Source organism: Colletes latitarsis, unplaced genomic scaffold (genome assembly GCF_051014445.1).
Source record: "Colletes latitarsis isolate SP2378_abdomen unplaced genomic scaffold, iyColLati1 scaffold0002, whole genome shotgun sequence".
NCBI lineage: Eukaryota > Metazoa > Arthropoda > Insecta > Hymenoptera > Colletidae > Colletes > Colletes latitarsis.
This window is the reverse complement of record NW_027488365.1, coordinates 25,911,949-26,488,664: the sequence shown is the minus strand read 5'-3', so window position 1 is coordinate 26,488,664 and position 576,716 is coordinate 25,911,949.

Sequence of the window (576,716 nt, the reverse complement as noted above, 5' to 3'; positions counted from 1 at the left end):
TCACGTAGTAATGAAGTACAACACTGAAACACTCAATTAAACCTGGTTTCGATCAATATTATTGAGGATAACGCATGTTAGGTCTAGGTTAGGCCTGGGATTTTCACTCATCAGACTCATACTTTCGCATTCTTCACATACTTGTTGAACGGATCCTGGGTTTTTTCTGGTTTGGATCACGTAGTAATGTGGGACCACACTGAAACAGTCAATTAAACCTGGTTTCGATCAATATTTTAGAGAATAATTCATGTTAGGTCTAGGTTAGGTCTGGGATTTGCTCTCATCAGGCTCATTCTTTCGCATATTTCTCATACTTGATGGCAAGATCCTGGGCTTTTTCTGGATTGCATCTCGTAGTAATGAAGTGCAACACTGAAACAGTCAATTAAACCTGGTTTCCATCAATATCTTAGAGGACAACGCAAGTTAGGTCTGGGATAGGTCTGGGACTTGCCCTCATCACGCTCATACTTTCGCGTTTTTGACATACTTGTTGAACAGATCCTGGGTTTTTTCTGGTTTGGATCACGTAGTAGTGTGGTACCACACTGAAACAGTCCATTAAACCAGGTTTGGATCAATATTTTAGAGGATAACGCATGTTAGGTCTAGGTTAGGTCGGGGATTTTCACTCATCAGACTCATACTTTCGCATTCTTCACATACTTGTTGAACGGATCCTGAGTTTTTTCTGGTTTGGATCACATCGTAATGTGGTACCACACTGAAACAGTCGATGAAACCAGGTTTCGATCAATATTTTAGAGGATAACGCATGTTAGGCCTAGGTTAGGCCTGGGATTTTCACTCATCACGCTCATACTTTCGCATTATTCACATACTTGTTGAACGGATCCTGGGTTTTTTCTGGTTTGGATCACGTAGTAATGTGGTACCACACTGAAACAGTCGATTGAACGTGGTTTCGATCAGTATTTTATAGGATAACGCAACATAAGTCTGGGATAGGTCTGGGATTTGACCTCATCAGACTCATACTTTCGCGTTTTTCACATACTTGTTGAAGAGATCCTGGGTTTTTTTCTGGATTGGGTCATGTAGTAATGAAGTACAACACTGAAACAGTCAATTAAACCTGGTTTCCATCAATATTTTAGAGGACATCGCATGTTAGGTCTAGGTTAGGCCTGGGATTTGCCCTCATCAGGGTCATACTTTCGCAATTTTAACATACATGTTGACCTGATCGAGGGTTTTTTCTGCTTTGGATCACGTAGTAAAGTGGTACCACACTGAAACAGTCCATTAAACCTGGTTTGGATCAATATTTTAGAGGATAACGCATTGTAGGTCTGGGATAGGTCTGGGATTTGCCCTCATCAGGCTCATACTTTCGCGTTTTTCACATACTTGTTGAACAGATCCTGGGTTTTTTCTGGTTTGGATCACGTAGTAGTGTGGTACCACACTGAAACAGTCGATGAAACCTGGTTTCGATCAATATTTTAGAGTATAACTCATGTTAGGTCTAGGTTAGGCCTGGGATTTTCATTTATCTGACTCATATTTTCGCGTTTTTCACATACTTGTTGAACAGATCCTGGGTTTTTTCTGGTTTGGATCACGAAGTAGTGTGGTACCACACTGAAACAGTCCATTAAACCTGGTTTCGCTCAATATTTTAGAGGATAACGCATGTTAGGTCTAGGTTAGGTCTGGGATTTGCTCTCATCAGGCTCATACTTTCGCGTTTTTCACATACTTGTTGAACAGATCCTGGGTTTTTTCAGGATTGGATCACGTAGTAGAGTGGTACCACACTGTAACAGTCCATTAAACCTGGTTTGGATCAATATTTTAGAGGATAACTCATGTTAGGTCTAGGTTAGGCCTGGGATTTTCATTTATCTGACTCATATTTTCGCGTTTTTCACATACTTGTTGAACAGATCCTGGGTTTTTTCTGGTTTGGATCACGTAGTAATGTGGTACCTCACTGAAACGGTCAATTAAACCTGGTTTCGATCAATATTTTGGAGGATAACGCATGTTAGGTCTAGGTTAGGTCTGGGATTTTCATTTATCTGACTCATATTTTCGCGTTTTTCACATACTTGTTGAACAGATCCTGGGTTTTTTCTGGTTTGGATCACGAAGTAGTGTGGTACCACACTGAAACAGTCCATTAAACCTGGTTTCGCTCAATATTTTAGAGGATAACGCATGTTAGGTCTAGGTTAGGTCTGGGATTTGCTCTCATCAGACTCATACTTTCGCATCCTTCACATACTTGTTGAACGGATCCTGGGTTTTTTCTGGTTTGGATCACGTAGTAATGTGGTACCTCACTGAAACGGTCAATTAAACCTGGTTTCGATCAATATTTTGGAGGATAACGCATTGTAGGTCTCGGATAGGTCTGCGATTTACCCTCATCAGACTCATACTTTCGCACACTTCACATACTCGTTGAACAGATCCTGGGTTTTTTCTGGTTTGGATCACGTAGTAATGTGGTACCACACTGAAACAGTCGATGAAACCTGGTTTCGATCAATATTTTAGAGGATAACGCAAGTTAAGTCTGGGATTGGTCTGGGATTTGACCTCATCAGACTCATACTTTCGCACACTTCACATACTCGTTGAACAGATCCTGGGTTATTTTCTGGTTTGGACCACATAGTAATGTGGTACCACACTGAAACAGTCGATTAAACCAGGTTTCGATCAATATTTTTGAGGATAACGCATGTTAGGTCTAGGTTAGGCCTGGGATTTTCACTCATCAGACTCATACTTTCGTATTCTTCACATACTTGTTGAACGGATCCTGGGTTTTTTCTGGTTTTGATCACGTAGTAATGTGGTACCACACTGAAACAGTCGATTAAACAGGGTTTCGATCAGTATTTTAGAGGATAACGCAACATAAGTCTGGGATAGGTCTGGGAGTTGACCTCATCAGACTCATACTTTCGCGTTTTTCACATACTTGTTGAACAGATCCTGGGTTTTTTCAGGATTGGATCACGTAGTAGAGTGGTACCACACTGTAACAGTCCATTAAACCTGGTTTGGATCAATATTTTAGAGGATAACGCATGTTAGGTCTAGGTTAGGCCTGGGATTTTCACTCATCAGACTCATACTTTCGTATTCTTCACATACTTGTTGAACGGATCCTGGGTTTTTTCTGGTTTTGATCACGTAGTAATGTGGTACCGCACTGAAACAGTCCATTAAACCTGGTCTTGACAAATATTTTAGAGGATAACGCATTTTAGGTCTGGGTTAGGTCTAGGATTTGCCCTCATCAGGCTCATACTTTCGCATATTTCTCATACTTCATGGCTAGATCCTGGGCTTTTTCTGGATTGCATCACGTAGTAATGAAGTACAACACTGAAACAGTCAATTAAACCTGGTTTCCATCAATATCTTAGAGGACAACGCAAGTTATGTCTGGGATAGGTCTTGGACTTGCCCTCATCAGGCTCATACTTTCGCGTTTTTCACATACTTGTTGAACAGATCCTGGGTTTTTTCAGGATTGGATCACGTAGTAGAGTGGTACCACACTGTAACAGTCCATTAAACCTGGTTTGGATCAATATTTTAGAGGATAACTCATGTTAGGTCTAGGTTAGGCCTGGGATTTTCATTTATCTGACTCATATTTTCGCGTTTTTCACATACTTGTTGAACAGATCCTGGGTTTTTTCTGGTTTGGGTCACGTAGTACTGTGATACCACACTGAAACAGTCGATTAAACCTGGTTTCGATCAATATTTTAGAGGATAACGCATGTTAGGTCTAGGTTAGCCCTGGGATTTTCACTCATCAGACTCATACTTTCGCATTCTTCACATACTTGTTGACCTGATCCTGGGTTTTTTCTGGTTTGGATCACGTAGTAATGTGGTACCACACTGAAACAGTCAATTAAACCTGGTTTCGATCAATATTTTAGAAAATAATTCATGTTAGGTCTAGGTTGTGTCTGGGATTTGCTCTCATCAGGCTCATACTTTCGCACACTTCACATACTCGTTTGACAGATCCTGGGTTATTTTCTGGTTTGGATCGCATAGTAATGTGGTACCACACTGAAACAGTCGATTAAACCAGGTTTCGATCAATATTTTTGAGGATAACGCATGTTAGGTCTAGGTTAGGCCTGGGATTTTCACTCATCAGACTCATACTTTCGCATTCTTCACATACTTGTTGAACGGATCCTGGGTTTTTACTGGTTTGGATCACGTAGTAATGTGGGACCACACTGAAACGGTCGATTGAACCAGGTTTCGATCAATATTTTTGAGGATAACGCATGTTAGGTCTGGGATAGGTCTGGGATTTGCCCTCATCAGGCTCATACTTTCGCACACTTCACATACTCGTTGAACAGATCCTGGGTTTTTTCTGGTTTGGATCACGTAGTAGTGTGGTACCACACTGAAACAGTCCATTAAACCTGGTTTGGATCAATATTTTAGAGGATAACGCATGTTAGGTCTAGGTTAGGTCGGGGATTTTCACTCATCAGACTCATACTTTCGCATTCTTCACATACTTGTTGAACGGATCCTGGGTTTTTTCTGGTTTGGGTCACGTATTAATGTGGTACCACACTGAAACAGTCGATTAAACCTGGTTTCGATCAGTATTTTAGAGGATAACGCAACATAAGTCTAGGATAGGTCTGGGATTTGACCTCATCAAACTCATACTTTCGCGTTTTTCACATACTTGTTGAACAGATCCTGGGTTTTTTCTGGTTTGGATCACGTAGTAGTGTGGTACCACACTGAAACAGTCCATTAAACCTGCTTGCGATCAATATTTTAGAGGATAACGCATGTTAGGTCTGGGTTAGGTCTAGGATTTGCCCTCATCAGGCTCATTCTTTCGCATATTACTCAAACTTGATGGCTAGATCCTGGGCTTTTTCTGGATTGCATCACGTAGTAATGTGGTACCACACTGAAACAGTCGATGAAACCTGGTTTCGATCAATATTTTAGAGGATAACGCAAGTTAAGTCTGGGATTGGTCTGGGATTTGACCTCATCAGACTCATACTTTCGCACACTTCACATACTCGTTGAACAGATCCTGGGTTATTTTCTGGTTTGGATCACATAGTAATGTGGTACCACACTGAAACAGTCGATTAAACCAGGTTTCGATCAATATTTTAGAGGATAACGCATGTTTGGCCTAGGTTAGGCCTGGGATTTTCACTCATCACGCTCATACTTTCGCATTCTTCACATACTTGTTGAACGGATCCTGGGTTTTTTCTGGTTTGGATCACGTAGTAGTGTGGTACCACACTGAAACAGTCCATTAAACCTGCTTGCGATCAATATTTTAGAGGATAACGCATGTTAGGTCTGGGTTAGGTCTAGGATTTGCCCTCATCAGGCTCATTCTTTCGCATATTACTCAAACTTGATGGCTAGATCCTGGGCTTTTTCTGGATTGCATCACGTAGTAATGTGGTACCACACTGAAACATTCAATTAAACCTGGTTTCCATCAATATCTTAGAGGAGAACGCAAGTTAGGTCTAGGTTAGGCCTGGGATTTTCACTCATCAGGCTCATACTTTCGCATTCTTCACATACTTGTTGAACGGATCCTGGGTTTTTTCTGGTTTGGATCACGTAGTAATGTGGGACCACACTGAAACAGTCAATTAAACCTGGTTTCCATCAATATCTTAGAGGACAACGCAAGTTAGGTCTGGGATAGGTCTGGCACTTGCCCTTATCAGGCTCATACTTCCGCGTTTTTCACATACTTGTTGAACAGATCCTGGGTTTTCTCTGGTTTGGACCACGTAGTAATGTGGGACCACACTGAAACAGTCAATTAAACCTGGTTTCAATCAATATTTTAGAGAATAATTCATGTTAGGTCTAGGTTAGGTCTGGGATTTGCTCTCATCAGGCTCATTCTTTCGCATATTTCTCATACTTGATGGCTAGATCCTGGGCTTTTTCTGGATTGCATCACGTAGTAATGAAGTACAACACTGAAACAGTCAATTAAACCTGGTTTCCATCAATACCTTAGAGGACAACGCAAGTTAGGTCTGGAATATGTCTGGGGTTTGTCCTCATCAGGCTCATACTTTCGCGTTTTTCACATACTTGTTGAACAGACCCTGGGCTTTTTCTGGTTTGGATCTCGTAGTAGTGTGGTACCACACTGAAACAGTCCATTAAACCTGGTTTGGATCAATATTTTAGAGGATAACGCATGTTAGGTCTGGGATATGTCTGGGATTTGCCCTCATCAGGCTCATACTTTCGCGTTTTTCACATACTTGTTGAACAGATCCTGGGTTTTTTCAGGTTTGGATCACGTTGTAGTGTGGTACCACACTAAAACAGTCCATTAAACCTGGTTTGGTCAATATTTTAGAGGATAACGCATGTTAGGTCTAGGTTAGCCCTGGGATTTTCACTCATCAGACTCATACTTTCGCATTCTTCACATACTTGTTGAACTGATCCTGGGTTTTTTCTGGTTTGGATCACGTAGTAATGTGGTACCACACTGAAACAGTCGATTAAACCTGGTTTCGATCAATATTTTAGAGGATAACGCAAGTTAAGTCTGGGATTGGTCTGGGATTTGACCTCATCAAACTCATACTTTCGCACACTTCACATACTCGTTGAACAGATCCTGGGTAATTTTCTGGTTTGGATCACATAGTAATGTGGTACCACACTGAAACAGTCGATTAAACCAGGTTTCGATCAATATTTTTGAGGATAACGCATGTCAGGTCTAGGTTAGGCCTGGGATTGTCACTCACCAGACTCATACTTTCGCATTCTTCAGATACTTGTTGAACTGATCCTGGGTTTTTTCAGGTTTGGATCACGTTGTAGTGTGGTACCACACTGAAACGGTCCATTAAACCTGGTTTGGATCAATATTTTAGAGGATAACGCATGTTAGGTCTAGGTTAGCCCTGGGATTTTCACTCATCAGACTCATACTTTCGCATTCTTCACATACTTGTTGAACTGATCCTGGGTTTTTTCTGGTTTGGATCACGTAGTAATGTAGTACCACACTGAAACAGTCAATGAAACCCGGTTTCCATCACTATTTTAGAGGACAACGCAAGTTAGGTCTAGGTAAGGCCTGAGATTTCCACTGATCAGACTCATACTTTCGCAATCTTCACATACTTGTTGAACGGATCCTGGGTTTTTTCTGGTTTGGATCACATAGTAATGTGGTACCACACTGAAACAGTCGCTTAAACCAGGTTTCGATCAATATTTTAGAGGATAACGCATGTTAGGTCTAGGTTAGGCCTGGGATTTTCACTCATCAGACTCATACTTTCGCATTCTTCGCATACTTGTTGAACTGATCCTGGGTTTTTTCAGGTTTGGATCACGTTGTAGTGTGGTACCACACTGAAACAGTCCATTAAACCTGGTTTGGATCAATATTTTAGAGGATAACGCATGTTAGGTCTAGGTTAGGTCTGGGATCTGCTCTCATCAGGCTCATTTTTTCGCATATTTCTCATACTTGATGGCTAGATCCTGGGCTTTTTCTGGATTGCATCACGTAGTAATGAAGTACAACACTGAAACAGTCAATTAAACCTGGTTTCCATCAATATCTTAGAGGACAACGCAAGTTAGGTCTGGGATATGTCTGGGATTTGCCCTCATTAGACTCATACTTTCGCATTCTTCACATACTTGTTGAACGGATCCTGGGTTTTTACTGGTTTGGATCACGTAGTAATGTGGGTCCACACTGAAACAATCAATTAAACCTGGTCTTGATAAATATTTTAGAGGATAACGCATTGTAGGTCTGGGATAGGTCTGGGATTTGCCCTCATCAGACTCATACTTTCGCACACTTCACATACTCGTTGAACAGATCCTGGGTTTTTTCTGGTTTGGATCACGTAGTAATGTGGTACCACACTGAAACAGTCGATGAAACCTGGTTTCGATCAATATTTTAGAGGATAACGCAAGTTAAGTCTGGGATTGGTCTGGGATTTGACCTCATCAGACTCATACTTTCGCACACTTCACATACTCGTTGAACAGATCCTGGGTTATTTTCTGGTTTGGACCACATAGTAATGTGGTACCACACTGAAACAGTCGATTAAACCAGGTTTCGATCAATATTTTTGAGGATAACGCATGTTAGGTCTAGGTTAGGCCTGGGATTTTCACTCATCAGACTCATACTTTCGTATTCTTCACATACTTGTTGAACGGATCCTGGGTTTTTTCTGGTTTGGATCACGTAGTAATGTGGGACCACACTGAAACAGTCAATTAAACCTGGTTTCCATCAATATCTTAGAGGACAACGCAAGTTAGGTCTGGGATAGGTCTGGGACTTGCCCTCATCAGGCTCATACTTCCGCGTTTTTCACATACTTGTTGAACAGATCCTGGGTTTTTTCTGGTTTGGATCACGTAGTAGTGTGGTACCACACTGAAACAGTCCATTAAACCTGGTTTCGCTCAATATTTTAGAGGATAACGCATGTTAGGTCTAGGTTAGGTCTGGGATCTGCTCTCATCAGGCTCATTTTTTCGCATATTTCTCATACTTGATGGCTAGATCCTGGGCTTTTTCTGGATTGCATCACGTAGTAATGAAGTACAACACTGAAACAGTCAATTAAACCTGGTTTCCATCAATATCTTAGAGGACAACGCAAGTTAGGTCTGGGATATGTCTGGGATTTGCCCTCATTAGACTCATACTTTCGCACACTTCACATACTCGTTGAACAGATCCTGGGTTTTTTCTGGTTTGGATCACGAAGTAGTGTGGTACCACACTGAAACAGTCAATGAAACCTGGTTTCCATCAATATTTTAGAGGACAACGCAAGTTAGGTCTAGGTAAGGCCTGAGATTTTCACTGATCAGACTCATACTTTCGCATCCTTCACATACTTGTTGAACGGATCCTGGGTTTTTTCTGGTTTGGATCACGTAGTAATGTGGTACCTCACTGAAACGGTCAATTAAACCTGGTTTCGATCAATATTTTGGAGGATAACGCATTGTAGGTCTCGGATAGGTCTGCGATTTGCCCTCATCAGACTCATACTTTCGCACACTTCACATACTCGTTGAACAGATCCTGGGTTTTTTCTGGTTTGGATCACGTAGTAATGTGGTACCACACTGAAACAGTCGATGAAACCTGGTTTCGATCAATATTTTAGAGGATAACGCAAGTTAAGTCTGGGATTGGTCTGGGATTTGACCTCATCAGACTCATACTTTCGCACACTTCACATACTCGTTGAACAGATCCTGGGTTATTTTCTGGTTTGGACCACATAGTAATGTGGTACCACACTGAAACAGTCGATTAAACCAGGTTTCGATCAATATTTTTGAGGATAACGCATGTTAGGTCTAGGTTAGGCCTGGGATTTTCACTCATCAGACTCATACTTTCGTATTCTTCACATACTTGTTGAACGGATCCTGGGTTTTTTCTGGTTTGGATCACGTAGTAATGTGGGACCACACTGAAACAGTCAATTAAACCTGGTTTCCATCAATATCTTAGAGGACAACGCAAGTTAGGTCTGGGATAGGTCTGGGACTTGCCCTCATCAGGCTCATACTTCCGCGTTTTTCACATACTTGTTGAACAGATCCTGGGTTTTTTCTGGTTTGGATCACGTAGTAGTGTGGTACCACACTGAAACAGTCCATTAAACCTGGTTTCGCTCAATATTTTAGAGGATAACGCATGTTAGGTCTAGGTTAGGTCTGGGATTTGCTCTCATCAGGCTCATTCTTTCGTATTCTTCACATACTTGTTGAACGGATCCTGGGTTTTTTCTGGTTTTGATCACGTAGTAATGTGGTACCACACTGAAACAGTCGATTAAACAGGGTTTCGATCAGTATTTTAGAGGATAACGCAACATAAGTCTGGGATAGGTCTGGGAGTTGACCTCATCAGACTCATGCTTTCGCGTTTTTCACATACTTGTTGAACAGATCCTGGGTTTTTTCTGGTTTGGATCACGTAGTAGTGTGGTACCGCACTGAAACAGTCCATTAAACCTGGTCTTGACAAATATTTTAGAGGATAACGCATTTTAGGTCTGGGTTAGGTCTAGGATTTGCCCTCATCAGGCTCATACTTTCGCATATTTCTCATACTTCATGGCTAGATCCTGGGCTTTTTCTGGATTGCATCACGTAGTAATGAAGTACAACACTGAAACAGTCAATTAAACCTGGTTTCCATCAATATCTTAGAGGACAACGCAAGTTATGTCTGGGATAGGTCTTGGACTTGCCCTCATCAGGCTCATACTTTCGCGTTTTTCACATACTTGTTGAACAGATCCTGGGTTTTTTCAGGATTGGATCACGTAGTAGAGTGGTACCACACTGTAACAGTCCATTAAACCTGGTTTGGATCAATATTTTAGAGGATAACTCATGTTAGGTCTAGGTTAGGCCTGGGATTTTCATTTATCTGACTCATATTTTCGCGTTTTTCACATACTTGTTGAACAGATCCTGGGTTTTTTCTGGTTTGGGTCACGTAGTACTGTGATACCACACTGAAACAGTCGATTAAACCTGGTTTCGATCAATATTTTAGAGGATAACGCATGTTAGGTCTAGGTTAGCCCTGGGATTTTCACTCATCAGACTCATACTTTCGCATTCTTCACATACTTGTTGAACTGATCCTGGGTTTTTTCTGGTTTGGATCACGTAGTAATGTGGTACCACACTGAAACAGTCAATTAAACCTGGTTTCGATCAATATTTTAGAAAATAATTCATGTTAGGTCTAGGTTGTGTCTGGGATTTGCTCTCATCAGGCTCATACTTTCTCACACTTCACATACTCGTTTGACAGATCCTGGGTTATTTTCTGGTTTGGATCGCATAGTAATGTGGTACCACACTGAAACAGTCGATTAAACCAGGTTTCGATCAATATTTTTGAGGATAACGCATGTTAGGTCTAGGTTAGGCCTGGGATTTTCACTCATCAGACTCATACTTTCGCATTCTTCACATACTTGTTGAACGGATCCTGGGTTTTTACTGGTTTGGATCACGTAGTAATGTGGGACCACACTGAAACGGTCGATTGAACCAGGTTTCGATCAATATTTTTGAGGATAACGCATGTTAGGTCTGGGATAGGTCTGGGATTTGCCCTCATCAGGCTCATACTTTCGCACACTTCACATACTCGTTGAACAGATCCTGGGTTTTTTCTGGTTTGGATCACGTAGTAGTGTGGTACCACACTGAAACAGTCCATTAAACCTGGTTTGGATCAATATTTTAGAGGATAACGCATGTTAGGTCTAGGTTAGGTCGGGGATTTTCACTCATCAGACTCATACTTTCGCATTCTTCACATACTTGTTGAACGGATCCTGGGTTTTTTCTGGTTTGGGTCACGTATTAATGTGGTACCACACTGAAACAGTCGATTAAACCTGGTTTCGATCAGTATTTTAGAGGATAACGCATGTTAGGTCTAGGTTAGGCCTGGGATTTTCACTCATCAGACTCATACTTTCGTATTCTTCACATACTTGTTGAACGGATCCTGGGTTTTTTCTGGTTTGGATCACGTAGTAATGTGGGACCACACTGAAACAGTCAATTAAACCTGGTTTCCATCAATATCTTAGAGGACAACGCAAGTTAGGTCTAGGTAAGGCCTGAGATTTTCACTGATCAGACTCATACTTTCGCATCCTTCACATACTTGTTGAACGGATCCTGGGTTTTTTCTGGTTTGGATCACGTAGTAATGTGGTACCTCACTGAAACGGTCAATTAAACCTGGTTTCGATCAATATTTTGGAGGATAACGCATTGTAGGTCTCGGATAGGTCTGCGATTTGCCCTCATCAGACTCATACTTTCGCACACTTCACATACTCGTTGAACAGATCCTGGGTTTTTTCTGGTTTGGATCACGTAGTAATGTGGTACCACACTGAAACAGTCGATGAAACCTGGTTTCGATCAATATTTTAGAGGATAACGCAAGTTAAGTCTGGGATTGGTCTGGGATTTGACCTCATCAGACTCATACTTTCGCACACTTCACATACTCGTTGAACAGATCCTGGGTTATTTTCTGGTTTGGACCACATAGTAATGTGGTACCACACTGAAACAGTCGATTAAACCAGGTTTCGATCAATATTTTTGAGGATAACGCATGTTAGGTCTAGGTTAGGCCTGGGATTTTCACTCATCAGACTCATACTTTCGTATTCTTCACATACTTGTTGAACGGATCCTGGGTTTTTTCTGGTTTTGATCACGTAGTAATGTGGTACCACACTGAAACAGTCGATTAAACCTGGTTTCGATCAGTATTTTAGAGGATAACGCAACATAAGTCTGGGATAGGTCTGGGAGTTGACCTCATCAGACTCATGCTTTCGCGTTTTTCACATACTTGTTGAACAGATCCTGGGTTTTTTCTGGTTTGGATCACGTAGTAGTGTGGTACCGCACTGAAACAGTCCATTAAACCTGGTCTTGACAAATATTTTAGAGGATAACGCATTTTAGGTCTGGGTTAGGTCTAGGATTTGCCCTCATCAGGCTCATACTTTCGCATATTTCTCATACTTCATGGCTAGATCCTGGGCTTTTTCTGGATTGCATCACGTAGTAATGAAGTACAACACTGAAACAGTCAATTAAACCTGGTTTCCATCAATATCTTAGAGGACAACGCAAGTTATGTCTGGGATAGGTCTTGGACTTGCCCTCATCAGGCTCATACTTTCGCGTTTTTCACATACTTGTTGAACAGATCCTGGGTTTTTTCAGGATTGGATCACGTAGTAGAGTGGTACCACACTGTAACAGTCCATTAAACCTGGTTTGGATCAATATTTTAGAGGATAACTCATGTTAGGTCTAGGTTAGGCCTGGGATTTTCATTTATCCGACTCATATTTTCGCGTTTTTCACATACTTGTTGAACAGATCCTGGGTTTTTTCTGGTTTGGGTCACGTAGTACTGTGATACCACACTGAAACAGTCGATTAAACCTGGTTTCGATCAATATTTTAGAGGATAACGCATGTTAGGTCTAGGTGAGCCCTGGGATTTTCACTCATCAGACTCATACTTTCGCATTCTTCACATACTTGTTGAACTGATCCTGGGTTTTTTCTGGTTTGGATCACGTAGTAATGTGGTACCACACTGAAACAGTCAATTAAACCTGGTTTCGATCAATATTTTAGAAAATAATTCATGTTAGGTCTAGGTTGTGTCTGGGATTTGCTCTCATCAGGCTCATTCTTTCGCACACTTCACATACTCGTTTGACAGATCCTGGGTTATTTTCTGGTTTGGATCGCATAGTAATGTGGTACCACACTGAAACAGTCGATTAAACCAGGTTTCGATCAATATTTTTGAGGATAACGCATGTTAGGTCTAGGTTAGGCCTGGGATTTTCACTCATCAGACTCATACTTTCGCATTCTTCACATACTTGTTGAACGGATCCTGGGTTTTTACTGGTTTGGATCACGTAGTAATGTGGGACCACACTGAAACGGTCGATTGAACCAGGTTTCGATCAATATTTTTGAGGGTAACGCATGTTAGGTCTGGGATAGGTCTGGGATTTGCCCTCATCAGGCTCATACTTTCGCACACTTCACATACTCGTTGAACAGATCCTGGGTTTTTTCTGGTTTGGATCACGTAGTAGTGTGGTACCACACTGAAACAGTCCATTAAACCTGGTTTGGATCAATATTTTAGAGGATAACGCATGTTAGGTCTAGGTTAGGTCGGGGATTTTCACTCATCAGACTCATACTTTCGCATTCTTCACATACTTGTTGAACGGATCCTGGGTTTTTTCTGGTTTGGGTCACGTATTAATGTGGTACCACACTGAAACAGTCGATTAAACCTGGTTTCGATCAGTATTTTAGAGGATAACGCAACATAAGTCTAGGATAGGTCTGGGATTTGACCTCATCAGGCTCATACTTCCGCGTTTTTCACATACTTGTTGAAGAGATCCTGGGTTTTTTCTGGTTTGGATCACGTAGTAGTGTAGTACCACACTGAAACAGTCCATTAAACCTGGTTTGGATCAATATTTTAGAGGATAACGCATGTTAGGTCTAGGTTAGGTCTGGGATTTGCTCTCATCAGGCTCATACTTTCGCACACTTCACATACTCGTTGAACAGATCCTGGGTTTTTTCTGGTTTGGATCACATCGTAATGTGGTACCACACTGAAACAGTCGATGAAACCTGGTTTCGATCAATATTTTAGAGGATAACGCAAGTTAAGTCTGGGATTGGTCTGGGATTTGACCTCATCAGACTCATACTTTCGCACACTTCACATACTCGTTGAACAGATCCTGGGTTATTTTCTGGTTTGGATCACATAGTAATGTGGTACCACACTGAAACAGTCGATTAAACCAGGTTTCGATCAATATTTTAGAGGATAACGCATGTTTGGCCTAGGTTAGGCCTGGGATTTTCACTCATCACGCTCATACTTTCGCATTCTTCACATACTTGTTGAACGGATCCTGGGTTTTTTCTGGTTTGGATCACGTAGTAATGTGGTACCACACTGAAACAGTCGATTGAACCTGGTTTCGATCAGTATTTTATAGGATAACGCAACATAAGTCTGGGATAGGTCTGGGATTTGACCTCATCAGACTCATACTTTCGCGTTTTTCACATTTTTGTTGAAGAGATCCTGGGTTTTTTTCTGGATTGGGTCACGTAGTAATGAAGTACAACACTGAAACAGTCAATTAAACCTGGTTTCCATCAATATTTTAGAGGACATCGCATGTTAGGTCTAGGTTAGGCCTGGGATTTGCCCTCATCAGGGTCATACTTTCGCAGTTTTAACATACATGTTGACCTGATCGAGGGTTTTTTCTGCTTTGGATCACGTAGTAAAGTGGTACCACACTGAAACGGTCCATTAAACCTGGTTTGGATCAATATTTTAGAGGATAACGCATTGTAGGTCTGGGATAGGTCTGGGATTTGCCCTCATCAGGCTCATACTTTCGCGTTTTTCACATACTTGTTGAACAGATCCTGGGTTTTTTCTGGTTTGGATCACGTAGTAGTGTGGTACCACACTGAAACAGTCGATGAAACCTGGTTTCGATCAATATTTTAGAGTATAACTCATGTTAGGTCTAGGTTAGGCCTGGGATTTTCATTTATCTGACTCATATTTTCGCGTTTTTCACATACTTGTTGAACAGATCCTGGGTTTTTTCTGGTTTGGATCACGTAGTAGTGTGGTACCACACTGAAACAGTCCATTAAACCTGGTTTCGCTCAATATTTTAGAGGATAACGCATGTTAGGTCTAGGTTAGGTCTGGAATTTGCTCTCATCAGGCTCATTCTTTCGCATATTTCTCATACTTGAGGTTTAGATCCTGGGCTTTTTCTGGATTGCATCACGTAGTAATGTAGTACCACACTGAAACAGTCAATGAAACCTGGTTTCCATCAATATTTTAGAGGACAACGCAAGTTAGGTCTAGGTAAGGCCTGAGATTTTCACTGATCAGACTCATACTTTCGCATCCTTCACATACTTGTTGAACGGATCCTGGGTTTTTTCTGGTTTGGATCACGTAGTAATGTGGTACCACACTGAAACAGTCGATGAAACCTGGTTTCGATCAATAGTTTAGAGGATAACGCAAGTTAAGTCTGGGATTGGTCTGGGATTTGACCTCATCAGACTCATACTTTCGCACACTTCACATACTCGTTGAACAGATCCTGGGTTTTTTCTGGTTTGGATCACGTAGTAATGTGGTACCACACTGAAACAGTCGATGAAACCTGGTTTCGATCAATATTTTAGAGGATAACGCAAGTTAAGTCTGGGATTGGTCTGGGATTTGACCTCATCAGACTCATACTTTCGCACACTTCACATACTCGTTGAACAGATCCTGGGTTTTTTCTGGTTTGGATCACGTAGTAATGTGGTACCACACTGAAACAGTCGATGAAACCTGGTTTCGATCAATATTTTAGAGGATAACGCAAGTTAAGTCTGGGATTGGTCTGGGATTTGACCTCATCAGACTCATACTTTCGCACACTTCACATACTCGTTGAACAGATCCTGGGTTATTTTCTGGTTTGGACCACATAGTAATGTGGTACCACACTGAAACAGTCGATTAAACCAGGTTTCGATCAATATTTTTGAGGATAACGCATGTTAGGTCTAGGTTAGGCCTGGGATTTTCACTCATCAGACTCATACTTTCGTATTCTTCACATACTTGTTGAACGGATCCTGGGTTTTTTCTGGTTTTGATCACGTAGTAATGTGGTACCACACTGAAACAGTCGATTAAACCTGGTTTCGATCAGTATTTTAGAGGATAACGCAACATAAGTCTGGGATAGGTCTGGGAGTTGACCTCATCAGACTCATGCTTTCGCGTTTTTCACATACTTGTTGAACAGATCCTGGGTTTTTTCTGGTTTGGATCACGTAGTAGTGTGGTACCGCACTGAAACAGTCCATTAAACCTGGTCTTGACAAATATTTTAGAGGATAACGCATTTTAGGTCTGGGTTAGGTCTAGGATTTGCCCTCATCAGGCTCATACTTTCGCATATTTCTCATACTTCATGGCTAGATCCTGGGCTTTTTCTAGATTGCATCACGTAGTAATGAAGTACAACACTGAAACAGTCAATTAAACCTGGTTTCCATCAATATCTTAGAGGACAACGCAAGTTAGGTCTGGGATAGGTCTTGGACTTGCCCTCATCAGGCTCATACTTTCGCGTTTTTCACATACTTGTTGAACAGATCCTGGGTTTTTTCAGGATTGGATCACGTAGTAGAATGGTACCACACTGAAACAGTCCATTAAACCTGGTTTGGATCAATATTTTAGAGGATAACTCATGTTAGGTCTAGGTTAGGCCTGGGATTTTCATTTATCTGACTCATATTTTCGCGTTTTTCACATACTTGTTGAACAGATCCTGGGTTTTTTCTGGTTTGGGTCACGTAGTACTGTGATACCACACTGAAACAGTCGATTAAACCTGGTTTCGATCAATATTTTAGAGGATAACGCATGTTAGGTCTAGGTTAGCCCTGGGATTTTCACTCATCAGACTCATACTTTCGCATTCTTCACATACTTGTTGAACTGATCCTGGATTTTTCTGGTTTGGATCACGTAGTAATGTGGTACCACACTGAAACAGTCAATTAAACCTGGTTTCGATCAATATTTTAGAAAATAATTCATGTTACGTCGAGGTTGTGTCTGGGATTTGCTCTCATCAGGCTCATACTTTCGCACACTTCACATACTCGTTTGACAGATCCTGGGTTATTTTCTGGTTTGGATCGCATAGTAATGTGGTACCACACTGAAACAGTCGATTAAACCAGGTTTCGATCAATATTTTTGAGGATAACGCATGTTAGGTCTAGGTTAGGCCTGGGATTTTCACTCATCAGACTCATACTTTCGCATTCTTCACCTACTTGTTGAACGGATCCTGGGTTTTTACTGGTTTGAATCACGTAGTAATGTGGGACCACACTGAAACAGTCAATTAAACCTGGTTTCGATCAATATTTTAGAAAATAATTCATGTTACGTCGAGGTTGTGTCTGGGATTTGCTCTCATCAGGCTCATACTTTCGCACACTTCACATACTCGTTTGACAGATCCTGGGTTATTTTCTGGTTTGGATCGCATAGTAATGTGGTACCACACTGAAACAGTCGATTAAACCAGGTTTCGATCAATATTTTAGAGGACAACGCATGTTAGGTCTAGGTTAGGTCGGGGATTTTCACTCATCAGACTCATACTTTCGCATTCTTCACATACTTGTTGAACGGATCCTGGGTTTTTTCTGGTTTGGATCACGTAGTAATGTGGTACCACACTGAAACAGTCGATGAAACCTGGTTTCGATCAATATTTTAGAGGATAACGCAAGTTAAGTCTGGGATTGGTCTGGGATTTGACCTCATCAGACTCATACTTTCGCACACTTCACATACTCGTTGAACAGATCCTGGGTTTTTTCTGGTTTGGATCACGTAGTAATGTGGTACCACACTGAAACAGTCGATGAAACCTGGTTTCGATCAATATTTTAGAGGATAACGCAAGTTAAGTCTGGGATTGGTCTGGGATTTGACCTCATCAGACTCATACTTTCGCACACTTCACATACTCGTTGAACAGATCCTGGGTTTTTTCTGGTTTGGATCACGTAGTAATGTGGTACCACACTGAAACAGTCGATGAAACCTGGTTTCGATCAATATTTTAGAGGATAACGCAAGTTAAGTCTGGGATTGGTCTGGGATTTGACCTCATCAGACTCATACTTTCGCACACTTCACATACTCGTTGAACAGATCCTGGGTTATTTTCTGGTTTGGACCACATAGTAATGTGGTACCACACTGAAACAGTCGATTAAACCAGGTTTCGATCAATATTTTTGAGGATAACGCATGTTAGGTCTAGGTTAGGCCTGGGATTTTCACTCATCAGACTCATACTTTCGTATTCTTCACATACTTGTTGAACGGATCCTGGGTTTTTTCTGGTTTTGATCACGTAGTAATGTGGTACCACACTGAAACAGTCGATTAAACCTGGTTTCGATCAGTATTTTAGAGGATAACGCAACATAAGTCTGGGATAGGTCTGGGAGTTGACCTCATCAGACTCATGCTTTCGCGTTTTTCACATACTTGTTGAACAGATCCTGGGTTTTTTCTGGTTTGGATCACGTAGTAGTGTGGTACCGCACTGAAACAGTCCATTAAACCTGGTCTTGACAAATATTTTAGAGGATAACGCATTTTAGGTCTGGGTTAGGTCTAGGATTTGCCCTCATCAGGCTCATACTTTCGCATATTTCTCATACTTCATGGCTAGATCCTGGGCTTTTTCTAGATTGCATCACGTAGTAATGAAGTACAACACTGAAACAGTCAATTAAACCTGGTTTCCATCAATATCTTAGAGGACAACGCAAGTTAGGTCTGGGATAGGTCTTGGACTTGCCCTCATCAGGCTCATACTTTCGCGTTTTTCACATACTTGTTGAACAGATCCTGGGTTTTTTCAGGATTGGATCACGTAGTAGAATGGTACCACACTGAAACAGTCCATTAAACCTGGTTTGGATCAATATTTTAGAGGATAACTCATGTTAGGTCTAGGTTAGGCCTGGGATTTTCATTTATCTGACTCATATTTTCGCGTTTTTCACATACTTGTTGAACAGATCCTGGGTTTTTTCTGGTTTGGGTCACGTAGTACTGTGATACCACACTGAAACAGTCGATTAAACCTGGTTTCGATCAATATTTTAGAGGATAACGCATGTTAGGTCTAGGTTAGCCCTGGGATTTTCACTCATCAGACTCATACTTTCGCATTCTTCACATACTTGTTGAACTGATCCTGGATTTTTCTGGTTTGGATCACGTAGTAATGTGGTACCACACTGAAACAGTCAATTAAACCTGGTTTCGATCAATATTTTAGAAAATAATTCATGTTACGTCGAGGTTGTGTCTGGGATTTGCTCTCATCAGGCTCATACTTTCGCACACTTCACATACTCGTTTGACAGATCCTGGGTTATTTTCTGGTTTGGATCGCATAGTAATGTGGTACCACACTGAAACAGTCGATTAAACCAGGTTTCGATCAATATTTTTGAGGATAACGCATGTTAGGTCTAGGTTAGGCCTGGGATTTTCACTCATCAGACTCATACTTTCGCATTCTTCACCTACTTGTTGAACGGATCCTGGGTTTTTACTGGTTTGAATCACGTAGTAATGTGGGACCACACTGAAACAGTCGATTGAACCAGGTTTCGATCAATATTTTAGAGGATAACGCATGTTAGGTCTGGGATAGGTCTGGGATTTGCCCTCATCAGGCTCATACTTTCGCACACTTCACATACTCGTTGAACAGATCCTGGGTTTTTTCTGGTTTGGATCACGTAGTAGTGTGGTACCACACTGAAACAGTCCATTAAACCTGGTTTGGATCAATATTTTAGAGGACAACGCATGTTAGGTCTAGGTTAGGTCGGGGATTTTCACTCATCAGACTCATACTTTCGCATTCTTCACATACTTGTTGAACGGATCCTGGGTTTTTTCTGGTTTGGGTCACGTATTAATGTGGTACCACACTGAAACAGTCGATTAAACCTGGTTTCGATCAGTATTTTAGAGGATAACGCAACATAAGTCTAGGATAGGTCTGGGATTTGACCTCATCAGACTCATACTTTCGCGTTTTTCACATACTTGTTGAACAGATCCTGGGTTTTTTCTGGTTTGGATCACGTAGTAGTGTGGTACCACACTGAAACAGTCCATTAAACCTGGTCTTGACAAATATTTTAGAGGATAACGCATTTTAGGTCTGGGTTAGGTCTAGGATTTGCCCTCATCAGGCTCATACTTTCGCATATTTCTCATACTTCATGGCTAGATCCTGGGCTTTTTCTGGATTGCATCACGTAGTAATGAAGTACAACACTGAAACAGTCAATTAAACCTGGTTTCCATCAATATCTTAGAGGACAACGCAAGTTATGTCTGGGATAGGTCTTGGACTTGCCCTCATCAGGCTCATACTTTCGCGTTTTTCACATACTTGTTGAACAGATCCTGGGTTTTTTCAGGATTGGATCACGTAGTAGAGTGGTACCACACTGTAACAGTCCATTAAACCTGGTTTGGATCAATATTTTAGAGGATAACTCATGTTAGGTCTAGGTTAGGCCTGGGATTTTCATTTATCTGACTCATATTTTCGCGTTTTTCACATACTTGTTGAACAGATCCTGGGTTTTTTCTGGTTTGGGTCACGTAGTACTGTGATACCACACTGAAACAGTCGATTAAACCTGGTTTCGATCAATATTTTAGAGGATAACGCATGTTAGGTCTAGGTTAGCCCTGGGATTTTCACTCATCAGACTCATACTTTCGCATTCTTCACATACTTGTTGAACTGATCCTGGGTTTTTTCTGGTTTGGATCACGTAGTAATGTGGTACCACACTGAAACAGTCAATTAAACCTGGTTTCGATCAATATTTTAGAAAATAATTCATGTTAGGTCTAGGTTGTGTCTGGGATTTGCTCTCATCAGGCTCATACTTTCGCACACTTCACATACTCGTTTGACAGATCCTGGGTTATTTTCTGGTTTGGATCGCATAGTAATGTGGTACCACACTGAAACAGTCGATTAAACCTGGTTTCGATCAATATTTTAGAGGATAACGCATGTTAGGTCTAGGTTAGCCCTGGGATTTTCACTCATCAGACTCATACTTTCGCATTCTTCACATACTTGTTGAACGGATCCTGGGTTATTACTGGTTTGGATCACGTAGTAATGTGGTACCACACTGAAACAGTCGATTGAACCTGGTTTCGATCAGTATTTTATAGGATAACGCAACATAAGTCTGGGATAGGTCTGGGATTTGACCTCATCAGACTCATACTTTCGCGTTTTTCACATACTTGTTGAAGAGATCCTGGGTTTTTTTCTGGATTGGGTCACGTAGTAATGAAGTACAACACTGAAACAGTCAATTAAACCTGGTTTCCATCAATATTTTAGAGGACATCGCATGTTAGGTCTAGGTTAGGCCTGGGATTTGCCCTCATCAGGGTCATACTTTCGCAGTTTTAACATACATGTTGACCTGATCGAGGGTTTTTTCTGCTTTGGATCACGTAGTAAAGTGGTACCACACTGAAACGGTCCATTAAACCTGGTTTGGATCAATATTTTAGAGGATAACGCATTGTAGGTCTGGGATAGGTCTGGGATTTGCCCTCATCAGGCTCATACTTTCGCGTTTTTCACATACTTGTTGAACAGATCCTGGGTTTTTTCTGGTTTGGATCACGTAGTAGTGTGGTACCACACTGAAACAGTCGATGAAACCTGGTTTCGATCAATATTTTAGAGTATAACTCATGTTAGGTCTAGGTTAGGCCTGGGATTTTCATTTATCTGACTCATATTTTCGCGTTTTTCACATACTTGTTGAACAGATCCTGGGTTTTTTCTGGTTTGGATCACGAAGTAGTGTGGTACCACACTGAAGCAGTCCATTAAACCTGGTTTCGCTCAATATTTTAGAGGATAACGCATGTTAGGTCTAGGTTAGGTCTGGAATTTGCTCTCATCAGGCTCATTCTTTCGCATATTTCTCATACTTGATGTTTAGATCCTGGGCTTTTTCTGGATTGCATCACGTAGTAATGTAGTACCACACTGAAACAGTCAATGAAACCTGGTTTCCATCAATATTTTAGAGGACAACGCAATTTAGGTCTAGGTAAGGCCTGAGATTTTCACTGATCAGACTCATACTTTCGCATCCTTCACATACTTGTTGAACGGATCCTGGGTTTTTTCTGGTTTGGATCACGTAGTAATGTGGTACCTCACTGAAACGGTCAATTAAACCTGGTTTCGATCAATATTTTGGAGGATAACGCATTGTAGGTCTCGGATAGGTCTGCGATTTGCCCTCATCAGACTCATACTTTCGCACACTTCACATACTCGTTGAACAGATCCTGGGTTTTTTCTGGTTTGGATCACGTAGTAATGTGGTACCACACTGAAACAGTCGATGAAACCTGGTTTCGATCAATATTTTAGAGGATAACGCAAGTTAAGTCTGGGATTGGTCTGGGATTTGACCTCATCAGACTCATACTTTCGCACACTTCACATACTCGTTGAACAGATCCTGGGTTATTTTCTGGTTTGGACCACATAGTAATGTGGTACCACACTGAAACAGTCGATTAAACCAGGTTTCGACCAATATTTTTGAGGATAACGCATGTTAGGTCTAGGTTAGGCCTGGGATTTTCACTCATCAGACTCATACTTTCGTATTCTTCACATACTTGTTGAACAGATCCTGGGTTTTTTCTGGTTTGGATCACGTAGTAGTGTGGTACCGCACTGAAACAGTCCATTAAACCTGGTCTTGACAAATATTTTAGAGGATAACGCATTTTAGGTCTGGGTTAGGTCTAGGATTTGCCCTCATCAGGCTCATACTTTCGCATATTTCTCATACTTCATGGCTAGATCCTGGGCTTTTTCTAGATTGCATCACGTAGTAATGAAGTACAACACTGAAACAGTCAATTAAACCTGGTTTCCATCAATATCTTAGAGGACAACGCAAGTTAGGTCTGGGATAGGTCTTGGACTTGCCCTCATCAGGCTCATACTTTCGCGTTTTTCACATACTTGTTGAACAGATCCTGGGTTTTTTCAGGATTGGATCACGTAGTAGAGTGGTACCACACTGAAACAGTCCATTAAACCTGGTTTGGATCAATATTTTAGAGGATAACTCATGTTAGGTCTAGGTTAGGCCTGGGATTTTCATTTATCTGACTCATATTTTCGCGTTTTTCACATACTTGTTGAACAGATCCTGGGTTTTTTCTGGTTTGGGTCACGTAGTACTGTGATACCACACTGAAACAGTCGATTAAACCTGGTTTCGATCAATATTTTAGAGGATAACGCATGTTAGGTCTAGGTTAGCCCTGGGATTTTCACTCATCAGACTCATACTTTCGCATTCTTCACATACTTGTTGAACTGATCCTGGGTTTTTTCTGGTTTGGATCACGTAGTAATGTGGTACCACACTGAAACAGTCAATTAAACCTGGTTTCGATCAATATTTTAGAAAATAATTCATGTTACGTCTAGGTTGTGTCTGGGATATGCTCTCATCAGGCTCATACTTTCGCACACTTCACATACTCGTTTGACAGATCCTGGGTTATTTTCTGGTTTGGATCGCATAGTAATGTGGTACCACACTGAAACAGTCGATTAAACCAGGTTTCGATCAATATTTTTGAGGATAACGCATGTTAGGTCTAGGTTAGGCCTGGGATTTTCACTCATCAGACTCATACTTTCGCATTCTTCACATACTTGTTGAACGGATCCTGGGTTTTTACTGGTTTGGATCACGTAGTAATGTGGGACCACACTGAAACGGTCGATTGAACCAGGTTTCGATCAATATTTTTGAGGATAACGCATGTTAGGTCTGGGATAGGTCTGGGATTTGTCCTCATCAGGCTCATACTTTCGCACACTTCACATACTCGTTGAACAGATCCTGGGTTTTTTCTGGTTTGGATCACGTAGTAGTGTGGTACCACACTGAAACAGTCCATTAAACCTGGTTTGGATCAATATTTTAGAGGATAACGCATGTTAGGTCTAGGTTAGGTCGGGGACTTTCACTCATCAGTCTCATACTTTCGCATTCTTCACATACTTGTTGAACGGATCCTGGGTTTTTTCTGGTTTGGGTCACGTATTAATGTGGTACCACACTGAAACAGTCGATTAAACCTGGTTTCGATCAGTATTTTAGAGGATAACGCAACATAAGTCTAGGATAGGTCTGGGATTTGACCTCATCAGACTCATACTTTCGCGTTTTTCACATACTTGTTGAACAGATCCTGGGTTTTTTCTGGTTTGGATCACGTAGTAGTGTGGTACCACACTGAAACAGTCCATTAAACCTGCTTGCGATCAATATTTTAGAGGATAACGCATGTTAGGTCTGGGTTAGGTCTAGGATTTGCCCTCATCAGGCTCATTCTTTCGCATATTACTCAAACTTGATGGCTAGATCCTGGGCTTTTTCTTGATTGCATCACGTAGTAATGTGGTACCACACTGAAACATTCAATTAAACCTGGTTTCCATCAATATCTTAGAGGACAACGCAAGTTAGGTCTAGGTTAGGCCTGGGATTTTCACTCATCAGGCTCATACTTTCGCATTCTTCACATACTTGTTGAACGGATCCTGGGTTTTTTCTGGTTTGGATCACGTAGTAATGTGGGACCACACTGAAACAGTCAATTAAACCTGGTTTCCATCAATATCTTAGAGGACAACGCAAGTTAGGTCTAGGTAAGGCCTGAGATTTTCACTGATCAGACTCATACTTTCGCATCCTTCACATACTTGTTGAACGGATCCTGGGTTTTTTCTGGTTTGGATCACGTAGTAATGTGGTACCTCAATGAAACGGTCAATTAAACCTGGTTTCGATCAATATTTTGGAGGATAACGCATTGTAGGTCTCGGATAGGTCTGCGATTTGCCCTCATCAGACTCATACTTTCGCACACTTCACATACTCGTTGAACAGATCCTGGGTTTTTTCTGGTTTGGATCACGTAGTAATGTGGTACCACACTGAAACAGTCGATGAAACCTGGTTTCGATCAATATTTTAGAGGATAACGCAAGTTAAGTCTGGGATTGGTCTGGGATTTGACCTCATCAGACTCATACTTTCGCACACTTCACATACTCGTTGAACAGATCCTGGGTTATTTTCTGGTTTGGACCACATAGTAATGTGGTACCACACTGAAACAGTCGATTAAACCAGGTTTCGATCAATATTTTTGAGGATAACGCATGTTAGGTCTAGGTTAGGCCTGGGATTTTCACTCATCAGACTCATACTTTCGTATTCTTCACATACTTGTTGAACGGATCCTGGGTTTTTTCTGGATTGGATCACGTAGTAATGTGGGACCACACTGAAACAGTCAATTAAACCTGGTTTCCATCAATATCTTAGAGGACAACGCAAGTTAGGTCTGGGATAGGTCTGGGACTTGCCCTCATCAGGCTCATACTTCCGCGTTTTTCACATACTTGTTGAACAGATCCTGGGTTTTTTCTGGTTTGGATCACGTAGTAGTGTGGTACCACACTGAAACAGTCCATTAAACCTGGTTTCGCTCAATATTTTAGAGGATAACGCATGTTAGGTCTAGGTTAGGTCTGGGATTTGCTCTCATCAGGCTCATTCTTTCGTATTCTTCACATACTTGTTGAACGGATCCTGGGTTTTTTCTGGTTTTGATCACGTAGTAATGTGGTACCACACTGAAACAGTCGATTAAACAGGGTTTCGATCAGTATTTTAGAGGATAACGCAACATAAGTCTGGGATAGGTCTGGGAGTTGACCTCATCAGACTCATGCTTTCGCGTTTTTCACATACTTGTTGAACAGATCCTGGGTTTTTTCTGGTTTGGATCACGTAGTAGTGTGGTACCGCACTGAAACAGTCCATTAAACCTGGTCTTGACAAATATTTTAGAGGATAACGCATTTTAGGTCTGGGTTAGGTCTAGGATTTGCCCTCATCAGGCTCATACTTTCGCATATTTCTCATACTTCATGGCTAGATCCTGGGCTTTTTCTGGATTGCATCACGTAGTAATGAAGTACAACACTGAAACAGTCAATTAAACCTGGTTTCCATCAATATCTTAGAGGACAACGCAAGTTATGTCTGGGATAGGTCTTGGACTTGCCCTCATCAGGCTCATACTTTCGCGTTTTTCACATACTTGTTGAACAGATCCTGGGTTTTTTCAGGATTGGATCACGTAGTAGAGTGGTACCACACTGTAACAGTCCATTAAACCTGGTTTGGATCAATATTTTAGAGGATAACTCATGTTAGGTCTAGGTTAGGCCTGGGATTTTCATTTATCTGACTCATATTTTCGCGTTTTTCACATACTTGTTGAACAGATCCTGGGTTTTTTCTGGTTTGGGTCACGTAGTACTGTGATACCACACTGAAACAGTCGATTAAACCTGGTTTCGATCAATATTTTAGAGGATAACGCATGTTAGGTCTAGGTTAGCCCTGGGATTTTCACTCATCAGACTCATACTTTCGCATTCTTCACATACTTGTTGAACTGATCCTGGGTTTTTTCTGGTTTGGATCACGTAGTAATGTGGTACCACACTGAAACAGTCAATTAAACCTGGTTTCGATCAATATTTTAGAAAATAATTCATGTTAGGTCTAGGTTGTGTCTGGGATTTGCTCTCATCAGGCTCATACTTTCGCACACTTCACATACTCGTTTGACAGATCCTGGGTTATTTTCTGGTTTGGATCGCATAGTAATGTGGTACCACACTGAAACAGTCGATTAAACCAGGTTTCGATCAATATTTTTGAGGATAACGCATGTTAGGTCTAGGTTAGGCCTGGGATTTTCACTCATCAGACTCATACTTTCGCATTCTTCACATACTTGTTGAACGGATCCTGGGTTTTTACTGGTTTGGATCACGTAGTAATGTGGGACCACACTGAAACGGTCGATTGAACCAGGTTTCGATCAATATTTTTGAGGATAACGCATGTTAGGTCTGGGATAGGTCTGGGATTTGCCCTCATCAGGCTCATACTTTCGCACACTTCACATACTCGTTGAACAGATCCTGGGTTTTTTCTGGTTTGGATCACGTAGTAGTGTGGTACCACACTGAAACAGTCCATTAAACCTGGTTTGGATCAATATTTTAGAGGATAACGCATGTTAGGTCTAGGTTAGGTCGGGGATTTTCACTCATCAGACTCATACTTTCGCATTCTTCACATACTTGTTGAACGGATCCTGGGTTTTTTCTGGTTTGGGTCACGTATTAATGTGGTACCACACTGAAACAGTCGATTAAACCTGGTTTCGATCAGTATTTTAGAGGATAACGCAACATAAGTCTAGGATAGGTCTGGGATTTGACCTCATCAGGCTCATACTTCCGCGTTTTTCACATACTTGTTGAAGAGATCCTGGGTTTTTTCTGGTTTGGATCACGTAGTAGTGTGGTACCACACTGAAACAGTCCATTAAACCTGGTTTGGATCAATATTTTAGTGGATAACGCATGTTAGGTCTAGGTTAGGTCTGGGATTTGCTCTCATCAGGCTCATACTTTCGCACACTTCACATACTCGTTGAACAGATCCTGGGTTTTTTCTGGTTTGGATCACATCGTAATGTGGTACCACACTGAAACAGTCGATGAAACCTGGTTTCGATCAATATTTTAGAGGATAACGCAAGTTAAGTCTGGGATTGGTCTGGGATTTGACCTCATCAGACTCATACTTTCGCACACTTCACATACTCGTTGAACAGATCCTGGGTTATTTTCTGGTTTGGATCACATAGTAATGTGGTACCACACTGAAACAGTCGATTAAACCAGGTTTCGATCAATATTTTAGAGGATAACGCATGTTTGGCCTAGGTTAGGCCTGGGATTTTCACTCATCACGCTCATACTTTCGCATTCTTCACATACTTGTTGAACGGACCCTGGGTTTTTTCTGGTTTGGATCACGTAGTAATGTGGTACCACACTGAAACAGTCGATTGAACCTGGTTTCGATCAGTATTTTATAGGATAACGCAACATAAGTCTGGGATAGGTCTGGGATTTGACCTCATCAGACTCATACTTTCGCGTTTTTCACATACTTGTTGAAGAGATCCTGGGTTTTTTTCTGGATTGGGTCACGTAGTAATGAAGTACAACACTGAAACAGTCAATTAAACCTGGTTTCCATCAATATTTTAGAGGACATCGCATGTTAGGTCTAGGTTAGGCCTGGGATTTGCCCTCATCAGGGTCATACTTTCGCAGTTTTAACATACATGTTGACCTGATCGAGGGTTTTTTCTGCTTTGGATCACGTAGTAAAGTGGTACCACACTGAAACAGTCGATTAAACCTGGTTTCGATCAGTATTTTAGAGGATAACGCAACATAAGTCTGGGATAGGTCTGGGAGTTGACCTCATCAGACTCATGCTTTCGCGTTTTTCACATACTTGTTGAACAGATCCTGGGTTTTTTCTGGTTTGGATCACGTAGTAGTGTGGTACCACACTGAAACAGTCGATGAAACCTGGTTTCGATCAATATTTTAGAGTATAACTCATGTTAGGTCTAGGTTAGGCCTGGGATTTTCATTTATCTGACTCATATTTTCGCGTTTTTCACATACTTGTTGAACAGATCCTGGGTTTTTTCTGGTTTGGATCACGAAGTAGTGTGGTACCACACTGAAACAGTCCATTAAACCTGGTTTCGCTCAATATTTTAGAGGATAACGCATGTTAGGTCTAGGTTAGGTCTGGAATTTGCTCTCATCAGGCTCATTCTTTCGCATATTTCTCATACTTGAGGTTTAGATCCTGGGCTTTTTCTGGATTGCATCACGTAGTAATGTAGTACCACACTGAAACAGTCAATGAAACCTGGTTTCCATCAATATTTTAGAGGACAACGCAAGTTAGGTCTAGGTAAGGCCTGAGATTTTCACTGATCAGACTCATACTTTCGCATCCTTCACATACTTGTTGAACGGATCCTGGGTTTTTTCTGGTTTGGATCACGTAGTAATGTGGTACCTCACTGAAACGGTCAATTAAACCTGGTTTCGATCAATATTTTGGAGGATAACGCATTGTAGGTCTCGGATAGGTCTGCGATTTGCCCTCATCAGACTCATACTTTCGCACACTTCACATACTCGTTGAACAGATCCTGGGTTTTTTCTGGTTTGGATCACGTAGTAATGTGGTACCACACTGAAACAGTCGATGAAACCTGGTTTCGATCAATATTTTAGAGGATAACGCAAGTTAAGTCTGGGATTGGTCTGGGATTTGACCTCATCAGACTCATACTTTCGCACACTTCACATACTCGTTGAACAGATCCTGGGTTATTTTCTGGTTTGGACCACATAGTAATGTGGTACCACACTGAAACAGTCGATTAAACCAGGTTTCGATCAATATTTTTGAGGATAACGCATGTTAGGTCTAGGTTAGGCCTGGGATTTTCACTCATCAGACTCATACTTTCGTATTCTTCACATACTTGTTGAACAGATCCTGGGTTTTTTCTGGTTTGGATCACGTAGTAGTGTGGTACCACACTGAAACAGTCCATTAAACCTGGTTTCGCTCAATATTTTAGAGGATAACGCATGTTAGGTCTAGGTTAGGTCTGGGATTTGCTCTCATCAGGCTCATTCTTTCGTATTCTTCACATACTTGTTGAACGGATCCTGGGTTTTTTCTGGTTTTGATCACGTAGTAATGTGGTACCACACTGAAACAGTCGATTAAACAGGGTTTCGATCAGTATTTTAGAGGATAACGCAACATAAGTCTGGGATAGGTCTGGGAGTTGACCTCATCAGACTCATGCTTTCGCGTTTTTCACATACTTGTTGAACAGATCCTGGGTTTTTTCTGGTTTGGATCACGTAGTAGTGTGGTACCGCACTGAAACAGTCCATTAAACCTGGTCTTGACAAATATTTTAGAGGATAACGCATTTTAGGTCTGGGTTAGGTCTAGGATTTGCCCTCATCAGGCTCATACTTTCGCATATTTCTCATACTTCATGGCTAGATCCTGGGCTTTTTCTGGATTGCATCACGTAGTAATGAAGTACAACACTGAAACAGTCAATTAAACCTGGTTTCCATCAATATCTTAGAGGACAACGCAAGTTATGTCTGGGATAGGTCTTGGACTTGCCCTCATCAGGCTCATACTTTCGCGTTTTTCACATACTTGTTGAACAGATCCTGGGTTTTTTCAGGATTGGATCACGTAGTAGAGTGGTACCACACTGTAACAGTCCATTAAACCTGGTTTGGATCAATATTTTAAAGGATAACTCATGTTAGGTCTAGGTTAGGCCTGGGATTTTCATTTATCTGACTCATATTTTCGCGTTTTTCACATACTTGTTGAACAGATCCTGGGTTTTTTCTGGTTTGGGTCACGTAGTACTGTGATACCACACTGAAACAGTCGATTAAACCTGGTTTCGATCAATATTTTAGAGGATAACGCATGTTAGGTCTAGGTTAGCCCTGGGATTTTCACTCATCAGACTCATACTTTCGCATTCTTCACATACTTGTTGAACTGATCCTGGGTTTTTTCTGGTTTGGATCACGTAGTAATGTGGTACCACACTGAAACAGTCAATTAAACCTGGTTTCGATCAATATTTTAGAAAATAATTCATGTTAGGTCTAGGTTGTGTCTGGGATTTGCTCTCATCAGGCTCATACTTTCGCACACTTCACATACTCGTTTGACAGATCCTGGGTTATTTTCTGGTTTGGATCGCATAGTAATGTGGTACCACACTGAAACAGTCGATTAAACCAGGTTTCGATCAATATTTTTGAGGATAACGCATGTTAGGTCTAGGTTAGGCCTGGGATTTTCACTCATCAGACTCATACTTTCGCATTCTTCACATACTTGTTGAACGGATCCTGGGTTTTTACTGGTTTGGATCACGTAGTAATGTGGGACCACACTGAAACGGTCGATTGAACCAGGTTTCGATCAATATTTTTGAGGATAACGCATGTTAGGTCTGGGATAGGTCTGGGATTTGCCCTCATCAGGCTCATACTTTCGCACACTTCACATACTCGTTGAACAGATCCTGGGTTTTTTCTGGTTTGGATCACGTAGTAGTGTGGTACCACACTGAAACAGTCCATTAAACCTGGTTTGGATCAATATTTTAGAGGATAACGCATGTTAGGTCTAGGTTAGGTCGGGGATTTTCACTCATCAGACTCATACTTTCGCATTCTTCACATACTTGTTGAACGGATCCTGGGTTTTTTCTGGTTTGGGTCACGTATTAATGTGGTACCACACTGAAACAGTCGATTAAACCTGGTTTCGATCAGTATTTTAGAGGATAACGCAACATAAGTCTAGGATAGGTCTGGGATTTGACCTCATCAGGCTCATACTTCCGCGTTTTTCACATACTTGTTGAAGAGATCCTGGGTTTTTTCTGGTTTGGATCACGTAGTAGTGTGGTACCACACTGAAACAGTCCATTAAACCTGGTTTGGATCAATATTTTAGAGGATAACGCATGTTAGGTCTAGGTTAGGTCTGGGATTTGCTCTCATCAGGCTCATACTTTCGCACACTTCACATACTCGTTGAACAGATCCTGGGTTTTTTCTGGTTTGGATCACATCGTAATGTGGTACCACACTGAAACAGTCGATGAAACCTGGTTTCGATCAATATTTTAGAGGATAACGCAAGTTAAGTCTGGGATTGGTCTGGGATTTGACCTCATCAGACTCATACTTTCGCACACTTCACATACTCGTTGAACAGATCCTGGGTTATTTTCTGGTTTGGATCACATAGTAATGTGGTACCACACTGAAACAGTCGATTAAACCAGGTTTCGATCAATATTTTAGAGGATAACGCATGTTTGGCCTAGGTTAGGCCTGGGATTTTCACTCATCACGCTCATACTTTCGCATTCTTCACATACTTGTTGAACGGATCCTGGGTTTTTTCTGGTTTGGATCACGTAGTAATGTGGTACCACACTGAAACAGTCGATTGAACCTGGTTTCGATCAGTATTTTATAGGATAACGCAACATAAGTCTGGGATAGGTCTGGGATTTGACCTCATCAGACTCATACTTTCGCGTTTTTCACATACTTGTTGAAGAGATCCTGGGTTTTTTTCTGGATTGGGTCACGTAGTAATGAAGTACAACACTGAAACAGTCAATTAAACCTGGTTTCCATCAATATTTTAGAGGACATCGCATGTTAGGTCTAGGTTAGGCCTGGGATTTGCCCTCATCAGGGTCATACTTTCGCAGTTTTAACATACATGTTGACCTGATCGAGGGTTTTTTCTGCTTTGGATCACGTAGTAAAGTGGTACCACACTGAAACGGTCCATTAAACCTGGTTTGGATCAATATTTTAGAGGATAACGCATTGTAGGTCTGGGATAGGTCTGGGATTTGCCCTCATCAGGCTCATACTTTCGCGTTTTTCACATACTTGTTGAACAGATCCTGGGTTTTTTCTGGTTTGGATCACGTAGTAGTGTGGTACCACACTGAAACAGTCGATGAAACCTGGTTTCGATCAATATTTTAGAGTATAACTCATGTTAGGTCTAGGTTAGGCCTGGGATTTTCATTTATCTGACTCATATTTTCGCGTTTTTCACATACTTGTTGAACAGATCCTGGGTTTTTTCTGGTTTGGATCACGAAGTAGTGTGGTACCACACTGAAACAGTCCATTAAACCTGGTTTCGCTCAATATTTTAGAGGATAACGCATGTTAGGTCTAGGTTAGGTCTGGAATTTGCTCTCATCAGGCTCATTCTTTCGCATATTTCTCATACTTGAGGTTTAGATCCTGGGCTTTTTCTGGATTGCATCACGTAGTAATGTAGTACCACACTGAAACAGTCAATGAAACCTGGTTTCCATCAATATTTTAGAGGACAACGCAAGTTAGGTCTAGGTAAGGCCTGAGATTTTCACTGATCAGACTCATACTTTCGCATCCTTCACATACTTGTTGAACGGATCCTGGGTTTTTTCTGGTTTGGATCACGTAGTAATGTGGTACCTCACTGAAACGGTCAATTAAACCTGGTTTCGATCAATATTTTGGAGGATAACGCATTGTAGGTCTCGGATAGGTCTGCGATTTGCCCTCATCAGACTCATACTTTCGCACACTTCACATACTCGTTGAACAGATCCTGGGTTTTTTCTGGTTTGGATCACGTAGTAATGTGGTACCACACTGAAACAGTCGATGAAACCTGGTTTCGATCAATATTTTAGAGGATAACGCAAGTTAAGTCTGGGATTGGTCTGGGATTTGACCTCATCAGACTCATACTTTCGCACACTTCACATACTCGTTGAACAGATCCTGGGTTATTTTCTGGTTTGGACCACGTAGTAATGTGGTACCACACTGAAACAGTCGATTAAACCTGGTTTCGATCAGTATTTTAGAGGATAACGCAACATAAGTCTGGGATAGGTCTGGGAGTTGACCTCATCAGACTCATGCTTTCGCGTTTTTCACATACTTGTTGAACAGATCCTGGGTTTTTTCTGGTTTGGATCACGTAGTAGTGTGGTACCTCACTGAAACGGTCAATTAAACCTGGTTTCGATCAATATTTTGGAGGATAACGCATTGTAGGTCTCGGATAGGTCTGCGATTTGCCCTCATCAGACTCATACTTTCGCACACTTCACATACTCGTTGAACAGATCCTGGGTTTTTTCTGGTTTGGATCACGTAGTAATGTGGTACCACACTGAAACAGTCGATTAAACCAGGTTTCGATCAATATTTTTGAGGATAACGCATGTTAGGTCTAGGTTAGGCCTGGGATTTTCACTCATCAGACTCATACTTTCGTATTCTTCACATACTTGTTGAACGGATCCTGGGTTTTTTCTGGTTTTGATCACGTAGTAATGTGGTACCACACTGAAACAGTCGATTAAGCCTGGTTTCGATCAGTATTTTAGAGGATAACGCAACATAAGTCTGGGATAGGTCTGGGAGTTGACCTCATCAGACTCATGCTTTCGCGTTTTTCACATACTTGTTGAACAGATCCTGGGTTTTTTCTGGTTTGGATCACGTAGTAGTGTGGTACCGCACTGAAACAGTCCATTAAACCTGGTCTTGACAAATATTTTAGAGGATAACGCATTTTAGGTCTGGGTTAGGTCTAGGATTTGCCCTCATCAGGCTCATACTTTCGCATATTTCTCATACTTCATGGCTAGATCCTGGGCTTTTTCTAGATTGCATCACGTAGTAATGAAGTACAACACTGAAACAGTCAATTAAACCTGGTTTCCATCAATATCTTAGAGGACAACGCAAGTTAGGTCTGGGATAGGTCTTGGACTTGCCCTCATCAGGCTCATACTTTCGCGTTTTTCACATACTTGTTGAACAGATCCTGGGTTTTTTCAGGATTGGATCACGTAGTAGAGTGGTACCACACTGAAACAGTCCATTAAACCTGGTTTGGATCAATATTTTAGAGGATAACTCATGTTAGGTCTAGGTTAGGCCTGGGATTTTCATTTATCTGACTCATATTTTCGCGTTTTTCACATACTTGTTGAACAGATCCTGGGTTTTTTCTGGTTTGGGTCACGTAGTACTGTGATACCACACTGAAACAGTCGATTAAACCTGGTTTCGATCAATATTTTAGAGGATAACGCATGTTAGGTCTAGGTTAGCCCTGGGATTTTCACTCATCAGACTCATACTTTCGCATTCTTCACATACTTGTTGAACTGATCCTGGGTTTTTTCTGGTTTGGATCACGTAGTAATGTGGTACCACACTGAAACAGTCAATTAAACCTGGTTTCGATCAATATTTTAGAAAATAATTCATGTTACGTCGAGGTTGTGTCTGGGATTTGCTCTCATCAGGCTCATACTTTCGCACACTTCACATACTCGTTTGACAGATCCTGGGTTATTTTCTGGTTTGGATCGCATAGTAATGTGGTACCACACTGAAACAGTCGATTAAACCAGGTTTCGATCAATATTTTTGAGGATAACGCATGTTAGGTCTAGGTTAGGCCTGGGATTTTCACTCATCAGACTCATACTTTCGCATTCTTCACCTACTTGTTGAACGGATCCTGGGTTTTTACTGGTTTGAATCACGTAGTAATGTGGGACCACACTGAAACAGTCGATTAAACCAGGTTTCGATCAATATTTTAGAGGATAACGCATGTTAGGTCTGGGATAGGTCTGGGATTTGCCCTCATCAGGCTCATACTTTCGCACACTTCACATACTCGTTGAACAGATCCTGGGTTTTTTCTGGTTTGGATCACGTAGTAGTGTGGTACCACACTGAAACAGTCCATTAAACCTGGTTTGGATCAATATTTTAGAGGATAACGCATGTTAGGTCTAGGTTAGGTCGGGGATTTTCACTCATCAGACTCATACTTTCGCATTCTTCACATACTTGTTGAACGGATCCTGGGTTTTTTCTGGTTTGGGTCACGTATTAATGTGGTACCACACTGAAACAGTCGATTAAACCTGGTTTCGATCAGTATTTTAGAGGATAACGCAACATAAGTCTAGGATAGGTCTGGGATTTGACCTCATCAGACTCATACTTTCGCGTTTTTCACATACTTGTTGAACAGATCCTGGGTTTTTTCTGGTTTGGATCACGTAGTAGTGTGGTACCACACTGAAACAGTCCATTAAACCTGCCTGCGATCAATATTTTAGAGGATAACGCATGTTAGGTCTGGGTTAGGTCTAGGATTTGCCCTCATCAGGCTCATTCTTTCGCATATTACTCAAACTTGATGGCTAGATCCTGGGCTTTTTCTGGATTGCATCACGTAGTAATGTGGTACCACACTGAAACATTCAATTAAACCTGGTTTCCATCAATATCTTAGAGGATAACGCAACATAAGTCTGGGATAGGTCTGGGAGTTGACCTCATCAGACTCATGCTTTCGCGTTTTTCACATACTTGTTGAACAGATCCTGGGTTTTTTCTGGTTTGGATCACGTAGTAGTGTGGTACCACACTGAAACAGTCCATTAAACCTGGTTTGGATCAATATTTTAGAGGATAACGCATGTTAGGTCTAGGTTAGGTCTGGGATTTGCTCTCATCAGGCTCATACTTTCGCACACTTCACATACTCGTTGAACAGATCCTGGGTTTTTTCTGGTTTGGATCACATCGTAATGTGGTACCACACTGAAACAGTCGATGAAACCTGGTTTCGATCAATATTTTAGAGGATAACGCAAGTTAAGTCTGGGATTGGTCTGGGATTTGACCTCATCAGACTCATACTTTCGCACACTTCACATACTCGTTGAACAGATCCTGGGTTATTTTCTGGTTTGGATCACATAGTAATGTGGTACCACACTGAAACAGTCGATTAAACCAGGTTTCGATCAATATTTTAGAGGATAACGCATGTTTGGCCTAGGTTAGGCCTGGGATTTTCACTCATCACGCTCATACTTTCGCATTCTTCACATACTTGTTGAACGGATCCTGGGTTTTTTCTGGTTTGGATCACGTAGTAATGTGGTACCACACTGAAACAGTCGATTGAACCTGGTTTCGATCAGTATTTTATAGGATAACGCAACATAAGTCTGGGATAGGTCTGGGATTTGACCCCATCAGACTCATACTTTCGCGTTTTTCACATACTTGTTGAAGAGATCCTGGGTTTTTTTCTGGATTGGGTCACGTAGTAATGAAGTACAACACTGAAACAGTCAATTAAACCTGGTTTCCATCAATATTTTAGAGGACATCGCATGTTAGGTCTAGGTTAGGCCTGGGATTTGCCCTCATCAGGGTCATACTTTCGCAGTTTTAACATACATGTTGACCTGATCGAGGGTTTTTTCTGCTTTGGATCACGTAGTAAAGTGGTACCACACTGAAACGGTCCATTAAACCTGGTTTGGATCAATATTTTAGAGGATAACGCATTGTAGGTCTGGGATAGGTCTGGGATTTGCCCTCATCAGGCTCATACTTTCGCGTTTTTCACATACTTGTTGAACAGATCCTGGGTTTTTTCTGGTTTGGATCACGTAGTAGTGTGGTACCACACTGAAACAGTCGATGAAACCTGGTTTCGATCAATATTTTAGAGTATAACTCATGTTAGGTCTAGGTTAGGCCTGGGATTTTCATTTATCTGACTCATATTTTCGCGTTTTTCACATACTTGTTGAACAGATCCTGGGTTTTTTCTGGTTTGGATCACGAAGTAGTGTGGTACCACACTGAAACAGTCCATTAAACCTGGTTTCGCTCAATATTTTAGAGGATAACGCATGTTAGGTCTAGGTTAGGTCTGGAATTTGCTCTCATCAGGCTCATTCTTTCGCATATTTCTCATACTTGAGGTTTAGATCCTGGGCTTTTTCTGGATTGCATCACGTAGTAATGTAGTACCACACTGAAACAGTCAATGAAACCTGGTTTCCATCAATATTTTAGAGGACAACGCAAGTTAGGTCTAGGTAAGGCCTGAGATTTTCACTGATCAGACTCATACTTTCGCATCCTTCACATACTTGTTGAACGGATCCTGGGTTTTTTCTGGTTTGGATCACGTAGTAATGTGGTACCTCACTGAAACGGTCAATTAAACCTGGTTTCGATCAATATTTTGGAGGATAACGCATTGTAGGTCTCGGATAGGTCTGCGATTTGCCCTCATCAGACTCATACTTTCGCACACTTCACATACTCGTTGAACAGATCCTGGGTTTTTTCTGGTTTGGATCACGTAGTAATGTGGTACCACACTGAAACAGTCGATTAAACCAGGTTTCGATCAATATTTTTGAGGATAACGCATGTTAGGTCTAGGTTAGGCCTGGGATTTTCACTCATCAGACTCATACTTTCGTATTCTTCACATACTTGTTGAACGGATCCTGGGTTTTTTCTGGTTTTGATCACGTAGTAATGTGGTACCACACTGAAACAGTCGATTAAACCTGGTTTCGATCAGTATTTTAGAGGATAACGCAACATAAGTCTGGGATAGGTCTGGGAGTTGACCTCATCAGACTCATGCTTTCGCGTTTTTCACATACTTGTTGAACAGATCCTGGGTTTTTTCTGGTTTGGATCACGTAGTAGTGTGGTACCGCACTGAAACAGTCCATTAAACCTGGTCTTGACAAATATTTTAGAGGATAACGCATTTTAGGTCTGGGTTAGGTCTAGGATTTGCCCTCATCAGGCTCATACTTTCGCATATTTCTCATACTTCATGGCTAGATCCTGGGCTTTTTCTAGATTGCATCACGTAGTAATGAAGTACAACACTGAAACAGTCAATTAAACCTGGTTTCCATCAATATCTTAGAGGACAACGCAAGTTAGGTCTGGGATAGGTCTTGGACTTGCCCTCATCAGGCTCATACTTTCGCGTTTTTCACATACTTGTTGAACAGATCCTGGGTTTTTTCAGGATTGGATCACGTAGTAGAGTGGTACCACACTGAAACAGTCCATTAAACCTGGTTTGGATCAATATTTTAGAGGATAACTCATGTTAGGTCTAGGTTAGGCCTGGGATTTTCATTTATCTGACTCATATTTTCGCGTTTTTCACATACTTGTTGAACAGATCCTGGGTTTTTTCTGGTTTGGGTCACGTAGTACTGTGATACCACACTGAAACAGTCGATTAAACCTGGTTTCGATCAATATTTTAGAGGATAACGCATGTTAGGTCTAGGTTAGCCCTGGGATTTTCACTCATCAGACTCATACTTTCGCATTCTTCACATACTTGTTGAACTGATCCTGGGTTTTTTCTGGTTTGGATCACGTAGTAATGTGGTACCACACTGAAACAGTCAATTAAACCTGGTTTCGATCAATATTTTAGAAAATAATTCATGTTACGTCGAGGTTGTGTCTGGGATTTGCTCTCATCAGGCTCATACTTTCGCACACTTCACATACTCGTTTGACAGATCCTGGGTTATTTTCTGGTTTGGATCGCATAGTAATGTGGTACCACACTGAAACAGTCGATTAAACCAGGTTTCGATCAATATTTTTGAGGATAACGCATGTTAGGTCTAGGTTAGGCCTGGGATTTTCACTCATCAGACTCATACTTTCGCATTCTTCACCTACTTGTTGAACGGATCCTGGGTTTTTACTGGTTTGAATCACGTAGTAATGTGGGACCACACTGAAACAGTCGATTGAACCAGGTTTCGATCAATATTTTAGAGGATAACGCATGTTAGGTCTGGGATAGGTCTGGGATTTGCCCTCATCAGGCTCATACTTTCGCACACTTCACATACTCGTTGAACAGATCCTGGGTTTTTTCTGGTTTGGATCACGTAGTAGTGTGGTACCACACTGAAACAGTCCATTAAACCTGGTTTGGATCAATATTTTAGAGGATAACGCATGTTAGGTCTAGGTTAGGTCGGGGATTTTCACTCATCAGACTCATACTTTCGCATTCTTCACATACTTGTTGAACGGATCCTGGGTTTTTTCTGGTTTGGGTCACGTATTAATGTGGTACCACACTGAAACAGTCGATTAAACCTGGTTTCGATCAGTATTTTAGAGGATAACGCAACATAAGTCTAGGATAGGTCTGGGATTTGACCTCATCAGACTCATACTTTCGCGTTTTTCACATACTTGTTGAACAGATCCTGGGTTTTTTCTGGTTTGGATCACGTAGTAGTGTGGTACCACACTGAAACAGTCCATTAAACCTGCTTGCGATCAATATTTTAGAGGATAACGCATGTTAGGTCTGGGTTAGGTCTAGGATTTGCCCTCATCAGGCTCATTCTTTCGCATATTACTCAAACTTGATGGCCAGATCCTGGGCTTTTTCTGGATTGCATCACGTAGTAATGTGGTACCACACTGAAACATTCAATTAAACCTGGTTTCCATCAATATCTTAGAGGACAACGCAAGTTAGGTCTAGGTTAGGCCTGGGATTTTCACTCATCAGGCTCATACTTTCGCATTCTTCACATACTTGTTGAACTGATCCTGGGTTTTTTCTGGTTTGGATCACGTAGTAATGTGGTACCACACTGAAACAGTCAATTAAACCTGGTTTCGATCAATATTTTAGAAAATAATTCATGTTAGGTCTAGGTTGTGTCTGGGATTTGCTCTCATCAGGCTCATACTTTCGCACACTTCACATACTCGTTTGACAGATCCTGGGTTATTTTCTGGTTTGGATCGCATAGTAATGTGGTACCACACTGAAACAGTCGATTAAACCAGGTTTCGATCAATATTTTTGAGGATAACGCATGTTAGGTCTAGGTTAGGCCTGGGATTTTCACTCATCAGACTCATACTTTCGCATTCTTCACATACTTGTTGAACGGATCCTGGGTTTTTACTGGTTTGGATCACGTAGTAATGTGGTACCACACTGAAACAGTCGATTGAACCTGGTTTCGATCAGTATTTTATAGGATAACGCAACATAAGTCTGGGATAGGTCTGGGATTTGACCTCATCAGACTCATACTTTCGCGTTTTTCACATACTTGTTGAAGAGATCCTGGGTTTTTTTCTGGATTGGGTCACGTAGTAATGAAGTACAACACTGAAACAGTCAATTAAACCTGGTTTCCATCAATATTTTAGAGGACATCGCATGTTAGGTCTAGGTTAGGCCTGGGATTTGCCCTCATCAGGGTCATACTTTCGCAGTTTTAACATACATGTTGACCTGATCGAGGGTTTTTTCTGCTTTGGATCACGTAGTAAAGTGGTACCACACTGAAACGGTCCATTAAACCTGGTTTGGATCAATATTTTAGAGGATAACGCATTGTAGGTCTGGGATAGGTCTGGGATTTGCCCTCATCAGGCTCATACTTTCGCGTTTTTCACATACTTGTTGAACAGATCCTGGGTTTTTTCTGGTTTGGATCACGTAGTAGTGTGGTACCACACTGAAACAGTCGATGAAACCTGGTTTCGATCAATATTTTAGAGTATAACTCATGTTAGGTCTAGGTTAGGCCTGGGATTTTCATTTATCTGACTCATATTTTTGCGTTTTTCACATACTTGTTGAACAGATCCTGGGTTTTTTCTGGTTTGGATCACGAAGTAGTGTGGTACCACACTGAAGCAGTCCATTAAACCTGGTTTCGCTCAATATTTTAGAGGATAACGCATGTTAGGTCTAGGTAAGGTCTGGAATTTGCTCTCATCAGGCTCATTCTTTCGCATATTTCTCATACTTGATGTTTAGATCCTGGGCTTTTTCTGGATTGCATCACGTAGTAATGTAGTACCACACTGAAACAGTCAATGAAACCTGGTTTCCATCAATATTTTAGAGGACAACGCAATTTAGGTCTAGGTAAGGCCTGAGATTTTCACTGATCAGACTCATACTTTCGCATCCTTCACATACTTGTTGAACGGATCCTGGGTTTTTTCTGGTTTGGATCACGTAGTAATGTGGTACCTCACTGAAACGGTCAATTAAACCTGGTTTCGATCAATATTTTGGAGGATAACGCATTGTAGGTCTCGGATAGGTCTGCGATTTGCCCTCATCAGACTCATACTTTCGCACACTTCACATACTCGTTGAACAGATCCTGGGTTATTTTCTGGTTTGGACCACATAGTAATGTGGTACCACACTGAAACAGTCGATTAAACCAGGTTTCGACCAATATTTTTGAGGATAACGCATGTTAGGTCTAGGTTAGGCCTGGGATTTTCACTCATCAGACTCATACTTTCGTATTCTTCACATACTTGTTGAACAGATCCTGGGTTTTTTCTGGTTTGGATCACGTAGTAGTGTGGTACCGCACTGAAACAGTCCATTAAACCTGGTCTTGACAAATATTTTAGAGGATAACGCATTTTAGGTCTGGGTTAGGTCTAGGATTTGCCCTCATCAGGCTCATACTTTCGCATATTTCTCATACTTCATGGCTAGATCCTGGGCTTTTTCTAGATTGCATCACGTAGTAATGAAGTACAACACTGAAACAGTCAATTAAACCTGGTTTCCATCAATATCTTAGAGGACAACGCAAGTTAGGTCTGGGATAGGTCTTGGACTTGCCCTCATCAGGCTCATACTTTCGCGTTTTTCACATACTTGTTGAACAGATCCTGGGTTTCTTCAGGATTGGATCACGTAGTAGAGTGGTACCACACTGAAACAGTCCATTAAACCTGGTTTGGATCAATATTTTAGAGGATAACTCATGTTAGGTCTAGGTTAGGCCTGGGATTTTCATTTATCTGACTCATATTTTCGCGTTTTTCACATACTTGTTGAACAGATCCTGGGTTTTTTCTGGTTTGGGTCACGTAGTACTGTGATACCACACTGAAACAGTCGATTAAACCTGGTTTCGATCAATATTTTAGAGGATAACGCAAGTTAGGTCTAGGTAAGGCCTGAGATTTTCACTGATCAGACTCATACTTTCGCATCCTTCACATACTTGTTGAACGGATCCTGGGTTTTTTCTGGTTTTGATCACGTAGTAATGTGGTACCACACTGAAACAGTCGATTAAACCTGGTTTCGATCAGTATTTTAGAGGATAACGCAACATAAGTCTGGGATAGGTCTGGGAGTTGACCTCATCAGACTCATGCTTTCGCGTTTTTCACATACTTGTTGAACAGATCCTGGGTTTTTTCTGGTTTGGATCACGTAGTAGTGTGGTACCGCACTGAAACAGTCCATTAAACCTGGTCTTGACAAATATTTTAGAGGATAACGCATTTTAGGTCTGGGTTAGGTCTAGGATTTGCCCTCATCAGGCTCATACTTTCGCATATTTCTCATACTTCATGGCTAGATCCTGGGCTTTTTCTGGATTGCATCACGTAGTAATGAAGTACAACACTGAAACAGTCAATTAAACCTGGTTTCCATCAATATCTTAGAGGACAACGCAAGTTATGTCTGGGATAGGTCTTGGACTTGCCCTCATCAGGCTCATACTTTCGCGTTTTTCACATACTTGTTGAACAGATCCTGGGTTTTTTCAGGATTGGATCACGTAGTAGAGTGGTACCACACTGTAACAGTCCATTAAACCTGGTTTGGATCAATATTTTAGAGGATAACTCATGTTAGGTCTAGGTTAGGCCTGGGATTTTCATTTATCTGACTCATATTTTCGCGTTTTTCACATACTTGTTGAACAGATCCTGGGTTTTTTCTGGTTTGGATCACGTAGTACTGTGATACCACACTGAAACAGTCGATTAAACCTGGTTTCGATCAATATTTTAGAGGATAACGCATGTTAGGTCTAGGTTAGCCCTGGGATTTTCACTCATCAGACTCATACTTTCGCATTCTTCACATACTTGTTGAACTGATCCTGGGTTTTTTCTGGTTTGGATCACGTAGTAATGTGGTACCACACTGAAACAGTCAATTAAACCTGGTTTCGATCAATATTTTAGAAAATAATTCATGTTAGGTCTAGGTTGTGTCTGGGATTTGCTCTCATCAGGCTCATACTTTCGCACACTTCACATACTCGTTTGACAGATCCTGGGTTATTTTCTGGTTTGGATCGCATAGTAATGTGGTACCACACTGAAACAGTCGATTAAACCAGGTTTCGATCAATATTTTTGAGGATAACGCATGTTAGGTCTAGGTTAGGCCTGGGATTTTCACTCATCAGACTCATACTTTCGCATTCTTCACATACTTGTTGAACGGATCCTGGGTTTTTACTGGTTTGGATCACGTAGTAATGTGGTACCACACTGAAACAGTCGATTGAACCTGGTTTCGATCAGTATTTTATAGGATAACGCAACATAAGTCTGGGATAGGTCTGGGATTTGACCTCATCAGACTCATACTTTCGCGTTTTTCACATACTTGTTGAAGAGATCCTGGGTTTTTTTCTGGATTGGGTCACGTAGTAATGAAGTACAACACTGAAACAGTCAATTAAACCTGGTTTCCATCAATATTTTAGAGGACATCGCATGTTAGGTCTAGGTTAGGCCTGGGATTTGCCCTCATCAGGGTCATACTTTCGCAGTTTTAACATACATGTTGACCTGATCGAGGGTTTTTTCTGCTTTGGATCACGTAGTAAAGTGGTACCACACTGAAACGGTCCATTAAACCTGGTTTGGATCAATATTTTAGAGGATAACGCATTGTAGGTCTGGGATAGGTCTGGGATTTGCCCTCATCAGGCTCATACTTTCGCGTTTTTCACATACTTGTTGAACAGATCCTGGGTTTTTTCTGGTTTGGATCACGTAGTAGTGTGGTACCACACTGAAACAGTCGATGAAACCTGGTTTCGATCAATATTTTAGAGTATAACTCATGTTAGGTCTAGGTTAGGCCTGGGATTTTCATTTATCTGACTCATATTTTTGCGTTTTTCACATACTTGTTGAACAGATCCTGGGTTTTTTCTGGTTTGGATCACGAAGTAGTGTGGTACCACACTGAAGCAGTCCATTAAACCTGGTTTCGCTCAATATTTTAGAGGATAACGCATGTTAGGTCTAGGTAAGGTCTGGAATTTGCTCTCATCAGGCTCATTCTTTCGCATATTTCTCATACATGATGTTTAGATCCTGGGCTTTTTCTGGATTGCATCACGTAGTAATGTAGTACCACACTGAAACAGTCAATGAAACCTGGTTTCCATCAATATTTTAGAGGACAACGCAATTTAGGTCTAGGTAAGGCCTGAGATTTTCACTGATCAGACTCATACTTTCGCATCCTTCACATACTTGTTGAACGGATCCTGGGTTTTTTCTGGTTTGGATCACGTAGTAATGTGGTACCTCACTGAAACGGTCAATTAAACCTGGTTTCGATCAATATTTTGGAGGATAACGCATTGTAGGTCTCGGATAGGTCTGCGATTTGCCCTCATCAGACTCATACTTTCGCACACTTCACATACTCGTTGAACAGATCCTGGGTTGTTTCTGGTTTGGATCACGTAGTAATGTGGTACCACACTGAAACAGTCGATGAAACCTGGTTTCGATCAATATTTTAGAGGATAACGCAAGTTAAGTCTGGGATTGGTCTGGGATTTGACCTCATCAGACTCATACTTTCGCACACTTCACATACTCGTTGAACAGATCCTGGGTTATTTTCTGGTTTGGACCACATAGTAATGTGGTACCACACTGAAACAGTCGATTAAACCAGGTTTCGACCAATATTTTTGAGGATAACGCATGTTAGGTCTAGGTTAGGCCTGGGATTTTCACTCATCAGACTCATACTTTCGTATTCTTCACATACTTGTTGAACAGATCCTGGGTTTTTTCTGGTTTGGATCACGTAGTAGTGTGGTACCGCACTGAAACAGTCCATTAAACCTGGTCTTGACAAATATTTTAGAGGATAACGCATTTTAGGTCTGGGTTAGGTCTAGGATTTGCCCTCATCAGGCTCATACTTTCGCATATTTCTCATACTTCATGGCTAGATCCTGGGCTTTTTCTCGATTGCATCACGTAGTAATGAAGTACAACACTGAAACAGTCAATTAAACCTGGTTTCCATCAATATCTTAGAGGACAACGCAAGTTAGGTCTGGGATAGGTCTTGGACTTGCCCTCATCAGGCTCATACTTTCGCGTTTTTCACATACTTGTTGAACAGATCCTGGGTTTCTTCAGGATTGGATCACGTAGTAGAGTGGTACCACACTGAAACAGTCCATTAAACCTGGTTTGGATCAATATTTTAGAGGATAACTCATGTTAGGTCTAGGTTAGGCCTGGGATTTTCATTTATCTGACTCATATTTTCGCGTTTTTCACATACTTGTTGAACAGATCCTGGGTTTTTTCTGGTTTGGGTCACGTAGTACTGTGATACCACACTGAAACAGTCGATTAAACCTGGTTTCGATCAATATTTTAGAGGATAACGCATGTTAGGTCTAGGTTAGCCCTGGGATTTTCACTCATCAGACTCATACTTTCGCATTCTTCACATACTTGTTGAACTGATCCTGGGTTTTTTCTGGTTTGGATCACGTAGTAATGTGGTACCACACTGAAACAGTCAATTAAACCTGGTTTCGATCAATATTTTAGAAAATAATTCATGTTACGTCTAGGTTGTGTCTGGGATTTGCTCTCATCAGGCTCATACTTTCGCACACTTCACATACTCGTTTGACAGATCCTGGGTTATTTTCTGGTTTGGATCGCATAGTAATGTGGTACCACACTGAAACAGTCGATTAAACCAGGTTTCGATCAATATTTTTGAGGATAACGCATGTTAGGTCTAGGTTAGGCCTGGGATTTTCACTCATCAGACTCATACTTTCGCATTCTTCACCTACTTGTTGAACGGATCCTGGGTTTTTACTGGTTTGGATCACGTAGTAATGTGGGACCACACTGAAACAGTCGATTGAACCAGGTTTCGATCAATATTTTAGAGGATAACGCATGTTAGGTCTGGGATAGGTCTGGGATTTGTCCTCATCAGGCTCATACTTTCGCACACTTCACATACTCGTTGAACAGATCCTGGGTTTTTTCTGGTTTGGATCACGTAGTAGTGTGGTACCACACTGAAACAGTCCATTAAACCTGGTTTGGATCAATATTTTAGAGGATAACGCATGTTAGGTCTAGGTTAGGTCGGGGATTTTCACTCATCAGTCTCATACTTTCGCATTCTTCACATACTTGTTGAACGGATCCTGGGTTTTTTCTGGTTTGGGTCACGTATTAATGTGGTACCACACTGAAACAGTCGATTAAACCTGGTTTCGATCAGTATTTTAGAGGATAACGCAACATAAGTCTAGGATAGGTCTGGGATTTGACCTCATCAGACTCATACTTTCGCGTTTTTCACATACTTGTTGAACAGATCCTGGGTTTTTTCTGGTTTGGATCACGTAGTAGTGTGGTACCACACTGAAACAGTCCATTAAACCTGCTTGCGATCAATATTTTAGAGGATAACGCATGTTAGGTCTGGGTTAGGTCTAGGATTTGCCCTCATCAGGCTCATTCTTTCGCATATTACTCAAACTTGATGGCTAGATCCTGGGCTTTTTCTGGATTGCATCACGTAGTAATGTGGTACCACACTGAAACATTCAATTAAACCTGGTTTCCATCAATATCTTAGAGGACAACGCAAGTTAGGTCTAGGTTAGGCCTGGGATTTTCACTCATCAGGCTCATACTTTCGCATTCTTCACATACTTGTTGAACGGATCCTGGGTTTTTTCTGGTTTGGATCACGTAGTAATGTGGGACCACACTGAAACAGTCAATTAAACCTGGTTTCCATCAATATCTTAGAGGACAACGCAAGTTAGGTCTAGGTAAGGCCTGAGATTTTCACTGATCAGACTCATACTTTCGCATCCTTCACATACTTGTTGAACGGATCCTGGGTTTTTTCTGGTTTGGATCACGTAGTAATGTGGTACCTCAATGAAACGGTCAATTAAACCTGGTTTCGATCAATATTTTGGAGGATAACGCATTGTAGGTCTCGGATAGGTCTGCGATTTGCCCTCATCAGACTCATACTTTCGCACACTTCACATACTCGTTGAACAGATCCTGGGTTTTTTCTGGTTTGGATCACGTAGTAATGTGGTACCACACTGAAACAGTCGATGAAACCTGGTTTCGATCAATATTTTAGAGGATAACGCATGTTAGGTCTAGGTTAGGCCTGGGATTTTCACTCATCAGACTCATACTTTCGTATTCTTCACATACTTGTTGAACGGATCCTGGGTTTTTTCTGGTTTGGATCACGTAGTAATGTGGGACCACACTGAAACAGTCAATTAAACCTGGTGTCCATCAATATCTTAGAGGACAACGCAAGTTAGGTCTGGGATAGGTCTGGGACTTGCCCTCATCAGGCTCATACTTCCGCGTTTTTCACATACTTGTTGAACAGATCCTGGGTTTTTTCTGGTTTGGATCACGTAGTAGTGTGGTACCACACTGAAACAGTCCATTAAACCTGGTTTCGCTCAATATTTTAGAGGATAACGCATGTTAGGTCTAGGTTAGGTCTGGGATTTGCTCTCATCAGGCTCATTCTTTCGCATATTTCTCATACTTGATGTTTAGATCCTGGGCTTTTTCTGGATTGCATCACGTAGTAATGTAGTACCACACTGAAACAGTCAATGAAACCTGGTTTCCATCAATATTTTAGAGGACAACGCAAGTTAGGTCTAGGTAAGGCCTGAGATTTTCACTGATCAGACTCATACTTTCGCATCCTTCACATACTTGTTGAACGGATCCTGGGTTTTTTCTGGTTTGGATCACGTAGTAATGTGGTACCTCAATGAAACGGTCAATTAAACCTGGTTTCGATCAATATTTTGGAGGATAACGCATTGTAGGTCTCGGATAGGTCTGCGATTTGCCCTCATCAGACTCATACTTTCGCACACTTCACATACTCGTTGAACAGATCCTGGGTTTTTTCTGGTTTGGATCACGTAGTAGTGTGGTACCACACTGAAACAGTCCATTAAACCTGGTTTGGATCAATATTTTAGAGGATAACGCATGTTAGGTCTAGGTTAGGTCGGGGATTTTCACTCATCAGTCTCATACTTTCGCATTCTTCACATACTTGTTGAACGGATCCTGGGTTTTTTCTGGTTTGGGTCACGTATTAATGTGGTACCACACTGAAACAGTCGATTAAACCTGGTTTCGATCAGTATTTTAGAGGATAACGCAACATAAGTCTAGGATAGGTCTGGGATTTGACCTCATCAGACTCATACTTTCGCGTTTTTCACATACTTGTTGAACAGATCCTGGGTTTTTTCTGGTTTGGATCACGTAGTAGTGTGGTACCACACTGAAACAGTCCATTAAACCTGCTTGCGATCAATATTTTAGAGGATAACGCATGTTAGGTCTGGGTTAGGTCTAGGATTTGCCCTCATCAGGCTCATTCTTTCGCATATTACTCAAACTTGATGGCTAGATCCTGGGCTTTTTCTGGATTGCATCACGTAGTAATGTGGTACCACACTGAAACATTCAATTAAACCTGGTTTCCATCAATATCTTAGAGGACAACGCAAGTTAGGTCTAGGTTAGGCCTGGGATTTTCACTCATCAGGCTCATACTTTCGCATTCTTCACATACTTGTTGAACGGATCCTGGGTTTTTTCTGGTTTGGATCACGTAGTAATGTGGGACCACACTGAAACAGTCAATTAAACCTGGTTTCCATCAATATCTTAGAGGACAACGCAAGTTAGGTCTAGGTAAGGCCTGAGATTTTCACTGATCAGACTCATACTTTCGCATCCTTCACATACTTGTTGAACGGATCCTGGGTTTTTTCTGGTTTGGATCACGTAGTAATGTGGTACCTCAATGAAACGGTCAATTAAACCTGGTTTCGATCAATATTTTGGAGGATAACGCATTGTAGGTCTCGGATAGGTCTGCGATTTGCCCTCATCAGACTCATACTTTCGCACACTTCACATACTCGTTGAACAGATCCTGGGTTTTTTCTGGTTTGGATCACGTAGTAATGTGGTACCACACTGAAACAGTCGATGAAACCTGGTTTCGATCAATATTTTAGAGGATAACGCATGTTAGGTCTAGGTTAGGCCTGGGATTTTCACTCATCAGACTCATACTTTCGTATTCTTCACATACTTGTTGAACGGATCCTGGGTTTTTTCTGGTTTGGATCACGTAGTAATGTGGGACCACACTGAAACAGTCAATTAAACCTGGTGTCCATCAATATCTTAGAGGACAACGCAAGTTAGGTCTGGGATAGGTCTGGGACTTGCCCTCATCAGGCTCATACTTCCGCGTTTTTCACATACTTGTTGAACAGATCCTGGGTTTTTTCTGGTTTGGATCACGTAGTAGTGTGGTACCACACTGAAACAGTCCATTAAACCTGGTTTCGCTCAATATTTTAGAGGATAACGCATGTTAGGTCTAGGTTAGGTCTGGGATTTGCTCTCATCAGGCTCATTCTTTCGCATATTTCTCATACTTGATGTTTAGATCCTGGGCTTTTTCTGGATTGCATCACGTAGTAATGTAGTACCACACTGAAACAGTCAATGAAACCTGGTTTCCATCAATATTTTAGAGGACAACGCAAGTTAGGTCTAGGTAAGGCCTGAGATTTTCACTGATCAGACTCATACTTTCGCATCCTTCACATACTTGTTGAACGGATCCTGGGTTTTTTCTGGTTTGGATCACGTAGTAATGTGGTACCTCACTGAAACGGTCAATTAAACCTGGTTTCGATCAATATTTTGGAGGATAACGCATTGTAGGTCTCGGATAGGTCTGCGATTTGCCCTCATCAGACTCATACTTTCGCACACTTCACATACTCGTTGAACAGATCCTGGGTTTTTTCTGGTTTGGATCACATAGTAATGTGGTACCACACTGAAACAGTCGTTGAAACCTGGTTTCGATCAATATTTTAGAGGATAACGCAAGTTAAGTCTGGGATTGGTCTGGGATTTGACCTCATCAGACTCATACTTTCGCACACTTCACATACTCGTTGAACAGATCCTGGGTTATTTTCTGGTTTGGACCACATAGTAATGTGGTACCACACTGAAACAGTCGATTAAACCAGGTTTCGATCAATATTTTTGAGGATAACGCATGTTAGGTCTAGGTTAGGCCTGGGATTTTCACTCATCAGACTCATACTTTCGTATTCTTCACATACTTGTTGAACGGATCCTGGGTTTTTTCTGGTTTGGATCACGTAGTAATGTGGGACCACACTGAAACAGTCAATTAAACCTGGTTTCCATCAGTATTTTAGAGGATAACGCAACATAAGTCTGGGATAGGTCTGGGAGTTGACCTCATCAGACTCATGCTTTCGCGTTTTTCACATACTTGTTGAACAGATCCTGGGTTTTTTCAGGATTGGATCACGTAGTAGAGTGGTACCACACTGAAACAGTCCATTAAACCTGGTTTGGATCAATATTTTAGAGAATAATTCATGTTAGGTCTAGGTTAGGTCTGGGATTTGCTCTCATCAGGCTCATTCTTTCGCATATTTCTCATACTTGATGGCTAGATCCTGGGCTTTTTCTGGATTGCATCACGTAGTAATGAAGTACAACACTGAAACAGTCAATTAAACCTGGTTTCCATCAATATCTTAGAGGACAACGCAAGTTAGGTCTGGGATAGGTATGGGATTTGCCCTCATCAGGCTCATACTTTCGCGTTTTTCACATACTTGTTGAACAGATCCTGGGTTTTTTCTGGTTTGTATCACGTAGTAGTGTGGTACCACACTGAAACAGTCCATTAAACCTGGTTTGGATCAATATCTTACAGGATAACGCGTGTTAGGTCTAGGTTAGCCCTGGGATTTTCACTCATCAGACTCATACTTTCGCATTCTTCACATACTTGTTGAACTGATCCTGGGTTTTTTCTGGTTTGGCTCACGTAGTAATGTGGTACCACACTGAAACAGTCGATTAAACCTTGTTTCGATCAATATTTTAGAGGATAACGCAAGTTAAGTCTGGGATTGGTCTGGGATTTGACCTCATCAAACTCATACTTTCGCACACTTCACATACTTGTTGAACAGATCCTGGGTTTTCTCTGGTTTGGACCACGTAGTAATGTGGGACCACACTGAAACAGTCAATTAAACCTGGTTTCAATCAATATTTTAGAGAATAATTCATGTTAGGTCTAGGTTAGGTCTGGGATTTGCTCTCACCAGGCTCATTCTTTCGCATATTTCTCATACTTGATGGCTAGATCCTGGGCTTTTTCTGGATTGCATCACGTAGTAATGAAGTACAACACTGAAACAGTCAATTAAGCCGGGTTTCCATCAATACCTTAGAGGACAACGCAAGTTATGTCTGGAATATGTCTGGGGTTTGTCCTCATCAGGCTCATACTTTCGCGTTTTTCACATACTTGTTGAACAGACCCTGGTCTTTTTCTGGTTTGGATCACGTAGTAGTGTGGTACCACACTGAAACAGTCCATTAAACCTGGTTTGGATCAATATTTTAGAGGATAACGCATGTTAGGTCTGGGATATGTCTGGGATTTGCCCTCATCAGGCTCATACTTTCGCGTTTTTCACATACTTGTTGAACAGATCCTGGGTTTTTTCAGGTTTGGATCACGTTGTAGTGTGGTACCACACTGAAACAGTCCATTAAACCTGGTTTGGATCAATATTTTAGAGGATAACGCATGTTAGGTCTAGGTTAGCCCTGGGATTTTCACTCATCAGACTCATACTTTCGCATTCTTCACATACTTGTTGAACTGATCCTGGGTTTTTTCTGGTTTGGATCACGTAGTAATGTGGTACCACACTGAAACAGTCGATTAAACCTTGTTTCGATCAATATTTTAGAGGATAACGCAAGTTAAGTCTGGGATTGGTCTGGGATTTGACCTCATCAAACTCATACTTTCGCATTCTTCACATACTTGTTGAACTGATCCTGGGTTTTTTCAGGTTTGGATCACGTTGTAGTGTGGTACCACACTGAAACAGTCCATTAAACCTGGTTTGGATCAATATTTTAGAGGATAACGCATGTTAGGTCTAGGTTAGCCCTGGGATTTTCACTCATCAGACTCATACTTTCGCATTCTTCACATACTTGTTGAACTGATCCTGGGTTTTTTCTGGTTTGGATCACGTAGTAATGTAGTACCACACTGAAACAGTCAATGAAACCCGGTTTCCATCACTATTTTAGAGGACAACGCAAGTTAGGTCTAGGTAAGGCCTGAGATTTCCACTGATCAGACTCATACTTTCGCATTCTTCACATACTTGTTGAACGGATCCTGGGTTTTTTCTGGTTTGGATCACATAGTAATGTGGTACCACACTGAAACAGTCGCTTAAACCAGGTTTCGATCAATATTTTAGAGGATAACGCATGTTAGGTCTAGGTTAGGCCTGGGATTTTCACTCATCAGACTCATACTTTCGCATTCTTCGCATACTTGTTGAACTGATCCTGGGTTTTTTCAGGTTTGGATCACGTTGTAGTGTGGTACCACACTGAAACAGTCCATTAAACCTGGTTTGGATCAATATTTTAGAGGATAACGCATGTTAGGTCTAGGTTAGGTCTGGGATCTGCTCTCATCAGGCTCATTTTTTCGCATATTTCTCATACTTGATGGCTAGATCCTGGGCTTTTTCTGGATTGCATCACGTAGTAATGAAGTACAACACTGAAACAGTCAATTAAACCTGGTTTCCATCAATATCTTAGAGGACAACGCAAGTTAGGTCTGGGATATGTCTGGGATTTGCCCTCATTAGACTCATACTTTCGCATTCTTCACATACTTGTTGAACGGATCCTGGGTTTTTTCTGGTTTGGATCACGTAGTAATGTGGGTCCACACTGAAACAATCAATTAAGCCTGGTCTTGATAAATATTTTAGAGGATAACGCATTGTAGGTCTGGGATAGGTCTGGGATTTGCCCTCATCAGACTCATACTTTCGCACACTTCACATACTCGTTGAACAGATCCTGGGTTTTTTCTGGTTTGGATCACGAAGTAGTGTGGTACCACACTGAAACAGTCCATTAAACCTGGTTTCGCTCAATATTTTAGAGGATAACGCATGTTAGGTCTAGGTTAGGTCTGGGATTTGCTCTCATCAGGCTCATTCTTTCGCATATTTCTCATACTTGATGTTTAGATCCTGGGCTTTTTCTGGATTGCATCACGTAGTAATGTAGTATCACACTGAAACAGTCAATGAAACCTGGTTTCCATCAATATTTTAGAGGACAACGCAAGTTAGGTCTAGGTAAGGCCTGAGATTTTCACTGATCAGACTCATACTTTCGCATCCTTCACATACTTGTTGAACGGATCCCGGGTTTTTTCTGGTTTGGATCACGTAGTAATGTGGTACCTCACTGAAACGGTCAATTAAACCTGGTTTCGATCAATATTTTGGAGGATAACGCATTGTAGGTCTCGGATAGGTCTGGGATTTGACCTCATCAGACTCATACTTTCGCACACTTCACATACTCGTTGAACAGATCCTGGGTTATTTTCTGGTTTGGACCACATAGTAATGTGGTACCACACTGAAACAGTCGATTAAACCAGGTTTCGATCAATATTTTTGAGGATAACGCATGTTAGGTCTAGGTTAGGCCTGGGATTTTCACTCATCAGACTCATACTTTAGTATTCTTCACATACTTGTTGAACGGATCCTGGGTTTTTTCTGGTTTTGATCACGTAGTAATGTGGTACCACACTGAAACAGTCGATTAAACAGGGTTTCGATCAGTATTTTAGAGGATAACGCAACATAAGTCTGGGATAGGTCTGGGAGTTGACCTCATCAGACTCATGCTTTCGCGTTTTTCACATACTTGTTGAACAGATCCTGGGTTTTTTCTGGTTTGGATCACGTAGTAGTGTGGTACCGCACTGAAACAGTCCATTAAACCTGGTCTTGACAAATATTTTAGAGGATAACGCATTTTAGGTCTGGGTTAGGTCTAGGATTTGCCCTCATCAGGCTCATACTTTCGCATATTTCTCATACTTCATGGCTAGATCCTGGGCTTTTTCTAGATTGCATCACGTAGTAATGAAGTACAACACTGAAACAGTCAATTAAACCTGGTTTCCATCAATATCTTAGAGGACAACGCAAGTTAGGTCTGGGATAGGTCTTGGACTTGCCCTCATCAGGCTCATACTTTCGCGTTTTTCACATACTTGTTGAACAGATCCTGGGTTTCTTCAGGATTGGATCACGTAGTAGAGTGGTACCACACTGAAACAGTCCATTAAACCTGGTTTGGATCAATATTTTAGAGGATAACTCATGTTAGGTCTAGGTTAGGCCTGGGATTTTCATTTATCTGACTCATATTTTCGCGTTTTTCACATACTTGTTGAACAGATCCTGGGTTTTTTCTGGTTTGGGTCACGTAGTACTGTGATACCACACTGAAACAGTCGATTAAACCTGGTTTCGATCAATATTTTAGAGGATAACGCATGTTAGGTCTAGGTTAGCCCTGGGATTTTCACTCATCAGACTCATACTTTCGCATTCTTCACATACTTGTTGAACTGATCCTGGGTTTTTTCTGGTTTGGATCACGTAGTAATGTGGTACCACACTGAAACAGTCAATTAAACCTGGTTTCGATCAATATTTTAGAAAATAATTCATGTTACGTCTAGGTTGTGTCTGGGATTTGCTCTCATCAGGCTCATACTTTCGCACACTTCACATACTCGTTTGACAGATCCTGGGTTATTTTCTGGTTTGGATCGCATAGTAATGTGGTACCACACTGAAACAGTCGATTAAACCAGGTTTCGATCAATATTTTTGAGGATAACGCATGTTAGGTCTAGGTTAGGCCTGGGATTTTCACTCATCAGACTCATACTTTCGCATTCTTCACCTACTTGTTGAACGGATCCTGGGTTTTTACTGGTTTGGATCACGTAGTAATGTGGGACCACACTGAAACAGTCGATTGAACCAGGTTTCGATCAATATTTTAGAGGATAACGCATGTTAGGTCTGGGATAGGTCTGGGATTTGTCCTCATCAGGCTCATACTTTCGCACACTTCACATACTCGTTGAACAGATCCTGGGTTTTTTCTGGTTTGGATCACGTAGTAGTGTGGTACCACACTGAAACAGTCCATTAAACCTGGTTTGGATCAATATTTTAGAGGATAACGCATGTTAGGTCTAGGTTAGGTCGGGGATTTTCACTCATCAGTCTCATACTTTCGCATTCTTCACATACTTGTTGAACGGATCCTGGGTTTTTTCTGGTTTGGGTCACGTATTAATGTGGTACCACACTGAAACAGTCGATTAAACCTGGTTTCGATCAGTATTTTAGAGGATAACGCAACATAAGTCTAGGATAGGTCTGGGATTTGACCTCATCAGACTCATACTTTCGCGTTTTTCACATACTTGTTGAACAGATCCTGGGTTTTTTCTGGTTTGGATCACGTAGTAGTGTGGTACCACACTGAAACAGTCCATTAAACCTGCTTGCGATCAATATTTTAGAGGATAACGCATGTTAGGTCTGGGTTAGGTCTAGGATTTGCCCTCATCAGGCTCATTCTTTCGCATATTACTCAAACTTGATGGCTAGATCCTGGGCTTTTTCTGGATTGCATCACGTAGTAATGTGGTACCACACTGAAACATTCAATTAAACCTGGTTTCCATCAATATCTTAGAGGACAACGCAAGTTAGGTCTAGGTTAGGCCTGGGATTTTCACTCATCAGGCTCATACTTTCGCATTCTTCACATACTTGTTGAACGGATCCTGGGTTTTTTCTGGTTTGGATCACGTAGTAATGTGGGACCACACTGAAACAGTCAATTAAACCTGGTTTCCATCAATATCTTAGAGGACAACGCAAGTTAGGTCTAGGTAAGGCCTGAGATTTTCACTGATCAGACTCATACTTTCGCATCCTTCACATACTTGTTGAACGGATCCTGGGTTTTTTCTGGTTTGGATCACGTAGTAATGTGGTACCTCAATGAAACGGTCAATTAAACCTGGTTTCGATCAATATTTTGGAGGATAACGCATTGTAGGTCTCGGATAGGTCTGCGATTTGCCCTCATCAGACTCATACTTTCGCACACTTCACATACTCGTTGAACAGATCCTGGGTTTTTTCTGGTTTGGATCACGTAGTAATGTGGTACCACACTGAAACAGTCGATGAAACCTGGTTTCGATCAATATTTTAGAGGATAACGCATGTTAGGTCTAGGTTAGGCCTGGGATTTTCACTCATCAGACTCATACTTTCGTATTCTTCACATACTTGTTGAACGGATCCTGGGTTTTTTCTGGTTTGGATCACGTAGTAATGTGGGACCACACTGAAACAGTCAATTAAACCTGGTGTCCATCAATATCTTAGAGGACAACGCAAGTTAGGTCTGGGATAGGTCTGGGACTTGCCCTCATCAGGCTCATACTTCCGCGTTTTTCACATACTTGTTGAACAGATCCTGGGTTTTTTCTGGTTTGGATCACGTAGTAGTGTGGTACCACACTGAAACAGTCCATTAAACCTGGTTTCGCTCAATATTTTAGAGGATAACGCATGTTAGGTCTAGGTTTGGTCTGGGATTTGCTCTCATCAGGCTCATTCTTTCGCATATTTCTCATACTTGATGTTTAGATCCTGGGCTTTTTCTGGATTGCATCACGTAGTAATGTAGTACCACACTGAAACAGTCAATGAAACCTGGTTTCCATCAATATTTTAGAGGACAACGCAAGTTAGGTCTAGGTAAGGCCTGAGATTTTCACTGATCAGACTCATACTTTCGCATCCTTCACATACTTGTTGAACGGATCCTGGGTTTTTTCTGGTTTGGATCACGTAGTAATGTGGTACCTCACTGAAACGGTCAATTAAACCTGGTTTCGATCAATATTTTTGAGGATAACGCATGTTAGGTCTAGGTTAGGCCTGGGATTTTCACTCATCAGACTCATACTTTCGTATTCTTCACATACTTGTTGAACGGATCCTGGGTTTTTTCTGGTTTGGATCACGTAGTAATGTGGGACCACACTGAAACAGTCAATTAAACCTGGTTTCCATCAGTATTTTAGAGGATAACGCAACATAAGTCTGGGATAGGTCTGGGAGTTGACCTCATCAGACTCATGCTTTCGCGTTTTTCACATACTTGTTGAACAGATCCTGGGTTTTTTCAGGATTGGATCACGTAGTAGAGTGGTACCACACTGAAACAGTCCATTAAACCTGGTTTGGATCAATATTTTAGAGAATAATTCATGTTAGGTCTAGGTTAGGTCTGGGATTTGCTCTCATCAGGCTCATTCTTTCGCATATTTCTCATACTTGATGGCTAGATCCTGGGCTTTTTCTGGATTGCATCACGTAGTAATGAAGTACAACACTGAAACAGTCAATTAAACCTGGTTTCCATCAATATCTTAGAGGACAACGCAAGTTAGGTCTGGGATAGGTATGGGATTTGCCCTCATCAGGCTCATACTTTCGCGTTTTTCACATACTTGTTGAACAGATCCTGGGTTTTTTCTGGTTTGTATCACGTAGTAGTGTGGTACCACACTGAAACAGTCCATTAAACCTGGTTTGGATCAATATCTTACAGGATAACGCGTGTTAGGTCTAGGTTAGCCCTGGGATTTTCACTCATCAGACTCATACTTTCGCATTCTTCACATACTTGTTGAACTGATCCTGGGTTTTTTCTGGTTTGGCTCACGTAGTAATGTGGTACCACACTGAAACAGTCGATTAAACCTTGTTTCGATCAATATTTTAGAGGATAACGCAAGTTAAGTCTGGGATTGGTCTGGGATTTGACCTCATCAAACTCATACTTTCGCACACTTCACATACTCGTTGAACAGATCCTGGGTTATTTTCTGGTTTGGATCACATAGTAATGTGGCACCACACTGAAACAGTCGATTAAACCAGGTTTCGATCAATATTTTTGATAACGCATGTTAGGTCTAGGTTAGGCCTGGGATTTTCACTCTTCAGACTCATACTTTCGCATTCTGCACATACTTGTTGAACAGATCCTGGGGTTTTTCTGGTTTGGATCACGTAGTAGTGTGGTACCACACTGACACAGTCCATTAAACCTGGTTTGGATCAATATCTTAGAGGACAACGCAAGTTAGGTCTGGGATAGGTCTGGGACTTGCCCTCATCAGGCTCATACTTCCGCGTTTTTCACATACTTGTTGAACAGATCCTGGGTTTTCTCTGGTTTGGACCACGTAGTAATGTGGGACCACACTGAAACAGTCAATTAAACCTGGTTTCAATCAATATTTTAGAGAATAATTCATGTTAGGTCTAGGTTAGGTCTGGGATTTGCTCTCACCAGGCTCATTCTTTCGCATATTTCTCATACTTGATGGCTAGATCCTGGGCTTTTTCTGGATTGCATCACGTAGTAATGAAGTACAACACTGAAACAGTCAATTAAACCGGGTTTCCATCAATACCTTAGAGGACAACGCAAGTTATGTCTGGAATATGTCTGGGGTTTGTCCTCATCAGGCTCATACTTTCGCGTTTTTCACATACTTGTTGAACAGACCCTGGGCTTTTTCTGGTTTGGATCACGTAGTAGTGTGGTACCACACTGAAACAGTCCATTAAACCTGGTTTGGATCAATATTTTAGAGGATAACGCATGTTAGGTCTGGGATATGTCTGGGATTTGCCCTCATCAGGCTCATACTTTCGCGTTTTTCACATACTTGTTGAACAGATCCTGGGTTTTTTCAGGTTTGGATCACGTTGCAGTGTGGTACCACACTGAAACAGTCCATTAAACCTGGTTTGGATCAATATTTTAGAGGATAACGCATGTTAGGTCTAGGTTAGCCCTGGGATTTTCACTCATCAGACTCATACTTTCGCATTCTTCACATACTTGTTGAACTGATCCTGGGTTTTTTCTGGTTTGGATCACGTAGTAATGTGGTACCACACTGAAACAGTCGATTAAACCTTGTTTCGATCAATATTTTAGAGGATAACGCAAGTTAAGTCTGGGATTGGTCTGGGATTTGACCTCATCAAACTCATACTTTCGCATTCTTCACATACTTGTTGAACTGATCCTGGGTTTTTTCAGGTTTGGATCACGTTGTAGTGTGGTACCACACTGAAACAGTCCATTAAACCTGGTTTGGATCAATATTTTAGAGGATAACGCATGTTAGGTCTAGGTTAGCCCTGGGATTTTCACTCATCAGACTCATACTTTCGCATTCTTCACATACTTGTTGAACTGATCCTGGGTTTTTTCTGGTTTGGATCACGTAGTAATGTAGTACCACACTGAAACAGTCAATGAAACCCGGTTTCCATCACTATTTTAGAGGACAACGCAAGTTAGGTCTAGGTAAGGCCTGAGATTTCCACTGATCAGACTCATACTTTCGCATTCTTCACATACTTGTTGAACGGATCCTGGGTTTTTTCTGGTTTGGATCACATAGTAATGTGGTACCACACTGAAACAGTCGCTTAAACCAGGTTTCGATCAATATTTTAGAGGATAACGCATGTTAGGTCTAGGTTAGGCCTGGGATTTTCACTCATCAGACTCATACTTTCGCATTCTTCGCATACTTGTTGAACTGATCCTGGGTTTTTTCAGGTTTGGATCACGTTGTAGTGTGGTACCACACTGAAACAGTCCATTAAACCTGGTTTGGATCAATATTTTAGAGGATAACGCATGTTAGGTCTAGGTTAGGTCTGGGATCTGCTCTCATCAGGCTCATTTTTTCGCATATTTCTCATACTTGATGGCTAGATCCTGGGCTTTTTCTGGATTGCATCACGTAGTAATGAAGTACAACACTGAAACAGTCAATTAAACCTGGTTTCCATCAATATCTTAGAGGACAACGCAAGTTAGGTCTGGGATATGTCTGGGATTTGCCCTCATTAGACTCATACTTTCGCATTCTTCACATACTTGTTGAACGGATCCTGGGTTTTTACTGGTTTGGATCACGTAGTAATGTGGGTCCACACTGAAACAATCAATTAAGCCTGGTCTTGATAAATATTTTAGAGGATAACGCATTGTAGGTCTGGGATAGGTCTGGGATTTGCCCTCATCAGACTCATACTTTCGCACACTTCACATACTCGTTGAACAGATCCTGGGTTTTTTCTGGTTTGGATCACGAAGTAGTGTGGTACCACACTGAAACAGTCCATTAAACCTGGTTTCGCTCAATATTTTAGAGGATAACGCATGTTAGGTCTAGGTTAGGTCTGGGATTTGCTCTCATCAGGCTCATTCTTTCGCATATTTCTCATACTTGATGTTTAGATCCTGGGCTTTTTCTGGATTGCATCACGTAGTAATGTAGTACCACACTGAAACAGTCAATGAAACCTGGTTTCCATCAATATTTTAGAGGACAACGCAAGTTAGGTCTAGGTAAGGCCTGAGATTTTCACTGATCAGACTCATACTTTCGCATCCTTCACATACTTGTTGAACGGATCCCGGGTTTTTTCTGGTTTGGATCACGTAGTAATGTGGTACCTCACTGAAACGGTCAATTAAACCTGGTTTCGATCAATATTTTGGAGGATAACGCATTGTAGGTCTCGGATAGGTCTGGGATTTGACCTCATCAGACTCATACTTTCGCACACTTCACATACTCGTTGAACAGATCCTGGGTTATTTTCTGGTTTGGACCACATAGTAATGTGGTACCACACTGAAACAGTCGATTAAACCAGGTTTCGATCAATATTTTTGAGGATAACGCATGTTAGGTCTAGGTTAGGCCTGGGATTTTCACTCATCAGACTCATACTTTCGTATTCTTCACATACTTGTTGAACGGATCCTGGGTTTTTTCTGGTTTTGATCACGCAGTAATGTGGTACCACACTGAAACAGTCGATTAAACCTGGTTTCGATCAATATTTTAGAGGATAACGCATGTTAGGTCTAGGTTAGCCCTGGGATTTTCACTCATCAGACTCATACTTTCGCATTCTTCACATACTTGTTGAACTGATCCTGGGTTTTTTCTGGTTTGGATCACGTAGTAATGTGGTACCACACTGAAACAGTCAATTAAACCTGGTTTCGATCAATATTTTAGAAAATAATTCATGTTAGGTCTAGGTTGTGTCTGGGATTTGCTCTCATCAGGCTCATACTTTCGCACACTTCACATACTCGTTTGACAGATCCTGGGTTATTTTCTGGTTTGGATCGCATAGTAATGTGGTACCACACTGAAACAGTCGATTAAACCAGGTTTCGGTCAATATTTTTGAGGATAACGCATGTTAGGTCTAGGTTAGGCCTGGGATTTTCACTCATCAGACTCATACTTTCGCATTCTTCACATACTTGTTGAACGGATCCTGGGTTTTTACTGGTTTGGATCACGTAGTAATGTGGGACCACACTGAAACAGTCGATTGAACCAGGTTTCGATCAATATTTTTGAGGATAACGCATGTTAGGTCTGGGATAGGTCTGGGATTTGCCCTCATCAGGCTCATACTTTCGCACACTTCACATACTCGTTGAACAGATCCTGGGTTTTTTCTGGTTTGGATCACGTAGTAGTGTGGTACCACACTGAAACAGTCCATTAAACCTGGTTTGGATCAATATTTTAGAGGATAACGCATGTTAGGTCTAGGTTAGGTCGGGGATTTTCACTCATTAGACTCATACTTTCGCATTCTTCACATACTTGTTGAACGGATCCTGGGTTTTTTCTGGTTTGGGTCACGTATTAATGTGGTACCACACTGAAACAGTCAATTAAACCTGGTTTCGATCAGTATTTTAGAGGATAACGCAACATAAGTCTAGGATAGGTCTGGGATTTGACCTCATCAGACTCATACTTTCGCGTTTTTCACATACTCGTTGAACATGTCCTGGCTTATTTTCTGGTTTGGATCACATAGTAATGTGGTACCACACTGAAACAGTCGATTAAACCAGGTTTCGATCAATATTTTTGATAACGCATGTTAGGTCTAGGTTAGGCCTGGGATTTTCACTCTTCAGACTCATACTTTCGCATTCTGCACATACTTGTTGAACAGATCCTGGGTTTTTTCAGGTTTGGATCACGTTGTAGCGTGGTACCACACAGAAACAGTCCATTAAACCTGGTTTGGATCAATATTTTAGAGGATAACGCATGTTAGGTCTAGGTTAGCCCTGGGATTTTCACTCATCAGACTCATACTTTCGCATTCTTCACATACTTGTTGAACGGATCCTGGGTTTTTTCTGGTTTGGATCACGTAGTAATGTGGGACCACACTGAAACAGTCAATTAAACCTGGTTTCCATCAATATCTTAGAGGACAACGCAAGTTAGGTCTGGGATAGGTCTGGGACTTGCCCTCATCAGGCTCATACTTCCGCGTTTTTCACATACTTGTTGAACAGATCCTGGGTTTTCTCTGGTTTGGACCACGTAGTAATGTGGGACCACACTGAAACAGTCAATTAAACCTGGTTTCAATCAATATTTTAGAGAATAATTCATGTTAGGTCTAGGTTAGGTCTGGGATTTGCTCTCATCAGGCTCATTCTTTCGCATATTTCTCATACTTGATGGCTAGATCCTGGGCTTTTTCTGGATTGCATCACGTAGTAATGAAGTACAACACTGAAACAGTCAATTAAACCTGGTTTCCATCAATACCTTAGAGGACAACGCAAGTTAGGTCTGGAATATGTCTGGGGTTTGTCCTCATCAGGCTCATACTTTCGCGTTTTTCACATACTTGTTGAACAGACCCTGGGCTTTTTCTGGTTTGGATCACGTAGTAGTGTGGTACCACACTGAAACAGTCCATTAAACCTGGTTTGGATCAATATTTTAGAGGATAACGCATGTTAGGTCTGGGATATGTCTGGGATTTGCCCTCATCAGGCTCATACTTTCGCGTTTTTCACATACTTGTTGAACAGATCCTGGGATTTTTCAGGTTTGGATCACGTTGTAGTGTGGTACCACACTGAAACAGTCCATTAAACCTGGTTTGGATCAATATTTTAGAGGATAACGCATGTTAGGTCTAGGTTAGCCCTGGGATTTTCACTCATCAGACTCATACTTTCGCATTCTTCACATACTTGTTGAACTGATCCTGGGTTTTTTCTGGTTTGGATCACGTAGTAATGTGGTACCACACTGAAACAGTCGATTAAACCTGGTTTCGATCAATATTTTAGAGGACAACGCATGTTAGGTCTAGGTTAGCCCTGGGATTTTCACTCATCAGACTCATACTTTCGCATTCTTCACATACTTGTTGAACTGATCCTGGGTTTTTTCTGGTTTGGATCACGTAGTAATGTGGTACCACACTGAAACAGTCAATTAAACCTGGTTTCGATCAATATTTTAGATAATAATTCATGTTAGGTCTAGGTTGTGTCTGGGATTTGCTCTCATCAGGCTCATACTTTCGCTCACTTCACATACTCGTTTGACAGATCCTGGGTTATTTTCTGGTTTGGATCGCATAGTAATGTGGTACCACACTGAAACAGTCGATTAAACCAGGTTTCGATCAATATTTTTGAGGATAACGCATGTTAGGTCTAGATAAGGCCTGGGATTTTCACTCATCAGACTCATACTTTCGCATTCTTCACATACTTGTTGAACGGATCCTGGGTTTTTACTGGTTTGGATCACGTAGTAATGTGGGACCACACTGAAACAGTCGATTGAACCAGGTTTCGATCAATATTTTTGAGGATAACGCATGTTAGGTCTGGGATAGGTCTGGGATTTGCCCTGATCAGGCTCATACTTTCGCACACTTCACATACTCGTTGAACAGATCCTGGGTTTTTTCTGGTTTGGATCACGTAGTAGTGTGGTACCACACTGAAACAGTCCATTAAACCTGGTTTGGATCAATATTTTAGAGGATAACGCATGTTAGGTCTAGGTTAGGTCGGGGATTTTCACTCATCAGACTCATACTTTCGCATTCTTCACATACTTGTTGAACGGATCCTGGGTTTTTCCTGGTTTGGGTCACGTATTAATGTGGTACCACACTGAAACAGTCGATTAAACCTGGTTTCGATCAGTATTTTAGAGGATAACGCAACATAAGTCTAGGATAGGTCTGGGATTTGACCTCATCAGACTCATACTTTCGCGTTTTTCACATACTCGTTGAACAGATCCTGGCTTATTTTCTGGTTTGGATCACATAGTAATGTGGTACCACACTGAAACAGTCGATTAAACCAGGTTTCGATCAATATTTTTGATAACGCATGTTAGGTCTAGGTTAGGCCTGGGATTTTCACTCTTCAGACTCATACTTTCGCATTCTGCACATACTTGTTGAACAGATCCTGGGTTTTTTCAGGTTTGGATCACGTTGTAGTGTGGTACCACACAGAAACAGTCCATGAAACCTGGTTTGGATCAATATTTTAGAGGATAACGCATGTTAGGTCTAGGTTAGCCCTGGGATTTTCACTCATCAGACTCATACTTTCGCATTCTTCACATACTTGTTGAACGGATCCTGGGTTTTTTCTGGTTTGGATCACGTAGTAATGTGGGACCACACTGAAACAGTCAATTAAACCTGGTTTCCATCAATATCTTAGAGGACAACGCAAGTTAGGTCTGGGATAGGTCTGGGACTTGCCCTCATCAGGCTCATACTTCCGCGTTTTTCACATACTTGTTGAACAGATCCTGGGTTTTCTCTGGTGTGGACCACGTAGTAATGTGGGACCACACTGAAACAGTCAATTAAACCTGGTTTCAATCAATATTTTAGAGAATAATTCATGTTAGGTCTAGGTTAGGTCTGGGATTTGCTCTCATCAGGCTCATTCTTTCGCATATTTCTCATACTTGATGGCTAGATCCTGGGCTTTTTCTGGATTGCATCACGTAGTAATGAAGTACAACACTGAAACAGTCAATTAAACCTGGTTTCCATCAATACCTTAGAGGACAACGCAAGTTAGGTCTGGAATATGTCTGGGGTTTGTCCTCATCAGGCTCATACTTTCGCGTTTTTCACATACTTGTTGAACAGACCCTGGGCTTTTTCTGGTTTGGATCACGTAGTAGTGTGGTACCACACTGAAACAGTCCATTAAACCTGGTTTGGATCAATATTTTAGAGGATAACGCATGTTAGGTCTGGGATATGTCTGGGATTTGCCCTCATCAGGCTCATACTTTCGCGTTTTTCACATACTTGTTGAACAGATCCTGGGTTTTTTCAGGTTTGGATCACGTTGTAGTGTGGTACCACACTGAAACAGTCCATTAAACCTGGTTTGGATCAATATTTTAGAGGATAACGCATGTTAGGTCTAGGTTAGCCCTGGGATTTTCACTCATCAGACTCATACTTTCGCATTCTTCACATACTTGTTGAACTGATCCAGGGTTTTTTCTGGTTTGGATCACGTAGTAATGTGGTACCACACTGAAACAGTCGATTAAACCTGGTTTCGATCAATATTTTAGAGGACAACGCATGTTAGGTCTAGGTTAGCCCTGGGATTTTCACTCATCAGACTCATACTTTCGCATTCTTCACATACTTGTTGAACTGATCCTGGGTTTTTTCTGGTTTGGATCACGTAGTAATGTGGTACCACACTGAAACAGTCAATTAAACCTGGTTTCGATCAATATTTTAGAAAATAATTCATGTTAGGTCTAGGTTGTGTCTGGGATTTGCTCTCATCAGGCTCATACTTTCGCACACTTCACATACTCGTTTGACAGATCCTGGGTTATTTTCTGGTTTGGATCGCATAGTAATGTGGTACCACACTGAAACAGTCGATTAAACCAGGTTTCGATCAATATTTTTGAGGATAACGCATGTTAGGTCTAGATAAGGCCTGGGATTTTCACTCATCAGACTCATACTTTCGCATTCTTCACATACTTGTTGAACGGATCCTGGGTTTTTACTGGTTTGGATCACGTAGTAATGTGGGACCACACTGAAACAGTCGATTGAACCAGGTTTCGATCAATATTTTTGAGGATAACGCATGTTAGGTCTGGGATAGGTCTGGGATTTGCCCTCATCAGGCTCATACTTTCGCACACTTCACATACTCGTTGAACAGATCCTGGGTTTTCTCTGGTTTGGATCACGTAGTAGTGTGGTACCACACTGAAACAGTCGATTAAACCAGGTTTCGATCAATATTTTTGATAACGCATGTTAGGTGTAGGTTAGGTCGGGGATTTTCACTCATCAGACTCATACTTTCGCATTCTTCACATACTTGTTGAACGGATCCTGGGTTTTTTCTGGTTTGGGTCACGTATTAATGTGGTACCACACTGAAACAGTCGATTAAACCTGGTTTCGATCAGTATTTTAGAGGATAACGCAACATAAGTCTAGGATAGGTCTGGGATTTGACCTCATCAGACTCATACTTTCGCGTTTTTCACATACTTGTTGAACAGATCCTGGGTTTTTTCTGGTTTGGATCACGTAGTAGTGTGGTACCACACTGAAACAGTCCATTAAACCTGCTTGCGATCAATATTTTAGAGGATAACGCATGTTAGGTCTGGGTTAGGTCTAGGATTTGCCCTCATCAGGCTCATTCTTTCGCATATTACTCAAACTTGATGGCTAGATCCTGGGCTTTTTCTGGATTGCATCACGTAGTAATGTGGTACCACACTGAAACATTCAATTAAACCTGGTTTCCATCAATATCTTAGAGGACAACGCAAGTTAGGTCTAGGTTAGGCCTGGGATTTTCACTCATCAGGCTCATACTTTCGCATTCTTCACATACTTGTTGAACGGATCCTGGGTTTTTTCTGGTTTGGATCACGTAGTAATGTGGGACCACACTGAAACAGTCAATTAAACCTGGTTTCCATCAATATCTTAGAGGACAACGCAAGTTAGGTCTGGGATAGGTCTGGGACTTGCCCTCATCAGGCTCATACTTCCGCGTTTTTCACATACTTGTTGAACAGATCCTGGGTTTTCTCTGGTTTGGACCACGTAGTAATGTGGGACCACACTGAAACAGTCAATTAAACCTGGTTTCAATCAATATTTTAGAGAATAATTCATGTTAGGTCTAGGTTAGGTCTGGGATTTGCTCTCATCAGGCTCATTCTTTCGCATATTTCTCATACTTGATGGCTAGATCCTGGGCTTTTTCTGGATTGCATGACGTAGTAATGAAGTACAACACTGAAACAGTCAATTAAACCTGGTTTCCATCAATATCTTAGAGGACAACGCAAGTTAGGTCTGGGATAGGTATGGGATTTGCCCTCATCAGGCTCATACTTTCGCGTTTTTCACATACTTGTTGAACAGATCCTGGGTTTTTTCTGGTTTGTATCACGTAGTAGTGTGGTACCACACTGAAACAGTCCATTAAACCTGGTTTGGATCAATATCTTAGAGGATAACGCGTGTTAGGTCTAGGTTAGCCCTGGGATTTTCACTCATCAGACTCATACTTTCGCGTTTTTCACATACTTGTTGAACAGATCCTGGGTTTTTTCAGGTTTGGATCACGTTGTAGTGTGGTACCACACTGAAACAGTCCATTAAACCTGGTTTGGATCAATATTTTAGAGGATAACGCAAGTTAAGTCTGGGATTGGGCTGGGATTTGACCTCATCAAACTCATACTTTCGCACACTTCACATACTCGTTGAACAGATCCTGGCTTATTTTCTGGTTTGGATCACATAGTAATGTGGTACCACACTGAAACAGTCGATTAAACCAGGTTTCGATCAATATTTTTGATAACGCATGTTAGGTCTAGGTTAGGCCTGGGATTTTCACTCTTCAGACTCATACTTTCGCATTCTGCACATACTTGTTGAACAGATCCTGGGTTTTTTCAGGTTTGGATCACGTTGTAGCGTGGTACCACACAGAAACAGTCCATTAAACCTGGTTTGGATCAATATTTTAGAGGATAACGCATGTTAGGTCTAGGTTAGCCCTGGGATTTTCACTCATCAGACTCATACTTTCGCATTCTTCACATACTTGTTGAACGGATCCTGGGTTTTTTCTGGTTTGGATCACGTAGTAATGTGGGACCACACTGAAACAGTCAATTAAACCTGGTTTCCATCAATATCTTAGAGGACAACGCAAGTTAGGTCTGGGATAGGTCTGGGACTTGCCCTCATCAGGCTCATACTTCCGCGTTTTTCACATACTTGTTGAACAGATCCTGGGTTTTCTCTGGTTTGGACCACGTAGTAATGTGGGACCACACTGAAACAGTCAATTAAACCTGGTTTCAATCAATATTTTAGAGAATAATTCATGTTAGGTCTAGGTTAGGTCTGGGATTTGCTCTCATCAGGCTCATTCTTTCGCATATTTCTCATACTTGATGGCTAGATCCTGGGCTTTTTCTGGATTGCATCACGTAGTAATGAAGTACAACACTGAAACAGTCAATTAAACCTGGTTTCCATCAATACCTTAGAGGACAACGCAAGTTAGGTCTGGAATATGTCTGGGGTTTGTCCTCATCAGGCTCATACTTTCGCGTTTTTCACATACTTGTTGAACGGATCCTGGGTTTTTTCTGGTTTGGGTCACGTATTAATGTGGTACCACACTGAAACAGTCGATTAAACCTGGTTTCGATCAGTATTTTAGAGGATAACGCAACATAAGTCTAGGATAGGTCTGGGATTTGACCTCATCAGACTCATACTTTCGCGTTTTTCACATACTTGTTGAACAGATCCTGGGTTTTTTCAGGTTTGGATCACGTTGTAGTGTGGTACCACACTGAAACAGTCCATTAAACCTGGTTTGGATCAATATTTTAGAGGATAACGCAAGTTAAGTCTGGGATTGGGCTGGGATTTGACCTCATCAAACTCATACTTTCGCACACTTCACATACTCGTTGAACAGATCCTGGCTTATTTTCTGGTTTGGATCACATAGTAATGTGGTACCACACTGAAACAGTCGATTAAACCAGGTTTCGATCAATATTTTTGATAACGCATGTTAGGTCTAGGTTAGGCCTGGGATTTTCACTCTTCAGACTCATACTTTCGCATTCTGCACATACTTGTTGAACAGATCCTGGGTTTTTTCAGGTTTGGATCACGTTGTAGCGTGGTACCACACAGAAACAGTCCATTAAACCTGGTTTGGATCAATATTTTAGAGGATAACGCATGTTAGGTCTAGGTTAGCCCTGGGATTTTCACTCATCAGACTCATACTTTCGCATTCTTCACATACTTGTTGAACGGATCCTGGGTTTTTTCTGGTTTGGATCACGTAGTAATGTGGGACCACACTGAAACAGTCAATTAAACCTGGTTTCCATCAATATCTTAGAGGACAACGCAAGTTAGGTCTGGGATAGGTCTGGGACTTGCCCTCATCAGGCTCATACTTCCGCGTTTTTCACATACTTGTTGAACAGATCCTGGGTTTTCTCTGGTTTGGACCACGTAGTAATGTGGGACCACACTGAAACAGTCAATTAAACCTGGTTTCAATCAATATTTTAGAGAATAATTCATGTTAGGTCTAGGTTAGGTCTGGGATTTGCTCTCATCAGGCTCATTCTTTCGCATATTTCTCATACTTGATGGCTAGATCCTGGGCTTTTTCTGGATTGCATCACGTAGTAATGAAGTACAACACTGAAACAGTCAATTAAACCTGGTTTCCATCAATACCTTAGAGGACAACGCAAGTTAGGTCTGGAATATGTCTGGGGTTTGTCCTCATCAGGCTCATACTTTCGCGTTTTTCACATACTTGTTGAACAGACCCTGGGCTTTTTCTGGTTTGGATCACGTAGTAGTGTGGTACCACACTGAAACAGTCCATTAAACCTGGTTTGGATCAATATTTTAGAGGATAACGCATGTTAGGTCTGGGATATGTCTGGGATTTGCCCTCATCAGGCTCATACTTTCGCGTTTTTCACATACTTGTTGAACAGATCCTGGGATTTTTCAGGTTTGGATCACGTTGTAGTGTGGTACCACACTGAAACAGTCCATTAAACCTGGTTTGGATCAATATTTTAGAGGATAACGCATGTTAGGTCTAGGTTAGCTCTGGGATTTTCACTCATCAGACTCATACTTTCGCATTCTTCACATACTTGTTGAACTGATCCTGGGTTTTTTCTGGTTTGGATCACGTAGTAATGTGGTACCACACTGAAACAGTCGATTAAACCTGGTTTCGATCAATATTTTAGAGGATAACGCAAGTTAAGTCTGGGATTGGTCTGGGGTTTGACCTCATCAAACTCATACTTTCGCACACTTCACATACTCGTTGAACAGATCCTGGGTTATTTTCTGGTTTGGATCACATAGTAATGTGGTACCACACTGAAACAGTCGATTAAACCAGGTTTCGATCAATATTTTTGAGGATAACGCATGTCAGGTCTAGGTTAGGCCTGGGATTTTCACTCACCAGACTCATACTTTCGCATTCTTCACATACTTGTTGAACTGATCCTGGTTTTTTTCAGGTTTGGATCACGTTGTAGTGTGGTACCACACTGAAACAGTCCATTAAACCTGGTTTGGATCAATATATTAGAGGATAACGCATGTTAGGTCTAGGTTAGCCCTGGGATTTTCACTCATCAGACTCACACCTTCGCATTCTTCTCATACTTGTTGAACTGATCCTGGGTTTTTTCTGGTTTGGATCACGTAGTAATGTAGTACCACACTGAAACAGTCAATGAAACCCGGTTTCCATCACTATTTTAGAGGACAACGCAAGTTAGGTCTAGGTAAGGCCTGAGATTTCCACTGATCAGACTCATACTTTCGCATTCTTCACATACTTGTTGAACGGATCCTGGGTTTTTTCTGGTTTGGATCACATAGTAATGTGGTACCACACTGAAACAGTCGCTTAAACCAGGTTTCGATCAATATTTTAGAGGATAACGCATGTTAGGTCTAGGTTAGGCCTGGGATTTTCACTCATCAGACTCATACTTTCGCATTCTTCGCATACTTGTTGAACTGATCCTGGGTTTTTTCAGGTTTGGATCACGTTGTAGTGTGGTACCACACTGAAACAGTCCATTAAACCTGGTTTGGATCAATATTTTAGAGGATAACGCATGTTAGGTCTAGGTTAGGTCTGGGATCTGCTCTCATCAGGCTCATTTTTTCGCATATTTCTCACACTTGATGGCTAGATCCTGGGCTTTTTCTGGATTGCATCACGCAGTAATGAAGTACAACACTGAAACAGTCAATTAAACCTGGTTTCCATCAATATCTTAGAGGACAACGCAAGTTAGGTCTGGGATATGTCTGGGATTTGCCCTCATTAGACTCATACTTTCGCATTCTTCACATACTTGTTGAACGGATCCTGGGTTTTTACTGGTTTGGATCACGTAGTAATGTGGGTCCACACTGAAACAGTCCATTAAACCTGGTTTGGATCAATATTTTAGAGGATAACGCATGTTAGGTCTAGGTTAGGTCTGGGATTTTCACTCATCAGACTCATACTTTCGCATTCTTCACATACTTGTTGAACTGATCCTGGGTTTTTTCTGGTTTGGATCACGTAGTAATGTAGTACCACACTGAAACAGTCAATGAAACCCGGTTTCCATCACTATTTTAGAGGACAACGCAAGTTAGGTCTAGGTAAGGCCTGAGATTTCCACTGATCAGACTCATACTTTCGCATTCTTCACATACTTGTTGAACGGATCCTGGGTTTTTTCTGGTTTGGATCACGTAGTAATGTAGGACCACACTGAAACAGTCAATTAAACCTGGTTTCGATCAATATTTTAGAGAATAATTCATGCTAGGTCTAGGTTAGGTCTGGGATTTGCTCTCATCAGGCTCATTCTTTCGCATATTTCTCATACTTGATGGCTAGATCCTGGGCTTTTTCAGGATTGCATCACGTAGTAATGAAGTACAACACTGAAACAGTCAATTAAACCTGGTTTCCATCAATATCTTAGAGGACAACGCAAGTTAGGTCTGGGATAGGTCTGGGATTTTCACTCATCAGACTCATACTTTCGCATTCCTCACATACTTGTTGAACTGATCCTGGGTTTTTTCTGGTTTGGATCACGTAGGAATGTGGTACCACACTGAAACAGTCGATTAAACCTGGTTTCGATCAATATTTTAGAGGATAACTCATGTTAGGTCTAGGTTAGGCCTGGGATTTTCATTTATCAGACTCATACTTTCGCATTCTTCACATACCTGTTGAGCTGATCCTGGGTTTTTTCTGGTTTGGATCACGTAGGAATGTGGTACCACACTGAAACAGTCGATTAAACCTGGTTTCGATCAATATTTTAGAGGATAACGCAAGTTAGGTCTGGGATAGGTCTGGGATTTGACCTCATCAGACCCATACTTTCGCACACTTCACATACCCGTTGAACAGATCCTGGGTTATTTTCTGGTTTGGATCACATAGTAATGTGGTACCACACTGAAACAGTCGATTAAACCAGGTTTCGATCAATATTTTAGAATATAAATCATGTTAGGTCTAGGTTAGGCCTGGGATTTTCATTTATCAGACTCATACTTTCGCATTCTTCACATACTTGTTGAACTGATCCTGGGTTTTTTCTGGTTTGGATCACGTAGGAATGTGGTACCACACTGAAACAGTCGATTAAACCTGGTTTCGATCAATATTTTAGATGATAACGCAAGTTATGTCTGGGATAGGTCTGGGATTTGCCCTCATCAGACTGATACTTTCGCATTCTTCGCATACTTGTTGAACGGATCCTGGGTTTTTTCTGGCTTGGATCATGTAGTAGTGTGGTACCACACTGTAACAGTCCATTAAACCTGGTTTGGATCAATATTTTAGAGGATAACGCATGTTAGGTCTAGGTTAGGTCTGGGATTTTCACTCATCAGACTCATACTTTCGCATTCTTCACATACTTGTTGAACGGATCCTGGGTTTTTTCTGGTTTGGATCACGCAGTAATGTGGGTCCACACTGTAACAATCAATTAAACCTGGTCTTGATAAATATTTTAGAGGATAACGCATGTTAGGTCTGGGATAGGTCTGGGATTTGCCCTCATCAGACTCATACTTTCGCACACTTCACATACTCGTTGAACAGATTCTGGGTTTTTTCTGGTTTGGATCACGTAGTAATGTGGTACCACACTGAAGCAGTCGATTAAACCTGGTTTCGATCAATATTTTAGAGGATAACGCATGTTAGGTCTAGGTTAGGCCTGGGATTTTCACTCATCAGGCTCATACTTTCGCATTCTTCACATACTTGTTGAACGGATCCTGGGTTTTTTCTGGATTGGATCACGTAGTAATGTAGGACCACACTGAAACAGTCAATTAAACCTGGTTTCGATCAATGTTTTAGAGAATAATTCATGCTAGGTCTAGGTTAGGTCTGGGATTTGCTCTCATCAGGCTCATTCTTTCGCATATTTCTCATACTTGATGGCTAGATCCTGGGCTTTTTCTGGATTGCATCACGTAGTAATGAAGTACAACACTGAAACAGTCAATTAAACCTGGTTTCCATCAATATCTTAGAGGACAACGCAAGTTAGGTCTGGGATAGGTCTGGGATTTTCACTCATCAGACTCATACTTTCGCATTCCTCACATACTTGTTGAACTGATCCTGGGTTTTTTCTGGTTTGGATCACGTAGGAATGTGGTACCACACTGAAACAGTCGATTAAACCTGGTTTCGATCAATATTTTAGATGATAACGCAAGTTATGTCTGGGATAGGTCTGGGATTTGCCCTCATCAGACTGATACTTTCGCATTCTTCACATACTTGTTGAACGGATCATGGGTTTTTTCTGGTTTGGATCACGTAGTAATGTGGTACCACACTGAAACAGTCGATTAAACCTGGTTTCGATCAGTATTTTAGAGGATAACGCAAGATAAGTCTGGGATAGGTCTGGGATTTGACCTCATCAGACTCATACTTTCGCGTTTTTCGCATACTTGTTGAACAGATCCTGGGTTTTTTCTGGCTTGGATCACGTAGTAGTGTGGTACCACACTGAAACAGTCCATTAAACCTGCTTGCGATCAATATTTTAGAGGATAACGCATGTTAGGTCTGGGTTTGGTCTAGGATTTGCCCTCATCAGGCTCATTCTTTCGCATATTTCTCAAACATGATGGCTAGATCCTGGGCTTTTTCTGGATTGCATCACATAGTAATGTGGTACCACACTGAAACATTCAATTAAACCTGGTCTTGATAAATATTTTAGAGGATAACGCGTGCTAGGTCTGGGTTAGGTCTAGGATTTGCCCTCATCAAGCTCATACTTTCGCATATTTCTCATACTTCATGGCTAGATCCTTTGCTTTTTCTGGATTGTATCACGTAGTACTGAAGTACAACACTGAAACAGTCCATTAAACCTGGTTTCGATCAGTATTTTAGAGGATAACGCAAGATAAGTCTGGGATAGGTCTGGGATTTGACCTCATCAGACTCATACTTTCGCGTTTTTCACATACTTGTTGAACAGATCCTGAGTTTTTTCTGGTTTGGATCACGTAGTAGTGTGGTACCACACTGAAACAGTCCATTAAACCTGCTTGCGATCAATATTTTAGAGGATAACGCATGTTAGGTCTGGGTTAGGTCTAGGATTTGCCCTCATCAGGCTCATTCTTTCGCATATTTCTCAAACATGATGGCTAGATCCTGGGCTGTTTCTGGATTGTATCACGTAGTACTGAAGTACAACACTGAAACAGTCAATTAAACCTGGTTTCCATCAATATCTTAGATGACAACGCAAGTTAGGTCTGGGATAGGTCTTGGACTTGCCCTCACCAGGCTCATACTTTCGCGTTTTTCACATACTTGTTGAACAGATCCTGGGTTTTTTCTGGTTTGGATCACGTAGTAGTGTGGTACCACACTGAAACAGTCCATTAAACCTGGTTTCGATCAATATTTTAGAGGATAACGCAAGCTAGGTCTGGGATAGGTCTGGGATTTGACCTCATCAGACTCATACTTTCGCACACTTCACATACTTGTTGAACTGATCCTGGGTTATTTCTGGTTTGGGTCACGTAGTAGTGTGATACCACACTGAAACAGTCGATTAAACCTGGTTTCGATCACTATTTTAGAGGATAACGCATGTTAGGTCTAGGAAAGCCCTGGGATTTTCACTCATCAGACTCATACTTTCGCATTCTTCACATACTTGTTGAACTGATCCTGGGTTTTTTCTGGTTTGGATCACGTAGTAATGTGGTACCACACTGAAACAGTCGTTTAAACCTGGTTTCGATCAATATTATAGAGGATAACGCATGTTAGGTCTAGGTTAGCCCTGGGATTTTCACTCATCAGACTCATACTTTCGCATTCTTCACATACTTGTTAAACTGATCCTGGGTTTTTACTGGTTTGGATCACGTAGTAATGTGGTACCACACTGAAACAGTCGATTAAACCTGGTCTCGATCAATATTTTAGAGAATAATTCATGTTAGGTATAGGTTAGGTCTGGGATTTGCTCCACATCAGGCTCATTCTTTCGCATATTTCTCATACTTGATGGCTAGATCCTGGGCTTTTTCTGGATTGCATCACGTAGTAATGAAGTACAACACTGAAACAGTCAATTAAACCTGGTTTCCATCAATATCTTAGAGGACAACGCAAGTTAGGTCTGGGATATGTCTGGGATTTGCCCTCATCAGGCTCATACTTTCGCATTCTTCACATACTTGTTGAACGGATCCTGGGTTTTTACTGGTTTGGATCACGTAGTAATGTGGGACCACACTGAAACAGTCGATTGAACCAGGTTTCGATCAATATTTTTGAGGATAACGCATGTTAGGTCTGGGATAGGCCTGGGATTTTCACTCATCAGACTCATACTTTCGCATTCTTCACACACTTGTTGATCGGATCCTGGGTTTTTTCTGGTTTGGATCACGTAGTAATGTGGGATCACACTGAAACAGTCAATTAAACCTGGTTTCGATCAATATTTTAAAGAATAATTCATGTTAGGTCTAGGTTAGGTCTGGGATTTGCTCTCATGAGGCTCATTCTTTCGCAAATTTCTCATACTTGATGGCTAGAACCTGGGCTTTTTCTGGATTGCATCACGTAGTAATGAAGTACAACACTGAAACAGTCAATTAAACCTGGTTTCCATCAATATCTTAGAGGACAACGCAAGTCAGGTCTGGGATATGTCTGGGATTTGCCCTCATCAGGCTCATACTTTCGCGTTTTTCACATACTTGTTGAACAGATCCTGGGTTTTTTCAGGTTTGGATCACGTTGTAGTGTGGTACCACACTGAAACGGTAAATTAAACCTGGTTTCGATCAATATTTTAGAGGATAACGCAAGTTAGGTCTGGGATAGGTCTGGGATTTGCCCTCATCAGGCTCATACTTTCGCATTCTTCACATACTTGTTGAACTGATCCTGGGTTTTTTCTGGTTTGGATCACGTAGTAATGTGGTACCACACTGAAACAGTCGATAAAACCTGGTTTCGATCATTATTTTAGAGGATAACGCATGTTAGGTCTAGGTAAGGCCTAGGATTTTCACTGATCAGACTCATACTTTCGCATTCTTCACATACTTGTTGAACGGATCCTGGGTTTTTTCTGGTTTGGATCACGTAGTAATGTGGTACCACACTGAAACAGTCGATTAAACCTGGTCTCGATCAATATTTTAGAGAATAATTCATGTTAGGTATAGGTTAGGTCTGGGATTTGCTCCACATCAGGCTCATTCTTTCGCATATTTCTCATACTTGATGGCTAGATCCTGGGCTTTTTCTGGATTGCATCACGTAGTAATGAAGTACAACACTGAAACAGTCAATTAAACCTGGTTTCCATCAATATCTTAGAGGACAACGCAAGTTAGGTCTGGGATATGTCTGGGATTTGCCCTCATCAGGCTCATACTTTCGCATTCTTCACATACTTGTTGAACGGATCCTGGGTTTTTACTGGTTTGGATCACGTAGTAATGTGGGACCACACTGAAACAGTCGATTGAACCAGGTTTCGATCAATATTTTTGAGGATAACGCATGTTAGGTCTGGGATAGGCCTGGGATTTTCACTCATCAGACTCATACTTTCGCATTCTTCACACACTTGTTGAACGGATCCTGGGTTTTTTCTGGTTTGGATCACGTAGTAATGTGGGATCACACTGAAACAGTCAATTAAACCTGGTTTCGATCAATATTTTAAAGAATAATTCATGTTAGGTCTAGGTTAGGTCTGGGATTTGCTCTCATGAGGCTCATTCTTTCGCAAATTTCTCATACTTGATGGCTAGAACCTGGGCTTTTTCTGGATTGCATCACGTAGTAATGAAGTACAACACTGAAACAGTCAATTAAACCTGGTTTCCATCAATATCTTAGAGGACAACGCAAGTCAGGTCTGGGATATGTCTGGGATTTGCCCTCATCAGGCTCATACTTTCGCGTTTTTCACATACTTGTTGAACAGATCCTGGGTTTTTTCAGGTTTGGATCACGTTGTAGTGTGGTACCACACTGAAACGGTAAATTAAACCTGGTTTCGATCAATATTTTAGAGGATAACGCAAGTTAGGTCTGGGATAGGTCTGGGATTTGCCCTCATCAGGCACATACTTTCGCATTCTTCACATACTTGTTGAACTGATCCTGGGTTTTTTCTGGTTTGGATCACGTAGTAATGTGGTACCACACTGAAACAGTCGATAAAACCTGGTTTCGATCATTATTTTAGAGGATAACGCATGTTAGGTCTAGGTAAGGCCTAGGATTTTCACTGATCAGACTCATACTTTCGCATTCTTCACATACTTGTTGAACGGATCCTGGGTTTTTTCTGGTTTGGAATACGTAGGAATGTGGTACCACACTGAAACGGTCAATTAAACCTGGTTTCGATCAATATTTTAGAGGATAACGCAAGTTAGGTCTGGGATAGGTCTTGGACTTGCCCTCACCAGGCTCATACTTTCGCGTTTTTCACATACTTGTTGAACAGATCCTGGGTTTTTTCTTGTTTGGATCACGTAGTAGTGTGGTACCACACTGAGACAGTCCATTAGACCTGTTTTGGATCAATATTTTAGAGAATAACGCATGTTAGGTCTAGGTTAGGTCTGGGATTTGCCCTCATCAGACTCATACTTTCGCATTCTTCACATACTTGTTGAACAGATCCTGGGTTTTTTCTGGTTTGGATCACGAAGTAGTGTGGTACCACACTGAAACAGTCCATTAAATCTTGTTTCGCTCAATATTTTAGAGGATAACGCATGTTAGGTCTAGGTCAGGTCTGGGATTTGCCCTCATCAGGATCATACTTTCGCATATTTCTCATACTTCATGGCTAGATCCTGGGCTATTTCTGGATTGCATCACGTAGTAATGTAGTACCACACTGAAACAGTCAACGAAACCTGGTTTCCATCAATATTTTAGAGGACAACGCAAGTTAGGTCCAGGTAAGGCCTGAGATTTTCACTGATCAAACTCATACTTTCGCATCCTTCACATACTTGTTGAACAGATCCTGGTTTTTTTCTGGTTTGGATCACGAAGTAGTGTGGTACCACACTGAAACAGTCCATTAAACCTGGTTTCGCTCAAATTTTTAGAGGATAACGCATGTTAGGTCTAGATTAGGTCTGGGATTTGCTCTCATCAGGCTCATTCTTTCGCATATTTCTCATACTTGATGGCTATATCCTGGGCTTTTTCTGGATTGCATCACGTAGTAACGTAGTACCACACTGAAACAGTCAATGAAACCTGGTTTCCATCAATATTTTAGAGGACAACGCAGGTTAGGTCTAGGTAAGGCCTGAGATTTTCACTGATCAGACTCATACTTTCGCCTTCTTCACATACTTGTTGAACGGATCCTGGGTTTTTTCTGGTTTGGAACACGTAGTAATGTGGTTCCACACTGAAACAGTCGATTAAACCAGGTCTGGATAAATATTTTAGAGGATAACGCAAGTTAGGTCTGGGATAGGTCTGGGATTTGCCCTCATCAGGCTCATATTTTCGTGTTTTTCACATACTTGTTGAACAGATCCTGGGTTTTTTCTGGTTTGAATCCCGTAGTAGTGTGGTACCACAATAAAACAGTCAATTAAACCTGGTTTCGATCAATATTTTAGAGGATATCGCAAGTTAGGTCTGGGATAGGTCTGGGATTTGCCCTCATCAGACTCATACTTTCGCACACTTGACATACTCGTTGATCAGATCCTGGGTTTTTTTCTGGTTTGGATCACGTACTAATGTGGTATCACACTGAAACATTCAATGAAACCAGGTCTGGATAAATATTTTAGAGGATAACGCAAGTTAGGTCTGGGATTGGTCTGGGATTAGCCCTCATCAGACTCATACTTTCGCTTTCTTCACATACTCGTTGAACAGATCCTGTGTTATTTTCTGGTTTGGATCACATAGTAATGTGGAACCACACTGAAACAGTCGATTAAACCAGGTTTCGAACAATATTTTTGTGGATAACGCATGTTAGGTCTAGGTTAGGTCTGGGATTTTCACTCATCAGACTCATACTTTCGCATTCTTCACATAATTGTTGAACGGATCCTGGGTTTTTTCTGCATTGTATCACGTAGTAATGTGGTACCACGCTGAAACAGTCAATTAAACCTGGCTTCGATCAATATTTTAGAGGATAACGCAAGTTAGGTCTGGGATAGGTCTAGGATTTGCCCTCATCAGACTCTTACTATCGCATATTTCTCATACTTCATGGCTAGATCCTGGGCTATGTCTGGATTGGATCACGTAGTAATGTGGTACCACACTGAAACATTCAATGAAACCTGGTCTGGATAAATATTTTAGAGGATAACGCATCTTAGGTCTGGGTTAGGTCTAAGATTTGCCCTCATCAGGCTCACAGTTTCGCGTTTTTCACATACTTGTTGAACAGATCCTGGGTTTTTTCTGGTTTGGATCACGTAGTAATGTGGTACCACACTAGAACAGTCAATTAAACCTGGTTTCGATCAATATTTTGGAGGATAACGCAAGTTAGGTCTGGGATACGTCTGGGATTTGCTCTCATCAGGCTCATTCTTTCGCATATTTCTCATACTTGATGGCTAGATCCTGAGCTTTTTCTGGATTGCATCACGTAGTAATGAAGTACAACACTGAAACAGTCAATTAAACCTGGTTTCCATCAATATTTTAGAGGACAACGCAAGTTAGGTCTGGGATAGGTCTGGGATTTGCCCTCATCAGGCTCATACTGTCGCGTTTTTCACATACTTGTTGAACAGATCCTGGGTTTTTTCTGGTTTGGATCCCGTAGTAGTGTGGTACCACACTGAAACAGTCCATTAAACCTGGTTTCGCTCAATATTTTAGAGGATAACGCATGTTAGGTCTAGGTCAGGCCTGGTTTTTTCACTCATCAGACTCATACTTTCGCATTCTTCACATACTTGTTGAACGGATCCTGGGTTTTTTCTGGTTTGGATCAGGTAGTTATGTGGGTCCACACTGAAACAATCAACTAAACCTGGTCTTGATAAATATTTTAGCGGATAACGCATGTTAGGTCTGGGATAGGTCTGGGATTTGCCCTCATCAGACTCATACTTTCGCACACTTCACATACTCGTTGAACAGATCCTGGGTTATTTTCTGGTTTGGATCACATAGTAATGTGGTACCACACTGAAACAGTCGATTAAACCAGGTTTCGATCAATATTTTTGAGGATAACGCAAGTTAGGTCTGGGATAGGTCTGGGATTTGCCCTCATCAGACTCATACCTACGCACACTTCACATACTCGTTGAACAGATCCTGGGTTATTTTCTGGTTTGGATCACATAGTAATGTGGTTCCACACTGAAACAGTCGGTTAAACCTGGTTTCGATCAATATTTTAGAGGATAACGCAAGTTAGGTCTGGGATAGGTCTGGGCTTTGCTCTCATCGGACTCATACCTACGCACACTTCACATACTCGTTGAACAGATCCTGGGTTATTTTCTGGTTTGGATCACATAGTAATGTGGTACCACACTGAAACAGTCGATTAAACCAGGTTTCGATCAATATTTTTGAGGATAACGCAAGTTAGGTCTGGGATAGGTCTGGGATTAGCCCTCATCAGACTCATACTTTCGCTTTCTTCACATACTCGTTGAACAGATCCTGTGTTATTTTCTGGTTTGGATCACATAGTAATGTGGAACCACACTGAAACAGTCGATTAAACCAGGTTTCGAACAATATTTTTGTGGATAACGCATGTTAGGTCTAGGTTAGGTCTGGGATTTTCACTCATCAGACTCATACTTTCGCATTCTTCACATAATTGTTGAACGGATCCTGGGTTTTTTCTGCATTGTATCACGTAGTAATGTGGTACCACGCTGAAACAGTCAATTAAACCTGGCTTCGATCAATATTTTAGAGGATAACGCAAGTTAGGTCTGGGATAGGTCTAGGATTTGCCCTCATCAGACTCTTACTATCGCATATTTCTCATACTTCATGGCTAGATCCTGGGCTATGTCTGGATTGGATCACGTAGTAATGTGGTACCACACTGAAACATTCAATGAAACCTGGTCTGGATAAATATTTTAGAGGATAACGCATCTTAGGTCTGGGTTAGGTCTAAGATTTGCCCTCATCAGGCTCACAGTTTCGCGTTTTTCACATACTTGTTGAACAGATCCTGGGTTTTTTCTGGTTTGGATCACGTAGTAATGTGGTACCACACTAGAACAGTCAATTAAACCTGGTTTCGATCAATATTTTGGAGGATAACGCAAGTTAGGTCTGGGATACGTCTGGGATTTGCTCTCATCAGGCTCATTCTTTCGCATATTTCTCATACTTGATGGCTAGATCCTGGGCTTTTTCTGGATTGCATCACGTAGTAATGTAGTACCACACTGAAACAGTTTATGAAACCTGGTTTTCATCAATATTTTAGAGGACAACGCAAGTTAGGTTTAGGTAAGGCCTGAGATTTTCACACATCAGACTCATACTTCCGCATTCTTCACATACTTGTTGAACAGATCCTGGGTTTTTTCTGGTTTGGATCACGTAGTAATGAGGTACCACACTGAAACATTCAATTAAACCTGGTTTCCATCAATATTTTAGAGGACAACGCAAGTTAGGTCTGGGATAGGTCTGGGATTTGCCCTCATCAGGCTCATACTGTCGCGTTTTTCACATACTTGTTGAACAGATCCTGGGTTTTTTCTGGTTTGGATCCCGTAGTAGTGTGGTACCACACTGAAACAGTCCATTAAACCTGGTTTCGCTCAATATTTTAGAGGATAACGCATGTTAGGTCTAGGTCAGGCCTGGTTTTTTCACTCATCAGACTCATACTTTCGCATTCTTCACATACTTGTTGAACGGATCCTGGGTTTTTTCTGGTTTGGATCAGGTAGTTATGTGGGTCCACACTGAAACAATCAACTAAACCTGGTCTTGATAAATATTTTAGCGGATAACGCATGTTAGGTCTGGGATAGGTCTGGGATTTGCCCTCATCAGACTCATACTTTCGCACACTTCACATACTCGTTGAACAGATCCTGGGTTATTTTCTGGTTTGGATCACATAGTAATGTGGTACCACACTGAAACAGTCGATTAAACCAGGTTTCGATCAATATTTTTGAGGATAACGCAAGTTAGGTCTGGGATAGGTCTGGGATTTGCCCTCATCAGACTCATACCTACGCACACTTCACATACTCGTTGAACAGATCCTGGGTTATTTTCTGGTTTGGATCACATAGTAATGTGGTTCCACACTGAAACAGTCGGTTAAACCTGGTTTCGATCAATATTTTAGAGGATAACGCAAGTTAGGTCTGGGATAGGTCTGGGCTTTGCTCTCATCGGACTCATACCTACGCACACTTCACATACTCGTTGAACAGATCCTGGGTTATTTTCTGGTTTGGATCACATAGTAATGTGGTACCAAACTGAAACAGTCGATTAAACCAGGTTTCGATCAATATTTTTGAGGATAACGCATGTTAGGTCTAGGTTAGGCCTGGGATTTTCACTCATCAGACTCATACATTCGCATTCCTCACATACTTGTTGAACGGATCCTGGGTTTTTTCTGGTTTGTATCACGTAGTAATGTGGTACCACACTGAAACAGTCCATTAAACCTGGTTTGGATCAATATTTTAGAGGATAACGCATGTTAGGTCTAGGTTAGCCCTGGGATTTTCACTCATCAGACTCATACTTTCGCATTCTTCTTATACTTGTTGAACTGATCCTGGGTTTTTTCTGGTTTGGATCACGTTGTAATGTGGTACCACACTGAAATAGTCGATTAAACCAGGTTTCGATCAATATTTTTGAGGATAACGCATGTTAGGTCTAGGTTAGGCCTGGGATTTTCACTCATCAGACTCATACTTTCGCATTCTTCACATACTTGATGAACGGATTCTGGGTTTTTTCTGGTTTGGATCACGTAGTAATGTGGTACCACACTGAAACAGACGATTAAACCTGGTTTCGATCAATATTTTAGAGGATAACGCAAGTTAAGTCTGGGATTGGTCTGGGATTTGACCTCATCAGACTCATACTTTCGCACACTTCACATACTCGTTGAACAGATCCTGGGTTATTTTCTGGTTTGGATCACATAGTAATGTGGTACCACACTGAAACAGTCGATTAAACCTGGTTTCGATCAATATTTTTGAGGATAACGCATGTTAGGTCTAGGTTAGGCCTGGGATTTTCACTCATCAGACTCATACCTACGCACACTTCACATACTCGTTGAACAGATCCTGGGTTATTTTCTGGTTTGGATCACGTAGTAATGTGGTACCACACTGAAACATTCAATTAAACCTGGTTTCGATCAATATTTTAGAGGATAACGCAAGTTAGGTCTGGGATATGTCCGGGATTTGCCCTCATCAGGCTCATACTTTCGCGTTTTTCAGATACTTGTTGAACAGATCCTGGGTTTTTTCTGGTTTGGGTCACGTAGTAGTGTGATACTACACTGAAACAGTCGACTAAACCAGGTTTCGATCAATATTTTTGAGGATAACGCATGTTAGGTCTAGGTTAGGCCTGGGATTGTCACTCATCAGACTCATACTTTCGCATTCTTCACATACTTGTTGAACGGATCCTGGGTTTTTTCTGGTTTGGATCACGTAGTAATGTGGTTCCACACTGAAACAGTCGGTTAAACCTGGTTTCGATCAATATTTTAGAGGATAACGCAAGTTAGGTCTGGGATAGGTCTGGGATTTGCCCTGATCAGACTCATACCTACGCACACTTCACATACTCGTTGAACAGATCCTGGGTTATTTTCTGGTTTGGATCACATAGTAATGTGGTACCAAACTGAAACAGTCGATTAAACCAGGTTTCGATCAATATTTTAGAGGATAACGCATGTTAGGTCTAGGTTAGCCCTGGGATTTTCACTCATCTGACACATACTTTCGCATTCTTCTTATACTTGTTGAACTGATCCTGGGTTTTTTCTGGTTTGGATCACGTAGTAATGTGGTACCACACTGAAACAGTCGATTAAACCTGGTTTCAATCAATATTTTAGAGGATAACGCATGTTAGGTCTAGGTTAGGCCTGGGATTTTCACTCATCAGACTGATACATTCGCATTCCTCACATACTTGTTGAACGGATCCTGGGTTTTTTTCTGGTTTGGATCACGTAGTAATATGGTTCCACACTGAAACAGTCGGTTAAACCTGGTTTCGATCAATATTTTAGAGGATAACGCAAGTTAGGTCTGGGATAGGTCTGGGATTTGCCCTGATCAGACTCATACCTACGCACACTTCACATACTCGTTGAACAGATCCTGGGTTATTTTCTGGTTTGGATCACATAGTAATGTGGTACCAAACTGAAACAGTCGATTAAACCAGGTTTCGATTCATATTTTAGAGGATAACGCATGTTAGGTCTAGGTTAGCCCTGGGATTTTCACTCATCAGACTCATTCTTTCGCATATTTCTCATACTTGATGGCTAGATCCTGGGCTGTTTCTGGATTGTATGACGTAGTAATGTGGTACCACGCTGAAACAGCGAATTAAACCTGGTTTCGATCAATATTTTAGTGGATAACGCAAGTTAGGTCTAGGTTAGGCCTGGGATTTGCCCTCATCAGGGTCATACTTTCGCAGTTTTAACATACATGTTGACCTGATCGAGGGTTTTTTCTGCTTTGGATCACGTAGTAAAGTGGTACCACACTGAAACATTCAATTAAACCTGGTCTTGATAAATATTTTAGAGGGTAACGCATGTTAGGTTTGGGTTAGGTCTAGGATTTGCCCTCATCAGGCTCACAGTTTCGCGTTTTTCACATACTTGTCGAACAGATCCCGGGTTTTTTGTGGTTTGGATCACGTAGTAATGTGGTACCACACTGAAACAGTCGATTAAACCTGGTTTCGATCAATATTTCTGAGGATAACGCATGTTAGGTCTAGGTTAGGCCTGGAATTTTCACTCATCAGACTCATACTTTCGCATTCTTCACATACTTGTAGAACGGATCCTGGGTTTTTTCTGGTTTGGATCACGTAGTAATGTGGGGCCACACTGAAACAGTCAATTAAACCTGGTCTTGATAATTATTTTAGAGGATAACGCATGTTAGGTCTGGGTCAGGTCTAGAATTTGCCCTCATCATGCTCATACTTTCGCATCTTTCTCATACATCATGGCTAGATCCTGGGCTATTTCTGGATTGTATCACGTAGTAATGTGGTACCACGCTGAAACAGTCGATTAAACCTGGTTCCGATCAATATTTTAGAGGATAACGCAAGTTAAGTCTGGGATTGGTCTGGGATTTGACCTCATCAGACTCATACTTTCGCACCCTTCACATACTTGCTGTACGGATCCTGGGTTTTTTCGGGTTTGGATCACGTAGTAATGTGGGTCCACACTGAAACAATCAATTAAACCTGGTCTTGATAAATATTTTAGAGGATAACGCATGTTAGGTCTGGGATAGGTATGGGATTTGCCCTCATCAGACTCATACTTTCGCACACTTCACATACTCGTTGAACAGATCCTGGGTTATTTTCTGGTTTGGATCACATAGTAATGTGGTACCACACTGAAACAGTCGTTTAAACCAGGTTTCGATCAATATTTTTGAGGATAACGCATGTTAGGTCTGGGATAGGTATGGGATTTGCCCTCATCAGACTCATACTTTCGCACACTTCACATACTCGATGAACAGATCCTGGGTTATTTTCTGGTTTGGATCACATAGTAATGTGGTACCACACTGAAACAGTCGTTTAAACCAGGTTTCGATCAATATTTTTGAGGATAACGCATGTTAGGTCTGGGATAGGTATGGGATTTGCCCTCATCAGACTCATACTTTCGCACACTTCACATACTCGTTGAACAGATCCTGGGTTATTTTCTGGTTTGGATCACATAGTAATGTGGTACCACACTGAAACAGTCGTTTAAACCAGGTTTCGATCAATATTTTTGAGGATAACGCATGTTAGGTCTAGGTTAGGCCTGGAATTTTCACTCATCAGACTCATACTTTCGCATTCTTCACATACTTGTCGAACAGATCCCGGGTTTTTTGTGGTTTGGATCACGTAGTAATGTGGTACCACACTGAAACAGTCGATTAAACCTGGTTTCGATCAATATTTCTGAGGATAACGCATGTTAGGTCTAGGTTAGGCCTGGAATTTTCACTCATCAGACTCATACTTTCGCATTCTTCACATACTTGTAGAACGGATCCTGGGATTTTTCTGGTAGGGATCACGTAGTAATGTGGTACCATACTGAAACATTCAGTTAAACCTGGTCTTGATAAATATTTTTGAGGATAACGCATGTTAGGTCTGGGTTAGGTCTAGGATTTGCCCTCATCAGGCTCATACTTTCGCATATTTCTTATACTTCATGGATAGATCCTGGGCTATTTTCTGGTTTGGATCACATAGTAATGTGATACCACAATGAAACAGTCGATTAAACCAGGTTTCGATCAATATTTTTGAGGGTAACGCATGTTAGGTCTAGGTTAGGCCAGGGATTTTCACTCATCAGACTCATTCGTTCGCATACTTCACATACTTGTTGAACGGATCCTGGGTTTTTTCTGGTTTGGATCACGTAGTAATGTGGGACCACACTGAAACAATCAATTAAACCTGGTCTTGATAAATATTTTAGAGGATAACGCATGTTAGGTCTGGGTTAGGTCTAGGATCTGCCCTCATCAGGCTCATACTTTCGCATATTTCTCATACTTCATGGCTAGATCCGGGGCTTTTTCTGGATTGCAACACGTAGTAATGAAGTACAACACTGAAACAGTCAATTAAACCTGGTTTCGATAAATATTTTAGAGAATAATTCATGTTAGGCCTAGGTTAGGCCTGGGATTTGCCCTCATCAGGGTCATACTTTCGCAGTTCTAACATACGTGTTGACCTGATCGAGGGTTTTTTCGGCTTTGGATCAAGTAGTAAAGTGGTACCACACTGAAACAGTACACTAAACCTGGTTTGGATCAATAATTTAGAGTATAACGCATGTTAGGTCTAGGTTAGCCCTGAGATTTTCACTCATCAGACTCATACTTTCGCATTCTTCAGATACTTGTTGAACGGATCCTGGGTTTTTTCTGGTATGGTTCACGTAGTAATGTGGTACCACACTGAAACAATCAATTAAACCAGGTCTTGATAAATATTTTAGATGATAACGGATGTTAGGTCTGGGTTAGGTCTAGGATTTGCCCTCATCAGGCTCATACTTTCGCATATTTCTCATACTTCATGGCTGGATCCTGGGCTATTTCTGGATTGGATCACATAGTAATGTGGTACCACACTGAAACAGTCAATTAAACCTGGTTTTGATCAATATTTTAGAGAATAATTCATGTTAGGTCTAGGTTCGGTCAGGGATTTGCTCTCATAAGGGTCATACTGTCGCAGTTTTAACTTACTTGTTGAACGGATCCTGGGTTTTTTCTGGTTTGGTTCACGTAGTAATGTGGTACCACACTGAAACATTCAATTAAACCTGGTCTTGATAAATATTTGAGAGGATAACGCATGTTAGGTTTGGGTTAAGTCCTGGATTTGCCCTCATCAGTCTCATACTTTCGCATATTTCTCATACTTCATGGCTAGATCCTGGGCTGTTTCTGGATTGTATCACGTAGTAATCTGGTACCACGCTGAAACAGTCAATTAAACCTGGTTTCGATCAATATTTTGCAGGATAACGCAAGTTAGGTCTGGCATAGGTCTGGGATTCGCCCTCATCAGACTCATACTTTCGCATTTTCACATACTTGTTGAACTGATCCTGGGCTTTTTCTGGTTTGGATCACGTAGTAATGTGGGACCACACTGAAACAATCAATTAAACCTGGTCTTGATAAATATTTTAGAGGATAACGCATGTTAGGTCTGGGATAGGTCTGGGATTTGCCCTCATCAGACTCATACTTTCGCACACTTCACATACTCGTTGAACAGATCCTGGGTTATTTTCTGGTTTGGATCACGTAGTAGTGTGGTACCACACTGAAACAGTCAATTAAACCAGGTTTCGATCAATATTTTAGAGAATAATTCATGTTAGGTCTAGGTTAGGTCTGGGATTTGCTCCCATCAGGCTCATTCTTTCGCATATTTGTCATACTTGATGGCTAGATCCTGGGCTTTTTCTGGATTGAATCACGTAGTAATGAAGTACAACACTGAAACAGTCAATTAAACCTGGTTTCGATCAATATTTTAGAGAATAAGTCATGTTAGGTCTAGGTTAGGTCTGGGATTTGCTCTCATCAGGCTCATTCTTTCGCATATTTCTCATACTTGACGGCTAGATCCTGGGCTTTCTCTGGATTGCATCACGTAGTGATGAAGTACAACACTGAAACAATCAATTAAACCTGGTTTCCATCAATATTTTAGAGGACAGCGCATGTTAGGTCCAGGTTAGGCCTGGGATTTGCTCTCATCAGGGTCATACTTTCGCAGTTTTAACATACATGTTGACCTGATCGAGAGTTTTTTCTGCTTTGGATCACGTAGTAAAGTGGTACCACACTGAAACAGTCCATTTAACCTGGTTTGGATCAATATTTTAGAGGATAACGCATGTTAGGTCTAGGTTAGCCCTGGGATTTTCACACATCAGACTCATACTTTCGCATTCTTCACATATTTGTTGAACGGATCTTGGGTTTTTTCTGGTGTGGATCACGTAGTAATGTGGTACCACACTGAAACAATCAATTAAACCTGATCTTGATAAATATTTTGGAGGATAACGCATGTTAGGTCTGGGATAGGTCGGGGATTTGCCCTCATCGGCCTCATACTTTCGCACACTTCACATACTCCTTGAACAGATCCTGGTTTTTTTCTGGTTTGGATCACGTAGTAATGTGGAACCACACTGAAACAATCAATTAAACCTGGACTTGATAAATATTTTAGAGGTTAACGCATGTTAGGTCTGGGTAAGGTCTAGGATTTGCCCTCGTCAGGCTCATATTTTCGCATATTTCTCATACTTCATGGCTAGATCCTGGGCTATTTCTGGGTTAGATCACGTAGTAATGTGGTACCACTCTGAAACAGTCAATTAAACTTGGTTTCCATCAAGATCTTAAAGGACAACGCAAGTTAGGTCTGGGATAGGTCTTGGATTTGCCCTCATCAGGCTCATACTTTCACGTTTTTCACATACTTGTTGAACGGATCCTGGGTTTTTTCTGGTTTGGATCACGTAGTAGTATGGTACCACACTGAAACAGCCCATTGAACCTGGTTTGGATCAATATTTTAGAGGATAACGCAAATTAAGTCTGGGATTGGTCTGGGATTTGACCTCATCAGACTCACACTTTCGCACACTTCACATACTCGTTGAACAGATCCTGGGTATTTTCTGGTTTGGATCACGTAGTGATGTGGTACCACACTGAAACAGTCGATTAAACCTGGTTGCGATCAATATTTTAGAGGATAACGCATGTTAGGTCTAGGTTAGCCCTGGGATTTTCACTCATCACACTCATACTTTCGCATATTTCTCATACTTCATGGCTAGATCCTGGGCTGTTTCTGGATTATATCACGTAGTAATTTGGTACCACGCTGAAACAGTCAATTAAACCAGGTTTCGATCAATATTTTTGAGGATAACGCATGTTAGGTCTTGGTTATGTTTGGGATTTTCACTCATCAGACTCATACTTTCGCATTCTTCACATACTTGTTGAACGGATCATGGGTTTTTTCTGGTTTGGATCACGTAGTAATGTGGGACCACACTGAAACAATCAATTAAACCTGGTCTTGATAAAAATTTCAGAGGATAACGCATGTTAGGTCTGGGATAGGTCTAGGATTTGCCCTCATCAGGCTCATACTTTCGCATATTTCTCATACTTCATGGCTAGATCCTGGGCTATTTCTGGATTGGATCACGTAGTAATGTGGTACCACACTGAAACAGTTAACTAAACCTGGTCTTGATAAATATTTTAGAGGATAACGCATGTTAGGTCTGGGTAAGGTCTAGGATTTGCCCTCGTCAGGCTCATACTTTCGCATATTTCTCATACTTCATGGCTAGATCCTGGGCTATTTCTGGATTAGATCACGTAGTAATGTGGTACCACACTGAAACAGTCAATTAAACTTGGTTTCCATCAATATCTTAAAGGACAACGCAAGTTAGGTCTGGGATAGGTCTTGGATTTGCCCTCATCAGGCTCATACTTTCACGTTTTTCACATACTTTTTGAACAGATCCGGGGTTTTTTCTGGTTTGGATCACGTAGTAGTATGGTACCACACTGAAACAGTCCATTGAACCTGGTTTGGATCAATATTTTAGAGGATAACGCATGTTAGGTCTAGGTTAGGTCTGGGATTTGCCCTCATCAGGCTCATACTTTCGCATATCTCTCATACTTCATGGCTAGATCCTGGGCTGTTTCTGGATTATATCACATAGTAATGTGGCACCACGCTGAAACAGTCGATTAAACCTGGTTTCGATCAATATTCTTGAGGATAACGCATGATAGGTCTTGGTTAGGTCTGGGATTTTCACTCATCAGACTCATACTTTCGCATTCTTCACATTCTTGTTGAACGGATCATGGGTTTTTTCTGGTTTGGATCACGTAGTAATGTGGGACCACACTGAAACAATCAATTAAACCTGGTCTTGATAAATATTTTAGAGGATAACGCATGTTAGGTCTGGGATAGGTCGGGGATTTGCCCTCATCAGCCTCATACTTTCGCACACTTCACATACTCGTTGAACAGATCCTGGGTTTTTTCTGGTTTCGATCACGTAGTAATGTGGAACCACACTGAAACAATCAATTAAACCTGGTCTTGATAAATATTTTAGAGGATAACGCATGTTAGGTCTGTGTAAGGTCAAGGATTTGCCCTCGTCAGGCTCATACTTTCGCATATTTCTCATACTTCATGGCTAGATCCTGGGCTATTTCTGGATTAGATCACAAAGTAATGTGGTACCACACTGAAACAGTCAATTAAACTTGGTTTCCATCAATATCTTAAAGGAAAACGCAAGTTAGGTCTGGGATAGGACTTGGATTTGCCCTCATCAGGCTCATACTTTCGCGTTTTTCACATACTTTTTGAACAGATCCTGGGTATTTTCTGGTTTGGATCACGTAGTAGTATGGTACCACACTGAAACAGTCCATTGAACCTGGTTTGGATCAATATTTTAGAGGATAACGCATGTTAGGTCTAGGTTAGGTCTGGGATTTTCACTCATCAGACTCATACTTTCGCATTCTTCACATACTTGTTGAACGGATCCTGGGTTTTTTCTGGTTTGGATCACGTAGTAATGTGGTACCACACTGAAACAGTCGATTAAACCTGGTTTCGTTCAATATTTTAGAGGATAACGCAAGTTAAGTCTGGGATTGGTCTGGGATTTGACCTCATCAGACTCACACTTTCGCACACTTCACATACTCGTTGAACAGATCCTGGGTATTTTCTGGTTTGGATCAGGTAGTGATGTGGTACCACACTGGACCAGTCGATTAAACCAGGTTTCGATCAATATTTTAGAGGATAACGCATGTTAGGTCTAGGTTAGGCCTGGGATTTTCACTCGTCAGGCTCATACTTTCGCATTCTTCACATACTTGTTGAACGGATCCTGGGTTTTTTCTGGTTTGGATCACGTAGTAATGTGGGACCACACTGAAACAGTCAATCAAACCTGGTTTCGATCAATATTTTAGAGAATAATTCATGTTAGGTCTAGGTTAGGTCTGGGATTTGCTCTCATCAGGCTCATTCTTTCGCATATTTCTCATACTTGATGGCTAGATCCTGGGCTTTTTCTGGATTGCATCACGTAGTAATGAAGTACAACACTGAAACAGTCAATTAAACCTAGTTTCCATCAATATCTTAGAGGACAACGCAAGTTAGGTCTGGGGTAGGTCTGGGATTTGCCCTCATCAGGCTCATACTTTCGCGTTTTTCACATACTTGTTGAACAGATCCTGGGTTTTTTCTGGTTTGTATCACGTAGTAGTGTGGTACCACACTGAAAGAGTCCATTAAACCTGGTTTGGATCAATAATTTAGAGTATAACGCATGTTAGATCTAGGTTAGCCCTGGGATTTTCACGCATCAGACTCATACTTTCGCATTCTTCACATACTTGTTGGACTGATCCTGGGTTTTTTCTGGTTTGGATCACGTAGTAATGTGGTGCCACACTGAAACAGTCGATTAAACCTTGTTTCAATCAATATTTTAGAGGATAACGCAAGTTAGGTCTGGGATAGGTCTGGGATTTGACCCCATCAGACTCATACTTTCGCACACTTCACATACTCGTTGAACAGATCCTGGGTTATTTTCTGGTTTGGATCACATAGTAATGTGGTACCACACTGAAACAGTCGATTAAACCAGGTTTCGATCAATATTTTAGAGAATAATTCATGTGATGTCTAGGTTAGGTCTGGGATTTGCTCTCATCAGGCTCATTCTTTCGCATGTTTCTCATACATGTTGAACAGATCCTGGGTTTTTTCTGGTTTGGATCACTTAGTAATGTGGGACCACACTGAAACAATCAATTAAACCTGGTTTCGATCAATATTTTTGAGGATAACGCATGTTAGGTCTTGGTTAGGTTTGGGATTTTCACTCATCAGACTCATACTTTCGCATTCTTCACATACTTGTTGAACGGATCATGGGTTTTTTCTGGTTTGGATCACGTAGTAATGTGGGACCACACTGAAACAATCAATTAAACCTGGTCTTGATAAATATTTTAGAGGATAACGCATGTTAGGCCTGGGATAGGTCTAGGATTTGCCCTCATCAGGCTCATACTTTCGCATATTTCTCATACTTCATAGCTAGATCCCGGGCTATTTCTGGATTGGATCACGTAGTAATGTGGTACCACACTGAAACAGTCAACTAAACCTGGTCTTGATAAATATTTTAGAGGATAACGCATGTTAGGTCTGGGTAAGGTCTAGGATTTGCCCTCGTCAGCCTCATACTTTCGCATATTTCTCATACTTCATGGCTAGTTCCTGGGCTATTTCTGGATTAGATCACGAAGTAATGTGGTACCACACTGAAACAGTCAATTAAACTTGGTTTCCATCAATATCTTAAAGGAAAACGCAAGTTAGGTCTGGGATAGGTCTTGGATTTGCCCTCATCAGGCTCATACTTTCGCGTTTTTCACATACTTTTTGAACAGATCCTGGGTTTTTTCTGGTTTGGATCACGTAGTAGTATGGTACCACACTGAAACAGTCCATTGAACCTGGTTTGGATCAATATTTTAGAGGATAACACATGTTAGGTCTAGGTTAGGTCTGGGATTTTCACTCATCAGACTCACACTTTCGCACACTTCACATACTCGTTGATCAGATCCTGGGTATTTTCTGGTTTGGATCACGTAGTGATGTGGTACCACACTGAAACAGTCGATTAAACCAGGTTTCGATCAATATTTTTGAGGATAACGCATGTTAGGTCTAGGTTAGGCCTGGGATTTTCACTCGTCAGGCTCATTCTTTCGCATATTTCTCATACATGTTGAACAGATCCTGGGTTTTTTCTGGATTGGATCACGTAGTAACGTGGGACCACACTGAAACAGTCAATTAAACCTAGTTTCGATCAATATTTTAGAGGATAACGCATTTTAGGTCTAGGTTAGGTCTGGGACTTGCTCTCATCAGGCTCATTCTTTCGCATATTTCTCATACTTGATGGCTAGATCCTGGGCTTTTTCTGGATTGCATCACGTAGTAATGTAGTACCACACTGAAACGGTCAATGAAACCTGGTTTTCATCAATATTTTACAGGACAACGCAAGTTAGGTGTAGGTAAGGCCTGAGATTTTCACTGATCAGACTCATACTTTCGCATTCTACACATACTTGTTGAACGGATCCTGGGGTTTTTCTGGTTTGGATCACGTAGTAATGTGGGACCACACTGAAACAGTCAATTAAACCTAGTTTCGATCAATATTTTAGAGAATAATTCATGTTAGGTCTAGGTTAGGTCTGGGATTTGCTCTCATCAGGCTCATACTTTCGCACACTTCACATACTCGTTTGACAGATCCTGGGTTATTTTCTGGTTTGGATCACGTAGTAACGTGGGACCACACTGAAACAGTCAATTAAACCTGGTTTCCATCAATATTTTAGAGGAAAACGCATGTTAGGTCTAGGTTAGGCCTGGGATTTGCCCTCATCAGGGTCATACTTCCGCAGTTTTAACATACATGTTGACCTGATCGAGGGTTTTTTCTGCTTTGGATCACGTAGTGAAGTGGTACCGCACTGAAGCAGACCATTAAACCTGGTCTTGATAAATATTTTAGAGGATAACGCATGTTAGGTCTGGGTAAGGTCTAGGATTTGCCCTCGTCAGCCTCATTCTTTCGCATATTTCTCATACTTGATGGCTAGATGCTGGGCTCTTTCTGGATTGCATCACGTAGTAATGAAGTACAACACTGAAACAGTCAATTAAACCTGGTTTCCATCATTATCTTAGAGGACAACGCAAGTTAGGTCTGGGATAGGTCTGGGATTTGCCCTCATCAGGCTCATACTTTCCGCGTTTTTCACATACTTGTTGAACAGATCCTGGGTTTTTTCTGGTTTGGATCACGTAGTAGAGTGGGACCACACTGAAACAATCAATTAAACCTGATCTTGATAAATATTTTAGAGGATAACGCATGTTAGGTCTGGGATAGTTCTGGGATTTGCCCTCATCAGACTCATACTTTCGCACAGTTCAGATACTCGTTGAACAGATCCTGGGTTATTTTCTGGTTTGGATCACATAGTAATGTGGTACCACACTGAAACAGTCGATTAAACCTGGTTGCGATCAATATTTTAGAGGATAACGCATGTTAGGTCTAGGTTAGCCCTGGGATTTTCACTCATCAGACTCATACTTTCGCATATTTCTCATACTTCATGGCTAGATCCTGGGCTGTTTCTGGATTGTATCACGTAGTAATGTGGTACCACACTGAAACAGTCAATTAAACCTGGTTTCCATCAATATTTTAGAGGAAAACGCATGTTAGGTCTAGGTTAGGCCTGGGATTTGCCCTCATCAGGGTCATACTTCCGCAGTTTTAACATACATGTTGACCTGATCGAGGGTTTTTTCTGCTTTGGATCACGTAGTGAAGTGGTACCGCACTGAAGCAGACCATTAAACCTGGTTTGGATCAATATTTTAGAGGATAACGCATGTTAGGTTTGGGTTAGGTCTAGGATTTGCACTCATCAGGCTCATACTTTCGCATATTTCTCATACTTCATGGCTAGATCCTGGGCTGTTTCAGGATTGTATCACGTAGTAATGTGGTACCACGCTGAAACAGTCAATTAAAACTGGTTTCGATCAATATTTTAGAGGATAACGCAAGTTTGGTCTGGGATTTGCCCTCATCAGGCTCATACTTTCGCGGTTTTCACATACTTGTTGAACTGGTCCTCGGTTTTTTCTGGTTTGGATCACGTAGCAATGTGGTACCACACTGAAACAATCAATTAAACCTGATCTTGATAGACATTTTAGAGGATAACGCATGTTAGGATTGGGTTAGGTCTAGGATTTGCCCTCATCAGGCTCATACTTTCGCATATTTCTCATACTTCATGGCTAGACCCTGGGCTGTTTCTGGATTGTATCACGTAGTAATGTGGTACCACGCTGAAACAGTCAATTAAAACTGGTTTTGATCAATATTTTAGAGGATAACGTAAGTTAGGTCTGGGATAGGTCTGGGATTCGCCCTCATCAGGCTCATACTTTCGCGTTTTTCACATACTTGTTGAACAGATCCTGGGTTTTTTCTGGTTTGGATCACGTAGTAATGTGGGACCACACTGAAACAGTCCATTAAACCTGGTTTGGATCAATATTTTAGAGGATAACGCAAGTTTCGTCTAGGTTAGGTCTGGGATTTTCACTCATAAGACTCATACTTTCGCATTCTTCACATACTTGTTGAACAGATCCTGGGTTTTTTATGGTTTGGTTCACGTAGTAATGTGGTACCACACTGAAACATTCAATTAAATCTAGTCTTGATAAATATTTTAGAGGATAACGCATGTTAGGTCTGGTTTAGGACTAGGATTTGCCCCCATCAGGCTCATACTTTCGCATATTTCTCATACTTCATGGCTGGATCCTGGGCTATTTCTGGTTTGGATCACGTAGTAATGTGGTACCACACTGAAACAGTCAATTAAACCTGGTTTTGATCAATATTTTAGAGAATAATTCATGTCAGGTCTAGGTTAGGTCTGGGATTTGCTCTCATCAGGCTCATTCTTTCGCATATTTCTCACACTTGATGGCTAGATCCCGGGCTTTTTCCGGTTTGCATCACGTAGTAATGTGGTACCACACTTAAACAGTCCATTAAACCTTGTTTGGATCAATATTTTAGAGGATAACGCATGTTAGGTCTGGGATAGGTCTGGGATTTGCCCTCATCAGACTCATACTTTCGCACACTTCACATACTCGTTGAACAGATCCTGGGTTATTTTCTGGTTTGGATCACATAGTAATGTGGTACCACACTGAAACAGTCGATTAAACCAGGTTGCGATCAATATTTTTGAGGATAACGCATGTTAGGTGTAGGTTTGGCCTGGGATTTTCACTCATCAGACTCATACTTTCGCATTCTTCACATACTTGTTGACCGGATCCTTGGTTTTTTCTGGTTTGGATTACGTACTAATGTGGGACCACACTGAAACAATCAAATAAACCTGGCCTTGATAAATATTTTAGAGGATAACGCATGTTAGGTCTGCGTTAGGTCTAGGATTTGCCCTCGTCAGGCTCATACTTTCGCATATTTCTCATACTTCATGGCTAGATCCTGGGTTATTTCTGGATTGGATCACGTAGTAATGTGGTACCACACTGAAACAGTCGATTAAACCAGGTTTCGATCAATATTTTTGAGGATAACGCAAGTTAGGTTTGGGATAGGTCTGGGATTTGCCCTCATCAGGCTCATTCTTTCGCATATTTCTCATACTTGATGGCTAGATCCTGGGCTTTTTCTGGATTGCATCACGTAGTAATGAAGTACAACACTGAAACAGTCAATTAAACCTGGTTTCCATCAATATTTTAGAGGACAACGCATGTTAGGTCTAGGTAAGGCCTGGGATTTGCCCTCATCAGGGTCATACTTTCGCAGTTTTAACATACATGTTGACCTGATCGAGGGTTCTTAATGATTTGGATCACGTAGTAAAGTGGTACCACCCTGGAACAGTCCATTAAACCTGGTTTGGATCAATATTTTAGAGGATAACGCATGTTAGGTTTGGGTTAGGTCTAGGATTTGCCCTCATCAGGCTCATACATTCGCATATTTCTCATACTTCATGGCTAGATCCTGGGCTGTTTCTGGATTGTGTCACGTAGTAATGTGGTACCACGCTGAAACAGTCAATTAAACCTGGTTTCGATCAATATTTTAGAGGATAACGAAAGTTAGGTCTGGGATAGGTCTGGGATTCGCCCTCATCAGGCTCATACTTTCGCGTTTTTCACATACTTGTTGAACTGATCCTGGGTTTTTACTGGTTTGGATCACGTTGTAATGCCGTACCACACTGAAACATTCAATTAAACCTGGTTTTGATCAATATTTTAGAGAATAATTCATGTTAGATCTAGGTTAGGTCTGGTATTTGCTCTCATCAGGCTCATTCTTTCGCATATTTCTCATACTTGATGGCTAGATCCTGGGCTTTTTCTGGATTGCATCACGTAGTAATGAAGTACAACACTGAAACAGTCAATTCAACCTGGTATCGATCAATATTTCAGAGGACAACGCATGTTAGGTCTAGGTTAGGCCTGGGATTTGCCCTCATCAGGGTCATACTTTCGCAGTTTTAACATACATGTTCACGTGATCGAGTGTTTTTTCTGCTTTGGATCACGTAGTATAGTGGTACCACACTGAAACAGTCCATTAAACCTGGTTTGGATCAATATTTTGCAGGATAACGCATGTTAGGTCTAGGTTAGGTCTGGGATTTTCAGTCATCAGACTCATACTTTCGCATTCTTCACATACTTGTTGAACGGATCCTGGGTTTTTTCTGGTTTGGTTCACGTAGTAATGTGGTACCACACTGGAACATTCAATTAAACCTGGTCTTGATAAATATTTTAGAGGATAACGCATGTTAGGTTTGGGTTAGGTCTAGGATTTGCCCTCATCAGGCTCATACTTTCGCATATTTCTCATACTTCATGGCTAGATCCTGGGCTGTTTCTGGATTGTACCACGTAGTAATGTGGTACCACGCTGAAACAGTCAATTAAACCTGGTTTCGTTCAATATTTTAGAGGATAACGCAAGTTAGGTCTGGGATAGGCCTGGGATTTGCCCTCATGAGGCTCATTCTTTCGCATATTTCTCATACTTGTTGGCTAGATCCTGGGCTTTTTCTGGATTGCATCACGTAGTAATGAAGTACAACACTGAAACGGTCAATTAAACCTGGTTTCCATCAATATTTTAGAGGACAACGCATGTTAGGTCTAGGTAAGGCCTGGGATTTGCCCTCATCAGGGTCATACTTTCGCAGTTTTAACATACATGTTGACCTGATCGAGTGTTCTTAATGCTTTGGATCACGTAGTAAAGTGGTACCACACTGGAACAGTCCATTAAACCTGGTTTCGATCAATATTTTAGAGGATAACGCAAGTTAAGTCTGGGATAGGTCTGGGATTTGACCTCATCAGACTCATACTTTCGCACACTTCACATACTCGTTGAACAGATCCTGGGTTATTTTCTGGTTTGGATCACATAGTAATGTGGTACCACACTGAAACAGCAGATTAAACCAGGTTTCGATCAATATTTTTGAGGATAACGCATGTTAGGTCTAGGTTAGGCCTGGGATTTTCAGTCATCAGACTCATACTTTCGCATTCTTCACATACTTGTTGAACGGATCCTGGGTTTTTTCTGGTTTGGATCACGTAGTAATGTGGGACCACACAGAAACAATCAATTAAACCTGGTCTTGATAAATATTTTAGAGGATAACGCATGTCAGGTCTGGGATAGGTCTGGGATTTGACCTCATCAGGGTCATACTTTCGCAGTTTTAACATGCATGTTGACCTCATCGAGGGTTTTTTCTGCTTTGGATCACGTAGTAAAGTTGTACCACAACTAAAACAGTCAATTAAACCAGGTTTCGATCATTATTTTAGAGGATAACGCAAGTTAGGTCTGGGATAGGTCTGGGATTAGCCCTCATCAGACTCATACTTTCGCATTCTTCACATACTTGTTGAACGGATCCTGGGTTTTTTCCGGTTTGGGTCAAGTAGTAATGTGGTACCACACTGGAACATTCAATTAAACCTGGTCTTGATAAATATTTTAGAGGATAACGCATGTTAGGTTTGGGTTAGGTCTAGGATTTGCCCTCATCAGGCTCATACTTTCGCATATTTCTCATACTTCATGGCTAGATCCTGGGCTGTTTCTGGATTGTACCACGTAGTAATGTGGTACCACGCTGAAACAGTCAATTAAACCTGGTTTCGTTCAATATTTTAGAGGATAACGCAAGTTAGGTCTGGGATAGGTCTGGGATTAGCCCTCATCAGACTCATACTTTCGCATTCTTCACATACTTGTTGACCTGATCGAGTGTTTTTTCTGCTTTGGATCTCGTAGTAAAGTGGTACCACACTGAAACAGTCCATTAAACCTGGTTTGGATCAATATTTTAGAGAATAACGCATGTTAGGTCTAGGTTAGGTCTGGGATTTTCACTCATCAGACTCATACTTTCGCATTCTTCACATACTTGTTGAACGGATCCTGGGTTTTTACTGGTTTGGATCACGTAGTAATGTGGTACCACACTGAAACAGTCAATTAAACCTGGATTCGATCAATACTTTGGAGAGTAATTCATGTTAGGTCTAGGTTAGGTCTGGGATTTGCTCTCATCTGGCTCATTCTTTCGCATATTTCACATACTTGATGTCTAGATCCTGGGCTTTTTCTGGATTGCATCACGTAGTAATGAAGTACAACACTGAAACAGTCAATTAAACCTGGTTTCCATCAATATTTTACAGGACAACGCATGTTAGGTCTAGGTTAGGCCTGGGATTTGCCCTCATCAGGGTCATACTTTCGCAGTTTTAACATACATGTTGACCTGATCGAGGGTTTTTTCCGCTTTGGATCACGTAGTAAAGTGGTACCACACTGAAGCAGTCCATTAAACCCGGTTTGGATCAATATTTTAGAGGATAACGTATGTTAGGTTTGGGTTAGGTCTAGGATTTGCCCTCATCAGGCTCATACCTTCGCATATTTCTCATACTTCATGGCTAGATCCTGGGCTTTTTTTGAATTGCATCACGTAGTAATGAAGTACAACACTGAAACAGTCAATTAAACCTGGTTTCCATCAATATTTTAGAGGACAACGCATGTTAGGTCTAGCTTAGGCCTGGGATTTGCCCTCATCAGGGTCATACTTTCGCAGTTTTAACATACACGTTGACCTGATCGAGGGTTTTTTCTGCTATGGATCAGGTAGTAAAGTGGTACCACACTGAAACAGTCCACTAAACCTGGTTTGGATCAATATTTTAGAGGATAATGCATGTTAGGTCTAGGTTAGCCCTGAGATTTTCACTCATCAGACACATTCTTTCGCATTCTTCACATACCTGTTGAACGGATCCTGGGTTTTTTCTGGTTTGGATCACGTAGTAATGTGGGACCACACTGAAGCAATCAATTAAACCTGGTCTTGATAAATATTTTAGAGGATAACGCATGTTAGGTCTGGGTTAGGTCTAGGATTTGCCCTCATCAGCCTCATACTTTCGCATATTTCTTATACTTCATGGATAGATCCTGGGCTATTTTCTGGTTTGGATCACATAGTGATGTGGTACCACACTGAAACAGTTGATTAAACCAGGTTTCGATCAATATTCTTGAGGATAACGCATGTTAGGTCTAGGTAAGGCCTGGGATTTTCACTCATCAGACTCATTCTTTCGCATTCTTCACATACCTGTTGAACGGATCCTGGGTTTTTTCTGGTTTGGATCACGTAGTAATGTGGGACCACACTGAAACAATCAATTAAACCTGGTCTTGATAAATATTTTAGAGGATAACGCATATTAGGTCTGGGTTAGGTCTAGGATTTGCTCTCGTCAGGCTCATACTTTCGCATATTTCTCATACTTGATGGCTAGATCCTGGGCTTTTTCTGGATTCCATCACGTAGTAATAAAGTACAACACTGAAACAGTCAATTAAACCTGGTTTCCATCAATATCTTAGAGGACAACGCAAGTTAGGTCTGGGATAGGTCTGGGATTCGCCCTCATCAGGCTCATACTTTCGCACGCTTCACAGACTCGCTTAACAGATCCTGGGTTTCTTCTGGTTTGGTTCACGTAGTAATGTGGTACCACACTGAAACATTCAGTTAAACCTGGTCTTGATAAATATTTTTGAGGATAACGCATGTTAGGTCTGGGTTAGGTCTAGGATTTGCCCTCATCAGGCTCATACTTTCGCATATTTATTATACTTCATGGATACATCCTGGGCTATTTTCTGGTTTGGATCACATAGTAATGTGGTACCACACTGAAACAGTCGATTAAACCTGGTTTCGATCAACACTCTTGAGGATAACGCATGTTAGGTCTAGGTAAGGTCTGGGATTTTCAGTCATCAGACTCATACTTTCGCATTCATCACATACTTGTTGAACGGATCCTGGGTTTTTTCTGGTTTGGATCACGTAGTAATGTGGGACCACACAGAAACAATCAATTAAACCTGGTCTTGATAAATATTTTAGAGGATAACGCATGTCAGGTCTGGGATAGGTCTGGGATTTGACCTCATCAGGGTCATACTTTCGCAGTTTTAACATGCATGTTGACCTCATCGAGGGTTTTTTCTGCTTTGGATCACGTAGTAAAGTGGTACCACAACTAAAACAGTCAATTAAACCAGGTTTCGATCATTATTTTAGAGGATAACGCAAGTTAGGTCTGGGATAGGTCTGGGATTAGCCCTCATCAGACTCATACTTTCGCATTCTTCACATACTTGTTGAACGGATCCTGGGTTTTTTCCGGTTTGGGTCAAGTAGTAGTGTGGTACCACACTGAAACAGTCGATTAAACCTGGTTTCGATCAATATTTTTGAGGATAACGCATGTTAGGTCTAGGTTAGGCCGGGGATTTTCACTCAGCAGACTCATACTTTCGCATTCTTCACATACTTGTTGAACGGATCCTGGGTTTTTACTGGTTTGGATCACGTTGTAATGTGGTACCACACTGAATCATTCAATTAAACCTGGTTTTGATCAATATTTTAGAGAATAATTCATGTTAGGTCTAGGTTAGGTCTGGTGTTTGCTCTCATCAGGCTCATTCTTTCGCAGTTTTAACATACATGTTGACGTGATCGAGGGTTTTTTCTGCTTTGGATCACGTAGTAAAGTGGTACCACAACTAAAACAGTCAATTGAACCTGGTTTCGATCATTATTTTAGAGGATAACGCACGTTAGGTCTGGGTAAGACCTGGGATTTGCCCTCATCAGGGTCATACTTTCGCAGTTTTAACATGCATGTTGACCTCATCGAGGGTTTTTTCTGCTTTGGATCACGTAGTAAAGTGGTACCACAACTAAAACAGTCAATTGAACCTGGTTTCGATCATTATTTTAGAGGATAACGCAAGTTAGGTCTGGGATAGGTCTGGGATTAGCCCTCATCAGACTCATACTTTCGCATTCTTCACATACTTGTTGACCTGATCGAGTGTTTTTTCTGCTTTGGATCCCGTAGTAAAGTGGTACCACACTGAAACAGTCCATTAAACCTGGTTTGGATCAATATTTTAGAGAATAACGCATGTTAGGTCTAGGTTAGGTCTGGGATTTTCACTCATCAGACTGATACTTTCGCATTCTTCACATACTTGTTGAACGGATCCTGGGTTTTTACTGGTTTGGATCACGTAGTAATGTGGTACCACACTGAAACAGTCAATTAAACCTGGATTCGATCAATACTTTGGAGAGTAATTCATGTTAGGTCTAGGTTAGGTCTGGGATTTGCTCTCATCTGGCTCATTCTTTCGCATATTTCACATACTTGATGTCTAGATCCTGGCCTTTTTCTGGATTGCATCACGTAGTAATGAAGTACAACACTGAAACAGTCAATTAAACCTGGTTTCCATCAATATTTTACAGGACAACGCATGTTAGGTCTAGGTTAGGCCTGGGATTTGCCCTCATCAGGGTCATACTTTCGCAGTTTTAACATACATGTTGACCTGATCGAGGGTTTTTTCCGCTTTGGATCACGTAGTAAAGTGGTACCACACTGAAGCAGTCCATTAAACCCGGTTTGGTTCAATATTTTAGAGGATAACGTATGTTAGGTTTGGGTTAGGTCTAGGATTTGCCCTCATCAGGCTCATACCTTCGCATATTTCTCATACTTCATGGCTAGATCCTGGGCTTTTTTTGGATTGCATCACGTAGTAATGAAGTACAACACTGAAACAGTCAATTAAACCTGGTTTCCATCAATATTTTAGAGGACAACGCATGTTAGGTCTAGGTTAGGCCTGGGATTTGCCCTCATCAGGGTCATACTTTCGCAGTTTTAACATACACGTTGACCTGATCGAGGGTTTTTTCTGCTATGGATCAGGTAGTAAAGTGGTACCACACTGAAACAGTCCACTAAACCTGGTTTGGATCAATATTTTAGAGGATAATGCATGTTAGGTCTTGGTTAGCCCTGAGATTTTCACTCATCAGACACATTCTTTCGCATTCTTCACATACCTGTTGAACGGATCCTGGGTTTTTTCTGGTTTGGATCACGTAGTAGTGTGGGACCACACTGAAGCAATCAATTAAACCTGGTCTTGATAAATATTTTAGAGGATAACGCATGTTAGGTCTGGGTTAGGTCTAGGATTTGCCCTCATCAGCCTCATACTTTCGCATATTTCTTATACTTCATGGATAGATCCTGGGCTATTTTCTGGTTTGGATCACATAGTAATGTGGTACCACACTGAAACAGTTGATTAAACCATGTTTCGATCAATATTCTTGAGGATAACGCATGTTAGGTCTAGGTAAGGCCTGGGATTTTCACTCATCAGACTCATTCTTTCGCATTCTTCACATGCCTGTTGAACGGATCCTGGGTTTTTTCTGGTTTGGATCACGTAGTAATGTGGGACCACACTGAAACAATCAATTAAACCTGGTCTTGATAAATATTTTAGAGGATAACGCATATTTGGTCTGGGTTAGGTCTAGGATTTGCTCTCGTCAGGATCATACTTTCGCATATTTCTCATACTTGATGGCTAGATCCTGGGCTTTTTCTGGATTCCATCACGTAGTAATAAAGTACAACACTGAAACAGTCAATTAAACCTGGTTTCCATCAATATCTTAGAGGACAACGCAAGTTAGGTCTGGGATAGGTCTGGGATTCGCCCTCATCAGGCACATACTTTCGCACGCTTCACAGACTCGCTTAACAGATCCTGGGTTTCTTCTGGTTTGGTTCACGTAGTAATGTGGTACCACACTGAAACATTCAGTTAAACCTGGTCTTGATAAATATTTTTGAGGATAACGCATGTTAGGTCTGGGTTAGGTCTAGGATTTGCCCTCATCAGGCTCATACTTTCGCATATTTATTATACTTCATGGATACATCCTGGGCTATTTTCTGGTTTGGATCACATAGTAATGTGGTACCACACTGAAACAGTCGATTAAACCTGGTTTCGATCAATACTCTTGAGGATAACGCATGTTAGGTCTAGGCAAGGCCTGGGATTTTCACTCATCAGACTCATTCTTTCGCATTCTTCACATACTTGTTGAACGGATCCTGGGTCTTTTCTGGTTTGGATCACGTAGTAATGTGGTACCACACTGAAACATTCAAATAAACCTGGTCTTGATAAATATTTTAGAGGATAACGCATGTTAGGTTTGGGTTAGGTCTAGGATTTGCCCACATCAGGCTCATACTTTCGCATATTTCTCATACTTCATGGCTAGATCCTGGGCTGTTTCTGGAATGTATCACGCAGTAATGTGGTACCACGCTGAAACAGTCAATTAAACCTTGTTTCGATCAATATTTTAGCGGATAACGCAAGTTAGGTCTGGGATATGTCTGGGATTCGCCCTCATCAGGCACATACTTTCGCACACTTCGCGTACTCGTTTAACAGATCCTGGGTTTTTTCTGGTTTGGTTCATATAGAAATGTGGTACCACACTGAAACATTCAATTAAACCTGGTCTTGATAAATATTTTAGAGGATAACGCATGTTAGGTTTGGGTTAGGTCTAGGATTTGCCCCCATCAGGCTCATACTTTCGCATATTTCTCATACTTCATGGCTAGATCCTGGGCTATTTCTGGATTGGATCACGTAGTAATGTGGTAACACACTGAAACATTCAATGAAACCTGGTCTGGATAAATATTTTAGAGGATAACGCATCTTAGGTCTGTGTTAGGTCTAAGATTTGCCCTCCTCAGTCTCACAGTTTCGCGTTTTTCGCATACTTGTTGAACAGATCCTGGGTTTTCTCTGGTTTGGATCACGAAGTAGTGAGGTACCACACTGAAACAGTCCATTAAACCTGGTTTCGCTCAATATCTTAGAAGATAACGCATGTTAGGTCTAGGTTAGGCCTGGGTTTTGCCCTCATCAGGGTCATACTTTCGCAGTTTTAACATGCATGTTGACCTGATCCAGGGTTTTCTCTGCTTTGGATCACGTAGTAAAGTGGTACCACACTAAAACAGTCAATTAAACCTGGTTTCGATCAATATTTTAGAGGATAACGCAAGTTAGGCCTGGGATAGGTATAGGATTTGCCCTCATCAGGCTCATTCTTTCGCATATTTCTCATACTTGGTGGCTAGATCCTGGGCATTTTCTGGATTGCATCACGTAGTATTGTGGTACCACACTGAAACAGTCGATTAAACCAGGTTTCGATCAATATTTTTGAGGATAACGCATGTTAGGTCTAGGTTAGGCCTGGGATTTTCACTCATCAGACTCATACTTTCGCATTCTTCACATACTTGTTGAACGGATCTTGGGTTTTTTCTGGTGTGGATCGCGTAGTAAAGTGGTACCACACTAAAACAGTCAATTAAACCTGGTTTCGATCAATATTTTAGAGAATAATTCATGTTAGGCCTGGGTTAGGTCTGGGATTTGCTCTCATCAGGCTCATTCTTTCGCATATTTCTCATACTTGATGGCTAGATCCTGGGCTTTTTCTGGATTGCATCACGTAGTAATGAAGTACAACACTGAAACAGTCAATTAAACCTGGTTTCGATAAATATTGTAGAGAATAATTCATGTTAGGTCTAGGTTAGGCGTGGGATTTGCCCTCATCAGGGTCATACTTTCGCAGTTCTAACATACATATTGACCTGATCGAGGGTTTTTCCTGCTTTGGATCACGTAGTAAAGTGGTACCACACTGAAACAGTCCACTAAACCTGGCTTGGATCAATATTTTAGAGGATAATGCATGTTAGGTCTGGGTTAGGTCTAGGATTTGCCCTCATCAGGATCATACTTTCGCATATTTCTTATACTTCATGGATAGATCCTGGGCTATTTTCTGGTTTGGATCACATAGTAATGTAGTACCACACTGAAACAGTCGATTAAAACAGGTTTCGATCAATATTCACGAGGATAACGCATGTTAGGTCTAGGTAAGGCCTGGGATTTTCACTCATCAGACTCATTCTTTCGCATTCTTCACATACCTGTTGAACGGATCCTGGGTTTTTTCTGGTTTGGATCACGTAGTAATGTGGGACTACACTGAAGCAATCAATTAAACCTGGTCTTGATAAATATTTTTGAGGATAACGCATGTTAGGTCTGGGTTAGGTCTATGATTTGCCCTCATCAGGCTCATACTTTCGCATATTTCTCATACTTCATGGCTGGATCCTGGGCTGTTACTGGTTTGGATCACGTAGTAATGTGGTACCACACTGAAACAGTCAATTAAACCTGGTTTCGATCAATATTTTAGAGAATAATTCATGTTAGGCCTGGGTTAGGTCTAGGATTTGCCCCCATCAGGCTCATTCTTTCGCATATTTCTCATACTTGATGGCTAGATCCTGGGCATTTTCTGGATTGCATCACGTAGTATTGTGGTACCACACTGAAACAGTCGATTAAACCAGGTTTCGATCAATATTTTTGAGGATAACGCATGTTAGGTCTAGGTTAGCCCTGAGATTTTCACTCATCAGACTCATACTTTCGCATTCTTCAGATACTTGTTGAACAGATCCTGGGATTTTTTTGGTATGGATCACGTAGTAATGTGGTACCATACTGAAACATTCAGTTAAACCGGGTCTTGATAAATATTTTTGAGGATAACGCATGTTAGGTCTGGGTTAGGTCTAGGATTTGCCCTCGTCACGCTCATACTTTCGCATATTTCTCATACTTCATGGCTAGATCCTGGGCTATTTCTGGATTGGATCACGTAGTAATGTGGTACCACACTGAAACAGCCCACTAAACCTGGTTCCGATCAGTATTTTAGAGGATAACGAAAGTTATGTCTAGGTCAGGCCTGGGATTTGCTCTCATCAGACTCATGCTTTCGCATTTTTCACATACTTGTGGAACAAATCCTGGGTTTTTTCTGGTATGGATCACGTAGTAATGTGGTACCACACTGAAACATTCAGTTAAACCTGGTCTTGATAAATATTTTTGAGGATAACGCATGTTAGGTCTGGGTTAGGTCTAGGATTTGCCCTCATCAGGATCATACTTTCGCATATTTCTTATACTTCATGGATAGATCCTGGGCTATTTTCTGGTTTGGATCACATAGTAATGTAGTACCACACTGAAACAGTCGATTAAAACAGGTTTCGATCAATATTCACGAGGATAACGCATGTTAGGTCTAGGTAAGGCCTGGGATTTTCACTCATCAGACTCATTCTTTCGCATTCTTCACATACCTGTTGAACGGATCCTGGGTTTTTTCTGGTTTGGATCACGTAGTAATGTGGGACTACACTGAAGCAATCAATTAAACCTGGTCTTGATAAATATTTTTGAGGATAACGCATGTTAGGTCTGGGTTAGGTCTATGATTTGCCCTCATCAGGCTCATACTTTCGCATATTTCTCATACTTCATGGCTGGATCCTGGGCTGTTACTGGTTTGGATCACGTAGTAATGTGGTACCACACTGAAACAGTCAATTAAACCTGGTTTCGATCAATATTTTAGAGAATAATTCATGTTAGGCCTGGGTTAGGTCTAGGATTTGCCCCCATCAGGCTCATTCTTTCGCATATTTCTCATACTTGATGGCTAGATCCTGGGCATTTTCTGGATTGCATCACGTAGTATTGTGGTACCACACTGAAACAGTCGATTAAACCAGGTTTCGATCAATATTTTTGAGGATAACGCATGTTAGGTCTAGGTTAGCCCTGAGATTTTCACTCATCAGACTCATACTTTCGCATTCTTCAGATACTTGTTGAACAGATCCTGGGATTTTTTTGGTATGGATCACGTAGTAATGTGGTACCATACTGAAACATTCAGTTAAACCGGGTCTTGATAAATATTTTTGAGGATAACGCATGTTAGGTCTGGGTTAGGTCTAGGATTTGCCCTCGTCACGCTCATACTTTCGCATATTTCTCATACTTCATGGCTAGATCCTGGGCATTTTCTGGATTGCATCACGTAGTATTGTGGTACCACGCTGAAACAGTCAATTAAACCTTGTTTCGATCAATATTTTAGAGGATAACGCAAGTTAGGTCTGGGATAGGTCTGGGATTCGCCCTCATCAAGCTCATACTTTCGCACACTTCACAGACTCGTTTAACAGATCCTGGGTTTTTTCTGGTTTGGTTCACGTAGTAATGTGGTACCACACTGAAACATTCAATTAAACCTGGTCTTGATCAATATTTTAGAGGATAACGCATGTTAGGTTTGGGTTAGGTCTAGGATTTGCCCACATCAGGCTCATACTTTCGCATTTTTCACATACTTGTTGAACAGATCCTGGGATTTTTCTGGTAGGGATCACGTAGTAATGTGGTACCATACTGAAACATTCAGTTAAACCTGGTCTTGATAAATATTTTTGAGGATAACGCATGTTAGGTCTGGGTTAGGTCTAGGATTTGCTCTCGTCAGGCTCATACTTTCGCATATTTCTCAAACTTGATGGCTAGATCCTGGGCTTTTTCTGGATTGCATCACGAAGTAATGAAGTACAACACTGAAACAGTCAATTAAACCTGGTTTCCATCAATATCTTAGAGGACAACGCAAGTTAGGTCTAGGATAGGTCTGGGATTTGCCCTCATCAGACTCATACGTTTCGTTTTTCACATACTTGTTGAACGGATCCTGGGTTTTTTCTGGTTTGGATCACGTAGTAATGTGGTACCACACTGAAACATTCAAATAAACCTGGTCTTGATAAATATTTTAGAGGATAACGCATGTTAGGTTTGGGTTAGGTCTAGGATTTGCCCACATCAGGCTCATACTTTCGCATATTTCTCATACTTCATGGCTAGATCCTGGGCTGCTTCTGGATTGTATCACGTAGTAATGTGGTACCACGCTGAAACACTCAATTAAACCTTGTTTCGATCGATATTTTAGAGGATAACACTAGTTAGGTCTGGGATAGGTCTGGGATTTGCCCTCATCAGACTCATGCTTTCGCATTTTTCACATACTTGTTGAACAGATCCTGGGTTTTTTCTGGTATGGATCACGTAGTAATGTGGTACCATACTGAAACATTCAGTTAAACCTGGGCTTGATAAATATTTTTGAGGATAACGCATGTTAGGTCTGGGTGAGGTCTAGGATTTGACCTCGTCAGGGTCATACTTTCGCAGTTCTAACATACATGTTGGCCTGATCGAGGGTTTTTTGTGCTTTGGATCACGTAGTAAAGTGGTACCACACTGAAACAGTCCACTAAACCTGGTTTGGATCAATATTTTAGAGGATAATGCATGTTAGGTCTAGGTTAGCCCTGAGATTTTCACTCATCAGACTCATACTTTCGCATTCTTCAGATACCTGTTGAACGGATCCTGGGTTTTTTCTGGTATGGTTCACGTAGTAATGTGGTACCACACTGAAACAATCAATTAAACCAGGTCTTGATAAATATTTCAGATGATAACGCATGTTAGGTCTGGGTTAGGTCTAGGATTTCCCCTCATCAGGCTCATACTTTCGTATATTTCTCATACTTCATGGCTAGATCCTGGGATATTTCTGGATTGGATCACGTAGTAATGTGGTACCACACTGAAACAGCCCACTAAACCTGGTTTCGATCAATATTTTAGAGGATAACGAAAGTTATGTCTAGGTTAGGCCTGTGATTTGCCCTCATCAGACTCATGCTTTCGCATTTTTCACATACTTGTTGAACAGATCCTGGGTTTTTTTCTGGTTTGGATCACGTAGTAGTGTGGTACCACACCGAAACATTCAGTTAAACCTGGTCTTGATAAATATTTTTGAGGATAACGCATGTTAGGTCTAGGTTAGGCCGGGGATTTTCACTCATCAGACACATACTTTCGCATTCTTCACATACTTGTTGAACGGATCCTGGGTTTTTACTGGTTTGGATCACGTAGTAATGTGGTACCACACTGAAACATTCAATTAAACCTGGTCTTGATAAATATTTTAGAGGATAACACATGTTAGGTCTGGGTTAGGTCTAGGATTTGCCCTCATCAGGCTCCTCCTTTCGCATATTTCTCATACTTCATGGCTGGATCCTGGGCTATTTCTGGATTGGATCACATAGTAATGTGGTACCACACTGAAACAGTCAATTAAACCTGGTTTTGATCAATATTTTAGAGAATAATTCATGTTAGGTCTAGGTTCGGTCAGGGATTTGCTCTCATCAGGCTCATTCTTTCGCATATTTCTCATACTTGATGGCTAGATCCTGGGCATTTTCTGGATTGCTTCACGTAGTAATGAAGCACAACACTGAAACAGTCAATTAAACCTGGTTTCCATCAATATTTTAGAGGACAACGCATGTCAGGTCTAGGTTAGGTCTGGGATTTGCTCTCATAAGGGTCATACTGTCGCAGTTTTAACTTACTTGTTGAACGGATCCTGGGTTTTTTCTGGTTTGGTTCACGTAGTAATGTGGTACCACACTGAAACATTCAATTAAACCTGGTCTTGATAAATATTTTAGAGGATAACGCATGTTAGGTTTGGGTTAGGTCTAGGATTTGCGCTCATCAGGCTCATACTTTCGCATATCTCTCATACTTCATGGCTAGATCGTGGGCTGTTTCTGGATTGTATCACATAGTAATGTGGTACCACGCTGAAACAGTCGATTAAACCTGGTTTCGATCAATATTTTAGAGGATAGTGCAAGTTAAGTCTGGGATAGGTCTGGGATTTGACCTCATCAGACTCATACTTTCGCATTTTTCACATACTTGTTGAACAGATCCTGGGTTTTTTCTGGTTTGGATCACGTAGTAGTGTGGTACCACACTGAAACAGTCTATTAAACCTGGTTTTGATCAATATTTTAGAGAATAATTCATGTTAGGTCTAGGTTAGGTCTGCGATTTGCTCCCATCAGGCTCATTCTTTCGCATATTTCTCATACTTGATGGCTAGATCCTGGGCTTTTTCTGGATTGCATCACGTAGCAATGAAGTACAACACTGAAACAGTCATTTAAACCAGGTTTCGATCAAAATTTTAGAGAATAATTCATGTTAGGTCTAGGTTAGGTCTGGGATTTGCTTCCATCAGGCTCATTCTTTCGCATATTTGTCATGCTTGATGGCTAGATCCTGGGCTTTTTCTGGATTGCATCACGTAGTAATGAAGTACAACACTGAAACAGTCAATTAAACCTAGTTTCCATCAATATCTTAGAGGACAACGCAAGTTAGGTCTGGGATAGGTCTGGGATTTGCCCACATCAGGCTCATACTTTCGAGTTTTTCACATACTTGTTGAACAGATCCTGGGTTTTTTCTGGTTTGGATCACGTAGTAGAGGGTACCACACTGAAACAGTCCATTAAACCTGGTTTGGATCTATATTTTAGAGGATAACGCATGTTAGGTCTAGGTTAGGTCTCGGATTTGCCCTCATCAGACTCATACGTTTCGTTTTTCACATACTTGTTGAACGGATCCTGGGTTTTTTCTGGTTTGGATCACGTAGTAATGTGGTACCACACTGAAACAATCAATTAAACCTGATCTTGATAGATATTTTACAGGATAACGCATGTTAGGTCTGGGTTAGGTCTAGGATTTGCCCTCATCAGGCTCATACTTTCGCATATTTCTCATACTTGACGGCTAGATCCTGGGCTTTCTCTGGATTGCATCACGTAGTGATGAAGTACAACACTGAAACAATCAATTAAACCTGGTTTCCATCAATATTTTAGAGGACAGCGCATGTTAGGTCCAGGTTAGGCCTGGGATTTGCTCTCATCAGGGTCATACTTTCGCAGTTTTAACATACATGTTGACCTGATCGAGAGTTTTTTCTGCTTTGGATCACGTAGTAAAGTGGTACCACACTGAAACAGTCCATTAAACCTGGTTTGGATCAATATTTTTGAGGATAACGCATGTTAGGTCTAGGTTAGGCCGGGGAATTTCACCCATCAGGCTCATACTTTCGCATATTTCTCATACTTCATGGCTAGATCCTGGGCTGTTTCTGGATTGTGTCACATAGTAATGTGGTACCACGCTGAAACAGTCGATTAAACCTGGTTTCGATCAATATTTTAGAGGATAACGCAAGTTAGGTCTAGGTTAGGCCTGGGATTTGCCCTCATCAGGCTCATACTTTCACAGTTTTAACATACATGTTGACCTGATCGAGGGTTTTTTCTGCTTTGGATCACGTAGTAAAGTGGTACCACACTGAAACAATCAATTAAACCTGGTCTTGATAAATATTTTAGAGGATAACGCATGTTAGGTCTGGGATAGGTCTGGGATTTGCCCTCATCAGGCTCATACTTTCCGCGTTTTTCACATGCTTGTTGAACAGATCCTGGGTTTTTTCTGGTTTGGATCACGTAGTAGTGTGGGACCACACTGAAACAATCAATTAAACCTGGTCTTGATAAATATTTTAGAGGATAACGCATGTTAGGTCTGGGATAGGTCTGGGATTTGCCCTCATCAGACTCATACTTTCGCACACTTCACATACTCGTTGAACAGATCCTGGGTTATTTTCTGGTTTGGATCACGTAGTAGTGTGGTACCACACTGAAACAGTCCATTAAACCTGGTTTGGATCAATATTTTAGAGCATAACGCATGTTAGGTCTAGGTTTAGGTCTGGGATTTTCACTCATCAGACTCATACTTTCGCATTCTTCACATATTTGTTGAACGGATCCTGGGTTTTTTCTGGTTTGGATCACGTAGTAATGTGGGACCACACTGAAACAGTCAATTAAACCTGGTTTCGATCAATATTTTAGAGAATAATTCATGTTAGGTCTAGGTTAGGTCTGGGATTTGCTCTCATCAGGCTCATTCATTCGCATATTTCTCATACTTGATATCTAGATCCTGGGCTTTTTCTGGATTGCATCACGTAGTAATGATGTACAACACTGAAACAGTCAATTAAACCTGGTTTCTATCAATATCTTAGAGGACAACGCAAGTTAGGTCTGGGATAGGTCGGGGATTTGCCCTCATCAGACTCATACTTTCGCACACTTCACATACTTTTGGAACAGACCCTGGGTTATTTTCTGGTTTGGATCACATAGTAATGTGGTACCACACTGAAACAGTCGATTAAACCAGGTTTCGATCAATATTTTTGAGGATAACGCGTGTTAGGTCTTGGTTAGGTCTGGGATTTTCACTCATCAGACTCATACTTTCGCATATTTCTCATACTACATGGCTAGATCCTGTGCTTTTTCTGGATTGCATCACGTTGTAATGAAGTACAACACTGAAACACTCAATTAAACCTGGTTTCGATCAATGTTATTGAGGATAACGCATGTTACGTCTAGGTTAGGCCTGGGATTTTCACTCATCAGACTCATACTTTCGCATTCTTCACATATTTGTTGAACGGATCTTGGGTTTTTTCTGGTGTGGATCACGTAGTAATGTGGTACCACACTGAAACAATCAATTAAACCTGATCTTGATAAATATTTTAGAGGATAACGCATGTTAGGTCTGGGATTGGTCTGGGATTTGACCTCATCAGACTCACACTTTCGCACACTTCACATACTCGTTGAACAGATCCTGGGTATTTTCTGGTTTGGATCACGTAGTGATGTGGTACCACACTGAAACAGTCGATTAAACCTGGTTGCGATCAATATTTTAGAGGATAACGCATGTTAGGTCTAGGTTAGCCCTGGGATTTTCACTCATCAGACTCATACTTTCGCATTCTTCACAAATTTGTTGAACGGATCTTGGGTTTTTTCTGGTGTGGATCACGTAGTAATGTGGTACCACACTGAAACAATCAATTAAACCTGATCTTGATAAATATTTTAGAGGATAACGCATGTTAGGTCTGGGATTGGTCTGGGATTTGACCTCATCAGACCCACACTTTCGCACACTTCACATACTCGTTGAACAGATCCTGGGTATTTTCTGGTTTGGATCACGTAGTGATGTGGTACCACACTGAAACAGTCGATTAAACCTGGTTGCGATCAATATTTTAGAGGATAACGCATGTTAGGTCTAGGTTAGCCCTGGGATTTTCACTCATCAACTCATACTTTCGCATTCTTCACAAATTTGTTGAACGGATCTTGGGTTTTTTCTGGTGTGAATCACGTAGTAATGTGGTACCACACTGAAACATTCAAATAAACCTGGTCTTGATAAATATTTTAGAGGATAACGCATGTTAGGTTTGGGTTAGGTCTAGGATTTGCCCACATCAGGCTCATGCTTTCGCATATTTCTCATACTTCATGGCTAGATCCTGGGCAATTTCTGGATTAGATCACGTAGTAATGTGGTACCACTCTGAAACAGTCAATTAAACTTGGTTTCCATCAAGATCTTAAAGGACAACGTAAGTTAGGTCTGGGATAGGTCTTGGATTTCCCCTCATCAGGCTCATACTTTCACGTTTTTCACATACTTGTTGAACGGATCATGGGTTTTTTCAGGTTTGGATCACGTAGTAGTATGGTACCACACTGAAACAGTCCATTGAACCTGGTTTGGATCAATATTTTAGAGGATAACGCAAGTTAAGTCTGGGATTGGTCTGGGATTTGGCCTCATCAGACTCACACTTTCGCACACTTCACATACTCGTTGAACAGATCCTGGGTATTTTCTGGTTTGGATCACGTAGTGATGTGGTACCACACTGAAACAGTCGATTAAACCTGGTCGCGATCAATATTTTAGAGGATAACGCATGTTAGTTCTAGGTTAGCCCTGGGATTTTCACTCATCACACTCATACTTTCGCATATTTCTCATACTTCATGGCTAGATCCTGGGCTGTTTCTGGATTATATCTCGTAGTAATTTGGTACCACGCTGAAACAGTCAATTAAACCAGGTTTCGATCAATATTTTTGAGGATAACGCATGTTAGGTCTTGGTTAGTTTTGGGATTTTCACTCATCAGACTCATACTTTCGCATTCTTCACATATTTGTTGAACGGATCTTGGGTTTTTTCTGGTGTGGATCACGTAGTAATGTGGCACCACACTGAAACAATCAATTAAACCTGATCTTGATAAATATTTTAGAGGATAACGCATGTTAGGTCTGGGATTGGTCTGGGATTTGACCTCATCAGACTCACACTTTCGCACACTTCACATACTCGTTGAACAGATCCTGGGTATTTTCTGGTTTGGATCACGTAGTGATGTGGTACCACACTGAAACAGTCGATTAATCCTGGTTGCGATCAATATTTTAGAGGATAACGCATGTTAGGTCTAGGTTAGCCCTGGGATTTTCACTCATCAGACTCATACTTTCGCATTCTTCACATATTTGTTGAACGGATCTTGGGTTTTTTCTGGTGTGGATCACGTAGTAATGTGGTACCACACTGAAACAATCAATTAAACCTGATCTTGATAAATATTTTAGAGGATAACGCATGTTAGGTCTGGGATAGGTCGGGGATTTGCCCTCATCGGCCTCATACTTTCGCACACTTCACGTACTCGTTGAACAGATCCTGGGTTTTTTCTGGTTTGGATCACGTAGTAATGTGGAACCACACTGAAACAATCAATTAAACCTGGACTTGATAAATATTTTAGAGGATAACGCATGTTAGGTCTGGGTAAGGTCTAGGATTTGCCCTCGTCACACTCATACTTTCGCATATTTCTCATACTTCATGGCTAGATCCTGGGCAATTTCTGGATTAGATCACGTAGTAATGAAGTACAACACTGAAGCAGTCAATTAAACCTAGTTTCCATCAATATCTTAGAGGACAACGCAAGTTATGTCTGGGATAGGTCTGGGATTTGCCCTCATCAGGCTCATACTTTCGCGTTTTTCACATACTTGTTGAACAGATCCTGGGTTTTTTCTGGTTTGTATCACGTAGTAGTGTGGTACCACACTGAAAGAGTCCATTAAACCTGGTTTGGATCAATATTTTAGAGGATAACGCATGTTAGATCTAGGTTAGCCCTGGGATTTTCACTCATCAGACTCATACTTTCGCATTCTTCACATACTTGTTGAACTGATCCTGGGTTTTTTCTGGTTTGGATCACGTAGTAATGTGGTACCACACTGAAACAGTCGATTACACCTTGTTTCAATCAACATTTTAGAGGATAACGCAAGTTAGGTCTGGGATAGGTCTGGAATTTGACCCCATCAGACTCATACTTTCGCACACTTCACATACTCGTTGAACAGATCCTGGGTTATTTTCTGGTTTGGATCACATAGTAATGTGGTACCACACTGAAACAGTCGATTAAACCAGGTTTCGATCAATATTTTAGAGAATAATTCATGTGATGTCTAGGTTAGGTCTGGGATTTGCTCTCATCAGGCTCATTCTTTCGCATATTTCTCATACTTGTTGAACGGATCCTGGGTTTTTTCTGGTTTGGATCACGTAGTAATGTGGGACCACACTGAAACAGTCAATTAAACCTGGTTGCGATCAATATTTTAGAGAATAATTCATGTGATGTCTAGGTTAGGTCTGGGATTTGCTCTCATCAGGCTCATTCTTTCGCATATTTCTCATACATGTTGAACAGATCCTGGGTTTTTTCTGGTTTGGATCACTTAGTAATGTGGGACCACACTGAAACAATCAATTAAACCTGGTCTTGATAAATATTTTAGAGGATAACGCAAGTTATGTCTGGGATAGGTCTGGGATTTGCCCTCATCAGGCTCATACTTTCGCGTTTTTCACATACTTGTTGAACAGATCCTGGGTTTTTTCTGGTTTGGATCACGTAGTAATGTGGGACCACACTGAAACAGTCAATTAAACCTGGTTGCGATCAATATTTTAGAGAATAATTCATGTTAGGTCTAGGTTAGGTCTGGGATTTGCTCTCATCAGGCTCATTCTTTCGCATATTTCTCATACTTGATGGCTAGATCCTGGGCTTTTTCTGGATTGCATCACGTAGTAATGAAGTACAACACTGAAGCAGTCAATTAAATCTAGTTTCCATCAATATCTTAGAGGACAACGCAAGTTATGTCTGGGATAGGTCTGGGATTTGCTCTCATCAGGCTCATTCTTTCGCATATTTCTCATACTTGATGGCTAGATCCTGGGCTTTTTCTGGATTGCATCACGTAGTAATGAAGTACAACACTGAAACAGTCAATTAAACCTGGTTTCCATCAATATCTTAGAGGACAACGCAAGTTAGGTCTGGGATAGTTCTGGGATTTGCCCTCATCAGGCTCATACTTTCGCGTTTTTCACATACTTGTTGAACAGATCCTGGGTTTTTTCTGGTTTGTATCACGTAGTAGTATGGTACCACACTGAAAGAGTCCATTAAACCTGGTTTGGATCAATATTTTAGAGGATAACGCAAGTTAGGTCTGGGATAGGTCTGGGATTTGACCCCATCAGACTCATACTTTCGCACACTTCACATACTCGTTGAACAGATCCTGGGTTCTTTCCTGGTTTGGATAACATAGTAATGTGGTACCACACTGAAACAGTCGATTAAACCTGGTCTTGATAAATATTTTAGAGGATAACGCATGTTAGGTCTGGGTTAGGTCTAGGATTTGCCCTCATCAGGCTCATACTTTCGCATATTTCTCATACTTCATGGCTAGATCCTGGGCTGTTTCTGGATTGTATCACGTAGTAATGTGGAACCACGCTGAAACAGTCAATTAAACCTGGTTTCAATCAATATTTTAGAGGATAACGCATGTTAGGCCTCGGTTAGGTCTGGGATTTTCACTCATCAGACTCATACTTTCGCATTCTTCACATACTGGTTGAACTGATCCTGGGTTTTTTCTGGTTTGGATCACGTAGTAATGTGGGACCACACTGAAACAATTCATTAAACCTGGTTTCGCTCAATATTTTAGAGGATAACGCATGTTAGGTCTAGGTTAGGTCTGGGATTTGCTCTCGTCAGGCTCATTCTTTCGCATATTTCTCATACTTGATGGCTAGATCCTGGGCTTTTTCTGGATTACATCACGTAGTAATGTAGTACCACACTGAAATAGTCAATGAAACCTGGTTTTCATCAATATTTCAGAGGACAACGCAAGTTAGGTCTAGGTAAGGCCTGAGATTTTCACTGATCAGACTCATACTTTCGCATTCTTCACATACTTGTTGAACGGATCCTGGGTTTTTTCTGGTTTGGATCACGTAGTAATGTGGTACCACACTGAAACAGTCGATTAAACCTGGTTTCGATCAATATTTTAGAGGATAACGCAAGTTAAGTCTGGGATTGGTTTGGGATTTGACCTCATCAGGCTCATACTTTCGCACACTTCACATACTCGTTGAACAGATCCTGGGTTATTTTCTGGTTTGGATCACATAGTAATGTGGTACCACACTGAAACAGTCGATTAAACCAGGTTTCGATCAATATTTTTGAGGATAACGCATGTTAGGTCTAGGTTAGGCCTGGGATTTTCACTCATCAGACTCATACTTTCGCATTCTTCACATACTTGTTGAACGGATCCTGGGTTTTTTCTGGTTTGGATCACGTAGTAATGTGGGACCACACTGAAACAGTCAATTAAACCTAGTTTCGATCAATATTTTAGAGAATAATTCATGTTAGGTCTAGGTTAGGTCTGGGATTTGCTCTCATCAGGCTCATACTTTCGCACACTTCACATACTCGATTGACAGATCCTGGGTTATTTTCTGGTTTGGATCACGTAGTAATGTGGGACCACACTGAAACAGTCAATTAAACCTGGTTTCGATCAATATTTTAGAGAATAATTCATGTTATGTCTAGGTTAGGTCTGGGATTTGCTCTCATCAGGCTCATTCTTTCGCATATTTCTCATACTTGATGGCTAGATGCTGGGCTTTTTCTGGATTGCATCACGTAGTAATGAAGTACAACACTGAAACAGTCAATTAAACCTGGTTTCCATCATTATCTTAGAGGACAACGCAAGTTAGGTCTGGGATAGGTCTGGGATTTGCCCTCATCAGGCTCATACTTTCCGCGTTTTTCACATACTTGTTGAACAGATCCTGGGTTTTTTCTGGTTTGGATCACATAGTAATGTGGTACCACACTGAAACAGTCGATTAAACCTGGTTGCGATCAATATTTTAGAGGATAACGCATGTTAGGTCTAGGTTAGCCCTGGGATTTTCACTCATCAGACTCATACTTTCGCATATTTCTCATACTTCATGGCTAGATCCTGGGCTGTTTCTGGATTGTATCACGTAGTAATTTGGTACCACGCTGAAACAGTCAATGAAACCTAGTTTCCATCAATATTTTAGAGGACAACGCAAGTTAGGTCTAGGTAAGGCCTGAGATTTTCACTGATCAGACTCATACTTTCGCATTCTTCACATACTTGTTGAACGGATCCTGGGTTTTTTCTGGTTTTGATCAAGTAGTAATGTGGTACCACACTGAAACATTCAATTAAACCTTGTCTTGATAAATATTTTAGAGAATAACGCATGTTAGGTCTGGGTTAGGTCTAGGATTTGCCCTCATCAGGCTCATACATTCGCATATTTCTCATACTTCATGGCTAGATCCTGGGCTATTTCTGGATTGGATCACGTAGTAATGTGGCTCCACACTGAAACAGTCAATTAAACCTGGTTTTGATCAATATTTTAGAGAATAATTCATGTTAGGTCTAGGTTAGGTCAGGGATTTGCTCTCATCAGGCTCATTCTTTCGCATATTTCTCATACGTGATGGCTAGATCCTGGGCTTTTTCTGGATTTCATCACGTAGTAATGAAGTACAACACTGAAACAGTCAATTAAACTTGGTATCCATCAATATTTTAGAGGACAACGCATGTTAGGTCTAGGTTAGGCCTGGGATTTGCCCTCATCAGGGTCATACTGCCGCAGTTTTAACATTCTTGTTGAACGGATCCTGGGTTTTTTCTGGTTTGGTTCACGTAGTAATGTGGTACCACACTGAAACATTCAATTAAACCTGGTCTTGATAAATATTTTAGAGGATAACGCATGTTAGGTTTGGGTTAGGTCTAGGATTTGCCCTCATTAGGCTCATACTATCGCATATTTCTCATACTTCATGGCTAGATCCTGGGCTGTTCCTGGATTGGATCACGTAGTAATGTGGTACCACGCTGAAACAGTCGATTAAACCTGGTTTCGATCAATATTTTAGAGGATAACGCAAGTTAAGTCTGGGATAGGTCTGGGATTTGACCTCATCAGACTCATACTTTCGCGTTTTTCACATACATGTTGAACAGATCCTGGGTTTTTTCTGGTTTGGATCACGTAGTAGTGTGGTACCACACTGAAACAGTCCATTAAACCTGTGTTGCGATCAATGTTTTAGAGGATAACGCATGTTAGGTCTGGGTTAGGTCTAGTATTTGCCCTCATCAGGCTCATTCTTTCGCATATTTCTCAAACTTGATGGCTAGATCCTGGGCTTTTTCTGGATTGCATCACGTAGTAATGTAGTACCACACTGAAACATACAATTAAACCTGGTCTTGATAAATATTTCAGAGGATAACGCATGTTAGGTCTGGGTTAGGTCTAGGATTTGCAACTCATCAGGCTCATACTTTCGCATATTTCTCATACTTCTTGGCTAGATCCTGGGCTTTTTCTGGATTGCATCACGTAGTAATGAAGTACAACACTGAAACAGTCAATTGAACCTGGTCTCCATCAATATCTTAGAGGACAACGCAAGTTAGGTCTGGGATAGGTCTTGGATTTGCCCTCATCAGGCTCATACTTTCGCATATTTCTCATACTTCATGGCTAGATCCTGGGCTATTTCTGGATTGGATCACGTAGTAAAGTGGTACCACACTGAAACATTCAATGAAACCTGGTCTGGATAAATATTTTAGAGGATAACGCATGTTAGGTCTGGGTTAGGTCTAGGATTTGCCCTCATCAGGCTCATTCTTTCGCATATTTCTCATACTTGATGGCTAGATCCTGGGCTTTTTCTGGATTGCATCACGTAGTAATGTAGTACCACACTGAAACAGTCAATGAAACCTAGTTTCCATCAATATTTTAGAGGACAACGCAAGTTAGGTCTAGGTAAGGCCTGAGATTTTCACTGATCAGACTCATACTTTCGCATTCTTCACATACTTGTTGAACGGATCCTGGGTTTTTTCTGGTTTTGATCACGTAGTAATGTGGTACCACACTGAAACATTCAATTAAACCTTGTCTTGATAAATATTTTAGAGAATAACGCATGTTAGGTCTGGGTTAGGTCTAGGATTTGCCCTCATCAGGCTCATACTTTCGCATGTCTCTCATACTTCATGGCTGGATCCTGGGCTATTTCTGGATTGGATCATGTAGTAATGTGGCACCACACTGAAACAGTCAATTAAACCTGGTTTTGATCAATATTTTAGAGAATAATTCATGTTAGGTCTAGGTTAGGTCAGGGATTTGCTCTCATCAGGCTCATTCTTTCGCATATTTCTCATACTTGATGGCTAGATCCTGGGCTTTTTCTGGATTGCATCACGTAGTAATGAAGTACAACACTGAAACAGTAAATTAAACCTGGTTGCGATCAATATTATAGAGGATAACGCATGTTAGGTCTGGGTTAGGTCTAGTATTTGCCCTCATCAGGCTCATTCTTTCGCATATTTCTCAAACTTGATGGCTAGATCCTGGGCTTTTTCTGGATTGCATCACGTAGTAATGTGGTACCACACTGAAACATTCAATTAAACCTGGTCTTGATAAATATTTTAGAAGATAACGCATGTTAGGTCTGGGTTAGGTCTAGGATTTGCCCTCATCAGGCTCATACTTTCGCATATTTCTCATACTTCATGGCTAGATCCTGGGCTATTTCTGGATTGGATCTCGTAGTAAAGTGGTACCACACTGAAACATTCAATGGAACCTGGTCTGGATAAATATTTTAGAGGATAACGCATGTTAGGTCTGGGTTAGGTCTAGGAATTGCCCTCATCAGGCTTATTCTTTCGCATATGTCTCATACATGATGGCTAGATCCTGGGCTTTTTCTTGATCGCATCACGTAGTAATGAAGTACAACACTGAAACAGTCACTTAAACCTGGTTTCCATCAATATCTTAGAGGACAACGCAAGTTAGGTCTGGGATAGGTCTGAAATTTGCCCTCATCATGCTCATGCTTTCGCGTTTTTCACATACTTGTTGAACAGATCCTGGGTTTTTTCTGGTTTGGATCACGTAGTAATGTGGTACCACGCTGAAACAGTTGATTAGACCCGGTTTCGATCAATATTTTAGAGGATAACGCAAGTTAAGTCTGGGATAGGTCTGGAATTTGACCTCATCAGACTCATACTTTCGCGTTTTTCACATACTTGTTGAACAGATCCTGGGTTTTTTCTGGTTTGGATCACGTAGTAGTGTGGTACCACACTGAAACAGTCCATGAAACCTGGTTGCGGTCAATATTTTAGAGGATAACGCATGTTAGGTCTGGGTTAGCTCTAGGATTTGCCCTCATCAGGCTCATTCTTTCACATATTTCTCAAACTTCATGGCTAGATCCTGGGCTTTTTCTCGATTGCATCACGTAGTAATGTGGTACCACACTGAAACATTCAATTAAACCTGGTCTTGATAAATATTTTAGAGGATAACGCATGTTAGGTCTGGGTTAGGTCTAGGATTTGCTCTCATCAGACTCATACTTTCGCATTCTTCACATACTTGTTGAACGGATCCTGGGTTTTTTCTGGTTTGGATCACGTAGTAATGTGGGACCACACTGAAACAGTCAATTAAACCTGGTTTCGATCAATATTTTAGAGAATAATTCATGTTAGGTCTAGGTTAGGTCTGGGATTTGCTCTTATCAGGCTCATTCTTTCGCATATTTCTCATACTTGATGGCTAGATCCTGGGCTTTTTCTGGATTGCATAACGTAGTAATGAAGTACAACACTGAAACAGTCAATTAAACCTGGTTTTGCATCAATATTTTAGAGGACAACGCAAGTTAGGTCTGGGATAGATCTGGGATTCGCCCTAATCAGGCTCATACTTTCGCGTTTTTCACATACTTTGTAAACAGATCCTGGGCTTTTTCTGGATTGCATCACGTAGTAATGTGGTACCACACTGAAACAGTCGATTAAACCTGGTTTCGATCAATATTTTAGAGGATAACGCATGTTAGGTCTGGAATAGGTCTGGGATTTGACCTCGTCAGACTCATACTTTCGCATTCTTCACATACTTGTTGAACGGATCCTGGGTTTTTTCTGGTTTGGATCACGTAGTAATGTGGGACCACACTGAAACAGTCAGTTAAACCTGGTTTCGATCAATATTTTAGAGAATAATTCATGTTAGGTCTAGGTTAGGTCTGGGATTCGCCTTAATCAGGCTCATACTTTCGCGTTTTTCACATACTTGTTGAACAGATCCTGGGTTATTTTCTGGTTTGGATCACATAGTAATATGGTACCACACTGAAACAGTCGATTAAGCCAGGTTTCGGTCAATATTTTAGAGGATAACGCATGTTAGGTCTGGAATAGGTCTGGGATTTGACCTCGTCAGACTCATACTTTCGCACCCTTCACATACTCGTTGATCAGATCCTGGGTTATTTTCTGGATTGTATCACGTAGTAATGTGGTACCACGTTGAAACAGTCAATTAAACCTGGTTTCGATCAATATTTTGGAGGATAACGCAAGTTAGGTCTGGGATAGGTCTAGGATTTGCCTTCATCAGGCTCTTACTTTCGCATATTTCTCATACTTCATGGCTAGATCCTGGGCTATTTCTGGATTGGATCACGTAGTAAAGTGGTACCACACTGAAACATTCAATGAAACCTGGTCTGGATAAATATTTTAGAGGATAATGCATCTTAGGTCTAGGTTAGGTCTGGGATTTTCACTCATCAGACTCATACTTTCGCATTCTTCACATACTTGTTGAACGGATCCTGGGTTTTTTCTGGTTTGGATCACGTAGTAATGTGGGACCACAATGAAACAATCAATTAAACCTGGTCTTGATAAATATTTTAGAGGATAATTCATGGTAGGTCTAGGTTAGGTCTGGGATTTGCTCTTATCAGGCTCATTCTTTCGCATATTTCTCATACTTGATGGCTAGATCCTGGGCTTTTTCTGGATCGCATCACGTAGTAATGAAGTACAACACTGAAACATTCAATTAAACCTGGTCTTGATAAATATTTTAGAAGATAACGCATGTTAGGTCTGGGTTAGGCCTAGGATTTGCCCTCATCAGGCTCATACTTTCGCATATTTCTCATACTTCATGGCTTGATCCTGGGCTTTTTCTGGATTGCATCACGTAGTAATGTGGTACCACGCTGAAACAGTCAATTAAACCTGGTTTCGATCAATATGTTAGAGGATAACGCAAGTTAGGTATGGGATAGGTCTAGGATTTGCCCTCATCAGGGTCATACTGTCGCAGTTTTAACATACTTGTTGAACGGATCCTGGGTTTTTTCTGGTTTGGTTCACGTAGTAATGTGGTACCACACTGAAACATTCAATTAAACCTGGTCTTGATAAATATTTTAGAGGATAACGCAAGTTAAGTCTGGGATAGATCTGGGATTTGACCTCATCAGACTCATACTTTCGCGTTTTTCACATACTTGTTGAACAGATCCTGGGTTTTATCTGGTTTTGATCACGTAGTAGTGTGGTACCACACTGAAACAGTCCATTAAACCTGGTTGCGATCAATATTATAGAGGATAACGCATGTTAGGTCTGGGTTAGGTCTAGTATTTGTCCTCATCAGGCTCATTCTTTCGCATATTTCTCAAACTTGATGGCTAGATCCTGGGCTTTTTCTGGATTGCATCACGTAGTAACGTGGTACCACACTGAAACATTCAATTAAACCTGGTCTTGATAAGTATTTTAGAAGATAACGCATGTTAGGTCTGGGTTAGGTCTAGGATTTGCCCTCATCAGGCTCATACTTTCGCATATTTCTCATACTTCATGGCTAGATCCTGGGCTATTTCTGGATTGGATCTCGTAGTAAAGTGGTACCACACTGAAACATTCAATGGAACCTGGTCTGGATAAATATTTTAGAGGATAACGCATGTTAGGTCTGGGTTAGGTCTAGGAATTGCCCTCATCAGGCTTATTCTTTCGCATATGTCTCATACATGATGGCTAGATCCTGGGCTTTTTCTTGATCGCATCACGTAGTAATGAAGTACAACACTGAAACTGTCACTTAAACCTGGTTTCCATCAATATCTTAGAGGACAACGCAAGTTAGGTCTGGGATAGGTCTGAAATTTGCCCTCATCAGGCTCATACTTTCGCGTTTTTCACATACTTGATGAACAGACCCTGGGTTTTTTCTGGTTTGGATCACGTAGTAATGTGGTACCACGCTGAAACAGTTGATTAGACCCGGTTTCGATCAATATTTTAGAGGATAACGCAAGTTAAGTCTGGGATAGGTCTGGAATTTGACCTCATCAGACTCATACTTTCGCGTTTTTCACATACTTGTTGAACAGATCCTGGGTTTTCTCTGGTTTGGATCACGTAGTAGTGTGGTACCACACTGAAACAGTCCATGAAACCTGGTTGCGGTCAATATTTTAGAGGATAACGCATGTTAGGTCTGGGTTAGCTCTAGGATTTGCCCTCATCAGGCTCATTCTTTCGCATATTTCTCAAACTTCATGGCTAGATCCTGGGCTTTTTCTGGATTGCATCACGTAGTAATGTGGTACCACACAGAAACATTCAATTAAACCTGGTCTTGATAAATATTTTAGAGGATAACGCATGTTAGGTCTGGGTTAGGTCTAGGATTTGCTCTCATCAGACTCATACTTTCGCACTCTTCACATACTTGTTGAACGGATCCTGGGTTTTTTCTGGTTTGGATCACGTAGTAATGTGGGACCACACTGAAACAGTCAATTAAACCTGGTTTCGATCAATATTTTAGAGAATAATTCATGGTAGGTCTAGGTTAGGTCTGGGATTTGCTCTTATCAGGCTCATTCTTTCGCATATTTCTCATACTTGATGGCTAGATCCTGGGCTTTTTCTGGATTGCATAACGTAGTAATGAAGTACAACACTGAAACAGTCAATTAAACCTGGTTTCCATCAATATTTTAGAGGACAACGCAAGTTAGGTCTGGGATAGATCTGGGATTCGCCCTAATCAGGCTCATACTTTCGCGTTTTTCACATACTTGTTGAACAGATCCTGGGTTTTCTCTGGTTTGGATCACGTAGTAGTGTGGTACCACACTGAAACAGTCGATTAAACCTGGTTGCGATCAATATTTTAGAGGATAACGCATGTTAGGTCTGGGTTAGGTCTAGGATTTGCACTCATCAGGCTCATACTTTCGCATATTTCTCATACTTCATGGCTAGATCCTGGGCTTTTTCTGGATTGCATCACGTAGTAATGAAGTACAACACTGAAACAGTCAATTGAACCTGGTCTCCATCAATATCTTAGGGGACAACGCAAGTTAGGTCTGGGATAGGTCTTGGATTTGCCCTCATCAGGCTCATACTTTCGCATATTTCTCATACTTCATGGCGAGATCCTGGGCTATCTCTGGATTGGATCACGTAGTAAAGTGGTACCACACTGAAACATTCAATGAAACCTGGTCTGGATAAATATTTTAGAGGATAACGCATGTTAGGTCTGGGTTAGGTCTAGGATTTGCCCTCATCAGTCTCATTCTTTCGCATATTTCTCATACTTGATGGCTAGATCCTGGGCTTTTTCTGGATTGCATCACGTAGTAATGTGGTACCACTCTGAGACAGTCGATTAAACCAGGTTTCGATGAATATTTTAGAGGATAACGCATGTTAGGTCTGGGTTAGGTCTACGATTTGCCCTCATCAGGCTCATACTTTCGCATATTTCTCATACTTCATGGCTAGATCCTGGGCTGTTTCTGGATTGTATCACGTAGTAAAGTGGTACCACACTGAAACATTCAATGAAACCTGGTCTGGATAAATATTTTAGAGGATAACGCATGTTAGGTCTGGGTTAGGTCTAGGATTTGCTCTCATCAGACTCATACTTTCGCATTCTTCACATACTTGTTGAACGGATCCTGGGTTTTTTCTGGTTTGGATCACGTAGTAATGTGGGACCACACTGAAACAGTCAATTAAACCTGGTTTCGATCAATATTTTAGAGAATAATTCATGGTAGGTCTAGGTTAGGTCTGGGATTTGCCCTCATCAGGCTCATACTTTCGCATATTTCTCATACTTCATGGCTAGATCCTGGGTTTTTTCTGGTTTGGATCACGTAGTAGTGTGGTACCACACTGAAACAGTCCAATAAACCTGGTTGCGATCAATATTTTAGAGGATAACGCATGTTAGGTCTGGGTTAGGTCTAGTATTTGCCCTCATCAGGCTCATTCTTTCGCATATTTCTCAAACTTGATGGCTAGATCCTGGGCTTTTTCTGGATTGCATCACGTAGTAATGTAGTACCACACTGAAACATTCATTTAAACCTGGTCTTGATAAATATTTCAGAGGATAACGCATGTTAGGTCTGGGTTAGGTCTAGGATTTGCACTCATCAGGCTCATACTTTCGCATATTTCTCATACTTCATGGCTAGATCCTGGGCTTTTTCTGGATTGCATCACGTAGTAATGAAGTACAACACTGAAACAGTCAATTGAACCTGGTCTCCATCAATATCTTAGAGGACAACGCAAGTTAGGTCTGGGATAGGTCTTGGATTTGCCCTCATCAGGCTCATACTTTCGCATATTTCTCATACTTCATGGCTAGATCCTGGGCTGTTTCTGGATTGTATCACGTAGTAAAGTGGTACCACGCTGAAACAGTCAATTAAACCTGGTTTCCATCAATATCTTAGAGGACAACGCAAGTTAGGTCTGGGATAGGTCTGGGATTTGCCCTCATCAGACTCATACTTTCGCGTTTTTCACATACTTGTTGAACAGATCCTGGGTTTTTTCTGATTTGGATCACGTAGTAATGTGGTACCACGCTGAAACAGTCAATTAAACCTGGTTTCGATCAATATTTTAGAGGATACCGCAAGTTAGGTCTGGGATAGGGCTGGGATTCGCCCTAATCAGGTTCATACTTTCGCGTTTTTCACATACTTGTTGAACTGATTCTGGGTTTTTTCTGGTTTGGATTACGTAGTAATGTGGTACCACACTGAAACAATCAATTAAACCTGGTCTTGATAAATATTTTAGAAGATAACGCATGCTAGGTCTGGGTTAGGTCTGGGATTTGCCCTCATCAGGCTCATACTTTCGCATATTTCTCATACTTCATGGCTAGATCCTGGGCTGTTTCTGGATTGTATCACGTAGTAATGTGGTACCACGCTGAAACAGTCAACTAAACCTGGTTTCGATCAATATTTTGGAGGATAACGCAAGTTAGGTCTGGGATAGGTCTAGGATTTGCCCTCATCAGGCTCTTACTTACGCATATTTCTCATACTTCATGGCTAGATCCTGGGCTATTTCTGGATTGGATCACGTAGTAAAGTGGTACCACACTGAAACATTCAATGAAACCTGGTCTGGATAAATATTTTAGAGGATAACGCATCTTAGGTCTGGGTTAGGTCTAAGATTTGCCCTCATCAGGCTCACAGTTTCGCGTTTTTCACATACTTGTTGAACAGATCCTGGGCTTTTTCTGGTTTGGATCACGAAGTAGTGTGGTACCTCACTGAAACAGTCCATTAAACCTGGTTGCGATCAATATTTTAGAGGATAACGCATGTTAGGTCTAGGTTAGGTCTGGGATTTGCTCTCATCAGGATCATTCTTTCGCATATTTCTCATACTTGATGGCTAGATCCTGGGCTTTTTGTGGATTGCATGACGTAGTAATGTAGTACCACACTGAAACAGTCAATGAAACCTGGTTTCCATCAATATTTTAGAGGACAACGCAAGTTAGGTTTAGGTAAGGCCTGAGATTTTCACTGATCAGACTCATTCTTTCGCATATTTCTCATACATGTTGAACAGATCCTGGGTTTTTTCTGGTTTGGATCACGTAGTAATGTGGTACCACACTGAAACAACCAATTAAACCTGGTCTTGATAAATATTTTAGAGGATAACGCATGTTAGGTCTGGGTTAGGTCTAGGATTTGCCCTCATCAGGCTCATACTTTCGCATATTTCACATACTTCATGGCTAGATCCTGGGCTGTTTCTGGATTGTATCACGTAGTAATGTGGTACCACGCTGAAACAGTCAACTAAACCTGGTTTCGATCAATACCTTGGAGGATAACGCAAGTTAGGTCTGGGATAGGTCTAAGATTTGCCCTCATCAGGCTCCTACTTTCGCATATTTCTCATACTTCATGGCTAGATCCTGGGCTATTTCTGGATTGGATCACGTACTAAAGCGGTACCACACTGAAACATTCAATGAAACCTGGTCTTGATAAATATTTTTGAGGATAACGCATGTTAGGTCTGGGATAGGTCTGTGATTTGCCCTCATCAGGCTCATACTTTCGCACACTTGACATAATCGTTGATCAGATGCTGGGTTTTTTTCTGGTTTAGATCAGGTAGTAATGTGGTACCACACTGAAACAGTCGATTAAACCTGGTTTCGATCAATATTATTGAGGACAACGCAAGTTAGGTTTAGGTAAGGCCTGAGATTTTCACACATCAGACTCATACTTCCGCATTCTTCACATACTTGTTGAACAGATCCTGGGTTTTTTCTGGTTTGGATCACGTAGTAATGAGGTACCACACTGAAACATTCTATTAAACCTGGTCTTGATAAATATTTTAGAGAATAACGCATGTTAGGTCTGGGTTAGGTCTAGGATTTGCCCTCATCAGGCTCATACTTTCGCATATTTCTCATACTTTATGGCTAGATCCTGGGCTATTTCTGGATTGGATCACGTACTAAAGCGGTACCACACTGAAACATTCAATGAAACCTGGTCTGGATAAATATTTTAGAGGATAACGCATATTAGGTCAAGGTTAGGTCTAAGATTTGCCCTCATCAGGCTCAGAGTTTCGCGTTTTTCACATACTTGTTGAACAGAACCTGGGTTGCTTCTGGTTTGGATCACGTAGTAATGTGGTACCACACTGAAACATTCAATTAAACCTGGTCTTGATAAATATTTTTGAGGATAACGCATGTTAGGTCTGGGATAGGTCTGTGATTTGCCCTCATCAGGCTCATACTTTCCCAGTTTTAACATGCATGTTGACCTGATCGAGGGTTTTTTCTGCTTTGGATCGCGTAGTAAAGTGGTACCACAATAAAACAGTCAATTAAACCTGGTTTCGATCAATATTTTAGAGGATATCGCAAGTTAGGTCTGGGATAGGTCTGGGATTTTCCCTCATCAGACTCATACTTTCGCACACTTGACATAATCGTTGATCAGATGCTGGGTTTTTTTCTGGTTTGGATCAGGTAGTAATGTGGTACCACACTGAAACAGTCGATTAAACCTGGTTTCGATCAATATTATTGAGGATAACGCATGTTAGGTCTAGGTTAGGCCTGGGATTTTCACTCATCAGTCTCATACTTTCGCATTCTTCACATACTTGTTGAACGGATCCTGGGTTTTTTCTGGTTTGGATCACGTAGTAATGTGGTACCACACTGATACAGTCGATTAAACCAGGTTTCGATCAATATTTTTGAGGATAACGCATAGTAGGTAGGGTTAGGTCTTGGATTTGCTCTCGTCAGGCTCATACTTCCGCATGTTTCTCATACTTCAAGGCTAGATCCTGGGCTATTTCTGGATTGGACCACGTAGTAATGTGGTACCACACTGAAACAGTCAATGAAACCTGGTTTCGATCAATATTTTAGAGGATAACGCAAGTTAGGTCTGGGATAGGTCTGGGATTCGCCCTAATCAGGCTCATACTTTCGCGTGTTTCACATACTTGTTGTACTGATCCTGGGTTTTTTCTGGTTTGGATCACGTAGTAATGTGGTACCACACTGAAACAGTCGATTAAACCTTGTTTCGATCAATATGTTAGAGGATAACGCAAGTTAGGTCTGGGATAGGTCTGGGATTTGATCTCATCAGACTCATACTTTCGCACCCTTCACATACTCGTTGAGCAGATCCTGGGTTATTTTCTGGTTTGGATCACATAGTAATGTGGTACCACACTGAAACAGTCGATTAAACCAGGTGTCGATCAATATTTTTGAGTATAACGCGTGTTAGGTCTAGGTTAGGCCTGGGATTTTCACTCATCAGACTGATACTTTCGCATTCTTCACATACTTGTTGAACGGATCCTGGGTTTTTTCTGGTTTGGATCACGTAGTAGAGTGGTACCACAATAAAACAGTCAATTAAACCTGGTTTCGATCAATATTTTAGAGGATATCGCAAGTTAGGTCTGGGATAGGTCTGGGATTTGCCCTCATCGGACTCATACTTTCGCACACTTGACATACTCGTTGATCAGATCCTGGGTTTTTTCTGGTTTGGATCACGTAGTAATGTGGTACCACACTGAAACAGTCGATTAAACCTGGTTTCGATCAATATTATTGAGGATAACGCATGTTAGGTCTAGGTTAGGCCTGAGATTTTCACTCATCAGACTCATACTTTCGCATTCTTCACACACTTGATGAACGGATCCTGGGTTTTTTCAGGTTTGGATCACGTAGTAATGTGGGACCACAGTGAAACAGTCCATTAAACCTGGTTTGGATCAATATTTTAGAGGATAGCGTATGTTAGGTCTAGGTTAGGTCTGGGATTTTCACTAATCAGACTCATACTTACGCATTCTTCACATACTTGTTGAACGGATCCTGGGTTTTTTCTGGTTTGGATCACGTAGTAATGTGGTACCACACTGAAACAGTCGATTAAACCTGGTTTCGATCAATATTTTAGAGGATAACGCATGTTAGGTCTGGGATAGGTCTGGGATTAGCCCTCATCAGACTCATACTTTCGCACACTTCACATACTCGTTGACAAGATCCTGGGTTTTTTTCTGGTTTGGATCACGTAGTAATGTGGTACCACACTGAAACAGTCAATGAAACCTGGTTTCGATCAATATTTTCGAGAATAATTCATGTTAGGTCTAGGTTAGGTCTGGGATTTACTCCCATCAGGCTCATTCTTTCGCATATTACTCATACTTGATGGCTAGATCCTGGGCTCTTTCTGGATTGGATCACGTAGTAATGTGGGACCACACTGAAACAGTCAATGAAACCTGGTTTCGATCAATATTTTAGAGAATAATTCATGTTAGGTCTAGGTTAGGTCTGGGATTTACTCCCATCAGGCTCATTCTTTCGCATATTACTCATACTTGATGGCTAGATCCTGGGCTCTTTCTGGATTGGATCACGTAGTAATGTGGGACCACACTGAAACAGTGAATTAAACCTGGTTTCCATCAATATCTTAGGGGACAACGCAAGTTAGGTCTGGGATAGGTCTGGGATTTGCCCTCATCAGGCTCATACTTTCGCGTTTTTCACATACTTGTTGAACAGATCCTGGGTTTTTTCTGGTTTGGATCACGTAGTAGTGTGGTACCACACTGAAACAGTCCATTAAACCTGGTTTGGATCAATATTTTAGAGGATAGCGTATGTTAGGTCTAGGTTAGGTCTGGGATTTTCACTAATCAGACTCATACTTACGCATTCTTCACATACTTGTTGAACGGATCCTGGGTTTTTTCTGGTTTGGATCACGTAGTAATGTGGTACCACACTGAAACAGTCGATTAAACCTGGTTTCGATCAATATTTTAGAGGATAACGCATGTTAGGTCTGGGATAGGTCTGGGATTAGCCCTCATCAGACTCATACTTTCGCACACTTCACATACTCGTTGACAAGATCCTGGGTTTTTTTCTGGTTTGGATCACGTAGTAATGTGGTACCACACTGAAACAGTCGATTAAACCTGGTTTCGATCAATATTTTTGAGGATAACGCATGTTAGGTCTGGGATAGGTCTGGGATTTGCCCTCATCAGGCTCATACTTTCCCAGTTTTAACATGCATGTTGACCTGATCGAGGGTTTTTTCTGCTTTGGATCACGTAGTAAAGTGGTACCACAATAAAACATTCAATTAAACCTGGTTTCGATCAATATTTTAGAGGACATCGCAAGTTAGGTCTGGGATAGGTCTGGGATTTGCCCTCATCAGACTCATACTTACGCACACTTGACATACTCGTTGATCAGATCCTGGGTTTTTTTCTGGTTTGGATCACGTAGTAATGTGGGACCACACTGAAACAGTCAATTAAACCTGGTTTCGACCAATATTTTAGAGAATAGTTCATGTTAGGTCTAGGTTAGGTCTGGGATTTGCTCTCATCAGGCTCATTCTTTCGCATATTTCTCATACTTGATGGCTAGATCCTGGGCTTTTTCTGGAGTGCATCACGTAGTAATGAAGTACAACACTGAAACAGTCCATTAAACCTGGTTTCGACCAATATTTTAGAGAATAATTCATGTTAGGTCTAGGTTAGGTCTGGGATTTGCTCTCATCAGGCTCATTCTTTCGCATATTTCTCATACTTGATGGCTAGATCCTGGGCTTTTTCTGGAGTGCATCACGTAGTAATGAAGTACGATACTGAAACAGTCAATTAAACCTGGTTTCCATCAATATCTTAGAGGACAACGCAAGTTAGGTCTGGCATAGGTCTGGGATTCGCCCTCATCAGGCTCATACTTTGGCGTTTTTCACATACTTGTTGAACAGATCCTGGGTTTTTTCTGGTTTGTATCACGTAGTAGTGTGGTACCACACTGAAACAGTCAATTAAACCTGGTTTCCATCAATATTTTAGAGGATAACGCAAGTTAGGTCTGGCATTGGTCTGGGATTCCCCCTCATCAGGCTCATACTTTCGCGGTTTTCACATACATGTTGAACAGATCCTTGGTTTTTTCTGGTTTGTATCACGTAGTAGTGTGGTACCACACTGAAACAGTCCATTAAACCTGGTTTGGATCAATATTTTAGAGGATAACGCATGTTAGGTCTAGGTTAGCCCTGGGATTTTCACTCATCGGACTCATACTTTCGCATTCTTCTCATACTTGTTGAACTGGTCCTGGGGTTTTTTTCTGGTTTGGATCACGTAGTAATGTGGGACCACACTGAAACAATCAATTAAACCTGGTCTTGATAAATATGTTAGAGGATAACGCATGTTAGGTCAAGGTTAGGTCTAAGATTTGCCCTCATCAGGCTCACAGTTACGCGTTTTTCAGATACTTGTTGAACAGATCCTGGGTTTTTTCTGGTTTGGATCACGAAGTAGTGTGGTACCACACTGACACAGTCCATTAAACCTTGTTTCGCTCAATATTTTAGAGGATAACGCATGTTAGGTCTGGGATAGGTCTGGGATTTGCCCTCATCAGACTCATACTTTCGCACACTTCACATACTCGTTGAACAGATCCTGGGTTATTTTCAGGTTTGGATCACATAGTAATGTGGTACCACACCGAAACAGCCGATTAAACCAGGTTTCGATGAATATTTTTGAGGATAACGCATGTTAGGTCTAGGTTAGGCCTGGGATTTTCACTCATCAGACTTATACTTTCGCATTCTTCACATACTTGTTGAACGGATCCTGGGTTTTTTCTGGTTTGGATCACGTTGTAATGTGGGACCACACTGAAACAATCAATTAAACCTGGTCTTGATAAATATTTTAGAGGATAACGCATGTTAGGTTTGGGTTAGGTTTAGGATTTGCCCTCAGCAGGCTCATACTTTCGCATATCTCACATACTTCATGGCTAGATCCTGGGCTGTTTCTGGATTGTATCACGTAGTAATGTGGTACCACGCTGAAACAGTCAATTAAACCTGGTTTCGATCAATATTTTAGAGAATAATTCATGTTAGGTCTAGGTTAGGTCTGGGATTTGCTCTCATCAAGCTCGTTCTTTCGCATATTTCTCATACTTGATGGCTAGATTCTGGGCTTTTTCTGGATTGCATCACGCAGTAATGTGGTACCACGCTGAAACAGTCAATTAAACCTGGTTTCGATCAATATTTTAGAGGATAACGCATGTTAGGTCTGGGATAGGTCTGGGATTAGCCCTCATCAGACTCATACTTTCGCACACTTCACATACTCGTTGACAAGATCCTGGGTTTTTTTCTGGTTTGCATCACGTAGTAATGTGGTACCACACTGAAACAGTCGATTAAACCTGGTTTCGATCAATATTTTTGAGGATAACGCATGTTAGGTCTGGGATAGGTCTGGGATTTGCCCTCATCAGGCTCATACTATCCCAGTTTTAACATGCATGTTGACCTGATCGAGGGTTTTTTCTGCTTTGGATCACGTAGTAAAGTGGTACCACAATAAAACATTCAATTAAACCTGGTTTCGATCAATATTTTAGAGGATATCGCAAGTTAGGTCTGGGATAGGTCTGGGATTTGCCCTCATCAGGCTCATACTTTCGCACACTTCACATACTCGTTGAACAGATCCTGGGTTACTTTCTGGTTTGGATCATATAGTAATGTGGTACCACACTGAAACAGTCGATTAAACCAGGTTTCGCTCAATATTTTAGAGGATAACGCATGTTAGGTCTGGGTCAGGCCTGGGATTTTCACTCATCAGACTCATACTTTCGCATTCTTCACATACTTGTTGAACGGATCCTGGGTTTTTTCTGGTTTGGATCACGTAGAAATGTGGGACCACAATGAAACAATCAATTAAACCTGGTCTTGATAAATATTTTAGAGGATAACGCATGTTAGGTTTGGGTTAGGTCTAGGATTTGCCCTCGTCAGGCTCATACTTTCGCATATTTCTCATACTTCATGGCTAGAACCTGGGCTATTTCAGGATTGGATCACGTAGTAATGTGGTACCACACTGAAACAGTCAATTAAACCTGGTTTCGATCAATATTTTAGAGAATAATTCATGATAGGTCTAGGTTAGGTCTGGGATTTGCTCTCATCAGACTCATACTTTCGCATTCTTCACATACTTGTTGAACGGATCCTGGGTTTTTTCTGGTTTTGATCACGTAGTAATGTGGTACCACACAGAAACATTCAATTAAACCTTGTCTTGATAAATATTTTAGAGAATAACGCATGTTAGGTCTAGGTTAGGTCTGGGATTTGCTCTCATCAAGCTCGTTCTTTCGCATATTTCTCATACTTGATGGCTAGATTCTGGGCTTTTTCTGGATTGCATCACGCAGTAATGTGGTACCACGCTGAAACAGTCAATTAAACCTGGTTTCGATCAATATTTTAGAGGATAACGCATGTTAGGTCTGGGATAGGTCTGGGATTAGCCCTCATCAGACTCATACTTTCGCACACTTCACATACTCGTTGACAAGATCCTGGGTTTTTTTCTGGTTTGCATCACGTAGTAATGTGGTACCACACTGAAACAGTCGATTAAACCTGGTTTCGATCAATATTTTTGAGGATAACGCATGTTAGGTCTGGGATAGGTCTGGGATTTGCCCTCATCAGGCTCATACTATCCCAGTTTTAACATGCATGTTGACCTGATCGAGGGTTTTTTCTGCTTTGGATCACGTAGTAAAGTGGTACCACAATAAAACATTCAATTAAACCTGGTTTCGATCAATATTTTAGAGGATATCGCAAGTTAGGTCTGGGATAGGTCTGGGATTTGCCCTCATCAGGCTCATACTTTCGCACACTTCACATACTCGTTGAACAGATCCTGGGTTACTTTCTGGTTTGGATCATATAGTAATGTGGTACCACACTGAAACAGTCGATTAAACCAGGTTTCGCTCAATATTTTAGAGGATAACGCATGTTAGGTCTGGGTCAGGCCTGGGATTTTCACTCATCAGACTCATACTTTCGCATTCTTCACATACTTGTTGAACGGATCCTGGGTTTTTTCTGGTTTGGATCACGTAGTAATGTGGGTCCACACTGAGACAATCAATTAAACCTGGTTTCGATCAATAGTTTAGAGAATAATTCATGTTAGGTCTAGGTTAGGTCTGGGATTTACTCTCATCAGGCTCATTCTTTCGCATATTTCTCATACTTGATGGCTAGATCCTGGGCTTTTTCTGGAGTGCATCACGTAGTAATGAAGTACAACACTGAAACAGTCAATTAAACCTGGTTTCCATCAATATTTTAGAGGACAACGCAAGTTAGGTCTGGCATAGGTCTGGGATTCGCCCTCATCAGGTTCATACTTTCGCGTTTTTCACATAATTGTTGAACAGATCCTGGGGTTTTTCTGGTTTGGATCCCGTAGTAGTGTGGTACCACACTGAAACAGTCCATTAAACCTGGTTTCGCTCAATATTTTAGAGGATAACGCATGTTAGGTCTAGGTCAGGCCTGGGATTTTCACTCATCAGACTCATACTTTCGCATTCTTCACATACTTGTTGAACGGATCCTGGGTTTTTTCTGGTTTGGATCACGTAGTAATGTGGGTCCACACTGAGACAGTCCATTAAACCTGGTTTCGATCAATATTTTAGAGAATAATTCATGTTAGGTCTAGGTTAGGTCTGGGATTTGCTCTCATCAGGCACATTCTTTCGCATATTTCTCATACTTCATGGCTAGATCCTGGGCTTTTTCTGGATTGCATCACGTTGTAATGTGGGACCACACTGAAACAATCAATTAAACCTGGTCTTGATAAATATTTTAGAGGATAACGCATGTTAGGCTTGGGTTAGGTCTAGGATTTGCCCTCAGCAGGCTCATACTTTCGCATATCTCTCATACTTCATGGCTAGATCCTGGGCTGTTTCTGGATTGTATCTCGTAGTAATGTGGTTCCACGCTGAAACAGTCAATTAAACCTGGTTTCGATCAATATTTTAGAGAATAATTCATATTAGGTCTAGGTTAGGTCTGGGATTTGCTCTCATCAGGCTCGTTCTTTCGCATATTTCTCATACTTGATGGCTGGATCCTGGGCTTTTTCTGGATTGCATCACGGAGTAATGAAGTACAACACTGAAACAGTCAATTAAACCTGGTTTCCATCAATATCTTAGAGGACAACGCAAGTTAGGTCTGGGATAGGTCTGGGATTTGCCCTCATCAGGCTCATACTTTCGCGTTTTTCACATACTTGTTGAACAGATCCTGGGTTTTTTCTGGTTTGGATCACGTAGTAGCGTGGTACCACACTGAAACAGTCCATCAAACCTGGTTTGGATCAACATTTTAGAGGATAACGCATGTTAGGTCTAGGTTAGGTCTGGGATTTTCACTCATCAGACTCATACTTTCGCTCACTTCACATACTCGTTGAACAGATCCTGGGTTACATTCTGGTTTGGATCATATAGTAATGTGGTACCACACTGAAACAGTCGATTAAACCAGGTTTCGATCAATATTTTTGAGGATAACGCATGTTGGGTCTAGGTTAGGCCTGGGATTTTCACTCATCAGACTCATACTTTCGCATTCTTCACATACTTGTTGAACGGATCCTGGGTTTTTTCTGGTTTGGATCACGTTGTAATGTGGGTCCACACTGAAACAGTCAATTAAACCTGGTTTCGACCAATATTTTAGAGAATAATTCGTGTTAGGTCTAGGTTAGGTCTGGGATTTGCTCTCATCAGGCTCATTCTTTCGCATATTTCTCATACTTGATGGCTAGATCCTGGGCTTTTTCTGGATTGCATCACGTAGTAATGTGGTACCACACTGAAACAGTCCATTAAACCTGGTTTCGCTCAATATTTTTGAGGATAACGCATGTTAGGTCAAGGTTAGGTCTAAGATTTGCCCTCATCAGACTCACAGTTTCGCACCCTTCACATACTCGTTGATCAGATCCTGGGTTTTTTCTGGTTTACATCACGTAGTAATGTGGGACCACACTGAAACAGTCAATTAAATCTGGTTTCGATCAATATTTTAGAGAATAATTCATGTTGGGTCTAGGTTAGGCCTGGGATTTTCACTCATCAGACTCATACATTCGCATTCTTCACATACTTGTTGAACGGATCCTGGGTTTTTTCAGGTTTGGATCACGTAGTAATGTGGGACCACACTGAAACAATCAATTAAACCTGGTCTTGATAAATATTTTGGAGGATAACTCATGTTAGGTCTGGGTTAGGTCTAGGATTTGCCCTCATCAGGCTCATACTTTCGCATATTTCTCATACTTCATGGCTAGATCCTGGGCTGTTTCTGGATTGTATCACGTAGTAATGTGGTACCACGCTGAAACAGTCAATTAAACCTGGTTTCGATCAATATTTTGGAGGATAACGCAAGTTAGGTCTGGGATAGGTCTAGGATTTGCCCTCATCAGGCTCTTACTTTCGCATATTTCTCATACTTCATGGCTTGAGCCTGGGCTATTTCTGGATTGGATCACGTAGTAAAGTGGTACCACACTGAAACATTCAATGAAACCTGGTCTGGATAAATATCTTAGAGGATAATGCATCTTAGGTCTAGGTTAGGTCTGGGATTTTCACTCATCAGACTCATACTTTCGCATTCTTCACATACTTGTTGAACGGATCCTGGGTTTTTTCTGGTTTGGATCACGTAGAAATGTGGGACCACAATGAAACAATCAATTAAACCTGGTCTTGATAAATATTTTAGAGGATAACGCATGTTAGGTTTGGGTTAGGTCTAGGATTTGCCCTCGTCAGGCTCATACTTTCGCATATTTCTCATACTTCATGGCTAGAACCTGGGCTATTTCAGGATTGGATCACGTAGTAATGTGGTACCACACTGAAACAGTCAATTAAACCTGGTTTCGATCAATATTTTAGAGAATAATTCATGATAGGTCTAGGTTAGGTCTGGGATTTGCTCTCATCAGACTCATACTTTCGCATTCTTCACATACTTGTTGAACGGATCCTGGGTTTTTTCTGGTTTTGATCACGTAGTAATGTGGTACCACACAGAAACATTCAATTAAACCTTGTCTTGATAAATATTTTAGAGAATAACGCATGTTAGGTCTGGGTTAGGTCTAGGATTTGCCCTCATCAGGCTCATACTTTCGCGTATCTCTCATACTTCATGGCTAGATCCTGGGCCATTTCTGGATTGGATCATGTAGTAATGTGGCACCACACTGAAACAGTCAATTAAACCTGCTTTTAATCAATATTTTAGAGAATAATTCATGTTAGGTCTAGGTTAGGTCAGGGATTTACTCTCATCAGGCTCATTCTTTCACATATTTCTCATACTTGATGGCTAGATCCTGGGCTTTTTCTGGATTGCATCACGTAGTAATGAAGTACAACACTGAAACAGTCAATTAAACTTGGTTTCCATCAATATTTTAGAGGACAACGCATGTTAGGTCTAGGTTAGGCCTGGGATTTGCCCTCATCAGGGTCATACTGTCGCAGTTTTAACATACTTGTTCAACGGATCCTGGGTTTTTTCTGGTTTGGTTCAGGTAGTAATGTGGTACCACACTGAAACATTCAATTAAACCTGGTCTTGATAAATATTTTAGAGGATAACGCATGTTAGGTTTGGGTTAGGTCTAGGATTTGCCCTCATCAGGCTCATACTTTCGCATATTTCTCATACTTCATGGCTAGATCCTGGGTTTTTTCTGGTTTGGCTCACGTAGTAATGTGGTACCACACTGAAACAGTCCATTAAACCTGGTTGCGATCAATATTTTAGAGGATAACGCATGTTAGGTCTGGGTTAGGTCTAGTATTTGCCCTCATCAGGCTCATTCTTTCGCATATTTCTCAAACTTGATGGCTAGATCCTGGGCTTTTTCTGGATTGCATCACGTAGTAATGTAGTACCACACTGAAACATTCATTTAAACCTGGTCTTGATAAATATTTCAGAGGATAACGCATGTTAGGTCTGGGTTAGGTCTAGGATTTGCACTCGTCAGGCTCATACTTTCGCATATTTCTCATACTTCATGGCTAGATCCTGGGCTTTTTCTGGATTGCATCACGTAGTAATGAAGTACAACACTGAAACAGTCAATTGATCCTGGTCTCCATCAATATCTTAGAGGACAACGCAAGTTAGGTCTGGGATAGGTCTTGGATTTGCCCTCATCAGGCTCATACTTTCGCATATTTCTCATACTTCATGGCGAGATCCTGGGCTATTTCTGGATTGGATCACGTAGTAAAGTGGTACCACACTGAAACATTCAATGAAACCTGGTCTGGATAAATATTTTAGAGGATAACGCATGTTAGGTCTGGGTTAGGTCTAGGATTTGCCCTCATCAGGCTCATTCTTTCGCATATTTCTCATACTTGATGGCTAGATCCTGGGCTTTTTCTGGATTGCATCACGTAGTAATGTGGTACCACTCTGAGACAGTCGATTAAACCAGGTTTCGATCAATATTTTAGAGGATAACGCATGTTAGGTCTGGGTTAGGTCTACGATTTGCCCTCATCAGGCTCATACTTTCGCATATTTCTCATACTTCATGGCTAGATCCTGGGCTGTTTCTGGATTGTATCACGTAGTAAAGTGGTACCACACTGAAACAGTCAATTAAACCTGGTTTCCATCAATATCTTAGAGGACAACGCAAGTTAGGTCTGGGATAGGTCTGGGATTTGCCCTCATCAGACTCATACTTTCGCGTTTTTCACATACTTGTTGAACAGATCCTGGGTTTTTTCTGATTTGGATCACGTAGTAATGTGGTACCACGCTGAAACAGTCAATTAAACCTGGTTTCGATCAATATTTTAGAGGATACCGCAAGTTAGGTCTGGGATAGGGCTGGGATTCGCCCTAATCAGGTTCATACTTTCGCGTTTTTCACATACTTGTTGAACTGATCCTGGGTTTTTTCTGGTTTGGATCACGTAGTAATGTGGTACCACACTGAAACAATCAATTAAACCTGGTCTTGATAAATATTTTAGAAGATAACGCATGTTAGGTCTGGGTTAGGTCTGGGATTTGCCCTCATCAGGCTCATACTTTCGCATATTTCTCATACTTCATGGCTAGATCCTGGGCTGTTTCTGGATTGTATCACGTAGTAATGTGGTACCACGCTGAAACAGTCAACTAAATCTGGTTTCGATCAATATTTTGGAGGATAACGCAAGTTAGGTCTGGGATAGGTCTAGGATTTGCCCTCATCAGGCTCTTACTTTCGCATATTTCTCATACTTCATGGCTAGATCCTGGGCTATTTCTGGATTGGATCACGTAGTAAAGTGGTACCACACTGAAACGTTCAATGAAACCTGGTCTGGATAAATATTTTAGAGGATAACGCATATTAGGTCTGGGTTAGGTCTAAGATTTGCCCTCATCAGGCTCACAGTTTCGCGTTTTTCACATACTTGTTGAACAGATCCTGGGTTTTTTCTGGTTTGGATCACGAAGTAGTGTGGTACCACACTGAAACAGTCCATTAAACCTGGTTGCGATCAATATTTTAGAGGATAACGCATGTTAGGTCTAGGTTAGGTCTGGGATTTGCTCTCATCAGGATCATTCTTTCGCATATTTCTCATACTTGATGGCTAGATCCTGGGCTTTTTGTGGATTGCATTACGTAGTAATGTAGTACCACACTGAAACAGTCAATGAAACCTGGTTTCCATCAATATTTTAGAGGACAACGCAAGTTAGGTTTAGGTAAGGCCTGAGATTTTCACTGATCAGACTCATTCTTTCACATATTTCTCATACATGTTGAACAGATCCTGGGTTTTTTCTGGTTTGGATCACGTAGTAATGTGGTACCACACGGAAACAACCAATTAAACCTGGTCTTGATAAATATTTTAGAGGATAACGCATGTTAGGTCTGGGTTAGGTCTAGGATTTGCCCTCATCAGGCTCATACTTTCGCATATTTCACATACTTCATGGCTAGATCCTGGGCTGTTCCTGGATTGTATCACGTAGTAATGTGGTACCACGCTGAAACAGTCAACTAAACCTGGTTTCGATCAATACTTTGGAGGATAACGCAAGTTAGGTCTGGGATAGGTCTAAGATTTGCCCTCATCAGGCTCCTACTTTCGCATATTTCTCATACTTCATGGCTAGATCCTGGGCTATTTCTGGATTGGATCACGTAGTAAAGTGGTACCACACTGAAACATTCAATGAAACCTGGTCTGGATAAATATTTTAGAGGATAACGCATCTTAGGTCTGGGTTAGATCTAAGATTTGCCCTCATCAGGCTCACAGTTTCGTGTTTTTCACATACTTGTTGAACAGATCCTGGGTTTTTTCAGGTTTGGATCACGATGTAGTGTGGTACCACACTGGAACAGTCCATTAAACCTGGTTTCGCTCAATATTTTAGAGGATAACGCATGTTAGGTCTAGGTTAAGTCTAGGATTTGCTCTCATCAGGCTCATTCTTTCGCATATTTCTCATACTTGATGGCTAGATCCTGGGCTTTTTCTGGATTGCATCACGTAGTAATGTAGTACCACACTGAAACAGTTTATGAAACCTGGTTTTCATCAATATTTTAGAGGACAACGCAAGTTAGGTTTAGGTAAGGCCTGAGATTTTCACACATCAGACTCATACTTCCGCATTCTTCACATACTTGTTGAACAGATCCTGGGTTTTTTCTGGTTTGGATCACGTAGTAATGAGGTACCACACTGAAACATTCAATTAAACCTGGTCTTGATAAATATTTTAGAGAATAACGCATGTTAGGTCTGGGATAGGTCTGTGATTTGCCCTCATCAGGCTCATACTTTCCCAGTTTTAACATGCATGTTGACCTGATCGAGGGTTTTTTCTGCTTTGGATCACGTAGTAATGTGGTACCACACTGAAACAGTCGATTAAACCAGGTTTCGATCAATATTTTTGAGGATAGCGCATGTTAGGTCTGGGTTAGGTCTAGGATTTGCCCTCATCAGGCTCATACTTTCGCATATTTCTCATACTTTATGGCTAGATCCTGGGCTATTTCTGGATTGGATCACGTACTAAAGCGGTACCACACTGAAACATTCAATGAAACCTGGTCTGGACAAATATTTTAGAGGATAACGCATATTAGGTCAAGGTTAGGTCTAAGATTTGCCCTCATCAGGCTCAGAGTTTCGCGTTTTTCACATACTTGTTGAACAGAACCTGGGTTGCTTCTGGTTTGGATCACGTAGTAATGTGGTACCACACTGAAACATTCAATTAAACCTGGTCTTGATAAATATTTTTGAGGATAACGCATGTTAGGTCTGGGATAGGTCTGTGATTTGCCCTCATCAGGCTCATACTTTCCCAGTTTTAACATGCATGTTGACCTGATCGAGGGTTTTTTCTGCTTTGGATCACGTAGTAATGTGGTACCACACTGAAACAGTCGATTAAACCAGGTTTCGATCAATATTTTTGAGGATAGCGCATGTTAGGTCTGGGTTAGGTCTAGGATTTGCTCTCGTCAGGCTCATACTTCCGCATGTTTCTCATACTTCAAGGCTAGATCCTGGGCTATTTCTGGATTGGACCACGTAGTAATGTGGTACCACACTGAAACAGTCAATGAAACCTGGTTTCGATCAATATTTTAGAGGATAACGCAAGTTAGGTCTGGGATAGGTCTGGGATTCGCCCTAATCAGGCCCATACTTTCGCGTGTTTCACATACTTGTTGTACTGATCCTGGGTTTTTTCTGGTTTGGATCACGTAGTAATGTGGTACCACACTGAAACAGTCGATTAAACCTGGTTTCGATCAATATATTAGAGGATAACGCAAGTTAGGTCTGGGATAGGTCTGGGATTTGATCTCATCAGACTCATACTTTCGCACCCTTCACATACTCGTTGATCAGATCCTGGGTTATTTTCTGGTTTGGATCACATAGTAATGTGGTACCACACTGAAACAGTCGATTAAACCAGCTGTCGATCAATATTTTTGAGGATAACGCATGTTAGGTCTAGGTTAGGCCTGGGATTTTCACTCATCAGACTGATACTTTCGCATTCTTCACATACTTGTTGAACGGATCCTGGGTTTTTTCTGGTTTGGATCACGTAGTAGAGTGGTACCACAATAAAACAGTCAATTAAACCTGGTTTCGATCAATATTTTAGAGGATATCGCAAGTTAGGTCTGGGATAGGTCTGGGATTTGCCCTCATCAGACTCATACTTTCGCGTTTTTCACATACTTGTTGAACAGATCCTGGGTTTTTTCTGGTTTGGATCACGTAGTAATGTGGTACCACACTGAAACAGTCGATTAAACCTGGTTTCGATCAATATTTTAGAGGATAACGCATGTTAGGTCTGGGTTAGGTCTGGGATTTTCACTAATCAGACTCATACTTACGCATTCTTCACATACTTGTTGAACGGATCCTGGGTTTTTTCTGGTTTTGATCACGTAGTAATGTGGTACCACACAGAAACATTCAATTAAACCTTGTCTTGATAAATATTTTAGAGAATAACGCATGTTAGGTCTGGGTTAGGTCTAGGATTTGCCCTCATCAGGCTCATACTTTCGCGTATCTCTCATACTTCATGGCTAGATCCTGGGCCATTTCTGGATTGGATCATGTAGTAATGTGGCACCACACTGAAACAGTCAATTAAACCTGCTTTTAATCAATATTTTAGAGAATAATTCATGTTAGGTCTAGGTTAGGTCAGGGATTTACTCTCATCAGGCTCATACTTTCACATATTTCTCATACTTGATGGCTAGATCCTGGGCTTTTTCTGGATTGCATCACGTAGTAATGAAGTACAACACTGAAACAGTCAATTAAACTTGGTTTCCATCAATATTTTAGAGGACAACGCATGTTAGGTCTAGGTTAGGCCTGGGATTTGCCCTCATCAGGGTCATACTGTCGCAGTTTTAACATACTTGTTCAACGGATCCTGGGTTTTTTCTGGTTTGGTTCAGGTAGTAATGTGGTACCACACTGAAACATTCAATTAAACCTGGTCTTGATAAATATTTTAGAGGATAACGCATGTTAGGTTTGGGTTAGGTCTAGGATTTGCCCTCATCAGGCTCATACTTTCGCATATTTCTCATACTTCATGGCTAGATCCTGGGTTTTTTCTGGTTTGGCTCACGTAGTAATGTGGTACCACACTGAAACAGTCCATTAAACCTGGTTGCGATCAATATTTTAGAGGATAACGCATGTTAGGTCTGGGTTAGGTCTAGTATTTGCCCTCATCAGGCTCATTCTTTCGCATATTTCTCAAACTTGATGGCTAGATCCTGGGCTTTTTCTGGATTGCATCACGTAGTAATGTAGTACCACACTGAAACATTCATTTAAACCTGGTCTTGATAAATATTTCAGAGGATAACGCATGTTAGGTCTGGGTTAGGTCTAGGATTTGCACTCATCAGGCTCATACTTTCGCATATTTCTCATACTTCATGGCTAGATCCTGGGCTTTTTCTGGATTGCATCACGTAGTAATGAAGTACAACACTGAAATAGTCAATTGAACCTGGTCTCCATCAATATCTTAGAGGACAACGCAAGTTAGATCTGGGATAGGTCTTGGATTTGCCCTCATCAGGCTCATACTTTCGCATATTTCTCATACTTCATGGCGAGATCCTGGGCTATTTCTGGATTGGATCACGTAGTAAAGTGGTACCACACTGAAACATTCAATGAAACCTGGTCTGGATAAATATTTTAGAGGATAACGCATGTTAGGTCTGGGTTAGGTCTAGGATTTGCCCTCATCAGGCTCATTCTTTCGCATATTTCTCATACTTGATGGCTAGATCCTGGGCTTTTTCTGGATTGCATCACGTAGTAATGTGGTACCACTCTGAGACAGTCGATTAAACCAGGTTTCGATCAATATTTTAGAGGATAACGCATGTTAGGTCTGGGTTAGGTCTACGATTTGCCCTCATCAGGCTCATACTTTCGCATATTTCTCATACTTCATGGCTAGATCCTGGGCTGTTTCTGGATTGTATCACGTAGTAAAGTGGTACCACACTGAAACAGTCAATTAAACCTGGTTTCCATCAATATCTTAGAGGACAACGCAAGTTAGGTCTGGGATAGGTCTGGGATTTGCCCTCATCAGACTCATACTTTCGCGTTTTTCACATACTTGTTGAACAGATCCTGGGTTTTTTCTGATTTGGATCACGTAGTAATGTGGTACCACGCTGAAACAGTCAATTAAACCTGGTTTCGATCAATATTTTAGAGGATACCGCAAGTTAGGTCTGGGATAGGGCTGGGATTCGCCCTAATCAGGTTCATACTTTCGCGTTTTTCACATACTTGTTGAACTGATCCTGGGTTTTTTCTGGTTTGGATCACGTAGTAATGTGGTACCACACTGAAACAATCAATTAAACCTGGTCTTGATAAATATTTTAGAAGATAACGCATGTTAGGTCTGGGTTAGGTCTGGGATTTGCCCTCATCAGGCTCATACTTTCGCATATTTCTCATACTTCATGGCTAGATCCTGGGCTGTTTCTGGATTGTATCACGTAGTAATGTGGTACCACGCTGAAACAGTCAACTAAACCTGGTTTCGATCAATATTTTGGAGGATAACGCAAGTTAGGTCTGGGATAGGTCTAGGATTTGCCCTCATCAGGCTCTTACTTTCGCATATTTCTCATACTTCATGGCTAGATCCTGGGCTATTTCTGGATTGGATCACGTAGTAAAGTGGTACCACACTGAAACGTTCAATGAAACCTGGTCTGGATAAATATTTTAGAGGATAACGCATATTAGGTCTGGGTTAGGTCTAAGATTTGCCCTCATCAGGCTCACAGTTTCGCGTTTTTCACATACTTGTTGAACAGATCCTGGGTTTTTTCTGGTTTGGATCACGAAGTAGTGTGGTACCACACTGAAACAGTCCATTAAACCTGGTTGCGATCAGTATTTTAGAGGATAACGCATGTTAGGTCTAGGTTAGGTCTGGGATTTGCTCTCATCAGGATCATTCTTTCGCATATTTCTCATACTTGATGGCTAGATCCTGGGCTTTTTGTGGATTGCATTACGTAGTAATGTAGTACCACACTGAAACAGTCAATGAAACCTGGTTTCCATCAATATTTTAGAGGACAACGCAAGTTAGGTTTAGGTAAGGCCTGAGATTTTCACTGATCAGACTCATTCTTTCACATATTTCTCATACATGTTGAACAGATCCTGGGTTTTTTCTGGTTTGGATCACGTAGAAATGTGGTACCACACTGAAACAACCAATTAAACCTGGTCTTGATAAATATTTTAGAGGATAACGCATGTTAGGTCTGGGTTAGGTCTAGGATTTGCCCTCATCAGGCTCATACTTTCGCATATTTCACATACTTCATGGCTAGATCCTGGGCTGTTCCTGGATTGTATCACGTAGTAATGTGGTACCACGCTGAAACAGTCAACTAAACCTGGTTTCGATCAATACTTTGGAGGATAACGCAAGTTAGGTCTGGGATAGGTCTAAGATTTGCCCTCATCAGGCTCCTACTTTCGCATATTTCTCATACTTCATGGCTAGATCCTGGGCTATTTCTGGATTGGATCACGTAGTAAAGTGGTACCACACTGAAACATTCAATGAAACCTGGTCTGGATAAATATTTTAGAGGATAACGCATCTTAGGTCTGGGTTAGGTCTAAGATTTGCCCTCATCAGGCTCACAGTTTCGTGTTTTTCACATACTTGTTGAACAGATCCTGGGTTTTTTCAGGTTTGGATCACGATGTAGTGTGGTACCACACTGGAACAGTCCATTAAACCTGGTTTCGCTCAATATTTTAGAGGATAACGCATGTTAGGTCTAGGTTAAGTCTGGGATTTGCTCTCATCAGGCTCATTCTTTCGCATATTTCTCATACTTGATGGCTAGATCCTGGGCTTTTTCTGGATTGCATCACGTAGTAATGTAGTACCACACTGAAACAGTTTATGAAACCTGGTTTTCATCAATATTTTAGAGGACAACGCAAGTTAGGTTTAGGTAAGGCCTGAGATTTTCACACATCAGACTCATACTTCCGCATTCTTCACATACTTGTTGAACAGATCCTGGGTTTTTTCTGGTTTGGATCACGTAGTAATGAGGTACCACACTGAAACATTCAATTAAACCTGGTCTTGATAAATATTTTAGAGAATAACGCATGTTAGGTCTGGGTTAGGTCTAGGATTTGCCCTCATCAGGCTCATACTTTCGCATATTTCTCATACTTTATGGCTAGATCCTGGGCTATTTCTGGATTGGATCACGTACTAAAGCGGTACCACACTGAAACATTCAATGAAACCTGGTCTGGACAAATATTTTAGAGGATAACGCATATTAGGTCAAGGTTAGGTCTAAGATTTGCCCTCATCAGGCTCAGAGTTTCGCGTTTTTCACATACTTGTTGAACAGAACCTGGGTTGCTTCTGGTTTGGATCACGTAGTAATGTGGTACCACACTGAAACATTCAATTAAACCTGGTCTTGATAAATATTTTTGAGGATAACGCATGTTAGGTCTGGGATAGGTCTGTGATTTGCCCTCATCAGGCTCATACTTTCCCAGTTTTAACATGCATGTTGACCTGATCGAGGGTTTTTTCTGCTTTGGATCACGTAGTAATGTGGTACCACACAGAAACAGTCGATTAAACCTTGTTTCGATCAATATATTAGAGGATAACGCAAGTTAGGTCTGGGATAGGTCTGGGATTTGATCTCATCAGACTCATACTTTCGCACCCTTCACATACTCGTTGAGCAGATCCTGGGTTATTTTCTGGTTTGGATCACATAGTAATGTGGTACCACACTGAAACAGTCGATTAAACCAGGTGTCGATCAATATTTTTGAGTATAACGCGTGTTAGGTCTAGGTTAGGCCTGGGATTTTCACTCATCAGACTGATACTTTCGCATTCTTCACATACTTGTTGAACGGATCCTGGGTTTTTTCTGGTTTGGATGACGTAGTAGAGTGGTACCACAATAAAACAGTCAATTAAACCTGGTTTCGATCAATATTTTAGAGGATATCGCAAGTTAGGTCTGGGATAGGTCTGGGATTTGCCCTCATCGGACTCATACTTTCGCACACTTGACATACTCGTTGATCAGATCCTGGGTTTTTTCTGGTTTGGATCACGTAGTAATGTGGTACCACACTGAAACAGTCGATTAAACCAGGTTTCGATCAATATTTTTGAGGATAACGCATGTTAGGTCTGGGTTAGGTCTAGGATTTGCTCTCGTCAGGCTCATACTTCCGCATGTTTCTCATACTTCAAGGCTAGATCCTGGGCTATTTCTGGATTGGACCACGTAGTAATGTGGTACCACACTGAAACAGTCAATGAAACCTGGTTTCGATCAATATTTTAGAGGATAACGCAAGTTAGGTCTGGGATAGGTCTGGGATTCGCCCTAATCAGGCCCATACTTTCGCGTGTTTCACATACTTGTTGTACTGATCCTGGGTTTTTTCTGGTTTGGATCACGTAGTAATGTGGTACCACACTGAAACAGTCGATTAAACCTGGTTTCGATCAATATATTAGAGGATAACGCAAGTTAGGTCTGGGATAGGTCTGGGATTTGATCTCACCAGACTCATACTTTCGCACCCTTCACATACTCGTTGAACAGATCCTGGGTTATTTTCTCGTTTGGATCACATAGTAATGTGGTACCACACTGAAACAGTCGATTAAACCAGCTGTCGATCAATATTTTTGAGGATAGCGTATGTTAGGTCTAGGTTAGGTCTGGGATTTTCACTAATCAGACTCATACTTACGCATTCTTCACATACTTGTTGAACGGATCCTGGGTTTTTTCTGGTTTGGATCACGTAGTAATGTGGTACCACACTGAAACAGTCGATTAAACCTGGTTTCGATCAATATTTTAGAGGATAACGCATGTTAGGTCTGGGATAGGTCTGGGATTAGACCTCATCAGACTCATACTTTCGCACACTTCACATACTCGTTGACAAGATCCTGGGTTTTTTTCTGGTTTGGATCACGTAGTAATGTGGTACCACACTGAAACAGTCAATGAAACCTGGTTTCGATCAATATTTTAGAGAATAATTCATGTTAGGTCTAGGTTAGGTCTGGGATTTACTCCCATCAGGCTCATTCTTTCGCATATTACTCATACTTGATGGCTAGATCCTGGCCTCTTTCTGGATTGGATCACGTAGTAATGTGGGACCACACTGAAACAGTCAATGAAACCTGGTATCGATCAATATTTTAGAGAATAATTCATGTTAGGTCTAGGTTAGGTCTGGGATTTACTCCCATCAGGCTCATTCTTTCGCATATTACTCATACTTGATGGCTAGATCCTGGGCTCTTTCTGGATTGGATCACGTAGTAATGTGGGACCACACTGAAACAGTCAATTAAACCTGGTTTCGACCAATATTTTAGAGAATAATTCATGTTAGGTCTAGGTTAGGTCTGGGATTTGCTCTCATCAGGCTCATTCTTTCGCATATTTCTCATATTTGATGGCTAGATCCTGGGCTTTTTCTGGATTGCATCACGTAGTAATGAAGTACGACACTGAAACAGTCAATTAAACCTGGTTTCCATCAATATCTTAGAGGACAACGCAAGTTAGGTCTAGGTTTGGCCTGGGATTTTCACTCATCACACTCATACTTTCGCATTCTTCACATACTTGTTGAACGGATCCTGGGTTTTTTCTGGTTTGGATCACGTAGTAATGTGGGACCACACTGAAACAGTCAATTAAACCTGGTTTCGACCAATATTTTAGAGAATAATTCATGTTAGGTCTAGGTTAGGTCTGGGATTTGCTCTCATCAGGCTCATTCTTTCGCATATTTCTCATATTTGATGGCTAGATCCTGGGCTTTTTCTGGATTGCATCACGTAGTAATGAAGTACGACACTGAAACAGTCAATTAAACCTGGTTTCCATCAATATCTTAGAGGACAACGCAAGTTAGGTCTGGGATAGGTCTGGGATATGCCCTCATCAGGTTCATACTTTTGCGTTTTTCACATAATTGTTGAACAGATCCAGGGTTTTTTCTGGTTTGGATCCCGTAGTAGTGTGGTACCACACTGAAACAGTCCATTAAACCTGGTTTCGCTCAATATTTTAGAGGATAACGCATGTTAGGTCTGGGTCAGGCCTGGGATTTTCACTCATCAGACTCATACTTTCGCATTCTTCACATACTTGTTCAACGGATCCTGGGTTTTTTCTGGTTTGGATCACGTAGTAATGTGGGTCCACACTGAGACAATCAATTAAACCTGGTTTCGATCAATAGTTTAGAGAATAATTCATGTTAGGTCTAGGTTAGGTCTGGGATTTACTCCCATCAGGCTCATTCTTTCGCATATTACTCATACTTGATGGCTAGATCCTGGGCTCTTTCTGGATTGGATCACGTAGTAATGTGGGACCACACTGAAACAGTGAATTAAACCTGGTTTCCATCAATATCTTAGAGGACAACGCAAGTTAGGTCTAGGTTAGCCCTGGGATTTTCACTCATCGGACTCATACTTTCGCATTCTTCTCATACTTGTTGAACTGGTCCTGGGGTTATTTTCTGGTTTGGATCACATAGTAATGTGGTACCACACTGAAACAGTCGATTAAACCAGGTGTCGATCAATATTTTTGAGTATAACGCGTGTTAGGTCTAGGTTAGGCCTGGGATTTTCACTCATCAGACTGATACTTTCGCATTCTTCACATACTTGTTGAACGGATCCTGGGTTTTTTCTGGTTTGGATGACGTAGTAGAGTGGTACCACAATAAAACAGTCAATTAAACCTGGTTTCGATCAATATTTTAGAGGATATCGCAAGTTAGGTCTGGGATAGGTCTGGGATTTGCCCTCATCGGACTCATACTTTCGCACACTTGACATACTCGTTGATCAGATCCTGGGTTTTTTCTGGTTTGGATCACGTAGTAATGTGGTACCACACTGAAACAGTCGATTAAACCAGGTTTCGATCAATATTTTTGAGGATAACGCATGTTAGGTCTGGGTTAGGTCTAGGATTTGCTCTCGTCAGGCTCATACTTCCGCATGTTTCTCATACTTCAAGGCTAGATCCTGGGCTATTTCTGGATTGGACCACGTAGTAATGTGGTACCACACTGAAACAGTCAATGAAACCTGGTTTCGATCAATATTTTAGAGGATAACGCAAGTTAGGTCTGGGATAGGTCTGGGATTCGCCCTAATCAGGCCCATACTTTCGCGTGTTTCACATACTTGTTGTACTGATCCTGGGTTTTTTCTGGTTTGGATCACGTAGTAATGTGGTACCACACTGAAACAGTCGATTAAACCTGGTTTCGATCAATATATTAGAGGATAACGCAAGTTAGGTCTGGGATAGGTCTGGGATTTGATCTCACCAGACTCATACTTTCGCACCCTTCACATACTCGTTGAACAGATGCTGGGTTATTTTCTCGTTTGGATCACATAGTAATGTGGTACCACACTGAAACAGTCGATTAAACCAGCTGTCGATCAATATTTTTGAGGATAGCGTATGTTAGGTCTAGGTTAGGTCTGGGATTTTCACTAATCAGACTCATACTTACGCATTCTTCACATACTTGTTGAACGGATCCTGGGTTTTTTCTGGTTTGGATCACGTAGTAATGTGGTACCACACTGAAACAGTCGATTAAACCTGGTTTCGATCAATATTTTAGAGGATAACGCATGTTAGGTCTGGGATAGGTCTGGGATTAGACCTCATCAGACTCATACTTTCGCACACTTCACATACTCGTTGACAAGATCCTGGGTTTTTTTCTGGTTTGGATCACGTAGTAATGTGGTACCACACTGAAACAGTCAATGAAACCTGGTTTCGATCAATATTTTAGAGAATAATTCATGTTAGGTCTAGGTTAGGTCTGGGATTTACTCCCATCAGGCTCATTCTTTCGCATATTACTCATACTTGATGGCTAGATCCTGGCCTCTTTCTGGATTGGATCACGTAGTAATGTGGGACCACACTGAAACAGTCAATGAAACCTGGTATCGATCAATATTTTAGAGAATAATTCATGTTAGGTCTAGGTTAGGTCTGGGATTTACTCCCATCAGGCTCATTCTTTCGCATATTACTCATACTTGATGGCTAGATCCTGGGCTCTTTCTGGATTGGATCACGTAGTAATGTGGGACCACACTGAAACAGTCAATTAAACCTGGTTTCGACCAATATTTTAGAGAATAATTCATGTTAGGTCTAGGTTAGGTCTGGGATTTGCTCTCATCAGGCTCATTCTTTCGCATATTTCTCATATTTGATGGCTAGATCCTGGGCTTTTTCTGGATTGCATCACGTAGTAATGAAGTACGACACTGAAACAGTCAATTAAACCTGGTTTCCATCAATATCTTAGAGGACAACGCAAGTTAGGTCTAGGTTTGGCCTGGGATTTTCACTCATCACACTCATACTTTCGCATTCTTCACATACTTGTTGAACGGATCCTGGGTTTTTTTTGGTTTGGATCACGTAGTAATGTGGTACCACACTGAAACAGTCGATTAAACCAGGTGTCGATCAATATTTTTGAGTATAACGCGTGTTAGGTCTAGGTTAGGCCTGGGATTTTCACTCATCAGACTGATACTTTCGCATTCTTCACATACTTGTTGAACGGATCCTGGGTTTTTTCTGGTTTGGATGACGTAGTAGAGTGGTACCACAATAAAACAGTCAATTAAACCTGGTTTCGATCAATATTTTAGAGGATATCGCAAGTTAGGTCTGGGATAGGTCTGGGATTTGCCCTCATCGGACTCATACTTTCGCACACTTGACATACTCGTTGATCAGATCCTGGGTTTTTTCTGGTTTGGATCACGTAGTAATGTGGTACCACACTGAAACAGTCGATTAAACCAGGTTTCGATCAATATTTTTGAGGATAACGCATGTTAGGTCTGGGTTAGGTCTAGGATTTGCTCTCGTCAGGCTCATACTTCCGCATGTTTCTCATACTTCAAGGCTAGATCCTGGGCTATTTCTGGATTGGACCACGTAGTAATGTGGTACCACACTGAAACAGTCAATGAAACCTGGTTTCGATCAATATTTTAGAGGATAACGCAAGTTAGGTCTGGGATAGGTCTGGGATTCGCCCTAATCAGGCCCATACTTTCGCGTGTTTCACATACTTGTTGTACTGATCCTGGGTTTTTTCTGGTTTGGATCACGTAGTAATGTGGTACCACACTGAAACAGTCGATTAAACCTGGTTTCGATCAATATATTAGAGGATAACGCAAGTTAGGTCTGGGATAGGTCTGGGATTTGATCTCACCAGACTCATACTTTCGCACCCTTCACATACTCGTTGAACAGATGCTGGGTTATTTTCTCGTTTGGATCACATAGTAATGTGGTACCACACTGAAACAGTCGATTAAACCAGCTGTCGATCAATATTTTTGAGGATAGCGTATGTTAGGTCTAGGTTAGGTCTGGGATTTTCACTAATCAGACTCATACTTACGCATTCTTCACATACTTGTTGAACGGATCCTGGGTTTTTTCTGGTTTGGATCACGTAGTAATGTGGTACCACACTGAAACAGTCGATTAAACCTGGTTTCGATCAATATTTTAGAGGATAACGCATGTTAGGTCTGGGATAGGTCTGGGATTAGACCTCATCAGACTCATACTTTCGCACACTTCACATACTCGTTGACAAGATCCTGGGTTTTTTTCTGGTTTGGATCACGTAGTAATGTGGTACCACACTGAAACAGTCAATGAAACCTGGTTTCGATCAATATTTTAGAGAATAATTCATGTTAGGTCTAGGTTAGGTCTGGGATTTACTCCCATCAGGCTCATTCTTTCGCATATTACTCATACTTGATGGCTAGATCCTGGCCTCTTTCTGGATTGGATCACGTAGTAATGTGGGACCACACTGAAACAGTCAATGAAACCTGGTATCGATCAATATTTTAGAGAATAATTCATGTTAGGTCTAGGTTAGGTCTGGGATTTACTCCCATCAGGCTCATTCTTTCGCATATTACTCATACTTGATGGCTAGATCCTGGGCTCTTTCTGGATTGGATCACGTAGTAATGTGGGACCACACTGAAACAGTCAATTAAACCTGGTTTCGACCAATATTTTAGAGAATAATTCATGTTAGGTCTAGGTTAGGTCTGGGATTTGCTCTCATCAGGCTCATTCTTTCGCATATTTCTCATATTTGATGGCTAGATCCTGGGCTTTTTCTGGATTGCATCACGTAGTAATGAAGTACGACACTGAAACAGTCAATTAAACCTGGTTTCCATCAATATCTTAGAGGACAACGCAAGTTAGGTCTAGGTTTGGCCTGGGATTTTCACTCATCACACTCATACTTTCGCATTCTTCACATACTTGTTGAACGGATCCTGGGTTTTTTTTGGTTTGGATCACGTAGTAATGTGGGACCACACTGAAACAGTCAATTAAACCTGGTTTCGACCAATATTTTAGAGAATAATTCATGTTAGGTCTAGGTTAGGTCTGGGATTTGCTCTCATCAGGCTCATTCTTTCGCATATTTCTCATATTTGATGGCTAGATCCTGGGCTTTTTCTGGATTGCATCACGTAGTAATGAAGTACGACACTGAAACAGTCAATTAAACCTGGTTTCCATCAATATCTTAGAGGACAACGCAAGTTAGGTCTGGGATAGGTCTGGGATATGCCCTCATCAGGTTCATACTTTTGCGTTTTTCACATAATTGTTGAACAGATCCAGGGTTTTTTCTGGTTTGGATCCCGTAGTAGTGTGGTACCACACTGAAACAGTCCATTAAACCTGGTTTCGCTCAATATTTTAGAGGATAACGCATGTTAGGTCTGGGTCAGGCCTGGGATTTTCACTCATCAGACTCATACTTTCGCATTCTTCACATACTTGTTCAACGGATCCTGGGTTTTTTCTGGTTTGGATCACGTAGTAATGTGGGTCCACACTGAGACAATCAATTAAACCTGGTTTCGATCAATAGTTTAGAGAATAATTCATGTTAGGTCTAGGTTAGGTCTGGGATTTACTCCCATCAGGCTCATTCTTTCGCATATTACTCATACTTGATGGCTAGATCCTGGGCTCTTTCTGGATTGGATCACGTAGTAATGTGGGACCACACTGAAACAGTGAATTAAACCTGGTTTCCATCAATATCTTAGAGGACAACGCAAGTTAGGTCTAGGTTAGCCCTGGGATTTTCACTCATCGGACTCATACTTTCGCATTCTTCTCATACTTGTTGAACTGGTCCTGGGGTTTTTTTCTGGATTGCATCACGTAGTAATGTGGTACCACACTGAAACAGTCGATTAAACCAGGTTTCGATCAATATTTTTGAGTATAACGCGTGTTAGGTCTAGGTTAGGCCTGGGATTTTCACTCATCAGACTGATACTTTCGCATTCTTCACATACTTGTTGAACGGATCCTGGGTTTTTTCTGGTTTGGATCACGTAGTAGAGTGGTACCACAATAAAACAGTCAATTAAACCTGGTTTCGATCAATATTTTAGAGGATATCGCAAGTTAGGTCTGGGATAGGTCTGGGATTTGCCCTCATCGGACTCATACTTTCGCACACTTGACATACTCGTTGATCAGATCCTGGGTTTTTTCTGGTTTGGATCACGTAGTAATGTGGTACCACACTGAAACAGTCGATTAAACCTGGTTTCGATCAATATTATTGAGGATAACGCATGTTAGGTCTAGGTTAGGCCTGAGATTTTCACTCATCAGACTCATACTTTCGCATTCTTCACACACTTGATGAACGGATCCTGGGTTTTTTCAGGTTTGGATCACGTAGTAATGTGGGACCACAGTGAAACAGTCCATTAAACCTGGTTTGGATCAATATTTTAGAGGATAGCGTATGTTAGGTCTAGGTTAGGTCTGGGATTTTCACTAATCAGACTCATACTTACGCATTCTTCACATACTTGTTGAACGGATCCTGGGTTTTTTCTGGTTTGGATCACGTAGTAATGTGGTACCACACTGAAACAGTCGATTAAACCTGGTTTCGATCAATATTTTAGAGGATAACGCATGTTAGGTCTGGGATAGGTCTGGGATTTGCCCTCATCGGACTCATACTTTCGCACACTTGACATACTCGTTGATCAGATCCTGGGTTTTTTCTGGTTTGGATCACGTAGTAATGTGGTACCACACTGAAACAGTCGATTAAACCTGGTATCGATCAATATTATTGAGGATAACGCATGTTAGGTCTAGGTTAGGCCTGAGATTTTCACTCATCAGACTCATACTTTCGCATTCTTCACACACTTGATGAACGGATCCTGGGTTTTTTCAGGTTTGGATCACGTAGTAATGTGGGACCACAGTGAAACAGTCCATTAAACCTGGTTTGGATCAATATTTTAGAGGATAGCGTATGTTAGGTCTAGGTTAGGTCTGGGATTTTCACTAATCAGACTCATACTTACGCATTCTTCACATACTTGTTGAACGGATCCTGGGTTTTTTCTGGTTTGGATCACGTAGTAATGTGGTACCACACTGAAACAGTCGATTAAACCTGGTTTCGATCAATATTTTAGAGGATAACGCATGTTAGGTCTGGGATAGGTCTGGGATTAGCCCTCATCAGACTCATACTTTCGCACACTTCACATACTCGTTGACAAGATCCTGGGTTTTTTTCTGGTTTGGATCACGTAGTAATGTGGTACCACACTGAAACAGTCAATGAAACCTGGTTTCGATCAATATTTTCGAGAATAATTCATGTTAGGTCTAGGTTAGGTCTGGGATTTACTCCCATCAGGCTCATTCTTTCGCATATTACTCATACTTGATGGCTAGATCCTGGGCTCTTTCTGGATTGGATCACGTAGTAATGTGGGACCACACTGAAACAGTCAATGAAACCTGGTTTCGATCAATATTTTAGAGAATAATTCATGTTAGGTCTAGGTTAGGTCTGGGATTTACTCCCATCAGGCTCATTCTTTCGCATATTACTCATACTTGATGGCTAGATCCTGGGCTCTTTCTGGATTGGATCACGTAGTAATGTGGGACCACACTGAAACAGTGAATTAAACCTGGTTTCCATCAATATCTTAGGGGACAACGCAAGTTAGGTCTGGGATAGGTCTGGGATTTGCCCTCATCAGGCTCATACTTTCGCGTTTTTCACATACTTGTTGAACAGATCCTGGGTTTTTTCTGGTTTGGATCACGTAGTAGTGTGGTACCACACTGAAACAGTCCATTAAACCTGGTTTGGATCAATATTTTAGAGGATAGCGTATGTTAGGTCTAGGTTAGGTCTGGGATTTTCACTAATCAGACTCATACTTACGCATTCTTCACATACTTGTTGAACGGATCCTGGGTTTTTTCTGGTTTGGATCACGTAGTAATGTGGTACCACACTGAAACAGTCGATTAAACCTGGTTTCGATCAATATTTTAGAGGATAACGCATGTTAGGTCTGGGATAGGTCTGGGATTAGCCCTCATCAGACTCATACTTTCGCACACTTCACATACTCGTTGACAAGATCCTGGGTTTTTTTCTGGTTTGGATCACGTAGTAATGTGGTACCACACTGAAACAGTCGATTAAACCTGGTTTCGATCAATATTTTTGAGGATAACGCATGTTAGGTCTGGGATAGGTCTGGGATTTGCCCTCATCAGGCTCATACTTTCCCAGTTTTAACATGCATGTTGACCTGATCGAGGGTTTTTTCTGCTTTGGATCACGTAGTAAAGTGGTACCACAATAAAACATTCAATTAAACCTGGTTTCGATCAATATTTTAGAGGACATCGCAAGTTAGGTCTGGGATAGGTCTGGGATTTGCCCTCATCAGACTCATACTTACGCACACTTGACATACTCGTTGATCAGATCCTGGGTTTTTTTCTGGTTTGGATCACGTAGTAATGTGGTACCACACTGAAACAGTCGATTAAACCTGGTTTCGATCAATATCATTGAGGATAACGCATGTTAGGTCTAGGTTAGGCCTGGGATTTTCACTCATCAGACTCATACTTTCGCATTCTTCACATACTTCTTGAACGGATCCTGGGTTTTTTCTGGTTTGGATCACGTAGTAATGTGGGACCACACTGAAACAGTCAATTAAACCTGGTTTCGACCAATATTTTAGAGAATAGTTCATGTTAGGTCTAGGTTAGGTCTGGGATTTGCTCTCATCAGGCTCATTCTTTCGCATATTTCTCATACTTGTTGAACGGATCCTGGGTTTTTTCTGGTTTGGATCACGTAGTAATGTGGTACCACACTGAAACAGTCGATTAAACCTGGTTTCGATCAATATTTTAGAGGATAACGCATGTTAGGTCTGGGATAGGTCTGGGATTAGCCCTCATCAGACTCATACTTTCGCACACTTCACATACTCGTTGACAAGATCCTGGGTTTTTTTCTGGTTTGGATCACGTAGTAATGTGGTACCACACTGAAACAGTCGATTAAACCTGGTTTCGATCAATATTTTTGAGGATAACGCATGTTAGGTCTGGGATAGGTCTGGGATTTGCCCTCATCAGGCTCATACTTTCCCAGTTTTAACATGCATGTTGACCTGATCGAGGGTTTTTTCTGCTTTGGATCACGTAGTAAAGTGGTACCACAATAAAACATTCAATTAAACCTGGTTTCGATCAATATTTTAGAGGACATCGCAAGTTAGGTCTGGGATAGGTCTGGGATTTGCCCTCATCAGACTCATACTTACGCACACTTGACATACTCGTTGATCAGATCCTGGGTTTTTTTCTGGTTTGGATCACGTAGTAATGTGGTACCACACTGAAACAGTCGATTAAACCTGGTTTCGATCAATATCATTGAGGATAACGCATGTTAGGTCTAGGTTAGGCCTGGGATTTTCACTCATCAGACTCATACTTTCGCATTCTTCAGATACTTCTTGAACGGATCCTGGGTTTTTTCTGGTTTGGATCACGTAGTAATGTGGGACCACACTGAAACAGTCAATTAAACCTGGTTTCGACCAATATTTTAGAGAATAGTTCATGTTAGGTCTAGGTTAGGTCTGGGATTTGCTCTCATCAGGCTCATTCTTTCGCATATTTCTCATACTTGATGGCTAGATCCTGGGCTTTTTCTGGAGTGCATCACGTAGTAATGAAGTACAACACTGAAACAGTCCATTAAACCTGGTTTCGACCAATATTTTAGAGAATAATTCATGTTAGGTCTAGGTTAGGTCTGGGATTTGCTCTCATCAGGCTCATTCTTTCGCATATTTCTCATACTTGATGGCTAGATCCTGGGCTTTTTCTGGAGTGCATCACGTAGTAATGAAGTACGATACTGAAACAGTCAATTAAACCTGGTTTCCATCAATATCTTAGAGGACAACGCAAGTTAGGTCTGGCATAGGTCTGGGATTCGCCCTCATCAGGCTCATACTTTGGCGTTTTTCACATACTTGTTGAACAGATCCTGGGTTTTTTCTGGTTTGTATCACGTAGTAGTGTGGTACCACACTGAAACAGTCAATTAAACCTGGTTTCCATCAATATTTTAGAGGATAACGCAAGTTAGGTCTGGCATTGGTCTGGGATTCCCCCTCATCAGGCTCATACTTTCGCGTTTTTCACATACATGTTGAACAGATCCTTGGTTTTTTCTGGTTTGTATCACGTAGTAGTGTGGTACCACACTGAAACAGTCCATTAAACCTGGTTTGGATCAATATTTTAGAGGATAACGCATGTTAGGTCTAGGTTAGCCCTGGGATTTTCACTCATCGGACTCATACTTTCGCATTCTTCTCATACTTGTTGAACTGGTCCTGGGGTTTTTTTCTGGTTTGGATCACGTAGTAATGTGGGACCACACTGAAACAATCAATTAAACCTGGTCTTGATAAATATGTTAGAGGATAACGCATGTTAGGTCAAGGTTAGGTCTAAGATTTGCCCTCATCAGGCTCACAGTTACGCGTTTTTCAGATACTTGTTGAACAGATCCTGGGTTTTTTCTGGTTTGGATCACGAAGTAGTGTGGTACCACACTGACACAGTCCATTAAACCTTGTTTCGCTCAATATTTTAGAGGATAACGCATGTTAGGTCTGGGATAGGTCTGGGATTTGCCCTCATCAGACTCATACTTTCGCACACTTCACATACTCGTTGAACAGATCCTGGGTTATTTTCAGGTTTGGATCACATAGTAATGTGGTACCACACCGAAACAGCCGATTAAACCAGGTTTCGATGAATATTTTTGAGGATAACGCATGTTAGGTCTAGGTTAGGCCTGGGATTTTCACTCATCAGACTTATACTTTCGCATTCTTCACATACTTGTTGAACGGATCCTGGGTTTTTTCTGGTTTGGATCACGTTGTAATGTGGGACCACACTGAAACAATCAATTAAACCTGGTCTTGATAAATATTTTAGAGGATAACGCATGTTAGGTTTGGGTTAGGTTTAGGATTTGCCCTCAGCAGGCTCATACTTTCGCATATCTCACATACTTCATGGCTAGATCCTGGGCTGTTTCTGGATTGTATCACGTAGTAATGTGGTACCACGCTGAAACAGTCAATTAAACCTGGTTTCGATCAATATTTTAGAGAATAATTCATGTTAGGTCTAGGTTAGGTCTGGGATTTGCTCTCATCAAGCTCGTTCTTTCGCATATTTCTCATACTTGATGGCTAGATTCTGGGCTTTTTCTGGATTGCATCACGCAGTAATGTGGTACCACGCTGAAACAGTCAATTAAACCTGGTTTCGATCAATATTTTAGAGGATAACGCATGTTAGGTCTGGGATAGGTCTGGGATTAGCCCTCATCAGACTCATACTTTCGCACACTTCACATACTCGTTGACAAGATCCTGGGTTTTTTTCTGGTTTGCATCACGTAGTAATGTGGTACCACACTGAAACAGTCGATTAAACCTGGTTTCGATCAATATTTTTGAGGATAACGCATGTTAGGTCTGGGATAGGTCTGGGATTTGCCCTCATCAGGCTCATACTATCCCAGTTTTAACATGCATGTTGACCTGATCGAGGGTTTTTTCTGCTTTGGATCACGTAGTAAAGTGGTACCACAATAAAACATTCAATTAAACCTGGTTTCGATCAATATTTTAGAGGATATCGCAAGTTAGGTCTGGGATAGGTCTGGGATTTGCCCTCATCAGGCTCATACTTTCGCACACTTCACATACTCGTTGAACAGATCCTGGGTTACTTTCTGGTTTGGATCATATAGTAATGTGGTACCACACTGAAACAGTCGATTAAACCAGGTTTCGCTCAATATTTTAGAGGATAACGCATGTTAGGTCTGGGTCAGGCCTGGGATTTTCACTCATCAGACTCATACTTTCGCATTCTTCACATACTTGTTGAACGGATCCTGGGTTTTTTCTGGTTTGGATCACGTAGAAATGTGGGACCACAATGAAACAATCAATTAAACCTGGTCTTGATAAATATTTTAGAGGATAACGCATGTTAGGTTTGGGTTAGGTCTAGGATTTGCCCTCGTCAGGCTCATACTTTCGCATATTTCTCATACTTCATGGCTAGAACCTGGGCTATTTCAGGATTGGATCACGTAGTAATGTGGTACCACACTGAAACAGTCAATTAAACCTGGTTTCGATCAATATTTTAGAGAATAATTCATCATAGGTCTAGGTTAGGTCTGGGATTTGCTCTCATCAGACTCATACTTTCGCATTCTTCACATACTTGTTGAACGGATCCTGGGTTTTTTCTGGTTTTGATCACGTAGTAATGTGGTACCACACAGAAACATTCAATTAAACCTTGTCTTGATAAATATTTTAGAGAATAACGCATGTTAGGTCTAGGTTAGGTCTGGGATTTGCTCTCATCAAGCTCGTTCTTTCGCATATTTCTCATACTTGATGGCTAGATTCTGGGCTTTTTCTGGATTGCATCACGCAGTAATGTGGTACCACGCTGAAACAGTCAATTAAACCTGGTTTCGATCAATATTTTAGAGGATAACGCATGTTAGGTCTGGGATAGGTCTGGGATTAGCCCTCATCAGACTCATACTTTCGCACACTTCACATACTCGTTGACAAGATCCTGGGTTTTTTTCTGGTTTGCATCACGTAGTAATGTGGTACCACACTGAAACAGTCGATTAAACCTGGTTTCGATCAATATTTTTGAGGATAACGCATGTTAGGTCTGGGATAGGTCTGGGATTTGCCCTCATCAGGCTCATACTATCCCAGTTTTAACATGCATGTTGACCTGATCGAGGGTTTTTTCTGCTTTGGATCACGTAGTAAAGTGGTACCACAATAAAACATTCAATTAAACCTGGTTTCGATCAATATTTTAGAGGATATCGCAAGTTAGGTCTGGGATAGGTCTGGGATTTGCCCTCATCAGGCTCATACTTTCGCACACTTCACATACTCGTTGAACAGATCCTGGGTTACTTTCTGGTTTGGATGATATAGTAATGTGGTACCACACTGAAACAGTCGATTAAACCAGGTTTCGCTCAATATTTTAGAGGATAACGCATGTTAGGTCTGGGTCAGGCCTGGGATTTTCACTCATCAGACTCATACTTTCGCATTCTTCACATACTTGTTGAACGGATCCTGGGTTTTTTCTGGTTTGGATCACGTAGTAATGTGGGTCCACACTGAGACAATCAATTAAACCTGGTTTCGATCAATAGTTTAGAGAATAATTCATGTTAGGTCTAGGTTAGGTCTGGGATTTACTCTCATCAGGCTCATTCTTTCGCATATTTCTCATACTTGATGGCTAGATCCTGGGCTTTTTCTGGAGTGCATCACGTAGTAATGAAGTACAACACTGAAACAGTCAATTAAACCTGGTTTCCATCAATATTTTAGAGGACAACGCAAGTTAGGTCTGGCATAGGTCTGGGATTCGCCCTCATCAGGTTCATACTTTCGCGTTTTAAACATAATTGTTGAACAGATCCTGGGGTTTTTCTGGTTTGGATCCCGTAGTAGTGTGGTACCACACTGAAACAGTCCATTAAACCTGGTTTCGCTCAATATTTTAGAGGATAACGCATGTTAGGTCTAGGTCAGGCCTGGGATTTTCACTCATCAGACTCATACTTTCGCATTCTTCACATACTTGTTGAACGGATCCTGGGTTTTTTCTGGTTTGGATCACGTAGTAATGTGGGTCCACACTGAGACAGTCCATTAAACCTGGTTTCGATCAATATTTTAGAGAATAATTCATGTTAGGTCTAGGTTAGGTCTGGGATTTGCTCTCATCAGGCACATTCTTTCGCATATTTCTCATACTTCATGGCTAGATCCTGGGCTTTTTCTGGATTGCATCACGTTGTAATGTGGGGCCACACTGAAACAATCAATTAAACCTGGTCTTGATAAATATTTTAGAGGATAACGCATGTTAGGTTTGGGTTAGGTCTAGGATTTGCCCTCAGCAAGCTCATACTTTCGCATATCTCTCATACTTCATGGCTAGATCCTGGGCTGTTTCTGGATTGTATCTCGTAGTAATGTGGTTCCACGCTGAAACAGTCAATTAAACCTGGTTTCGATCAATATTTTAGAGAATAATTCATATTAGGTCTAGGTTAGGTCTGGGATTTGCTCTCATCAGGCTCGTTCTTTCGCATATTTCTCATACTTGATGGCTGGATCCTGGGCTTTTTCTGGATTGCATCACGGAGTAATGAAGTACAACACTGAAACAGTCAATTAAACCTGGTTTCCATCAATATCTTAGAGGACAACGCAAGTTAGGTCTGGGATAGGTCTGGGATTTGCCCTCATCAGGCTCATACTTTCGCGTTTTTCACATACTTGTTGAACAGATCCTGGGTTTTTTCTGGTTTGGATCACGTAGTATCGTGGTACCACACTGAAACAGTCCATCAAACCTGGTTTGGATCAACATTTTAGAGGATAACGCATGTTAGGTCTAGGTTAGGTCTGGGATTTTCACTCATCAGACTCATACTTTCGCTCACTTCACATACTCGTTGAACAGATCCTGGGTTACATTCTGGTTTGGATCATATAGTAATGTGGTACCACACTGAAACAGTCGATTAAACCAGGTTTCGATCAATATTTTTGAGGATAACGCATGTTGGGTCTAGGTTAGGCCTGGGATTTTCACTCATCAGACTCATACTTTCGCATTCTTCACATACTTGTTGAACGGATCCTGGGTTTTTTCTGGTTTGGATCACGTTGTAATGTGGGTCCACACTGAAACAGTCAATTAAACCTGGTTTCGACCAATATTTTAGAGAATAATTCGTGTTAGGTCTAGGTTAGGTCTGGGATTTGCTCTCATCAGGCTCATTCTTTCGCATATTTCTCATACTTGATGGCTAGATCCTGGGCTTTTTCTGGATTGCATCACGTAGTAATGTGGTACCACACTGAAACAGTCCATTAAACCTGGTTTCGCTCAATATTTTTGAGGATAACGCATGTTAGGTCAAGGTTAGGTCTAAGATTTGCCCTCATCAGACTCACAGTTTCGCACCCTTCACATACTCGTTGATCAGATCCTGGGTTTTTTCTGGTTTACATCACGTAGTAATGTGGGACCACACTGAAACAGTCAATTAAATCTGGTTTCGATCAATATTTTAGAGAATAATTCATGTTGGGTCTAGGTTAGGCCTGGGATTTTCACTCATCAGACTCATACATTCGCATTCTTCACATACTTGTTGAACGGATCCTGGGTTTTTTCAGGTTTGGATCACGTAGTAATGTGGGACCACACTGAAACAATCAATTAAACCTGGTCTTGATAAATATTTTGGAGGATAACTCATGTTAGGTCTGGGTTAGGTCTAGGATTTGCCCTCATCAGGCTCATACTTTCGCATATTTCTCATACTTCATGGCTAGATCCTGGGCTGTTTCTGGATTGTATCACGTAGTAATGTGGTACCACGCTGAAACAGTAAATTAAACCTGGTTTCGATCAATATTTTGGAGGATAACGCAAGTTAGGTCTGGGATAGGTCTAGGATTTGCCCTCATCAGGCTCTTACTTTCGCATATTTCTCATACTTCATGGCTTGAGCCTGGGCTATTTCTGGATTGGATCACGTAGTAAAGTGGTACCACACTGAAACATTCAATGAAACCTGGTCTGGATAAATATCTTAGAGGATAATGCATCTTAGGTCTAGGTTAGGTCTGGGATTTTCACTCATCAGACTCATACTTTCGCATTCTTCACATACTTGTTGAACGGATCCTGGGTTTTTTCTGGTTTGGATCACGTAGAAATGTGGGACCACAATGAAACAATCAATTAAACCTGGTCTTGATAAATATTTTAGAGGATAACGCATGTTAGGTTTGGGTTAGGTCTAGGATTTGCCCTCGTCAGGCTCATACTTTCGCATATTTCTCATACTTCATGGCTAGAACCTGGGCTATTTCAGGATTGGATCACGTAGTAATGTGGTACCACACTGAAACAGTCAATTAAACCTGGTTTCGATCAATATTTTAGAGAATAATTCATGATAGGTCTAGGTTAGGTCTGGGATTTGCTCTCATCAGACTCATACTTTCGCATTCTTCACATACTTGTTGAACGGATCCTGGGTTTTTTCTGGTTTTGATCACGTAGTAATGTGGTACCACACAGAAACATTCAATTAAACCTTGTCTTGATAAATATTTTAGAGAATAACGCATGTTAGGTCTGGGTTAGGTCTAGGATTTGCCCTCATCAGGCTCATACTTTCGCGTATCTCTCATACTTCATGGCTAGATCCTGGGCCATTTCTGGATTGGATCATGTAGTAATGTGGCACCACACTGAAACAGTCAATTAAACCTGCTTTTAATCAATATTTTAGAGAATAATTCATGTTAGGTCTAGGTTAGGTCAGGGATTTACTCTCATCAGGCTCATTCTTTCACATATTTCTCATACTTGATGGCTAGATCCTGGGCTTTTTCTGGATTGCATCACGTAGTAATGAAGTACAACACTGAAACAGTCAATTAAACTTGGTTTCCATCAATATTTTAGAGGACAACGCATGTTAGGTCTAGGTTAGGCCTGGGATTTGCCCTCATCAGGGTCATACTGTCGCAGTTTTAACATACTTGTTCAACGGATCCTGGGTTTTTTCTGGTTTGGTTCAGGTAGTAATGTGGTACCACACTGAAACATTCAATTAAACCTGGTCTTGATAAATATTTTAGAGGATAACGCATGTTAGGTTTGGGTTAGGTCTAGGATTTGCCCTCATCAGGCTCATACTTTCGCATATTTCTCATACTTCATGGCTAGATCCTGGGCTTTTTCTGGATTGCATCACGTAGTAATGTAGTACCACACTGAAACATTCATTTAAACCTGGTCTTGATAAATATTTCAGAGGATAACGCATGTTAGGTCTGGGTTAGGTCTAGGATTTGCACTCATCAGGCTCATACTTTCGCATATTTCTCATACTTCATGGCTAGATCCTGGGCTTTTTCTGGATTGCATCACGTAGTAATGAAGTACAACACTGAAACAGTCAATTGAACCTGGTCTCCATCAATATCTTAGAGGATAACGCATGTTAGGTCTAGGTTAGGTCTGGGATTTGCTCTCATCAGGATCATTCTTTCGCATATTTCTCATACTTGATGGCTAGATCCTGGGCTTTTTGTGGATTGCATTACGTAGTAATGTAGTACCACACTGAAACAGTCAATGAAACCTGGTTTCCATCAATATTTTAGAGGACAACGCAAGTTAGGTTTAGGTAAGGCCTGAGATTTTCACTGATCAGACTCATTCTTTCACATATTTCTCATACATGTTGAACAGATCCTGGGTTTTTTCTGGTTTGGATCACGTAGTAATGTGGTACCACACGGAAACAACCAATTAAACCTGGTCTTGATAAATATTTTAGAGGATAACGCATGTTAGGTCTAGGTTAGGTCTGGGATTTGCTCTCATCAGGATCATTCTTTCGCATATTTCTCATACTTGATGGCTAGATCCTGGGCTTTTTCTGGATTGCATCACGTAGTAATGTAGTACCACACTGAAACAGTTTATGAAACCTGGTTTTCATCAATATTTTAGAGGACAACGCAAGTTAGGTTTAGGTAAGGCCTGAGATTTTCACACATCAGACTCATACTTCCGCATTCTTCACATACTTGTTGAACAGATCCTGGGTTTTTTCTGGTTTGGATCACGTAGTAATGAGGTACCACACTGAAACATTCAATTAAACCTGGTCTTGATAAATATTTTAGAGAATAACGCATGTTAGGTCTGGGTTAGGTCTAGGATTTGCCCTCATCAGGCTCATACTTTCGCATATTTCTCATACTTTATGGCTAGATCCTGGGCTATTTCTGGATTGGATCACGTACTAAAGCGGTACCACACTGAAACATTCAATGAAACCTGGTCTGGACAAATATTTTAGAGGATAACGCATATTAGGTCAAGGTTAGGTCTAAGATTTGCCCTCATCAGGCTCAGAGTTTCGCGTTTTTCACATACTTGTTGAACAGAACCTGGGTTGCTTCTGGTTTGGATCACGTAGTAATGTGGTACCACACTGAAACATTCAATTAAACCTGGTCTTGATAAATATTTTTGAGGATAACGCATGTTAGGTCTGGGATAGGTCTGTGATTTGCCCTCATCAGGCTCATACTTTCCCAGTTTTAACATGCATGTTGACCTGATCGAGGGTTTTTTCTGCTTTGGATCACGTAGTAATGTGGTACCACACTGAAACAGTCGATTAAACCTGGTTTCGATCAATATTTTTGAGGATAGCGCCTGTTAGGTCTGGGTTAGGTCTAGGATTTGCTCTCGTCAGGCTCATACTTCCGCATGTTTCTCATACTTCAAGGCTAGATCCTGGGCTATTTCTGGATTGGACCACGTAGTAATGTGGTACCACACTGAAACAGTCAATGAAACCTGGTTTCGATCAATATTTTAGAGGATAACGCAAGTTAGGTCTGGGATAGGTCTGGGATTCGCCCTAATCAGGCCCATACTTTCGCGTGTTTCACATACTTGTTTTACTGATCCTGGGTTTTTTCTGGTTTGGATCACGTAGTAATGTGGTACCACACTGAAACAGTCGATTAAACCTGGTTTCGATCAATATATTAGAGGATAACGCAAGTTAGGTCTGGGATAGGTCTGGGATTTGATCTCATCAGACTCATACTTTCGCACCCTTCACATACTCGTTGATCAGATCCTGGGTTATTTTCTGGTTTGGATCACATAGTAATGTGGTACCACACTGAAACAGTCGATTAAACCAGCTCTCGATCAATATTTTTGAGGATAACGCATGTTAGGTCTAGGTTAGGCCTGGGATTTTCACTCATCAGACTGATACTTTCGCATTCTTCACATACTTGTTGAACGGATCCTGGGTTTTTTCTGGTTTGGATCACGTAGTAGAGTGGTACCACAATAAAACAGTCAATTAAACCTGGTTTCGATCAATATTTTAGAGGATATCGCAAGTTAGGTCTGGGATAGGTCTGGGATTTGCCCTCATCGGACTCATACTTTCGCACACTTGACATACTCGTTGATCAGATCCTGGGTTTTTTCTGGTTTGGATCACGTAGTAATGTGGGACCACACTGAAACAGTCCATTAAACCTGGTTTGGATCAATATTTTAGAGGATAGCGTATGTTAGGTCTAGGTTAGGTCTGGGATTTTCACTAATCAGACTCATACTTACGCATTCTTCACATACTTGTTGAACGGATCCTGGGTTTTTTCTGGTTTGGATCACGTAGTAATGTGGTACCACACTGAAACAGTCGATTAAACCTGGTTTCGATCAATATTTTAGAGGATAACGCATGTTAGGTCTGGGTTAGGTCTGGGATTTTCACTAATCAGACTCATACTTACGCATTCTTCACATACTTGTTGAACGGATCCTGGGTTTTTTCTGGTTTGGATCACGTAGTAATGTGTGACCACACTGAAACAGTCCATTAAACCTGGTTTGGATCAATATTTTAGAGGATAGCGTATGTTAGGTCTAGGTTAGGTCTGGGATTTTCACTAATCAGACTCATACTTACGCATTCTTCACATACTTGTTGAACGGATCCTGGGTTTTTTCTGGTTTTGATCACGTAGTAATGTGGTACCACACAGAAACATTCAATTAAACCTTGTCTTGATAAATATTTTAGAGAATAACGCATGTTAGGTCTGGGTTAGGTCTAGGATTTGCCCTCATCAGGCTCATACTTTCGCGTATCTCTCATACTTCATGGCTAGATCCTGGGCCATTTCTGGATTGGATCATGTAGTAATGTGGCACCACACTGAAACAGTCAATTAAACCTGCTTTTAATCAATATTTTAGAGAATAATTCATGTTAGGTCTAGGTTAGGTCAGGGATTTACTCTCATCAGGCTCATACTTTCACATATTTCTCATACTTGATGGCTAGATCCTGGGCTTTTTCTGGATTGCATCACGTAGTAATGAAGTACAACACTGAAACAGTCAATTAAACTTGGTTTCCATCAATATTTTAGAGGACAACGCATGTTAGGTCTAGGTTAGGCCTGGGATTTGCCCTCATCAGGGTCATACTGTCGCAGTTTTAACATACTTGTTCAACGGATCCTGGGTTTTTTCTGGTTTGGTTCAGGTAGTAATGTGGTACCACACTGAAACATTCAATTAAACCTGGTCTTGATAAATATTTTAGAGGATAACGCATGTTAGGTTTGGGTTAGGTCTAGGATTTGCCCTCATCAGGCTCATACTTTCGCATATTTCTCATACTTCATGGCTAGATCCTGGGTTTTTTCTGGTTTGGCTCACGTAGTAATGTGGTACCACACTGAAACAGTCCATTAAACCTGGTTGCGATCAATATTTTAGAGGATAACGCATGTTAGGTCTGGGTTAGGTCTAGTATTTGCCCTCATCAGGCTCATTCTTTCGCATATTTCTCAAACTTGATGGCTAGATCCTGGGCTTTTTCTGGATTGCATCACGTAGTAATGTAGTACCACACTGAAACATTCATTTAAACCTGGTCTTGATAAATATTTCAGAGGATAACGCATGTTAGGTCTGGGTTAGGTCTAGGATTTGCACTCATCAGGCTCATACTTTCGCATATTTCTCATACTTCATGGCTAGATCCTGGGCTTTTTCTGGATTGCATCACGTAGTAATGAAGTACAACTCTGAAATAGTCAATTGAACCTGGTCTCCATCAATATCTTAGAGGACAACGCAAGTTAGATCTGGGATAGGTCTTGGATTTGCCCTCATCAGGCTCATACTTTCGCATATTTCTCATACTTCATGGCGAGATCCTGGGCTATTTCTGGATTGGATCACGTAGTAAAGTGGTACCACACTGAAACATTCAATGAAACCTGGTCTGGATAAATATTTTAGAGGATAACGCATGTTAGGTCTGGGTTAGGTCTAGGATTTGCCCTCATCAGGCTCATTCTTTCGCATATTTCTCATACTTGATGGCTAGATCCTGGGCTTTTTCTGGATTGCATCACGTAGTAATGTGGTACCACTCTGAGACAGTCGATTAAACCAGGTTTCGATCAATATTTTAGAGGATAACGCATGTTAGGTCTGGGTTAGGTCTACGATTTGCCCTCATCAGGCTCATACTTTCGCATATTTCTCATACTTCATGGCTAGATCCTGGGCTGTTTCTGGATTGTATCACGTAGTAAAGTGGTACCACACTGAAACAGTCAATTAAACCTGGTTTCCATCAATATCTTAGAGGACAACGCAAGTTAGGTCTGGGATAGGTCTGGGATTTGCCCTCATCAGACTCATACTTTCGCGTTTTTCACATACTTGTTGAACAGATCCTGGGTTTTTTCTGATTTGGATCACGTAGTAATGTGGTACCACGCTGAAACAGTCAATTAAACCTGGTTTCGATCAATATTTTAGAGGATACCGCAAGTTAGGTCTGGGATAGGGCTGGGATTCGCCCTAATCAGGTTCATACTTTCGCGTTTTTCACATACTTGTTGAACTGATCCTGGGTTTTTTCTGGTTTGGATCACGTAGTAATGTGGTACCACACTGAAACAATCAATTAAACCTGGTCTTGATAAATATTTTAGAAGATAACGCATGTTAGGTCTGGGTTAGGTCTGGGATTTGCCCTCATCAGGCTCATACTTTCGCATATTTCTCATACTTCATGGCTAGATCCTGGGCTGTTTCTGGATTGTATCACGTAGTAATGTGGTACCACGCTGAAACAGTCAACTAAACCTGGTTTCGATCAATATTTTGGAGGATAACGCAAGTTAGGTCTGGGATAGGTCTAGGATTTGCCCTCATCAGGCTCTTACTTTCGCATATTTCTCATACTTCATGGCTAGATCCTGGGCTATTTCTGGATTGGATCACGTAGTAAAGTGGTACCACACTGAAACGTTCAATGAAACCTGGTCTGGATAAATATTTTAGAGGATAACGCATATTAGGTCTGGGTTAGGTCTAAGATTTGCCCTCATCAGGCTCACAGTTTCGCGTTTTTCACATACTTGTTGAACAGATCCTGGGTTTTTTCTGGTTTGGATCACGAAGTAGTGTGGTACCACACTGAAACAGTCCATTAAACCTGGTTGCGATCAGTATTTTAGAGGATAACGCATGTTAGGTCTAGGTTAGGTCTGGGATTTGCTCTCATCAGGATCATTCTTTCGCATATTTCTCATACTTGATGGCTAGATCCTGGGCTTTTTGTGGATTGCATTACGTAGTAATGTAGTACCACACTGAAACAGTCAATGAAACCTGGTTTCCATCAATATTTTAGAGGACAACGCAAGTTAGGTTTAGGTAAGGCCTGAGATTTTCACTGATCAGACTCATTCTTTCACATATTTCTCATACATGTTGAACAGATCCTGGGTTTTTTCTGGTTTGGATCACGTAGAAATGTGGTACCACACTGAAACAACCAATTAAACCTGGTCTTGATAAATATTTTAGAGGATAACGCATGTTAGGTCTGGGTTAGGTCTAGGATTTGCCCTCATCAGGCTCATACTTTCGCATATTTCACATACTTCATGGCTAGATCCTGGGCTGTTCCTGGATTGTATCACGTAGTAATGTGGTACCACGCTGAAACAGTCAACTAAACCTGGTTTCGATCAATACTTTGGAGGATAACGCAAGTTAGGTCTGGGATAGGTCTAAGATTTGCCCTCATCAGGCTCCTACTTTCGCATATTTCTCATACTTCATGGCTAGATCCTGGGCTATTTCTGGATTGGATCACGTAGTAAAGTGGTACCACACTGAAACATTCAATGAAACCTGGTCTGGATAAATATTTTAGAGGATAACGCATCTTAGGTCTGGGTTAGGTCTAAGATTTGCCCTCATCAGGCTCACAGTTTCGTGTTTTTCACATACTTGTTGAACAGATCCTGGGTTTTTTCAGGTTTGGATCACGATGTAGTGTGGTACCACACTGGAACAGTCCATTAAACCTGGTTTCGCTCAATATTTTAGAGGATAACGCATGTTAGGTCTAGGTTAAGTCTGGGATTTGCTCTCATCAGGCTCATTCTTTCGCATATTTCTCATACTTGATGGCTAGATCCTGGGCTTTTTCTGGATTGCATCACGTAGTAATGTAGTACCACACTGAAACAGTTTATGAAACCTGGTTTTCATCAATATTTTAGAGGACAACGCAAGTTAGGTTTAGGTAAGGCCTGAGATTTTCACACATCAGACTCATACTTCCGCATTCTTCACATACTTGTTGAACAGATCCTGGGTTTTTTCTGGTTTGGATCACGTAGTAATGAGGTACCACACTGAAACATTCAATTAAACCTGGTCTTGATAAATATTTTAGAGAATAACGCATGTTAGGTCTGGGTTAGGTCTAGGATTTGCCCTCATCAGGCTCATACTTTCGCATATTTCTCATACTTTATGGCTAGATCCTGGGCTATTTCTGGATTGGATCACGTACTAAAGCGGTACCACACTGAAACATTCAATGAAACCTGGTCTGGACAAATATTTTAGAGGATAACGCATATTAGGTCAAGGTTAGGTCTAAGATTTGCCCTCATCAGGCTCAGAGTTTCGCGTTTTTCACATACCTGTTGAACAGAACCTGGGTTGCTTCTGGTTTGGATCACGTAGTAATGTGGTACCACACTGAAACATTCAATTAAACCTGGTCTTGATAAATATTTTTGAGGATAACGCATGTTAGGTCTGGGATAGGTCTGTGATTTGCCCTCATCAGGCTCATACTTTCCCAGTTTTAACATGCATGTTGACCTGATCGAGGGTTTTTTCTGCTTTGGATCACGTAGTAATGTGGTACCACACAGAAACAGTCGATTAAACCTTGTTTCGATCAATATATTAGAGGATAACGCAAGTTAGGTCTGGGATAGGTCTGGGATTTGATCTCATCAGACTCATACTTTCGCACCCTTCACATACTCGTTGAGCAGATCCTGGGTTATTTTCTGGTTTGGATCACATAGTAATGTGGTACCACACTGAAACAGTCGATTAAACCAGGTGTCGATCAATATTTTTGAGTATAACGCGTGTTAGGTCTAGGTTAGGCCTGGGATTTTCACTCATCAGACTGATACTTTCGCATTCTTCACATACTTGTTGAACGGATCCTGGGTTTTTTCTGGTTTGGATGACGTAGTAGAGTGGTACCACAATAAAACAGTCAATTAAACCTGGTTTCGATCAATATTTTAGAGGATATCGCAAGTTAGGTCTGGGATAGGTCTGGGATTTGCCCTCATCGGACTCATACTTTCGCACACTTGACATACTCGTTGATCAGATCCTGGGTTTTTTCTGGTTTGGATCACGTAGTAATGTGGTACCACACTGAAACAGTCGATTAAACCAGGTTTCGATCAATATTTTTGAGGATAACGCATGTTAGGTCTGGGTTAGGTCTAGGATTTGCTCTCGTCAGGCTCATACTTCCGCATGTTTCTCATACTTCAAGGCTAGATCCTGGGCTATTTCTGGATTGGACCACGTAGTAATGTGGTACCACACTGAAACAGTCAATGAAACCTGGTTTCGATCAATATTTTAGAGGATAACGCAAGTTAGGTCTGGGATAGGTCTGGGATTCGCCCTAATCAGGCCCATACTTTCGCGTGTTTCACATACTTGTTGTACTGATCCTGGGTGTTTTCTGGTTTGGATCACGTAGTAATGTGGTACCACACTGAAACAGTCGATTAAACCTGGTTTCGATCAATATATTAGAGGATAACGCAAGTTAGGTCTGGGATAGGTCTGGGATTTGATCTCACCAGACTCATACTTTCGCACCCTTCACATACTCGTTGAACAGATCCTGGGTTATTTTCTCGTTTGGATCACATAGTAATGTGGTACCACACTGAAACAGTCGATTACACCAGCTGTCGATCAATATTTTTGAGGATAGCGTATGTTAGGTCTAGGTTAGGTCTGGGATTTTCACTAATCAGACTCATACTTACGCATTCTTCACATACTTGTTGAACGGATCCTGGGTTTTTTCTGGTTTGGATCACGTAGTAATGTGGTACCACACTGAAACAGTCGATTAAACCTGGTTTCGATCAATATTTTAGAGGATAACGCATGTTAGGTCTGGGATAGGTCTGGGATTAGACCTCATCAGACTCATACTTTCGCACACTTCACATACTCGTTGACAAGATCCTGGGTTTTTTTCTGGTTTGGATCACGTAGTAATGTGGTACCACACTGAAACAGTCAATGAAACCTGGTTTCGATCAATATTTTAGAGAATAATTCATGTTAGGTCTAGGTTAGGTCTGGGATTTACTCCCATCAGGCTCATTCTTTCGCATATTACTCATACTTGATGGCTAGATCCTGGCCTCTTTCTGGATTGGATCACGTAGTAATGTGGGACCACACTGAAACAGTCAATGAAACCTGGTATCGATCAATATTTTAGAGAATAATTCATGTTAGGTCTAGGTTAGGTCTGGGATTTACTCCCATCAGGCTCATTCTTTCGCATATTACTCATACTTGATGGCTAGATCCTGGGCTCTTTCTGGATTGGATCACGTAGTAATGTGGGACCACACTGAAACAGTCAATTAAACCTGGTTTCGACCAATATTTTAGAGAATAATTCATGTTAGGTCTAGGTTAGGTCTGGGATTTGCTCTCATCAGGCTCATTCTTTCGCATATTTCTCATATTTGATGGCTAGATCCTGGGCTTTTTCTGGATTGCATCACGTAGTAATGAAGTACGACACTGAAACAGTCAATTAAACCTGGTTTCCATCAATATCTTAGAGGACAACGCAAGTTAGGTCTAGGTTTGGCCTGGGATTTTCACTCATCACACTCATACTTTCGCATTCTTCACATACTTGTTGAACGGATCCTGGGTTTTTTCTGGTTTGGATCACGTAGTAATGTGGGACCACACTGAAACAGTCAATTAAACCTGGTTTCGACCAATATTTTAGAGAATAATTCATGTTAGGTCTAGGTTAGGTCTGGGATTTGCTCTCATCAGGCTCATTCTTTCGCATATTTCTCATATTTGATGGCTAGATCCTGGGCTTTTTCTGGATTGCATCACGTAGTAATGAAGTACGACACTGAAACAGTCAATTAAACCTGGTTTCCATCAATATCTTAGAGGACAACGCAAGTTAGGTCTGGGATAGGTCTGGGATATGCCCTCATCAGGTTCATACTTTTGCGTTTTTCACATAATTGTTGAACAGATCCAGGGTTTTTTCTGGTTTGGATCCCGTAGTAGTGTGGTACCACACTGAAACAGTCCATTAAACCTGGTTTCGCTCAATATTTTAGAGGATAACGCATGTTAGGTCTGGGTCAGGCCTGGGATTTTCACTCATCAGACTCATACTTTCGCATTCTTCACATACTTGTTCAACGGATCCTGGGTTTTTTCTGGTTTGGATCACGTAGTAATGTGGGTCCACACTGAGACAATCAATTAAACCTGGTTTCGGTCAATAGTTTAGAGAATAATTCATGTTAGGTCTAGGTTAGGTCTGGGATTTACTCCCATCAGGCTCATTCTTTCGCATATTACTCATACTTGATGGCTAGATCCTGGGCTCTTTCTGGATTGGATCACGTAGTAATGTGGGACCACACTGAAACAGTGAATTAAACCTGGTTTCCATCAATATCTTAGAGGACAACGCAAGTTAGGTCTAGGTTAGCCCTGGGATTTTCACTCATCGGACTCATACTTTCGCATTCTTCTCATACTTGTTGAACTGGTCCTGGGGTTTTTTTCTGGATTGCATCACGTAGTAATGTGGTACCACACTGAAACAGTCGATTAAACCTCGTTTCGATCAATATTTTAGAGGATAACGCAAGTTAAGTCTGGGATTGGTCTGGGATTTGACCTCATCAGACTCATACTTTCGCACACTTCACATACTTGTTGAACAGATCCTGGGTTTTTTCTGGTATGGATCCCGTAGTAGTGTGCTACCACACTGAAACAGTCCATTAAACCTGGTTTCGATCAATATTTTAGAGAATAATTCATGTTAGGTCTAGGTTAGGTCTGGGATTTGCTCTCATCAGGCACATTCTTTCGCATATTTCCCATACTTCATGGCTAGATCCTGGGCTTCTTCTGGATTGCATCACGTTGTAATGTGGGACCACACTGAAACAATCAATTAAACCTGGTCTTGATAAATATTTTAGAGGATAACGCATGTTAGGTTTGGGTTAGGTCTAGGATTTGCCCTCAGCAGGCTCATACTTTCGCATATCTCTCATACTTCATGGCTAGATCCTGGGCTGTTTCTGGATTGTATCTCGTAGTAATGTGGTTCCACGCTGAAACAGTCAATTAAATCTGGTTTCGATCAATATTTTAGAGAATAATTCATATTAGGTCTAGGTTAGGTCTGGGATTTGCTCTCATCAGGCTCGTTCTTTCGCATATTTCTCATACTTGATGGCTGGATCCTGGGTTTTTTCTGGATTGCATCACGGAGTAATGAAGTACAACACTGAAACAGTCAATTAAACCTGGTTTCCATCAATATCTTAGAGGACAACGCAAGTTAGGTCTGGGATAGGTCTGGGATTTGCCCTCACCAGGCTCATACTTTCGCGTTTTTCACATACTTGTTGAACAGATCCTGGGTTTTTTCTGGTTTGGATCACGTAGTAGCGTGGTACCACACTGAAACAGTCCATCAAACCTGGTTTGGATCAACATTTTAGAGGATAACGCATGTTAGGTCTAGGTTAGGTCTGGGATTTTCACTCATCAGACTCATACTTTCGCATTCTTCACATACTTGTTGAGCGGATCCTGGGTTTTTTCTGGTTTGGTTCACGTAGTAATGTGGTACCACACTGAAACAGTCGATTAAACCTGGTTTCGATCAATATTTTAGAGAATAATTCATGTTAGGCCTAGGTTAGGTCTGGGATTTGCTCTCATCAGGCACATTCTTTCGCATATTTCTCATACTTGATGGCTAGATCCTGGGCTGTTTCTGGATTGTATGACATAGTAATGTGGCACCACGCTGAAACAGTGAATTAAACCTGGTTTCGATCAATATTTTAGAGGATAACGCGAGTTAGGTCTAGGTTAGGCCTGGGATTTGCCCTCATCAGGGTCATACTTTCGCAGTTTTATCATACATGTTGACCTGATCGAGGGTTTTTTCTGCTTTGGATCACGTAGTAAAGTGGTACCACACTGAAACATTCCATTAAACCTGGTCTTGACAAATATTTTAGAGGATAACGGATGCTAGGTTTGGGTTAGGTCTAGGATTTGCCCTCATCAGGCTCATACTTTCGCATATTTCTCGTACTTCATGGCAAGATCCTGGGCTGTTTCTGGATTGTATCACGTAGTAATGTGGTACCACGCTGAAACAGTCAATTAAACCTGGTTTCGATCAATATTTTAGAGGATAACGCAAGATAGGTCTGGCATAGGTCTGGGATTCGCCCTCATCAGGCTCATACTTTCGCGTTTTTCACATACTTGTTGAACAGATCCTGGGTTTTTTCTGGTTTGTATCACGTAGTAGTGTGGTACCACACTGAAACAGTCGATTAAACCTGGTTTCGATCAATATTTTAGAGGATAACGCAAGTTAAGTCTGGGATTGGTCTGGGATTTGACCTCATCAAACTCATACTTTCGCTCACTTCACATACTCATTGAACAGATCCTGGGTTACATTCTGGTTTGGATCATATAGTAATGTGTAACCACACTGAAACAGTCGATTAAACCAGGTTTCGATCAATATTTTTGAGGATAACGCATGTTGGGTCTAGGTTAGGCCTGGGATTTTCACTCATCAGACTCATACTTTCGCATTCTTCACATACTTGTTGAACGGATCCTGGGTTTTTTCTGGTTTGGATCACGTTGTAATGTGGGTCCACACTGAAACAGTCAATTAAACCTGGTTTCGACCAATATTTTAGAGAATAATTCGTGTTAGGTCTAGGTTATGTCTGGGATTTGCTCTCATCAGGCTCATTCTTTCGCATATTTCTCATACTTGATGGCTAGATCCTGGGCTTTTTCTGGATTGCATCACGTAGTAATGTGGTACCACACTGAAACAGTCGATTAAACCTGGTTTCGATCAATATTTTAGAGGATAACGCAAGTTAAGTCCGGGATTGGTCTGGGATTTGACCTCATCAAACTCATACTTTCGCACACTTCACATACTTGTTGAACAGATCCTGCGTTTTTTCTGGTATGGATTCCGTAGTAGTGTGCTACCACACTGAAACAGTCCATTAAACCTGGTTTCGCTCAACATTTTTGAGGATAACGCATGTTAGGTCAAGGTTAGGTCTAAGATTTGCCCTCATCAGACTCACAGTTTCGCGTTTTTCACATACTTGTTGAACAGATCCTGGGCTTTTTCTGGATTGCATCACGTAGTAATGTGGTACCACGCTGAAACAGTCAATTAAACCTGGTTTCGATCAATATTTTAGAGGATAACGCAAGATAGGTCTGGCATAGGTCTGGGATTCGCCCTCATCAGGCTCATACTTTCGCGTTTTTCACATACTTGTTGAACAGATCCTGGGTTTTTTCTGGTTTGTATCACGTAGTAGTGTGGTACCACACTGAAACAGTCGATTAAACCTGGTTTCGATCAATATTTTAGAGGATAACGCAAGTTAAGTCTGGGATAGGTCTGGGATTTGACCTCATCAAACTCATACTTTCGCTCACTTCACATACTCGTTGAACACATCCTGGGTTACATTCTGGTTTGGATCATATAGTAATGTGATACCACACCGAAACAGTCGATTAAACCAGGTTTCGATCAATATTTTTGAGGATAACGCATGTTAGGTCTAGGTTAGGCCTGGGATTTTCACTTATCAGACTCATACTTTCGCATTCCTCTCATACTTGTTGAACTGATCCTGGGTTTTTTCTGGTTTGGATCACGTTGTAATGTGGGACCACACTGAAACAATCAATTAAACCTGGTCTTGATAAATATTTTAGAGGATAACGCATGTTAGGTTTGGGTTAGGTTTAGGATTTGCCCTCAGCAGGCTCATACTTTCGCATATCTCTCATACTTCATGGCTAGATCCTGGGCTGTTTCTGGATTGTATCACGTAGTAATGAAGTACAACACTGAAACAGTCAATTAAACCTGGTTTCCATCAATATCTTAGAGGACAACGCATGTTAGGTCTGGGATAGGTCTGGGATTTGCCCTCATCAGGCTCATACTTTCGCGTTTTTCACATACTTGTTGAACAGATCCTGGGTTTTTTCTGGTTTGGATCACGTAGTACTGTGGTACCGCACTGAAACAGTCCATTAAACCTGGTTTCGATCAATATTTTAGAGGATAACGCATGTTAGGTCAGGGATAGGTCTGGGATTAGCCCTCATCAGACTCATACTTTCGCACACTTCACATACTCGTTGACAAGATCCTGGGTTTTTTTCTGGTTTGCATCACGTAGTAATGTGGTACCACACTGAAACAGTCGATTAAACCTGGTTTCGATCAATATTTTTCAGGATAACGCATGTTAGGTCTGGGATAGGTCTGGGATTTGCCCTCATCAGGCACATACTATCCCAGTTTTAACATGCATGTTGACCTGATCGAGGGTTTTTTCTGCTTTGGATCACGTTGTAAAGTGGTACCACAATAAAACATTCAATTAAACCTGGTTTCGATCAATATTTTAGAGGATATCGCAAGTTAGGTCTGGGATAGGTCTGGGATTTGCCCTCATCAGGCTCATACTTTCGCACACTTCACATACTCGTTGAACAGATCCTGGGTTACTTTCTGGTTTGGATCATATAGTAATGTGGTACCACACTGAAACAGTCGATTAAACCAGGTTTCGATCAATATTTTTGAGGATAACGCATGTTAGGTCTAGGTTAGGTCTGGGATTTGCTCTCATCAGGCACATTCTTTCGCATATTTCTCATACTTCATGGCTAGATCCTGGGCTTTTTCTGGATTGCATCACGTTGTAATGTGGGACCACACTGAAACAATCAATTAAACCTAGTCTTGATAAATATTTTAGAGGATAACGCATGTTAGGTTTGGGTTAGGTCTAGGATTGGCCCTCAGCAGGCTCATACTTTCGCATATCTCTCATACTTCATGGCTAGATCCTGGGCTGTTTCTGGATTGTATCTCGTAGTAATGTGGTTCCACGCTGAAACAGTCAATTAAACCTGGTTTCGATCAATATTTTAGAGAATAATTCATATTAGGTCTAGGTTAGGTCTGGGATTTGCTCTCATCAGGCTCGTTCTTTCGCATATTTCTCATACTTGATGGCTGGATCCTGGGCTTTTTCTGGATTGCATCACGGAGTAATGAAGTACAACACTGAAACAGTCAATTATACCTGGTTTCCATCAATATCTTAGAGGACAACGCAAGTTAGGTCTGGGATAGGTCTGGGATTTGCCCTCATCAGGCTCATACTTTCGCGTTTTTCACATACTTGTTGAACAGATCCTGGGTTTTTTCTGGTTTGGATCACGTAGTAGCGTGGTACCACACTGAAACAGTCCATCAAACCTGGTTTGGATCAACATTTTAGAGGATAACGCATGTTAGGTCTAGGTTAGGTCTGGGATTTTCACTCATCAGACTCATACTTTCGCATTCTTCACATACTTGTTGAGCGGATCCTGGGTTTTTCTGGTTTGGTTCACGTAGTAATGTGGTACCACACTGAAACAGTCGATTAAACCTGGTTTCGATCAATATTTTAGAGAATAATTCATGTTAGGTCTAGGTTAGGTCTGGGATTTGCTCTCATCAGGCACATTCTTTCGCATATTTCTCATACTTGATGGCTAGATCCTGGGCTGTTTCTGGATTGTATGACATAGTAATGTGGCACCACGCGGAAACAGTGAATTAAACCTGGTTTTGATCAATATTTTAGAGGATAACGCATGTTAGGTCTCGGTTAGCCCTGGGATTTTCACTCATCAGACTCATACTTTCGCATTCCTCTCATACTTGTTGAACTGATCCTGGGTTTTTTCTGGTTTGGATCACGTAGTAATGTGGTACCACACTGAAACAGTCGATTAAACCTGGTTTCGATCAATATTTTAGAGGATAACGCAAGTTAAGTCTGGGATTGGTCTGGGATTTGACCTCATCAGACTCATACTTTCGCATATTTCTCGTACTTCATGGCAAGATCCTGACCTGTTTCTGGATTGTATCACGTAGTAATGTGGTACCACGCTGAAACAGTCAATTAAACCTGGTTTCGATCAATATTTTAGAGGATAACGCAAGTTAGGTCTGGCATAGGTCTGGGATTCGCCCTCATCAGGCTCATACTTTTTTTTTTTTTTTTTTTTTTTTTTTTTTTTTTTTTTTTTTTTTTTTTTTTTTTTTTTGTCGTGGGGAAAATCTTCGAAAGACTCCCTCCCACCTCCTTGGGGAGAGGTGGGAGGGGTGTGTGGGATTCCCCGCGCCCGTACAACGACAGGCGCGGGACCTACCCACTAAAAACCCCACGGTGACCCTTCGGCACGCTTTGGGAGGATACCGGGAATCGCTCGAAGCATTCTTCCGGTATCCTCCCCGTGCCCGCGCTTTCGCGCCCATCCCCCGGGGAAACAATCGGTCCCCCCAGTAGACACACTGCCTCATAGCGGCGGGACGGGGCCACTCCATCCCGCCGCTATCCGTCCCGGGGCCGCGTTTAGTGGCGGCTGCGAGCCCCAACTCGCAACCGCCCGCGACCCCGTTTCCACTCCTCGGCGGCCGGGCGTTCATGGCTGCACCAGACCGCCGAGGGTGCCTCCCCTTGCGTCGGACCGGTAGGGGGAGGCACTCCTACCCCCAACCGGTCCGACCCGGCGCCGCCTGGCGGGAGGAGGGTCCCCTCAGGACCCCCCTCCCAGCCTAGGTCATCCGCCACGCCGAGGCGGCCGCCCGCGACGCCTCGCGACCGGGCGACGACCTCGGGCCACCGCACGAGCGCGAGCTTCAGCGCGCCGCTGAAGCTCGCGCTCCCTCCCCGCGGCCTCCTTCTGCAACATTACGTTCTCGCAGAAGGAGGCCACGGCCCTCCACTTCTCCTCGCTGCCGAGCATGGCGCGCACCACGCCCGGCAGCGAGACATCCCGCCCGACGACGCCGACCAGGACACGGCGCTCCCCCTCCCACGCGGGGCATACCTCCAGCGTATGATCCGCCGTGTCCTGATCAGGCTCATACTTTCGCGTTTTTCACATACTTGTTGAACAGATCCTCGGTTTTTTCTGGTTTGTATCACGTAGTAGTGTGGTACCACACTGAAACAGTCCATTAACCCTGGTTTGGATCAATATTTTAGAGGATAACGCATGTTAGGTCTCGGTTAGCCCTGGGATTTTCACTCATCAGACTCATACTTTCGCATTCCTCTCATACTTGTTGAACTGATCCTGGGTTTTTTCTGGTTTGGATCACGTAGTAATGTGGTACCACACTGAAACAGTCGATTAAACCTGGTTTCGATCAATATTTTAGAGGATAACGCAAGTTAAGTCTGGGATTGGTCTGGGATTTGACCTCATCAGACTCATACTTTCGCTCACTTCACATACTCGTTGAACAGATCCTGGGTTACATTCTGGTTTGGATCATATAGTAATGTGGTACCACACTGAAACAGTCGATTAAACCAGGTTTCGATCAATATTTTTGAGGATAACGCATGTTGGGTCTAGGTTAGGCCTGGGATTTTCACTCATCAGACTCATACTTTCGCATTCTTCACATACTTGTTGAACGGATCCTGGGTTTTTTCTGGTTTGGATCACGTTGTAATGTGGGTCCACACTGAAACAGTCAATTAAACCTGGTTTCGACCAATATTTTAGAGAATAATTCGTGTTAGGTCTGGGTTAGGTCTGGGATTTGCTCTCATCAGGCTCATTCTTTCGCATATTTCTCATTCTTGATGGCTAGATCCTGGGCTTTTTCTGGATTGCATCACGTAGTAATGTGGTACCACACTGAAACAGTCGATTAAACCTGGTTTCGATCAATATTTTAGAGGATAACGCAAGTTAAGTCCGGGATTGGTCTGGGATTTGACCTCATCAAACTCATACTTTCGCACACTTCACATACTTGTTGAACAGATCCTGCGTTTTTTCTGGTATGGATTCCGTAGTAGTGTGCTACCACACTGAAACAGTCCATTAAACCTGGTTTCGCTCAATATTTTTGAGGATAACGCATGTTAGGTCTGGGATAGGTCTGGGATTTGCCCTCATCAGGCTCATACTTTCGCGTTTTTCACATACTTGTTGAACAGATCCTGGGTTTTTTCTGGTTTGGATCACGTAGTACTGTGGTACCACACTGAAACAGTCCATTAAACCTGGCTTGGATCAATATTTTAGAGGATAACGCATGTTAGGTCTAGGTTAGGTCTGGGATTTTCACTCATCAGACTCATACTTTCGCATTCTTCACATACTTGTTGAGCGGATCCTGGGTTTTTTCTGGATTGGTTCACGTAGTAATGTGGTACCACACTGAAACAGTCGATTAAACCTGGTTTCGATCAATATTTTAGAGGATAACGCAAGTTAGGTCTGGGATAGGTCTGGGATTTGACCTCATCAGACTCATACTTTCGCACTCTTCACATACTTGTTGAACGGATCCTGGGTTTTTTCTGGTTTGGATCACGTAGTAATGTGGGACCACACGGAAACAGACAATTAAACCTGGTTTCGATCAATATTTTAGAGAATAATTCATGTTAGGTCTAGGTTAGGTCGGGGATTTGCTCTCATCAGGCTCATTCTGTCGCATATTTCTCATACGTGTTGAACAGATCCTGGGCTTTTTCTGGATTGCATCACGTAGTAATGTAGTACCACACTGAAACAGTTAATGAAACCTGGTTTCAATCAATATTTTAGAGGACAACGCAAGTTAGGTCTAGGTAAGGCCTGAGATTTTCACTGATCAGACTCATACTTTCGCATTCTTCACATACTTGTTGAACGGATCCTGGGTTTTTTCTGGGTTGGAACACGTAGTAATGTGGTAACACACTGAAACATTCAATTAAACCTGGTCTTGATAAATATTTTAGAGAATAACGCATGTTAGGTCTGGGTTAGGTCTAGGATTTGCCCTCATCAGGCTCATACTTTCGCATATTTCTCATACTTCATGGCTAGATCCTGGGCTACTTCTGGATTGGATCACGTAGTAAAGTGGTACCACACTGAAACATTCAATGAAACCTGGTCTGGATAAATATTTTAGAGGTTAACGCATGTTAGGTCAAGGTAAGGTCTAAGATTTGCCCTCATCAGGCTCACAGTTTCGCGTTTTTCACATACTTGTTGAACAGACCCTGTGTTGTTTTTGGTTTGGATCACGCAGTAATGTGGTACCACACTGAAACGGTCAATTAAACCTGGTTTCGATCAATATTTTAGAGGATAACGCAAGTTAGGTCTGGGATAGGTCTGGGATTTGCCCTCATCAGGCTCATACTTTCCCAGTTGTAACATGCATGTTGACCTGATCGAGGGTTTTTTCTGCTTTGGATCACGTAGTAAAGTGGTACCACAATAAAACAGTCAATTAAACCTGGTTTCGATCAATATTTTTGAGGATAACGCATGTTAGGTCTGGGATAGGTCTGGGATTTGCCCTCATCAGGCTCATACTTTCCCAGTTGTAACATGCATGTTGACCTGATCGAGGGTTTTTTCTGCTTTGGATCACGTAGTAAAGTGGTACCACAATAAAACAGCCAATTAAACCTGGTTTCGATCATTATTTTAGAGGATATCGCAAGTTAGGTCTGGGATAGGTCTGGGATTTGCCCTCATCAGACTCATACTTTCGCACACTTGACATACTCGTTGATCAGATCCTGGGTTTTTTTCTGGTTTGGATCACGTAGTAATGTTGTACCACACTGAAACAGTCGATTAAACCTGGTTTCGATCAATATTTTAGATGATAACGCAAGTTAGGTTAGGGATAAGTCTGGGATTCGCCCTCATCAGGCTCATACTTTCGCGTTTTTCACATACTTGTTGAACAGATCCTCGGTTTTTTCTGGTTTTGATCACGTAGTAATGTGGTACCACACTGAAACAGTCCATTAAACCTGGTTTCGATGAATATTTTAGAGGATAACGCATGTTAGGTCTGGGATAGGTCTAGGATTTGCCCTCATCAGGCTCATACTTTCGCATATTTTTCATACTTCATGGCTAGATCCTGGGCTTTTTCTGGTTTGGATCACGTAGTAATGTGGTACCACACGGAAACAGTCCATTAAACCTGGTTTCGATCGATATTTTAGAAGATAACGCATGTTAGGTCTAGGATAGGCCTGGGATTTGCCCTCATCAGACACATAATTTCGCAATCTTTACGTACTTGTTGAACAGCTCCTGGGTTTTTTTCTGGTTTGGATCACGTAGTAATGTGGTACCACACTGAAACTGTTGATTAAACCTGGTTTCGATCAATATTTTTGAGGATAACGCATGTTAGGTCTAGGTTAGGCCGGGGATTTGCCCTCATCAGGGTCATACTTTCGCAGTTTTAACATACATGTTGACCTGATCGACGGTTTTTTCTGCTTTGGATCGCGTAGTAAAGTGGTACCACACTGAAACAGTCCATTAAACCTGGTTTCGATTAATATTTTGGAGGATAACGCAATTTAGGTCTGGGATAGGTCTGGGATTCGCCCTCATCAGGCTCATACTTTCGCGTTTTTCACATACTTCTTGAACAGATCCTGGGTTTTTTCTGGTTTGGAACACATAGTAATGTGGTACCACACTGAAACAGTCCATTAAACCTGGTTTCGATCAATATTTTAGAGGATAATGCATGTTAGGTCTAGGTTAGGCCTGGGATTTGCCCTCATCAGGGTCATACTTTCGCGTTTTTCACATACTTGTTGAACAGATACTGGGTTTTTTTTTGGTTTGGATCACGTAGTAATGTGGTACCACACTGAAACTGTTGATTAACCCTGGTTTCGAACAATATTTTAGAGGATAACGCAAGTTAGGTCTAGGTTAGGCCTGGGATTTGACCTCATCAGACTCATACTTTCGCACACTTCACATACTCGTTGAACAGATCCTGGGTTTTTTCTGGTTTGGAACACATAGTAATGTGGTACCACACTGAAACAGTCCATTAAACCTGGTCTTGATAAATATTTTAGAGGATAACACATGTTAGGTCTAGGTTAGGCCTGGGATTTGACCTCATCAGACTCATACTTTCGCACACTTCACATACTCGTTGAACAGATCCTGGGTTTTTTGTAGTTTGGATCACGTAGTAATGTGGTACCACACTGAAACAGTCCATTAAACCTGGTCTTGATAAATATTTTAGAGGATAACGCATGTTACGTCAGGGTAAGGTCTAGGATTTGCCCTCATCAGGCTCATACTTTCGCATATTTCTAATACTTCATAGCTAGATCCTGGGCTATTTCTGGATTGCATCACGTAGTAATGTAGTACCTCACTGAAACAGTCGATTAACCCTGGTTTCGATCAATATTTTAGAGGATAACACATGTTAGGTCTAGGTTAGGCCTGGGATTTGACCTCATCAGACTCATACTTTCGCACACTTCACATACTCGTTGAACAGATCCTGGGTTTTTTGTAGTTTGGATCACGTAGTAATGTGGTACCACACTGAAACAGTCCATTAAACCTGGTTTCGATCAATATTTTTGAGGATAACGCATGTTAGGTCTGTGTTAGGTCTAGGATTTGCCCTCGTCTGGATCATACTTTCGCATCTTTCACATACTTGTTGAACAGATCCTGGGTTTTTTCTGGTTTGGATCACGTAGTAATGTGGTACCACACTGAAACTGTTGATTAACCCTGGTTTCGAACAATATTTTAGAGGATAACGCAAGTTAGGTCTAGGTTAGGCCTGGGATTTGACCTCATCAGACTCATACTTTCGCACACTTCACATACTCGTTGAACAGATCCTGGGTTTTTTCTGGTTTGGAACACATAGTAATGTGGTACCACACTGAAACAGTCCATTAAACCTGGTCTTGATAAATATTTTAGAGGATAACACATGTTAGGTCTAGGATAGGCCTGGGATTTGCCCTCATCAGACACATAATTTCGCATTCTTTACGTACTTGTTGAACAGCTCCTGGGTTTTTTTCTGGTTTGGATCACGTAGTAATGTGGTACCACACTGAAACTGTTGATTAAACCTGGTTTGGATCAATATTTTAGAGGATAACGCATGTTAGGTCTAGGTTAGGTCTGGGATTTTCACTCATCAGACTCATACTTTCGCATTCTTCACATACTTGTTGAGCGGATCCTGGGTTTTTTCTGGTTTGGTTCACGTAGTAATGTGGTACCACACTGAAACAGTCGATTAAACCTGGTTTCGAACAATATTTTAGAGGATAACGCAAGTTAGGTCTGGGATAGGTCTGGGATTTGACCTCATCAGACTCATACTTTCGCACACTTCACATACTCGTTGAACAGATCCTGGGTTATTTTCTGGTTTGGATCACATAGTAATGTGGTACCACACTGAAACAGTCCATTAAACCTGGTTTCACTCAATATTTTGGAGGATAACGCATGTTAGGTCTTGGTTAGGTCTGGGATTTGCTCTCATCAGGCTCATTCTTTCGCATATTTCTCATACTTGATGGCTAGATCATGGGCTTTTTCTGGATTGCATCACGTAGTAATGTAGTACCACACTGAAACAGTCAATGAAACCTGGTTTCCATCAATATTTTAGAGGACAACGCAAGTTAGGTCTAGGTAAGGCCTGAGATTTTCACTGATCAGACTCATACTTTCGCATTCTTCACATACTTGTTGAACGGATCCTGGGTTTTTTCTGCTTTTGATCACGTAGTAAATAGGTACCACACTGAAACAGTCCATTAAACCTGGTTTGCATCAATATTTTAGAGGATAACGCATGTTAGGTCTAGGTTAGCCCCGAGATTTTCACTCATCAGACTCATACTTTCGCATTCTTCACATACTTGATGAACGGATCCTGCGTTTTTTCTGGTTTGGTTCACGTAGTAATGTGGTACCACACTGAAACATTCAATAAAACCTGGTCTTGATAAATATTTTAGAGGATAACGCATGTTAGGTCTGGGTCAGGTCTAGAATTTGCCCACATCATGCTCATACTTTCGCATCTTTCTCATACATCATGGCTAGATCCTGGGCTATTTCTGGATTGTAGCACGTAGTAATGTGGTACCACGCTGAAACAGTCCATTAAACCTGGTTTCGATCAATATTTTTGAGGATAACGCATGTTAGGTCTGGGATAGGTCTGGGATTTGCCCTCATGCGGGACATACTTTCGCATTTTTCCATACATGTTGAACAGATCCTGGGTTTTTTCTTGATTGGATCGCGCAGTAATGTGGTACCACACTGAAACAGTCCACTAAACCTGGTTTCGATCAATATTTTAGAGGATAACGAAAGTTGTGTCTAGGTTAGGCCTGGGACTTGGACTCATCAGGGTCATACTTTCGCAGTTTTAACATACATGTTGACCTAATCCAGGGTTTTTTCTGCTTTGGATCACGTAGTAATGTGGTACCACACTAAAACAGTCAATTCAACCTGGTTTCGATCAATATTTTAGAGGATAACGCAAGTTATGTCTGGGATAGGTCTGGGATTTGCCCTCATCAGGCTCATACTTTCGCGTTTTTCACATACTTGTTGAACGGGTCTTGGGTTTTTCTGGTGTGGATCACGTAGTAATGTGGTACCGCACTGAAACAATCAATTAAACCTGGTCTTGATAAATATTTTAGAGGATAACGCATGTTAGGTCTGGGTTAGGTCTAGGATATGCCCTCATCAGGCTCATACTTTCGCATATTTCTCATACTTCATGGCTGGATCCTGGGCTATTTCTGGATTGGATCACGTAGTAATGTGGTACCACACTGAAGCAGTCAATTTAACCTGGTTTCGATCAATATTTTAGAGAATAATTCATGTTCGGTCTAGGTTAGGTCTGCGATTTGCTCTCATCTGGCTCATTCTTTCGCATATTTCTCATACTTGATGGCTAGAGCCTGGGCTTTATCTGGATTGCATCACGTAGTAATGAAGTACAACACTGAAACAGTCAATTAAACCTGGTTTCCATCAATATTTTAGAGGATAACGCATGTCATGTCTAGGTGAGACCTGGGATTAGCCCTCATCAGACTCATACTTTCGCATACTTCACATACTCGTTGAACAGATCCCGGGTTATTTTCTGGTTCGGATCACGTAGTAATGTGGTACCACACTGAAACAGTCCATTAAACCTGGTTTCGATCAATATCTTTGAGGATAACGCATGTTAGGTCTGGGTTAGGTCTAGGATTTGCCCTCATCAGGCTCATACTTTCGCATATTTCTCATACTTCATGGCTAGATCCTGGGCTATTTCTGGATTGCATCACGTAGTAATGTAGTACCACACTGATACAGTCAATTAAACCTGGTTTCCATCAATATTTTAGAGGATAACGCATGTTATGTGTAGGTTAGGCCTGGGATTTGCCCTCATCAGGCTCATACTTTCGCATATTTCTAATACTTCATGGCTAGATCCTGGGCTCTTTCTGGATTGGATCACGTATTAATGTTGTACCACACTGAAACAGTCCATTAAACCTGGTTTCGATCAATATTTTTGAGGATAACACATGTTAGGTCTAGGTTAGGTCTGGGATTTGCTCTCATCAGGCTCATTCTTTCGCATATTTCTCATACTTGATGGCTAGATCCTGAGCTTTTTCTGGATTGGATCACTTAGTAATGTAGAACCACACTGAAACAGTAAATTAACTCTGGTTTCGATCACTATTTTAGAGGATAACGCATGTTAGGTCTGGGATAGGTCTGGGATTTTCACTCATCAGACTCATACTTTCGCATTCTTCTCATACTTGTTGAACGGATCCTGTGTTCTTTCTGGTTTGGATCACGTAGTAATGTGGTACCACACTGAAACATTCAATTAAACCTGGTCTTGATAAATATTTTAGACGATAACGCATGCTAGGTCTAGGTTAGGCCTGGGATTTGCCCTCATCACACTCATACTTTCGCACACTTCACATACTCCTTAACAAGATCCTGGGTTTTTTTCTGGTTTGGATCACGTAGTAATGTGGTACCACACTGAAACAGTCCATTAAACCTGGTTTCGATGAATATTTTAGATGATAACGCATGTTATGTCTGGGATAGGTCTAGAATTTGCCCTCATCCGGCTCATACTTTCACATATTTTTCATACTTGATGGCTAGATCCTGGGCTTTTTCTAGATTGGATCACGTAGTAATGTAGTGCCACACTGATACAGTCGATTAACCCTGCTTTCGATCAATATTTTAGAGGATAACGCATGTTAGGTCTAGGTTAGGCCTGGGATATGTCCTCGTCAGGGTCATACTTTCGCAGTTTTAACATACATGTTGACCTCATCGAGGGTTTTTTCTGCTTTGGATCACGTAGTAAAGTGGTGCCACACTAAAACTGTCAATTAAACCTGGTTTCTATCAATATTTTAGAGGATAACGCAAGTTATGACTGGGATAGGTCTGTGGATTTGCCCTCATCAGGCTCATACTGTCGCATTTTTCACATTCGAGTTGAACAGATCCTGGGTTTTTTCTGGCTTGGATCACGTAGTAATGTGGTACCACACTGAAACAGTCCATTAAACCTGGTTTCGATGAATATTTTAGATGATAACGCATGTTAGGTCTGGGATAGGACTAGAATTTGCCCTCATCCGGCTCATACTTTCGCATATTTTTCATACTTGATGGCTAGATCCTGGGCTTTTTCTAGATTGGATCACGTAGTAATGTAGTACCACACTGATACAGTCGATTAACCCTGGTTTCGATCGATATTTTAGAAGATAACGCATGTTAGGTCTAGGATAGTCCTGGGATTTGCCCTCATCAGACACATAATTTCGCATTCTTTACGTACTTGTTGAACAGCTCCTGGCGTTTTTTCTGGTTTGCATCACGTAGTAGTGTGGTACCGCACCGAAACAGTCAATTAAACCAGGTTTCGATCAATATTTTAGAGGATAACGCAAGTTAGGTCTGGGACAGGTCTGGGATTTGCCCTCATCAGACTCATACTTTCGCACACTTGTCATACTCGTTGACAAGATCCTGGGTTTTTTTCTGGTTTGGATCACGTAGTAATGTTGTACCACACTGAAACAGTCGATTAAACCTGGTTTCGATCAATATTTTAGATGATAAAGCAAGTTAGGTCTGGGATAAGTCTGGGATTCGCCCTCATCAGCCTCATACTTTCGCGTTTTTCACATACTTGTTGAACAGATCCTCGGTTTTTTCTGGTTTGGATCACGTAGTAATGTGGTACCACACTGAAACAGTCCATTAAACCTGGTTTCGATGAATATTTTAGAGGTTAACGCATGTTAGGTCTGGGATAGGTCTAGGATTTGCCCTCATCAGACTCATACTTTCGCATATTTTTCATACTTCATGGCTAGATCCTGGGCTTCTTCTGGTTTGGATCACGTAGTAATGTGGTACCACACGGAAACAGTCCATTAAACCTGGTTTCGATCGATATTTTAGAAGATAACGCATGTTAGGTCTAGGATAGGCCTGGGATTTGCCCTCATCAGACACATAATTTCGCATTCTTTACGTACTTGTTGAACAGCTACTGGGTTCTTTTCTGGTTTGGATCACGTAGTAATGTGGTACCACACTGAAACTGTTGATTAAACCTGGTCTCGATCAATATTTTTGAGGATAACGCATGTTAGGTCTAGGTTAGGCCTGGGATTTTCCCTCATCAGGGTCATACTTTCACAGTTTTAACATACATGTTGACCTGATCGATGGTTTTTTCTGCTTTGGATCGCGTAGTAAAGTGGTACCACACTGAAACAGTCCATTAAACCTGGTTTCGATCAATATTTTGGAGGATAACGCAATTTAGGTCTGGGATAGGTCTGGGATTCGCCCTTATCAGACTCATACTTTCGCACACTTCACATACTCGTTGAACAGATCCTGGGTTTTTTCTGGTTTGGAACACATAGTAATGTGGTACCACACTGAAACAGTCCATTAAACCTGGTCTTGATAAATATTTTAGAGGATAACGCATGTTACGTCAGGGTAAGGTCTAGGATTTGCCCTCATGAGGCTCATACTTTCGCATATTTCTAGTACTTCATGGCTAGATCCTGGGCTTTTTCTGGATTGCATCACGTAGTAATGTAGTACCTCACTGAAACAGACGATTAACCCTGGTTTCGATCAATATTTTAGAGGATAACACATGTTAGGTCTAGGTTAGGCCTGGGATTTGACCTCATCAGACTCATACTTTCGCACACTTCACATACTCGTTGAACAGATCCTGGGTTTTTTCTGGATTGGAACACATAGTAATGTGGTACCACACTGAAACAGTCCATTAAACCTGGTTTCGATCAATATTTTAGAGGATAATGCATGTTAGGTCTAGGTTAGGCCTGCGATTTGCCCTCATCAGGGTCATACTTTCGCGTTTTTCACATACTTGTTGAACAGATACTGGGTTTTTTTTTGGTTTGGATCACGTAGTAATGTGGTACCACACTGAAACAGTCGATTAACCCTGGTTTCGAACAATATTTTAGAGGATAACGCAAGTTAGGTCTCGGTTAGGCCTGGGATTTAACCTCATAAGACTCATACTTTCGCACACTTCACATACTCGTTGAACAGATCCTGGGTTTTTTCTGGTTTGGAACACATAGTAATGTGGTACCACACTGAAACAGTCCATTAAACCTGGTCTTGATAAATATTTTAGAGGATAACGCATGTTACGTCAGGGTAAGGTCTAGGATTTGCCCTCATGAGGCTCATACTTTCGCATATTTCTAGTACTTCATGGCTAGATCCTGGGCTTTTTCTGGATTGCATCACGTAGTAATGTAGTACCTCACTGAAACAGACGATTAACCCTGGTTTCGATCAATATTTTAGAGGATAACACATGTTAGGTCTAGGTTAGGCCTGGGATTTGACCTCATCAGGGTCATACTTTCGCGTTTTTCACATACTTGTTGAACAGATACTGGGTTTTTTTTTGGTTTGGATCACGTAGTAATGTGGTACCACACTGAAACAGTCGATTAACCCTGGTTTCGAACAATATTTTAGAGGATAACGCAAGTTAGGTCTGGGATAGGCCTGCGATTTGCCCTCATCAGGGTCATACTTTCGCGTTTTTCACATACTTGTTGAACAGATACTGGGTTTTTTTTTGGTTTGGATCACGTAGTAATGTGGTACCACACTGAAACAGTCGATTAACCCTGGTTTCGAACAATATTTTAGAGGATAACGCAAGTTAGGTCTGGGATAGGTCTGGGATTTGACCTCATCAGACTCATACTTTCGCACACTTCACATACTCGTTGAACAGATCCTGGGTTATTTTCTGGTTTGGATCACATAGTAATGTGGTACCACACTGAAACAGTCCATTAAACCTGGTTTCACTCAATATTTTGGAGGATAACGCATGTTAGGTCTTGGTTAGGTCTGGGATTTGCTCTCATCAGGCTCATTCTTTCGCATATTTCTCATACTTGATGGCTAGATCATGGGCTTTTTCTGGATTGCATCACGTAGTAATGTAGTACCACACTGAAACAGTCAATGAAACCTGGTTTCCATCAATATTTTAGAGGACAACGCAAGTTAGGTCTAGGTAAGGCCTGAGATTTTCACTGATCAGACTCATACTTTCGCATTCTTCACATACTTGTTGAACGGATCCTGGGTTTTTTCTGCTTTTGATCACGTAGTAAATAGGTACCACACTGAAACAGTCCATTAAACCTGGTTTGCATCAATATTTTAGAGGATAACGCATGTTAGGTCTAGGTTAGCCCCGAGATTTTCACTCATCAGACTCATACTTTCGCATTCTTCACATACTTGATGAACGGATCCTGGGTTTTTTCTGGTTTGGTTCACGTAGTAATGTGGTACCACACTGAAACATTCAATAAAACCTGGTCTTGATAAATATTTTAGAGGATAACGCATGTTAGGTCTGGGTCAGGTCTAGAATTTGCCCACATCATGCTCATACTTTCGCATCTTTCTCATACATCATGGCTAGATCCTGGGCTATTTCTGGATTGTAGCACGTAGTAATGTGGTACCACGCTGAAACAGTCCATTAAACCTGGTTTCGATCAATATTTTTGAGGATAACGCATGTTAGGTCTGGGATAGGTCTGGGATTTGCCCTCATGCGGGACATACTTTCGCATTTTTCCATACATGTTGAACAGATCCTGGGTTTTTTCTTGATTGGATCGCGCAGTAATGTGGTACCACACTGAAACAGTCCACTAAACCTGGTTTCGATCAATATTTTAGAGGATAACGAAAGTTGTGTCTAGGTTAGGCCTGGGACTTGGACTCATCAGGGTCATACTTTCGCAGTTTTAACATACATGTTGACCTAATCCAGGGTTTTTTCTGCTTTGGATCACGTAGTAATGTGGTACCACACTAAAACAGTCAATTCAACCTGGTTTCGATCAATATTTTAGAGGATAACGCAAGTTATGTCTGGGATAGGTCTGGGATTTGCCCTCATCAGGCTCATACTTTCGCGTTTTTCACATACTTGTTGAACGGGTCTTGGGTTTTTTCTGGTGTGGATCACGTAGTAATGTGGTACCGCACTGAAACAATCAATTAAACCTGGTCTTGATAAATATTTTAGAGGATAACGCATGTTAGGTCTGGGTTAGGTCTAGGATATGCCCTCATCAGGCTCATACTTTCGCATATTTCTCATACTTCATGGCTGGATCCTGGGCTATTTCTGGATTGGATCACGTAGTAATGTGGTACCACACTGAAGCAGTCAATTTAACCTGGTTTCGATCAATATTTTAGAGAATAATTCATGTTCGGTCTAGGTTAGGTCTGCGATTTGCTCTCATCTGGCTCATTCTTTCGCATATTTCTCATACTTGATGGCTAGAGCCTGGGCTTTATCTGGATTGCATCACGTAGTAATGAAGTACAACACTGAAACAGTCAATTAAACCTGGTTTCCATCAATATTTTAGAGGATAACGCATGTCATGTCTAGGTGAGACCTGGGATTAGCCCTCATCAGACTCATACTTTCGCATACTCCACATACTTGTTGAACAGATACTGGGTTTTTTTCTCGTTTGGATCACGTAGTAATGTGGCACCACACTGAAACAGTCGATTAAACCTGGTTTCGATCGATATCTTTGAGGATAACGCATGTTAGGTCTAGGTTAGGCCTGGGATTTTCACTCACCAGACTCATACTTTCGCATTCTTCACATACTCGTTGAACGGATCTTGGGTTCTTTCTGGTTTGGATCACGTAGTAATGTGGTACCACACTGAAACAGTCGATTAAACCTGGTTTCGATCAATATTTTAGCGGATAACGCAGGTTAGGTCTGGGATAGGTCTGGGAATTGCCCTCATCAGACTCACACTTTCGCACACTTCACATACTCGTTGAACAGATCCCGGGTTATTTTCTGGTTCGGATCACGTAGTAATGTGGTACCACACTGAAACAGTCCATTAAACCTGGTTTCGATCAATATCTTTGAGGATAACGCATGTTAGGTCTGGGTTAGGTCTAGGATTTGCCCTCATCAGGCTCATACTTTCGCATATTTCTCATACTTCATGGCTAGATCCTGGGCTATTTCTGGATTGCATCACGTAGTAATGTAGTACCACACTGATACAGTCAATTAAACCTGGTTTCCATCAATATTTTAGAGGATAACGCATGTTATGTGTAGGTTAGGCCTGGGATTTGCCCTCATCAGGCTCATACTTTCGCATATTTCTAATACCTCATGGCTAGATCCTGGGCTCTTTCTGGATTGGATCACGTATTAATGTTGTACCACACTGAAACAGTCCATTAAACCTGGTTTCGATCAATATTTTTGAGGATAACACATGTTAGGTCTAGGTTAGGTCTGGGATTTGCTCTCATCAGGCTCATTCTTTCGCATATTTCTCATACTTGATGGCTAGATCCTGAGCTTTTTCTGGATTGGATCACTTAGTAATGTAGAACCACACTGAAACAGTAAATTAACTCTGGTTTCGATCACTATTTTAGAGGATAACGCATGTTAGGTCTGGGATAGGTCTGGGATTTTCACTCATCAGACTCATACTTTCGCATTCTTCTCATACTTGTTGAACGGATCCTGTGTTCTTTCTGGTTTGGATCACGTAGTAATGTGGTACCACACTGAAACATTCAATTAAACCTGGTCTTGATAAATATTTTAGATGATAACGCATGCTAGGTCTAGGTTAGGCCTGGGATTTGCCCTCATCAGACTCATACTTTCGCACACTTCACATACTCCTTAACAAGATCCTGGGTTTTTTTCTGGTTTGGATCACGTAGTAATGTGGTACCACACTGAAACAGTCCATTAAACCTGGTTTCGATGAATATTTTAGATGATAACGCATGTTATGTCTGGGATAGGTCTAGAATTTGCCCTCATCCGGCTCATACTTTCACATATTTTTCATACTTGATGGCTAGATCCTGGGCTTTTTCTAGATTGGATCACGTAGTAATGTAGTGCCACACTGATACAGTCGATTAACCCTGCTTTCGATCAATATTTTAGAGGATAACGCATGTTAGGTCTAGGTTAGGCCTGGGATATGTCCTCGTCAGGGTCATACTTTCGCAGTTTTAACATACATGTTGACCTCATCGAGGGTTTTTTCTGCTTTGGATCACGTAGTAAAGTGGTGCCACACTAAAACTGTCAATTAAACCTGGTTTCTATCAATATTTTAGAGGATAACGCAAGTTATGACTGGGATAGGTCTGTGGATTTGCCCTCATCAGGCTCATACTGTCGCATTTTTCACATTCGAGTTGAACAGATCCAGGGTTTTTTCTGGCTTGGATCACGTAGTAATGTGGTACCACACTGAAACAGTCCATTAAACCTGGTTTCGATGAATATTTTAGATGATAACGCATGTTAGGTCTGGGATAGGACTAGAATTTGCCCTCATCCGGCTCATACTTTCGCATATTTTTCATACTTGATGGCTAGATCCTGGGCTTTTTCTAGATTGGATCACGCAGTAATGTAGTACCACACTGATACAGTCGATTAACCCTGGTTTCGATCGATATTTTAGAAGATAACGCATGTTAGGTCTAGGATAGTCCTGGGATTTGCCCTCATCAGACACATAATTTCGCATTCTTTACGTACTTGTTGAACAGCTCCTGGCGTTTTTTCTGGTTTGCATCACGTAGTAGTGTGGTACCGCACCGAAACAGTCAATTAAACCAGGTTTCGATCAATATTTTAGAGGATAACGCAAGTTAGGTCTGGGACAGGTCTGGGACTTGCCCTCATCAGACTCATACTTTCGCACACTTGTCATACTCGTTGACAAGATCCTGGGTTTTTTTCTGGTTTGGATCACGTAGTAATGTTGTACCACACTGAAACAGTCGATTAAACCTGGTTTCGATCAATATTTTAGATGATAAAGCAAGTTAGGTCTGGGATAAGTCTGGGATTCGCCCTCATCAGCCTCATACTTTCGCGTTTTTCACATACTTGTTGAACAGATCCTCGGTTTTTTCTGGTTTGGATCACGTAGTAATGTGGTACCACACTGAAACAGTCCATTAAACCTGGTTTCGATGAATATTTTAGAGGTTAACGCATGTTAGGTCTGGGATAGGTCTAGGATTTGCCCTCATCAGGCTCATACTTTCGCATATTTTTCATACTTCATGGCTAGATCCTGGGCTTCTTCTGGTTTGGATCACGTAGTAATGTGGTACCACACGGAAACAGTCCATTAAACCTGGTTTCGATCGATATTTTAGAAGATAACGCATGTTAGGTCTAGGATAGGCCTGGGATTTGCCCTCATCAGACACATAATTTCGCATTCTTTACGTACTTGTTGAACAGCTACTGGGTTCTTTTCTGGTTTGGATCACGTAGTAATGTGGTACCACACTGAAACTGTTGATTAAACCTGGTCTCGATCAATATTTTTGAGGATAACGCATGTTAGGTCTAGGTTAGGCCTGGGATTTTCCCTCATCAGGGTCATACTTTCACAGTTTTAACATACATGTTGACCTGATCGATGGTTTTTTCTGCTTTGGATCGCGTAGTAAAGTGGTACCACACTGAAACAGTCCATTAAACCTGGTTTCGATCAATATTTTGGAGGATAACGCAATTTAGGTCTGGGATAGGTCTGGGATTCGCCCTCATCAGACTCATACTTTCGCACACTTCACATACTCGTTGAACAGATCCTGGGTTTTTTCTGGTTTGGAACACATAGTAATGTGGTACCACACTGAAACAGTCCATTAAACCTGGTCTTGATAAATATTTTAGAGGATAACGCATGTTACGTCAGGGTAAGGTCTAGGATTTGCCCTCATGAGGCTCATACTTTCGCATATTTCTAGTACTTCATGGCTAGATCCTGGGCTTTTTCTGGATTGCATCACGTAGTAATGTAGTACCTCACTGAAACAGACGATTAACCCTGGTTTCGATCAATATTTTAGAGGATAACACATGTTAGGTCTAGGTTAGGCCTGGGATTTGACCTCATCAGACTCATACTTTCGCACACTTCACATACTCGTTGAACAGATCCTGGGTTTTTTCTGGATTGGAACACATAGTAATGTGGTACCACACTGAAACAGTCCATTAAACCTGGTTTCGATCAATATTTTAGAGGATAATGCATGTTAGGTCTAGGTTAGGCCTGGGATTTGCCCTCATCAGGGTCATACTTTCGCGTTTTTCACATACTTGTTGAACAGATACTGGGTTTTTTTTTGGTTTGGATCACGTAGTAATGTGGTACCACACTGAAACTGTTGATTAACCCTGGTTTCGAACAATATTTTAGAGGATAACGCAAGTTAGGTCTAGGTTAGGCCTGGGATTTGACCTCATCAGACTCATACTTTCGCACACTTCACATACTCGTTGAACAGATCCTGGGTTTTTTCTGGTTTGGAACACATAGTAATGTGGTACCACACTGAAACAGTCCATTAAACCTGGTCTTGATAAATATTTTAGAGGATAACACATGTTAGGTCTAGGTTAGGCCTGGGATTTGACCTCATCAGACTCATACTTTCGCACACTTCACATACTCGTTGAACAGATCCTGGGTTTTTTGTAGTTTGGATCACGTAGTAATGTGGTACCACACTGAAACAGTCCATTAAACCTGGTCTTGATAAATATTTTAGAGGATAACGCATGTTACGTCAGGGTAAGGTCTAGGATTTGCCCTCATCAGGCTCATACTTTCGCATATTTCTAATACTTCATAGCTAGATCCTGGGCTATTTCTGGATTGCATCACGTAGTAATGTAGTACCTCACTGAAACAGTCGATTAACCCTGGTTTCGATCAATATTTTAGAGGATAACACATGTTAGGTCTAGGTTAGGCCTGGGATTTGACCTCATCAGACTCATACTTTCGCACACTTCACATACTCGTTGAACAGATCCTGGGTTTTTTGTAGTTTGGATCACGTAGTAATGTGGTACCACACTGAAACAGTCCATTAAACCTGGTTTCGATCAATATTTTTGAGGATAACGCATGTTAGGTCTGTGTTAGGTCTAGGATTTGCCCTCGTCTGGATCATACTTTCGCATCTTTCACATACTTGTTGAACAGATCCTGGGTTTTTTCTGGTTTGGATCACGTAGTAATGTGGTACCACACTGAAACTGTTGATTAACCCTGGTTTCGAACAATATTTTAGAGGATAACGCAAGTTAGGTCTAGGTTAGGCCTGGGATTTGACCTCATCAGACTCATACTTTCGCACACTTCACATACTCGTTGAACAGATCCTGGGTTTTTTCTGGTTTGGAACACATAGTAATGTGGTACCACACTGAAACAGTCCATTAAACCTGGTCTTGATAAATATTTTAGAGGATAACACATGTTAGGTCTAGGATAGGCCTGGGATTTGCCCTCATCAGACACATAATTTCGCATTCTTTACGTACTTGTTGAACAGCTCCTGGGTTTTTTTCTGGTTTGGATCACGTAGTAATGTGGTACCACACTGAAACTGTTGATTAAACCTGGTTTGGATCAATATTTTAGAGGATAACGCATGTTAGGTCTAGGTTAGGTCTGGGATTTTCACTCATCAGACTCATACTTTCGCATTCTTCACATACTTGTTGAGCGGATCCTGGGTTTTTTCTGGTTTGGTTCACGTAGTAATGTGGTACCACACTGAAACAGTCGATTAAACCTGGTTTCGAACAATATTTTAGAGGATAACGCAAGTTAGGTCTGGGATAGGTCTGGGATTTGACCTCATCAGACTCATACTTTCGCACACTTCACATACTCGTTGAACAGATCCTGGGTTATTTTCTGGTTTGGATCACATAGTAATGTGGTACCACACTGAAACAGTCCATTAAACCTGGTTTCACTCAATATTTTGGAGGATAACGCATGTTAGGTCTTGGTTAGGTCTGGGATTTGCTCTCATCAGGCTCATTCTTTCGCATATTTCTCATACTTGATGGCTAGATCATGGGCTTTTTCTGGATTGCATCACGTAGTAATGTAGTACCACACTGAAACAGTCAATGAAACCTGGTTTCCATCAATATTTTAGAGGACAACGCAAGTTAGGTCTAGGTAAGGCCTGAGATTTTCACTGATCAGACTCATACTTTCGCATTCTTCACATACTTGTTGAACGGATCCTGGGTTTTTTCTGCTTTTGATCACGTAGTAAATAGGTACCACACTGAAACAGTCCATTAAACCTGGTTTGCATCAATATTTTAGAGGATAACGCATGTTAGGTCTAGGTTAGCCCCGAGATTTTCACTCATCAGACTCATACTTTCGCATTCTTCACATACTTGATGAACGGATCCTGCGTTTTTTCTGGTTTGGTTCACGTAGTAATGTGGTACCACACTGAAACATTCAATAAAACCTGGTCTTGATAAATATTTTAGAGGATAACGCATGTTAGGTCTGGGTCAGGTCTAGAATTTGCCCACATCATGCTCATACTTTCGCATCTTTCTCATACATCATGGCTAGATCCTGGGCTATTTCTGGATTGTAGCACGTAGTAATGTGGTACCACGCTGAAACAGTCCATTAAACCTGGTTTCGATCAATATTTTTGAGGATAACGCATGTTAGGTCTGGGATAGGTCTGGGATTTGCCCTCATGCGGGACATACTTTCGCATTTTTCCATACATGTTGAACAGATCCTGGGTTTTTTCTTGATTGGATCGCGCAGTAATGTGGTACCACACTGAAACAGTCCACTAAACCTGGTTTCGATCAATATTTTAGAGGATAACGAAAGTTGTGTCTAGGTTAGGCCTGGGACTTGGACTCATCAGGGTCATACTTTCGCAGTTTTAACATACATGTTGACCTAATCCAGGGTTTTTTCTGCTTTGGATCACGTAGTAATGTGGTACCACACTAAAACAGTCAATTCAACCTGGTTTCGATCAATATTTTAGAGGATAACGCAAGTTATGTCTGGGATAGGTCTGGGATTTGCCCTCATCAGGCTCATACTTTCGCGTTTTTCACATACTTGTTGAACGGGTCTTGGGTTTTTCTGGTGTGGATCACGTAGTAATGTGGTACCGCACTGAAACAATCAATTAAACCTGGTCTTGATAAATATTTTAGAGGATAACGCATGTTAGGTCTGGGTTAGGTCTAGGATATGCCCTCATCAGGCTCATACTTTCGCATATTTCTCATACTTCATGGCTGGATCCTGGGCTATTTCTGGATTGGATCACGTAGTAATGTGGTACCACACTGAAGCAGTCAATTTAACCTGGTTTCGATCAATATTTTAGAGAATAATTCATGTTCGGTCTAGGTTAGGTCTGCGATTTGCTCTCATCTGGCTCATTCTTTCGCATATTTCTCATACTTGATGGCTAGAGCCTGGGCTTTATCTGGATTGCATCACGTAGTAATGAAGTACAACACTGAAACAGTCAATTAAACCTGGTTTCCATCAATATTTTAGAGGATAACGCATGTCATGTCTAGGTGAGACCTGGGATTAGCCCTCATCAGACTCATACTTTCGCATACTTCACATACTCGTTGAACAGATCCCGGGTTATTTTCTGGTTCGGATCACGTAGTAATGTGGTACCACACTGAAACAGTCCATTAAACCTGGTTTCGATCAATATCTTTGAGGATAACGCATGTTAGGTCTGGGTTAGGTCTAGGATTTGCCCTCATCAGGCTCATACTTTCGCATATTTCTCATACTTCATGGCTAGATCCTGGGCTATTTCTGGATTGCATCACGTAGTAATGTAGTACCACACTGATACAGTCAATTAAACCTGGTTTCCATCAATATTTTAGAGGATAACGCATGTTATGTGTAGGTTAGGCCTGGGATTTGCCCTCATCAGGCTCATACTTTCGCATATTTCTAATACTTCATGGCTAGATCCTGGGCTCTTTCTGGATTGGATCACGTATTAATGTTGTACCACACTGAAACAGTCCATTAAACCTGGTTTCGATCAATATTTTTGAGGATAACACATGTTAGGTCTAGGTTAGGTCTGGGATTTGCTCTCATCAGGCTCATTCTTTCGCATATTTCTCATACTTGATGGCTAGATCCTGAGCTTTTTCTGGATTGGATCACTTAGTAATGTAGAACCACACTGAAACAGTAAATTAACTCTGGTTTCGATCACTATTTTAGAGGATAACGCATGTTAGGTCTGGGATAGGTCTGGGATTTTCACTCATCAGACTCATACTTTCGCATTCTTCTCATACTTGTTGAACGGATCCTGTGTTCTTTCTGGTTTGGATCACGTAGTAATGTGGTACCACACTGAAACATTCAATTAAACCTGGTCTTGATAAATATTTTAGACGATAACGCATGCTAGGTCTAGGTTAGGCCTGGGATTTGCCCTCATCACACTCATACTTTCGCACACTTCACATACTCCTTAACAAGATCCTGGGTTTTTTTCTGGTTTGGATCACGTAGTAATGTGGTACCACACTGAAACAGTCCATTAAACCTGGTTTCGATGAATATTTTAGATGATAACGCATGTTATGTCTGGGATAGGTCTAGAATTTGCCCTCATCCGGCTCATACTTTCACATATTTTTCATACTTGATGGCTAGATCCTGGGCTTTTTCTAGATTGGATCACGTAGTAATGTAGTGCCACACTGATACAGTCGATTAACCCTGCTTTCGATCAATATTTTAGAGGATAACGCATGTTAGGTCTAGGTTAGGCCTGGGATATGTCCTCGTCAGGGTCATACTTTCGCAGTTTTAACATACATGTTGACCTCATCGAGGGTTTTTTCTGCTTTGGATCACGTAGTAAAGTGGTGCCACACTAAAACTGTCAATTAAACCTGGTTTCTATCAATATTTTAGAGGATAACGCAAGTTATGACTGGGATAGGTCTGTGGATTTGCCCTCATCAGGCTCATACTGTCGCATTTTTCACATTCGAGTTGAACAGATCCTGGGTTTTTTCTGGCTTGGATCACGTAGTAATGTGGTACCACACTGAAACAGTCCATTAAACCTGGTTTCGATGAATATTTTAGATGATAACGCATGTTAGGTCTGGGATAGGACTAGAATTTGCCCTCATCCGGCTCATACTTTCGCATATTTTTCATACTTGATGGCTAGATCCTGGGCTTTTTCTAGATTGGATCACGTAGTAATGTAGTACCACACTGATACAGTCGATTAACCCTGGTTTCGATCGATATTTTAGAAGATAACGCATGTTAGGTCTAGGATAGTCCTGGGATTTGCCCTCATCAGACACATAATTTCGCATTCTTTACGTACTTGTTGAACAGCTCCTGGCGTTTTTTCTGGTTTGCATCACGTAGTAGTGTGGTACCGCACCGAAACAGTCAATTAAACCAGGTTTCGATCAATATTTTAGAGGATAACGCAAGTTAGGTCTGGGACAGGTCTGGGATTTGCCCTCATCAGACTCATACTTTCGCACACTTGTCATACTCGTTGACAAGATCCTGGGTTTTTTTCTGGTTTGGATCACGTAGTAATGTTGTACCACACTGAAACAGTCGATTAAACCTGGTTTCGATCAATATTTTAGATGATAAAGCAAGTTAGGTCTGGGATAAGTCTGGGATTCGCCCTCATCAGCCTCATACTTTCGCGTTTTTCACATACTTGTTGAACAGATCCTCGGTTTTTTCTGGTTTGGATCACGTAGTAATGTGGTACCACACTGAAACAGTCCATTAAACCTGGTTTCGATGAATATTTTAGAGGTTAACGCATGTTAGGTCTGGGATAGGTCTAGGATTTGCCCTCATCAGACTCATACTTTCGCATATTTTTCATACTTCATGGCTAGATCCTGGGCTTCTTCTGGTTTGGATCACGTAGTAATGTGGTACCACACGGAAACAGTCCATTAAACCTGGTTTCGATCGATATTTTAGAAGATAACGCATGTTAGGTCTAGGATAGGCCTGGGATTTGCCCTCATCAGACACATAATTTCGCATTCTTTACGTACTTGTTGAACAGCTACTGGGTTCTTTTCTGGTTTGGATCACGTAGTAATGTGGTACCACACTGAAACTGTTGATTAAACCTGGTCTCGATCAATATTTTTGAGGATAACGCATGTTAGGTCTAGGTTAGGCCTGGGATTTTCCCTCATCAGGGTCATACTTTCACAGTTTTAACATACATGTTGACCTGATCGATGGTTTTTTCTGCTTTGGATCGCGTAGTAAAGTGGTACCACACTGAAACAGTCCATTAAACCTGGTTTCGATCAATATTTTGGAGGATAACGCAATTTAGGTCTGGGATAGGTCTGGGATTCGCCCTTATCAGACTCATACTTTCGCACACTTCACATACTCGTTGAACAGATCCTGGGTTTTTTCTGGTTTGGAACACATAGTAATGTGGTACCACACTGAAACAGTCCATTAAACCTGGTCTTGATAAATATTTTAGAGGATAACGCATGTTACGTCAGGGTAAGGTCTAGGATTTGCCCTCATGAGGCTCATACTTTCGCATATTTCTAGTACTTCATGGCTAGATCCTGGGCTTTTTCTGGATTGCATCACGTAGTAATGTAGTACCTCACTGAAACAGACGATTAACCCTGGTTTCGATCAATATTTTAGAGGATAACACATGTTAGGTCTAGGTTAGGCCTGGGATTTGACCTCATCAGACTCATACTTTCGCACACTTCACATACTCGTTGAACAGATCCTGGGTTTTTTCTGGATTGGAACACATAGTAATGTGGTACCACACTGAAACAGTCCATTAAACCTGGTTTCGATCAATATTTTAGAGGATAATGCATGTTAGGTCTAGGTTAGGCCTGCGATTTGCCCTCATCAGGGTCATACTTTCGCGTTTTTCACATACTTGTTGAACAGATACTGGGTTTTTTTTTGGTTTGGATCACGTAGTAATGTGGTACCACACTGAAACAGTCGATTAACCCTGGTTTCGAACAATATTTTAGAGGATAACGCAAGTTAGGTCTCGGTTAGGCCTGGGATTTAACCTCATAAGACTCATACTTTCGCACACTTCACATACTCGTTGAACAGATCCTGGGTTTTTTCTGGTTTGGAACACATAGTAATGTGGTACCACACTGAAACAGTCCATTAAACCTGGTCTTGATAAATATTTTAGAGGATAACGCATGTTACGTCAGGGTAAGGTCTAGGATTTGCCCTCATGAGGCTCATACTTTCGCATATTTCTAGTACTTCATGGCTAGATCCTGGGCTTTTTCTGGATTGCATCACGTAGTAATGTAGTACCTCACTGAAACAGACGATTAACCCTGGTTTCGATCAATATTTTAGAGGATAACACATGTTAGGTCTAGGTTAGGCCTGGGATTTGACCTCATCAGGGTCATACTTTCGCGTTTTTCACATACTTGTTGAACAGATACTGGGTTTTTTTTTGGTTTGGATCACGTAGTAATGTGGTACCACACTGAAACAGTCGATTAACCCTGGTTTCGAACAATATTTTAGAGGATAACGCAAGTTAGGTCTGGGATAGGCCTGCGATTTGCCCTCATCAGGGTCATACTTTCGCGTTTTTCACATACTTGTTGAACAGATACTGGGTTTTTTTTTGGTTTGGATCACGTAGTAATGTGGTACCACACTGAAACAGTCGATTAACCCTGGTTTCGAACAATATTTTAGAGGATAACGCAAGTTAGGTCTGGGATAGGTCTGGGATTTGACCTCATCAGACTCATACTTTCGCACACTTCACATACTCGTTGAACAGATCCTGGGTTATTTTCTGGTTTGGATCACATAGTAATGTGGTACCACACTGAAACAGTCCATTAAACCTGGTTTCACTCAATATTTTGGAGGATAACGCATGTTAGGTCTTGGTTAGGTCTGGGATTTGCTCTCATCAGGCTCATTCTTTCGCATATTTCTCATACTTGATGGCTAGATCATGGGCTTTTTCTGGATTGCATCACGTAGTAATGTAGTACCACACTGAAACAGTCAATGAAACCTGGTTTCCATCAATATTTTAGAGGACAACGCAAGTTAGGTCTAGGTAAGGCCTGAGATTTTCACTGATCAGACTCATACTTTCGCATTCTTCACATACTTGTTGAACGGATCCTGGGTTTTTTCTGCTTTTGATCACGTAGTAAATAGGTACCACACTGAAACAGTCCATTAAACCTGGTTTGCATCAATATTTTAGAGGATAACGCATGTTAGGTCTAGGTTAGCCCCGAGATTTTCACTCATCAGACTCATACTTTCGCATTCTTCACATACTTGATGAACGGATCCTGGGTTTTTTCTGGTTTGGTTCACGTAGTAATGTGGTACCACACTGAAACATTCAATAAAACCTGGTCTTGATAAATATTTTAGAGGATAACGCATGTTAGGTCTGGGTCAGGTCTAGAATTTGCCCACATCATGCTCATACTTTCGCATCTTTCTCATACATCATGGCTAGATCCTGGGCTATTTCTGGATTGTAGCACGTAGTAATGTGGTACCACGCTGAAACAGTCCATTAAACCTGGTTTCGATCAATATTTTTGAGGATAACGCATGTTAGGTCTGGGATAGGTCTGGGATTTGCCCTCATGCGGGACATACTTTCGCATTTTTCCATACATGTTGAACAGATCCTGGGTTTTTTCTTGATTGGATCGCGCAGTAATGTGGTACCACACTGAAACAGTCCACTAAACCTGGTTTCGATCAATATTTTAGAGGATAACGAAAGTTGTGTCTAGGTTAGGCCTGGGACTTGGACTCATCAGGGTCATACTTTCGCAGTTTTAACATACATGTTGACCTAATCCAGGGTTTTTTCTGCTTTGGATCACGTAGTAATGTGGTACCACACTAAAACAGTCAATTCAACCTGGTTTCGATCAATATTTTAGAGGATAACGCAAGTTATGTCTGGGATAGGTCTGGGATTTGCCCTCATCAGGCTCATACTTTCGCGTTTTTCACATACTTGTTGAACGGGTCTTGGGTTTTTTCTGGTGTGGATCACGTAGTAATGTGGTACCGCACTGAAACAATCAATTAAACCTGGTCTTGATAAATATTTTAGAGGATAACGCATGTTAGGTCTGGGTTAGGTCTAGGATATGCCCTCATCAGGCTCATACTTTCGCATATTTCTCATACTTCATGGCTGGATCCTGGGCTATTTCTGGATTGGATCACGTAGTAATGTGGTACCACACTGAAGCAGTCAATTTAACCTGGTTTCGATCAATATTTTAGAGAATAATTCATGTTCGGTCTAGGTTAGGTCTGCGATTTGCTCTCATCTGGCTCATTCTTTCGCATATTTCTCATACTTGATGGCTAGAGCCTGGGCTTTATCTGGATTGCATCACGTAGTAATGAAGTACAACACTGAAACAGTCAATTAAACCTGGTTTCCATCAATATTTTAGAGGATAACGCATGTCATGTCTAGGTGAGACCTGGGATTAGCCCTCATCAGACTCATACTTTCGCATACTCCACATACTTGTTGAACAGATACTGGGTTTTTTTCTCGTTTGGATCACGTAGTAATGTGGCACCACACTGAAACAGTCGATTAAACCTGGTTTCGATCGATATCTTTGAGGATAACGCATGTTAGGTCTAGGTTAGGCCTGGGATTTTCACTCACCAGACTCATACTTTCGCATTCTTCACATACTCGTTGAACGGATCTTGGGTTCTTTCTGGTTTGGATCACGTAGTAATGTGGTACCACACTGAAACAGTCGATTAAACCTGGTTTCGATCAATATTTTAGCGGATAACGCAGGTTAGGTCTGGGATAGGTCTGGGAATTGCCCTCATCAGACTCACACTTTCGCACACTTCACATACTCGTTGAACAGATCCCGGGTTATTTTCTGGTTCGGATCACGTAGTAATGTGGTACCACACTGAAACAGTCCATTAAACCTGGTTTCGATCAATATCTTTGAGGATAACGCATGTTAGGTCTGGGTTAGGTCTAGGATTTGCCCTCATCAGGCTCATACTTTCGCATATTTCTCATACTTCATGGCTAGATCCTGGGCTATTTCTGGATTGCATCACGTAGTAATGTAGTACCACACTGATACAGTCAATTAAACCTGGTTTCCATCAATATTTTAGAGGATAACGCATGTTATGTGTAGGTTAGGCCTGGGATTTGCCCTCATCAGGCTCATACTTTCGCATATTTCTAATACCTCATGGCTAGATCCTGGGCTCTTTCTGGATTGGATCACGTATTAATGTTGTACCACACTGAAACAGTCCATTAAACCTGGTTTCGATCAATATTTTTGAGGATAACACATGTTAGGTCTAGGTTAGGTCTGGGATTTGCTCTCATCAGGCTCATTCTTTCGCATATTTCTCATACTTGATGGCTAGATCCTGAGCTTTTTCTGGATTGGATCACTTAGTAATGTAGAACCACACTGAAACAGTAAATTAACTCTGGTTTCGATCACTATTTTAGAGGATAACGCATGTTAGGTCTGGGATAGGTCTGGGATTTTCACTCATCAGACTCATACTTTCGCATTCTTCTCATACTTGTTGAACGGATCCTGTGTTCTTTCTGGTTTGGATCACGTAGTAATGTGGTACCACACTGAAACATTCAATTAAACCTGGTCTTGATAAATATTTTAGATGATAACGCATGCTAGGTCTAGGTTAGGCCTGGGATTTGCCCTCATCAGACTCATACTTTCGCACACTTCACATACTCCTTAACAAGATCCTGGGTTTTTTTCTGGTTTGGATCACGTAGTAATGTGGTACCACACTGAAACAGTCCATTAAACCTGGTTTCGATGAATATTTTAGATGATAACGCATGTTATGTCTGGGATAGGTCTAGAATTTGCCCTCATCCGGCTCATACTTTCACATATTTTTCATACTTGATGGCTAGATCCTGGGCTTTTTCTAGATTGGATCACGTAGTAATGTAGTGCCACACTGATACAGTCGATTAACCCTGCTTTCGATCAATATTTTAGAGGATAACGCATGTTAGGTCTAGGTTAGGCCTGGGATATGTCCTCGTCAGGGTCATACTTTCGCAGTTTTAACATACATGTTGACCTCATCGAGGGTTTTTTCTGCTTTGGATCACGTAGTAAAGTGGTGCCACACTAAAACTGTCAATTAAACCTGGTTTCTATCAATATTTTAGAGGATAACGCAAGTTATGACTGGGATAGGTCTGTGGATTTGCCCTCATCAGGCTCATACTGTCGCATTTTTCACATTCGAGTTGAACAGATCCAGGGTTTTTTCTGGCTTGGATCACGTAGTAATGTGGTACCACACTGAAACAGTCCATTAAACCTGGTTTCGATGAATATTTTAGATGATAACGCATGTTAGGTCTGGGATAGGACTAGAATTTGCCCTCATCCGGCTCATACTTTCGCATATTTTTCATACTTGATGGCTAGATCCTGGGCTTTTTCTAGATTGGATCACGCAGTAATGTAGTACCACACTGATACAGTCGATTAACCCTGGTTTCGATCGATATTTTAGAAGATAACGCATGTTAGGTCTAGGATAGTCCTGGGATTTGCCCTCATCAGACACATAATTTCGCATTCTTTACGTACTTGTTGAACAGCTCCTGGCGTTTTTTCTGGTTTGCATCACGTAGTAGTGTGGTACCGCACCGAAACAGTCAATTAAACCAGGTTTCGATCAATATTTTAGAGGATAACGCAAGTTAGGTCTGGGACAGGTCTGGGACTTGCCCTCATCAGACTCATACTTTCGCACACTTGTCATACTCGTTGACAAGATCCTGGGTTTTTTTCTGGTTTGGATCACGTAGTAATGTTGTACCACACTGAAACAGTCGATTAAACCTGGTTTCGATCAATATTTTAGATGATAAAGCAAGTTAGGTCTGGGATAAGTCTGGGATTCGCCCTCATCAGCCTCATACTTTCGCGTTTTTCACATACTTGTTGAACAGATCCTCGGTTTTTTCTGGTTTGGATCACGTAGTAATGTGGTACCACACTGAAACAGTCCATTAAACCTGGTTTCGATGAATATTTTAGAGGTTAACGCATGTTAGGTCTGGGATAGGTCTAGGATTTGCCCTCATCAGGCTCATACTTTCGCATATTTTTCATACTTCATGGCTAGATCCTGGGCTTCTTCTGGTTTGGATCACGTAGTAATGTGGTACCACACGGAAACAGTCCATTAAACCTGGTTTCGATCGATATTTTAGAAGATAACGCATGTTAGGTCTAGGATAGGCCTGGGATTTGCCCTCATCAGACACATAATTTCGCATTCTTTACGTACTTGTTGAACAGCTACTGGGTTCTTTTCTGGTTTGGATCACGTAGTAATGTGGTACCACACTGAAACTGTTGATTAAACCTGGTCTCGATCAATATTTTTGAGGATAACGCATGTTAGGTCTAGGTTAGGCCTGGGATTTTCCCTCATCAGGGTCATACTTTCACAGTTTTAACATACATGTTGACCTGATCGATGGTTTTTTCTGCTTTGGATCGCGTAGTAAAGTGGTACCACACTGAAACAGTCCATTAAACCTGGTTTCGATCAATATTTTGGAGGATAACGCAATTTAGGTCTGGGATAGGTCTGGGATTCGCCCTCATCAGACTCATACTTTCGCACACTTCACATACTCGTTGAACAGATCCTGGGTTTTTTCTGGTTTGGAACACATAGTAATGTGGTACCACACTGAAACAGTCCATTAAACCTGGTCTTGATAAATATTTTAGAGGATAACGCATGTTACGTCAGGGTAAGGTCTAGGATTTGCCCTCATGAGGCTCATACTTTCGCATATTTCTAGTACTTCATGGCTAGATCCTGGGCTTTTTCTGGATTGCATCACGTAGTAATGTAGTACCTCACTGAAACAGACGATTAACCCTGGTTTCGATCAATATTTTAGAGGATAACACATGTTAGGTCTAGGTTAGGCCTGGGATTTGACCTCATCAGACTCATACTTTCGCACACTTCACATACTCGTTGAACAGATCCTGGGTTTTTTCTGGATTGGAACACATAGTAATGTGGTACCACACTGAAACAGTCCATTAAACCTGGTTTCGATCAATATTTTAGAGGATAATGCATGTTAGGTCTAGGTTAGGCCTGCGATTTGCCCTCATCAGGGTCATACTTTCGCGTTTTTCACATACTTGTTGAACAGATACTGGGTTTTTTTTTGGTTTGGATCACGTAGTAATGTGGTACCACACTGAAACAGTCGATTAACCCTGGTTTCGAACAATATTTTAGAGGATAACGCAAGTTAGGTCTCGGTTAGGCCTGGGATTTAACCTCATAAGACTCATACTTTCGCATTCTTCGCATACTTGTTGAGCGGATCCTGAGCTTTTTCTGGATTGGATCACGTACTAATGTGGTACCACACTGAAACAGCCCATTACACCTGGTTTGGATCATTATTTTTGAGAATAACGCATGTTATGTCTAGGTTGGGCCTGGGATTTGCCCTCATCAGACTCATACTTGCGCATTCTTCACATACTTGTTGAACAGATTCTGGGCTTTTTCTGGTTTGATCCCGTAGTAATGTGGTACCACACTGAAACGGTCCATTAAACCTGGTGTCGATCAATATTTTAGAGGATAACGCATGTTACGTCTAGGTTAGGTCTGGGATTTGCCCTCATCAGGTCGTATTTTCGCATATTTCTCATACTTGTTGAACAGATCCTGGGTTTTTTCTGGTTTGGATCACGTAGTAATGTGGTACCACACTGAAACAGTCCATTAAACCTGGTTTCCATCAATATTTTGGAGGACAACGCAAGTTAGGTCTGGGATAGGTCTGGGTTTTGCCGTCGTCAGGGTCATGCTTTCGCATTTTTAACATACTTGTTGATCAGATCCAGGGTTTTTCTGGTTTGGATCACGTAGTAAAGTGGTACCACACTGAAACAGTCGATTAATCCTATTCTCGATCAATATTTTAGAGGATAACTCATGCTAGGTCTAGGTTAGGCCTGAGATTTGCCCTCATCAGACCCATACTTTCGCATTCTTCACATACTTGTTGAACAGATCCTGGGTTATTTCTGGTTTGGATCACCTAGTAAAGTGGTACCACACTGAAACAGTCGATTAATCCTGGTCACGATCACCATTTTAGAGGATAACGCCGGTTAGGACTCGGTTAGGTCTGGCATTTGCCCTTCTCAGGCTCATACTTTCGCATATTCCTCATACTTGATGGCCATATTCTGGGCTTTTTCTGGTTTGGATCACGTAGTAAAGTGGTGCCACACGGAAACAGTCCATGAAACCTAGTCTCGGTTAATATTTTAAAGGATATCGCATGTTAGGTCCGGGTTAGGTCTAGGATTTGCCCTCTTCAGACCCATACTTTCGCATTCATCACATACTTGTTGTACAGATCCTGGGTTTTTTTCTGGTTTGCATCACGTAGTAATGTGGTACCACACTGAAACAGTCCATCAAAACCTGGTTTCGATCAATATTTTAGCGGATAACGCATGTTATGTCTAGGTTAGGCCTGGGATTTGCCCTCATTAGGCTCATACTTTCGCATATTTCTCATACTTGATGGCTAGATCCTGGGCTTTTTCTGGATTGGATCACGTACTAATGTGGTACCGCACTGAAACAGTCCATTAGACCTGGTTTCGATCAATATTTTAGAGAATAACGCATGTTATGTCTAGGTTGGGCCTGGGATTTGCCCTCGTCAGACTCATACTTGCGCATTCTTCACATACTTGTTGAACAGATCCTGGGTTTTTTCTGGTTTGGATCACGTAGTAATGTGGTACCACACTGAAAAAGTGCATTAAACCTGGTTTCGATCAATATTTTAGCGGATAACGCATGTTATGTCTAGGTTAGGCCTGGGATTTGCCCTCATCAGGCTCATACTTTCGCGTTTTTCACATACTTGTTGAACAAATCCCTGGCTTATTCTGGTTTGGATCATGTACTAATGTGGTACCACACTGAAACAGTCCATTAAACCTGGTTTGGATCATTATTTTTGAGAACAACGCATGTTATGTCTAGGTTGGGCCTGGGATTTGCCCTCATCAGACTCATACTTGCGCATTCTTCACATACTTGTTGAACAGATTCTGGGCTTTTTCTGGTTTGATCCCGTAGTAATGTGGTACCACACTGAAACGGTCCATTAAACCTGGTGTCGATCAATATTTTAGAGGATAACGCATGTTATGTCTAGGTTAGGTCTGGGATTTGCCCTCATCAGACTCATACTTTCGCATATTTCTCAAACTTGTTGGCCAGATTCTGTGCTTTCACTGGTTTGGACACGTAGTAATGTGGTACCACACTGAAACAGTCGATTAAACCTGGTTTCGAACAATATTTTAGAGGATTACGCATGTTATGTCTAGGATGGGCCTGGGATTTGCCCTCATCAGGCTCATAGTTTCGCGTTTTTAACATACTTGTTGAACAGATCCAGGGTTTTTCTGGTTTGGATCACGTAGTAAAGTGGTACCACACAGAAACAGTCGATTAATCCTGGTCTCGAACAATATTTTAGAGGATGACTCATGCTAGGTCTAGGCTAGGCCGGGGATTTGCCCTCATCAGACCCATACATTCGCATTCTTCACATACTTGTTGAACAGATCCAGGGTTTTTCTGGTTTGGATCACGTAGTAAAGTGGTACCACACTGAAACAGTCGATTAATCCTGGTCTCGATCAATATTTTAGAGGGTAACTCATGCTAGGTCTAGGTTAGGCCTGTGATTTGCCCTCATCAGTCTCATACTTTCGCATATTTCTCAAACTTGTTGGCCAGATTCTGTGCTTTCACTGGTTTGGACACGTAGTAATGTGGTACCACACTGAAACAGTCGATTAAACCTGGTTTCGATCAATATTTTAGAGGATAACGCAAGTTATGTCTGGGATAGGTCTGGGAATTGCCCACATCAGGCTCATAGTTTCGCGTTTTTCACATACTTGTTGAACAGGTCCTGGGTTATTTCTGGTTTGGATCAGGTAGTAATGTGGTACCACACAGCGACAGTCGATTAAACCTGGTTTCGATCAATATTGTAGAGGATAACTCATGTTAGGCCTAGGTTAAGCCTGGGATTTGCCCTCATCAGACCCATACTTTCGGATTCATCACATACTTGTTGAACAGATCCTGGGTTATTTCTGGTTTGGATCAGGTAGTAATGTGGTACCACACTGAAACATTCAATTAAACCTGGTCACGATCAACATTTTAGAGGATAACGCCGGTTAGGACTCGGTTAGGTGTGGGATTTGCCCTCATCAGGCTCATACTTTCGCATATTTCTCATACTTGATAGCAAGATCCGTTGCTTTTTCTGGATTGGATCACATAGTGATGTAGTACCACACTGAATCAGTCAATTATACCTGGTCTCGATCTATATTTTAGAGGATAACGCATGGTAGGTCTGGGTTCAGTCCAGGATTTGCCCGCATCAGGCGTATACTTTCGCATATCTCTCATACTTGTTGGCCAGCTCCTGGGTTTTTCCTGGATTGGATCACGTAGTTATGTGGTACCACACTGAAACAGTCCATTAAACCTGGTTTCGATCAATATTTTTGATGATAACGCATGTTAGGTTTGGGTTAGGGCTAGGATTTGCCCTCATCAGACCCATACTTTCGCATTCTTCACATACTTGTTGAACAGATCCTGTATTATTTCTGGTTTGGATCACGTAGTAAAGTGGTACCACACTGAAACAGTCGATTAATCCTGGTCTCGAACAATATTTTAGAGGATGACTCATGCTAGGTCTAGGCTAGGCCTGGGATTTGCCCTCATCAGACCCATACTTTCGCATTCTTCACATACTTGTGGAACAGATCCTGGGTTATTTCTGGTTTGGATCACGTGGTAAAGTGGTACCACACTGAAACAGTCAGTTAAACCTGGATACAACCAATATTTCAGAGGATAACGCATGTTAGGTCTGCGTTAGGTCTAGGATTTGCCCTCATCTGGCTCATACCTTCGCATTCTTCACATGCTTGTTGAACAGATCCTAGGTTTTTCTGGTTTGGATCACGTAGTAATGTGGTACCACACTGAAACAGTCAGTTAAACCTGGTTTCGATCAATATTTTTGATGATAACGCATGTTAGGTTTGGGTTAGGGCTAGGATTTGCCCTCATCAGACCCATACTTTCGCATTCTTCACATACTTGTTGAACAGATCCTGTATTATTTCTGGTTTGGATCACGTAGTAAAGTGGTACCACACTGAAACAGTCAATCAAACCTGGTTTCGATCAATATTTTAGAGGATAACGCATGTTATGTCTAGGTTGGGCCTGGGATTTGCCCTCATCAGACTCGTACTTTCGCATATTTCTCATACTTGACGGCCAGATTCTGGGCTTTTTCTGGATTGGATCCCGTAGTAATGTGCTACCACACTGAAACGGACCATTAAACCTGGTGTCGATCAATATTTTAGAGGATAACGCATGTTATGTCTAGGTTAGGCCTGGGATTTGCCCTCATCAGACACATACTTTCGCATTCTCCACATACTTGTTGAACAGATCCTGGGTTTTTTCTGGTTTGGATCACGTAGTAATGTGGTACCACACTGAAACAGTTGATTAATCCTGGTTTGGATCATTAGTTTAGAGCATAACTCATGTTAGGTCTGGGTTAGGTCTAGGATTTGCCCCCAGCAGGCTCATACTTTCGCATATTTCTCATACTTGATGGCTAGATCCTGGGCTTTTTCTGGATTGAATCACGCAGTAATGTGGTACCACACTGAAACAGTCCATCAAAACCTTGTTTCGATCAATATTTTAGCGGATAACGCATGTTATGTCTAGGTTAGGCCTGGGATTTGCCCTCATCAGGCTCATACTTTCGCATATTTCTCATACTTGATGGCCAGATCCTGGGCTTTTTCTGGATTGGATCACGTACTAATGTGGTACCACACTGAAACAGTCCATTAGACCTGGTTTCGATAAATGTTTTAGAGAATAACGCATGTTATGTCTAGGTTAGGCCTGGGATTTGCCCTCATCAGGCTCATACTTTCGCATATTTCTCATATTTGTTGAACAGATCCCTGGCTTTTTCTGGTTTGGATCACGTAGTGAAGAGGTACCACACTGAAACAGACGATTAATCCTGGTCTCGGTCAATATTTTATAGGATAACGCAAGTTCGGTCTGGGATAGGTCTGGGATTTGCCCTCATCCGGTCGTATTTTCGCATATTTCTCATACTTGTTGAACAGATCCTGGGTTTTTTCTGGTTCGGATCACGTAGCAATGTGGTACCACACTGAAACAGTCCATTAAACCTGGTTTCCATCAATATTTTGGAGGACAACGCAAGTTAGGTCTGGGATAGGTCTGGGATTTGCCGTCATCAGGGTCATGCTTTCGCATTTTTAACATACTTGTTGAACAGATCCAGGGTTTTTCTGGTTTGGATCACGTAGTAAAGTGGTACCACACTGAAACAGTCGATTAATCCTATTTTCGATCAATATTTTAGAGGATAACTCATGCTAGGTCTAGGTTAGGCCTGAGATTTGCCCTCATCAGACCCATACTGTCGCATTCTTCACATACTTGTTGAACAGATCCTGGGTTATTTCTGGTTTGGATCACCTAGTAAAGTGGTACCACACTGAAACAGTCGATTAATCCTGGTCACGATCAACATTTTAGAGGATAACGCCTGTTAGGACTCGGTTAGGTCTGGGATTTGCCCTTATCAGGCTCATACTTTCGCATATTCCTCATACTTGATGGCCATATTCTGGGCTTTTTCTGGTTTGGATCAAGTAGTAATGTGGTGCCACACGGAAACAGTCCATGAAACCTAGTCTCGGTTAATATTTTAAAGGATATCGCATGTTAGGTCCGGGTTAGGTCTAGGATTTGCCCTCTTCAGACCCATACTTTCGGATTCTTCGCATACTTGTTGTACAGATCCTGGGTTATTTCTGGTTTGGATCACCTAATAAAGTGGTACCACACTGAAACAGTCGATTAATCCTGGTCACGATCAACATTTTAGAGGATAACGCCGGTTAGGACTCGGTTAGGTCTGGGATTTGCCCTTATCAGGCTCATACTTTCGCATATTCCTCATACTTGATGGCCATATTCTGGGCTTTTTCTGGTTTGGATCAAGTAGTAAAGTGGTGCCACACGGAAACAGTCCATGAAACCTAGTCTCGGTTAATATTTTAAAGGATATCGCATGTTAGGTCCGGGTTAGGTCTAGGATTTGCCCTCTTCAGACCCATACTTTCGGATTCTTCAAATACTTGTTGTACAGAACCTGGGTTTTTTTCTGGTTTGCATCACGTAGTAATGTGGTACCACACTGAAACAGTCCATCAAAACCTGGTTTCGATCAATATTTTAGCGGATAACGCATGTTATGTCTAGGTTAGGCCTGGGATTTGCCCTCATTAGGCTCATACTTTCGCATATTTCTCATACTTGATGGCTAGATCCTGGGCTTTTTCTGGATTGGATCACGTACTAATGTGGTACCACACTGAAACAGTCCATTAGACCTGGTTTCGATCAATATTTTAGAGAATAACGCATGTTATGTCTAGGTTGGGCCTGGGATTTGCCCTCATCAGGCCCATACTTGCGCATTCTTCACATACTTGTTGAACAGATTCTGGGCTTTTTCTGGTTTGATCCCGTAGTAATGTGGTACCACACTGAAACGGTCCATTAAACCTGGTTTCCATCAATATTTTGGAGGACAACGCAAGTTAGGTCTGGGATAGGTCTGGGATTTGCCTTCATCAGGGTCATGCTTTCGCATTTTTAACATACTTGTTGAACAGATCCAGGGTTTTTCTGGTTTGGATCACGTAGTAAAGTGGTACCACACTGAAACAGTCGATTAATCCTGGTCTCGAACAATATTTTAGAGGATGACTCATGCTAGGTCTAGGCTAGGCCTGGGATTTGCCCTCATCAGGCCCATACTTTCGCATTCTTCACATACTTGTTGAACAGATCCTAGGTTTTTCTGGTTTGGATCACGTAGTAATGTGGTACCACACTGAAACAGTCAGTTAAACCTGGTTTCGATCACTATTTTTGATGATAACGCATGTTAGGTTTGGGTTAGGGCTAGGATTTGCCCTCATCAGACCCATACTTTCGCATTCTTCACATACTTGTTGAACAGATCCTGGGTTATTTCTGGTTTGGATCACGTAGTAAAGTGGTACCACACTGAAACTGTCGCTTAGTCCTGGTCTCGAAAAATGTTTTAGAGGATAACTCATGCTAGGTCTAGGTTAGGCCTGGGATTTGCCCTCATCAGACCCATACTTTCGCATTCATCACATACTTGTTCAACAGATCCTGGGTTATTTCTGGTTTGGATCACGTAGTAAAGTGGTACCACACTGAAACTGTCGCTTAATCCTGGTCTCGAACAATATGTTAGAGGATAACTCATGCTAGGTCTAGGTTAGGCCTGGGATTTGCCCTCATCAGACCCATACTTTCGCATTCATCACATACTTGTTGAACAGGTCCTGGGTTATTTCTGGTTTGGATCACGTAGTAAAGTGGTACCACACTGAAACTGTCGCTTAGTCCTGGTCTCGAACAATGTTTTAGAGGATAACTCATGCTAGGTCTAGGTTAGGCCTGGGATTTGCCCTTATCAGACCCATACTTTCGCATTCTTCACATACTTGTTGAACAGATTCTAGGTTTTTCTGGTTTGGATCAGGTAGTAATGTGGTACCACACTGAAACTGTCGCTTAATCCTGGTCTCGAACAATATGTTAGAGGATAACTCATGCTAGGTCTAGGTTAGGCCTGGGATTTGCCCTCATCAGACCCATACTTTCGCATTCATCACATACTTGTTGAACAGGTCCTGGGTTATTTCTGGTTTGGATCACGTAGTAAAGTGGTACCACACTGAAACTGTCGCTTAGTCCTGGTCTCGAACAATGTTTTAGAGGATAACTCATGCTAGGTCTAGGTTAGGCCTGGGATTTGCCCTCATCAGACCCATACTTTCGCATTCATCACATACTTGTTCAACAGATCCTGGGTTATTTCTGGTTTGGATCAGGTAGTAATGTGGTACCACACTGAAACAGTCAATTAAACCTGGTCACGAACAATGTTTTAGAGGATAACTCATGCTAGGTCTAGGTTAGGCCTGGGATTTGCCCTCATCAGACCCATACTTTCGCATTCATCACATACTTGTTCAACAGATCCTGGGTTATTTCTGGTTTGGATCAGGCAGTAATGTGGTACCACACTGAAACAGTCGACTAATCCTGGTCTCGATCAATATGTTAGAGGATAACTCATGCTAGGTCTAGCTTAGGCCTGGGATTTGCCCTCATCAGACCCATACTTTCGCATTCATCACATACTTGTTGAACAGGTCCTGTGTTATTTCTGGTTTGGATCACGTAGTAAAGTGGTACCACACTGAAACTGTCGCTTAATCCTGGTCTCGAACAATGTTTTAGAGGATAACTCATGCTAGGTCTAAGTTAGGCCTGGGATTTGCCCTCATCAGACCCATACTTTCGCATTCATCACATACTTGTTCAACAGATCCTGGGTTATTTCTGGGTTGGATCAGGTAGTAATGTGGAACCACACAGAGACAGACGATTAAACCTGGTTTCGATCAATATTGTAGAGGATAACTCATGTTTGGCCTAGGTTAGGCCTCGGATTTGCCCCCATCAGACCCATACTTTCGCATTCATCACATACTTGTTGAACAGGTCCTGGGTTACTTCTGGATTGGAACACGTAGTAATGTGGTACCACGCTGAAACAGTCCATTAAACCTAGTTTCGATCAATATTTTAGAGGATAACGCCTGTTAGGTCTACATTAGGCCTGGGATTTGCCCTCATGAGGGTCATACTTTCGCATATCTCTTATACTTGATGGCCAGATCCTGGGCTTTTTCTGGATTGGATCACGTAGTAATGTGGTACCACACTGAAACTGTCGCTTAATCCTGGTCTCGAACAATATGTTAGAGGATAACTCATGCTAGGTCTAGGTTAGGCCTGGGATTTGCCCTCATCAGACCCATACTTTCGCATTCATCACATACTTGTTGAACAGGTCCTGGGTTATTTCTGGTTTGGATCACGTAGTAAAGTGGTACCACACTGAAACTGTCGCTTAGTCCTGGTCTCGAACAATGTTTTAGAGGATAACTCATGCTAGGTCTAGGTTAGGCCTGGGATTTGCCCTCATCAGACCCATACTTTCGCATTCATCACATACTTGTTCAACAGATCCTGGGTTATTTCTGGTTTGGATCAGGTAGTAATGTGGTACCACACTGAAACAGTCAATTAAACCTGATCACGAACAATGTTTTAGAGGATAACTCATGCTAGGTCTAGGTTAGGCCTGGGATTTGCCCTCATCAGACCCATACTTTCGCATTCATCACATACTTGTTCAACAGATCCTGGGTTATTTCTGGTTTGGATCAGGCAGTAATGTGGTACCACACTGAAACAGTCGACTAATCCTGGTCTCGATCAATATGTTAGAGGATAACTCATGCTAGGTCTAGCTTAGGCCTGGGATTTGCCCTCATCAGACCCATACTTTCGCATTCTTCACATACTTGTTGAACAGATCCTGGGTTATTTCTGGTTTGGATCACGTAGTAAAGTGGTACCACACTGAAACTGTCGCTTAGTCCTGGTCTCGAACAATGTTTTAGAGGATAACTCATGCTAGGTCTAGGTTAGGCCTGGGATTTGCCCTCATCAGACCCATACTTTCGCATTCATCACATACTTGTTCAACAGATCCTGGGTTATTTCTGGTTTGGATCACGTAGTAAAGTGGTACCACACTGAAACTGTCGCTTAATCCTGGTCTCGAACAATATGTTAGAGGATAACTCATGCTAGGTCTAGGTTAGGCCTGGGATTTGCCCTCATCAGACCCATACTTTCGCATTCATCACATACTTGTTGAACAGGTCCTGGGTTATTTCTGGTTTGGATCACGTAGTAAAGTGGTACCACACTGAAACTGTCGCTTAGTCCTGGTCTCGAACAATGTTTTAGAGGATAACTCATGCTAGGTCTAGGTTAGGCCTGGGATTTGCCCTTATCAGACCCATACTTTCGCATTCTTCACATACTTGTTGAACAGATTCTAGGTTTTTCTGGTTTGGATCAGGTAGTAATGTGGTACCACACTGAAACTGTCGCTTAATCCTGGTCTCGAACAATATGTTAGAGGATAACTCATGCTAGGTCTAGGTTAGGCCTGGGATTTGCCCTCATCAGACCCATACTTTCGCATTCATCACATACTTGTTGAACAGGTCCTGGGTTATTTCTGGTTTGGATCACGTAGTAAAGTGGTACCACACTGAAACTGTCGCTTAGTCCTGGTCTCGAACAATGTTTTAGAGGATAACTCATGCTAGGTCTAGGTTAGGCCTGGGATTTGCCCTCATCAGACCCATACTTTCGCATTCATCACATACTTGTTCAACAGATCCTGGGTTATTTCTGGTTTGGATCAGGTAGTAATGTGGTACCACACTGAAACAGTCAATTAAACCTGGTCACGAACAATGTTTTAGAGGATAACTCATGCTAGGTCTAGGTTAGGCCTGGGATTTGCCCTCATCAGACCCATACTTTCGCATTCATCACATACTTGTTCAACAGATCCTGGGTTATTTCTGGTTTGGATCAGGCAGTAATGTGGTACCACACTGAAACAGTCGACTAATCCTGGTCTCGATCAATATGTTAGAGGATAACTCATGCTAGGTCTAGCTTAGGCCTGGGATTTGCCCTCATCAGACCCATACTTTCGCATTCATCACATACTTGTTGAACAGGTCCTGTGTTATTTCTGGTTTGGATCACGTAGTAAAGTGGTACCACACTGAAACTGTCGCTTAATCCTGGTCTCGAACAATGTTTTAGAGGATAACTCATGCTAGGTCTAAGTTAGGCCTGGGATTTGCCCTCATCAGACCCATACTTTCGCATTCATCACATACTTGTTCAACAGATCCTGGGTTATTTCTGGGTTGGATCAGGTAGTAATGTGGAACCACACAGAGACAGACGATTAAACCTGGTTTCGATCAATATTGTAGAGGATAACTCATGTTTGGCCTAGGTTAGGCCTCGGATTTGCCCCCATCAGACCCATACTTTCGCATTCATCACATACTTGTTGAACAGGTCCTGGGTTACTTCTGGATTGGAACACGTAGTAATGTGGTACCACGCTGAAACAGTCCATTAAACCTAGTTTCGATCAATATTTTAGAGGATAACGCCTGTTAGGTCTACATTAGGCCTGGGATTTGCCCTCATGAGGGTCATACTTTCGCATATCTCTTATACTTGATGGCCAGATCCTGGGCTTTTTCTGGATTGGATCACGTAGTAATGTGGTACCACACTGAAACATTCAATTAAACCTGGTCTTGATAAATATTTTAGAGGATAACGCATTTTAGGTCTGGGATAGGTCTGGGATTTGCCCTCATCAGACTCGTACTTTCGCATATTTCTCATACTTGACGGCCAGATTCTGGGCTTTTTCTGGATTGGATCCCGTAGTAATGTGCTACCACACTGAAACGGACCATTAAACCTGGTGTCGATCTATATTTTAGAGGATAACGCATGTTATGTCTAGGTTAGGCCTGGGATTTGCCCTCATCAGACACATACTTTCGCATTCTCCACATACTTGTTGAACAGATCCTGGGTTTTTTCTGGTTTGGATCACGTAGTAATGTGGTACCACACTGAAACAGTTGATTAATCCTGGTTTGGATCATTAGTTTAGAGCATAACTCATGTTAGGTCTGGGTTAGGTCTAGGATTTGCCCCCAGCAGGCTCATACTTTCGCATATTTCTCATACTTGATGGCTAGATCCTGGGCTTTTTCTGGATTGAATCACGCAGTAATGTGGTACCACACTGAAACAGTCCATCAAAACCTTGTTTCGATCAATATTTTAGCGGATAACGCATGTTATGTCTAGGTTAGGCCTGGGATTTGCCCTCATCAGGCTCATACTTTCGCATATTTCTCATACTTGATGGCCAGATCCTGGGCTTTTTCTGGATTGGATCACGTACTAATGTGGTACCACACTGAAACAGTCCATTAGACCTGGTTTCGATCAATGTTTTAGAGAATAACGCATGTTATGTCTAGGTTAGGCCTGGGATTTGCCCTCATCAGGCTCATACTTTCGCATATTTCTCATATTTGTTGAACAGATCCCTGGCTTTTTCTGGTTTGGATCACGTAGTGAAGAGGTACCACACTGAAACAGACGATTAATCCTGGTCTCGGTCAATATTTTATAGGATAACGCAAGTTCGGTCTGGGATAGGTCTGGGATTTGCCCTCATCCGGTCGTATTTTCGCATATTTCTCATACTTGTTGAACAGATCCTGGGTTTTTTCTGGTTCGGATCACGTAGCAATGTGGTACCACACTGAAACAGTCCATTAAACCTGGTTTCCATCAATATTTTGGAGGACAACGCAAGTTAGGTCTGGGATAGGTCTGGGATTTGCCGTCATCAGGGTCATGCTTTCGCATTTTTAACATACTTGTTGAACAGATCCAGGGTTTTTCTGGTTTGGATCACGTAGTAAAGTGGTACCACACTGAAACAGTCGATTAATCCTATTTTCGATCAATATTTTAGAGGATAACTCATGCTAGGTCTAGGTTAGGCCTGAGATTTGCCCTCATCAGACCCATACTGTCGCATTCTTCACATACTTGTTGAACAGATCCTGGGTTATTTCTGGTTTGGATCACCTAGTAAAGTGGTACCACACTGAAACAGTCGATTAATCCTGGTCACGATCAACATTTTAGAGGATAACGCCGGTTAGGACTCGGTTAGGTCTGGGATTTGCCCTTATCAGGCTCATACGTTCGCATATTCCTCATACTTGATGGCCAAATTCTGGGCTTTTTCTGGTTTGGATCAAGTAGTAATGTGGTGCCACACGGAAACAGTCCATGAAACCTAGTCTCGGTTAATATTTTAAAGGATATCGCATGTTAGGTCCGGGTTAGGTCTAGGATTTGCCCTCTTCAGACCCATACTTTCGGATTCTTCGCATACTTGTTGTACAGATCCTGGGTTATTTCTGGTTTGGATCACCTAGTAAAGTGGTACCACACTGAAACAGTCGATTAATCCTGGTCACGATCAACATTTTAGAGGATAACGCCGGTTAGGACTCGGTTAGGTCTGGGATTTGCCCTTATCAGGCTCATACTTTCGCATATTCCTCATACTTGATGGCCATATTCTGGGCTTTTTCTGGTTTGGATCAAGTAGTAAAGTGGTGCCACACGGAAACAGTCCATGAAACCTAGTCTCGGTTAATATTTTAAAGGATATCGCATGTTAGGTCCGGGTTAGGTCTAGGATTTGCCCTCTTCAGACCCATACTTTCGGTTTCTTCAAATACTTGTTGTACAGAACCTGGGTTTTTTTCTGGTTTGCATCACGTAGTAATGTGGTACCACACTGAAACAGTCCATCAAAACCTGGTTTCGATCAATATTTTAGCGGATAACGCATGTTATGTCTAGGTTAGGCCTGGGATTTGCCCTCATTAGGCTCATACTTTCGCATATTTCTCATACTTGATGGCTAGATCCTGGGCTTTTTCTGGATTGGATCACGTACTAATGTGGTACCACACTGAAACAGTCCATTAGACCTGGTTTCGATCAATATTTTAGAGAATAACGCATGTTATGTCTAGGTTGGGCCTGGGATTTGCCCTCATCAGGCCCATACTTGCGCATTCTTCACATACTTGTTGAACAGATTCTGGGCTTTTTCTGGTTTGATCCCGTAGTAATGTGGTACCACACTGAAACGGTCCATTAAACCTGGTTTCCATCAATATTTTGGAGGACAACGCAAGTTAGGTCTGGGATAGGTCTGGGATTTGCCTTCATCAGGGTCATGCTTTCGCATTTTTAACATACTTGTTGAACAGATCCAGGGTTTTTCTGGTTTGGATCACGTAGTAAAGTGGTACCACACTGAAACAGTCGATTAATCCTGGTCTCGAACAATATTTTAGAGGATGACTCATGCTAGGTCTAGGCTAGGCCTGGGATTTGCCCTCATCAGGCCCATACTTTCGCATTCTTCACATACTTGTTGAACAGATCCTAGGTTTTTCTGGTTTGGATCACGTAGTAATGTGGTACCACACTGAAACAGTCAGTTAAACCTGGTTTCGATCAATATTTTTGATGATAACGCATGTTAGGTTTGGGTTAGGGCTAGGATTTGCCCTCATCAGACCCATACTTTCGCAATCTTCACATACTTGTTGAACAGATCCTGGGTTATTTCTGGTTTGGATCACGTAGTAAAGTGGTACCACACTGAAACTGTCGCTTAGTCCTGGTCTCGAACAATGTTTTAGAGGATAACTCATGCTAGGTCTAGGTTAGGCCTGGGATTTGCCCTCATCAGACCCATACTTTCGCATTCATCACATACTTGTTCAACAGATCCTGGGTTATTTCTGGTTTGGATCACGTAGTAAAGTGGTACCACACTGAAACTGTCGCTTAATCCTGGTCTCGAACAATATGTTAGAGGATAACTCATGCTAGGTCTAGGTTAGGCCTGGGATTTGCCCTCATCAGACCCATACTTTCGCATTCATCACATACTTGTTGAACAGGTCCTGGGTTATTTCTGGTTTGGATCACGTAGTAAAGTGGTACCACACTGAAACTGTCGCTTAGTCCTGGTCTCGAACAATGTTTTAGAGGATAACTCATGCTAGGTCTAGGTTAGGCCTGGGATTTGCCCTTATCAGACCCATACTTTCGCATTCTTCACATACTTGTTGAACAGATCCTAGGTTTTTCTGGTTTGGATCAGGTAGTAATGTGGTACCACACTGAAACTGTCGGTTAATCCTGGTCTCGAACAATATGTTAGAGGATAACTCATGCTAGGTCTAGGTTAGGCCTGGGATTTGCCCTCATCAGACCCATACTTTCGCATTCATCACATACTTGTTGAACAGGTCCTGGGTTATTTCTGGTTTGGATCACGTAGTAAAGTGGTACCACACTGAAACTGTCGCTTAGTCCTGGTCTCGAACAATGTTTTAGAGGATAACTCATGCTAGGTCTAGGTTAGGCCTGGGATTTGCCCTCATCAGACCCATACTTTCGCATTCATCACATACTTGTTCAACAGATCCTGGGTTATTTCTGGTTTGGATCAGGTAGTAATGTGGTACCACACTGAAACAGTCAATTAAACCTGGTCACGAACAATGTTTTAGAGGATAACTCATGCTAGGTCTAGGTTAGGCCTGGGATTTGCCCTCATCAGACCCATACTTTCGCATTCATCACATACTTGTTCAACAGATCCTGGGTTATTTCTGGTTTGGATCAGGCAGTAATGTGGTACCACACTGAAACAGTCGACTAATCCTGGTCTCGATCAATATGTTAGAGGATAACTCATGCTAGGTCTAGCTTAGGCCTGGGATTTGCCCTCATCAGACCCATACTTTCGCATTCATCACATACTTGTTGAACAGGTCCTGTGTTATTTCTGGTTTGGATCACGTAGTAAAGTGGTACCACACTGAAACTGTCGCTTAATCCTGGTCTCGAACAATGTTTTAGAGGATAACTCATGCTAGGTCTAAGTTAGGCCTGGGATTTGCCCTCATCAGACCCATACTTTCGCATTCATCACATACTTGTTCAACAGATCCTGGGTTATTTCTGGGTTGGATCAGGTAGTAATGTGGAACCACACAGAGACAGACGATTAAACCTGGTTTCGATCAATATTGTAGAGGATAACTCATGTTTGGCCTAGGTTAGGCCTGGGATTTGCCCCCATCAGACCCATACTTTCGCATTCATCACATACTTGTTGAACAGGTCCTGGGTTACTTCTGGATTGGAACACGTAGTAATGTGGTACCACGCTGAAACAGTCCATTAAACCTAGTTTCGATCAATATTTTAGAGGATAACGCCTGTTAGGTCTACATTAGGCCTGGGATTTGCCCTCATGAGGGTCATACTTTCGCATATCTCTTATACTTGATGGCCAGATCCTGGGCTTTTTCTGGATTGGATCACGTAGTAATGTGGTACCACACTGAAACATTCAATTAAACCTGGTCTTGATAAATATTTTAGAGGATAACGCATTTTAGGTCTGGGATAGGTCTGGGATTTGCCCTCATCAGACTCGTACTTTCGCATATTTCTCATACTTGACGGCCAGATTCTGGGCTTTTTCTGGATTGGATCCCGTAGTAATGTGCTACCACACTGAAACGGACCATTAAACCTGGTGTCGATCTATATTTTAGAGGATAACGCATGTTATGTCTAGGTTAGGCCTGGGATTTGCCCTCATCAGACACATACTTTCGCATTCTCCACATACTTGTTGAACAGATCCTGGGTTTTTTCTGGTTTGGATCACGTAGTAATGTGGTACCACACTGAAACAGTTGATTAATCCTGGTTTGGATCATTAGTTTAGAGCATAACTCATGTTAGGTCTGGGTTAGGTCTAGGATTTGCCCCCAGCAGGCTCATACTTTCGCATATTTCTCATACTTGATGGCTAGATCCTGGGCTTTTTCTGGATTGAATCACGCAGTAATGTGGTACCACACTGAAACAGTCCATCAAAACCTTGTTTCGATCAATATTTTAGCGGATAACGCATGTTATGTCTAGGTTAGGCCTGGGATTTGCCCTCATCAGGCTCATACTTTCGCATTTTTAACATACTTGTTGAACAGATTCAGGGTTTTTCTGGTTTGGATCACGTAGTAAAGTGGTACCACACTGAAACAGTCGATTAATCCTATTTTCGATCAATATTTTAGAGGATAACTCATGCTAGGTCTAGGTTAGGCCTGAGATTTGCCCTCATCAGACCCATACTTTCGCATTCTTCACATACTTGTTGAACAGATCCTGGATGAAACAGTCGATTAATCCTGGTCACGATCAACATTTTAGAGGATAACGCCGGTTAGGACTCGGTTAGGTCTGGGATTTGCCCTTATCAGGCTCATACTTTCGCATATTCCTCATACTTGATGGCCATATTCTGGGCTTTTTCTGGTTTGGATCAAGTAGTAAAGTGGTGCCACACGGAAACAGTCCATGAAACCTAGTCTCGGTTAATATTTTAAAGGATATCGCATGTTAGGTCCGGGTTAGGTCTAGGATTTGCCCTCTTCAGACCCATACTTTCGGATTCTTCGCATACTTGTTGTACAGATCCTGGGTTATTTCTGGTTTGGATCATCTAGTAAAGTGGTACCACACTGAAACAGTCGATTAATCCTGGTCACGATCAACATTTTAGAGGATAACGCCGGTTAGGACTCGGTTAGGTCTGGGATTTGCCCTTATCAGGCTCATACTTTCGCATATTCCTCATACTTGATGGCCATATTCTGGGCTTTTTCTGGTTTGGATCAAGTAGTAAAGTGGTGCCACACGGAAACAGTCCATGAAACCTAGTCTCGGTTAATATTTTAAAGGATATCGCATGTTAGGTCCGGGTTAGGTCTAGGATTTGCCCTCTTCAGACCCATACTTTCGGATTCTTCAAATACTTGTTGTACAGAACCTGGGTTTTTTTCTGGTTTGCATCACGTAGTAATGTGGTACCACACTGAAACAGTCCATCAAAACCTGGTTTCGATCAATATTTTAGCGGATAACGCATGTTATGTCTAGGTTAGGCCTGGGATTTGCCCTCATTAGGCTCATACTTTCGCATATTTCTCATACTTGATGGCTAGATCCTGGGCTTTTTCTGGATTGGATCACGTACTAATGTGGTACCACACTGAAACAGTCCATTAGACCTGGTTTCGATCAATATTTTAGAGAATAACGCATGTTATGTCTAGGTTGGGCCTGGGATTTGCCCTCATCAGGCCCATACTTGCGCATTCTTCACATACTTGTTGAACAGATTCTGGGCTTTTTCTGGTTTGATCCCGTAGTAATGTGGTACCACACTGAAACGGTCCATTAAACCTGGTTTCCATCAATATTTTGGAGGACAACGCAAGTTAGGTCTGGGATAGGTCTGGGATTTGCCTTCATCAGGGTCATGCTTTCGCATTTTTAACATACTTGTTGAACAGATCCAGGGTTTTTCTGGTTTGGATCACGTAGTAAAGTGGTACCACACTGAAACAGTCGATTAATCCTGGTCTCGAACAATATTTTAGAGGATGACTCATGCTAGGTCTAGGCTAGGCCTGGGATTTGCCCTCATCAGGCCCATACTTTCGCATTCTTCACATACTTGTTGAACAGATCCTAGGTTTTTCTGGTTTGGATCACGTAGCAATGTGGTACCACACTGAAACAGTCAGTTAAACCTGGTTTCGATCAATATTTTTGATGATAACGCATGTTAGGTTTGGGTTAGGGCTAGGATTTGCCCTCATCAGACCCATACTTTCGCATTCTTCACATACTTGTTGAACAGATCCTGGGTTATTTCTGGTTTGGATCACGTAGTAAAGTGGTACCACACTGAAACTGTCGCTTAGTCCTGGTCTCGAACAATGTTTTAGAGGATAACTCATGCTAGGTCTAGGTTAGGCCTGGGATTTGCCCTCATCAGACCCATACTTTCGCATTCATCACATACTTGTTCAACAGATCCTGGGTTATTTCTGGTTTGGATCACGTAGTAAAGTGGTACCACACTGAAACTGTCGCTTAATCCTGGTCTCGAACAATATGTTAGAGGATAACTCATGCTAGGTCTAGGTTAGGCCTGAGATTTGCCCTCATCAGACCCATACTTTCGCATTCTTCACATACTTGTTGAACAGATCCTGGGTTATTTCTGGTTTGGATCACCTAGTAAAGTGGTACCACACTGAAACAGTCGATTAATCCTGGTCACGATCAACATTTTAGAGGATAACGCCGGTTAGGACTCGGTTAGGTCTGGGATTTGCCCTTATCAGGCTCATACTTTCGCATATTCCTCATACTTGATGGCCATATTCTGGGCTTTTTCTGGTTTGGATCAAGTAGTAAAGTGGTGCCACACGGAAACAGTCCATGAAACCTAGTCTCGGTTAATATTTTAAAGGATATCGCATGTTAGGTCCGGGTTAGGTCTAGGATTTGCCCTCTTCAGACCCATACTTTCGGATTCTTCAAATACTTGTTGTACAGATCCTGGGTTTTTTTCTGGTTTGCATCACGTAGTAATGTGGTACCACACTGAAACAGTCCATCAAAACCTGGTTTCGATCAATATTTTAGCGGATAACGCATGTTATGTCTAGGTTAGGCCTGGGATTTGCCCTCATTAGGCTCATACTTTCGCATATTTCTCATACTTGATGGCTAGATCCTGGGCTTTTTCTGGATTGGATCACGTACTAATGTGGTACCACACTGAAACAGTCCATTAGACCTGGTTTCGATCAATATTTTAGAGAATAACGCATGTTATGTCTAGGTTGGGCCTGGGATTTGCCCTGATCAGGCCCATACTTGCGCATTCTTCACATACTTGTTGAACAGATTCTGGGCTTTTTCTGGTTTGATCCCGTAGTAATGTGGTACCACACTGAAACGGTCCATTAAACCTGGTTTCCATCAATATTTTGGAGGACAACGCAAGTTAGGTCTGGGATAGGTCTGGGATTTGCCTTCATCAGGGTCATGCTTTCGCATTTTTAACATACTTGTTGAACAGATCCAGGGTTTTTCTGGTTTGGATCACGTAGTAAAGTGGTACCACACTGAAACAGTCGATTAATCCTGGTCTCGAACAATATTTTAGAGGATGACTCATGCTAGGTCTAGGCTAGGCCTGGGATTTGCCCCCATCAGGCCCATACTTTCGCATTCTTCACATACTTGTTGAACAGATCCTAGGTTTTTCTGGTTTGGATCACGTAGTAAAGTGGTACCACACTGAAACTGTCGCTTAGTCCTGGTCTCGAACAATGTTTTAGAGGATAACTCATGCTAGGTCTAGGTTAGGCCTGGGATTTGCCCTCATCAGACCCATACTTTCGCATTCATCACATACTTGTTCAACAGATCCTGGGTTATTTCTGGTTTGGATCACGTAGTAAAGTGGTACCACACTGAAACTGTCGCTTAAGCCTGGTCTCGAACAATATGTTAGAGGATAACTCATGCTAGGTCTAGGTTAGGCCTGGGATTTGCCCTCATCAGACCCATACTTTCGCATTCATCACATACTTGTTGAACAGGTCCTGGGTTATTTCTGGTTTGGATCACGTAGTAAAGTGGTACCACACTGAAACTGTCGCTTAGTCCTGGTCTCGAACAATGTTTTAGAGGATAACTCATGCTAGGTCTAGGTTAGGCCTGGGATTTGCCCTTATCAGACCCATACTTTCGCATTCTTCACATACTTGTTGAACAGATCCTAGGTTTTTCTGGTTTGGATCAGGTAGTAATGTGGTACCACACTGAAACTGTCGCTTAATCCTGGTCTCGAACAATATGTTAGAGGATAACTCATGCTAGGTCTAGGTTAGGCCTGGGATTTGCCCTCATCAGACCCATACTTTCGCATTCATCACATACTTGTTGAACAGGTCCTGGGTTATTTCTGGTTTGGATCACGTAGTAAAGTGGTACCACACTGAAACTGTCGCTTAGTCCTGGTCTCGAACAATGTTTTAGAGGATAACTCATGCTAGGTCTAGGTTAGGCCTGGGATTTGCCCTCATCAGACCCATACTTTCGCATTCATCACATACTTGTTCAACAGATCCTGGGTTATTTCTGGTTTGGATCAGGTAGTAATGTGGTACCACACTGAAACAGTCAATTAAACCTGGTCACGAACAATGTTTTAGAGGATAACTCATGCTAGGTCTAGGTTAGGCCTGGGATTTGCCCTCATCAGACCCATACTTTCGCATTCATCACATACTTGTTCAACAGATCCTGGGTTATTTCTGGTTTGGATCAGGCAGTAATGTGGTACCACACTGAAACAGTCGACTAATCCTGGTCTCGATCAATATGTTAGAGGATAACTCATGCTAGGTCTAGCTTAGGCCTGGGATTTGCCCTCATCAGACCCATACTTTCGCATTCATCACATACTTGTTGAACAGGTCCTGTGTTATTTCTGGTTTGGATCACGTAGTAAAGTGGTACCACACTGAAACTGTCGCTTAATCCTGGTCTCGAACAATGTTTTAGAGGATAACTCATGCTAGGTCTAAGTTAGGCCTGGGATTTGCCCTCATCAGACCCATACTTTCGCATTCATCACATACTTGTTCAACAGATCCTGGGTTATTTCTGGGTTGGATCAGGTAGTAATGTGGAACCACACAGAGACAGACGATTAAACCTGGTTTCGATCAATATTGTAGAGGATAACTCATGTTTGGCCTAGGTTAGGCCTGGGATTTGCCCCCATCAGACCCATACTTTCGCATTCATCACATACTTGTTGAACAGGTCCTGGGTTACTTCTGGATTGGAACACGTAGTAATGTGGTACCACGCTGAAACAGTCCATTAAACCTAGTTTCGATCAATATTTTAGAGGATAACGCCTGTTAGGTCTACATTAGGCCTGGGATTTGCCCTCATGAGGGTCATACTTTCGCATATCTCTTATACTTGATGGCCAGATCCTGGGCTTTTTCTGGATTGGATCACGTAGTAATGTGGTACCACACTGAAACATTCAATTAAACCTGGTCTTGATAAATATTTTAGAGGATAACGCATTTTAGGTCTGGGATAGGTCTGGGATTTGCCCTCATCAGACTCGTACTTTCGCATATTTCTCATACTTGACGGCCAGATTCTGGGCTTTTTCTGGATTGGATCCCGTAGTAATGTGCTACCACACTGAAACGGACCATTAAACCTGGTGTCGATCTATATTTTAGAGGATAACGCATGTTATGTCTAGGTTAGGCCTGGGATTTGCCCTCATCAGACACATACTTTCGCATTCTCCACATACTTGTTGAACAGATCCTGGGTTTTTTCTGGCTTGGATCACGTAGTAATGTGGTACCACACTGAAACAGTTGATTAATCCTGGTTTGGATCATTAGTTTAGAGCATAACTCATGTTAGGTCTGGGTTAGGTCTAGGATTTGCCCCCAGCAGGCTCATACTTTCGCATATTTCTCATACTTGATGGCTAGATCCTGGGCTTTTTCTGGATTGAATCACGCAGTAATGTGGTACCACACTGAAACAGTCCATCAAAACCTTGTTTCGATCAATATTTTAGCGGATAACGCATGTTATGTCTAGGTTAGGCCTGGGATTTGCCCTCATCAGGCTCATACTTTCGCATATTTCTCATACTTGATGGCCAGATCCTGGGCTTTTTCTGGATTGGATCACGTACTAATGTGGTACCACACTGAAACAGTCCATTAGACCTGGTTTCGATCAATGTTTTAGAGAATAACGCATGTTATGTCTAGGTTAGGCCTGGGATTTGCCCTCATCAGGCTCATACTTTCGCATATTTCTCATATTTGTTGAACAGATCCCTGGCTTTTTCTGGTTTGGATCACGTAGTGAAGAGGTACCACACTGAAACAGTCGATTAATCCTGGTCACGATCAACATTTTAGAGGATAACGCCGGTTAGGACTCGGTTAGGTCTGGGATTTGCCCTTATCAGGCTCATACTTTCGCATATTCCTCATACTTGATGGCCATATTCTGGGCTTTTTCTGGTTTGGATCAAGTAGTAAAGTGGTGCCACACGGAAACAGTCCATGAAACCTAGTCTCGGTTAATATTTTAAAGGATATCGCATGTTAGGTCCGGGTTAGGTCTAGGATTTGCCCTCTTCAGACCCATACTTTCGGATTCTTCGCATACTTGTTGTACAGATCCTGGGTTATTTCTGGTTTGGATCACCTAGTAAAGTGGTACCACACTGAAACAGTCGATTAATCCTGGTCACGATCAACATTTTAGAGGATAACGCCGGTTAGGACTCGGTTAGGTCTGGGATTTGCCCTTATCAGGCTCATACTTTCGCATATTCCTCATACTTGATGGCCATATTCTGGGCTTTTTCTGGTTTGGATCAAGTAGTAAAGTGGTGCCACACGGAAACAGTCCATGAAACCTAGTCTCGGTTAATATTTTAAAGGATATCGCATGTTAGGTCCTGGTTAGGTCTAGGATTTGCCCTCTTCAGACCCATACTTTCGGATTCTTCAAATACTTGTTGTACAGATCCTGGGTTTTTTTCTGGTTTGCATCACGTAGTAATGTGGTACCACACTGAAACAGTCCATCAAAACCTGGTTTCGATCAATATTTTAGCGGATAACGCATGTTATGTCTAGGTTAGGCCTGGGATTTGCCCTCATTAGGCTCATACTTTCGCATATTTCTCATACTTGATGGCTAGATCCTGGGCTTTTTCTGGATTGGATCACGTACTAATGTGGTACCACACTGAAACAGTCCATTAGACCTGGTTTCGATCAATATTTTAGAGAATAACGCATGTTATGTCTAGGTTGGGCCTGGGATTTGCCCTCATCAGGCCCATACTTGCGCATTCTTCACATACTTGTTGAACAGATTCTGGGCTTTTTCTGGTTTGATCCCGTAGTAATGTGGTACCACACTGAAACGGTCCATTAAACCTGGTTTCCATCAATATTTTGGAGGACAACGCAAGTTAGGTCTGGGATAGGTCTGGGATTTGCCTTCATCAGGGTCATGCTTTCGCATTTTTAACATACTTGTTGAACAGATCCAGGGTTTTTCTGGTTTGGATCACGTAGTAAAGTGGTACCACACTGAAACAGTCGATTAATCCTGGTCTCGAACAATATTTTAGAGGATGACTCATGCTAGGTCTAGGCTAGGCCTGGGATTTGCCCTCATCAGGCCCATACTTTCGCATTCTTCACATACTTGTTGAACAGATCCTAGGTTTTTCTGGTTTGGATCACGTAGTAATGTGGTACCACACTGAAACAGTCAGTTAAACCTGGTTTCGATCAATATTTTTGATGATAACGCATGTTAGGTTTGGGTTAGGGCTAGGATTTGCCCTCATCAGACCCATACTTTCGCATTCTTCACATACTTGTTGAACAGATCCTGGGTTATTTCTGGTTTGGATCACGTAGTAAAGTGGTACCACACTGAAACTGTCGCTTAGTCCTGGTCTCGAACAATGTTTTAGAGGATAACTCATGCTAGGTCTAGGTTAGGCCTGGGATTTGCCCTCATCAGACCCATACTTTCGCATTCATCACATACTTGTTCAACAGATCCTGGGTTATTTCTGGTTTGGATCACGTAGTAAAGTGGTACCACACTGAAACTGTCGCTTAATCCTGGTCTCGAACAATATGTTAGAGGATAACTCATGCTAGGTCTAGGTTAGGCCTGAGATTTGCCCTCATCAGACCCATACTTTCGCATTCTTCACATACTTGTTGAACAGATCCTGGGTTATTTCTGGTTTGGATCACCTAGTAAAGTGGTACCACACTGAAACAGTCGATTAATCCTGGTCACGATCAACATTTTAGAGGATAACGCCGGTTAGGACTCGGTTAGGTCTGGGATTTGCCCTTATCAGGCTCATACTTTCGCATATTCCTCATACTTGATGGCCATATTCTGGGCTTTTTCTGGTTTGGATCAAGTAGTAATGTGGTGCCACACGGAAACAGTCCATGAAACCTAGTCTCGGTTAATATTTTAAAGGATATCGCATGTTAGGTCCGGGTTAGGTCTAGGATTTGCCCTCTTCAGACCCATACTTTCGGATTCTTCGCATACTTGTTGTACAGATCCTGGGTTATTTCTGGTTTGGATCACCTAGTAAAGTGGTACCACACTGAAACAGTCGATTAATCCTGGTCACGATCAACATTTTAGAGGATAACGCCGGTTAGGACTCGGTTAGGTCTGGGATTTGCCCTTATCAGGCTCATACTTTCGCATATTCCTCATACTTGATGGCCATATTCTGGGCTTTTTCTGGTTTGGATCAAGTAGTAAAGTGGTGCCACACGGAAACAGTCCATGAAACCTAGTCTCGGTTAATATTTTAAAGGATATCGCATGTTAGGTCCGGGTTAGGTCTAGGATTTGCCCTCTTCAGACCCATACTTTCGGATTCTTCAAATACTAGTTGTACAGAACCTGGGTTTTTTTCTGGTTTGCATCACGTAGTAATGTGGTACCACACTGAAACAGTCCATCAAAACCTGGTTTCGATCAATATTTTAGCGGATAACGCATGTTATGTCTAGGTTAGGCCTGGGATTTGCCCTCATTAGGCTCATACTTTCGCATATTTCTCATACTTGATGGCTAGATCCTGGGCTTTTTCTGGATTGGATCACGTACTAATGTGGTACCACACTGAAACAGTCCATTAGACCTGGTTTCGATCAATATTTTAGAGAATAACGCATGTTATGTCTAGGTTGGGCCTGGGATTTGCCCTCATCAGGCCCATACTTGCGCATTCTTCACATACTTGTTGAACAGATTCTGGGCTTTTTCTGGTTTGATCCCGTAGTAATGTGGTACCACACTGAAACGGTCCATTAAACCTGGTTTCCATCAATATTTTGGAGGACAACGCAAGTTAGGTCTGGGATAGGTCTGGGATTTGCCTTCATCAGGGTCATGCTTTCGCATTTTTAACATACTTGTTGAACAGATCCAGGGTTTTTCTGGTTTGGATCACGTAGTAAAGTGGTACCACACTGAAACAGTCGATTAATCCTGGTCTCGAACAATATTTTAGAGGATGACTCATGCTAGGTCTAGGCTAGGCCTGGGATTTGCCCTCATCAGGCCCATACTTTCGCATTCTTCACATACTTGTTGAACAGATCCTAGGTTTTTCTGGTTTGGATCACGTAGTAATGTGGTACCACACTGAAACAGTCAGTTAAACCTGGTTTCGATCAATATTTTTGATGATAACGCATGTTAGGTTTGGGTTAGGGCTAGGATTTGCCCTCATCAGACCCATACTTTCGCATTCTTCACATACTTGTTGAACAGATCCTGGGTTATTTCTGGTTTGGATCACGTAGTAAAGTGGTACCACACTGAAACTGTCGCTTAGTCCTGGTCTCGAACAATGTTTTAGAGGATAACTCATGCTAGGTCTAGGTTAGGCCTGGGATTTGCCCTCATCAGACCCATACTTTCGCATTCATCACATACCTGTTCAACAGATCCTGGGTTATTTCTGGTTTGGATCACGTAGTAAAGTGGTACCACACTGAAACTGTCGCTTAATCCTGGTCTCGAACAATATGTTAGAGGATAACTCATGCTAGGTCTAGGTTAGGCCTGGGATTTGCCCTCATCAGACCCATACTTTCGCATTCATCACATACTTGTTGAACAGGTCCTGTGTTATTTCTGGTTTGGATCACGTAGTAAAGTGGTACCACACTGAAACTGTCGCTTAATCCTGGTCTCGAACAATGTTTTAGAGGATAACTCATGCTAGGTCTAAGTTAGGCCTGGGATTTGCCCTCATCAGACCCATACTTTCGCATTCATCACATACTTGTTCAACAGATCCTGGGTTATTTCTGGGTTGGATCAGGTAGTAATGTGGAACCACACAGAGACAGACGATTAAACCTGGTTTCGATCAATATTGTAGAGGATAACTCATGTTTGGCCTAGGTTAGGCCTGGGATTTGCCCCCATCAGACCCATACTTTCGCATTCATCACATACTTGTTGAACAGGTCCTGGGTTACTTCTGGATTGGAACACGTAGTAATGTGGTACCACGCTGAAACAGTCCATTAAACCTAGTTTCGATCATTATTTTAGAGGATAACGCCTGTTAGGTCTACATTAGGCCTGGGATTTGCCCTCATGAGGGTCATACTTTCGCATATCTCTTATACTTGATGGCCAGATCCTGGGCTTTTTCTGGATTGGATCACGTAGTAATGTGGTACCACACTGAAACATTCAATTAAACCTGGTCTTGATAAATATTTTAGAGGATAACGCATTTTAGGTCTGGGATAGGTCTGGGATTTGCCCTCATCAGACTCGTACTTTCGCATATTTCTCATACTTGACGGCCAGATTCTGGGCTTTTTCTGGATTGGATCCCGTAGTAATGTGCTACCACACTGAAACGGACCATTAAACCTGGTGTCGATCTATATTTTAGAGGATAACGCATGTTATGTCTAGGTTAGGCCTGGGATTTGCCCTCATCAGACACATACTTTCGCATTCTCCACATACTTGTTGAACAGATCCTGGGTTTTTTCTGGTTTGGATCACGTAGTAATGTGGTACCACACTGAAACAGTTGATTAATCCTGGTTTGGATCATTAGTTTAGAGCATAACTCATGTTAGGTCTGGGTTAGGTCTAGGATTTGCCCCCAGCAGGCTCATACTTTCGCATATTTCTCATACTTGATGGCTAGATCCTGGGCTTTTTCTGGATTGAATCACGCAGTAATGTGGTACCACACTGAAACAGTCCATCAAAACCTTGTTTCGATCAATATTTTAGCGGATAACGCATGTTATGTCTAGGTTAGGCCTGGGATTTGCCCTCATCAGGCTCATACTTTCGCATATTTCTCATACTTGATGGCCAGATCCTGGGCTTTTTCTGGATTGGATCACGTACTAATGTGGTACCACACTGAAACAGTCCATTAGACCTGGTTTCGATCAATGTTTTAGAGAATAACGCATGTAATGTCTAGGTTAGGCCTGGGATTTGCCCTCATCAGGCTCATACTTTCGCATATTTCTCATATTTGTTGAACAGATCCCTGGCTTTTTCTGGTTTGGATCACGTAGTGAAGAGGTACCACACTGAAACAGTCGATTAATCCTGGTCACGATCAACATTTTAGAGGATAACGCCGGTTAGGACTCGGTTAGGTCTGGGATTTGCCCTTATCAGGCTCATACTTTCGCATATTCCTCATACTTGATGGCCATATTCTGGGCTTTTTCTGGTTTGGATCAAGTAGTAAAGTGGTGCCACACGGAAACAGTCCATGAAACCTAGTCTCGGTTAATATTTTAAAGGATATCGCATGTTAGGTCCGGGTTAGGTCTAGGATTTGCCCTCTTCAGACCCATACTTTCGGATTCTTCGCATACTTGTTGTACAGATCCTGGGTTATTTCTGGTTTGGATCACCTAGTAAAGTGGTACCACACTGAAACAGTCGATTAATCCTGGTCACGATCAACATTTTAGAGGATAACGCCGGTTAGGACTCGGTTAGGTCTGGGATTTGCCCTCATTAGGCTCATACTTTCGCATATTTCTCATACTTGATGGCTAGATCCTGGGCTTTTTCTGGATTGGATCACGTACTAATGTGGTACCACACTGAAACAGTCCATTAGACCTGGTTTCGATCAATATTTTAGAGAATAACGCATGTTATGTCTTGGTTGGGCCTGGGATTTGCCCTCATCAGGCCCATACTTGCGCATTCTTCACATACTTGTTGAACAGATTCTGGGCTTTTTCTGGTTTGATCCCGTAGTAATGTGGTACCACACTGAAACGGTCCATTAAACCTGGTTTCCATCAATATTTTGGAGGACAACGCAAGTTAGGTCTGGGATAGGTCTGGGATTTGCCTTCATCAGGGTCATGCTTTCACATTTTTAACATACTTGTTGAACAGATCCAGGGTTTTTCTGGTTTGGATCACGTAGTAAAGTGGTACCACACTGAAACAGTCGATTAATCCTGGTCTCGAACAATATTTTAGAGGATGACTCATGCTAGGTCTAGGCTAGGCCTGGGATTTGCCCTCATCAGACCCATACTTTCGCATTCATCACATACTTGTTCAACAGATCCTGGGTTATTTCTGGTTTGGATCACGTAGTAAAGTGGTACCACACTGAAACTGTCGCTTAGTCCTGGTCTCGAACAATGTTTTAGAGGATAACTCATGCTAGGTCTAGGTTAGGCCTGGGATTTGCCCTCATCAGACCCATACTTTCGCATTCATCACATACTTGTTCAACAGATCCTGGGTTATTTCTGGTTTGGATCACGTAGTAAAGTGGTACCACACTGAAACTGTCGCTTAATCCTGGTCTCGAACAATATGTTAGAGGATAACTCATGCTAGGTCTAGGTTAGGCCTGGGATTTGCCCTCATCAGACCCATACTTTCGCATTCATCACATACTTGTTGAACAGGTCCTGGGTTATTTCTGGTTTGGATCACGTAGTAAAGTGGTACCACACTGAAACTGTCGCTTAGTCCTGGTCTCGAACAATGTTTTAGAGGATAACTCATGCTAGGTCTAGGTTAGGCCTGGGATTTGCCCTCATCAGACCCATACTTTCGCATTCATCACATACTTGTTGAACAGGTCCTGGGTTATTTCTGGTTTGGATCACGTAGTAAAGTGGTACCACACTGAAACTGTCGCTTAGTCCTGGTCTCGAACAATGTTTTAGAGGATAACTCATGCTAGGTCTAGGTTAGGCCTGGGATTTGCCCTCATCAGACCCATACTTTCGCATTCATCACATACTTGTTCAACAGATCCTGGGTTATTTCTGGTTTGGATCAGGTAGTAATGTGGTACCACACTGAAACAGTCAATTAAACCTGGTCACGAACAATGTTTTAGAGGATAACTCATGCTAGGGCTAGGTTAGGCCTGGGATTTGCCCTCATCAGACCCATACTTTCGCATTCATCACATACTTGTTCAACAGATCCTGGGTTATTTCTGGTTTGGATCAGGCAGTAATGTGGTACCACACTGAAACAGTCGACTAATCCTGGTCTCGATCAATATGTTAGAGGATAACTCATGCTAGGTCTAGCTTAGGCCTGGGATTTGCCCTCATCAGACCCATACTTTCGCATTCATCACATACTTGTTGAACAGGTCCTGTGTTATTTCTGGTTTGGATCACGTAGTAAAGTGGTACCACACTGAAACTGTCGCTTAATCCTGGTCTCGAACAATGTTTTAGAGGATAACTCATGCTAGGTCTAAGTTAGGCCTGGGATTTGCCCTCATCAGACCCATACTTTCGCATTCATCACATACTTGTTCAACAGATCCTGGGTTATTTCTGGGTTGGATCAGGTAGTAATGTGGTACCACACAGAGACAGACGATTAAACCTGGTTTCGATCAATATTGTAGAGGATAACTCATGTTTGGCCTAGGTTAGGCCTGGGATTTGCCCCCATCAGACCCATGCTTTCGCATTCATCACATACTTGTTGAACAGGTCCTGGGTTACTTCTGGATTGGAACACGTAGTAATGTAGTACCACGCTGAAACAGTCCATTAAACCTAGTTTCGATCAATATTTTAGAGGATAACGCCTGTTAGGTCTACATTAGGCCTGGGATTTGCCCTCATGAGGGTCATACTTTCGCATATCTCTTATACTTGATGGCCAGATCCTGGGCTTTTTCTGGATTGGATCACGTAGTAATGTGGTACCACACTGAAACATTTAATTAAACCTGGTCTTGATAAATATTTTAGAGGATAACGCATTTTAGGTCTGGGATAGGTCTGGGATTTGCCCTCATCAGGCTCATAGTTTCGCGTTTTTCACATACTTGTTCAACAAATCCAGGGTTTTTTCTGGTTTGGATCACGTAGTAATGTGGTACCACACTGAAACAGTCCATTTAACCTGGTTTCCATCAATATATTAAAGAATAACGCATGTTAGGTCATGGTTAGGTCTGGGATTTGCCCCCATTAGGGTCATACTTTCGCATATTTCACATACTTGAGAACAGATCCTGGCTTATTCTGGTTTGGATCATGTGCTAATGTGGTACCACACTGAAACAGTCCATTAGACCTGGTTTCGATCAATATTTTAGAGAATAACGCATGTTATGTCTAGGTTGGGCCTGGGATTTGCCCTCGTCAGACTCATACTTGCGCATTCTTCACATACTTGTTGAACAGATCCTGGGCTGTTTCTGGATTGTATCACGTAGTAATGTGGTACCACGCTGAAACAGTCAATTAAACCTGGTTTCGATCAATATTTTAGAGGGTAACGCAAGTTAGGGCTGGCATAGGTCTGGGATTTGCCCACATCAGGCTCATACTTACGCGTTTTTCACATACTTGTTGAACAGATCCTGGGTTTTTTCTGGTTTTGGATCACGCAGTAGTGTGGTACCACACTGAAACAGTCCATTACACCTGGTTTGGATCAACATTTTAGAGGATAACGCATGTTAGGTCTATGTTAGGTCTGGGATTTTCACTCATCAGACTCATACTTTCGCACACTTCACATACTCGTTGAACAGATCCTGGGTTATTTTCCGGTTTGGATCACATAGTAATGTGGTACCACACTGAAACAGTCGAATAAACCAGGTTTCGATCAATATTTTTGAGGATAACGCATGTTAGGTCTAGGTTAGGCCTGGGATTTTCACTCATCAGACTCATACTTTCGCACTCTTCTCATACTTGTTGAACGGATCCTGGGTTTTTTCTGGTTTGGATCACGTAGTAATGTGGTACCACACTGAAACATTGAATTAAACCTGGTTTCGATCAATATTATTGAGGATAACGCATGTTAGGTCTAGGTTAGGCCTGGGATTTTCACTCATCAGACTCATACTTTCGCATTCTTCACATACTTGTTGAACGGATCTTGGGTTTTTTCTGGTGTGGATCACGTAGTAATGTGGTACCACACTGAAACAATCAATTAAACCTGGTCTTGATAAATATTTTAGAGGATAACGCATGTTAGGTCTGGGTTAGGTCTAGGATTTGCCCCCATCAGGCTCATACTTTCGCATATTTCTCATACTTCATGGCTGCATCCTGGGCTATTTCTGGATTGGATCACGTAGTAATGTGGTACCACACTGAAACAGTCAATTAAACCTTGTTGAACAGATCCTGGGTTATTTCTGGTTTGGATCACGTAGTAAAGTGGTACCACACTGAAACTGTCGCTTAGTCCTGGTCTCGAACAATGTTTTAGAGGATAACTCATGCTAGGTCTAGGTTAGGCCTGGGATTTGCCCTCATCAGACCCATACTTTCGCATTCATCACATACTTGTTCAACAGATCCTGGGTTATTTCTGGTTTGGATCACGTAGTAAAGTGGTACCACACTGAAACTGTCGCTTAATCCTGGTCTCGAACAATATGTTAGAGGATAACTCATGCTAGGTCTATGTTAGGCCTGGGATTTGCCCTCATCAGACCCATACTTTCGCATTCATCACATACTTGTTGAACAGGTCCTGGGTTATTTCTGGTTTGGATCACGTAGTAAAGTGGTACCACACTGAAACTGTCGCTTAGTCCTGGTCTCGAACAATGTTTTAGAGGATAACTCATGCTAGGTCTAGGTTAGGCCTGGGATTTGCCCTTATCAGACCCATACTTTCGCATTCTTCACATACTTGTTGAACAGATCCTAGGTTTTTCTGGTTTGGATCAAGTAGTAATGTGGTACCACACTGAAACTGTCGCTTAATCCTGGTCTCGAACAATATGTTAGAGGATAACTCATGCTAGGTCTAGGTTAGGCCTGGGATTTGCCCTCATCAGACCCATACTTTCGCATTCATCACATACTTGTTGAACAGGTCCTGGGTTATTTCTGGTTTGGATCACGTAGTAAAGTGGTACCACACTGAAACTGTCGCTTAGTCCTGGTCTCGAACAATGTTTTAGAGGATAACTCATGCTAGGTCTAGGTTAGGCCTGGGATTTGCCCTCATCAGACCCATACTTTCGCATTCATCACATACTTGTTCAACAGATCCTGGGTTATTTCTGGTTTGGATCAGGTAGTAATGTGGTACCACACTGAAACAGTCAATTAAACCTGGTCACGAACAATGTTTTAGAGGATAACTCATGCTAGGTCTAGGTTAGGCCTGGGATTTGCCCTCATCAGACCCATACTTTCGCATTCATCACATACTTGTTCAACAGATCCTGGGTTATTTCTGGTTTGGATCAGGCAGTAATGTGGTACCACACTGAAACAGTCGACTAATCCTGGTCTCGATCAATATGTTAGAGGATAACTCATGCTAGGTCTAGCTTAGGCCTGGGATTTGCCCTCATCAGACCCATACTTTCGCATTCATCACATACTTGTTGAACAGGTCCTGTGTTATTTCTGGTTTGGATCACGTAGTAAAGTGGTACCACACTGAAACTGTCGCTTAATCCTGGTCTCGAACAATGTTTTAGAGGATAACTCATGCTAGGTCTAAGTTAGGCCTGGGATTTGCCCTCATCAGACCCATACTTTCGCATTCATCACATACTTGTTCAACAGATCCTGGGTTATTTCTGGGTTGGATCAGGTAGTAATGTGGTACCACACAGAGACAGACGATTAAACCTGGTTTCGATCAATATTGTAGAGGATAACTCATGTTTGGCCTAGGTTAAGCCTGGGATTTGCCCCCATCAGACCCATACTTTCGCATTCATCACATACTTGTTGAACAGGTCCTGGGTTACTTCTGGATTGGAACACGTAGTAATGTGGTACCACGCTGAAACAGTCCATTAAACCTAGTTTCGATCAATATTTTAGAGGATAACGCCTGTTAGGTCTACATTAGGCCTGGGATTTGCCCTCATGAGGGTCATACTTTCGCATATCTCTTATACTTGATGGCCAGATCCTGGGCTTTTTCTGGATTGGATCACGTAGTAATGTGGTACCACACTGAAACATTCAATTAAACCTGGTCTTGATAAATATTTTAGAGGATAACGCATTTTAGGTCTGCGATAGGTCTGGGATTTGCCCTCATCAGGCTCATAGTTTCGCGTTTTTCACATACTTGTTCAACAAATCCAGGGTTTTTTCTGGTTTGGATCACGTAGTAATGTGGTACCACACTGAAACAGTCCATTTAACCTGGTTTCCATCAATATCTTAAAGAATAACGCATGTTAGGTCATGGTTAGGTCTGGGATTTGCCCCCATTAGGGTCATACTTTCGCATATTTCACATACTTGAGAACAGATCCTGGGTTTTTCTGGTTTGTATCACGTAGTAATGTGGTACCACACTGAAACAGTCCATTAAACTTGGTTTCCATCAATATTTTAGAGGACAACGCAAGTTAGGTCTGGGATAGGTCTGGGATTTGCCCTCATCAGGGTCATGCTTTCGCACTTTTGACATACTTGTTGAACAGATCCTGGGTTATTCTGGTTTGGATCACGTAGTAATGTGGTACCACACTGAAACAGTCCATTAAACCTAGTTTCGATCAATATTTTAGAGGATAACGCATGTTAGGTCTACATTAGGCCTGGGATTTGCCCTCATCAGGGTCATACTTTCGCGTTTTTCACATACTTGCTGAGCAAATCCCTGGCTTATTCTGGTTTGGATCATGTGCTAATGTGGTACCACACTGAAACAGTCCATTAGACCTGGTTTCGATCAATATTTTAGAGAATAACGCATGTTATGTCTAGGTTGGGCCTGGGATTTGCCCTCGTCAGACTCATACTTGCGCATTCTTCACATACTTGTTGAACAGATCCTGGGCTGTTTCTGGATTGTATCACGTAGTAATGTGGTACCACGCTGAAACAGTCAATTAAACCTGGTTTCGATCAATATTTTAGAGGATAACGCAAGTTAGGGCTGGCATAGGTCTGGGATTTGCCCACATCAGGCTCATACTTACGCGTTTTTCACATACTTGTTGAACAGATCCTGGGTTTTTTCTGGTTTGGATCACGCAGTAGTGTGGTACCACACTGAAACAGTCCATTAAACCTGGTTTGGATCAACATTTTAGAGGATAACGCATGTTAGGTCTATGTTAGGTCTGGGATTTTCACTCATCAGACTCATACTTTCGCACACTTCACATACTCGTTGAACAGATCCTGGGTTATTTTCCGGTTTGGATCACATAGTAATGTGGTACCACACTGAAACAGTCGAATAAACCAGGTTTCGATCAATATTTTTGAGGATAACGCATGTTAGGTCTAGGTTAGGCCTGGGATTTTCACTCGTCAGACTCATACTTTCGCACTCTTCTCATACTTGTTGAACGGATCCTGGGTTTTTTCTGGTTTGGATCACGTAGTAATGTGGTACCACACTGAAACAGTCGAATAAACCAGGTTTCGATCAATATTTTTGAGGATAACGCATGTTAGGTCTAGGTTAGGCCTGGGATTTTCACTCGTCAGACTCATACTTTCGCACTCTTCTCATACTTGTTGAACGGATCCTGGGTTTTTTCTGGTTTGGATCACGTAGTAATGTGGTACCACACTGAAACATGCAATAAACCTGGTCTTGATAAATATTTTAGAGGATAACGCATGTTAGGTCTGGGTTAGGTCTAGGATTTGCCCTCATCAGGCTCCTACTTTCGCATATTTCTCATACTTCATGGCTGGATCCTGGGCTATTTCCGGATTGGATCACATAGTAATGTGGTACCACACTGAAACAGTCAATTAAACCTGGTTTTGATCAATATTTTTGAGAATAATTCATGTTAGGTCTAGGTTAGGTCAGGGATTTGCTCTCATCAGGCTCATTCTTTCGCATATTTCTCATACTTGATGGCTAGATCCTGGGCTTTTTCTGGATTGCATCACGTAGTAATGAAGTACAACACTGAAACAGTCAATTAAACCTGGTTTCCATCAATATTTTAGAGGACAACGCATGTCAGGTCTAGGTTAGGTCTGGGATTTGCTCTCATCAGGGTCATATTGTCGCAGTTTTAACTTACTTGTTGAACGGATCCTGGGTTTTTTCTGGTTTGGTTCACATAGTAATGTGGTACCACACTGAAACATTCAAATAAACCTGGTCTTGATAAATATTTTAGAGGATAACGCATGTTAGGTTTGGGTTAGGTCTAGGATTTGCCCTCATCAGGCTCATACTTTCGCATATTTCTTATTCTTCATGGCTAGATCCTGGGCTGTTTCTGGATTGTATCACATAGTAATGTGGTACCACGCTGAAACAGTCGATTAAACCTGGTTTCGATCAATATTTTAGAGGATAACGCAAGTTAAGTCTGGGATTGGTCTGGGATTTGACCTCATCAGACTCATACTTTCGCACACTTCACATACTCGTTGAACAGATCCTGGGTTATTTTCTGGTTTGGACCACATAGTAATGTGGAACCACACTGAAACAGTCGATTAAACCAGGTTTCGATCAATATTTTTGAGGATAACACATGTTAGGTCTAGGTTAGGCCTGGGATTTTCACTCATCAGGCTCATACTTTCGCATTCTTCACATACTTGTTGAACGGATCCTGGGTTTTTTCTGGTTTGGAACACGTAGTAATGTGGGACCACACTGTAACAGTCAATTAAACCTGGTTTCGATCAATATTTTAGAGAATAATTCATGCTAGGTCTAGGTTAGGTCTAGGATTTGCCCTCGTCAGGCTCATACTTTCGCATATTTCTCATACTTCATGGCTAGATCCTGGGCTATTTCTGGATTGTATCACGTAGTAATGAAGTACAACACTGAAACAGTCAATTAAACCTGGTTTCCATCAATATTTTAGAGGATAACGCAAGTTAGGTCTGGGATAGGTCTGCGATTTGCCCTCATCAGGCTCATACTTTCGCGTTTTTCACATACTTGTTGAACAGATCCGTGGTTTTTTCTGGATTGCGTCACGTAGTAGTGTGGTACCACACTGAAACAGTCGATTAAACCTGGTTTCGATCAATATTTTAGAGGATAACGCATGTTAGTTCTAGGTTAGCCCTGGGATTTTCACTCATCAGACTCATACTTTCGCATTCTTCACATACTTGTTGAACGGATCCAGGGTTTTTTCTGGTTTGGTTCACGTAGTAATGTGGTACCACACTGAAACATTCAATTAAACCTGATCTTGATAAATATTTTAGAGTATAACGCATGTTAGGTCTGGGTTAGGTCTAGGATTTGCCCACATCAGGCTCATACTTTCGCATATTTCTCATACTTCATGGCTAGATCCTGGGCTGTTTCTGGATTGTATCACGTAGTAATGTGGTACCACGCTGAAACAGTCAATTAAACCTGGTTTCGATCAATATTTTAGAGGATAACGCATGTTAGGGCTGGCATAGGTCTGGGATTTGCCCACATCAGGCTCATACTTACGCGTTTTTCACATACTTGTTGAACAGATCCTGGGTTTTTTCTGGTTTGGATCACGTATTTGTGTGGTACCACACTGAAACAGTCCATTAAACCTGGTTTGGATCAACATTTTAGAGGATAACGCATGTTAGGTCTAGGTTAGGTCTGGGATTTTCACTCATCAGACTCATACTTTCGCATTCTTCACATACTTGTTGAACGGATCCTGTGTTTTTTCTGGTTTGGATCCCGTAGTAATGTGGGACCACACTGAAACAATCAATTAAACCTGGTCTTGATAAATATTTTAGAGGATAACGCGTGTTAGGTCTGGGATAGGTCTGGGATTTGCCGTCATCACACTCATACTTTCGCACACTTCACATACTCGTTGAACAGATCCTGGGTTATTTTCCGGTTTGGATCACATAGTAATGTGGTACCACACTGAAACAGTCGAATAAACCAGGTTTCGATCAATATTTTTGAGGATAACGCATGTTAGGTCTAGGTTAGGCCTGGGATTTTCACTCATCAGACTCATACTTTCGCACTCTTCTCATACTTGTTGAACGGATCCTGGGTTTTTACTGGATTGGATCACGTAGTAATGTGGTACCACACTGAAACATTGAATTAAACCTGGTCTTGATAAATATTTTAGAGGATAACGCATGTTAGGTCTGGGTTAGGTCTAGGATTTGCCCTCATCAGGCTCATTCTTTCGCATATTTCTCATACTTCATGGCTGGATCCTGGGCTATTTCTGGATTGGATCACGTATTAATGTGGTACCACACTGAAACAGTCAATTAAACCTGGTTTTGATTAATATTTTTGAGAATAATTCATGTTAGGTCTAGGTTAGGTCAGGGATTTGCTCTCATCAGGCTCATTCTTTCGCATATTTCTCATACTTGATGGCTAGATCCTGGGCTTTTTCTGGATTGCATCACGTAGTAATGAAGTACAACACTGAAACAGTCAATTAAACCTGGTTTCCATCAATATTTTAGAGGACAACGCATGTCAGGTCTAGGTTAGGTCTGGGATTTGCTCTCATCAGGGTCATACTGTCGCAGTTTTAACTTACTTGTTGAACGGATCCTGGGTTTTTTCTGGTTTGGTTCACGTAGTAATGTGGTACCACACTGAAACATTCAATTAAACCTGGTCTTGATAAATATTTTAGAGGATAACGCAAGTTAAATCTGGGATTGGTCTGGGATTTGACCTCATCAGACTCATACTTCCGCACACTTCACGTATTCGTTGAACAGATCCTGGGTTATTTTCTGGTTTGGACCACATAGTAATGTGGAACCACACTGAAACAGTCGATTAAACCAGGTCTCGATCAATATTTTTGAGGATAACGCATGTTAGGTCTAGGTTAGGCCTGGGATTTTCACTCATCAGGCTCATACTTTCGCATTCTTCACATACTTGTTGAACGGATCCTGGGTTTTTTCTGGTTTGGATCACGTAGTAATGTGGGACCACACTGTAACAGTCAATTAAACCTGGTTTCGATCAATATTGTGGGTGATGAAAGAATCGCGAAGATAAACGAGTGAGAGAGAGAGTGAGAGCGTACGCGCGAGCGAGAGATGTGTAAAGGGCCGAAATCGGTGTGGCAATGAACGTGTGCGAGAACCGAAATATAAGAAAGCGAACGATAAAAGACAGGTTCAGAGTGTGGGATGCGAGTGTGACGTTGAGACAAATTGTGACATTAAAAACTTGTGTGAGCACCGAAGTTACGAGGGATAATATCTAAATTGTTATTTCATAACCATATCCCTACAAATTGGGGGCTCGTCCGGGATTTAACGAAATCAGAGGTGAAATTCGGTGCAACAATCTTGTTAAGTCAAGATCTAATCCAAGTATGGAGCAATACAGTGGGTTTACGGTGCAACAACTAAAAGATAAATTGCGAGAGTTAGGACAGTCTACCGCGGGCTCAAAAATAGAGCTTGTCGCCAGGCTCATGAACGTCGAGGCAGAAGGGCTGGCAGCACCCGCACCTGAAATCATGCAGGTGCCGATGGCTGCGGACTATCGCGGAGAGGACGAGAGAAGGACCGAGTGGATGCAACGCGAGATGGAGATGGCTCGGAGGGAACGCGACATGATGCAGAAGGAGCTGGAAATAGCGAGACGAGAGATCGAGGTGATGCAGCAAATGCAGCGGTTGCATTTGGCGGCAAATTCAGCTCGGCCAGCGATGGAGGAAGTCAGGCTGCGACAAGATATTTTACAAACATCGACGCCCGAAGAGATACATCGAACACGGATAAGCGTAACGGTGATCGCCGAATTGCTAAGCCATTTCGATGGTAACGGGCCTTACGAGCATTGGGAACGGCAATTCGAGCTACTACGAGGTGCGCATCAGCTAACGAATTGTGAAGCGATGATTTTGCTGGGATCGCGGCTGAGGGGGAAAGCAATGGAGTGGTTCCACTCTAGACCAGAATACGTCACGATGCCCGTGGACGAGTTATTAAAGGAAATGCGAGGGATGTTCCACCATCTCCCGAGCAGAGTGGCCAGGAAAAGGGAATTTGAGCAACGACATTGGAGATACGGTGAGCGTTTCAGCGATTATTATCACCAGAAGTTGATTTTAGGGAACCGTGTACCCATCGACGATGACGAAATTATCGAGTATCTTCTTGAGGGAATTCCCGATCTAACCCTACGGAACCAGGCCCGCATCGAAAGGTTCAGGACGAAGGCCGATCTTTTCGCTGCATTTGAGAAGGTGGTGCTACCGCCGAGAGCCGATGCCAGTCGAATTTCGAGGAAAACCACGGGGGTGGACGGGTACGTGGAACAGCAGCAGATCATCGAGAGGTGTCACAACTGCGGAGGGAGAGGTCATCGAGCAGACGGGTACGTGGAACAGCAGCAGATCATCGAGAGGTGCCACAACTGCGGAGGGAGAGGTCATCGAGCAGCCGAATGCCCAGCAAAGGACAGAGGGGCGAAGTGCTTTCATTGCCGAGAGTTTGGACACATCGCGTCTAGATGCCCACGAAAGACGTCAGCTGCAGTGGACAGCTATTTTGCCGAAACAACTGCGAAAGGGAAATACATTAAGTCCGTAACAATAAATAATTCAGAAATGACTGCTCTCATCGATACCGGGAGCGATGTAACGCTGATGCGAGCGGACGCGTACGATAGAATAGGCGCGCCGCGTATAGAGTATAACCAAGTAAGCTTCGACGGTATAGGCTCGGTTTCAAATAAAACTTTAGGAGGATTCACAACCACCATCGAGATCGACGGGTCGTTGTACACTATTAAGGCACACGTTGTGCCCGAATCGCTCATGCGGCATAGCCTTTTGCTGGGGGCTGATTTCCTAAATAACGTACAACTAACTATCGAGCACGGGCGTGTCGAGATCCAACAGCTGAGCAGAGTTCAGCCGACGGAGAACGACCTGACCGAAGTATTGCAAATAAACGTGTGCGAAGAAGCAAGACGAGTGGATATATCCCACATAAAAAATTCCGAGACCGCGAGCCGTGTGATGTCTATGGTGGATGGTTACGAAGCAAAGAAAATACGTGAGGTAGGGGTCGAAATGGCAATTATCTTAAAAGACGAAGAACCCGTTTATCAGCGAGCTAGGCGTCTATCCGCGGTAGAACGAGACGAGGTAAATGCGCATATACGAGAGTGGTTGCGCGACGGGATCATTCAACCCTCATTATCAGATTTTGCGAGTCCGGTCGTTCTAGTGCGGAAGAAGGACGGATCGTCACGACTATGCGTCGATTACAGGCAGCTCAATCGGAAAGTTATCGGCAAAGTATTACGGTCTGTATCGTGTAACGAGAGTGCTGCGAAACAAACGATATATTGTAGAGAGGGTAGGCGATCACGAAGGCCCGGGAGAAACCAGCACAGCAGCAGAGTACATGAAAGTTTGGGTCCACGACTCAGGCTCCGACCGAAGCGACGAAGAAAACGCGGAAAATGTCTGAGGCCAGACATCGCTGCAGGACGGCCGAGTGTGGGTGACGTGTGGGTGATGAAAGAATCGCGAAGATAAACGAGTGAGAGAGAGAGTGAGAGCGTACGCGCGAGCGAGAGATGTGTAAAGGGCCGAAATCGGTGTGGCAATGAACGTGTGCGAGAACCGAAATATAAGAAAGCGAACGATAAAAGACAGGTTCAGAGTGTGGGATGCGAGTGTGACGTTGAGACAAATTGTGACATTAAAAACTTGTGTGAGCACCGAAGTTACGAGGGATAATATCTAAATTGTTATTTCATAACCATATCCCTACAATATTTTAGAGAATAATTCATGCTAGGTCTAGGTTAGGTCTGGGATTTGCTCTCATCAGGCTCATTCTTTCGCATATTTCTCATACTTGATGGCTAGATCTTGGGCTATTTCTGGATTGCATCACGCAGTAATGAAGTACAACACTGAAACAGTCAATTAAACCTGGCTTCCATCAATATCTTAGAGGACAACTCAAGTTAGATCTGGGATAGGTCTGGGATTTGCCCTCATCAGGCTCATAGTTTCGCGTTTTTCACATACTTGTTGAACAGATCCTGGGTTTTTTCTGGTTTGGATCACGTAGTTCTGTGGTACCACACTGAAACAGTCCATTAAACCTGGTTTGGATCAACATTTTAGAGGATAACGCATGTTAGGTCTAGGTTAGGTCTGGGATTTTCACTCATCAGACTCATACTTTCGCATTCTTCACATACTTGTTGAACGGATCCTGTGTTTTTTCTGGTTTGGATCCCGTGGTAATGTGGGACCACACTGAAACAATCAATTAAACCTGGTCTTGATAAATATTTTAGAGGATAACGCGTGTTAGGTCTGGGATAGGTCTGGGATTTGCCCTCATCACACTCATACTTTCGCACACTTCACATACTCGTTGAACAGATCCTGGGTTATTTTCCGGTTTGGATCACATAGTAATGTGGTACCACACTGAAACAGTCGAATAAACCAGGTTTCGATCAATATTTTTGAGGATAACGCATGTTAGGTCTAGGTTAGGCCTGGGATTTTCACTCATCAGACTCATACTTTCGCACTCTTCTCATACTTGTTGAACGGATCCTGGGTTTTTACTGGATTGGATCACGTAGTAATGTGGTACCACACTGAAACATTGAATTAAACCTGGTCTTGATAAATATTTTAGAGGATAACGCATGTTAGGTCTGGGTTAGGTCTAGGATTTGCCCTCATCAGGCTCATACTTTCGCATATTTCTCATACTTCATGGCTGGATCCTGGGCTATTTCTGGATTGGATCACGTATTAATGTGGTACCACACTGAAACAGTCAATTAAACCTGGTTTTGATTAATATTTTTGAGAATAATTCATGTTAGGTCTAGGTTAGGTCTGGGATTTGCTCTCATCAGGCTCATAGTTTCGCGTTTTTCACATACTTGTTGAACAGATCCTAGGTTTTTTCTGGTTTGTATCACGTAGTATTGTGGTACCACACTGAAACTGTCCATTAAACCTGGTTTGCATCAATATTTTAGAGGATAACGCATGTTAGGTCTAGGTTAGCCCTGGGATTTTCACTCATCAGACTCATACTTTCGCATTCTTCACATACTTGTTGAACTGATCCTGGGTTTTTTCTGGTTTGGATCACGTAGTAATGTGGTACCACACTGAAACAGTCGATTAAACCTGGTTTCGATCAATATTTTAGAGGATAACGCATTTTAGGTCTGGGATAGGTCTGGGATTTGCCCTCATCAGGCTCATAGTTTCGCGTTTTTCACATACTTGTTCAACAAATCCAGGGTTTTTTCTGGTTTGGGTCACGTAGTAATGTGGTACCACACTGAAACTGTCCATTTAACCTGGTTTCCATCAATATCTTAAAGAATAACGCATGTTAGGTCATGGTTAGGTCTGGGATTTGCCCCCATTAGGGTCATACTTTCGCATATTTCACATACTTGAGAACAGATCCTGGGTTTTTCTGGTTTGTATCACGTAGTAATGTGGTACCACACTGAAACAGTCCATTAAACTTGGTTTCCATCAATATTTTAGAGGACAACGCAAGTTAGGTCTGGGATAGGTCTGGGATTTGCCCTCATCAGGGTCATGCTTTCGCACTTTTGACATACTTGTTGAACAGATCCTGGGTTATTCTGGTTTGGATCACGTAGTAATGTGGTACCACACTGAAACAGTCCATTAAACCTAGTTTCGATCAATATTTTAGAGGATAACGCATGTTAGGTCTACATTAGGCCTGGGATTTGCCCTCATCAGGGTCATACTTTCGCGTTTTTCACATACTTGCTGAGCAAATCCCTGGCTTATTCTGGTTTGGATCATGTGCTAATGTGGTACCACACTGAAACAGTCCATTAGACCTGGTTTCGATCAATATTTTAGAGAATAACGCATGTTAGGTCTATGTTAGGTCTGGGATTTTCACTCATCAGACTCATACTTTCGCACACTTCACATACTCGTTGAACAGATCCTGGGTTATTTTCCGGTTTGGATCACATAGTAATGTGGTACCACACTGAAACAGTCGAATAAACCAGGTTTCGATCAATATTTTTGAGGATAACGCATGTTAGGTCTAGGTTAGGCCTGGGATTTTCACTCGTCAGACTCATACTTTCGCACTCTTCTCATACTTGTTGAACGGATCCTGGGTTTTTTCTGGTTTGGATCACGTAGTAATGTGGTACCACACTGAAACATTGAATTAAACCTGGTTTCGATCAATATTATTGAGGATAACGCATGTTAGGTCTAGGTTAGGCCTGGGATTTTCACTCATCAGACTCATACTTTCGCATTCTTCACATACTTGTTGAACGGATCTTGGGTTTTTTCTGGTGTGGATCACGTAGTAATGTGGTACCACACTGAAACAATCAATTAAACCTGGTCTTGATAAATATTTTAGAGGATAACGCATGTTAGGTCTGGGTTAGGTCTAGGATTTGCCCCCATCAGGCTCATACTTTCGCATATTTCTCATACTTCATGGCTGGATCCTGGGCTATTTCTGGATTGGATCACGTAGTAATGTGGTACCACACTGAAACAGTCAATTAAACCTGGTTGTGATCAATATTATAGAGAATAATTCATGTTAGGTCTAGGTTAGGTCTGGGATTTGCTCTCAGCAGGCTCATTCTTTCGCATATTTCTCATACTTGACGGCTAGATCCTGGGCTTTCTCTGGATTGCATCACGTAGTAATGAAGTACAACACTGAAACAGTCAATTAAACCTGGTTTCAATCAATATTTTAGAGAATAATACATGTTAGGTCTAGGTTAGGTCTGGGATATGCTGTCATCAGGCTCATTCTTTCGCATATTTCTCATACTTGATGGCTAGATCCTGGGCTTTCTCTGGATTGCATCACGTAGTAATGAAGTACAACACTGAAACAGTCAATTAAACCTGGTGTCCATCAGTATATTAGAGGACAACGCATGTTAGGTCTAGGTTAGGCCTGGGATTTGCTCTCATCAGGGTCATACTTTCGAAGTTTTAACATACATGTTGGTCTGATCGAGGGTTTTTTCTGCTTTGGATCACGTAGTAAAGTGGTACCACACTGAAACAGTCCATTAAACCTGGTTTGGATCAATATTTTTGAGGATAACGCATGTTAGGTCTAGGTTAGGCCGGGGATTTTCACTCATCAGACTCATACTTTCGCATTCTTCACATACTTGTTGAACGGATCCTGGGTTTTTACTGGTTTGGATCACGTAGTAATGTGGTACCACACTGAAACATGCAATAAACCTGGTCTTGATAAATATTTTAGAGGATAACGCATGTTAGGTCTGGGTTAGGTCTAGGATTTGCCCTCATCAGGCTCCTACTTTCGCATATTTCTCATACTTCATGGCTGGATCCTGGGCTATTTCCGGATTGGATCACATAGTAATGTGGTACCACACTGAAACAGTCAATTAAACCTGGTTTTGATCAATATTTTTGAGAATAATTCATGTTAGGTCTAGGTTAGGTCAGGGATTTGCTCTCATCAGGCTCATTCTTTCGCATATTTCTCATACTTGATGGCTAGATCCTGGGCTTTTTCTGGATTGCATCACGTAGTAATGAAGTACAACACTGAAACAGTCAATTAAACCTGGTTTCCATCAATATTTTAGAGGACAACGCATGTCAGGTCTAGGTTAGGTCTGGGATTTGCTCTCATCAGGGTCATACTGTCGCAGTTTTAACTTACTTGTTGAACGGATCCTGGGTTTTTTCTGGTTTGGTTCACATAGTAATGTGGTACCACACTGAAACATTCAAATAAACCTGGTCTTGATAAATATTTTAGAGGATAACGCATGTTAGGTTTGGGTTAGGTCTAGGATTTGCCCTCATCAGGCTCATACTTTCGCATATTTCTTATTCTTCATGGCTAGATCCTGGGCTGTTTCTGGATTGTATCACATAGTAATGTGGTACCACGCTGAAACAGTCGATTAAACCTGGTTTCGATCAATATTTTAGAGGATAACGCAAGTTAAGTCTGGGATTGGTCTGGGATTTGACCTCATCAGACTCATACTTTCGCACACTTCACATACTCGTTGAACAGATCCTGGGTTATTTTCTGGTTTGGACCACATAGTAATGTGGAACCACACTGAAACAGTCGATTAAACCAGGTTTCGATCAATATTTTTGAGGATAACACATGTTAGGTCTAGGTTAGGCCTGGGATTTTCACTCATCAGGCTCATACTTTCGCATTCTTCACATACTTGTTGAACGGATCCTGGGTTTTTTCTGGTTTGGAACACGTAGTAATGTGGGACCACACTGTAACAGTCAATTAAACCTGGTTTCGATCAATATTTTAGAGAATAATTCATGCTAGGTCTAGGTTAGGTCTAGGATTTGCCCTCGTCAGGCTCATACTTTCGCATATTTCTCATACTTCATGGCTAGATCCTGGGCTATTTCTGGATTGTATCACGTAGTAATGAAGTACAACACTGAAACAGTCAATTAAACCTGGTTTCCATCAATATTTTAGAGGATAACGCAAGTTAGGTCTGGGATAGGTCTGCGATTTGCCCTCATCAGGCTCATACTTTCGCGTTTTTCACATACTTGTTGAACAGATCCGTGGTTTTTTCTGGATTGCGTCACGTAGTAGTGTGGTACCACACTGAAACAGTCGATTAAACCTGGTTTCGATCAATATTTTAGAGGATAACGCATGTTAGTTCTAGGTTAGCCCTGGGATTTTCACTCATCAGACTCATACTTTCGCACTCTTCTCATACTTGTTGAACGGATCCTGGGTTTTTTCTGCTTTGGATCACGTAGTAAAGTGGTACCACACTGAAACAGTCCATTAAACCTGGTTTGGATCAATATTTTTGAGGATAACGCATGTTAGGTCTAGGTTAGGCCGGGGATTTTCACTCATCAGACTCATACTTTCGCATTCTTCACATACTTGTTGAACGGATCCTGGGTTTTTACTGGTTTGGATCACGTAGTAATGTGGTACCACACTGAAACATGCAATAAACCTGGTCTTGATAAATATTTTAGAGGATAACGCATGTTAGGTCTGGGTTAGGTCTAGGATTTGCCCTCATCAGGCTCCTACTTTCGCATATTTCTCATACTTCATGGCTGGATCCTGGGCTATTTCCGGATTGGATCACATAGTAATGTGGTACCACACTGAAACAGTCAATTAAACCTGGTTTTGATCAATATTTTTGTGAATAATTCATGTTAGGTCTAGGTTAGGTCAGGGATTTGCTCTCATCAGGCTCATTCTTTCGCATATTTCTCATACTTGATGGCTAGATCCTGGGCTTTTTCTGGATTGCATCACGTAGTAATGAAGTACAACACTGAAACAGTCCATTAAACTTGGTTTCCATCAATATTTTAGAGGACAACGCAAGTTAGGTCTGGGATAGGTCTGGGATTTGCCCTCATCAGGGTCATGCTTTCGCACTTTTGACATACTTGTTGAACAGATCCTGGGTTATTCTGGTTTGGATCACGTAGTAATGTGGTACCACACTGAAACAGTCCATTAAACCTAGTTTCGATCAATATTTTAGAGGATAACGCATGTTAGGTCTACATTAGGCCTGGGATTTGCCCTCATCAGGGTCATACTTTCGCGTTTTTCACATACTTGCTGAGCAAATCCCTGGCTTATTCTGGTTTGGATCATGTGCTAATGTGGTACCACACTGAAACAGTCCATTAGACCTGGTTTCGATCAATATTTTAGAGAATAACGCATGTTAGGTCTATGTTAGGTCTGGGATTTTCACTCATCAGACTCATACTTTCGCACACTTCACATACTCGTTGAACAGATCCTGGGTTATTTTCCGGTTTGGATCACATAGTAATGTGGTACCACACTGAAACAGTCGAATAAACCAGGTTTCGATCAATATTTTTGAGGATAACGCATGTTAGGTCTAGGTTAGGCCTGGGATTTTCACTCGTCAGACTCATACTTTCGCACTCTTCTCATACTTGTTGAACGGATCCTGGGTTTTTTCTGGTTTGGATCACGTAGTAATGTGGTACCACACTGAAACATTGAATTAAACCTGGTTTCGATCAATATTATTGAGGATAACGCATGTTAGGTCTAGGTTAGGCCTGGGATTTTCACTCATCAGACTCATACTTTCGCATTCTTCACATACTTGTTGAACGGATCTTGGGTTTTTTCTGGTGTGGATCACGTAGTAATGTGGTACCACACTGAAACAATCAATTAAACCTGGTCTTGATAAATATTTTAGAGGATAACGCATGTTAGGTCTGGGTTAGGTCTAGGATTTGCCCCCATCAGGCTCATACTTTCGCATATTTCTCATACTTCATGGCTGGATCCTGGGCTATTTCTGGATTGGATCACGTAGTAATGTGGTACCACACTGAAACAGTCAATTAAACCTGGTTGTGATCAATATTATAGAGAATAATTCATGTTAGGTCTAGGTTAGGTCTGGGATTTGCTCTCAGCAGGCTCATTCTTTCGCATATTTCTCATACTTGACGGCTAGATCCTGGGCTTTCTCTGGATTGCATCACGTAGTAATGAAGTACAACACTGAAACAGTCAATTAAACCTGGTTTCAATCAATATTTTAGAGAATAATACATGTTAGGTCTAGGTTAGGTCTGGGATATGCTGTCATCAGGCTCATTCTTTCGCATATTTCTCATACTTGATGGCTAGATCCTGGGCTTTCTCTGGATTGCATCACGTAGTAATGAAGTACAACACTGAAACAGTCAATTAAACCTGGTGTCCATCAGTATATTAGAGGACAACGCATGTTAGGTCTAGGTTAGGCCTGGGATTTGCTCTCATCAGGGTCATACTTTCGAAGTTTTAACATACATGTTGGTCTGATCGAGGGTTTTTTCTGCTTTGGATCACGTAGTAAAGTGGTACCACACTGAAACAGTCCATTAAACCTGGTTTGGATCAATATTTTTGAGGATAACGCATGTTAGGTCTAGGTTAGGCCGGGGATTTTCACTCATCAGACTCATACTTTCGCATTCTTCACATACTTGTTGAACGGATCCTGGGTTTTTACTGGTTTGGATCACGTAGTAATGTGGTACCACACTGAAACATGCAATAAACCTGGTCTTGATAAATATTTTAGAGGATAACGCATGTTAGGTCTGGGTTAGGTCTAGGATTTGCCCTCATCAGGCTCCTACTTTCGCATATTTCTCATACTTCATGGCTGGATCCTGGGCTATTTCCGGATTGGATCACATAGTAATGTGGTACCACACTGAAACAGTCAATTAAACCTGGTTTTGATCAATATTTTTGAGAATAATTCATGTTAGGTCTAGGTTAGGTCAGGGATTTGCTCTCATCAGGCTCATTCTTTCGCATATTTCTCATACTTGATGGCTAGATCCTGGGCTTTTTCTGGATTGCATCACGTAGTAATGAAGTACAACACTGAAACAGTCAATTAAACCTGGTTTCCATCAATATTTTAGAGGACAACGCATGTCAGGTCTAGGTTAGGTCTGGGATTTGCTCTCATCAGGGTCATACTGTCGCAGTTTTAACTTACTTGTTGAACGGATCCTGGGTTTTTTCTGGTTTGGTTCACGTAGTAATGAAGTACAACACTGAAACAGTCAATTAAACCTGGTTTCAATCAATATTTTAGAGAATAATACATGTTAGGTCTAGGTTAGGTCTGGGATATGCTGTCATCAGGCTCATTCTTTCGCATATTTCTCATACTTGATGGCTAGATCCTGGGCTTTCTCTGGATTGCATCACGTAGTAATGAAGTACAACACTGAAACAGTCAATTAAACCTGGTGTCCATCAGTATATTAGAGGACAACGCATGTTAGGTCTAGGTTAGGCCTGGGATTTGCTCTCATCAGGGTCATACTTTCGAAGTTTTAACATACATGTTGGTCTGATCGAGGGTTTTTTCTGCTTTGGATCACGTAGTAAAGTGGTACCACACTGAAACAGTCCATTAAACCTGGTTTGGATCAATATTTTTGAGGATAACGCATGTTAGGTCTAGGTTAGGCCGGGGATTTTCACTCATCAGACTCATACTTTCGCATTCTTCACATACTTGTTGAACGGATCCTGGGTTTTTACTGGTTTGGATCACGTAGTAATGTGGTACCACACTGAAACATGCAATAAACCTGGTCTTGATAAATATTTTAGAGGATAACGCATGTTAGGTCTGGGTTAGGTCTAGGATTTGCCCTCATCAGGCTCCTACTTTCGCATATTTCTCATACTTCATGGCTGGATCCTGGGCTATTTCCGGATTGGATCACATAGTAATGTGGTACCACACTGAAACAGTCAATTAAACCTGGTTTTGATCAATATTTTTGAGAATAATTCATGTTAGGTCTAGGTTAGGTCAGGGATTTGCTCTCATCAGGCTCATTCTTTCGCATATTTCTCATACTTGATGGCTAGATCCTGGGCTTTTTCTGGATTGCATCACGTAGTAATGAAGTACAACACTGAAACAGTCAATTAAACCTGGTTTCCATCAATATTTTAGAGGACAACGCATGTCAGGTCTAGGTTAGGTCTGGGATTTGCTCTCATCAGGGTCATACTGTCGCAGTTTTAACTTACTTGTTGAACGGATCCTGGGTTTTTTCTGGTTTGGTTCACATAGTAATGTGGTACCACACTGAAACATTCAAATAAACCTGGTCTTGATAAATATTTTAGAGGATAACGCATGTTAGGTTTGGGTTAGGTCTAGGATTTGCCCTCATCAGGCTCATACTTTCGCATATTTCTTATTCTTCATGGCTAGATCCTGGGCTGTTTCTGGATTGTATCACATAGTAATGTGGTACCACGCTGAAACAGTCGATTAAACCTGGTTTCGATCAATATTTTAGAGGATAACGCAAGTTAAGTCTGGGATTGGTCTGGGATTTGACCTCATCAGACTCATACTTTCGCACACTTCACATACTCGTTGAACAGATCCTGGGTTATTTTCTGGTTTGGACCACATAGTAATGTGGAACCACACTGAAACAGTCGATTAAACCAGGTTTCGATCAATATTTTTGAGGATAACACATGTTAGGTCTAGGTTAGGCCTGGGATTTTCACTCATCAGGCTCATACTTTCGCATTCTTCACATACTTGTTGAACGGATCCTGGGTTTTTTCTGGTTTGGAACACGTAGTAATGTGGGACCACACTGTAACAGTCAATTAAACCTGGTTTCGATCAATATTTTAGAGAATAATTCATGCTAGGTCTAGGTTAGGTCTAGGATTTGCCCTCGTCAGGCTCATACTTTCGCATATTTCTCATACTTCATGGCTAGATCCTGGGCTATTTCTGGATTGTATCACGTAGTAATGAAGTACAACACTGAAACAGTCAATTAAACCTGGTTTCCATCAATATTTTAGAGGATAACGCAAGTTAGGTCTGGGATAGGTCTGCGATTTGCCCTCATCAGGCTCATACTTTCGCGTTTTTCACATACTTGTTGAACAGATCCGTGGTTTTTTCTGGATTGCGTCACGTAGTAGTGTGGTACCACACTGAAACAGTCGATTAAACCTGGTTTCGATCAATATTTTAGAGGATAACGCATGTTAGTTCTAGGTTAGCCCTGGGATTTTCACTCATCAGACTCATACTTTCGCATTCTTCACATACTTGTTGAACGGATCCAGGGTTTTTTCTGGTTTGGTTCACGTAGTAATGTGGTACCACACTGAAACATTCAATTAAACCAGATCTTGATAAATATTTTAGAGTATAACGCATGTTAGGTCTGGGTTAGGTCTAGGATTTGCCCACATCAGGCTCATACTTTCGCATATTTCTCATACTTCATGGCTAGATCCTGGGCTGTTCCTGGATTGTATCACGTAGTAATGTGGTACCACGCTGAAACAGTCAATTAAACCTGGTTTCGATCAATATTTTAGAGGATAACGCATGTTAGGGCTGGCATAGGTCTGGGATTTGCCCACATCAGGCTCATACTTACGCGTTTTTCACATACTTGTTGAACAGATCCTGGGTTTTTTCTGGTTTGGATCACGTATTTGTGTGGTACCACACTGAAACAGTCCATTAAACCTGGTTTGGATCAACATTTTAGAGGATAACGCATGTTAGGTCTAGGTTAGGTCTGGGATTTTCACTCATCAGACTCATACTTTCGCATTCTTCACATACTTGTTGAACGGATCCTGTGTTTTTTCTGGTTTGGATCCCGTAGTAATGTGGGACCACACTGAAACAATCAATTAAACCTGGTCTTGATAAATATTTTAGAGGATAACGCGTGTTAGGTCTGGGATAGGTCTGGGATTTGCCCTCATCACACTCATACTTTCGCACACTTCACATACTCGTTGAACAGATCCTGGGTTATTTTCCGGTTTGGATCACATAGTAATGTGGTACCACACTGAAACAGTCGAATAAACCAGGTTTCGATCAATATTTTTGAGGATAACGCATGTTAGGTCTAGGTTAGGCCTGGGATTTTCACTCATCAGACTCATACTTTCGCACTCTTCTCATACTTGTTGAACGGATCCTGGGTTTTTACTGGATTGGATCACGTAGTAATGTGGTACCACACTGAAACATTGAATTAAACCTGGTCTTGATAAATATTTTAGAGGATAACGCATGTTAGGTCTGGGTTAGGTCTAGGATTTGCCCTCATCAGGCTCATACTTTCGCATATTTCTCATACTTCATGGCTGGATCCTGGGCTATTTCTGGATTGGATCACGTATTAATGTGGTACCACACTGAAACAGTCAATTAAACCTGGTTTTGATTAATATTTTTGAGAATAATTCATGTTAGGTCTAGGTTAGGTCAGGGATTTGCTCTCATCAGGCTCATTCTTTCGCATATTTCTCATACTTGATGGCTAGATCCTGGGCTTTTTCTGGATTGCATCACGTAGTAATGAAGTACAACACTGAAACAGTCAATTAAACCTGGTTTCCATCAATATTTTAGAGGACAACGCATGTCAGGTCTAGGTTAGGTCTGGGATTTGCTCTCATCAGGGTCATACTGTCGCAGTTTTAACTTACTTGTTGAACGGATCCTGGGTTTTTTCTGGTTTGGTTCACGTAGTAATGTGGTACCACACTGAAACATTCAATTAAACCTGGTCTTGATAAATATTTTAGAGGATAACGCAAGTTAAATCTGGGATTGGTCTGGGATTTGACCTCATCAGACTCATACTTCCGCACACTTCACGTACTCGTTGAACAGATCCTGGGTTATTTTCTGGTTTGGACCACATAGTAATGTGGAACCACACTGAAACAGTCGATTAAACCAGGTTTCGATCAATATTTTTGAGGATAACGCATGTTAGGTCTAGGTTAGGCCTGGGATTTTCACTCATCAGGCTCATACTTTCGCATTCTTCACATACTTGTTGAACGGATCCTGGGTTTTTTCTGGTTTGGATCACGTAGTAATGTGGGACCACACTGTAACAGTCAATTAAACCTGGTTTCGATCAATATTTTAGAGAATAATTCATGCTAGGTCTAGGTTAGGTCTGGGATTTGCTCTCATCAGGCTCATTCTTTCGCATATTTCTCATACTTGATGGCTAGATCTTAGGCTTTTTCTGGATTGCATCACGCAGTAATGAAGTACAACACTGAAACAGTCAATTAAACCTGGCTTCCATCAATATCTTAGAGGACAACTCAAGTTAGATCTGGGATAGGTCTGGGATTTGCCCTCATCAGGCTCATAGTTTCGCGTTTTTCACATACTTGTTGAACAGATCCTGGGTTTTTTCTGGTTTGGATCACGTAGTTCTGTGGTACCACACTGAAACAGTCCATTAAACCTGGTTTGGATCAACATTTTAGAGGATAACGCATGTTAGGTCTAGGTTAGGTCTGGGATTTTCACTCATCAGACTCATACTTTCGCATTCTTCACATACTTGTTGAACGGATCCTGTGTTTTTTCTGGTTTGGATCCCGTAGTAATGTGGGACCACACTGAAACAATCAATTAAACCTGGTCTTGATAAATATTTTAGAGGATAACGCGTGTTAGGTCTGGGATAGGTCTGGGATTTGCCCTCATCACACTCATACTTTCGCACACTTCACATACATGTTGAACAGATCCTGGGTTATTTTCCGGTTTGGATCACATAGTAATGTGGTACCACACTGAAACAGTCGAATAAACCAGGTTTCGATCAATATTTTTGAGGATAACGCATGTTAGGTCTAGGTTAGGCCTGGGATTTTCACTCATCAGACTCATACTTTCGCACTCTTCTCATACTTGTTGAACGGATCCTGGGTTTTTACTGGATTGGATCACGTAGTAATGTGGTACCACACTGAAACATTGAATTAAACCTGGTCTTGATAAATATTTTAGAGGATAACGCATGTTAGGTCTGGGTTAGGTCTAGGATTTGCCCTCATCAGGCTCATACTTTCGCATATTTCTCATACTTCATGGCTGGATCCTGGGCTATTTCTGGATTGGATCACGTATTAATGTGGTACCACACTGAAACAGTCAATTAAACCTGGTTTTGATTAATATTTTTGAGAATAATTCATGTTAGGTCTAGGTTAGGTCTGGGATTTGCTCTCATCAGGCTCATAGTTTCGCGTTTTTCACATACTTGTTGAACAGATCCTAGGTTTTTTCTGGTTTGTATCACGTAGTATTGTGGTACCACACTGAAACTGTCCATTAAACCTGGTTTGCATCAATATTTTAGAGGATAACGCATGTTAGGTCTAGGTTAGCCCTGGGATTTTCACTCATCAGACTCATACTTTCGCATTCTTCACATACTTGTTGAACTGATCCTGGGTTTTTTCTGGTTTGGATCACGTAGTAATGTGGTACCACACTGAAACAGTCGATTAAACCTGGTTTCGATCAATATTTTAGAGGATAACGCAAGTTAGGTCTGGGATAGGTCTGGGATTTGACCTCATCAGACTCATACTTTCGCACACTACACATACTCGTTGAACAGATCCTGGGTTATTTTCTGGTTTGGATCACATAGTAATGTGGTACCACACTGTAACAGTCGATTAAACCAGGATTCGATCAATATTTTAGAGTATAACTGACGTTAGGTCTAGGTTAGGCCTGGGATTTTCATTTATCAGACCAATACTTTCGCATTCTTCACATACTTGTTGATCGGATTCTGGGTTTTTTCTGGTTTGGATCACGTAGTAATGTGGGACCACACTGAAACAGTCAATTAAACCTGGTTTGGATAAATATTTTAGAGGATAACGCATCTTAGGTCTGGGTTAGGTCTAAGATTTGCCCTCATCAGGCTCACAGTTTCGCGTTTTTCACATACTTGTTGAACAGATCCTGGGTTCTTTCTGGTTTGGATCACGAAGTAGTGTGGTACCACACTGAAACAGTCCATTAAACCTGGTTTCGCTCAATATTTTAGAGGATAACGCATGTTAGGTCTAGGTTAGGTCTGGGATTTGCTCTCATCAGGCTCATTCTTTCGCATATTTCTCATACTTGATGGCTAGATCCTGGGCTTTTTCTGGATTCCATCACGTAGTAATGTAGTACGACACTGAAACAGTCAATGAAACCTGGTTTCGCTCAATATTTTAGAGGATAACGCATGTTAGGTCTGGGTTAGGTCTAGGATTTGCCATCGTCAGGCTCATACTTTCGCATATTTCTCATACTTCATGGCTAGATCCAGGGCTATTTCTGGATTGTATCACGTAGTAATGAAGTACAACACTGAAACAGTCAATTAAACCTGGTTTCCATCAATATTTTAGAGGATAACGCAAGTTAGGTCTGGGATAGGTCTGGGATTTGCCCTCATCAGGCTCATACTTTCGCGATTTTCACATACTTGTTGAACAGATCCTGGGTTTTTTCTGGATTGCGTCACGTAGTAGTGTGGTACCACACTGAAACAGTCGATTAAACCTGGTTTCGATCAATATTTTTGAGGATGACGCATGTTAGGTCTAGGTTAGGCCGGGGATTTTCACTCAACAGACTCATACTTTCGCATTCTTCACATACTTGTTGAACGGATCCTGGATTCTTACTGGTTTGGATCACGTAGTAATGTGGTACCACACTGAAACATTCAATTAAACCTGATCTTGATAAATATTTTAGAGGATAACGCATGTTAGGTTTGGGTTAAGTCTAGGATTTGCCCTCATCAGGCTCATACTTTCGCATATTTCTCATACTTCATGGATAGATCCTGGGCTGTTTCTAGATTGTATCACGTAGTAATGTGGTACCACGCTGAAACAGTCAATTAAACCTGGTTTCGATCAATATTTTAGAGGATAACGCAAGTTAGGTCTGGCATAGGTCTGGGATTCGCCCTCATCAGGCTCATACTTTCGCGTTTTTCACATACTTGTTGAACTGATCCTGGGCTTTTTCTGGTTTGGATCACGTAGTAATGTGGTACCACACTGAAACAGTCAATCAAACCTGGTTTCGATCAATATTTTAGAGAATAATTCATGTTAGGTCTAGGTTAGGTCTGGGATTTGCTCTCATCAGACTCATACTTTCGCACACTTCACATACTCGTTTGACAGATCCTGGGTTATTTTCTGGTTTGGATCGCATAGTAATGTGGTACCACACTGAAACAGACGATTAAACCAGCTTTCGATCAATATTCTTGAGGATAACGCATGATAGGTCTAGGTTAGGCCGGGGTCTTTCACTCATCACACTCATACTTTCGCATTCTTCACATACTTGTTGAACAGATTCAGGGTTTTTTCTGGTTTGGTTCACGTAGTAATGTGGTACCACACTGAAACATTCAATTAAACCTGGTCTTGATAAATATTTTAGAGGATAACGCATGTTAGGTGTGGGATAGGTCTGGGATTTTCACTCATCAGACTCATACTTTCGCATTCTTCACATATTTGTTGAACGGATCCTGGGTTTTTTCTGATTTGGATCACGTAGTAATGTGGGACCACACTGAAACAATCAATTAAACCTGGTCTTGATAAATATTTTAGAGGATAACGCATGTTAGGTCTGGGATAGGTCTGGGATTTGCCCATATCAGGCTCATACTTTCGCGTTTTTCACATACTCGTTGAACAGATCCTGGGTTATTTTCTGGTTTGGATCACGTAGTAATGTGGTACCACACTGAAACAGCCGATTAAACCAGGTTTCGATCAATATTTTTGAGGATAACGCATGTTAGGTCAAGGTTAGGCCTGGTATTTTCACTCATCAGACTCGTACTTTCGCATTCTTCTCATACTTGTTGAACGGATCCTCGGTTTTTTCTGGTTTGGATCACGTAGTAATGTGGGACCACACAGAAACAATCAATTTAACCTGGTCTTGATAAATATTTTAGGGGATAACGCATGTTAGGTCTGGGTTAGGTCTAGGATTTTCACTCTTCAGACTCATACTTTCGCATTCTTCACATACTTGTTGAACGGATCCTGGGTTTTTTCTGGTTTGGTTCACGTAGTAATGTGGTACCACACTGAAACATTCAATTAAACCTGATCTTGATAAATATTTTAGAGGATAACGCATGTTAGGCCTAGGTTAGGTCTGGGATTTGCTTTCATCAGGCTCATTCTTTCGCATATATCTCATACTTGACGGATAGATCCTGGGCTTTTTCTGGATTGCATCACGTAGTAATGAAGTACAACACTGAAACAGTCAATTAAACCTGGTTTCGATCAATATTTTAGAGAATAATTCATGTTTGGTCTAGGTTAGGTCTGGGATTTGCTCTCATCAGGCTCATTCTTTCGCATATTTCTCATACTTGATGGCTAGATCCTGGGCTTTCTCTGGATTGCATCACGTAGTAATGAAGTACAACACTGAAACAGTCAATTAAACCTGGTTTCCATCAATATTTTAGAGGACAACGCATGTTAGGTCTAGGTTAGGCCTGGGATTTGCCCTCATCAGGGTCATACTTTCGCAGTTTTAACATACATGCTGACCTGATCGAGGGTTTTTTCTGCTTTGGATCACGTAGTAATGTGGTACCACACTGAAACATTCAATTAAACCTGATCTTGATAATTATTTTAGAGTATAACGCATGTTAGGTCTGGGTTAGGTCTAGGATTTGCCCTCATCAGGCTCATACTTTCGCATATTTCTCATACTTCATGGCTAGATCCTGGGCTGTTTCTGGATTGTATCACGTAGTAATGTGGTACCGCGCTGAAACAGTCAATTAAACCTGGTTTCGATCAATATTTTAGAGGATAACGCAAGTTAGGGCTGGCATAGTTCTGGGATTTGCCCACATCAGGCTCATACTTACGCGTTTTTCACATACTTGTTGAACAGATCCTGGGTTTTTGCTGGATTGCGTCACGTAGTAGTGGGGTACCACACTGAAACAGTCGATTAAACCTGGTTTCGATCAATATGTTTGAGGATGACGCATGTTAGGTCTATGTTAGGTCTGGGATTTTCACTCATCAGACTCATACTTTCGCACACTTCACATACTCGTTGAACAGATCCTGGGTTATTTTCCGGTTTGGATCACATAGTAATGTGGTACCACACTGAAACAGTCGAATAAACCAGGTTTCGATCAATATTTTTGAGGATAACGCATGTTAGGTCTAGGTTAGGCCTGGGATTTTCACTCATCAGACTCATACTTTCGCACTCTTCTCATACTTGTTGAACGGATCCTGGGTTTTTTCTGGTTTGGATCACGTAGTAATGTGGTACCACACTGAAACATTGAATTAAACCTGGTTTCGATCAATATTATTGAGGATAACGCATGTTAGGTCTAGGTTAGGCCTGGGATTTTCACTCATCAGACTCATACTTTCGCATTCTTCACATACTTGTTGAACGGATCTTGGGTTTTTTCTGGTGTGGATCACGTAGTAATGTGGTACCACACTGAAACAATCAATTAAACCTGGTCTTGATAAATATTTTAGAGGATAACGCATGTTAGGTCTGGGTTAGGTCTAGGATTTGCCCCCATCAGGCTCATACTTTCGCATATTTCTCATACTTCATGGCTGGATCCTGGGCTATTTCTGGATTGGATCACGTAGTAAAGTGGTACCACACTGAAACAGTCCATTAAACCTGGTTTGGATCAATATTTTTGAGGATAACGCATGTTAGGTCTAGGTTAGGCCGGGGATTTTCACTCATCAGACTCATACTTTCGCATTCTTCACATACTTGTTGAACGGATCCTGGATTCTTACTGGTTTGGATCACGTAGTAATGTGGTACCACACTGAAACATTCAATTAAACCTGGTCTTGATAAATATTTTAGAGGATAACGCATATTAGGTTTGGGTTAGGTCTAGGATTTGCCCTCATCAGGCTCATACTTTCGCATATTTCTTATTCTTCATGGCTAGATCCTGGGCTGTTTCTGGATTGGATCACGTAGTAATGTGGTACCACACTGAAACAGGCAATTAAACCTGGTTTTGATGAATATTTTAGAGAATAATTCATGTTAGGTCTATGTTAGGTCAGGGATTTGCTCTCATCAGGCTCATTCTTTCGCATATTTCTCATACTAGATGGCTAGATCCTGGGCTTTTTCTGGATTGCATCACGTAGTAATGAGGTACCACACTGAAGCAGTCAATTAAACCTGGCTTTAATCAATATTTTAGAGAATAATTCATGTTAGGTCTAGGTTAGGTCTGGGATTTTCACTCATCAGACTCATACTTTCGCATTCTTCACATACTTGTTGAACGGATCTTGGGTTTTTTCTGGTGTGGATCACGTAGTAATGTGGTACCACACTGAAACAATCAATTAAACCTGATCTTGATAAATATTTTAGAGGATAATGCATGTTAGGTCTAGGTCAGGTCTGGGATTTGCTCTCATCAGGCTCATTCTTTCGCATATATCTCATACTTGACGGCTAGATCCTGGGCTTTTTCTGGATTGCATCACGTAGTAATGAAGTACAACACTGAAACAGTCAATTAAACCTGGTTTCGATCAATATTTTAGAGAATAATTCATGTTTGGTCTAGGTTAGGTCTGGGATTTGCTCTCATCAGGCTCATTCTTTCGCATATTTCTCATACTTGATGGCTAGATCCTGGGCTTTCTCTGGATTGCATCACGTAGTAATGAAGTACAACACTGAAACAGTCAATTAAACCTGGTTTCCCTCAATATTTTAGAGGACAACGCATGTTAGGTCTAGGTTAGGCCTGGGATTTGCCCTCATCAGGGTCATACTTTCGCAGTTTTAACATACATGCTGACCTGATCGAGGGTTTTTTCTGCTTTGGATCACGTAGTAAAGTGGTACCACACTGAAACTGTCCATTAAACCTGGTTTGGATCAATATTTTAGAGGATAACGCATGTTAGGTCTAGGTTAGCCCTGGGATTTTCACTCATCAGACTCATACTTTCGCATTCTTCACATACTTGTTGAACGGATCCAGGGTTTTTTCTAGTTTGGTTCACGTAGTAATGTGGTACCACACTGAAACATTCAATTAAACCTGATCTTGATAAATATTTTAGAGTATAACGCATGTTAGGTCTGGGTTAGGTCTAGGATTTGCCCTCATCAGGCTCATACTTTCGCATATTTCTCATACTTCATGGCTAGATCCTGGGCTGTTTCTGGATTGTATCACGTAGTAATGTGGTACCACGCTGAAACAGTCAATTAAACCTGGTTTCGATCAATATTTTAGAGGATAACGCAAGTTAGGGCTGGCATAGGTCTGGGATTTGCCCACATCAGGCTCATACTTACGCGTTTTTCACATACTTGTTGAACAGATCCTGGGTTTTTTCTGGTTTGGATCACGTAGTTGTGTGGTACCACACTGAAACAGTCCATTAAACCTGGTTTGGATCAACATTTTAGAGGATAACGCATGTTAGGTCTAGGTTAGGTCTGGGATTTTCACTCATCAGACTCATACTTTCGCATTCTTCACATACTTGTTGAACGGATCCTGTGTTTTTTCTGGTTTGGATCCCGTAGTAATGTGGGACCACACTGAAACAATCAATTAAACCTGGTCTTGATAAATATTTTAGAGGATAACGCGTGTTAGGTCTGGGATAGGTCTGGGATTTGCCCTCATCACACTCATACTTTCGCACACTTCACATACTCGTTGAACAGATCCTGGGTTATTTTCCGGTTTGGATCACATAGTAATGTGGTACCACACTGAAACAGTCGAATAAACCAGGTTTCGATCAATATTTTTGAGGATAACGCATGTTAGGTCTAGGTTAGGCCTGGGATTTTCACTCATCAGACTCATACTTTCGCACTCTTCTCATACTTGTTGAACGGATCCTGGGTTTTTACTGGATTGGATCACGTAGTAATGTGGTACCACACTGAAACATTGAATTAAACCTGGTCTTGATAAATATTTTAGAGGATAACGCATGTTAGGTCTGGGTTAGGTCTAGGATTTGCCCTCATCAGGCTCATACTTTCGCATATTTCTCATACTTCATGGCTGGATCCTGGGCTATTTCTGGATTGGATCACGTATTAATGTGGTACCACACTGAAACAGTCAATTAAACCTGGTTTTGATTAATATTTTTGAGAATAATTCATGTTAGGTCTAGGTTAGGTCAGGGATTTGCTCTCATCAGGCTCATTCTTTCGCATATTTCTCATACTTGATGGCTAGATCCTGGGCTTTTTCTGGATTGCATCACGTAGTAATGAAGTACAACACTGAAACAGTCAATTAAACCTGGTTTCCATCAATATTTTAGAGGACAACGCATGTCAGGTCTAGGTTAGGTCTGGGATTTGCTCTCATCAGGGTCATACTGTCGCAGTTTTAACTTACTTGTTGAACGGATCCTGGGTTTTTTCTGGTTTGGTTCACGTAGTAATGTGGTACCACACTGAAACATTCAATTAAACCTGGTCTTGATAAATATTTTAGAGGATAACGCAAGTTAAGTCTGGGATTGGTCTGGGATTTGACCTCATCAGACTCATACTTTCGCACACTTCACATACTCGTTGAACAGATCCTGGGTTATTTTCTGGTTTGGATCACATAGTAATGTGGAACCACACTGAAACAGTCGATTAAACCAGGTTTCGATCAATATTTTTGAGGATAACGCATGTTAGGTCTAGGTTAGGCCTGGGATTTTCACTCATCAGGCTCATACTTTCGCATTCTTCACATACTTGTTGAACGGATCCTGGGTTTTTTCTGGTTTGGATCACGTAGTAATGTGGGACCACACTGTAACAGTCAATTAAACCTGGTTTCGATCAATATTTTAGAGAATAATTCATGCTAGGTCTAGGTTAGGTCTGGGATTTGCTCTCATCAGGCTCATTCTTTCGCATATTTCTCATACTTGATGGCTAGATCTTGGGCTTTTTCTGGATTGCATCACGTAGTAATGAAGTACAACACTGAAACAGTCAATTAAACCTGGCTTCCATCAATATCTTAGAGGACAACTCAAGTTAGATCTGGGATAGGTCTGGGATTTGCCCTCATCAGGCTCATAGTTTCGCGTTTTTCACATACTTGTTGAACAGATCCTGGGTTTTTTCTGGTTTGTATCACGTAGTATTGTGGTACCTCACTGAAACTGTCCATTAAACCTGGTTTGCATCAATATTTTAGAGGATAACGCATGTTAGATCTAGGTTAGCCCTGGGATTTTCACTCATCAGACTCATACTTTCGCATTCATCACATACTTGTTGAACTGATCCTGGGTTTTTTCTGGTTTGGATCACGTAGTAATGTTGTACCACACTGAAACAGTCGATTAAACCTGGTTTCGATCAATATTTTAGAGGATAACGCATGTTAGGTCTAGGTTAGCCCTGGGATTTTCACTCATCAGACTCATACTTTCGCATTCTTCACATACTTGTTGAACTGATCCTGGGTTTTTTCTGGTTTGGATCACCTAGTAATGTGGTACCACACTGAAACGGTCGATTAAACCTGGTTTCGATCAATATTTTAGAGGATAACGCATGATAGGTCTAGGTTAGCCCTGGGATTTTCACTCATCAGATTCATACTTTCGCATTCTTCACATACTTGTTGAACTGATCTTGGGTTTTTCTGGTTTGGATCACGTAGTAATGTGGGACCACACAGAAACAATCAATTAAACCTGGTCTTGATAAATATTTTAGAGGATAACGCATGTTAGGTCTGGGTTAGGTCTAGGATTTGCCCTCGTCAGGCTCATACTTTCGCATATTTCTCATACTTCATGGCTAGATCCAGGGCTATTTCTGGATTGTATCACGTAGTAATGAAGTACAACACTGAAACAGTCAATTAAACCTGGTTTCCATCAATATTTTAGAGGATAACGCAAGTTAGGTCTGGGATAGGTCTGGGATTTGCCCTCATCAGGCTCATACTTTCGCGTTTTTCACATACTTGTTGAACAGATCCTGGGTTTTTGCTGGATTGCGTCACGTAGTAGTGGGGTACCACACTGAAACAGTCGATTAAACCTGGTTTCGATCAATATGTTTGAGGATGACGCATGTTAGGTCTAGGTTAGGCCGGGGATTTTCACTCAACAGACTCATACTTTCGCATTCTTCACATACTTGTTGAACGGATCCTGGATTCTTACTGGTTTGGATCACGTAGTAATGTGGTACCACACTGAAACATTCAATTAAACCTGGTCTTGATAAATATTTTAGAGGATAACGCATGTTAGGTCTGGGATAGGTCTGGGATTTGCCCACATCAGGCTCATACTTTCGCGTTTTTCACATACTCGTTGAACAGATCCTGGGTTATTTTCTGGTTTGGATCACGTAGTAATGTGGTACCACACTGAAACAGACGATTAAACCAGGTTTCGATCAATATTTTTGAGGATAACGCATGTTAGGTCTAGGTTAGGCCTGGGATTTTCACTCATCAGACTCATACTTTCGCACTCTTCTCATACTTGTTGAACGGATCCTGGGTTTTTACTGGATTGGATCACGTAGTAATGTGGTACCATACTGAAACATTGAATTAAACCTGGTCTTGATAAATATTTTAGAGGATAACGCATGTTAGGTCTGGGTTAGGTCTAGGATTTGCCCTCATCAGGCTCATACTTTCGCATATTTCTCATACTTCATGGCTGGATCCTGGGCTATTTCTGGATTGGATCACGTATTAATGTGGTACCACACTGAAACAGTCAATTAAACCTGGTTTTGATTAATATTTTTGAGAATAATTCATGTTAGGTCTAGGTTAGGTCAGGGATTTGCTCTCATCAGGCTCATTCTTTCGCATATTTCTCATACTTGATGGCTAGATCCTGGGCTTTTTCTGGATTGCATCACGTAGTAATGAAGTACAACACTGAAACAGTCAATTAAACCTGGTTTCCATCAATATTTTAGAGGACAACGCATGTCAGGTCTAGGTTAGGTCTGGGATTTGCTCTCATCAGGGTCATACTGTCGCAGTTTTAACTTACTTGTTGAACGGATCCTGGGTTTTTTCTGGTTTGGTTCACGTAGTAATGTGGTACCACACTGAAACATTCAATTAAACCTGGTCTTGATAAATATTTTAGAGGATAACGCAAGTTAAGTCTGGGATTGGTCTGGGATTTGACCTCATCAGACTCATACTTTCGCACACTTCACATACTCGTTGAACAGATCCTGGGTTATTTTCTGGTTTGGATCACATAGTAATGTGGAACCACACTGAAACAGTCGATTAAACCAGGTTTCGATCAATATTTTTGAGGATAACGCATGTTAGGTCTAGGTTAGGCCTGGGATTTTCACTCATCAGGCTCATACTTTCGCATTCTTCACATACTTGTTGAACGGATCCTGGGTTTTTTCTGGTTTGGATCACGTAGTAATGTGGGACCACACTGTAACAGTCAATTAAACCTGGTTTCGATCAATATTTTAGAGAATAATTTATGCTAGGTCTAGGTTAGGTCTGGGATTTGCTCTCATCAGGCTCATTCTTTCGCATATTTCTCATACTTGATGGCTAGATCTTGGGCTTTTTCTGGATTGCATCACGTAGTAATGAAGTACAACACTGAAACAGTCAATTAAACCTGGCTTCCATCAATATCTTAGAGGACAACTCAAGTTAGATCTGGGATAGGTCTGGGATTTGCCCTCATCAGGCTCATAGTTTCGCGTTTTTCACATACTTGTTGAACAGATCCTGGGTTTTTTCTGGTTTGTATCACGTAGTATTGTGGTACCTCACTGAAACTGTCCATTAAACCTGGTTTGCATCAATATTTTAGAGGATAACGCATGTTAGATCTAGGTTAGCCCTGGGATTTTCACTCATCAGACTCATACTTTCGCATTCATCACATACTTGTTGAACTGATCCTGGGTTTTTTCTGGTTTGGATCACGTAGTAATGTTGTACCACACTGAAACAGTCGATTAAACCTGGTTTCGATCAATATTTTAGAGGATAACGCATGTTAGGTCTAGGTTAGCCCTGGGATTTTCACTCATCAGACTCATACTTTCGCATTCTTCACATACTTGTTGAACTGATCCTGGGTTTTTTCTGGTTTGGATCACCTAGTAATGTGGTACCACACTGAAACGGTCGATTAAACCTGGTTTCGATCAATATTTTAGAGGATAACGCATGATAGGTCTAGGTTAGCCCTGGGATTTTCACTCATCAGATTCATACTTTCGCATTCTTCACATACTTGTTGAACTGATCTTGGGTTTTTCTGGTTTGGATCACGTAGTAATGTGGGACCACACAGAAACAATCAATTAAACCTGGTCTTGATAAATATTTTAGAGGATAACGCATGTTAGGTCTGGGTTAGGTCTAGGATTTGCCCTCGTCAGGCTCATACTTTCGCATATTTCTCATACTTCATGGCTAGATCCAGGGCTATTTCTGGATTGTATCACGTAGTAATGAAGTACAACACTGAAACAGTCAATTAAACCTGGTTTCCATCAATATTTTAGAGGATAACGCAAGTTAGGTCTGGGATAGGTCTGGGATTTGCCCTCATCAGGCTCATACTTTCGCGTTTTTCACATACTTGTTGAACAGATCCTGGGTTTTTGCTGGATTGCGTCACGTAGTAGTGGGGTACCACACTGAAACAGTCGATTAAACCTGGTTTCGATCAATATGTTTGAGGATGACGCATGTTAGGTCTAGGTTAGGCCGGGGATTTTCACTCAACAGACTCATACTTTCGCATTCTTCACATACTTGTTGAACGGATCCTGGATTCTTACTGGTTTGGATCACGTAGTAATGTGGTACCACACTGAAACATTCAATTAAACCTGGTCTTGATAAATATTTTAGAGGATAACGCATGTTAGGTCTGGGATAGGTCTGGGATTTGCCCACATCAGGCTCATACTTTCGCGTTTTTCACATACTCGTTGAACAGATCCTGGGTTATTTTCTGGTTTGGATCACGTAGTAATGTGGTACCACACTGAAACAGACGATTAAACCAGCTTTCGATCAATATTTTAGAGGATAACGCAAGTTAGGTCTGGCATAGGTCTGGGATTCGCCCACATCAGGCTCCTACTTTCGCGTATTTCACATACTTGTTGAACTGATCCTGGGCTTTTTCTGGTTTGGATCACGTAGTAATGTGGTACCACACTGAAACATTCAATTAAACCTGGTCTTGATAAATATTTTAGAAGATAACGCATGTTAGGTGTGGGATAGGTCTGAGATTTTCACTCATCAGACTCATACTTTCGCATTCTTCACATATTTGTTGAACGGATCCTGGGTTTTTTCCGGTTTGGATCACGTAGTAATGTGGGACCACACTGAAACAATCAATTAAACCTGGTCTTGATAAATATTTTAGAGGATAACGCATGTTAGGTCTGGGATAGGTCTGGGATTTGCCCACATCAGGCTCATACTTTCGCGTTTTTCACATACTCGTTGAACAGATCCTGGGTTATTTTCTGGTTTGGATCACGTAGTAATGTGGTACCACACTGAAACAGCCGATTAAACCAGGTTTCGATCAATATTTTTGAGGATAACGCATGTTAGGTCAAGGTTAGGCCTGGTATTTTCACTCATCAGACTCATACTTTCGCATTCTACTCATACTTGTTGAACGGATCCTGGGTTTTTTCTTGTTTGGATCACGTAGTAATGTGGGACCACACAGAAACAATCAATTAAACCTGGTCTTGATAAATATTTTAGAGGATAACGCATGTTAGGTCTGGGTTAGGTCTAGGATTTGCCCTCATCAGGCTCATACTTTCGCATATTTCTCATACTTCATGGCTAGATCCTGGGCTATTTCTGGATTGTATGACGTAGTAATGTGGTACCACACTGAAACAGTCAATTAAACCTGGTTTTGATGAATATTTTAGAGAATAATTCATGTTAGGTCTATGTTAGGTCAGGGATTTGCTCTCATCAGGCTCATTCTTTCGCATATTTCTCATACTAGATGGCTAGATCCTGGGCTTTTTCTGGATTGCATCACGTAGTAATGAGGTACCACACTGAAACAGTCAATTAAACCTGGTTTTGATCAATATTTTAGAGAATAATTCATGTTAGGTCTAGGTTAGGTCTGGGATTTGCTCTCATCAGGCTCATACTTTCGCACACTTCACATACTCGTTTGACAGATCCTGGGTTATTTTCTGGTTTGGTTCACGTAGTAATGTGGTACCACACTGAAACATTCAATTAAACCTGGTCTTGATAAATATTTTAGAGGATAACGCATGTTAGGTGTGGGATAGGTCTGGGATTTTCACTCATCAGACTCATACTTTCGCATTCTTCACATACTTGTTGAACGGAACTTGGGTTTTTTCTGGTGTGGATCACGTAGTAATGTGGTACCACACTGAAACAATCAATTAAACCTGATCTTGATAAATATTTTAGAGGATAACGCATGTTAGGTCTAGGTTAGGTCTGGGATTTGCTCTCATCAGGCTCATTCTTTCGCATATTTCTCATACTTGATGGCTAGATCCTGGGCTTTCTCTGGATTGCATCACGTAGTAATGAAGTACAACACTGAAGCAGTCAATTAAACCTGGTTTCCATCAATATTTTAGAGGACAACGCATGTTAGGTCTAGGTTAGGCCTGGGATTTGCCCTCATCAGGGTCATACTTTCGCAGTTTTAACATACATGCTGACCTGATCGAGGGTTTTGTCTGCTATGGATCACGTAGTAAAGTGGTACCACACTGAAACTGTCCATTAAACCTGGTTTGGATCAATATTTTAGAGGATAACGCATGTTAGGTCTAGGTTAGCCCTGGGATTTTCACTCATCAGACTCATACTTTCGCATTCTTCACATACTTGTTGAACGGATCCTGGGTTTTTTCTGGTTTGGTTCACGTAGTAATGTGGTACCACACTGAAACATTCAATTAAACCTGATCTTGATAAATATTTTAGAGTATAACGCATGTTAGGTCTGGGTTAGGTCTAGGATTTGCCCTCATCAGGCTCATACTTTCGCATATTTCTCATACTTCATGGCTAGATCCTGGGCTGTTTCTGGATTGTATCACGCAGTAATGTGGTACCACGCTGAAACTGTCAATTAAACCTGGTTTCGATCAATATTTTAGAGGATAACGCAAGTTAGGGCTGGCATAGGTCTGGGATTCGCCCTCATCAGACTCATACTTTCGCGTTTTTCACATACTTGTTGAACTGATCCTGGGCTTTTTCTGGTTTGGATCACGTAGGAATGTGGTACCACACTGAAACAGTCAATTAAACCTGGTTTCGATCAATATTTTGGAGAATAATTCATGTTAGGTCTAGGTTAGGTCTGGGATTTGCTCTCATCAGGCTCATTCTTTCGCATATTTCCCATACTCGATGGCCAGATCCTGGACTTTTTCTGGATTGCATCACGTAGTAATGAAGTGCAACACTGAAACAGACAATTAAACCTGGTTTCCATCAATATCTTAGAGGACAACGCAAGTTAGGTCTGGGATAGGTCTGGGACTTGCCCTCATCAGGCTCATTCTTTCGCGTTTTTCACATACTTGTTGAACAGATCCTGGGTTTTTTCTGGTTCGGATCACGTAGTAGTGTGGTACCACACTGAAACAGTCCATTAAACCTGGCTTGGATCAATATTTTAGAGGATAACGCATGTCAGGTCTAGGTTAGGTCGGGGATTTTCACTCATCAGACTCATACTTTCGCATTCTTCACATACTTGGTGAACGGATCCTGGGTTTTTTCTGGTTTGTATCACGTAGTAATGTGGTACCACACTGAAACATTCAATTAAACCTGGTCTTGATAAATATTTTAGAGGATAACGCATGTTAGGTGTGGGATAGGTCTGGGATTTTCACTCATCAGACTCATACTTTCGCATTCTTCACATACTTGTTGAACGGAACTTGGGTTTTTTCTGGTGTGGATCACGTAGTAATGTGGTACCACACTGAAACAATCAATTAAACCTGATCTTGATAAATATTTTAGAGGATAACGCATGTTAGGTCTAGGTTAGGTCTGGGATTTGCTCTCATCAGGCTCATTCTTTCGCATATTTCTCATACTTGATGGCTAGATCCTGGGCTTTTTCTGGATTGCATCACGTAGTAATGTGGTACCACACTGAAACATTCAATTAAACCTGGTCTTGATAAACATTTTAGAGGATAACGCATGTTAGGTCTGGGTTAGGTCTAGGATTTGCCCTCATCAGGCTCATACTTTCGCATATTTCTCATACTTCATGGCTAGATCCTGGGCTTTTTCTGGATTGCATCACGTAGTAATGAAGTACAACACGGAAACAGTCAATTAAACCTGGTTTGCATCAATATCTTAGAGGATAACGCATGTTAGGTCTAGGTTAGCCCTGGGATTTTCACTCATCAGACTCATACTTTCGCGTTCTTCACATACTTCATGGCTGGATCCTGGGCTATTTCTGGATTGGATCACGTAGTAATGTGGTACCACACTGAAACAGTCAATTAAACCTGGTTTCGATCAATATTTTAGAGAATAATTCATTGTAGGTCTAGGTTAGGTCAGGGATTTGCTCTCATCAGGCTCATACTTCCGCACACTTCACATACTCGTTTGACAGATCCTGGGTTATTTTCTGGTTTGGATCGCATAGTAATGTGGTACCACAATGAAACATTCAATTAAACCTGATCTTGATAAATATTATAGAGGATAACGCATGTCAGGTCTGGGTTAGGTCTAGGATTTGCCCCCATCAGACTCATACTCTCGCATTCTTCACATACTTGTTGAACGGATCCTGGGCTTTTTCTGGTTTGGATCACGTAGTAATGTGGTACCACACTGAAACAGTCAATTAAACCTGGTTTCGATCAATATCTTAGAGGACAACGCAAGTTATGTCTGGCGTAGGTCTGGGATTCGCCCTCATCAGGCTCATACTTTCGCGTTTTTCACATACTTGTTGAACTGATCCTGGGCTTTTTCTGGTTTGGATCACGTAGTAATGTGGTACCACACTGAAACAGTCAATTAAACCTGGTTTCGATCAATATTTTAGAGAATAATTCATTGTAGGTCTAGGTTAGGTCTGGGATTTGCTCTCATCAGGCTCATACTTCCGCACACTTCACATACTCGTTTGACAGATCCTGGGTTATTTTCTGGTTTGGATCGCATAGGAATGTGGTACCACACTGAAACATTCAATTAAACCTGATCTTGATAAATATTATAGAGGATAACGCATGTCAGGTCTGGGTTAGGTCTAGGATTTGCCCCCATCAGACTCATACTCTCGCATTCTTCACATACTTGTTGAACGGATCCTGGGTTTTTTCTGGTTTGGATCACGTAGTAATGTGGGACCACACTGAAACAGTCAATTAAACCTGGTTTCGATCAATATATTAGAGAATAATTCATGTTAGGTCTAGGTTAGGTCTGGGATTTGCTCTCATCAGGCTCATTCTTTCGCATATTTCTCATACTTGATGGCTAGATCCTGGGCTTTTTCTGGACTGCATCACGTAGTAGTGAAGTACAACACTGAAACAGTCAATTAAACCTGGTTTCCATCAATATCTTAGAGGACAACGCAAGTTAGGTCTGGGATAGGTCTGGGATTTGCCCACATCAGGCTCATACTTTCGCATATTTCTCATACTTCATGGCTGGATCCTGGGCTATTTCTGGATTGGATCACGTAGTAATGTGGTACCACACTGAAACAGTCAATTAAACCTGGTTTTGATGAATATTTTAGAGAATAATTCATGTTAGGTCTAGGTTAGGTCAGGGATTTGCTCTCATCAGGCTCATTCTTTCGCATATTTCTCATACTTGATGGCTAGATCCTGGGCTTTTTCTGGATTGCATCACGTAGTAATGAAGTACAACACTGAAACAGTCAATTAAACCTGGTTTCCATCAATATTTTAGAGGACAACGCATGTCAGGTCTAGGTTAGGTCTGGGATTTGCTCTCATCAGGGTCATACTGTCGCAGTTTTAACTTACTAGTTGAACGGATCCTGGGTTTTTTCTGGTTTGGTTCACGTAGTAATGTGGTACCACACTGAAACATTCAATTAAACCTGGTCTTGATAAATATTTTAGAGGATAACACATGTTAGGTTTGGGTTAGGTCTGGGATTTGCCCTCATCAGGCTCATACTTTCGCATATTTCTTATTCTTCATGGCTAGATCCTGGGCTGTTTCTGGATTGTATCACATAGTAATGTGGTACCACGCTGAAACAGTCGATGAAACTTGGTTTCGATCAATATTTTAGAGGATAACGCAAGTTAAGTCTGGGATAGGTCTGGGACTTGCCCTCATCAGGCTCATAGTTTCGCGTTTTTCACATACTTGTTGAACTGATCCTGGGTTTTTTCTGGTTTGGATCACGTAGTAATGTGGTACCACACTGAAACAGTCGATTAAACCTGGTTTCGCTCAATATTTTAGAGGATAACGCATGTTAGGTCTAGGTTAGGTCTGGGATTTGCTCTCATCAGGCTCATTCTTTCGCATATTTCTCAAACTTGATGGCTAGATCCTGGCCTTTTTCTGGATTGCATCACGTAGTAATGTGGTACCACACTGAAACATTCAATTAAACCTGGTCTTGATAAACATTTTAGAGGATAACGCATGTTAGGTCTGGGTTAGGTCTAGGATTTGCCCTCATCAGGCTCATACTTTCGCATATTTCTCATACTTCATGGCTAGATCCTGGGCTTTTTCTGGATTGCATCACGTAGTAATGAAGTACAACACTGAAACAGTCAATTAAACCTGGTTTCCATCAAAATCTTAGAGGACAACGCAAGTTAGGTCTGGGATAGGTCTGGGATTTGCCCTCATCAGGCTCATACTTTCGCATTCTTCACATACTTGTTGAACGGATCCTGGGTTTTTTCTGGTTTGGTTCACGTAGTAATGTGGGACCACACTGAAACATTCAATTAAACCTGATCTTGATAAATATTATAGAGGATAACGCATGTTAGGTTTGGGTTAAGTCTAGGATTTGCCCGCATCAGGCTCATACTTTCGCATATTTCTCATACTTCATGGATAGATCCTGGGCTGTTTCTGGATTGTATCACGTAGTAATGTGGTACCACGCTGAAACAGTCAATTAAACCTGGTTTCGATCAATATTCTTGAGGATAACGCATGTTAGGTCTAGGTTAGGCCGGGGTCTTTCACTCATCACACTCATACTTTCGCATTCTTCACATACTTGTTGAACAGATACAGGGTTTTTTCTGGTTTGGTTCACGTAGTAATGTGATACCACACTGAAACATTCAATTAAACCTGGTCTTGATAAATATTTTAGAGGATAACGCATGTTAGGTGTGGGATAGGTCTGGGATTTTCACTCATCAGACTCATACTTTCGCATTCTTCACATATGTGTTGAACGGATCCTGGGCTTTTTCTGGTTTGGATCACGTAGTAATGTGGTACCACACTGAAGCAGTCAATTAAACCTGGTTTCGATCAATATTTTAGAGGATAACGCATGTTAGGTCTGGGTTAGGTCCAGGATTTGCCCTCATCAGGCTCATTCTTTCGCATATTTCTCAAACTTGATTGCTAGATCCTGGGCTTTTTCTGGTTTGGATCGCATAGTAATGTGGTACCACACTGAAACAGTCGATTAAAACAGGTTTCGATCAATATTTTTGAGGATAACGCATGTTAGGTCTAGGTTAGGCCTGGGATTTTCACTCATCAGACTCATACTTTCGCATTCTTCACATATTTGTTGAACTGATCCTAGGTTTTGTCTGGTTTGGATCACGTAGTAATGTGGTAACACACAGAAACAGTCAATTAAACCTGGTTTCGATCAATATTTTAGAGAATAATTCATGTTAGGTCTAGGTTAGGTCTGGGATTTGCTCTCATCAGGCTCATACTTTCGCACACTTCACATACTCGTTTGACAGATCCTGGGTTATTTTCTGGTTTGGATCGCATAGTAATGTGGTACCACACTGAAACAGTCGATTAAACCAGGTTTCGATCAATATTTTTGAGGAAAACGCATGTTAGGTCTAGGTTAGGCCTGGGATTTTCACTCATCAGACTCATACTTTCGCATTCTTCACATACTTGTTGAACGGATCCTGGGTTTCTTCTGGTTTGGATCACGTAGTAATGTGGGACCACACTGAAACAGTCAATTAAACCTGGTTTCGATCAATATTTTAGAGAATAATTCATGTTAGGTCTAGGTTAGGTCTGGGATTTGCTCCCATCGGGCTCATTCTTTCGCATATTTCTCATACTTGATGGCTAGATCCTGGGCTTTTTCTGGATTGCATCACGTAGTAATGAAGTGCAACACTGAAACAGACAATTAAACCTGGTTTCCATCAATATCTTAGAGGACAACGCAAGTTAGGTCTGGTATAGGTCTGGGACTTGCCCTCGTTAGGCTCATACTTTCGCGTTTTTCACATACTTGTTGAACAGATCCTGGGTTTTTTCTGGTTCGGATCACGTAGTAGTGTGGTACCACACTGAAACAGTCCATTAAACCTGGTTTGGATCAATATTTTAGAGGATAACGCATGTTAGGTCTAGGTTAGGTCGGGGATTTTCACTAATCAGACTCATACTTTCGCATTCATCACATACTTGTTGAACGGATCCTGGGTTTCTTCTGGTTTGGATCACGTAGTAATGTGGGACCACACTGAAACAGTCAATTAAACCTGGTTTCGATCAATATTTTAGAGAATAATTCATGTTAGGCCTAGGTTAGGTCTGGGATTTGCTCGCATCAGGCTCATTCTTTCGCATATTTCTCATACTTGATGGCTAGATCCTGGGCTTTTTTTGGATTGCATCACGTAGTAATGATGTACAACACTGAAGCAGTCAATTAAACCTGGTTTCCATCAATATTTTAGAGAATAATTCATGTTAGGTCTAGGTTAGGTCAGGGATTTGCTCTCATCAGGCTCTTTCTTTCGCATATTTCTCATACATGTTGAACAGATACTGGGTTTTTTCTGGTTTGGAACCCGTAGTAATATGGGACCACACTGAAACAATAAATTAAACCTGGTCTTGATAAATATTTTAGAGGATAACGCATCTTAGGTCTGGGTTAGGTCTAAGATTTGCCCTCATCAGGCTCACAGTTTCGCGTTTTTCACATACTTGTTGAACAGATCCTGGGTTTTGTCTGTTTCGGATCACGAAGTAGTGTGGTACCACACTGAAACAGTACATTAAACCTGGTTTCGCTCAATATTTTAGAAGATAACGCATGTTAGGTCTAGGTTAGGTTCGGGATTTGCCCTCATCAGGGTCATACTTTCGCAGTTTTAACATGCATGTTGACCTGATCGAGGGTTTTTTCTGCTTTGGATCACGTAGTAAAGTGGTACCACAACTAAAACAGTCAACTAAACCTGGTTTCGATCACTATTTTAGAGGATAACGCAAGTTAGGTTTGGGATATGTCTGGGATTAGCCCTCATCAGACTCATACTTTCGCTCACTTCACATACTCGTTGAGAAGATCCTGGGTTTTTTTCTGGTTTGGATCACGTAGTAATGTGGTACCACACTGAGACAGTCGATTAAGCCTGGTTTCGATTAATATTTTTGGGATAACGCATGTTAGGTCTGGGATAGGTCTGGGATTTGCCCTCATCATGCTCATACTTTCGCAGTTTTAACATGCATGTTGACCTGATCGAGGGTTTTTTCTGCTTTGGATCACGTAGTAAAGTGGTACCACACTAAAACAGTCAATTAAACCTGGTTTCGATCAATATTTTAGAGGATAACGCATGTTAGGTCTAGGTTAGGCCGGGGATTTTCACTCATCAGACTCATACTTTCGCATTCTTCACATACTTGTTGGACGGATCCTGGGTTTTTTCTGGTTTGGATCACGTAGTAATGTGGGACCACACTGAAACAATCAATTAAACCAGGTCATGATAAATATTTTAGAGGATGACGCATGTTAGGTCTGAGTTAGGTCTAGGATTTGCCCTCGTCAGGCTCATACTTTCGCATATTTCTCATACTTCATGGCTAGATCCTGGGCTATTTCTGGATTGGATCACGTAGTAATGTGGTTCCACACTGAAACAATCAATTAAACCGGGTTTCCATCTATATCTTAGAGGGCAACGCAAGTTAGGTCTGGGATAGGTCTGGGATTTGCCCTCATCAGGGTCATACTTTCGCAGTTCTAACATACATGTTGACCTGATCGAGTGTTTTTTCTGCTTTGGATCACGTAGTAAAGTGGTACCACACTGAAACAGTCCATTAAACCTGGTTTGGATCAATATTTTAGAGGATAACGCATGTTAGGTCTAGGTTAGCCCTGGGATTTTCACTCATCAGACTCATACTTTCGCATTCTTCACATAGTTGTTGAACGGATCCTGGGTTTTTTCTGGCTTGGTTCACGTAGTAATGTGGTACCACACTGAAACATTCAATTAAACTTGGTCTTGATAAATATTTTAGAGGATAGCGCATGTTAGGTTTGGGTTAGGTCTAGGATTTGCCCTCATCAGGCTCATACATTCGCATATTTCTCATACTTCATGGCTAGATCCTGGGCTGTTTCTGGATTGTATCACGTAGTAATGTGGTACCACGCTGAAACAGTCAATTAAACCTGGTTTCGATCAATATTTTAGAGGATAACGCAAGTTAGGTCTGGGTTAGGTCTGGGATTCGCCCTCATCAGGCTCATACTTTCGCGTTTTTCACATACTTGTTGAACTGATCCTGGGTTTTTTCTGGTTTGGATCACGTAGTAATGTGGTACCACAATGAAACAGTCGATTAAACCCGGTTTCGATTAATATTTTAGAGGATAACGCAAGTTAAGTCTGGGATAGGTCTGGGATTTGACCTGATCAGACTCATACTTTCGCACACTTACAATACTCGTTGAGCAGATCCTGGGTTATTTTCTGGTTTGGATCACATAGTAATGTGGTACCACACTGAAACAGTAGATTAAACCAGGTTTCGATCAATATTTTAGAGAATAATTCATGTTAGGTCTAGGTTAGGCCTGGGATTTTCACTCATCAGACTCATACTTTCGCATTCTTCACATACTTGTTGAACGGATCCTGGGTTTTTTCTGGTTTGGATCACGTAGTAATGTGGGACCACACTGAAACAATCAATTAAACCTGGTCATGATAAATATTTTAGAGGATAACGCATGTTAGGTCTGAGTTAGGTTTAGGATTTGCCCTCGTCAGGCTCATACTTTCGCATATTTCTCATACTTCACGGCTAGATCCTGGGCTATTTCTGGATTGGATCACATAGTAATGTGGTACCACACTGAAACTGTCAATTAAACCTGGTTTCGATCAATATTTTTGAGGATAACGCATGTTAGGTCTAGGTTAGGCCTGGGATTTTCACTCATCAGACTCATACTTTCGCATTCTTCACATACTTGTTGGACGGATCCAGGGTTTTTTCTGGTTTGGATCACGTAGTAATGTGGGACCACACTGAAACAATGAATTAAACCAGGTCATGATAAATATTTTAGAGGATGACGCATGTTAGGTCTGAGTTAGGTCTAGGATTTGCCCTCGTCAGGCTCATACTTTCGCATATTTCTCATACTTCATGGCTAGATCCTGGGCTTTCTCTGGATTGCATCACGTAGTAATGAAGTACAACACTGAAACAGTCAATTAAACCTGGTTTCCATCAATATTTTAGAGGACAACGCATGTTAGGTCTAGGTAAGGCCTGGGATTTGCCCTCCTCAGGGTCATACTTTCGCAGTTTTAACATACATGTTGACCTGATCGAGGGTTCTTAATGCTTTGGATCACGTAGTAAAGTGGTACCACACTGAAACAGTCCATTAAACCTGGTTTGGATCAATATTTTAGAGGATAACGCATGTTAGGTCTAGGTTAGCCCTGGGATTTTCACTCATCAGACTCATACTTTCGCATTCTTCACATACTTGTTGAACGGATCCTGGGTTTTTTCTGGCTTGGTTCACGTAGTAATGTGGTACCACACTGAAACATTCAATTAAACTTGGTCTTGATAAATATTTTAGAGGATAACGCATGTTAGGTCTGTTTTAGGCCGGGGATTTGCCCTCGTCAGGCTCATACTTTCGCATATTTCTCAGACTTCATGGCTAGATCCTGGGCTATTTCTGGATTAGATCACGTAGTAATGTGCTACCACACTGAAACATTCAATTAAAGCAGGTCTTGATAAATATTTTAGAGGAAAACACATGTTAGGTCTGGGTCAGGTCTAGAATTTGCCCTCATCAGGCTCATACTTTCGCATATTTCTCATACTTCATGGCTACATCCTGGGCTGTTTCTGGATTGGATTACGTAGTAATGTGGTTCCACACTGAAACAATCAATTAAACCGGGTTTCCATCTATATCTTAGAGGGCAACGCAAGTTAGGTCTGGGATAGGTCTGGGATTTGCCCTCATCAGGGTCATACTTTCGCAGTTCTAACATACATGTTGACCTGATCGAGTGTTTTTTCTGCTTTGGATCACGTAGTAAAGTGGTACCACACTGAAACAGTCGATTAAACCTGGTTTAGATCAATATTTTAGAGGATAACGCATGTTAGGTCTAGGTTAGGTCTGGGGTTTTCACTCATCAGACTCATACTTTCGCATTCTTCACATACTTGTTGAACGGATCCTGGGTTTTTTCTGGTTTGGATCACGTAGTAATGTGGGACCACACCGAAACAATCAATTAAACCTGGTCTTGATAAAAATTTCAGAGGATAACGCATGTCAGGTCTGGGATAGGTCTGGGATTTGACCTCATCAGGGTCATACTTTCGCAGTTTTAACATGCATGTTGACCTGATCGAGGGTTTTTTCTGCTTTGGATCACGTAGTAAAGTGGTACCACAACTAAAACAGTCAATTAAACCTGGTTTCGATCATTATTTTAGAGGATAACGCAAGTTAGGTCTGGGATAGGTCTGGGATTAGCCCTCATCAGACTCATACTTTCGCATTCTTCACATACTTGTTGAACGGATCCTGGGTTTTTTCTGGTTTGGATCACGTAGTAACGTGGTACCACGCTGAAACAGTCAATTAAACCTGGTTTTGATCAATATTTTAGAGGATAACGCATGTTAGGTCTGGGATAGGTCTAGGATTTGCCCTCATCAGACTCATACTTTCGCACACTTCACATACTCGTTGAACAGATCCTGGGTTATTTTCTGGTTTGGATCACATAGTAATGTGGTACCACACTGAAACAGTCGATTAAACCAGGTTTCGATCAATATTTTTGAGGATAACGCATGATAGGTCTAGGTTAGGCCGGGGATTTTCACTCATCAGACTCATACTTTCGTATTCTTCACATACTTGTTGAACGGATCCTGGGTTTTTTCTAGTTTGGATCACGTAGTAAAGTGGTACCACAACTAAAACAGTCAATTAAACCTGGTTTCGATCATTATTTTAGAGGATAACGCAAGTTAGGTCTGGGATAGGTCTGGGATTAGCCCTCATCAGACTCATACTTTCGCATTCTTCACATACTTGTTGAACGGATCCTGGGTTTTTTCTGGTTTGGATCACGTAGTAATGTGGGACCACACTGAAACAATCAATTAAACCTGGTCATGATAAATATTTTAGAGGATAACGCATGTTAGGTCTGGGTTAGGTCTAGGATTTGCCCTCGTCAGGCTCATACTTTCGCATATTTCTCATACTTCATGGCTAGATCCAGGGCTATTTCTGGATTGGATCACGTAGTAATGTGGTACCACACTGAAACAGTCAATTAAACCTGGTTTTGATCAATATTTTAGAGAATAATTCATGTTATGTCTAGGTTAGGTCTGGGATTTGCTCTCATCAGGCTCATTCTTTCACATATTTCTCATACTTGATGGCTAGATCCTGGGCTTTTTCTGGATTGCATCACGTAGTAATGAAGTACAACACTGAAACAGTCAATTAAACCTAGTTTCCATCAATATTTTAGAGGACAACGCATGTTAGGTCTAGGTAAGGCCTGGGATTTGCCCTCATCAGGGTCAAACTTTCGCAGTTTTAACATACATGTTGACCTGATCGAGGGTTCTTAATGCTTTGGATTACGTAGTAAAGTGGTACCACACTGAAACAGTCAATTAAACCTGGTTTCGATCAATATTTTCGAGGACAATGCAAGTTAGGTCTGTGTTAGGTCTGGGATTTGCCACATCAGGGTCATACTTTCGCATTTTTCACATACTTGTTGAACAGATCCTGGGTTTTTTCTGGTTTGGATCGCGCAGTAATGTGGTACCACACAGAAGCAGCCCACTGATCCTGGTTTCGATCAATATTTTAGAGGATAACGAAAGTTATGTCTAGGTTAGGCCTGGGATTTGCCCTCATCAGGCTCATACTTTCGCGTTTTTCACTTACTTGTTGAACTGATCCTGGGTTTTTTCTGGTTTGGATCACGTAGTAGTGTGGTACCACACTGAAACTGTCCATTAAACCTGGTTTCGATCAATATTTTTGAGGATAACGCATGTTAGGTCTAGGTTAGGCCGAGGATTTTCACTCATCAGGCTCATACTTTCGCATATTTCTTATACTTCATGGATAGATCCTGGGCCATTTTCTGGTTTGGATCACATAGTAATGTGGTACCACACTGAAACAGTCAATTAAACCTGGTTTTGATGAATATTTTAGAGAATAATTCATGTTATGTCTAGGTTAGGTCTGGGATTTGCTCTCATCAGGCTCATTCTTTCACATATTTCTCATACTTGATGGCTAGATCCTGGGCTTTTTCTGGATTGCATCACGTAGTAATGAAGTACAACACTGAAACAGTCAATTAAACCAAGTTTCCATCAATATTTTAGAGGACAACGCATGCCAGGCCTAGGTTAGGCCTGGGATTTGCCCTCATCAGGGTCATACTTTCGCAGTTTTAACATACATGTTGACCTGATCGAGGGTTTTTTCTGCTTTGGATCACGTAGTAAAGATGTATCACACTGAAGCTGTCCATTAAACCTGGTTTGGATCAATATTTTAGAGGATAACGCATGTTAGGTTTGGGTTAGGTCTAGGATTTGCCCTCGTCAGGCTCATACTTTCGCATATTTCTCATACTTCATGGGTAGATCCTGGGCTGTTTCAGGATTGTATCACGTAGTAACGTGGTACCACGCTGAAAGAGTCAATTAAACCTGGTTTCGATCAATATTTTAGAGGATAACGCAAGTTAGGTCTGGGATAGGTCTGGGATTCGCCTTCATCAGGCTCATACTTTCGCGTTTTTCACATGCTTGTTGAACTGATCCTGGGTTTTTTCTGGTTTGGTTCACGTAGTAATGTGGTACCACACTGAAACAGTCCATTAAACCTGGTTTCGCTCAATATTTTAGAAGATAACGCATGTTAGGTATAGGTTTGGCCTGGGATTTGCCCTCATCAGGGTCATACTTTCGCAGTTTTAACATGCATGTTGACCTGATCGAGGGTTTTTTCTGCTTTGGATCACGTAGTAAAGTGGTACCACACTAAAACAGTCAATTAAACCTGGTTTCGATCAATATTTTAGAGGATTACGCAAGTTAGGTCTGGGATAGGTCTAGGATTTGCCCTCATCAGGGTGATTCTTTCGCATATTTCTCATACTTGATGGCTAGATCCTGGGCTTTTTCTGGATTGCATCACGTAGTATTGTGGTACCACACTGAAACAGTCGATTAAACTAGGTTTCGATCAATATTTTTGACGATAACGCATGTTAGGTCTACGCTAGGCCTGGGATTTACACTCATCAGAGTCATACTTTCGCATTCTTCACATACTTGTTGAACGGATCTTGGGTTTTTTCTGGTGTGGATCACGTAGTAATGTGGTACCACACTGAAACAATCAATTAAACCTGGTCTTGATAAATATTTTAGATGATAACGCCTGTTAGGTCTGGGTTAGGTCTAGGATTTGCCCTCATCAGGCTCATACTTTCGCATATTTCTCATACTTCATGGCTAGATCCTGGGCTATTTCTGGATTGGATCACGTAGTAATGTGGTACCACACTGGAACAGTCAATTAAACCTGGTTTCGATCAATATTTTAGAGGACAATGCAAGTTAGGTCAGGGTTAGGTCCGGGATTTGCCCACATCAGGGTCATACTTTCGCATTTTTCACATACTTGTTGAACAGATCCTGGGGTTTTTCTGGTTTGGCTCGCGCAGTAATGTGGTACCACACTGAAACAGCCCACTGAACCTGGTTTGGATCAATATTTTAGAGGATAATGCATGTTAGGTCTAGGTTAGCCCCGAGATTTTCGCTCATCAGACTCATACTTTCGCATTCTTCAGATACTTGTTGAACGGATCCTGGGTTTTTTCTGGTATGGTTCACGTAGTAATGTGGTACCACACTGAAACAATCAATTAAACCAGGTCTTGATAAATATTTTAGTTGATAACGCATGTTAGGTCTAGGTTAGGCCTGGGATTTGCCCTCATCAGGGTGATACTTTCGCAGTTCTAACATACATGTTGACCTGATCGAGGGTTTTTTCTGCTTTGTATCACGTAGTAAAGTGGTATCACAGTGAAACAGTCCACTAAACCTGGTTTGGATCAATATTTTAGAGGATAACGCATGTTAGGTCTAGGTTAGCCCTGAGATTTTCGCTCATCAGACTCATACTTTCGCATTATTCAGATACTTGTTGAACGGATCCTGGGTTTTTTCTGGTATGGTTCACGTAGTAATGTGGTACCACACTGAAACAATCAATTGAACCAGGTCTTGATAAATATTTTAGTTGATAACGCATGTTAGGTCTAGGTTAGGCCTGGGATTTGCCCTCATCAGGGTAATACTTTCGCAGTTTTAACATACATGTTGACCTGATCGAGGGTTTTTTCTGCTTTGGATCACGTAGTAAAGATGTATCACACTGAAGCTGTCCATTAAACCTGGTTTGGATCAATATTTTAGAGGATAACGCATGTTAGGTTTGGGTTAGGTCTAGGATTTGCCCTCGTCAGGCTCATACTTTCGCATATTTCTCATACTTCATGGGTAGATCCTGGGCTGTTTCAGGATTGTATCACGTAGTAACGTGGTACCACGCTGAAAGAGTCAATTAAACCTGGTTTCGATCAATATTTTAGAGGATAACGCAAGTTAGGTCTGGGATAGGTCTGGGATTCGCCTTCATCAGGCTCATACTTTCGCGTTTTTCACATGCTTGTTGAACTGATCCTGGGTTTTTTCTGGTTTGGTTCACGTAGTAATGTGGTACCACACTGAAACAGTCCATTAAACCTGGTTTCGCTCAATATTTTAGAAGATAACGCATGTTAGGTATAGGTTTGGCCTGGGATTTGCCCTCATCAGGGTCATACTTTCGCAGTTTTAACATGCATGCTGACCTGATCGAGGGTTTTTTCTGCTTTGGATCACGTAGTAAAGTGGTACCACACTAAAACAGTCAATTAAACCTGGTTTCGATCAATATTTTAGAGGATTACGCAAGTTAGGTCTGGGATAGGTCTAGGATTTGCCCTCATCAGGGTGATTCTTTCGCATATTTCTCATACTTGATGGCTAGATCCTGGGCTTTTTCTGGATTGCATCACGTAGTATTGTGGTACCACACTGAAACAGTCGATTAAACCAGGTTTCGATCAATATTTTTGACGATAACGCATGTTAGGTCTACGCTAGGCCTGGGATTTACACTCATCAGAGTCATACTTTCGCATTCTTCACATACTTGTTGAACGGATCTTGGGTTTTTTCTGGTGTGGATCACGTAGTAATGTGGTACCACACTGAAACAATCAATTAAACCTGGTCTTGATAAATATTTTAGATGATAACGCCTGTTAGGTCTGGGTTAGGTCTAGGATTTGCCCTCATCAGGCTCATACTTTCGCATATTTCTCATACTTCATGGCTAGATCCTGGGCTATTTCTGGATTGGATCACGTAGTAATGTGGTACCACACTGGAACAGTCAATTAAACCTGGTTTCGATCAATATTTTAGAGGACAATGCAAGTTAGGTCTGGGTTAGGTCTGGGATTTGCCCACATCAGGGTCATACTTTCGCATTTTTCACATACTTGTTGAACAGATCCTGGGGTTTTTCTGGTTTGGCTCGCGCAGTAATGTGGTACCACACTGAAACAGCCCACTGAACCTGGTTTGGATCAATATTTTAGAGGATAATGCATGTTAGGTCTAGGTTAGCCCCGAGATTTTCGCTCATCAGACTCATACTTTCGCATTCTTCAGATACTTGTTGAACGGATCCTGGGTTTTTTCTGGTATGGTTCACGTAGTAATGTGGTACCACACTGAAACAATCAATTAAACCAGGTCTTGATAAATATTTTAGTTGATAACGCATGTTAGGTCTAGGTTAGGCCTGGGATTTGCCCTCATCAGGGTGATACTTTCGCAGTTCTAACATACATGTTGACCTGATCGAGGGTTTTTTCTGCTTTGTATCACGTAGTAAAGTGGTATCACAGTGAAACAGTCCACTAAACCTGGTTTGGATCAATATTTTAGAGGATAACGCATGTTAGGTCTAGGTTAGCCCTGAGATTTTCGCTCATCAGACTCATACTTTCGCATTATTCAGATACTTGTTGAACGGATCCTGGGTTTTTTCTGGTATGGTTCACGTAGTAATGTGGTACCACACTGAAACAATCAATTGAACCAGGTCTTGATAAATATTTTAGATGATAACGCCTGTTAGGTCTGGGTTAGGTCTAGGATTTGCCCTCATCAGGCTCATACTTTCGCATATTTCTCATACTTCATGGCTAGATCCAGGGCTATTTCTGGATTGGATCACGTTGTAATGTGGTACCACACTGGAACAGTCAATTAAACCTGGTTTCGATCAATATTTTAGAGGACAATGCAAGTTAGGTCTGGGTTAGGTCTGGGATTTGCCCACATCAGGGTCATACTTTCGCATTTTTCACATACTTGTTGAACAGATCCTGGGTTTTTTCTGGTTTGGATCGCGCAGTAATGTGGTACCACACTGAAACAGCCCACTGAACCTGGTTTGGATCAATATTTTAGAGGATAACGCATGTTAGGTCTAGGTTAGGCCTGGGATTTGCCCTCATCAGGCTCATACTTTCGCATATTTCTTATTCTTCATGGATAGATCCTGGGCTATTTCTGGATTGGATCACATAGCAATGTGGTACCACACTGAAACAGTCGATTAAACCAGGTTTCGATCAATATTTTTGAGGATAACGCATGTTAGGTCTAGGTTAGGCCTGGGATTTTCACTCATCAGACTCATTCTTTCGCATTCTTCACATACTTGTTGAACGAATCCTGGGGTTTTACTGGATTGGATCACGTAGTAATGTGGTACCACACTGAAACAGTCAATTAAACCTGGTTTCGATCAATATTTTAGAGAATAATTCATGTTAGGTCTAGGTTAGGTCTGGGATTTGCTCTCATCAGGCTCATTCTTTCGCATATTTCTCATACTTGATGGCTATATCCTGGGCTTTTTCTGAAATTGCATCACGTAGTAATGAAGTACAACACTGAAACAGTCAATTAAACCTGGTTTCGATCAATATTTTAGAGAATAATTCATGTAAGGTCTAGGTTAGGCCTGGGATTTGCCCTCATCAGGGTCATACTTTCGCAGTTCTAACATACATGTTGACCTGATCGAGGGTTTTTTCTGCTTTGTATCACGTAGTAAAGTGGTACCACACTGAAACAGTCCACTAAACCTGGTTTGGATCAATATTTTAGAGGATAATGCATGTTAGGTTTGGGTTAGGTCTAGGATTTACCCTCGTCAGGCTCAAACTTTCGCATATTTCTCATACCTCATGGCTAGATCCTGGGCAATTTCTGGATTGGATCACGTAGTAATGTGGTACCACACTGAAACAGTCAATTAAACCTGGTTTCGATCAATATTTTAGAGGATAACGCAAGTTAGGTCTGGGATAGGTCTGGGATTTGCCCTCATCAGGCTCATACTTTCGCGTATTTTACATACTTGTTGAACAGACCCTGGGTTTTTTTCTGGCTTGGATCACGTAGTAGTGTGGTACCACACTGAAACTGTCCATTAAACCTGGTTTCGATCAATATTTTTGAGGATAACGCATGTTAGGTCTAGGTTAGGCCGAGGATTTTCACTCATCAGACTCATTCTTTCGCATTCTTCACATACTTGTTGAACGGATCCTGGGGTTTTACTGGTTTGGATCACGTAATAATGCGGTACCACACTGAAACAGTCAATTAAACCTGGTTTCGATCAATATTTTAGAGAATAATTCATGTTAGGTCTAGGTTAGGTCTGGGATTTGCTCTCATCAGGCTCATTCATTCGCATATTTCCCATACTTGATGGCTAGATCCTGGGCTTTTTCTGGATTGCATCACGTAGTAATGAAGTACAACGCTGAAGCAGTCAATTAAACCTGGTTTCCATCAATATTTTAGAGGACAACGCATGTTAGGTCTAGGTTAGGCCTGGGATTTGCCCTCATCAGGCTCATACTTTCGCAGTTTTAACATGCATGTTGACCTGATCGAGGGTTTCTTCTGCTTTGGATCACGTAGTAAAGTGGTACCACACTAAAACGGTCAATTAAACCTGGTTTCCATCAATATCTTAGAGGACAGTGCAAGTTAGGTCTGGGGTAGGTCTGGGATTTGCCCACATCAGGCTCATACTTTCGCGTTTTTCACATACTTGTTGAACAGATCCTGGGTTTTTTCTGGTTTGGATCACGTAGTAGTGTGGTACCACACTGAACCAGTCCATTAAACCTGGTTTGGATCAACATTTTAGAGGATAACGCATGTTAGGTCTAGGTTAGGTCTGGGATTTTCACTCATCAGACTCATACTTTCGCATTCTTCACATACTTGTTGAACGGATCCTGGGTTTTTTCTGGTTTGGATAACGTAGTAATGTGGGACCACACTGAAACAATCAATTAAACCTGGTCTTGATAAATATTTTAGAGGATAACGCATGTTAGGTCTGGGATAGGTCTGGGATTTGCCCTCATCAGGCTCATACTTTCGCGTTTTTCACATACTTGTTGAACAGATCCTGGGTTTTTTCTGGTTTGGGTCACGTAGTAGTGCGGTACCACACTGAAACAGTCGATTAAACGTGGTTTCGATCAATATTTTTGAGGATAACGCACGTTAGGTCTAGGTTAGGCCGGGGATTTTCACTCATCAGACTCATACTTTCGCATTCTTCACATACTTGTTGAACGGATCCTGGGTTTTTTCTGGTTTGGATCACGTAGTAATGTGGGACCACACAGGAGCAATCAATTAAACCTGGTCTTGATAAATATTTTAGAGGATAACGCATGTTAGGTCTGGGTTAGGTGTAGGATTTGCCATCGTCAGGTTCATACTTCAGATATTTCTCATACTTCATGGCTAGATCCTGGGCTATTTCTGGATTGTATCACGTAGTAATGTGGGACCACACTGAAACAATCAATTAAACCTGGTCTTGATAAATATTTTAGAGGATAACGCAAGTTAGGTCTGGGATAGGTCTGGGATTTGCCCTCATCAGGCTCATACTTTCGCGTTTTTCACATACTTGTTGAACAGATCCTGGGTTTTTTCTGGTTTGGGTCACGTAGTAGTGCGGTACCACACTGAAACAGTCGATTAAACGTGGTTTCGATCAATATTTTTGAGGATAACGCATGTTAGGTCTAGGTTAGGCCGGGGATTTTCACTCATCAGACTCATACTTTCGCATTCTTCACATACTTGTTGAACGGATCCTGGGTTTTTGCTGGTTTGGATCACGTAGTAATGTGGTACCACACTGAAACATTCAATTAAACCTGGTCTTGATAAATATTTTAGAGGATAACGCATGTTAGGTCTGGGTTAGGTCTAGGATTTGCCCTCATCAGGCGCATACTTTCGCATATTTCTCATACTTCATGGCTGGATCCTGGGCTATTTCTGGATTGGAGCACGTAGTAATGTGGTACCACACTGAAACAGTCCATTAAACCTGGTTTGGATCAATATTTTTGAGGATAACGCATGTTAGGTCTAGGTTAGGCCGGGGATTTTCACTCATCAGACTCATACTTTCGCATTCTTCTCATACTTGTTGAACGGATCCTGGGTTTTTACTGGTTTGGATCACGTAGTAATGTGGTACCACACTGAAACATTCAATTAAACCTGGTCTTGATAAATATTTTAGAGAATAATTCATGTTAGGTCTAGGTAAGGTCAGGGATTTGCTCTCATCAGACTCATTCTTTCGCATATTTCTCATACTTGATGGCTAGATCCTGGGCTTTTTTTGGATTGCATCACGTAGTAATGATGTACAACACTGAAGCAGTCAATTAAACCTGGTTTCCATCAATATTTTAGAGAGTAATTCATGTTAGGTCTAGGTTAGGTCAGGGATTTGCTCTCATCAGGCTCATTCTATCGCATATTTCTCATACTTGATGGCTAGATCCTGGGCTTTTTTTGGATTGCATCACGTAGTAATGAAGTTCAACGCTGAAACTGTCAATTAAACCTGGTTTCCATCAATATTTTAGAGGACAACGCATGTCAGGTCTAGGTTAGGTCTGGGATTTGCTCTCATCAGGGTCATACTGTCGCAGTTTTAACTTACTTGTTGAACGGATCCTGGCTTTTTTCTGGTTTGGTTCACGTAGTAATGTGGTACCACACTGGAACATTCAATTAAACCTGGCCTTGATAAATATTTTAGAGGATAACGCATGTTAGGTTTGGGTTAGGTCTAGGATTTGACCTCATCAGACTCATACTTTCGCACACTTCACATACTTGTTGAACAGATCCTGTGTTTTTTCTGGTTTGGATCACGTAGTAGTGTGGTTCCACACTGAAACGGTCCATTAAACCTGGTTGCGATCAATATTTTACAGGATAACGCATGTTAGGTCTGGGTTAGGTCTAGGATTTGCCCTGATCAGGCTCATACTTTCGCGTTTTTCACATACTTGTTGAACAGATCCCGGGTTTTTTCTGGATTGGGTCACGTAGTAGTGTGGTACCACACTGAAACAGTCGATTAAACCTGGTTTCGATCAATATTTTTGAGGATAACGCATGTTAGGTCTGGGTTAGGTCTAGGATTTCCCTCATCAGGCTCATTCTTTCGCATATTTCTCAAACTTGATGGCTAGATCCTGGGCTTTTTCTGGATTGCATCACGTAGTAATGAAGTACAACACTGAAACAGTCAATTAAACCTGGTTTCCATCAATATCTTAGAGGACAACGCAATTTAGGTCTGGGATAGGTCTGGGATTTGCCCACATCAGGCTCATACTTTCGCGTTTTTCACATACTTGTTGAACAGATCCTGGGTTTTTTCTGGTTTGGATCACGTAGTAGTGTGGTTCCACACTGAAACAGTCCATTAAACCTGGTTGCGATCAATATTTTACAGGATAACGCATGTTAGGTCTGGGTTAGGTCTAGGATTTGCCCTGATCAGGCTCATACTTTCGCGTTTTTCACATACTTGTTGAACAGATCCTGGGTTTTCTCTGGTTTGGATCACGTAGTAATGTGGGACCACACTGAAACAGTCAATTAAACCTGGTTTCGATCAATATATTAGAGAATAATTCAAGTTAGGTCTAGGTTAGGTCTGGGATTTGCTCTCATCAGGCTCATTCTTTCGCATATTTCTCATACTTGATGGCTAGATCCTGGGCTTTTTCTGGATTGCATCACGTAGTAATGTGGGACCACACTGAAACAGTCAATTAAACCTGGTTTCGATCAATATATTAGAGAATAATTCAAGTTAGGTCTAGGTTAGGTCTGGGATTTGCTCTCATCAGGCTCATTCTTTCGCATATTTCTCATACTTGATGGCTAGATCCTGGGCTTTTTCTGGATTGCATCACGTAGTAATGAAGTACAACACTGAAACAGTCAATTAAACCTGGTTTCCATCAATATCTTAGAGGACAACGCAATTTAGGTCTGGGATAGGTCTGGGATTTGCCCACATCAGGCTCATACTTTCGCGTTTTTCACATACTTGTTGAACAGATCCTGGGTTTTTTCTGGTTTGGATCACGTAGTAGTGTGGTACCACACTGAACCAGTCCATTAAACCTGGTTTGGATCAACATTTTAGAGGATAACGCATGTTAGGTCTAGGTTAGGTCTGGGATTTGCTCTCATCAGGGTCATACTGTCGCAGTTTTAACTTACTTGTTGAACGGATCCTGGCTTTTTTCTGGTTTGGTTCACGTAGTAATGTGGTACCACACTGGAACATTCAATTAAACCTGGCCTTGATAAATATTTTAGAGGATAACGCATGTTAGGTTTGGGTTAGGTCTAGGATTTGACCTCATCAGACTCATACTTTCGCACACTTCACATATTTGTTGAACAGATCCTGGGTTTTTTCTGGTTTGGATCACGTAGTAGTGTGGTTCCACACTGAAACAGTCCATTAAACCTGGTTGCGATCAATATTTTACAGGATAACGCATGTTAGGTCTGGGTTAGGTCTAGGATTTGCCCTGATCAGGCTCATACTTTCGCGTTTTTCACATACTTGTTGAACAGATCCCGGGTTTTTTCTGGATTGGGTCACGTAGTAGTGTGGTACCACACTGAAACAGTCGATTAAACCTGGTTTCGATCAATATTTTTGAGGATAACGCATGTTAGGTCTGGGTTAGGTCTAGGATTTCCCTCATCAGGCTCATTCTTTCGCATATTTCTCAAACTTGATGGCTAGATCCTGGGCTTTTTCTGGATTGCATCACGTAGTAATGAAGTACAACACTGAAACAGTCAATTAAACCTGGTTTCCATCAATATCTTAGAGGACAACGCAATTTAGGTCTGGGATAGGTCTGGGATTTGCCCACATCAGGCTCATACTTTCGCGTTTTTCACATACTTGTTGAACAGATCCTGGGTTTTTTCTGGTTTGGATCACGTAGTAGTGTGGTTCCACACTGAAACAGTCCATTAAACCTGGTTGCGATCAATATTTTACAGGATAACGCATGTTAGGTCTGGGTTAGGTCTAGGATTTGCCCTGATCAGGCTCATACTTTCGCGTTTTTCACATACTTGTTGAACAGATCCTGGGTTTTCTCTGGTTTGGATCACGTAGTAATGTGGGACCACACTGAAACAGTCAATTAAACCTGGTTTCGATCAATATATTAGAGAATAATTCAAGTTAGGTCTAGGTTAGGTCTGGGATTTGCTCTCATCAGGCTCATTCTTTCGCATATTTCTCATACTTGATGGCTAGATCCTGGGCTTTTTCTGGATTGCATCACGTAGTAATGTGGGACCACACTGAAACAGTCAATTAAACCTGGTTTCGATCAATATATTAGAGAATAATTCAAGTTAGGTCTAGGTTAGGTCTGGGATTTGCTCTCATCAGGCTCATTCTTTCGCATATTTCTCATACTTGATGGCTAGATCCTGGGCTTTTTCTGGATTGCATCACGTAGTAATGAAGTACAACACTGAAACAGTCAATTAAACCTGGTTTCCATCAATATCTTAGAGGACAACGCAATTTAGGTCTGGGATAGGTCTGGGATTTGCCCACATCAGGCTCATACTTTCGCGTTTTTCACATACTTGTTGAACAGATCCTGGGTTTTTTCTGGTTTGGATCACGTAGTAGTGTGGTACCACACTGAACCAGTCCATTAAACCTGGTTTGGATCAACATTTTAGAGGATAACGCATGTTAGGTCTAGGTTAGGTCTGGGATTTTCACTCATCAGACTCATATTTTCGCATTCTTCACATACTTGTTGAACGGATCCAGGGTTTTCTCTGGTTTGGATCACGAAGTAATGTGGGACCACACTGAAACAATCAATTAAACCTGGTCTTGATAAATATTTTAGAGGATAACGCAAGTTAGGTCTGGGATAGGTCTGGGATTTGCCCTCATCAGGGTCATACTTTCGCAGTTTTAACATGCATGTTGACCTGATCGAGGGTTTTTTCTGCTTTGGATCACGTAGTAAAGTGGTACCACACTAAAACGGTCAATTAAACCTGGTTTCCATCAATATCTTAGAGGACAGTGCAAGTTAGGTCTGGGGTAGGTCTGGGATTTGCCCACATCAGGCTCATACTTTCGCGTTTTTCACATACTTGTTGAACAGATCCTGGGTTTTTTCTGGTTTGGATCACGTAGTAGTGTGGTACCACACTGAACCAGTCCATTAAACCTGGTTTGGATCAACATTTTAGAGGATAACGCATGTTAGGTCTAGGTTAGGTCTGGGATTTTCACTCATCAGACTCATACTTTCGCATTCTTCACATACTTGTTGAACGGATCCTGGGTTTTTTCTGGTTTGGATAACGTAGTAATGTGGGACCACACTGAAACAATCAATTAAACCTGGTCTTGATAAATATTTTAGAGGATAACGCATGTTAGATCTGGGATAGGTCTGGGATTTGCCCTGATCAGGCTCATACTTTCGCGTTTTTCACATACTTGTTGAACAGATCCTGGTTTTTTTCTGGTTTGGGTCACGTAGTAGTGTGGTACCACACTGAAACAGTCGATTAAACGTGGTTTCGATCAATATTTTTGAGGATAACGCACGTTAGATCTAGGTTAGGCCGGGGATTTTCACTCATCAGACTCATACTTTCGCATTCTTCACATACTTGTTGAACGGATCCTGGGTTTTTTCTGGTTTGGATCACGTAGTAATGTGGGACCACACAGGAGCAATCAATTAAACCTGGTCTTGATAAATATTTTAGAGGATAACGCATGTTAGGTCTGGGTTAGGTCTAGGATTTGCCATCGTCAGGTTCATACTTCAGATATTTCTCATACTTCATGGCTAGATCCTGGGCTATTTCTGGATTGTATCACGTAGTAATGTGGTACCACACAGAAACAGTCAATTAAACCTGGTTTCGATCAATATTTTAGTGGATAACGCAAGTTAGGTCTGGGATAGGTCTGGGATTTGCCCTCATCAGGCTCATACTTTCGCGTTTTTCACATACTTGTTGAACAGATCCTGGGTTTTTTCTGGTTTGGGTCACGTAGTAGTGCGGTACCACACTGAAACAGTCGATTAAACGTGGTTTCGATCAATATTTTTGAGGATAACGCATGTTAGGACTAGGTTAGGCCGGGGATTTTCACTCATCAGACTCATACTTTCGCATTCTTCACATACTTGTTGAACGGATCCTGGGTTTTTGCTGGTTTGGATCACGTAGTAATGTGGTACCACACTGAAACATTCAATTAAACCTGGTCTTGATAAATATTTTAGAGGATAACGCATGTTAGGTCTGGGTTAGGTCTAGGATTTGCCCTCATCAGGCTCATACTTTCGCATGTTTCTCATACTTCATGGCTGGATCCTGGGCTATTTCTGGATTGGATCACGTAGTAATGTGGTACCACACTGAAACAGTCAATTAAACCTGGTTTTGATGAATATTTTAGAGAATAATTCATGTTAGGTCTAGGTTAGGCCTGGGATTTGCTCTCATCAGGCTCATTCTTTCGCATATTTCTCATACTAGATGGCTAGATCCTGGGCATTTTCTGGATTGCATCACGTAGTAATGAAGTACAACACTGAAACACTCAATTAAACCTGGTTTCGATCAATATTATTGAGGATAACGCATGTTAGGTCCAGGTTAGGCCTGGGATTTTCACTCATCAGACTCATACTTTCGCATTCTTCTCATACTTGTTGAACGGATCTTGGGTTTTTTCTGGTGTGGATCACGTAGTAATGTGGTACCACACTGAAACAATCAATTAAACCTGATCTCGATAAATATTTTAGAAGATAACGCATGTTAGGTCTGGGTTAGGTCTAGGATTTGCCCTCATCAGGCGCATACTTTCGCATATTTCTCATACTTCATGGCTGGATCCTGGGCTATTTCTGGATTGGAGCACGTAGTAATGTGGTACCACACTGAAACAGTCCATTAAACCTGGTTTGGATCAATATTTTTGAGGATAACGCATGTTAGGTCTAGGTTAGGCCGGGGATTTTCACTCATCAGACTCATACTTTCGCATTCTTCTCATACTTGTTGAACGGATCCTGGGTTTTTACTGGTTTGGATCACGTAGTAATGTGGTACCACACTGAAACATTCAATTAAACCTGGTCTTGATAAATATTTTAGAGGATAACGCATGTTAGGTCTGGGTTAGGTCTTGGATTTGCCCTCGTCAGGTTCATACTTCAGATATTTCTCATACTTCATGGCTAGATCCTGGGCTATTTCTGGATTGTATCACGTAGTAATGTGGTACCACAAAGAAACAGTCAATTAAACCTGGTTTCGATCAATATTTTAGTGGATAACGCAAGTTAGATCTGGGATAGGTCTGGGATTTGCCCTCATCAGGCTGATACTTTCGCGTTTTTCACATACTTGTTGAACAGATCCTGGGTTTTTTCTGGTTTGGGTCACGTAATAGTGTGGTACCACACTGAAACAGTCGATTAAACGTGGTTTCGATCAATATTTTTGAGGATAACGCATGTTAGGTCTAGGTTAGGCCGGGGATTTTCACTCATCAGACTCATACTTTCGCATTCTTCACATACTTGTTGAACGGATCCTGGGTTTTTGCTGGTTTGGATCACGTAGTAATGTGGTACCACACTGAAACATTCAATTAAACCTGGTCTTGATAAATATTTTAGAGGATAACGCATGTTAGGTCTGGGTTAGGTCTAGGATTTGCCATCGTCAGGTTCATACTTCAGATATTTCTCATACTTGATGGCTAGATCCTGGGCTATTTCTGGATTGGATCACGTAGTAATGTGGCACCACACTGAAACAGTCAATTAAACCTGGTCTTGATAAATATTTTAGAGGATAACGCATGTTAGGTCTGGGTTAGGTCTAGGATTTGCCCTCATCAGGCTCATACTTTCGCATATTTCTCATACTTCATGGCTGGATCCTGGGCTATTTCTGGATTGGATCACGTAGTAATGTGGTACCACACTGAAACAGTCAATTAAAGCTGGTTTTGATGAATATTTTACAGAATAATTCATTTTAGGTCTAGGTTAGGCCTGGGATTTGCTTTCATCAGGCTCATTCTTTCGCATATTTCTCATAGTAGATGGCTAGATCCTGGGCTTTTTCTGGATTGCATCACGTAGTAATGAAGTACAACACTGAAACACTCAATTAAACCTGGTTTCGATCAATATTATTGAGGATAACGCATGTTAGGTCTAGGTTAGGTCTGGGATTTTCACTCATCAGACTCATACTTTCGCATTCATCACATTATTGTTGAACGGATCCTGGGTTTTTTCTGGTTTGGATAACGTAGTAATGTGGGACCACACTGAAACAATCAATTAAACCTGGTCTTGATAAATATTTTAGAGGATAACGCATGTTAGATCTGGGATAGGTCTGGGATTTGCCCTGATCAGGCTCATACTTTCGCGTTTTTCACATACTTGTTGAACAGATCCTGGGTTTTTTCTGGTTTGGGTCACGTAGTAGTGTGGTACCACACTGAAACAGTCGATTAAACGTGGTTTCGATCAATATTTTTGAGGATAACGCACGTTAGATCTAGGTTAGGCCGGGGATTTTCACTCATCAGACTCATACTTTCACATTCTTCACATACTTGTTGAACGGATCCTGTGTTTTTTCTGGTTTGGATCACGTAGTAATGTGGTACCACACTGAAACATTCAATTAAACCTGGTCTTGATAAATATTTTAGAGGATAACGCATGCTAGGTCTGGGTTAGGTCTAGGATTTGCCCTCATCAGGCTCATACTTTCGCATGTTTCTCATACTTCATGGCTGGATCCTGGGCTATTTCTGGATTGGATCACGTAGTAATGTGGTACCACACTGAAACAGTCAATTAAACCTGGTTTTGATGAATATTTTAGAGAATAATTCATGTTAGGTCTAGGTTAGGCCTGGGATTTGCTCTCATCAGGCTCATTCTTTCGCATATTTCTCATACTAGATGGCTAGATCCTGGGCATTTTCTGGATTGCATCACGTAGTAATGAAGTACAACACTGAAACACTCAATTAAACCTGGTTTCGATCAATATTATTGAGGATAACGCATGTTAGGTCCAGGTTAGGCCTGGGATTTTCACTCATCAGACTCATACTTTCGCATTCTTCACATACTTGTTGAACGGATCTTGGGTTTTTTCTGGTGTGGATCACGTAGTAATGTGGTACCACACTGAAACAATCAATTAAACCTGATCTCGATAAATATTTTAGAAGATAACGCATGTTAGGTCTGGGTTAGGTCTAGGATTTGCCCTCGTCAGGTTCATACTTCAGATATTTCTCATACTTCATGGCTAGATCCTGGGCTATTTCTGGATTGTATCACGTAGTAATGTGGTACCACAAAGAAACAGTCAATTAAACCTGGTTTCGATCAATATTTTAGTGGATAACGCAAGTTAGGTCTAGGTTAGGTCTGGGATTTGCTCTCATCAGGCTCATTCTTTCGCGTTTTTCACATACTTGTTGAACAGATCCTGGGTTTTTTCTGGTTTGGATCACGAAGTAGTGTGGTACCACACTGAAACAGTCCATTAAACCTGGTTTCGCTCAATATTTTAGAGGATAACGCATGTTAGGTCTGGGTTAGGTCTAGGATTTGCCCTCATCAGGCGCATACTTTCGCATATTTCTCATACTTCATGGCTGGATCCTGGGCTATTTCTGGATTGGAGCACGTAGTAATGTGGTACCACACTGAAACAGTCCATTAAACCTGGTTTGGATCAATATTTTTGAGGATAACGCATGTTAGGTCTAGGTTAGGCCGGGGATTTTCACTCATCAGACTCATACTTTCGCATTCTTCTCATACTTGTTGAACGGATCCTGGGTTTTTACTGGTTTGGATCACGTAGTAATGTGGTACCACACTGAAACATTCAATTAAACCTGGTCTTGATAAATATTTTAGAGGATAACGCATGTTAGGTCTGGGTTAGGTCTAGGATTTGCCCTCGTCAGGTTCATACTTCAGATATTTCTCATACTTCATGGCTAGATCCTGGGCTATTTCTGGATTGTATCACGTAGTAATGTGGTACCACAAAGAAACAGTCAATTAAACCTGGTTTCGATCAATATTTTAGTGGATAACGCAAGTTAGATCTGGGATAGGTCTGGGATTTGCCCTCATTAGGCTGATACTTTCGCGTTTTTCACATACTTGTTGAACAGATCCTGGGTTTTTTCTGGTTTGGGTCACGTAATAGTGTGGTACCACACTGAAACAGTCGATTAAACGTGGTTTCGATCAATATTTTTGAGGATAACGCATGTTAGGTCTAGGTTAGGCCGGGGATTTTCACTCATCAGACTCATACTTTCGCATTCTTCACATACTTGTTGAACGGATCCTGGGTTTTTGCTGGTTTGGATCACGTAGTAATGTGGTACCACACTGAAACATTCAATTAAACCTGGTCTTGATAAATATTTTAGAGGATAACGCATGTTAGGTCTGGGTTAGGTCTAGGATTTGCCATCGTCAGGTTCATACTTCAGATATTTCTCATACTTGATGGCTAGATCCTGGGCTATTTCTGGATTGGATCACGTAGTAATGTGGCACCACACTGAAACAGTCAATTAAACCTGGTCTTGATAAATATTTTAGAGGATAACGCATGTTAGGTCTGGGTTAGGTCTAGGATTTGCCCTCATCAGGCTCATACTTTCGCATATTTCTCATACTTCATGGCTGGATCCTGGGCTATTTCTGGATTGGATCACGTAGTAATGTGGTACCACACTGAAACAGTCAATTAAAGCTGGTTTTGATGAATATTTTACAGAATAATTCATTTTAGGTCTAGGTTAGGCCTGGGATTTGCTCTCATCAGGCTCATTCTTTCGCATATTTCTCATAGTAGATGGCTAGATCCTGGGCTTTTTCTGGATTGCATCACGTAGTAATGAAGTACAACACTGAAACACTCAATTAAACCTGGTTTCGATCAATATTATTGAGGATAACGCATGTTAGGTCCAGGTTAGGCCTGGGATTTTCACTTATCAGTCTCATACTTTCGCATTCTTCACATACTTGTTGAACGGATCTTGGGTTTTTTCTGGTGTGGATCACGTAGTAATGTGGTACCACACTGAAACAATCAATTAAACCTGATCTCGATAAATATTTTAGAGGATAACGCATGTTAGGTCTGGGTTAGGTCTATGATTTGCCCTCATCTGGCTCATTCTTTCGCATATTTCTCATACTTGATGGCTAGATCCTGGGCTATTTCTGGATTGGATCACGTAGTAATGTGGCACCACACTGAAACAGTCAATTAAACCTGGTCTTGATAAATATTTTAGAGGATAACGCATGTTAGGTCTGGGTTAGGTCTAGGATTTGCCCTCATCAGGCTCATACTTTCGCATATTTCTCATACTTCATGGCTGGATCCTGGGCTATTTCTGGATTGGATCACGTAGTAATGTGGTACCACACTGAAACAGTCAATTAAAGCTGGTTTTGATGAATATTTTACAGAATAATTCATTTTAGGTCTAGGTTAGGCCTGGGATTTGCTCTCATCAGGCTCATTCTTTCGCATATTTCTCATAGTAGATGGCTAGATCCTGGGCTTTTTCTGGATTGCATCACGTAGTAATGAAGTACAACACTGAAACACTCAATTAAACCTGGTTTCGATCAATATTATTGAGGATAACGCATGTTAGGACTAGGTTAGGCCGGGGATTTTCACTCATCAGACTCATACTTTCGCATTCTTCACATACTTGTTGAACGGATCCTGGGTTTTTGCTGGTTTGGATCACGTAGTAATGTGGTACCACACTGAAACATTCAATTAAACCTGGTCTTGATAAATATTTTAGAGGATAACGCATGTTAGGTCTGGGTTAGGTCTAGGATTTGCCCTCATCAGGCTCATACTTTCGCATGTTTCTCATACTTCATGGCTGGATCCTGGGCTATTTCTGGATTGGATCACGTAGTAATGTGGTACCACACTGAAACAGTCAATTAAACCTGGTTTTGATGAATATTTTAGAGAATAATTCATGTTAGGTCTAGGTTAGGCCTGGGATTTGCTCTCATCAGGCTCATTCTTTCGCATATTTCTCATACTAGATGGCTAGATCCTGGGCATTTTCTGGATTGCATCACGTAGTAATGAAGTACAACACTGAAACACTCAATTAAACCTGGTTTCGATCAATATTATTGAGGATAACGCATGTTAGGTCCAGGTTAGGCCTGGGATTTTCACTCATCAGACTCATACTTTCGCATTCTTCTCATACTTGTTGAACGGATCTTGGGTTTTTTCTGGTGTGGATCACGTAGTAATGTGGTACCACACTGAAACAATCAATTAAACCTGATCTCGATAAATATTTTAGAAGATAACGCATGTTAGGTCTGGGTTAGGTCTAGGATTTGCCCTCATCAGGCGCATACTTTCGCATATTTCTCATACTTCATGGCTGGATCCTGGGCTATTTCTGGATTGGAGCACGTAGTAATGTGGTACCACACTGAAACAGTCCATTAAACCTGGTTTGGATCAATATTTTTGAGGATAACGCATGTTAGGTCTAGGTTAGGCCGGGGATTTTCACTCATCAGACTCATACTTTCGCATTCTTCTCATACTTGTTGAACGGATCCTGGGTTTTTACTGGTTTGGATCACGTAGTAATGTGGTACCACACTGAAACATTCAATTAAACCTGGTCTTGATAAATATTTTAGAGGATAACGCATGTTAGGTCTGGGTTAGGTCTTGGATTTGCCCTCGTCAGGTTCATACTTCAGATATTTCTCATACTTCATGGCTAGATCCTGGGCTATTTCTGGATTGTATCACGTAGTAATGTGGTACCACAAAGAAACAGTCAATTAAACCTGGTTTCGATCAATATTTTAGTGGATAACGCAAGTTAGATCTGGGATAGGTCTGGGATTTGCCCTCATCAGGCTGATACTTTCGCGTTTTTCACATACTTGTTGAACAGATCCTGGGTTTTTTCTGGTTTGGGTCACGTAATAGTGTGGTACCACACTGAAACAGTCGATTAAACGTGGTTTCGATCAATATTTTTGAGGATAACGCATGTTAGGTCTAGGTTAGGCCGGGGATTTTCACTCATCAGACTCATACTTTCGCATTCTTCACATACTTGTTGAACGGATCCTGGGTTTTTGCTGGTTTGGATCACGTAGTAATGTGGTACCACACTGAAACATTCAATTAAACCTGGTCTTGATAAATATTTTAGAGGATAACGCATGTTAGGTCTGGGTTAGGTCTAGGATTTGCCATCGTCAGGTTCATACTTCAGATATTTCTCATACTTGATGGCTAGATCCTGGGCTATTTCTGGATTGGATCACGTAGTAATGTGGCACCACACTGAAACAGTCAATTAAACCTGGTCTTGATAAATATTTTAGAGGATAACGCATGTTAGGTCTGGGTTAGGTCTAGGATTTGCCCTCATCAGGCTCATACTTTCGCATATTTCTCATACTTCATGGCTGGATCCTGGGCTATTTCTGGATTGGATCACGTAGTAATGTGGTACCACACTGAAACAGTCAATTAAAGCTGGTTTTGATGAATATTTTACAGAATAATTCATTTTAGGTCTAGGTTAGGCCTGGGATTTGCTTTCATCAGGCTCATTCTTTCGCATATTTCTCATAGTAGATGGCTAGATCCTGGGCTTTTTCTGGATTGCATCACGTAGTAATGAAGTACAACACTGAAACACTCAATTAAACCTGGTTTCGATCAATATTATTGAGGATAACGCATGTTAGGTCTAGGTTAGGTCTGGGATTTTCACTCATCAGACTCATACTTTCGCATTCATCACATTATTGTTGAACGGATCCTGGGTTTTTTCTGGTTTGGATAACGTAGTAATGTGGGACCACACTGAAACAATCAATTAAACCTGGTCTTGATAAATATTTTAGAGGATAACGCATGTTAGATCTGGGATAGGTCTGGGATTTGCCCTGATCAGGCTCATACTTTCGCGTTTTTCACATACTTGTTGAACAGATCCTGGGTTTTTTCTGGTTTGGGTCACGTAGTAGTGTGGTACCACACTGAAACAGTCGATTAAACGTGGTTTCGATCAATATTTTTGAGGATAACGCACGTTAGATCTAGGTTAGGCCGGGGATTTTCACTCATCAGACTCATACTTTCGCATTCTTCACATACTTGTTGAACGGATCCTGGGTTTTTTCTGGTTTGGATCACGTAGTAATGTGGTACCACACTGAAACATTCAATTAAACCTGGTCTTGATAAATATTTTAGAGGATAACGCATGCTAGGTCTGGGTTAGGTCTAGGATTTGCCCTCATCAGGCTCATACTTTCGCATGTTTCTCATACTTCATGGCTGGATCCTGGGCTATTTCTGGATTGGATCACGTAGTAATGTGGTACCACACTGAAACAGTCAATTAAACCTGGTTTTGATGAATATTTTAGAGAATAATTCATGTTAGGTCTAGGTTAGGCCTGGGATTTGCTCTCATCAGGCTCATTCTTTCGCATATTTCTCATACTAGATGGCTAGATCCTGGGCATTTTCTGGATTGCATCACGTAGTAATGAAGTACAACACTGAAACACTCAATTAAACCTGGTTTCGATCAATATTATTGAGGATAACGCATGTTAGGTCCAGGTTAGGCCTGGGATTTTCACTCATCAGACTCATACTTTCGCATTCTTCACATACTTGTTGAACGGATCTTGGGTTTTTTCTGGTGTGGATCACGTAGTAATGTGGTACCACACTGAAACAATCAATTAAACCTGATCTCGATAAATATTTTAGAAGATAACGCATGTTAGGTCTGGGTTAGGTCTAGGATTTGCCCTCGTCAGGTTCATACTTCAGATATTTCTCATACTTCATGGCTAGATCCTGGGCTATTTCTGGATTGTATCACGTAGTAATGTGGTACCACAAAGAAACAGTCAATTAAACCTGGTTTCGATCAATATTTTAGTGGATAACGCAAGTTAGGTCTAGGTTAGGTCTGGGATTTGCTCTCATCAGGCTCATTCTTTCGCGTTTTTCACATACTTGTTGAACAGATCCTGGGTTTTTTCTGGTTTGGATCACGAAGTAGTGTGGTACCACACTGAAACAGTCCATTAAACCTGGTTTCGCTCAATATTTTAGAGGATAACGCATGTTAGGTCTGGGTTAGGTCTAGGATTTGCCCTCATCAGGCGCATACTTTCGCATATTTCTCATACTTCATGGCTGGATCCTGGGCTATTTCTGGATTGGAGCACGTAGTAATGTGGTACCACACTGAAACAGTCCATTAAACCTGGTTTGGATCAATATTTTTGAGGATAACGCATGTTAGGTCTAGGTTAGGCCGGGGATTTTCACTCATCAGACTCATACTTTCGCATTCTTCTCATACTTGTTGAACGGATCCTGGGTTTTTACTGGTTTGGATCACGTAGTAATGTGGTACCACACTGAAACATTCAATTAAACCTGGTCTTGATAAATATTTTAGAGGATAACGCATGTTAGGTCTGGGTTAGGTCTAGGATTTGCCCTCGTCAGGTTCATACTTCAGATATTTCTCATACTTCATGGCTAGATCCTGGGCTATTTCTGGATTGTATCACGTAGTAATGTGGTACCACAAAGAAACAGTCAATTAAACCTGGTTTCGATCAATATTTTAGTGGATAACGCAAGTTAGATCTGGGATAGGTCTGGGATTTGCCCTCATTAGGCTGATACTTTCGCGTTTTTCACATACTTGTTGAACAGATCCTGGGTTTTTTCTGGTTTGGGTCACGTAATAGTGTGGTACCACACTGAAACAGTCGATTAAACGTGGTTTCGATCAATATTTTTGAGGATAACGCATGTTAGGTCTAGGTTAGGCCGGGGATTTTCACTCATCAGACTCATACTTTCGCATTCTTCACATACTTGTTGAACGGATCCTGGGTTTTTGCTGGTTTGGATCACGTAGTAATGTGGTACCACACTGAAACATTCAATTAAACCTGGTCTTGATAAATATTTTAGAGGATAACGCATGTTAGGTCTGGGTTAGGTCTAGGATTTGCCATCGTCAGGTTCATACTTCAGATATTTCTCATACTTGATGGCTAGATCCTGGGCTATTTCTGGATTGGATCACGTAGTAATGTGGCACCACACTGAAACAGTCAATTAAACCTGGTCTTGATAAATATTTTAGAGGATAACGCATGTTAGGTCTGGGTTAGGTCTAGGATTTGCCCTCATCAGGCTCATACTTTCGCATATTTCTCATACTTCATGGCTGGATCCTGGGCTATTTCTGGATTGGATCACGTAGTAATGTGGTACCACACTGAAACAGTCAATTAAAGCTGGTTTTGATGAATATTTTACAGAATAATTCATTTTAGGTCTAGGTTAGGCCTGGGATTTGCTCTCATCAGGCTCATTCTTTCGCATATTTCTCATAGTAGATGGCTAGATCCTGGGCTTTTTCTGGATTGCATCACGTAGTAATGAAGTACAACACTGAAACACTCAATTAAACCTGGTTTCGATCAATATTATTGAGGATAACGCATGTTAGGTCCAGGTTAGGCCTGGGATTTTCACTTATCAGTCTCATACTTTCGCATTCTTCACATACTTGTTGAACGGATCTTGGGTTTTTTCTGGTGTGGATCACGTAGTAATGTGGTACCACACTGAAACAATCAATTAAACCTGATCTCGATAAATATTTTAGAGGATAACGCATGTTAGGTCTGGGTTAGGTCTATGATTTGCCCTCATCTGGCTCATTCTTTCGCATATTTCTCATACTTGATGGCTAGATCCTGGGCTATTTCTGGATTGGATCACGTAGTAATGTGGCACCACACTGAAACAGTCAATTAAACCTGGTTTTGATCAATATTTTAGAGAATAATTCATGTTAGGTCTAGGTTAGGTCTGGGATTTGCTCTCATCAGGCTCATTCTTTCGCATATTTCTCATACTTGATGGCTACATCCTGGGCTTTTTCTGGATTGCATCACGTCGTAATGAAGTACAACACTGAAACAGTCAATTAAACCTGGTTTCGAACAATATTTTAGAGAATAATTCATGTTAGGTTTGGTTAGGTCTGGGATTTGCTCTCATCAGGCTCATTCTTTCGCATATTTCTCATACTTGATGGCTAGATCCTGGGCTTTTTCTGGATTGGATCACGTAGTAATGAAGTACAACAGTGAAACAGTCAATTAAACCTGGCTTCCATCAATATTTTAGAGGACAACGCATGTTAGGTCTAGGTTAGGCCTGGGATTTGCCCTCATCAGGGTCATACTTTCGCAGTTTTAACATACATGTTGACCTGATCGAGGGTTTTTTCTGCCTTGGATCACGTAGTAAAGTGGTACCACACTGAAGCAGTCCATTAAACCTGGTTTGGATCAATATTTTAGAGGATAACGCATGTTAGGTCTAGGTTAGCCCTGGGATTTTCACTCATCAGACTCATACTTTCGCATTCTTCACATACTTGTTGAACGGATCCTGGGTTTCTTCTGGTTTGGATCACGTAGTAATGTGGTACCACACTGAAACATTCAATTAAACCTGATCTTGATAAATATTTTTGAGGATAACGCATGTTAGGTTTGGGTTAAGTCTAGGATTTGCCCACATCAGGCTCATACTTTCGCATATTTCTCATACTTCATGGCTAGATCCTGGGCTGTTTCTGGATTGTATCACGTAGTAATGTGGTACCACGCTGAAACAGTCAATTAAACCTGGTTTCGATCAATATTTTAGAGGATAACGCAAGTTAGGTCTGGCATAGGTCTGGGATTCGCCCTGATCAGGCTCATACTTTCGCGGTTTTCACATACTTGTTGAACAGATCCTGGGCTTTTTCTGGTTTGGATCACGTAGTAATGTGGTACCACACTGAAACAGTCAATTAGACCTGGTTTCGATCAATATTTTAGAGAATAATTCATGTTAGGTCTAGGTTAGGTCTGGGATTTGCTCTCATCAGGCTCATTCTTTCGCATATTTCTCAAACTTGATGGCTAGATCCTGGGCTTTTTCTGGATTGCATCACGTAGTAATGTGGGACCACACTGAAACAGTCAATTAAACCTGGTTTCGATCAATATATTAGTGAATAATTCAAGTTAGGTCTAGGTTAGGTCTGGGATTTGCTCTCATCAGGCTCATTCTTTCGCATATTTCTCATACTTGATGGCTAGATCCTGGGCTTTTTCTGGATTGCATCACGTAGTAATGAAGTACAACACTGAAACAGTCAATTAAACCTGGTTTCCATCAATATCTTAGAGGACAACGCCAGTTAGGTCTGGGATAGGTCTGGGATTTGCCCACATCAGGCTCATACTTTCGCGTTTTTCACATACTTGTTGAACAGATCCTGGGTTTTTTCTGGTTTGGATCACGTAGTAGTGTGGTACCACACTGAACCAGTCCATTAAACCTGGTTTGGATCAACATTTTAGAGGATAACGCATGTTAGGTCTAGGTTAGGTCTGGGATTTTCACTCATCAGACTCATACTTTCGCATTCTTCACATACTTGTTGAACGGATCCTGGGTGTTCTCTGGTTTGGATCACGAAGTAATGTGGGACCACACTGAAACAATCAATTAAACCTGGTCTTGATAAATATTTTAGAGGATAACGCATGTTAGGTCTGGGATAGGTCTGGGATTTGCCCTCATCAGGCTCATACTTTCGCGTTTTTCACATACTTGTTGAACAGATCCCAGGTTTTTTCTTGATTGGGTCACGTAGTAGTGTGGTACCACACCGAAACAGTCGATTAAACCTGGTTTCGATCAATATTTATGAGGATAACGCATATTAGGTCTAGGTTAGTCCTGGGATTTTCACTCATCAGACTCATACTTTCGCATTCTTCACATACTTGTTGAACGGATCCTGGGTTTTTACTGGTTTGGATCACGTAGTAGTGTGGTACCACACTGAAACATTCAATTAAACCTGGTCTTGATAAATATTTTAGAGGATAACGCATGTTAGGTCTGGGTTAGGTCTAGGATTTGCCCTCATCAGGCTCATACTTTCGCATATTTCTCATACTTCATGGCTGGATCGTGGGCTATTTCTGGATTGGATGACGTAGTAATGTGGTACCACACAGAAACAGTCAATTAAACCTGGTTTTGATGAATATTTTAGAGAATAATTCATGCTAGGTCTAGGTTAGGTCAGGGATTTGCTCTCATCAGGCTCATTCTTTCGCATATTTCTCATACTAGATGGCTAGATCCTGGGCTTTTTCTGGATTGCATCACGTAGTAATGAAGTACAACACTGAAACACTCAATTAAACCTGGTTTCCATCAATATTATTGAGGATAACGCATGTTAGGTCTAGGTTAGGCCTGGGATTTTCACTCATCAGACTCATACTTTCACATTCTTCACATACTTGTTGAACGGATCTTGGGTTTTTTCTGGTGTGGATCACGTAGTAATGTGGTACCACACTGAAACAGTCCATTAAACCTGCTTGCTATCAATATTTTAGAGGATAACGCATGTTAGGTCTGGGTTAGGTCTAGGATTTGCCCTCATCAGGCTCACACTTTCGCATATTTCTCATACTTCATGGCTAGATCCTGGGCTGTTTCTGGATTGTATCACGTAGTAATGTGGTACCACGCTGAAACAGTCAATTAAACCTGGTTTCGATCAATATTTTAGAGGATAACGCAAGTTAGGTCTAGGATAGGTCTAGGATTTGCCCTCATCAGGCTCTTACTTTCGCATATTTCTCATACTTCATGGCTAGATCCTGGGCTAGTTCTGGAGTGGATCACGTAGTAAAGTGGTACCACACTGAAACATTCAATGAAACCTGGTCTGGATAAATATTTTAGAGGATAACGCATCTTAGGTCTGGGTTAGGTCTAAGATTTGCCCTCATCAGGCTCACAGTTTCGCGTTTTTCACATACTTGTTGAACAGATCCTGGGTTTTTTCTTGATTGGGTCACGTAGTAGTGTGGTACCACACTGAAACAGTCGATTAAACCTGGTTTCGATCAATATTTATGAGGATAACGCATATTAGTTCTAGGTTAGTCCTGGGATTTTCACTCATCAGACTCATACTTTCGCATTCTCCACATACTTGTTGAACGGATCCTGGGTTTTTACTGGTTTGGATCACGTAGTAGTGTGGTACCACACTGAAACATTCAATTAAACCTGGTCTTGATAAATATTTTAGAGGATAACGCATGTTAGGTCTGGGTTAGGTCTAGGATTTGCCGTCATCAGGCTCATACTTTCGAATATTTCTCATACTTCATGGCTGGATCCTGGGCTATTTCTGGATTGGATCACGTAGTAATGTGGTACCACACTGAAACAATCAATTAAACCTGGTTTTGATGAATATTTTAGAGAATAATTCATGTTAGGTCTAGGTTAGGTCAGGGATTTGCTCTCATCAGGCTCATTCTTTCGCATATTTCTCATACTAGATGGCTAGATCCTGGGCTTTTTCTGGATTGCATCACGTAGTAATGAAGTATAACACTGAAACACTCAATTAAACCTGGTTTCCATCAATATTATTGAGGATAACGCATGTTAGGTCTAGGTTAGGCCTGGGATTCTCACTCATCAGACTCATACTTTCACATTCTTCACATACTTGTTGAACGGATCTTGGGTTTTTTCTGGTGTGGATCACGTAGTAATGTGGTACCACACTGAAACAGTCCATTAAACCTGCTTGCGATCAATATTTTAGAGGATAACGCATGTTAGGTCTGGGTTAGGTCTAGGATTTGCCCTCATCAGGCTCACACTTTCGCATATTTCTCATACTTCATGGCTAGATCCTGGGCTGTTTCTGGATTGTATCACGTAGTAATGTGGTACCACGCTGCAACAGTAAATTAAACCTGGTTTCGATCAATATTTTAGAGGATAACGCAAGTTAGGTCTGGGATAGGTCTAGGATTTGCCCTCATCAGGCTCTTACTTTCGCATATTTCTCATACTTCATGGCTAGATCCTGGGCTAGTTCTGGAGTGGATCACGTAGTAAAGTGGTACCACACTGAAACATTCAATGAAACCTGGTCTGGATAAATATTTTAGAGGATAACGCATCTTAGGTCTGGGTTAGGTCTAAGATTTGCCCTCATCAGGCTCACAGTTTCGCGTTTTTCAGATACTTGTTGAACAGATCCTGGGTTTTTTCTGGTTTGGATCACGAAGTAGTGTGGTACCACACTGAAACAGTCCATTAAACCTGGTTTCGCTCAATATTTTAGAGGATAACGCATGTTAGGTCTAGGTTAGGTCTGAGATTTGCTCTCATCAGGCTCATTCTTTCGCATATTTCTCATACTTGATGGCTTGTTCCTGGGCTTTTTCTGGATTGCATCACGTAGTAATGTAGTACCACACTGAAACAGTCAATGAAACCTGGTTTCCATCAATATTTTAGAGGACAACGCAAGTTAGGTCTAGGTAAGGCCTGAGATTTTCTCTGATCAGACTCATACTTTCGCATCCTTCACATACTTTTTGAACGGATCCTGGGTTTTTTCTGGTTTGCATCACGTAGTAATGTGGTACCACACTGAAACGGTCAATTAAACCTGGTTTCGATCAATATTTTAGAGGATAACGCAAGTTAGGTCTGGGATCGGTCTGGGATTTGCCCTCATCAGGCGCATACTTTCGCGTTTTTCACATACTTGTTGAACAGATCATGGGTTTTGTCTGGTTTGGGTCACGTAGTAGTGTGATACCACACTGAAACAGTCGATTAAACCTGGTTTCGATCAATATTTTAGAGGATAACGCATGTTAGGTCTAGGATAGCCCTGGGATTTTCACTCATCAGACTCATACTTTCGCATTCTTCACATACTTGTTGAACTGATCCTGGGTTTTTTCTGGTTTGGATCACGTAGTAATGTGGTACCACACTGAAACAGTCGATTAAACCTGGTTTGGATCAATATTTTAGAGGATAACGCATTTTAGGTCTAGGTTAGGTCGGGGATTTTCACTCATCAGACTGATACTTTCGCATTCTTCACATACTTGTTGAACGGATCCTGGGTTTTTTCTGGTTTGGTTCACGTAGTAATGTGGTACCACACTGAAACATTCAATTAAACCTGATCTTGATAAATATTTGAGAGGATAACGCATGTTAGGTTTGGGTTAAGTCTAGGATTTGCCCTCATCAGGCTCATTCTTTCGCATATTTCTCATACTTGATGGCTAGATCCTGGGCTGTTTCTAGATTGTATCACGTAGTAATGTGGTACCACGCTGAAACAGTCAATTAAACCTGGTTTCGATCAATATTTTAGAGGATAACGCAAGTTAGGTCTGGCATAGGTCTGGGATTCGCCCTCATCAGACTCATACTTTCGCGTTTTTCACATACTTGTTGATCTGATCGAGGGTTTTTTCTGCTTTGGATCACGTAGTAAAGTGGTACCACACTGAAACAGTCCATTAAACCTGGTTTGGATCAATATTTTAGAGGATAACGCATGTTAGGTCTAGGTTAGCCCTGGGATTATCACTCATCAGACTCATACTTTCGCATTCTTCACATACTTGTTGAACGGATCCTGGGTTTTTTCTGGTTTGGTTCACGTAGTAATGTGGTACCACACTGAAACATTCAATTAAACCAGGTTTGGATCAATATTTTAGAGGATAACGCATGTTAGGTCTAGGTTAGGTCTGGGATTTTCACTCATCAGACTCATACTTTCGCATTCTTCACATACTTGTTGAACGGATCCTGGGTTTTTTCTGGTTTGGATCACGTAGTAGTGTGGTACCACACTGAAACATTCCATTAAACCTGGTTTGGATCAATATTTTAGAGGATAACGCATGTTAGGTCTAGGTTAGGTCGGGGATTTTCACTCATCAGACTGATACTTTCGCATTCTTCACATACTTGTTGAGCGGATCCTGGGTTTTTTCTGGTTTGGATCACGTAGTAATGTGGTACCACACTGAAACAGTCGAATAAACCTGGTTTCGATCAGTATTTTAGAGGATAACGCAAGATAAGTCTGGGATAGGTCTGGGATTTGACCTCATCAGACTCATACTTTCGCGTTTTTCACATACTTGTTGAACAGATCCTGGGTTTTTTCTGGTTTGGATCACGTAGTAGTGTGGTACCACACTGAAACAGTCCATTAAACCTGCTTGCGATCAATATTTTAGAGGATAACGCATGTTAGGTCTGGGTTAGGTCTAGGATTTGCCCTCATCAGGCTCATTCTTTCGCATATTTCTCAAACTTGGAGGCTAGATTCTGGGCCTTTTCTGGATTGTATCACGTAGTAATGAAGTACAACACTGAAACAGTCAATTAAACCTGGTTTCCATCAATATCTTAGAGGACAACGCAAGTTAGGTCTGGGATAGGTCTTGGACTTGCCCTCACCAGGCTCATACTTTCGCGTTTTTCACATACTTCTTGAACAGATCCAGGGTTTTTTCTGGATTGGATCACGTAGTAGTGTGGTACCACACTGAAACAGTCCATGAAACCTGGTTTCGATTAATATTTTAGAGGATAGCGCATGTTAGGTCTAGGTTAGGTCTGGGATTTTCACTCATCAGACTCATACTTTCGCCTTCTTCACATACTTGTTGAACGGATCCTGGGTTTTTTCTGGTTTGGATCACGTAGTAATGTGGGTCCACACTGAAACAATCAATTAAACCTGGTCTTGATAAATATTTTAGAGGAAAACGCATGTTAGGTCTGGGATAGGTCTGGGATTTGCCCTCATCAGACTCATACTTTCGCACACTTCACATACTCGTTGAACAGATTCTGGGTTTTTTCTGGTTTGGATCACGTAGTAATGTGGTACCACACTGAAACAGTCGATTAAACCTGGTTTCGATCAATATTTTAGAGGATAACGCATGCTAGGTCTAGGTTAGGTCTGGGAGTTGCTCTCATCAGGCTCATTCTTTCGCATATTTCTCATACTTGATGGCTAGATCCTGGACTTTTTCTGGATTGCATCACGTAGTAATGAAGTACAACACTGAAACAGTCAATTAAACCTGGTTTCCATCAATATCTTAGAGGACAACGCAAGTTAGGTCTGGGATAGGTCTGGGACTTTCCCTCATCAGGCTCATACTTTCGCGTTTTTCACATACTTGTTGAACAGATCCTGGGTTTTTTCTGGTTTGTATCACGTCAAAATGTGTGGTACCACACTGAAACAGTCCATTAAACCTGGTTTGGATCAATATTTTAGAGGATAACGCATGTTTGGTCTAGGTTAGGTCTGGGATTTTCACTCATCAGACTCATACTTTCGCATTCCTCACATACTTGTTGAACTAATCCTGGGTTTTTTCTGGTTTGGATCACGTAGTAATGTGGTACCACACTGAAACAGTCGATTAAACCTGGTTTCGATTAATATTTTAGAGGATAACGCATGTTAGGTCTGGGTTAGGTCTAGGATTTGCCCTCATCAGGCTCATACTTTCGCATATTTCTCATACTTCATGGCTAGATCCTGGGCTGTTTCTTGATTGTATCACGTAGTAATGTGGTACCACGCTGAAACAGTCAATTAAACCTGGTTTCGAACAATATTTTAGAGGATAACGCATCTTAGGTCTGGGTTAGGTCTAAGATTTGCCCTCATCAGGCTCACACTTTCGCGTTTTTCACATACTTGTTGAACAGATCCTGGGTTTTTTCTGGTTTGGATCACGAAGTAGTGTGGTACCACACTGAAACAGTCGATTAAACCTGGTTTCGATCAATATCTTAGAGGATAACGCATGTTAGGTCTAGGTTAGCCCTGGGATTTTCACTCATCAGACTCATACTTTCGCATTCTTCACATACTTGTTGAACTGATCCTGGGTTTTTTCTGGTTTGGATCACGTAGTAATGTGGTACCACACTGAAACAGTCGATTAAACCTGGTTTCGATCAATATTTTAGAGAATAATTCATGTTAGGTCTAGGTTAGGTCTGGGATTTTCACTGATCAGGCTCACTCTTTCGCATATTTCTCATACTTGATGGCTAGATCCTGGGCTTTTTCTGGATTGCATCACGTAGTAATGTAGTACCACACTGAAACAGTCAATGAAACCTGGTTTCCATCAATATTTTAGAGGACAACGCATGTTAGGTCTAGGTAAGGCCTGAGATTTTCACTGATCAGACTCATACTATCGCATCCTTCACATACTTGTTGAACGGATCCTGGGTTTTTTCTGGTTTGGATCACGTAGTAATGTGGTACCACACTGAAACAGTCCATTAAACCTGGTTTCGCTCAATATTTTAGAGGATAACGCATGTTAGGTCTAGGTTAGGTCTGGGATTTGCTCTCATCAGGCTCATTCTTTCGCATATTTCTCATACTTGATGGCTAGATCCTGGGCAATTTCTGGATTGGATCACGTAGTAAAGTGGTACCACACTGAAACATTCAATGAAACCTGGTCTGGATAAATATTTTAGAGGATAACGCATCTTAGGTCTGGGTTAGGTGTAAGATTTGCCCTCATCAGGCACACAGTTTCGCGTTTTTTACATTCTTGATGAACAGATCCTGGGTTTTGTCTGGTTTGGATCACGAAGTAGTGTGGTACCACACTGAAACAGTCCATTATACCTGGTTTCGCTCAATATTTTAGAGGATAACGCATGTTAGGTCTAGGTTACGTCTGGGATTTGCTCTCATCAGGCACATTCTTTCGCGTTTTTCACATACTTGTTGAACAGATCATGGGTTTTTTCTGGTTTGGATCACGTAGTAATGTGGTACCACACTGAAACAGTCCATTATACCTGGTTTCGATCAATATTTTAGAGAATAATTCATGTTAGGTCTAGTTTAGGTCCGGGATTTACTCTCATCAGGCTCATTCTTTCGCATATTACTCATACTTGATGGCTAGATCCTGGGCTTTTTCTGGATTGGATCACGTAGTAATGTGGGACCACACTGAAACAATCAATTAAACCTGGTCCTGATAAATATTTTGGAGGATACCGCATGTTAGGTCTGGGATAGGTCTGGGATTTGCCCTCATCAGGCTCATACTTTCGCATTCTTCACATACTTGTTGAACTGATCCTGGGTTTTTTCTGGTTTGGATCACGTAGTAATGTGGTACCACACTGAAACGGTCAATTAAACCTGGTTTCGATCAATATTTTAGAGGATAACGCAAGTTAGGTCTGGGATAGGTCTGGGATTTGACCTCATCAGACTCATACTTTCGCACACTTCACATACTCCTTGAACAGATCCTGGGTTATTTTCTGGTTTGGATCACATAGTAATGTGGTACCAAACTGAAACAGTCGATTAAACCAGGTTTCGATCTATATTTTGGAGGATAACGCATGTTAGGTCTAGGTTAGGCCTGGGATTTGCCCTCATCAGGCTCATACTTTCGCATATTTCTCATACTTAATGGCTAGATCCTGGGCTATTTCTGGATTGGATCACGTAGTAAAGTGGTACCACACTGAAACATTCAATGAAACCTGGTCTGGATAAATATTTTAGAGGGTAACGCATCTTAGGTCTGGGTTAGGTCTAAGATTTGCCCTCATCAGGCTCACAGCTTCGCGTTTTTCACATACTTGTTGAACAGATCCTGGGTTTTTTCTGGTTTCGATCACGAAGTAGCGTGGTACCACACTGAAACAGTCAATGAAACCCGGTTTCCATCAATATTTTAGAGGATAACGCATATAAGGTCTAGGTTAGGTCTGGGATTTGCTCTCATCAGGCTCATTCTTTCGCATATTTCTCATACTTGAAGGCTAGATCCTGGGCTTTTTCTGGATTGCAGCACGTAGTAATGTAGTACCACACTGAAACAGTCAATGAAACCTGGTTACCATCAATATTTTAGAGGACAACGCAAGTTAGGTCTGGGATAGGTCTGGGATTTGACCTCATCAGACTCATACTTTCGCACACTTCACAACCTCCTTGAACAGATTCTGGGTTATTTTCTGGTTTGGATCACATAGTAATGTGGTACCACACTGAAACAGTCGATTAAACCAGGTTTCGATCAATATTTTAGAGGATAACGCATGTTAGGTCTAGGTTGGGTCTGGGATTTTCACTCATCAGACTCATACTTTCGCATTCTTCACATACTTGTTGAACGGATCCTGGGTTTTTTCTGGTTTGGATCACGTAGTAATGTGGTACCACACTGAAACAGTCGATTAAACCTGGTTTCGATCAATATTTTTGAGGATAACGCAAGTTAGGTCTGGGATAGGTCTGGGATTTGACCTCATCAGACTCATACTTTCGCATTCTTCACATACTTGTTGAACGGATCCTGGGTTTTTTCTGATTTGGATCACGTAGTAATGTGGGACCACACTGAAACAGTCAATTAAACCTGGTTTCGATCAATATTTTAGAGAATAATTCATGTTAGGTCTAGTTTAGGTCCGGGATTTACTCTCATCAGGCTCATTCTTTCGCATATTACTCATACTTGATGGCTAGATCCTGGGCTTTTTCGGGATTGGATCACGTAGTAATGTGGGACCACACTGAAACATTCAATTAAAACTGGTCTTGATAACTATTTTAGAGGATAACGCATGTTAGGTCTGGGATAGGTCTCGGATTTGCCCTCATCAGACTCATACTTTCGCATTCTTCACATACTTGTTGAACGGATCCTGGGTTTTTTCTGGTTTGGATCACGTAGTAATGTGGGACCACACTGAAACATTCAATGAAACCTGGACTGGATAAATATTTTAGAGGATAACGCATCTTACGTCTGGGTTAGGCCTAAGATTTGCCCTCATCAGGCTCACAGTTTAAGCGTTTTTCACATACTTGTTGAACAGATCCTGGGCTATTTCTGGTTTGGATCACGAAGTAGTGTGGTACCACACTGAAACAGTCCATTAAACCTGGTTTTGATTAATATTTTAGAGAATAATTCATGTTAGGTCTAGGTTAGGTCAGGGATTTGCTCTCATCAGGCTCATTCTTTCGCATATTTCTCATACTTGATGGCTATATCCTGGGCTTTTTCTGGATTGCATCACGTAGTAATGAAGTACAACACTGAAACAGTCAATTAAACCTGGTTTCGATCAATATTTTAGAGAATAATTCATGTTAGGTCTAGGTTAGGTCTGGGATTTGCACTCATCAGGCTCATTCTTTCGCATATTTCTCATACTTGATGGCTAGATCCTGGGCTTTTTCTGGATTGCATCACGTAGTAATGAGGTACAACACTGAACAGTCAATTAAACCTGGTTTCCATCAATATTTTAGAGGACAACGCATGTCAGGTCTAGGTTAGGCCTGGGATTTGCCCTCGTCAGGGTCATACTGTCGCAGTTTTAACATACTTGTTGAACGGATCCTGTGTTTTTTCTGGTTTGGTTCACGTAGTAATGTGGTACCGCACTGAAACATTCAATTAAACCTGGTCTTGATAAATATTTTAGAGGATAACGCATGTTAGGTTTGGGTTAGGTCTAGGATTTGCCCTCATCAGGCTCATACTTTCGCATATTTCTCATACTTCATGGGTAGATCCTGGGCTGTTTCTGGATTGGATCACGTAGTAATGTGGTACCACACTGAAACAGTCAAATAAACCTGGTTTTGATCAATATTTTAGAGAATAATTCATGTTAGGTCTAGGTTAGGTCAGGGATTTGCTCCCATCAGGCTCATTCTTTCGCATATTTCTCATACTTGATGGCTAGATCCTGGGCTTTTTCTGGATTGCATCACGTAGTAATGAAGTACAACACTGAAACAGTCAATTAAACCTGGTTTCGATCAATATTTTAGAGAATAATTCATGTTAGGTCTAGGTTAGGTCTGGGATTTGCTCTCATCAGGTTCATTCTTTCGCATATTTCTCATACTTGATGGCTAGATCCCGGGCTTTTTCTGGATTGCATCACGTAGTAATGAAGTACAACACTGAAACAGTCAATTAAACCTGGTTTCCATCAATATTCTAGAGGACAACGCATGTTAGGTCTAGGTTAGGCCTGGGATTTTCACTCATCAGACTCATACTTTCGCATTCTTCACATACTTGTTGAACGGATCCTGGGTTTTTTTCTGGTTTGGATCACGTAGTAATGTGGGACCACACTGAAACAGTCAATTAAACCTGGTTTCCATCAATATTTTAGAGAATAATTCATGTTAGGTCTAGGTCAGGTCTGGGATTTGCTCTCATCAGGCTCATTCTTTCGCATATTTCTCATACTTGATGGCTAGATCCTGGGCTTTTTCTGGATTGCATCACGTAGTAATGAAGTATAACACTGAAACATTCAACTAAACCAGGTTTCCATCAATATCTTAGAGGACAACGCAAGTTAGGTCTGGGATATGTCTGGGATTTGCCCTCATCAGGCTCATACTTTCGCGTTTTTCACATACTTGTTGAACAGATCCTGGGTTTTTTCTGGTTTGGATCACGCAGTAGTGAGGTACCACGCTGAAACAGTCCATTAAACCTGGTTTGGATCAATATTTTAGAGGATAACGCATGTAAGGTCTAGGTTAGGCCTGGCATTTTCACTCATCAGACTCATACTTTCGCATTCTTCACATACTTGTTGAACGGATCCTGGGTTATTTCTGGTTTGGATCACGTAGTAATGTGGGACCACACTGAAACAGTCCATTAAACCTGGTTTCGCTCAATATTTCAGAGGATAGCGCATTTAAGGTCTAGGTTAGGTCTGGGATTTGCTCTCATCAGGCTCACAGTTTAGCGTTTTTCACATACTTGTTGAACAGATCCTGGGTTTTTTCTGCTTTGGATCACGTAGTAAAGTGGTACCACACTAAAACGGTCAATTAAACCTGGTTTCCATCAATATCTTAGAGGACAGTGCAAGTTAGGTCTGGGGTAGGTCTGGGATTTGCCCACATCAGGCTCATACTTTCGCGTTTTTCACATACTTGTTGAACAGATCCTGGGTTTTTTCTGGTTTGGATCACGTAGTAGTGTGGTACCACGCTGAAACAGACCATTAAACCTGGTTTGGATCAATATTTTAGAGAATAATTCATGTTAGGTCTAGGTTAGGTCTGGGATTTGCTCTCATCAGGCTCATTCTTTCGCGTTTTTCACATACTTGTTGAACAGATCCTGGGTTTTTTCTGGTTTGGATCACGAAGTAGTGTGGTACCACACTGAAACAGTCCATTAAACCTGGTTTCGCTCAATATTTTAGAGGATAACGCATGTTAGGTCTAGGTTAGGTCTGGGATTTGCTCTCATAAGGCTCATTCTTTCGCATATTTCTCATACTTGATGGCTAGATCCTGGGCTTTTTCTGGATTGCATCACGTAGTAATGTAGTTCCACACTGAAACAGTCAATGAAACCTGGTTTCCATCAATATTTTAGAGGACAACGCAAGTTGGGTCTAGGTAAGTCCTGAGATTTTCACTGATCAGACTCATACTTTCGCATTCTTCACATACTTGTTGAACGGATCCTGGGTTTTTTCTGGTTTGGATCACGTAGTAATGTGGTACCACACTGAAACAGTCGATTGAACCTGGTTTCGATCACTATTTTAGAGGATAACGCAAGTTAGGTCTGGGATAGGTCTAGGATTTGCCCTCATCAGGCTCTTACTTTCGCATATTTCTCATACTTCATGGCTAGATCCTGGGCAATTTCTGGATTGGATCACGTAGTAATGTGGGACCACACTGAAACAATCAATTAAACCTGGTCCTGATAAATATTTTGGAGGATAGCGCATGTTAGGTCTGGGATAGGTCTGGGATTTGCCCTCATCAGGCTCATACTTTCGCATTCTTCACATACTTGTTGAACTGATCCTGGGTTTTTTCTGGTTTGGATCACGTAGTAATGTGGTACCACACTGAAACGGTCAATTAAACCTGGTTTCGATCAATATTTTAGAGGATAACGCAAGTTAGGTCTGGGATAGGTCTGGGATTTGACCTCATCAGACTCATACTTTCGCACACTTCACATACTCCTTGAACAGATCCTGGGTTATTTTCTGGTTTGGATCACATAGTAATGTGGTACCAAACTGAAACAGTCGATTAAACCAGGTTTCGATCTATATTTTGGAGGATAACGCATGTTAGGTCTAGGTTAGGCCTGGGATTTGCCCTCATCAGGCTCATACTTTCGCATATTTCTCATACTTAATGGCTAGATCCTGGGCTATTTCTGGATTGGATCACGTAGTAAAGTGGTACCACACTGAAACATTCAATGAAACCTGGTCTGGATAAATATTTTAGAGGGTAACGCATCTTAGGTCTGGGTTAGGTCTAAGATTTGCCCTCATCAGGCTCACAGCTTCGCGTTTTTCACATACTTGTTGAACAGATCCTGGGTTTTTTCTGGTTTCGATCACGAAGTAGTGTGGTACCACACTGAAACAGTCAATGAAACCCGGTTTCCATCAATATTTTAGAGGATAACGCATATAAGGTCTAGGTTAGGTCTGGGATTTGCTCTCATCAGGCTCATTCTTTCGCATATTTCTCATACTTAATGGCTAGATCCTGGGCTATTTCTGGATTGGATCACGTAGTAAAGTGGTACCACACTGAAACAGTCAATGAAACCTGGTTACCATCAATATTTTAGAGGACAACGCAAGTTAGGTCTGGGATAGGTCTGGGATTTGACCTCATCAGACTCATACTTTCGCACACTTCACAACCTCCTTGAACAGATTCTGGGTTATTTTCTGGTTTGGATCACATAGTAATGTGGTACCACACTGAAACAGTCGATTAAACCAGGTTTCGATCAATATCTTAGAGGATAACGCATGTTAGGTCTAGGTTAGGTCTGGGATTTTCACTCATCAGACTCATACTTTCGCATTCTTCACATACTTGTTGAACGGATCCTGGGTTTTTTCTGGTTTGGATCACGTAGTAATGTGGTACCACACTGAAACAGTCGATTAAACCTGGTTTCGATCAATATTTTTGAGGATAACGCAAGTTAGGTCTGGGATAGGTCTGGGATTTGACCTCATCAGACTCATACTTTCGCATTCTTCACATACTTGTTGAACGGATCCTGGGTTTTTTCTGATTTGGATCACGTAGTAATGTGGGACCACACTGAAACAGTCAATTAAACCTGGTTTCGATCAATATTTTAGAGAATAATTCATGTTAGGTCTAGTTTAGGTCCGGGATTTACTCTCATCAGGCTCATTCTTTCGCATATTACTCATACTTGATGGCTAGATCCTGGGCTTTTTCGGGATTGGATCACGTAGTAATGTGGGACCACACTGAAACATTCAATTAAAACTGGTCTTGATCACTATTTTAGAGGATAACGCATGTTAGGTCTGGGATAGGTCTCGGATTTGCCCTCATCAGACTCATACTTTCGCACACTTGACACACTCGTTGATCAGATCCTGGGTTTTTTTCTGGTTTGGATCACGTAGTAATGCGGTACCACACTGAAACATTCAATTAAAACTGGTCTTGATAACTATTTTAGAGGATAACGCATGTTAGGTCTGGGTTACGTCTGTGATTTGCCCTCATCAGCGTCATACTTTCGCAGTTTTAACACACATGTTGACCTGATCGAGGGTTTTCTTTGCTTTGGATCACGTAGTAAAGTGGTACCACACTAACACAGTCAATTAAACCTGGTTTCGATCAATATTTTAGAGGATAACGCAAGTTAGGTCTGGGATAGGTCTAGGATTTGCCCTCATCAGGCTCTTACTTTCGCATATTTCTCATACTTCATGGCTAGATCCTGGGCTATTTCTGGTTTGGATCACGTAGTAATGTGGTACCACACTGAAACAGTCCATTAAACCTGGTTTCGCTCAATATTTTAGAGGATAACGCATGTTAGGTCTAGGTTAGGTCTGGGATTTGCTGTCATCAGGCTCATTCTTTCGCATATTTCTCATACTTGATGGCTAGATCCTGGGCTTTTTCTAGATTGCATCACGTAGTAATGTGGGACCACAGTGAAACAGTCGATTAAACCAGGTTTCGATCAATATTTTTGAGGATAACGCATGTTAGGTCTAGTTTAGGCGTGGGATTTTTTTTTTTTTTTTTTTTTTTTTTTGTCGTGGGGAAAATCTTCGAAAGACTCCCTCCCACCTCCTTGGGGAGAGGTGGGAGGGGTGTGTGGGATTCCCCGCGCCCGTACAACGACAGGCGCGGGACCTACCCACTAAAAACCCCACGGTGACCCTTCGGCACGCTTTGGGAGGATACCGGGAATCGCTCGAAGCATTCTTCCGGTATCCTCCCCGTGCCCGCGCTTTCGCGCCCATCCCCCGGGGGGACCGGTCCCCCCAGTAGACACACTGCCTCATAGCGGCGGGACGGGGCCACTCCATCCCGCCGCTATCCGTCCCGGGGTCGCGTTTAGTGGCGGCTGCGAGCCCCAACTCGCAACCGCCCGCGACCCCGTTTCCACCCCTCGGCGGCCGGGCGTTCATGGCCGCACCAGACCGCCGAGGGTGCCTCCCCTTGCGTCGGACCGGTAGGGGGAGGCACTCCTACCCCCAACCGGTCCGACCCGGCGCCGCCTGGCGGGAGGAGGGTCCCCTCAGGACCCCCCTCCCAGCCTAGGTCATCCGCCACGCCGAGGCGGCCGCCCGCGACGCCTCGCGACCGGGCGACGACCTCGGGCCACCGCACGAGCGCGCGCTTCAGCACGCCGCTGAAGCTCGCGCTCCCTCCCCGCGGCCTCCTTCTGCAACATTACGTTCTCGCAGAAGGAGGCCACGGCCCTCCACTTCTCCTCGCTGCCGAGCATGGCGCGCACCACGCCCGGCAGCGAGACATCCCGCCCGACGACGCCGACCAGGACACGGCGCTCCCCCTCCCACGCGGGGCATACCTCCAGGGTATGATCCGCCGTGTCCTGCTCAGCGTCGCAGTGGCAGCAACGCGCCGTCGGCTCCTTCCCTATCCGGCACAGGTATCTTCCGAAGCTGCCATGCCCGGAAAATACCTGTGCCAGCCGGTAGGTGAGGCTGCCATGGCCTCTGTCCAGCCACTCCTTCAGGAGTGGCCGAACAGCCCCGACAGTCCGGTGCCCCGCGGTTGGCAGAGCCAGCCGCTCCTGCCACGCGAGCAACACGGACTGCCGGGCCTGGCGCTTCAAATCGCCCCAAGCAGGTTCCTGCCCGCCCGGGACCGCCCCCACCCCCGCGCGACGGTCGACGCGGTGCCGGTACATCACCGCGTGCGACCGCGCGAGCAGGTCCATGGGCGGCATCCCCGCTAGAACCGTCGCCGCCTCATGTGACATGGTCCGATACCCGCGGACGACCCTGAGCGCCATGCGCCTCTGCACCCGACGCAGCATAGTCATGCTGCGCCGGGAGGCAGCCAGGTCGTCCGCCCAGACGGGGGCCCCGTATAGGGCCACCGACTGGACCATTGCCACATAGAGGCGACGAACTCGGCCCGCCGGGCCCCCCAGGTTGGGCAGGATCCGGCCCAGAGCCGCAACCATCCTTTCCAACCGGGGGACCAGGCAGCGGAAATGCTTCTCGAAACGCCAGTGGCTATCGAGGATCAGCCCCAGATACCTGATCTGGGGCTTCACCTCGATGTCAGCCCCACCCACCCGAATCAGAGGGGGTGGCGGATCCTGCCGAGGTGAATGAAACGCAATCACCTCGGTCTTATGGACCGCCACCGTCATCCCCATCCCCCTGATCCGGTCGACGACGCGTTGCGACCCCTCCTCCGCGCGACGCATGGCCCTCCCCCAGTGCGCCCCGACGGCCAGCACCAGTGTGTCATCCGCATAACACACCGTGCTGACGCCGTCGGGGAGGCCGGCCCGCAACACCGAGTCGTACGCGATGTTCCACAGGAGTGGCCCGAGGACCGACCCCTGCGGAACACCGCAGTACACCTCCCTCCGCATATCACCATCCCGGCCCGGATACTCGATCCACCTGCCGCGGAGATAATCCCCGACGACCGCCCTGAGACAAGGGGGGACTCGATGATATTCGAGTCCCCTCCTTATCTCTTCCCAGGGGAGGGTGTTAAAAGCATTGGCAATATCCAAGGATATTGCCAATGCCACCCCTCCCCGGGAGACGGCCGCCCCCGAGAGGGCCCTCACACGACCTATCGCGTCGATAGTCGATCGGCCCCCCCGGAAACCGAACTGGCAGTCGGCCAGACCGGGATCACCCCGCGACAGGTGCTCGACGAGGCGGGCAGCAATCACACGCTCGAAGAGCTTGCCCACCTCGTCGAGGAGACAAATGGGCCGGTATGCGGAGGGAGACTCCGCGGGCCGACCCTCCTTCCGGAGGAGGACCATCCTCGCCACCTTCCAACTGGGGGGGAATCGCCCGTCCCTCAGGCAGCGGTCGAACAACCGCCTGAGGTCGGCCCCAAGGACGCCCTGGGTCAAGACCCAAACCCGGCCGGGCACACCATCCGGACCCGGGGCCGTGTTACGAACCCCGAGCCGTCTGATGGCCGCTGCCAGCTCCTCCTGCGTGACCCCCAGCTCGGCCGTCCACTCCACTGGGACAGCCGCCGCCGCCGGAGGACGCGGTCCCCTCTCCCCAATTGGGAAGAGTGTATTGACCACGTCCTCCAGCAGCCGGGGGTCAAGACCCTCGGTGACGGGGGGCGCCCACGGGCGGAGCTTATTCAGCACCACCTTATATGGGCGCCCCCATGGATCGTCATCAAGGGTCTGGAGGAGCTCCTTCCATGCCTGGGTCTTGGCCCGTTTGATGGCGACCTGCAGAGCAACCCGCGCCACGCGGTATGCTCCATACAGGTCATCAGCTGCCCTCGCTCGCGCCACGCCGTCGCCTGTACGTTGACGACGGCGCGCGCGGGTGTACTGGCGTCGGGCGCGGACAGTCGCGACTCGCAACTCCGCGATCGCGTCCGACCACCAGTACACCGCCCGGCGAGGAGAAGCCCGCCCGACCCGAGGCATCGCCGCGTCGCAAATACCCGCGACCAATGCTCCGAGCCGGGCGACCTCCTCCTCTATGCTCGGCAACTCGGCCGCTCCCTGCGGCCAAGTTGCAGCGAGGGCAGCTGCCATCAGGGCGTCCTTGTCCAGGCGCCGAAGCGCCCAGCGGCGTGGTGGGGTGCCACGCAGGCGGCCGTGTCGGGATGCACTCGCGGCGGCAGAGACCTCCATCCGGATGTACCGGTGATCGGAGAGTGTCTCTGCCCCCGCGACCACGTGCCAACCCGACACCATGCGCACGGCGTTGGGGGTCGCGAATCCAACATCCACGATGGACCCCCCATATCGCCGCACGCATGTGTGCTCCGACCCCCGGTTCAATACCCGGAGGTCGAGCCCCGCCGCCCAATCGCCCAGGATCCCGCCGCGAACGGAGGTCCTGGGGGATCCCCAAGCCACCGACTTGGCATTAAAATCCCCCAGGACCAGCACCGGCCGGGCCGCGTAGCGCTGCACGCATGCCGCGACCTCGGCCAAGTACAGCTCGAACGCAGCGTGACCGCTACGGGGCGAAATGTAGCACCCCACCACAGCGACTCCCCCCCAGTCCACGGCGACGAATCCCCGACCGCGCTCCAACAAGGAGAACGGTGGGGACCCGTCGCCCCCTCCCCATACCGTCGCCACCAAGCCGTCCGCGTCGCCCACCCAATGAGGGTGATCAGGGACGCGGTACGGCTCGGCGGCGACCGCCAGGCCAACCCCCCACTCCGCGAGGACTTGGGACATCAAGTCCTGTGCCGCGCGGCAGTGGTTGAGGTTGGCCTGGAGGAGGAGGCGGGGCGGCATTAATTAATGGCCGCGCCAGCCTCCTCCCGGCCGTCCGTCCCCGTAGCACCGTCCACCTCCATGGAGGACGATGCCACCGCCCTCGGCACCGGAGCCGGTGCAGCCCGCCTCTTCCTCTCCTTCCGGGAGGGGGGGGAGCACTTCTTACTCCCCACCCTGTGATCGGCTGGCCTCCCCATGTCCGCACACAGCGGGCAGTGGGGGGCCGCCGAGCACTGGCTCGCACGGTGCTCTTTGGCACCGCAGCGGTAACACTGACCGCTGCGGTCCACCGGCGAGGTGCACCACTGCCTCACGTGCCCCAATTCGAGGCAGCGGTGACACTGGAGCGGGCGCGGCGCGAGGATTTCCACTCGCGCCGAAACCCACCCCACCAACACCCTCCCGGATTCCGCCACCTTACGGGCGGCGGAGAGGGGGCACCGAGCCCACACCGACCCGAGGCCGGAGGGCGACCTGCGGATCTCTCCGATCCGCAGGTCCTCCACAGGACAGTCCCCCGCCCTCGCAAGGGCACGGGCCACATCCTGTGCGCTGACCGAGTCGTCCAGCCCACAAACGCGCATCTCCGTGCGCTTCGTGGGCCGGGCGACCCGGACACCTCGCTCGCCCAGCTGCTCCCGGAGCCTCTGGGCGAGACGATCCGCCTTCGCGCCGCCTTCTGCACCGGGGATCTCCAGCAAGAGACCCCCGGTCACGGCCCTCTTCGCCCTCACGGAGGCGATGCCCAGCTCTTCCAGGGAGATAGTCTCCCTGGCGAGCCGCATCGCCTCCGCGAGGGTCAGGTCGCCCCCCTGCGCAACGGTCAGCGTCACCGCTGCCGTTTTTGGGGGACGACCTGGTCGTGCCTTCCCGACCTTCGCGGCCTTTACCTTGGCCGCCGGCGGCGGAGGCGGAGGCTGCGGTTGCGAGGCCTTCCTCGCCGCCCGCTTCGCCTTCCGCCCCACCACCTCACTCCACGCCACCCCCCCTTGGGAGGGTGCTGTGGAGGACGCGACCACCGCGACCACGGGTACACCACCCCCCTTGGGGGTCGCGACCCGGGGCCCTGGTGCCGCAACGCTGGGCGGAGCCTTCACTCCGCCCTTCTTTGCCTTCCCCGACTGTACCGGAACAGGTCGGGGAGGCACCGCCTTCCTGCTGACCGCTCTTCCGGCGAGGAGCTCCTCCCGGAAAGCGGCCAGCTTGCCATCAATCATGTCCCCAATCCTCCTCAGAAGATCGTCTTCTGAGGAGGACGGGGACTTCTTCACGGGCGGAGTGCGGGTGGAGGGGCCCGCGGTGCCCCGCACCACTGCCGCCGCACTCCGCTTATTTACTTCCGCCGAGGGACGCGGCGGTGGAGGAGGAGGGAGGATGGGAGGGAGGGCCGCGCTGTTCCACAGCGCCTCTGCCCTCCTCCTCCCCTGTCGCTCCTCCTCCAACAGGAGCTGCAGACGGGCGTTCCGCCCTCTGAGCTCCCGCGCCGCCTCCCTCATTTCCTCCGCCGCGGCCTTCAGGGCCTCCGCGCCACCGCTTTTCTGCCCCTTAAAGGCGCAGGCAGCGGCGACTTTCTCCACCCGCCTCAGGGACGAGGAGATCCTCTCCGATATCTCCTCGGTCACCTCGTCCCTGAGGCAACTCAGCCTCACCGACGGGCTCATCGCCCCGCCCACCTCGACGACGGCCTGCCCCGTCCTCTTCCTCTTAGAGCCTATGTGGCTCGTGCTGGAGGAGAAGGACGAGACCGACGCCGTCTCGTCGTCCTCCTCCACCCTCCACGAAGCCGGACCTGGCGCTGAGTGGGGCGCGAGCGCCGCCACCCTAACCCCAACCCCGTCTCCGTCCTCCCCAACCGACAAAACCCGCCCCATCCCCATTTTATTTTCAGTGTCCATAAAAATCCCACGAGATGGTCGGAAATAAAGGTCCACCCGGGCAGAGCCGCCTTACCCGGGTAAGCCTAATACTCCGGGGGTTCGGCAGGTTCCCCGGAGGTGGTCGCTTGGGATTGGGCCTTCTCCCCCAACCATGCATCCCATCGCCGCGCACCATAGCTTAGGATTGGAGGGCGATTTTATAGAGTCGCCATACTCGTGGCCCAGGCGGTTAAGCCAAGACCCCCGTTCCTCCTGCCGTCACGTACCATTCACAAAACCAATAGGGAATTGTGAATGGGTCGTTGTGACGACCAACAGGAGGCTTACGGTGTGTGTATGACTCGGGTACCCCGGGTTCGTTAAGCCCGTACTGCAGCTGAAAGGCTGGCAGCCCCTGAGGGGAGGCGTGGGATTTTCACTCATCAGACTCATACTTTCGCATTCTTCACATACTTGTTGAACGGATCCTGGGTTTTTTCTGGTTTGGATCACGTAGTAATGTGGGACCACACTGAAACAATCAATTAAACCTGGTCTTGATAAATATTTTAGAGGATAACGCATGTTAGGTCTGGGTTAGGTCTAGGATTTGCCCTCAACAGGCTCATACTTTCGCATATTTCTCATACTTCAAGGCTTGATCCTGGGCTGTTTCTGGATTGTATTACGTAGTAATGTGGTACCACGCTGAAACAGTCAATTAAACCTGGTTTCGATCAATATTTTAGAGGATAACGCAAGTTAGGTCTGGGATAGGTCTAGGATTTGCCCTCATCAGGCTCTTACTTTCGCATATTTCTCATACTTCACGGCTAGATCCTGTGCTATTTCTGGATTGGATCACGTAGTAAAGTGGTACCACACTGAAACATTCAATGAAACCTGGTCTGGATAAATATTTTAGAGGTTAACGCATCTTAGGTCTGGGTTAGGTCTAAGATTTGCCCTCATCAGGCTCACAGTTTAGCGTTTTTCACATACTTGTTGAACAGATCCTAGGATTTTTCTGGTTTGGATCACGAAGTAGTGTGGTACCACACTGAAACAGTCCATTAAACCTGGTTTCGCTCAATATTTTAGAGGATAACGCATGTAAGGTCTAGGTTAGGTCTGGGATTTGCTCTCACCAGGCTCATTCTTTCGCATATTTCTCATACTTGATGGCTAGATCCTGGGCTTTTTCTGGTTCGGATCACGTAGTAATGTGGTACCACACTGAAACAGTTGATTAAACCTGGTTTCGATCAATATTTTAGAGGATAACGCAAGTTAAGTCTGGGATTGGTCTGGGATTTGACCTCATCAGACTCATACTTTCGCACACTTCACATACTCGTTGAACAGATCCTGGGTTATTTTCTGGTTGGGATCACATAGTAATGTGGTACCACACTGAGACAGTCGATTAAACCAGGTTTCGATCAATATTTTTGAGGATAACGCATGTTACGTCTAGGTTAGGCCTGGGATTTTCACTCATCAGACTCATACTTTCGCATTCTTCACATACTTGTTGAACGGATCCTGGGCTTTTTCTGGATTGCATCACGTAGTAATGTGGTACCACACGGAAACTTTCAATTAAACCAGGTCTTGATAAATATTTTAGACGCTAACGCATGATAGGTCTGGGTTAGGTCTAGGATTTGCCCTCATCAGGCTCATACTTTCGCATATTTCTCATACTTCATGGCTAGATCCTGGGCTTTTTCTGGATTGCATCACGTAGTAAAGTGGTACCACACTGAAACATTCAATGAAACCTGGTTTCGATCAATATTTTAGAGGATAACGCATGTTAGGTCTAGGTTAGGCCTGGGATTTTCACTCATCAGACTCATACTTTCGCATTCTTCACATACTTGTTGAACGGATCCTGGGTTTTTTCTGGTTTGGATCACGTAGTAATGTGGGACCACACTGAAACATTCAATGAAACCTGGACTGGATAAATATTTTAGAGGATAACGCATCTTACGTCTGGGTTAGGCCTAAGATTTGCCCTCATCAGGCTCACAGTTTAAGCGTTTTTCACATACTTGTTGAACAGATCCTGGGTTTTTTCTGGTTTGGATCACGAAGTAATGTGGTACCACACTGAAACAGTCCACTAAACCTGGTCTGGATAAATATAATAGTGGATAACGCATCTTAGGTCTGGGTTAGGTCTAATATTTGCCCTCATCAGGCCACACTGTTTAGCGTTTTTCACATACTTGTTGAACAGATCCTGGGCTATTTCTGGTTTGGATCACGAAGTAGTGTGGTACCACACTGAAACAGTCCATTAAACCTGGTTTTGATTAATATTTTAGAGAATAATTCATGTTAGGTCTAGGTTAGGTCAGGGATTTGCTCTCATCAGGCTCATTCTTTCGCATATTTCTCATACTTGATGGCTATATCCTGGGCTTTTTCTGGATTGCATCACGTAGTAATGAAGTACAACACTGAAACAGTCAATTAAACCTGGTTTCGATCAATATTTTAGAGAAGAATTCATGTTAGGTCTAGGTTAGGTCTGGTATTTGCACTCATCAGGCTCATTCTTTCGCATATTTCTCATACTTGATGGCTAGATCCTGGGCTTTTTCTGGATTGCATCACGTAGTAATGAAGTACAACACTGAACAGTCAATTAAACCTGGTTTCCATCAATATTTTAGAGGACAACGCATGTTAGGTCTAGGTTAGGCCTGGGATTTGCCCTCGTCAGGGTCATACTGTCGCAGTTTTAACATACTTGTTGAACGGATCCTGTGTTTTTTCTGGTTGGGTTCACGTAGTAATGTGGTACCGCACTGAAACATTCAATTAAACCTGGTCTTGATAAATATTTTAGAGGATAACGCATGTTAGGTTTGGGTTAGGTCTAGGATTTGCCCTCATCAGGCTCATACTTTCGCATATTTCTCATACTTCATGGGTAGATCCTGGGCTGTTTCTGGATTGGATCACGTAGTAATGTGGTACCACACTGAAACAGTCAAATAAACCTGGTTTTGATCAATATTTTAGAGAATAATTCATGTTTGGTCTAGGTTAGGTCAGGGATTTGCTCCCATCAGGCTCATTCTTTCGCATATTTCTCATACTTGATGGCTAGATCCTGGGCTTTTTCTGGATTGCATCACGTAGTAATGAAGTACAACACTGAAACAGTCAATTAAACCTGGTTTCGATCAATATTTTAGAGAATAATTCATGTTAGGTCTAGGTTAGGTCTGGGATTTGCTCTCATCAGGTTCATTCTTTCGCATATTTCTCATACTTGATGGCTAGATCCCGGGCTTTTTCTGGATTGCATCACGTAGTAATGAAGTACAACACTGAAACAGTCAATTAAACCTGGTTTCCATCAATATTCTAGAGGACAACGCATGTTAGGTCTAGGTTAGGCCTGGGATTTTCACTCATCAGACTCATACTTTCGCATTCTTCACATACTTGTTGAACGGATCCTGGGTTTTTTTCTGGTTTGGATCACGTAGTAATGTGGGACCACACTGAAACAGTCAATTAAACCTGGTTTCCATCAATATTTTAGAGAATAATTCATGTTAGGTCTAGGTCAGGTCTGGGATTTGCTCTCATCAGGCTCATTCTTTCGCATATTTCTCATACTTGATGGCTAGATCCTGGGCTTTTTCTGGATTGCATCACGTAGTAATGAAGTATAACACTGAAACATTCAACTAAACCAGGTTTCCATCAATATCTTAGAGGACAACGCAAGTTAGGTCTGGGATATGTCTGGGATTTGCCCTCATCAGGCTCATACTTTCGCGTTTTTCACATACTTGTTGAACAGATCCTGGGTTTTTTCTGGTTTGGATCACGCAGTAGTGAGGTACCACGCTGAAACAGTCCATTAAACCTGGTTTGGATCAATATTTTAGAGGATAACGCATGTAAGGTCTAGGTTAGGCCTGGCATTTTCACTCATCAGACTCATACTTTCGCATTCTTCACATACTTGTTGAACGGATCCTGGGTTATTTCTGGTTTGGATCACGTAGTAATGTGGGACCACACTGAAACAGTCCATTAAACCTGGTTTCGCTCAATATTTTAGAGGATAGCGCATTTAAGGTCTAGGTTAGGTCTGGGATTTGCTCTCATCAGGCTCACAGTTTAGCGTTTTTCACATACTTGTTGAACAGATCCTGGGTTTTTTCTGCTTTGGATCACGTAGTAAAGTGGTACCACACTAAAACGGTCAATTAAACCTGGTTTCCATCAATATCTTAGAGGACAGTGCAAGTTAGGTCTGGGGTAGGTCTGGGATTTGCCCACATCAGGCTCATACTTTCGCGTTTTTCACATACTTGTTGAACAGATCCTGGGTTTTTTCTGGTTTGGATCACGTAGTAGTGTGGTACCACGCTGAAACAGACCATTAAACCTGGTTTGGATCAATATTTTAGAGAATAATTCATGTTAGGTCTAGGTTAGGTCTGGGATTTGCTCTCATCAGGCTCATTCTTTCGCGTTTTTCACATACTTGTTGAACAGATCCTGGGTTTTTTCTGGTTTGGATCACGAAGTAGTGTGGTACCACACTGAAACAGTCCATTAAACCTGGTTTCGCTCAATATTTTAGAGGATAACGCATGTTAGGTCTAGGTTAGGTCTGGGATTTGCTCTCATAAGGCTCATTCTTTCGCATATTTCTCATACTTGATGGCTAGATCCTGGGCTTTTTCTGGATTGCATCACGTAGTAATGTAGTACCACACTGAAACAGTCAATGAAACCTGGTTTCCATCAATATTTTAGAGGACAACGCAAGTTGGGTCTAGGTAAGTCCTGAGATTTTCACTGATCAGACTCATACTTTCGCATTCTTCACATACTTGTTGAACGGATCCTGGGTTTTTTCTGGTTTGGATCACGTAGTAATGTGGTACCACACTGAAACAGTCGATTGAACCTGGTTTCGATCAATATTTTAGAGGATAACGCAAGTTAGGTCTAGGTTAGGCCTGGGATTTTCACTCATCAGACTCATACTTTCGCATTCTTCACATACTTGTTGAACGGATCCTGGGTTTTTTCTGGTTTGGATCACGTAGTAATGTGGGACCACACTGAAACATTCAATGAAACCTGGTCTGGATAAATATTTTAGAGGATAACGCATCTTAGGTCTGGGTTAGGCCTGGGATTTGCCCTCATCAGGCTCATTGTTTCGCATATTTCTCATACATGTTGAACAGATCCTGGGTTTTTTCGGGTTTGGTTCACGTAGTAATGTGGTACCACACTGAAACATTCAATTAAACCTTTCCTTGATAAATATTTTAGAGGATAACGCATGTTAGGTTTGGGTTAGGTCTAGGATTTGCCCTCATCAGGCTCATACTTTCGCATATATCTCATACTTCATGGCTAGATCCTGGGCTGTTTCTGGATTGTATCAGGTAGTAAAGTGGTACCACACTGAAACATTCAATGAAACCTGGTCTGGATAAATATTTTAGAGGATAACGCATCTTAGGTCTGGGTTAGGTCTAAGATTTGCCCTCATCAGTCTCACAGTTTAGCGTTTTTCACATACTTCTTGAACAGATCCTGGGCTTTCTCAGGTTTGGATCACGAAGTAGTGTGGTACCACACTGAAACAGTCCATTATACCTGGTTTCGCTCAATATTTTAGAGGATAACGCATGTTAGGTCTAGGTTAGGTCTGGGATTTGCTCCCATCAGGCTCATTCTTTCGCATGTTTCTCATACTTGATGGCTAGATCCTGGGCTTTTTCTGGATTGCATCACGTAGTAATGAAGTACAACACTGAAGCAGTCAATTAAACCTGGTTTCCATCAATATTCTAGAGGACAACGCATGTTAGGTCTAGGTTAGGCCTGGGATTTGCCCTCATCAGGGTCATACTGTCGCAGTTTTAACATACTTGTTGAACGGATCCTGGGTTTTTTCAGGCTTGGTTCACGTAGTAATGTGGACCACACTGAAACAGTCAATTAAACCTGGTTTCGATCAATATTTTAGAGAATAATTCATGTTAGGTCTATGTTAGGTTTGGGATTTGCTGTCATCAGGCTCATTCTTTCGCATAATTCTCATACTTGATGCCTAGATCCTGGGCTTTTTCTGGATTGCATCACGTAGTAATGTAGTACCACACTGAAACAGTCAACGAAACCTGGTTTCCATCAATATCTTAGAGGACAACGCAAGTTAGGTCTGGGATATGTCTGGGATTTGCCCTCATCAGGCTCATACTTTCGCGTTTTTCACATACTTGTTGAACAGATCCTGGGTTTTTTCTGGTTTGGACCACGTAGTAGTGTGGTACCACGCTGAAACAGTCCATTAAACCTGGTTTGGATCAATATTTTAGAAGATAGCGCATGTTAGGTCTAGGTTAGGCCTGGGATTTTCACTCATCAGACCCATACATTCGCATTCTTCACATACTTGTTGAACGGATCCTGAGTTATTTCTGGTTTGGATCACGTAGTAATGTGGGTCCACACTGAAACAGTCAATTAAACCTGGTTTCGATCAATATTTTAGAGGATAACACAAGTTAAGTCTGGGATAGGTCTGGGATTTGACCTCATCAGACTCATACTTTCGCGTGTTTCACATACTTGTAGAACAGATCCTGGGTTATTTTCAGGTTTGGATCACATAGTAATGTGGTACCACACTGAAACAGTCGATTAAACCAGGTTTCGATCAATATTTTTGAGGATAACGCATGTTAGGTCTAGGTTAGGCCTGGGATTTTCACTCATCAGACCCATACTTTCGCATTCTTCACATACATGTTGAACGGATCCTGGGTTATTTCTGGTTTGGATCACGTAGTAATGTGGGACCACACTGAAACAGTCAATTAAACCTGGTTTCGATCAATATTTTAGAGAATAATTCATGTTAGGTCTATGTTAGGTTTGGGATTTGCTGTCATCAGGCTCATTCTTTCGCATATTTCTCATACTTGATGGCTAGATCCTGGGCTTTTTCTGGATTGCATCACGTAGTAATGTAGTACCACACTGAAACAGTCAATGAAACCTGGTTTCCATCAATATCTTAGAGGACAACGCAAGTTAGGTCTGGGATATGTCTGGGGTTAGCCCTCATCAGGCTCATACTTTCGCGTTTTTCACATACTTGTTGAACAGATCCTGGGTTATTTCTGGTTTGGATCACGTAGTAGTGTGGTACCACGCTGAAACAGTCCATTAAACCTGGTTTGGATGAATATTTTAGAGGATAACGCATGTTAGGTCTAGGTTAGGCGTGGGATTATCACACATCAGACTCATACTTTCGCATTCTTCACATACATGTTGAACGGATCCTGGGTTATTTCTGGTTTGGATCACGTAGTAATGTGGGACCACACTGAAACAGTCAATTAAACCTGGTTTCGATCAATATTTTAGAGAATAATTCATGTTAGGTCTATGTTAGGTTTGGGATTTGCTGTCATCAGGCTCATTCTTTCGCATAATTCTCATACTTGATGCCTAGATCCTGGGCTTTTTCTGGATTGCATCACGTAGTAATGTAGTACCACACTGAAACAGTCAACGAAACCTGGTTTCCATCAATATCTTAGAGGACAACGCAAGTTAGGTCTGGGATATGTCTGGGATTTGCCCTCATCAGGCTCATACTTTCGCGTTTTTCACATACTTGGTGAACAGATCCTGGGTTTTTCCTGGTTTGGATCACGTAGTAATGTGGGACCACACTGAAACAATCAATTAAACCTGATCTTGATAAATATTTTAGAGGATAACGCATGTTAGGTCTGGGTTAGGTCTAGGATTTGCCCTCATCAGGCTCATACTTTCGCATATTTCTCATACTTCATGGCTAGATCCTTGGCTGTTTCTGGATTGGATCACGTAGTAATGTGGTACCACGCTGAAGCAGTCAATTAAACCTGGTTTCGATCAATATTTTAGAGGATAACGCAAGTTAGATCTGGGATAGGTCTAGGATTTGCCCTCATCAGGCTCATTCTTTCGCATATTTCTCATACTTGATGGCTAGATCCTGGGCTTTTTCTAGATTGCATCACGTAGTAATGTGGGACCACAGTGAAACAGTCGATTAAACCAGGTTTCGATCAATATTTTTGAGGATAACGCATGTTAGGTCTAGTTTAGGCGTGGGATTTTCACTCATCAGACTCATACTTTCGCATTCTTCACATACTTGTTGAACGGATCCTGGGCTATTTCTGGTTTGGATCACGTAGTAATGTGGGACCACACTGAAACAGTCAATTAAACCTGGTTTCGATCAATATTTTAGAGAATAATTCATGTTAGGTCTAGGTTAGGTCTGGGATTTGCTCTCATCAGGCTCATTCTTTCGCATATTTCTCAAACTTGATGGCTTGATCCTGGGCTTTTTCTGGATTGCATCACGTAGTAATGTGGTACCACACTGAAACATTCAATTAAACCTGGTCTTGATAAATATTTTAGAGGATAACGCATGTTAGGTCTGGGTTAGGTCTAGGATTTGCACTCATCAGTCTCATGCTTTTGCATATTTCTCATACTTCATGGCTAGATCCTGGGCTGTTTCTGGATTGTATCACGTAGTAATGTGGTACCACACTGAAACAGTCCATTAAACCTGGTTTCGCTCAATATTTTCGAGGATAACGCTAGTTAGGTCTCGGATAGGTCTGGGATTCGCCCTAATCAGGCTCATACATTCGCGTTTTTCACATACTTGTTGAACTGATCCTGGGGTTTTTCTGGTTTGGATCACGTAGTTATGTGGTACCACACTGAAACAGTCGATTAAACGTCGTTTCGATCAATATTTTAGAGGATAACGCAAGTTAGGTCTGGGATAGGTCTGGGATTTGACCTCATCAGACTCATACCTTCGCACCCTTCACATACTCGTTGAACAGATCCTGGGTTATTTTCTGGTTTGGATCACATAGTAATGTGGTACCACACTGAAACAGTCGATTAAACCAGGTTTCGATCAATATTTTTGAGGATAACGCATGTTAGGTCTAGGTTAGGCCTGGGATTTTCACTCATCAGACTCATACTTTCGCATTCTTCACATACTTATCGAACGGATCCTGGGTTTTTTCTGGTTTGGATCACGTAGCAATGTGGGACCACACTGAAACAGTCAATTAAACCTGGTTTCGATCAATATTTTAGAGAATAATTCATGTTAGGTCTAGGTTAGGTCTGGGATTTGCTCTCATCGGGCTCATTCTTTCGCATATTTCTCATACATGTAGAACAGATCCTGGGTTTTTTCTGTTTTGGATCACGTAGTAATGTGGGACCACGCTGAAACAATCAATTAAACCTGGTCTTGATAAATATTTTAGAGGATAACACATGTTAGGTCTGGGTTAGGTCTAGGATTTGCCCTCATCAGGCTCATACTTTCGCATATTGCTCAGACTTCATGGCTAGATCCTGGGCTGTTTCTGGATTGTATCACGTAGTAATGTGGTACCACGCTGAAACAGTCAATTAAACCTGATTTCGATCAATATTTTAGAGGATAACGCAAGTTAGGTCTGGGATAGGTCTAGGATTTGCCCTCATCAGGCTCTTACTTTCGCTTATTTCTCATACTTCATGGCTAGATCCTGGGCTATTTCTGGATTGGATCACGTAGTAAAGTGGTACCACACTGAAACATTCAATGAAACCTGGTCTGAATAAATATTTTAGAGGATAACGCATGTTAGGTCTAGGTTAGGTCTGGGATTTACTCTCATCAGGCTCATTCTTTCGCATATTACTCATACTTGATGGCTAGATCCTGGGCTTTTTCTGGATTGGATCACGTAGTAATGTGGTACCACACTGAAACATTCAATTAAACCTGGTCTTGATAAATATTTTAGAGGATAACGCATGTTAGGTCTGGGTTATGTCTAGGATTTGCCCTCATCAGACTCATACTTTCGCAGTCTTCACATACTTGTTGAACAGATCCTGGGTTATTTTCTGGTTTGGTTCACGTAGTAATGTGGTACCACACTGAAACATTCAATTAAACCTGGTCTTGATAAATATTTTAGAGGATAACGCATGTTAGGTTTGGGTTAGGTCTAGGATTTGCCCTCATCAGACTCATAGTTTCGCATTCTTCACATGCTTCTTGAACGGATCCTGGGTTTTTTTCTGGTTTGGATCACGTAGTAATGTGGGACCACACTGAAACATTCAATGAAACCTGGTCTGGATAAATATTTTAGAGGATAACGCATGTTAGGTCTAGGTTAGGTCTGGGATTTGCTCTTATCAGGCTCATTCTTTTGCATATTTCTCATACTTGAGGGCTAGATTCTGGGCTTTTTCTGGATTGCATAACGTAGTAATGAAGTACAACACTGAAACAGTCAATTAAACCTGGTTTCCATCAATATTTTAGAGGACAACGCATATTAGGTCTAGGTTAGGCCTGGGATTTGCCCTCATCAGGGTCATACTTTCGCAGTTTTAACATACATGTTGGCCTGATCGAGGGTTTTTTCTGCTTTGGATCACGCAGTAAAGTGGTGCCACACTGAAACATTACATTAAACCTGGTTTCCATCAATATTTTAGAGGACAACGCATGTTAGGTCTAGGTTAGGCCTGGGATTTGCCCTCATCAGCATCATACTGTCGCAGTTTTAACATACTTGTTGAACGGATCCTGGGTTTTTTCTGGTTTGGTTCACGTAGTAATGTGGTACCACACTGAAACATTCAATTAAACCTGGTATTGATAAATATTTTAGAGGATAACGCATGTTAGGTTTGGGTTAGGTCTAGGATCTGCCCTCGTCAGGCTCATACTTTCGCATATTTCTCATACTTCATGGCTAGATCCTGGGCTGTTTCTGGACTGTATCAAGTAGTAATGTGATACCACGCTGAAACAGTCGATTAAACCTGGTTTCGATCAATATTTTAGAGGGTAACGCAAGTTAAGTCTGGGATAGGTCTGGGATTTGACCTCATCAGACTCATACTTTCGCGTTTTTCACATACTTGTTGAACAGATCCTGGGTTTTTTCTGGTTTGGATCACGTAGTAGTGTGGTACCACACTGAAACAGTCCATTAAACTTGGTTGCGATCAATATTTTAGAGGATAGCGCATGTTAGGTCTGGGTTAGGTCAAGGATTTGCCCTCATCAGGCTCATTCTTTCGCATATCTCTCAAACTTGATGGCTAGATCCTGGGCTTTTCTGGATTGCATCACGTAGTAATGTGGTACCACACTGAAACATTCAATTAAACCAGGTCTTGATAAATATTTTAGAGGATAACGCATGTTAGGTCTGGGTTATGTCTAGGATTTGCCCTCATCAGACTCATACTTTCGCATTCTTCACATACTTGTTGAACGGATCCTGGGTTTTTCTGGTTTGGATCACGTAGTAATGTGGGACCACACTGAAACAGTCAATTAAACCTGGTTTCGATCACTATTTTAGAGAACAATTCATGTTAGGTCTAGGTTAGCCCTGGGGTTTTCACTCATCAGACTCATACTTTCGCATGCTTCACATACTTGTTGAACTGATCCTTGTTTTTTTCTGGTTTGTTTCACGTAGTAATGTGGTACCACACTGAAACATTCAATTAAACCTGGTCTTGATAAATATTTTAGAGGATAACGCATGTTAGGTTTGGGTTAGGTCTAGGATTTGCCCTCATCAGGCTCATACTTTCGCATATTTCTCATACTGCATGGCTAGATCCTGGGCTGTTTCTGGATTGTATGAGGTAGTAATGTGGTACCACGCTGAAACAGTCAATTAAACCTGGTTTCGATCAATATTTTAGAGGACAACGCAAGTTAGGTCTGGGATAGGTCTGGGATTCGCCCTAATCAGGCTCATACTTTCGCGTTTTTCACATACTTGTTGAACTGATCCTGGGTTTTTCCTGGTTTGGATCACGTAGTAATGTGGTACCACACTGAAACATTAAATTAAACCTGGTCTTGATAAATATTTTAGAGGATAACGCATGTTAGGTCTGGGTTAGGTCTGTGATTTGCCCCCCATCAGGGTCATACTTTCGCAGTTTTAACATGCATGTTGACCTGATCGAGGGTTTTTTCTGGTTTGGATCACGTAGTAATGTGGGACCACACTGAGACAGTCAATTAAATCAGGTTTTGATCAATATTTTAGAGAATAATTCATGTTAGGTCTAAGTTAGGCCTGGGATTTTCACTCATCAGACTCATACCTTCGCATTCTTCACATACTTGTTGAACGGATCCTGGGTTTTTTCTGGTTTGGATCACGTAGTAATGTGGGACCACACAGAAACAGTCAATTAAACCTGGTTTCGATCAATATTTTAGAGAATAATTCATGTTAGGTCTAGGTTAGGTCTGGGATTTGCTCTCATCAGGCTCATTCTTTCGCATATTTCTCATACATGTAGAACAGATCCTGGGTTTTCTCTGTTTTGGATCACGTAGTAATGTGGGACCACACTGAAACAATCAATTAAACCTGGTCTTGATAAATATTTTAGAGGATAACGCATGTTAGGTCTGGGTTAGGTCTAGGATTTGCCCTCATCAGGCTCATACTTTCGCATATTGCTCATACTTCATGGCTAGATCCTGGGCTGTTTCTGGATTGTATCACGTAGTAATGTGGTACCACGCTGAAACAGTCAATTAAACCTGATTTCGATCAATATTTTAGAGGATAACGCAAGTTAGGTCCGGGATAGGTCTAGGATTTGCCCTGATCAGGCTCTTACTTTCGCATATTTCTCATACTTCATGGCTAGATCCTGGGCTATTTCTGGATTGGATCATGTGGTAAAGTGGCACCACACTGAAACATTCAATGAAACCTGGTCTGGATAAATATTTTAGAGGATAACGCATGTTAGGTCAAGGTTAGGTCTAAGATTTGCCCTCATCAGGCTCACAGTTTCGCGTTTTTCACATACTTGTTGAACAGATCCTGGGTTTTTTCTGGTTTGGATCACGTAGTAATGTGGTACCACACTGAAGCAGTCCATTAAACCTGGTTTCGCTCAATATTTTAGAGGATAACGCATGTTAGGTCTGGGTTAGGTCTGTGATTTGCCCTCATCAGGGTCATACTTTCGCAGTTTTAACATGCATGTTGACCTGATCGAGGATTTTTTTTGCTTTGGATCACGTAGTAAAGTGGTACCACACTAAAACAGTCAATTAAACCTGGTTTCGATCAATTTTAGAGGATAACGCATGTTAGGTCTGGGATAGGTCTGGGATTAGCCCTCATCAGGGTCATACTGTCGCACACTTGACATACTCGTTGATCAGATCCTGGGTTTTTTTCTGGTTTGGATCACGTAGTAATGTGGTACCACACTGAAACAGTCGATTAAACCTGGTTTCGAACAATATTATTGAGGATAACGCATGTTAGGTCTAGTTTAGGCCTGGGATTTTCACTCATCAGACTCATACATTCGCATTCTTCACATACTTGTTGAACGGACCCTGGGTTTTTTCTGGTTTGGATCACGTAGTAATGTGGGACCACACTGAAACAGTCAATTAAATCTGGTTTTGATCAATATTTTAGAGAATAATTCATGTTAGGTCTAGGTTAGGCCTGGGATTTTCACTCATCAGACTCATACTTTCGCATTCTTCACATACTTGTTGAACGGATCCTGGGTTTTTTCTGGTTTGGATCACGTAGTAATGTGGGACCACACTGAAACAGTCAATTAAACCTGATTTCGATCAATATTTTAGAGGATAACGCAAGTTAGGTCTGGGATAGGTCTAGGATTTGCCCTCATCAGGCGCTTACTTTCGCATATTTCTCATACTTCATGGCTAGATCCTGGGCTATTTCTGGATTGGATCACGTAGTAAAGTGGTACCACACTGAAACATTCAATGAAACCTGGTCTGGATAAATATTTTAGAGGATAACGCATGTTAGGTCAAGGTTAGGTCTAAGATTTGCCCTCATCAGGCTCACAGTTTCGAATTTTTCATATACTTTTTGAACAGATCCTGGGTTTTTTCTGGTTTGGATCACGTAGTACTGTGGTACCATACTGAAACATTCAATTAAACCTGGTCTTGATAAATATTTTAGAGGATAACGCATGTTAGGTTTGGGTTAGGTCTAGGATTTGCACTCATCAGGCTCATCCTTTCGCATATTTCTCATACTTCATGGCTAGATCCTGGGCTATTTCTGGATTGGATCATGTGGTAAAGTGGCACCACACTGAAACATTCAATGAAACCTGGTCTGGATAAATATTTTAGAGGATAACGCATGTTAGGTCAAGGTTAGGTCTAAGATTTGCCCTCATCAGGCTCATTCTTTCGCATATTTCTCATACTTGATGGCTAGATCCTGGGCTTTTTCTAGATTGCATCACGTAGTAATGTAGTACCACACTGAAGCAGTCAATGAAACCAGGTTTCCATCAATATTTTAGAAGACAACGCAAGTTAGGTCTAGGTAAGGCCTGAGATTTTCACTGATCAGACTCATACTTTCGCTTTCTTCACATATCTGTTGTACGGATCCTCGGTTTTTTCTGGTTTGGATCACGTAGTAATGTGGTACCACACTGAAACATTCAATTAAACCTGGTCTTGATAAATATTTTAGAGGATAACGCATGTTAGGTTTGGGTTAGGTCTAGGATTTGCACTCATCAGGCACATCCTTTCGCATATTTCTCATACTTCATGGCTAGATCCTGGGCTGTTTCTGGATTGTATCACGTAGTAATGTGGTACCACACTGAAACAGTCTATTAAACCTGGTTTCGCTCAATATTTTAGAGGAAAACGCAAGTTAGGTCTGGGATAGGTCTGGGATTCGCCCTAATCAGGCTCATACATTCGCGTTTTTCACGTACTTGTTGAACTGATCCTGGGTTTTTTCTGGTTTGGATCACGTAGTAATGTGGTACCACACTGAAACAGTCAATTAAACCTGGTGTTGATAAATATTTTAGAGGATAACGCATGTTAGGTCTGGGTTATGTCTAGGATTTGCCCTCATCAGACTCATACTTTCGCAGTCTTCACATACTTGTTGAACAGATCCTGGGTTATTTTCTGGTTTGGTTCACGTAGTAATGTGGTACCACACTGAAACATTCAATTAAACCTGGTCTTGATAAATATTTTAGAGGATAACGCATGTTAGGTTTGGGTTAGGTCTAGGATTTGCCCTCATCAGACTCATAGTTTCGCATTCTTCACATGCTTCTTGAACGGATCCTGGGTTTTTTTCTGGTTTGGATCACGTAGTAATGTGGGACCACACTGAAACAGTCAATTAAACCTGGTTTCGATAAATATTTTAGAGAATAATTCATGTTAGGTCTAGGTTAGGTCTGGGATTTGCTCTTATCAGGCTCATTCTTTCGCATATTTCTCATACTTGATGGCTAGATTCTGGGCTTTTTCTGGATTGCATAACGTAGTAATGAAGTACAACACTGAAACAGTCAATTAAACCTGGTTTCCATCAATATTTTAGAGGACAACGCAAGTTAGGTCTGGGATAGGTCTGGGATTCGCCCTAATCAGGCTCACAGTTTCGCGTTTTTCACGTACCTGTTGAACAGATCCAGGGTTTTTTCTGGTTTGGATCACGTAGTAATGTGGTACCACACTGAAACATTAAATTAAACCTGGTCTTGATAAATATTTTAGAGGATAACGCATGTTAGGTCTGGGTTAGGTCTGTGATTTGCCCTCATCAGGGTCATACTTTCGCAGTTTTAACATGCATGTTGACCTGATCGAGGGTTTTTTCTGGTTTGGATCACGTAGTAATGTGGGACCACACAGAAACAGTCAATTAAACCTGGTTTCGATCAATATTTTAGAGAATAATTCATGTTAGGTCTAGGTTAGGTCTGGGATTTGCTCTCATCAGGCTCATTCTTTCGCATATTTCTCATACATGTAGCACAGATCCTGGGTTTTCTCTGTTTTGGATCACGTAGTAATGTGGGACCACACTGAAACAATCAATTAAACCTGGTCTTGATAAATATTTTAGAGGATAACGCATGTTAGGTCTGGGTTAGGTCTAGGATTTGCCCTCATCAGGCTCATACTTTCGCATATTGCTCATACTTCATGGCTAGATCCTGGGCTGTTTCTGGATTGTATCACGTAGTAATGTGGTACCACGCTGAAACAGTCAATTAAACCTGATTTCGATCAATATTTTAGAGGATAACGCAAGTTAGATCTGGGATAGGTCTAGGATTTGCCCTGATCAGGCTCTTACTTTCGCATATTTCTCATACTTCATGGCTAGATCCTGGGCTATTTCTGGATTGGATCATGTGGTAAAGTGGCACCACACTGAAACATTCAATGAAACCTGGTCTGGATAAATATTTTAGAGGATAACGCATGTTAGGTCAAGGTTAGGTCTAAGATTTGCCCTCATCAGGCTCACAGTTTCGAATTTTTCACATACTTTTTGAACAGATCCTGGGTTTTTTCTGGTTTGGATCACGTAGTAATGTGGTACCACACTGAAACAGTCCATTAAACCTGGTTTCGCTCAATATTTTAGAGGATACCGCATGTTAGGTCTAGGTTAGGTCTGGGATTTGCTGTCATCAGGCTCATTCTTTCGCATATTTCTCATACTTGATGGCTAGATCCTGGGCTTTTTCTAGATTGCATCACGTAGTAATGTAGTACCACACTGTAACAGTCAATGAAACCAGGTTTCCATCAATATTTTAGAAGACAACGCAAGTTAGGTCTAGGTAAGGCCTGAGGTTTTCACTGATCAGACTCATACTTTCGCATTCTTCACATACTTGTTGTACGGATCCTCGGTTTTTTCTGGTTTGGATCACGTAGTAATGTGGTACCACACTGAAACATTCAATTAAACCTGGTCTTGATAAATATTTTAGAGAATAACGCATGTTAGGACTGGGTTAGGTCTAGGATTTGCCCTCATCGGGCTCATACTTTCGCATATTTCTCATACTTCATGGCTAGATCCTGGGCTATTTCTGGATTGGATCATGTAGTAAAGTGGTACCACACTGAAACATTCAATGAAACCTGGTCTGGATAAATATTTTAGAGGATAACGCATGTTAGGTCAAGGTTAGGTCTAAGATTTGCCCTCATCAGGCTCACAGTTTCGCGTTTTTCACATACTTGTTGAACAGATCCAGGGTTTTTTCTGGTTTGGATCACGTAGTAATGTGGTACCACACTGAAACATTAAATTAAACCTGGTCTTGATAAATATTTTAGAGGATAACGCATGTTAGGTCTGGGTTAGGTCTGTGATTTGCCCTCATCAGGGTCATACTTTCGCAGTTTTAACATGCATGTTGACCTGATCGAGGGTTTTTTTTGCTTTGGATCACGTAGTAAAGTGGTACCACACTAAAACAGTCAATTAAACCTGGTTTCGATCAATATTTTAGAGGATAACGCATGTTAGGTCTGGGATAGGTCTGGGATTAGCCCTCATCAGGGTCATACTGTCGCACACTTGACATACTCGTTGATCAGATCCTGGGTTTTTTTCTGGTTTGGATCACGTAGTAATGTGGTACCACACTGAAACAGTCGATTAAACCTGGTTTCGATCAATATTATTGAGGATAACGCATGTTAGGTCTAGTTTAGGCCTGGGATTTTCACTCATCAGACTCATACTTTCGCATTCTTCACATACTTGTTGAACGGACCCTGGGTTTTTTCTGGTTTGGATCACGTAGTAATGTGGGACCACACTGAAACAGTCAATTAAATCTGGTTTTGATCAATATTTTAAAGAATAATTCATGTTAGGTCTAGGTTAGGCCTGGGATTTTCACTCATCAGACTCATACTTTCGCATTCTTCACATACTTGTTGAACGGATCCTGGGTTTTTTCTGGTTTGGATCACGTAGTAATGTGGGACCACACTGAAACAGTCAATTAAACCTGATTTCGATCAATATTTTAGAGGATAACGCAAGTTAGGTCTGGGATAGGTCTAGGATTTGCCCTCATCAGGCGCTTACTTTCGCATATTTCTCATACTTCATGGCTAGATCCTGGGCTATTTCTGGATTGGATCACGTAGTAAGGTGGTACCACACTGAAACATTCAATGAAACCTGGTCTGGATAAATATTTTAGAGGATAACGCATGTTAGGTCAAGGTTAGGTCTAAGATTTGCCCTCATCAGGCTCACAGTTTCGAATTTTTCACATACTTTTTGAACAGATCCTGGGTTTTTTCTGGTTTGGATCACGTAGTACTGTGGTACCATACTGAAACTGTCCATTAAACCTGGTTTCGCTCAATATTTTAGAGGATAACGCATGTTAGGTCTAGGTTAGGTCTGGGATTTGCTGTCATCAGGCTCATTCTTTCGCATATTTCTCATACTTGATGGCTAGATCCTGGGCTTTTTCTAGATTGCATCATGTAGTAATGTAGTACCACACTGAAGCAGTCAATGAAACCAGGTTTCCATCAATATTTTAGAAGACAACGCAAGTTAGGTCTAGGTAAGGCCTGAGATTTTCACTGATCAGACTCATACTTTCGCATTCTTCACATACCTGTTGTACGGATCCTCGGTTTTTTCTGGTTTGGATCACGTAGTAATGTGGTACCACACTGAAACATTCAATTAAACCTGGTCTTGATAAATATTTTAGAGGATAACGCATGTTAGGTTTGGGTTAGGTCTAGGATTTGCACTCATCAGGCTCATCCTTTCGCATATTTCTCATACTTCATGGCTAGATCCTGGGCTGTTTCTGGATTGTATCACGTAGTAATGTGGTACCACACTGAAACAGTCCATTAAACCTGGTTTCGCTCAATATTTTAGAAGAAAACGCAAGTTAGGTCTGGGATAGGTCTGGGATTCGCCCTAATCAGGCTCATACATTCGCGTTTTTCACGTACTTGTTGAACTGATCCTGGGTTTTTTCTGGTTTGGATCATGTAGTAATGTGGTACCACACTGAAACAGTCAATTGAACCTGGTTTCGATCAATATTTTAGAGAATAATTCATGTTAGGTCTAGGTTAGGTCTGGGATTTGCTCTTATCAGGCTCATTCTCTCGCATATTTCACATATTTGATGGCTAGATCCTGGGCTTTTTCTGGATTGCACAACGTAGTAATGTAGTACAACACTGAAACAGTCAATTAAACCTGGTTTCCATCATTATTTTAGAGAATAATTCATGTTAGGTCTAGGTTAGGTCTGGGATTTACTCTCATCAGGCTCATTCTTTCGCATATTACTCATACTTGATGGCTAGATCCTGGGCTTTTTCTGGATTGGATCACGTAGTAATGTGGTACCACACTGAAACATTCAATTAAACCTGGTGTTGATAAATATTTTAGAGGATAACGCATGTTAGGTCTGGGTTATGTCTAGGATTTGCCCTCATCCGACTCATACTTTCGCAGTCTTCACATACTTGTTGAACAGATCCTGGGTTATTTTCTGGTTTGGTTCACGTAGTAATGTGGTACCACACTGAAACATTCAATTAAACCTGGTCTTGATAAATATTTTAGAGGATAACGCATGTTAGGTTTGGGTTAGGTCTAGGATTTGCCCTCATCAGACTCATAGTTTCGCATTCTTCACATGCTTCTTGAACGGATCCTGGGTTTTTTTCTGGTTTGGATCACGTAGTAATGTGTGACCACACTGAAACAGTCAATTAAACCTGATTTCGATCAATATTTTAGAGCATAACGCAAGTTAGGTCTGGGATAGGTCTAGGATTTGCCCTCATCAGGCTCTTACTTTCGCATATTTCTCATACTTCATGGCTAGATCCTGGGCTATTTCTGGATTGGATCACGTAGTAAAGTGGTACCACACTGAAACATTCAATGAAACCTGGTCTGGATAAATATTTTAGAGGATAACGCATGTTAGGTCAAGGTTAGGTCTAAGATTTGCCCTCATCAGGCTCACAGTTTCGAATTTTTCACATACTTTTTGAACAGATCCTGGGTTTTTTCTGGTTTGGATCACGTAGTACTGTGGTACCACACTGAAACATTCAATTAAACCTGGTTTCGCTCAATATTTTAGAGGATAACGCATGTTAGGTCGGGGTTAGGTCTGTGATTTGCCCTCATCAGGGTCATACTTTCGCAGTTTTAACATGCATGTTGACCTGATCGAGTGTTTTTTTTGCTTTGGATCACGTAGTAAAGTGGTACCACACTAAAACAGTCAACTAAACCTGGTTTCGATCAATATTTTAGAGGATAACGCATGTAAGGTCTAGGTTAGGTCTGGGATTTGCTCTCATCAGGCTCATTCTTTCGCATATTTCTCATACATGTAGAACAGATCCTGGGTTTTTTCTGTTTTGGATCACGTAGTAATGTGGGACCACACTGAAACAATCAATTAAACCTGGTCTTGATAAATATTTTAGAGGATAACGAATGTTAGGTCTGGGTTAGGTCTAGGATTTGCCCTCATCAGACTCATACTTTCGCATTCTTCACATACTTGTTGAACGGATCCTGGGTTTTTCCTGGTTTGGATCACGTAGTAATGTGGGACCACACTGAAACAGTCAATTAAACCTGGTTTCGATCAATATTTTAGAGAATAATCCATGTTAGGTCTAGGTTAGGTCTGGGATTTGCTCTCATCAGGCTCATTCTTTCGCATATTTCTCATACATGTAGAACAGATCCTGGGTTTTTTCTGTTTTGGATCACGTAGTAATGTGGGACCACACTGAAACAATCAATTAAACCTGGTCTTGATAAATATTTTAGAGGATAACGCATGTTAGGTCTGGGTTAGGTCTAGGATTTGCCCTCATCAGGCTCATACTTTCGCATATTGCTCATACTTCATGGCTAGATCCTGGGCTGTTCCTGGATTGTATCACGTAGTAATGTGGTACCACGCTGAAACAGTCAATTAAACCTGATTTCGATCAATATTTTAGAGGATAACGCAAGTTAGGTCTGGGATAGGTCTAGGATTTGCCCTCTTCAGGCTCTTACTTTCGCATATTTCTCATACTTCATGGTTAGATCCTCGGCTATTTCTGGATTGCACAACGTAGTAATGTAGTACAACACTGAAACAGTCAATTAAACCTGGTTTCCATCAATATTTTAGAGAATAATTCATGTTAGGTCTAGGTTAGGTCTGGGATTTACTCTCATCAGGCTCATTCTTTCGCATATTACTCATACTTGATGGCTAGATCCTGGGCTTTTTCTGGTTTGGTTCACGTAGTAATGTGGTACCACACTGAAACATTCAATTAAACCTGGTCTTGATAAATATTTTAGAGGATAACGCATGTTAGGTTTGGGTTAGGTCTAGGATTTGCCCTCATCAGACTCATAGTTTCGCATTCTTCACATGCTTCTTGAACGGATCCTGGGTTTTTTTCTGGTTTGGATCACGTAGTAATGTGGGACCACACTGAAACAGTCAATTAAACCTGATTTCGATCAATATTTTAGAGCATAACGCAAGTTAGGTCTGGGATAGGTCTAGGATTTGCCCTCATCAGGCTCTTACTTTCGCATATTTCTCATACTTCATGGCTAGATCCTGGGCTATTTCTGGATTGGATCACGTAGTAAAGTGGTACCACACTGAAACATTCAATGAAACCTGGTCTGGATAAATATTTTAGAGGATAACGCATGTTAGGTCAAGGTTAGGTCTAAGATTTGCCCTCATCAGGCTCACAGTTTCGAATTTTTCACATACTTTTTGAACAGATCCTGGGTTTTTTCTGGTTTGGATCACGTAGTACTGTGGTACCACACTGAAACATTCAATTAAACCTGGTTTCGCTCAATATTTTAGAGGATAACGCATGTTAGGTCGGGGTTAGGTCTGTGATTTGCCCTCATCAGGGTCATACTTTCGCAGTTTTAACATGCATGTTGACCTGATCGAGTGTTTTTTTTGCTTTGGATCACGTAGTAAAGTGGTACCACACTAAAACAGTCAACTAAACCTGGTTTCGATCAATATTTTAGAGGATAACGCATGTTAGGTCTAGGTTAGGTCTGGGATTTGCTCTCATCAGGCTCATTCTTTCGCATATTTCTCATACATGTAGAACAGATCCTGGGTTTTTTCTGTTTTGGATCACGTAGTAATGTGGGACCACACTGAAACAATCAATTAAACCTGGTCTTGATAAATATTTTAGAGGATAACGAATGTTAGGTCTGGGTTAGGTCTAGGATTTGCCCTCATCAGACTCATACTTTCGCATTCTTCACATACTTGTTGAACGGATCCTGGGTTTTTCCTGGTTTGGATCACGTAGTAATGTGGGACCACACTGAAACAGTCAATTAAACCTGGTTTCGATCAATATTTTAGAGAATAATTCATGTTAGGTCTAGGTTAGGTCTGGGATTTGCTCTCATCAGGCTCATTCTTTCGCATATTTCTCATACATGTAGAACAGATCCTGGGTTTTTTCTGTTTTGGATCACGTAGTAATGTGGGACCACACTGAAACAATCAATTAAACCTGGTCTTGATAAATATTTTAGAGGATAACGCATGTTAGGTCTGGGTTAGGTCTAGGATTTGCCCTCATCAGGCTCATACTTTCGCATATTGCTCATACTTCATGGCTAGATCCTGGGCTGTTCCTGGATTGTATCACGTAGTAATGTGGTACCACGCTGAAACAGTCAATTAAACCTGATTTCGATCAATATTTTAGAGGATAACGCAAGTTAGGTCTGGGATAGGTCTAGGATTTGCCCTCTTCAGGCTCTTACTTTCGCATATTTCTCATACTTCATGGCTAGATCCTCGGCTATTTCTGGATTGGATCACGTAGTAATGTGGTACCACACTGAAACAGTCAATTAAACCTGGTTTCGATCAATATTTTAGAGAATAATTCATGTTAGGTCTAGGTTAGGTCTGGGGTTTTCACTCATCAGACTCATACTTTCGCATTCTTCACATACTTGTTGAACGGATCCTGGGTTTTTTCCGGTTTGGATCACGTAGCAATGTGGGACCACACTGAAACAGTCAATTAAACCTGGTTTCGATCAATATTTTGGAGAATAATTCATGTTAGGTCTAGGTTAGGTCTGGGATTTTCACTCATCAGACTCATACTTTCGCATTCCTCACATACTTGTTGAACGGATCCTGGGCTGTTTCTGGATTGTATCACGTAGTAATGTGATACCACGCTGAAACAGTCAATTAAACCTGGTTTCGATCAATATTTTAGAGGATAACGCAAGTTAGGTATGGGATAGGTCTAGGATTTGCCCTCATCAGGCTCATACTTTCGCATATTTCTCATACTTGATGGCTAGATCCTGGGCTTTTTCTGGATTGCATCACGTAGTAATGAAGTACAACACTGAAACAGTCAATTAAACCTGGTTTCGATCAATATTTTAGAGAATAATTCATGTTAGGTCTAGGTTAGGTCTGGGATTTGCTCTCATCAGGCTCATTCTTTCGCATATTTCTCATACTTAATGGCTATATCCTGGGCTTTTTCTGGATCGCATCACGTAGTATTGAAGTACAACACTGAAACAGTCAATTAAACCTGGTTTCCATCAATATCTTAGAGGACAACGCAAGTTAGGTCTGGGATAGGTCTGGGATTTGCCCTCATCAGGCTCATACTTTCGCGTTTTTCACATACTTGTTGAACAGATCCTGGGTTTTTTCTGGTTTGGATCACGTAGTAGTGTGGTACCACACTGAAACAGTCCATTAAACCTGGTTTGGATCAATATTTTAGAGGATAACGCATGTTAGGTCTAGGTTAGGTCTGGGATTTTCACTCATCAGACTCATACTTTCGCATTCTTCACATACTTGTTGAACGGATCCTGGGTTTTTTCTGGTTTGGATCACGTAGTAATGTGGGACCATACTGAAACAGTCAATTAAACCTGGTTTCGATCAATATTTTAGAGAATAATTCATGTTAGGTCTAGGTTAGGTCTGGGATTTGCTCTCATCAGGCTCATTCTTTCGCATATTTCTCATACATGTAGAACAGATCCTGGGTTTTTTCTGTTTTGGATCACGTAGTAATGTGGGACCACACTGAAACAATCAATTAAACCTGGTCTTGATAAATATTTTAGAGGATAACGCATGTTAGGTCTGGGTTAGGTCTAGGATTTGCCCTCATCAGGGTCATACTTTCGCAGTTTTAACATACATGTTGACCTGATCAAGGGTTTTTTCTGCTTTGGATCACGTAGTAAAGTGGTGCCACCCTGAAACAGTCCATTAAACCTGGTTTGGATCGATATTTTAGAGGATAACGCAAGTTAGGTCTGGGATAATAATATGGAGTATAAAATTAAAACGGGGATGGGTCGGGGTAAGTCAGAGGGGGAGGAGGAAAGCGGTGTTGGGACTGGAGTGACGGCGCTCGCGCCGCCTGCAGCGCCTGGCACGGCTTCGTGGAGGGTGGAGGGACTGCGTCAGTCTCGTCCTTCTCCTCCACCAGGAGCCTTATAGGCTCCAAGAGAAAGATGACGGGGCAGGCCGTCATTGAAGTGGGCAGGGCGATTAGCCCGGTTGTCCGGATGAGCTGCCTCAGGGACGAGGTGACCGAGGAGATATCGGAGAGGATATCCTCGTCCCTGAGACGAGTGGAGAAAGTGGCCGCTGCCTGCTCTTTTGAGGGGCAGAAGTGCGGCGGGGCAGAGACTCTGAGGGAGGCTGCCCAAATGATGAGGGACGCGGCGCGGGAGCTAAGCGGGCGGAACGCCCGTCTGCAGCTCCTGTTGGAGGAGGAGCGACGTGGGAGGATGAGGGCAGAGGCGCGCTGGAACAGCGCGGCCCTCCCTCCTGTCCTCCCTCCTCCTACGCCGCGCCCTCCTGCGGCCGTTAGAAAGCGGAGTGCGGTGGAGGTGGTGCGGGCCTCCACGGGCCCTTCCACACGCACTCCGCCCGCGCAGAGATCCCCGTCCTCCTCAGAGGACGATCTCCTGAGGAAGATAGGGGACATGATTGAGAAGAAGCTGGCCGCCTTCCGGGAGGAGCTCCTCCCCGGAAGAGCGGTCGGTGGGAGGGTGGTGCCACCCCGACCAGTGCCAGCACGGCCGGGGAAGGCGAAGGTGGGGGGAGCGATGGCTCCGCCCACCGTGGCGACTCCGGGGCCTCGGATCGTGACCCCCAAGGGGGGAAGCGTACCCGTGGTCCCGGTTCCCGCATCCTCCGCGGCACCGCCCCAAGGGGGGGTGTCGTGGAGCGAGGTGGTGGGGCGAAGGGCGAGGAGGGCGTCGAGGAAGGCCTCGCAGGCGCTGCCTCCGCCCCCGCCACCCGCGGCCAAAGGAAAGGCCGCGAAGGCGCGACTAGGCCGCTCCCCTAAAACGGCAACGGTAGCGCTGACCGCTGCGCAGGGGGGCGATCTGACCCTCGCGGAGGCGATGCGGCTTGCCAGGGACTATGTGTCCCTGAAGTGCTTGGCATCGCTTCCGTCAGGGCGAAGCGGGCCGTGACTGGGGGTCTCCTGCTGGAGATCCCCGGTCCAGACGGCGGCGTGAAGGCCGATCGACTCGCCCAGAGGCTCCGGGAGCAGCTGGGCGAGCGGGGTGTCCGGGTCGCCCGGCCCACGAAGCGCACGGAGATGCGCGTGTGTGGGCTGGCCGACTCGGCCACCGCGGAGGACGTGGCGCGTGCCCTAGCAAGGGCGGGGGATTGCCCTGAGGGGGATTTGCGGGTCGGGGAGATCCGCAGATCTCCTTCCGGCCTGGGGTCCGTGTGGGCCCGCTGCCCCCTCTCCGTCGCCCATAAATTGGCGGAATCCGGGAGGGTTTTGGTGGGGTGGGTTTCGGCGCGAGTGGAAATCCTCGCGCCGCGCCCACTCCAGTGTCACCGCTGCCTCGAATTGGGGCGTGTGAGGCAGTGGTGCACCTCGTCGGTGGACCGCAGCGGTCAATGTTACCGTTGCGGGGCAAAGGACCACCGCGCGAGCCAGTGCTCGGCGGCCCTCCACTGCCCGCTATGTGCGGACAGGGGGATGCCAGCCGACCACAGAGTGGGGAGCAGGAAGTGCTCTCCCCCCTCCCGGAAGGAGAGGAAGAGGCGGGCCGTTCTGACTCCGGCGCCGCGGGCGGTGGCATCGTCCACCATGGAGGTGGACGGTGCCACGGGGACGGACAGCCGGGAGGAGGCTGGGGCGGTCGGTAATTAATGGCGCCCCGCCTCCTCCTCCAGGCCAACCTCAACCACTGCCGCGCGGCACAGGATATGATGTCCCAAGTCCTCGCGGAGTGGGGGGTTGGCCTGGCTGTCGCCGCCGAGCCGTACCGCGTCCCTGATCACCCTCATTGGGTGGGCGACGCGGACGGCTTGGTGGCGACGGGTCCCCGCCGTTCTCCATGCTAGATCGCGGTCGAGGATTCGTCGCCGTGGTCTGGGGGGGAGTCGCCGTGGTGGGGAGCTACATATCGCCTCGCAGCGGTCACGTCGCGTTCGAGCAGTACCTAGCCGAGGTCGCGGCATGCGTGCAGCGCTGCGCGGCCCGGCCGGTGCTGGTCCTGGGAGACTTCAACGCCAAGTCGGTGGCGTGGGGGTCCCCCAGGACTTCCGTTCGCGGCGGGATCCTGGGCGACTGGGCGGCCGGACTCGACCTTCGGTTACTAAACCGGGGGTCGGAGCACACGTGTGTGCGGCGATATGGGGGGTCTATCGTGGATGTTGGATTCGCGACCCCCAACGCCGTGAGTCGGCCGTCTCCCGGGGAGGGGTGGCGTTGGCGGTATCGCTGGATATTGCCAACGCGTTTAACACCCTTCCCTGGGGGGAGATACGGAGGGGGCTCGAATATCATCGGGTACCCCCGTGTCTCAGGGCAGTCGTTGGGGATTATCTCCGCGGCAGGTGGATCGAGTATCCGGGCCGGAATGGTGATATGCGATGGGAGGTCTACTGCGGGGTTCCGCAGGGGTCGGTCCTTGGGCCACTCCTGTGGAACATCGCGTACGACGCGGTGTTGCGGGCCGACCTCCCCGACGGCATCAGTGCCGTGTGTTACGCAGATGACACACTGGTGCTGGCCGTCGGGGCTCAGTGGGGGAGGGCCAAGCGCCTCGCCGAGGAGGGGGCTCAACGCGTCGTCGACCGGATCAGGGGGATGGGGATGACGGTGGCGGTCCATAAGACCGAGGTGATAGCGTTCCACTCACCTCGGCAGGATCCGCCACCCCCTCTGATCCGGGTGGGTGGGGCTGATATCGAGGTGAAGCCCCGGATAAGGTTATCTGGGGTTGATCCTCGACAGCCACTGGCGCTTCGAGGAGCATTTCCGCTGCCTGGTTCCCCGGTTGGACAGGATGGTCTCGGCTTTAGGCCGGATCCTCCCCAACCTGGGGGGCCCGGCGGGACGAGTTCGCCGCCTCTATGTGGCAATGGTTCAGTCGGTGGCCCTATACGGGGCCCCCGTCTGGGCGGACGACCTGGCGGCCTCCCGGCGCAGCATGACGATGCTGCGTCGGGTGCAGAGGCAGATGGCGCTGAGGGTCGTCCGCGGCTACCGGACCGTGTCGCATGAGGCGGCGACGGTCCTTGCGGGGATGCCGCCCATGGATCTCCTCGCGCGGTCGCACGCGATGATGTATCGTCATCGTGTCGACCGTCGCGCGGGAGTGGGGGCGGTCCCGGGAGAGCAGGAACCTGCTTGGGGCGATTTGAAGCGCCAGGCCCGGCAGTTCGTGGTGCTCGCGTGGCAGGAGCGGTTGGCCCTGCCAACTGCGGGGCACCGGACAGTCGGGGCTGTTCGGCCACTGCTGTGTGAGTGGCTGGACAGAGGCCATGGAAGCCTTACTTACCGGATGGCACAGGTATTTTCCGGGCATGGAAGCTTCGGAAGGTACCTGTGCCGGATAGGGAAGGAGCCGACGGCGCGTTGCTGCCATTGTGACGCCGAGCAGGACACGGCTGATCATACCCTCCAGGTATGCCCAGCGTGGGAGGGGGAGCGCCGTGTCCTGGTCGGCGTCATAGGGCGGGATGTCTCGCTGCCGGGTGTGGTGCGCGCCATGCTCGGCAGCGAGAGGAAGTGGAGGGCCGTGGCCTCCTTCTGCGAGACCGTAATGGTGCAGAAGGAGGCCGCGGGAAGGGAGCGCGAGCTTCAGCGGCGCGCTGAGGCTCGCGCTCGTATGGTGGCGCGAGGGCGTCGCGGGCGGCGGCCTTTGCGCGGCGGATGACCCTGGCTGGGAGGGGGGCCCTGAGGGGAGCCTCCTCACGCCAGGCGGCGATGGGTCGGACCGGGTAGGTTCGGCCCACGGGGAGGCACCCTCGGTGGCCTGGAGCGGCCATGAGCTCCCGGCCGCCGAGGGGTAGAAACGGGGTCGCAGGCGGTTGCGAGTTGGGGCTCGCAGCCCGCCACTAAATGCGGCCCCGGGACGGATCGCGGTGGGATGGAGTGGCCCCGTCCTGCCGCTATGAGACAGAGTGTCTACCGGGTGGACCGTTTGTCCCCCCCCCCCCCGGGGATGGGCGCAAAGCGCGGGCACGGGGAGGATACCGGAAGAATGCTTCGAGCGATTCCCGGTATCCTCCCAAATCGTGCGGAAGGGTCACCGTGGGGTTTTTAGTGGGTAGGTCCCGTGCCCGTCATTCTACGGGCGCTGGGAATCCCACACAACCCTCCCGCCTCTCCCCAAAGAGGTAGGAGGGAGTCTTTCGAAGATTTTCCCCAAGACAAAAAAAAAAAAAAAAAAAAAAAAAAGTTAGGTCTGGGATAGGTCTGGGATTGGCCCTCATCAGGCTCATACATTCGCGTTTTTCACATACTTGTTGAACTGATCCTGGGTTTCTTCTGGTTTGGATCACGTAGTAGTGTGGTACCACACTGAAACAGTCCATTAAACCTGGTTTGGATCAATATTTTAGAGGATAACGCAAGTTAGGTCTGGGATAGGTCTGGGATTTGCCCTCATCAGGCTCATACTTTCGCGTTTTTCACATACTTGATGAACAGATCCTGGGTTTTTTCTGGTTTGGATCACGTAGTAGTGTGGTACCACACAGAAACAGTCCATTAAACCTGGTTGCGATCAATATTTTAGAGGATAACGCATGTTAGGTCTGGGTTAGGTCTAGGATTTGCCCTCATCAGGCTCATTCTTTCGCATATTTCTTATACTTGATGGCTAGATACTAGGCTTTTTCTGGATTGCATCACGTAGTAATGTGGTACCACACTGAAACATTCAATTAAACCTGGTCTTGATAAATATTTTAGAGGATAACGCATGTTAGGTCTGGGATAGGTGTGGGATTTGCCATCATCAGGCTCATACTTTCGCAGTTTTAACATGCATGCTGACCTGATCGAGGGTTTTTTCTGCTTTGGATCACGTAGTAAAGTGGTACCACACTAAAACTGTCAATTAAACCTGGTTTCGATCAATATTTTACAGGATATCGCAAGTGTGGTCAGGGATAGGTCTGATTTGCCCTCATCAGACTCATACTTTCGCACACTTCACATACTCGTTGATCAGATCCTGCGTTATTTTCTGGTTTGGATCACATAGTAATGTGGTACCACACTGAAACATTCAATTAAACCTGGTCTTGATAAATATTTTAGAGGATGACGCATGTTAGGTCTGGGTTAGGTCTAGGATTTGCCCTCATCAGGCTCATACTTTCGCATATTTCTCATACTTCAAGGCTAGATCCTGGGCTATTTCTGAATTGGATCACGTAGTAAAGTGGTACCACACTGAAACATTCAATGAAACCTGGTCTGGATAAATATTTTAGAGGACAACGCATCTTAGGTCTGGGATAGGTCTAAGACTTGCCCTCATCAGGCTCACAGTTTCGCGTTTTTCATATACTTGTTGAACAGATCCTGGGTTTTTTCTGGTTTGGATCACGAAGTAGTGTGGTACCACACTGAAACCGTCCATTAAACCTGGTTTCGCTCAATATTTTAGAGGATAACACATGTTAGGTCTAGGTTAGGTCTGGGGTTTGCTCTCATCAGGCTCATTCTTTCGCATATGTCTCATACTTGATGGCTAGATCCTGGGCTTTTTCTGGATTGCATCACGTAGTAACGTAGTACCACACTGAAACAGTCGATTAAACCAGGTTTCGATCAATATTTTTGAGGATAACGCATGTTAGGTCTAGGTTAGGCCTGGGATTTTCACTCATCAGACTCATACTTTCGCATTCTTCACATACTTGTTGAACGGATCCTGGGTTTTTTCTGGTTTGGATCACGTAGTAATGTGGGTCCACACTGAAACAATCAATTAAACCTGGTCTTGATAAATATTTTAGAGGATAACGCATGTTAGGTCTGGGATAGGTCTGGGATTTGCCCTCATCAGGCTCATATTTTCGCATATTTCTCATTCTTCATGGCTAGATCCTGGGTTATTTTCTGGTTTGGATCACATAGTAATGTGGTACCACACTGAAACAGTCGATTAAACCAGGTTTCGATCAATATTTTTGAGGATAACGCATGTTAGGTCTAGGTAAGGCCTGGGATTTTCACTCATCAGACTCATACATTCGCATTCCTCACATACTTGTTGAACGGATCCTGGGTTTTTTCTGGTTTCTATCACGTAGTAATGTGGTACCACAATGAAGCAGTCCATTAAACCTGGTTTGGATCAATATTTTAGAGGATAACGCATGATAGGTCTGGGATTTGCACTTATCAGACTCATACTTTCGCATTCCTCACATACTTGTTGAACGGATCCTGGGTTTTTTCTGGTTTGTATCACGTAGTAATGTGGTACCACACTGAAGCAGTCCATTAAACCTGGTTTGGTTCAATATTTTAGAGGATAACGCATGTTAGGTCTAAGTTAGCCCTGGGATTTTCACTCATCAGACTCATACTTTCGCATTCTTCTTATACATGTTGAACTGATCCTGGGTTTTTTCTCGTTTGGATCACGTAGTAATGTGGTACCACACTGAAACAGTCGATTAAACCTGGTTTCGATCAATATTTTAGAGGATAACGCATGTTAGGTCTAGGTTAGCCCTGGGATTTTCACTCATCAGACTCATACTTTCGCATTCTTCTCATACTTGCTGAACTGATCCTGGGTTTTTTCAGGTTTGGATCACGTAGTAATGTGGGTCCACACTGAAACAATCAATTAAACCTGGTCTTGATAAATATTTTAGAGGATAACGCATGTTAGGTCTAGGATAGGTCTGGGATTTGCCCTCATCAGACTCATTCTTTCGCATATTTCTCATACTTGATGGCTAGATCCCGGGCTTTTTCTGGATTGCATCACGTAGTAATGAAGTACAACACTGAAACAGTCAATTAAACCTGGTTTCGAACAATATTTTAGAGAATAATTCATGTTAGGTCTAGGTTAGGTCTGGGATTTGCTCTCATCAGGTACATTCTTTCGCATATTTCTCATACTTGATGGCTAGATCCTGGGCTGTTTCTGGATTGTATGACGTAGTAATGTGGTACCACACTGAAACAGTCAATTAAACCTGGTTTCGATCAATATTTTAGAGGATAACGCATGTTAGGTCTAGGTTAGCCCTGGGATTTTCACTCATCAGACTCATACTTTCGCATTCTTCTCATACTTGCTGAACTGATCCTGGGTTTTTTCTGGTTTGGATCACGTAGTAATGTGGTACCACACTGAAACAGTCGATTAAACCTGGTTTCGATCAATATCTTAGAGGATAACGCAAGTTAAGTCTGGGATTGGTCTGGGATTTGACCTCATCAGACTCATACTTTCGCACACTTCACATACACGTTGAACAGATCCTGGGTTATTTTCTGGTTTGGATCACATGGTAATGTGGTACCACACTGAAACAGTCGATTAAACCAGGTTCCGATCAATATTTTTGCAGATAACGCATGTTAGGTCTAGGTTAGGCCTGGGATTTTCACTCATCAGACTCATACTTTCGCATTCTTCACATACTTATTGAACGGATCCTGGGTTTTTTCTGGTTTGGATCACATAGTAATGTGGTACCACACTGAAACAGTCGATTAAACCAGGTTTCGATCAACATTTTAGAGAATAACGCATGTTAGGTCTAGCTTAGGTCTGGGATTTGCTCTCATGAGGCTCATTCTTTCGCATATTTCTCATACTTGATGGCTAGATCATGGGCTTTCTCTGGATTGCATCACGTAGTAATGTAGTACCACACTGAAACAGTCAATGAAACCTGGTTTCCATCAATATTTTTGAAGCCATCGCAAGTTAGGTCTAGGTAAGGCCTGAGATTTTCACTGATCAGACTCATAATTTCGCCTTCTTCACATACTTGTTGAACGGATCCTGGGTTTTTTCTGGTTTGGAACACGTAGTAATGTGGTACCACACTGAAACATTCAATTAAACCTGGTCTTGATAAATATTTTAGAGGATAACGCATGTAAGGTCTAGGTTAGCCGTGGGATTTTCACTCATCAGACTCATACTTTCGCATATTTCTCATACTTCATGGCTAGATCCTGGGCTATTTCTGGATTGGATCACGTAGTAAAGTGGTACCACAATGAAACATTCAATGAAACCTGGTCTGGATAAAAATTTTAGAGGATAACGCATGTTAGGTCAAGGTTAGGTCTAAGATTTGCCCTCATCAGGCTCACAGTTTCGCGTTTTTCACATACTTGTTGGACAGATCCTGGGTTTTTTCTGGTTTGTATCACGCAGTACTGTGGTACCACACTGAAACAGTCCATTAAACCTGGTTTGGATCAATATTTTAGAGGATAACGCATGTTAGGTCTAGCTTAGGTCTGGGATTTGCTCTCATCAGGCTCATTCTTTCGCATATTTCTCATACTTGATGGCTAGATCCTGGGCTTTTTCTGGATTGAATCACGTAGTAATGAAGTACAACACTGAAACAGTCAATTAAACCTGGTCTTGATAAATATTTTAGAGGATAACGCATCTTAGGTCTGGGTTAGGTCAAGGATTTGCCCTCTATCAGACACATACTTTCGCATACTTCTCATACTTGTTGAACAGATCCTGGGTTTTTTTCTGGATTGGATCACGTAGTAATGTGGTACCACACTGAAACATTCAATTAAACCTGGTCTTGATAAATATTTTAGAGGATAACGCATGTTAGGTTTGGGTTAGGTCTAGGATTTGCCCCCATCAGGCTCATACTTTCGCATATTTCTCATACTTCATGGCTGGATCCTGGGCTATTTCTGGATTGGATCACGTGGTAATGTGGTACCACACTGAAACAGTCAATTAAACCTGGTTTCCATCAATATTTTAGAGGAAAACGCATGTTAGGTCTAGGTTAGGCCTGGGATTTGCCCTCATCAGGGTCATACTTCCGCAGTTTTAACATACATGTTGACCTGATCGAGGGTTTTTTCTGCTTTGGATCACGTAGTGAAGTGGTACCGCACTGAAGCAGACCATTAAACCTGGTGTGGATCAATATTTTAGAGGATAACGCATGTTAGGTTTGGGTTAGGTCTAGGATTTCCACTCATCAGGCTCATACTTTCGCATATTTCTCATACTTCATGGCTAGATCCTGGGCTGTTTCAGGATTGTATCACGTAGTAATGTGGTACCACGCTGAAACAGTCAATTAAAACTGGTTTCGATCAATATTTTAGAGGATAACGCAAGTTTGGTCTGGGATAGGTCTGGGATTCGCCCTCATCAGGCTCATACTTTCGCATTCTTCACATACTTGTTGAACTGGTCCTCGGTTTTTTCTGGTTTGGATCACGTAGCAATGTGGTACCACACTGAAACAATCAATTAAACCTGATCTTGATAAATATTTTAGAGGATAACGCATGTTAGGTCTGGGTTAGGTCTGGGATTTGCCCTCATCAGGCTCATACTTTCGCATTCTTCACATACTTGTTGAACGGTTCCTGGGTTTTTTCTGGTTTGGATCACGTAATAATGTGGGACCACACTGAAACAATCAATTAAACCTGGTCATGGTCAATATTTTAGAGAATAATTCATGTTATGTCTAGGTTAGGTCTGGGATTTGCTCTCATCAGGCTCATTCTTTCGCATATTTCTCATACATGATGGCTAGATCCTGGGCTTTTTCTGGATTGCATCACGTAGTAATGAAGTACAACACTGAAACAGTCAATTAAACCTGGTCTTGATAAATATTTTAGAGGATAACGCATGTTAGGTCTGGGTTAGGACTAGGATTTGCCCCCATCAGGCTCATACTTTCGCATATTCCTCATACTTCATGGCTGGATCCTGGGCTATTTCTGGTTTGGATCACGTAGTAATGTGGTACCACACTGAAACAGTCAATTAAACCTGGTTTTGATCAATATTTTGGAGAATAATTCATGTCAGGTCTACGTTAGGTCTGGGATTTGCTCTCATCAGGCTCATTCTTTCGCATATTTCTCACACTTGATGGCTAGATCCTGGGCTTTTTCCGGTTTGCATCACGTAGTAATGTGGTACCACGCTGAAACAGTCAATTAAGCCTGATTTCGATGAATATTTTAGAGGATAACGCAAGTTAGGTCTGGGATAGGTCTGGGATTCGCCCTCATCAGGCTCATACCTTCGCATATTTCTCATACTTGATGGCTACATCCTGGGCTTTTTCTGGATTGCATCACGTAGTAATGAAGTACCACACTAAAACTGTCAATTAAACCTGGTTTCGATCAATATTTTACAGGATATCGCAAGTGAGGTCTAGGTTAGGTCTGGGATTTGCTCTCATCTGGCTCATTCTTTCGCATATTTCACATACTTGATGTCTAGATCCTGGGCTTTTTCTGGATTGCATCACGTAGTAATGAAGTACAACACTGAAACAGTCAATTAAACCTGGTTTCCATCAATATCTTAGAGGACAACGCAAGTTAGGTCTGGGATAGGTCTGGGATTTGCCCTCATCAGACTCTTACGTTCGCGTTTTTCACATACTTTGTTGAACGGATCCTGGGTTTTTTCTTGTTTGGATCACGTAGTAATGTGGTACCACACTGAAACATTCAAATAAACCAGGTCTTGACAAATATTTTAGATGATAACGCATGTTAGGTCTAGGTTAGGCCTGGGATTTGCTCTCATCAGACTCATGCTTTCGCATTTTTCACATACTTGTGGAACAAATCCTGGGGTTTTTCTGGTATGGATCACGTAGTAATGTGGTACCACACTGAAACATTCAGTTAAACCTGGTCTTGATAAATATTTTAGAGGATAACGCATGTTAGGTTTGGGTTAGGTCTAGGATTTGCCCACATCTGGTTCATACTTTCGCATATTTCTCATACTTCCTGGGCTGTTTCTGGATTGTATCACGTAGTAATGTGGTACCACGCTGAAACAGTCAATTAAACCTTGTTTCGATCAATATTTTAGAGGATAACGCAAGTTAGGTCTGGGATAGGTCTGGGATTCGCCCTCATCAGGCTCATACTTTCGCACACTTCACAGACTCGTTTAACAGATCCTGGGTTTTTTCTGGTTTGGTTCACGTAGTAATGTGGTACCACACTGAAACATTCAATTAAACCTTGTCTTGATAAATATTTTAGAGGATAACGCATGTTAGGTTTGGGTTAGGTCTAGGATTTGCCCACATCAGGTTCATACTTTCGCATATTTCTCATACTTCCTGGGCTGTTTCTGGATTGCATCACGTAGTAATGAAGTACAACACTGAAACAGTGAATTAAACCTGGTTTCCATCAATATCTTAGAGGACAACGCAAGTTAGGTCTGCGATAGGTCTGGGATTTGCCCTCATCAGACTCATACGTTCGCGTTTTTCACATACTTGTTGAACGGATCCTGGGTTTTTTCTGGTTTGGATCACGTAGTAATGTGGTACCACACTGAAACATTCAAATAAACCAGGTCTTGATAAATATTTTAGATGATAACACATGTTAGGTCTGGGTTAGGTCTAGGATTTGCCCTCATCAGGCTCATACTTTCGCATATTTCTCATACTTCATGGCTAGATCCTGGGCTATTTCTGGATTGGATCACGTAGTAATGTGGTACCACACTGAAACAGTCAAATAAACCTGGTTTCGATCAATATTTTAGAGGACAACGCAAGTTAGGTCTGCGATAGGTCTGGGATTTGCCCTCATCAGACTCATACGTTCGCGTTTTTCACATACTTGTTGAACGGATCCTGGGTTTTTTCTGGTTTGGATCACGTAGTAATGTGGTACCACACTGAAACATTCAAATAAACCAGGTCTTGATAAATATTTTAGATGATAACACATGTTAGGTCTGGGTTAGGTCTAGGATTTGCCCTCATCAGGCTCATACTTTCGCATATTTCTCATACTTCATGGCTAGATCCTGGGCTATTTCTGGATTGGATCACGTAGTAATGTGGTACCACACTGAAACAGTCAAATAAACCTGGTTTCGATCAATATTTTAGAGGACAATGCAAGTTAGGTCTGGGATAGGTCTGGGATTTGCCCACAACAGGGTCATACTTTCGCATTTTTCACATACTTGTTGAACAGATCCTGGGTTTTTTCTGGTTTGGATCGCGCAGTAATGTGGTACCACACTGAAACAGCCCACTAAACCTGGTTTCGATCAATATTTTAGAGGATAACGAAAGTTATGTCTAGGTTAGGCCTGGGATTTGCTCTCATCAGACTCATGCTTTCGCATTCTTCACATACTTGTTGAACGGATCCTGGGCTTTTTCTGGATTGCATCACATATTAATGAAGTACAACACTGAAACAGACAATTAAACCCGGTTTCCATCAATATCTTAGAGGACAACGCAAGTTAGGTCTGGGATAGGTCTGGGATTTGCCCTCATCAGACTCATACTTTCGCATTCTTCACATACTTGTTGAACGGATCCTGGGTTTTTTCTGGTTTGGATCACGTAGTAATGTGGTACCACACTGAAACATTCAAATAAACCTGGTCTTGATAAATATTTTAGAGGATAACGCATGTTAGGGCTAGGTTAGCCCTGGGATTTTCACTCATCAGAATCATTCTTTCGCATTCTTCACATACCTGTTGAACGGATCGAGGGTTTTTTCTGCTTTGGATCACGTAGTAAAGTGGTACCACACTAAAACAGTCCACTAAACCTGGTTTGGATCAATATTTTAGAGGATAATGCATGTTAGGTCTAGGTAAGCCCTGGGATTTTCACTCATCAGACTCATTCTTTCGCATTCTTCACATACCTGTTGAACGTATCCTGGGTTTTTTCTGGTTTGGATCACGTAGTAATGTGGGACCACACCGAAGCAATCAATTAAACCTGGTCTTGATAAATATTTTAGAGGATAACGCATGTTAGGTCTGGGTTAGGTCTAGGATTTGCTCTCGTCAGGCTCATACTTTCGCATATTTCTCGTACTTGATGGCTAGATCCTGGGCTTTTTCTGGATTGCATCACGTAGCAATGAAGTACAACACTGAAACAGTCAATTAAACCTGGTTTCCATCAATATCTTAGAGGACAACGCAAGTTAGGTCTGGGAAAGGTCTGGGATTTGCCCTCATCAGACTCTTACGTTCGCGTTTTTCACATACTTGTTGAACGGATCCTGGGTTTTTTCTGGTTTGGATCACGTAGTAATGTGGTACCACACTGAAACATTCAAATAAACCAGGTCTTGATAAATATTTTAGATGATAACGCATGTTAGGTCTGGGTTAGGTCTAGGATTTGCCCCCATCAGGCTCATACTTTCGCATATTTCTCATACTTCATGGCTAGATCCTGGGCTATTTCTGGTTTGGATCACGTAGTAATGTGGTACCACAATGAAACATTCAAATAAACCAGGTCTTGATAAATATTTTAGAGGACAATGCAAGTTAGGTCTGGGATAGGTCTGGGATTTGCCCACATCAGGGTCATACTTTCGCATTTTTCACATACTTGTTGAACAGATCCTGGGTTTTTTCTGGTTTGGATCGCGGAGTAATGTGGTACCACACTGAAACAGCCCACTAAACCTGGTTCGGATCAATATTTTAGAGGATAACGAAAGTAATGTCTAGGTTAGGCCTGGGATTTGCTCTCATCAGACTCATGCTTTCGCATTTTTCACATACTTGTTGAACAGATCCTGGGTTTTTTCTGGTATGGATCACGCAGTAATGTGGTACCACCCTGAAACGTTCAGTTAAACCTGGTCTTGATAAATATTTTTGAGGATAACGCATGTTAGGTCTGGGTTAGGTCTAGGATTTGCCCTCATCAGGCTCATACTTTCGCACATTTCTTATACTTCATGGATAGATCCTGGGCTATTTTCTGGTTTCGATCACATAGAAATGTGGTACCACACTGAAACAGTCGATTAAACCAGGTTTCGATCAATATTCTTGAGGATAACGCATGTTAGGTCTAGGTAAGGCCTGGGATTTTCACTCATCAGACTCATTCTTTCGCATTCTTCACATACCTGTTGAACGGATCCTGGGTTTTTTCTGGTTTGGATCACGTAGTAATGTGGGACCACACTGAAACAATCAATTAAACCTGGTCTTGATAAATATTTTAGGGGATAACGCATGTTAGGTCTGGGTTAGGTCTAGGATTTGCTCTCGTCAGGCTCATACTTTCGCATATTTCTCATACTTGATGGCTAGATCCTGGGCTCTTTCTGGATTGCATCACGTAGTAATGAAGTACAACACTGAAACAGTCAATTAAACCTGGTTTCCATCAATATCTTAGAGGACAACGCAAGTTAGGTCTGGGATAGGTCTGGGATTTGCCCTCATCAGACTCATACTTTCGCATTCTTCACATACTTGAAGAACGGATCCTGGGTTTTTTCTGGTTTGGATCACGTAGTAATGTGGTACCACGCTGAAACAGTCAATTAAACCTGGTTTCGATCAATATTTTAGAGGATAACGCAAGTTAGGTACTAGGATAGGCCTGGGATTTGCCCTCATCAGGGTCATACTTTCGCAGTTTTAACATGCATGTTGACCTGATCGAGGGTTTTTTCTGCTTTGGATCACGTAATAAAGTGGTGCCGCAACTAAAACAGTCAATTAAACCTGGTTTCAACCATTATTTTAGAGGATAACGCAAGTCAGGTCTGGGATAGGTCTGGGATTAGCCCTCATCAGACTCATACTTTCGCACACTTCACATACTCGTTGACAAGATCCTGGGTTTTTTTCTGGTTTGGATCACGTAGTAATGTGGTACCACACTGAAACAGTCGATTGAACCTGGTTTCGATTAATATTTTAGAGAATAATTCATGTTAGGTCTAGGTAAGGTCTGGGATTTGCTCTCATCAGGCTCATTCTTTCGCATATTTCTCATACTTGATGTCTAGATCCTGGGCTTTTTCTGGATTGCATCACGTAGTAATGAAGTACAACACTGAAACAGTCAATTAAACCTAGTTTCCATCAATATTTTACACGACAACGCATGTTAGGTCTAGGTTAGGCCTGGGATTTGCCCTCATCAGGGTCATACTTTCGCAGTTTTAACATACATGTTGACCTGATCGAGGGTTTTTTCCGCTTTGGATAACGTAGTAAAGTGGTACCACACTGAAGCAGTCCATTAAACCCGGTTTGGATCAATATTTTAGAGGATAACGCATGTTAGGTTTGGGTTAGGTCTAGGATTTGCCCTCATCAGGCTCATACTTTCGCATATTTCTCATACTTCATGGCTAGATCCTGGGCTTTTGCTGGATTGCATCACGTAGTAATGAAGTACAACACTGAAACAGTCAATTAAACCTGGTTTCCATCAATATTTTAGAGGATAACGCATGTTAGGTTTGGGTTAGGTCTAGGATTTGCCCTCATCAGGCTCATACTTTCGCATATTTCTCATACTTCATGGCTAGATCCTGGGCTTTTTCTGGATTGTATCACGTAGTAATGTGGTACCACGCTGAAACAGTCAATTAAACCTGGTTTCGATCAATATTTTAGAGGATAACGCAAGTTAGGTCTGGGGTAGGTCTGGGATTCGCCCTCATCAGGCTCATACTTTCGCATTCTTCACATACTTGTTGAACGGATCCTGGGCTTTTTCTGGATTGCATCACGTAGTAATGAAGTACAACACTGAAACAGTCAATTAAACCTGGTCTTGATAAATATTTTAGAGGATAACGCAAGTTAGGCCTGGGATAGGTCTAGGATTTGCTCTCGTCAGGCTCATACTTTCGCATATTTCTCATACTTGTTGAACAGATCCTGGGTTTTTTCTGGATTGGATCACGTAGTAATGTGGTACCACACTGAAACAGTCAATTAAACCTGGTTTCCTTCAATATTTTAGAGGATAACGCAAGTTTGGCCTGGGATAGGTCTAGGATTTGCCCACATCAGGCTCATGCTTTCGCATATTTCACATACTTCATGGCTAGATCCTGGGCTGTTTCTGGATTGTATCACGTAGTAATGTGGTACCACGCTGAAACAGTCAATTAAACCTGGTGTGGATAAATATTTTAGAGGATAACGCATCTTAGGTCTGTGTTAGGTCTAAGATTTGCCCTCCTCAGGCTCACAGTTTCGCGTTTTTCGCATACTTGTTGAACAGATCCTGGGCTTTTTCTGGATTGCATCACGTAGTATTGTGGTACCACACTGAAACAGTCGATTAAACCAAGTTTCGATCAATATTTTTGAGGATAACGCATGTTAGGTCTAGGTTAAGCCTGGGATTTTCACTCTTCAGACACATACTTTCGCATTCTTCACATACTTGTTGAACGGATCTTGGGTTTTTTCTGGTGTGGATCACGTAGTAATGTGGCACCACACTGATACAATCAATTAAACCTGGTCTTGATAAATATTTTAGAGGCTAACGCATGTTAGGTCTGGGTTAGGTCTAGGATTTGCCCTCATCAGGCTCATACTTTCGCATATTTCTCATACTTCATGGCTGGATCCTGGACTATTACTGGTTTGGATCACGTAGTAATGTGGTACCACACTGAAACAGTCAATTAAACCTGGTTTCGATCAATATTTTAGAGAATAATTCATGTTAGGTCTGGGTTAGGTCTGGGATTTGCTCTCATCAGGCTCATTCTTTCGCATATTTCTCATACTTGATGGCTAGATCCTGGGCTTTTTCTGGATTGCATCACGTAGTAATGAAGTACAACACTGAAACAGTCAATTAAACCTGGTTTCGATAAATATTTTAGAGAACAATTCATGTTAGGTCTAGGAAAGGCCTGGGTTTTGCCCACATCAGGGTCATACTTTCGCAGTTCTAACATACATGTTGACCTGATCGAGGGTTTTTTCTGCTTTGGATCACGTAGTAAAGTGGTACCACACTGAAACAGTCCACTAAACCTGGTTTGGATCAATATTTTAGAGGATAATGCATGTTAGGTCTAGGTTAGCCCTGAGATTTTCACTCATCAGACACATTCTTTCGCATTCTTCACATACCTGTTGAACGGATCCTGGGTTTTTTCTGGTTTGGATCACGTAGTAATGTGGGACCACACTGAAGCAATCAATTAAACCTGGTCTTGATAAATATTTTAGAGGATAACGCATGTTAGATCTCGGTTAGGTCTAGGATTTGCTCTCGTCAGGCTCATACTTTCGCATATTTCTCCTACTTGTTGAACAGATCCTGGGTTTTTTCTGGATTGGATCACGTAGTAATGTGGTACCACACTGAAACAGTCAATTAAACCTGGTTTCCATCAATATCTTAGAGGACAACGCAAGTTAGGTCTGGGATAGGTCTGGGATTCGCCCTCATCAGGCTCATACTTTCGCACGCTTCACAGACTCGCTTAACAGATCCTGGGTTTTTTCTGGTTTGGTTCACGTAGTAATGTGGTACCACACTGAAACATTCAGTTAAACCTGGTCTTGATAAATATTTTTGAGGATAACGCATGTTAGGTCTGGGTTAGGTCTAGGATTTGCCCTCATCAGGCTCATACTTTCGCACACTTCGCGTACTCGTTTAACAGATCCTGGGTTTTTTCTGGTTTGGTTCATATAGAAATGTGGTACCACACTGAAACATTCAATTAAACCTGGTCTTGATAAATATTTTAGAGGATAACGCATGTTAGGTTTGGGTTAGGTCTAGGAATTGCCCACATCAGGCTCATACTTTCGCATATTTCTCATACTTCATGGCTAGATCCTGGGCTGTTTCTGGAATGTATCACGTAGTAATGTGGTACCACGCTGAAACAGTCAATTAAACCTTGTTTCGATCAATATTTTAGAGGATAACGCAAGTTAGGTCTGGGATATGTCTGGGATTCGCCCTCATCAGGCTCATACTTTCGCAAACTTCGCGTACTCGTTTAACAGATCCTGGGTTTTTTCTGGTTTGGTTCATATAGAAATGTGGTACCACACTGAAACATTCAATTAAACCTGGTCTTGATAAATATTTTAGAGGATAACGCATGTTAGGTTTGGGATAGGTCTATGATTTGCCCTCATCAGGCTCATTCTTTCGCATATTTCTCATACTTGATGGCTAGATCCTGGGCATTTTCTGGATTGCATCACGTAGTATTGTGGTACCACACTGAAACAGTCGATTAAACCAGGCTTCAATCAATATTTTTGAGGATAACGCATGTTAGGTCTAGGTTAGGCCTGGCATTTTCACTCATCAGACTCATACTTTCGCATTCTTCACATACTTGTTGAACGGATCTTGGGTTTTTTTGTGGTGTGGATCGCGTAGTAATGTGGTACCACACTGATACAATCAATTAAACCTGGTCTTGATAAATATTTTAGAGGATAACGCAAGTTAGGACTGGGATAGGTCTGGGATTCGCCCTCATCAGGCTCATACTTTCGCACACTTCACAGACTCGTTTAACAGATCCTGGGTTTTTTCTGGTTTGGTTCACGTAGTAATGTGGTACCACACTGAAACAGTCGATTAAACCAGGGTTCGATCAATATTCTTGAGGATAACGCATGTTAGGTCTAGGTAAGGCCTGGGATTTTCACTCATCAGACTCATTCTTTCGCATTCTTCACATACCTGTTGAACGGATCCTGGGTTTTTTCTGGTTTGGATCACGTAGTAATGTGGGACCACACTGAAGCAATCAATTAAACCTGGTCTTGATAAATATTTTTGAGGATAACGCATGTTAGGTCTGGGTTAGGTCTAGGATTTGCCCTCATCACGCTCATACTTTCGCATATTTCTCATACTTCATGGCTAGATCCTGGGCTATTTCTGGATTGGATCACGTAGTAATGTGGTACCACACTGAAACAGCCCACTAAACCTGGTTCCGATCAATATTTTAGAGGATAACGAAAGTTATGTCTAGGTCAGGCCTGGGATTTGCTCTCATCAGACTCATGCTTTCGCATTTTTCACATACTTGTGGAACAAATCCTTGGGGGTTCTGGTATGGATCACGTAGTAATGTGGTACCACAATGAAACATTCAGTTAAACCTGGGCTTGATAAATATTTTTGAGGATAACGCATGTTAGGTCTGGGTAAGGTCTAGGATTTGCCCTCATCAGGATCATACTTTCGCATATTTCTTATACTTCATGGATAGATCCTGGGCTATTTTCTGGTTTGGATCACATAGTAATGTGGTACCACACTGAGACAGTCGATTAAAACAGGTTTCGATCAATATTCACGAGGATAACGCATGTTAGGTCTAGGTAAGGCCTGGGATTTTCACTCATCAGACACATTCTTTCGCATTCTTCACATACCTGTTGAACGGATCCTGGGTTTTTTCTGGTTTGGATCACGTAGTAATGTGGGACTACACTGAAGCAATCAATTAAACCTGGTCTTGATAAATATTTTTGAGGATAACGCATGTTAGGTCTGGGTTAGGTCTAGGATTTGCCCTCATCACGCTCATACTTTCGCATATTTCTCATACTTCATGGCTAGATCCTGGGCTATTTCTGGATTGGATCACGTAGTAATGTGGTACCACACTGAAACAGCCCACTAAACCTGGTTCCGATCAATATTTTAGAGGATAACGAAAGTTATGTCTCGGTTAGGCCTGGGATTTGCTCTCATCAGACTCATGCTTTCGCATTTTTCACGTACTTGTGGAACAAATCCTGGGTTTTTTCTGGTAAGGATCACGTAGTAATGTGGTGCCACACTGAAACATTCAGTTAAACCTGGTCTTGATAAATATTTTAGAGGATAACGCATGTTAGGTTTGGGTTAGGTCTAGGATTTGCCCACATCAGGTTCATACTTTCGCATATTTCTCAAACTTCCTGGGCTGTTTCTGGATTGTATCACGTAGTATTGTGGTACCACGCTGAAACAGTCAATTAAACCTGGTTTCGATCAATATTTTAGAGGATATCGCAAGTTAGGTCTGGGATAGGTCTGGGATTCGCCCTCATCAGGCTCATACTTTCGCACGCTTCACAGACTCGCTTAACAGATCCTGGGTTTTTTCTGGTTTGGTTCACGTAGTAATGTGGTACCACACTGAAACATTCAGTTAAACCTGGTCTTGATAAATATTTTTGAGGATAACGCATGTTAGGTCTGGGTTAGGTCTAGGATTTGCCCTCATCAGGCTCATACTTTCGCACACTTCGCGTACTCGTTTAACAGATCCTGGGTTTTTTCTGGTTTGGTTCATATAGAAATGTGGTACCACACTGAAACATTCAATTAAACCTGGTCTTGATAAATATTTTAGAGGATAACGCATGTTAGGTTTGGGTTAGGTCTAGGAATTGCCCACATCAGGCTCATACTTTCGCATATTTCTCATACTTCATGGCTAGATCCTGGGCTGTTTCTGGAATGTATCACGTAGTAATGTGGTACCACGCTGAAACAGTCAATTAAACCTTGTTTCGATCAATATTTTAGAGGATAACGCAAGTTAGGTCTGGGATATGTCTGGGATTCGCCCTCATCAGGCTCATACTTTCGCAAACTTCGCGTACTCGTTTAACAGATCCTGGGTTTTTTCTGGTTTGGTTCATATAGAAATGTGGTACCACACTGAAACATTCAATTAAACCTGGTCTTGATAAATATTTTAGAGGATAACGCATGTTAGGTTTGGGATAGGTCTATGATTTGCCCTCATCAGGCTCATTCTTTCGCATATTTCTCATACTTGATGGCTAGATCCTGGGCATTCTCTGGATTGCATCACGTAGTATTGTGGTACCACACTGAAACAGTCGATTAAACCAGGCTTCAATCAATATTTTTGAGGATAACGCATGTTAGGTCTAGGTTAGGCCTGGCATTTTCACTCATCAGACTCATACTTTCGCATTCTTCACATACTTGTTGAACGGATCTTGGGTTTTTTTGTGGTGTGGATCGCGTAGTAATGTGGTACCACACTGATACAATCAATTAAACCTGGTCTTGATAAATATTTTAGAGGATAACGCAAGTTAGGACTGGGACAGGTCTGGGATTCGCCCTCATCAGGCTCATACTTTCGCACACTTCACAGACTCGTTTAACAGATCCTGGGTTTTTTCTGGTTTGGTTCACGTAGTAATGTGGTACCACACTGAAACAGTCGATTAAACCAGGGTTCGATCAATATTCTTGAGGATAACGCATGTTAGGTCTAGGTAAGGCCTGGGATTTTCACTCATCAGACTCATTCTTTCGCATTCTTCACACACCTGTTGAACGGATCCTGGGTTTTTTCTGGTTTGGATCACGTAGTAATGTGGGACCACACTGAAGCAATCAATTAAACCTGGTCTTGATAAATATTTTTGAGGATAACGCATGTTAGGTCTGGGTTAGGTCTAGGATTTGCCCTCATCACGCTCATACTATCGCATATTTCTCATACTTCATGGCTAGATCCTGGGCTATTTCTGGATTGGATCACGTAGTAATGTGGTACCACACTGAAACAGCCCACTAAACCTGGTTCCGATCAATATTTTAGAGGATAACGAAAGTTATGTCTAGGTCAGGCCTGGGATTTGCTCTCATCAGACTCATGCTTTCGCATTTTTCACATACTTGTGGAACAAATCCTGGGGGGTTCTGGTATGGATCACGTAGTAATGTGGTACCACAATGAAACATTCAGTTAAACCTGGGCTTGATAAATATTTTTGAGGATAACGCATGTTAGGTCTGGGTAAGGTCTAGGATTTGCCCTCATCAGGATCATACTTTCGCATATTTCTTATACTTCATGGATAGATCCTGGGCTATTTTCTGGTTTGGATCACATAGTAATGTGGTACCACACTGAGACAGTCGATTAAAACAGGTTTCGATCAATATTCACGAGGATAACGCATGTTAGGTCTAGGTAAGGCCTGGGATTTTCACTCATCAGACACATTCTTTCGCATTCTTCACATACCTGTTGAACGGATCCTGGGTTTTTTCTGGTTTGGATCACGTAGTAATGTGGGACTACACTGAAGCAATCAATTAAACCTGGTCTTGATAAATATTTTTGAGGATAACGCATGTTAGGTCTGGGTTAGGTCTAGGATTTGCCCACATCACGCTCATACTTTCGCATATTTCTCATACTTCATGGCTAGATCCTGGGCTATTTCTGGATTGGATCACGTAGTAATGTGGTACCACACTGAAACAGCCCACTAAACCTGGTTCCGATCAATATTTTAGAGGATAACGAAAGTTATGTCTCGGTTAGGCCTGGGATTTGCTCTCATCAGACTCATGCTTTCGCATTTTTCACGTACTTGTGGAACAAATCCTGGGTTTTTTCTGGTAAGGATCACGTAGTAATGTGGTACCACACTGAAACATTCAGTTAAACCTGGTCTTGATAAATATTTTAGAGGACAACGCATGTTAGGTTTGGGTTAGGTCTAGGATTTGCCCACATCAGGTTCATACTTTCGCATATTTCTCAAACTTCCTGGGCTGTTTCTGGATTGTATCACGTAGTATTGTGGTACCACGCTGAAACAGTCAATTAAACCTTGTTTCGATCAATATTTTAGAGGATAACGCAAGTTAGGACTGGGATAGGTCTGGGATTCGCCCTCATCAGGCTCATACTTTCGCACACTTCACAGACTCGTTTAACAGATCCTGGGTTTTTTCTGGTTTGGTTCACGTAGTAATGTGGTACCACACTGAAACATTCAATTAAACCTTGTCTTGATCAATATTTCAAAGGATAACGCATGTTAGGTTTGGGTTAGGTCTAGGATTTGCCCACATCAGGCTCATACTTTCGCATTTTTCACATACTTGTTGAACAGATCCTGGCTTTTTCTGGTTTGGATCGCGCAGAAATGTGGTACCACACTGAAACAGCCCTCTAAACCTGGTCTTGATAAATATTATTGAGGATAACGCATGTTAGGTCTGGGTTAGGTCTAGGATTTGCCCTCATCAGGCTCATACTTTCGCATATTTCTCATACTTCATGGCTAGATCCTGGGCTATTTCTGGATTGGATCACGTAGTAATGTGGTACCACACTGAAACAGTCGATTAAACCAGGGTTCGATCAATATTCTTGAGGATAACGCATGTTAGGTCTAGGTAAGGCCTGGGATTTTCACTCATCAGACTCATTCTTTCGCATTCTTCACATACCTGTTGAACGGATCCTGGGTTTTTTCTGGTTTGGATCACGTAGTAATGTGGGACCACACTGAAGCAATCAATTAAACCTGGTCTTGATAAATATTTTAGAGGATAACGCATGTTAGGTCTGGGTTAGGTCTAGGATTTGCCCACATCACGCTCATACTTTCGCATATTTCTCATACTTCATGGCTAGATCCTGGGCTATTTCTGGATTGGATCACGTAGTAATGTGGTACCACACTGAAACAGCCCACTAAACCTGGTTCCGATCAATATTTTAGAGGATAACGAAAGTTATGTCTCGGTTAGGCCTGGGATTTGCTCTCATCAGACTCATGCTTTCGCATTTTTCACGTACTTGTGGAACAAATCCTGGGTTTTTTCTGGTAAGGATCACGTAGTAATGTGGTACCACACTGAAACATTCAAATAAACCAGGTCTTGATAAATATTTTAGATGATAACACATGTCAGGTCTGGGTTAGGTCTAGGATTTGCCCTCATCAGGCTCATACTTTCGCATATTTCTCATACTTCATGGCTAGATCCTGGGCTATTTCTGGATTGGATCACGTAGTAATGTGGTACCACACTGAAACAGTCAAATAAACCTGGTTTCGATCAATATTTTAGAGGACAATGCAAGTTAGGTCTGGGATAGGTCTGGGATTTGCCCACATCAGGGTCATACTTTCGCATTTTTCACATACTTGTTGAACAGATCCTGGGTTTTTTCTGGTTTGGAACGCGCAGTAATGTGGTACCACACTGAAACAGCCCACTAAACCTGGTTTCGATCAATATTTTAGAGGATAACGAAAGTTATGTCTAGGTTAGGCCTGGGATTTGCTCTCATCAGACTCATGCTTTCGCATTTTTCACATACTTGTTGAACAGATCCTGGGTTTTTTCTGGTATGGTTCACGTAGTAATGTGGTACCACACTGAAACAGTCGATTAAACCAGGTTTCGATCAATATTCTTGAGGATAACGCATGTTAGGTCTAGGTAAGGCCTGGGATTTTCACTCATCACACTCATTCTTTCGCATTCTTCACATACCTGTTGAACGGATCCTGGGTTTTTTCTGGTTTGGATCACGTAGTAATGTGGTACCACACTGAAACATTCAAATAAACCAGGTCTTGATAAATATTTTAGAGGATAACGCATGTTAGGTCTGGGTTAGGTCTAGGATTTGCTCTCGTCAGGCTCATACTTTCGCATATTTCTCATACTTCATGGCTAGATCCAGGGCTTTTTCTGGATTGCATCACGTAGTAATGAAGTACAACACTGAAACAGTCAATTAAACCTGGTTTCGATAAATATTTTAGAGAATAATTCATGTTGGGCCTAGGTTAGGCCTGGGATTTGCCCTCATCAGGGTCATACTTTCGCAGTTCTAACATACGTGTTGACCTGATCGAGGGTTTTTTCGGCTTTGGATCACGTAGTAAAGTGGTACCACACTGAAACAGTACACTAAACCTGGTTTGGATCAATATTTTAGAGGATAATGCATGTTAGGTCTAGGTTAGCCCTGAGATTTTCACTCATCAGACTCATACTTTCGCATTCTTCAGATACTTGTTGAACGGATCCTGGGTTTTTTCTGGTATGGTTCACGTAGTAATGTGGTACCACACTGAAACAATCAATTAAACCAGGTCTTGATAAATATTTTAGATGATAACGGATGTTAGGTCTGGGTTAGGTCTAGGATTTGCCCTCATCAGGCTCATACTTTCGCATATTTCGCATACTTCATGGCTAGATCCTGGGCTATTTCTGGATTGGATCACGTAGTAATGTGGTACCACACTGAAACAGTCGATTAGACCAGGTTTCGATCAATATTTTTGAGGATAACGCATGTTAGGTCTAGGTTAGGCCTGGCATTTGCCCACATCAGGGTCATACTTTCGCATTTTTCACATACTTGTTGATCAGATCCAGGGTTTTTTCTGGTTTGGATCGGGCAGTAATGTGGTACCACACTGAAACAGCCCACTAAACCTGGTTTCGATCAATATTTTAGAGGATAACGAAAGTTATGTCAAGGTTACGCCTGGGATTTGCTGCCATCAAACTCGTGCTTTCGCATTTTTCACATACTTGTTGAACAGATCCTGGGTTTTTTCTGGTATGGATCACGTAGTAATGTGGTACCACACTGAAACTTTCAGTCAAACCTGGTCTTGATAAATATTTTTGAGGATAACGCATGTTAGGTCTGGGTTAGGTCTAGGATTTGCCCTCATCAGGCTCATACTTTCGCATATTTCTTATACTTCATGGATAGATCCTGGGCTATTTTCTGGTTTGGATCACATCGTAATGTGGTACCACACTGAAACAGTCGATTAAACCAGGTTTCGATCAATATTCTTGAGGATAACTCATGTTAGGTCTAGGTAAGGCCTGGGATTTTCACTCATCAGACTCATTCTTTCGCATTCTTCACATACCTGTTGAACGGATCCTGGGTTTTTTCTGGTTTGGATCACGTAGTAATGTGGTACCACACTGAAACAGCCCACTAAACCTGGTTTCGATCAATATTTTAGAGGATAACGAAAGTTATGTCTAGGTTAGGCCTGGGATTTGCTCTCATCAGACTCATGCTTTCGCATTTTTCACATACTTGTTGAACAGATCCTGGGTTTTTTCTGGTATGGTTCACGTAGTAATGTGGTACCACACTGAAACAGTCGATTAAACCAGGTTTCGATCAATATTCTTGAGGATAACGCATGTTAGGTCTAGGTAAGGCCTGGGATTTTCACTCATCACACTCATTCTTTCGCATTCTTCACATACCTGTTGAACGGATCCTGGGTTTTTTCTGGTTTGGATCACGTAGTAATGTGGTACCACACTGAAACATTCAAATAAACCAGGTCTTGATAAATATTTTAGAGGATAACGCATGTTAGGTCTGGGTTAGGTCTAGGATTTGCTCTCGTCAGGCTCATACTTTCGCATATTTCTCATACTTCATGGCTAGATCCAGGGCTTTTTCTGGATTGCATCACGTAGTAATGAAGTACAACACTGAAACAGTCAATTAAACCTGGTTTCGATAAATATTTTAGAGAATAATTCATGTTGGGCCTAGGTTAGGCCTGTGATTTGCCCTCATCAGGGTCATACTTTCGCAGTTCTAACATACGTGTTGACCTGATCGAGGGTTTTTTCGGCTTTGGATCACGTAGTAAAGTGGTACCACACTGAAACAGTACACTAAACCTGGTTTGGATCAATATTTTAGAGGATAATGCATGTTAGGTCTAGGTTAGCCCTGAGATTTTCACTCATCAGACTCATACTTTCGCATTCTTCAGATACTTGTTGAACGGATCCTGGGTTTTTTCTGGTATGGTTCACGTAGTAATGTGGTACCACACTGAAACAATCAATTAAACCAGGTCTTGATAAATATTTTAGATGATAACGGATGTTAGGTCTGGGTTAGGTCTAGGATTTGCCCTCATCAGGCTCATACTTTCGCATATTTCGCATACTTCATGGCTAGATCCTGGGCTATTTCTGGATTGGATCACGTAGTAATGTGGTACCACACTGAAACAGTCGATTAGACCAGGTTTCGATCAATATTTTTGAGGATAACGCATGTTAGGTCTAGGTTAGGCCTGGGATTTGCCCACATCAGGGTCATACTTTCGCATTTTTCACATACTTGTTGATCAGATCCAGGGTTTTTTCTGGTTTGGATCGGGCAGTAATGTGGTACCACACTGAAACAGCCCACTAAACCTGGTTTCGATCAATATTTTAGAGGATAACGAAAGTTATGTCAAGGTTACGCCTGGGATTTGCTGCCATCAAACTCGTGCTTTCGCATTTTTCACATACTTGTTGAACAGATCCTGGGTTTTTTCTGGTATGGATCACGTAGTAATGTGGTACCACACTGAAACTTTCAGTCAAACCTGGTCTTGATAAATATTTTTGAGGATAACGCATGTTAGGTCTGGGTTAGGTCTAGGATTTGCCCTCATCAGGCTCATACTTTCGCATATTTCTTATACTTCATGGATAGATCCTGGGCTATTTTCTGGTTTGGATCACATCGTAATGTGGTACCACACTGAAACAGTCGATTAAACCAGGTTTCGATCAATATTCTTGAGGATAACTCATGTTAGGTCTAGGTAAGGCCTGGGATTTTCACTCATCAGACTCATTCTTTCGCATTCTTCACATACCTGTTGAACGGATCCTGGGTTTTTTCTGGTTTGGATCACGTAGTAATGTGGTACCACACTGAAACATTCAAATAAACCTGGTCTTGATAAATATTTTAGAGGATAACGCATGTTAGGTTTGGGTTAGGTCTAGGATTTGCCCACATCAGGCTCATACTTTCGCATATTTCTCATACTTCATGGCTAGATCCTGGGCTGCTTCTGGATTGTATCACGTAGTAATGTGGTACCACGCTGAAACAGTCGATTAAACCTGGTTTCGATCAATATTTTAGAGGATAACGCAAGTTAAGTCTGGGATAGGTCTGGGATTTGACCTCATCAGACTCATACTTTCGCATTTTTCACATACTTGTTGAACAGATCCTGGGTTTTTTCTGGTTTGGATCACGTAGTAGTGTGGTACCACACTGAAACAGTCTATTAAACCTGGTTTTGATCAATATTATAGAGAATAATTCATGTTAGGTCTAGGTTACGTCTGCGATTTGCTCCCATCAGGCTCATTCTTTCGCATATTTCTCATACTTGATGGCTAGATCCTGGGCTTTTTCTGGATTGCATCACGTAGCAATGAAGTACAACACTGAAACAGTCAATTAAACCAGGTTTCGATCAATATTTTAGAGAATAATTCATGTTAGGTCTAGGTTAGGTCTGGGATTTGCTCCCATCAGGCTCATTCTTTCGCATATTTGTCATACTTGATGGCTAGATCCTGGGCTTTTTCTGGATTGAATCACGTAGTAATGAAGTACAACACTGAAACAGTCAATTAAACCTAGTTTCCATCAATATCTTAGAGGACAACGCAAGTTAGGTCTGGGATAGGTCTGGGATTTGCCCACATCAGGCTCATACTTTCGCGTTTTTCACATACTTGTTGAACAGATCCTGGGTTTTTTCTGGTTTGGATCACGTAGTAGAGGGTACCACACTGAAACAGTGCATTAAACCTGGTTTGGATCTATATTTTAGAGGATAACGCATGTTAGGTCTAGGTTAGGTCACGGATTTGCCCTCATCAGACTCATACTTTCGCGTTTTTCACATACTTGTTGAACAGATCCTGGCTTTTTTCTGGATTGGGTCACGTAGTAGTGTGGTACCACACTGAAACAGTAGATTAAACCTGGTTTCGATCAATATTTTTGAGGATAACGCATGTTAGGTCTAGGTTAGGCCGGGGATTTTCACTCATCAGACTCATACTTTCGCATTCTTCACATACTTGTTGAACGGATCCTGGGATTTTACTGGTTTGGATCACGTAGTAATGTGGTACCACACTGAAACATTCAATTAAACCTGGTCTTGATAAATATTTTATAGGATAACACATGTTAGGTCTGGGTTAGGTCTAGGATTTGCCCTCATCAGGCTCCTCCTTTCGCATATTTCTCATACTTCATGGCTGGATCCTGGGCTATTTCTGGATTGGATCACATAGTAATGTGGTACCACACTGAAACAGTCAATTAAACCTGGTTTTGATCAATATTTTAGAGAATAATTCATGTTAGGTCTAGGTTCGGTCAGGGATTTGCTCTCATCAGGCACATTCTTTCGCATATTTCTCATACTTCATGGCTAGATACTGGGCATTTTCTGGATTGCTTCACGTAGTAATAAAGCACAACACTGAAACAGTCAATTAAACCTGGTTTCCATCAATATTTTAGAGGACAACGCATGTCAGGTCTAGGTTAGGTCTGGGATTTGCTCTCATAAGGGTCATACTGTCGCAGTTTTAACTTACTTGTTGAACGGATCCTGGGTTTTTTCTGGTTTGGTTCACGTAGTAATGTGGTACCACACTGAAACATTCAATTAAACCTGGTCTTGATAAATATTTTAGAGGATAACGCATGTTAGGTTTGGGATAGGTCTAGGATTTGCCCTCATCAGGCTCATACTTTCGCATATCTCTCATACTTCATGGCTAGATCGTGGGCTGTTTCTGGATTGTATCACATAGTAATGTGGTACCACGCTGAAACAGTCGATTAAACCTGGTTTCGATCAATATTTTAGAGGATAACGCAAGTTAAGTCTGGGATAGGTCTGGGATTTGACCTCATCAGACTCATACTTTCGCATTTTTCACATACTTGTTGAACAGATCCTGGGTTTTTTCTGGTTTGGATCACGTAGTAGTGTGGTACCACACTGAAACAGTCTATTAAACCTGGTTTTGATCAATATTTTAGAGAATAATTCATGTTAGGTCTAGGTTACGTCTGCGATTTGCTCCCATCAGGCTCATTCTTTCGCATATTTGTCATACTTGATGGCTAGATCCTGGGCTTTTTCTGGATTGAATCACGTAGTAATGAAGTACAACACTGAAACAGTCAATTAAACCTAGTTTCCATCAATATCTTAGAGGACAACGCAAGTTAGGTCTGGGATAGGTCTGGGATTTGCCCACATCAGGCTCATACTTTCGCGTTTTTCACATACTTGTTGAACAGATCCTGGGTTTTTTCTGGTTTGGATCACGTAGTAGAGGGTACCACACTGAAACAGTCCATTAAACCTGGTTTGGATCAATATTTTTGAGGATAACGCATGTTAGGTCTAGGTTAGGCCGGGGAATTTCACTCATCAGGCTCATACTTTCGCATATTTCTCATACTTCATGGCTAGATCCTGGGCTGTTTCTGGATTGTATCACATAGTAATGTGGTACCACGCTGAAACAGTCGATTAAACCTGGTTTCGATCAATATTTTAGAGGATAACGCATGTTAGGTCTAGGTTAGGCATGGGATTTGCCCTCATCAGGGTCATACTTTCGCAGTTTTAACAAACATGTTGACCTGATCGAGGGTTTTTTCTGCTTTGGATCACGTAGTAAAGTGGTACCACACTGAAACAGTCCATTTAACCTGGTTTGGATCAATATTTTAGAGGATAACGCATGTTAGGTCTAGGTTAGCCCTGGGATTTTCACTCATCAGACTCATACTTTCGCATTCTTCACATACTTGTTGAACGGATCCTGGGTTTTTTCTGGTTTCGTTAACGTAGTAATGTGGTACCACACTGAAACATTCAATTAAACCTGATCTTGATAAATATTTGAGAGGATAACGCATGTTAGGCTTGGGTTAAGTCCTGGATTTGCCCTCATCAGTCTCATACTTTCGCATATTTCTCATACTTCATGGCTAGATCCTGGGCTGTTTCTGGATTGTATCACGTAGTAATTTGGTACCACGCTGAAACAGTCAATTAAACCTGGTTTCGATCAATATTTTGCAGGATAACGCAAGTTAGGTCTGGCATAGGTCTGGGATTCGCCCTCATCAGACTCATACTTTCGCGTTTTTCACATACTTGTTGATCTGATCCTGGGCTTTTTCTGGTTTGGATCACGTAGTAATGTGGTACCACACTGAAACAGTCAATTAAGCCTAGTTTCGATCAATATTTTAGAGAATAATTCATGTTAGGTTTAGGTTAGGTCTGGGATTTGCTCTCATCAGGCTCATACTTTCGCACACTTCACATACTCGTTTGACAGATCCTGGGTTATTTTCTGGTTTGGATCACGTAGTAATGTGGGACCACATTGAAACAGTCAATTAAACCTGGTTTCGATCAATATTTTAGAGAATAATTCATGTTAGGTCTAGGTTAGGCCTGGGATTTGCTCTCATCAGGGTCATACTTTCGCAGTTTTAACATACATGTTGACCTGATCGAGAGTTTTTTCTGCTTTGGATCACGAAGTAAAGTGGTACCACACTGAAACAGTCCATTAAACCTGGTTTGGATCAATATTTTTGAGGATAACGCATGTTAGGTCTAGGTTAAGCCGGGGAATTTCACTCATCAGGCTCATACTTTCGCATATTTCTCATACTTCATGGCTAGATCCTGGGCTGTTTCTGGATTGTATCACATAGTAATGTGGTACCACGCTGAAACAGTCGATTAAACCTGGTTTCGATCAATATTTTAGAGGATAACGCATGTTAGGTCTAGGTTAGGCCTGGGATTTGCCCTCATCAGGGTCATACTTTCGCAGTTTTAACATACATGTTGACCTGATCGAGGGTTTTTTCTGCTTTGGATCACGTAGTAAAGTGGTACCACACTGACACATTCAATTAAACCTGGTCTTGATAAATATTTTAGAGGATAACGCATGTTAGGTCTGGGTTAGGTCTAGGATTTGCCCTCATCAGGCTCATACTTTCGCATATGTCTCATACTTCATGGCTAGATCCTGGGCTGTTTCTGGATTGTATCACGTAGTAATTTGGTACCACGCTGAAACAGTCAATTAAACCTGGTTTCGATCAATATTTTGCAGGATAACGCAAGTTAGGTCTGGCATAGGTCTGGGATTCGCCCTCATCAGACTCATACTTTCGCGTTTTTCACATACTTGTTGAACTGATCCTGGGCTTTTTCTGGTTTGGATCACGTAGTAATGTGGGACCACACTGAAACAATCAATTAAACCTGGTCTTGATAAATATTTTAGAGGATAACGCATGTTAGGTCTGGGATAGGTCTGGGATTTGCCCTCATCAGACTCATACTTTCGCACACTTCTCATACTCGTTGAACAGATCCTGGGTTATTTTCTGGTTTGGATCACGTAGTAGTGTGGTACCACACTGAGACAGTCCATTAAACCTGGTCTGGATCAATATTTTAGAGAATAATTCATGTTAGGTCTAGGTTCGGTCTGGGATTTGCTCTCATCAGGCTCATTCTTTCGCATATTTCTCATACTTGATGGCTAGATGCTGGGCTTTTTCTGGATTGCATCACGTAGTAATGAAGTACAACACTGAAACAGTCAATTAAACCTGGTTTCCATCAATATCTTAGAGGACAACGCAAGTTAGGTCTGGGATATGTCTGGGATTTGCCCTCATCAGACTCATACTTTCGCACACTACACATACTCGTTGAACAGATCCTGGGTTTTTTCTGGTTTGGATCACGTAGTAATCTGGTACCACACTGAAACAGTCGATTAAACCAGGTTTCGATCAATATTTTTGAGGATAACGCATGTTAGGTCTAGGTTAGGCCTGGGGTCTTCACTCATCAGGCTCATACTTTCGCATTCTTCACATACTTGTTGAACGGATCCTGGGTTTTTTCTAGTTTCGATCACGTAGTAATGTGGGACCACACTGAAACAGTCAATTAAACCTGGTTTCGATCAATATTTTAGAGGATAACGCATGTTAGGTCTGTGATTGGTCTGGGATTTGACCTCATCAGACTCACACTTTCGCACACTTCACATACTCGTTGAACAGATCCTGGGTATTTTCTGGTTTGGATCACGTAGTGATGTGGTACCACACTGAAACAGTCGATTAAACCTGGTTGCGATCAATATTTTAGAGGATAACGCATGTTAGGTCTAGGTTAGCCCTGGGATTTTCACTCATCAGACTCATACTTTCGCATTCTTCATATATTTGTTGGACGGATCTTGGGTTTTTTCTGGTGTGGATCACGTAGTAATGTGGTATCACACTGAAACAATCAATTAAACCTGATCTTGATAAATATTTTAGAGGATAACGCATGTTAGGTCTGGGATAGGTCGGGGATTTGCCCTCATCGGCCTCATACTTTCGCACACTTCACATACTCGTTGAACAGATCCTGGGTTTTTTCTGGTTTGGATCACGTAGTAATGTGGAACCACACTGAAATAATCAATTAAACCTGGACTTGATAAATATTTTAGAGGTTAACGCATGTTAGGTCTGGGTAAGGTCTAGGATTTGCCCTCGTCAGGCTCATACTTTCGCATATTTCTCATACTTCATGGCTAGATCCTGGGCTATTTCTGGATTAGATCACGTAGTAATGTGGTACCACTCTGAAACAGTCAATTAAACTTGGTTTCCATCAAGATCTTAAAGGACAACGCAAGTTAGGTCTGGGATAGGTCTTGGATTTGCCCTCATCAGGCTCATACTTTCACGTTTTTCACATACTTGTTGAACGGATCATGGGTTTTCTCTGGTTTGGATCACGTAGTAGTATGGTACCACACTGAAACAGTCCATTGAACCTGGTTTGGATCAATATTTTAGAGGATAACGCAAGTTAAGTCTGGGATTGGTCTGGGATTTGACCTCATCAGACTCACACTTTCGCACACTTCACATACTCGTTGAACAGATCCTGGGTATTTTCTGGTTTGGATCACGTAGTGATGTGGTACCACACTGAAACAGTCGATTAAACCTGGTTGCGATCAATATTTTAGAGGATAACGCATGTTAGGTCTAGGTTAGCCCTGGGATTTTCACTCATCAGACTCATACTTTCGCATTCTTCATATATTTGTTGGACGGATCTTGGGTTTTTTCTGGTGTGGATCACGTAGTAATGTGGTACCACACTGAAACAATCAATTAAACCTGATCTTGATAAATATTTTAGAGGATAACGCATGTTAGGTCTGGGATAGGTCGGGGATTTGCCCTCATCGGCCTCATACTTTCGCACACTTCACATACTCGTTGAACAGATCCTGGGTTTTTTCTGGTTTGGATCACGTAGTAATGTGGAACCACACTGAAACAATCAATTAAACCTGGACTTGATAAATATTTTAGAGGTTAACGCATGTTAGGTCTGGGTAAGGTCTAGGATTTGCCTTCGTCAGGCTCATACTTTCGCATATTTCTCATACTTCATGGCTAGATCCTGGGCTATTTCTGGATTAGATCACGTAGTAATGTGGTACCACTCTGAAACAGTCAATTAAACTTGGTTTCCATCAAGATCTTAAAGGACAACGCAAGTTAGGTCTGGGATAGGTCTTGGATTTGCCCTCATCAGGCTCATACTTTCACGTTTTTCACATACTTGTTGAACGGATCATGGGTTTTCTCTGGTTTGGATCACGTAGTAGTATGGTACCACACTGAAACAGTCCATTGAACCTGGTTTGGATCAATATTTTAGAGGATAACGCAAGTTAAGTCTGGGATTGGTCTGGGATTTGACCTCATCAGACTCACACTTTCGCACACTTCACATACTCGTTGAACAGATCCTGGGTATTTTCTGGTTTGGATCACGTAGTGATGTGGTACCACACTGAAACAGTCGATTAAACCTGGTTGCGATCAATATTTTAGAGGATAACGCATGTTAGGTCTAGGTTAGCCCTGGGATTTTCACTCATCACACTCATACTTTCGCATAGTTCTCATACTTCATGGCTAGATCCTGGGCTGTTTCTGGATTATATCACGTAGTAATTTGGTACCACGCTGAAACAGTCAATTAAACCAGGTTTCGATCAATATTTTTGAGGATAACGCATGTTAGGTCTTGGTTATGTTTGGGATTTTCACTCATCAGACTCATACTTTCGCATTCTTCACATACTTGTTGAACGGATCATGGGTTTTTTCTGGTTTGGATCACGTAGTAATGCGGGACCACACTGAAACAATCAATTAAACCTGGTCTTGATAAATATTTTAGAGGATAACGCATGTTAGGTCTGGGATAGGTCTAGGATTTGCCCTCATCAGGCTCATACTTTCGCATATTTCTCATACTTCATGGCTAGATCCTGGGCTATTTCTGGATTGGATCACGTAGTAATGTGGTACCACACTGAAACAGTCAACTAAACCTGGTCTTGATAAATATTTTAGAGGATAACGCATGTTAGGTCTGGGTAAGGTCTAGGATTTGCCCTCGTCAGGCCCATACTTTCGCATATTTCTCATACTTCATGGCTAGATCCTGGGCTATTTCTGGATTAGATCACGTAGTAATGTGGTACCACACTGAAACAGTCAATTAAACTTGGTTTCCATCAATATCTTAAAGGACAACGCAAGTTAGGTCTGGGATAGGTCTTGGATTTGCCATCATCAGGCTCATACTTTCGCGTTTTTCACATACTTTTTGAACAGATCCTGGGTTTTTTCTGGTTTGGATCACGTAGTAGTATGGTACCACACTGAAACAGTCCATTGAACCTGGTTTGGATCAATATTTTAGAGGATAACGCATGTTAGGTCTAGGTTAGGTCTGGGATTTGCCCTCATCAGGCTCATACTTTCGCATATCTCTCATACTTCATGGCTAGATCCTGGGCTGTTTCTGGATTGTATCACATAGTAATGTGGTACCACGCTGAAACAGTCGATTAAACCTGGTTTCGATCAATATTTTTGAGGATAACGCATGTTAGGTCTTGGTTAGGTCTGGGATTTTCACTCATCAGACTCATACTTTCGCATATTTCTCATACTTCATGGCTAGATCCTGGGCTGTTTCTGGACTGTATCACGTAGTAATTTGGTACCACGCTGAAACAGTCAATTAAACCAGGTTTCGATCAATATTTTTGAGGATAACGCATGTTAGGTCTTGGTTAGGTCTGGGATTTTCACTCATCAGACTCATACTTTCGCATTCTTCACATACTTGTTGAACGGATCATGGGTTTTTTCTGGTTTGGATCACGTAGTAATGTGGGACCACACTGAAACAATCAATTAAACCTGGTCTTGATAAATATTTTAGAGGATAACGCATGTTAGGTCTGGTATAGGACGGGGATTTGCCCTCATCAGCCTCATACTTTCGCACACTTCACATACTCGTTGAACAGATCCTGGGTTTTTTCTGGTTTCGATCACGTAGTAATGTGGAACCACACTGAAACAATCAATTAAACCTGGTCTTGATAAATATTTTAGAGGATAACGCATGTTAGGTCTGGGTAAGGTCAAGGATTTGCCCTCGTCAGGCTCATACTTTCGCATATTTCTCATACTTCATGGCTAGATCCTGGGCTATTTCTGGATTAGATCACGAAGTAATGTGGTACCACACTGAAACAGTCAATTAAACTTGGTTTCCATCAATATCTTAAAGGAAAACGCAAGTTAGGTCTGGGATAGGTCTTGGATTTGCCCTCATCAGGCTCACACTTTCGCACACTTCACATACTCGTTGAACAGATCGTGGGTATTTTCTGGTTTGGATCACGTAGTGATGTGGTACCACACTGAAACAGTCGATTAAACCAGGTTTCGATCAATGTTTTAGAGGATAACGCATGTTAGGTCTAGGTTAGGCCTGGGATTTTCACTCATCAGACTCATACTTTCGCATTCTTCACATACTTGTTGAACGGATCCTGGGTTTTTTCTGGTTTGGATCACGTAGTAATGTGGTACCACACTGAAACAGTCGATTAAACCTGGTTTCGATCAATATTTTAGAGGATAACGCAAGTTAAGTCTGGGATTGGTCTGGGATTTGACCTCATCAGACTCACACTTTCGCACACTTCACATACTCGTTGAACAGATCCTGGGTATTTTCTGGTTTGGATCACGTAGTGATGTGGTACCACACTGAAACAGTCGATTAAACCAGGTTTCGATCAATGTTTTAGAGGATAACGCATGTTAGGTCTAGGTTAGGCCTGGGATTTTCACTCGTCAGGCTCATACTTTCGCATTCTTCACATACTTGTTGAACGGATCCTGGGTTTTTTCTGGTTTGGATCACGTAGTAATGTGGGACCACACTGAAACAGTCAATTAAACCTGGTTTCGATCAATATTTTAGAGAATAATTCATGTTAGGTCTAGGTTAGGTCTGGGATTTGCTCTCATCAGGCTCATTCTTTCGCATATTTCTCATACTTGATGGCTAGATCCTGGGCTTTTTCTGGATTGCATCACGTAGTAATGAAGTACAACACTGAAACAGTCAATTAAACCTAGTTTCCATCAATATCTTAGAGGACAACGCAAGTTAGGTCTGGGATAGGTCTGGGATTTGCCCTCATCAGACTCATACTTTCGCATTCTTCACATACTTGTTGAACGGATCATGGGTTTTTTCTGGTTTGGATCAGGTAGTAATGTGGGACCACACTGAAACAATCAATTAAACCTGGTCTTGATAAATATTTTAGAGGATAACGCATGTTAGGTCTGGGATAGGTCTAGGATTTGCCCTCATCAGGCTCATACTTTCGCATATTTCTCATACTTCATGGCTAGATCCTGGGCTATTTCTGGATTGGGTCACGTAGTAATGTGGTGCCACACTGAAACAGTCAACTAAACCTGGTCCTGATAAATATTTTAGAGGATAACGCATGTTAGGTCTGGGTAAGGTCTAGGATTTGCCCTCGTCAGGCTCATACTTTCGCATATTTCTCATACTTCATGGCTAGATCCTGGGCTATTTCTGGATTAGATCACGTAGTAATGTGGTACCACACTGAAACAGTCAATTAAACTTGGTTGCCATCAATATCTTAAAGGACAACGCAAGTTAGGTCTGGGATAGGTCTTGGATTTGCCCTCATCAGGCTCATACTTTCGCGTTTTTCACATACTTTTTGAACAGATCCTGGGTTTTTTCTGGTTTGGATCACGTAGTAGTATGGTACCACACTGAAACAGTCCATTGAACCTGGTTTGGATCATTATTTTAGAGGATAATGCATGTTAGGTCTAGGTTAGGTCTGGGATTTGCCCTCATCAGGCTCATACTTTCGCATATCTCTCATACTTCATGGCTAGATCCTGGGCTGTTTCTGGATTGTATCACACAGTAATGTGGTACCACGCTGAAACAGTCGATTAAACCTGGTTTCGATCAATATTTTTGAGGATAACGCATGTTAGGTCTTGGTTAGGTCTGGGATTTTCACTCATCAGACTCATACTTTCGCATATTTCTCATACTTCATGGCTAGATCCTGGGCTGTTTCTGGACTGTATCACGTAGTAATTTGGTACCACGCTGAAACAGTCAATTAAACCAGGTTTCGATCAATATTTTTGAGGATAATGCATGTTAGGTCTTGGTTAGGTCTGGGATTTTCACTCATCAGACTCATACTTTCGCATTCTTCACATACTTGTTGAACGGATCATGGGTTTTTTCTGGTTTGGATCACGTAGTAATGTGGGACCACACTGAAACAATCAACTAAACCTGGTCTTGAAAAATATTTTAGAGGATAACGCATGTTAGGTCTGGGACAGGTCGGGGATTTGCCCTCATCAGCCTCATACTTTCGCACACTTCACATACTCGTTGAACAGATCCTGGGTTTTTTCTGGTTTCGATCACGTAGTAATGTGGAACCACACTGAAACAATCAATTAAACCTGGTCTTGATAAATATTTTAGAGGATAACGCATGTTAGGTCTGGGTAAGGTCAAGGATTTGCCCTCGTCAGGCTCATACTTTCGCATATTTCTCATACTTCATGGCTAGATCCTGGGCTATTTCTGGATTAGATCACGAAGTAATGTGGTACCACACTGAAACAGTCAATTAAACTTGGTTTCCATCAATATCTTAAAGGAAAACGCAAGTTAGGTCTGGGATAGGTCTTGGATTTGCCCTCATCAGGCTCATACTTTCGCGTTTTTTACATACTTATTGAACAGATCCTAGGTTTTTTCTGGTTTGGATCACGTAGTAGTATGGTACCACACTGAAACAGTCCATTGAACCTGGTTTGGATCAATATTTTAGAGGATAACGCGTGTTAGGTCTAGGTTAGGTCTGGGATTTTCACTCATCAGACTCATACTTTCGCATTCTTCACATACTTGTTGAACGGATCCTGGGTTTTTTCTGGTTTGGATCACGTAGTAATGTGGTACCACACTGAAACAGTCGATTAAACCTGGTTTCGATCAATATTTTAGAGGATAACGCAAGTTAAGTCTGGGATTGGTCTGGGATTTGACCTCATCAGACTCACACTTTCGCACACTTCACATACTCGTTGAACAGATCCTGGGTATTTTCTGGTTTGGATCACGTAGTGATGTGGTACCACACTGAAACAGTCGATTAAACCAGGTTTCGATCAATATTTTAGAGGATAACGCATGTTAGGTCTAGGTTAGGCCTGGGATTTTCACTCGTCAGGCTCATACTTTCGCATTCTTCACATACTTGTTGAACGGATCCTGGGTTTATTCTGGTTTGGATCACGTAGTAATGTGGGACCACACTGAAACAGTCAATTAAACCTGGTTTCGATCAATATTTTAGAGAATAATTGATGTTAGGTCTAGGTTAGGTCTGGGATTTGCTCTCATCAGGCTCATTCTTTCGCATATTTCTCATACTTGATGGCTAGATCCTGGGCTTTTTCTGGATTGCATCACGTAGTAATGAAGTACAACACTGAAACAGTCAATTAAACCTAGTTTCCATCAATATCTTAGAGGACAACGCAAGTTAGGTCTGGGATAGGTCTGGGATTTGCCCTCATCAGGCTCATACTTTCGCGTTTTTCACATACTTGTTGAACAGATCCTGGGTTTTTTCTGGTTTGTATCACGTAGTAGTGTGGTACCACACTGAAAGAGTCCATTAAAACTGGTTTGGATCAATAATTTAGAGTATAACGCATGTTAGATCTAGGTTAGCCCTGGGATTTTCACTCATCAGACTCATACTTTCGCATTCTTCACATACTTGTTGGACTGATCCTGGGTTTTTTCTGGTTTGGATCACGTAGTAATGTGGTGCCACACTGAAACAGTCGATTAAACCTTGTTTCAATCAATATTTTAGAGGATAACGCAGGTTAGGTCTGGGATAGGTCTGGGATTTGACCCCATCAGACTCATACTTTCGCACACTTCACATACTCGTTGAACAGATCCTGGGTTATTTTCTGGTTTGGATCACATAGTAATGTGGTACCACACTGAAACAGTCGATTAAACCAGGTTTCGATCAATATTTTAGAGAATAATTCATGTGATGTCTAGGTTAGGTCTGGGATTTGCTCTCATCAGGCTCATTCTTTCGCATATTTCTCATACATGTTGAACAGATCCTGGGTTTTTTCTGGTTTGGATCACGTAGTGATGTGGTACCACACTGAAACAGTCGATTAAACCTGGTTGCGATCAATATTTTAGAGGATAACGCATGTTAGGTCTAGGTTAGCCCTGGGATTTTCACTCATCACACTCATACTTTCGCATATTTCTCATACTTCATGGCTAGATCCTGGGCTGTTTCTGGATTATATCACGTAGTAATTTGGTACCACGCTGAAACAGTCAATTAAACCAGGTTTCGATCAATATTTTTGAGGATAACGCATGTTAGGTCTTGGTTATGTTTGGGATTTTCACTCATCAGACTCATACTTTCGCATTCTTCACATACCTGTTGAACGGATCATGGGTTTTTTCTGGTGTGGATCAGGTAGTAATGTGGGACCACACTGAAACAATCAATTAAACCTGGTCTTGATAAATATTTTAGAGGATAACGCATGTTAGGTCTGGGATAGGTCTAGGATTTGCCCTCATCAGGCTCATACTTTCGCATATTTCTCATACTTCATGGCTAGATCCTGGGCTATTTCTGGATTGGATCACGTAGTAATGTGGTACCACACTGAAACAGTCAACTAAACCTGGTCTTGATAAATATTTTAGAGGATAACGCATGTTAGGTCTGGGTAAGGTCTAGGATTTGCCCTCGTCAGGCTCATACTTTCGCATATTTCTCATACTTCATGGCTAGATCCTGGGCTATTTCTGGATTAGATCACGTAGTAATGTGGTACCACACTGAAACAGTCAATTAAACTTGGTTTCCATCAATATCTTAAAGGACAACGCAAGTTAGGTCTGGGATAGGTCTTGGATTTGCCCTCATCAGGCTCATACTTTCGCGTTTTTCACATACTTTTTGAACAGATCCTGGGTTTTTTCTGGTTTGGATCACGTAGTAGTATGGTACCACAATGAAACAGTCCATTGAACCTGGTTTGGATCAATATTTTAGAGGATAACGCATGTTAGGTCTAGGTTAGGTCTGGGATTTGCCCTCATCAGGCTCATACTTTCGCATATCTCTCATACTTCATGGCTAGATCCTGGGCTGTTTCTGGATTGTATCACATAGTAATGTGGTACCACGCTGAAACAGTCGATTAAACCTGGTTTCGATCAATATTTTTGAGGATAACGCATGTTAGGTCTTGGTTAGGTCTGGGATTTTCACTCATCAGACTCATACTTTCGCATATTTCTCATACTTCATGGCTAGATCCTGGGCTGTTTCTGGACTGTATCACGTAGTAATTTGGTACCACGCTGAAACAGTCAATTAAACCAGGTTTCGATCAATATTTTTGAGGATAACGCATGTTAGGTCTTGGTTTGGTCTGGGATTTTCACTCATCAGACTCATACTTTCGCATTCTTCACATACTTGTTGAACGGATCATGGGTTTTTTCTGGTTTGGATCACGTAGTAATGTGGGACCACACTGAAACAATCAATTAAACCTGGTCTTGATAAATATTTTAGAGGATAACGCATGTTAGGTCTGGGATAGGTCGGGGATTTGCCCTCATCAGCCTCATACTTTCGCACACTTCACATACTCGTTGAACAGATCCTGGGTTTTTTCTGGTTTCGATCACGTAGTAATGTGGAACCACACTGAAACAATCAATTAAACCTGGTCTTGATAAATATTTTAGAGGATAACGCATGTTAGGTCTGGGTAAGGTCAAGGATTTGCCCTCGTCAGGCTCATACTTTCGCATATTTCTCATACTTCATGGCTAGATCCTGGGCTATTTCTGGATTAGATCACGAAGTAATGTGGTACCACACTGAAACAGTCAATTAAACTTGGTTTCCATCAATATCTTAAAGGAAAACGCAAGTTAGGTCTGGGATAGGTCTTGGATTTGCCCTCATCAGGCTCACACTTTCGCACACTTCACATACTCGTTGAACAGATCGTGGGTATTTTCTGGTTTGGATCACGTAGTGATGTGGTACCACACTGAAACAGTCCATTGAACCTGGTTTGGATCAATATTTTAGAGGATAACGCATGTTAGGTCTAGGTTAGGTCTGGGATTTTCACTCATCAGACTCATACTTTCGCATTCTTCACATACTTGTTGAACGGATCCTGGGTTTATTCTGGTTTGGATCACGTAGTAATGTGGGACCACACTGAAACAGTCAATTAAACCTGGTTTCGATCAATATTTTAGAGAATAATTCATGTTAGGTCTAGGTTAGGTCTGGGATTTGCTCTCATCAGGCTCATTCTTTCGCATATTTCTCATACTTGATGGCTAGATCCTGGGCTTTTTCTGGATTGCATCACGTAGTAATGAAGTACAACACTGAAACAGTCAATTAAACCTAGTTTCCATCAATATCTTAGAGGACAACGCAAGTTAGGTCTGGGACAGGTCTGGGATTTGCCCTCATCAGGCTCATACTTTCGCGTTTTTCACATACTTGTTGAACAGATCCTGGGTTTTTTCTGGTTTGTATCACGTAGTAGTGTGGTACCACACTGAAAGAGTCCATTAAAACTGGTTTGGATCAATAATTTAGAGTATAACGCATGTTAGATCTAGGTTAGCCCTGGGATTTTCACTCATCAGACTCATACTTTCGCATTCATCACATACTTGTTGGACTGATCCTGGGTTTTTTCTGGTTTGGATCACGTAGTAATGTGGTACCACACTGAAACAGTCGATTAAACCTTGTTTCAATCAATATTTTAGAGGATAACGCAAGTTAGGTCTGGGATAGGTCTGGGATTTGACCCCATCAGACTCATACTTTCGCACACTTCACATACTCGTTGAACAGATCCTGGGTTATTTTCTGGTTTGGATCACATAGTAATGTGGTACCACACTGAAACAGTCGATTAAACCAGGTTTCGATCAATATTTTAGAGAATAATTCATGTGATGTCTAGGTTAGGTCTGGGATGTGCTCTCATCAGGCTCATTCTTTCGCATATTTCTCATACATGTTGAACAGATCCTGGGTTTTTTCTGGTTTGGATCACTTAGTAATGTGGGACCACACTGAAACAATCAATTAAACCTGGTCTTGATAAATATTTTAGAGGATAACGCATGTTAGGCCTCGGATAGGTCTAGGATTTGCCCTCATCAGGCTCATACTTTAGCATATTTCTCATACTTCATGGCTAGATCCTGGGCTATTTCTGGATTGAATCACGTAGTAATGTGGTACCACACTGAAACAGTCAACTAAACCTGGTCTTGATAAATATTTTAGAGGATAACGCATGTTAGGTCTGGGTAAGGTCTAGGATTTGCCCTCGTCAGGCTCATACTTTCGCATATTTCTCATACTTCATGGCTAGATCCTGGGCTATTTCTGGATTAGATCACGAAGTAATGTGGTACCACACTGAAACAGTCAATTAAACTTGGTTTCCATCAATATCTTAAAGGAAAACGCAAGTTAGGTCTGGGATAGGTCTTGGATTTGCCCTCATCAGGCTCATACTTTCGCGTTTTTCACATACTTTTTGAACAGATCCTGGGTTTTTTCTGGTTTGGATCACGTTGTAGTATGGTACCACACTGAAACAGTCCATTGAACCTGGTTTGGATCAATATTTTAGAGGATAACACATGTTAGGTCTAGGTTAGGTCTGGGATTTTCACTCATCAGACTCATACTTTCGCATTCTTCACATGCTTGTTGAACGGATCCTGGGTTTTTTCTGGTTTGGATCACGTAGTAATGTGGTACCACACTGAAACAGTCGATTAAACCTGGTTTCGATCAATATTTTAGAGGATAACGCAAGTTAAGTCTGGGATTGGTCTGGGATTTGACCTCATCAGACTCACACTTTCGCACACTTCACATACTCGTTGAACAGATCCTGGGTATTTTCTGGTTTGGAACACGTAGTGATGTGGTACCACACTGAAACAGTCGATTAAACCAGGTTTCGATCAATATTTTTGAGGATAACGCATGTTAGGTCTAGGTTAGGCCTGGGATTTTCACTCGTCAGGCTCATTCTTTCGCATATTTCTCATACATGTTGAACAGATCCTGGGTTTTTTCTGGATTGGATCACGTAGTAACGTGGGACCACACTGAAACAGTCAATTAAACATAGTTTCGATCAATATTTTAGAGGATAACGCATTTTAGGTCTAGGTTAGGTCTGGGGCTTGCTCTCATCAGGCTCATTCTTTCGCATATTTCTCATACTTGATGGCTAGATCCTGGGCTTTTTCTGGATTGCATCACGTAGTGATGTAGTAGCACACTGAAACAGTCAATGAAACCTGGTTTTCATCAATATTTTACAGGACAACGCAAGTTAGGTCTAGGTAAGGCCTGAGATTTTCACTGATCAGACTCATACTTTCGCAATCTTCACATACTTGTTGAACGGATCCTGGGTTTTTTCTGGTTTGGAGCAGGTAGTAATGTGGTACCACACTGAAACAGTCAATTAAACCTGGTTTCGATCAATATTTTAGAGAATAATTCATGTTATGTCTAGGTTAGGTCTGGGATTTGCTCTCATCAGGCTCATTCTTTCGCATATTTCTCATACTTGATGGCTAGATGCTGGGCTTTTTCTGGATTGCATCACGTAGTAATGAAGTACAACACTGAAACAGTCAATTAAACCTGGTTTCCATCATTATCTTAGAGGACAACGCAAGTTAGGTCTGGGATAGGTCTGGGATTTGCCCTCATCAGGCTCATACTTTCCGCGTTTTTCACATACTTGTTGAACAGATCCTGGGTTTTTTCTGGTTTGGATCACGTAGTAGTGTGGGACCACACTGAAACAATCAATTAAACCTGATCTTGATAAATATTTTAGAGGATAACGCATGTTAGGTCTGGGATAGTTCTGGGATTTGCCCTCATCAGACTCATACTTTCGCACAGTTCACATACTCGTTGAACAGATCCTGGGTTATTTTCTGGTTTGGATCACATAGTAATGTGGTACCACACTGAAACAGCCGATTAAACCTGGTTGCGATCAATATTTTAGAGGATAACGCATGTTAGGTCTAGGTTAGGTCTGGGATTTTCAGTCATCAGACTCATACTTTCGCATTCATCACATACTTGTTGAACGGATCCTGGGTTTTTACTGGTTTGGATCACGTAGTAATGTGGTACCACACTGAAACAGTCAATTAAAGCTGGATTCGATCAATACTTTGGAGAGTAATTCATGTTAGGTCTAGGTTAGGTCTGGGATTTGCTCTCATCTGGCTCATTCTTTCGCATATTTCACATACTTGATGTCTAGATCCTGGGCTTTTTCTGGATTGCATCACGTAGTAATGAAGTACAACACTGAAACAGTCAATTAAACCTGGTTTCCATCAATACTTTACAGGACAACGCATGTTAGGTCTAGGTTAGGCCTGGGATTTGCCCTCATCAGGGTCATACTTTCGCAGTTTTAACATACACGTTGACCTGATCGAGGGTTTTTTCCGCTTTGGATCACGTAGAAAAGTGGTACCACACTGAAGCAATCCATTAAACCCGGTTTGGATCAATATTTTAGAGGATAACGCATGTTAGGTTTGGGTTAGGTCTAGGATTTGCCCTCATCAGGCTCATACTTTCGCATATTTCTCATAGTTCATGGCTAGATCCTGGGCTTTTTCTGGATTGTTTCACGTAGTAATGTGGTACCACGCTGAAACAGTCAATTAAACCTGGTTTCGATCAATATTTTAGAGGATAACGCATGTTAGGTCCAGGTTAGGCCTGGGATTTTCACTCATCAGACTCATACTTTCGCATTCTTCACATACTTGTTGAACGGATCCTGGGCTTTTTCTGGATTGCATCACGTAGTAATGAAGTACAACACTGAAACAGACAATTAAACCTGGTTTCCATCAATATCTTAGAGGACAACGCAAGTTAGGTCTGGGATAGGTCTGGGATTTGCCCTCATCAGACTCATAATTTCGCATTCTTCACATACCTGTTGAACGGATCGAGGGTTTTTCCTGCTTTGGATCACGTAGTAAAGTGGTACCACACTAAAACAGTCCACTAAACCTGGTTTGGATCAATATTTTAGAGGATAATGCATGTTAGGTCTAGGTTAGCCCTGGGATTTTCACTCATCAGACTCATTCTTTCGCATTCTTCACATACCTGTTGAACGGATCCTGGGTTTTTTCTGGTTTGGATCACGTAGTAATGTGGGATCACACTGAAACAATCAATTAAACCTGGTCTTGATAAATATTTTAGAGGATAACGCATGTTAGGTCTGGGTTAGGTCTAGGATTTGCTCTCGTCAGGCTCATACTTTCGCATATTTCTCATACTTGATGGCTAGATCCTGGGCTCTTTCTGGATTGCATCACGTAGTAATGAAGTACAACACTGAAACGGTCAATTAAACATGGTTTCCATCAATATCTTAGAGGACAACGCAAGTTAGGTCTGGGATAGTTCTGGGATTTGTCCTCATCAGACTCATACTTTCGCATTCTTCACATACTTGTTGAACGGATCCTGGGTTTTTTCTGGTTTGGATCACGTAGTAATGTGGTACCACGCTGAAACAGTCAATTAAACCTGGTTTCGATCAATACTTTAGAGGATAACGCAAGTTAGGTACTAGGTTAGGCCTGGGATTTGCCCTCATCAGGGTCATACTTTCGCAGTTTTAACATGCATGTTGACCTGATCGAGGGTTTTTTCTGCTTTGGATCACGTAATAAAGTGGTGCCGCAACTATAACAGTCAATTAAACCCGGTTTCGACCATTATTTTAGAGGATAACGCAAGTTAGGTCTGGGATAGGTCTGGGATTAGCCCTCATCAGACTCATACTTTCGCACACTTCACATACTCGTTGACAAGATCCTGGGTTTTTTTCTGGTTTGGATCACGTAGTAATGTGGTACCACACTGAAACAGTCGATTGAACCTGGTTTCGATTAATATTTTAGAGAATAATTCATGTTAGGTCTAGGTTAGGCCTGGGATTTGCCCTCATCAGGGTCATACTTTCGCAGTTTTAACATACATGTTGACCTGATCGAGGGTTTTTTCCGCTTTGGATCACGTAGTAAAGTGGTACCACACTGAAGCAGTCCATTAAACCCGGTTTGGATCAATATTTTAGAGGATAACGCATGTTAGGTTCGGGTTAGGTCTAGGATTTGCCCTCATCAGGCTCATACTTTCGCATATTTCTCATACTTCATGGCTAGATCCTGGGCTTTTCCTGGATTGCATCACGTAGTAATGAAGTACAACACTGAAACAGTCAATTAAACCTGGTTTCTATCAATATCTTAGAGGACAACGCAAGTTAGGTCTGGGATAGGTCTGGGATTTGCCCTCATCAGACTCATACTTTCGCATTCTTCACATACTAGTTGAACGGATCCTGGGTTTTTTCTGGCTTGGATCACGTAGTAATGTGGTACCACACTGAAACATTCAAATAAAGCTGGTCTTGATAAATATTTTAGAGGATAACGCATGTTAGGTTTGGGTTAGGTCTAGGATTTGCCCTCATCAGGCTCATGCTTTCGCATATTTCTCATACTTCATGGCTAGATCCTGGGTTTTTTCTGGTTTGGATCACGTAGTAATGTGGGACCACACTGAAGCAATCAATTAAACCTGGTCTTGATAAATATTTTAGAGGATAACGCATCTTAGGTCTGTGTTAGGTCTAAGATTTGCCCTCCTCAGGCTCACAATTTCGCGTTTTTCGCATACTTGTTGAACAGATCCTGGGTTTTATCTGGATTGGATCACGTAGTAATGTGGTACCACACTGAAACAGTCAATTAAACCTGGTTTCCATCAATATTTTAGAGGATAACGCAAGTTAGGCCTGGGATAGGTCTGGGATTTGCCCACATCAGGCTCATGCTTTCGCGTATTTCTCATACTTCATGGCTAGATCCTGGGCTGTTTCTGGATTGTATCACGTAGTAATGTGGTACCACGCTGAAACAGTCAATTAAACCTGGTGTGGATAAATATTTTAGAGGATAACGCATCTTAGGTCTGTGTTAGGTCTAAGATTTGCCCTCCTCAGGCTCACAGTTTCGCGTTTTTCGCATACTTGTTGAACAGATCCTGGGCTTTTTCTGGATTGCATCACGTAGTATTGTGGTACCACACTGAAACAGTCGATTAAACCAAGTTTCGATCAATATTTTTGAGGACAACGCATGTTAGGTCTAGGTTAAGCCTGGGATTTTCACTCATCAGACTCATACTTTCGCATTCTTCACATACTTGTTGAACGGATCTTGGGTTTTTTCTGGTGTGGATCACGTAGTAATGTGGCACCACACTGATACAATCAAATAAACCTGGTCTTGATAAATATTTTAGAGGATAACGCATGTTAGGTCTGGGTTAGGTCTAGGATTTGCCCTCATCAGGCTCATACTTTCGCATATTTCTCATACTTCATGGCTGCATCCTGGACTATTACTGGTTTGGATCACGTAGTAATGTGGTACCACACTGAAACAGTCAATTAAACCTGGTTTCGATCAATATTTTAGAGAATAATTCATGTTAGGTCTGGGTTAGGTCTGGGATTTGCTCTCATCAGGCACATTCTTTCGCATATTTCTCATACTTGATGGCTAGATCCGGGGCTTTTTCTGGATTGCATTACGTAGTAATGAAGTACAACACTGAAACAGTCCACTAAACCTGGTTTGGATCAATATTTTAGAGAACAATTCATGTTAGGTCTAGGTTAGGCCTGGGATTTGCCCTCATCAGGGTCATACTTTCGCAGTTCTAACATACATGTTGACCTGATCGAGGGTTTTTTCTGCTTTGGATCAGGTAGTAAAGTGGTACCACACTGAAACAGTCCACTGAACCTGGTTTGGATCAATATTTTAGAGGATAATGCATGTTAGGTCTAGGTTAGCCCTGAGATTTTCACTCATCAGACACATTCTTTCGCATTCTTCACATACCTGTTGAACGGATCCTGGGTTTTTTCTGGTTTGAATCACGTAGTAATGTGGGACCACACTGAAGCAATCAATTAAACCTGGTCTTGATAAATATTTTAGAGGATAACTCACGTTAGGTCTCGGTTAGGTCTAGGATTTGCTCTCGTCAGGCTCATACTTTCGCATATTTCTCATACTTGTTGAACAGATCCTGGGTTTTTTCTGGATTGGATCACGTAGTAATGTGGTACCACATTGAAACAGTCAACTAAACCTGGTTTCCATCAATATTTTAGAGGACAATGCAAGTTAGGTCTAGGTAAGGCCTGGGATTTTCACTCATCAGACTCATTCTTTCGCATTCTTCACATACCTGTTGAACGGATCCTGGGTTTTTTCTGGTTTGGATCACGTAGTAATGTGGGACCACACTGAAGCAATCAATTAATCCTGGTCTTGATAAATATTTTAGAGGATAACGCATGTTAGATCTGGGTTAGGTCTAGGATTTGCTCTCGTCAGGCTCATACTTTCGTATATTTCTCATACTTGTTGAACGGATCCTGGGTTTTTTCTGGTTTGGATCACGTAGTAATGTGGTACCACACTGAAACATTCAAATAAACCAGGTCTTGATAAATATTTTAGATGATAACACATGTTAGGTCTGGGTTAGGTCTAGGATTTGCCCTCATCAGGCTCATAATTTCGCATATTTCTCATACTTCATCGCTAGATCCTGGGCTATTTCAGGATTGGATCACGTAGTAATGTGGTACCACACTGAAACAGTCAAATAAACCTGGTTTCGATCAATATTTTAGAGGACAATGCAAGTTAGGTCTGGGATAGGTCTGGGATTTGCTCTCATGAGACTCATGCTTTCGCATTTTTCACATACTTGTTGAACAGATCCTGGGTTTTTTCTGGTATCGATCACGCAGTAATGTGGTACCACACTGAAACATTCAGTTAAACCTGGTCTTGATAAATATTTTTGAGGATAACGCATGTTAGGTCTGGGTTAGGTCTAGGATTTGCCTTCATCAGGCTCATACTTTCGCATATTTCTTATACTTCATGGATAGATCCTGGACTATTTTCTGGTTTGGATCACATAGTAATGTGGTACCACACTGAAACAGTCCACTAAACCTGGTTTGGATCAATATTTTAGAGGATAATGCATGTTAGGTCTAGGTTAGCCCTGAGATTTTCACACATCAGAATCATACTTTCGCATTCTTCAGATACTTGTTGAATGGATCCTGGGTTTTTTCTGGTATGGTTCACGTAGTAATGTGGTACCACACTGAAACAGTCGATTAAACCAGGTTTCGATCAATATTCTTGAGGATAACGCATGTTAGGTCTAGGTAAGGCCTGGGATTTTCACTCATCACACTCATTCTTTCGCATTCTTCACATACCTGTTGAACGGATCCTGGGTTTTTTCTGGATTGGATCACGTAGTAATGTGGTACCACACTGAAACAGTCAAATAAACCTGGTTTCCATCAATATCTTAGAGGACAACGCAAGTTAGGTCTGGGATAGGTCTGGGATTTGCCCTCATCAGACTCATACTTTCGCGTTTTTCACACACTTGTTGAACGGATCCTGGGTTTTTTCTGGTTTGGATCACGTAGTAATGTGGTACCACACTGAAACATTCAAATAAACCTGGTCTTGATCAATATTTTAGAGGATAGCGCATGTTAGGTTTGGGTTAGGTCTAGGATTTGCCCACATCAGGCTCATTCTTTCGCATTTTTCACAGACTTGTTGAACAGATCCTGGGATTTTTCTGGTAGGGATCACGTAGTAATGTGGTACCATACTGAAACATTCAGTTAAACCTGGTCTTGATAAATATTTTTGAGGATAACGCATGTTAGGTCTGGGTTAGGTCTAGGATTTGCCCTCATCAGGGTCATACTTTCGCAGTTCTCACATACACGTTGACCTGATCGAGGGTTTTTCTGCTTTGGCTCACGTAGTAATGTGGTACCATACTGAAACATTCAGTTAAACCTGGTCTTGATAAATATTTTTGAGGATAACGCATGTTAGGTCTGGGTTAGGTCTAGGATTTGCCCTCATCAGGGTCATACTTTCGCAGTTCTCACATACACCTTGACCTGATCGAGGGTTTTTCTGCTTTGGATCACGTAGTAATGTGGTACCACACTGAAACAGTCAATTAAACATGGTTTCGATCAATATTTTAGAGGTCAATGCAAGTTAGGTCTGGGATAGGTCTGGGATTTGCCCACATCAGGGTCATACTTTCGCATTTTTCACATACTTGTTGATCAGATCCAGGGGTTTTTTCTGGTATGGATCACGTAGTAATGTGGTACCACACTGAAACATTCAGTTAAACCTGGTCTTGATAAATATTTTTGAGGATAACGCATGTTAGGTCTGGGTTAGGTCTACGATTTGCCCTCATCAGGCTCATACTTTCGCATATTTCTCAAACTTGATGGCTAGATCCTGGGCTTTTTCTGGATTGCATCACGTAGTAATGAAGTACAACACTGAAACAGTCAATTAAACCTGGTTTCCATCAATATCTTAGAGGACAACGCAAGTTAGGTCTGGGATAGGTCTGGGATTTGCCCTCATCAGGCTCATTCTTTCGCATTTTTCACATACTTGTTGAACGGATCCTGGGTTTTTTCTGGTTTGGATCACGTAGTAATGTGGTACCACACTGAAACATTCAAATAAACCTGGTCTTGATAAATATTTTAGAGGATAACGCATGTTAGGTTTGGGTTAGGTCTAGGATTTGCCCACATCAGGCTCATACTTTCGCATATTTCTCATACTTCATGGCTAGATCCTGGGCTGCTTCTGGATTGTATCACGTAGTAATGTGGTACCACGCTGAAACAGTCAATTAAACCTTGTTTCGATCGATATTTTAGAGGATACGCAAGTTAGGTCTGGGATAGGTCTGGGATTTGCCCTCATCAGACTCATGCTTTCGCATTTTTCACATACTTGTTGAACAGATCCTGGGTTTTTTCTGGTATGGATCACGTAGTAATGTGGTACCACACTGAAACATTCAGTTAAACCTGGTCTTGATAAATATTTTTGAGGATAACGCATGTTAGGTCTGGGTTAGGTCTAGGATTTGCCCTCGTCAGGCTCATACTTTCGCATATTTCTTATACTTCATGGATAGATCCTGGGCTATTTTCTGGTTTGGATCACATAGTAATGTGGTACCACACTGAAACAGTCGATTAAACCAGGTTTCGATCAATATTTTTGAGGATAACGCATGTTAGGTCTAGGTTAGGCCAGGGATTTTCACTCATCAGACTCATTCTTTCGCATTCTTCACATACTTGTTGAACGGATCCTGGGTTTTTTCTGGTTTGGATCACGTAGTAATGTGGGACCACACTGAAACAATCAATTCAACCTGGTCTTGATAAATATTTTAGAGGATAACGCATGTTGGGTCTGGGTTAGGCCTGGGATTTGCCCTCATCAGGGTCATACTTTCGTAGTTCTAACATACATGTTGACCTGATCGAGGGTTTTTTCTGCTTTGGATCACGTAGTGAAGTGGTACCACATTGAAACAGTCCACTAAACCTGGTTTGGATCAATATTTTAGAGGATAATGCATGTTAGGTCTAGGTTAGCCCTGAGATTTTCACTCATCAGACTCATACTTTCGCATTCTTCAGATACCTGTTGAACGGTTCCTGGGTTTTTTCTGTTATGGTTCACGTTGTAATGTGGTACCATACTGAAACATTCTGTTAAACCTGGTCTTGATAAGTATTTTTGAGGATAACGCATGTTAGGTCTGGGTTAGGCCTGGGATTTGCCCTCATCAGGGTCATACTTTCGCAGTTCTAACATACATGTTGACCTGATCGAGGGTTTTTTGTGCTTTGGATCACGTAGTAAAGTGGTACCACACTGAAACAGTCCACTAAACCTGGTTTGGATCAATATTTTAGAGGATAATGCATGTTAGGTCTAGGTTAGCCCTGAGATTTTCACTCATCAGACTCATACTTTCGCATTCTTCAGATACCTGTTGAACGGATCCTGGGTTTTTTCTGGTATGGTTCACGTAGTAATGTGGTACCACACTGAAACAATCAATTAAACCAGGTCTTGATAAATATTTTAGATGATAACGCATGTTAGGTCTGGGTTAGGTCTAGGATTTGCCCTCATCAGGCTCATACTTTCGCATATTTCTCATACTTCATGGCTAGATCCTGGGATATTTCTGGATTGGATCACGTAGTAATGTGGTACCACACTGAAACAGTCAATTAAACCTGGTTTCGATCAATATTTTAGAGGACAATGCAAGTTAGGTCTGGGATAGGTCTGAGATTTGCCCACATCAGGGTGATACTTTCGCATTTTTCACATACTTGTTGAACAGATCCTGGGGGTTTTCTGGTTTGGATCGCGCAGTAATGTGGTACCACACTGAAACAGCCCACTAAACCTGGTTTCGATCAATATTTTAGAGGATAACGAAAGTTATGTCTAGGTTAGGCCTGGGATTTGCCCTCATCAGACTCATGCTTTCGCATTTTTCACATACTTGTTGAACAGATCCTGGGTTTTTTTCTGGTTTGGATCACGTAGTAGTGTGGTACCACACCGAAACATTCAGTTAAACCTGGTCTTGATAAATATTTTTGAGGATAACGCATGTTAGGTCTAGGTTAGGCCGGGGATTTTCACTCATCAGACTCATACTTTCGCATTCTTCACATACTTGTTGAACGGATCCTGGGTTTTTACTGGTTTGGATCACGTAGTAATGTGGTACCACACTGAAACATTCAATTAAACCTGGTCTTGATAAATATTTTAGAGGATAACACATGTTAGGTCTGGGTTAGGTCTAGGATTTGCCCTCATCAGGCTCCTCCTTTCGCATATTTCTCATACTTCATGGCTGGATCCTGGGCTATTTCTGGATTGGATCAAATAGTAATGTGGTACCACACTGAAACAGTCGATTAAACCTGGTTGCGATCAATATTTTAGAGAATAATTCATGTTAGGTCTAGGTTAGGTCAGGGATTTGCTCTCATCAGGCTCATTCTTTCGCATATTTCTCATACGTGATGGCTAGATCCTGGGCTTTTTCTGGATTGTACCACGTAGTAATTTGGTACCACGCTGAAACAGTCAATGAAACCTAGTTTCCATCAATATTTTAGAGCACAACGCAAGTTAGGTCTAGGTAAGGCCTGAGATTTTCACTGATCAGACTCATACTTTCGCATTCTTCACATACTTGTTGAACGGATCCTGGGTTTTTTCTGGTTTTGATAACGTAGTAATGTGGTACCACACTGAAACAGTCAATTAAACCTGGTTTTGATCAATATTTTAGAGAATAATTCATGTTAGGTCTAGGTTAGGTCAGGGATTTGCTCTCATCAGGCTCATTCTTTCGCATATTTCTCATACGTGATGGCTAGATCCTGGGCTTTTTCTGGATTTCATCACGTAGTAATGAAGTACAACACTGAAACAGTCAATTAAACTTGGTATCCATCAATATTTTAGAGGACAACGCATGTTAGGTCTAGGTTAGGCCTGGCATTTGCCCTCATCAGGGTCATACTGCCGCAGTTTTAACATACTTGTTGAACGGATCCTGGGTTTTTTCAGGTTTGGTTCACGTAGTAATGTGGTACCACACTGAAACATTCAATTAAACCTGGTCTTGATAAATATTTTAGAGGATAACGCATGTTAGGTTTGGGTTAGGTCTAGGATTTGCCCTCATTAGGCTCATACTATCGCATATTTCTCATACTTCATGGCCAGATCCTGGGCTATTTCTGGATTGGATCACGTAGTAGAGTGGTACCACACTGAAACATTCAATGAAACCTGGTCTGGATAAATATTTTAGAGGATAATGCAAGTTAGGTCTAGGTAAGGCCTGAGATTTTCACTGATCAGACTCATACTTTCGCATTCTTCACATACTTGTTGAACGGATCCTGGGTTTTTTCTGGTTTTGATCACGTAGTAATGTGGTACCACACTGAAACATTCAATTAAACCTTGTCTCGATAAATATTTTAGAGAATAACGCATCTTAGGTCTGGGTTAGGTCTAGGATTTGCCCTCATCAGGCTCATACTTTCGCATATCTCTCATACTTCATGGCTGGATCCTGGGCTATTTCTGGATTGGATCATGTAGTAATGTGGCACCACACTGAAACAGTCAATTAAACCCGGTTTTGATCAATATTTTAGAGAATAATTCATGTTAGGTCTAGGTTAGGTCAGGGATTTGCTCTCATCAGGCTCATTCTTTCGCATATTTCTCATACTTGATGGCTAGATCCTGGGCTTTTTCTGGATTACATCACGTAGTAATGAAGTACAACACTGAAACAGTCCATTAAACCTGGTTGCAATCAATATTTTAGAGGATAACACATGTTAGGTCTGGGTTAGGTCTAGTATTTGCCCTCATCAGGCCCATTCTTTCGCATATTTCTCAAACTTGATGGCTAGATCCTGGGCTTTTTCTGGATTGCATCACGTAGTAATGTAGTACAACACTGAAACAGACAATTGAACCTGGTCTCCATCAATATCTTAGAGGACAACGCAAGTTAGGCCTGGGATAAGGTCTTGGATTTGCCCTCATCAGGCTCATACTTTCGCATATTTCTCATACTTCATGGCTAGATCCTGGGCTATTTCTGGATTGGATCACGTAGTAATGTGGTACCACACTGAAACATTCAATGAAACCTGGTCTGGATAAATATTTTAGAGGATAACGCATGTTAGGTCTGGGTTAGGTCTAGGATTTGCCCTCATCAGGCTCATTCTTTCGCATATTTCTCATACTTGATGGCTAGATCCTGGGCTTTTTCTGGATTGCATCACGTAGTAATGTGGTACCACGCTGAAACAGTCAACTAAACCTGGTTTCGATCAATATGTTAGAGGATAACGCAAGTTAGGTATGGGATAGGTCTAGGATTTGCCCTCATCAGGCTCTTACTTTCGCATATTTCTCATACTTCATGGCTAGATCCTGGGCTTTTTCTGGATTGCATCACGTAGTAATGAAGTACAACACTGAAACAGTCAATTAAACCTGGTTTCCATCAATATCTTAGAGGACAACGCAAGTTAGGCCTGGGATAAGGTCTTGGATTTGCCCTCATCAGGCTCATACTTTCGCATATTTCTCATACTTCATGGCTAGATCCTGGGCTATTTCTGGATTGGATCACGTAGTAAAGTGGTACCACACTGAAACATTCAATGAAACCTGGTCTGGATAAATATTTTAGAGGATAACACATGTTAGGTCTGGGTTAGGTCTAGTATTTGCCCTCATCAGGCCCATTCTTTCGCATATTTCTCAAACTTGATGGCTAGATCCTGGGCTTTTTCTGGATTGCATCACGTAGTAATGTAGTACCACGATGAAACATTCAATTAAACCTGGTCTTGATAAATATTTCAGAGGATAACGCATGTTAGGTCTGGGTTAGGTCTAGGATTTGCACTCATCAGGCTCATACTTTCGCATATTTCTCATACTTCATGGCTAGATCCTGGGCTTTTTCTGGATTGCATCACGTAGTAATGAAGTACAACACTGAAACAGACAATTGACCCTGGTCTCCATCAATATCTTAGAGGACAACGCAAGTTAGGCCTGGGATAAGGTCTTGGATTTGCCCTCATCAGGCTCATACTTTCGCATATTTCTCATACTTCATGGCTAGATCCTGGGCTATTTCTGGATTGGATCACGTAGTAAAGTGGTACCACACTGAAACATTCAATGAAACCTGGTCTGGATAAATATTTTAGAGGATAACGCATGTTAGGTCTGGGTTAGGTCTAGTATTTGCCCCCATCAGGCTCATTCTTTCGCATATTTCTCAAACTTGATGGCTAGATCCTGGGCTTTTTCTGGATTGCATCACGTAGTAATGTGGTACCACACTGAAACATTCAATTAAACCTGGTCTTGATAAATATTTTGGAAGATAACGCATGTTAGGTCTGGGTTAGGTCAAGGATTTGCCCTCATCGGGCTCATACTTTCGCATATTTCTCATACTTCATGGCTAGATCCTGGGCTATTTCTGGATTGGATCTCGTAGTAAAGTGGTACCACACTGAAACATTCAATGGAACCTGGTCTGGATAAATATTTTAGAGGATAACGCATGTTAGGTCTGGGATAGGTCTGGGATTTGACCTCATCAGACTCATACTTTCGCGTTTTTCACATACTTGTTGAACAGATCCTGGGTTTTTTCTGGTTTGGATCACGTAGTAGTGTGGTACCACACTGAAACAGTCCATTAAACCTGGTTGCGATCAGTATTATAGAGGATAACGCATGTTAGGTCTGGGTTAGGCCTGGGATTTGCCCTCATCAGGGTCATACTTTCGCAGTTCTAACATACATGTTGACCTGATCGAGGGTTTTTTCTGCTTTGGATCACGTAGTAAAGTGGTACCACACTGAAACAGTCCACTAAACCTCGTTTGGATCAATATTTTAGAGGATAATGCATGTTAGGTCTAGGTTAGCCCTGAGATTTTCACTCATCAGACTCATACTTTCGCATTCTTCAGATACCTGTTGAACGGATCCTGGGTTTTTTCTGGTATGGTTCACGTAGTAATGTGGTACCACACTGAAACAATCAATGGAACCTGGTCTGGATAAATATTTTAGAGGATAACGCATGTTAGGTCTGGGTTAGGTCTAGGAATTGCCCTCATCAGGCTTATTCTTTCGCATATGTCTCATACATGATGGCTAGATCCTGGGCATTTTCTTGATCGCAGCACGTAGTAATGAAGTACAACACTGAAACAGTCACTTAAACCTGGTTTCCATCAATATCTTAGAGGACAACGCAAGTTAGGTCTAGGTAAGGCCTGGGATTTTCACTCATCAGACTCATTCTTTCGCATTCTTCACATACTTGTTGAACAGATCCTGGGTTTTTTCTGGTATGGATCACGTAGTAATGTGGTACCATACTGAAACATTCAGTTAAACCTGGTCTTGATAAATATTTTTGAGGATAACGCATGTTAGGTCTGGGTTAGGTCTAGGATTTGCCCTCGTCAGGCTCATACTTTCGCATATTTCTTATACTTCATGGATAGATCCTGGGCTATTTTCTGGTTTGGATCACATAGTAATGTGGTGCCACACTGAAACAGTCAATTAAACCTTGTTTCGATCGATATTTTAGGGGATAACGCAAGTTAGGTCTGGGATAGGTCTGGGATTTGCCCTCATCAGACTCATGCTTTCGCATTTTTCACATACTTGTTGAACAGATCCTGGGTTTTTTCTGGTATGGATCACGTAGTAATGTGGTACCATACTGAAACATTCAGTTAAACCTGGTCTTGATAAATATTTTTGAGGATAACGCATGTTAGGTCTGGGTTAGGTCTAGGATTTGCCCTCATCAGGCTCATACTTTCGCATATTTCTCATACTTCATGGCTAGATCCTGGGCTATTTCTGGATTGGATCTCGTAGTAAAGTAGTACCACACTGAAACATTCAATGGAACCTGGTCTGGATAAATATTTTAGAGGATAACGCATGTTAGGTCTGGGTTAGGTCTAGGAATAGCCCTCATCAGGCTTATTCTTTCGCATATGTCTCATACATGATGGCTAGATCCTGGGCATTTTCTTGATCGCATCACGTAGTAATGAAGTACAACACTGAAACAGTCACTTAAACCTGGTTTCCATCAATATCTTAGAGGACAACGCAAGTTAGGTCTAGGTAAGGCCTGGGATTTTCACTCATCAGACTCATTCTTTCGCATTCTTCACATACTTGTTGAACGGATCCTGGGTTTTTTCTGGTTTGGATCACGTAGTAATGTGGTACCACACTGAAACATTCAAATAAACCTGGTCTTGATAAATATTTTAGAGGATAACGCATGTTAGGTTTGGATTAGGTCTAGGATTTGCCCACATCAGGCTCATACTTTCGCATATTTCTCATACTTCATGGCTAGATCCTGGGCTGCTTCTGGATTGTATCACGTAGTAATGTGGTACCACGCTGAAACAGTCAATTAAACCTTGTTTCGATCGATATTTTAGGGGATAACGCAAGTTAGGTCTGGGATAGGTCTGGGATTTGCCCTCATCAGACTCATGCTTTCGCATTTTTCACATACTTGTTGAACAGATCCTGGGTTTTTTCTGGTATGGATCACGTAGTAATGTGGTACCATACTGAAACATTCAGTTAAACCTGGTCTTGATAAATATTTTTGAGGATAACGCATGTTAGGTCTGGGTTAGGTCTAGGATTTGCCCTCGTCAGGCTCATACTTTCGCATATTTCTTATACTTCATGGATAGATCCTGGGCTATTTTCTGGTTTGGATCACGTAGTAAAGTGGTACCACACTGAAACAGTCCACTAAACCTCGTTTGGATCAATATTTTTGAGGATAACGCATGTTAGGTCTAGGTTAGGCCTGGGATTTTCACTCATCAGACTCATTCTTTCGCATTCTTCACATACTTGTTGAACGGATCCTGGGTTTTTTCTGGTTTGGATCACGTAGTAATGTGGGACCACACTGAAACAATCAATTCAACCTGGTCTTGATAAATATTTTAGAGGATAACGCATGTTACGTCTGGGTTAGGCCTGGGATTTGCCCTCATCAGGGTCATACTTTCGCAGTTCTAACATACATGTTGACCTGATCGAGGGTTTTTTCTGCTTTGGATCACGTAGTAAAGTGGTACCACACTGAAACAGTCCACTAAACCTGGTTTGGATCAATATTTTAGAGGATAATGCATGTTAGGTCTAGGTTAGCCCTGAGATTTTCACTCATCAGACTCATACTTTCGCATTCTTCAGATACCTGTTGAACGGATCCTGGGTTTTTTCTGGTATGGTTCACGTAGTAATGTGGTACCACACTGAAACAATCAATTAAACCAGGTCTTGATAAATATTTTAGATGATAACGCATGTTAGGTCTGGGTTAGGTCTAGGATTTGCCCTCATCAGGCTCATACTTTCGCATATTTCTCATACTTCATGGCTAGATCCTGGGATATTTCTGGATTGGATCACGTAGTAATGTGGTACCACACTGAAACAGTCAATTAAACCTGGTTTCGATCAATATTTTAGAGGACAATGCAAGTTAGGTCTGGGATAGGTCTGGGATTTGCCCACATCAGGGTCATACTTTCGCATTTTTCACATACTTGTTGAACAGATCCTGGGGGTTTTCTGGTTTGGATCGCGCAGTAATGTGGTACCACACTGAAACAGCCCACTAAACCTGGTTTCGATCAATATTTTAGAGGATAACGAAAGTTATGTGTAGGTTAGGCCTGGGATTTGCCCTCATCAGACTCATGCTTTCGCATTTTTCACATACTTGTTGAACAGATCCTGGGTCTTTTTCTGGTTTGGATCACGTAGTAGTGTGGTACCACACCGAAACATTCAGTTAAACCTGGTCTTGATAAATATTTTTGAGGATAACGCATGTTAGGTCTAGGTTAGGCCGGGGATTTTCACTCATCAGACTCATACTTTCGCATTCTTCACATACTTGTTGAACGGATCCTGGGTTTTTACTGGTTTGGATCACGTAGTAATGTGGTACCACACTGAAACATTCAATTAAACCTGGTCTTGATAAATATTTTAGAGGATAACGCATGTTAGGTTTGGGTTAGGTCTAGGATTTGCCCTCATTAGGCTCATACTATCGCATATTTCTCATACTTCATGGCTAGATCCTGGGCTGTTCCTGGTTTGGATCACGTAGTAGTGTGGTACCACACTGAAACAGTCCATTAAACCTGGTTGCGATCAATGTTTTAGAGGATAACGCATGTTAGGTCTGGGTTAGGTCTAGTATTTGCCCTCATCAGGCTCATTCTTTCGCATATTTCTCAAACTTGATGGCTAGATCCTGGGCTTTTTCTGGATTGCATCACGTAGTAATGTAGTACCACACTGAAACATTCAATTAAACCTGGTCTTGATAAATATTTCAGAGGATAACGCATGTTAGGTCTGGGTTAGGTCTAGGATTTGCACTCATCAGGCTCATACTTTCGCATATTTCTCATACTTCATGGCTAGATCCTGGGCTTTTTCTGGATTGCATCACGTAGTAATGAAGTACAACACTGAAACAGTCAATTGAACCTGGTCTCCATCAATATCTTAGAGGACAACGCATGTTAGGTCTGGGATAGGTCTTGGATTTGCCCTCATCAGGCTCATACTTTCGCATATTTCTCATACTTGATGGCTAGATCCTGGGCTGTTTCTGGATTGTATCACGTAGTAATGTGGTACCACGCTGAAAGAGTCCATTAAACCTGGTTGCGATCAATATTTTAGAGGATAACGCATGTTAGGTCTGGGTTAGGTCTAGGATTTGCACTCATCAGGCTCATACTTTCGCATATTTCTCATACTTCATGGCTAGATCCTGGGCTTTTTCTGGATTGCATCACGTAGTAATGAAGTACAACACTGAAACAGTCAATTGAACCTGGTCTCCATCAATATCTTAGAGGACAACGCATGTTAGGTCTGGGTTAGGTCTAGGATTTGCCCTCGTCAGGCTCATACTTTCGCATATTTCTTATACTTCATGGATAGATCCTGGGCTATTTTCTGGTTTGGATCACATAGTAATGTGGTACCACACTGAAACAGTCGATTAAACCAGGTTTCGATCAATATTTTAGAGGATAATGCATGTTAGGTCTAGGTTAGCCCTGAGATTTTCACTCATCAGACACATTCTTTCGCATTCTTCACATACCTGTTGAACGGATCCTGGGTTTTTTCTGGTTTGAATCACGTAGTAATGTTGGACCACACTGAAGCAATCAATTAAACTTGGTCTTGATAAATATTTTAGAGGATAACTCACGTTAGGTCTCGGTTAGGTCTAGGATTTGCTCTCGTCAGGCTCATTCTTTCGCATATTTCTCATACTTGTTGAACAGATCCTGGGTTTTTTCTGGATTGGATCACGTAGTAATGTGGTACCACATTGAAACAGTCAACTAAACCTGGTTTCCATCAATATTTTAGAGGACAATGCAAGTTAGGTCTAGGTAAGGCCTGGGATTTTCACTCATCAGACTCATTCTTTCGCATTCTTCACATACCTGTTGAACGGATCCTGGGTTTTTTCTGGTTTGGATCACGTAGTAATGTGGGACCACACTGAAGCAATCAATTAATCCTGGTCTTGATAAATATTTTAGAGGATAACGCATGTTAGATCTGGGTTAGGTCTAGGATTTGCTCTCGTCAGGCTCATACTTTCGTATATTTCTCATACTTGTTGAACGGATCCTGGGTTTTTTCTGGTTTGGATCACGTAGTAATGTGGTACCACACTGAAACATTCAAATAAACCAGGTCTTGATAAATATTTTAGATGATAACACATGTTAGGTCTGGGTTAGGTCTAGGATTTGCCCTCATCAGGCTCATAATTTCGCATATTTCTCATACTTCATCGCTAGATCCTGGGCTATTTCTGGATTGGATCACGTAGTAATGTGGTACCACACTGAAACAGTCAAATAAACCTGGTTTCGATCAATATTTTAGAGGACAATGCAAGTTAGGTCTGGGATAGGTCTGGGATTTGCTCTCATGAGACTCATGCTTTCGCATTTTTCACATACTTGTTGAACAGATCCTGGGTTTTTTCTGGTATGGATCACGCAGTAATGTGGTACCACACTGAAACATTCAGTTAAACCTGGTCTTGATAAATATTTTTGAGGATAACGCATGTTAGGTCTGGGTTAGGTCTAGGATTTGCCTTCATCAGGCTCATACTTTCGCATATTTCTTATACTTCATGGATAGATCCTGGACTATTTTCTGGTTTGGATCACATAGTAATGTGGTACCACACTGAAACAGTCCACTAAACCTGGTTTGGATCAATATTTTAGAGAACAATTCATGTTAGGTCTAGGTTAGGCCTGGGATTTGCCCTCATCAGGGTCATACTTTCGCAGTTCTAACATACATGTTGACCTGATCGAGGGTTTTTTCTGCTTTGGATCAGGTAGTAAAGTGGTACCACACTGAAACAGTCCACTGAACCTGGTTTGGATCAATATTTTAGAGGATAATGCATGTTAGGTCTAGGTTAGCCCTGAGATTTTCACTCATCAGACACATTCTTTCGCATTCTTCACATACCTGTTGAACGGATCCTGGGTTTTTTCTGGTTTGAATCACGTAGTAATGTGGGACCACACTGAAGCAATCAATTAAACCTGGTCTTGATAAATATTTTAGAGGATAACTCACGTTAGGTCTCGGTTAGGTCTAGGATTTGCTCTCGTCAGGCTCATACTTTCGCATATTTCTCATACTTGTTGAACAGATCCTGGGTTTTTTCTGGATTGGATCACGTAGTAATGTGGTACCACATTGAAACAGTCAACTAAACCTGGTTTCCATCAATATTTTAGAGGACAATGCAAGTTAGGTCTAGGTAAGGCCTGGGATTTTCACTCATCAGACTCATTCTTTCGCATTCTTCACATACCTGTTGAACGGATCCTGGGTTTTTTCTGGTTTGGATCACGTAGTAATGTGGGACCACACTGAAGCAATCAATTAATCCTGGTCTTGATAAATATTTTAGAGGATAACGCATGTTAGATCTGGGTTAGGTCTAGGATTTGCTCTCGTCAGGCTCATACTTTCGTATATTTCTCATACTTGTTGAACGGATCCTGGGTTTTTTCTGGTTTGGATCACGTAGTAATGTGGTACCACACTGAAACATTCAAATAAACCAGGTCTTGATAAATATTTTAGATGATAACACATGTTAGGTCTGGGTTAGGTCTAGGATTTGCCCTCATCAGGCTCATAATTTCGCATATTTCTCATACTTCATCGCTAGATCCTGGGCTATTTCTGGATTGGATCACGTAGTAATGTGGTACCACACTGAAACAGTCAAATAAACCTGGTTTCGATCAATATTTTAGAGGACAATGCAAGTTAGGTCTGGGATAGGTCTGGGATTTGCTCTCATGAGACTCATGCTTTCGCATTTTTCACATACTTGTTGAACAGATCCTGGGTTTTTTCTGGTATCGATCACGCAGTAATGTGGTACCACACTGAAACATTCAGTTAAACCTGGTCTTGATAAATATTTTTGAGGATAACGCATGTTAGGTCTGGGTTAGGTCTAGGATTTGCCTTCATCAGGCTCATACTTTCGCATATTTCTTATACTTCATGGATAGATCCTGGACTATTTTCTGGTTTGGATCACATAGTAATGTGGTACCACACTGAAACAGTCCACTAAACCTGGTTTGGATCAATATTTTAGAGGATAATGCATGTTAGGTCTAGGTTAGCCCTGAGATTTTCACACATCAGAATCATACTTTCGCATTCTTCAGATACTTGTTGAATGGATCCTGGGTTTTTTCTGGTATGGTTCACGTAGTAATGTGGTACCACACTGAAACAGTCGATTAAACCAGGTTTCGATCAATATTCTTGAGGATAACGCATGTTAGGTCTAGGTAAGGCCTGGGATTTTCACTCATCACACTCATTCTTTCGCATTCTTCACATACCTGTTGAACGGATCCTGGGTTTTTTCTGGATTGGATCACGTAGTAATGTGGTACCACACTGAAACAGTCAAATAAACCTGGTTTCCATCAATATCTTAGAGGACAACGCAAGTTAGGTCTGGGATAGGTCTGGGATTTGCCCTCATCAGACTCATACTTTCGCGTTTTTCACACACTTGTTGAACGGATCCTGGGTTTTTTCTGGTTTGGATCACGTAGTAATGTGGTACCACACTGAAACATTCAAATAAACCTGGTCTTGATCAATATTTTAGAGGATAGCGCATGTTAGGTTTGGGTTAGGTCTAGGATTTGCCCACATCAGGCTCATTCTTTCGCATTTTTCACAGACTTGTTGAACAGATCCTGGGATTTTTCTGGTAGGGATCACGTAGTAATGTGGTACCATACTGAAACATTCAGTTAAACCTGGTCTTGATAAATATTTTTGAGGATAACGCATGTTAGGTCTGGGTTAGGTCTAGGATTTGCCCTCATCAGGGTCATACTTTCGCAGTTCTCACATACACGTTGACCTGATCGAGGGTTTTTCTGCTTTGGCTCACGTAGTAATGTGGTACCATACTGAAACATTCAGTTAAACCTGGTCTTGATAAATATTTTTGAGGATAACGCATGTTAGGTCTGGGTTAGGTCTAGGATTTGCCCTCATCAGGGTCATACTTTCGCAGTTCTCACATACACGTTGACCTGATCGAGGGTTTTTCTGCTTTGGATCACGTAGTAATGTGGTACCACACTGAAACAGTCAATTAAACATGGTTTCGATCAATATTTTAGAGGTCAATGCAAGTTAGGTCTGGGATAGGTCTGGGATTTGCCCACATCAGGGTCATACTTTCGCATTTTTCACATACTTGTTGATCAGATCCAGGGGTTTTTTCTGGTATGGATCACGTAGTAATGTGGTACCACACTGAAACATTCAGTTAAACCTGGTCTTGATAAATATTTTTGAGGATAACGCATGTTAGGTCTGGGTTAGGTCTACGATTTGCCCTCATCAGGCTCATACTTTCGCATATTTCTCAAACTTGATGGCTAGATCCTGGGCTTTTTCTGGATTGCATCACGTAGTAATGAAGTACAACACTGAAACAGTCAATTAAACCTGGTTTCCATCAATATCTTAGAGGACAACGCAAGTTAGGTCTGGGATAGGTCTGGGATTTGCCCTCATCAGACTCATACGTTTGCGTTTTTCACATACTTGTTGAACGGATCCTGGGTTTTTTCTGGTTTGGATCACGTAGTAATGTGGTACCACACTGAAACATTCAAATAAACCTGGTCTTGATAAATATTTTAGAGGATAACCCATGTTAGGTCTAGGTAAGGCCTGGGATTTTCACTCATCAGACTCATTCTTTCGCATTCTTCACATACCTGTTGAACGGATCCTGGGTTTTTTCTGGTTTGGATCACGTAGTAATGTGGGACCACACTGAAACAATCAATTAAACCTGGTCTTGATAAATATTTTAGAGGATAACGCATGTTAGGTCTGGGTTAGGTCTAGGATTTGCTCTCGTCAGGCTCATACTTTCGCATATTTCTCAAACTTGATGGCTAGATCCTGGGCTTTTTCTGGATTGCATCACGTAGTAATGAAGTACAACACTGAAACAGTCAATTAAACCTGGTTTCCATCAATATCTTAGAGGACAACGCAAGTTAGGTCTGGGATTGGTCTGGGATTTGCCCTCATCAGACTCATACGTTTCGTTTTTCACATACTTGTTGAACGGATCCTGGGTTTTTTCTGGTTTGGATCACGTAGTAATGTGGTACCACACTGAAACATTCAAATAAACCTGGTCTTGATAAATATTTTAGAGGATAACGCATGTTAGGTTTGGGTTAGGTCTAGGATTTGCCCACATCAGGCTCATACTTTCGCATATTTCTCATACTTCATGGCTAGATCCTGGGCTGCTTCTGGATTGTATCACGTAGTAATGTGGTACCACGCTGAAACAGTCAATTAAACCTTGTTTCGATCGATATTTTAGAGGATACGCAAGTTAGGTCTGGGATAGGTCTGGGATTTGCCCTCATCAGACTCATGCTTTCGCATTTTTCACATACTTGTTGAACAGATCCTGGGTTTTTTCTGGTATGGATCACGTAGTAATGTGGTACCACACTGAAACATTCAGTTAAACCTGGTCTTGATAAATATTTTTGAGGATAACGCATGTTAGGTCTGGGTTAGGTCTAGGATTTGCCCTCGTCAGGCTCATACTTTCGCATATTTCTTATACTTCATGGATAGATCCTGGGCTATTTTCTGGTTTGGATCACATAGTAATGTGGTACCACACTGAAACAGTCGATTAAACCAGGTTTCGATCAATATTTTTGAGGATAACGCATGTTAGGTCTAGGTTAGGCCAGGGATTTTCACTCATCAGACTCATTCTTTCGCATTCTTCACATACTTGTTGAACGGATCCTGGGTTTTTTCTGGTTTGGATCACGTAGTAATGTGGGACCACACTGAAACAATCAATTCAACCTGGTCTTGATAAATATTTTAGAGGATAACGCATGTTGGGTCTGGGTTAGGCCTGGGATTTGCCCTCATCAGGGTCATACTTTCGTAGTTCTAACATACATGTTGACCTGATCGAGGGTTTTTTCTGCTTTGGATCACGTAGTGAAGTGGTACCACATTGAAACAGTCCACTAAACCTGGTTTGGATCAATATTTTAGAGGATAATGCATGTTAGGTCTAGGTTAGCCCTGAGATTTTCACTCATCAGACTCATACTTTCGCATTCTTCAGATACCTGTTGAACGGTTCCTGGGTTTTTTCTGTTATGGTTCACGTTGTAATGTGGTACCATACTGAAACATTCTGTTAAACCTGGTCTTGATAAGTATTTTTGAGGATAACGCATGTTAGGTCTGGGTTAGGCCTGGGATTTGCCCTCATCAGGGTCATACTTTCGCAGTTCTAACATACATGTTGACCTGATCGAGGGTTTTTTGTGCTTTGGATCACGTAGTAAAGTGGTACCACACTGAAACAGTCCACTAAACCTGGTTTGGATCAATATTTTAGAGGATAATGCATGTTAGGTCTAGGTTAGCCCTGAGATTTTCACTCATCAGACTCATACTTTCGCATTCTTCAGATACCTGTTGAACGGATCCTGGGTTTTTTCTGGTATGGTTCACGTAGTAATGTGGTACCACACTGAAACAATCAATTAAACCAGGTCTTGATAAATATTTTAGATGATAACGCATGTTAGGTCTGGGTTAGGTCTAGGATTTGCCCTCATCAGGCTCATACTTTCGCATATTTCTCATACTTCATGGCTAGATCCTGGGATATTTCTGGATTGGATCACGTAGTAATGTGGTACCACACTGAAACAGTCAATTAAACCTGGTTTCGATCAATATTTTAGAGGACAATGCAAGTTAGGTCTGGGATAGGTCTGGGATTTGCCCACATCAGGGTGATACTTTCGCATTTTTCACATACTTGTTGAACAGATCCTGGGGGTTTTCTGGTTTGGATCGCGCAGTAATGTGGTACCACACTGAAACAGCCCACTAAACCTGGTTTCGATCAATATTTTAGAGGATAACGAAAGTTATGTCTAGGTTAGGCCTGGGATTTGCCCTCATCAGACTCATGCTTTCGCATTTTTCACATACTTGTTGAACAGATCCTGGGTTTTTTTCTGGTTTGGATCACGTAGTAGTGTGGTACCACACCGAAACATTCAGTTAAACCTGGTCTTGATAAATATTTTTGAGGATAACGCATGTTAGGTCTAGGTTAGGCCGGGGATTTTCACTCATCAGACTCATACTTTCGCATTCTTCACATACTTGTTGAACGGATCCTGGGTTTTTACTGGTTTGGATCACGTAGTAATGTGGTACCACACTGAAACATTCAATTAAACCTGGTCTTGATAAATATTTTAGAGGATAACACATGTTAGGTCTGGGTTAGGTCTAGGATTTGCCCTCATCAGGCTCCTCCTTTCGCATATTTCTCATACTTCATGGCTGGATCCTGGGCTATTTCTGGATTGGATCAAATAGTAATGTGGTACCACACTGAAACAGTCGATTAAACCTGGTTGCGATCAATATTTTAGAGAATAATTCATGTTAGGTCTAGGTTAGGTCAGGGATTTGCTCTCATCAGGCTCATTCTTTCGCATATTTCTCATACGTGATGGCTAGATCCTGGGCTTTTTCTGGATTGTACCACGTAGTAATTTGGTACCACGCTGAAACAGTCAATGAAACCTAGTTTCCATCAATATTTTAGAGCACAACGCAAGTTAGGTCTAGGTAAGGCCTGAGATTTTCACTGATCAGACTCATACTTTCGCATTCTTCACATACTTGTTGAACGGATCCTGGGTTTTTTCTGGTTTTGATAACGTAGTAATGTGGTACCACACTGAAACAGTCAATTAAACCTGGTTTTGATCAATATTTTAGAGAATAATTCATGTTAGGTCTAGGTTAGGTCAGGGATTTGCTCTCATCAGGCTCATTCTTTCGCATATTTCTCATACGTGATGGCTAGATCCTGGGCTTTTTCTGGATTTCATCACGTAGTAATGAAGTACAACACTGAAACAGTCAATTAAACTTGGTATCCATCAATATTTTAGAGGACAACGCATGTTAGGTCTAGGTTAGGCCTGGCATTTGCCCTCATCAGGGTCATACTGCCGCAGTTTTAACATACTTGTTGAACGGATCCTGGGTTTTTTCAGGTTTGGTTCACGTAGTAATGTGGTACCACACTGAAACATTCAATTAAACCTGGTCTTGATAAATATTTTAGAGGATAACGCATGTTAGGTTTGGGTTAGGTCTAGGATTTGCCCTCATTAGGCTCATACTATCGCATATTTCTCATACTTCATGGCCAGATCCTGGGCTATTTCTGGATTGGATCACGTAGTAGAGTGGTACCACACTGAAACATTCAATGAAACCTGGTCTGGATAAATATTTTAGAGGATAATGCAAGTTAGGTCTAGGTAAGGCCTGAGATTTTCACTGATCAGACTCATACTTTCGCATTCTTCACATACTTGTTGAACGGATCCTGGGTTTTTTCTGGTTTTGATCACGTAGTAATGTGGTACCACACTGAAACATTCAATTAAACCTTGTCTCGATAAATATTTTAGAGAATAACGCATCTTAGGTCTGGGTTAGGTCTAGGATTTGCCCTCATCAGGCTCATACTTTCGCATATCTCTCATACTTCATGGCTGGATCCTGGGCTATTTCTGGATTGGATCATGTAGTAATGTGGCACCACACTGAAACAGTCAATTAAACCCGGTTTTGATCAATATTTTAGAGAATAATTCATGTTAGGTCTAGGTTAGGTCAGGGATTTGCTCTCATCAGGCTCATTCTTTCGCATATTTCTCATACTTGATGGCTAGATCCTGGGCTTTTTCTGGATTGCATCACGTAGTAATGAAGTACAACACTGAAACAGTCCATTAAACCTGGTTGCAATCAATATTTTAGAGGATAACACATGTTAGGTCTGGGTTAGGTCTAGTATTTGCCCTCATCAGGCCCATTCTTTCGCATATTTCTCAAACTTGATGGCTAGATCCTGGGCTTTTTCTGGATTGCATCACGTAGTAATGTAGTACAACACTGAAACAGACAATTGAACCTGGTCTCCATCAATATCTTAGAGGACAACGCAAGTTAGGCCTGGGATAAGGTCTTGGATTTGCCCTCATCAGGCTCATACTTTCGCATATTTCTCATACTTCATGGCTAGATCCTGGGCTATTTCTGGATTGGATCACGTAGTAATGTGGTACCACACTGAAACATTCAATGAAACCTGGTCTGGATAAATATTTTAGAGGATAACGCATGTTAGGTCTGGGTTAGGTCTAGGATTTGCCCTCATCAGGCTCATTCTTTCGCATATTTCTCATACTTGATGGCTAGATCCTGGGCTTTTTCTGGATTGCATCACGTAGTAATGTGGTACCACGCTGAAACAGTCAACTAAACCTGGTTTCGATCAATATGTTAGAGGATAACGCAAGTTAGGTATGGGATAGGTCTAGGATTTGCCCTCATCAGGCTCTTACTTTCGCATATTTCTCATACTTCATGGCTAGATCCTGGGCTTTTTCTGGATTGCATCACGTAGTAATGAAGTACAACACTGAAACAGTCAATTAAACCTGGTTTCCATCAATATCTTAGAGGACAACGCAAGTTAGGCCTGGGATAAGGTCTTGGATTTGCCCTCATCAGGCTCATACTTTCGCATATTTCTCATACTTCATGGCTAGATCCTGGGCTATTTCTGGATTGGATCACGTAGTAAAGTGGTACCACACTGAAACATTCAATGAAACCTGGTCTGGATAAATATTTTAGAGGATAACACATGTTAGGTCTGGGTTAGGTCTAGTATTTGCCCTCATCAGGCCCATTCTTTCGCATATTTCTCAAACTTGATGGCTAGATCCTGGGCTTTTTCTGGATTGCATCACGTAGTAATGTAGTACCACGATGAAACATTCAATTAAACCTGGTCTTGATAAATATTTCAGAGGATAACGCATGTTAGGTCTGGGTTAGGTCTAGGATTTGCACTCATCAGGCTCATACTTTCGCATATTTCTCATACTTCATGGCTAGATCCTGGGCTTTTTCTGGATTGCATCACGTAGTAATGAAGTACAACACTGAAACAGACAATTGACCCTGGTCTCCATCAATATCTTAGAGGACAACGCAAGTTAGGCCTGGGATAAGGTCTTGGATTTGCCCTCATCAGGCTCATACTTTCGCATATTTCTCATACTTCATGGCTAGATCCTGGGCTATTTCTGGATTGGATCACGTAGTAAAGTGGTACCACACTGAAACATTCAATGAAACCTGGTCTGGATAAATATTTTAGAGGATAACGCATGTTAGGTCTGGGTTAGGTCTAGTATTTGCCCCCATCAGGCTCATTCTTTCGCATATTTCTCAAACTTGATGGCTAGATCCTGGGCTTTTTCTGGATTGCATCACGTAGTAATGTGGTACCACACTGAAACATTCAATTAAACCTGGTCTTGATAAATATTTTGGAAGATAACGCATGTTAGGTCTAGGTTAGGTCAAGGATTTGCCCTCATCGGGCTCATACTTTCGCATATTTCTCATACTTCATGGCTAGATCCTGGGCTATTTCTGGATTGGATCTCGTAGTAAAGTGGTACCACACTGAAACATTCAATGGAACCTGGTCTGGATAAATATTTTAGAGGATAACGCATGTTAGGTCTGGGATAGGTCTGGGATTTGACCTCATCAGACTCATACTTTCGCGTTTTTCACATACTTGTTGAACAGATCCTGGGTTTTTTCTGGTTTGGATCACGTAGTAGTGTGGTACCACACTGAAACAGTCCATTAAACCTGGTTGCGATCAGTATTATAGAGGATAACGCATGTTAGGTCTGGGTTAGGCCTGGGATTTGCCCTCATCAGGGTCATACTTTCGCAGTTCTAACATACATGTTGACCTGATCGAGGGTTTTTTCTGCTTTGGATCACGTAGTAAAGTGGTACCACACTGAAACAGTCCACTAAACCTCGTTTGGATCAATATTTTAGAGGATAATGCATGTTAGGTCTAGGTTAGCCCTGAGATTTTCACTCATCAGACTCATACTTTCGCATTCTTCAGATACCTGTTGAACGGATCCTGGGTTTTTTCTGGTATGGTTCACGTAGTAATGTGGTACCACACTGAAACAATCAATGGAACCTGGTCTGGATAAATATTTTAGAGGATAACGCATGTTAGGTCTGGGTTAGGTCTAGGAATTGCCCTCATCAGGCTTATTCTTTCGCATATGTCTCATACATGATGGCTAGATCCTGGGCATTTTCTTGATCGCAGCACGTAGTAATGAAGTACAACACTGAAACAGTCACTTAAACCTGGTTTCCATCAATATCTTAGAGGACAACGCAAGTTAGGTCTAGGTAAGGCCTGGGATTTTCACTCATCAGACTCATTCTTTCGCATTCTTCACATACTTGTTGAACAGATCCTGGGTTTTTTCTGGTATGGATCACGTAGTAATGTGGTACCATACTGAAACATTCAGTTAAACCTGGTCTTGATAAATATTTTTGAGGATAACGCATGTTAGGTCTGGGTTAGGTCTAGGATTTGCCCTCGTCAGGCTCATACTTTCGCATATTTCTTATACTTCATGGATAGATCCTGGGCTATTTTCTGGTTTGGATCACATAGTAATGTGGTGCCACACTGAAACAGTCAATTAAACCTTGTTTCGATCGATATTTTAGGGGATAACGCAAGTTAGGTCTGGGATAGGTCTGGGATTTGCCCTCATCAGACTCATGCTTTCGCATTTTTCACATACTTGTTGAACAGATCCTGGGTTTTTTCTGGTATGGATCACGTAGTAATGTGGTACCATACTGAAACATTCAGTTAAACCTGGTCTTGATAAATATTTTTGAGGATAACGCATGTTAGGTCTGGGTTAGGTCTAGGATTTGCCCTCATCAGGCTCATACTTTCGCATATTTCTCATACTTCATGGCTAGATCCTGGGCTATTTCTGGATTGGATCTCGTAGTAAAGTAGTACCACACTGAAACATTCAATGGAACCTGGTCTGGATAAATATTTTAGAGGATAACGCATGTTAGGTCTGGGTTAGGTCTAGGAATAGCCCTCATCAGGCTTATTCTTTCGCATATGTCTCATACATGATGGCTAGATCCTGGGCATTTTCTTGATCGCATCACGTAGTAATGAAGTACAACACTGAAACAGTCACTTAAACCTGGTTTCCATCAATATCTTAGAGGACAACGCAAGTTAGGTCTAGGTAAGGCCTGGGATTTTCACTCATCAGACTCATTCTTTCGCATTCTTCACATACTTGTTGAACGGATCCTGGGTTTTTTCTGGTTTGGATCACGTAGTAATGTGGTACCACACTGAAACATTCAAATAAACCTGGTCTTGATAAATATTTTAGAGGATAACGCATGTTAGGTTTGGATTAGGTCTAGGATTTGCCCACATCAGGCTCATACTTTCGCATATTTCTCATACTTCATGGCTAGATCCTGGGCTGCTTCTGGATTGTATCACGTAGTAATGTGGTACCACGCTGAAACAGTCAATTAAACCTTGTTTCGATCGATATTTTAGGGGATAACGCAAGTTAGGTCTGGGATAGGTCTGGGATTTGCCCTCATCAGACTCATGCTTTCGCATTTTTCACATACTTGTTGAACAGATCCTGGGTTTTTTCTGGTATGGATCACGTAGTAATGTGGTACCATACTGAAACATTCAGTTAAACCTGGTCTTGATAAATATTTTTGAGGATAACGCATGTTAGGTCTGGGTTAGGTCTAGGATTTGCCCTCGTCAGGCTCATACTTTCGCATATTTCTTATACTTCATGGATAGATCCTGGGCTATTTTCTGGTTTGGATCACGTAGTAAAGTGGTACCACACTGAAACAGTCCACTAAACCTCGTTTGGATCAATATTTTTGAGGATAACGCATGTTAGGTCTAGGTTAGGCCTGGGATTTTCACTCATCAGACTCATTCTTTCGCATTCTTCACATACTTGTTGAACGGATCCTGGGTTTTTTCTGGTTTGGATCACGTAGTAATGTGGGACCACACTGAAACAATCAATTCAACCTAGTCTTGATAAATATTTTAGAGGATAACGCATGTTACGTCTGGGTTAGGCCTGGGATTTGCCCTCATCAGGGTCATACTTTCGCAGTTCTAACATACATGTTGACCTGATCGAGGGTTTTTTCTGCTTTGGATCACGTAGTAAAGTGGTACCACACTGAAACAGTCCACTAAACCTGGTTTGGATCAATATTTTAGAGGATAATGCATGTTAGGTCTAGGTTAGCCCTGAGATTTTCACTCATCAGACTCATACTTTCGCATTCTTCAGATACCTGTTGAACGGATCCTGGGTTTTTTCTGGTATGGTTCACGTAGTAATGTGGTACCACACTGAAACAATCAATTAAACCAGGTCTTGATAAATATTTTAGATGATAACGCATGTTAGGTCTGGGTTAGGTCTAGGATTTGCCCTCATCAGGCTCATACTTTCGCATATTTCTCATACTTCATGGCTAGATCCTGGGATATTTCTGGATTGGATCACGTAGTAATGTGGTACCACACTGAAACAGTCAATTAAACCTGGTTTCGATCAATATTTTAGAGGACAATGCAAGTTAGGTCTGGGATAGGTCTGGGATTTGCCCACATCAGGGTCATACTTTCGCATTTTTCACATACTTGTTGAACAGATCCTGGGGGTTTTCTGGTTTGGATCGCGCAGTAATGTGGTACCACACTGAAACAGCCCACTAAACCTGGTTTCGATCAATATTTTAGAGGATAACGAAAGTTATGTGTAGGTTAGGCCTGGGATTTGCCCTCATCAGACTCATGCTTTCGCATTTTTCACATACTTGTTGAACAGATCCTGGGTCTTTTTCTGGTTTGGATCACGTAGTAGTGTGGTACCACACCGAAACATTCAGTTAAACCTGGTCTTGATAAATATTTTTGAGGATAACGCATGTTAGGTCTAGGTTAGGCCGGGGATTTTCACTCATCAGACTCATACTTTCGCATTCTTCACATACTTGTTGAACGGATCCTGGGTTTTTACTGGTTTGGATCACGTAGTAATGTGGTACCACACTGAAACATTCAATTAAACCTGGTCTTGATAAATATTTTAGAGGATAACGCATGTTAGGTTTGGGTTAGGTCTAGGATTTGCCCTCATTAGGCTCATACTATCGCATATTTCTCATACTTCATGGCTAGATCCTGGGCTGTTCCTGGTTTGGATCACGTAGTAGTGTGGTACCACACTGAAACAGTCCATTAAACCTGGTTGCGATCAATGTTTTAGAGGATAACGCATGTTAGGTCTGGGTTAGGTCTAGTATTTGCCCTCATCAGGCTCATTCTTTCGCATATTTCTCAAACTTGATGGCTAGATCCTGGGCTTTTTCTGGATTGCATCACGTAGTAATGTAGTACCACACTGAAACATTCAATTAAACCTGGTCTTGATAAATATTTCAGAGGATAACGCATGTTAGGTCTGGGTTAGGTCTAGGATTTGCACTCATCAGGCTCATACTTTCGCATATTTCTCATACTTCATGGCTAGATCCTGGGCTTTTTCTGGATTGCATCACGTAGTAATGAAGTACAACACTGAAACAGTCAATTGAACCTGGTCTCCATCAATATCTTAGAGGACAACGCATGTTAGGTCTGGGATAGGTCTTGGATTTGCCCTCATCAGGCTCATACTTTCGCATATTTCTCATACTTGATGGCTAGATCCTGGGCTGTTTCTGGATTGTATCACGTAGTAATGTGGTACCACGCTGAAAGAGTCCATTAAACCTGGTTGCGATCAATATTTTAGAGGATAACGCATGTTAGGTCTGGGTTAGGTCTAGGATTTGCACTCATCAGGCTCATACTTTCGCATATTTCTCATACTTCATGGCTAGATCCTGGGCTTTTTCTGGATTGCATCACGTAGTAATGAAGTACAACACTGAAACAGTCAATTGAACCTGGTCTCCATCAATATCTTAGAGGACAACGCATGTTAGGTCTGGGTTAGGTCTAGGATTTGCCCTCGTCAGGCTCATACTTTCGCATATTTCTTATACTTCATGGATAGATCCTGGGCTATTTTCTGGTTTGGATCACATAGTAATGTGGTACCACACTGAAACAGTCGATTAAACCAGGTTTCGATCAATATTTTAGAGGATAATGCATGTTAGGTCTAGGTTAGCCCTGAGATTTTCACTCATCAGACACATTCTTTCGCATTCTTCACATACCTGTTGAACGGATCCTGGGTTTTTTCTGGTTTGAATCACGTAGTAATGTTGGACCACACTGAAGCAATCAATTAAACTTGGTCTTGATAAATATTTTAGAGGATAACTCACGTTAGGTCTCGGTTAGGTCTAGGATTTGCTCTCGTCAGGCTCATTCTTTCGCATATTTCTCATACTTGTTGAACAGATCCTGGGTTTTTTCTGGATTGGATCACGTAGTAATGTGGTACCACATTGAAACAGTCAACTAAACCTGGTTTCCATCAATATTTTAGAGGACAATGCAAGTTAGGTCTAGGTAAGGCCTGGGATTTTCACTCATCAGACTCATTCTTTCGCATTCTTCACATACCTGTTGAACGGATCCTGGGTTTTTTCTGGTTTGGATCACGTAGTAATGTGGGACCACACTGAAGCAATCAATTAATCCTGGTCTTGATAAATATTTTAGAGGATAACGCATGTTAGATCTGATTTAGGTCTAGGATTTGCTCTCGTCAGGCTCATACTTTCGTATATTTCTCATACTTGTTGAACGGATCCTGGGTTTTTTCTGGTTTGGATCACGTAGTAATGTGGTACCACACTGAAACATTCAAATAAACCAGGTCTTGATAAATATTTTAGATGATAACACATGTTAGGTCTGGGTTAGGTCTAGGATTTGCCCTCATCAGGCTCATAATTTCGCATATTTCTCATACTTCATCGCTAGATCCTGGGCTATTTCTGGATTGGATCACGTAGTAATGTGGTACCACACTGAAACAGTCAAATAAACCTGGTTTCGATCAATATTTTAGAGGACAATGCAAGTTAGGTCTGGGATAGGTCTGGGATTTGCTCTTATGAGACTCATGCTTTCGCATTTTTCACATACTTGTTGAACAGATCCTGGGTTTTTTCTGGTATGGATCACGCAGTAATGTGGTACCACACTGAAACATTCAGTTAAACCTGGTCTTGATAAATATTTTTGAGGATAACGCATGTTAGGTCTGGGTTAGGTCTAGGATTTGCCTTCATCAGGCTCATACTTTCGCATATTTCTTATACTTCATGGATAGATCCTGGACTATTTTCTGGTTTGGATCACATAGTAATGTGGTACCACACTGAAACAGTCCACTAAACCTGGTTTGGATCAATATTTTAGAGGATAATGCATGTTAGGTCTAGGTTAGCCCTGAGATTTTCACACATCAGAATCATACTTTCGCATTCTTCAGATACTTGTTGAATGGATCCTGGGTTTTTTCTGGTATGGTTCACGTAGTAATGTGGTACCACACTGAAACAGTCGATTAAACCAGGTTTCGATCAATATTCTTGAGGATAACGCATGTTAGGTCTAGGTAAGGCCTGGGATTTTCACTCATCACACTCATTCTTTCGCATTCTTCACATACCTGTTGAACGGATCCTGGGTTTTTTCTGGATTGGATCACGTAGTAATGTGGTACCACACTGAAACAGTCAAATAAACCTGGTTTCCATCAATATCTTAGAGGACAACGCAAGTTAGGTCTGGGATAGGTCTGGGATTTGCCCTCATCAGACTCATACTTTCGCGTTTTTCACACACTTGTTGAACGGATCCTGGGTTTTTTCTGGTTTGGATCACGTAGTAATGTGGTACCACACTGAAACATTCAAATAAACCTGGTCTTGATCAATATTTTAGAGGATAGCGCATGTTAGGTTTGGGTTAGGTCTAGGATTTGCCCACATCAGGCTCATTCTTTCGCATTTTTCACAGACTTGTTGAACAGATCCTGGGATTTTTCTGGTAGGGATCACGTAGTAATGTGGTACCATACTGAAACATTCAGTTAAACCTGGTCTTGATAAATATTTTTGAGGATAACGCATGTTAGGTCTGGGTTAGGTCTAGGATTTGCCCTCATCAGGGTCATACTTTCGCAGTTCTCACATACACGTTGACCTGATCGAGGGTTTTTCTGCTTTGGATCACGTAGTAATGTGGTACCACACTGAAACAGTCAATTAAACATGGTTTCGATCAATATTTTAGAGGTCAATGCAAGTTAGGTCTGGGATAGGTCTGGGATTTGCCCACATCAGGGTCATACTTTCGCATTTTTCACATACTTGTTGATCAGATCCTGGGTTTTTTCTGGTTTGGATCGGGCAGTAATGTGGTACCACACTGAAACAGCCCACTAAACCTGGTTTCGATCAATATTTTAGAGGATAACGAAAGTTACGTCTAGGTTACGCCTGGGATTTGCTCCCATCAAACTCGTGCTTTCGCATTTTTCACATACTTGTTGAACAGATCCTGGGTTTTTTCTGGTATGGATCACGTAGTAATGTGGTACCACACTGAAACATTCAGTTAAACCTGGTCTTGATAAATATTTTTGAGGATAACGCATGTTAGGTCTGGGTTAGGTCTACGATTTGCCCTCATCAGGCTCATACTTTCGCATATTTCTCAAACTTGATGGCTAGATCCTGGGCTTTTTCTGGATTGCATCACGTAGTAATGAAGTACAACACTGAAACAGTCAATTAAACCTGGTTTCCATCAATATCTTAGAGGACAACGCAAGTTAGGTCTGGGATAGGTCTGGGATTTGCCCTCATCAGACTCATACGTTTGCGTTTTTCACATACTTGTTGAACGGATCCTGGGTTTTTTCTGGTTTGGATCACGTAGTAATGTGGTACCACACTGAAACATTCAAATAAACCTGGTCTTGATAAATATTTTAGAGGATAACGCATGTTAGGTCTAGGTAAGGCCTGGGATTTTCACTCATCAGACTCATTCTTTCGCATTCTTCACATACCTGTTGAACGGATCCTGGGTTTTTTCTGGTTTGGATCACGTAGTAATGTGGGACCACACTGAAACAATCAATTAAACCTGGTCTTGATAAATATTTTAGAGGATAACGCATGTTAGGTCTGGGTTAGGTCTAGGATTTGCTCTCGTCAGGCTCATACTTTCGCATATTTCTCAAACTTGATGGCTAGATCCTGGGCTTTTTCTGGATTGCATCACGTAGTAATGAAGTACAACACTGAAACAGTCAATTAAACCTGGTTTCCATCAATATCTTAGAGGACAACGCAAGTTAGGTCTGGGATTGGTCTGGGATTTGCCCTCATCAGACTCATACGTTTCGTTTTTCACATACTTGTTGAACGGATCCTGGGTTTTTTCTGGTTTGGATCACGTAGTAATGTGGTACCACACTGAAACATTCAAATAAACCTGGTCTTGATAAATATTTTAGAGGATAACGCATGTTAGGTTTGGGTTAGGTCTAGGATTTGCCCACATCAGGCTCATACTTTCGCATATTTCTCATACTTCATGGCTAGATCCTGGGCTGCTTCTGGATTGTATCACGTAGTAATGTGGTACCACGCTGAAACAGTCAATTAAACCTTGTTTCGATCGATATTTTAGAGGATACGCAAGTTTAGGTCTGGGATAGGTCTGGGATTTGCCCTCATAAGACTCATGCTTTCGCATTTTTCACATACTTGTTGAACAGATCCTGGGTTTTTTCTGGTATGGATCACGTAGTAATGTGGTACCACACTGAAACATTCAGTTAAACCTGGTCTTGATAAATATTTTTGAGGATAACGCATGTTAGGTCTGGGTTAGGTCTAGGATTTGCCCTCGTCAGGCTCATACTTTCGCATATTTCTTATACTTCATGGATAGATCCTGGGCTATTTTCTGGTTTGGATCACATAGTAATGTGGTACCACACTGAAACAGTCGATTAAACCAGGTTTCGATCAATATTTTTGAGGATAACGCAAGTTAGGTCTAGGTAAGGCCTGAGATTTTCACTGATCAGACTCATACTTTCGCATTCTTCACATACTTGTTGAACGGATCCTGGGTTTTTTCTGGTTTTGATAACGTAGTAATGTGGTACCACACTGAAACAGTCAATTAAACCTGGTTTTGATCAATATTTTAGAGAATAATTCATGTTAGGTCTAGGTTAGGTCAGGGATTTGCTCTCATCAGGCTCATTCTTTCGCATATTTCTCATACGTGATGGCTAGATCCTGGGCTTTTTCTGGATTTCATCACGTAGTAATGAAGTACAACACTGAAACAGTCAATTAAACTTGGTATCCATCAATATTTTAGAGGACAACGCATGTTAGGTCTAGGTTAGGCCTGGGATTTGCCCTCATCAGGGTCATACTGCCGCAGTTTTAACATACTTGTTGAACGGATCCTGGGTTTTTTCAGGTTTGGTTCACGTAGTAATGTGGTACCACACTGAAACATTCAATTAAACCTGGTCTTGATAAATATTTTAGAGGATAACGCATGTTAGGTTTGGGTTAGGTCTAGGATTTGCCCTCATTAGGCTCATACTATCGCATATTTCTCATACTTCATGGCTAGATCCTGGGCTATTTCTGGATTGGATCACGTAGTAAAGTGGTACCACACTGAAACATTCAATGAAACCTGGTCTGGATAAATATTTTAGAGGATAATGCAAGTTAGGTCTAGGTAAGGCCTGAGATTTTCACTGATCAGACTCATACTTTCGCATTCTTCACATACTTGTTGAACGGATCCTGGGTTTTTTCTGGTTTTGATCACGTAGTAATGTGGTACCACACTGAAACATTCAATTAAACCTTGTCTCGATAAATATTTTAGAGAATAACGCATCTTAGGTCTGGGTTAGGTCTAGGATTTGCCCTCATCAGGCTCATACTTTCGCATATCTCTCATACTTCATGGCTGGATCCTGGGCTATTTCTGGATTGGATCATGTAGTAATGTGGCACCACACTGAAACAGTCAATTAAACCTGGTTTTGATTAATATTTTAGAGAATAATTCATGTTAGGTCTAGGTTAGGTCAGGGATTTGCTCTCATCAGGCTCATTCTTTCGCATATTTCTCATACTTGATGGCTAGATCCTGGGCTTTTTCTGGATTGCATCACGTAGTAATGAAGTACAACACTGAAACAGTCCATTAAACCTGGTTGCGATCAATATTTTAGAGGATAACACATGTTAGGTCTGGGTTAGGTCTAGTATTTGCCCTCATCAGGCCCATTCTTTCGCATATTTCTCAAACTTGATGGCTAGATCCTGGGCTTTTTCTGGATTGCATCACGTAGTAATGTAGTACCACGATGAAACATTCAATTAAACCTGGTCTTGATAAATATTTCAGAGGATAACGCATGTTAGGTTTGGGTTAGGTCTAGGATTTGCCCTCATTAGGCTCATACTATCGCATATTTCTCATACTTCATGGCTAGATCCTGGGCTGTTCCTGGTTTGGATCACGTAGTAGTGTGGTACCACACTGAAACAGTCCATTAAACCTGGTTGCGATCAATGTTTTAGAGGATAACGCATGTTAGGTCTGGGTTAGGTCTAGTATTTGCCCTCATCAGGCTCATTCTTTCGCATATTTCTCAAACTTGATGGCTAGATCCTGGGCTTTTTCTGGATTGCATCACGTAGTAATGTAGTACCACACTGAAACATTCAATTAAACCTGGTCTTGATAAATATTTCAGAGGATAACGCATGTTAGGTCTGGGTTAGGTCTAGGATTTGCACTCATCAGGCTCATACTTTCGCATATTTCTCATACTTCATGGCTAGATCCTGGGCTTTTTCTGGATTGCATCACGTAGTAATGAAGTACAACACTGAAACAGTCAATTGAACCTGGTCTCCATCAATATCTTAGAGGACAACGCATGTTAGGTCTGGGATAGGTCTTGGATTTGCCCTCATCAGGCTCATACTTTCGCATATTTCTCATACTTGATGGCTAGATCCTGGGCTGTTTCTGGATTGTATCACGTAGTAATGTGGTACCACGCTGAAAGAGTCCATTAAACCTGGTTGCGATCAATATTTTAGAGGATAACGCATGTTAGGTCTGGGTTAGGTCTAGGATTTGCACTCATCAGGCTCATACTTTCGCATATTTCTCATACTTCATGGCTAGATCCTGGGCTTTTTCTGGATTGCATCACGTAGTAATGAAGTACAACACTGAAACAGTCAATTGAACCTGGTCTCCATCAATATCTTAGAGGACAACGCATGTTAGGTCTGGGTTAGGTCTAGGATTTGCCCTCGTCAGGCTCATACTTTCGCATATTTCTTATACTTCATGGATAGATCCTGGGCTATTTTCTGGTTTGGATCACATAGTAATGTGGTACCACACTGAAACAGTCGATTAAACCAGGTTTCGATCAATATTTTAGAGGATAATGCATGTTAGGTCTAGGTTAGCCCTGAGATTTTCACTCATCAGACACATTCTTTCGCATTCTTCACATACCTGTTGAACGGATCCTGGGTTTTTTCTGGTTTGAATCACGTAGTAATGTTGGACCACACTGAAGCAATCAATTAAACTTGGTCTTGATAAATATTTTAGAGGATAACTCACGTTAGGTCTCGGTTAGGTCTAGGATTTGCTCTCGTCAGGCTCATTCTTTCGCATATTTCTCATACTTGTTGAACAGATCCTGGGTTTTTTCTGGATTGGATCACGTAGTAATGTGGTACCACATTGAAACAGTCAACTAAACCTGGTTTCCATCAATATTTTAGAGGACAATGCAAGTTAGGTCTAGGTAAGGCCTGGGATTTTCACTCATCAGACTCATTCTTTCGCATTCTTCACATACCTGTTGAACGGATCCTGGGTTTTTTCTGGTTTGGATCACGTAGTAATGTGGGACCACACTGAAGCAATCAATTAATCCTGGTCTTGATAAATATTTTAGAGGATAACGCATGTTAGATCTGATTTAGGTCTAGGATTTGCTCTCGTCAGGCTCATACTTTCGTATATTTCTCATACTTGTTGAACGGATCCTGGGTTTTTTCTGGTTTGGATCACGTAGTAATGTGGTACCACACTGAAACATTCAAATAAACCAGGTCTTGATAAATATTTTAGATGATAACACATGTTAGGTCTGGGTTAGGTCTAGGATTTGCCCTCATCAGGCTCATAATTTCGCATATTTCTCATACTTCATCGCTAGATCCTGGGCTATTTCTGGATTGGATCACGTAGTAATGTGGTACCACACTGAAACAGTCAAATAAACCTGGTTTCGATCAATATTTTAGAGGACAATGCAAGTTAGGTCTGGGATAGGTCTGGGATTTGCTCTTATGAGACTCATGCTTTCGCATTTTTCACATACTTGTTGAACAGATCCTGGGTTTTTTCTGGTATGGATCACGCAGTAATGTGGTACCACACTGAAACATTCAGTTAAACCTGGTCTTGATAAATATTTTTGAGGATAACGCATGTTAGGTCTGGGTTAGGTCTAGGATTTGCCTTCATCAGGCTCATACTTTCGCATATTTCTTATACTTCATGGATAGATCCTGGACTATTTTCTGGTTTGGATCACATAGTAATGTGGTACCACACTGAAACAGTCCACTAAACCTGGTTTGGATCAATATTTTAGAGGATAATGCATGTTAGGTCTAGGTTAGCCCTGAGATTTTCACACATCAGAATCATACTTTCGCATTCTTCAGATACTTGTTGAATGGATCCTGGGTTTTTTCTGGTATGGTTCACGTAGTAATGTGGTACCACACTGAAACAGTCGATTAAACCAGGTTTCGATCAATATTCTTGAGGATAACGCATGTTAGGTCTAGGTAAGGCCTGGGATTTTCACTCATCACACTCATTCTTTCGCATTCTTCACATACCTGTTGAACGGATCCTGGGTTTTTTCTGGATTGGATCACGTAGTAATGTGGTACCACACTGAAACAGTCAAATAAACCTGGTTTCCATCAATATCTTAGAGGACAACGCAAGTTAGGTCTGGGATAGGTCTGGGATTTGCCCTCATCAGACTCATACTTTCGCGTTTTTCACACACTTGTTGAACGGATCCTGGGTTTTTTCTGGTTTGGATCACGTAGTAATGTGGTACCACACTGAAACATTCAAATAAACCTGGTCTTGATCAATATTTTAGAGGATAGCGCATGTTAGGTTTGGGTTAGGTCTAGGATTTGCCCACATCAGGCTCATTCTTTCGCATTTTTCACAGACTTGTTGAACAGATCCTGGGATTTTTCTGGTAGGGATCACGTAGTAATGTGGTACCATACTGAAACATTCAGTTAAACCTGGTCTTGATAAATATTTTTGAGGATAACGCATGTTAGGTCTGGGTTAGGTCTAGGATTTGCCCTCATCAGGGTCATACTTTCGCAGTTCTCACATACACGTTGACCTGATCGAGGGTTTTTCTGCTTTGGATCACGTAGTAATGTGGTACCACACTGAAACAGTCAATTAAACATGGTTTCGATCAATATTTTAGAGGTCAATGCAAGTTAGGTCTGGGATAGGTCTGGGATTTGCCCACATCAGGGTCATACTTTCGCATTTTTCACATACTTGTTGATCAGATCCTGGGTTTTTTCTGGTTTGGATCGGGCAGTAATGTGGTACCACACTGAAACAGCCCACTAAACCTGGTTTCGATCAATATTTTAGAGGATAACGAAAGTTACGTCTAGGTTACGCCTGGGATTTGCTCCCATCAAACTCGTGCTTTCGCATTTTTCACATACTTGTTGAACAGATCCTGGGTTTTTTCTGGTATGGATCACGTAGTAATGTGGTACCACACTGAAACATTCAGTTAAACCTGGTCTTGATAAATATTTTTGAGGATAACGCATGTTAGGTCTGGGTTAGGTCTACGATTTGCCCTCATCAGGCTCATACTTTCGCATATTTCTCAAACTTGATGGCTAGATCCTGGGCTTTTTCTGGATTGCATCACGTAGTAATGAAGTACAACACTGAAACAGTCAATTAAACCTGGTTTCCATCAATATCTTAGAGGACAACGCAAGTTAGGTCTGGGATAGGTCTGGGATTTGCCCTCATCAGACTCATACGTTTGCGTTTTTCACATACTTGTTGAACGGATCCTGGGTTTTTTCTGGTTTGGATCACGTAGTAATGTGGTACCACACTGAAACATTCAAATAAACCTGGTCTTGATAAATATTTTAGAGGATAACGCATGTTAGGTCTAGGTAAGGCCTGGGATTTTCACTCATCAGACTCATTCTTTCGCATTCTTCACATACCTGTTGAACGGATCCTGGGTTTTTTCTGGTTTGGATCACGTAGTAATGTGGGACCACACTGAAACAATCAATTAAACCTGGTCTTGATAAATATTTTAGAGGATAACGCATGTTAGGTCTGGGTTAGGTCTAGGATTTGCTCTCGTCAGGCTCATACTTTCGCATATTTCTCAAACTTGATGGCTAGATCCTGGGCTTTTTCTGGATTGCATCACGTAGTAATGAAGTACAACACTGAAACAGTCAATTAAACCTGGTTTCCATCAATATCTTAGAGGACAACGCAAGTTAGGTCTGGGATTGGTCTGGGATTTGCCCTCATCAGACTCATACGTTTCGTTTTTCACATACTTGTTGAACGGATCCTGGGTTTTTTCTGGTTTGGATCACGTAGTAATGTGGTACCACACTGAAACATTCAAATAAACCTGGTCTTGATAAATATTTTAGAGGATAACGCATGTTAGGTTTGGGTTAGGTCTAGGATTTGCCCACATCAGGCTCATACTTTCGCATATTTCTCATACTTCATGGCTAGATCCTGGGCTGCTTCTGGATTGTATCACGTAGTAATGTGGTACCACGCTGAAACAGTCAATTAAACCTTGTTTCGATCGATATTTTAGAGGATACGCAAGTTTAGGTCTGGGATAGGTCTGGGATTTGCCCTCATAAGACTCATGCTTTCGCATTTTTCACATACTTGTTGAACAGATCCTGGGTTTTTTCTGGTATGGATCACGTAGTAATGTGGTACCACACTGAAACATTCAGTTAAACCTGGTCTTGATAAATATTTTTGAGGATAACGCATGTTAGGTCTGGGTTAGGTCTAGGATTTGCCCTCGTCAGGCTCATACTTTCGCATATTTCTTATACTTCATGGATAGATCCTGGGCTATTTTCTGGTTTGGATCACATAGTAATGTGGTACCACACTGAAACAGTCGATTAAACCAGGTTTCGATCAATATTTTTGAGGATAACGCAAGTTAGGTCTAGGTAAGGCCTGAGATTTTCACTGATCAGACTCATACTTTCGCATTCTTCACATACTTGTTGAACGGATCCTGGGTTTTTTCTGGTTTTGATAACGTAGTAATGTGGTACCACACTGAAACAGTCAATTAAACCTGGTTTTGATCAATATTTTAGAGAATAATTCATGTTAGGTCTAGGTTAGGTCAGGGATTTGCTCTCATCAGGCTCATTCTTTCGCATATTTCTCATACGTGATGGCTAGATCCTGGGCTTTTTCTGGATTTCATCACGTAGTAATGAAGTACAACACTGAAACAGTCAATTAAACTTGGTATCCATCAATATTTTAGAGGACAACGCATGTTAGGTCTAGGTTAGGCCTGGGATTTGCCCTCATCAGGGTCATACTGCCGCAGTTTTAACATACTTGTTGAACGGATCCTGGGTTTTTTCAGGTTTGGTTCACGTAGTAATGTGGTACCACACTGAAACATTCAATTAAACCTGGTCTTGATAAATATTTTAGAGGATAACGCATGTTAGGTTTGGGTTAGGTCTAGGATTTGCCCTCATTAGGCTCATACTATCGCATATTTCTCATACTTCATGGCTAGATCCTGGGCTATTTCTGGATTGGATCACGTAGTAAAGTGGTACCACACTGAAACATTCAATGAAACCTGGTCTGGATAAATATTTTAGAGGATAATGCAAGTTAGGTCTAGGTAAGGCCTGAGATTTTCACTGATCAGACTCATACTTTCGCATTCTTCACATACTTGTTGAACGGATCCTGGGTTTTTTCTGGTTTTGATCACGTAGTAATGTGGTACCACACTGAAACATTCAATTAAACCTTGTCTCGATAAATATTTTAGAGAATAACGCATCTTAGGTCTGGGTTAGGTCTAGGATTTGCCCTCATCAGGCTCATACTTTCGCATATCTCTCATACTTCATGGCTGGATCCTGGGCTATTTCTGGATTGGATCATGTAGTAATGTGGCACCACACTGAAACAGTCAATTAAACCTGGTTTTGATTAATATTTTAGAGAATAATTCATGTTAGGTCTAGGTTAGGTCAGGGATTTGCTCTCATCAGGCTCATTCTTTCGCATATTTCTCATACTTGATGGCTAGATCCTGGGCTTTTTCTGGATTGCATCACGTAGTAATGAAGTACAACACTGAAACAGTCCATTAAACCTGGTTGCGATCAATATTTTAGAGGATAACACATGTTAGGTCTGGGTTAGGTCTAGTATTTGCCCTCATCAGGCCCATTCTTTCGCATATTTCTCAAACTTGATGGCTAGATCCTGGGCTTTTTCTGGATTGCATCACGTAGTAATGTAGTACCACGATGAAACATTCAATTAAACCTGGTCTTGATAAATATTTCAGAGGATAACGCATGTTAGGTCTGGGTTAGGTCTAGGATTTGCACTCATCAGGCTCATACTTTCGCATATTTCTCATACTTCATGGCTAGATCCTGGGCTTTTTCTGGATTGCATCACGTAGTAATGAAGTACAACACTGAAACAGACAATTGAACCTGGTCTCCATCAATATCTTAGAGGACAACGCAAGTTAGGCCTGGGATAGGTCTTGGATTTGCCCTCATCAGGCTCATACTTTCGCATATTTCTCATACTTCATGGCTAGATCCTGGGCTATTTCTGGATTGGATCACGTAGTAAAGTGGTACCACACTGAAACATTCAATGAAACCTGGTCTGGATAAATATTTTAGAGGATAACGCATGTTAGGTCTGGGTTAGGTCTAGGATTTGCCCTCATCAGGCTCATTCTTTCGCATATTTCTCATACTTGATGGCTAGATCCTGGGCTTTTTCTGGATTGCATCACGTAGTAATGTGGTACCACGCTGAAACAGTCAACTAAACCTGGTTTCGATCAATATGTTAGAGGATAACGCAAGTTAGGTATGGGATAGGTCTAGGATTTGCCCTCATCAGGCTCTTACTTTCGCATATTTCTCATACTTCATGGCTAGATCCTGGGCTTTTTCTGGATTGCATCACGTAGTAATGAAGTACAACACTGAAACAGTCAATTAAACCTGGTTTCCATCAATATTTTAGAGGACAACGCATGTTAGGTCTAGGTTAGGCCTGGGATTTGCCCTCATCAGGGTCATACTGTCGCAGTTTTAACATACTTGTTGAACGGATCCTGGGTTTTTTCTGGTTTGGATCACATAGTAATGTGGTACCACACTGAAACAGTCGATTAAACCTGCTTTTGATCAATATTTTAGAGAATAATTCATGTTAGGTCTAGGTTAGGTCAGGGATTTGCTCACATCAGGCTCATTCTTTCGCATATTTCTCATACTTGATGGCTAGATCCTGTACTTTTTCTGGATTGCAGCACGTAGTAATGAAGTACAACACTGAAACAGTCAATTAAATCTGGTTTCGATCAATATTTTAGAGAATAACGCATGTTAGGTCTGGGTTAGGTCTAGTATTTGCCCCCATCAGGCTCATTCTTTCGCATATTTCTCAAACTTGATGGCTAGATCCTGGGCTTTTTCTGGATTGCATCACGTAGTAATGTGGTACCACACTGAAACATTCAATTAAACCTGGTCTTGATAAATATTTTGGAAGATAACGCATGTTAGGTCTGGGTTAGGTCAAGGATTTGCCCTCATCGGGCTCATACTTTCGCATATTTCTCATACTTCATGGCTAGATCCTGGGCTATTTCTGGATTGGATCTCGTAGTAAAGTGGTACCACACTGAAACATTCAATGGAACCTGGTCTGGATAAATATTTTAGAGGATAACGCATGTTAGGTCTGGGATAGGTCTGGGATTTGACCTCATCAGACTCATACTTTCGCGTTTTTCACATACTTGTTGAACAGATCCTGGGTTTTTTCCGGTTTGGATCACGTAGTAGTGTGGTACCACACTGAAACAGTCCATTAAACCTGGTTGCGATCAATATTATAGAGGATAACGCATGTTAGGTCTGGGTTAGGCCTGGGATTTGCCCTCATCAGGGTCATACTTTCGCAGTTCTAACATACATGTTGACCTGATCGAGGGTTTTTTCTGCTTTGGATCACGTAGTAAAGTGGTACCACACTGAAACTGTCCACTAAACCTCGTTTGGATCAATATTTTAGAGGATAATGCATGTTAGGTCTAGGTTAGCCCTGAGATTTTCACTCATCAGACTCATACTTTCGCATTCTTCAGATACCTGTTGAACGGATCCTGGGTTTTTTCTGGTATGGTTCACGTAGTAATGTGGTACCACACTGAAACAATCAATGGAACCTGGTCTGGATAAATATTTTAGAGGATAACGCATGTTAGGTCTGGGTTAGGTCTAGGAATTGCCCTCATCAGGCTTATTCTTTCGCATATGTCTCATACATGATGGCTAGATCCTGGGCATTTTCTTGATCGCATCACGTAGTAATGAAGTACAACACTGAAACAGTCACTTAAACCTGGTTTCCATCAATATCTTAGAGGACAACGCAAGTTAGGTCTAGGTAAGGCCTGGGATTTTCACTCATCAGACTCATTCTTTCGCATTCTTCACATACTTGTTGAACAGATCCTGGGTTTTTTCTGGTATGGATCACGTAGTAATGTGGTACCATATTGAAACATTCAGTTAAACCTGGTCTTGATAAATATTTTTGAGGATAACGCATGTTAGGTCTGGGTTAGGTCTAGGATTTGCCCTCGTCAGGCTCATACTTTCGCATATTTCTTATACTTCATGGATAGATCCTGGGCTATTTTCTGGTTTGGATCACATAGTAATGTGGTGCCACACTGAAACAGTCAATTAAACCTTGTTTCGATCGATATTTTAGGGGATAACGCAAGTTAGGTCTGGGATAGGTCTGGGATTTGCCCTCATCAGACTCATGCTTTCGCATTTTTCACATACTTGTTGAACAGATCCTGGGTTTTTTCTGGTATGGATCACGTAGTAATGTGGTACCATACTGAAACATTCAGTTAAACCTGGTCTTGATAAATATTTTTGAGGATAACGCATGTTAGGTCTGGGTTAGGTCTAGGATTTGCCCTCATCAGGCTCATACTTTCGCATATTTCTCATACTTCATGGCTAGATCCTGGGCTATTTCTGGATTGGATCTCGTAGTAAAGTAGTACCACACTGAAACATTCAATGGAACCTGGTCTGGATAAATATTTTAGAGGATAACGCATGTTAGGTCTGGGTTAGGTCTAGGAATTGCCCTCATCAGGCTTATTCTTTCGCATATGTCTCATACATGATGGCTAGATCCTGGGCATTTTCTTGATCGCATCACGTAGTAATGAAGTACAACACTGAAACAGTCACTTAAACCTGGTTTCCATCAATATCTTAGAGGACAACGCAAGTTAGGTCTAGGTAAGGCCTGGGATTTTCACTCATCAGACTCATTCTTTCGCATTCTTCACATACTTGTTGAACGGATCCTGGGTTTTTTCTGGTTTGGATCACGTAGTAATGTGGTACCACACTGAAACATTGAAATAAACCTGGTCTTGATAAATATTTTAGAGGATAACGCATGTTAGGTTTGGATTAGGTCTAGGATTTGCCCACATCAGGCTCATACTTTCGCATATTTCTCATACTTCATGGCTAGATCCTGGGCTGCTTCTGGATTGTATCACGTAGTAATGTGGTACCACGCTGAAACAGTCAATTAAACCTTGTTTCGATCGATATTTTAGGGGATAACGCAAGTTAGGTCTGGGATAGGTCTGGGATTTGCCCTCATCAGACTCATGCTTTCGCATTTTTCACATACTTGTTGAACAGATCCTGGGTTTTTTCTGGTATGGATCACGTAGTAATGTGGTACCATACTGAAACATTCAGTTAAACCTGGTCTTGATAAATATTTTTGAGGATAACGCATGTTAGGTCTGGGTTAGGTCTAGGATTTGCCCTCGTCAGGCTCATACTTTCGCATATTTCTTATACTTCATGGATAGATCCTGGGCTATTTTCTGGTTTGGATCACATAGTAATGTGGTACCACACTGAAACAGTCGATTAAACCAGGTTTCGATCAATATTTTTGAGGATAACGCATGTTAGGTCTAGGTTAGGCCTGGGATTTTCACTCATCAGACTCATTCTTTCGCATTCTTCACATACTTGTTGAACGGATCCTGGGTTTTTTCTGGTTTGGATCACGTAGTAATGTGGTACCATACTGAAACATTCAGTTAAACCTGGTCTTGATAAATATTTTTGTGGATAACGCATGTTAGGTCTGGGTTAGGTCTAGGATTTGCCCTCATTAGGCTCATACTATCGCATATTTCTCATACTTCATGGCTAGATCCTGGGCTGTTCCTGGTTTGGATCACGTAGCAGTGTGGTACCACACTGAAACAGTCCATTAAACCTGGTTGCGATCAATGTTTTAGAGGATAACGCATGTTAGGTCTGGGTTAGGTCTAGTATTTGCCCTCATCAGGCTCATTCTTTCGCATATTTCTCAAACTTGATGGCTAGATCCTGGGCTTTTTCTGGATTGCATCACGTAGTAATGTAGTACCACACTGAAACATTCAATTAAACCTGGTCTTGATAAATATTTCAGAGGATAACGCATGTTAGGTCTGGGTTAGGTCTAGGATTTGCACTCATCAGGCTCATACTTTCGCATATTTCTCATACTTCATGGCTAGATCCTGGGCTTTTTCTGGATTGCATCACGTAGTTATGAAGTACAACACTGAAACAGTCAATTGAACCTGGTCTCCATCAATATCATAGAGGACAACGCAAGTTAGGTCTGGGATAGGTCTTGGATTTGCCCTCATCAGGCTCATACTTTCGCATATTTCTCATACTTGATGGCTAGATCCTGGGCTTTTTCTGGATTGCATCACGTAGTAATGAAGTACAACACTGAAACAGTCCATTAAACCTGGTTGCGATCAATATTTTAGAGGATAACGCATGTTAGGTCTGGGTTAGGTCTAGGATTTGCACTCATCAGGCTCATACTTTCGCATATTTCTCATACTTCATGGCTAGATCCTGGGCTTTTTCTGGATTGCATCACGTAGTAATGAAGTACAACACTGAAACAGTCAATTGAACCTGGTCTCCATCAATATCTTAGAGGACAACGCATGTTAGGTCTGGGTTAGGTCTAGGATTTGCCCTCATCAGGCTCATACTTTCGCATATTTCTCATACTTCATGGCTAGATCCTGGGCTGTTTCTGGATTGTATCACGTAGTAATGTGGTACCACGCTGAAACAGTCAATTAAACCTGGTTTCGATCAATATGTTAGAGGATAACGCAAGTTAGGTCTGGGTTAGGTCTAGGATTTGCACTCATCAGGCTCATACTTTCGCATATTTCTCATACTTCATGGCTAGATCCTGGGCTTTTTCTGGATTGCATCACGTAGTTATGAAGTACAACACTGAAACAGTCAATTGAACCTGGTCTCCATCAATATCATAGAGGACAACGCAAGTTAGGTCTGGGATAGGTCTTGGATTTGCCCTCATCAGGCTCATACTTTCGCATATTTCTCATACTTGATGGCTAGATCCTGGGCTGTTTCTGGATTGTATCACGTAGTAATGTGGTACCACGCTGAAACAGTCCATTAAACCTGGTTGCGATCAATATTTTAGAGGATAACGCATGTTAGGTCTGGGTTAGGTCTAGGATTTGCACTCATCAGGCTCATACTTTCGCTTATTTCTCATACTTCATGGCTAGATCCTGGGCTTTTTCTGGATTGCATCACGTAGTAATGAAGTACAACACTGAAACAGTCAATTGAACCTGGTCTCCATCAATATCTTAGTGGACAACGCATGTTAGGTCTGGGTTAGGTCTAGGATTTGCCCTCGTCAGGCTCATACTTTCGCATATTTCTTATACTTCATGGATAGATCCTGGGCTATTTTCTGGTTTGGATCACATAGTAATGTGGTACCACACTGAAACAGTCGATTAAACCAGGTTTCGATCAATATTTTTGAGGATAACGCATGTTAGGTCTAGGTTAGGCCTGGGATTTTCACTCATCAGACTCATTCTTTCGCATTCTTCACATACTTGTTGAACGGATCCTGGGTTTTTTCTGGTTTGGATCACGTAGTAATGTGGGACCACACTGAAACAATCAATTCAACCTGGTCTTGATAAATATTTTAGAGGATAACGCATGTTAGGTCTGGGTTAGGCCTGGGATTTGCCCTCATCAGGGTCATACTTTCGCAGTTCTAACATACATGTTGACCTGATCGAGGGTTTTTTCTGCTTTGGATCACGTAGTAAAGTGGTACCACACTGAAACAGTCCACTAAACCTGGTTTGGATCAATATTTTAGAGGATAATGCATGTTAGGTCTAGGTTAGCCCTGAGATTTTCACTCATCAGACTCATACTTTCGCATTCTTCAGATACCTGTTGAACGGATCCTGGGTTTTTTCTGGTATGGTTCACGTAGTAATGTGGTACCACACTGAAACAATCAATTAAACCAGGTCTTGATAAATATTTTAGATGATAACGCATGTTAGGTCTGGGTTAGGTCTAGGATTTGCCCTCATCAGGCTCATACTTTCGCATATTTCTCATACTTCATGGCTAGATCCTGGGATATTTCTGGATTGGATCACGTAGTAATGTGGTACCACACTGAAACAGTCAATTAAACCTGGTTTCGATCAATATTTTAGAGGACAATGCAAGTTAGGTCTGGGATAGGTCTGGGATTTGCCCACATCAGGGTCATACTTTCGCATTTTTCACATACTTGTTGAACAGATCCTGGGGGTTTTCTGGTTTGGATCGCGCAGTAATGTGGTACCACACTGAAACAGCCCACTAAACCTGGTTTCGATCAATATTTTAGAGGATAACGAAAGTTATGTCTAGGTTAGGCCTGGGATTTGCCCTCATCAGACTCATGCTTTCGCATTTTTCACATACTTGTTGAACAGATCCTGGGTCTTTTTCTGGTTTGGATCACGTAGTAGTGTGGTACCACACCGAAACATTCAGTTAAACCTGGTCTTGATAAATATTTTTGAGGATAACGCATGTTAGGTCTAGGTTAGGCCGGGGATTTTCACTCATCAGACTCATACTTTCGCATTCTTCACATACTTGTTGAACGGATCCTGGGTTTTTACTGGTTTGGATCACGTAGTAATGTGGTACCACACTGAAACATTCAATTAAACCTGGTCTTGATAAATATTTTAGAGGATAACGCATGTTAGGTTTGGGTTAGGTCTAGGATTTGCCCTCATTAGGCTCATACTATCGCATATTTCTCATACTTCATGGCTAGATCCTGGGCTGTTCCTGGTTTGGATCACGTAGTAGTGTGGTACCACACAGAAACAGTCCATTAAACCTGGTTGCGATCAATGTTTTAGAGGATAACGCATGTTAGGTCTGGGTTAGGTCTAGTATTTGCCCTCATCAGGCTCATTCTTTCGCATATTTCTCAAACTTGATGGCTAGATCCTGGGCTTTTTCTGGATTGCATCACGTAGTAATGTAGTACCACACTGAAACATTCAATTAAACCTGGTCTTGATAAATATTTCAGAGGATAACGCATGTTAGGTCTGGGTTAGGTCTAGGATTTGCACTCATCAGGCTCATACTTTCGCATATTTCTCATACTTCATGGCTAGATCCTGGGCTTTTTCTGGATTGCATCACGTAGTTATGAAGTACAACACTGAAACAGTCAATTGAACCTGGTCTCCATCAATATCATAGAGGACAACGCAAGTTAGGTCTGGGATAGGTCTTGGATTTGCCCTCATCAGGCTCATACTTTCGCATATTTCTCATACTTGATGGCTAGATCCTGGGCTTTTTCTGGATTGCATCACGTAGTAATGAAGTACAACACTGAAACAGTCCATTAAACCTGGTTGCGATCAATATTTTAGAGGATAACGCATGTTAGGTCTGGGTTAGGTCTAGGATTTGCACTCATCAGGCTCATACTTTCGCATATTTCTCATACTTCATGGCTAGATCCTGGGCTTTTTCTGGATTGCATCACGTAGTAATGAAGTACAACACTGAAACAGTCAATTGAACCTGGTCTCCATCAATATCTTAGAGGACAACGCATGTTAGGTCTGGGTTAGGTCTAGGATTTGCCCTCGTCAGGCTCATACTTTCGCATATTTCTTATACTTCATGGATAGATCCTGGGCTATTTTCTGGTTTGGATCACATAGTAATGTGGTACCACACTGAAACAGTCGATTAAACCAGGTTTCGATCAATATTTTTGAGGATAACGCATGTTAGGTCTAGGTTAGGCCTGGGATTTTCACTCATCAGACTCATTCTTTCGCATTCTTCACATACTTGTTGAACGGATCCTGGGTTTTTTCTGGTTTGGATCACGTAGTAATGTGGGACCACACTGAAACAATCAATTCAACCTGGTCTTGATAAATATTTTAGAGGATAACGCATGTTAGGTCTGGGTTAGGCCTGGGATTTGCCCTCATCAGGGTCATACTTTCGCAGTTCTAACATACATGTTGACCTGATCGAGGGTTTTTTCTGCTTTGGATCACGTAGTAAAGTGGTACCACACTGAAACAGTCCACTAAACCTGGTTTGGATCAATATTTTAGAGGATAATGCATGTTAGGTCTAGGTTAGCCCTGAGATTTTCACTCATCAGACTCATACTTTCGCATTCTTCAGATACCTGTTGAACGGATCCTGGGTTTTTTCTGGTATGGTTCACGTAGTAATGTGGTACCACACTGAAACAATCAATTAAACCAGGTCTTGATAAATATTTTAGATGATAACGCATGTTAGGTCTGGGTTAGGTCTAGGATTTGCCCTCATCAGGCTCATACTTTCGCATATTTCTCATACTTCATGGCTAGATCCTGGGATATTTCTGGATTGGATCACGTAGTAATGTGGTACCACACTGAAACAGTCAATTAAACCTGGTTTCGATCAATATTTTAGAGGACAATGCAAGTTAGGTCTGGGATAGGTCTGGGATTTGCCCACATCAGGGTCATACTTTCGCATTTTTCACATACTTGTTGAACAGATCCTGGGGGTTTTCTGGTTTGGATCGCGCAGTAATGTGGTACCACACTGAAACAGCCCACTAAACCTGGTTTCGATCAATATTTTAGAGGATAACGAAAGTTATGTCTAGGTTAGGCCTGGGATTTGCCCTCATCAGACTCATGCTTTCGCATTTTTCACATACTTGTTGAACAGATCCTGGGTCTTTTTCTGGTTTGGATCACGTAGTAGTGTGGTACCACACCGAAACATTCAGTTAAACCTGGTCTTGATAAATATTTTTGAGGATAACGCATGTTAGGTCTAGGTTAGGCCGGGGATTTTCACTCATCAGACTCATACTTTCGCATTCTTCACATACTTGTTGAACGGATCCTGGGTTTTTACTGGTTTGGATCACGTAGTAATGTGGTACCACACTGAAACATTCAATTAAACCTGGTCTTGATAAATATTTCAGAGGATAACGCATGTTAGGTCTGGGTTAGGTCTAGGATTTGCACTCATCAGGCTCATACTTTCGCATATTTCTCATACTTCATGGCTAGATCCTGGGATATTTCTGGATTGGATCACGTAGTAATGTGGTACCACACTGAAACAGTCCATTAAACCTGGTTGCGATCAATGTTTTAGAGGATAACGCATGTTAGGTCTGGGTTAGGTCTAGTATTTGCCCTCATCAGGCTCATTCTTTCGCATATTTCTCAAACTTGATGGCTAGATCCTGGGCTTTTTCTGGATTGCATCACGTAGTAATGTAGTACCACACTGAAACATTCAATTAAACCTGGTCTTGATAAATATTTCAGAGGATAACGCATGTTAGGTCTGGGTTAGGTCTAGGATTTGCACTCATCAGGCTCATACTTTCGCATATTTCTCATACTTCATGGCTAGATCCTGGGCTTTTTCTGGATTGCATCACGTAGTTATGAAGTACAACACTGAAACAGTCAATTGAACCTGGTCTCCATCAATATCTTAGAGGACAACGCATGTTAGGTCTGGGATAGGTCTTGGATTTGCCCTCATCAGGCTCATACTTTCGCATATTTCTCATACTTGATGGCTAGATCCTGGGCTTTTTCTGGATTGCATCACGTAGTAATGAAGTACAACACTGAAACAGTCCATTAAACCTGGTTGCGATCAATATTTTAGAGGATAACGCATGTTAGGTCTGGGTTAGGTCTAGGATTTGCACTCATCAGGCTCATACTTTCGCATATTTCTCATACTTCATGGCTAGATCCTGGGCTTTTTCTGGATTGCATCACGTAGTAATGAAGTACAACACTGAAACAGTCAATTGAACCTGGTCTCCATCAATATCTTAGAGGACAACGCATGTTAGGTCTGGGTTAGGTCTAGGATTTGCCCTCATCAGGCTCATACTTTCGCATATTTCTCATACTTCATGGCTAGATCCTGGGCTGTTTCTGGATTGTATCACGTAGTAATGTGGTACCACGCTGAAACAGTCAATTAAACCTGGTTTCGATCAATATGTTAGAGGATAACGCAAGTTAGGTATGGGATAGGTCTAGGATTTGCCCTCATCAGGCTCTTACTTTCGCATATTTCTCATACTTCATGGCTAGATCCTGGGCTTTTTCTGGATTGCATCACGTAGTAATGAAGTACAACACAGAAACAGTCAATTAAACCTGGTTTCCATCAATATTTTAGAGGACAACGCATGTTAGGTCTAGGTTAGGCCTGGGATTTTCCCTCATCAGGGTCATACTGTCGCAGTTTTAACATACTTGTTGAACGGATCCTGGGTTTTTTCTGGTTTGTATCACATAGTAATGTGGTACCACACTGAAACAGTCGATTAAACCTGCTTTTGATCAATATTTTAGAGAATAATTCATGTTAGGTCTAGGTTAGGTCAGGGATTTGCTCACATCAGGCTCATTCTTTCGCATATTTCTCATACTTGATGGCTAGATCCCGTACTTTTTCTGGATTGCATCACGTAGTAATGAAGTACAACACTGAAACAGTCAATTAAATCTGGTTTCGATCAATATTTTAGAGAATAACGCATGTTAGGTCTGGGTTAGGTCTAGTATTTGCCCCCATCAGGCTCATTCTTTCGCATATTTCTCAAACTTGATGGCTAGATCCTGGGCTTTTTCTGGATTGCATCACGTAGTAATGTGGTACCACACTGAAACATTCAATTAAACCTGGTCTTGATAAATATTTTGGAAGATAACGCATGTTAGGTCTGGGTTAGGTCAAGGATTTGCCCTCATCGGGCTCATACTTTCGCATATTTCTCATAATTCATGGCTAGATCCTGGGCTATTTCTGGATTGGATCTCGTAGTAAAGTGGTACCACACTGAAACATTCAATGGAACCTGGTCTGGATAAATATTTTAGAGGATAACGCATGTTAGGTCTGGGTTAGGTCTAGGAATTGCCCTCATCAGGCTTATTCTTTCGCATATGTCTCATACATGATGGCTAGATCCTGGGCTTTTTCTTGATCGCATCACGTAGTAATGAAGTACAACATTGAAACAGTCACTTAAACCTGGTTTCCATCAATATCTTAGAGGACAACGCAAGTTAGGTCTGGGATAGGTCTGAAATTTGCCCTCATCAGGCTCATACTTTCGCGTTTTTCACATACTTGTTGAACAGATCCTGGGTTTTTTCTGGTTTGGATCACGTAGTAATGTGGTACCACACTGAAACATTCAATTAAACCTGGTCTTGATAAATATTTTAGAGGATAACGCATGTTAGGTCTGGGTTAGGTCTAGGATTTGCTCTCATCAGACTAATACTTTCGGATTCTTCACATACTTGTTGAACGGATCCTGGGCTATTTCTGGATTGGATCACGAAGTAAAGTGGTACCACACTGAAACATTCAATGAAACCTGGTCTGGAAAAATATTTTAGAGGATAACGCATGCTAGGTCTGGGTTAGGTCTAGGATTTGCCCTCATCAGGCTCGTTCTTTCGCATATTTCTCATACTTGATGGCTAGATCCTGGGCTTCTTCTGGATTGCATCACGTAGTAATGTAGTACCACACTGAAACAGTCAATTAAACCTGGTTTCCATCAATATTTTTGAGGACAACGCATGTTAGGTCTAGGTTAGGCCTGGGATTTTCCCTCATCAGGGTCATACTGTCGCAGTTTTAACATACTTGTTGAACGGATCCTGGGTTTTTTCTGGTTTGTATCACATAGTAATGTGGTACCACACTGAAACAGTCGATTAAACCTGCTTTTGATCAATATTTTAGAGAATAATTCATGTTAGGTCTAGGTTAGGTCAGGGATTTGCTCACATCAGGCTCATTCTTTCGCATATTTCTCATACTTGATGGCTAGATCCCGTACTTTTTCTGGATTGCATCACGTAGTAATGAAGTACAACACTGAAACAGTCAATTAAATCTGGTTTCGATCAATATTTTAGAGAATAACGCATGTTAGGTCTGGGTTAGGTCTAGTATTTGCCCCCATCAGGCTCATTCTTTCGCATATTTCTCAAACTTGATGGCTAGATCCTGGGCTTTTTCTGGATTGCATCACGTAGTAATGTGGTACCACACTGAAACATTCAATTAAACCTGGTCTTGATAAATATTTTGGAAGATAACGCATGTTAGGTCTGGGTTAGGTCAAGGATTTGCCCTCATCGGGCTCATACTTTCGCATATTTCTCATAATTCATGGCTAGATCCTGGGCTATTTCTGGATTGGATCTCGTAGTAAAGTGGTACCACACTGAAACATTCAATGGAACCTGGTCTGGATAAATATTTTAGAGGATAACGCATGTTAGGTCTGGGTTAGGTCTAGGAATTGCCCTCATCAGGCTTATTCTTTCGCATATGTCTCATACATGATGGCTAGATCCTGGGCTTTTTCTTGATCGCATCACGTAGTAATGAAGTACAACATTGAAACAGTCACTTAAACCTGGTTTCCATCAATATCTTAGAGGACAACGCAAGTTAGGTCTGGGATAGGTCTGAAATTTGCCCTCATCAGGCTCATACTTTCGCGTTTTTCACATACTTGTTGAACAGATCCTGGGTTTTTTCTGGTTTGGATCACGTAGTAATGTGGTACCACACTGAAACATTCAATTAAACCTGGTCTTGATAAATATTTTAGAGGATAACGCATGTTAGGTCTGGGTTAGGTCTAGGATTTGCTCTCATCAGACTAATACTTTCGGATTCTTCACATACTTGTTGAACGGATCCTGGGCTATTTCTGGATTGGATCACGAAGTAAAGTGGTACCACACTGAAACATTCAATGAAACCTGGTCTGGAAAAATATTTTAGAGGATAACGCATGCTAGGTCTGGGTTAGGTCTAGGATTTGCCCTCATCAGGCTCGTTCTTTCGCATATTTCTCATACTTGATGGCTAGATCCTGGGCTTCTTCTGGATTGCATCACGTAGTAATGTAGTACCACACTGAAACAGTCAATGAAACCTAGTTTCCAGCAATATTTTAGAGGACAACGCAAGTTAGGTCTAGGTAAGGCCTGAGATTTTCACTGATCAGACTCATACTTACGCATTCTTCACATACTTGTTGAACGGATCCTGGGTTTTTTCTGGTTTTGATCACGTAGTAATGTGGTACCACACAGAAACATTCAATTAAACCTTGTCTTGATAAATATTTTAGAGAATAACGCATGTTAGGTCTGGGTTAGGTCTAGGATTTGCCCCCATCAGGCTCATACTTTCGCATATCTCTCATACTTCATGGCTAGATCCTGGGCTATTTCTGGATTGGATCATGTAGTAATGTGGCACCACACTGAAACAGTCAATTAAACCTGGTTTTGATCAATATTTTAGAGAATAATTCATGTTAGGTCTAGGTTAGGTCAGGGATTTACTCTCATCAGGCTCATTCTTTCGCATATTTCTCATACTTGATGGCTAGATCCTGGGCTTTTTCTGGATTGCATCACGTAGTAATGTGGTACCACGCTGAAACAGTCAATTAAACTTAGTTTCCATCAATATTTTAGAGGACAACGCATGTTAGGCCTAGGTTAGGCCGGGGATTTGCCCTCATCAGGGTCATACTGTCGCAGTTTTAACATACTTGTTCAACGGATCCTGGGTTTTTTCTGGTTTGGTTCACGTAGTAATGTGGTACCACACAGAAACATTCAATTAAACCTGGTCTTGATAAATATTTTAGAGGATAACGCATGTTAGGTTTGGGTTAGGTCTAGGATTTGCCCTCATCAGGCTCATACTTTCGCATATTTCTCATACTTCATGGCTAGATCCTGGGTTTTTTCTGGTTTGGATCACGTAGTAGTGTGGTACCACACTGAAACAGTCCATTAAACCTGGTCTTGATAAATATTTCAGAGGATAACGCATGTTAGGTCTGGGTTAGGTCTAGGATTTGCACTCATCAGGCTCATACTTTCGCATATTTCTCATACTTCATGGCTACATCCTGGGCTTTTTCTGGATTGCATCACGTAGTAATGAAGTACAACACTGAAACAGTCAATTGAACCTGGTCTCCATCAATATCTTAGAGGACAACGCACGTTAGGTCTGGGATATGTCTTGGATTTGCCCTCATCAGGCTCATACTTTCGCATATTTCTCATACATCATGGCTAGATCCTGCGCTATTTCTGGATTGGATCACGTAGTAAAGTGGTACCACACTGAAACATTCAATGAAACCTGGTCTGGATAAATATTTTAGAGGATAACGCATGTTAGGTCTGGGTTAGGTCTAGGATTTGCCCTCATCAGGCTCATTCTTTCGCATATTTCTCATACTTGATGGCTAGATCCTGGGCTTTTTCTGGATTGCATCACGTAGTAATGTGGTACCACGCTGAAACAGTCAATTAAACCTGGTTTCGATTAATATGTTAGAGGATAACGCAAGTTAGGTATGGGATAGGTCTAGGATTTGCCCTCATCAGGCTCTTACTTTCGCATATTTCTCATACTTCATGGCTAGATCCTGGGCTTTTTCTGGATTGCATCACGTAGTAATGAAGTACAACACTGAAACTGTCAATTAAACCTGGTTTCCATCAATATTTTAGAGGACAACGCATGTTAGGTCTAGGTTAGGCCTGGGATTTGCTCTCATCAGGGTCATACTGTCGCAGTTTTAACATACTTGTTGAACGGATCCTGGGTTTTTTCTGGTTTGGTTCACGTAGTAATGTGGTACCACACTGAAACATTCAATTAAACCTGGTCTTGATAAATATTTTAGAGGATAACGCAAGTTAAGTCTGGGATAGGTCTGGGATTTGACCTCATCAGACTCATACTTTCGCGTTTTTCACATACTTGTTGAACAGATCCTGGGTTTTTTCTGGTTTGGATCACGTAGTAGTGTGGTGCCACACTGAAACAGTCCATTAAACCTGGTTGCGATCAATATTATAGAGGATAACGCATGTTAGGTCTGGGTTAGGTCTAGTATTTGCCCTCATCAGGCTCATTCTTTCGCATATTTCTCAAACTTGATGGCTAGATCCTGGGCTTTTTCTGGATTGCATCACGTAGTAATGTAGTACCACACTGAAACATTCAATTAAACCTGGTCTTGATAAATATTTTAGAAGATAACGCATGTTAGGTCTGGGTTAGGTCTAGGATTTGCCCTCATCAGGCTCATACTTTCGCATATTTCTCATACTTCATGGCTAGATCCTGGGCTATTTCTGGAATGGATCTCGTAGTAAAGTGGTACCACACTGAAACATTCAATGGAACCTGGTCTGGATAAATATTTTAGAGGATAACGCATGTTAGGTCTGGGTTAGGTCTAGGAATTGGCCTCATCAGGCTTATTCTTTCGCATATGTCTCATACATGATGGCTAGATCCTGGGCATTTTCTTGATCGCATCACGTAGTAATGAAGTACAACACTGAAACAGTCACTTAAACCTGGTTTCCATCAATATCTTAGAGGACAACGCAAGTTAGGTCTGGGATAGGTCTGAAATTTGCCCTCATCATGCTCATGCTTTCGCGTTTTTCACATACTTGTTGAACAGATCCTGGGTTTTTTCTGGTTTGGATCACGTAGTAATGTGGTACCACGCTGAAACAGTTGATTAGACCCGGTTTCGATCAATATTTTCGAGGATAACGCAAGTTAAGTCTGGGATAGGTCTGGAATTTGACCTCATCAGACTCATACTTTCGCGTTTTTCACATACTTGTTGAACAGATCCTGGGTTTTTTCTGGTTTGGATCACGTAGTAGTGTGGGACCACACTGAAACAATCAATTAAACCTGGTCTTGATAAATATTTTGGAGGATAACGCATGTTAGGTCTGGGTTAGGTCTAGGATTTGCCCTCATCAGGCTCATACTTTCGCATATTTCTCATACTTCATGGCTAGATCCTGGGCTGTTTCTGGATTGTATCACGTAGTAATGTGGTACCACGCTGAAACAGTCAATTAAACCTGGTTTCGATCAATATTTTGGAGGATAACGCAAGTTAGGTCTGGTATAGGTCTAGGATTTGCCCTCATCAGGCTCTTACTTTCGCATATTTCTCATACTTCATGGCTAGATCCTGGGCTATTTCTGGATTGGATCACGTAGTAAAGTGGTACCACACTGAAACATTCAATGAAACCTGGTCTGGATAAATATTTTAGAGGATAATGCATCTTAGGTCTAGGTTAGGTCTGGGATTTTCACCCATCAGACTCATACTTTCGCATTCTTCACATACTTCTTGAACGGATCCTGGGTTTTTTCTGGTTTGGATCACGTAGTAATGTGGGACCACAATGAAACAATCAATTAAACCTGGTCTTGATAAATATTTTAGAGGATAACGCATGTTAGGATGGGTTAGGTCTAGGATTTGCCCTCGTCAGGCTCATACTTTCGCATATTTCTCATACTTCATGGCTAGATCCTGGGCTATTTCTGGATTGGATAACGTAGTAATGTGGTACCACACTGAAACTGTCAATTAAACCTGGTTTCGATCAATATTTTAGAGAATAATTCATGTTAGGTCTAGGTTAGGTCTGGGATTTGCTCTCATCAGGCTCATTCTTTCGCATATTTCTCATACTTGATGGCTAGATCCTGGGCTTTTTCTGGATCGCATCACGTAGTAATGAAGTACAACACTGAAACAGTCAATTAAACCTGGTTGCGATCAATATTTTAGAGGATAACGCATGTTAGGTCTGGGTTAGGTCTAGTATTTGCCCTCATCAGGCTCATTCTTTCGCATATTTCTCAAACTTGATGGCTAGATCCTGGGCTTTTTCTGGATTGCATCATGTAGTAATGTGGTACCACACTGAAACATTCAATTAAACCTGGTCTTGATAAATATTTTAGAAGATTACGCATGTTAGGTCTGGGTTAGGCCTAGGATTTGCCCTCATCAGGCTCATACTTTCGCATATTTCTCATACTTCATGGCTTGATCCTGGGCTTCTTCTGGATTGCATCAAGTAGTAATGTGGTACCACGCTGAAACAGTCAATTAAACCTGGTTTCGATCAATATGTTAGAGGATAACGCAAGTTAGGTATGGGATAGGTCTAGGATTTGCCCTCATCAGGCTCTTACTTTCACATATTTCTCATGCTTCATGGCTAGATCCTGGGCTTTTTCTGGATTGCATCACGTAGTAATGAAGTACAACACTGAAACAGTCAATTAAACCTGGTTTCCATCAATATTTTAGAGGACAACGCATGTTAGATCTAGGTTAGGCCTGGGATTTGCCCTCATCAGGGTCATACTGTCGCAGTTTTAACATACTTGTTGAACGGATCCTGGGTTTTTTCTGGTTTGGTTCACGTAGTAATGTGGTACCACACTGAAACATTCAATTAAACCTGGTCTTGATAAATATTTTAGAGGATAACGCAAGTTAAGTCTGGGATAGATCTGGGATTTGACCTCCCCAGACTCATACTTTCGCGTTTTTCACATACTTGTTGAACAGATCCAGGGTTTTATCTGGTTTGGATCACGTAGTAGTGTGGTACCACACTGAAACAGTCCATTAAACCTGGTTGCGATCAATATTATAGAGGATAACGCATGTTAGGTCTGGGTTAGGTCTAGTATTTGCCCTCATCAGGCTCATTCTTTCGCATATTTCTCAAACTTGATGGCTAGATCCTGGGCTTTTTCTGGATTGCATCACGTAGTAATGTGGTCCCACACTGAAACATTCAATTAAACCTGGTCTTGATAAATATTTTAGAAGATAACGCATGTTAGGTCTGGGTTAGGTCTAGGATTTGCCCTCATCAGGCTCATACTTTCGCATATTTCTCATACTTCATGGCTAGATCCTGGGCTATTTCTGGATTGGATCTCGTAGTAAAGTGGTACCACACTGAAACATTCAATGGAACCTGGTCTGGATAAATATTTTAGAGGATAACGTATGTTAGGTCTGGGTTAGGTCTAGGAATTGCCCTCATCAGGCTTATTCTTTCGCATATGTCTCATACATGATGGCTAGATCCTGGGCTTTTTCTTGATCGCATCACGTAGTAATGAAGTACAACACTGAAACAGTCACTTAAACCTGGTTTCCATCAATATCTTAGAGGACAACGCAAGTTAGGTCTGGGATAGGTCTGAAATTTGCCCTCATCAGGCTCATACTTTCGCGTTTTTCACATACTTGTTGAACAGATCCTGGGTTTTTTCTGGTTTGGATCACGTAGTAATGTGGTACCACGCTGAAACAGTTGATTAGACCCGGTTTCGATCAATATTTTAGAGGATAACGCAAGTTAAGTCTGGGATAGGTCTGGAATTTGACCTCATCAGACTCATACTTTCGCGTTTTTCACATACTTGTTGAACAGATGCTGGGTTTTTTCTGGTTTGGATCACGTAGTAGTGTGGTACCACACTGAAACAGTCCATGAAACCTGGTTGCGGTCAATATTTTAGAGGATAACGCATGTTAGGTCTGGGTTAGCTCTAGGATTTGCCCTCATCAGGCTCATTCTTTCGCATATTTCTCAAACTTCATGGCTAGTTCCTGGGCTTTTTCTGGATTGCATCACGTAGTAATGTGGTACCACGCTGAAACAGTCAATTAAACTTAGTTTCCATCAATATTTTAGAGGACAACGCATGTTAGGCCTAGGTTAGGCCGGGGATTTGCCCTCATCAGGGTCATACTGTCGCAGTTTTAACATACTTGTTCAACGGATCCTGGGTTTTTTCTGGTTTGGTGCACGTAGTAATGTGGTACCACACAGAAACATTCAATTAAACCTGGTCTTGAGAAATATTTTAGAGGATAACGCATGTTAGGTTTGGGTTAGGTCTAGGATTTGCCCTCATCAGGCTCATACTTTCGCATATTTCTCATACTTCATGGCTAGATCCTGGGTTTTTTCTGGTTTGGATCACGTAGTAGTGTGGTACCACACTGAAACAGTCCATTAAACCTGGTCTTGATAAATATTTCAGAGGATAACGCATGTTAGGTCTGGGTTAGGTCTAGGATTTGCACTCATCAGGCTCATACTTTCGCATATTTCTCATACTTCATGGCTACATCCTGGGCTTTTTCTGGATTGCATCACGTAGTAATGAAGTACAACACTGAAACAGTCAATTGAACCTGGTCTCCATCAATATCTTAGAGGACAACGCACGTTAGGTCTGGGATATGTCTTGGATTTGCCCTCATCAGGCTCATACTTTCGCATATTTCTCATACTTCATGGCTAGATCCTGCGCTATTTCTGGATTGGATCACGTAGTAAAGTGGTACCACACTGAAACATTCAATGAAACCTGGTCTGGATAAATATTTTAGAGGATAACGCATGTTAGGTCTGGGTTAGGTCTAGGATTTGCCCTCATCAGGCTCATTCTTTCGCATATTTCTCATACTTGATGGCTAGATCCTGGGCTTTTTCTGGATTGCATCACGTAGTAATGTGGTACCACGCTGAAACAGTCAATTAAACCTGGTTTCGATTAATATGTTAGAGGATAACGCAAGTTAGGTATGGGATAGGTCTAGGATTTGCCCTCATCAGGCTCTTACTTTCGCATATTTCTCATACTTCATGGCTAGATCCTGGGCTTTTTCTGGATTGCATCACGTAGTAATGAAGTACAACACTGAAACTGTCAATTAAACCTGGTTTCCATCAATATTTTAGAGGACAACGCATGTTAGGTCTAGGTTAGGCCTGGGATTTGCTCTCATCAGGGTCATACTGTCGCAGTTTTAACATACTTGTTGAACGGATCCTGGGTTTTTTCTGGTTTGGTTCACGTAGTAATGTGGTACCACACTGAAACATTCAATTAAACCTGGTCTTGATAAATATTTTAGAGGATAACGCAAGTTAAGTCTGGGATAGGTCTGGGATTTGACCTCATCAGACTCATACTTTCGCGTTTTTCACATACTTGTTGAACAGATCCTGGGTTTTTTCTGGTTTGGATCACGTAGTAGTGTGGTGCCACACTGAAACAGTCCATTAAACCTGGTTGCGATCAATATTATAGAGGATAACGCATGTTAGGTCTGGGTTAGGTCTAGTATTTGCCCTCATCAGGCTCATTCTTTCGCATATTTCTCAAACTTGATGGCTAGATCCTGGGCTTTTTCTGGATTGCATCACGTAGTAATGTGGTACCACACTGAAACATTCAATTAAACCTGGTCTTGATAAATATTTTAGAAGATAACGCATGTTAGGTCTGGGTTAGGTCTAGGATTTGCCCTCATCAGGCTCATACTTTCGCATATTTCTCATACTTCATGGCTAGATCCTGGGCTATTTCTGGAATGGATCTCGTAGTAAAGTGGTACCACACTGAAACATTCAATGGAACCTGGTCTGGATAAATATTTTAGAGGATAACGCATGTTAGGTCTGGGTTAGGTCTAGGAATTGCCCTCATCAGGCTTATTCTTTCGCATATGTCTCATACATGATGGCTAGATCCTGGGCATTTTCTTGATCGCATCACGTAGTAATGAAGTACAACACTGAAACAGTCACTTAAACCTGCTTTCCATCAATATCTTAGAGGACAACGCAAGTTAGGTCTGGGATAGGTCTGAAATTTGCCCTCATCATGCTCATGCTTTCGCGTTTTTCACATACTTGTTGAACAGATCCTGGGTTTTTTCTGGTTTGGATCACGTAGTAATGTGGTACCACGCTGAAACAGTTGATTAGACCCGGTTTCGATCAATATTTTCGAGGATAACGCAAGTTAAGTCTGGGATAGGTCTGGAATTTGACCTCATCAGACTCATACTTTCGCGTTTTTCACATACTTGTTGAACAGATCCTGGGTTTTTTCTGGTTTGGATCACGTAGTAGTGTGGGACCACACTGAAACAATCAATTAAACCTGGTCTTGATAAATATTTTGGAGGATAACGCATGTTAGGTCTGGGTTAGGTCTAGGATTTGCCCTCATCAAGCTCATACTTTCGCATATTTCTCATACTTCATGGCTAGATCCTGGGCTGTTTCTGGATTGTATCACGTAGTAATGTGGTACCACGCTGAAACAGTCAATTAAACCTGGTTTCGATCAATATTTTGGAGGATAACGCAAGTTAGGTCTGGTATAGGTCTAGGATTTGCCCTCATCAGGCTCTTACTTTCGCATATTTCTCATACTTCATGGCTAGATCCTGGGCTATTTCTGGATTGGATCACGTAGTAAAGTGGTACCACACTGAAACATTCAATGAAACCTGGTCTGGATAAATATTTTAGAGGATAATGCATCTTAGGTCTAGGTTAGGTCTGGGATTTTCACCCATCAGACTCATACTTTCGCATTCTTCACATACTTCTTGAACGGATCCTGGGTTTTTTCTGGTTTGGATCACGTAGTAATGTGGGACCACAATGAAACAATCAATTAAACCTGGTCTTGATAAATATTTTAGAGGATAACGCATGTTAGGATGGGTTAGGTCTAGGATTTGCCCTCGTCAGGCTCATACTTTCGCATATTTCTCATACTTCATGGCTAGATCCTGGGCTATTTCTGGATTGGATAACGTAGTAATGTGGTACCACACTGAAACAGTCAATTAAACCTGGTTTCGATCAATATTTTAGAGAATAATTCATGTTAGGTCTAGGTTAGGTCTGGGATTTGCTCTCATCAGGCTCATTCTTTCGCATATTTCTCATACTTGATGGCTAGATCCTGGGCTTTTTCTGGATCGCATCACGTAGTAATGAAGTACAACACTGAAACAGTCAATTAAACCTGGTTGCGATCAATATTTTAGAGGATAACGCATGTTAGGTCTGGGTTAGGTCTAGTATTTGCCCTCATCAGGCTCATTCTTTCGCATATTTCTCAAACTTGATGGCTAGATCCTGGGCTTTTTCTGGATTGCATCATGTAGTAATGTGGTACCACACTGAAACATTCAATTAAACCTGGTCTTGATAAATATTTTAGAAGATTACGCATGTTAGGTCTGGGTTAGGCCTAGGATTTGCCCTCATCAGGCTCATACTTTCGCATATTTCTCATACTTCATGGCTTGATCCTGGGCTTCTTCTGGATTGCATCAAGTAGTAATGTGGTACCACGCTGAAACAGTCAATTAAACCTGGTTTCGATCAATATGTTAGAGGATAACGCAAGTTAGGTATGGGTTAGGCCTAGGATTTGCCCTCATCAGGCTCTTACTTTCACATATTTCTCATGCTTCATGGCTAGATCCTGGGCTTTTTCTGGATTGCATCACGTAGTAATGAAGTACAACACTGAAACAGTCAATTAAACCTGGTTTCCATCAATATTTTAGAGGACAACGCATGTTAGATCTAGGTTAGGCCTGGGATTTGCCCTCATCAGGGTCATACTGTCGCAGTTTTAACATACTTGTTGAACGGATCCTGGGTTTTTTCTGGTTTGGTTCACGTAGTAATGTGGTACCACACTGAAACATTCAATTAAACCTGGTCTTGATAAATATTTTAGAGGATAACGCAAGTTAAGTCTGGGATAGATCTGGGATTTGACCTCCCCAGACTCATACTTTCGCGTTTTTCACATACTTGTTGAACAGATCCAGGGTTTTATCTGGTTTGGATCACGTAGTAGTGTGGTACCACACTGAAACAGTCCATTAAACCTGGTTGCGATCAATATTATAGAGGATAACGCATGTTAGGTCTGGGTTAGGTCTAGTATTTGCCCTCATCAGGCTCATTCTTTCGCATATTTCTCAAACTTGATGGCTAGATCCTGGGCTTTTTCTGGATTGCATCACGTAGTAATGTGGTCCCACACTGAAACATTCAATTAAACCTGGTCTTGATAAATATTTTAGAAGATAACGCATGTTAGGTCTGGGTTAGGTCTAGGATTTGCCCTCATCAGGCTCATACTTTCGCATATTTCTCATACTTCATGGCTAGATCCTGGGCTATTTCTGGATTGGATCTCGTAGTAAAGTGGTACCACACTGAAACATTCAATGGAACCTGGTCTGGATAAATATTTTAGAGGATAACGTATGTTAGGTCTGGGTTAGGTCTAGGAATTGCCCTCATCAGGCTTATTCTTTCGCATATGTCTCATACATGATGGCTAGATCCTGGGCTTTTTCTTGATCGCATCACGTAGTAATGAAGTACAACACTGAAAACGTCACTTAAACCTGGTTTCCATCAATATCTTAGAGGACAACGCAAGTTAGGTCTGGGATAGGTCTGAAATTTGCCCTCATCAGGCTCATACTTTCGCGTTTTTCACATACTTGTTGAACAGATCCTGGGTTTTTTCTGGTTTGGATCACGTAGTAATGTGGTACCACGCTGAAACAGTTGATTAGACCCGGTTTCGATCAATATTTTAGAGGATAACGCAAGTTAAGTCTGGGATAGGTCTGGAATTTGACCTCATCAGACTCATACTTTCGCGTTTTTCACATACTTGTTGAACAGATGCTGGGTTTTTTCTGGTTTGGATCACGTAGTAGTGTGGTACCACACTGAAACAGTCCATGAAACCTGGTTGCGGTCAATATTTTAGAGGATAACGCATGTTAGGTCTGGGTTAGCTCTAGGATTTGCCCTCATCAGGCTCATTCTTTCGCATATTTCTCAAACTTCATGGCTAGTTCCTGGGCTTTTTCTGGATTGCATCACGTAGTAATGTGGTACCACACTGAAACATTCAATTAAACCTGGTCTTGATAAATATTTTAGTGGATAACGCATGTTAGGTCTGGGTTAGGTCTAGGATTTGCTCTCATCAGACTCATACTTTCGCATTCTTCACATACTTGTTGAACGGATCCTGGGTTTTTTCTGGTTTGGATCACGTAGTAATGTGGGACCACACTGAAACAGTCAATTAAACCTGGTTTCGATCAATATTTTAGAGAATAATTCATGGTAGGTCTAGGTTAGGTCTGGGATTTGCTCTTATCAGGCTCATTCTTTCGCATATTTCTCATACTTGATGGCTAGATCCTGGGCTTTTTCTGGATTGCATAACGTAGTAATGAAGTACAACACTGAAACAGTCAATTAAACCTGGTTTCCATCAATATTTTAGAGGACAACGCTAGTTAGGTCTGGGATAGGTCTGGGATTCGCCCTAATCAGGCTCATACTTTCGCGTTTTTCACATACTTGTTGAACAGATCCTGGGTTTTTTCTGATTTGGATCACGTAGTAATGTGGTACCACACTGAAACAGTCGATTAAACCTGGTTTCGATCAATATTTTAGAGGATAACGCATGTTAGGTCTGGAATAGGTCTGGGATTTGACCTCGTCAGACTCATACTTTCGCACCCTTCACATACTCGTTGATCAGATCCTGGGTTTTTTCTGGTTTGCATCACGTAGTAATGTGGGACCACACTGAAACAGCCAATTAAATCTGGTTTCGATCAATATTTTAGAGAATAATTCATGTTGGGTCTAGGTTAGGCCTAGGATTTGCCCTCATCAGGCTCATACTTTCGCATATTTCTCATACTTCATGGCTTGATCCTGGGCTTTTTCTGGATTGCATCACGTAGTAATGTGGTACCACGCTGAAACAGTCAATTAAACCTGGTTTCGATCAATATGTTAGAGGATAACGCAAGTTAGGTATGGGATAGGACTAGGATTTGCCCTCATCAGGCTCTTACTTTCGCATATTACTCATACTTCATGGCTAGATCCTGGGCTTTTTCTGGATTGCATCACGTAGTAATGAAGTACAACACTGAAACAGACAATTAAACCTGGTTTCCATCAATATTTTAGAGGACAACGCATGTTAGGTCAAGGTTAGGCCTGGGATTTGCCCTCATCAGGGTCATACTGTCGCAGTTTTAACATACTTGTTGAACGGATCCTGGGTTTTTTCTGGTTTGGTTCACGTAGTAATGTGGTACCACACTGAAACATTCAATGAAACCTGGTCTGGATAAATATTTTAGAGGATAATGCATCTTAGGTCTAGGTTGGGTCTGGGATTTTCACTCATCAGACTCATACTTTCGCATTCTTCACATACTTCTTGAACGGATCCTGGGTTTTTTCTGGTTTGGATCACGTAGTAATGTGGGACCACAATGAAACAATCAATTAAACCTGGTCTTGATAAATATTTTAGAGGATAATGCATGTTAGGATGGGTTAGGTCTAGGATTTGTCCTCGTCAGGCTCATACTTTCGCATATTTCTCATACTTCATGGCTAGATCCTGGGCTATTTCTGGATTGGATAACGTAGTAATGTGGTACCACACTGAAACAGTCAATTAAACCTGGTTTCGATCAATATTTTAGAGAATAATTCATGTTAGGTCTAGGTTAGGTCTGGGATTTGCTCTCATCAGGCTCATTCTTTCGCATATTTCTCATACTTGATGGCTAGATCCTGGGCTTTTTCTGGATCGCATCACGTAGTAATGAAGTACAACACTGAAACAGTCAATTAAACCTGGTTGCGATCAATATTTTAGAGGATAACGCATGTTAGGTCTGGGTTAGGTCTAGTATTTGCCCTCATCAGGCTCATTCTTTCGCATATTTCTCAAACTTGATGGCTAGATCCTGGGCTTTTTCTGGATTGCATCACGTAGTAATGTGGTACCACACTGAAACATTCAATTAAACCTGGTCTTGATAAATATTTTAGAAGATAACGCATGTTAGGTCTGGGTTAGGTCTAGGATTTGCCCTCATCAGGCTCATACTTTCGCATATTTTTCATACTTCATGGCTAGATCCTGGGCTATTTCTGGATTGGATCTCGTAGTAAAGTGGCACCACACTGAAACATTCAATGGAACCTGGTCTGGATAAATATTTTAGAGGATAACGCATGTTAGGTCTGGGTTAGGTCTAGGAATTGCCCTCATCAGGCTTATTCTTTCGCATATGTCTCATACATGATGGCTAGATCCTGGGCATTTTCTTGATCGCATCACGTAGTAATGAAGTACAACACTGAAACAGTCACTTAAACCTGGTTTCCATCAATATCTTAGAGGACAACGCAAGTTAGGTCTGGGATAGGTCTGAAATTTGCCCTCATCATGCTCATGCTTTCGCGTTTTTCACATACTTGTTGAACAGATCCTGGGTTTTTTCTGGTTTGGATCACGTAGTAATGTGGTACCACGCTGAAACAGTTGATTAGACCCGGTTTCGATCAATATTTTCGAGGATAACGCAAGTTAAGTCTGGGATAGGTCTGGAATTTGACCTCATCAGACTCATACTTTCGCGTTTTTCACATACTTGTTGAACAGATCCTGGGTTTTTTCTGGTTTGGATCACGTAGTAGTGTGGGACCACACTGAAACAATCAATTAAACCTGGTCTTGATAAATATTTTGGAGGATAACGCATGTTAGGTCTGGGTTAGGTCTAGGATTTGCCCTCATCAGGCTCATACTTTCGCATATTTCTCATACTTCATGGCTAGATCCTGGGCTGTTTCTGGATTGTATCACGTAGTAATGTGGTACCACGCTGAAACAGTCAATTAAACCTGGTTTCGATCAATATTTTGGAGGATAACGCAAGTTAGGTCTGGGATAGGTCTAGGATTTGCCCTCATCAGGCTCTTACTTTCGCATATTTCTCATACTTCATGGCTAGATCCTGGGCTATTTCTGGATTGGATCACGTAGTAAAGTGGTACCACACTGAAACATTCAATGAAACCTGGTCTGGATAAATATTTTAGAGGATAATGCATCTTAGGTCTAGGTTAGGTCTGGGATTTTCACTCATCAGACTCATACTTTCGCATTCTACACATACTTGTTGAACGGATCCTGGGTTTTTTCTGGTTTGGATCACGTAGTAATGTGGGACCACAATGAAACAATCAATTAAACCTGGTCTTGATAAATATTTTAGAGGATAACGCATGTTAGGATGGGTTAGGTCTAGGATTTGCCCTCGTCAGGCTCATACTTTCGCATATTTCTCATACTTCATGGCTAGATCCTGGGCTATTTCTGGATTGGATAACGTAGTAATGTGGTACCACACTGAAACAGTCAATTAAACCTGGTTTCGATCAATATTTTAGAGAATAATTCATGATAGGTCTAGGTTAGGTCTGGGATTTGCTCTCATCAGGCTCATTCTTTCGCATATTTCTCATACTTGATGGCTAGATCCTGGGCTTTTTCTGGATCGCATCACGTAGTAATGAAGTACAACACTGGAACAGTCAATTAAACCTGGTTGTGATCAATATTTTAGAGGATAACGCATGTTAGGTCTGGGTTAGGTCTAGTATTTGCCCTCATCAGGCTCATTCTTTCGCATATTTCTCAAACTTGATGCCTAGATCCTGGGCTTTTTCTGGATTGCATCACGTAGTAATGTGGTACCACACTGAAACATTCAATTAAACCTGGTCTTGATAAATATTTTAGAAGATAACGCATGTTAGGTCTGGGTTAGGCCTAGGATTTGCCCTCATCAGGCTCATACTTTCGCATATTTCTCATACTTCATGGCTTGGTCCTGGGCTTTTTCTGGATTGCATCACGTAGTAATGTGGTACCACGCTGAAACAGTCAATTAAACCTGGTTTCGATCAATATGTTAGAGGATAACGCAAGTTAGGTATGGGATAGGTCTAGGATTTGCCCTCATCAGGCTCTTACTTTCGCATATTTCTCATACTTCATGGCTAGATCCTGGGCTTTTTCTGGATTGCATCACGTAGTAATGAAGTACAACACTGAAACAGTCAATTAAACCTGGTTTCCATCAATATTTTAGAGGACAACGCATGTTAGGTCTAGGTTAGGCCTGGGATTTGCCCTCATCAGGGTCATACTGTCGCAGTTTTAACATACTTGTTGAACGGATCCTGGGTTTTTTCTGGTTTGGTTCACGTAGTAATGTGGTACCACACTGAAACATTCAATTAAACCTGGTCTTGATAAATATTTTAGAAGATAACGCATGTTAGGTCTGGGTTAGGTCTAGGATTTGCCCTCATCAGGCTCATTCTTTCGCATATTTCTCAAACTTGATGGCTAGATCCTGGGCTTTTTCTGGATTGCATCACGTAGTAATGTGGTACCACACTGAAACATTCAATTAAACCTGGTCTTGATAAATATTTTAGAAGATAACGCATGTTAGGTCTGGGTTAGGTCTAGGATTTGCCCTCATCAGGCTCATACTTTCGCATATTTCTCATACTTCATGGCTAGATCCTGGGCTATTTCTGGAATGGATCTCGTAGTAAAGTGGTACCACACTGAAACATTCAATGGAACCTGGTCTGGATAAATATTTTAGAGGATAACGCATGTTAGGTCTGGGTTAGGTCTAGGAATTGGCCTCATCAGGCTTATTCTTTCGCATATGTCTCATACATGATGGCTAGATCCTGGGCATTTTCTTGATCGCATCACGTAGTAATGAAGTACAACACTGAAACAGTCACTTAAACCTGGTTTCCATCAATATCTTAGAGGACAACGCAAGTTAGGTCTGGGATAGGTCTGAAATTTGCCCTCATCATGCTCATGCTTTCGCGTTTTTCACATACTTGTTGAACAGATCCTGGGTTTTTTCTGGTTTGGATCACGTAGTAATGTGGTACCACGCTGAAACAGTTGATTAGACCCGGTTTCGATCAATATTTTCGAGGATAACGCAAGTTAAGTCTGGGATAGGTCTGGAATTTGACCTCATCAGACTCATACTTTCGCGTTTTTCACATACTTGTTGAACAGATCCTGGGTTTTTTCTGGTTTGGATCACGTAGTAGTGTGGGACCACACTGAAACAATCAATTAAACCTGGTCTTGATAAATATTTTGGAGGATAACGCATGTTAGGTCTGGGTTAGGTCTAGGATTTGCCCTCATCAGGCTCATACTTTCGCATATTTCTCATACTTCATGGCTAGATCCTGGGCTGTTTCTGGATTGTATCACGTAGTAATGTGGTACCACGCTGAAACAGTCAATTAAACCTGGTTTCGATCAATATTTTGGAGGATAACGCAAGTTAGGTCTGGTATAGGTCTAGGATTTGCCCTCATCAGGCTCTTACTTTCGCATATTTCTCATACTTCATGGCTAGATCCTGGGCTATTTCTGGATTGGATCACGTAGTAAAGTGGTACCACACTGAAACATTCAATGAAACCTGGTCTGGATAAATATTTTAGAGGATAATGCATCTTAGGTCTAGGTTAGGTCTGGGATTTTCACCCATCAGACTCATACTTTCGCATTCTTCACATACTTCTTGAACGGATCCTGGGTTTTTTCTGGTTTGGATCACGTAGTAATGTGGGACCACAATGAAACAATCAATTAAACCTGGTCTTGATAAATATTTTAGAGGATAACGCATGTTAGGATGGGTTAGGTCTAGGATTTGCCCTCGTCAGGCTCATACTTTCGCATATTTCTCATACTTCATGGCTAGATCCTGGGCTATTTCTGGATTGGATAACGTAGTAATGTGGTACCACACCGAAACAGTCAATTAAACCTGGTTTCGATCAATATTTTAGAGAATAATTCATGTTAGGTCTAGGTTAGGTCTGGGATTTGCTCTCATCAGGCTCATTCTTTCGCATATTTCTCATACTTGATGGCTAGATCCTGGGCTTTTTCTGGATCGCATCACGTAGTAATGAAGTACAACACTGAAACAGTCAATTAAACCTGGTTGCGATCAATATTTTAGAGGATAACGCATGTTAGGTCTGGGTTAGGTCTAGTATTTGCCCTCATCAGGCTCATTCTTTCGCATATTTCTCAAACTTGATGGCTAGATCCTGGGCTTTTTCTGGATTGCATCATGTAGTAATGTGGTACCACACTGAAACATTCAATTAAAGCTGGTCTTGATAAATATTTTAGAAGATTACGCATGTTAGGTCTGGGTTAGGCCTAGGATTTGCCCTCATCAGGCTCATACTTTCGCATATTTCTCATACTTCATGGCTTGATCCTGGGCTTCTTCTGGATTGCATCAAGTAGTAATGTGGTACCACGCTGAAACAGTCAATTAAACCTGGTTTCGATCAATATGTTAGAGGATAACGCAAGTTAGGTATGGGATAGGTCTAGGATTTGCCCTCATCAGGCTCTTACTTTCACATATTTCTCATGCTTCATGGCTAGATCCTGGGCTTTTTCTGGATTGCATCACGTAGTAATGAAGTACAACACTGAAACAGTCAATTAAACCTGGTTTCCATCAATATTTTAGAGGACAACGCATGTTAGATCTAGGTTAGGCCTGGGATTTGCCCTCATCAGGGTCATACTGTCGCAGTTTTAACATACTTGTTGAACGGATCCTGGGTTTTTTCTGGTTTGGTTCACGTAGTAATGTGGTACCACACTGAAACATTCAATTAAACCTGGTCTTGATAAATATTTTAGAGGATAACGCAAGTTAAGTCTGGGATAGATCTGGGATCTGACCTCCCCAGACTCATACTTTCGCGTTTTTCACATACTTGTTGAACAGATCCAGGGTTTTATCTGGTTTGGATCACGTAGTAGTGTGGTACCACACTGAAACAGTCCATTAAACCTGGTTGCGATCAATATTATAGAGGATAACGCATGTTAGGTCTGGGTTAGGTCTAGTATTTGCCCTCATCAGGCTCATTCTTTCGCATATTTCTCAAACTTGATGGCTAGATCCTGGGCTTTTTCTGGATTGCATCACGTAGTAATGTGGTCCCACACTGAAACATTCAATTAAACCTGGTCTTGATAAATATTTTAGAAGATAACGCATGTTAGGTCTGGGTTAGGTCTAGGATTTGCCCTCATCAGGCTCATACTTTCGCATATTTCTCATACTTCATGGCTAGATCCTGGGCTATTTCTGGATTGGATCTCGTAGTAAAGTGGTACCACACTGAAACATTCAATGGAACCTGGTCTGGATAAATATTTTAGAGGATAACGTATGTTAGGTCTGGGTTAGGTCTAGGAATTGCCCTCATCAGGCTTATTCTTTCGCATATGTCTCATACATGATGGCTAGATCCTGGGCTTTTTCTTGATCGCATCACGTAGTAATGAAGTACAACACTGAAACAGTCACTTAAACCTGGTTTCCATCAATATCTTAGAGGACAACGCAAGTTAGGTCTGGGATAGGTCTGAAATTTGCCCTCATCAGGCTCATACTTTCGCGTTTTTCACATACTTGTTGAACAGATCCTGGGTTTTTTCTGGTTTGGATCACGTAGTAATGTGGTACCACGCTGAAACAGTTGATTAGACCCGGTTTCGATCAATATTTTAGAGGATAACGCAAGTTAAGTCTGGGATAGGTCTGGAATTTGACCTCATCAGACTCATACTTTCGCGTTTTTCACATACTTGTTGAACAGATGCTGGGTTTTTTCTGGTTTGGATCACGTAGTAGTGTGGTACCACACTGAAACAGTCCATGAAACCTGGTTGCGGTCAATATTTTAGAGGATAACGCATGTTAGGTCTGGGTTAGCTCTAGGATTTGCCCTCATCAGGCTCATTCTTTCGCATATTTCTCAAACTTCATGGCTAGTTCCTGGGCTTTTTCTGGATTGCATCACGTAGTAATGTGGTACCACGCTGAAACAGTCAATTAAACTTAGTTTCCATCAATATTTTAGAGGACAACGCATGTTAGGCCTAGGTTAGGCCGGGGATTTGCCCTCATCAGGGTCATACTGTCGCAGTTTTAACATACTTGTTCAACGGATCCTGGGTTTTTTCTGGTTTGGTGCACGTAGTAATGTGGTACCACACAGAAACATTCAATTAAACCTGGTCTTGAGAAATATTTTAGAGGATAACGCATGTTAGGTTTGGGTTAGGTCTAGGATTTGCCCTCATCAGGCTCATACTTTCGCATATTTCTCATACTTCATGGCTAGATCCTGGGTTTTTTCTGGTTTGGATCACGTAGTAGTGTGGTACCACACTGAAACAGTCCATTAAACCTGGTCTTGATAAATATTTCAGAGGATAACGCATGTTAGGTCTGGGTTAGGTCTAGGATTTGCACTCATCAGGCTCATACTTTCGCATATTTCTCATACTTCATGGCTACATCCTGGGCTTTTTCTGGATTGCATCACGTAGTAATGAAGTACAACACTGAAACAGTCAATTGAACCTGGTCTCCATCAATATCTTAGAGGACAACGCACGTTAGGTCTGGGATATGTCTTGGATTTGCCCTCATCAGGCTCATACTTTCGCATATTTCTCATACTTCATGGCTAGATCCTGCGCTATTTCTGGATTGGATCACGTAGTAAAGTGGTACCACACTGAAACATTCAACGAAACCTGGTCTGGATAAATATTTTAGAGGATAACGCATGTTAGGTCTGGGTTAGGTCTAGGATTTGCCCTCATCAGGCTCATTCTTTCGCATATTTCTCATACTTGATGGCTAGATCCTGGGCTTTTTCTGGATTGCATCACGTAGTAATGTGGTACCACGCTGAAACAGTCAATTAAACCTGGTTTCGATTAATATGTTAGAGGATAACGCAAGTTAGGTATGGGATAGGTCTAGGATTTGCCCTCATCAGGCTCTTACTTTCGCATATTTCTCATACTTCATGGCTAGATCCTGGGCTTTTTCTGGATTGCATCACGTAGTAATGAAGTACAACACTGAAACTGTCAATTAAACCTGGTTTCCATCAATATTTTAGAGGACAACGCATGTTAGGTCTAGGTTAGGCCTGGGATTTGCTCTCATCAGGGTCATACTGTCGCAGTTTTAACATACTTGTTGAACGGATCCTGGGTTTTTTCTGGTTTGGTTCACGTAGTAATGTGGTACCACACTGAAACATTCAATTAAACCTGGTCTTGATAAATATTTTAGAGGATAACGCAAGTTAAGTCTGGGATAGGTCTGGGATTTGACCTCATCAGACTCATACTTTCGCGTTTTTCACATACTTGTTGAACAGATCCTGGGTTTTTTCTGGTTTGGATCACGTAGTAGTGTGGTGCCACACTGAAACAGTCCATTAAACCTGGTTGCGATCAATATTATAGAGGATAACGCATGTTAGGTCTGGGTTAGGTCTAGTATTTGCCCTCATCAGGCTCATTCTTTCGCATATTTCTCAAACTTGATGGCTAGATCCTGGGCTTTTTCTGGATTGCATCACGTAGTAATGTGGTACCACACTGAAACATTCAATTAAACCTGGTCTTGATAAATATTTTAGAAGATAACGCATGTTAGGTCTGGGTTAGGTCTAGGATTTGCCCTCATCAGGCTCATACTTTCGCATATTTCTCATACTTCATGGCTAGATCCTGGGCTATTTCTGGAATGGATCTCGTAGTAAAGTGGTACCACACTGAAACATTCAATGGAACCTGGTCTGGATAAATATTTTAGAGGATAACGCATGTTAGGTCTGGGTTAGGTCTAGGAATTGCCCTCATCAGGCTTATTCTTTCGCATATGTCTCATACATGATGGCTAGATCCTGGGCATTTTCTTGATCGCATCACGTAGTAATGAAGTACAACACTGAAACAGTCACTTAAACCTGCTTTCCATCAATATCTTAGAGGACAACGCAAGTTAGGTCTGGGATAGGTCTGAAATTTGCCCTCATCATGCTCATGCTTTCGCGTTTTTCACATACTTGTTGAACAGATCCTGGGTTTTTTCTGGTTTGGATCACGTAGTAATGTGGTACCACGCTGAAACAGTTGATTAGACCCGGTTTCGATCAATATTTTCGAGGATAACGCAAGTTAAGTCTGGGATAGGTCTGGAATTTGACCTCATCAGACTCATACTTTCGCGTTTTTCACATACTTGTTGAACAGATCCTGGGTTTTTTCTGGTTTGGATCACGTAGTAGTGTGGGACCACACTGAAACAATCAATTAAACCTGGTCTTGATAAATATTTTGGAGGATAACGCATGTTAGGTCTGGGTTAGGTCTAGGATTTGCCCTCATCAAGCTCATACTTTCGCATATTTCTCATACTTCATGGCTAGATCCTGGGCTGTTTCTGGATTGTATCACGTAGTAATGTGGTACCACGCTGAAACAGTCAATTAAACCTGGTTTCGATCAATATTTTGGAGGATAACGCAAGTTAGGTCTGGTATAGGTCTAGGATTTGCCCTCATCAGGCTCTTACTTTCGCATATTTCTCATACTTCATGGCTAGATCCTGGGCTATTTCTGGATTGGATCACGTAGTAAAGTGGTACCACACTGAAACATTCAATGAAACCTGGTCTGGATAAATATTTTAGAGGATAATGCATCTTAGGTCTAGGTTAGGTCTGGGATTTTCACCCATCAGACTCATACTTTCGCATTCTTCACATACTTCTTGAACGGATCCTGGGTTTTTTCTGGTTTGGATCACGTAGTAATGTGGGACCACAATGAAACAATCAATTAAACCTGGTCTTGATAAATATTTTAGAGGATAACGCATGTTAGGATGGGTTAGGTCTAGGATTTGCCCTCGTCAGGCTCATACTTTCGCATATTTCTCATACTTCATGGCTAGATCCTGGGCTATTTCTGGATTGGATAACGTAGTAATGTGGTACCACACTGAAACAGTCAATTAAACCTGGTTTCGATCAATATTTTAGAGAATAATTCATGTTAGGTCTAGGTTAGGTCTGGGATTTGCTCTCATCAGGCTCATTCTTTCGCATATTTCTCATACTTGATGGCTAGATCCTGGGCTTTTTCTGGATCGCATCACGTAGTAATGAAGTACAACACTGAAACAGTCAATTAAACCTGGTTGCGATCAATATTTTAGAGGATAACGCATGTTAGGTCTGGGTTAGGTCTAGTATTTGCCCTCATCAGGCTCATTCTTTCGCATATTTCTCAAACTTGATGGCTAGATCCTGGGCTTTTTCTGGATTGCATCATGTAGTAATGTGGTACCACACTGAAACATTCAATTAAACCTGGTCTTGATAAATATTTTAGAAGATTACGCATGTTAGGTCTGGGTTAGGCCTAGGATTTGCCCTCATCAGGCTCATACTTTCGCATATTTCTCATACTTCATGGCTTGATCCTGGGCTTCTTCTGGATTGCATCAAGTAGTAATGTGGTACCACGCTGAAACAGTCAATTAAACCTGGTTTCGATCAATATGTTAGAGGATAACGCAAGTTAGGTATGGGTTAGGCCTAGGATTTGCCCTCATCAGGCTCTTACTTTCACATATTTCTCATGCTTCATGGCTAGATCCTGGGCTTTTTCTGGATTGCATCACGTAGTAATGAAGTACAACACTGAAACAGTCAATTAAACCTGGTTTCCATCAATATTTTAGAGGACAACGCATGTTAGATCTAGGTTAGGCCTGGGATTTGCCCTCATCAGGGTCATACTGTCGCAGTTTTAACATACTTGTTGAACGGATCCTGGGTTTTTTCTGGTTTGGTTCACGTAGTAATGTGGTACCACACTGAAACATTCAATTAAACCTGGTCTTGATAAATATTTTAGAGGATAACGCAAGTTAAGTCTGGGATAGATCTGGGATTTGACCTCCCCAGACTCATACTTTCGCGTTTTTCACATACTTGTTGAACAGATCCAGGGTTTTATCTGGTTTGGATCACGTAGTAGTGTGGTACCACACTGAAACAGTCCATTAAACCTGGTTGCGATCAATATTATAGAGGATAACGCATGTTAGGTCTGGGTTAGGTCTAGTATTTGCCCTCATCAGGCTCATTCTTTCGCATATTTCTCAAACTTGATGGCTAGATCCTGGGCTTTTTCTGGATTGCATCACGTAGTAATGTGGTCCCACACTGAAACATTCAATTAAACCTGGTCTTGATAAATATTTTAGAAGATAACGCATGTTAGGTCTGGGTTAGGTCTAGGATTTGCCCTCATCAGGCTCATACTTTCGCATATTTCTCATACTTCATGGCTAGATCCTGGGCTATTTCTGGATTGGATCTCGTAGTAAAGTGGTACCACACTGAAACATTCAATGGAACCTGGTCTGGATAAATATTTTAGAGGATAACGTATGTTAGGTCTGGGTTAGGTCTAGGAATTGCCCTCATCAGGCTTATTCTTTCGCATATGTCTCATACATGATGGCTAGATCCTGGGCTTTTTCTTGATCGCATCACGTAGTAATGAAGTACAACACTGAAACAGTCACTTAAACCTGGTTTCCATCAATATCTTAGAGGACAACGCAAGTTAGGTCTGGGATAGGTCTGAAATTTGCCCTCATCAGGCTCATACTTTCGCGTTTTTCACATACTTGTTGAACAGATCCTGGGTTTTTTCTGGTTTGGATCACGTAGTAATGTGGTACCACGCTGAAACAGTTGATTAGACCCGGTTTCGATCAATATTTTAGAGGATAACGCAAGTTAAGTCTGGGATAGGTCTGGAATTTGACCTCATCAGACTCATACTTTCGCGTTTTTCACATACTTGTTGAACAGATGCTGGGTTTTTTCTGGTTTGGATCACGTAGTAGTGTGGTACCACACTGAAACAGTCCATGAAACCTGGTTGCGGTCAATATTTTAGAGGATAACGCATGTTAGGTCTGGGTTAGCTCTAGGATTTGCCCTCATCAGGCTCATTCTTTCGCATATTTCTCAAACTTCATGGCTAGTTCCTGGGCTTTTTCTGGATTGCATCACGTAGTAATGTGGTACCACACTGAAACATTCAATTAAACCTGGTCTTGATAAATATTTTAGTGGATAACGCATGTTAGGTCTGGGTTAGGTCTAGGATTTGCTCTCATCAGACTCATACTTTCGCATTCTTCACATACTTGTTGAACGGATCCTGGGTTTTTTCTGGTTTGGATCACGTAGTAATGTGGGACCACACTGAAACAGTCAATTAAACCTGGTTTCGATCAATATTTTAGAGAATAATTCATGGTAGGTCTAGGTTAGGTCTGGGATTTGCTCTTATCAGGCTCATTCTTTCGCATATTTCTCATACTTGATGGCTAGATCCTGGGCTTTTTCTGGATTGCATAACGTAGTAATGAAGTACAACACTGAAACAGTCAATTAAACCTGGTTTCCATCAATATTTTAGAGGACAACGCTAGTTAGGTCTGGGATAGGTCTGGGATTCGCCCTAATCAGGCTCATACTTTCGCGTTTTTCACATACTTGTTGAACAGATCCTGGGTTTTTTCTGATTTGGATCACGTAGTAATGTGGTACCACACTGAAACAGTCGATTAAACCTGGTTTCGATCAATATTTTAGAGGATAACGCATGTTAGGTCTGGAATAGGTCTGGGATTTGACCTCGTCAGACTCATACTTTCGCACCCTTCACATACTCGTTGATCAGATCCTGGGTTTTTTCTGGTTTGCATCACGTAGTAATGTGGGACCACACTGAAACAGCCAATTAAATCTGGTTTCGATCAATATTTTAGAGAATAATTCATGTTGGGTCTAGGTTAGGCCTAGGATTTGCCCTCATCAGGCTCATACTTTCGCATATTTCTCATACTTCATGGCTTGATCCTGGGCTTTTTCTGGATTGCATCACGTAGTAATGTGGTACCACGCTGAAACAGTCAATTAAACCTGGTTTCGATCAATATGTTAGAGGATAACGCAAGTTAGGTATGGGATAGGACTAGGATTTGCCCTCATCAGGCTCTTACTTTCGCATATTACTCATACTTCATGGCTAGATCCTGGGCTTTTTCTGGATTGCATCACGTAGTAATGAAGTACAACACTGAAACAGACAATTAAACCTGGTTTCCATCAATATTTTAGAGGACAACGCATGTTAGGTCAAGGTTAGGCCTGGGATTTGCCCTCATCAGGGTCATACTGTCGCAGTTTTAACATACTTGTTGAACGGATCCTGGGTTTTTTCTGGTTTGGTTCACGTAGTAATGTGGTACCACACTGAAACATTCAATGAAACCTGGTCTGGATAAATATTTTAGAGGATAATGCATCTTAGGTCTAGGTTGGGTCTGGGATTTTCACTCATCAGACTCATACTTTCGCATTCTTCACATACTTCTTGAACGGATCCTGGGTTTTTTCTGGTTTGGATCACGTAGTAATGTGGGACCACAATGAAACAATCAATTAAACCTGGTCTTGATAAATATTTTAGAGGATAATGCATGTTAGGATGGGTTAGGTCTAGGATTTGTCCTCGTCAGGCTCCTACTTTCGCATATTTCTCATACTTCATGGCTAGATCCTGGGCTATTTCTGGATTGGATAACGTAGTAATGTGGTACCACACTGAAACAGTCAATTAAACCTGGTTTCGATCAATATTTTAGAGAATAATTCATGTTAGGTCTAGGTTAGGTCTGGGATTTGCTCTCATCAGGCTCATTCTTTCGCATATTTCTCATACTTGATGGCTAGATCCTGGGCTTTTTCTGGATCGCATCACGTAGTAATGAAGTACAACACTGAAACAGTCAATTAAACCTGGTTGCGATCAATATTTTAGAGGATAACGCATGTTAGGTCTGGGTTAGGTCTAGTATTTGCCCTCATCAGGCTCATTCTTTCGCATATTTCTCAAACTTGATGGCTAGATCCTGGGCTTTTTCTGGATTGCATCACGTAGTAATGTGGTACCACACTGAAACATTCAATTAAACCTGGTCTTGATAAATATTTTAGAAGATAACGCATGTTAGGTCTGGGTTAGGTCTAGGATTTGCCCTCATCAGGCTCATACTTTCGCATATTTTTCATACTTCATGGCTAGATCCTGGGCTATTTCTGGATTGGATCTCGTAGTAAAGTGGCACCACACTGAAACATTCAATGGAACCTGGTCTGGATAAATATTTTAGAGGATAACGCATGTTAGGTCTGGGTTAGGTCTAGGAATTGCCCTCATCAGGCTTATTCTTTCGCATATGTCTCATACATGATGGCTAGATCCTGGGCATTTTCTTGATCGCATCACGTAGTAATGAAGTACAACACTGAAACAGTCACTTAAACCTGGTTTCCATCAATATCTTAGAGGACAACGCAAGTTAGGTCTGGGATAGGTCTGAAATTTGCCCTCATCATGCTCATGCTTTCGCGTTTTTCACATACTTGTTGAACAGATCCTGGGTTTTTTCTGGTTTGGATCACGTAGTAATGTGGTACCACGCTGAAACAGTTGATTAGACCCGGTTTCGATCAATATTTTCGAGGATAACGCAAGTTAAGTCTGGGATAGGTCTGGAATTTGACCTCATCAGACTCATACTTTCGCGTTTTTCACATACTTGTTGAACAGATCCTGGGTTTTTTCTGGTTTGGATCACGTAGTAGTGTGGGACCACACTGAAACAATCAATTAAACCTGGTCTTGATAAATATTTTGGAGGATAACGCATGTTAGGTCTGGGTTAGGTCTAGGATTTGCCCTCATCAGGCTCATACTTTCGCATATTTCTCATACTTCATGGCTAGATCCTGGGCTGTTTCTGGATTGTATCACGTAGTAATGTGGTACCACGCTGAAACAGTCAATTAAACCTGGTTTCGATCAATATTTTGGAGGATAACGCAAGTTAGGTCTGGGATAGGTCTAGGATTTGCCCTCATCAGGCTCTTACTTTCGCATATTTCTCATACTTCATGGCTAGATCCTGGGCTATTTCTGGATTGGATCACGTAGTAAAGTGGTACCACACTGAAACATTCAATGAAACCTGGTCTGGATAAATATTTTAGAGGATAATGCATCTTAGGTCTAGGTTAGGTCTGGGATTTTCACTCATCAGACTCATACTTTCGCATTCTACACATACTTGTTGAACGGATCCTGGGTTTTTTCTGGTTTGGATCACGTAGTAATGTGGGACCACAATGAAACAATCAATTAAACCTGGTCTTGATAAATATTTTAGAGGATAACGCATGTTAGGATGGGTTAGGTCTAGGATTTGCCCTCGTCAGGCTCATACTTTCGCATATTTCTCATACTTCATGGCTAGATCCTGGGCTATTTCTGGATTGGATAACGTAGTAATGTGGTACCACACTGAAACAGTCAATTAAACCTGGTTTCGATCAATATTTTAGAGAATAATTCATGATAGGTCTAGGTTAGGTCTGGGATTTGCTCTCATCAGGCTCATTCTTTCGCATATTTCTCATACTTGATGGCTAGATCCTGGGCTTTTTCTGGATCGCATCACGTAGTAATGAAGTACAACACTGGAACAGTCAATTAAACCTGGTTGTGATCAATATTTTAGAGGATAACGCATGTTAGGTCTGGGTTAGGTCTAGTATTTGCCCTCATCAGGCTCATTCTTTCGCATATTTCTCAAACTTGATGCCTAGATCCTGGGCTTTTTCTGGATTGCATCACGTAGTAATGTGGTACCACACTGAAACATTCAATTAAACCTGGTCTTGATAAATATTTTAGAAGATAACGCATGTTAGGTCTGGGTTAGGCCTAGGATTTGCCCTCATCAGGCTCATACTTTCGCATATTTCTCATACTTCATGGCTTGGTCCTGGGCTTTTTCTGGATTGCATCGCGTAGTAATGAAGTACAACACTGAAACATTCCATTAAACCTGGTTTGGATCAATATTTTAGAGGATAACGCATGTTAGGTCTAGGTTAGGTCTGGGATTTTCACTCATCAGACTCATACTTTCGCATTCTTCACATACTTGTTGAACGGATCCTGGGTTTTTTCTGGTTTGGATCACGTAGTAATGTGGGTCCACACTGAAACAATCAATTAAACCTGGTCTTGATAAATATTTTAGAGGATAACGCATGTTAGGTCTGGGATAGGTCTGGGATTTGCCCTCATCAGACTCATACTTTCGCACACTTCACATACTCGTTGAACAGATTCTGGGTTTTTTCTAGTTTGGATCAGGTAGTAATGAGGTACCACACTGAAACAGTCGATTAAACCTGGTTTCGATCAATATTTTAGAGGATAACGCATGTTAGGACTAGGTTAGGCCTGGGATTTTCACTCATCAGGCTCATACTTTCGCATTCTTCACATACTTGTTGAACGGATCCTGGGTTTTTTCTGGTTTGGATCACGTAGTAATGTAGGACCACACTGAAACAGTCAATTAAACCTGGTTTCGATCAATATTTTAGAGAATAATTCATGTTAGGTCTAGGTTAGGTCTGGGATTTGCTCTCATCAGGCTCATTCTTTCGCATATTTCTCATACTTGATGGCTAGATCCTGGGCTTTTTCGGGATTGCATTACGTAGTAATGAAGTACAACACTGAAACAGTCAATTAAACCTGGTTTCCATCAATATCTTAGAGGACAACGCAAGTTAGGTCTGGGATAGGTCTGGGATTTTCACTCATCAGGCTCTTACTTTCGCATATTTCTCACACTTCATGGCTAGATCCTGGGCTAGTTCTGGAGTGGATCACGTAGTAAAGTGGTACCACACTGAAACATTCAATGAAACCTGGTCTGGATAAATATTTTAGAGGATAACGCATGTTAGGTCTGGGTTAGGTCTAAGATTTGCCCTCATCAGGCTCACATTTTCGCGTTTTTCACATACTTGTTGAACAGATCCTGGGTTTTTTCTGGTTTGGATCACGAAGTAGTGTGGTACCACACTGAAACAGTCCAATAAACCTGGTTTCGCTCAATATTTTAGAGGATAACGCATGTTAGGTCTAGGTTAGGTCTGGGATTTGCTCTCATCAGGCTCATTCTTTCGCATATTTCTCATACTTGATGGCTAGATCCTGGGCTCTTTCTGGATTGTATCACGTAGTAATGTGGGTCCACACTGAAACAATCAATTAAACCTGGTCTTGATAAATATTTTAGAGGATAACGCATGTTATGTCTGGGATAGGTCTGGGATTTTCACTCATCAGACTCATACTTTCGCATTCCTCACATACTTGTTGAACGGATTCTGGGTTTTTTCTGGTTTGGATCACGTAGTAATGTGGGACCACACTGAAACAGTCAATTAAACCTGGTTTCGATCAATATTTTAGAGAATAATTCATGTTAGGTCTAGGTTAGGTCTGGGATTTGCTCTCAGCAGGCTCATTCTTTCGCATATTTCTCATACATGTTGAACAGATCCTGGGTTTTTTCTGGTTTGGATCACGTAGTAATGTGGGACCACACTGAAACAATCAATTAAACCTGGTCTTGATAAATATTTTAGAGGATAACGCATGTTAGGTCTGGGTTAGGTCTAGGATTTGCCCTCATCAGGCTCACACTTTCGCATATTTCTCATACTTCATGGCTAGATCCTGGGCTGTTTCTGGATTGTATCACGTAGTAATGTGGTACCACGCTGAAACAGTCAATTAAACCTGGTTTCGATCAATATTTTAGAGGATAACGCAAGTTAGGTCTGGGATAGGTCTAGGATTTGCCCTCATCAGGCTCTTACTTTCGCATATTTCTCATACTTCATGGCTAGATCCTGGGCTAGTTCTGGAGCGGATCACGTAGTAAAGTGGTACCACACTGAAACATTCAATGAAACCTGGTCTGGATAAATATTTTAGAGGATAACGCATCTTAGGTCTGGGTTAGGTCTAAGATTTGCCCTCATCAGGCTCACAGTTTCGCGTTTTTCACATACTTGTTGAACAGATCCTGGGTTTTTTCTGGTTTGGATCACGAAGTAGTGTGGTACCACACTGAAACAGTCCATTAAACCTGGTTTCGCTCAATATTTTAGAGGATAACGCATGTTAGGTCTAGGTTAGGTCTGGGATTTGCTCTCATCAGGCTCATTCTTTCGCATATTTCTCATACTTGATGGCTAGATCCTGGGCTTTTTCTGGCTTGCGTCACGTAGTAATGTAGTACCACACTGAAACAGTCAATGAAACCTGGTTTCCATCAATATTTTAGAGGATAACGCATGTTAGGTCTAGGTTAGGCCTGGGATTTTCACTCATCAGGCTCATACTTTCGCATTCTTCACATACTTGTTGAACGGATCCTGGGTTTTTTCTGGTTTGGATCACGTAGTAATGTGGGACCACACTGAAACAGTCAATTAAACCTGGTTTCGATCAATATTTTAGAGGATAACGCAAGTTAGGTCTGGGATAGGTCTGGGATTTGACCTCATCAGACTCATACTTTCGCACACTTCACATACTCGTTGAACAGATCCTGGGTTATTTTCTGGTTTGGATCACATAGTAATGTGGTACCACACTGAAACAGTCGATTAAACCAGTTTTGGATGAATATCTTAGAGGACAACGCAAGTTAGGTCTGGGATAGGTCTTGGACTTGCCCTCACCAGGCTCATACTTTCGCGTTTTTCACTTACTTGTTGAACAGATCCTGGGTTTTTTCTGGTTTGGATCACGTAGTAATGTAGGACCACACTGAAACAGTCAATTAAACCTGGTTTCGATCAATATTTTAGAGAATAATTCATGTTAGGTCTAGGTTAGGTCTGGGATTTGCTTTCATCAGGCTCATTCTTTCGCATATTTCTCATACTTGATGGCTAGATCCTGGGCTTTTTCTGGATTGCATCACGTAGTAATGAAGTACAACACTGAAACAGTCAATTAAACCTGGTTTCCATCAATATCTTAGAGGACAACGCAAGTTAGGTCTGGGATAGGTCTGGAATTTGCCCTCATCAGACTCATACTTTCGCACACTTCACATACTCGTTGAACAGATTCTGGGTTTTTTCTGGTTTGGATCACGTAGTAATGTGGTACCACACTGAAACAGTCGATTAAACCTGGTTTCGATCAATATTTTAGAGGATAACGCATGTTAGGTCTAGGTTAGGCCTGGGATTTTCACTCATCAGGCTCATACTTTCGCATTCTTCACATACTTGTTGAACGGATCCTGGGTTTTTTCTGGTTTGGATCACGTAGTAATGTGGGACCACACTGAAACAGTCAATTAAACCTGGTTTCCATCAATATCTTAGAGGACAACGCAAGTTAGGTCTGGGATAGGTCTGGGATTTTCACTCATCAGACTCATACTTTCGCATTCCTCACATACTTGTTGAACTGATCCTGGGTTTTTTCTGGTTTGGATCACGTAGGAATGTGGTACCACACTGAAACACTCGATTAAACCTGGTTTCGTTCAATATTTTAGAGGATAACGCAAGTTAGGTCTGGGATAGGTCTGGGATTTGACCTCATCAGACTCATACTTTCGCACACTTCACATACCCGTTGAACAGATCCTGGGTTATTTTTTGGTTTGGATCACATAGTAATGTGGTACCACACTGAAACAGTCGATTAAACCAGGTTTCGATCAATATTTTAGAGTATAACTCATGTTAGGTCTAGGTTAGGCCTGGGATTTTCATTTATCAGACTCATACTTTCGCATTCTTCACATACTTGTTGAACAGATCCTGGGTTTTTTCTGGTTTGGATCACGTAGTAATGTAGGACCACACTGAAACAGTCAATTAAACCTGGTTTCGATCAATATTTTAGAGAATAATTCATGTTAGGTCTAGGTTAGGTCTGGGATTTGCTTTCATCAGGCTCATTCTTTCGCATATTTCTCATACTTGATGGCTAGATCCTGGGCTTTTTCTGGATTGCATCACGTAGTAATGAAGTACAACACTGAAACAGTCAATTAAACCTGGTTTCCATCAATATCTTAGAGGACAACGCAAGTTAGGTCTGGGATAGGTCTGGGATTTGCCCTCACCAGGCTCATACTTTCGCGTTTTTCACTTACTTGTTGAACAGATCCTGGGTTTTTTCTGATTTGGATCACGTAGTAGTGTGGTACCACACTGAAACAGTCCATTAAACCTGCTTGCGATCAATATTTTAGAGGATAACGCATGTTAGGTCTGGGTTAGGTCGAGGATTTGCCCTCATCAGGCTCATTCTTTCGCATATTTCTCAAACTTGATGGCTAGATCCTGGTCTTTTTCTGGATTGCATCACGTAGTAATGTGGTACCACACTGAAACATTCAATTAAACCTGGTCTTGATAAATATTTTAGAGGATAACGCATGTTAGGTCTGGGTTAGGTCTAGGATTTGCCCTCATCAGGCTCATACTTTCGCATATTTCTCATACTTCATGGCTAGATCCTTTGCTTTTTCTGGATTGTATCACGTAGTAATGAAGTACAACACTGAAACAGTCAATTAAACCTGGTTTCCATCAATATCTTACAGGACAACGCAAGTTAGGTCTGGGATAGGTCTTGGACTTGCCCTCACCAGGCTCATACTTTCGCGTTTTTCACTTACTTGTTGAACAGATCCTGGGTTTTTTCTGGTTTGGATCACGTAGTAATGTAGGACCACACTGAAACAGTCAATTAAACCTGGTTTCGATCAATATTTTAGAGAATAATTCATGTTAGGTCTAGGTTAGGTCTGGGATTTGCTTTCATCAGGCTCATTCTTTCGCATATTTCTCATACTTGATGGCTAGATCCTGGGCTTTTTCTGGATTGCATCACGTAGTAATGAAGTACAACACTGAAACAGTCAATTAAACCTGGTTTCCATCAATATCTTAGAGGACAACGCAAGTTAGGTCTGGGATAGGTCTGGGATTTGCCCTCATCAGACTCATACTTTCGCACACTTCACATACTCGTTGAACAGATTCTGGGTTTTTTCTGGTTTGGATCACGTAGTAATGTGGTACCACACTGAAACAGTCGATTAAACCTGGTTTCGATCAATATTTTAGAGGATAACGCATGTTAGGTCTAGGTTAGGCCTGGGATTTTCACTCATCAGGCTCATACTTTCGCATTCTTCACATACTTGTTGAACGGATCCTGGGTTTTTTCTGGTTTGGATCACGTAGTAATGTGGGACCACACTGAAACAGTCAATTAAACCTGGTTTCGATCAATATTTTAGAGGATAACGCAAGTTAGGTCTGGGATAGGTCTGGGATTTGACCTCATCAGACTCATACTTTCGCACACTTCACATACTCGTTGAACAGATCCTGGGTTATTTTCTGGTTTGGATCACATAGTAATGTGGTACCACACTGAAACAGTCGATTAAACCAGTTTTGGATCAATATTTTAGAGGATAACGCATGTTAGGTCTAGGTTAGCCCTGGGATTATCACTCATCAGACTCATACTTTCGCATTCCTCACATACTTGTTGAACTGATCCTGGGTTTTTTCTGGTTTGGATCACGTAGTAATGTGGTACCACACTGAAACAGTCGATTAAACCTGGTTTCGATCAATATTTTAGAGGATAACGCATGTTAGGTCTAGGTTAGCCCTGGGATTATCACTCATCAGACTCATACTTTCGCATTCTTCACATACTTGTTGAACGGATCCTGGGTTTTTTCTGGTTTGGATCACGAAGTAATGTGGGACCACACTGAAACAGTCAATTAAACCTGGTTTCGACCAACATTTTAGAGAATAATTCATGCTAGGTCTAGGTTAGGTCTGGGATTTGCTCTCATCAGGCTCATTCTATCGCATATTTCTCATACTTGATGGCTAGATCCTGGGCTTTTTCTGGATTGCATCACGTAGTAATGAAGTACAGCACTGAAACAGTCAATTAAACCTGGTTTGGATCAATATTTTAGACGATAACGCGTGTTAGGTCTAGGTTAGGTCTGGGATTTTCACTCATCAGACTCATACTTTCGCATTCTTCACATACTTGTTCAACGGATCCTGGGTTTTTTCTGGTTTGGATCACGTAGTAATGTGGTACCACACTGAAACATTCCATTAAACCCGGTTTGGATCAATATTTTAGCGGATAACGCATGTTAGGTCTAGGTTAGGTCGGGGATTTTCACTCATCAGACTGATACTTTCGCATTCTTCACATACTTGTTGAACGGATCCTGGGTTTTTTCTGGTTTGGATCACGTAGTAATGTGGTACCACACTGAAACAGTCGAATAAACCTGGTTTCGATCAGTATTTTAGAGGATAACGCAAGATAAGTCTGGGATAGTTCTGGGATTTGACCTCATCAGACTCATACTTTCGCGTTTTTCACATACTTGTTGAACAGATCCTGGGTTTTTTCTGGTTTGGATCACGTAGTAGTGTGGTACCACACTGAAACAGTCCATTAAACCTGCTTGCGATCAATATTTTAGAGGATAACGCATGTTAGGTCTGGGTTAGGTCTAGGATTTGCCCTCATCAGGTTCATTCTTTCGCATATTTCTCAAACTTGATGGCTAGATCCTGGGCTTTTTCTGGATTGCATCACGTAGTAATGTGGTACCACACTGAAACATTCAATTAAACCTGGTCTTGAAAAATATTTTAGAGGATAACGCATGTTAGGTCTGGGTTAGGTCTAGGATTTGCCCTCATCAGGCTCATACTTTCGCATATTTCTCATACTTCATGGCTAGATCCTTTGCTTTTTCTGGATTGTATCACGTAGTAATGAAGTGCAATACTGAAACAGTCAATTAAACCTGGTTTTCATCAATATCTTAGAGGACAACGCAAGTTAGGTCTGGGATAGGTCTTGGACTTGCCCTCACCAGGCTCATACTTTCGCGTTTTTCACATACTTGTTGAACAGATCCTGGGTTTTTTCTGGTTTGTATCACGTAGTAGTGTGGTACCACACTGAAACAGTCCATTAAACCTGGTTTGGATGAATATTTTAGAGGATAACGCATGTTAGGTCTAGGTTAGGTCTGGGATTTTCACTCATCAGACTCATACTTTCGCATTCCTCACATACTTGTTGAACTGATCCTGGGTTTTTTCTGGTTTGGATCACGTAGTAATGTGGTACCACACTGAAACAGTCGATTAAACCTGGTTTCGATCAATATTTTAGAGGATAACGCAAGTTAGGTCTGGGATAGGTCTGGGATTTGACCTCATCAGACTCATACTTTCGCACACTTCACATACTCGTTGAACAGATCCTGGGTTATTTTCTGGTTTGGATCACATAGTAATGTGGTACCACACTGAAACAGTCGATTAAACCAGGTTTCGATCAATATTTTAGAGTATAACTCATGTTAGGTCTAGGTTAGGCCTGGGATTTTCATTTACCAGACTCATACTTTCGCATTCTTCACATACTTGTTGAACGGATTCTGGGTTTTTTCTGGTTTGGATCACGTAGTAATGTGGGACCACACTGACACAGTCAATTAAACCTGGTTTCGATCAATATTTTAGAGAATAATTCATGTTAGGTCTAGGTTAGGTCTGGGATTTGCTCTCAGCAGGCTCTTTCTTTCGCATATATCTCATACATGTTGAACAGATCCTGGTTTTTTTCTGGTTTGGATCACGTAGTAATGTGGGACCACACTGAAACAATCAATTAAACCTGGTCTTGATAAATATTTTAGAGGATAACGCATGTTAGGTCTGGGTTAGGTCTAGGATTTGCCCTCATCAGGCTCATACTTTCGCATATTTCTCATACTTCATGGCTAGATCCTGGGCTGTTTCTGGATTGTATCACGTAGTAATGTGGTACCACGCTGAAACAGTCACTTAAACCTGGTTTCGGTCAATATTTTAGCGGATAACGCAAGTTAGGTCTGGGATAGGTCTAGGATTTGCCCTCATCAGGCTCTCACTTTCGCATATTTCTCATACTTCATGGCTAGATCCTGGGCTAGTTCTGGAGTGGATCACGTAGTAAAGTGGTACCACACTGAAACATTCAATGAAACCTGGTCTGGATAAATATTTTAGAGGATAACGCATCTTAGGTCTGGGTTAGGTCTAAGATTTGCCCTCATCAGGCTCACAGTTTCGCGTTTTTCACATACTTGTTGAACAGATCCTGGGTTTTTTCTGGTTTGGATAACGAAGTAGTGTGGTACCACACTGAAACAGTCCATTAAACCTGGTTTCGCTCAATATTTTAGAGGATAACGCATGTTAGGTCTAGGTTAGGTCTGGGATTTGCTCTCGTCAGGCTCATTCTTTCGCATATTTCTCATAGTTGATGGCTAGATCCTGGGTTATTTTCTGGTTTGGATCACATAGTAATGTGGTACCACACTGAAACAGTCGATTAAACCAGGTTTCGATCAATATTTTTGAAGATAACGCATGTTAGGTCTAGGTTAGGCCTGGGATTTTCACTCATCAGACTCATACTTTCGCATTCTTCACATACTTGTTGAACGGATCGTGGGTTTTTTCTGGTTTGGATCACGTAGTAATGTGGTACCACACTGAAACAGTCGATTAAACCTGGTTTCGATCAAAATTTTAGAGGATAACGCAAGTTAGGTCTGGGATAGGTCTGGGATTTGACCTCATCAGACTCATACTTTCGCACACTTCACATACGCCTTGAACAGATCCTGGGTTTTTTCTGGTTTGGATCACGTAGTAATATGGGACCACACTGAAACAGTCAATTATACCTGGTTTCGATCAATATTTTAGAGAATACTTCATGTTAGGTCTAGGTTAGGTCTGGGATTTGCTCTCATCAGGCGCTTTCTTTCGCATATTTCTTATACATGTTGAACAGATCCTGGGATTTTTCTGGTATCGAACCCGTAGTAATGTGGGACCACACTGAAACAATCAATTAAACCTGGTCTTGATAAATATTTTAGAGGATAACGCATGTTAGGTCTGGGTTAGGTCTAGGATTTGCCCTCATCAGGCTCATACTTTCACATATTTCTCATACTTCATGGCTAGATCCTGGGCTGTTTCTGGATTGTATCACGTAGTAATGTGGTACCACGCTGAAACAGTCAATTAAACCTGGTTTCGATCAATATTTTAGAGGATAACGCAAGTTAGGTCTGGGATAGGTCTAGGATTTGCCCTCATCAGGCTCTTACTTTCGCATATTTCTCATACTTCATGGCTAGATCCTGGGCAATTTCTGGATTGGATCACGTAGTAAAGTGGTACCACACTGAAACATTCAATGAAACCTGGTCTGGATAAATATTTTAGAGGATAACGCATCTTATGTCTGGGTTAGGTGTAAGATTTGCCCTCATCAGGCCCACAGTTTCGCGTTTTTCACATTCTTGATGAACAGATCCTGGGTTTTGTCTGGTTTGGATCACGTAGTAATGTGGTACCACACTGAAACAGTCGATTAAACCTGGTTTCGATCAATATTTTAGAGGATAACGCAAGTTAGGTCTGGGATAGGTCTGGGATTTGACCTCATCAGACTCATACTTTCGCACACTTCACATACTCGTTGAACAGATCCTGGGTTATTTTCTGGTTTGGATCACATAGTAATGTGGTACCACACTGAAACAGTCGATTAAACCAGGTTTCGATCAATATTTTAGAGTATAACTCATGTTAGGTCTAGGTTAGGCCTGGGATTTTCATTTATCAGACTCATACTTTCGCATTCTTCACATACTTGTTGAACGGATTCTGGGTTTTTTCTGGTTTGGATCACGTAGTAATGTGGGACCACACTGAAACAGTTAATTATACCTGGTTTCGATCAATATTTTAGAGAATAATTCATGTTAGGTCTAGGTTAGGTCTGGGATTTGCTCTCATCAGGCGCTTTCTTTCGCATATTTCTCATACATGTTGAACAGATCCTGGGATTTTTCTGGTATGGAACCCGTAGTAATGTGGGACCACACTGAAACAATCAATTAAACCTGGTCTTGATAAATATTATAGAGGATAACGCATGTTAGGTCTGGGTTAGGTCTAGGATTTGCCCTCATCAGGCTCATACTTTCGCATATTTCTCATACTTCATGGCTAGATCCTGGGCTGTTTCTGGATTGTATCAGGTAGTAATGTGGTACCACGCTGAAACAGTCAATTAAACCTGGTTTCGATCAATATTTTAGAGGATAACGCAAGTTAGGTCTGGGATAGGTCTAGGATTTGCCCTCATCAGGCTCTTACTTTCGCATATTTCTCATACTTCATGGCTAGATCCTGGGCAATTTCTGGATTGGATCACGTAGTAAAGTGGTACCACACTGAAACATTCAATGAAACCTGGTCTGGATAAATATTTTAGAGGATAACGCATCTTATGTCTGGGTTAGGTGTAAGATTTGCCCTCATCAGGCTCACAGTTTCGCGTTTTTCACATTCTTGATGAACAGATCCTGGGTTTTGTCTGGTTTGGATCACGTAGTAATGTGGTACCACACTGAAACAGTCGATTAAACCTGGTTTCGATCAATATTTTAGAGGATAACGCAAGTTAGGTCTGGGATAGGTCTGGGATTTGACCTCATCAGACTCATACTTTCGCACACTTCACATACTCGTTGAACAGATCCAGGGTTTTTTCTGGTTTGGATCACATAGTAATGTGGTACCACACTGAAACAGTCGATTAAACCAGGTTTCGATCAATATTTTTGAAGATAACGCATGTTAGGTCTAGGTTAGGCCTGGGATTTTCACTCATCAGACTCACACTTTCGCATTCTTCACATACTTGTTGAACGGATCGTGGGTTTTTTCTGGTTTGGATCACGTAGTAATGTGGTACCGCACTGAAACAGTCGATTAAACCTGGTTTCCATCAATATCTTAGAGGACAATGCAAGTTAGGTCTGGGATAGGTCTGGGACTTGCCCTCATCAGGCTCATACTTTCGCGTTTTTCACATACTTGTTGAACAGATCCTGGGTTATTTTCTGGTTTGGATCACATAGTAATGTGGTACCACACTGAAACAGTCGTTTAAACCAGGTTTCGATCAATATTTAAGAGTATAACTCATGTTAGGTCTAGGTTAGGCCTGGGATTTTCATTTATCAGACTCATACTTTCGCATTCTTCACATACTTGTTGAACGGATTCTGGGGTTTTTCTGGTTTGGATCACGTAGTAATGTGGGACCACACTGACACAGTCAATTAAACCTGGTTTCGATCAATATTTTAGAGAATAATTCATGTTAGGTCTAGGTTAGGTCTGGGATTTGCTCTCAGCAGGCTCTTTCTTTCGCATATTTCTCATACTTCATGGCTAGATCCTGGGCTGTTTATGGATTGTATCACGTAGTAATGTGGTACCACGCTGAAACAGTCAATTAAACCTGGTTTCGATTAATATTTTAGAGGATAACGCAAGTTAGGTCTGGGATAGGTCTAGGATTTGCCCTCATCAGGCTCTTACTTTCGCATATTTCTCATACTTCATGGCTAGATCCTGGGCTAGTTCTGGAGTGGATCACGTAGTAAAGTGGTACCACACTGAAACATTCAATGAAACCTGGTCTGGATAAATATTTTAGAGGATAACGCATCTTAGGTCTGGGTTAGGTCTAAGATTTGCCCTCATCAGGCTCACAGTTTCGCGTTTTTCACATACTTGTTGAACAGATCCTGGGTTTTTTCTGGTTTGGATCACGAAGTAGTGTGGTACCACACTGAAACAGTCCATTAAACCTGGTTTCGCTCAATATTTTAGAGGATAACGCATGTTAGGTCTAGGTTAGGTCTGGGATTTGCTCTCATCAGGCTCATTCTTTCGCATATTTCTCATACTTGATGGCTAGATCCTGGGATTTTTCTGGTTTGGATCACGTAGTAATGTGGTACCACACTGAAACGGTAAATTAAACCTGGTTTCGATCAATATTTTAGAGGATAACGCAAGTTAGGTCTGGGATAGGTCTGGGATTTGCCCTCATCAGGCTCATACTTTCGCATTCTTCACATACTTGTTGAACTGATCCTGGGTTTTTTCTGGTTTGGATCACGTAGTAATGTGGTACCACACTGAAACAGCCGACTAAACCAGGTTTCGATCAATATTTTTGAGGATAACGCATGTTAGGTCTAGGTTAGGCCTGGGATTTTCACACATCAGACTCTTACTTTCGCATTCTTCACATAGTTGTTGAACGGATCCTGGGTTTTTCCTGGTTTGGATCACGTAGTAATGTGGGACCACACTGAAACAGTCAATTAAACCTTCGATCAATATTTTAGAGAATAATTCCTGTTAGGTCTAGGTTAGGTCTGGGATTTGCTCTCGTCAGGCTCATTATTTCGCATATTTCTCATACTTGATGGCTAGATCCTGGGCTTTTTCTGGATTGCATCACGTAGTAATGTGGTACCACACTGAAACATTCAATTAAACCTGGTCTTGATAAATATTTTAGAGGATAACGCATGTTAGGTCTGGGTTAGGTCTAGGATTTGCCCTCATCAGGCTCATACTTTCGCATATTTCTCATACTTCATGGCTAGATCCTTTGCTTTTTCTGGATTGTATCACGTAGTAATGTGGTACCACAATGAAACAGTCGATTAAACCAAGTTTCGATCAATATTTTAGAGGATAACGCAAGTTAAGTCTGGGATTGGTCTGGGATTTGACCTCATCAGACTCATACTTTCGCACACTTCACATACTCGTTGAACAGATCCTGGGTTATTTTCTGGTTTGGATCACATAGTAATGTGGTACCACACTGAAACAGATGATTAAACCAGGTTACGATCAATATTTTTGAAGATAACGCATGTTAGGTCTAGGTTAGGCCTGGGATTTTCACTCATCAGACTCATACTTTCGCATTCTTCACATACTTGTTGAACGGATCGTGGGTTTTTTCTGGTTTGGATCACGTAGTAGTGTGGTACCACACTGAAACAGTCGATTAAACCTGGTTTCGATCAATATTTTAGAGGATAACGCAAGTTAGGTCTGGGATAGGTCTGGGATTTGACCTCATCAGACTCATACTTTCGCATTCTCCACATACTTGATGAACGGATCCTGGGTTTTTTCTGGTTTGGATCACGAAGTAATGTGGGACCACACTGAAACAGACAATTAAACCTGGTCTCGATCAATATTTTAGAGAATAATTCATGTTAGGTCTAGGTTAGGTCTGGGATTTGCTCTCATCCGGCTCATTCTTTCGCATATTTCTCATACTTGATGGCTAGATCCTGGGCTTTTTCTGGATTGCATCACGTAGTAATGAAGTACAGCACTGAAACAGTCAATTAAACCTGGTTTCCATCAATATCTTAGAGGACAACACAAGTTAGGTCTGGGATATGTCTGGGATTTGCCCTCATCAGGCTCATACTTTCGCGTTTTTCACATACTTGTTGAACAGAACCTGGGTTTTTTCTGGTTTGGATCACGTAGTAGTGTGGTACCACACTGAAACAGTCCATTAAACCTGGTTTGGATCAATATTTTAGAGGATAACGCATGTTAGGTCTAGGTTAGGTCTGGGATTTTCACTCATCAGGGTCATACTTTCGCAGTTTTAACATGCATGTTGACCTGATCGAGGGTTTTCTTTGCTTTGGATCACGTAGTAAAGTGGTACCACACATACACAGTCAATTAAACCTGGTTTCGATCAATATTTTAGAGCATTACGCATGTTAGGTCTGGGATAGGTCTCGGATTTGCCCTCATCAGACTCATACTTTCGCACACTTGACACACTCGCTGATCAGATCCTGGGTTTTTTTCTGGTTTGGATCACGTAGTAATGTGGTACCACACTGAAAGATTCAATTAAAACTGGTCTTGATAACTATTTTAGAGGATAACGCATGTTAGGTCTGGGTTACGTCTGTGATTTGCCCTCATCAGCGTCATACTTTCGCAGTTTTAACATGCATGTTGACCTGATCGAGGGTTTTCTTTGCTTTGGATCACGTAGTAAAGTGGTACCACACTAACACAGTCAATTAAACCTGGTTTCGATCAATATTTTACAGGATAACGCATGTTATGTCTGGGATAGGTCTCGGATTTGCCCTCATCAGACTCATACTTTCGCACACTTGACACACTCGTTGATCAGATCCTGGGTTTTTTTCTGGTTTGGATCACGTAGTAATGTGGTACGACACTGAAACATTCAATTAAAACTGGTCTTGATAACTATTTTAGAGGATAACGCATGTTAGGTCTGCGTTACGTCTGTGATTTGCCCTCATCAGCGTCATACTTTCGCAGTTTTAACATGCATGTTGACCTGATCGAGGGTTTTCTTTGCTTTGGATCACGTAGTAAAGTGGTACCACACTAAAACAGTCAATTAAACCTGGTTTCGATCAATATTTTAGAGGATATCGCAAGTTAGGTCTGGGATAGGTCTGGGATTTTCACTCATCAGACTCATACTTTCGCATTCTACACATACTTGTTGAACGGATCCTGGGTTTTTTCTGGTTTGGATCACGTAGTAATGTGGGACCACACTGAAACAATCAATTAAACCTGGTCTTGATAAATATTTTAGAGGATAACGCATGTTAGGTCTGGGTTAGGTCTAGGATTTGCCCTCGTCAGGCTCATACTTTCGCATATTTCTCATACTGCAAGGCTAGATCCTGGGCTGTTTCTGGATTGTATCACATAGTAATGTGGTACCACACTGAAACAGTCGATTAAACCAGGTTTCGATCAATACTTTTGAGGATAACGCATGTTATGTCTGGGTTAGATCTAGGATTTGCACTCGTCCGGCTGATACTTTCGCATATTTCTCATACTTCATGGCTAGATCCTGGGCTTTTTCTGCTTTGGACCACGTAGTAATGTGGGACCACACTGAAACAATCAATTAAACCTGGTCTTGATAAATATTTTAGAGGATAACGCATGTTAGGTCTGGGTTAGGTCTAGGATTTGCCCTCATCAGGCTCATACTTTCGCATATTTCTCATACTTCAAGGCTAGATCCTGGGCTGTTTCTGGATTGTATCACATAGTAATGTGGTACCACACTGAAACAGTCAATTAAACCTGGTTTCGATCAATATTTTAGAGAATAATTCATGTTAGGTCTAGGTTAGGTCTGGGATTTACTCTCATCAGGCTCATTCTTTCGCATATTACTCATACTTGATGGCTAGATCCTGGGCTTTTTCTGGTTTGGATCACGTAGTAATGTGGGACCACACTGAAACGATCAATTAAACCTGGTCTTGATAAATATTTTAGAGGATAACGCATGTTAGGTCTGGGTTAGGTCTAGGATTTGCCCTCATCAGGCTCATACTTTCGCTTATTTCTCATACTTCAAGGCTAGATCCTGGGCTGTTTCTGGATTGTATCACATAGTAATGTGGTACCACACAGAAACAGTCGATTAAACCAGGTTTCGATCAATACTTTTGAGGATAACGCATGTTATGTCTGGGTTAGGTCTAGGATTTGCTCTCGTCAGGCTGATACTTTCGCATATTTCTCATACTTCATGGCTAGACACTGGGCTATTTCTGGATTGGATCACGTAGTAATGAGGTACCACACCGAAACGGTCAATTAAACCTGGTTTCGATCAATATTTTAGAGGATAACGCAAGTTAGGCCTGGGATAGGTCTGGGATTTGCCCTCATCTGGCTCATACTTTCGCATTCTTCACATACTTGTTGAACTGATCCTGGGTTTTTTCTGGTTTGGATCACGTAGTAATGTGGTACCACACTGAACAGTCAATTAAACCTGGTTCCGATTAATATTTTAGAGGATAACGCCGGTTATGTCTGGGTTAGGTCTGGTATTTGCCCTCATCTGGCTCGTACATTCGCATTTTTCGCATACTTGTTGGCCAGATCCTGGGCTTTTTCTGGTTTGGATCACGTAGTAATGTGGTACCACACTGAAACGGTCAATAGAAGCTGGTTCCGAATAGTATTTCAGAGGATAACGCAGGTTACGTCTGTGTTAGTTCTGGTATTCGCAATCATCTGGCTCATACTTTCGCGTTTTTCGCATACTTGTTTGCCATATCCTGGATTTTTTCTGCTTTGGATCCCGTAATAATGTGGTTCCACACCGAAGCAGTGAATTAAACCAGGTTGCGGTTAATATTCTAAAGGATATCGCCGGCTATGTTTTGGTTAGGTCTGGGATTTACCCTCATCTGGCTCGTACTTTCGCATTTTTCAAATACTTGTTGGCCAGATCCCGGGTTTTTTCTCGTTTGGATAACGTAGTAATGTGGTACCACACTGAAGCAGTCAATTAAACCTGGTTCCGATTAATATTTTAGAGGATTACGCCGGTTATGTCTCGGTTAGGTCTGGGTTTTGCCCTCATCTGGTTCGTACATTCCCATTTTTCGCATACTTGTTGGCCAGATCCTGGGCTTTTTCAAGTTTGGATCACGTAGTAATGTGGTACCACACCGATACAATCAACTAAACCTGGTTCCGATTAATATTTTAGAGGATAACGCCGGTTATGCCTGGGTTAGGTCTGGTATTTGCCCCACATCTGGCTCGTACTTTCGCATTTTTCGCATACTTGTCGGGCAGTTCCTGGTCTTTTTCTGGTTTGGATCACGTAGTAATGCGGTACCACACTGAAACAGTTAATTAAACCTGGTTCCGATTAATATTTTAGAGGATAACGCCGGTTATATCTCGGTTAGGTCTGGGATTTGCCCTCATCTGGCTCGTACTTTCGCATTTTTCGCATACTTGTAGCCCAGATCCAGGCCTTTTTCTGGCTTTGACCACGTAGTATTGTGGTACCACATCGAAGCAGTCAATTAAAACTGGTTGCGATTAATATTTTAGAGGATAGCGCCGGTTATGTCTCGGTTAGGTCTGGGATTTGCCCTCATCTGTCTCGTACTTTCGCAATTTTCCCATACTTGTTGGCCAGATCCTGGCATTTTTCTGGCTTGGTCCACGGAGTAATGTGGTTCCACACCGAAACAGTCAATTATTCCAGGATGCGATTAATATTTTAGAGGATAACGCCGGCTATGTCTCGGTTAGGTCTGGGATTTGCCCCCATCTGGCTCATACTTTCGCGTTTTTCGCATACTTGTTGGCCAGACCCTGGGTTTTTTCTGCTTTGGATCCCGTAATTATGTGGTTCCACACCGAAGCAGTGAATGAAACCAGGTTGCGATTAATATTTTAAGGGATATCGCCGGCTAAGTCTCGGTTAGGTCTGGGATTTGCCCTCATCTGGCACGTACTTTCGCATTTTTCAAATATTTGTCGGCCAGATCCTGGCCTTTTTCTGGCTTGGACCACGTAGTGATGTGGTACCACACTGAAACAGTCAATTAAACCTGGTTCCGATTAATATTTTAGAGGATAACGCCGGTTATGTCTGGGTTAGGTCTGGTATTTGCCCTCATCTGGCTCGTACCTTCGCATTTTTCGCATACTTGTTGGCCAGATCCTGGGTTTTTTCTGGTTTGGATCCCGTAGTAATGAGGTGCCACACCGAGACAGTCAATTAATCCAGGATGCGATTAATATTTTAGAGGATAACGCCGGTTATGTCTCGGTTAGGTCTGGTATTTGCCCTCATCTGGCTCGTACTTTCGCATTTTTCAAATACTTGTCGGTCAGTTCCTGGCCTTTTTCTGGTTTGGATCACGTAGTAATGCGGTACCACACTGAAACAGTTATTTAAACCTGGTTCCGATTAATATTTTAGAGGATAACGCCGGTTACATCCCGGTTAGGTCTGGGAATTGCCCTCATCTGGCTCGTACTTTCGCATTTTTCCCATACTTGTTGGCCAGATCCTGGCCTTTTTCTGGCTTGGATCAGGTAGTAATGTGGTACCACACCGAAACATTCAATTAAACCTGGTTCCGATTAATATTTTAGAGGATAACGCCGGTTATGTCTGGGTTAGGTCTGGTATTTGCCCCTCATCTGGCTCGTACTTTCGTATTTTTCGCATACTTGTCGGTCAGTTCCTGGCCTTTTTCTGGTTTGGATCACGTAGTAATGCGGTACCACACTGAAACAGTTATTTAAACCTGGTTCCGATTAATATTTTAGAGGATAACGCCGGTTACATCCCGGTTAGGTCTGGGATTTGCCCTCATCTGGCTCGTACTTTCGCATTTTTCGCATACTTGTTGGCCAGAACCTGGCCTTTTTCTGGCTTTGACCACGTAGTATTGTGGTACCACATCGAAGCAGTCAATTAAACCTGGTTGCGATTAATATTTTAGAGGATAGCGCCGGTTATGTCTCGGTTAGGTCTGGGATTTGCCCTCATCTGTCTCGTACTTTCACATTTTTCAAGTACTTGTTGGCCATATCCTGGATTTTTTCTGCTTTGGATCCCATAATAATGTGGTTCCACACCGAAGCAGTGAATTAAACCAGGTTGCGGTTAATATTCTAAAGGATATCGCCGGCTATGTCTCGGTTAGGTCTGGGATTTACCCTCATCTGGCTCGTACTTTCGCATTTTTCAAATACTTTTTGGCCAGATCCTGGGTTTTTTCTGGTTTGGATAACGTAGTAATGTGGTACCACACTGAAACAGTCAATTAAACCTGGTTCCGATTAATATTTTAGAGGATAACGCCGGTTATGTCTGGGTTAGGTCTGGTATTTGCCCTCATCTGGCTCGTACATTCGCATTTTTCGCATACTTGTTGGCCAGATCCTGGGCTTTTTCTGGTTTGGATCACGTAGTAATGTGGTACCACACTGAAACAGTCAATAGAAGCTGGTTCCGAATAGTATTTCAGAGGATAACGCAAGTTACGTCTGGGTTAGTTCTGGTATTCGCAATCATCTGGCACATACTTTCGCGTTTTTCGCATACTTGTTGGCCATATCCTGGATTTTTTCTGCTTTGGATCACGTAGTAATGTGGTACCACACCGATACAGTCAACTAAACCTGGTTCCGATTAATATTTTAGAGGATAACGCCGGTTATGCCTGGGTTAGGTCTGGTATTTGCCCCACATCTGGCTCGTACTTTCGCATTTTTCGCATACTTGTCGGGCAGTTCCTGGTCTTTTTCTGGTTTGGATCACGTAGTAATGCGATACCACACTGAAACAGTTAATTAAACCTGGTTCCGATTAATATTTTAGAGGATAACGCCGGTTATATCTCGGTTAGGTCTGGGATTTGCCCTCATCTGGCTCGTACTTTCGCATTTTTCGCATACTTGTAGCCCAGATCCAGGCCTTTTTCTGGCTTTGACCACGTAGTATTGTGGTACCACATCGAAGCAGTCAATTAAAACTGGTTGCGATTAATATTTTAGAGGATAGCGCCGGTTATGTCTCGGTTAGGTCTGGGATTTGCCCTCATCTGTCTCGTACTTTCGCAATTTTCCCATACTTGTTGGCCAGATCCTGGCATTTTTCTGGCTTGGTCCACGGAGTAATGTGGTTCCACACCGAAACAGTCAATTATTCCAGGATGCGATTAATATTTTAGAGGATAACGCCGGCTATGTCTCGGTTAGGTCTGGGATTTGCCCCCATCTGGCTCATACTTTCGCGTTTTTCGCATACTTGTTGGCCAGGCCCTGGGTTTTTTCTGCTTTGGATCCCGTAATTATGTGGTTCCACACCGAAGCAGTGAATTAAACCAGGTTGCGATTAATATTTTAAGGGATATCGCCGGCTAAGTCTCGGTTAGGTCTGGGATTTGCCCTCATCTGGCACGTACTTTCGCATTTTTCAAATATTTGTCGGCCAGATCCTGGCCTTTTTCTGGCTTGGACCACGTAGTGATGTGGTACCACACTGAAACAGTCAATTAAACCTGGTTCCGAGTAATATTTTAGTGGATAACGCCGGTTATGTCTGGGTTAGGTCTGGTATTTGCCCTCATCTGGCTCGTACTTTCGCATTCTTCGCATACTTGTTGGCCAGATCCTGGCCTTTTTCTGGCTTTGACCACGTAGTAACGTGGTACCACACTGAAACAGTCAATTAAACCTGGTTCGAATTAGTATTTTAGAGGATAACGCAGGTTACGTCCGTGTTGGTTCTGGTATTCGAAATCATCTGGCTCATACTTTCGCGTTTTTCACATACTTGTTGGCCAGATCCTGGGTTTTTTCTGCTTTGGATCCCGTAATAATGTGGTTCCACACCGAAGCTGTGAATTAAACCAGGTTGCGGTTAATATTCTAAAGGATATCGCCGGCTATGTCTCGGTTAGGTCTGGGATTTGCCCTCATCTGGCTCGTACTTTCGCATTTTTCCCATACTTGTTGGCCAGATCCTGGCCTTTTCTGGCATTGACCACGTAGTATTGTGGTACCACAACGAAGCAGTCAATTAAACCTGGTTGCGATTAATATTTTAGAGGATAGCGCCGGTTATGTCTCGGTAAAGTCTGGGATTTGCCCTCATCTGTCTCGTACTTTCACATTTTTCAAATACTTGTTGGCCAGATCCTGGGTTTTTTCTGGTCTGGATAACGTAGTAATGTGGTACCACACTGAAACAGTCAATTAAACCTGGTTCCGATAAATATTTTAGAGGATAACGCCGGTTATGTCTCGGTTAGGTCTGGGATTTGCCCTCATCTGGTTCGTACATTCGCATTTTTCGCATACTTGTTGGCCAGATCCTGGGCTTTTTCTGGTTTGGATCACGTAGTAATGTGGTACCACACTGAAACAGTCAATAGAAGCTGGTTCCGAATAGTATTTTAGAGGATAACGCAGGTTACGTCTGGGTTAGTTCTGGTATTCGCAATCATCTGGCTCATACTTTCGCGTTTTTCGCATACTTGTTGGCCAGATACAGGATCTTTTCTGCTTTGGATCCCGTAATAATGTGGTTCCACACCGAAGCAGTGAATTAAACCAGGTTGCGGTTAATATTCTAAAGGATATCGCCGGCTATGTCTCGGTTAGGTCTGGGATTTGCCCTCATCTGGCTCGTACTTTCGCATTTTTCAAATACTTTTTGGCCAGATCCTGGGTTTTTTCTGGTTTGGATAACGTAGTAATGTGGTACCACACTGAAACAGTCAATTAAACCTGGTTCCGATTAATATTTTAGAGGATAACGCCGGTTATGCCTGGGTTAGGTCTGGTATTTGCCCCACATCTGGCTCGTACTTTCGCATTTTTCGCATACTTGTCGGGCAGTTCCTGGTCTTTTTCTGGTTTGGATCACGTAGTAATGCGGTACCACACTGAAACAGTTAATTAAACCTGGTTCCGATTAATATTTTAGAGGATAACGCCGGTTATATCTCGGTTAGGTCTGGGATTTGCCCTCATCTGTCTCGTACTTTCGCAATTTTCCCATACTTGTTGGCCAGATCCTGGCATTTTTCTGGCTTGGTCCACGGAGTAATGTGGTTCCACACCGAAACAGTCAATTATTCCAGGATGCGATTAATATTTTAGAGGATAACGCCGGCTATGTCTCGGTTAGGTCTGGGATTTGCCCCCATCTGGCTCATACTTTCGCGTTTTTCGCATACTTGTTGGCCAGACCCTGGGTTTTTTCTGCTTTGGATCCCGTAATTATGTGGTTCCACACCGAAGCAGTGAATTAAACCAGGTTGCGATTAATATTTTAAGGGATATCGCCGGCTAAGTCTCGGTTAGGTCTGGGATTTGCCCTCATCTGGCACGTACTTTCGCATTTTTCAAATATTTGTCGGCCAGATCCTGGCCTTTTTCTGGCTTGGACCACGTAGTGATGTGGTACCACACTGAAACAGTCAATTAAACCTGGTTCCGAGTAATATTTTAGTGGATAACGCCCGTTATGTCTGGGTTAGGTCTGGTATTTGCCCTCATCTGGCTCGTACTTTCGCATTTTTCGCATACTTGTTGGCCAGATCCTGGCCTTTTTCTGGCTTTGACCACGTATTATTGTGGTACCACATCGAAGCAGTCAATTAAACCTGGTTGCGATTAATATTTTAGAGGATAGCGCCGGCTATGTCTCGGTTAGGTCTGGAATTTGCCCTCATCTGGCTCGTACTTTCGCATTTTTCAAATACTTGTTGGCCTGATCCTGGGTTTTTTCTGGTTTGGATAACGTAGTAATGTGGTACCACACTGAAACAGTCAATTAAACCTGGTTCCGATTAATATTTTGGAGGATAACGCCGGTTATGTCTCGGTTAGGTCTGGGATTTGCACTCATCTGGTTCGTACATTCGCATTTTTCGCATACTTGTTGGCCAGATCCTGGGCTTTTTCTGGTTTGGATCACGTAGTAATGTGGTACCACACTGATACAGTCAATAGAAGCTGGTTCCGAATAGTATTTTAGAGGATAACGCAGGTTACGTCTGGGTTAGTTCTGGTATTCGCAATCATCTGGCTCATACTTTCGCGTTTTTCGCATACTTGTTGGCCAGATCCAGGATTTTTTCTGCTTTGGATCCCGTAATAATGTGGTTCCACACCGAAGCAGTGAATTAAACCAGGTTGCGGTTAATATTCTAAAGGATATCGCCGGCTATGTCTCGGTTAGGTCTGGGAATTGCCCTCATCTGGCTCGTACTTTCGCATTTTTCGCATACTTGTTGGCCAGATCCTGGCCTTTTTCTGGCTTTGACCACGTATTATTGTGGTATCACATCGAAGCAGTCAATTAAACCTGGTTGCGATTAATATTTTAGAGGATAGCGCCGGTTATGTCTCGGTTAGGTCTGGAATTTGCCCTCATCTGGCTCGTACTTTCGCATTTTTCAAATACTTGTTGGCCTGATCCTGGGTTTTTTCTGGTTTGGATAACGTAGTAATGTGGTACCACACTGAACAGTCAATTAAACCTGGTTCCGATTAATATTTTAGAGGATAACGCCGGTTATGTCTGGGTTAGGTCTGGTATTTGCCCTCATCTGGCTCGTACATTCGCATTTTTCGCATACTTGTTGGCCAGATCCTGGGCTTTTTCTGGTTTGGATCACGTAGTAATGTGGTACCACACTGAAACAGTCAATAGAAGCTGGTTCCGAATAGTATTTCAGAGGATAACGCAGGTTACGTCTGTGTTAGTTCTGGTATTCGCAATCATCTGGCTCATACTTTCGCGTTTTTCGCATACTTGTTTGCCATATCCTGGATTTTTTCTGCTTTGGATCCCGTAATAATGTGGTTCCACACCGAAGCAGTGAATTAAACCAGGTTGCGGTTAATATTCTAAAGGATATCGCCGGCTATGTTTTGGTTAGGTCTGGGATTTACCCTCATCTGGCTCGTACTTTCGCATTTTTCAAATACTTGTTGGCCAGATCCCGGGTTTTTTCTGGTTTGGATAACGTAGTAATGTGGTACCACACTGAAGCAGTCAATTAAACCTGGTTCCGATTAATATTTTAGAGGATTACGCCGGTTATGTCTCGGTTAGGTCTGGGTTTTGCCCTCATCTGGTTCGTACATTCCCATTTTTCGCATACTTGTTGGCCAGATCCTGGGCTTTTTCAAGTTTGGATCACGTAGTAATGTGGTACCACACCGATACAATCAACTAAACCTGGTTCCGATTAATATTTTAGAGGATAACGCCGGTTATGCCTGGGTTAGGTCTGGTATTTGCCCCACATCACAATGTGGTTCCACACCGAAGCAGTGAATTAAACCAGGTTGCGGTTAATATTCTAAAGGATATCGCCGACTATGTCTCGGTTAGGTATGGGATTAGCCCTAATCTGGCTCGTACTTTCGCATTTTTCAAACACTTGTTGGCCAGATCCTGGCCTTTTTCTGGCTTGGATCAGGTAGTAATGTGGTACCACACCGAAACATTCAATTAAACCTGGTTCCGATTAATATTTTAGAGGATAACGCCGGTTATGTCTGGGTTAGGTCTGGTATTTGCCCCTCATCTGGCTCGTACTTTCGTATTTTTCCCATACTTGTTGGCCAGATCCTGGCCTTTTTCTGGTTTGGATCACGTAGTAATGCGGTACCACACTGAAACAGTTATTTAAACCTGGTTCCGATTAATATTTTAGAGGATAACGCCGGTTACATCCCGGTTAGGTCTGGGATTTGCCCTCATCTGGCTCGTACTTTCGCATTTTTCGCATACTTGTAGCCCAGATCCAGGCCTTTTTCTGGCTTTGACCACGTAGTATTGTGGTACCACATCGAAGCAGTCAATTAAAACTGGTTGCGATTAATATTTTAGAGGATAGCGCCGGTTATGTCTCGGTTAGGTCTGGGATTTGCCCTCATCTGTCTCGTACTTTCGCAATTTTCCCATACTTGTTGGCCAGATCCTGGCATTTTTCTGGCTTGGTCCACGGAGTAATGTGGTTCCACACCGAAACAGTCAATTATTCCAGGATGCGATTAATATTTTAGAGGATAACGCCGGCTATGTCTCGGTTAGGTCTGGGATTTGCCCCCATCTGGCTCATACTTTCGCGTTTTTCGCATACTTGTTGGCCAGACCCTGGGTTTTTTCTGCTTTGGATCCCGTAATTATGTGGTTCCACACCGAAGCAGTGAATTAAACCAGGTTGCGATTAATATTTTAAGGGATATCGCCGGCTAAGTCTCGGTTAGGTCTGGGATTTGCCCTCATCTGGCACGTACTTTCGCATTTTTCAAATATTTGTCGGCCAGATCCTGGCCTTTTTCTGGCTTGGACCACGTAGTAATGAGGTGCCACACCGAGACAGTCAATTAATCCAGGATGCGATTAATATTTTAGAGGATAACGCCGGTTATGTCTCGGTTAGGTCTGGTATTTGCCCTCATCTGGCTCGTACTTTCGCATTTTTCAAATACTTGTCGGTCAGTTCCTGGCCTTTTTCTGGTTTGGATCACGTAGTAATGCGGTACCACACTGAAACAGTTATTTAAACCTGGTTCCGATTAATATTTTAGAGGATAACGCCGGTTACATCCCGGTTAGGTCTGGGAATTGCCCTCATCTGGCTCGTACTTTCGCATTTTTCCCATACTTGTTGGCCAGATCCTGGCCTCTTTCTGGCTTCGATCAGGTAGTAATGTGGTACCACACCGAAACATTCAATTAAACCTGGTTCCGATTAATATTTTAGAGGATAACGCCGGTTATGTCTGGGTTAGGTCTGGTATTTGCCCCTCATCTGGCTCGTACTTTCGTATTTTTCGCATACTTGTCGGTCAGTTCCTGGCCTTTTTCTGGTTTGGATCACGTAGTAATGCGGTACCACACTGAAACAGTTATTTAAACCTGGTTCCGATTAATATTTTAGAGGATAACGCCGGTTACATCCCGGTTAGGTCTGGGATTTGCCCTCATCTGGCTCGTACTTTCGCATTTTTCGCATACTTGTAGCCCAGATCCAGGCCTTTTTCTGGCTTTGACCACGTAGTATTGTGGTACCACACCGAAGCAGTCAATTAAAACTGGTTGCGATTAATATTTTAGAGGATAGCGCCGGTTATGTCTCGGTTAGGTCTGGGATTTGCCCTCATCTGTCTCGTACTTTCGCAATTTTCCCATACTTGTTGGCCAGATCCTGGCATTTTTCTGGCTTGGTCCACGGAGTAATGTGGTTCCACACCGAAACAGTCAATTATTCCAGGATGCGATTAATATTTTAGAGGATAACGCCGGCTATGTCTCGGTTAGGTCTGGGATTTGCCCCCATCTGGCTCATACTTTCGCGTTTTTCGCATACTTGTTGGCCAGACCCTGGGTTTTTTCTGCTTTGGATCCCGTAATTATGTGGTTCCACACCGAAGCAGTGAATTAAACCAGGTTGCGATTAATATTTTAAGGGATATCGCCGGCTAAGTCTCGGTTAGGTCTGGGATTTGCCCTCATCTGGCACGTACTTTCGCATTTTTCAAATATTTGTCGGCCAGATCCTGGCCTTTTTCTGGCTTGGACCACGTAGTGATGTGGTACCACACTGAAACAGTCAATTAAACCTGGTTCCGAGTAATATTTTAGTGGATAACGCCGGTTATGTCTGGGTTAGGTCTGGTATTTGCCCTCATCTGGCTCGTACTTTCGCATTCTTCGCATACTTGTTGGCCAGATCCTGGCCTTTTTCTGGCTTTGACCACGTAGTAACGTGGTACCACACTGAAACAGTCAATTAAACCTGGTTCGAATTAGTATTTTAGAGGATAACGCAGGTTACGTCCGTGTTGGTTCTGGTATTCGAAATCATCTGGCTCATACTTTCGCGTTTTTCACATACTTGTTGGCCAGATCCTGGGTTTTTTCTGCCTTGGATCCCGTAATAATGTGGTTCCACACCGAAGCTGTGAATTAAACCAGGTTGCGGTTAATATTCTAAAGGATATCGCCGGCTATGTCTCGGTTAGATCTGGGATTTGCCCTCATCTGGCTCGTACTTTCGCATTTTTCCCATACTTGTTGGCCAGATCCTGGCCTTTTCTGGCATTGACCACGTAGTATTGTGGTACCACAACGAAGCAGTCAATTAAACCTGGTTGCGATTAATATTTTAGAGGATAGCGCCGGTTATGTCTCGGTTAAGTCTGGGATTTGCCCTCATCTGTCTCGTACTTTCACATTTTTCAAATACTTGTTGGCCAGATCCTGGGTTTTTTCAGGTTTGGATAACGTAGTAATGTGGTACCACACTGAAACAGTCAATTAAACCTGGTTCCGATAAATATTTTAGAGGATAACGCCGGTTATGTCTCGGTTAGGACTGGGATTTGCCCTCATCTGATTCGTACATTCGCATTTTTCGCATACTTGTTGGCCAGATCCTGGGTTTTTTCTGGTTTGGATCACGTAGTAATGTGGTACCACACTGAAACAGTCAATAGAAGCTGGTTCCGAATAGTATTTTAGAGGATAACGCAGGTTACGTCTGGGTTAGTTCTGGTATTCGCAATCATCTGGCTCATACTTTCGCGTTTTTCGCATACTTGTTGGCCAGATACAGGATTTTTTCTGCTTTGGATCCCGTAATAATGTGGTTCCACACCGAAGCAGTGAATTAAACCAGGTTGCGGTTAATATTCTAAAGGATATCGCCGACTATGTCTCGGTTAGGTATGGGATTAGCCCTAATCTGGCTCGTACTTTCGCATTTTTCAAACACTTGTTGGCCAGATCCTGGGTTTTTTCTGGTTTGGATAGCGTAGTAATGTGGTACCACACTGAAACAGTCAATTAAACCTGGTTCCGATTAATATTTTAGAGGATAACGCCGGTTATGTCTGGGTTAGGTCTGGTATTTGCCCTCATCTGGCTCGTACCTTCGCATTTTTCGCATACTTGTTGGCCAGATCCTGGGTTTTTTCTGGTTTGGATCCCGTAGTAATGAGGTGCCACACCGAGACAGTCAATTAATCCAGGATGCGATTAATATTTTAGAGGATAACGCCGGTTATGTCTCGGTTAGGTCTGGTATTTGCCCTCATCTGGCTCGTACTTTCGCATTTTTCAAATACTTGTCGGTCAGTTCCTGGCCTTTTTCTGGTTTGGATCACGTAGTAATGCGGTACCACACTGAAACAGTTATTTAAACCTGGTTCCGATTAATATTTTAGAGGATAACGCCGGTTACATCCCGGTTAGGTCTGGGAATTGCCCTCATCTGGCTCGTACTTTCGCATTTTTCCCATACTTGTTGGCCAGATCCTGGCCTTTTTCTGGCTTGGATCAGGTAGTAATGTGGTACCACACCGAAACATTCAATTAAACCTGGTTCCGATTAATATTTTAGAGGATAACGCCGGTTATGTCTGGGTTAGGTCTGGTATTTGCCCCTCATCTGGCTCGTACTTTCGCATTTTTCGCATACTTGTCGGGCAGTTCCTGGTCTTTTTCTGGTTTGGATCACGTAGTAATGCGGTACCACACTGAAACAGTTAATTAAACCTGGTTCCGATTAATATTTTAGAGGATAACGCCGGTTATATCTCGGTTAGGTCTGGGATTTGCCCTCATCTGGCTCGTACTTTCGCATTTTTCGCATACTTGTAGCCCAGATCCAGGCCTTTTTCTGGCTTTGACCACGTAGTATTGTGGTACCACATCGAAGCAGTCAATTAAAACTGGTTGCGATTAATATTTTAGAGGATAGCGCCGGTTATGTCTCGGTTAGGTCTGGGATTTGCCCTCATCTGTCTCGTACTTTCGCAATTTTCCCATACTTGTTGGCCAGATCCTGGCATTTTTCTGGCTTGGTCCACGGAGTAATGTGGTTCCACACCGAAACAGTCAATTATTCCAGGATGCGATTAATATTTTAGAGGATAACGCCGGCTATGTCTCGGTTAGGTCTGGGATTTGCCCCCATCTGGCTCATACTTTCGCGTTTTTCGCATACTTGTTGGCCAGACCCTGGGTTTTTTCTGCTTTGGATCCCGTAATTATGTGGTTCCACACCGAAGCAGTGAATTAAACCAGGTTGCGATTAATATTTTAAGGGATATCGCCGGCTAAGTCTCGGTTAGGTCTGGGATTTGCCCTCATCTGGCACGTACTTTCGCATTTTTCAAATATTTGTCGGCCAGATCCTGGCCTTTTTCTGGCTTGGACCACGTAGTGATGTGGTACCACACTGAAACAGTCAATTAAACCTGGTTCCGAGTAATATTTTAGTGGATAACGCCGGTTATGTCTGGGTTAGGTCTGGTATTTGCCCTCATCTGGCTCGTACTTTCGCATTCTTCGCATACTTGTTGGCCAGATCCTGGCCTTTTTCTGGCTTTGACCACGTAGTAACGTGGTACCACACTGAAACAGTCAATTAAACCTGGTTGCGATTAATATTTTAGAGGATAGCGCCGGTTATGTCTCGGTTAGGTCTGGGATTTGCCCTCATCTGTCTCGTACTTTCACATTTTTCAAATACTTGTAGGCCAGATCCTGGGTTTTTTCTGGTTTGGATAACGTAGTAATGTGGTACCACACTGAAACAGTCAATTAAACCTGGTTCCGATAAATATTTTAGAGGATAACGCAAGTTAGGTCTGGGATAGGTCTGGGATTCGCCCTCATCAGGCTCATGCATTCGCGTTTTTCACATACTTGTTGAACTGATCCTGGGTTTTTTCTAGTTTGGATCACGTTGCAATGTGGTACCACACTGAAACAGTCGATTAAACCTGGTTTCGATCAATATTTTAGAGGATAACGCAAGTTTGGTCTGGAATAGGTCTGGGATTTGCCCTCATCAGGCTCATACTTTCGCGTTTTTCACATACTTGTTGAACAGATCCTGGGTTTTTCCTGGTTTGGGTCACGTAGTAATGTGGGACCACACTGAAACAGTCAATTAAACCTGGTTTCGATCAATATTTTAGAGAATAATTCATGTTAGGTCTAGGTTAGGTTTGGGATTAGCCCTCATCAGACTCATACTTTCGCACACTTCACATACTCGTTGACAAGATCCTGGGTTTTTTCTGGTTTGGATCACGTATTAATATGGTACCACACTGAAACAGTCGATTAAACCTGGTTACGATTAATATTTTTGAGGATAACACATGTTATTTCTGGGATAGGTCTGGGATTTGCCCTCATCAGGCTCATTCTTTCGCAGTTATAACATGCATGTTGACCTGATCGAGGGTTTTTTCTGCTTTGGATCACGTAGTAAAGTGGTACCACACTAAAACAGTCAATTAAACCTGGTTTCGATCAATATGTTAGAGGATAACGAAAGTTATGTCTAGTTTAGGTCTGGGATTTGCCCTCATCAGACTCATACTTTCGCATACTTCACATACTTGTTGAACAGATCCTGGGTTTTTTTCTGGTTTGGATCACGTAGTAATGTGGTACCACACTGAAACTGTCGATTAAACCTGGTTTCGATCAATATTTTTGAGGATAACGCATGTCAGTTCTAGGTTAGGCCGAGGATTTTCACTCATCAGACTCATACTTTCGCATTCTTCAGATACCTGTTGAACGGATCCTGGGTTTTTACTGGTTTGGATCACGTAGTAATGTGGTACCACACTGAAGCAGTCCATTAAACCAGGTTTGGATCAATATTTTAGAGGATAACGCATGTTAGGTTTGGGTTAGGTCAAGGATTTGCCCTCATCAGGCTCATACTTTCGCATATTTGTCATACTTCATGGCTAGATCCTGGGCTGTTTCTGGATTGTATCACGTAGTAATGCGGTACGACGCTGAAACAGTCAATTAAACCTGGTTTCGATCAATATTTTAGAGGATAACGCAAGTTAGGTCTGGGATAGGTCTGGGATTCGCCCTCATCAGGCTCATGCATTCGCGTTTTTCACATACTTGTTGAACTGATCCTGGGTTTTTTCTGGTTTGGATCACGTTGCAATGTGGTACCACACTGAAACGGTCGATTAAACCTGGTTTCGATCAATATTTTACAGGATAACGAAAGTTTGGTCTGGAATAGGTCTGGGATTTGCCCTCATCAGGCTCATACTTTCGCGTTTTTCACATACTTGTTGAACAGATCCTGGGTTTTTCCTGGTTTGGGTCACGTAGTGATGTGGGACCACACTGAAACAGTCAATTAAACCTGGTTTCGATCAATATTTTAGAGAATAATTCATGTTAGGTCTAGGTTAGGTTTGGGATTAGCCCTCATCAGATTCATACTTTCGCACACTTCACATACTCGTTGACAAGATCCTGGGTTTTTTCTGGTTTGGATCACGTATTAATATGGTACCACACTGAAACAGTCGATTAAACCTGGTTACGATTAATATTTTTGAGGATAACACATGTTAGGTCTGGGATAGGTCTGGGATTTGCCCTCATCAGGCTCATTCTTTCGCAGTTATAACAAGCATGTTGACCTGATCGAGGGTTTTTTCTGCTTTGGATCACGTAGTAAAGTGGTACCACACTAAAACAGTCAATTAAACCTGGTTTCGATCAATATGTTAGAGGATAACGAAAGTTATGTCTAGTTTAGGTCTGGGATTTGCCCTCATCAGACTCATACTTTCGCATACTTCACATACTTGTTGAACAGATCCTGGGTTTTTTTCTGGTTTGGATCACGTAGTAATGCGGTACCACACTGAAACTGTCGATTAATCCTGGTTTCGATCAATATTTTAGAGGATAACGCATGTTAGGTCTAGGTTAGGCCTGGGATTTTCACACATCAGACTCATACTTTCGCATTCTTCACATACTTGTTGGACGGATCCTGGGTTTCTTCTGGCTTGGATCTCGTAGTAATGTGGGACCACACTGAAACAATCAATTAAACCTGGTCATGATAAATATTTTAGAGGATAACGCATGTTAGGTCAGGGTTAGGTCTAGGATTTGCCCTCGTCAGGCTCATACTTTCGCATATTTCTCATACTTCATGGCTAGATCCTGGGCTATTTCTGGATTGGATCACGTAGTAATGTGGTACCACACTGAAACAGTCAATTAAACCTGGTTTCCATCAATATTTTAGAGGACAACGCATGTTAGGTCTAGGTTAGGCCAGGGATTTGCCCTCATCAGGGTCATACTTTCGCAGTTTTAACATACATGTTGGCCTGATCGAGGGTTTTTTCTGCTTTGGACCACGTAGTAAAGTGGTACCACACTGAAGCAGTCCATTAAACCTGGTCATGATAAATATTTTAGAGGATAACGCATGTTAGGTCTGGGTTAGGTCTAGGATTTGCCCTCGTCAGGCTCATACTTTCGCATACTTCTCATACTTCATGGCTAGATCCTTGGCTATTTCTGGATTGGATCACGTAGTAATGTGGGACCACACTGAAACAGTCAATTAAACCTGGTTTCGATCAATATTTTAGAGAATAACTCATGTTAGGTCTAGGTTAGGTCTGGGATTTGCTCTCATCAGGCTCATTCTTTCGCATATTTCTCATACTTGATGGCTAGATCCTGGGCTTTTTCTGGATTGCATCACGTAGTAATGAAGTACAACACTGAAAAAGTCAATTAAACCTGGTTTCCATCAATATGTTAGAGGACAACGCAAGTTAGGTCTGGGATAGGTCTGGGATTTGCCCTCATCAGGCTCATACTTTCGCACACTTCACATACTCGTTGAACAGATCCTGGGTTATTTTCTGGGTTGGATCACATAGTAATGTGGTACCACACTGAAACATTCAATTAAACCTGGTCTTGATAAATATTTTAGAGGCTAACGCATGGTAGGTTTGGGTTAGGTCTAGGATTTGCCCTCATCAGGCTCATACTTTCGCATATTTCTCATACTTCATGGCTAGATCCTGGGCTATTTCTGGATTGCATCACGTAGTAATGAAGTACAACACTGAAACAGTCAATTTAACCTTGTTTCCATCAATATCTGAGAGGACAACGCAAGTTAGGTCTGGGATAGGTCTGGGATTTGCCCTCATCAGGCTCACACTTTCGCGTTTTTCACATACTTGTTGAACAGATCCTGGGTTTTTTCAGGTTTGGGTCACGTAGTAGTGTGGTACCACACTGAAACAGTCGATTAAACCTGGTCTCGATCAATATTTTTGAGGATAACGCATGTTAGGTCTAGGTTAGGCCGGGGATTTTCACTCATCAGACTCATACTTTCGCATTCTTCACATACTTGTTGAACGGATCCTGGGTTTTTACTGGTTTGGATCACGTAGTAATGTGGTACAACACTGAAACATTCAATTAAACCTGGTTTCGATCAATATTTTTGGGGATAGCGCATGTTAGGTCTAGGTTAGGCCGTGGATTTTCACTCATCAGACTCATACTTTCGCATTCTTCACATACTTGTTGAACGGCTCCTGTGTTTTTTCTGGTTTGGTTCACGTAGTAATGAAGTACAACACTGAAACAGTCAATTTAACCTGGTTTCCATCAATTTCTGAGAGGACAACGCAAGTTAGGTCTGGGATAGGTCTGGGATTTGCCCTCATCAGGCTCATACTTTCGCGTTTTTCACATACCTGTTGAACAGATCCTGGGTTTTCTCCGGTTTGTGTCACGTAGTAGTGTGGTACCACACTGATACAGTCGACTAAACCTGGTTTCGATCAATATTTTTGGGGATAACGCATGTTAGGTCTTGGTTAGGCCGTGGATTTTCACTCATCAGACTCTTACTTTCGCATTCTTCACATACTTGTTGAACGGCTCCTGTGTTTTTTCTGGTTTGGTTCACGTAGTAATGTGGTACCACACTGAAGCAGTCCATTAAACCTGGTCATGATAAATATTTTAGAGGATAACGCATGTTAGGTCTGGGTTAGGTCTAGGATTTGCCCTCATCAGGCTCATACTTTCGCATATTTCTCATACTTCATGGCTAGATCCTTGGCTGTTTCTGGATTGTATCACGTAGTAATGTGGTACCACGCTGAAACAGTCAATTAAACCTGGTTTCGATCAATATTTTAGAGGATAACGCAAGTTAGGTGTGGCATAGCTCTGGGATTCGCCCTCATCAGGCTCATACTTTCGCATTCTTCACATACTTGTTGAACGGATCCTGGGTTTTTTCTGGTTTGGATCACGTAGTAATGTGGGACCGCACTGAAACAGTCAATTAAACCTGGTTTCGATCAATATTTTAGAGAATAATTCATGTTAGGTCTAGGTTAGGTCTGGGATTTGCTCTCATCAGGCTCATTCTTTCGCATATTTCTCAAACTTGATGGCTAGATCCTGGGCTTTCTCTGGATTGCATCACGTAGTAATGAAGTACAACACTGAAACAGTCAATTAAACCTGGTTTCGATCAATATTTTAGAGAATAATTCATGTTAGGTCTAGGTTAGTTCTGGGATTTGCTCTCATCAGGCTCATTCTTTCGCATATTTCTCATATTTGATGGCTAGATCCTGGGCTTTTTCTGGATTGCATCACGTAGTAATGAAGTACAACACTGAAACAGTCAATCAAACCTGGTTTCCATCAATATTTTAGAGGACATCGCATGTTAGGTCTAGGTTAGGCCTGGGATTTGCTCTTATCAGGGTCATACTTTCGAAGTTTTAACATACATGTTGGTCTGATCGAGGGTTTTTTCTGCTTTGGATCACGTAGTAAAGTGGTACCACACTGAAACAGTCCATTAAACCTGGTTTGGATCAATATTTTTGAGGATAACGCATGTTAGGTCTAGGTTAGGCCGGGGATTTTCACTCATCAGACTCATACTTTCGCATTCTTCACATACTTGTTGAACGGATCCTGGGTTTTTTCTGGTTTGGTTCACGTAGTAATGTGGTACCACACTGAAACATTCAATTAAACCTGATCTTGATAAATATTTTAGAGGATAACGCATGTTAGGTTTGGGTTAAGTCTAGGATTTGCCCTCATCAGGCTCATACTTTCGCATATTTCCCATACTTCATGGCTAGATCCTGGGCTGTTTCTGGATTGTATCACGTAGTAATGTGGTACCACGCTGAAACAGTCAATTAAACCTGGTTTCGATCAATATTTTAGAGGATAACGCAAGTTAGGTGTGGCATAGGTCTGGGATTCGCCCTCATCAGGCTCATACTTTCGCGTTTTTCACATACTTGTTGAACGGATCTTGGGTTTTTTCTGGTGTGGATCACGTAGTAATGTGGTACCACACTGAAACAATCAATTAAACCTGGTCTTGATAAATATTTTAGAGGATAACGCATGTTAGGTCTGGGTTAGGTCTAGGATTTGCCCCCATCAGGCTCATACTTGCGCATATTTCTCATACTTCATAGCTGGATCCTGGGCTATTTCTGGATTGGATCACGTAGTAATGTGGTACCACACTGAAACAGTCAATTAAACCTGGTTGTGATCAATATTATAGAGAATAATTCATGTTAGGTCTAGGTTAGGTCTGGGATTTGCTCTCATCAGGCTCATTCTTTCGCATATTTCTCATACTTGACGGCTAGATCCTGGGCTTTCTCTGGATTGCATCACGTACTAATGAAGTACAACACTGAAACAGTCAATTAAACCTGGTTTCGATCAATATTTTAGAGAATAATTCATGTTAGGTCTAGGTTAGGTCTGGGATTTGCTGTCATCAGGCTCATTCTTTCGCATATTTCTCATACTTGATGGCTAGATCCTGGGCTTTCTCTGGATTGCATCACGTAGTAATGAAGTACAACACTGAAACAGTCAATTAAACCTGGTTTCCATCAGTATTTTAGATGACAACGCATGTTAGGTCTAGGTTAGGCCTGGGATTTGCTCTCATCAGGGTCATACTTTCGAAGTTTTAACATACATGTTGGTCTGATCGAGGGTTTTTTCTGCTTTGGATCACGTAGTAAAGTGGTACCACACTGAAACAGTCCATTAAACCTGGTTTGGATCAATATTTTTGAGGATAACGCATGTTAGGTCTAGGTTAGGCCGGGGATTTTCACTCATCAGACTCATACTTTCGCATTCTTCACATACTTGTTGAACGGATCCTGGGTTTTTACTGGTTTGGATCACGTAGTAATGTGGTACCACACTGAAACATTCAATAAACCAGGTTTCGATCAATATTTTAGAGTATAACTCATGTTAGGTCTAGGTTAGGCCTGGGATTTTCATTTATCAGACTCATACTTTCGCATTCTTCACATACTTGTTGAACGGATTCTGGGTTTCTTCTGGTTTGGATCACGTAGTAATGTGGGACCACACTGAAACAGTCAATTAAACCTGGTTTGGATAAATATTTTAGAGGATAACGCATCTTAGGTCTGGGTTAGGTCTAAGATTTGCCCTCATCAGGCTCACAGTTTCGCGTTTTTCACATACTTGTTGAACAGATCCTGGGTTTTGTCTGGTTTGTATCACGAAGTAGTGTGGTACCACACTGAAACTGTCCATTAAACCTGGTTTCGCTCAATATTTTAGAGGATAACGCATGTTAGGTCTAGGTTAGGTCTGGGATTTGCTCTCATCATGCTCATTCTTTCGCATATTTCTCATACTTGATGGCTAGATCCTGGGCTTTTTCAGGATTGCATCACGTAGTAATGAAGTACAACACTGAAACAGTCAATTAAACCTGGTCTCCATCAATATTTTAGAGGACATCGCATGTTAGGTGTGGGATAGGTCTGGGATTTTCACTCATCAGACTCATACTTTCGCATTCTTCACATATTTGTTGAACGGATCCTGGGTTTTTTCTGGTTTGGATCACGTAGTAATGTGGTACCACACTGAAACAGTCGATTAAACCAGGTTTCGATCAATATTTTTGAGGATAACGCATGTTAGGTCAAGGTTAAGCCTGGTATTTTCACTCATCAGACTCATACCTACGCATTCTTCTCATACTTGTTGAACGGATCCTGGGTTTTTTCTGGTTTGGATCACGTAGTAATGTGGGACCACACTGAAACTGTCCATTAAACCTGGTTTCGCTCAATATTTTAGAGGATAACGCATGTTAGGTCTAGGTTAGGTCTGGGATTTGCTCTCATCATGCTCATTCTTTCGCACATTTCTCATACTTGATGGCTAGATCCTGGGCTTTTTCTGGATTGCATCACGTAGTAATGAAGTACAACACTGAAACAGTCAATTAAACCTGGTTTCCATCAATATCTTAGAGGACAACGCAAGTTAGGTCTGGGATAGGTCTAGGATTTGCTCACATCAGGCTCATACTTTCGCGTTTTTCACATACTTGTTGAACAGATCCTGGGTTTTTTCTGGTTTTGATCACGTAGTAGTGTGGTACCACACTGAAACAGTCCATTAAACATGGTTTGGATCAACATTTTAGAGGATAACGCATGTTAGGTCTAGGTTAGGCCTGGGATTTTCACTCATCAGACTCATACTTTCGCATTCTTCACATACTTGTTGAACGGATCCTGGGTTTTTTCTGGTTTGGATCACGTAGTAATGTGGGACCACACTGAAACAGTCAATTAAACCTGGTTTCGATCAATATATTAGAGAATAATTCATGTTAGGTCTAGGTTAGGTCTGGGATTTGCTCCCATCAGGCTCATTCTTTCGCATATTTCTCGTACTTGATGGCTAGATCCTGGGTTTTTTCTGGTTTGGATAACGTAGTAATGTGGGACCACACTGAAACAATCAATTAAACCTGGTCTTGATAAATGTTTTAGAGGATAACGCATGTTAGGTCTGGGATAGGTCTGGGATTTGCCCTCATCAGACTCATACTTTCGCACACTTCACATACTCGTTGAGCAGATCCTGGGTTATTTTCTGGTTTGGATCACATAGTAATGTGGTACCACACTGAAACAGTCGATTAAACCAGGTTTCGATCAATATTTTTGAGGATAACGCATGTTAGGTCTAGGTTAGGCCTGGGATTTTCACTCATCAGACTCATACTTTCGCATTCTTCTCATACTTGTTGAACGGATCCTGGGTTTTTTCTGGTTTGGATCACGTAGTAATGTGGGACCACACTGAAACAGTCAATTAAACCTGGTTTCGATCAATATATTAGAGAATAATTCATGGTAGGTCTAGGTTAGGTCTGGCATTTGTCCTCATCAGGCTCACACTTTCGCATATTTCTCATACTTCATGGCTGGATCCTGGGCTATTTCTGGATTGGATCACGTATTAATGTGGTACCACACTGAAACAGTCAATTAAACCTGGTTTTGATGAATATTTTAGAGAATAATTCATGTTAGGTCTAGGTTAGGCATGAGATTTGCTCTCATCAGGCTCATTCTTTCGCATATTTCTCATACTAGATGGCTAGATCCTGGGCTTTTTCTGGATTGCATCACGTAGTAATGAAGTACAACACTGAAACACTCAATTAAACCTGGTTTCGTTCAATATTATTGAGGATAACGCATGTTAGGTCTAGGTTAGGCCTGGGATTTTCACTCATCAGACTCATACTTTCGCATTCTTCACATACTTGTTGAACGGATCTTGGGTTTTTTCTGGTGTGGATCACGTAGTAATGTGGTACCACACTGAAACAATCAATTAAACCTGGTCTTGATAAATATTTTAGAGGATAACGCATGTTAGGTCTGGGTTAGGTCTAGGATTTGCCCCCATCAGGCTCATACTTTCGCATATTTCTCATACTTCATGGCTGGATCCTGGGCTATTTCTGGATTGGATCACGTAGTAATGTGGTACCACACTGAAACAGTCAATTAAACCTGGTTGTGATCAATATTATAGAGAATAATTCATGTTAGGTCTAGGTTAGGTCTGGGATTTGCTCTCATCAGGCTCATACTTTCGCATTCTTCACATACTTGTTGAACGGATCCTGGGTTTTTACTGGTTTGGGTCACGTAGTAATGTGGTACCACACTGAAACAGTCAATTAAACCTGGTTTCGATCAATATTTTAGAGAATAATTCATGTTAGGTCTAGGTTAGGTCTGGGATTTGCTGTCATCAGGCTCATTCTATCGCATATTTCTCATACTTGAGGGCTAGATCCTGGGCATTTTCAGGATTGCATCACGTAGTAATGAAGTACAACACTGAAACAGTCAATTAAACCTGGTTTCCATCAATATTTTAGAGGACATCGCATGTTAGGTGTGGGATAGGTCTGGGATTTTCACTCATCAGACTCATACTTTCGCATTCTTCACATATTTGTTGAACGGATCCTGGGTTTTTTCTGGTTTGGATCACGTAGTAATGTGGCACCACAAAGAAACAATCAATTAAACCTGGTCTTGATAAATATTTTAGAGGATAACGCATGTTAGGTCTGGGATAGGTCTGGGATTTGCCCACATCAGGCTCATACTTTCGCGTTTTTCACATACTCGTTGAACAGATCCTGGGTTATTTTCTGGTTTGGATCACGTAGTAATGTGGTACCACACTGAAACAGTCGATTAAACCAGGTTTCGATCAATATTTTTGAGGATAACGCATGTTAGGTCAAGGTTGAGCCTGGTATTTTCACTCATCAGACTCATACTTTCGCATTCTTCTCATACTTGTTGAACGGATCCTGGGTTTTTTCTGGTTTGGATCACGTAGTAATGTGGGACCACACAGAAACAATCAATTAAACCTGGTCTTGATAAATATATTAGAGAATAATTCATGTTAGGTCTAGGTTAGGTCTGGGATTTGCTCTCATCAGGCTCATTCTTTCGCACATTTCTCATACTTGATGGCTAGATCCTGGGCTTTTTCTGGATTGCATCACGTAGTAATGAAGTACAACACTGAAACAGTCAATTAAACCTGGTTTCCATCAATATCTTAGAGGACAACGCAAGTTAGGTCTGGGATAGGTCTGGGATTTGCTCACATCAGGCTCATACTTTCGCGTTTTTCACATACTTGTTGAACAGATCCTGGGTTTTTTCTGGTTTTGATCACGTAGTAATGTGGGACCACACTGAAACAGTCAATTAAACCTGGTTTCGATTAATAGATTAGAGAATAATTCATGTTAGGTCTAGGTTAGGTCTGGGATTTGCTCTCATCAGGCTCATTCTTTCGCATATTTCTCATACTTGTTGAACGGATCCTGGGTTTTTACTGGTTTGGATCACGTAGTAATGTGGTACCACACTGAAACATTCAATAAACCTGGTCTTGATAAATATTTTAGAGGATAACGCATGTTAGGTCTGGGTTAGGTCTAGGATTTGCCCCCATCAGGCTCATACTTTCGCATATTTCTCATACTTCATGGCTGGATCCTGGGCTATTTCTGGATTGGATCACGTAGTAATGTGGTACCACACTGAAACAGTCAATTAAACCTGGTTGTGATCAATATTATAGAGAATAATTCATGTTAGGTCTAGGTTAGGTCTGGGATTTGCTCTCATCAGGCTCATACTTTCGCATTCTTCACATACTTGTTGAACGGATCCTGGGTTTTTACTGGTTTGGATCACGTAGTAATGTGGTACCACACTGAAACATTCAATAAACCTGGTCTTGATAAATATTTTAGAGGATAACGCATGTTAGGTCTGGGTTAGGTCTAGGATTTGCCCTCATCAGGCTCCTACTTTCGCATATTACTCATACTTCATGGCTGGATCCTGGGCTATTTCCGGATTGGATCACATAGTAATGTGGTACCACACTGAAACAGTCAATTAAACCTGGTTTTGATCAATATTTTTGAGAATAATTCATGTTAGGTCTAGGTTAGGTCAGGGATTTGCTCTCATCAGGGTCATACTTTCGAAGTTTTAACATACATGTTGGTCTGATCGAGGGGTTTTTCTGCTGTGGATCACGTAGTAAAGTGGTACCACACTGAAACAGTCCATTAAACCTTGTTTGGATCAATATTTTTGAGGATAACGCATATTAGGTCTAGGTTAGGCCGGGGATTTTCACTCATCAGACTCATACTTTCGCATTCTTCACATATTTGTTGAACGGATCCTGGGTTTTTACTGGTTTGGATCACGTAGTAATGTGGTACCACACTGAAACATTCAATTAAACCTGGTTTCGATCAATATATTAGAGAATAATTCATGGTAGGTCTAGGTTAGGTCTGGGATTTGTCCTCATCAGGCTCACACTTTCGCATATTTCTCATACTTCATGGCTGGATCCTGGGCTATTTCTGGATTGGATCACGTATTAATGTGGTACCACACTGAAACAGTCAATTAAACCTGGTTTTGATGAATATTTTAGAGAATAATTCATGTTAGGTCTAGGTTAGGCATGAGATTTGCTCTCATCAGGCTCATTCTTTCGCATATTTCTCATACTAGATGGCTAGATCCTGGGCTTTTTCTGGATTGCATCACGTAGTAATGAAGTACAACACTGAAACACTCAATTAAACCTGGTTTCGTTCAATATTATTGAGGATAACGCATGTTAGGTCTAGGTTAGGCCTGGGATTTTCACTCATCAGACTCATACTTTCGCATTCTTCACATACTTGTTGAACGGATCTTGGGTTTTTTCTGGTGTGGATCACGTAGTAATGTGGTACCACACTGAAACAATCAATTAAACCTGGTCTTGATAAATATTTTAGAGGATAACGCATGTTAGGTCTGGGTTAGGTCTAGGATTTGCCCCCATCAGGCTCATACTTTCGCATATTTCTCATACTTCATGGCTGGATCCTGGGCTATTTCTGGATTGGATCACGTAGTAATGTGGTACCACACTGAAACAGTCAATTAAACCTGGTTGTGATCAATATTATAGAGAATAATTCATGTTAGGTCTAGGTTAAGCCTGGTATTTTCACTCATCAGACTCATACTTTCGCATTCTTCTCATACTTGTTGAACGGATCCTGGGTTTTTTCTGGTTTGGATCACGTAGTAATGTGGTACCACACTGAAACAGTCAATTAAACCTGGTTTCGATCAATATTTTAGAGAATAATTCATGTTAGGTCTAGGTTAGGTCTGGGATTTGCTGTCATCAGGCTCATTCTATCGCATATTTCTCATACTTGAGGGCTAGATCCTGGGCATTTTCAGGATTGCATCACGTAGTAATGAAGTACAACACTGAAACAGTCAATTAAACCTGGTTTCCATCAATATTTTAGAGGACATCGCATGTTAGGTGTGGGATAGGTCTGGGATTTTCACTCATCAGTCTCATACTTTCGCATTCTTCACATATTTGTTGAACGGATCCTGGGTTTTTTCTGGTTTGGATCACGTAGTAATGTGGCACCACAAAGAAACAATCAATTAAACCTGGTCTTGATAAATATTTTAGAGGATAACGCATGTTAGGTCTGGGATAGGTCTGGGATTTGCCCACATCAGGCTCATACTTTCGCGTTTTTCACATACTCGTTGAACAGATCCTGGGTTATTTTCTGGTTTGGATCACGTAGTAATGTGGTACCACACTGAAACAGTCGATTAAACCAGGTTTCGATCAATATTTTTGAGGATAACGCATGTTAGGTCAAGGTTAAGCCTGGTATTTTCACTCATCAGACTCATACTTTCGCATTCTTCTCATACTTGTTGAACGGATCCTGGGTTTTTTCTGGTTTGTATCACGTAGTAATGTGGGACCACACAGAAACAATCAATTAAACCTGGTCTTGATAAATATATTAGAGAATAATTCATGTTAGGTCTAGGTTAGGTCTGGGATTTGCTCTCATCAGGCTCATTCTTTCGCACATTTCTCATACTTGATGGCTAGATCCTGGGCTATTCTGGATTGCATCACGTAGTAATGAAGTACAACACTGAAACAGTCAATTAAACCTGGTTTCCATCAATATCTTAGAGGACAACGCAAGTTAGGTCTGGGATAGGTCTGGGATTTGCTCACATCAGGCTCATACTTTCGCGTTTTTCACATACTTGTTGAACAGATCCTGGGTTTTTTCTGGTTTTGATCACGTAGTAATGTGGGACCACACTGAAACAGTCAAATAAACCTGGTTTCGATTAATAGATTAGAGAATAATTCATGTTAGGTCTAGGTTAGGTCTGGGATTTGCTCTCATCAGGCTCATTCTTTCGCATATTTCTCATACTTGTTGAACGGATCCTGGGTTTTTACTGGTTTGGATCACGTAGTAATGTGGTACCACACTGAAACATTCAATAAACCTGGTCTTGATAAATATTTTAGAGGATAACGCATGTTAGGTCTGGGTTAGGTCTAGGATTTGCCCCCATCAGGCTCATACTTTCGCATATTTCTCATACTTCATGGCTGGATCCTGGGCCATTTCTGGATTGGATCACGTAGTAATGTGGTACCACACTGAAACAGTCAATTAAACCTGGTTATGATCAATATTATAGAGAATAATTCATGTTAGGTCTAGGTCAGGTCTGGGATTTGCTCTCATCGGGCTCATACTTTCGCATTCTTCACATACTTGTTGAACGGATCCTGGGTTTTTTCTGGATTGCATCACGTAGTAATGAAGTACAACACTGAAACACTCAATTAAACCTGGTTTCGTTCAATATTATTGAGGATAACGCATGTTAGGTCTAGGTTAGGCCTGGGATTATCACTCATCAGACTCATACTTTCGCATTCTTCACATACTTGTTGAACGGATCTTGGGTTTTTTCTGGTGTGGATCACGTAGTAATGTGGTACCACACTGAAACAATCAATTAAACCTGGTCTTGATAAATATTTTAGAGGATAACGCATGTTAGGTCTGGGTTAGGTCTAGGATTTGCCCCCATCAGGCTCATACTTTCGCATATTTCTCATACTTCATGGCTGGATCCTGGGCTATTTCTGGATTGGATCACGTAGTAATGTGGTACCACACTGAAACAGTCAATTAAACCTGGTTGTGATCAATATTATAGAGAATAATTCATGTTAGGTCTAGGTTAGGTCTGGGATTTGCTCTCATCAGGCTCATACTTTCGCATTCTTCACATACTTGTTGAACGGATCCTGGGTTTTTACTGGTTTGGATCACGTAGTAATGTGGTACCACACTGAAACAGTCAATTAAACCTGGTTTCGATCAATATTTTAGAGAATAATTCATGTTAGGTCTAGGTTAGGTCTGGGATTTGCTGTCATCAGGCTCATTCTATCGCATATTTCTCATACTTGAGGGCTAGATCCTGGGCATTTTCAGGATTGCATCACGTAGTAATGAAGTACAACACTGAAACAGTCAATTAAACCTGGTTTCCATCAATATTTTAGAGGACATCGCATGTTAGGTGTGGGATAGGTCTGGGATTTTCACTCATCAGACTCATACTTTCGCATTCTTCACATATTTGTTGAACGGATCCTGGGTTTTTTCTGGTTTGGATCACGTAGTAATGTGGCACCACAAAGAAACAATCAATTAAACCTGGTCTTGATAAATATTTTAGAGGATAACGCATGTTAGGTCTGGGATAGGTCTGGGATTTGCCCACATCAGGCTCATACTTTCGCGTTTTTCACATACTCGTTGAACAGATCCTGGGTTATTTTCTGGTTTGGATCACGTAGTAATGTGGTACCACACTGAAACAGTCGATTAAACCAGGTTTCGATCAATATTTTTGAGGATAACGCATGTTAGGTCAAGGTTAAGCCTGGTATTTTCACTCATCAGACTCATACTTTCGCATTCTTCTCATACTTGTTGAACGGATCCTGGGTTTTTTCTGGTTTGGATCACGTAGTAATGTGGGACCACACAGAAACAATCAATTAAACCTGGTCTTGATAAATATATTAGAGAATAGTTCATGTTAGGTCTAGGTTAGGTCTGGGATTTGCTCTCATCAGGCTCATTCTTTCGCACATTTCTCATACTTGATGGCTAGATCCTGGGCTTTTTCTGGATTGCATCACGTAGTAATGAAGTACAACACTGAAACAGTCAATTAAACCTGGTTTCCATCAATATCTTAGAGGACAACGCAAGTTAGGTCTGGGATAGGTCTGGGATTTGCTCACATCAGGCTCATACTTTCGCGTTTTTCACATACTTGTTGAACAGATCCTGGGTTTTTTCTGGTTTTGATCACGTAGTAATGTGGGACCACACTGAAACAGTCAAATAAACCTGGTTTCGATTAATAGATTAGAGAATAATTCATGTTAGGTCTAGGTTAGGTCTGGGATTTGCTCTCATCAGGCTCATTCTTTCGCATATTTCTCATACTTGTTGAACGGATCCTGGGTTTTTACTGGTTTGGATCACGTAGTAATGTGGTACCACACTGAAACATTCAATAAACCTGGTCTTGATAAATATTTTAGAGGATAACGCATGTTAGGTCTGGGTTAGGTCTAGGATTTGCCCCCATCAGCTCATACTTTCGCATATTTATCATACTTCATGGCTGGATCCTGGGCTATTTCTGGATTGGATCACGTAGTAATGTGGTACCACACTGAAACAGTCAATTAAACCTGGTTGTGATCAATATTATAGAGAATAATTCATGTTAGGTCTAGGTTAGGTCTGGGATTTGCTCTCATCAGGCTCATACTTTCGCATTCTTCACATACTTGTTGAACGGATCCTGGGTTTTTACTGGTTTGGATCACGTAGTAATGTGGTACCACACTGAAACATTCAATAAACCTGGTCTTGATAAATATTTTAGAGGATAACGCATGTTAGGTCTGGGTTAGGTCTAGGATTTGCCCTCATCAGGCTCCTACTTTCGCATATTTCTCATACTTCATGGCTGGATCCTGGGCTATTTCCGGATTGGATCACATAGTAATGTGGTACCACACTGAAACAGTCAATTAAACCTGGTTTTGATCAATATTTTTGAGAATAATTCATGTTAGGTCTAGGTTAGGTCAGGGATTTGCTCTCATCAGGGTCATACTTTCGAAGTTTTAACATACATGTTGGTCTGATCGAGGGGTTTTTCTGCTGTGGATCACGTAGTAAAGTGGTACCACACTGAAACAGTCCATTAAACCTTGTTTGGATCAATATTTTTGAGGATAACGCATGTTAGGTCTAGGTTAGGCCGGGGATGTTCACTCATCAGACTCATACTTTCGCATTCTTCACATACTTGTTGAACGGATCCTGGGTTTTTACTGGTTTGGATCACGTAGTAATATGGTACCACACTGAAACATTCAATAAACCTGGTCTTGATAAATATTTTAGAGGATAACGCATGTTAGGTCTGGGTTAGGTCTAGGATTTGCCCTCATCAGGCTCCTACTTTCGCATATTTCTCATACTTCATGGCTGGATCCTGGGCTATTTCCGGATTGGATCACATAGTAATGTGGTACCACACTGAAACAGTCAATTAAACCTGGTTTTGATCAATATTTTTGAGAATAATTCATGTTAGGTCTAGGTTAGGTCAGGGATTTGCTCTCATCAGGCTCATTCTTTCGCATATTTCTCATACTTGATGGCTAGATCCTGGGCTTTTTCTGGATTGCATCGCGTAGTAATGAAGTACAACACTGAAACAGTCAATTAAACCTGGTTTCCATCAATATTTTAGAGGACAACGCATGTTAGGTCTAGGTTAGGTCTGGGATTTGCTCTCATCAGGGTCATACTGTCGCAGTTTTAACTTACTTGTTGAACGGATCCTGGGTTTTTTCTGGTTTGGTTCACGTAGTAATGTGGTACCACACTGAAACATTCAATTAAACCTCGTCTTGATAGATATTTTAGAGGATAACGCATGTTAGGTTTGGGTTAGGTCTAGGATTTGCCCTCATCAGGCTCATACTTTCGCATATTTCTTATTCTTCATGGCTAGATCCTGGGCTATTTCCGGATTGGATCACATAGTAATGTGGTACCACACTGAAACAGTCAATGAAACCTGGTTTCGATCAATATTTTAGAGGATAACGCATGTTAGGTCTAGGTTAGCCCTGGGATTTTCACTCATCAGACTCATACTTTCGCATTCTTCACATACTTGTTGAACTGATCCCGGGTTTTTTCTGGTTTGGATCACCTAGTAATGTGGTACCACACTGAAACGGTCGATTAAACCTGGTTTCGATCAATATTTTAGAGGATAACCCATGTTAGGTCTAGGTTAGCCCTGGGATTTTCACTCATCAGATTCATACTTTCGCATTCTTCACATACTTGTTCAACTGATCCTGGGTTTTTTCTGGTTTGGATCACGTAGTAATGTGGTACCACACTGAAACAGTCAATTAAACCTGGTTTCGATCAATATTTTAGAGAATAATTCATGTTAGGTCTAGGTTAGGTCTGGGATTTGCTGTCATCAGGCTCATTCTATCGCATATTTCTCATACTTGAGGACCAGATCCTGGGCTTTTTCAGGATTGCATCACGTAGTAATGAAGTACAACACTGAAACAGTCAATTAAACCTGGTTTCCATCAATATATTAGAGGACACCGCATGTTAGGTGTGGGATAGGTCTGGGATTTTCACTCATCAGACTCATACTTTCGCATTCTTCACATATTTGTTGAACGGATCCTGGGTTTTTTCTGGTTTGGATCACGTAGTAATGTGGCACCACAAAGAAACAATCAATTAAACCTGGTCTTGATAAATATTTTAGAGGATAACGCATGTTAGGTCTGGGATAGGTCTGGGATTTGCCCACATCAGGCTCATACTTTCGCGTTTTTCACATACTCGTTGAACAGATCCTGGGTTATTTTCTGGTTTGGATCACGTAGTAATGTGGTACCACACTGAAACAGTCGATTAAACCAGGTTTCGATCAATATTTTTGAGGATAACGCATGTTAGGTCAAGGTTAAGCCTGGTATTTTCACTCATCAGACTCATACCTTCGCATTCTTCTCATACTTGTTGAACGGATCCTGGGTTTTTTCTGGTTTGGATCACGTAGTAATGTGGGACCACACAGAAACAATCAATTAAACCTGGTCTTGATAAATATATTAGAGAATAATTCATGTTAGGTCTAGGTTAGGTCTGGGATTTGCTCTCATCAGGCTCATTCTTTCGCACATTTCTCATACTTGATGGCTAGATCCTGGGCTTTTTCTGGATTGCATCACGTAGTAATGAAGTACAACACTGAAACAGTCAATTAAACCTGGTTTCCATCAATATCTTAGAGGACAACGCAAGTTAGGTCTGGGATAGGTCTGGGATTTGCTCACATCAGGCTCATACTTTCGCGTTTTTCACATACTTGTTGAACAGATCCTGGGTTTTTTCTGGTTTTGATCACGTAGTAGTGTGGTACCACACTGAAACAGTCCATTAAACATGGTTTGGATCAACATTTTAGAGGATAACGCATGTTAGGTCTAGGTTAGGCCTGGGATTTTCACTCATCAGACTCATACTTTCGCATTCTTCACATACTTGTTGAACGGATCCTGGGTTTTTACTGGTTTGGATCACGTAGTAATGTGGGACCACACTGAAACAGTCAATTAAACCTGGTTTCGATCAATATATTGGAGAATAATTCATGTTAGGTCTAGGTTAGGTCTGGGATTTGCTCTCATCATGCTCATTCTTTCGCACATTTCTCATACTTGATGGCTAGATCCTGGGCTTTTTCTGGATTGCATCACGTAGTAATGAAGTACAACACTGAAACAGTCAATTAAACCTGGTTTCCATCAATATCTTAGAGGACAACGCAAGTTAGGTCTGGGATAGGTCTAGGATTTGCTCACATCAGGCTCATACTTTCGCGTTTTTCACATACTTGTTGAACAGATCCTGGGTTTTTTCTGGTTTTGATCACGTAGTAGTGTGGTACCACACTGAAACAGTCCATTAAACATGGTTTGGATCAACATTTTAGAGGATAACGCATGTTAGGTCTAGGTTAGGCCTGGGATTTTCACTCATCAGACTCATACTTTCGCATTCTTCACATACTTGTTGAACGGATCCTGGGTTTTTTCTGGTTTGGATCACGTAGTAATGTGGGACCACACTGAAACAGTCAATTAAACCTGGTTTCGATCAATATATTAGAGAATAATTCATGTTAGGTCTAGGTTAGGTCTGGGATTTGCTCCCATCAGGCTCATTCTTTCGCATATTTCTCATACTTGATGGCTAGATCCTGGGTTTTTTCTGGTTTGGATAACGTAGTAATGTGGGACCACACTGAAACAATCAATTAAACCTGGTCTTGATAAATGTTTTAGAGGATAACGCATGTTCGGTCTGGGATAGGTCTGGGATTTGCCCTCATCAGACTCATACTTTCGCACACTTCACATACTCGTTGAGCAGATCCTGGGTTATTTTCTGGTTTGGATCACATAGTAATGTGGTACCACACTGAAACAGTCGATTAAACCAGGTTTCGATCAATATTTTTGAGGATAACGCATGTTAGGTCTAGGTTAGGCCTGGGATTTTCACTCATCAGACTCATACTTTCGCATTCTTCTCATACTTGTTGAACGGATCCTGGGTTTTTTCTGGTTTGGATCACGTAGTAATGTGGGACCACACTGAAACAGTCAATTAAACCTGGTTTCGATCAATATATTAGAGAATAATTCATGGTAGGTCTAGGTTAGGTCTGGCATTTGTCCTCATCAGGCTCACACTTTCGCATATTTCTCATACTTCATGGCTGGATCCTGGGCTATTTCTGGATTGGATCACGTATTAATGTGGTACCACACTGAAACAGTCAATTAAACCTGGTTTTGATGAATATTTTAGAGAATAATTCATGTTAGGTCTAGGTTAGGCATGAGATTTGCTCTCATCAGGCTCATTCTTTCGCATATTTCTCATACTAGATGGCTAGATCCTGGGCTTTTTCTGGATTGCATCACGTAGTAATGAAGTACAACACTGAAACACTCAATTAAACCTGGTTTCGTTCAATATTATTGAGGATAACGCATGTTAGGTCTAGGTTAGGCCTGGGATTTTCACTCATCAGACTCATACTTTCGCATTCTTCACATACTTGTTGAACGGATCTTGGGTTTTTTCTGGTGTGGATCACGTAGTAATGTGGTACCACACTGAAACAATCAATTAAACCTGGTCTTGATAAATATTTTAGAGGATAACGCATGTTAGGTCTGGGTTAGGTCTAGGATTTGCCCCCATCAGGCTCATACTTTCGCATATTTCTCATACTTCATGGCTGGATCCTGGGCTATTTCTGGATTGGATCACGTAGTAATGTGGTACCACACTGAAACAGTCAATTAAACCTGGTTGTGATCAATATTATAGAGAATAATTCATGTTAGGTCTAGGTTAGGTCTGGGATTTGCTCTCATCAGGCTCATACTTTCGCATTCTTCACATACTTGTTGAACGGATCCTGGGTTTTTACTGGTTTGGGTCACGTAGTAATGTGGTACCACACTGAAACAGTCAATTAAACCTGGTTTCGATCAATATTTTAGAGAATAATTCATGTTAGGTCTAGGTTAGGTCTGGGATTTGCTGTCATCAGGCTCATTCTATCGCATATTTCTCATACTTGAGGGCTAGATCCTGGGCATTTTCAGGATTGCATCACGTAGTAATGAAGTACAACACTGAAACAGTCAATTAAACCTGGTTTCCATCAATATTTTAGAGGACATCGCATGTTAGGTGTGGGATAGGTCTGGGATTTTCACTCATCAGACTCATACTTTCGCATTCTTCACATATTTGTTGAACGGATCCTGGGTTTTTTCTGGTTTGGATCACGTAGTAATGTGGCACCACAAAGAAACAATCAATTAAACCTGGTCTTGATAAATATTTTAGAGGATAACGCATGTTAGGTCTGGGATAGGTCTGGGATTTGCTCACATCAGGCTCATACTTTCGCATATTTCTCATACTTCATGGCTGGATCCTGGGCTATTTCTGGATTGGATCACGTAGTAATGTGGTACCACACTGAAACAGTCAATTAAACCTGGTTGTGATCAATATTATAGAGAATAATTCATGTTAGGTCTAGGTTAGGTCTGGGATTTGCTCTCATCAGGCTCATACTTTCGCATTCTTCACATACTTGTTGAACGGATCCTGGGTTTTTACTGGTTTGGATCACGTAGTAATGTGGTACCACACTGAAACATTCAATAAACCTGGTCTTGATAAATATATTAGAGAATAATTCATGTTAGGTCTAGGTTAGGTCTGGGATTTGCTCTCATCAGGCTCATTCTTTCGCACATTTCTCATACTTGATGGCTAGATCCTGGGCTTTTTCTGGATTGCATCACGTAGTAATGAAGTACAACACTGAAACAGTCAATTAAACCTGGTTTCCATCAATATCTTAGAGGACAACGCAAGTTAGGTCTGGGATAGGTCTGGGATTTGCTCACATCAGGCTCATACTTTCGCGTTTTTCACATACTTGTTGAACAGATCCTGGGTTTTTTCTGGTTTTGATCACGTAGTAATGTGGGACCACACTGAAACAGTCAATTAAACCTGGTTTCGATTAATAGATTAGAGAATAATTCATGTTAGGTCTAGGTTAGGTCTGGGATTTGCTCTCATCAGGCTCATTCTTTCGCATATTTCTCATACTTGTTGAACGGATCCTGGGTTTTTACTGGTTTGGATCACGTAGTAATGTGGTACCACACTGAAACATTCAATAAACCTGGTCTTGATAAATATTTTAGAGGATAACGCATGTTAGGTCTGGGTTAGGTCTAGGATTTGCCCCCATCAGGCTCATACTTTCGCATATTTCTCATACTTCATGGCTGGATCCTGGGCTATTTCTGGATTGGATCACGTAGTAATGTGGTACCACACTGAAACAGTCAATTAAACCTGGTTGTGATCAATATTATAGAGAATAATTCATGTTAGGTCTAGGTTAGGTCTGGGATTTGCTCTCATCAGGCTCATACTTTCGCATTCTTCACATACTTGTTGAACGGATCCTGGGTTTTTACTGGTTTGGATCACGTAGTAATGTGGTACCACACTGAAACATTCAATAAACCTGGTCTTGATAAATATTTTAGAGGATAACGCATGTTAGGTCTGGGTTAGGTCTAGGATTTGCCCTCATCAGGCTCCTACTTTCGCATATTTCTCATACTTCATGGCTGGATCCTGGGCTATTTCCGGATTGGATCACATAGTAATGTGGTACCACACTGAAACAGTCAATTAAACCTGGTTTTGATCAATATTTTTGAGAATAATTCATGTTAGGTCTAGGTTAGGTCAGGGATTTGCTCTCATCAGGGTCATACTTTCGAAGTTTTAACATACATGTTGGTCTGATCGAGGGGTTTTTCTGCTGTGGATCACGTAGTAAAGTGGTACCACACTGAAACAGTCCATTAAACCTTGTTTGGATCAATATTTTTGAGGATAACGCATATTAGGTCTAGGTTAGGCCGGGGATTTTCACTCATCAGACTCATACTTTCGCATTCTTCACATATTTGTTGAACGGATCCTGGGTTTTTACTGGTTTGGATCACGTAGTAATGTGGTACCACACTGAAACATTCAATTAAACCTGGTTTCGATCAATATATTAGAGAATAATTCATGGTAGGTCTAGGTTAGGTCTGGGATTTGTCCTCATCAGGCTCACACTTTCGCATATTTCTCATACTTCATGGCTGGATCCTGGGCTATTTCTGGATTGGATCACGTATTAATGTGGTACCACACTGAAACAGTCAATTAAACCTGGTTTTGATGAATATTTTAGAGAATAATTCATGTTAGGTCTAGGTTAGGCATGAGATTTGCTCTCATCAGGCTCATTCTTTCGCATATTTCTCATACTAGATGGCTAGATCCTGGGCTTTTTCTGGATTGCATCACGTAGTAATGAAGTACAACACTGAAACACTCAATTAAACCTGGTTTCGTTCAATATTATTGAGGATAACGCATGTTAGGTCTAGGTTAGGCCTGGGATTTTCACTCATCAGACTCATACTTTCGCATTCTTCACATACTTGTTGAACGGATCTTGGGTTTTTTCTGGTGTGGATCACGTAGTAATGTGGTACCACACTGAAACAATCAATTAAACCTGGTCTTGATAAATATTTTAGAGGATAACGCATGTTAGGTCTGGGTTAGGTCTAGGATTTGCCCCCATCAGGCTCATACTTTCGCATATTTCTCATACTTCATGGCTGGATCCTGGGCTATTTCTGGATTGGATCACGTAGTAATGTGGTACCACACTGAAACAGTCAATTAAACCTGGTTGTGATCAATATTATAGAGAATAATTCATGTTAGGTCTAGGTTAAGCCTGGTATTTTCACTCATCAGACTCATACTTTCGCATTCTTCTCATACTTGTTGAACGGATCCTGGGTTTTTTCTGGTTTGGATCACGTAGTAATGTGGTACCACACTGAAACAGTCAATTAAACCTGGTTTCGATCAATATTTTAGAGAATAATTCATGTTAGGTCTAGGTTAGGTCTGGGATTTGCTGTCATCAGGCTCATTCTATCGCATATTTCTCATACTTGAGGGCTAGATCCTGGGCATTTTCAGGATTGCATCACGTAGTAATGAAGTACAACACTGAAACAGTCAATTAAACCTGGTTTCCATCAATATTTTAGAGGACATCGCATGTTAGGTGTGGGATAGGTCTGGGATTTTCACTCATCAGACTCATACTTTCGCATTCTTCACATACTTGTTGAACGGATCTTGGGTTTTTTCTGGTGTGGATCACGTAGTAATGTGGTACCACACTGAAACAATCAATTAAACCTGGTCTTGATAAATATTTTAGAGGATAACGCATGTTAGGTCTGGGTTAGGTCTAGGATTTGCCCCCATCAGGCTCATACTTTCGCATATTTCTCATACTTCATGGCTGGATCCTGGGCTATTTCTGGATTGGATCACGTAGTAATGTGGTACCACACTGAAACAGTCAATTAAACCTGGTTGTGATCAATATTATAGAGAATAATTCATGTTAGGTCTAGGTTAGGTCTGGGATTTGCTCTCATCAGGCTCATACTTTCGCATTCTTCACATACTTGTTGAACGGATCCTGGGTTTTTACTGGTTTGGGTCACGTAGTAATGTGGTACCACACTGAAACAGTCAATTAAACCTGGTTTCGATCAATATTTTAGAGAATAATTCATGTTAGGTCTAGGTTAGGTCTGGGATTTGCTGTCATCAGGCTCATTCTATCGCATATTTCTCATACTTGAGGGCTAGATCCTGGGCATTTTCAGGATTGCATCACGTAGTAATGAAGTACAACACTGAAACAGTCAATTAAACCTGGTTTCCATCAATATTTTAGAGGACATCGCATGTTAGGTGTGGGATAGGTCTGGGATTTTCACTCATCAGACTCATACTTTCGCATTCTTCACATATTTGTTGAACGGATCCTGGGTTTTTTCTGGTTTGGATCACGTAGTAATGTGGCACCACAAAGAAACAATCAATTAAACCTGGTCTTGATAAATATTTTAGAGGATAACGCATGTTAGGTCTGGGATAGGTCTGGGATTTGCCCACATCAGGCTCATACTTTCGCGTTTTTCACATACTCGTTGAACAGATCCTGGGTTATTTTCTGGTTTGGATCACGTAGTAATGTGGTACCACACTGAAACAGTCGATTAAACCAGGTTTCGATCAATATTTTTGAGGATAACGCATGTTAGGTCAAGGTTGAGCCTGGTATTTTCACTCATCAGACTCATACTTTCGCATTCTTCTCATACTTGTTGAACGGATCCTGGGTTTTTTCTGGTTTGGATCACGTAGTAATGTGGGACCACACAGAAACAATCAATTAAACCTGGTCTTGATAAATATATTAGAGAATAATTCATGTTAGGTCTAGGTTAGGTCTGGGATTTGCTCTCATCAGGCTCATTCTTTCGCACATTTCTCATACTTGATGGCTAGATCCTGGGCTTTTTCTGGATTGCATCACGTAGTAATGAAGTACAACACTGAAACAGTCAATTAAACCTGGTTTCCATCAATATCTTAGAGGACAACGCAAGTTAGGTCTGGGATAGGTCTGGGATTTGCTCACATCAGGCTCATACTTTCGCGTTTTTCACATACTTGTTGAACAGATCCTGGGTTTTTTCTGGTTTTGATCACGTAGTAATGTGGGACCACACTGAAACAGTCAATTAAACCTGGTTTCGATTAATAGATTAGAGAATAATTCATGTTAGGTCTAGGTTAGGTCTGGGATTTGCTCTCATCAGGCTCATTCTTTCGCATATTTCTCATACTTGTTGAACGGATCCTGGGTTTTTACTGGTTTGGATCACGTAGTAATGTGGTACCACACTGAAACATTCAATAAACCTGGTCTTGATAAATATTTTAGAGGATAACGCATGTTAGGTCAAGGTTGAGCCTGGTATTTTCACTCATCAGACTCATACTTTCGCATTCTTCTCATACTTGTTGAACGGATCCTGGGTTTTTTCTGGATTGGATCACGTAGTAATGTGGTACCACACTGAAACAGTCAATTAAACCTGGTTGTGATCAATATTATAGAGAATAATTCATGTTAGGTCTAGGTTAGGTCTAGGATTTGCTCTCATCAGGCTCATACTTTCGCATTCTTCACATACTTGTTGAACGGATCCTGGGTTTTTACTGGTTTGGATCACGTAGTAATGTGGTACCACACTGAAACATTCAATAAACCTGGTCTTGATAAATATTTTAGAGGATAACGCATGTTAGGTCTGGGTTAGGTCTAGGATTTGCCCTCATCAGGCTCCTACTTTCGCATATTTCTCATACTTCATGGCTGGATCCTGGGCTATTTCCGGATTGGATCACATAGTAATGTGGTACCACACTGAAACAGTCAATTAAACCTGGTTTTGATCAATATTTTTGAGAATAATTCATGTTAGGTCTAGGTTAGGTCAGGGATTTGCTCTCATCAGGGTCATACTTTCGAAGTTTTAACATACATGTTGGTCTGATCGAGGGGTTTTTCTGCTGTGGATCACGTAGTAAAGTGGTACCACACTGAAACAGTCCATTAAACCTTGTTTGGATCAATATTTTTGAGGATAACGCATATTAGGTCTAGGTTAGGCCGGGGATTTTCACTCATCAGACTCATACTTTCGCATTCTTCACATATTTGTTGAACGGATCCTGGGTTTTTACTGGTTTGGATCACGTAGTAATGTGGTACCACACTGAAACATTCAATTAAACCTGGTTTCGATCAATATATTAGAGAATAATTCATGGTAGGTCTAGGTTAGGTCTGGGATTTGTCCTCATCAGGCTCACACTTTCGCATATTTCTCATACTTCATGGCTGGATCCTGGGCTATTTCTGGATTGGATCACGTATTAATGTGGTACCACACTGAAACAGTCAATTAAACCTGGTTTTGATGAATATTTTAGAGAATAATTCATGTTAGGTCTAGGTTAGGCATGAGATTTGCTCTCATCAGGCTCATTCTTTCGCATATTTCTCATACTAGATGGCTAGATCCTGGGCTTTTTCTGGATTGCATCACGTAGTAATGAAGTACAACACTGAAACACTCAATTAAACCTGGTTTCGTTCAATATTATTGAGGATAACGCATGTTAGGTCTAGGTTAGGCCTGGGATTTTCACTCATCAGACTCATACTTTCGCATTCTTCACATACTTGTTGAACGGATCTTGGGTTTTTTCTGGTGTGGATCACGTAGTAATGTGGTACCACACTGAAACAATCAATTAAACCTGGTCTTGATAAATATTTTAGAGGATAACGCATGTTAGGTCTGGGTTAGGTCTAGGATTTGCCCCCATCAGGCTCATACTTTCGCATATTTCTCATACTTCATGGCTGGATCCTGGGCTATTTCTGGATTGGATCACGTAGTAATGTGGTACCACACTGAAACAGTCAATTAAACCTGGTTGTGATCAATATTATAGAGAATAATTCATGTTAGGTCTAGGTTAAGCCTGGTATTTTCACTCATCAGACTCATACTTTCGCATTCTTCTCATACTTGTTGAACGGATCCTGGGTTTTTTCTGGTTTGGATCACGTAGTAATGTGGTACCACACTGAAACAGTCAATTAAACCTGGTTTCGATCAATATTTTAGAGAATAATTCATGTTAGGTCTAGGTTAGGTCTGGGATTTGCTGTCATCAGGCTCATTCTATCGCACATTTCTCATACTTGAGGGCTAGATCCTGGGCATTTTCAGGATTGCATCACGTAGTAATGAAGTACAACACTGAAACAGTCAATTAAACCTGGTTTCCATCAATATTTTAGAGGACATCGCATGTTAGGTGTGGGATAGGTCTGGGATTTTCACTCATCAGACTCATACTTTCGCATTCTTCACATATTTGTTGAACGGATCCTGGGTTTTTTCTGGTTTGGATCACGTAGTAATGTGGCACCACAAAGAAACAATCAATTAAACCTGGTCTTGATAAATATTTTAGAGGATAACGCATGTTAGGTCTGGGATAGGTCTGGGATTTGCCCACATCAGGCTCATACTTTCGCGTTTTTCACATACTCGTTGAACAGATCCTGGGTTATTTTCTGGTTTGGATCACGTAGTAATGTGGTACCACACTGAAACAGTCGATTAAACCAGGTTTCGATCAATATTTTTGAGGATAACGCATGTTAGGTCAAGGTTAAGCCTGGTATTTTCACTCATCAGACTCATACTTTCGCATTCTTCTCATACTTGTTGAACGGATCCTGGGTTTTTTCTGGTTTGGATCACGTAGTAATGTGGGACCACACAGAAACAATCAATTAAACCTGGTCTTGATAAATATATTAGAGAATAATTCATGTTAGGTCTAGGTTAGGTCTGGGATTTGCTCTCATCAGGCTCATTCTTTCGCACATTTCTCATACTTGATGGCTAGATCCTGGGCTATTCTGGATTGCATCACGTAGTAATGAAGTACAACACTGAAACAGTCAATTAAACCTGGTTTCCATCAATATCTTAGAGGACAACGCAAGTTAGGTCTGGGATAGGTCTGGGATTTGCTCACATCAGGCTCATACTTTCGCGTTTTTCACATACTTGTTGAACAGATCCTGGGTTTTTTCTGGTTTTGATCACGTAGTAATGTGGGACCACACTGAAACAGTCAAATAAACCTGGTTTCGATTAATAGATTAGAGAATAATTCATGTTAGGTCTAGGTTAGGTCTGGGATTTGCTCTCATCAGGCTCATTCTTTCGCATATTTCTCATACTTGTTGAACGGATCCTGGGTTTTTACTGGTTTGGATCACGTAGTAATGTGGTACCACACTGAAACATTCAATAAACCTGGTCTTGATAAATATTTTAGAGGATAACGCATGTTAGGTCTGGGTTAGGTCTAGGATTTGCCCCCATCAGGCTCATACTTTCGCATATTTCTCATACTTCATGGCTGGATCCTGGGCCATTTCTGGATTGGATCACGTAGTAATGTGGTACCACACTGAAACAGTCAATTAAACCTGGTTATGATCAATATTATAGAGAATAATTCATGTTAGGTCTAGGTCAGGTCTGGGATTTGCTCTCATCGGGCTCATACTTTCGCATTCTTCACATACTTGTTGAACGGATCCTGGGTTTTTTCTGGATTGCATCACGTAGTAATGAAGTACAACACTGAAACACTCAATTAAACCTGGTTTCGTTCAATATTATTGAGGATAACGCATGTTAGGTCTAGGTTAGGCCTGGGATTTTCACTCATCAGACTCATACTTTCGCATTCTTCACATACTTGTTGAACGGATCTTGGGTTTTTTCTGGTGTGGATCACGTAGTAATGTGGTACCACACTGAAACAATCAATTAAACCTGGTCTTGATAAATATTTTAGAGGATAACGCATGTTAGGTCTGGGTTAGGTCTAGGATTTGCCCCCATCAGGCTCATACTTTCGCATATTTCTCATACTTCATGGCTGGATCCTGGGCTATTTCTGGATTGGATCACGTAGTAATGTGGTACCACACTGAAACAGTCAATTAAACCTGGTTGTGATCAATATTATAGAAAATAATTCATGTTAGGTCTAGGTTAGGTCTGGGATTTGCTCTCATCAGGCTCATACTTTCGCATTCTTCACATACTTGTTGAACGGATCCTGGGTTTTTACTGGTTTGGATCACGTAGTAATGTGGTACCACACTGAAACAGTCAATTAAACCTGGTTTCGATCAATATTTTAGAGAATAATTCATGTTAGGTCTAGGTTAGGTCTGGGATTTGCTGTCATCAGGCTCATTCTATCGCATATTTCTCATACTTGAGGGCTAGATCCTGGGCATTTTCAGGATTGCATCACGTAGTAATGAAGTACAACACTGAAACAGTCAATTAAACCTGGTTTCCATCAATATTTTAGAGGACATCGCATGTTAGGTGTGGGATAGGTCTGGGATTTTCACTCATCAGACTCATACTTTCGCATTCTTCACATATTTGTTGAACGGATCCTGGGTTTTTTCTGGTTTGGATCACGTAGTAATGTGGCACCACAAAGAAACAATCAATTAAACCTGGTCTTGATAAATATTTTAGAGGATAACGCATGTTAGGTCTGGGATAGGTCTGGGATTTGCCCACATCAGGCTCATACTTTCGCGTTTTTCACATACTCGTTGAACAGATCCTGGGTTATTTTCTGGTTTGGATCACGTAGTAATGTGGTACCACACTGAAACAGTCGATTAAACCAGGTTTCGATCAATATTTTTGAGGATAACGCATGTTAGGTCAAGGTTAAGCCTGGTATTTTCACTCATCAGACTCATACTTTCGCATTCTTCTCATACTTGTTGAACGGATCCTGGGTTTTTTCTGGTTTGGATCACGTAGTAATGTGGGACCACACAGAAACAATCAATTAAACCTGGTCTTGATAAATATATTAGAGAATAGTTCATGTTAGGTCTAGGTTAGGTCTGGGATTTGCTCTCATCAGGCTCATTCTTTCGCACATTTCTCATACTTGATGGCTAGATCCTGGGCTTTTTCTGGATTGCATCACGTAGTAATGAAGTACAACACTGAAACAGTCAATTAAACCTGGTTTCCATCAATATCTTAGAGGACAACGCAAGTTAGGTCTGGGATAGGTCTGGGATTTGCTCACATCAGGCTCATACTTTCGCGTTTTTCACATACTTGTTGAACAGATCCTGGGTTTTTTCTGGTTTTGATCACGTAGTAATGTGGGACCACACTGAAACAGTCAAATAAACCTGGTTTCGATTAATAGATTAGAGAATAATTCATGTTAGGTCTAGGTTAGGTCTGGGATTTGCTCTCATCAGGCTCATTCTTTCGCATATTTCTCATACTTGTTGAACGGATCCTGGGTTTTTACTGGTTTGGATCACGTAGTAATGTGGTACCACACTGAAACATTCAATAAACCTGGTCTTGATAAATATTTTAGAGGATAACGCATGTTAGGTCTGGGTTAGGTCTAGGATTTGCCCCCATCAGCTCATACTTTCGCATATTTATCATACTTCATGGCTGGATCCTGGGCTATTTCTGGATTGGATCACGTAGTAATGTGGTACCACACTGAAACAGTCAATTAAACCTGGTTGTGATCAATATTATAGAGAATAATTCATGTTAGGTCTAGGTTAGGTCTGGGATTTGCTCTCATCAGGCTCATACTTTCGCATTCTTCACATACTTGTTGAACGGATCCTGGGTTTTTACTGGTTTGGATCACGTAGTAATGTGGTACCACACTGAAACATTCAATAAACCTGGTCTTGATAAATATTTTAGAGGATAACGCATGTTAGGTCTGGGTTAGGTCTAGGATTTGCCCTCATCAGGCTCCTACTTTCGCATATTTCTCATACTTCATGGCTGGATCCTGGGCTATTTCCGGATTGGATCACATAGTAATGTGGTACCACACTGAAACAGTCAATTAAACCTGGTTTTGATCAATATTTTTGAGAATAATTCATGTTAGGTCTAGGTTAGGTCAGGGATTTGCTCTCATCAGGGTCATACTTTCGAAGTTTTAACATACATGTTGGTCTGATCGAGGGGTTTTTCTGCTGTGGATCACGTAGTAAAGTGGTACCACACTGAAACAGTCCATTAAACCTTGTTTGGATCAATATTTTTGAGGATAACGCATGTTAGGTCTAGGTTAGGCCGGGGATGTTCACTCATCAGACTCATACTTTCGCATTCTTCACATACTTGTTGAACGGATCCTGGGTTTTTACTGGTTTGGATCACGTAGTAATATGGTACCACACTGAAACATTCAATAAACCTGGTCTTGATAAATATTTTAGAGGATAACGCATGTTAGGTCTGGGTTAGGTCTAGGATTTGCCCTCATCAGGCTCCTACTTTCGCATATTTCTCATACTTCATGGCTGGATCCTGGGCTATTTCCGGATTGGATCACATAGTAATGTGGTACCACACTGAAACAGTCAATTAAACCTGGTTTTGATCAATATTTTTGAGAATAATTCATGTTAGGTCTAGGTTAGGTCAGGGATTTGCTCTCATCAGGCTCATTCTTTCGCATATTTCTCATACTTGATGGCTAGATCCTGGGCTTTTTCTGGATTGCATCGCGTAGTAATGAAGTACAACACTGAAACAGTCAATTAAACCTGGTTTCCATCAATATTTTAGAGGACAACGCATGTTAGGTCTAGGTTAGGTCTGGGATTTGCTCTCATCAGGGTCATACTGTCGCAGTTTTAACTTACTTGTTGAACGGATCCTGGGTTTTTTCTGGTTTGGTTCACGTAGTAATGTGGTACCACACTGAAACATTCAATTAAACCTCGTCTTGATAGATATTTTAGAGGATAACGCATGTTAGGTTTGGGTTAGGTCTAGGATTTGCCCTCATCAGGCTCATACTTTCGCATATTTCTTATTCTTCATGGCTAGATCCTGGGCTATTTCCGGATTGGATCACATAGTAATGTGGTACCACACTGAAACAGTCAATGAAACCTGGTTTCGATCAATATTTTAGAGGATAACGCATGTTAGGTCTAGGTTAGCCCTGGGATTTTCACTCATCAGACTCATACTTTCGCATTCTTCACATACTTGTTGAACTGATCCCGGGTTTTTTCTGGTTTGGATCACCTAGTAATGTGGTACCACACTGAAACGGTCGATTAAACCTGGTTTCGATCAATATTTTAGAGGATAACCCATGTTAGGTCTAGGTTAGCCCTGGGATTTTCACTCATCAGATTCATACTTTCGCATTCTTCACATACTTGTTCAACTGATCCTGGGTTTTTTCTGGTTTGGATCACGTAGTAATGTGGTACCACACTGAAACAGTCAATTAAACCTGGTTTCGATCAATATTTTAGAGAATAATTCATGTTAGGTCTAGGTTAGGTCTGGGATTTGCTGTCATCAGGCTCATTCTATCGCATATTTCTCATACTTGAGGGCCAGATCCTGGGCTTTTTCAGGATTGCATCACGTATTAATGAAGTACAACACTGAAACAGTCAATTAAACCTGGTTTCCATCAATATATTAGAGGACACCGCATGTTAGGTGTGGGATAGGTCTGGGATTTTCACTCATCAGACTCATACTTTCGCATTCTTCACATATTTGTTGAACGGATCCTGGGTTTTTTCTGGTTTGGATCACGTAGTAATGTGGCACCACAAAGAAACAATCAATTAAACCTGGTCTTGATAAATATTTTAGAGGATAACGCATGTTAGGTCTGGGATAGGTCTGGGATTTGCCCACATCAGGCTCATACTTTCGCGTTTTTCACATACTCGTTGAACAGATCCTGGGTTATTTTCTGGTTTGGATCACGTAGTAATGTGGTACCACACTGAAACAGTCGATTAAACCAGGTTTCGATCAATATTTTTGAGGATAACGCATGTTAGGTCAAGGTTAAGCCTGGTATTTTCACTCATCAGACTCATACCTTCGCATTCTTCTCATACTTGTTGAACGGATCCTGGGTTTTTTCTGGTTTGGATCACGTAGTAATGTGGGACCACACAGAAACAATCAATTAAACCTGGTCTTGATAAATATATTAGAGAATAATTCATGTTAGGTCTAGGTTAGGTCTGGGATTTGCTCTCATCAGGCTCATTCTTTCGCACATTTCTCATACTTGATGGCTAGATCCTGGGCTTTTTCTGGATTGCATCACGTAGTAATGAAGTACAACACTGAAACAGTCAATTAAACCTGGTTTCCATCAATATCTTAGAGGACAACGCAAGTTAGGTCTGGGATAGGTCTGGGATTTGCTCACATCAGGCTCATACTTTCGCGTTTTTCACATACTTGTTGAACAGATCCTGGGTTTTTTCTGGTTTTGATCACGTAGTAGTGTGGTACCACACTGAAACAGTCCATTAAACATGGTTTGGATCAATATTTTTGAGGATAACGCATGTTAGGTCTAGGTTAGGCCTGGGATTTTCACTCATCAGACTCATACTTTCGCATTCTTCTCATACTTGTTGAACGGATCCTGGGTTTTTTCTGGTTTGGATCTCGTAGTAATGTGGGACCACACTGAAACAGTCAATTAAACCTGGTTTCGATCAATATATTAGAGAATAATTCATGTTAGGTCTAGGTTAGGTCTGGGATTTGTCCTCATCAGGCTCACACTTTCGCATATTTCTCATACTTCATGGCTGGATCCTGGGCTATTTCTGGATTGGATCACGTATTAATGTGGTACCACACTGAAACAGTCAATTAAACCTGGTTTTGATGAATATTTTAGAGAATAATTCATGTTAGGTCTAGGTTAGGCACGAGATTTGCTCTCATCAGGCTCATTCTTTCGCATATTTCTCATACTAGATGGCTAGATCCTGGGCTTTTTCTGGATTGCATCACGTAGTAATGAAGTACAACACTGAAACACTCAATTAAACCTGGTTTCGTTCAATATTATTGAGGATAACGCATGTTAGGTGTAGGTTAGGCCTGGTATTTTCACTCATCAGACTCATACTTTCGCATTCTTCACATACTTGTTGAACGGATCTTGGGTTTTTTCTGGTGTGGATCACGTAGTAATGTGGTACCACACTGAAACAATCAATTAAACCTGGTTTTGATAAATATTTTAGAGGATAACGCATGTTAGGTCTGGGTTAGGTCTAGGATTTGCCCCCATCAGGCTCATACTTTCGCATATTTCTCATACTTCATGGCTGGATCCTGGGCTATTTCTGGATTGGATCACGTAGTAATGAAGTACAACACTGAAACAGTCAATTAAACCTGGTTTCCATCAATATCTTAGAGGACAACGCAAGTTAGGTCTGGGATAGGTCTGGGATTTGCTCACATCAGGCTCATACTTTCGCGTTTTTCACATACTTGTTGAACAGATCCTGGGTTTTTTCTGGTTTTGATCACGTAGTAATGTGGGACCACACTGAAACAGTCAAATAAACCTGGTTTCGATTAATAGATTAGAGAATAATTCATGTTAGGTCTAGGTTAGGTCTGGGATTTGCTCTCATCAGGCTCATTCTTTCGCATATTTCTCATACTTGTTGAACGGATCCTGGGTTTTTACTGGTTTGGATCACGTAGTAATGTGGTACCACACTGAAACATTCAATAAACCTGGTCTTGCTAAATATTTTAGAGGATATCGCATGTTAGGTCTGGGTTAGGTCTAGGATTTGCCCCCATCAGGCTCATACTTTCGCATATTTCTCATACTTCATGGCTGGATCCTGGGCTATTTCTGGATTGGATCACGTAGTAATGTGGTACCACACTGAAACAGTCAATTAAACCTGGTTGTGATCAATATTATAGAGAATAATTCATGTTAGGTCTAGGTTAGGTCTGGGATTTGCTCTCATCAGGCTCATACTTTCGCATTCTTCACATACTTGTTGAACGGATCCTGGGTTTTTACTGGTTTGGATCACGTAGTAATGTGGTACCACACTGAAACATTCAATAAACCTGGTCTTGATAAATATTTTAGAGGATAACGCATGTTAGGTCTGGGTTAGGTCTAGGATTTGCCCTCATCAGGCTCCTACTTTCGCATATTTCTCATACTTCATGGCTGGATCCTGGGCTATTTCCGGATTGGATCACATAGTAATGTGGTACCACACTGAAACAGTCAATTAAACCTGGTTTTGATCAATATTTTTGAGAATAATTCATGTTAGGTCTAGGTTAGGTCAGGGATTTGCTCTCATCAGGCTCATTCTTTCGCATATTTCTCATACTTGATGGCTAGATCCTGGGCTTTTTCTGGATTGCATCGCGTAGTAATGAAGTACAACACTGAAACAGTCAATTAAACCTGGTTTCCATCAATATTTTAGAGGACAACGCATGTTAGGTCTAGGTTAGGTCTGGGATTTGCTCTCATCAGGGTCATACTGTCGCAGTTTTAACTTACTTGTTGAACGGATCCTGGGTTTTTTCTGGTTTGGTTCACGTAGTAATGTGGTACCACACTGAAACATTCAATTAAACCTCGTCTTGATAGATATTTTAGAGGATAACGCATGTTAGGTTTGGGTTAGGTCTAGGATTTGCCCTCATCAGGCTCATACTTTCGCATATTTCTTATTCTTCATGGCTAGATCCTGGGCTATTTCCGGATTGGATCACATAGTAATGTGGTACCACACTGAAACAGTCAATGAAACCTGGTTTCGATCAATATTTTAGAGGATAACGCATGTTAGGTCTAGGTTAGCCCTGGGATTTTCACTCATCAGACTCATACTTTCGCATTCTTCACATACTTGTTGAACTGATCCCGGGTTTTTTCTGGTTTGGATCACCTAGTAATGTGGTACCACACTGAAACGGTCGATTAAACCTGGTTTCGATCAATATTTTAGAGGATAACCCATGTTAGGTCTAGGTTAGCCCTGGGATTTTCACTCATCAGATTCATACTTTCGCATTCTTCACATACTTGTTCAACTGATCCTGGGTTTTTTCTGGTTTGGATCACGTAGTAATGTGGTACCACACTGAAACAGTCAATTAAACCTGGTTTCGATCAATATTTTAGAGAATAATTCATGTTAGGTCTAGGTTAGGTCTGGGATTTGCTGTCATCAGGCTCATTCTATCGCATATTTCTCATACTTGAGGGCCAGATCCTGGGCTTTTTCAGGATTGCATCACGTAGTAATGAAGTACAACACTGAAACAGTCAATTAAACCTGGTTTCCATCAATATATTAGAGGACACCGCATGTTAGGTGTGGGATAGGTCTGGGATTTTCACTCATCAGACTCATACTTTCGCATTCTTCACATATTTGTTGAACGGATCCTGGGTTTTTTCTGGTTTGGATCACGTAGTAATGTGGCACCACAAAGAAACAATCAATTAAACCTGGTCTTGATAAATATTTTAGAGGATAACGCATGTTAGGTCTGGGATAGGTCTGGGATTTGCCCACATCAGGCTCATACTTTCGCGTTTTTCACATACTCGTTGAACAGATCCTGGGTTATTTTCTGGTTTGGATCACGTAGTAATGTGGTACCACACTGAAACAGTCGATTAAACCAGGTTTCGATCAATATTTTTGAGGATAACGCATGTTAGGTCAAGGTTAAGCCTGGTATTTTCACTCATCAGACTCATACCTTCGCATTCTTCTCATACTTGTTGAACGGATCCTGGGTTTTTTCTGGTTTGGATCACGTAGTAATGTGGGACCACACAGAAACAATCAATTAAACCTGGTCTTGATAAATATATTAGAGAATAATTCATGTTAGGTCTAGGTTAGGTCTGGGATTTGCTCTCATCAGGCTCATTCTTTCGCACATTTCTCATACTTGATGGCTAGATCCTGGGCTTTTTCTGGATTGCATCACGTAGTAATGAAGTACAACACTGAAACAGTCAATTAAACCTGGTTTCCATCAATATCTTAGAGGACAACGCAAGTTAGGTCTGGGATAGGTCTGGGATTTGCTCACATCAGGCTCATACTTTCGCGTTTTTCACATACTTGTTGAACAGATCCTGGGTTTTTTCTGGTTTTGATCACGTAGTAGTGTGGTACCACACTGAAACAGTCCATTAAACATGGTTTGGATCAATATTTTTGAGGATAACGCATGTTAGGTCAAGGTTAAGCCTGGTATTTTCACTCATCAGACTCATACCTTCGCATTCTTCTCATACTTGTTGAACGGATCCTGGGTTTTTTCTGGTTTGGATCTCGTAGTAATGTGGGACCACACTGAAACAGTCAATTAAACCTGGTTTCGATCAATATATTAGAGAATAATTCATGTTAGGTCTAGGTTAGGTCTGGGATTTGTCCTCATCAGGCTCACACTTTCGCATATTTCTCATACTTCATGGCTGGATCCTGGGCTATTTCTGGATTGGATCACGTATTAATGTGGTACCACACTGAAACAGTCAATTAAACCTGGTTTTGATGAATATTTTAGAGAATAATTCATGTTAGGTCTAGGTTAGGCACGAGATTTGCTCTCATCAGGCTCATTCTTTCGCATATTTCTCATACTAGATGGCTAGATCCTGGGCTTTTTCTGGATTGCATCACGTAGTAATGAAGTACAACACTGAAACACTCAATTAAACCTGGTTTCGTTCAATATTATTGAGGATAACGCATGTTAGGTGTAGGTTAGGCCTGGTATTTTCACTCATCAGACTCATACTTTCGCATTCTTCACATACTTGTTGAACGGATCTTGGGTTTTTTCTGGTGTGGATCACGTAGTAATGTGGTACCACACTGAAACAATCAATTAAACCTGGTTTTGATAAATATTTTAGAGGATAACGCATGTTAGGTCTGGGTTAGGTCTAGGATTTGCCCCCATCAGGCTCATACTTTCGCATATTTCTCATACTTCATGGCTGGATCCTGGGCTATTTCTGGATTGGATCACGTAGTAATGAAGTACAACACTGAAACAGTCAATTAAACCTGGTTTCCATCAATATCTTAGAGGACAACGCAAGTTAGGTCTGGGATAGGTCTGGGATTTGCTCACATCAGGCTCATACTTTCGCGTTTTTCACATACTTGTTGAACAGATCCTGGGTTTTTTCTGGTTTTGATCACGTAGTAATGTGGGACCACACTGAAACAGTCAAATAAACCTGGTTTCGATTAATAGATTAGAGAATAATTCATGTTAGGTCTAGGTTAGGTCTGGGATTTGCTCTCATCAGGCTCATTCTTTCGCATATTTCTCATACTTGTTGAACGGATCCTGGGTTTTTACTGGTTTGGATCACGTAGTAATGTGGTACCACACTGAAACATTCAATAAACCTGGTCTTGCTAAATATTTTAGAGGATATCGCATGTTAGGTCTGGGTTAGGTCTAGGATTTGCCCCCATCAGGCTCATACTTTCGCATATTTCTCATACTTCATGGCTGGATCCTGGGCTATTTCTGGATTGGATCACGTAGTAATGGGGTACCACACTGAAGCAGTCAATTAAACCTGGTTGTGATCAATATTATAGAGAATAATTCATGTTAGGTCTAGGTTAGGTCTGGGATTTGCTCTCATCAGGCTCATACTTTCGCATTCTTCACATACTTGTTGAACGGATCCTGGGTTTTTACTGGTTTGGATCACGTAGTAATGTGGTACCACACTGAAACATTCAATAAACCTGGTCTTGATAAATATTTTAGAGGATAACGCATGTTAGGTCTGGGTTAGGTCTAGGATTTGCCCTCATCAGGCTCCTACTTTCGCATATTTCTCATACTTCATGGCTGGATCCTGGGCTATTTCCGGATTGGATCACATAGTAATGTGGTACCACACTGAAACAGTCAATTAAACCTGGTTTTGATCAATATTTTTGAGAATAATTCATGTTAGGTCTAGGTTAGGTCAGGGATTTGCTCTCATCAGGGTCATACTTTCGAAGTTTTAACATACATGTTGGTCTGATCGAGGGGTTTTTCTGCTGTGGATCACGTAGTAAAGTGGTACCACACTGAAACAGTCCATTAAACCTTGTTTGGATCAATATTTTTGAGGATAACGCATGTTAGGTCTAGGTTAGGCCGGGGATTTTCACTCATCAGACTCATACTTTCGCATTCTTCACATACTTGTTGAACGGATCCTGGGTTTTTACTGGTTTGGATCACGTAGTAATATGGTACCACACTGAAACATTCAATAAACCTGGTCTTGATAAATATTTTAGAGGATAACGCATGTTAGGTCTGGGTTAGGTCTAGGATTTGCCCTCATCAGGCTCCTACTTTCGCATATTTCTCATACTTCATGGCTGGATCCTGGGCTATTTCCGGATTGGATCACATAGTAATGTGGTACCACACTGAAACAGTCAATTAAACCTGGTTTTGATCAATATTTTTGAGAATAATTCATGTTAGGTCTAGGTTAGGTCAGGGATTTGCTCTCATCAGGCTCATTCTTTCGCATATTTCTCATACTTGATGGCTAGATCCTGGGCTTTTTCTGGATTGCATCGCGTAGTAATGAAGTACAACACTGAAACAGTCAATTAAACCTGGTTTCCATCAATATTTTAGAGGACAACGCATGTTAGGTCTAGGTTAGGTCTGGGATTTGCTCTCATCAGGGTCATACTGTCGCAGTTTTAACTTACTTGTTGAACGGATCCTGGGTTTTTTCTGGTTTGGTTCACGTAGTAATGTGGTACCACACTGAAACATTCAATTAAACCTCGTCTTGATAGATATTTTAGAGGATAACGCATGTTAGGTTTGGGTTAGGTCTAGGATTTGCCCTCATCAGGCTCATACTTTCGCATATTTCTTATTCTTCATGGCTAGATCCTGGGCTATTTCCGGATTGGATCACATAGTAATGTGGTACCACACTGAAACAGTCAATGAAACCTGGTTTCGATCAATATTTTAGAGGATAACGCATGTTAGGTCTAGGTTAGCCCTGGGATTTTCACTCATCAGACTCATACTTTCGCATTCTTCACATACTTGTTGAACTGATCCCGTGTTTTTTCTGGTTTGGATCACCTAGTAATGTGGTACCACACTGAAACGGTCGATTAAACCTGGTTTCGATCAATATTTTAGAGGATAACCCATGTTAGGTCTAGGTTAGCCCTGGGATTTTCACTCATCAGATTCATACTTTCGCATTCTTCACATACTTGTTGAACTGATCCTGGGTTTTTTCTGGTTTGGATCACGTAGTAATGTGGTACCACACTGAAACAGTCAATTAAACCTGGTTTCGATCAATATTTTAGAGAATAATTCATGTTAGGTCTAGGTTAGGTCTGGGATTTGCTGTCATCAGGCTCATTCTATCGCATATTTCTCATACTTGAGGGCCAGATCCTGGGCTTTTTCAGGATTGCATCACGTAGTAATGAAGTACAACACTGAAACAGTCAATTAAACCTGGTTTCCATCAATATATTAGAGGACACCGCATGTTAGGTGTGGGATAGGTCTGGGATTTTCACTCATCAGACTCATACTTTCGCATTCTTCACATATTTGTTGAACGGATCCTGGGTTTTTTCTGGTTTGGATCACGTAGTAATGTGGCACCACAAAGAAACAATCAATTAAACCTGGTCTTGATAAATATTTTAGAGGATAACGCATGTTAGGTCTGGGATAGGTCTGGGATTTGCCCACATCAGGCTCATACTTTCGCGTTTTTCACATACTCGTTGAACAGATCCTGGGTTATTTTCTGGTTTGGATCACGTAGTAATGTGGTACCACACTGAAACAGTCGATTAAACCAGGTTTCGATCAATATTTTTGAGGATAACGCATGTTAGGTCAAGGTTAAGCCTGGTATTTTCACTCATCAGACTCATACCTTCGCATTCTTCTCATACTTGTTGAACGGATCCTGGGTTTTTTCTGGTTTGGATCACGTAGTAATGTGGGACCACACAGAAACAATCAATTAAACCTGGTCTTGATAAATATATTAGAGAATAATTCATGTTAGGTCTAGGTTAGGTCTGGGATTTGCTCTCATCAGGCTCATTCTTTCGCACATTTCTCATACTTGATGGCTAGATCCTGGGCTTTTTCTGGATTGCATCACGTAGTAATGAAGTACAACACTGAAACAGTCAATTAAACCTGGTTTCCATCAATATCTTAGAGGACAACGCAAGTTAGGTCTGGGATAGGTCTGGGATTTGCTCACATCAGGCTCATACTTTCGCGTTTTTCACATACTTGTTGAACAGATCCTGGGTTTTTTCTGGTTTTGATCACGTAGTAGTGTGGTACCACACTGAAACAGTCCATTAAACATGGTTTGGATCAACATTTTAGAGGATAACGCATGTTAGGTCTAGGTTAGGCCTGGGATTTTCACTCATCAGACTCATACTTTCGCATTCTTCACATACTTGTTGAACGGATCCTGGGTTTTTACTGGTTTGGATCACGTAGTAATGTGGGACCACACTGAAACAGTCAATTAAACCTGGTTTCGATCAATATATTGGAGAATAATTCATGTTAGGTCTAGGTTAGGTCTGGGATTTGCTCTCATCAGGCTCATTCTTTCGCATATTTCTCATACTTGATGGCTAGATCCTGGGTTTTTTCTGGTTTGGATCACGTAGTAATGTGGGACCACACTGAAACAGTCAATTAAACCTGGTCTTGATAAATATTTTAGAGGATCACGCATGTTAGGTCTGGGATAGGTCTGGGATTTGCCCTCATCAGACTCATACTTTCGCACACTTCACATACTCGTTGAGCAGATCCTGGGTTATTTTCTGGTTTGGATCACATAGTAATGTGGTACCACACTGAAACAGTCGATTAAACCAGGTTTCGATCAATATTTTTGAGGATAACGCATGTTAGGTCTAGGTTAGGCCTGGGATTTTCACTCATCAGACTCATACTTTCGCATTCTTCTCATACTTGTTGAACGGATCCTGGGTTTTTTCTGGTTTGGATCTCGTAGTAATGTGGGACCACACTGAAACAGTCAATTAAACCTGGTTTCGATCAATATATTAGAGAATAATTCATGTTAGGTCTAGGTTAGGTCTGGGATTTGTCCTCATCAGGCTCACACTTTCGCATATTTCTCATACTTCATGGCTGGATCCTGGGCTATTTCTGGATTGGATCACGTATTAATGTGGTACCACACTGAAACAGTCAATTAAACCTGGTTTTGATGAATATTTTAGAGAATAATTCATGTTAGGTCTAGGTTAGGCACGAGATTTGCTCTCATCAGGCTCATTCTTTCGCATATTTCTCATACTAGATGGCTAGATCCTGGGCTTTTTCTGGATTGCATCACGTAGTAATGAAGTACAACACTGAAACACTCAATTAAACCTGGTTTCGTTCAATATTATTGAGGATAACGCATGTTAGGTCTAGGTTAGGCCTGGTATTTTCACTCATCAGACTCATACTTTCGCATTCTTCACATACTTGTTGAACGGATCTTGGGTTTTTTCTGGTGTGGATCACGTAGTAATGTGGTACCACACTGAAACAATCAATTAAACCTGGTTTTGATAAATATTTTAGAGGATAACGCATGTTAGGTTTGGGTTAGGTCTAGGATTTGCCCTCATCAGGCTCATACTTTCGCATATTTCTTATTCTTCATGGCTAGATCCTGGGCTATTTCCGGATTGGATCACATAGTAATGTGGTACCACACTGAAACAGTCAATGAAACCTGGTTTCGATCAATATTTTAGAGGATAACGCATGTTAGGTCTAGGTTAGCCCTGGGATTTTCACTCATCAGACCCATACTTTCGCATTCTTCACATACTTGTTGAACTGATCCCGTGTTTTTTCTGGTTTGGATCACCTAGTAATGTGGTACCACACTGAAACGGTCGATTAAACCTGGTTTCGATCAATATTTTAGAGGATAACCCATGTTAGGTCTAGGTTAGCCCTGGGATTTTCACTCATCAGATTCATACTTTCGCATTCTTCACATACTTGTTGAACTGATCCTGGGTTTTTTCTGGTTTGGATCACGTAGTAATGTGGTACCACACTGAAACAGTCAATTAAACCTGGTTTCGATCAATATTTTAGAGAATAATTCATGTTAGGTCTAGGTTAGGTCTGGGATTTGCTGTCATCAGGCTCATTCTATCGCATATTTCTCATACTTGAGGGCCAGATCCTGGGCTTTTTCAGGATTGCATCACGTAGTAATGAAGTACAACACTGAAACAGTCAATTAAACCTGGTTTCCATCAATATATTAGAGGACACCGCATGTTAGGTGTGGGATAGGTCTGGGATTTTCACTCATCAGACTCATACTTTCGCATTCTTCACATATTTGTTGAACGGATCCTGGGTTTTTTCTGGTTTGGATCACGTAGTAATGTGGCACCACAAAGAAACAATCAATTAAACCTGGTCTTGATAAATATTTTAGAGGATAACGCATGTTAGGTCTGGGATAGGTCTGGGATTTGCCCACATCAGGCTCATACTTTCGCGTTTTTCACATACTCGTTGAACAGATCCTGGGTTATTTTCTGGTTTGGATCACGTAGTAATGTGGTACCACACTGAAACAGTCGATTAAACCAGGTTTCGATCAATATTTTTGAGGATAACGCATGTTAGGTCAAGGTTAAGCCTGGTATTTTCACTCATCAGACTCATACCTTCGCATTCTTCTCATACTTGTTGAACGGATCCTGGGTTTTTTCTGGTTTGGATCACGTAGTAATGTGGGACCACACAGAAACAATCAATTAAACCTGGTCTTGATAAATATATTAGAGAATAATTCATGTTAGGTCTAGGTTAGGTCTGGGATTTGCTCTCATCAGGCTCATTCTTTCGCACATTTCTCATACTTGATGGCTAGATCCTGGGCTTTTTCTGGATTGCATCACGTAGTAATGAAGTACAACACTGAAACAGTCAATTAAACCTGGTTTCCATCAATATCTTAGAGGACAACGCAAGTTAGGTCTGGGATAGGTCTGGGATTTGCTCACATCAGGCTCATACTTTCGCGTTTTTCACATACTTGTTGAACAGATCCTGGGTTTTTTCTGGCTTTGATCACGTAGTAGTGTGGTACCACACTGAAACAGTCCATTAAACATGGTTTGGATCAACATTTTAGAGGATAACGCATGTTAGGTCTAGGTTAGGCCTGGGATTTTCACTCATCAGACTCATACTTTCGCATTCTTCACATACTTGTTGAACGGATCCTGGGTTTTTACTGGTTTGGATCACGTAGTAATGTGGGACCACACTGAAACAGTCAATTAAACCTGGTTTCGATCAATATATTGGAGAATAATTCATGTTAGGTCTAGGTTAGGTCTGGGATTTGCTCTCATCAGGCTCATTCTTTCGCATATTTCTCATACTTGATGGCTAGATCCTGGGTTTTTTCTGGTTTGGATCACGTAGTAATGTGGGACCACACTGAAACAGTCAATTAAACCTGGTCTTGATAAATATTTTAGAGGATCACGCATGTTAGGTCTGGGATAGGTCTGGGATTTGCCCTCATCAGACTCATACTTTCGCACACTTCACATACTCGTTGAGCAGATCCTGGGTTATTTTCTGGTTTGGATCACATAGTAATGTGGTACCACACTGAAACAGTCGATTAAACCAGGTTTCGATCAATATTTTTGAGGATAACGCATGTTAGGTCTAGGTTAGGCCTGGGATTTTCACTCATCAGACTCATACTTTCGCATTCTTCTCATACTTGTTGAACGGATCCTGGGTTTTTTCTGGTTTGGATCTCGTAGTAATGTGGGACCACACTGAAACAGTCAATTAAACCTGGTTTCGATCAATATATTAGAGAATAATTCATGTTAGGTCTAGGTTAGGTCTGGGATTTGTCCTCATCAGGCTCACACTTTCGCATATTTCTCATACTTCATGGCTGGATCCTGGGCTATTTCTGGATTGGATCACGTATTAATGTGGTACCACACTGAAACAGTCAATTAAACCTGGTTTTGATGAATATTTTAGAGAATAATTCATGTTAGGTCTAGGTTAGGCACGAGATTTGCTCTCATCAGGCTCATTCTTTCGCATATTTCTCATACTAGATGGCTAGATCCTGGGCTTTTTCTGGATTGCATCACGTAGTAATGAAGTACAACACTGAAACACTCAATTAAACCTGGTTTCGTTCAATATTATTGAGGATAACGCATGTTAGGTCTAGGTTAGGCCTGGTATTTTCACTCATCAGACTCATACTTTCGCATTCTTCACATACTTGTTGAACGGATCTTGGGTTTTTTCTGGTGTGGATCACGTAGTAATGTGGTACCACACTGAAACAATCAATTAAACCTGGTTTTGATAAATATTTTAGAGGATAACGCATGTTAGGTCTGGGTTAGGTCTAGGATTTGCCCCCATCAGGCTCATACTTTCGCATATTTCTCATACTTCATGGCTGGATCCTGGGCTATTTCTGGATTGGATCACGTAGTAATGTGGTACCACACTGAAACAGTCAGTTAAACCTGGTTGTGATGAATATTTTAGAGAATAATTCATGTTAGGTCTAGGTTAGGCATGAGATTTGCTCTCATCAGGCTCATTCTTTCGCATATTTCTCATACTAGATGGCTAGATCCTGGGCTTTTTCTGGATTGCATCACGTAGTAATGAAGTACAACACTGAAACACTCAATTAAACCTGGTTTCGTTCAATATTATAGAGAATAATTCATGTTAGGTCTAGGTTAGGTCTGGGATTTGCTCTCATCAGGCTCATACTTTCGCATTCTTCACATACTCGTTGAACGGATCCTGGGTTTTTACTGGTTTGGATCACGTAGTAATGTGGTACCACACTGAAACAGTCAATTAAACCTGGTTTCGATCAATATTTTAGAGAATAATTCATGTTAGGTCTAGGTTAGGTCTGGGATTTGCTGTCATCAGGCTCATTCTATCGCATATTTCTCATACTTGAGGGCTAGATCCTGGGCATTTTCAGGATTGCATCACGTAGTAATGAAGTACAACACTGAAGCAGCCAATTAAACCTGGTTTCCATCAATATTTTAGAGGACATCGCATGTTAGGTGTGGGATAGGTCTGGGATTTTCACTCATCAGACTCATACTTTCGCATTCTTCACATATTTGTTGAACGGATCCTGGGTTTTTTCTGGTTTGGATCACGTAGTAATGTGGCACCACAAAGAAACAATCAATTAAACCTGGTCTTGATAAGTATTTTAGAGGATAACGCATGTTAGGTCTGGGATAGGTCTGGGATTTGCCCACATCAGGCTCATACTTTCGCGTTTTTCACATACTTGTTGAACAGATCCTGGGTCATTTTCTGGTTTGGATCACGTAGTAATGTGGTACCACACTGAAACAGTCGATTAAACCAGGTTTCGATCAATATTTTTGAGGATAACGCATGTTAGGTCAAGGTTAAGCCTGGTATTTTCACTCATCAGACTCATACTTTCGCATTCTTCTCATACTTGTTGAACGGATCCTGGGTTTTTTCTGGTTTGGATCACGTAGTAATGTGGGACCACACAGAAACAATCAATTAAACCTGGTCTTGATAAATATATTAGAGAATAATTCATGTTAGGTCTAGGTTAGGTCTTTGATTTGCTCTCATCAGGCTCATTCTTTCGCACATTTCTCATACTTGATGGCTAGATCCTGGGCTTTTTCTGGATTGCATCACGTAGTAATGAAGTACAACACTGAAACAGTCAATTAAACCTGGTTTCCATCAATATCTTAGAGGACAACGCAAGTTAGGTCTGGGATAGGTCTGGGATTTGCTCACATCAGGCTCATACTTTCGCGTTTTTCACATACTTGTTGAACAGATCCTGGGTTTTTTCTGGTTTTGATCACGTAGTAGTGTGGTACCACACTGAAACATTCAATTAAACCTGGTCTTGATAAATATTTTAGAGGATAACGCAAGTTAAGTCTGGGATAGATCTGGGATTTGACCTCATCAGACTCATACTTTCGCGTTTTTCACATACTTGTTGAACAGATCCTGGGTTTTATCTGGTTTTGATCACGTAGTAGTGTGGTACCACACTGAAACAGTCCATTAAACCTGGTTTCCATCAATATCTTAGAGGACAACGCAAGTTAGGTCTGGGATAGGTCTGGGACTTGCCCTCATCAGGCTCATACTTTCGCACACTTCACATACTCGTTGAACAGATCCTGGGTTTTTTCTGCTTTGGATCACGTAGTAAAGTGGTACCACACTGAAACAGCCCATTAAACCTGGTTTGGATCAATATTTTAGAGGATAACGCATGTTAGGTCTACGTTAGCCCTGGGATTTTCACTCATCAGACTCATACTTTCGCATTCTTCACATACTTGTTGAACGGATCCTGGGTTTTTTCTGGTTTGGTTCACGTAGTAATGTGGTACAACACTGAAACATTCAATTAAACCTGATCTTGATAAATATTTTAGAGGATAACGCATGTTAGGTCTGGGTTAGGTCGAGGATTTGCCCTCATCAGGCTCATACTTTCGCATATTTCTCATACTTCATGGCTAGATCCTGGGCTGTTTCTGGATTGTATCACGTAGTAATGTGGTACCACGCTGAAACAGTCAATGAAACCTGGTTTCGATCGATATTTTAGAAGACAACGCAAGTTAGGTCTGGGATAGGTCTTGGACTTGCCCTCATCAGGCTCATACTTTCGCGTTTTTCACATACTTGTTGAACAGATCCTGGGTTTTTTCAGGTTTGGATCACGTAGTAGTGTGGTACCACACTGAAACAGTCCATTAAACCTGGTTTGGATCAATATTTTAGAGGATAACGTATGTTAGGACTGGGATAGGTCTGGGATTTGCCCTCATCAGACTCATACTTTCGCACACTTCACATACTCGTTGAACAGATCCTGGGTTTTTTCTGGTTTGGATCACGTAGTAATGTGGTACCACACTGAAACAGTCGATGAATCCTGGTTTCGATCAATATTTTAGAGGATAACGCAAGTTAAGTCTGGGATTGGTCTGGGATTTGACCTCATCAGACTCATACTTTCGCACTCTTCACATACTCGTTGAACAGATCCTGGGTTTTTTCTGGTTTGGATCACGTAGTAATGTGGTACCACACTGAAACAGTCAATTAAACCTGGTTTCGATCAATATTTTAGAGAATAATTCATGTCAGGTCTAGGTTAGGTCTGGGATTTGCTCTCATCAGGCTCATACTTTCGCACACTTCACATACTCGTTTGACAGATCCTGGGTTATTTTCTGGTTTGGATCGCATAGTAATATGGTACCACACTGAAACAGTCGACCAAACCAGGTTTCGATCAATATCTTTGAGGATAACGCATGTTAGGTCTAGGTTAGGCCTGGAATTTTCACTCATCAGACTCATACTTTCGCATTCTTCACATACTTGTTGAACGGATCCTGGGTTTTTTCTGGTTTGGATCACGTAGTAATGTGGGACCACACTGAAACAGTCAATTAAACCTGGTTTCGATCAATATTTTAGAGAATAATTCATGTTAGGTCTAGGTTAGGTCTGGGATTTGCTCTCATCAGGCTCATTCTTTCGCATATTTCTCATACTTGATGGCCAGATCCTGGGCTTTTTCTGGATTGCATCACGTAGTAATGAAGTGCAACACTGAAACAGGCAATTAAACCTGGTTTCCATCAATATCTTAGAGGACAACGCAAGTTAGGTCTGGGATAGGTCTGGGACTTGCCCTCATCAGGCTCATACTTTCGCACACTTCACATACTCGTTGAACAGATCCTGGGTTTTTTCTGCTTTGGATCACGTAGTAAAGTGGTACCACACTGAAACAGCCCATTAAACATGGTTTGGATCAATATTTTAGAGGATAACGCATGTTAGGTCTAGGTTAGGTCGGGGATTTTCACTAATCAGACTCATACTTTCGCATTCATCACATACTTGTTGAACGGATCCTGGGTTTTTTCTGGTTTGGTTCACGTAGTAATGTGGTACAACACTGAAACATTCAATTAAACCTGATCTTGATAAATATTTTAGAGGATAACGCATGTTAGGTCTGGGTTAGGTCGAGGATTTGCCCTCATCAGGCTCATACTTTCGCATATTTCTCATACTTCATGGCTAGATCCTGGGCTGTTTCTGGATTGTATCACGTAGTAATGTGGTACCACGCTGAAACAGTCAATGAAACCTGGTTTGGATCAATATTTTAGAGGATAACGTATGTTAGGACTGGGATAGGTCTGGGATTTGCCCTCATCAGACTCATACTTTCGCACTCTTCACATACTCGTTGAACAGATCCTGGGTTTTTTCTGGTTTGGATCACGTAGTAATGTGGTACCACACTGAAACAGTCAATTAAACCTGGTTTCGATCAATATTTTTGAGGATAACGCATGTTAGGTCTAGGGTAGGCCTGGAATTTTCACTCATCAGACTCATACTTTCGCATTCTTCACATACTTGTTGAACGGATCCTGGGTTTTTTCTGGTTTGGATCACGTAGTAATGTGGGACCACACTGAAACAGTCAATTAAACCTGGTTTCGATCAATATTTTAGAGAATAATTCATGTTAGGTCTAGGTTAGGTCTGGGATTTGCTCTCATCAGGCTCATTCTTTCGCATATTTCTCATACTTGATGGCCAGATCCTGGGCTTTTTCTGGATTGCATCACGTAGTAATGAAGTGCAACACTGAAACAGACAATTAAACCTGGTTTCCATCAATATCTTAGAGGACAACGCAAGTTAGGTCTGGGATAGGTCCGGGACTTGCCCTCATTAGGCTCATACTTTCGCACACTTCACATACTCGTTGAACAGATCCTGGGTTTTTTCTGCTTTGGATCACGTAGTAAAGTGGTACCACACTGAAACAGCCCATTAAACCTGGTTTGGATCAATATTTTAGAGGATAACGCATGTTAGGTCTAGGTTAGGTCGGGGATTTTCACTAATCAGACTCATACTTTCGCATTCATCACATACTTGTTGAACGGATCCCGGGTTTTTTCTGGTTTGGATCACGTAGTAATGTGGGACCACACTGAAACTGTCAATTAAACCTGGTTTCGATCAATATTTTAGAGAATAATTCATGTTAGACCTAGGTTAGGTCTGGGATTTGCTCTCATCAGGCTCATTCTTTCGCATATTTCTCATAATTGATGGCTAGATCCTGGGCTTTTTTTGGATTGCATCACGTAGTAATGATGTACAACACTGAAGCAGTCTATTAAACCTGGTTTCCATCAATATTTTAGAGATTAATTCATGTTAGGTCTAGGTTAGGTCAGGGATTTGCTCTCATCAGGCTCATTCTTTCGCATATTTCTCATACTTGATGGCTAGATCCTGGGCTTTTTTTGGATTGCATCACGTAGTAATGAAGTTCAACACTGAAACTGTCAATTAAACCTGGTTTCCATCAATATTTTAGAGGATAACGCAAGTTAGGTCTGGGATAGGTCTGGGATTTGACCTCATCAGTCTCATACTTTCGCATATTTCTCATACTTCATAGCTAGATCCTGGGCTGTTTCTGGATTGTATCACGTAGTAATGTGGTACCACGCTGAAACAGTCAATTAAACCTGGTTTCGATCAATATTTTAGAGGATAACGCAAGTTTGGTCTGGGATAGGTCTAGGATTTGCCCTCATCAGGCTCTTACTTTCGCATATTTCTCATACTTCATGGCTAGATCCTGGGCTATTTCTGGATCGGATCACGTGGTAAAGTGGTACCACACTGAAACATTTAATGAAACCTTG